The sequence below is a fragment of the Paroedura picta genome, chromosome 4, assembly GCF_049243985.1.
Source record: "Paroedura picta isolate Pp20150507F chromosome 4, Ppicta_v3.0, whole genome shotgun sequence".
Classification (NCBI taxonomy): Eukaryota; Metazoa; Chordata; class Lepidosauria; order Squamata; family Gekkonidae; genus Paroedura; species Paroedura picta.
Genome location: NC_135372.1, coordinates 114,543,599 through 115,034,320, shown reverse-complemented (window position 1 = coordinate 115,034,320; position 490,722 = coordinate 114,543,599). Strand labels below are relative to the sequence as shown.

The following is a 490,722-nucleotide window of genomic DNA, read 5'->3' as shown; positions in this document are numbered from 1 at the left end:
ATACAATTTTTACAAAGGCCATCGATATGTGACAGCAGAATTTAATATAGCATTACATTAAAACTGTACAATTGGATTCTCTGGTAAAGGGCTAAAGCACGCCAGCAAATAAGACACACACACACCCATTGTTCAGTGGTTTAGGACCTCAAATTAGGGGAATTCTGAGGGCAACAAATGTAGTAACACTGCCTAGCAGGAACTTGACCTGAGCCAGGAAATGTTCCATGCTGCTGTTGCTTGGTGCGAGAACTCCCTCACCTCAACTTCCAGACTGCCCGTCCAACTATTGATCTACCAGGGAGTGTACAGGAGAGATGTGTCTCCATTTGCAGTTCCAACAACAGAACAATTAGATGTGTTTCTTCCAGTATGCGGAGCATGGGGCACCCTGTTTCTGAAGACAGGGCAGAAGGAAAGACAGACAGACAGACAGACAGACAGACAGACAGACAGACAGACAGAATGCTGCAGGTTTCCCTAATCCTGCAGTTACATATTCGTACACTGCCTTGGAAGGAAAAGTACCTGATCATTTCAAACACTGAAACATCACATGAGTTTGCCATTGCTGATGTGGCCCCTTCCCAAATGCAGTTGCCCCAACTGGCCCTTTTCAAAAAGGTCCGAGGACTGGGCCTGGTCATCTTGGGATCAGGAAAGGTTTACATCCTGTTTATTTCATGGCCTTGGGGGTCACTAGTATCTAGGCATGCCGGGTTCCAGGTGGGATCTAGGGATCCTCCGGAGTTACAGTTCAACTCCGGATCAGTAACCCTTTATGTGCCTAAACCTAAAGCCTACTGAGTTTGATGTTTCCTCTCTATTTGCAGAGACCTTCGATATCAGCACAGAGTAAGAATAGTACAGAAGGGGCGGAGAGGGGAGAAAACCGCCTTGTACGCCTGTGATGTATTCATTTTTCTAACGTGCCTTTGTTTATTGAGTTTACACTTGCTCTTTCACAAGTCAGGCTAATTTATTTCTGTCCTTTCATAAAAGTCATTGTGTGACAGATGAAATGTCAGCTGTAATTAAAATGAACCACTGGGGTATCCCCTAAAAGAAGACATGCAGAGTAGACTGTGCTGGGGAAATAATGTGCGAAGGGTCTGCAGAGTCTCACTGCTGGGCTTGCTCGCTCTTTCTTGGTATGTCCACAATCCCACCCCCCACATACCCGCACTGTCCTTGACCGCAGCTCTGGGCCTGGCTGGATTCAAGCCGATCTTTAGGACTATTCTGGGGTCTGCAGCACTACACATTTACGTGGCTGCCGTGCAACGGCATGTGGGAAATGGATGAGGGAACACTTGGGAGAGTAAGGAACAGACAAAATGTCACAACAAGGATTCATGGGAATGGGTGCCAGGTTGACTCCTTAGGCCAGGCATTCTCAACCAGGGTTCCAATAACCCCACGGTTACTGAAGAGCCTCAGAGAGGTTACTCCAGTTGGGGGTAGGAAAAATGGCTGGAGGAAGGCTGTTGCAAGCAAAGTTATTCAGATATTAAATCAGAAGAGGACTGTGTCCAATGCTACAGAGTCTACCCTCCAAAGTAGCCATTTTCTCCAGGGAAACTGATCTCTGTAGTCTGGAGATGAGCTATAATTCCAGAAAATCCCCAGGTCCCATCTGGAGGCTGACATTACAAGTGATCTCCAAATCTCACAGGTCAATTCCACTGAGGAGAATTGCTGCTTTGCATGGTGGGCTTTATGACCGCTGAAATGAATGCTTCCTTGCTTTGCTCAGGCAAGGTACTGCACACACAAAAATTCAGCTAACTTCTTATTCAACAAGCATTTAATTTTATTAGTGATGCCATGCACACTGTAAACAAGTAACTTCAGGCAACATGGCAGGGAGACATGGCAAGCTGGCATCACTTTCAGGGATTCTCAAAGCTTGAAGAATATTTCACGGGTTACTCCACAGTCAAAAGATTGAGAAAGGCTGCTTTAGGCTATGTGCAGGCATTATAATAAGCAATGGCTCATCAGTTGTGTTGGGCTCAAAGTTCATTGTGATACCTGGATGAGGAGGGTTCAATAAACCAGAACTTGCTGGTTGACATTAAACTTGGATCTCAGTCAAGAGTTTGTGGCTGATTTATTAAACATTATATAATGACATTGTAGGGTTTATGAGGCACTGCTTTTCAGGAGGTGTGAATTCACAAACCACAGTTTGTTAAGCAGCATGTGGGCAACGTACAGGGCAACTGCCTGACTAGAGAGACGATTATATTAGAAAGGTGTTGTTCTGGTTGGGAGGCTGAGAAGCTGACAAGTTATGGCTTATGCACAAATTTACACAGGATTTGTTTCTTATGTTTGATAAACAGCATTTGATTCACAAACTAAGGTTTAAACTATTGTGGAGAGCTGTAAATTTGGTGATGTTCCCTGATTGTATTTGTATTTGATAGTCATTATAACATGGTCCCTTGAGGAAAAGGCCTTTGCAGCAGTTTTAACAGTTTTAACCAGTTATGTTGTTGGCTGTGGCTGTTTATGGAATTATTATACAATCCACAGTTTGTTGTTGTGATAGCTAAATTCAGCCTCAAAATGGATGTTCATCATTAGGATTGTCTTCCTTGATCCTTTCAGATCCTTTCAGATCCTTGATTCCATTCATCCAGTACAGCAGGGGTAGTCAACCTGTGGTCCTCCAGATGTTCATGGACTTCAATTCCCATGAGCCCCTGCCAGAAAACACTGGCAGGGGCTCATGGGAATTGTGGTCCATGGACATCTGGAGGACCACAGGTTGACTACCCCTGCAGTACAGGAAGGCAAGATGCAGCACATGTTCAAAGGTCTTCTTCCTTCTAGCTTCACATGATCTGAGGCCTTGTCCTGACACTGAGACTATGTTTGGGGAGTCACCCTATTCAGAAAGGGCGAGGAAACATGTATCGTTAAAAATGACTTTCAGGTTGAAACCATTCTTTTTCATTAAAAACAGTCTTTCACAGTGCAGTCCTAGCTAGAGTTATACCCATCTAAGTCCATTGACTGTTATTCTGTCATTGACAGGCCAAAAGACTTCTGGGGATGTAACTTTGTCCATAAATGTTATTCTATGATAACAAAGTATACATTTTGTTAGTCTTTTTCCTATATCCAAATTCTCCCTTAAGGCAAAGATTTGTTTTGTCAGTTTTGATGATTTTATATTGTGTAGACCTAACCTTGAAACCTATAGGAATTATTGCTTTTAAAATCAACAGAATGCAGATTTTGTAACCCGCCATGAGCCTCTCGGGAGTGGTAGGAAATAAATATAATAATAATAACAACAACAACAACAATAACAACAACAACAACAACAACAATAATAAGAAGAATATGCTAGATCTTCAATGTGCAAGACTGAGCAGAACAGAAAGCCTATCCTGCAGGGGGGACTAGAGGAGAAGTGTGTTTAGTATAGTTAGAATAGGAATTTCCAGGAATTTTTCAAATACTCTCTTCCAGTGTCCCGATTGGCTCTTTGGAGGCTTCCTGCTCTTTTGAGCTTGCTTCCAGAACAGCAGTTCAATAGAACGACTGCAGACAACTGTCAGACAGACTCAGGGCTCTCTTATCTCCTCTTTATGCACCAAGTTCTTTCTCTACCTAATAAAACTATTTTCTTTTTTAAGCAGCATAGTGCTTTGCACCTTTGCATGTTTAAACTCTGTAAGCAGATTTTACCTATTAATGTGCACTTTTAATTGTACAAATGGCTTCTTCATTCTTATCTTCATGGATATTTGCAGCAATCATTTCAGAATTTCTCATGTGTTGTCAACTTATTGAGAAATCTCTCATCTGAGGCTGCAAGAATAGACTGAAAAAAATTAGGGTCAGGTTTGAAAGGAGGATGTGGCTGGGAGCATGGATCTGATGCAGAAATACATGTACAGTAAAGCCAGCTCATGATCAAGGCCATTCAAAGAGAAGAGAGCTCCAAAGAACATTAAAACAGTATTAGAAGAGAAGCAATTATTTCTAAATGCAGTCAGCGAGACTAGTAGTTGTGCTCGTGTTCATTTGAAAGCCTTTGACACATCGGCACGGCACAGTTCTTCTATAAATATGCAAATCAAAGCATTGAAATCACAGATAATATGTAGTCAAAACTTTTCTCGCGTTAATGAACAACCCTTATTTTGCAGATTTCTATCACGTATATATTTGCAAAATAGATAAGATTATTCAGCTCAAGAGATCAGAAAAATAGCAATACGCCCATCAAAGTGCAGCAATGAAAATAGTCTGATATTATCACATCTATAGTGTTCACTTTAGTCTAGTCTTAGTCAGCCAAGCTCGCTAGCAGGGGAGATTGATGCAAGGTTTATAGAGGACTGGGGTGATGTTCTGTCCAACGATCATTGCACTGAAGTGTTCATACTTTACTCTCCATTTCTGCAGTCTCTCCCAACCCTGGGAAGATCATTTCTGGTGTTGCAGGATCCATGAGGAAGAATAACCAAGTGGATAGTGTTGGAATATGCAAAATCTGCAACATACACAATTGAACAGAATGCCCTAGCAGGGGGCATCGAAGATGTGTATTTAGCATAGTTAGAATAGGAACTTCCTGATGACTTTCAAATCATTTCCTCCAATGTCCTGATTGGCTCAGCTGGAGACTTCCTGCTCCTTTGAGCACACTTCCTCCCTGCTTGCCTCCACAACACAACCACAAAACAGTTAGTTAGACCAGGGGTAGTCAACCTGTGGTCCTCCAGATGTCCATGGACTACAATTCCCATGAACCCCAGCCAGCATTAGCTGGGAATTGTAGTCCATGGACATCTGGAGGACCATCTGGAGGACCACAGGTTGACTACCCCTGAGTTAGACTACTGGGACTCTTCCTTTCTAAAGTTATTTCTCTTCTCAAAGCTGTTTTATTATTTTAAGCAGCCTGGTGCTTCAGTCCTCTTTGAAACTCTGCCAACAGCTGGCTAGATTCATCTGGTTGGCCATCTTACATAGTTCTCCGAGCTTATCAAGAAGACCTTCAGATGAATTCAAAGTCCCTGGCAATTTTATTTGCATTAAATTAACAAGTTGGTTTGTAAATTGTACTAGACTAAAGAAACAACTGAAAGGGAGTACTCACTTTTAATATCTATTCTAATGTAGCCACTGTTTCTGGCATATGTTCATATACTATTAAATATTTATATTAAAAAAAAGAAACTCTGCCAACAGATAGGTGGGTTGGACAAAGGGAAGAAATTGACTCCGTCCTCTGCAGGGCTGCATTTGTATAAGAGAAAACTCATCCCCATTTCTCTACTTACTCCAGTACACACATAGGTGTTTCTTCATATAGGTTCCATGAACCTGGGAATGATCTTTCCAGGGTGAGAAGGGGCTGCAAGAATAGAGAGGATTACAGGAAAATTCTGGGTTCCATGTGTGTAGTGGTAGAGAACAGGCTAGTATATTTACTACTTCAGTACCAATATATCTCTTTGAGTCCAGTGCATATTCTACACAAAATGGCACTGTGAGTTTGCAGAATAGGCTGGCATTGAATGATGCCAACTGGTTAGCCTCTATAATGTCACTGAGAATGTATTCAGATGTCACAATAACCCATGGTTTATGATTTAATTAAAATCTATTTTATTGGTATTTCCAAATGAAGACTGCCCCAAAAAAGTGATGGGGGGGGGGGGTTCCAGGGTTCTAAACTGGCTTGGTGTAGAGTTGTCATGGTACAGAACCAGTTTGCTGTAGCAGTTAGACGGTCAGACCAGGACCTGAGACAGCCAGATTCAGATACCCGCTCTGCCATGGAAGCTCTCTCGGTGACCAGGAACGCCTCACAATCTCTCAGACTAACCTACCTTGCAAGGTTGTTGCTGTGAGGATAAAGTAGAGGAGGGAGAATGAATGTGTTTCCAAGAAGTTGAATATAATAAACAATTAAAAAATAAACATTTGTACTTGTCTGCAAATAATACCAACTATGGTTTTTCACTGTCAAAGTCAGACAGACTCACAACAAGGCTTCTGTTTTAACAGAAAGCTTTAACTGGAAGTAGTTCTGATCACTCTAACACCTGAAGTCAAGACTGTTCGATATTGGGAAGGCAAGCAGTTATCAATACAATTCTCCCGCCCAAACAGTCCCCAGTTCCCAGGGAGGAATATTCCCCCCTCACCAGGTGCCATCCTGGGCTTCCTGCCAGACCGTCTCTGGCTCCGCGGCCTTGGTCGAATTGGCGCCTCTCTTTGTAGATAAGATGTTTACAGGGGTACTTGCAACAGAGTATCACAGCAGGGGAGAATGCAGTGTGAAAAGCTCAGGGTCATCAAAGGAGGATAGAGGTTCAAAGAGTACTACAGAGTCATAAAGTATAGAAGGTTACACACATACGAAAATGGAGTCTCTCTGGTCAGCCTGGCTCAATCATGGCAGAGAACAAGGATCTGATCCTGACATTCTCTATATACCCAAATTCAGAAATTGTAGTTTGACCTGTAGCTGTCCTTAAGCTTCCTGGATGCACACCCTGGAGGGCCCACATCAGGCCTGTGCTCCAATAGCTGCATTGGCTACCAGGTGAATACCGGATCAGGCTCATGATTCTAGTAACAACCTTCAAGGCTACATGAGATCTGACACCTGAGTACCTGAGGGACTGGCTCTCTACCTATACCCCCCAGAGACCACTACGCTCTATAAACTCCAACAAGTTGGAGATCCCTGACCCCAGGAAAGCTCGTCTGGCCTCAACCAGGGCCAGGTCTTTCTCCATCCTGGCCCCCACCTGGTGGAATGAGCTCCCAGAAGAATTCAGGGCCCTGCTGGAACTTAAACAATTCCGCAGGGCCTGCAAACTGGAGCTCTTCCACCAAGCCTTTGGTCGAAACCAATGAATCAGCTCCACCAAACTAGAGGCCCCCTCCTCCACAAACTGCACTCTGCATATGAAGAGCAGATCCACGGCAAAGTGTTAATCATTAAAAATGTTAAATGTTCTACTGTTCAATGTTATACCGTTAGTAATGTTATACATTTACAATTATGTTTTTCCTTTATATTGGATCACAAATGATGTTTCCTGTATTGAATCAAAAGTTCAAATGTAAACCGCCCTGAGCCACAAGGGAGGGCAGTATATAAATATAATAAATTTAAAATAAATAAATAAATAAACAGAGCACCCCCCCAACCCTCCCCCCACAAAAATCCCCTATCCAGCAACACTCAGCTAAGCAAATGCGAATTAATGACCTGGCTACAATTGCTGGACTCTACCCTGGATTGTGGCCATATCTTATTGGATATTTTGTTACATTTTCTGCATTTTCTAATGTATATGTGACTTTTCTAATGTATATGTGACTTCTGTATAAATTCTGTAATGTGTTTTGATCAATTTGATTAATCTGAAAGACGATTATTCTATACTCTTGGTTTAAAAAACATTTCTTTTAAAATGCTTTTGGGCCTTTTGAACTTTTATTAATAAATAAATTTGACTAAGTTTTAAACAAATATTTTGGATGATCCACAAGAGGGAGACAGATACCTGTGCTCTCATAGTATTGGCTACATACATAACATTCCTACATTTTCCATAACTAGTTGGCATCTTTACATGGAAAATAAAATGTAATAATAACAGGAATGAAGTGAATTAACCACAATGGACATTAAAGAAGATGAAGAATTGGTAGAAAAACATTATTTAAAAACATATAAACTACATGCAACCCATAACACTGGTAATATATGCAGATCTGTTTCAGTTAAACACTAAAGAAATATTGAGGGTCAGCTAGGAACTTTGCTGATCTGCACATCACTACCAATGAGTCCAAGAATGGATGCATGAGGCTACCATATTCTATGTCATATCACTGGTCTGTCAAATTCTATGCTGTCTACTTAGATATAGGGTTGATAACTCTGGGGTGGGAAATATCTGAAGACTTTGGTGGTGGAGCTCCCTCCCTCCCCTTGCTTACGTTGTAGCACGAAACAACCAATCACCATTTGTTGAGACAGTACAGATTGGGGGAATCTATGTAACTGTGATGCCCAATGAGCCATGGCTGACTACAAGGAAGCTGAATAAACCACAAACTGAAGAATCTCCACAGTGCATGTGCAAGCTGATTTAACTATAAAGGAAAGATGAGTACACCCCAAGGACTACAGGAACTGAGTGAACCAGTCACTTCAAACGTCTCACTAGTGCATTAAATTTATCATGTGTTATTGTGCATGTGCAAAGGGAAAAGAGAAAAACATAAAGGAGCGGAGCTGTTCATCCCCCACCTCCGAAAATAACCTGGGAGGCAGACCGGTAGCTGACACCTCTGAAGTAAATGCAAATGGCATGAAGCAAAACCAGTACTCGGCATTGCCTTACAGCTCATCTCCAGGTGCTAGAGATCAGTTCCACTGGAGAAAATGGCTGCTTTCAAGGAAGGGTTCCATAGCATGATATTTCACTGAGGTCCCTCTCCATCCCAAATCCTTCCCACTCCCAGCTCCACCCCCAAAGTCTCCAGGCATTTCCCAACCCAGAGCTGGTGACCCTTTCTAAGGGATCTGAAAAAGAAAGAAAGATTTATTGTTTTGCTGGTTTTATTTTGTTATTGTGACCTGCCTTGAGCAGGCCTGGAGAGAAAGAATATAATCTGTCTAAAAATAAATAAATTCCGAAGCCATTCCTTGTTTAACAAACTAGGTTTCCGCAGCTCCTACAGTGAACGGCAGCTGCCTCCCTTGCCGAACTCTTCCTGGCACCCTAGTTCTACTTCAGCCCTGTTACAAAAGTCAGTGCTTATTGGATGAAATAAACCAGTTGTTTGAATGACTCTGCACTCCGCACTTTTTTGAATGAATTCTTTGCTAACTGAGGAGAAACAAGCACTTTAGACAAGCCTGATCCTATTAAGTTTGTGAGATGTTTGCATTCATTGGTACATATTCATATTGCCCCTGACAGGAGTCTCCTGCCCCAAAATACAGTTCATCTTGCAGGCAATACCATTATATAGGAAAATAGGCCAAGACAGAATTGTGGTAGGTTTGTTTATTATTACATTTGTTTTCCACCCTATCTCAAGAGAGTCAGCGCAGATTGCATCAAATTGAATTGACATATGAAAATAGAATATAGAGATAAAACAGCCAGTTGCCCAATTCTTCTATTGACTGGAAAGGAGGAGAAAAGCCATGAGAAGGTCACTCTAGATCAGGGGTAGTCAACCTGTGGTATTCCAGATGTCCATGGACTACAATTCCCATGAGAATCGTACAATTATCTCATGGGAATTGTAGTCAATGGACATCTGGAGGACCACAGGTTGACTACCCCTGCTCTAGATGACATACAGATTGAGGAGGGTTTGACGGGGGGCAGCACAGTTCAGAAGTTGTTTTAGGCCTCAATTGTAGGCCTGGTGGGACGGCTCAGTCTTGCAAGCCCTGTGGAACCATTCAAGGTCCTGCAGGGTTCTGATCTCCTTTGGAAGAGCGCTCCACCAGGTCAATCTGAAACCAATCTAATCTTCTTGGGGCCAGGGATCTGAGCAAGTTTTGTTCACTAGATCTTAAAGCTCTTTGGGGGGACATACAGGGAGAAGAAATCCCACATTCCTTCTCTGGGATATAGCAGCAAAAATGTCACATGATATTGAAGAGAGAAGAACAATGGGAAATCACCCGCAATCCCCTCTTAAATATTACTTTGGATCTGCTGAACAAACAACAGGAAATCATCCTCCAGTGCTTCTGCTGCTCTTGACCCACAGGTCATTGGTACTCTGATCTCTAGGACTGCCCACTGGCCAGGGGGGAAATGTCCTGTCGCTTTAATAGAGACATAATAGGATATTACTTACCAGGTGATGTTGCTTAACTCCATGCCACGAAAAGCTTCAATTGCCTAACACAACCTCTATGAAATTGACAGGACATTCCCCCCCTGGCCAGTTGGCAACCCTATTGATTTTGTAAACATGATTCCTTAGGAATAGGCAGTGACCTGGAAAAATAAACGATAATCTCACTAGGCAGATAGATACAGAACACAGTCTGGTGAGTGGCTACTGTACAAGAAAGATGAGGCTTTTCTTCGCTATTTCTAATGCTGGTAAGAGTGAGATGTCCCTTATGATGCTAACCATATGTCCTTTATGGTGCTAACCTTTAAACTGAGTGGCAATCTAAGGAAGATGCTCATGGTCGTAAGGTGACCAGATTGTCCCACTTTTGGCGGGACATTTGGGGGTACCTGGCAAATTGTACTTAAGTTGAAATTATATATATGGTGTAAAAATTTGGGAGTACATGAGAGAACTGTTTTTTTAAGCTGTACGTTTCGCTTACAGCTTTATACAGAACAAGTTGGGCGAGGGGGAGGATAAACTGTGAATGCTGTGAATTTAGCCCAAACATGTTCAAACTTACCAAATCTGCAAGTGTCGATCAGATGGGAGCCTATCATCTAGCCCAGGGGTAGTCAACCTATGGTTCTCCAGACAATTCCCATGAGCCCCTGCCAGCGAATGCTGGCAGGGGCTCATGAGAATTGTAGTCCATTGACATCTGGAGGACCACAGGTTGACTACCCCTGATCTAGCCTGTTCACTTGCTGCTGAAATGCCTGCTGAACAGTTTCTACAAAACTGCTCTAAGATCCTGCCAAATTCAAACGGATCAGCAGCCATTAGCATCACTGGGGACTCCTTAGAAGAACTCTGAATGATGGGATGTTATTAAAACACAGCATTCATTTTTTGACTGAACTGTCAGGTTGATTTAATTATGTGTTGAAATAATTGCTTGCCGAGTAGAGCAGTCACACAGCCTGGATGGGGCTGGGTAGTACAACACCACTGACTTGTGTGGGAATGCAAATGCATGGAAAGCCAATGGGGCTGTACTGTGCGGTGAGGAAGGAATACAGCCAAGCAGCCTGCCAAACAACCACAAATGGGATGATGAACAGTCTGCCCTATCAGCAAAAAACATCAGCTCCCTCTTTGGGACTAGTCAGCTGTACATGAGCCAAATTCAAGCAGCCCTAACTTAAACTGCACTCTTTCCTTGGCCTCTCCCTTTGCCTCAATGAAGTTTGCTTCCCCATCATCCACTATCCTGGTCCCCCTCCCCTTTCCTTTTCCCTTATGAACTGCTATCCGCCCCTTCTGGTTACTGGTTTCAGCTGCCTGCTCTCTTCCGTCTCCTCCTCCTTGGCAGTCACCATGCTTTCCTTCTCTTCTGTCTCCTTCCACTCCAGTTCTCGCTCAAATATTCTCCCTTTTTCCTGCAGCAACAAATTATAGGTACTATTCCGATTGGACCAGGGGATCCAATTCTATAGGTGTCCAAAGAAGGTGCCCCGATCCTCCATTGTTTACTATTGTGGGGGGAAAGGGCAGGGCAATTCAAGCCCAGCAGAATGTCCCAGAGAATCCCTGCAGGGAAAGTGAAGGGTCTGTGTGTGTTTTTGCAAGGCCAGCCCAGCAGCAGGACCAATGCAATACTGCCCAGCATGACCAGTGCCACTGTGCCAGTGCCAACCCAACAGGACCCAGTTTGCATGGGAGAATCTCTGAAGTGGAAACTGGGAGGGAGTCATTTCTGCAGGGACAGGAGAACCAGTGCAATGTACCAGAGCCCAGCCAGCAGCAGCCCAGCCAGCAGAATCACAATCCCGGGTGTTATTGCACTGATCCTGCTACCCAGGATCGTGACAGTTTCATGTATACTGGAGTTGCATATTTGTACAATTTGTACAAAATAGTAACTGGGCATATTGCAAAGAAGTTCACACATAGTACAATCTTCCCTTGTCAACTCCAGTTTACGAAATTCCTGTAGGGACAGTGTCTGATGTTTGGGGCAAAAAAGGAGAAAATGCAATTGTAAATGGGGATTTTTTTTAAAGGGTACACACCTGTGTGTACTAAAGCTGCTTTACCCAGTTCACACAAAAATAGCAATATTGCATATTGGCAGAATCCCAGGTAGCCTTCTCCCCTGTTATGTGAGACTGAAGTGCCCCAAATCCTAATGAATGGATCGGGCTAAGGAATCACTTGAGAAGCACTTGTGCATGGGAGTCAAGCTCAGAGTGGCAGTTTATGCAAAAGACTGAAAACTTCGGGACCAAATGAGCCTCTTGTTTACTCAGTGGAATCCAGTCTTTACTCTTCCTCTGCACTGCGTGAGTTCTTCAGCCTGGCATCCATAGATTATACAGCACTTCAGCTCTGAAGCCCAGAACATATTTCATGGCTAAAAACATCATAATTAGACAGAAGAGGGAGAAGCAGCCTGCACAAAAGGCTCCCATGAATCTCCAGTAATTTTGCCAGCTGAGCACAGGGAGTTCAGAGAGTCAATCTATTACCATCACTCTGAGAAGGCTCTAAACCTGGAATCTGTGCCACATGCTGGCCTTAGCTAGCTGCTGCACAGGGGGACTAAGGCTGAGACAACTGGCTTCCTGCTCATCTGTTTGCTAGACAGTGGCCACCCAGTCAGGCCAAAATATTTATCTTTTGCTTGTGACCCTGCTATCTACTATGTGTATGATGTAGTCCGTCTATTGGATCCTCCACAATGCACTGTGGTGGTCTGTCAGGGAGCCAGTATGGAGCTGAGGACCAGATGGACTTTGACCAGGGAGGCTGCGGTTCAAATCCTCATCCAGCCATGAAGCTCTCAGGGTCCTCTTGAGCCAGTCACCTTTCCTCAGTTTGCTCTGCCACCTATGGTTATTGGCCTGGAAATCACATCTCCGAGGATACAAATGTAACAGTCTTTTACACATGACTCCTGCACTCATCCAGTCAACATTAGAAAAAGAAGCTCCCATGATCATGGGGAGGAAATACACACACCTGAACTTGCTCTGTGAGAAAGGTTCGTGTTACCAGTCATGCATCTGTAATCAAGCAGACCATTAGTCCATCAAGGTCAGTGCTGTCTACTCAAGCAGGTGGCAGCTCTCCAGAGTAGTTTGTATCACCAGGGTGTAAACTGCACGGAGCTTTTATTCCAATCCCAGGTTGATTCAGTCCCTGCCATCTTCATAGAATGTGATTTCCATTTTGATTTTGGGTGATTTAAATTTTCCTTCTGCAACAAGCAGGATTGATCCGGAGTGACCCTACCTTTATTGTGCGATATCTTAGAGTGCATTTAACCCTCAATATTTTAAGAATCGGATTGAGAAAGCAAGCTGTTTTGAATCTGGGCCAAAGCTGCTTATGTGACAAGCTTGCCTTAAAGGAGAAGCCCCTAATTTCTCTCAACTTCTGTCGATCTTGGATTTTTTTCTCCCTCCTCTGCCTTCTTTGATCCTCTCCCTCCCCCACTTCAAGAAAAGAAAGAGGCTGTGCTGGGCTCCCCCGCCCCTTCTGAACTACCCTAACCACATGCAGAACACTTTTCTGTTTCAATGGGGAGGGGGGGGAAGAGGAAGACCCAATTTCAAATCTGAATTCAACAGAATTGACAATGGAATAAACAAAGTAAGTGCAGACTCTGCCCTACTTCCTGAACCTTTCCACTGGAGATGTTGGGGTTCAAATTTTGGACCTTATGACAAGCAGATGTTCTCCTGACTAACTCTGGATTCCAGTCAGAGCAGGCTTCTGCAGTGGGAAATCTGAGCACCCTTTACTTCCTTTTCTGTCTTCTCTCTGGAATGGGGCACAGATGCTCAGGCAAGAATCACCCACAAGCCTCACAGGGCAAGGCCTTGCCCACTTTCCTGAAACATGGCACATGTTCCACATTAAAGGACAGGACCCATGTCAAAGAGCCAGTTGAAGCTCCCAAATCACTGAATGTCTCTGGTTTAGATGGCTTTAAAATGGGATTAGGAATCTCCATGAAGTTTAACTATTAGCCATGATTGTTAAATGAATGCCCCTGTTCAAAATCATAGTGACCATGGAGGGGGGAGCAGGGACTATGGAGAGTTATTGCCTTCTTTCCCCATTTGTCATCTTCACAAGAGTCCCTGGTTGGCCACCTTTAATGACCAAGTATGGGCTTTGTTTCTGAATAAAAATGCCTGGGATGGGGATGAGAAAGAAGGGGAAAACAGAAATGATTTAACAGGGTGCTGAGGATGCTGTTCTCCTTCCCCTCTTCATCTGTGGGGGAGGAGCCTTATTTTCTCTGAAAGTAGAATACCTAATGGCACCTTGGCCAGGGTACCATAGAGTTGGGACCTGGGTCCAATGCCCTGGTTGTTGTTAGTGAACAGGCAATGTGCATTCCTTGACAACTTTGGTGATACTTGGTTGAAAAACAGCCTCTCAAGTCCCACTGAAAATGTTCCCATAGGAAATAATGGAAGAGCTGCCATTCTCCTTCCTCACTTTGGTGTACATCCCTAACCCAAAGCAGAAATGGGAATGAGGAGATGAGGTTGGGTAACACAGAACCCGCAAGATACAATTATGTGCAAAGCCAGATCTTATGTATTAGTAATAATGTTCTAGTCTCAGTGAACCCTGAGAATAGTCAATTTGGTCAGTTAAGACAGGGGTAGTCAACCTGTGGTCCTCCAGATGTCCATGGCAGCAAAGGCTGGCAGGGGCTCATGAGAATTGTAGTCCATGGACATCTGGAGGACCACAGGTTGACCACCCCTGAGTTAAGAGACTAGCCAGTATTTTAACAAACTAGGAGTCTTTGAAGGAAGCCACAGCCATGAAAAATGGTGTAAAAACCAATGTAAGTTTTCAGAATATACATGAGTGCACAATAACTCTTTTTATTGTTCCATTTTTCTGTCCTGCTTCCCCCTTTTCATACTTAGCCTTCATATAGTCCTCTCCACCTATTGATTTTTGCCTTCACCCTTTATCATCATCTTTGTAAAGACAGTGCTACTTCACGGAGAACCTTTGTGATCTATGCCTCTGGTCGAAGAATTTATTTCCTGGTGCAAGATGGTCTGAGTATCTTTTGGTTCCTGGACATGTTATTAAGCAACTATGGTGAAGACGAAGAAGAGGTAAATTTCCAGGTATGTGTTGGCCTATCTAAACTAGGTGTCAGTGTTGACTTTTAATGCCCTATAAGGCTAGGGACCCACACACTTTAAAGTCCACCTATTTTCATATGAGTCTACACCTTTGGGTGCCCCCACCTTCCGATGGTAGGTAGGTGGTAGAGTTGCCAGACATCCCAGTAGAGGCTGAGATCCCCCACCCCCAGATTCCACTTCCAGCCTTTGATCAGCTGGCTAGTGTAGAGGAGGACTTACCAGGAGAAAGGAGAAGGCCTAGGCCTCATGGTCTGTATTGTCTGGGTGACACTGGTATTTGGACAAAAACTCTATGGTAGAAGCCAGTTTCACCGTGAAGTTTTTGCGGAAATAACAGATCATCATCTGGATGCCACTGGTGTGATGATATCACTTCCTGCCCAATGCTGGCAATGAAGCCTAGGCTTTTCTCTTTCACCTTGAAAGTCCCCCCATCTTCTGGCAACTCTAGTAGACAGTAACCCAAGACAGGGCCTTCTTGGTTGTGTAACCAAAATTGTGAAACTCTCTTCCCAGGTAAGAGAGTCTGTTTCCTCCTAGCTTTATCTTTTGCCAGTGGGTAAAGCTTTCTTGTTTCACCTGGCATTTCTTTAATGATCCTTCCTTCATATAGTTTAATTCCTGCTTATCTGTGCTTATGTATCTTAGTTTTTATTAATTTTATGATGTGTTTTTATAATGGTTGTTTCAACTGTTAGCTGTGTGGTGGCCCAGACATGAGAGAAAGTGGGGTATGGATTTTGTAAATAAAGTGCTCCTTGTTTTCTGACTGCGTTAGTACTGTGGGGGTGAGCCTCTGTTCTTCTGACTCAGTCTTAAAATAGAGATCCCATGAATTTTGATGATTATCTTCTGTGGAACTGGCAGGATCAGAGAAACAAACTTTCTTAACTTGCATTATCCTGATGCCATTAGGTAAAATTGTTTAGCGAAGGATGCCATTTTAGGAAAATGTGCTGTCAACAGAGGCACTTTCTTCCCTAATCCCTTGGGTACCTTCCACAGGAATGTGGTTGCATAGGTTACTTCCCTACAGAATTGTTGCTGTACATAATGGCCCTAAGTGTTTATTGCTGGGGGAAATCTCTTGTGGCAGAGATGTTTGTGATGCGCTCTGTCTTTTTCCTCTTACTATTTTAAAACCATTAATGTGAAAATAATGTACTTTACCTCAAAATAAAGCCATTCAGTGTTACTTGAGTACCACAATGTCTGTCATGAGGAAGATAAGTCCTGAAACACGGGTAAACAAATGCACTGCTTCTCCCTGCCCCCACACCACTCCTTCCTATTGTTTTTCTTGTTGAGATCTACTCTATACATGCAGAAGAAAGTGGTAAAAAAAGAGATGGCAAAATAGGCTTTCCCACTTCAGACTGAAAGGGTGTGTTTGTCACAGATCAACTGAGGAGTCTGGGGGTGCTTTTAAATGCAACTCTGAAAACCAAGTTGCTGCTTTTGGGTAGAACTGCCTTCTTCCAATTACACCCGGCTTGTTGGTTCTGTTTCCTATTAACTTAGCCAACTTAACCATGCTGATCCAGGCCTTTTGTTTAACCTTGTGGTTGGACTACCCTAATATGCATTATGTAGGGTTGCCTTTAAAGATAATAACTCAAAACTTAAGACCACTACAAAACACAGTGGCCTATTTGTCTAATCAGTGTGAACACAGTACACTTAAGGGGGGAGGGCTCTCAAGTCACAGCTAACTTATGATGACCTCATAAGATTTTCGAGGCATTTTTCGAGGGATATTCAGAGATAGTTTGCCATTGCCTGCCTCGGTGTAGCACCCCTGGTCTTCCTTGGTTGCTTGACCTCACTTAGCTTCTGAGATCTCACAAGCCCAAGCTGCCCTGGGCTATCCAGATCAGAGCATGTATTGTTGTTGTTGTTAGGTGCGAAGTCATGTCCAACCCATCGCGACCCCATGGACAATGATCCTCCAGGCCTCTGCCTAGGGCTATGTGTTCTTTCACTGCCCTAGCCTATACTTTCTCCACTGTTGCATTCTCTTTGTGGTATTTGCTACTGAGGGTGATGAAGGGTACTCCATTGGCCATTAGAATCACCAGGAATTGTCCTAGTGGGTCAGCACTCCCCCCCCCCCACCTGGTCTGAGCTAGCCAAGTGGCAAAAGGCTGCAGTTGTCCTGCCCAAGCCCTTTGTAATGCAGAGGAAGTAGTGTGCAGCCCCCCCTGAGCCCTGTCTGACACAGGAAGAAGGCAACAGGCCAGCTGGGTATGCTTGCTGCCCCTTCCTGCCATCTGTGCTTTGCATGCAAGGATGGGTCGAAAAACATACAGGGAACTTCTTATTTTACCCTCCTTCCTACCCCTCCCAGTTTAGTATCTTCTGTAAATTTAATAAGTATCCACTCTATTCCTTCATTCAAATCATTTATAAATACGTTGAACAACACAGGGCCCATGACAGATCCCTGAGGCACTCCACTTGTCACTCTTCTCCAAGAAGATGACAAGCCATTAACAAGCACCATTAACAAACAACCATTAACAAGATGTGATCTGTCAACCAGTTATCAATTTACTTAATAACAGGATCAATACCACATTTTACCAACCTGTCAACAAGAATATCACATAGAACCTTATCAAAAGCTTTACTGAAATTGAGATTAACTGTGTCCACAACATTCTCATGATCCAGCAAGGTAGTAACTTTCTCCAAAAAAAAGAGATAAGGTTAGTCTGACATGACTTGTTCTTGAAAAGCCCATGCTGACTCTGTAATTACAGCCATCTGCTACAGCTGCTCAAGGACCAACTGTTTGATGATTTGTTCTAACATTTCCCACAAATAGACATCAAGTTGATGGGTCAGTATTTCCCAAATCCTCTTCCCCCCCCCTCTTGAAGATGGGGATAACATCTGCCACCACTTGAAGATGGGGATAACATTTGTACGTCACTTGTTCTCCAAGAACTGTCAAAAATAATGGACAGAGGTTCAGAACAGGAAGGTCTAGAAAGTCATTGCCTGCCTCTGAACATCTCTATAGTGGAATTCTCAAATTTCACAGCACCTCCCTTCATGTATTTCTCTGTGATCACAGTGGAATTGGCTAGATCTAGACTCCAAATTCCCAAGGAAGAGAAAATATCTGGGTTGTTGGATTCCAGGGAGGAATTGGCTAAAGAGTCATTAAGATAATTTATCTTAACCCACCCTTTTTTACCCTTTCCTCAATCATTATCTCTGCCATGGCAATGGTGGGTTTTTTTTAAGTTGTTTTTAAAAACTGGCGGCTAGACAGCAAAACCAGAGGCAGATAGTGACAACGCATCTATGTCCATCTCTCACCTTGAAAACCCTATAGGGTTGCCATAACTCATCCATGACATGATGGCACTTTATGCAACAAAGAGAACCTGGAGACCAGAAAGGGACAGCCAAAGTTCCACCTAAACTAATTTCTGTCTGAATCAAGCAGTAACCAGAGCAAACCATTATGGGGCAAAATGATGCAGGGCCTGTTTATCATCCTGATTTCATATATTACAAACATTAGAACAAAGCAACACCTTATCAATGAGGTGGGTCTGTCCAATTATTTGGACTAATTGTGACAAACACTTTGGACTCGAGTATGAGTATTAGTATAAAGGTACCAGCCCTCAGCAAATGGGAGAATGTATTCAAGTGACAGCTGTAGTGTTTCTGCTGTCCTTTCTGATGAATTGATTGTATGGATGATAGAATCTACAGCCCAGAATTTCAACCCAGGAAGGCTCTTTTTTTAACCTCTCTGCACACTGACCTATAGGCCTTTCCCCAATTAAACATCACTGCTTTTTTACAGCCCAACTATCTCCCATAGATTTTTAAAATTCATCTGTAAAGCAATGAAACATCCATTAATTACATCCTGAAAAGCAGTAAAAGCATTGCCTCATGCGCAGACACACAGGGAAGGAAACTCTGCAGGTAATAAAATTGTAATGCAATTACAGTCAAAGGAATTGTATTATGCCCATGCAGCTAATTGGAAGTAGCAGTAAGAAACAGGTGGGAGAACCAAAGCTAGTGGAGGACAGTCAGGTTTCCGGGGCATTTCTGCTTTGTCTTCCACTCACACCATCTAGAAAGGTGGCATAGATGTGAGAATACCTGTAAAGATGCCAGGCCTGTTTGCCCAACTATTTGCTGAGTACTTATATCAATGATAACCCAGTAGTGGATTTGTCAAAAAAGAGGAAATATTGGATTGTGATTCATGATAAGATGCAAAAGGTATTGAAAATTAAATTTATATTAGATCCAAAATGTATGTTATTAAATATGGCGCCATATAATATTAGAATGTATAGTGAGCTTGTCAAGAATATAGTAACAGCTGAAAGGATTCTATATGCATCAAGATTGAAAAAAGAAAGTCCACCAGATTTTATGAAGTGGTCAAACAAAATGGCCAAATATGTGGCAAGGGCAAAACGTACACATCTGATGCACAACAGACTAGCACCAGACTTCAGAAGAGAATGGAGTCCAATTTTAGACTATATTGATCGGTAAAAATGAGATGGAAAGAAACAATCAGTTTATAAATTGTAAACTGTAAATTTATATTTTTGGAACACACATAGAATGTAGTATATAGTATGTGATGTGATATTATGATGATGCAGTATTATCAGTCTCCCCCCCCCACCCTTTCTTCTTGTAAGTTGTCGTCCAGAAAAAGCTCTGTTTTTCTCTTTTTGTATTGTAAAATAGCAGTTTCATGTATTTAAGAAATAGTCATTCTGTAAAATGTAGTGTGGAAGGTGGAAGACAGACAGACAGACAGACAGACAGATAGTCCATGTGCAGAGGCGGTATACCTCTGAATACTGGGGACAAATAATAGAAAAATGCTCTCATTGATGCATTATGTGTGAGCTCAGCAGAAGTCACTATCTAGTCTCTATAGGGGACAAGGTACTAGATAAGCCAGATCTTCAGTCTGCTCCAGGGGAAGTTCAACTTATGTGCTTATGCATGCTTGGATAGCTGCAAGACCAAAACACAAAGGATCACAGTGTTTTTTAGCATGGGAGTAAGGAAAATGTAAGAATCATGCTGAGTTGGGAACTGATGTGGCATGGCGGGTAAAAGAAGGAATTGAGACCTAAGCCAAGGGGCCAGATCATATCTCAGCTGTATAAACTCACAACGTGGCAAGTGACTCAATATCACCTAACCAATGGGGATTAAAACATTGGCCTGCATTGCAGGACTGTTGTAAAAGGTGATGTGCAATGTGCACAATGTACTTTGAACATAGAAAGTAAGCATTACTATTGACCAAACAGTCACAACACTTTAAGAATACATCATTTGCTCTGATACAAGCTGCCGAGGAAGAGGAACCTTGCCTCTAATGCGCCTGGAACGTAATAAATGCTCCACAGTCGTTATCTAAAGTAATTACTGTGCAAGGGATTATGCTGATTTATCAAATTGTGGTTGGGAGTCAAGAAGAGTTGAGGGGTAGAAATAAAGTGTCTGATCTGAAAGCTGATCCTCGGTGACCCGCCGTGGCCTGAGCAATATTTCATTTGGGAGAACAACTTGCAACTCTGATCTCTCCTTTTGGGCAATTACAGCTAAACAGATAATTTTGCACCTCTCATAGATCTTAATAATTATTTTGCATGCACTCGCCGTTTTATAATAGGGAATTTAAAAGGGGCATGGGGCATTTGGGAGAATTGTGCCTTTGTAACCAAGGACTATCAAGCGAGCACGCAAAAGCAGCACTTGTTGGGCATTTTGTTCCTATTTTAAATGCTCTTGAATTTCAAAACAGTGGAGAGAAATGTTCACTCTGCAGCATCATTCAACAGACCCAAGAGCAACTCTCAGTAATGGAGACTTCCAGGGGATTTCAGCCCATGGCAAGAACCAGGTTTGTAGGGCACAGCCGGTCAAGCTACCAGAAATCCATGACCCATATCCATAATCCACATCTTCAAGGAGTATTTAATAGCTGTTGTAACACACACACACACACACCTGAAAATGAAATTGGAGTCACAGCTTAGAGGATGGGCAGTTCAGCCTTTCCCCTGGGTGCCATTTCCCCATCCTGAAGATGCTATTTACACCACTGGGAAAAAAAGATGAGGAAATTTAGACCGGTAAAACAAGGGGGTTGGGGGTAGGTTAAGGCAACTTTCACCCAGTGCCATGCCTCAAATAGAATTTGGGAGCTGTGTTCTGCAGTAAAATGTCATGAGATTTCATTGGGGAACACCATGTCTACTCTAGCTGCTTCCCAACAATATTACACTTGTTCCTGGGTCATACCACTCCTACTTAACTAAGGGACTCAAGGCAGAATTCTCCTTCATACCCAAATCCCGAATCCCTGCATGTGAACAATTAGGTGCAGAGCCAAGCTTTGGGTCTAAGCTTTTCCTTAACATGATGGTTTTTGCTACTTGCAGAAAATGGTGGTCCTATGGAGGAGCACTTCATCACCTGAGCTCCCATATGAAGCGGCCAACCAGCTCAAGTGTTTGGATAAGGATTTTAGGAGATCTGGGTGTGGAATTAAAATTTAACCATCTTGGCTCCTTTGTCTGCTGAATCAAGTGGCAGCACTCTATGGTCTCCCTAGCTGATCTGTTCCTAGCCCATATGCAAGTACTTATTTCTTCTCCTTCCTAGATGGATTTTAGAATTCAGTGGTCCTCCAACTCATAAACACCCCTGTGTTATCCTAAAGCACATTCCATCCTCCCGTAACTGTGCCATCCATCCACAGACCATACGCATCTATGTTGGATTCTATCCTGGAGCAGGTGCTCATCAACAGCCCCAGGTTGTTCAACACAGGCAGAACACAGGCAGGTTAGCCATGAACTTCACTGAGCAGCCCCTAAGTGATCTCTGGTGTAATGCATCATGAAAGTTTTATCAGCACTATGCAGGCTTTTTGAATTAACCCATGGGTGTTAGGAAATGGAGGAAAGTAATAGACTTCTTTACTGGAGCAAAGACTACACAGGATTTTTTAAAAAGGAAATTGGCAAATATGCAGTAAATACAAAATGCTGAAGGACTGTTAGCGGGCCTGCATTCAGGGTAACTGTAGTGGCAGAACATATTTTTGTAATGAGCAGGCAACAGTTCTGCTGTTGGTTTTACGAAATGGACAGTAAGCTAATACTGGGCATGTTGCCATTTCATGGCCTTCATATTGTAAACATTAATGAATATACTTTCCAATTCATACCTGAGCTCTGGAGATTTGAGGGGGGGGGTAATGAAAGCCTCTGAAAATACTTCTCGGACAGAGACTGAAGATCAATAATAGGACAAATCTTGAGTTGAGAAAGACATCAGGATGTGGCTTTCAGAACACGGGACTTTTCATTCCTTCTATACAGAGATATTTCCATGAGGTTATTTCACTAGTTGAGATTTGAAAGCAACTGTTCTGTTAATTCCATGTGAATCAGAATTCCCTTTTCCTCCTACCCTGATCGCTATGTGATATCCAGCTTAGAATCTCCCCCCAAAAACGTGTTGGTCTTCTCTGCATAATATTTTGAATATAGCTTTTCAAGAGAGTTTTTGTTTTCATTCTATCATTGTCAAGATAATAGCACAATCACAAGAGAGACAAAACAGCCCTCTGTCAAGAAGAGATTATACACCTGCACGTTTCTTAGATGCTCTGGAGAGGAAAAAGAGGCACAGTGGGAAAGAACTAAGGAAAGAAATCTGTGGAAAGTGTGTCAGAAAAGAAAGAAAGGGCAATTGAATAGACAGTGGTTGTCCCTTTTCTGGTTACTCAGTGACCTTTCTGTGTATATGGATATACTTTTAAATACTTCTTCCTTCCTCAAGGAATAAGAAATCCCACAAACTGGATTTCCCAATGAAGGAGCACTGGAGATTAATAGCACTGTGTGTAATAGTTCCTTTATCTGCAGACTAGAACTAAAGCCCATTTTATGCAGGGATAAAATGGGTGCTAGGCAACTGTGACCTCGTCTATGACGCGGCGAGACCGCTCCTGCGGCCAGGAGAAGCTGGAGAGCCCCCCACCCCACCCCGGAGCATGGCTGGGGCTTCTCCCAGCCGTAGCAGCAGCCTCGCCTTGTCTACGACGCGGCAAGGCCACTCCAGCGGCTGGGAGAAGCAGGAGGAGGAGCACCCTGGGCAGAGGACTCACCGCGCGGGCTGCCAGTTCAGTCTGTGCGGTGAGTCCCCAGCCGGGTGAAGCAGCCAATGGGGAGCCGTGCTTTGTGCGGCTCCCCATTGGTGCTCGGCCCTGGATGGATACTCAGAGGGCCCAATCGGGAGCTGCTTCACGGCTCCTGATTGGGCCCTCCAAGTTTTTATCCTGGACCGGGCCCCCCTAATTCCTCCCAGACAGCCCTTACCCCTTTATTTAATCCGCTCCGCAGGAGCAGTTAAAGATGTACAAGCAGAGCCCAGGTGAAGACCATGAGGCATACTTATATCTCAATTAAGCTGCCATCCTGTTTTAAAAGTTTATTGCTGTTGCTTTAAAATATATAACAAATAACATTGTCAAACAACTTTTCCCTTCCATCAGCTCACCCTCTTCCCTAGCATTAACCTAGAGGGAGGAGCCTCTCATTGAGGGGCAGCTTATAGCTAGAAAGCTGTAAGTATCCTTTCTATAATATTCTTTCAAATATTAAATGCATTACCCTGCATGGCTGAATATGACACTAACATAAATGTCAGTCAGAGATCATAGAATCATAGAATCATAGAATCATAGAATCATAGAGTTGGAAGGGGCCATACAGGCCATCTAGTCCAACCCCCTGCTCAACGCAGGATCAGCCCTAAGCATCCTAAAGCATCCAAGAAAAGTGTGTATCCAACCTTTGCTTGAAGACTGCCAGTGAGGGGGAGCTCACCACCTCCTTAGGCAGCCTATTCCACTGCTGAACTACTCTGACTGTGAAATTTTTCCCCCTGATATCTAGCCTACATCGTTGTACTTGTAGTTTAAACCCAAATCATAAGTGCAAAGACACCGTCTGGCCCAACATAACATAGATATAGATATCAGTCTCCAGGACAAGTCTGGACATATAGTTTAGATCACGTGAGAAGGAAAGGCTGACCTGCAGGTGACCTTCTTCCACTCCAGGATGATACATAATTTAGGACAATAGATTTCCCAGGAACTTGCAACTGACCTCCTCAGTTTCCTAGTCTCATTTCCCCAGCATCTGTTCACCTTAATATAGCAATACTTAACACCTTCCCCAAGCTACTATATCTTGGTAGCTTTCCCTTTAAGTAATTAAAAATCATCAAGAACCATTTTATACTTATTTTACACTTATAGTTCACCTCAGGTAAAGCACTGTCCATCTTCTGAGAACCCATCAATTTTCTCCCAGATCATTGTCCAGCTCCCAGAATCCCATCAAGTCATGGGGGGAGGGGCAGACACATCAGCCCCTTCCCCCTATATCAAGAACACCCAGCCACAAGAGCCGTGTCTGCATTCTTGGATCCTTACATACCCCCAATGCATTGTCTCCCTGCTTCCATGAAATGCTGGTCATATTGCTGCTGAATTCATGGACTTCTCACTTAAACCCATTATACACAGAGGAGAAGGTCCGCCTCAGAGCTGGAACAATGACGGCAGAAATCCCTGATAATGCACACCGCCAGCAGAGGCCGAGTGCAGATTTGACGCAGGCTGCCGAAAAACCTGCGTTAGGGAAACATGGAAGAAAGTGAAGCCTGCCACCCGGCCAAGGCGCAACCAGATGCAGCGGCGGAGAGAGAGTGTGCATAATCGGGGAGGGCCACTGCTATTGTGGCTGCCCTGTGCTCCATCCTGCTGTCTCCAGCCCCTCAACTGCTGCGGGCTGCTGTGCCCTCCCTTGCCCTCTGTGTCTGCTGGCTCACCCCCCCCCCTTCTGTTTCCAGCGGCCTGGAAAAACCGAACCTGCCATATGTGTTGTCTGCGCATGTGCGCACCCTCGGTCGCTTGGCTGTCGGGCACTTCCGGCACAGCAGCCTGCTTGACTGCGCTCCCGTCCCGTTTGCTCCACATTGCCGTTTCTTCAGCCGTCGCCGCTGGCTGCTCTGGGCGTTGCCACCATGCCATTCGTACATGGCTTGCCGCACAGCTTCCTCCTCCGCATCTTCCATGTGACCCGCACCCGCCGTAGTGGCAGCCATATATAATGGGTCTTGGATTGGTAAATATTGCCTTGTCCAAAAATCCTCTCTCCCTTTCCATCCTTATTTTCTTAGTCTTGTGTGTGTGTGTTTCACAGTGTTTATGTGCGTATGAAGTACCCCTTAATAAAAGCTTTTCCAGTTTAACATCTGATTGGTTTATTTTGAATTTCTCTAAGGGAACATTCCCTGTAAACATTGGTGGGGATCCTGAGTTAGCCCCTCTTGCTACAACTCCTTAGTTAAGTTCCCAAACGAATACTGCTAGACCTATTTGAGTAACAATGGGGAGGAGAAAAATGAAAGAAAAAAAATCAATAAATGAAACAAGGAAAAGCAAGTGTGTGTGTGTGTGGGGGGGGGGGGATGAACCTTATCCAAGCAGATGAAATAAGCTTTATATTATATTTCACAGAGCTCTAAAAATTCAGCTCTGCCATCATTCTATTCCCTGCCTGCATTCTGTCTATTAAATGCTATTTTTTCTTGGATCCAGCATTTCTTCTCTCTAAGTTTCTATATGTGGGCAGAGTTATAGCTCTCCTGTGTTGCAGGATAACATGTTTGGAAATAACAGCAGCTTATAAAAACCCAAAGGTTCTGGACTAAACTATGTGGCTGAAAAATAGGTTGATAGCTGAGAAAAGATGAATCCCAGACAAAACTAATCTGTTTCTCCACCTCTTGCCAGAATGCTGCAATGCTAGGACAAGTCCATAAGATATGAGTCAAGGTTCCTCCAGTTCTAACTCTAGCAATAATTGTGGTTGATGATGGGTTGTTTTTTTTTTGTATGTAGGTTGTACTGTCAAGTCCAAATACCAGTGTTTGGTAACTTTAAAACTGGCGCTCTGCTGTGGTGCTTGTATTTTATTACTGCAAGAGAATGGAGAAATACTCAGCCAAAAAAGGATAAAACAAAATGTGAAAACAGAAAAATGTATGATGCAATATACAATAATGACCAATTCAGTTGCGTGCACACACAGCACTATTCAGATAATTAATATAGCAAGCACTCAATTTTTTTTTAAAAACAGACTAAAAATGCCCATATACAATGATACAAAACAAAACGCCATATGTTTTTCAGAAAACAACTTTTGTCAGTGGCTTACACTATAAACACAATTAATCATAGTTAATAGTCACATCCCACCCACACAGTGAAAAACCATAATCAACCACAAAGCCCAATTAAAAATGTGCAAAAAACAAGACATAACCATACAATTATTAACATATATATATATACATATTAACCATATAACATATAAAATACACATACACACTTGGAATGTATTATGAATGCGATATAATAAAACACCAGTAATTTCATTCACACTTGAATATAACAAAAATAAAATTACATTTTCAAAAATATATACGTTTGCATACACAAATAAATCTAATCTTACCTGTTCCAAAACATCAACACCAACGTCCCTGTGTGAGTAGATCGCCCAACCAATTCCACATAGCTAAAATGCAGTCAATGTTCAGATAAATGCACTCACTATATCCCAAATTGCATAGCTCACACCTGGAAGTAGCAGTTAAACAAATCCTCCCACCATGAGTCTTTAACAAGCTCTTAAAGTAAACCTCACAGCAAAAAAGCCAATTAAATATACAAAAACCAACTCTCAGACAACTCAGATTGGCCGACAGCCAATCAATTTCTTCTTTCAGGCCTTGAGATACTAGAGTCCACAAGGTAAAAATCCAATATGTTTCATAGAACCAACTGGAATGAAGGAACAGTCACTTGTTCTGCTACTCAGAATCTTAATGGTTTATTCAAATGTTTTAGGGCAAGGAAGTGTTTCACAGGCTGAGCCTAGAGTCTATCCAGTCATATGCAGCTCTTGTGTTTTGACTGCCTTGGCCATCATACCTGTACACAAAAGGTTCCGTGAACATTTGATAGTTTAAACCACTGCCTTAGCATTACAATTTACAAAGGAATTGCTTTTAAAAAATATCTTGATATAACAAAAAATATTGAAACTTATTAACTTTCAAATTCCACCTGGCTGTTTTTTTCACACACACACACACACACACACACACACACACAGATTCAGATGGTTTAAAGATCCATGCTGATCTAGATCAGGGGTGTGCAAACTGTGGCCCTCCAGATGTCCATGGACTACAATTCCCATGAGCTCCTGCCAGCCCACTCCTGATCTAGAGCAGCAGAACAAAGTTTGAGTCCAGTGGCACCTTTAAGGCCAACAAAGTTTTTATTGCATCTGAAGAAATGTGCATGCACATGAACATTTACATGAATAAACTTTTGTTGGGTCTCAAACTTTTTCCTACACACACACACACACACACACACACACACACACACACACGTACGTCTTCTCCCCTCAGCTGGGAGGGTTGCCTGCTTCAACCTCTCATGAAAAGGGTTACCAGGAGATTGTCTCCCAACAATTGGCATCCATAAAAGAAAAAACAGCACTTGTCAAAACAGTGGTTTGCTAAAAGCCTTAGAGTATGTCAAACTACTGGTCTTGCCTATTTGTTTATCTCAGCAGTTCTGTTGGCATCAGAGAAGTTTCCCAGTCCTGGTATCTGAGATCCTTTCAACAGGAGATGTTCAGAGCTCAGCATGGTACCTTCTGTATGCTAAGAAGATACTTTGCCACACAGTAACAGCCTCCTGGTTGCAGGAGAAGAGCCTGGAGCCCTCCTCCGAAAATGGCACAGGGGAGATAAACTTTTGCTGTCACTAGTCACACATGCGTTGGGAACTGGGATAGATGCTGCTTCTTCCCTGATTCTGCTTAGTCCAAACTTTGGAAACTAGTCACCTATTGTGATCTGAGGCATTCCAGAAATAGTAAGAAAAATCTGAAATAAAATCTATCCTCTCCTTCCTCCTCTGCAGTGAAGTTGTTGAAGGGCTTGAGCGGCATGGGATGAATGCTTAAAGGAAGAAGAAGAAGAAGAAGAAGAAGAAGAAGAAGAAGAAGAAGAAGAAGAAGAAGAAGAAGAAGAGTTGGTTCTTATAAGCCATTTTTCTCTACCTGAAGGAGGCTCAAAGCGGCTTACAGTTGCCTTCCTTTTCCTCTCCCCACAACAAACACTCTGTGGGGTGGGTGAGGCTGAGAGAGCCCTGATTTTACTGCTCGGTTTTCTCAGTGCCGTGGCGAGTCTAAAGTCACCCAGCTGGCTGCATGTGGGGGAGTGCAGAATCGAACCTGGCATGCCAGATTAGAAGTCCACACTCCTAACCACTACACCAAACTGGCCTAAACCTTAAAACGTTAAAACATGGAGGTGGGGACCTGCTCGATCTCAGTCATGCTCCTTATGAATTGGCCTCAGGTCCAAGCAATTCTGCCAATGATAAGCCTACAAGATCTTCAAGGCTGGAGGAATCTCCGATATCTTCAGGGACTCAGTGGCTTTCTCTATCCCCAACGAGCCTCATTCATGAACCATCCCTCCCCCCTTTTTCTTCTTCATCCCGCTGAAGAATCACTTGGAACAGGGTAGCATCGGATTCTAATAAGGGTGTTCCTGTTTGTTTAGGAGCAGCAGTAAAATGAGTAATGAGGAAGCCAATAATTCAGTGTGCTGTGATTTAAACGGTTTCCTTCTTGCCAGTGGAGCCAGCAATGCGTGTTGTTAAATCCTGCATGACATTTACCTTAATTTCACAATATAATTAATTAACTCTCCGTAATCCAAACCCAATTAGCGAGATCTCCGACTGTGCTTTTTAATTGTTCTCTGTGCTATTAGTCAAATGAGTGCGAATGATGGGGTTTAGCACAGTAGCATGTCATGCTGCTTCCCAGACGGTAGACTTGTCTGACTACAGGCTCTACACCTGGAACATGGTGATGCAAAAATAAGCCTCAGAGCTTTTGGTGGCATTTGCTTCCGTGTAAAACATTGAGGAGGGGGATGTACGCACAGACCAGGGCTAATTGGAGGGGCTGTACAACATGCTCTAAAGCAGGGGTAGTCAAATTGCAGCCCTCCAGATGTCCATGGACTACAATTCCCATGAGCCCCTGCCAGCATTTGCTGGCAGGGGCTCATGTGAATTGTAGTCCATGGAAATCTGGAGGGCTGCAGTTTGACTACCCCTGCTCTAAAGCAACATGTTCTAAAGAAATGCAGTCTTACAATATGAGATGCTTTGAGATGCCCCATTTCCATGTCTGCTGATTACTTTATGGGGAATGAAGACATGGCAAAAAGTTCCGGTCTCACAGGCAACCTCAGGGAGCAAGGCAGTTCAGCCAGAGCATCTGCATTCCAGCAGATGAAGCTTCGCCCAAGGGGTAGTGCTCAATGGTAGAACATCTACTTTGCAGGCAGAAAGTCCCAGGTTCCATCCCCGGCACCTCCAGTTGAGAAGATCACGTGGCAAGTGACGTGAAAGGCCCCCATCTGAAACCATGGAGTGTTACGGCCAGACTAGACAACGCTGAGCTTGATAAACCAGTGCCCTGACTCAGGAGCCCTCTTCGTGCATTGACTGAATGTGTGGAGAAGGAGCATGGGCGCAAGCATGCTGGCCCTGCCCTCCACATGTGTGCAACCACTGTCTTGTCAGAATGGTGCCTATGGCTGAAGTCAGTGTATGTTCCCTCCCCAAGTTCAGAAAGCGGCATCCCTCTTTTAACGGGAAGGAGCATATATGCAGGCATATATGTAGATAGATCCCTAAGCAATGTAACATGTATCTGAGCTCTTACAGACGCAGGAGCAGTCTTGCAGCACTGAGAGAGAAGATGCCACTCACTTTGTGGGAAATGCAGTTAACACCCAAGCATACCTTTTTCAATGGTCGCAATCGCCTGTGAATCAAATACTTGGTCTATTTACCTGTCTATCAGCCACACCAAATGGCAGTGGAGCAGTTGCTGTGGTGCTGGGGTGTCTTTTCTTTGCAGAGTGAACTTTCAGGTCCTTCCTTGTTTGTGGCAGATGACTTATGATGTGGTTTTCAAGATGACAGCCAAGTTGATTCACTGTTGTCTGCTTCTTTGTAGCAACCCTGGACTCCCTTGGTAGCCTCCCATCCAGTTGCTAACCGGGGCTGACCATACTTGGTGCCTGAGATCTGACAAGATTGGGCTCACCTGGGCTAGCTGGATCATGGCAGCCTCTGATTAGGTATTTTAAAGTGAGATTGAATAATCAGGATAACTTAACCCAAATTGGTTCTTCCTTAGGTTCTGAAAATCATCCTGATCACACCGTCTTATGTTGTAATTTTTAAAACAGCCCTGGGCTCTAATTTTTTAAAAAGGTAGATCATGCTATTGAGGTTGCAATTCCCCTGTTCTAAAGATGCATCATCAAGATGCAGCAGATATATAAATCATAATGCTTTAAGATGAATGCAATTTCACTCCATCATAAGCTTTCATGGACCAGAGAGCACTTCCTCTGACACATGCTGCCTTTTGAAAGATATGCAAGGCAGCAAATGAAGCTGGACAATAATAAAACCACAATATAATGGTTATGGAAATACAGTGAACAGTTATAAATAACTAAAATTAGTTTTTATAATTTACAATAGAATTATTATATATATATATATATATAAAACCACAGCACAGAACACACCAGTCCTGGCATTTAAGCTAAACAGACCTCCTCCTCAGAGTTACCTCTTTTTTCCGGCCTATGGAATCCCCAGCTGACTTTGCAGCACCCCTCGGGAAATTTTTTCGTGAACTCAGATCTGACCTTCCCCAAGTGTTCTGCACTTCCTTTGAAAAGGGGCTGTGCAGTCATCAACATATTTTTCATCAGCCACAGAACCTCCCCCCCCTTTTATGCCTATGTAGTAATGCCTCTTGTGGCGCAGAGTGGTAAGGCAGCCGTCTGAAAGCTCTGCTCATGAGGCTGGGAGTTCGATCCCAGCAGCCGGCTCAAGGTTGACTCAGCCTTCCATCCTTCCGAGGTCGATAAAATGAGTACCCAGCTTGCTGGGGGCTAAACGGTCATGACTGGGGAAGGCACTGGCAAACCACCCCATATTGAGTCTGCCGTGAAAACGCTGGAGGGCGTCACCCCAAGGGTCAGACATGACCCGGTGCTTGCACAGGGGATACCTTTACCTTTACCTTTAGTAATGTTATAACATCAGAATGCTGTTTCAAAGGTCCCTTGCTCCTCCTTAATTGCCAACTAAGAAAATGGCTGGTAATCATCAAACTGGATATATCAGTTCATAACACTGCTATTCAGTAATTATGAAGCAGGCTAAATGTGTTGTTAGGTACTTAGTGACAGAACCTTCTTCTTCTTTTTGCATATGCAGTATTGTTATAACATCATAATAGTGTAAAACAAAAAAACTGGGTATATTGATGGGAGCAGCATGTTTACTGTCAATTCAGAGGTCCTCTGATCCTCCGTACGTGCCAAGAGGGGTGTGCAAAAAACAAAAAATGGGATTTATTCAGGTCAGCTATACCAATAGCCAAAGCAGATTCTCTAATCTGTATTTAGCTTAGAAAATACCAAAAAATATTGATAAGAGTTTTTTGCATCTGTGTGCTAAACCAAACTGAATGGACATCACTAGTTTCCAGCTATGGAAATAGCCAGCAAAGTCTCACAAAATCCTAATGAAAAGTAGAATCATAGAATCACAGAATCATAGAGTTGGAAGGGGCCATACAGGCCATCTAGTCCAACCCCCTGCTCAACACAGGATAAGCCCAAAGCATCTTAAAGCATCCGAGAAAAGTGTGTATCCAACCTTTGCTTGAAGACTGCCAGTGAGGGGGAGCTCACCACCTCCTTAGGCAGCCTATTCCACTGCTGAATTACTCTGACTGTGAAATTCCCCACCCCCGATATCTAGCCTATATCGTTGTACTTGAAGTTTAAACCCATTACTGTGTGTCCTCTCCTCTGCAGCCAACAGAAACAGCATCCTGCCCTCCTCCAAGTGTCAACCTTTCAAATACTTAAAGAGGTCTATCATGTCCCCTCTCAACCTCCTTTTCTCCAGGCTGAACATTCCCAAGTCCCTCAACCTATCTTCATAGTATTCTGCTTGCAATCATGGAACTGGATATACCAAATAATTATGAGGCATGTTAAATGTGTCATTGTGTAATAAAACCTGCCCACCAAAATAAATAATTAAAAGGAAAGGAACTCCACAGATAGGCCATGGCACAAAGAAGGGCATGTGAAGCCTCACTGCCCATTTTGCCTCAACATTAGAACATTGTCATATCATGATAATGAAAAAATATTGCTATAATGCAATCTATTTTACTGTATTTTTATATTTATATATTGTGAGCTGCCACAAGCCAGCTTGCCTGGGAGTGGTAGGATAAACGTCTAATTAATAAAATAAATAAAAAACATTATGCTTAAAAAATTAGTGGATCACTGGGGGAGGGGCAGGGTGAACAGGTGACACTGATGACCCAAAAACAGAAAACAAAATTCAAAGTTACAGATTCCTCACTGGAAAACTACACATTTAGATCTGAAGGGGGAGGAAATCACATAAGAATTGGATTCGTATCTCCTCCTGGGGAGGCAAAAAGTTGTGCAAGAAGTTTTTGATTATTTAAGAATGCCAATGTGGTGGCCATGGCTCCCATAATACATGACATGTCTCAGGGTACCCATGATATGTGTTGGAGCACACTCACTTATACTCTGAACTTGCCTGAACCGATGCTGCATTATTCTTTACGTTAGGGGAAGAACCATACTTCTTCTAAATTCCCTTCCCCTACATATTCTAAAATAGCCCTTGCATTGACTTCTTGCAAGTGGTGAAGACCCAGCGTCCAGCTATAACAATGCTTCTGATTGGCATGATTATAGACTGGGACACTTAGTAAGCAGTTGAGCAGATCAGGAAGGGGCACTATTGTGAACAGAATTTTTAAGATTACTTTGGCTGGGACCAGAATAGCAAAAGAGAAATGTATCCCTAATATGCCCTAATTCATAGCCTATAAATAGCGAACTGACCTGAATTTAACAATGCACTGCCAAAGTATTTTTTTTATCCTGAGCTATGTCAATGCATTTTGCACATCCAAATCAAAACTACAACAGTACAGATTTTTTGACATGTTAAAGGGATGGGGAAGAATATGAGAGTAGAATTATCTGTCTAGTACAGCCTTCTTCCAAAGAGCTCAGGAGAGTGTACAAGGTTCTGCCACATTTTGCCTTGCATCATGGTGAAAGGTGGGTTTGGTTGAGAGAGTGATGGGCCCCAAGTATTTTCACCACAAAGTAGCATAATAATTACAACTGTATGTTGTCAAGTCACAATCAACTCATGGTGACCCCAAGAAAAAGAGCCAGTGTAGTATTTTGGTTAAGAGTGGCAGCTTCTAATCTGCGGAACTGGGTTTGATTCCCTACTCCTTCACATGCAGCCAGCTGGGTGACCTTGGGCCAGTCACAGTTCTCTCAGAGCTCTCTCAGCCTCACCTACCTCACAGGCAGAGCTGGTTTATCCATGTAGCACATGTAGCATGTGCTATGGGCCCCACACGGTGCCTTCCCCCATGGATCAGGGCGGTAGCCTCTCTCTTCCCCGCTTTCTCCTCTTTTAGGACACTCAGAGTGGCTTCTTAGTGGACCCCTCCACCCCCTATGTGGCTGCTCCCACCACAATTGTATTCTGCTAGGGCCCCACAGTTCTTTAAATCACTCCTGCTTACAGGGTGTCTGTTGCGGGGAGAGAAAGGACAGGGGACTGTAAGCCATTTTGAGACTCCCTTGTGAAGTAAAAAGTGAGGTACAAAAACCAGCTCTTCTTTCAAGGCAAGAGATGAGCAGAGGTGGCTTGCCATTGCCTTTCTCTGCATAGCAACTCCAGTCTTCCTTGTCTTCGGCCTCCCATCCAAGTACTAACTGTGGCCAAGGCCACATGTCACACAGTAAGGATTTGCAGTCACCCAGATTAGAGTCCAACACTCTGACCACAATACCACACAGGTTCTCCTACATCTAGTGGCGTGTTCAGCTGGGAAATGTAGAATTCCTTGTTTTTGCAAAACACAGTTAATGTTAAGGCATAATGCACAAATGCACATAATGCCAATGACTTCTTTGTGGTATGAAAAAACTGGGCAAAGATCTTCAGGTGGCTCCATGGGATTGTGAAAGGTCAAGCACACGCAAACCCTGGTACACATCAAGGAAGCTGGAATTTCAAATGAGGAGCAGAAATCGAAAAAAAAAACAAGAAGCCTTTGATGAATGGGTAGGTATGTGTAAAACAGGGCAGCTCAACTCAAGCTGGAGACTAAAAAGCAAGGAGCACAACCCTGTTATTGCACTGGAGCATGCAAAGGCTGCATATTATTGTTATGAGATGCCTAAAAATATCCAAAATGCCTTTAGGCAGAGGTGTCAAACTCATTTGTTACAAGGGCCAGATCTGACAGAAATGTCACTTTTGGGGGATGGGCTATGTGCATCATAAAATGTAATGCCAGGTACCAAAGGGAAACCCAATTAACAATATTATTTTTACTCAAAATATAAACAAAAGCAATTTATTCTTAGGCGTGAAAGCGATGGATTTACTGGGGAGCCCACAAAAGCCTCAATGCATGTATTTAATCATATGCAAGACTAGTTTTTCCCAAGGGATAGTATAAAGGGGGGGATCTTACATTTCCATACAAATCAGTTCCTTTTTGTAATACAGCATTTTTAGGAGATGTCATCTTCCTTGCAAGGGAATAAGGTAGTTTTTCAACACCTTCCCATACACTTAATCATAGCAGCTGAGCATGGCTATGATCCACCCTACCTCGGAGGATCATAAGGAGGCACACCAGACTCCCCCCCCCAACAACAACCCTGTGAAGTGGTCCAGGCTGTGAGACTAGTCCTGGGTGACCAAGACATCATGGTCCTGGCTCAGGAGGAGGGAGAGGGTCTGAATATGATTCTCTCAGACCCTCTTCCCCATTGAGTACTCATCCCTCCAATATTTCCCACAGAAATAGTGGGGCTGAGGGTAAGTCCTGATAGGCTCTTTCTGAAACCCCCAAGGGGTGCTTTTTGTCTTCCCATGACCTCTTTTCCTTCACAGACTGAGAACAGGTGTGTTTGTGGGGGCGGGGGAAGGATGGTCACCATCCCAGCTTCTGCCTCCCAGCTCACAACAGTGGTGCCTCCTTTGGCCTTCGCGCCATTTGCTTCCAAGGCCAGGAGGTATTGCCTCTCAGAGCTGCATGCGTAAGACAACCCAGTTGACTCCTAATCCTCCTCCTTCTCTCTTCCCTGCCAGCCCTGTCCCCTCATCAGCAAATCACTGCTCAGCATGGCTGCTCTCACCAACCCTCCCCACAGTTGCTAGTTGGGACAGCTCAGTTCCACCAATATAGTGACTTCTCAACCCTCACTGAGTTGTGGTCGGAGGAAGCAAGAGGGGGAAAAAATCACCACACCTATTTGTTTGCCTTTGCTGCCCTCTCCCTCACTGTTTTACCTCAGCCTCATAGGCCCACTCCCTAACCATTGCATTTTATTTCTTGACATCTGCAACCACACTGAATGCACCAGCTCACTGCCTCCCCCAAAGAAAACCCTCTTTCATCCCCAGACTTAGTCCCAAATCCTCCAGGAACTTTCCCGCCTGGAGTTGGCAACTGTGTCCAATGCAGGCAGCCAGCCTATAAGAACTTCTAGAAGATTCAGTTTCTAAGGCACCACTGGGAGGCAGAGGGCTGGCCTGCAACATCAAGGTAGCACAGGGCAGAATACTCTGCAGCAAATGCGACCAAGGGGGTCTTGGCAGGACCCACCCTCATAGCTTCAAGAGCTTAACAGAATAAAGGAATGAGTTGTCCTATGCCAAGGTGCGAGAGGAATACTAAAGTGAGAATAAAGGATTGGCAAAGTTTTACTTCTCTTTTCCTAATTTGGTCCCCTTGGAAGATTAACTGTGAGTCCTTTCGCTAGGCATATATTTTGTTACCTGACTGCAGCCCATCATGTTTGAGATATTTGCTGACATGTCAGTCAGAGGCATGGGCATAAAAGGTATGGTCAGAAAGCTATGAGAGTGGAGCACATAACAACGGTGTGTGTAGAACAAGTCCCATTTCACTGAGGCCAGAGCCCTCTAAATTCCCCTGAGGAATAACACGACAGATGCTGCTTTCTCAGTGCTCAATTAAGGGCCATTATGACAGAAGCTGTTATAATATGTCCTCTTCTGTCTTCTTATCAGATTGTATTATTGACTGAGCTGCACATCTCCACGTATCTGTCCTTTCGCTCACCATTTGCTGAGTTGTAGTGATGCCACAGACTGGCCGCAAACATTCTGTGACGTGCAAAGCTCAGTAATAAAACACTGCTGAACAGTGGGCAGTTCCATTATCATTCCTAATCTAGCCACAAAAACAAAGTGATGCTCTTCAAGAAGATCTGAACCGGCAATATTTCCTTGGGGACAACTGAAATATGGTTGCTGTGTTAGGAAGGAAGGCACTGAACCACCAAGATCTTTCAGAATACAAAAAGGGCATGAAGGTAACAAACCTCAGCTGTAAACCTTTGACGTGAACTGGACATGTTTATATTATATATATGTGTGCCTTCTACCACAGCTGTTTTGCAATAGTCACATAAACCAGTTTCCTTAGGTTGCAAGTCAACTCAGTATCATCTGAATCCACAAGATGAATGTCCAGATGTTCCGGTTTGTACATTCCTAGAAATATTCCATTCACCGTTTTCTAGGGCCAAAGGGACCACAGATCCCAGGAAAAGAACATAGATGTTATTGCTTTCCAGTGCAAAATGACACCAATAGTCATGCACTGTGGTCACTCCTGTTAGCAGGAAAATGTACACCCAGAGGATAATTTGTGGTATTTTAGACATCAGTGTTTGAACTGCAAATGGCTCTACTTTTGCCCCATTAACCTAATTTACTGTATATTCACAAGCTGCACAGAAGTGCTTAACACACACAAGAGCATGCTTATCACCAGCAGTGGAAGCAACCCAAGAACCCCTGCCCCAGGTCCTATTCTCAGGGCAAGAAGTCCACAGTGACAACAGGACAGTGGGCTACTGAATGCATTCAGAAAGTGCTCTTCAGTACCCTCAGATGCCAGATAGCCATCAGCTGTTGAAAATAGCCCAAGGGTTAATTTTAATGTAATCTTTTGCAAGTTTAAGATTACTAAATTCACATACTGTTCTCTGGAGCGCAAAAAAGAGAGAAGTTTTGTTTTACATATAGGCTGATAGCTCTTCTTCCTCTTTTGCAACAAAAAACCCAGGAAAGACTCCGATCATTACAAATTACCAATAGCTCAGCCTTTCCTAGCTCAAACCCCAGCGTGTCACAAAGGCTCAAGTCTCTCCTGCAAGTCTGGATCTCCGATTCCAGCACTTACCTACGTAGCAACAGGGCAGCCCAGGGCCACAGTTCAGATCGTCCCATGTTGACAAGCAGAATGTCAACTTTGCTCACTGCCTTTCCTTAATCCTTCTTTGTTGGTTGCCATTCCCTCCACTGGGGCAAGCGGGCCAGGGGCTATCCAAACAATTTGGTGTCTCTTTGAGAGCTGCAAGAAAAGGTGTGTGTGTGTAGACAGAGACAGAGAGACACACAGAGAGTTTTTTGAATTTTAATAGCCAGAACAACAATCTAGATCAGCAGTGACATATACTTAAAATGAATCAACTCAGTTAAAATAGAGTTGGCAGCAAGTTGCTGAGAAGCCACGGTGCAGGAGCAGCCATTTGGAGAAGTCTTACTGATCAGGCTTCCCCGAGTGAAACTAGGGCTGAGCTGATTACTGGGGGGGGGAAAGGGCCAATTCAAGGAGTTTGGTTTGTGCCTGCTGTGGGGACCAGATTGGGGGTGGGGGGGTGGGGAGGAGAAAGATAACACAGACAGACTGCCCTGGAAGGAACCAGGCCACACCTTTATTGACTGCAGGATCCTGAGGTCTCGGTGCAGCACAGGCTGGGAACATTGAGCCCTGTTGACAGCCCAACTACTGTCAGCTGTTGAGGGCTGGGATTAGGGAGGGAAGCAGCAGAAACTGCTATTCCTAGCCATCACTAGCCTCGGGGGGGGGGGGGGGGGGGACGTGACCAATATTTCAGCCCTGAGTTTGGCTCTCCTGTACCTCACACACAGCCCGAGCCCCTTAACGGAACCCCTTTCTGTCATGCAGGGAGCCACCCTGCACAATCTCCACCCCATACCTAAACCCTAGCAATTGTGACAGTCATGCTCTTTTGAACCAACAAACACATTAAATATATTCTTTGCTATGAGAAAGGCAAAACCTCCAGGACCTACCAGCCAGTTAGCTCTGGATAAAGTTCCTTCCTAGCCTTGTTAACCAGCAACTCACTGCAGTCATAGCAAAGAGCGAGTAACCACACAGACAATGAACCCTGCAAACAAGGTGTGGGAGAGTAGGTCTTTTCTGAGATTTGCTGAATGCCAAGCACCTGTTCAGCCTGCTCCTTTCAGCCTGAGTTGCATGCCAGAGATAAGCCAGCAGGTCTGCAGACCCCACTCATTCCAGGATGGGCTGAGCTCAGGGTGGGGTGGAGGGGTAGGAGAGGCACAGGGAGTTGATAGCCAGCTCTGGGCCCAACAGCCCCAAGTCCTCCTTGCTTCCCCTTCTCCCTCCACTCAGGCACTCCAGTCCCCTCCCCCTCCCCCTCCCCTCCCCCACCCCCAGTCTTTCCACACCAGTGGCAAGTCCATCCCTTCTCACAGGCTCAATCCCACAAAGAGCTTTCTTGAGATGATTTGCTTCAGACTATAATATTGTAACCACACATCTCCAATAGATTTTTACTTCATATTAATGTTCTACTTCAGGAAACAGGTTCTGCTATGAACACACAATTATTTGCTAGACACATAATGTCTAAATGTTACTGCATGCAATTTTTCAGCCGGTTTTATTACCTTTCCTGGCTCCTATTTTTAAAGTGGATCAAGATCAATATTGCTAAGAGGCTGATTCATGACTGCAAGCTCCAGTGGGCATCATTTAGCATCCAAAGGGATTTACGCCTGTCTGGCCTAACAGCTTAATCTTTGTTTTGCTAAGAATGTGGCTCTTGGGGTCCGGCCATGGAGCCCTTGCTTACCCCCTTTCCAGTTTTCCACTGTCATGACTGGAGAATGCAAGTGAACTGTAGCAGCACCAAAGAGGACAAGAGAATTGGTAGTTTTGGAAGGATTCGTTCATCCTACATCTTTGCTTTGCCTGTGTGTGTACAAGCACATTGGGCTACTTATTTTGCCTTTGAACTGGGACAGTGACTTACTGGGAGGTTCTCTAACTCCCATTTACTGTCCATGAATCCCACCCTTCCGCTGGAATGGGAGTGCATATTTCCATTTTGTGTGATCCATCCCATTTTTAAGGAGATATGCCTTCCGTGCATATTGGCCTCCCCATGGAACATACCTGGCAACATTATAAGAGCCATGTGGTGGAAGAGGTGATGTTGTGTCCACTTCTCCACTTCACAAATTGGACTGCCATCTGTTCCCATAGTAGTTATTCCAACAGAAAACTCTGTGGTTCTAGTGCTTTAAAAAAACTACATAGGCAAAAAATTAAAATGGTCAGCCCTGTTACAATGACAAATATTTATGTACTACTAAATGTATAACAGCATATCATAAGAGCACGATAAGGGGTAAGAGTATATCATAGGAACATGGTTCCAGGTTTTGCAGTTGAATAAAGTCAGTAAAACACTAAATCAAACCTTTTACATAAATAGTCCTTATCAGATTTCTTCTCAGTGCTGGTCTTTGGTTCTTTTGGAACACCGAGTATCTTTTGCATTGACCAAGGACTTCCATGCACAAGACTTGTAATATTTTTGTTCTGATGATAAAACAGAGGCTGACAGTGATTTAATGTGGCAGAAAGCGCCTAATTCAAGAACGGTGGCAGTGTTAGGGCAGGAACCCTCCACCCCACCCCAAAAAAGTCATGTGGCTCTTTAAAGATTAACTGTATTGTGACATTTATGCATTGCACTTTGCTTCCCCAAACATGGAGGCTCAAGGGCTGCTTGAGCACACTTTGTCAGATGCAAGATGAGAATTGTCCATCATTTTTTTTTTACATACAGAAAAAGAAGTGACCTTTGGGTTCAGGGGGTAGGGCATGGGACATTCCTATGAGAAACCTGCAAGCATGCAGCCCAATGCAGCCCTGTGGGGCCTACTACATATACAGGATTGCCCTGGTTGGGGAGTGGAGTGGGATCCTGCTTGCCTGTCTCATATGTGCATAGGCTTGGCAATACATAGTCTTTACCCCCCCTGATTTTGCTACATAGGCATCTTTCATTATTGGGTGTGTGCTGATCCGTTTCCTTGGGCAGTGGAAAATGCTGTCAAGTCACAGCCAACTTATGGTGAACCCCATAGGATTTTTAAGGACAGAGACATTCAGCAGTGGTTTGCCACTAGCCTTTGTGCAGCAACCCTGGTGGACTCCCTTAGTGGTCTCCCACCCAAGTACTAACCAGGGCTGACTCTGCCTGACTTCTGAGATCTAATTAGATCAGGCTAGCCTGGGCCACCTGGTGGGTTGTTTACAGGGTCAGTACACCAAAGTAGGCAGGGCATACCTGGGCCTTCCTTTTTCCTCCCCCTCCTCGAGCAACATGCTAGACATAGACTGGAGCTTTTAAATCATTTAATATTGTTTGTTGTTTTAATTATAAGCTTCTACTGAATATTTATGTACTTTGACCTTTATATTAATGTGTATTAGATCATGCATATGTGCACCACCCCGAGATGACAAATGGATTCTTTACTTGTGATGCGTTGATTGGCCCCACATGTGAACAAGGCTTATCTTGGATGCTTATTAAACGGAAAGTAAGACTGTAACACAAGGAGGGAACCTGGATCAGATTCTTGAACAATATGTCAGATAAAGGACTGGCTCCTTGTCAAAAGCTACCTGCTACCTGTAGCTTGGATCCACTGGAATAAAAGCCAGGTCTACACTGACCCCCATCTATGGTGAGGTCTCCACAGAGCACTTTGCAGTATGGAAATGAACACATGAGACTGAACTAGACCACCTGACCCTCCATGCCAGTTTTGTATTCTCAGACTGGCAGCAGTTCTCTAGGCTCAGGCCTTTCCTATTGCCTACTACCTAATCCTTTGAACTGGAGATTCAAGGGATAGAATCTGGAACCTTCTGCATGCCAAGCAGCTGCCCTACCACTGAGCCACAGCCCTTGAATTTAGCACCCTCAGGAAATGCCAGGGAGGCAGCAGGTTGTCACAACGGAATCCATTGCACTGCTGTATGAACCATAAGAATCAACACTACAAATCTTCATGTGATGAATACAGCAGAGATGTGGCTGATTATGTATATGATCTTCTACACAACAGCTTCAATCCAGCACAAATTTAATTTTAGTGGCTATAAGCGGCAGTATTTCTTGCATGTGGCTAATATGAGGTGACAGTCAGACTTGATTGCTAACTGGGGCTGTATTCCCAGGTAGGGATTCAAAGACAGGAAAGGGGAATAAGCAATTTTCTCATAACTGGCAGAAACACCTAGAACTTTCTCATTGAACCTGAGGATCTACGTGTTTTCGGTCACTATTGGAAGTACATTGTGTGCATCTCTGAACCACTGGTGAGGTGTGAATCACATGGGGCTGCCCAGAACACCATATGCTTATAAGCACACAAAAGAACAAGACAGCTATTTTTCTACTTTTTATATGTTTTATTATAAAGAAAGGTAAGATAAGCATGGTGAGCCAAATGTGCAGGTACTGTGAAACAGCACCATGAAGAAAATAAAAATAATAATAATAAAAAAACCACATGGAAAATGCACTTTTCATAAACTGTAATTCTGCTTTCTAATTTTTCATAAATAGACAAAAATCCTTGTCAGCAATTTTAAATAGATGGACATATGGCTGGAAAAAAATATAATAATGCCATATAACATGGATATAAATTGTCCATTTCTTGCTGTACAAATAATAGAAACAAGTTTGGCAGGGTTTCTTTTTATACACATCTCCATTCTATGTATAACTAAAAAAATGTGCTACAATTAATATAAAATGCTTTTACTATAAAGTAAACTACTAATTTCCCCCCACAAAAATCTTAAAGATGTCTTTAGCACAGTTCTAAAACATTTAGTAAGCTACTTACAACTATCCAACAAATTATAATTTTTTCCCCATGGTCCTTTTTTCACATTGTTCCGCTCTCTCCTATTTGCACTTCTGCTTCCCATCTGCTCCATCCTTCTAACAATAGTTTTTATTTTTTAAAGTTTTAATTCCCCCCCACCCCCGCCAGACATCCGAGGCCCTCCGCATGTACAATATTCACAAAGACTTCACATTTGTCTCGCACAAAGTTTAGTGCCGTTAGAAAGTCAAAAGAGGATTGCCGCTTCCTTCTCCTCCTCCTCCTCCTGCTGTTGCTGCTGCTGCTGAGCCAAGCCTAATGCCTTGGGGCACTGTGACTGGGTCTGTGCCAGATCTAAAAAGCAGTTCGCTAGGAAAATGGTCCATAGCTAAGCTGGTGGCAAGCAGAGAAAGGCGCGAGCGCGCAGGGTGGCGTGGAGTGTGTTACAGGGTGTGTGTGTGTGTGTGTGTCCTCTGTCAATTTTGTTCTTCATGATTTATGCATGGTTGGCTTCCTTTTACAGTAGACGTCTGTGAAGAAAGAGAAAGAAAGAGAAGAGGAGGCACGAGAAGAGAAGGAAAGGAAAAGACTGCTCTCCGAGCCGGGATATGAAGCCAAAGGCCAGGTGCTCTCTTGCCCGGGTGACCTGCTGGATGCCCATCTGGGTAGCCTGTATTACAGGCCCTCTTAAATGTCCTTCCTTTTCACCTTTGCAGAATGGAGATGTCAGGGTTTAAGTGAGGTAGAGTGACTTGTCCCTTGGCAGCATGCTGTAGGAGAAAGAAAAGGAGGGTTAAAGTGAGAGAGTGATAAGCGATTAATAATAATAATAATAAGACAAACACCAAGCCAGCAACAAATCAATCAGGTACCTCCCACCAAAGTTCTGCGGATTAAACAAAGTTGAAAATTGAATTTTAATCCGAGAAGGAAGAGTCCAAGACTTTTTCTGACAGCAGCAACTGAGCTGTTAATATGTGCACACTGCAAGGAGAGAGGTGGGAAATGTTGAAAGCAGTTTTTAAAATCAATGGTCTATTTGCCATTGGCTTTACAATATTCTGGAAGAGCGAAGCTTTCAAAAACATTTTATATCTGATCGCTCTGCACTGGTCACATTTCCTTGTTGAAAATTCTTTCACCCACTGATTGGTTCAACTTTTGTCAGGTGATGAATAAGCCAAGTAACAAATAAATGGATGTGAGGATCGGATGCTGACAGAAAACGTATGTGGAAACATCTTTGCTGCTTGGGGGTGGATGGAGTTTGGGCAGCTGGATTTCCAATCTCCAGGTTAGGAGAGAGAAGAAAGAAATAAACAGAAGGGAGGAAAGGGGAAGAACGAAGAGTGAAGAAATGGAAAGAAGAGAGAGATAGAGAGGAAGGAAGTACAAGGGCTTCTATTAGTTGAATTTTTCTATTCACCCCCTTCCTGTAGAGGGTCCAGTGTGGGCTTTTCTCACTGTCCCACCCACCCTCCCACCCTTCTCCATAGAAGGGAATGGAATGAGGGGGAAAAGCCATCGCTGAGGCTACACACTGCCTTCTTCACTGGTGCCCATCTGCCGCATCAGCAAGGAAAAGGAGACCATGGTAGCTTTCCTTCTCTCCAAGCTGGACCAGAACCAATGGACTGAATTTAAATCAGAAGAGTTTTTGGCTGAGCATTAGGAAGAACTTCCTGACACAATCAAGCTTTCGGCGGAGGGGGGCTCCCTCTCCTTTTTTGGAGGTTTTTAAGCAGCGGCTAGATGACCATTTGACAGGAATGCTGATTCTGTGAATTTGGGCAGGAGCATGGGAAGGGATGAGCTCGTGCTCAGCTCTTGTGGCCATTTCTTACATGCCCAGGGTAATGATGATTGTTACTTTAGGATCAGGAAGGAATTTCTAGCTATATGTTTCTATTTGCATATTATTGTTGCTTTTGTCACTATTGCTATTATAATGACCAAAAGCAAAATACTGCTTATGAGACAGCTGGCATGCACATGAAGAGCAGGCATGCCTGTAGACAATAGAACAGGGGTGACCTAACTGTGGCTCTTCAGTTGTCCATGGACTACAATTCCCATAATCCCCTACCAGTACATTATAACTGATCTCCAGGTAACAGAGATGGTTGATCTGAAGAAAATGGCTGCTCTGAAAGATGGACTCTATGACATTGTATCCCACTGAAGTCCCTCCCCCTCCCAAACTCTGCCCTTCTTGGGCTTTCCCCCCTCCCCCCCAAAAAAAATATCCAGGTATTTCCCAAGCTCACAATCCTAGTAGATATCATGAGTTCTATGTAAATAGTCACACCTTTTGGTCCTTATGTAGCATATGAGGTAAAAGTAAGACCCTCCACCATGCTGGGACAATGAACACTTTTTGCATTTACCACAAAACTGCCCCCAACATCTAGTGTAGTAAACTTCTCTTACAAATCAATGGCAGTCACACATTTATATGGGACAAAGCAAAGGAGACAGGAATTATCAAGACCAAACTAAGCAAATTCACTTGGGAAGTCACCCTTTAGACCCAGTATCTGGGACATGTGATAGGTTTAGGCCTCAACCCCCCCCCCCATGTCTTCCCCCCTGAGGATTTGGAAACATCAAACAAATCCGCTCATATGAAATATTTTGAGACGATACTCAAAATACTTTCACAGATATCTACAGTATAAGGATTTTTATACTATCCGCATGAGCGAGATGCTGATCTGCAGTTTTAGTTACTACTTTGCACTCCTCTGTATAATCTGAGCAATTTAATAATAGACATCTGAAATTGGAATTAAACTGACACTCCGGGCAGAGAATTAAAGTGGTGCCTCTTCGATTTCCTACCTCTTAGACATTCTAGACTTCTCCTAATGGGCTGCTGTAGCTCTACCTACTCTGGCCCTACCAATGGATTCTAGGCTCTAGAAATTCTCATAGTTTCCCTGCTGCCTGTAGGACTTTGTCAATCCCTTTCTCTTTGCAGCATCAACCCTTCAGTCTTTGTCCTTTAACTTCTGTTGTTCCAGTGCTGCATGCAGAAAGGAATATCCCTATCATATGCAGCTGTCACAACAAAAGTACAGTTTTCTATTACTGTGCCATCCCTGGCATTCAGTCAGGTTTGCCTAGAAGTCCTAGTAAAGGAAGATAACAATAATAGTGATGGAGTAAGTATCAATGAATGGCACAATTCCACGTCGAAACAAGTATACAAAGTTCTCGTCCACTTCACAGAGGGCATACAAGTTTCCTACTATAATCAGCAGATAATTTACACACAACAACCTCATCACACTGGGTCTTGGAACATCTTTAATATGCCTTGAGTGTAAGGTGGACTATAAATGAGGCAAAATAAAATAAATAAAAACACTTGATCCTGTCTAATGGATACATAGGACAATTTCAGTCTGCAGAGCCACTATGCAGCTTCCTTGTCAAAACCTCAGACAATTATCGTTATCTATAAATCTTATAAATCTTAAAAGAGCCTCTTGTGGCGCAGAGTGGTAAGGCAGCCGTCTGAAAGCTTTGCCCATGAGGCTGGGAGTTCAATCCCAGCAGCCGGCTCAAGGTTGACTCAGCCTTCCATCCTTTCGAGGTCGGTAAAATGAGTACCCAGCTTGCTGGGGGGTAAACGGTAATGACTGGGGAAGGCACTGGCAAACCACCCCGTATTGAGTCTGCCAAGAAAACGCTAGAGGGCGTCACCCCAAGGGTCAGACATGACCCGGTGCTTGCACAGGGGATACCTTTACCTTTACCTTATAAATCTTACACACTAAGAGATGCCATTGTTCCATTTTGAAAAGCAACTGGATATGTCAACCTGGCATTGTTCAATGGTGTTGGGAGGAGAAGACATTGATTTACAGCCTCTAGATGTATCACTGTAGTCCTGTTCACAGCACCTGTTTCCTTGATGCACTAGCAAAGGTCAGGTACCTCCCGCCCTTTATATGTCTGGGCTGTCTGCTGGCATTCCTAGTTCGGCTACCAGTTGTGGGCTGATGAGCTTTTTCCAAATTGTACCCTAGCAATTTTGGAAAGACAGGCACAGCAGTGGAAATGTGCTGAAAGCACCAATACATCTGTTTGCAAAAGATGGCTTCATATCAATTCCCTTTTATAATCTCCTTATTTGTACTTTTTTATAATCTGCATTTGAAACACTCTGTCTTTCAACCTTCAACAAAGATTTAATATGAACATGAAATAGCGACGTCTTCTAGTAGCAAAACTTCATTAATTTTACAAACTACTCTCCCAAACACATTACGGGTATTACTATAAATAATTTAATCTAAACTAAGTGCATTCGCCACGTTTTATCTTTGCTTTTTTTAATGGTGTTTGTGCACTTACGCAAGTGATTTGGAAGACTGAATAATTTGGAAGGCATCTTTCAGTCTCCTGCGTGAATTAGCCCAGTCTGTTTCTGTTTGGACAAACTGACTGTCTGCAAGTCAGCAGGTCTGCGTGATGTGCTTTGTGGACTAATGTTCAGGCTACTTTGCCAGAGTGCTCCTGCAATGACCACTCTGGACTAAAAGGTTTAAAGAACATAGTTAAAGACTTTGATTAAGATGCCCAGAGAGCTGAACATACATGATAGCAAGGCAGAGTAAACAGCAATTAGCATGGATAAGATGATGGACCTGCCAATCATTCAGTAGTCTAATAAAGAGAGAAGAAATAGCCCTTTACAAGTTGTGAAAAGAAAAGGTGTCAGTACTCAATATGGTTGTATTGACTGCCGCCAATTTTCTCCTCTGGAGGACTTGGGAGGTCCCCCCCAAAAGGTAACTGGAGAGTACTGCCCCTCCCCCCGACCTAGCATATGAGTAAGGTAAAGGTATCCCCTGTGCAAGCACTGAGTCATGTCTGGCCCTTGGGGTGACGCCCTCTAGCGTTTTCTTGGCAGACTCAATACGGGGTGGTTTGCCAGTGCCTTCCCCAGTCATTACCGTTTACCCCCCAGCAAGCTGGGTACTCATTTTACCAACCTCGGAAGGATGGAAGGCTGAGTCAACCTTGAACCGGCTGCTTGGATCGAACTCCCAGCCTCATGGTCAGAGCTTCAGACAGCATGTCGGCTGCCTTACCACCCTACGCCACAAGAGTATCAGTAGTCCAGATTATTTTCACAGGCAAATAAATTCTAGTAACAGCGTACATATCAACAGCCTAAATCTTAAGATTTTCTAGTGTGCTTGGGTTTTTGAATAAGAAATTTGTAATCAGTATTTTTAAATAAACCTAGTTCAGTCTGGCTACTTTTTATCTTAACAGTTTTTATATATTTTATAAGAAGACATTTTGAGTACAGGGTTGGTTCTACACTTACTTCTTTTTCCACTGTGAATCTTGACGAATTCTAGTCAATTTGAACCCGTATCTACAGCCTTCCTTTTCCCAATTTTAAACATGCCATCCTTCTGCAATTGCATTGTCCCAATGGGGTCTCATTCCCACTTGACTGGGAGGGGGGGGGATCAAGTGAAGCTCCAGCTGTCATTGAAGAACAAGGCTGGAGAGTGCTTTATTTCCTGCCTTTTGACTCCCAGCAATACAGCCAGAGCAAGCCAGGGGAGGGGCAAGTGGAGTGTGAGGCTGCTTGTTTATCTTTCTTTTCCTGCAGGAGCAGGATGGGGGGAGGGAGGGGAGAAGCCTCATAGAGCACGAGGAGGGGAAAGTAAATCCAAGAGGCAAATTTCTGCTAATAGAAGTGTGAGCTTTTGGAGCACAGTCACTTTAAAACAGATCTCAAAATGAGGGCAAAAATAAGCCTTATGTGGGAATGGCAACAAGGAACAAGGCTGTCTTTGAACTGATGCCCTGACCAATCAGTGGCAGCCTGCTTCGCTATGTCAGCATTGGAGGTAGTTAATCCAGCAAAATGCAGAGATTTACACTTAACATTGGGGATCTCAGAGCGGTTTCCTCAAATGTAGCAACTTATATTCAGTCCTGGATATGGCGGGGAAAAGTAGTGTTACTATGGATCAATCAGACATTGCAGAGGGAAAATTTAAAGCACTAAGTATCAAAATGGAAATCAAATAACATGTAGATGACTTTAATTTGGGGTCAGCGGGGATAAAAAGCACAGTGCAGGTTCACCCCAGATAACCTTGAATGGTGTTTGAAGTTGTAAGATAATTAGCTAGCCAAGAATGTGTGACCTTAACAAATGTCAGGAGAAGATTTTTAAACTGGACTGATGGAGAGCTTTTTCTTAGAAGGGGCTTCTTCCTTGTGACCTGCTTATCTTAGAAGGAAGATACTTTTATGTATTAGTGCGGCTGCTGTCCTTTAATTATCTATGTTACAAAGATGGATGATATAATTTTCTGTTGATTTAGTCAATGTTAAGAATGCAATAGTTATATTTTAATAAAAGCTTAAAATGGAATCAGATTTTCTAATAGTGCTGTACCCATAATTGACCTAAAGTGTTATTAAGATGTATCTCTGACCAGGAATTAAATGATCGGATACAGGAACGCTAACTAGATGCTTAGGGCTTCTTAAGTGAATATCTATATCTGAATGAGGCCTGACCTGAGTCATCTAGAACCCCATGAACAGCCAAGTGCAATTCGGGCAACTGCTGAATTAAATCATTTTGTGCAGTGGATGTCATTCATTTCTCCTAGAATACAATCAATGAGAGGTGTATGTTGATCCTGTGGCCAAACCAGTTGAAGATGCTTATTAAATGGTAAAATGCCACTTAATAGACATTTGATATGTAACTGCCTCCCAGAATCCCTGTATGCCAGAATCCAAATCTTCAGTTCCCTATTCAGACCCTACCTTAGCGATCCCCAACCTGTGAGCCGCGGACAGGAAAAAGTTTTTCACAGTCAGAGTAGTTCAGCAGTGGAATAGGCTGCCTAAGGAGGTGGTGAGCTCCCCCTCACTGGAAGTCTTCAAGCAAAGGTTGGATACACACTTTTCTTGGATGCTTTAGGATGCTTAGGGCTAATCCTGCGTTGAGCAGGGGGTTGGACTAGATGGCCTGTATGGCCCCTTCCAACTCTATGATTCTATGATTCTATGACCACATGTGGTCTTTCGACTAATTGGAGGTGAGCCCCAAAGGACGCCTTCTCCCCACCCCCCCCGGCCCTTTACAACACACTTCGGGTGTCATTGTCTCCCATCACTCCCAGATGGGACTATCTCGTTGCAGAGAAACAAGCTCAGGGTTCCCATTGATTTGTCATTGTCATGAGTTAAAATTTCCATGAAAATAAAATGTTCCTTATGTTCATTGTTGTGGCGTGTCTGTATCTTATTTTGAAGGGATGTTTAAACATTACCATAGCGATCAGAGAGCGTTAGGGCAGTGGTTGAGAGTAAACTACCCCCCCCCCACTGGGCCTCAGTAAAAGGCGTTGAGTGTTCCCCGGTGAGTGGTCCCCTACCTTTCTGTGAATTCCCCAGAAAAATTGCTTAGCCTCCTCTTCATTTAGCCAAGGAAAGAACCCTATTCTTCCTGCATTTCTTCCTCCTTCTCCCTCACCCTATTCCTTTGTTGTCTTCCTTGTCTCGAATTTTCGGACTGTAAACTCCTTCAGGCAAGAGTCTGTTAAATGCCAGACACACTGGTAGCATTTTGCCAACAATTCCCATTTCATAAAACCCTGAATTCCCCATGTGTTATTGCTGCTAACTGAGAGGAGGTTCATGCAATGGATAACATAATATCAAATAATAGGGGAGGACTGTGAGCAAGAAGCAACCGGTTATGACACTGGATTTGGATCATCATGTATTATGCAGTAGGCTGAAATGGAAACTCAGCACACACCCCTAACTGGATGCTTGCTGGCAGTGTATAAGCTACTGAAGTATAAACTACTACAATTCATCATATTTGGTTGCCCTTCTCAGCACAGTCTGCATGGTTTTATATATGATTAGTAGCAAAGCCCATTGCACCCATGGAAACAACAGGCGCTAGGATGCACACCTGCACTGTGGCCTTCCTGGCAAAATTTCCTGCCCACCCCTGGACTTTTGAGGCCCCACCCCCAAACCTCAAGGAACATTCCTGACCTGGGGGTCATCAACCTCCAGGTGTGGCCTGGAAATTTCCTGGAATTGGAGGTCATCAGCAGACTATAGAGATCAGCTCTCCAGGGAACAATGGCTGTTTTGGAGGGGGGACTCTACAGCTACAACTCATTTTCAGGCTCCTGGAGATGAAAGGGTTGCTTGAGAGGGGGGAACTCGGTGGCAGAGAGGTTGCAGGATGGGAGAGGTTGGGACCTGGGGATCTGCTGGAATTGCAGGTCATTTCCAGGTAACAGAGATCAGATCCCTGGAGAAAAGTCCTGGCTTTGGATCCCATGGAAGTGCAGGGATGCTAGTCTCCATGTGGGAACCAGAAATGCTGGGTGGCAATAATTGCTAATAACAATAAACATCAAATAATTCCTAAAATTGTCAAAGTTTCTTCCTTTAATGAAAATATTTAATTGACAGCAAAATTTGCTTAAAAAAACTGAAAACCTTTCAGTCAGTCCATTCTTCAGTTCACTTCAATTTCAGAGTGAATAAAAAACAGCTGTATGTTACAATCAAACATGAAAACATTGGTTGGCAAAGAACTTACAGAGGGTTTCTCAATTACTGCCTCTATGTTGGTTTTTCTCAACTTTTTTGCCATTGAGAAATCCCTGATATATTCTTCAGGCTTTGAGAAACCCCAGAAGTGGGATCTCCAGGTCCCAGCTGGAGGCAAGCATCCCCGCCACAGGTCAGAGGTGCCAGCCTCCAGGTGGGACCTGGAGAACCCACAGAATGAAAGCTCCTCTCCAGACTGCAGAGATCAGTTCCCCTGGAGGAAACGGCTGCTTGGGATGGGGACAGAGGCCTGTGTTGTACTCCCTCTACCTACACACACACACACACACACACACACACAGAAGACAAAAGCATTCCTCCCTTCTCAAACTGCAAACCTTATGAACCACACAATCACTTCCCCATGTAGGAAATATCTGAGTGCTTCCCTCCTTGGATTGCTCTGAGAAGCCATTGGCCAGAAGGTCCAGATTTAAAGGAAAAAAATCCCATAACAGTCAATGAGCAAGTCAAAAAAGACTTATACTATCCTCCTGCAACAGCTTCTTCTGCCTCTGCTCTAGTGACATCTCTTTAAGGCAGTGACAATTTGTACAACTTGGTACAGTGGTTAAGAACATCTTCTCCTGCACATGCTATGTGATCTTTGGCAAGTCACAGTCCTATTAGAAACTGTCCTCACAGAGCAGTTTCTCTCAGAGCTCTCTCAGCCTCACCTACCTCACAGTGTGTCTGTTGTGGGGAGAGGAAAGAAGACTATTATAATCAGAGACTCCTCAGCTCTGAGATTCCTCTGAGCAGTGAAAAACAGGGTATAAAAACCATTTCTACTGGGAAGGTGCTAATGGGAAACAGTGTCTCCCTGCCTCTTCCACATGTCCCCATGGCCCCATGTCCTGTCTACACTTTCCCCATCTTCCATGCCATTGGTCTCAAATGTGCTTTGTTGGGATGGTGTTGGAAACACTGCATCAAGACCAATGTGGTATCCGTATGAAAAGAGAAAGTCTGCATCTTCCCAGCCCCACCCACATCAGCATTATTTTCCCTGCTGCAATTGCATGTGATGGCTACCTCCAAAGCATTCCTCCCTTTTCAGATTGCAAATTGCACACCTCACAGGTCCAAGTGGGCTCCCCTCCAGATGGCACACAGAGGCTGCATCAGGAGGCAGCTGGCTCCCCCCGCCCCATCCTCCAAGTTGAAAGAGGCCAGGGCAACTTACTGGCAGCAGGGCAGTTCCTCTTCCACCAAGCAAACTTTTGACACTTGGAAGAAGTTGGAACCAGAAAGCAGACTCCTGGCTGCCCATCACTTCCTCATGAGTAAACATTCCCAGGGCTGCCCTGTGTCCTAGAGGGCCAGCAGGAGCCTGTTTCTGGGCCTTCCACAGCCCCCGCCCCCTGAGAAGGCACGCAGAGGCTATGCCAGGAGGGGGCTTGCTCACCCCCCCCCATGTTCTCCAAATTGAAAAAAGCCAAGGCAACTTACTGGCAGCAGGGTATGCTCTGAGGCCAGCTCCTCTTCTACTCAGCAAACTTATTAGCCTTTCCTGGCAGAGAGCGTCCTCCTGATTGGGTCTAAACTACCAGAGCCAAAGACCCTCCTGATTGGGGCTAAACTATGCTGGCTGAGGACCACGGCTTATTTATGAGTAAATATTCCCAGGGTAGAGGCTTTTCCTGGCTGTCTGTAAGCAATCTGACCAGACTGGCCCTCATTGGCAGAGTGCAATTTGAACTGATTGACCCTCACTGGCAGAGTGCTCTCTCCCTATTGGCAGCATACGCCAAGGGAGGGCCAATCAGGTAGGGAGTGAGTTGGCTGCATGCAAGTTCAACTTTATGTTTAGTGATTTTTCAGGAATGAGAAATAAAACCATGAAATCTGACATTTTTACTCTCAAAAAGGCATCAAATGGGAGAGCTCTGTGCAAGAATGTTATGGTGGTCCTCTGCACACAATGTTACATCTTGCCAGCATGCAAAAGCACTTGTTTTAGTGACTTAGAACTGCTCCCTGCATTTTCCTTAACTACTACATGGGAATCAACCAATGTTCTTCATAATTCCAGTAGACCAAAATAATGCAATTTTTCTATTAAGGCATACATCTTAACCATTAGTGGCTCTTATATTTTTGAAAGAGCCATGTAGGTAGCCCTGTCCAGACCCGGACAGCCACCCTGTCCCGGTGATGTCCTGGTCAGCAGCCCAATTGGGCCAGACCCTGGAGCACCCGCCTCCAAGAGCTGAGCGCGCACTGGGCGTCTCTGGATTGGGCAGGTCCCTGGAGCATCCGCCTCCAGGAGCTGAGCGTGCGGCCCCTAGAGTGCCTGCCTCCAGGAGCCGTGTGTGGGCCAATTACAAAACAGTTAATTTATTATTACAAAACAATTTATTATTGCAAAACAGTTAATCTTTGCATGTTGGTGCTTAGCACCTCTCCAGCCTGAGAACTATTCAACATTCATTTCTGAGAACTACCTTTTAAAAAACTTTTGAGAAGTCAAAGGGCTCTTGAGTTAGTTTTTGTACCCCACTCCTCACTATCCAATGATGCCACAAAGCAGCTTACAATCGCCTTCTCTTCCTCTCCCTACAAAAGACATCCTGTGAGACAAGGAAGCTGAGAGAGCTCTGGGAGAACTGATGTATAAACAGTTCTAACAGGACTGCGACTGGCACAAGATCACCCATCTGGCTGCATGTGGAGTAGTGGGGAATCAAATCCGGCTCTCCATATTAGAGGTCACTTAACCACTACATCAAGTTGCCGCTCCATCTAGTTGCATCCACCACCAATGTAATTTTTCTTTTCTTATGGGGAATAACAGATGTGTATAACCTTTTCAAAAACACTTTTATTTGATGTCTGAATTTAATTAATTTCTCACCGAGACTCAGGGTGGATCACACAGTAAATCAATGAATGTAATAATTGCAGTACAGCAATGCAAGAAAACAGCAAGACATGTAATAAGCAATGCAATAGGACAAAAATTTGAAACAATGCAACCCCCCCAGCATACTAAAGGAAAAACCTCAAAGAAAGAAAGAAAGAAAGAAAGAAAGAAAGAAAGAAAGAAAGAAAGAAAGATTCATTTGCAAAGTATAGCACTCTTCTTGCTAATGAAATCGCCTTCCCCCATTCAATATGGTATAAACCATTAAAGTTAGTGGAAATCTGAAAACAAAGGTTGGCCATATTGAGTGAAAGCTGAGCTGACAAGTATTCTTTGCCTCTGAATAAGGGGTCAATCTCCAAGGCCTAGCACAATTCCCTGTCCCTTTAAAGGTGGCCCACTGACTTTACATAGGCTCCTGTAAATATTTGGGCTTCAAATGCAAAAACTGCTTTATTGCAACACTGGGAGAAAGGTGTTTTTTCAAGCATTCTCTAAGGACAGCAATGAAAATTCCTCTAGTGGGTTTCCATCCCCAAAGGATAAAGTGGGGGAGAAAAGCCCTGTAGGAAAGCAGTTATAAAACAGACTGCAATACTCCTCGGGGTCTAACACAATATTTACTTGTGCCACAGAAATAAAGAGAAGCGGCTGCCCATTCTGAAACGGGAAGTGCATTGCTGGCCCAGATGACTGTTGTCTTTCTGACAGGCAAGGATGCAACAGCGAAAAGATTGAATTTCAGTCCCCTGTTCCTGTCTTCTCAACTAATACCAGCCCTGCATTCACATTGTAACTGTTACATGGTTTCAACTGTTCAGGAACTTTGCAAGGAACGGCAGGAACCGTGCTTTTGTCAAGACAATGAGGACCCAACTCATAATGATATCACAGGTCAAGATCAACCACAGGATTTTATCGTAGGCTGCAACAGTGCTCTCTCTTGCTCTCTCTCTGACCTTTTCTGCATGATGACGAAGGCCCAGGCCAGCGCTACGTCTGGTTGCAGGACTAATACCCACTTCCAGATGACGTTGGTACTGGCCCAACTCAGGTCTTCGGTTGCCCCACGGGTGCCATTGGGGCCTATGTCAGGCCAGGCCCATCAGGCCCACAAAAAATGCCCCCGTCCTCTCCATTGTGCTGTGCAGTGCCACAGAGCTGCCTGGGGCATTTGTTCATGTTTAAGAAGGTGGGATTGTGATGTAATGCAATCCCACCTTCTTGAAAATTTTTAAAAACTCCCTGCACTGCCACAAAGTGAGGTGGAACCACTCCACCCTGGCCGCCTCGTCTGGAGGCACGAATCTGGGATGGACTGGGTCCAGTGCGGAAAATGCTTCCCCCTCTGGACCTGGGAAGAGGTGGGTCAAACCGCTCCATCACAAACACCCAGCAGCAGCCCAGTGCAGCAGTGCCAGTGCGGAATTGGTCTCTCCCTCTCTCCCTCTCTCTCGCTTTTCAGTGGGGTTTCAGTGCTGTGGGGCAGGGGAGATTAAATCTTTTCACTGCAAAGTTTTTCCAATTTAAATTGCCTCTCTGAATATGATGGAAACAAAAAAAAATATTATTACTCATTGAGTGGAATCTGTTTGTAAGGCAACCATAAGCTACAGTTTGCCCCTTCAGATGGCCAACTTGTGAGGAACAAAGATGAAGAGGAGGGACAAACATGAAGAGGAGGGATCCCATGATAAGCCTGAACATTTTTCAATTCCTATTCCAGTTATGCTTGAACAAGCCAAAATGTGTGCGGATCAAGTACAAATGAAATCATGTCCTCTGATACTTTTTAAAAATCATATGTGAAATATACATTGTTCATGCTCAGAAGTATTCTGTATGATTGTTTCAAAGGTCCAGTTAAGCCATTCACCACCACCAATCAGTTTTCTACTAAAATTTCCTGCCTATCTCCATTAAATCTTCAGGGAGGCAGTGAAAGCTCTGGACTCTGCCACATATGTGTTCTCTGACAGACACATGCTGATCCTGATAGGGAAGAAAAATTACAGACTAGCTATCAGTAGATGACTATGAGGAAATGCCGAAACAAAGGCACTTGGGTGTGTACACATTATCTGTTCAATCATTACCCTCCTTCAGTTAAGCATCCTTTACCACCCTTTCCTAAATGATTTGGGGCTGGTTTAGGTATCATCGCAGCATTTCTGGAAACTTGCTCATGAGTGCAGAGTAATGTGTGAACTGAACAATTATGCAAAAGCTAATTCCAGGATTACAGGCACTCAGGAGAATTCCCCATGATCATGGAAACTGGTTGGCCAATGAGTTAATCCAGCACTTGTGCCCTCTAAATGTTGGCTGCAGGGGGCAATGGTTCTGTCATATTCAGGGAGAGAAGATGGCCTTAAGGACTAGCTGAAGAGTGAGAGGAAGGGACAGGGAGGAAGTGGATATGTCAGTCTTAAAAATCCACACACACACACACTTAGGTTCTCCTCATGACATACATCCATGTCACATCATTTGTTTTTGTGATGCATGAAAGAAAGAAAGATGGCTCAAGGTAAATGCCAGATATCTGTCAAATTAAAACTGAGCCATCTTTGTTCTGAAACATGCCATTGTTTTGGGAACAAGATAGCCCTAGTTCTTGGAAAGACAGAGCTCTGCAGAAGAACACACTCATATTCAAAACAAATATGCCTGTTGATGGAACATGGTGTCTTGATTATTTCATTATTCTCTCTTCTTGACCTTAAATGACAAACTACTGTGTCCCTGATGGTGCAAACAAAGGCAGCTTACATGACCCTGTAAGCATGGTGCAATTTTGTATTTTGTCTACTGGCCTGCAGTGGTTAATCCCACACTCTCTGCTGGGGTAATCGTTGTCCCAGTCGGTATTTCCCGGGGGGTTTGATGCACCTGGCGATCGTGGTCCAACACTGTTTTGGAAATCAGATGAAATATGTGAAAAGTCCTAAGTGGGGAAGAAACAAGAAAAAAAAAGTTGCACATACAAGTATGGTCAGATCAGGACAGTATTATGTGTAAGTGCTTGGCAAAATGCATATCCCAAGCAGGTCGATGAGAAGTCGCGGTTGAACACAGTTCTTAAAGGTACAGAGACCTTCAAGTTCAAGAACTCTGATTAATCATGGGCAAAACTGAAATCTTTCCAATAGACTGTAAAGCAACTTTTGGTTCCTGTACCCTTCTTTGATTTACAATCTGATAGTTGGAAAACTTTAGAAGAGTTGGTTTTTATACCCCGCTTTTCACTACCCAAAGAAGTCTCCAAGCATCTTACAATTCCCTTCCCTTCCTTTTCCCATAACAGACACCCTGTGAGGTAGGTGGGGCTGAGGGAACCCTGATAGAACTGCTCTGTGAGAACAGCTCTAACAGGACTGTGACTATCCCAAGGTCACCAGCTGGCTGCGTGTGGAGGAGTGGGGGGGGCGGGGGAAGATCAAACCTGACTCTCCAGATTAGAAGCTGCTGCTCTTAACCACTACACCAAGATGGTTCTCTCTGGATTGGATCTGGAATAAAATCCTACTAACTAAAGGGGAAGGGCAACTTCCATCAATTCCCTCTTCTTGCTATAGAACACCCTCTCTCCCAGAAGCTGAATTTCATGGAGTGCAGTGGGCTGCAGTGGGGTGGAGGGAGGGTGAGCGGGCCAGCGAGAGTTCCATTCCAGTGACAAAACATGTGATTTGGATCCAACCCTAAATCTATTGTGTGTATTATGCGTACTAACAGAAGCTGTTGCTGGTGTCTAAGCTTTTTTTGGGGGGGTGGGGTGGGGTGGGGGGAGTCATAGGCATGGTCAGCACAAGTACTAGTCTCTTGGTGATGATACACTTTGGTGACTGAACGTGAAGTAACTTTGTTAAACAAACAAACAAGCATGGTTTCTTTGTCAAATGCCACTGTTTGATAGCTCAGTCTGAAGTGACAATCATGTATTTATTTTGCCTATCCACCATCCACCTTTCTCATTGAGATTCAAGGAAGATTATGTAGCACAAGTTAAGTACAATCAACAGGATGGGACATCCAAGGAGCAGTGCAATATGGTTTGGACAACAGAAATCTCAAATCTGTAAACAAACTCCCAGCAAACCAAAAGCATTTAAACCGGCCAATTTAAACAGTGTAGAAAAGACCTAATCGGAGCAGATTTAAAGCAATCTGCAACAATATAGTAATATGGGCCTCAGTCCTTATCTCTTTACTGCCGTGTCTTTCTGTACCATTTCATGGCAGCAAAGTCCTATTCACCCGTGCAAAACAGCCCTATTGACTAAATCTGTTGAGATGCTACTGTCAGTGCCAATGCTGCCATGTTTGTGCAGGAACCAATCACAACCTGAAAGCCAATTTATATTCACCTGATAAATGTAAAATCTGGGCAGTAATAGAGAGTTCAAGCAAAGAGCTTTATGTACCTTACATATTTGGGCCAATAATACTTTCTGGAGCTCCGGCTCTCTGATCCCACATAAACCTCATTGATTGTCATTACTGTTAGTTCAACTGCACCACAATTTTCTGGAGGAAGTGTGTCTAAACATTCTGGCCTACATCAGCAACTGTGCAATTTGCCACCACAATAAACAATACAAACAATACAAACAATAGATTAAAATGTTTGTACTCAAACATTTTGCATTTATATATGCAAATATGTCCAGATGACCATGATAATGGTCTGATTTGGTGATCTGATGGGGACTGATTTGGAAGAAGAAGAAGAGTTGGCTCTTATATACCGCTTTTCTCTACCCAAATGAGTCTCAAAGCAGCTTACAGTCGCCTTCCCTTCCCTCTCCCCACAACAGACACCCTGTGAGGGAAGTGAGGTTGAGAAAGCCCTGATATTACTGCTCGGTCAGAACAGCTTGATCAGTGCTGTGGCGAGCCCAGGGTCACCCAGCTGGTTCCATGCAGTTGGAGCAGGGAATCAAACCTGGCTCGCCAGATTAGAAGTCCACGCTCTTAACCACTACACCAAGCTGGCTTTACAGGAGGTAGATGAAGAACTGCAAAACAGTTGTTCTTTCCCCCCCATCATGACATCCACTTGGCAGCTTTCAAGTTGCTGTATCCTATAGAACAAAAGAGGCTTTGGTTGATCAATGAAGGCGTGCTGCCTTCCGCATACCAGTGTATAGGGGGCTCTGGGAAAAATGCTTCTACTCTTTGGGTGATAAATCCAGGGGGATTTATCCAGGGGACACACAAGTTACATCCTACTAAATGCAGTAGTAAATGAACTCATAGAATTCCGATACGCTTACACAAGCTTTTTGATCCATTCCCCATTAGTTGTCTTAACTCTGCTACTGCCCCACGAATAACACAACGATCTGTTAATGCAGTAGTGATAATTTTTTTCTTGCTTTTGGACATGCCCACTGATTGTGTGCTCCTCCCACAGCAGAGGAGAGAAACCTTCCAGGGCACATGATTTATTTAATTACAGGGGCACAACCCTTGTTAGATTCAGAAAGCCAGTTCTGCCTATGGATTTCTCCTGCCTGAACACCAGTGTTAGCATGGAAACGCTTAAGCCATTCCTGCTTAGGACCCAAACCACTCACCTGCTGGCCTGGTGGTGAAGAGTTTATCGGGGGCTGTACCTGTAGTGCCATGGAAGGAGACAGGATGGGTTGCTGTGGGACCTGCTGCATGCTGAGGGGCTGGTTGAGGATGGAGCTCTGCGGGTGATGCAAAGACAACTGCTGATGGAGAGGGGGGCTGATTTGGAAAGCAGGGGGTGGTGAGGCACTGATGCTGGGCAACATAGGCTTGGAGTTGAGGGTCCTGGAGAGCCCGGGGTGAGGGTGTCCACGGTAACTCTGCAGATCTGATGGGGACAAGAAGGAGCCCAAACCGGGATACGGTGATGAGGCCTGTGGAGGCATCGTGTACAACGGCTGTTTCGGTGGGATCATTTTTGAAGGTTGATTGGTTTGGGCACTTTTTGTCTCCCCCTGGTCAGGTGAGCTCTGAGGGAAGAAAAAACAAACAAATGCAAAGGAATCTGCAAATTACGTGAAGCAAACAAAACGTGGGCATTGGGATTATTTGAAAGTAAGTAAATTAATAATAATAAACAAATTTGCATGCTGCCCTTCCGTGTCAGGCTCAGGGCCGCTTCCCAACAGTTTAAAACATCTGAATAAATTAAACAGATCAATCATTAAAACTATTTAAAAATGGCCTCCTCTTATTCAGCATGCCCTTTCCCTTAAAACACTTATCCCCTAGTGTCTGGAAGATGCTAAGAACAAGCTGTAAGATATGTTTGAATTTCATCAATCGATGGAAAACAAAACTGAAAACAAAACATTTCCCTCTGAAACGGTACCTTCCCCCCCCCCTATGATTCAGGGCTAATGAAAAGAAAGGCAACTAAGTTCCTACCATCTGTCCCCTTTTTATCCCATCCTTCCTCCAAGGAGTTCAGGGCTTTCCCACACAGCAACCCTACGGGGCAGGCCAGGCTGAAAAGGACTGTATCTGCACCACCTACTGGAGATCTGAACCCGGAGCTCCCCAGTATTTCATGCTAACCACAGTCTCACTTTAAATCCTGCCTCAATCCTGCCTGCCTCCTATTCCAAACACACTCCAAATTGTCTTCTACCTGAGCATGAAGACTGTTTTGCTTTGTTTGGGGTACCCCCATTAACTGTGACTGGCCTTCCTCTATTATTGTGTTGTTATGTGAATTTCTCTGTTTATATGTTTTACTGGATTGTTTCTACACACACACATACACAGATGAAAAAACACACACACACATTATTTTAAATGCTATTCTAATGTTGAAATGTTTTAATGCTTTGATGTTTGCTGCCTTGGGGGCTGCATTTGGGTGGAGAAGGAGTGCAGAAATGTTTCAAATAATATAACAGATTTCTTAAGACAGTGAATTTCAGTTCAATGCAGAGACTGGAATGTTTTCTCTAGCATAAACTGATCTATCTAGGTATTTCAAGACCATGCCTTTTTGTTTTGTTTTCTGGCTAGAGCCTTGCTGTTCTATGCCCAAGGCTGACAGTGGGGCTCAAATGGGTCCTGGCTTGCCAGAGGGCCAGAGAAGCAGGAGATACAAGCAGTGAAAGCCCCTTGCTTTCTGTTCACCTTGAGTGCCTAGTTCCCTTGAAGGCCATTTCATCTACTACTTTAATCCCTCATCTGAATCACCAGGATTGGTTTGGGTTATAACATTATTTCCCATGGTATGAGATGGTGATATAGTAAAATAAGGCTTATAGTTTTTGTGGAAAGTCAATAAGTAAGGAGGGAAAAGGTATATTTACTATTACCAAGGAGCATCCTACATTTCTGGGTGTTTTGCTAGGTATAGACCTGCCAGGTTTTTGGTTGTTTTTCCCCACCACAGTAAAACTGGACCCTATGGTTTATGCAGCACAGCATTTATTTTATTTACAAGGTACTTTGAAATGGCACTGTTTTACAATTAATTCCTTATTCATCACCCTATTGTTGTTATTCCTGTTTTACTACCAGGGAATGGAGGCTGGGCCTGCATTCAGATTTAACCACAAATGAAGGTTGTTATTTATTTAGCACATTTATATGCTGCCTCTCCAGAAACCTCCTCAAGGCAGCTTACAACAAATGAAACAAAGCCATTAAAACAGCATTAAAAACAGGGCAACACCAATCAATAGCACAATCCATAAAGAACAAGTTAATGACATTATAACAAGTTAGGGAATGACAAGTATGGACCGAGAAGCCTAGAATGATGTAAATAAAATCATCCTTGGGGCAGAAAAAAGTATAAAACATTAGCTTTATTTGTTAAAAACCTGGATAAAAATGCTTGTTTTGGCCTGGCACCCCAAAGAAAGTGAGGCAGGTGCCAGAAGAGCCTCATGGGGGAGGGCATTTCAAAGGCAAGATGAGGCAGAGGATGGGATAAAAACCGGTGGTTCTTAATGCTTACTGTCTAACCAATGAATGTAAAAAACCTCAAACTGAGGGAGACTTTGTTGAGTACAGTATATGCTATCTACCATGCCACCTGCTCCATTCTGTGAAATGCTTCAAAAGCAGGGTACTGTAACAATTATTTTTTTACTTATTTATTTATTTATCTCAGGCAATGGATGAGATTTTAAGCCATTTACTTGCAAAGGTATGGGGGGGGGGGGTTGGCTGCAAAATATCCTAATTCCAGGTTTATTTAAATATGAAAGTCACCTTTTAAAAACTCCCCTTAAAAAAAAAAAAAGACGAGCCCATAGCAGTTATTATTGCTGCTTTGCTAAATGCGGCAATACTGTGCCAATGAGTTATATGCGGCGTGGATGGAATACCAATATCCAAATATCCAACTTTAATACATTCAGTGCTGTTATGAATCTTTTTAAACACTTAAACCAACGAAAGGGACTTGGATTATTTCCTTTTTGACCTTTTCGCCACAGCTCTTAACCTTCAAGTATGGCTCAGTTAACTCCCCAGGCAAGGTTCCTCAGTGCTTATTCCACAGCATGAAGTGTGTGTTTACCTCAGTTTTAATTACACTAAAATTAAAATTATGGTACCTTTTAAAAAAAAAAATCAAATGTAATTCCATTCAATATTAACTTCAAAACCGCCGTCTCCGCCTGGCCATTTGCATTGCCAAGTTAACCAGTTCTATGTGGGTTTTGAGCATTTTGTGATCTGCACAGAGGTCAAGCCCAGTCCAAGATTGCTTAGTATTCTGCCCTCTTTTGCTACTGGTAGCCTCCAGGCTATGGGCTAAGCTACACATTATTACTTGTGGCAAGACTTTGGCCATCCTACTTCAATGTATTTCAATTTTTGTCAAATCCCGCCAAAATCTCTCCTGTCTCTGCATGTGTCACTTATCTTCTCCCTCCAGGCCCACTTGCCAACGTCCTTGTGTAACAACTCATAGGTTCCAAATACAAAACAGCATTTTCTCACTGCTAAGCCCAAGTGTTCTGCTACACTTCGCTTAGAGGTACCCCAGATGACACAGTGCACGGCTGTCCTGACCTCTAATCCCATGAAGTAGGAGCTGTCAGGACTCAGCATAGGAGGTGCTGAGGACTGATGCTCTGCAAGTGCGGTAGAATAATATGAGGCATATGTTGGGAAGGGACAGCAGCAGGCATGGCCAGATTTTGGAGTGGAAACATGGTGCCAGGAAGCAGAGAGTCGTGTTTGGCATCTTTCAGTGATCTTAATAATCACATACATTATTCGTGTCATTGGTATAATAGGAAAAGGGGACCAATAACCATATGCAAATATATTGTGTGAATTAAAAGTGAATTCTACATGAATTATCTTTGTACCATCCAACCCCTTTACTTTCTTGGATCCAGTGGCACTTTTAACACCAACATGCACCGTGAATAAAAAGTTGTTGATCTTAAAGTTGCCACTGGACATAAACTTTGTCCTGCTGCTTCAGACCAACATGGTCACACTCTGGAATTTACTTTGACAACCATTTAGCTAGATTTTCCTTTCCTCTTTGTTCAACTTCCTCTCACCCCCTCCCCGCCCCCAATCCCATGCCTGCCCACTCTTTCTTTCCTTCCCTTGACAATCTTACCATTCATTCATTCATTCATTCATTCATTCATTCATTCATTCATTCATTCATTCATTCATTCATTCATTCATTCATTCATTCATTCATTCATTCATTCATTCATTTTTTAGCCCACCACTCCCGAAAGGCTCGTGGCGGGTTACAAGATAAAAAACCCCCAATAAACTTCCCCTAAAAACAATATAAATTACACAATACCCATACAAAAATCCAAGATGCAATGCGGTGAGTTAAAATAATTAAAAGACTAAAAGATTCCCCTGACCAATCATGGGGTACATAACCACCAAAAGATTTCAAGATTATCTCACAGGATCTCAGTAGCTATTTTAAGTTGTTTAGTTGATCACAGACAACACTGTATGACTGCCAAAGGTTAGGCAATCCCAAACAGCTGCCGAGATCTTTTGAGGATAATCTTACAAGATCTCAGCACACATGATTTTCTATATATTTTTCATCCTTCCTTTCTTAATAAGAACATATGCTTAAGCTTTTTCTGCAAACCTCAAAATTCCATGAGATGTGCAGACATCTCTCCAGTCTGAATCTGGCCCATTTTGAAGGGTTTTTTTGGACACGTTAGGGCCAGGCTCAGAAACCTTCAGAAATCTTTACTGAATTAGACAAAGTCCAACATGATATCTCTGACTATCGCCACCCAGATGCCTTCTAAATAATGAAAAATGCATCCCCTTCTTTATCCTTGTAGAGTTTTTTTACCTGTTTTACTTTCTTATACCTTCAAATTTAAGCAATCTGTCTTTTTACATGTCCATCCATCCTATCCTTTCCAAAAATGAAAAACTGGCTAGCCATTGTGCGTATGTATGTGTGTGTGTGTGTGTTTGGAGTGGAATTTTGAATTATCTGATGCAGAATTCTGCAGACCCTGAATACTGATACAAACTCTCTCATGTTTTAAATCAGTCTAAGAGATAAGCCACCAGATCAGCTCCATATTCAGTTCAAGACACTCTTCCTTAGCAGGATATTGCTTAGAAGAAAATGCAGAGTACGGAGAATCACAAGTATTCTGAACTTGTCTGAATGTGACATGAGATTCTCCTGTTTTAAACATTTTAGAAAGAACTGTGTGGGCAATTTTGTCTTTGTGCTGTAAGTTTACTAACATGGATAAACAAATTGGTTTGGGCTCTCTGTTTTTTATTGTGGGTTCTGTACATGAATTTGTATTGTGCATGAACGTTGTATGGCCTTGACAGTACAGTATTAATATAAATAGTATTTACATGTACACTGTGCACCATTTATATATACAATATATGCATATAATTTATATTGCTAATCTACTGATGCACAAATGGTGTTGAAAAATGCATACATTTTATGGGAAAAATTAGATGTAAGAAAAATATCCCACAAATCTGGTTCTTACCAGGAAAAATTAAAGCCAGAATGGCAATTTCCGAACTAAAACAGATGAGACTTTAAACATTATCCATTCCTTGCCCAGGTGTGTACAACCAAGTCATAACTCTGGTTATAGAGAGCCTTATCTCAAAATACTGCACAAACCCTCAGGAAACCAGGCCTTATTCCGATGCAGTAGAAGAAATGCTAGCATCTTCACAATGTTTTCTTGAGCCATGCCACAGAGTCTTTCGCTTAGCTCTCACAGAAGGTAGTTAACACTGAAATTAGTTTGGATAGCATGGTTACAGGGTATTTCTTATAAACTTGCTCCTCCCCAGAGATTTTCATGAGTTGCAACTAATTTATCATTGCCACATCCACGGAGATTCACATATGAAACATAGTCAGTTACCTTGGAAACCAAGCTGGCCCGGTAGGCTGCCAGAGCTTTTAGGTACTCTTTCTTTGCTGCTTCAGTTTTCCGTTTATATGCCTAAAAAGGACCAAGAAGAGAACATTAATTAAACCAATGGTATTCAGTGGTGGCACTCTGACCATGCTGTGCTTTGCCACTTACATGTTGCTCGAGTGAGGCCAAGGCTCTGTTCAAGTACACCAGATGTGATAACACAACTGAGCCTCTGCTTTCAAAAGCAGCCCAAGCCTGAATAGAATCACATACACCCATTAAACAGAAATTGGAATCTAGAAATTGGAACCCTGTTGCCATCTGGCCTTCCTGCTTAACATTGATTTTGCTTCCCCATCATATCACAGAGCTCACTGGACTGTCAGAAGTGGCTACAGTTCTCCTACTAGCAATACACTGTTAATTAGGCTTCTCGTTTTCTTGGCAAGAAAACTTCTGGCAACAGAATAGATCCCTCCAAATATAGGTCCTTTCTTGATACCCCACCTACCCCCAGTTGCCAGCTCTGGTTTGGGAAATCCCTAAACACTTTTGGGGTGGAGCTGGGAGTGGATGGGATTTGAAGTGGGGAGGGACCTCAGTGTTATATGTGGAGTCCACATTCTGTTGACCTGCCTTAAAACACCATTGGTGGAGCTTATCCTCAGTGAGATCTGTGATTTTTGATGTCACATCTTCATCTTTGGCAGATACTTAGCTTGGGTATAGCTAGAGGCATTTCTGGCAGGGGAGGAAATGGGAAAGTGCCTGTCAGTTTGCAACACCTCACTAAGATTTGGTCTGAGTAAGGTTGCCAGCTCTGGAGTGGGAATACCTAGAGACTTTGGGGGTACAGTCAGGAGTGGGCAGGATTTAGGGTGGAGAGGGACCCCAGTGTTGCATAATGCTATGGAGTCCACCCTCGAACGCAGCCACTTTCTCCAAGAAAACTGATCCTTTTAGTCTGGAGATGACTTGAAATTCTGGGGGATCCCCAGGTCCCGCCTGGAGACTGGCACCCCCATTCCGCCACCATTTTCATCATGGCATCTTTATATAACAGTTGCTCTTTTTAGTCTCAGGAATCTGGCTAGGATTGTCCAGTTTACTTATGCTTGTCTTTAACAGGCGTCCTCAACCTTTGGGGGCCTTGTGGGCACCTCTGGAATTCTGATTTGTTGAGCATGGTGGCTCAACAAATGGCTGCCAATGGTTGCACAAGCTTCCCTTCAGCCCCATAGTGAAGATGCTTGTGATGTGGTGGCAGCTGCTGCCAAAGTAACATTTAAAAAAAAATCTGCACTGCTAATCAAATCTCCAGTGGCCAATCAGTATTCCAGGGAAAAATCTCGCCTGGCTTCATCCGTTTTCTAAAAGCACTTGGCAGCACCAGGAAAGGCTTCGTGGCCCCCACATAATCCACATTGGGGGCCCTGGTCGAGTACATGACATTTCTTGACCTAGTCTTAGTGTTGTTTCTGGCTTTTAAAATGTTTTAGTGCTGACACTAGCATGCTATTCTAATGAAAGGCATTAAAGGTTTATTGTATTGGGTTTTTAGTCCCTTTAATCAGAAGTTGACTAAAAATCACACTGCTGAAAAATGGGATGGAATTTTCACCAAATATCTGTCCAGTCAATGCCTCTCAGTCAAAAGAGAGAATTTTATTTCCCTGACAAGCTTAGATTCATAGCTAGAAGCCAACACACTAACACTCTGAGCGAGTGACATTCTTCAATGGTTCCTTGAAATACAGCAAGAAAGCCATCACTGCAAGACTCAGTGTGCATCAGCTAAAAGAGACCAGATATTTCTCATGTTGGCATTGATGTGAACCAATTTTAGTTGCCTTGAAATCTGCAGGCTCCAGCTTCTTCTTTGTGTTTAGGAAACCCTCTATAGTGTGGTTGTTCAATAATTACTGCTGTCAAAAGCAAAACAAAAACAAAAAATATATACAACTTTGTCTCATGCATTCAGAACAGTCACCATGTATATAGTGTCTATAGTGCAGTCCAAATTCAATGCCAAAAGAAAATCTGAATACTAAGACAGGGCAGCTACCTAATTAGTAGCTGTTAATATTCATGCTGGGAAAGCAAACTTTTCTGAAAACCCTCAGCAGTTGCCCCAATAGCTGGACACTGAGTGATTGTGATGCTTTAATTTGCATTAAAATAATATAGGGTAAAAAGTTGATTTGGGCTATTATACGTAGCTGAAATCTGCAATTTTCAAACTTTGCCACAAGGAAACTTGCTCTACAGTTAACAAGTGAAACCAATTTGAGCTTCAAAGACCCATCCCAATTTCGGCAGAAATCTCCCAAGAGAATATCTGGTTTGTCAGCGAATAAATTTCTTCCTTTAAAAAATTTACTTTAGTTACACTCAGAAAGATTTCGCTCCAGGGAGAAGTTGCAGTTTTTGTAGATAATGATCCTTTCCCCCTCTCTGATTCTTTCTTGCTCAAGGTAAGATGTTAGAAAGACAGCTTAACCAGCATTTGATCTTCTTAATCTCAAATTGAATTGATGCTCATGTGCAGCAAACTCTTAAGAAAACCAAAGACATCCAAAAATAATGGTTATATGAAATGAATTCAATAAGTCACACCCTTCATACTCTTCTTAGTTTGATGTTAGTTCTTTCACAGCATTCCCCTCCCAGTGCTGCTAGCATGATCACTGTACAAATGAAACAGAGGAAGAGAAACTGAGAGAGGGGAATGAGCCTTGCATTCCATTTTCCTAAATCCTAATTTTAGGCCTGTCCCATAAATCAGAGTACCTTAAAATGTAAGGGCAGGAGGTGAGCTCTTCTCATGCCCATCTAGCAATATGATTACCGAGCCTTCTTGGTTTTCTAGGAATTAGGGCAGGGATTCTCCTCGTCAGAGGAAGAGGGCAGAAATGTCTCTCCCCTCTTTCAAAAGACAGGAACTCAGGGTTGGCACTACCTGAAGTCACCTAGCTTTCAGACTACTTCAGTGTGCTGCCTTTAGAAAATTCTCTGATAGGTTGCTGAGGACCAACAGCTAGTAGCTCTAATGGGTTGAGTGGCAGTTTTAATGCAGACATTACAATGACTTTCAATCTAAGACTGGCATGATTTCAGCACTGACAGACACTATTCCATATCCATAAACAATAATAGCTAGTGGAAGCCCCCTTTGAAAACCTGTAACTGTCCTGGGCAAATATGCTGATTATCACAGTCAGCAGAAGCAGTCATATAATTGTCACACCCAAATGTGCAAATGTCAAATATGGAAGCATTGTTACATTGCTGAAGTATTATCTTTCCCAGGATACAAATTACAGCAACCTCTTGATATTTTCCCACGTGGAGCATCCCACAGATATAGCTGCATGCAGGATGTACCACCTGATCTAGGGCTTGAAGAACACGCATCCCATGGCAATACCGAAGGCAGATCTTATTGCCCCCAACTAGAACAACATGGGAGGAGTGGCTGAAAGCCATCTTAAAAGGCAAGGACAAGACTGAAAAATCAAGATTTCCATTCTTTAAGATACATCTTTTTTAATGTTCTTACTTGCTTTTTCATTTCTGTAGATGCTGAAACATATTACTGTCAAAATTATAGGTTTTCTCTAATAGCCATACTTGGTGGGACTTACAAGAGCCTTATGCAATTTTTCTGTGAACAGCTTTAATAGTTCAATATCAACGGTTCAATGAGCCAAATTATGGTGTTTGGTAACCAAACAATGAAACATCAATGACCATCCAACTCAGCATTATTGACTATTTTCTTATTTGGGAGTCCTGTTTTTCAGAAGCAAATGGGAGGGAATGTTTGTGCCATCCCATTCAAGATTAAATAAACTGCTTGCAAGGTAGTTATGTTCCAGAGAGACTCTAATCAAGCCTATTCTAAAAATATACTGGTCTATATTTCTCATGAAAGTGGAATATGGAGTTCTAGTTCAACAAATGAATCCAGAATCCTTGAAACAGTCTCTAAAAGCATCTCTTGACAGTTTCTAAAATTACTGCAGGCTCACACCAGAGACTGATCACCTGAAAGGACAGGGTTAAAATACTGGAAGCCTTTGCTCCATTAAACAAAAATGGCTTTGTCAAAGTAGCACCCGGAGAAGCATTATTTACACTTCTATTTGCACTTAATCAAAAAACTGCAACCTCAACTTTAGAACATCGAAGCCCTGATCTGTAGATTTTGGGGTTTTAGGTCCCAGCCAAAAGATACATATGCCTTTGAGTTGTAAAGAGCCACTACATTCTGTGTTCATCTCTAATGCAAAAGTAAGGCTATGAATCAAAAACTTGTAAGGATACACATTTCTGCCCAAATGCAGGGGCAGTTTTGCACCTTCTCCTCTCAGAGAACTGGAGGCAAAAAACATTGGGGGGACAGGAGAGAGAAAAAGCTGCCTTGTACATTTCAGCCAATGAGAGGGCAGAGAAGTGAAGGCTACTTAAAGCTGTTCCCTTGCTGTCTGGTAAGTTTGGCTGCAGAGTTCCCTACTCTTCCATCCCTATAGCACAATGTGAGATTAGCTGGCCCCCTGTAGCCAAACAGGATTTTTTTTGACGCCAGATCAGGAAAATGACCTGGATTTGTTGCTGTGGGGCATTGTTTTATATAGGGGTCCCAGTTTGGCATTGAGAAATACCTGGAGATTTGGGGAGCAGGATCTTACTGCCCTAGAGTTCACCCTCCGGGAACTGCCCTAGTTCTAGACCTGATGCTGAGGGATTGATGAGTCCCTCACTGGGGATTGCAGGATTCATCTGGGTGAGGTGCTTGTTGCTTCATGAGACTGGCAAACACCCTTAGGAATCCACGGGAGGCATTCAAAGCTACCACTGATGGCTGCCTGTCTCAGAGGGCTGATGGGGGTTAATTCCATGGTGCTGTCCACCTGTGCTTAAGCCTTTACACAGCTTGACGTGGGGGATGGGGCTGATGGCCAACATCTTCCAGTACGAGTTTGGTGCAACTGAGGAAAAGTAGGCATGGCCTATGGCCATGATGAACCTAGAGTCAGGATAGAATGCCCAAATGCTGACAAATTCAAATGTGGGCAGGAGTAGGCATGTGGGGAAAAAACTGGATTTTTTGGGTAAATTGGACCCAAAGAACATCAATATTTCCTGATATTCTTGAGTCCAAATACCAGAATGGTATTCAGAAAATATTCAGGAAAGCTCCCAGGAATTTAAAAGCATTGAGATTCATAGAAATCCCCAGCAAACAGCTGGAAGAGCTTGGGGTCTGCTGGGGCCTCCAGTTTGAACTGGGCAGCATCTACCAAACAGCTGATCCTGCAATTAGAATTCTTTCTAGGATCGGCTTAAGCTATGCTGGAGGGCCTGGTTTGAACTGGTCTCCCTGCAGACTTCGATAAACAGCTAATCCTGTGCCCCAAGGAGAGCAAATTGGCCTCAACTAGGGCCAGAGCATTTTGGTCCTGGCTCCAGCTTGGTGGAAAACTCTGCCAAATGAGATCAGAGACTCATGGGACCCTAAGTCCCACAGAGCTTGTAAGACAGCTGGTCCACTAGGCCTACGGGTAACCTTTCATGGTCCCTTCGACTCCCCCCCTCCCCCGCTCACTCCCATAGGATCAAGAGGAGTGGGCAGTTGGTTTGATTCTGTTTTTAATGTTTTTAAATGTATTAATGTATTTAAATTTCTAAATTATATTTATAGAATCATAGAGTTGGAAGTGGCCCTATAGATTTATCTGAGTTTTAGTATTTTATTCAGATTTATATTTGTATCTTTATTTTATTTACTGAAGTACACCACTTCAAGATCATTTTTGGAAAGAGGTGGTTTAGAAATCTCATCCATCCATCCATAGATAAATAGATAAATAACTAGCTCTACTCGGACCCCCTGCACAATGAAGGATCAGTCTAAAACATTCATGATACATACATGACCAGCCATTGGTTAAAGACTGCCAGTGAAACAGAGCTCACCACCTCCTTAGGCAGCCGATTCCTCTGCTGAACTATTCTGACTGTGAATTTTTTTTTCCGGATTAGCCAACACTGTTTATTATTATGTATTATACATTACTGTGAGTCCCCAGGGAGAGGGTGACAAATAAATGTAACAATAAATAAGTAAAATAAATATATTTGACCATTGGCCTTTCACCACCACTGCCATATTTGGAAGATGGTTGCTTGTAAGTGAACAATGCATAGAGAACACCATAGGCCCTGACTTAGGACATGCAGTTGTGGGCTTTCCACAAGCTCTGCTGCCAATATTGTGCTAAAAGATAATGTGTGCAGAATCCTGCACATAACCACCTGTGTGTGTGGCACCAGTGCCATAAACTAGCACGTTGTAGCTCCCATGCTGGGGAGTTATGATGGGAATGAGAGGAGGCCATATAAACATTCTAAACAGAAAATGGAAAAGCAACACTTCAGGCTTCAGCTGAAAATTGCTGATTAATTAAATTCCTGTCTACATATTTTTGTGTAGATTTCTCTCTCACACACACAGATACAGACAAACACTCATTGAGAGATAGCTAATGTGGTAACTTGTTGGACAGCACCAGCCAAAAAAGGCAAGTCTGGATTCAGGCCCCATCTATCACTCAACCGGCGACTGGCACTGGTAGCACTAACCGTCTGTTTGGGGATGTTTCCGTGGCCCTAATCTAGCGAGGATCACTGCACTGGGATTTCTACTAGGTGCAGATCACCTGTGCTGGATTGGTATTTAATGCTTTAAATGTAAGTTAATTGACAAGGCTAACAGCAAGCAAAGGCTCAGTTCTCTGCCATGCAGAAACCACTCAGCCACTCCCACTTCTTCTTCTCTATGACGATCGGATCAAACATGGCCCTTCTCCTCCCAATTCTTGTTCCAGATGGCCTCTTATAGTAAAATGATGGTACCTTTCTTTTAACAAGAACAACAACAGGGGAACTAACCTCAACAATGCTCAACAATGCTCAGATGAAATGTGTCAATGCATCTTTAGAATTTGCAAATTCTGTAATGTTATGTTAATCCTGAAACAAGTAAACTAGAGAGTGCAAGCAGAGTGCACAGTGATTGGCAGTGAGGACAGACTGGCATCTGTTGTATCCAATCATCCTAGGAAACATGACTGCATACTAGGGGTGTGCACCCCCCCCCCCCAAGCTGGTACTGTTTTGGTATACTGAGCCTGAAGATTATCGGTATTTCCCAATATTCCTGAATCCTAATACTGGTACGGGAAAGCTGTATTTTTTCGGCTCTATGAATCTGAGGCTTTTAAAGGGACTGAGATCCCCTCTGTTTCACTTCCCCCTTGCAACCATATCAATGGATTCTTTTGCCAGGCTCCTCCATGAGTGCAACAGGTTTCCTGCCTGTCTGCCTGGATGTCCAGTTCCTGCTTCTACTGGCAAAATTCTGCTGGACTGCTCTCTGGCTCCTGACCTTAGCTTGACTTCATACTACACTCTGCTGCCACTATGCAAACAAAGCAACCTGAGGGCAAAGGTAATAAGCAGATGGTTCAGCAAGGAGTACTGGGGAGTCCACAAGTGCCCATCAGGCTGCTGCCCCTCACTGGGACTCTCTTCCTGCCTACATCCTTGTCTCCAGAAGAAGCTCCCTCCCATCTACCCGAAATTTCAGAAGTGGTGGAGGATGGGTCCTGCTCACTCATGTGTCCACAGCTACAGCTGCCACTTTAGTGGCTATCTCAATGGCCTTGGGGACAATGGGACTTTACCCTTTGTGTCTGTCAGCCTGCTGTGAGGTTGCCTAAATGGTGGGTGGGACAATCCCAAGAGCCCTGCATGGCCATCTTCCACCTGCCTCCAGCCTTCAATGTGCTGCCAATGTGGGAAGCTGCACTGACCATGCCAGTGCTAATGGTGCTGCTGGCTTCCTTCAACATCTGGCACATCATCGGAGAACAGTGGAGAGATATTGTTTGCACAAATGCTGTTTTGCAGTTAATCCCACATAATTAAAAAAAACATTTTTGATCTTTCTGCAGACCTAGAGGGGATACCTCAAGTCTGGAGAAAAATCTTCTTTTTCTCTTCCTGGTCCTGATTTGAGGATATAGGTTGTCTATTAGAATATACAATTGGGGACACACCAGGACTTGTGGGGTACACCAGCCCCACTATTTCCTCTGTCTCTTCCTGAAAGCCCCCATAGGCTCTCCCATTGCCTGTTCCTTCTCTCCTTCTTACCCAACAGCCAATCTATCTTTATCCACGATAAGTATCCTCAGATAGGGCCAGGTTGACTATTAGAAAATATGATTAAAGATGGCTGTGTTTCCTAATGATGGGTACTAGCGATTGTTTATACCTTCAGAGTCCTCAGGAGGGATCTTTCATTATCCTTAAATTTAATTGACTAAAAGCCAGATGGTTAGTTCAAACAGGAATATGATGAGAAAGAGACGATTAGCAACAAAAACTTTGTATCTTACTATGAATTTCCCTTTTAAAAATTCTGCATGTTGTTCAAGAGTAACATATAGAGGGATCAGAATGAACAAAAAATAGCTAGAAGCACATGTAACTAATACAGTGTGATGATCACAGTCAGACCAGGACTACAGATACATGGGTTCAAATTCTGACTGTACAAATCTCACTAGATGACAAAGCTCACTAGATGACTTATAGGCAGCCACTGCCCACAGCTTAGCCTGCTGCAAAAATGTCCTGAAGGCAGAACGGGGAAGGGGGCGAAAAGCCATGCACAATGGGATAACCTAACAGAACCTTAGATTCTTCTGTGGACTTCTTCACCATTCTGCTACCTCTCCTCTTGCCTATGCTTTTGAGAAAACAACAGGAAAAGGAAAGGCTGAGCATCACTCCCCTGGTAAACTCCCTCTTTTTGGCTGGCAAGGGGCTCTCCAATCTGGTTCACAACTTTCACTATCTAGTTCCTGGCAAAAATATTCAATTCATTTATACTCCAATAATAAACGTTAACTATTCTGTCCCACACATATAGAGAGGGGACAAAAACATTCTACATTTTAAAACAATTATCTTTGCAAGATAACTGGCTGGCTCTTGTGGATCCTTTCTATGAGTGGAGGCACTCCGGTGGAAGGAGAGTTTCCTTGACAGTAGAGAACTCTCACACGAGGAACAAGTCATTCCACCACTGGGAACTGTCTCCACTAACAGAATGGACCTGAAAAGTTCAACTCAAACTCCTGCCGTTTTTCTTGACACTTCGTTTTCCTTTCTTATCTGGCAGAGAAAGGCTAATTTTATGTGGTTATAAGCTGAACTCAACTGTTAACTTTCCTCTCTAGTAAGACTGTAATTTCCCATTCTAGCAATTATCATTTGCAACTACTGCTGTTCTGTTGTACATTTTACTACTTTTGCTTTATATGCCTATGCCTTATTCTTAATTTGAATTTTCCTCCACTTTTAAAATTCTCTTTGGAAACAGTTAAGGAATTAGAGACTACTAAACTATAAATGGCAGATTCCTCCCTTCCTCAAAAAAAGTTTTCAAAAAGAAAACAGAGGTTCTATTTTGCACTCCTCTTTCTGATGTATGTGCATGGTTTCCCTTTGCAGCAAGGCCTATCTTGCTTTTCATGTGTTAACATGATTACCTGCATCCCTGGCCCTATTATGCACACACATTTTACTGCAGATTTTCAGAGTAGTAAGCCTTTAATCTTGACTTCAGATTTTGTGCCTGCCTTATGCACCATTCTTTTTCCTCCAGTGGAAGCACCATTCTTTTTCCTCCACCATTATTTTTCCTCCATTTGCTTTCTGATCCCCCTTTCAAATCAATACCAGCAGGAAATTAAACTTCATGCATCTGTTTTTAAACTTTCCCCTGTCATTTTAATGTTTTGTATTCAGCATTCTGGAACTGGCAATAGTCTCACAGTGCTAGGCTCATGCTACTGGTGATGGCAGGGTGGTTAAGAAAATGACTGCAACCTTCTGATTGATCATAGAGTTATTAGGGATCGGCTATAATTCTACATCCTGGTCTGTCCTGGTTCAAGTCTTTGGTTCTTACCAGGCAGAGAAAACGGCCTGTTCCTCTCTGGAATGTAGTTTTTTATAAGCTCTCTTACAAAACCAAAGTTTATGTTATAGCTGAGATAGTCATCTCAAGGCTAGAGAAATGGAAGAAGTGTGTGTCACTACTGTTTATGTAAACTTTTGGGGGGAGAAGCATGTGAGCAGCTTTTTGGATGTGTCAACAGTACCTGGAAGGGGGGGTATAACGGCTGTACGGTATTCCCGGGAGGTGGAGCAGTGAGGTAAAGACCCCAGACTATTGGCTCATGCTGCAAGGGCATCACCCACCCCCAGCCTCCAAGAACAGCATATTTAACACTATGCAATCCAATTATTCTCTGCATAGATTTGGGAACTCCCGTATCTATATTTCTTCTGCAGTAAATATATATATATAAAAGGCTTTTCTCTCAGTGTGATTAATTGGGGCTGGGCAAAAGAACTCTAATAAGGCCATTTGGCTATCAAAATGTTAAACATTTGAACTAAGGGAAAAGGTAATCAATGGAGTTTGCACACTGATGAAAGGGGGAGGACAGATGAAGATGCAGAATGGGCCAAACAATGTTGATGTGGGTGGGCAGAACAACCTTGATGTGGGTGAGGAGTGACTTTTGAGGAGCAGCAAAAGGTCATGGGGAAATCCAGGGAAATCCATGCACTTTTGAATTACCTTCATCTTGGAAGCAAAAGAAGGGGAACACTGGCACAAAAGCAAATGAATCCCTCCCGTCTACACTGAATTCGATTTGCATTTTGATTTTGAGTGCTTTAAATTTTCCCTCTGCAACAAACATGATTACTTTGTGGTGACCCTACCTTTCCCCTACGATACCCTGGAGTGGATATAAGCCTCAATATTTCAAAAACCACCATGAGTAAATGTGCAGATCTGTGTTCTTTATGAAATAACTGCCTCGTGCCTCCAACGCTGAAACAAAGAAGTCTTCCCTGATTGACCAGGGCGTCAGTTCAAAGTCTTCCTGGTTCCTAGTTGCAAGGCTTCCCTTAAAGTGAAGGGAAGTCAAACTTTTCTCTTCGTTTCCCCCCCTCCTCTGCTGTCTCCAATCCTCCCCCCCCCCTTAGAGAAAAGAGATTCCTGTTGTGCTTGGCTCCCCCTCCCCCTTTCTGAGCTTTCACAATCGAGTGCAGAACACTTTGTTTCAATGGGGGGGGGATAGAGGAAGACCTGAGTTCAAATTGATCTGAATTCAGCAGTCTCCACAATGGAATTAACAAAGTAAGTGCAGAATCGGCCCTGGAGAAAGACTGACCACAAAGCAAACTGCACACTGAAGGGAAGAAAATCAATGCAGAATGACAATGATCACCCAATGGTTACCACAGGAAAGATGGGGGGAAACACCTTTGCACAATAGGCCTTTGTTTAGAAACAACACTCACTGTAGCACCCACTTGGCCTTATTGACTATAATAAGAAGTGTGCAGTTAAAACTAACTTGACACCTTGAAAATCCAGGGCAATATGTGAAAAGTATTTCCTGGAGGGTCTGTTAAAAATCTGTCTATGCAAAAGAAAAGAAAAAACAAAAAAGGAGCTCTGCAGAAAATCTCATTTAAATACCAACAGAACAGGCCTTCTTTCTGATTTAATCATCTGTTCCTCCTGAGAGATATTACTTTCAGCCATTTATCAGATTTAAAGATTTTAGAAATATTCTTTTTTTGTGTGTGCAAATAATCTGCCATGCCTGTGGGTTTATATACTTATTTGTCAGCAAGGGTGTTCATTAGTCATTAAAGGACTGGGTGGGTGTTGGGAGGAAGACAGCAAATATGTTACTGATTATTACTGAGTGTCTGTATGTCGGGGAGGGGGGGGGGAATCAGAGCTGATAGAAGCATATGTCAGAGACACAATCCTGACGCCTCTCTATCTCACCCAAGCAACTAGTAATTGTGCCATAATGAAATGTTCAGTTTTGATAGCCAGTTAATTAGACAAGTCAATTATTCCAAACCCTGCTGACACCCACAGAATTGTTCTTTGTCAACTATACATATGAAATGAGAGGAGTAGCTGTTATTCTTAAACTTCGAATTTCAGCTTGCAAGTTTAGAACGGAACAGAGTATTTAATAGACTATCCTCTTCAACTACCACTGCTCGCTGATAGCCCAGTCACACTATTAATATTTTAGAAACAGGACCCATTGACCGTAGTACTTTTGTCTGGATTTTGCTTTGCACCAACGTGGCTACCTGCAACCTCTTTCTACTATGAGTTACTGTCATTTTTACCTAGAACTTGCATGTTATAAATGTTAAAAGCTTCTATCGCCTTTTTGCCTAGATTTAGCACAATTCAGAGGCAGCCTCATAGTTAAGCTTCTTTCTCCATTCGTTGTCCTCTTTTCCGTTTGTGCACTGGCAGAGCAACATTGGTGGAGAACCACTGCAGGAGATGCAGATGCTGAATAAACAAATCCTGCACTTCCCCCACCAAGGAAACCTGCCCATTTAGAATCTTACTTCGCCCCTGAGAAAGGAGCATTTAAACTAAAGCATTTCTATGGAAACCTTCGAAGAAGATTTACTATGCATATGTTACAAAACAGATCTTTCTGCATCTCTTTTCAAGGTACTTCTCAATCCTAGCATACTCAGAAATAGGCCAGGAAGTGAGATGGGCGGAAACTGTGGTTATGTACACTTCTGTCCACACAGAATCATGCCTGAACCGTACAGAACAGTATAAAGCTCAGCCATGATGTTCTGCAGTAGAAGAGATAGATTAAAGCTCAGTAGCATCTGATGAAGGGAGCATTGACTCCTGAAACCTTACACTTCGAAAATCTTGTTAAAGTGAAACTACATTCTGATGTCTGCCTTATCCTTTGTATCTATTCCTGCACTTGCATGAGGCTTCCTATTTTTTTTAAAAACAAAAAACAAATCATGTGATCAAAAATAACCAACACATGTCCAGTGGCACCTGAATAAAACAAAAGTCTAGTGGCACCTGAAAAATTAATATTGAAATAAATGCTATTAGTCTTTCAGGTGCCACAGGACTTTTGCTTTATTTAACTGAATGTTAACCAGTGGATGGCTCCATTCTTTTGTTGATGATGATGTTATCCGTTCAGTCGTGTCCGACCCTTGGCGATTCTATAGGAAAGTTTTTGCCACACGTTTCTGTCAATGACTGTCCCCCTCAGCCAGCCCATGGTCATCCCTCTATCAGCTTTGATCATGTCGATTTTACAACCCTCTAATTACCAGTGACTTATAAGGTAATTACAGGGGACTTGGTATGCCTGACAGGAGTCTTATTTGAGTCTCAAAACATCCTTATCGTCCATAAAAATACCATTGCTTCAAAATTTTCAAAGTATCTGCATGTGATATCTATAGATCTCTGTTATTTGATGCTAAAAATGTAAAACAGTATTATGTTTGACATATTACTCTGTTGGCTTCAGTCTCACCAGCAATTTCCTTATCAGCTGGATGAATCAATAGGGAGAATAGCCTCCCTTTTCTTATCAGTCTCTTTATTTGAAGATGGTGCTGTTCTCTCCATCTATCTTATATGGCCACAAAAGAGACATAAGTTGACAAAGTCCTATATGTACTGCATAGTGAGACCCTAGGGCAGCTTCCTGAAGAATCTAACCCTATTCAGTTTATTGAAACTGAAATAAACATGCTGGCTAATTTGTCATTCCCCCCCCCCCATCTGACCACTAGGCTTTCTCAATTGAGGAAGGCTTATAATATGCCATTTGCAACAGAAAAATGTGGTATTTGGGTCACCAGTTGCAGCAACTGTATCATTTGCAATAACTAAGAGGAAAACCCATCAGGAATAGCACATATCAGCATAATTAAACGGCTTAGCATTGCTTCAGGCACTTTTCTAACACTCAAGCTAGAAGTAATAAATTTGAGGCCTGCAAATGTAAAATTGAGTAGTATCTTGCAAATGGATACTACTACTCTCAAGATATTATTTAAATAATACAGTTAGCAAGAAGTTCGTGATCATAGATTTGGATGTACCAGCTGAAGATCGTAGTGGACTCGTAGTTTAAGGGCATCTGCCTAATGTCCACCACATTTTTATTCCATGCTTCTTCCAAAGAGTTCAGGGGGTCGGATGTCATCCACTTTGTTGTATCCCTGAATGAATATATAAATACATATGTTCCTAGCTCTAGCCATCTCTAACCAAGACGCCATACTGCTACTCTGGGACAAGCCCAGATATACCATATATAGAAACAGTGTATACTTTGGGGAACAGTGGATTGGTCTTATCAGAAATATTCCATAGGATGATATCTGGCCAGTCTCTCATCCTAGCTTACCATACCAGAATAAGGTGAAGAAATTAAGATCCTACATACATGGTACAACCCCACTTTTAAGTAAACTTTAGGACCCAGTATTTCTACCCATATTGTTTTTGTTGGGGTTAATTCCCCTGATATTTTTCATTGGTTATCTGATTCTATGCCCTGTTTTGATTGTTTGATTCTATGCCATCTTTGATGTACAATACAACTCTTCCCTCAACCTGCCCCTCCCTTTGAGGTCCTGCCCCTTAACTTTCTGCCTAATAACCTACATTTTTTGTCCAGGACCTCAGAATTACATTTCCCATTGTCACTGATGCCAATGTGCACCACAACTGCTGACTCTTCAAGCTGTCTAGATAGTGTGTGATGTCACAACCTTCATGATGTAGTCACCATTAACCTCTGTTACAGACCCTCCTCTCTATCCCTAATAATCAAATCAGCCATTGCCAAAGGCCCACCTTCCTCCCAAACCCGAAGAGTGTCGTGTACCAAGAAGATAATGATTTATCACTTAAGGAAAAGGTCTTAAGAGATTAAGAGATCACATCTTTCCTCCTTCAACTGACACCATCTGTGACTGAGAGCACTGTAACTCCCAAATTAGGACAATTTGGAAAGAGAATCCTTCTCAGTAGGAGAAGTAGGATCCTTACCTAGTTAGAAAGGGGTAACAAAACAGAGTAACAAAACCTCTTTAAACATCCTGTAACACAGAATTTGAACCTGTAAAATAACTGCTTTGTATAAAACAGAGTGGTAAGACAGCAGACATGCAGTCTGAAGCTCTGCCCATGAGGTTGGGAGTTCAATCCCAGCAGCCGGCTCAAGGTTGACGCAGCCTTCCATCCTTCCGAGGTCGGTAAAATAAGTAGCCAGCTTGCTGGGGGGTAAAACAGTAATGACTGGGGAAAGTACTGACAAACCACCCCATATTGAGTCTGCCATGAAAACGCTAGAGGGCGTCACCCCAAGGTTCAGACATGACCCAGTGCTCACACAGGGGATACCTTTACCTTTACCTTATAAAGAAACTTAATCCAAGCATTTGAACTACTTTTTCCATTTTTCTAAAATAACATCTATTGTTAAAAAAAATGCCTCAGAGCCATTATGACATTATGACAAAGAGGTATAAGAGAAGAAGGAACTTCCCAAAAGTTCCATGGCTGAGTAAAGCCCAAAAGATTCAGCAGTGACAGAGTGGGACAGTGAGCTTTTAGATGTGGAAACACATCTACTGACACACTCCCTGTAACAGAAATGATAATGGACTTGATGTCCTTTTGTCCCACCACTGCCCGCAACAGATCCGCAGGGGAAAGAGGGAGTGCCCCAGTAGATGTGAAAGGAGCTAGTTGTAGGGTGGCCGACTAAGGCAGCAGCAGACGAGGACTGAGCAGGGTGGAAGATGGATGGCAAAGGATCTCTGCGCTGTCGCTCCCAGCTACCATGCTGTCCATCCTCTCCCTGTGCCCGGCCTCTACCCAACGCCAAGCGCCCCACTCTCATTCTCTGGCCTTCAAGCTGGGTTAAAGGAATCTGCTGCTGGGGCAGCAGGGGCAGTGTGGAAGTGGCGGCATGAGCGCCAGGCCTGCCCAGTCGCCACTGCACCATCATCTTCCAGCCAAGGGCCCTGCTCTCTTCCTGGCTTCCTAGATGAACGGGCCAGGGCTGGGCACAGACGATGGGTGGCGGTGACACCAGCAGGGCTGTACCCATTATGTGGAATGTGTTTCCATATAATGGTCAAGAATCTCCTTGTCACTAGATTTTTTATATCTAAGAAACCATGCTACCAGGCTAGCTGAATCTGTGAGTGAACATTTCTTTTTGGAGGGGAAATTTACTTCAGAGAGGGGAAGTGTGCAAAGGTAACCATCAGACCCTCTGACCTCAACACTCTTGCTTGCCACAACAGCTGAAGAGCTATCAACATAAGCCATAGAAACAAGCCAAGAGTCCAGCAAGGGCATTAAAACTACATAAACATAGTGTATATTTTCTAAGTTACAGGTGACATTTTCTAAACAAATAAAGCAGCCTAATTTGATATCTATATAACAGCCCTTTGGCTAGAAGCAGATAATTAAAAAAACAATGAAAGCAGATGAAGTGTTTCTCAGAACTGCCTATGAAATGCTTTAATTTTTTTCCCCCAACTTCAAATTTTGAAGGTTTTGGCAGAGAACAGATCCTGACATATGAATCTCCAGCACATTTGGCTTCGCCCTAAGGATCAGGATGGAGACGTGAGACTGGAATTCCTGTTAGAATTTAAGAAGTTATATCGCTGTCCAGATGTATCAGAAGAAGCCTGACTCTATGCACCCCATTTACAATTAAGGTGACCATTTTTTTTTACAAAGCAGTATAAAGAAACACAGATCACGTAAGATGGATGGAGGGACAGAGATGAACTATAATGCCCTGGAGTTTTAATAAGTTCACATAAGAAGTACAGGATGGGCAATGATGAACAATGAGAAGTTTAATGCCAAGGCATACCGTCAGAGAAAGTTGGCTCATATAAAGGGAAAGGAATGGAATGAAGAGAGCTGGTGGAGTCAATCAATACACAGTAAATAGCTTTGAGCCTTTGGGGAAAGGGTGTCAGAGCAGTGTGTGCCTGTCACTTGGTGGAAAGCATTAATGAGAATCTAAACATCAGATCTAGGTGTCACCAAATATGAGAAATAGGCAGGTGGAGATTTGTGGACAAGAAAGTGGTTACTTTAAAAACGGGGTTAGAGTTTCTCTCTTGGCTCGTGCATGCAGACATGAGAACACAAAATAATACTGAGATGAACACAGAGTCCAGGTTTTTTTTCTTACTAGGAATGAAAAGCTAAGGAGGAATTAAGTACTTAAGAAAGATGCTTGATAAATCTGGAATTGGTTTGCCTTCAAAAGAATGCCTGCCTTACGCTGAGTGAATCATCCTTTCGTATAGTTCAATATATGACAGCCAGTGCTCTGCACTGGTTAAAGTGTCAGGTAGGATCTGTGAGATTCCAGCCTGAATCTCCGTTCTGTCATGGAAGTTATAGAGCTGATCATACACGCTCAGCCTAACCTACCTCACAGGACTGTTGTGAGGATAAAACGAACAAGGGGAGAATATTGTAAACTGCTTTGGGTCCCCATTGGGGAGCATGTTATGGTATAAATACTTTAAAGAGATGAATGCAATCTACGCCAGTCGGAAGAGACTTTTCAGTGGTTATTTCGCAGTCCAACTACCCAGTCCCCAAGGGACGGGGACTGAATTTATGATCTAATGTACACAAACCATGCACACTATCACAGACCTACAGTCTACCATTGTTGGATGAATCTCAGGTCTAAACACAGAATGCTTAAGCAATACTGAATAGGCATAATAAAACCAATCAGAATTTAGGCAGCAGTTTTGTGGTTCACTAAAAAGATACAGTTTTAGATAAAAGTTTATAATAAATCTGGCACATTGCCCACATGTCCTCTGTAGTGCAGCCAGGTGCATCCATCCAAATGTACCCATTTGCAACTGTAGCCAAAACTGCTTCAAACTAGTCCCAGAATTAACATGATGGAGCAGATTTGGATAAACCCAGTTCCTCTAGATGGTGCTAATGTTAAACCAAATTTAAGCCTCTTGATTTCAGTTTGGAAAGTTGGCATTAAAAATCTGCGTATAGCAGAGCAGCCTTCTTTCCCTGACTGGAAGACTTTATTTCCATCTAGAATTAACATCTGCCCCAGCTAATGTCAAATCAGCTTACTTATATCTTTCATTGTGAGTTTAGGGCCAGGTTTGTTTAAAAGACAGACTGTGGCAAGGTGTTCTGAGAGCTTTAGAAAGGGAAACTGGGAACTGAACACAGATTAGGAGGATGGCGATACTTCACTGGATGATAACAGCTGAATTAGCATTTTATTTTTTTAGTCAAATAGAGACTATCTCTACAGGAGCAGCTGCTAAACTATTTGGCAAAGTTCAGAGAGTAATATTAATTTTTTTTTTCTTTTTGGTGGCATATTTCTTTAGATTCCTTTGCAAGCCTTTTAGAAAAGGCTACAGCAGCTGCTAAAGGATGTACTCCAAAGCAGACAGCAGAGGCATTTACAGTTGTCAACTTCCCTCTCCCATTTATGCACATTGAGTCCATTGCTTGAAAGGGTTAAGGCAAGGGAGGAAATTGTGCAACTTGCAGAACAGGTGTCCTTGATGAAAACCCAAGGACGGGGAGATTGCTAATCCTGTATTCCACAGCATGATCAAATCACCAAGCAACAGATATAAATAAAAAAGGCAGGAAATGAGGAATTTAGATACAAGTGTGTCAGCGAGAAAATGAAGATTCATTGTGAAGAGGCTGGGAAGAGAAGAAAAAAGAAACAATATGACAGAAGGCACAACTGACAAACAAAAATATGAAAAAGAAAATCTTCAGGGGGAAAAAATGCAGGGGAAACGCAGCAGCATCTATATCATCCGTGGTCCTACACTATATGTTTTTCCTTTGCATTAGAAAGAAAATGGTTGTCTTCTCTCTGTCTCTCTGTTTGCCTTCTCATTAGTATGAGAAAAAGGAAAAAAATGTAATAGGAAATGAGCAACCTTTATTTTGCATCTTTCATCAGTGGAAGGACAGCAAAGGAGCTTTGTGGGAGCAGCAGCACCTGTTCAATGGCACAGGGATGCATCATGCCTTTCAGCAACCAAAGATTAACCCTCTGCGTACTGATGCTTTTGCTAAATAGATAGCAAATTGTTCCAGTTCATGGTGGACAACAGCAGATTTGGGGTTGATGAATTAATACTTAGTAGCCATCCAGTCATGTGCAGAAAAATTAACTCCTGCCTTGAAGACTTCCATGAAGTCATCCTTTGCAAACTGGGAAGGCTTTTCTTTGTCAGTATGGAGACAAGATCAACTGAGAATCCTTGTCTAGTGCAGAGTGACGTTGGAGAAGAAAAGTCAGAAGCAACATGATGGCAGAACACACAATCGTGGGTCACTTAGCAAGGCAACAGCACTACCCACCAATTAATTCAATTCTAAGGTGAGAAGTAGTCTTTCTTAACTTCTTGCCATTCATTGCCTTCATATACAGTGTTTTTCATGACAATTTAGTAAAATTTGTACCATTGTTAATGCAGCATCTTGTGGCAACAAAAGGATTCATGGCTTGGTTGTAGAGTATTTGCTTTGTATGCAGAAGTTCCCGGGTTCAATCCCATCTCCAGTTAAAAGGATCAGGTAGGTGATTAATTCAGTCTTAACTCATGTGGTTCTAGATCAAATCAAGCCTGACTTCTCCCTAGAACCTAAAATGCCTCAACTAAGGCTACTATACTTTGATCTCATCAAGACAAAATTCATTGGAAAAGACAATGGTCCAGAATACAGCCTCTAGAGCCCTCCTCACAGGGAAATCTTGGAGGGCTCACATCCAGTCAGTGCCAGTTGTGTCCCAGATCAGGTTTAAAGTTCTGATTTTGACCTTCAAGGTCATCCATGATCTGGGCCCCACATACCTGAGGGACCACCTTTTGCCTTACGCCCCCAAAGGGCCGTTTGCTCTGCGGGTGCATATCTGTTGGTGGTACCCAGCCCAGGGAGTTGCGTTTGGCCTCAACCAGGGTCAGGGCCTTTTCAATTCTGACCCCAACCTGGTGGAATGAGCTGTCGGAAGTGCTGACGGCCCTGCAGGGGCTTTCTCAGTTCCGCAGGGCCTCTTCCACCATGTATTTTGTTGAGGCCAGAGCGATTAAGATTTGGGCCCTCCTCGCCATGGCTGTAATATCATGCTATCTCCCTGCTTATCCCCCCCCCCCGAGGCACAGGATTTGGAGGGAGCCTGTTGAGTTTGGTGGTGGGTGGGGGCTTGGGGACTAAATGGCTACTGTTCTTGTTAATTTCAAGAGGTGGTATTTTATGTTTTATTGTGGGGGCTTTTATTGTAACCCACCACAAGCTGGCTAGTCTGGAAGTGGCAGGTAATAAATCAATCAATAAATAATAAGACTTGGAAAAGCTGGAATCAGTAGGAAAAAAACATGAGATGGATTGGCTCAGCAAGCTGTTAATGAAAGAGCATTCTGGAGGTCTTTAATTCACAGGGTCACCATGAGTCAGAAGTGACTTGACAAGCAGATAACAGACTTATTGCACACAGAAGGTGAGATGAACAGCCTCTGATGGAGACCCTGGAGAACTGCTGCCAGCTGGAGTAGGAAATACTGAGCTTGACAGACCAGTATAAGATCTGACTCAGTACAAGGCAGCTTCATGCATTAATTTATCTCTCAAACTAGCAGCAATAACCCTACAGGTTGAAAGAGCCATTTGTTCAAGCCACTGATCCACAGTGTCTGGTGAGATAAATGGAGTACACAAAGCTGATCTTAAAAATGATTGTGTAAAACCTGTTAATGAAACCAGCTATCTATAAAATCTGTCCTATTATACAGCAGAATTAAAAAAAAAACACTAATTTTGTAACAAGACCTACCAAGGCCTCAACTACTGTAAGGACACCCACAATTTATCTTATCAGTTGAGACAGAGGTTATCCGTGTGCTAAATATTACACTTATACGATGAAGGTGCTGCCCATGACTGCTGATTACACACCTCCACGTGTCACATGGTAATGAAAATCATCCAAGTCTGCTCCCAATGATTGTGCTTCTATGTAGCACAGAATTTTTAAAAATGAAACCTGCAGTGATTCATCATAAAACAACAGTGGTAGTGGGGTGGGGAGTCCCCTGAACATTAATCAACTGATCTTAGCGGCATTACTTCAGCAATGAGTGGGTGAATGGTTGATATAGGTAAGTCCCCTGATGCATAGCCATCACACCCTCAAAAGTGGGTGGGAAGTATCATCTTGCACTTACTTCAGAGACAACCATCCACTGAAGAAACGTACTTCTGGTTTTTTTTAAGCTCCTTCATGAACACAAGTGTTCCCCTGTTCAAGAAAGTTCATTTCTTCTTGTTTTGCCATCAGTGCACCAAGGGATCCCACAAAAGTCTTTCTGTAGACCTACAAGGATACGCTTATCCATTTACCCAGAAAGGATCTCAGTAGTCTTACTCCCATCTTTATAAAACAATGCAGCCTTGTTGATCTCCTTTCTCTGTACATCATCTGTTAACAAGAGACTGATTATGAGATTAGAAGTATCTATGCAGTGAAAATAGAGCAGCTTAAAAAAAAATGTCAGCCTTTACTTTGGAACCACACATGGTCAAGAAAACTTCTCTGCAATGATCTCTAGAACAAGGTCTTTTTTTGGTTTGGAATAACTCCCCAGACATGTCTATCAGATGCCTAACTTGGTGAAAGCGCTTACAAAAATTATCAGTTAAAATATTTTAGTCACACAGACATCTGATTCTGTTTACAGAGTTGTGTCAGTTGTGAATGTGTACTTTGTTTTTATTATGCAGCATTCTAAAAACATGGTGGATTTGAACACTGGTTGTAAGCTGCCATGGAGGTCTAGATTAGCAATTTATTTAAAACTAGTAATCAAGCCCGCTGCAGCTAAATGCAGCGGGCGCTAGACCACGGAGCCTCCGCAGCCGCGCTGAGCGTGGCTGCCGGGGCTCCGTGTGTCAGGGGGCTGACGCTGCGAGAGCCGCTTTGCGCCTCTCGCAGCATCAGGCTGTTGGGCAGGGAGCCCCCAGGGAGCCCCCAGGGAGCCGCTCTGCGCGGCTGCGGGGGGTTCCCTTTGTGGGCGGCCTGATGCGGCGAGAGGCGCTTCGCGCCTCTCACCGCATCAGGCCGCCCTCAAGGAAGCAACTGCGAGCCGCGCTCTGCACGGCTCGCAGTTGCTTCCTTCAGCAGCCTAGGAATTGGCCCGGCTGATGGTCTGTCAGGAGGAAGGGGCCAATCAGGCCCCTTCCTCATCACGGACAAAGCCCTCCGCCTGAGGGCTTAACGAATTATTTAGTCCGCGGTGCCCATGGCGCCGCGGGCGTGTTAAGGATACTTATATTTGGTTTCTCACTCCCCCACTAAGTGGATTAAGGGGAAATAAAAATTTAAAAAGGTGTCTAACATCATCCACTTCAAGGCAATTCCAAGCCCATGCTTGGAATTCCACCTATACAATCTGGTTCCACCTATACAATCTGGGTCCCAGGGCTGAATTACACAGCTTACTGGAACTGATCCATGAGAGGATTTTCTTCTGCATCTTTCCTAGTAAACAGCAGCTACAGATTTTAATTCTCCAAAGCTTTTATGTGGGCAGAAGGATTTACATCTCCACAATGTGTCTTTCTTACCTTCTCCCATCCCTCTACTGCAACCCCAAATGTCCAATGCCAAATGACAACTCCATGGGGGTATTTTGTGCTGCAGTAGGAGGGGAGAGGAAAGAAAGTCACATTTCACAGGTGGAAATCTTTCTGCCCATGTTATAGTTCCTCCCATGTTAACATTCCAGTGGCTTCAAACTTCTGTGACTTGGATCAAGGCTACATTGAAGAGGGGATTATTCTGTTTTATAATTGCTGTACCATATACTGCTTAGAGGGGAACTGTTTTTGGATTGAATCATAACACAAATGAACAATAATTAAATAATGTCACACAACCCCATGGTATTTCCTTCCTTCCTTCCTTCCTTCCTTCCTTCCTTCCTTCCTTCCTTCCTTCCTTCCTTCCTTCCTTCCTTCCTTCCTTCCTTCCGCCGCTGTTGGACCAGCGATCTAGCAGCAGTTAACAACATGAAATATATGCTTTGCATTCATAAAGTTCCAAGCTCCACCTCTCTCACCTCCAATTAATATGACTGTATGAAGCAAGGCTGGGAGAGACCTCTACTTAAGCCTTTGTAGAGCTACTGACAGGGTCATAATTTCCTAAGAGAATCTGTCTGATAAGTTGCCTCCCTACTGATTGAGCTGCTGCTGGATGAGGTAATAGCTATAAGAGAAATCTATGCAGATGGAGAGGGGAAGAAACTCCAGGAATTTCATATTTATAAAAACAAGACAAGGAACACATGGCTTTATTGATTTAATTAGAGGAAGAAAGAGAAACTGCGAATAAAGCACATGGGGGGACATATTGAGTCCTACTGATATCTTTGGGGGGGGGGGGGCTGAGGTGCCTAAATAGTTTTTGCTCCTTTCAAAATAAAAACCCAGCCCAAGTTTTCATTACAGAATAACAGGATCATACTTACCTGTAAATCTTGTTCATCGAGGATCTTATATGCAGGCACATATATGGAACTACACAGGCTGACTATAGAAGACAATACTTTCTAGCTTTGCAGAGCTTTGGAAGCTTAGAGGGGTAACCCATTCTCTCCATGTGGAGTGGTTCTCCCACATGAATTTATCACGAAAAACAAGGGCTAAGAAGCCCAAATGCTCCTACTGAGATATACCCCACTGAACTTACAGTGGGATCAGGAGGAAGAGAATGTGTGCCTGCACAGAAGACCCTTCATGAACAACAATTACAGGTAAGTGCAGCCCTATGTACTTCTTTGGTCCTCAGGGAGACTCCCATCAGGAGTTTAGCTAGCTACACAATGAAGAGGTGGACATGAGGATCTTGATTAAAAACTGCAGGACAGCTTGGCCAACTGCTGAACAGACATCCGCAGAATAATGTATGATGTTGGCAGAGATCTATTTGGCTTCTCTGCAGATGCCAGAAAGATGCACTTTCCAGAAGAACACTGCAGAAGACGCCTGAGGCCTATTAGAATGTGCTCTTAAGTGTACAGGGCAGGAGAATTCAATTGGTAATAGTATTTCATAGTAAAAACAACCCATCTGAGTAGCCAAAGCTACTCTACCTTTGTTGAGTCCAGCATAAGCATTAAAAAGTGTAAGTCAGTACTAAAGAATAACAGGGAATGATGGAATGAATAGAGGCTAGAAGATGTTCAGTGTGAATGGGGCACCAAACCCTTGTGTCACATAGCAGTTTGGGTGAGAAACTCTGTTGTGTGTGTGTGTGTGGGGGGGGATGGGTGCTTCCTCAGAAAGAATTCCTGTTTTGTGGTTGGCTAGTGCCTGCACAGTGTGCACAGAGGACTGAAGACGAACCTTACTTTAATGGTCAGAGAGCTGAAGTCAACCAGAGAAGAAGTTATGTTTAAGCAAGTCAGAGGACTCAGCGCTGGCCTCAGTTACTTTGATGCATCAGAACCACTACCAACCATTTACTCCCAGGCTGTAAAGTGAGAGCTAAGGGCAGCACAAGTATTTGCCTGAGGATGTTGACTAAAGTTTGTGGCTGAGAATCAGGTCTTTTGTTAGTATACAAAACTTGGGAAACATCTGGCTTTGCTGAGAATCTACATGAGTCATAATCTCAGCATGAGCACACAGAGAGGGTATACCTCAGAACCAATTAAAGAATGGGCAACTGGATCCTTCTATAAAGGGTAGCTGATGCATGCTTCCTCTGAAGGGTTGATTCACACATGCCTGTACATCAGTTGATATCTCATCACTTTCTGAGTTATATCTAATCTAAGCACTTGAATACAAGTTTATCTATTTAATTTTATTTAACTATGAAGAAATTCCAGGTTTTACATCTGAGAGGAAGATAGAAGTATCTTAATACATAAAACAAATCAATAACTAAAAATATGAATAATTAATATGGGGATACACAGAAAACTTTATATATTCTTTTGATGATGGGATGATGTATGGACAACTCCCCTAAGTGGTACACTGATGCGTTTGTGGGGCCCATTTGTTTTGACAAAACATTCTTTGCTCAAAACAAAGCTGATCCAGTTTAGGATGGCTTCCAAAGACAGACCTGGTACATACATTCATTTTTGATGTCCCACTAATGTACAAAATGTTTCTGGAGCCTTTCAGGTAACCTCCAGTTGTATTCTGAAACCTCTGGAAGAGTTGAACTGCGTTTGTATGGTTGAAGAGTGGTTGCACTCGAAAGCTCCCGCCCTGAATAAATCTTTGTTGGTTTTAAAGGTGCTACTTGGACTCTGATTTTATTGTGCCACTGAAGGATTAGCAGTGTAGATCACCACCACCATCCTATACCTAACTATTTCTAACAGGGGAAAGATGTCTGCATATTCTGTATTTATTTATGGACCTGCTCCTAAGTAGTACCATCAACCACAAAACCAGCATGGTGAAGAGGTTACACTATGATCTGACAGACCCATTTGAATCTCAGTTCTATCATGAAAGCTCAGTAGATGACTTTTGGCCAGTCATTCTCTCTAGGCCTTACTTACTTCAAGGAGATATTGCTGTGAGGATTTGTTGGAGGAGGGGAGAACAATCCTGTAAGCCACTTTGGTACCCCAATGGGGAGAAAAACAGGACATAAATAAGCTCACAAACTCAAGATCTGAATTCTGATCTTAGTCTTAAAATTTTTATTTTCTTTGAACTGTGGCATACTGCAGTACTTACTGCAGGTATATTCCTGCTTTTAATACATTGTCTCCTGCCTTTGTAATCTACTATTTGTGCTGTTTATGATACCTGTTCCCTTGAAGTTTGTTGTTTGCATTGTTTTTTTAATCCAGTAATTATAGACCTATTGAACTGTTCATTGAATCTCTTAAAGCAGTTGTTTTATATTCTATATATATTCTGCTGTATGTGTCAGCAAGGAAGATGATATATAAATAAAGTAAATAAATTATCTTTATTTACTTTAGGATGCTTAGGGTTGATCCTGCGTAGAGCAGGGGGTTGGACTAGATGGCCTGCATGGCCCCTTCCAACTCTATGATTCTATGATCTCCGTTCAGCACCTTAACTAACCAATCACTTAATATTTCTTCCCCCCTCCTTGAGTAACATTGGTTGGCACAGAAACAATTTGTCTTCCTTAACAGTCAATTTAACTACTTCACTGATATATGTATGGAGGTAGCTGTAATTAGGAAGTAGCCATCCCAGCCCCTCCAGCAAAGTTTGCTCCCTTCATTTAATATTTGCACAGTTATCTGTTTCTGGATCAGGGCTAATCCCATGGTAGCTGTAAGAAGGAAGCAACACCTTTTACTCTATAGTCATAATCATCTGTATACAGGCACGAATAATGAGGAATTGTCATTACTCCCCGCAAGTGAACCATGAAAAGTTAACATAGTTAGGAAACTACATCAGAATTAAAAAAAGAAAGATGTTAGCTTCATTAAAGTTAAACATATTCATGGTATTTTTTGCCTACACAAAAACAATATAAAATGCAGAACCATTTTCCAACACAATTTTAATTTAAATTGGTTTCTCCACCTGCTTCTCCTTTCCTAGCTGTAACCACTTGGAACTCTTCCAGTGGGAGGAACTAATCTGTCAGGAAGTATTTGAATCTTGTTTGCACTGGGGAAAGGAGGGGAGTTTTTTAAAAAAATTAGCAGATTTAAGTTCAATGCAATCACTAACATACATCAAAAGTAGCCATAAATGGTTCTCCTTCAAAGATCACATTTGCTCTCTGAGAACTAAGCTTCTGAATTCACCAGACAATTAGAGGTTTTCACATTTAATGTCAATAAAATGCCAAGATAAATGCTGCTGCTCATATGCATGGGGAGACTTTAGAGTAATAACATTTTCCAGATAATCTTGCTTTCCAAAGCTTTGAAACTACTTGCACCACATTGGCCATTTATACCCTGAGAACTTCAATGCTCCAGCCCCCTTGCAGGAGCACAAAACGGGGGCGGATGAGGAGCACTGGGTCAAATGCTCCCATGTGTGGGTGCAGGAAGAGGAGGGGCAACCTGCCATGACTAAAACTCCAGCCTGCAGCCCGGCATGAAATCTCCAGTGCATAAATGGTCATTCAGACGCTCTAACATAGTCTCTCTATGCTGTGAATCAGCACAAAACTCCCCAAATCACTGATGCTGGAAAACAGACTATAACAGCATCATATTTAGGGGCTTATAGTCAACATCTTGAAGATATTACTGTCACACATGCATAGACATATGGGAAGGGTGGCACAGGCCTTGGCCAAACATGCCCTGATAGTAAAAGATACTTACCTCCCTCCCAAACCAAGGCAAGCCTCCATGAGCTATTTGGGAAGGGGGAGAGGCAACTCTCATGCTGACCCCTGCTCCAGACAGTCCACCTGAATTACAGTGACTAGCAAAACATCCAGCCACCCCCCCCCATCCCTTCATCTCCTTTTATATCACAGTGGTAACAATCTTCACTTACGTTCCATATAATTACCCTGTGATGTTCTATATAAACTGCCTAGAGCCGTATGGAAGGACGGTATAAAACAAAGAAACAAACATGCGATTAACATGATGGAGCATGATGGAGCATGATGGATGGATTATGCTAGTAACATGATGGGGGAGAAGGAAGGCCAACACACTGCTAGTTGTGTGTGCGTGTGTGTATTAGCAGGATACATTTGCCGGACTCTGTGGGATGCTACAGTCCACAGACTCACCTGTCTTTGAAATGTTATGCTTGTACGCTACGAACAGTAGCAGAACACTGACTTTCCCTATGTTCCTTTCTCCACCATGCATCATCTCTCTCTCTCTCTCTCTCTCTCTCTCTCTCTCTCCCTCCCTCCCTCCCTCCCTATCACATTTATATACCACCTTCCCCAAAGACTCAGGGCGGTTTACATAGAACTGAAAACTATCCAGGAAACATTACATATAACTAATTATAACATTAATATTATTAACTGATAATAACAGAGTAATTGTATAACATTAAACAATAATACAACAGGTCCAAGAGTCTTGGTGGAGTTCTGGGGGGGGGGGGGGGCAGGGGAAGAGGGGGGCAGGGGCTCTGCTGATGTTGTTGGCTGATTGTGCCTGGCCTCAGCCCAATGCCTGGTGGAGGAGCTCCCTTTTGCAGGCCCTGTGATACTGCTTTAGCTCCGTCAGGGCCCTGATCTCTTCTGGGAGCTCATTCCATCAGGTGGGGGCCAGGACACAGAAGGCTCTGGCCCTAGTTAAGGCCAGACAGACTTCTTTAGGGCCAGGGACCATTAGCCGGCTGGTGGCGGAGCATAGAGCTCTTTTGGGGCATAGGCAGGGAGGCTGTCCCTCAGATACACTGGATCCTGACCCCGTATGGCCCTGAAGGTAATTACCAGAACCTTTAGCCTGATCCGGAATTCAACTGGCAACCATAAAGTTGACTTCAACATGTAGAAAAGGTATTCTTGAGATCATGGGACCCATGTGGAAAAACAGGTACATGGGTTAGATGGTTGCAGGGAGGAGTGGGAAAGGAGTAAAATCTCCATTCTCTGTTCCTTCAGTGGAGCTGCACTGACAGAATAGTGAGGAATGATGATTTTACTATCTATACGAGCAAATCAGGAGAGAACTTACTTTGCCATCCCCAAAGAATACGTCCAACTCGGAGGCTATTAAAGACATATTGTCAGATAAATGCCCTGAAATAGCTTCTGTTGTTGCCAGATTTGCATAGAGGGCAATCAAAACAAGGAAGACCTGGGTGAATTTGGAGCAACATAGATAGAGATAGTCTCAATTGCTTGAGATAATGTCTGTGAATTTTGAAATGTAATTTTGTTGATTCTTATAGCTGGAATGTTTTAAATTTTATACTATTTTAATTACCAATGAATACTTTGTGCACATTGTAATTTGATGACTAGTCTAGCACCGTAATAAAGACTATGATTCTACTACCTGCTTCCTCATCACTGCACCCTCCCTCTTTCTGGGGATAAAAAGGAATAGCATGATGGAAGAGGAGAGAAAAGCATGTATCTCCCATCAGTAGCTGGTTGGATACAATCTGGTGTTTCTACTACTATTTAATGAAAGCCACATTTATGCCTACAGCCATTCAAAATGGCTGCAAATTCTCCCTGCATATGAAAAATACCTCAAGTAAGCACTTAAAACTGGCATCCTCCTTTAAATGCTTACAAATTTAGAGACGTTGTGGGCATCTGGGTACATATAACAAAAAGCATGCTATAGGTAATTACGTCTAGATTCTTCAGTTTGGATACTCAGCTCTTTCCACATAGCAGTGGTGGTCTCTCTGCCAAATGATCTATGCCTTCTTGCTGCCTTGTCCTCTTGTCACAAGTCACTGAGCAAGAAAGCCAATCATTTATTCAGGCCTGGCTACTATATTTAAACCCTCAAAACAATTGTTTTATTTATTTATTTATATTTATATACCACCCTCCCCTGAGGCTGAGGGCGGTTCACATAAAACATAGAAACGATACATAGAGCTTAGTTTTCATAACAATTTTCATATAACATAAATAATATGAACATTAAACTACAGGTGCAAACTATAACAATATGAACAGGTCCAGAGCATGGGTAGATTTTTAGGAGAGAGGAAGCAGGGACCCAGTAGATGTTGCTGGTCACTCAGTCTCAACCAAATGCCTGATTTCGATGATATGTTGGAAAGCTTAGATGCAAAGCTGATATATTCTCAAAAGTAAAGAATGTTGCTGAATAAGATTTAGAGAACGGTGTTAGAGGACGGAGTACAAACACCCTGTATAGCTCACTACTCCTTTTCTGATGTAAAAATGCAAGATAAACTGTAGAAAACAGGTGGAATCACACAAATACACTTACCTTGCATAATATGTACAGTGTCAAACTCTATTCCCTTCAGGGTTTTATTTCCTTATTAATTTATTTTGTGCAGCTTTGCGAATGCCTTTTCTCACCACCCAATACCTAGTCCTATCCTATATAATAAAATGTGCAGGGTAATTTTCATTATGTGTTGGCCCTCAGGAGAGAGGGTCCTCTCCTAAGGGCCAATTAGAGGGCTGGTATGCCATTGAGACCATGCCCACCTCCTCGCCACTACTGGGAGTTGGGAAGACTGCCTGCCTCCTCCACGGAGGCCAACCCCACTGCACACGATACCTGCAAGGCCTGCCTGACCTTCCGAAATGACAGTAGTGATGAGAGGGCGTGACAGTTCAATGGCGCTTCTGTGAATGAGGCACCCACCCTTCCATTCCCCTACCCAACTGCGTCATCATAGACTGGGTGGCCGTCCTCCTAGACGGCACTGCTATTTCCTCCCTGCTCCTGCCCTTTCAGGGGGCTAGTGCCCACTGACCCTTTCATGCTGCTCTTGCCTCGGTCCCCAGAGGCTGCATTGCTGCCATTCAACTACTCATGGAAAGTGAGAGGGCCACTGCTGGGGGAAGCACAGGCTGACCAGGCATCCTCCATGCCGCCTCTGCTGCCCTCACTCCATTCCTCCTGGTGCCATCAATGCCGCAGCCTGAGCATCCCACTGAGGGAGGAGATGAGGGCTACAGGAGTAGCTGGGGGGGGGCACTCTGCCTATGCCTCTCCTTACTTCTGCAGTGCACAGCGGGAGACCAGCCACGTACTCTGCCCTGACCCTACCATGCCCCCTGCCCTTCAGAGAATGGAGAAGGATGTCACAATCCCCCCAAAGCACCTTACTGTCATGAACCCCGATTCATGCCATCCAGGGCTCCATCCGTTGCTGCATTTTTCACACTTCTCTGTTCTCCCCGGCCGGCTCTGGCCAAGGCCGTAAAGCAATAAACCTGTCCTCTGGGATCCTCACTCCCTTCCTTTCCCAGCGGGAGAGGCTCCATGCGAATGTATCAATCTTACTGTAAGTGTCCTTGCGGAGACAACTCAAAGTCTCAACAAAGTGCCAACCGCTTGATAAGATTCCGGGCCATCTGGCGGCTTGGGAACCAACTCTCTTCTGTTACCTTTCTGCTCTCCCGCCGAAATACCTTCGACCCCTCCCCTATTTGGTGGGCCCTATAACTACCCCACTTGTTTCCCTCACACTTTGTTATTATCAAGATCTTTGCTTAGGAAGATCTTGGCATGCTTTAGCGTTCTGTGGAGTTAGCCAAATAAAGCTACTTTTGAAATTTGCAACCGACTGTTGGATTTCGAATGCGCTTTCACCTGGGACTCCACGGGCTGGGCTCAGCCTGATTCCTGACACTTACTAGATGCCTGCTGGGATGGAGGTCCTGTCGGCTTGTAGCCTGCTTTTAAAGTGAGTTTAACCACTAGTATTCAATAACAGCAACTATGGAGCAACATTCTAGATCAGGGGTGACAAATTCTGGTTCTCCAGAGGTCCAGGGATTACAATTAACACGAATATCATGGTAACTGCAGTCCATGGGCCTCTGGAGAGCTGCAGTTTGGCCACCCCTCTTCTAGACCAAGGCATTTGGCTTCCAGACCAGCTCTCCCCCTCTCCCCCCCTTTTAAAAATATTATTCAATGGGTTCATAAGTTTATACTTCACACATCCCTACTTCCTCCTCCAGGCCAAAGAACAAATCATGATTCTGCTAAACTGTGCCACAATATAGCATAGGGAACAACTGGTCTGATCTAGTCTAGTCTATCGGAATTTCACAGAACTTACACAAACTCAGGTACAGAATGTACTATTACAACAAAGAACTGCAATCACACTGCAACGTAAAGTCTGACAGAACCCCCCTCTGCAAAATCTGAAAATAAATGCATTGTATGTACCTACAAGAGCCTCTTGTGGCGCAGAGTGGTAAGGCAGCCGCCTGAAAGCTTTGCCCATGAGGTTGGGAGTTCAATCCCAGCAGCCGGCTCAAGGTTGACTCAGCCTTCCATCCTTCCGAGGTCGGTAAAATGAGTACCCAGCTTGCTGGGGGGTAAACGGTAATGACTGGGGAAGGCACTGGCAAACCACCCCGTATTGAGTCTGCCATGAAAACGCTAGAGGGCGTCACCCCAAGGGTCAGACATGACTCGGTGCTTGCACAGGGGGATACCTTTACCTTTACCTATGTACCTACAGGATTAGAGACTACTGCTCTCTTCATATAAACCCTAGTAAGCCTCTGGCCCAGTGGCTAAAGTTTCCATTCTGAAGGAGCATGGAGGGTTTTGGGAAGGGTGTTTCTTTGGGGAGGGGGGACAAAGCTGTATTGGAAGAACTTAGCCTTTATTTTATAGAGGAGAAAGCCAATTACTAAATTTTATTCTTGCAGAAACTGGTTTTTTACATCGAGCACCTTGAATACCCTAAATATTTGCATAATCAGTTTTTTAAAAGTTCAATGATAAATTTGACAAGAGATTCACCTGCTTTTGTTCTTCTCCTAAACTGTCCCACATCGATGCAACGATTTTTGATACATCCCCAAAGGTTGCGTTGGGGTTCTGTCCTTTGATGGCTGCTTGCGTATCTCTGAAAAACAGGGCGTAAGCAGACACTGGCTTCTGGGGTTCGTTTGGGTCCTTCTTTTTCTTCTTCTTTTGGTTTTTAGGTTTTTTGCCCAGATCCGTCAATGGTCTCTTCTCTCCAGTTACCTGTCGAATGTCAAGAAGGGTGCATTAATGACTGTACTTCACATTATTTTTGCTTTGCATCGAAGCTTGTGCTGAATTTTGTACCTGGTAGAAAAAGAAGTCTGTAAACCAAGGGAATTAAGACTGTCCCTTCCAAAAATAGCCTTTCACAATTGTACTTTTTCTTAACCGAACAGCTCAAGAATTTCAGCTTTTCATGAATTATGGTGCAACTAAAATACAGATACACTCATAATTTCTGTAACAAATGTTCTTTTTATAATCGAAGCTTTCGAAACACGCTGACCAAACAGGGACTTTACACATACATTTGTGTATGGGCAATAAGATTTATGTGCACTGTGTACTCTTTCTGCTACCCAACAAGCAGTTTCACAAACACAGGTGCATTTTTAAAATACTCGCTATTTAACTACTGAATAATCTGAAGTTGCAAGCTGAATGTGTGAACTAACTACTGAAAAACACTGTGTGCAAGGTTGTGGAAGATGCTACTGATATATTTATTTAGAAAATATATGTACTATTTTTCTACTTTGACAAGTGCTTAAGGTAGCTACAATGAAAATATAAAAAGAGCATCAAAAACACAGTAAAAACAATAGTGAATCAGATTTCAAAGTAACTAGAAAGCCATAAAGGCAAAACAAAGCCCGTATGTTATGATCATTAAATTAATTAAAACATTTATATCTTGCCTTTTCTCCTCGAATTCAAGGTGGTGAACACTGTAGAAACTAAGTTGCAAAGGCATACATTACAATCCAATCACACACACAAGCTTTTAAAATATATACGACCAGCAAACTCACAGCCAATTCTGCTGGAAAAAAAATTTGCCTTCCAGAACAGCTCTCTGGAACAGCACTGTGGTATATGCCTTCCTAAAGGTAGCATTTAACCTGCTTTGGCAGTGTACTCCAAAGCAGGGGTAGTCATCCTGTGGTCCTCCAGATGTTCATGGACTACAATTCCCATGACCCCCTGCAAGCAAACACTGGCAGGGGCTCATGGCAATTGTAGTCCATGGACATCTGGAGGACCACAGGTTGACTATCCCTGCTCCAAAGAACTGGGCTCACCACAGAATAGGTCTGTGATTTTTCTGTGCCTGTACAGGCAGTTCTGTAAGCAAAGATTATCAACCAAGGCTAAAAGTGCTCTTTTAGTCCCAAATCATGGCCTAAAACCCAGTTGAAACAAATCAAGGAAAGACATTCTATTTAAAAATGCCTGCAGTTGCTCAACCATTTGGCTGCGATGCCAAATGGGGCATTTTAAAAAAATGCATGAAGGTGGAATTGTATTGTAATGCAGTCCAACCTTCGTGCAATTAAAAAAAACAAAAACACTGCCCCCACCACGGGTGGCAGAACCATTCTGCCCTGGCTGCTTCCATGTGGAGGCAGTAATCCAGGGCAGACTTGGTGCGCCACTCAAATATGTCCCCCATGGGGACGCAGGAAGCAGTGGGGCCCATGGCCCTGTTGAAAACTCCCAGCAGTGGTTCGGCTGCCGGCATGTGGAATCAGTATGCAAGACCATTTCCATGTGCTGGGACAATCCAATGGTTGTCATGAAGTCCTGAGTCAAAACTGATGAGTTTTATTTGTGGCGGCTTATTCATGTATGCAAATAATCTTCAAATGATAACGGTTATCTGCCATTAAGCCTTCTAGTGGTATGTGACTGGCCACCACATAAGCCAGGATGCTCGGCTAGGAAATCAATCTTTCTCCTCTGCTGCTGCTGGTTTGTGCGGGATTCAATCCACTAGATATAACTGGAGCAACTTTCTTCTTTGGAAGAAAGTCAGGAGAAAAATCAAAACCAACGAAATAAATCACAAGGGGAAAGAGAGCAGGAGGAAATACAGGACTGTGGCTTTTTACTATCAGCCATATGTGTCCTATAACACCTAGTTCTCACATCATAAACCAGGTGTTACAATCTGACCAGCTGAGAAGAAACTTCTTACTAAATCCCCAGCCATCATCTCTGCCTGGCTACTTTGGACACTTAATATTTTTAGGACCCAGACAGTGACTGACAGGTAAGGTCCTCCCCCCCCCCTTGCCATGCTCCCCTGCTAAGTGCCCCTTGTAGCTTTAAAGAAATAAATTCTAATATTTGATATTGTACTGCTAACCTTGTCCACATCCTTTACAGCTACAGACTATATCAAAAGCCCTCCTCAATGTCTGATTAATGGACCTATTGTATTCTCTGCTGTCCATCTTGTTACTTCTCCAGAGACATTAATGATTGGGTTAGTTGAGCATGTCCTCCCTATGGTGAAGGCCAGAGACTATTTATTTGGCTTCCCACTAAACATCAGCATCAGTCGTTTTGGAATTTGTCTCTGTCCAGAGGGCTGAGCATTCCTTCTTTCTTTTTGTTAAGTAAGGACTTTGTGTGTTGGGGGAAGGGGGGGGGGAGAGAGAGAGAGACCCCTTTAATCTCTCATTTCTGAACAGCAGCCCAATAGTTCTATTCCAGCTATGCTCAGACACTGAACTTTAATGTTCTCTACTGCCTAGAATCACTGTGCAGTTGCTTTCACTTGCCTTTGTGTTGTTTAGCTTTACAAATGTCAAAACTGCTTTCTGTGTGGGCGTTGCAATGCTTTTTTCATTCTCTGTTATGAACGCCAAGGCCAAAGATCAAACACAACAAGATTTCTAAGAAATATCAGCTATTTCTTCTCTCCTTCCCCCCATGGACCTATAATCTCCCTTGGCAATTCTAGCAAAACAACTCCCAGGGGAGTGTCAAGTTTCTTTCACTACCCAAACCCTCTTACTTCTGCAGCTTGTGATCTCCACGGTAATCTCTAGTGCTTTCCCAGCAGGTTTCATTCAACTGTGTACACATTTTCACCAAAAACTGACAGAAATGTTAACTTCTTAAGTAATGGTGATCTTTATACTTTATCCTCTGGTGACAATATTGACTTTTCTTATACAAATGGCATGCAACCACTTATTTCATACACATGCAAAAACACTGTGAAAGGATATCTTTAATATAGGTAAATTAGCTGTACTTAAAGTTTTACATTGCTATCCTCTAAAGGTATATTCAAAATTCAATGCAGGTATTTTCTGTGGGGTTTAATTCCAGGACAATAGTTCATGTAATGTTAATATATTGCTTGTGTCTACATACATTAAAGCAGCCATGCAAATAAGCTGACAAAAGTTAATAGTCCACAATGTTTTTTTTTATTTGCCTGCTAGTTTGCAATATATTCATGTTGGGCAGCCAAAAGAAAATAAAATATTGTTTTTCAAAGTTTCCCTGGTCAGTCACCAGGAAAAGTCACTTATTGTCATTGGCTGTTTACAAGTCTGTAGTAAAGCAATCTGAATATTTTTGCAAGGATTACACAGTGGCTACAAGCTGCCATTCATTTTTTAAAAAAATCTACTGCTCAACAGATAAGCTTTACCATTAAAAGTACAAGGGAGAGAACAAAGACAATGGGGAGGAGATAGATGAGAGAGATGACCAACCAGACAGAAAATCACGGGCAGCATTAAAATAGAATAGCCTCTCCAGGGACATTTCAGATAGTTTTCCTACTGGAGATTGAAATTAGTGTGTCATAGTTTATATTCCCCATTCTATTTAAACTCCTTCTCTTCATGCAATTTCTCTCTCCAGATTCTGGAATTCTGAATTTCCTCATTCTGTTTCTCGAGTAGTATCAATTCATTGACTGTGTTCTGTTTGTATTTATTCATTTATTTGGAAAATGTATAGGCTATCTCTCCAGGGAACCAGCCCAAGTTCCCTTACAAAATAGAAACAACAACAACAAAACACTGTAACAACTATTACCCTGCCCCCAATCAAAACACAAGAAGGCATAAACCAAGATTAAAAAAATGAAGCAGCTTAAAATGAATCTGGAATGATTCTCAGACTAAATATTTCTAAAAATAGGCTATAAAATGATATTGAAAATATCAGTCCCTTAGTTAAAAGTTGCATAACATTGCATTTTGTATTAACGTCATAATCTAGATTTTATTGTATGACTGAAATTTTAAATACTGTGGCCATTTGATCTGGCCAATGACCGTAATAAACTGACTGCTAGTTAAAAGTCTAAACCTGGAGCCCAAACAAAAGCAAAAGAGGTGCAGTGGCACATCTAGCCTATTTGGTACCTGGGGCAGGTGGATGAGCAGGGCTTGGTCCTGAAGGATGGGTAGGTAGGTGGGTGGACAGAGCTATCTCCCCTTTGGCACCCCCATTTGGCAGTGATATTTGCTTCTGCTGGCAACTCTGTAGGATTACATGCTTTGGATTTGGGTACAAATGTGCACTTTTATCAAAGTAGTGTACGCATGAAGTGCCACTTTGTGCAAAGGTATCTTTTAAATTGAGATGTGTATGGTGGAAAAATAATTTTTGGAAGCATTCAAAGCCAACTACTAAACCCTGAACGCAGCCTAAACAACAGTTTCTAGAAGTGGGGCCTGCTGTTTGGGTTTCTGAATGAAGCTTCTGATTCTGATACCTCTGCAGCAGGCATTCTAAGCGGCCTGACAATTCTGCCCTGCAAGAATATGCATTTTGAAAAGAATGGGGAGAAACGACTCAGAACGTTAGGAAAGTATACCAAGCCATTAAGCAAAAAATAGTAATCTAACATGACAGTCTGTCAGTCACTCAGCTAGCAGGAGAGACTTATGCTACGATGGTTTCTGCAAGTACTTCTGCCAAAAGTGCTTGGAGTCTTCCAAGTGTAAAAGTAGGCACGTTTTCTGGAACTCTTCAAAGAAAATGGGAATGGCAAAAGTAATAATGTTCTCTGCTCACTCGGTCCTCTCTAGCCATTAAGCTTATTCTAAATGGGTGGCTGTTTATCAAGCAGCGAGCTACCCACTTGTAGCAAGGCATGAGAGGAGAGAGGAGGAGGGGGAGAGGGGGAGGGGGAGGGAGAGATCTGGCTCTCCTCTCCTCACTCTTGGAATGGAGCGTTTCATGGTGGAATCTGAATTCTTTGCTGGGGGTAAGTTACTAATGAGGTTATTGAAAATCATCTACACATCACCTTATATTTTCCTCCTGTGTTCAGACCTCTATATAAAAAATCTGCTCAGGGACGAAAGAGCAGTATTTGTCCCACTACACATATGCCCCATAAGAGGGTAAATTCACAAGCATCTTGTCTCTGCAATGTTCTTTTAAACCTTCTAGATAATATACAATAGTGATTGGCAATGGTATATAAGGTCCATTGAAGGTGGGTTCAGTTGCTGTTATTGCTTGGGTTCTGCTAGGCTGGCAAGAATTCACTCATCATTAATTGCAGCCCATACCTTAAAAGCCTTCACAGCACAATGCAACCCTCTCATATTTACTAATGCACTGAGTTCTCCTATAACATGACCTGAACATCAGGCAATAATGGATGAAAGTTCATGTGCTAGACCATACATAACATAAACAAACAAAAATGCTCTTCAGAATGTAATTCTGTTTCTTTGTTTTTAGCTAATAAGGCATGCCCATTCCACCCGGTGGTTTATTTTAATGTATAATTTGCATATTTCAAGTTGGTACACAGAATGCAAATTCCAATGGCTTCACTCTGGTTGTCCTTAGCCTAAGCTGTGGCCAGATCTGCTCTCCCTGATAGGTTTGAATAATCTGACTCCACTTTTTTTTTTTTTACCAACTATATAGAAACATTTGTTCATTTCTAAACTCCCAGAATCATCTACTTGTTCCCCATGTCCCCTACAAAGCTCCCAGCCAAATGCTCCATCTTACCACACAAATGCAGTAAATCTTGTACCGACAGGAAAGAGTATCAATAAACTAAGCTGCATTACTGGGCATTTTCATGGGACACAGAATTCTCAGAGGGATTTTTTCACCAATAACTTTTTGCCTCGTTAAAGAGAGAAGTCATTGTCTATGATTACGACTTCCAAGACACGATACTTCTGTACAGACTGCACAAAAAGTACCCAGCCCAATGTGGGATAATGCCATAAGAAAGCCAAGTGCAAGAGGCAATTTCATGTGATACAACTTTTCTCACATGAGCACTAATTGAATCTATCAATATTCTTAAAGGGGCCTAAGAAATGATTGAACAAACAATTGTGACTGCAATTGTGCTTACCAAGTAATGGTCAGCAGTATCCTAAGCTTTTTTACACACTCAGCAGACAAACACAGGTATAACTCAGTGGTGTGGATATACCTGTGCTGAAATTAAACATGAAATTAGCTGATTTGGGTTAGCTTGCGGACATCTGAAGTGATGAAAAACACTCCAAAATTCTGCCAGTAATGAAAATTGATATCTTCTCAGAAGTGTCTCAGAAGTGTTTTGGGAAGGCACAGGGATGGGAGAGAGAGGACTCTGGCCTGTCAAACTGTTGGTGCCTATGTCTCTTTAAATTTTATTATTTATTTATTTATGATTCAACTTGCATCCTGCCACTCCTGGAAACTGGCTAGCAGTATAAAAACCCTACAACAAAACCCTCCATAAAACTGTAATCCCATTACATTTAAAACACAGCCAATTCTAAACAGCAGCAGCTAACCCCGCCTCCCCCAGCTCAACAGATGGATGACACCATATTGGGAGGCGGGGTCAAGGAAGCTGCACTGATTTAATTTGCTCAAGGGGGGAAGCCCAGATATTGACCAGCCCAGATTCAACCAAAGACCTGGTGGAAGATCTCCATTTTACAGACCCTGTGGAACTTCAAAAGCTCTGTCAGGGCCCTTAGCTCACCCGGGAGCACATTCCACCAGGTCGGGGCCAGGAATGAAAAATCACTGTGGCCGAGTGATCCGTGGACGGGTAGGGTGCTAGTAGCTGCACCTGGCACAGATGGTAGAATGCTAAGTGGTCTATTCCTGCAACCTGGGCCTCCATAGGTAAGGAGGAGTAGTCCAAGATCAACCCCACAAGGGAGATGGAAGGATAATTACTCATCTACAGCAACACTCTGTGTCCAATTCCAGAGAAAGGAGCACAGCTACTGAAAGGCTGTCCCCCGTATCCCTGCCCCAGCAAGGCGCTGAGCTAGTAGCTTGTAGTCAACCTTATCAAATGCAGCTGACAGGCCTAAAAGTATGAACACCGCTGAACCGCCCCAATCCTGCTGGCACCAGAGGTCATCCACCAAGATGACCAGCACCATCTCCACTCAGTGGCTAGGATGGAAGCCGAACTGGTATGGGTCAAGCACTGAACCGTACTCCAAGTACGTCAGGAGCTGCTCTGCGGCAGCCCTTTCAGCCATTTTAAAAGGATTATAAGTGATACCTAACAAACCAACAGCAGATGTTTGGGAAGGTGGGAGGTCAGGTCTACTTCTAGACAGCCATAGGAACTAATGGGGGCTACCATTTCATATGAGTAGATGTAGCTTTTATATAACCCAAAGACAATAATAGCCCTGTCATATCCAATAGTAGGTTCAGCAACACACCTCTAGTATAACTCTGCTTGGAATGGCACTGTGTGATCTACAAGTAGTGGGAGTCAGCATAAAATTGTATTAAAGTGTGGAAGAAAACACCCCAAATAGCATATCTGAAAGCTTGTATATATCTGAGCCTAGATTTTGCACTTTGTTTACACCTGGGTAGCACACTAAAATAGGCACTTCCCCATTAACATGGTCAGGAAACGTTCCAGGTAAACATTACTACAAATTACTGCAATCTAGTAGAATTGCTATGTGCATTATGAGTTACAGGAAAGGATACAGTTCTATGAATGCCTGGAGCTCTGGCTTTTATGGCATTTACTCTTCCTGTAGACATCAGTGACTTAAGTTGCCTTGTACTGGGGTACCAATCCAATTTCATTGCAGATGGTATGTCATGTTGGTCAGGAGAACCAAAGACTTTTGTGTGTATTTGTTTTGTTTTTCTAGAGCCACTAAGCTGCAAACATGCCAATAGCCTAACATATCACATTAACTCAGAAATATGTTCTGCTGATTTTAATGGAACCTACTCCCAAGTAATTATGCCTGGGACTACATGAATGTGCAGTCAGTCAATGTTTACTTGACCACAGAAAGGCATGATTTGGATTTCGATTGCCAGGTCACCCTTGGCCATCAGTGATGGGTAGAACTGGAAAGATAAAACAAACACTGTCAAATCTGAAATGTCTTTAAAATGGTACAAAAGTCCACAGTGTGAACATGTACCATTCCATTATTTACAATATAGTATTCTGTTTATCTGGAAGCAGTTTATACCTATAACTACTGGCCAAATGATGTGTAACCGGCTGCGAGTCTTGCGGGAGCAGCGGGCTATAAGTCAAACAAACAAACAAACAAACAAACAAACAAACAAACAAACAAACAAATAAAATAGCACACTTTAAACTAATCCACATTATAAAACTGCAAAGTTTCAAAGAAAGCACTGTGTATACATACAAAAATACCATGATACAAAGGCTTATCTTATCAATCAATGTCTAGTTATTCTTGTATTTCAGAAATAAATTGTGTAACAATTTGTATATAACAATAGGATGACACTGAGTGAAGTCCCTGAACCATTTTTTTCAGGAAAAAGACAAGTCTAAAGTGCTTCATACAATAGCTTGCAAGACCCTGTCTCTTAGGTTAGCTCTCTATGATCTAGGAGGAATAATGTAAAGAATATTTAAGATATTAGACACAAATTTGTTTGGCTTTCATAAAGGTAGGAAGATCTTTACAATGAGAACAAAAAAATGAAAACATATTCCTAAGAAACATCCCACTCAAATAACTAAGCGCCATTATCATTGAATGTCACCCAAGTTAAACATTAAAATATAACACGTACATCACTCTAGATTAGGCAACTTTACTTATTTCACTCATGTTATAAGCAGACAAGGGGCAAAAAGGTCTCTAAAAAATTCCAATATTTATTCAAGACCAGCTGAGACTTTCTGGTGAACGTGTTTTTCCCTTCTCTCGTTGTTACAGTGCCTCCTTTGTTTTCCTTGCGGAAGTTCATCATGCATACTAGAGGGCTAATTTACATATCATGCATGTAATTCCTGTTTGGACTTGGTAGATCAGGATGCAGAGTGAAGATGCTTAAGTCTTGCCCTGCACAATTTCCCCAGACTGAAGGGATATCAGGGAGCTGCCACTTGCTCAGTAGGTAAACTTATCCAGCAGAGGAAACCATGGCACTGTAGTCTTGGTATGAACTAGAACCTCACAAACCTGGGAAATGAGTTTTCAGCACAGAACCTAATCCTTGTGGCAGCTGTGTGAACATTCTAATATGTGAATTACATTTGGAGGAATATTTTTGTAGCTTCTACAGAGCATGATGGGGAGTGGATAAATATTACGAGGATGGACCAATAACAAGGAGGAGGTTGCTTTTCTGTTCCAGATCTCTTCTTTCCTGGGTTTTACATTCTAGAAAATGTAGGTTTGAAACAGCACAAATGGAAAAATTGGAAGAAGGGCAAATTTGGAGTGAGGAAGAGGAGGCGGGACAAAAGATTGTTCTTTTCCATGGTTTCTCCATTGCTTCCACTGGAATTTTCCTCACTGAACTAGAATAATTTATGTGTAGGTTGTACTCGAAATATGGGAGACCAGCAAATTCCCTCTTCTCATTGGGTCTTGGCCAAATATTAGTCACAGCACAAGGATTCCTCTGATGCGCTGTAGATGGTGCTGGTGTGTCACAGACTCTTATTAATATCGGAAGGGATATTTCATGCTCAATAATATATGCTTAATTCCCCTTCTCAGTTATATCTTCCACTATATTCAAGATTACACCTTGTGCTAAAGCTCTTGATTGTTCCCTGGGCAGCCAACAGTCTGTGTAACTCAACTCCTGTCCAGACCATAAACAAAACTGAGACGAAGGCATCAAAATACCAGATATGTACTCAAACCTCCATATCCTAGCTACAAGTTTAAGTTACTTTTCTCTCAGATTACACTTTTTGATTACATAAAACATGACTTATAAGCCATGGTGTATAACACTAGTAAAGAGTATTTAAAAAGTAAATGTAAAATCAGCAAGGCCTTCCCTTGACATTTCAAATTATTTTAGTTTTGTTTAAGCTTGATCTCTGCCATTTGTTCATCTAGCAAGGTCACCTTCCATCTTTCTTTCCAGTGTACGCACACAACAGCCTTTCCTCTGCTGTGAGGAAAGGTTTCCATAAGCGTGGCAGGAATATTGGGGGTTCAGAATTCCAAAGGAGACTTGTGAGGGCCAGCAGGCTAGCAAAAAGAGGCAGAGAAAAGGTGTAGAAAGGCCTTTAAATGACCATAGGAAAACATCAGCAGCTTTATGGAATGAGCCAAGAACTCAACCACTCAAATCTTAAAAGCGATACGATTGCCATATCTGCAAAACACAACACATAGTTTGATTGCCTCACTTATAATTTTGGTAACAACTGTCTGAAATCAGAAGTTACGCATCAGACAGCCCAAGGAGAAAATGTCATGGACAAAATCTGGTCAAGTTCAGTACTTTAAGTTAAAGGTTCTTAATTTGTGATGGTTTGTGCCCAATGGGATAATCATATTTGATAAATGTAACATGGTAGAGGATGACTGCACACATAATGAGGACAAGAAGTAACATAATGGTCCAAAATATGAGCAGGTTTTTTTTAAGGCTGCTTGATACTGTCAACTAATCCAGTATCTATTGACTGCTAATCAAAGCAGACGGATAAGATTTTTGCTAGAAGCCTAAAAGAACTCTAATTTACTGACTAAATCTGAAGTTTGTTGCTGTTATTTAAATACCTTTCTGAATTAAAATCTAGCAGTTGCATTCTTTGCCATTTCATTCTGGAAATAAAGTGGCAAACTACGAAGCTGAAACCCCAGCTGGATATCTTTGTTTTCCCATTTTTCCCATTTCCAGACAAATATGTGAATTTTGTTTCTACAGAAGAATGTCAGTAACTGAAAAAAAAGAACCAAAGAGAGGGAAGGAATGCACCGAACTATGCATTTATTGTCCTAATCTGAAACGACAGTACAAAAGGATGTACTTGGCATCATCAGCAGGACAAGAAAAAAAAATTCAGGGGGGAGGGGAGCTTCTTTCAGAATTAATGGTTTTAATTGTACTATTTATGATATACATCAATATAGCATGACAGTACTTTCTACAGCTCAAAAAACTGACATGCTTTCTGATTTCTTAACTCAGAAATGTTCTCTGTAGACAGCCCTAGCTAAAAAAAAAAGTATTTCTTTCAGAAGGAAAAACAAAACCATTTTTGCTCTGACTGCTGCACATTATTTCCTCCACTGCAGACTAGCTGCCACTGTCACACAGTTTGTCTGTCAAAACAGGCATGGCTGCACGTACCTTATAATGTGATTCTGTCTCCTCTTCCTGAGTAGAACTGGAGGGAGATGGTGTAGCAGATTTGCTTCCGGGGGGTGATGGGGAACCATGGGTAACACCGCTTCTCAAACCCATCTGAGAAATCAGCTGTGATTGGCTGAGGGCACTCATGTGACCGCTTAACATCCCTGGTCGATTGATCAGGGGAACTTGATGGTTGGAATCATAGGAAGTGGCGTCTGAGTGGACCATCTCCTGGATCTGAGTTAGGAGAATATTACTTTTTAATTAAAATTGTATTGTATATTTTTGTTTTATAAAAATTACGTTATGATACAGATTGGGCATGTTTGGGGTTTCTCTCTCTCTCTGGCTGAGATGTAAATCACCCTGGGGGAAAAACTAGACTTTTCAATTCAGGGAAAACAAACTAATTAAAAATACTAGTTTAAGGCACCATCTCCTGTTGTCTGAACTGTTCCATTAAACAGAAGACCGAGATCAAGCTGCAAAAAATACAGCAACATATTTTATGCTATTTTTTAAAAAAGTATAGAATACAGTTAATATTAGTATATGTGGATTAGATTTATAATGCATGAATAGTCCCTTGGACAACCCCTGAGGTCCAGTTATCATAACTCCCACTACAGTTATGCTACTGTGGTGTCATTGCAAAAATAGCAAGGGTAGTTCTTGTTGCACTGGGCCATGCACTATCCCAGATCTTAAATATGGTGCAGGGGACACACAAGCAGTTAAGGTCAACACCAAAGATTTGCCAGTTGCACCCTTAATATTTTATTTTTCAAATGGTCAAATAGATTTTGGCTAGCCATTTTTTGTTTCCATCCCCAAGAAAATCATAAAAGATATTCCCATTTTTTATCATAAAAGCCAATGATGAAAAGACAATACAAGAATCCATGCTTGAGGGGAAAAAATGAAGAGAAACTTTGCCTGAAGGACCACACAATACTTTACAACAGAATAACAAAACTGATGTAGTACAAAGAGCAATCGTATTTCTCAATTCTGAATGGGTATTTCCAAAACTTGACAATTCTGTAACTGCTGACATACCTAGGGAGCTGAAAACAGAAAGTGAGGAAAAGAGAGATTTTGACTGGAGAAGAGGTCTCAGAAAAGGGGGCAGAAAGGGCAGCATTAATTTAAAGAATGTTATATACAGCAGCGGCCCGCAACCTTTTTCCTGTTGTGGACCGCTGCCAAGGGGTGGGGGGAGTGGGCGACCCGGGGCCCGCGCAAACGCGCATGTGTGGACCTGCTGCGCATGTGTGTTTGCACCACCGGTGTGCCGGTGGCCATGCTTCCCTCTCCCCCCCCCCTCCCGCAGTAAGAAGCTTGCCGGGTCACAAGCTAATCGGCTGTTTCAGCGGCCGATTTGCTTGCGGCCTGGCAAGCTTCTAGCTGCAAGGGGGGCGGGGAGAGGGAGCTGCGGCCCGCTGCCAAGGCTCTCCTGGCCCGGCACCGGGCCGCGGGCCAGTGATTGGGGACCACTGTTATTCAGTAATTCTCAAGACTATGTGTGTTTCTTTAAACTGCTTTTATTGAAGGTCACGGCCACTAATACCACTGCCAATAATTATTTTAAAAATATATATTTTAATTCAGATAAGGTTAGTTTCTGTAATACAAACATGCAAATCAGCCCTGAAAAATCACAAGAACAATTACTATTTTTCAAATTTAAAAGTTGGACTTGTGCAGAGAATATATTCATATTTGCAAATGTAATGTATATTATCTAATTTTTAAATGCGGATACATTTTAAAAATGCAACACTATAGCCAAAGGCAACCAAGGGCACTAGAAATTAAATTGTTTGAGGCTAAACTTTTTGAAATGAACAATTTAAAAAATATTCTGTCCAGTAAACATGTCTTGTTTGCTTCAGATGGGAGAAAAGGTAAGTTAGAAGTTATACATATGTTTATTTCAGGGTTGTCACTAGCTAGCTGATCTGAGAATCAGCCTTTTTAATGTTCAGGGTATGCAATATTTGTTCACTCTGGCAGTTCTTACAATTTGAAGCATCTGCTAACCCACTCACTGCCAGCATTTGGATTATAGTAATCTATGTAACTAATGGTGACGTTTGGCTCCCATTTCTAGATATCTAAATCTGTGGATTGGGGCCACACAGATATGAAACAGATTTTCATGAAAACTTGGGGACCCCCAGTTTTGCAGAAAAATCTGAAATCTTAAAATAGGTTTGTTGTTACAGATGTTACAGGTGGCTGTTACAGATCATCTACTTCCAGCTTGGCCGTTGGTGGCTGTGGCACGGTCTGGGAGCTGTGGTGGGCCTGGTGGCTGCACTTGACCTAGAAGCAGCAGGTGATGGCTGTGCCAGATCCCAGGAGCCACAGTGCACCAGTGCAAGAAAGGGGGGTGGGAGGGATAAGATACCTTGCCCTGTGGGTCTTCGTTTTATATACAGCAATATATATTGTACCCATATATATTATAACTTTACTATATCAGGATTTTGTATCTTCTTAGAATATTATTACTATTTCAATAATTTTAAAAGGAGGAACAGAATCCAACCACCTCCTCTTTTCTCCTTCTAAACCACTCCTGATACTTTTTGGAAAAGCTGAGACAAGGGGCAAGGATCTGCATCTATGGAGAGGCTGCATTAAATTTTTGGAACCCAATTGTGTAAATCAAAGTGCCTTCTGCTCATGGATTATTATAGATAACATGATATGAAGACTACTGTCCCTCAAAGGCAATTTTTGTGTGTGACTGAGCTGCCTGAATTATCTGTTTTTCCTTTCCTGAAGAATTCTGACTGTCCTACCCTGTCACAATAATTTGGCTGTTTTGCCCAGCCTAGGAACCTGAAGGAAGAAATGGAGCCTTCTTTAACTTATACAAATTAAATGACACTCAAGAAGTTCTTATATTCCAAATTAACAAAATATACTTTCTTTGAATATTCACTGAATCTTTTGGTTTCCAGAAGGCTGGTACAGTCTTTCCAGTGTCCAATCTCTTTCTCTTGAAACACCAGTGCTCATCTTGAGTTTATAACTAACTCTTAAAGTCTCTAGAGGTAGTTTCTAACCACACTAGAGATCTCTGCTCTCTTCAGAGCTAACTTCAACTTGGTAGGGAAATTCTCCTCTCACTAGAAGATCTATCCCCTTTCTTTGGCCTGAATGGGGGTCTCCATCTACTTCCCAAACCTCTTGTCAGTTTTCCCCAGTTCCCCTTTCTAAACTGCTTAGTCCAGGCTGAATTTCAAAGCTGTCAGTACTCAACTCTTCTCAGTTAGGACTGAAATCAGACTGAATTCTCCTCAGAAACCAGGTTAGAAGTCTTTTGCTGCTCAACTGATGCTAACTAATCAGATCTCTTGGAATAGCCTGTCACTCAAGATTCTTTGGCACAATGAAGAATTAACCAGTTCTTTATTTGTTTACACAGCATTTAAAATTTTTTAAAAGTGCAGTCTGTCTACCTTCTGCTCATAGTTTATTAGGGATTGAAATCCCACAGAACAGCAACATTTGAAGGGAAAACAATATCTATTGGAATCACAGAATTCAGCTAAGCCAGAGTTGTCATCCCCCCTTGAACTACTACAGTAATGTTGTCCCTTCCCCTTGAACTAATAATTAAGAAAATTTCACATTACCATGAATCACATTTATTATGATTCATTTGGCAACATGAGCAAAAATACTACTATGATCTATGCCTATGATTCTAGGAAAAGAAAATATATCTAAATGAATGTTAAACTATACTATTGCTGAAGTTCCACAACAGAAATTTTAAAAACTGTAATTTGGTCCTAGAAAGATACTGGGGAATATGAATTGGGATTGCTGCATTGGAAAATGAAGGGATTAATACTTCCCCCAGCACCATTTCACCTACTGAAATTGCCCCCTGGTACAATATGCACCTGTGCACTTTTTCTTATTATGCTTAAAGAAGCTAGGTGAAGTGGCACTGAGGGACGTGTTAACCCCTCTCTTTCATACTCTCCCCAATCCAGATTGCTTCCCCCAAAAGTGCTTTTAACAACAAAACTAGCTATCAAGAGTCCCAATCATCGAATTCCAGCATTCATTCATTCATTTGTTCGTTCATTAATTCATTCATTGGATTTGTTACCCATTGCTCAAAGGCAAACTGGCTTGCAGTGGATTACAGAGTGAAAATAAAACCCCACAATAAAACCCCATTTTTAAAAAGTATAAATTACAATCATAAAACCATTTCCAAGGGGGCGAAAACTAGTAGCTCCCCCCTCCCACCGCTCAACCAACCTCAGTAATATATAATATGGTCCAGAAAAAAACAGCATACTGTAACAGGAAAGGACAAAAACAAATGTGACCCAAGTGCTAATACAAATGCATCTCAATTAGGATAGCCATAGAGATGTTCTAAATTTCAGTTACAGACAAGATTACAAGTTGGTCATTTTAAAGTAGGCTGGCTTCTTTTATTGTTTTATGGGCACAATGGTCCTAAACTGGACATATTCTGGGGTTTCGTATTTCTTCTACCAAGTGTTAACACAATACTCCCTACCTGTACATAGAGGAGTAAATGATGATTAAATATACATTCCTCTTCTGATGTAGCAATTGCATACCATGATAAAACATGAACCCGTGCCATAGCCTTTAGGTTTAGCCAAAAGAAGGAAGCAAAAGATTGTCCAATTAAAAGAAAGGATGAATATTTTTACTTTATGTTATTTATAGTCCACCTGTCTCACTGAGACTCCAGGAGGATTATATAATGTAAATCAGTACAATCAATAGGATGAGGAGGCATCTTACAATGTAACAGAAGCAATATGAAATAAGGCATAAGTATCAAACAGGACAAACAATGCAAGAAATGTTATTACATATATAATGCAGTGACAGCAAGATAAAAAACAAGCAGCAACAGATAATACCTATTCTCTCTCTTAAAATGTATTCCTGAATCATCTTTAAACCGCCCGTGGCGCCGCGGACTAAATAAACCAGTAAGGGCTGGTGGGGAGGAGTTAGGGCGGGCTCTGTCCAGGATAAAAACTCGGAGGAGCGTATCAGGAGCCGCAAAGCGGCTCCTGATTCGCTCCTGCGAGTGGCACTCGAGGGCCAAGTCATGCGCCTCCCTATTGGACACTTGGCCCGTCTTGAGGACAGCCCGCCACGAACTCCACACTCCTCCCGACCCGCCATCCTTGCCCGCCATCCTTGCCAGGAGCATTGCACCACGGCCGAGGACTTCGGGGAAAAACCTTCCCCTCCGCCAACCGCATGCCTACCCTGCCTACGCACCTCCACCCCAGCCCTTCCCACCCCCACCCCGAACGTCCGTCCCTGCCCGCCACAACCCCCACCCTTCCCACACCGCTCGATTACCCACGTCCCCAGCCCCACACGGCCACGCCCTTCCCACCCCCACTCCCCCACTTGCCGCTCCTCACCTTGCTTCGCCGCCTTTCTCCGCTTCCCCGCTGCTGCCAATGGCTGCAGCCTTCCGCCGCCACCTCTGCTTGCTACACCCTTTGCCGCCCACAACACATCCCGCTCACCCAAGATGGCGATGCGGACTTGGGGCGTGCCGGCGACCCAATCCGCGGCCCGTGCCACGCTGCCGCCACCGCCGCTACTCTGCCGCCACCCCCGCAGGCCACAACATGGCCGCCCGCCTCCACCCCGCCCGAGCAACGACCTCCAGGAACCTACGGCCAGCTGAGGAGCCGCCACCGCCACCTGAAGGTAAGCCGCTTCGCCGCCATGCAGCCCTGGACCCGACAACACCTTCCGCGCTCCGCCGGGTGGGAGGGGGGAGAACGCATTTTGCACCCCCACGGATGGTGCCGCCACCCTCGCTGGGCCGCCCCACACCGTCCAGCCCTACCCCTCCACAGTACGCCGCCAGACGCCGCTGCAATCTAGTGCCCATTTTATGGCAAGTAAAATGGGCTTTAAATCTAGTTCTGATATAATGTAGCTCTATTCCTTTAGAAAAATGCCCTCCCGAACAGCTCTGTTTACATAGGTTGTGGTAAGTCAGAAGCATAGAAACTTTTCTGACCTTCTCTGTTTGAGAGTGCTACTGGACATGTGCCTCCTGCTGGATAAACAGATGGCAAAGGTGGCACCATTTGCCACCTTTGGTTGGTGAGCCAGCTGCAGCCCTTCCTGAGCAGAAAAGATCTTGTTGCTGTGGTATCTGTCCAGGTAACATCCAAGATTACTGCAATGTGCTCTATGTGGACTTCCTTGTGTTAGTAAAAAAACAAAACAAAACAGGAGGAGTGACTTGTCCCTTTCAACTGACCGGCATAGGTAAAATCAAACTGTTAACTAATTTAGTATCCTAAATGATTTCCCTCTGATTATTACAGAGATGGACCTAAGCCAGCTACTTAGATACAATCAGATTCAGACACAGTGGAAACCAGCAGGAGGTAAATCAAACACTGTCTTAAAACATTTCCCCCGACTTTTTGCTTTTTATATTAATCAGATTAATGTTAACATGAGTTTAAAGACCCAGGGCTTTATTTATTAACAATTTTCGTTTCCGATAAGCCCACTGAGGTGCAATCTCTCATTAGCAGGGGACTCCTGCCAACTCCATTAGCAGCTCATAAAGTAAGAGATGTAGGGAAGAGCAGGCAGGGCTCAGTAGGCTTCAACAGAAATAAATCCAAATGCAGCAGCAGATTTATTGCTACAGGTCAAGAATCAAGAGCTTTTCTACAACACTAGACAGCATGTTGGGTTCGGATACTCAAAAGGCATGGGGGGGGTGTAAGTCAACTGAGGAGCAGGACTAAATTTTGCAGCTCTTTTCTGTATGATTCAATAAATATGAGAATGTGCTTTGTTTTCAAAAAGTTTCATTTGTATTCCATTTCCACCCATCCTCCAAAGAGATCAGTGCAGCATTCTAATCTACTTGGCATCAAAATAACCCTTAAGCTGTTTCACATATGCATGTTCATCACTTGATGACTGCAATAACAATTTATGACCTGATATGAATTGACCATCCCAGACAGAACTGTCTTAGTACCTCATATTACCTTAAATGTAATGATTTCAAGTGAAGTCATAAACTACCAGCCATCAAGTGAAAAATATCTGTGCACGAATCAGCCACTGCATGTGGGAGGAGCACCACGTGGTGGGTCCTTTGCATGAAATTCAAGCAGTTTTACTCAAACTCAGGGCCAGCCAAAGGTTTCTTGGTTCGCTAGGCACACTATTACTTTGGGAATCTATATTCAATAGACAGAGAAGCCTTGAATGAACATTTTACTTACTGGGCATTCAAAATTAACAATATAAAATTAAAAATAGATAAGTTCTCCAAAAGCCCCCCATTTACCTATAGCACAGAGAGAATAAATATGAAGATTATAGAAACCAATTAATGATACACTTCTCTTCAAGCCATCTCTGCACTATGGCTGTCTGGAATAATCAGGGCTAACATAAGCTATTGGGAGGATGGGATTTGTGCCCCTCCAACAGAACTAGGGACTGTGCCAGCAGCAGAGCAGACATAGGTGATGGGTCTAGAGCAGCTCTGGGGGAAGGATGCATGACTGTTGTAACACATAATCTTTAAACTGGTCCTGCGGAGTGGATTAAATAAAAGAGTAAGGGCTGTCGGGGAGGAGTTAGGGCGGGCCCTGCCCGGGATAAAAACTCGGAGGGCCCAATCAGGAACCGCAAAGCGGCTCCTGATTGGGCCCTCCGAGTGTCCATCCAGGACCAAGCCGCCAATGGGGAGCCGACCGGCCGGGGACTCTACAAGTCCTCCGGCCCCGTCACTCCATCTTCAGAAAGGAGCAGGGACGCTGCATCGAAGACGCGGTGTCCCTGCTCCTTTCCCACCCCCAGAGACCATGGCCATTGGGGGGGGGAACGATGTCGCCTTCTCCCGCTGTCCTGACGATGCGGGAGGTGCGAAGCGCCTCCCAATCCGCCCCCTTCCACTTTGGGCGCATCCCGCAAGCCGCCGCCATTACCTCTGGACCTGTCGACCGCGCTGCTCGCCACCTGCCCCGACGCCCAGGAGGGCCCAACGAACGCGCCCGTCGCTGTCCTGCCACCAGCAGCCATGCTCAACAAGATGGTGCCTCGCAGCCGGCCCACACGGCCGCGAGCGACCTGTGCAGCCCCTCGCCATGCCACACCTTCCTCGTAGGACCACGCTGACACCACTGGATTCTGCCGACAAGGAGCTGTGGCCGCGGCCCTGCACCAGCCCGCCGCGACCAGCCACCCCACGCGGCGAGAGCAACAACCTTGCCGGCCCGCCTAGGAGCTCTTGACATCGACGCCGCCCACACCACAGCTCTAGGTAGGACGCCCACCGGCCGGAATGCTGCTCCAGTCGTCGGGTCTGGGCCCTAAGTCCACACAACCAAGCCGACCAACTGCCCAGCTTCCCTAGCGCCCGCTGCATTCACACTACAGCAGGCTTATTTTCTAGTTTATTTATTATTCTATATTCTGACTTCCTTTCATCGTGGCATTACAAACAGAATACTCCTTTGGGAGTGTGGAAACTCCTTGGCCCTGCTCAATACTCCTATGAGAGGCAGGGACCCAAGCTAGATGACTTTGCTCTGCTGCCACAGACAGGCATGACAGAGGGTGGCTGCAGCTAAGCTTAGCTCAGCCTGTCAAAGGACTCAGATGTGGCCAGCTCAGGATTATTTGTACTTGCCTGAATAGATAAACTGAAAATAGGAGTGGCAACCCTCACTGGTACGCCGTAACAAAGCCAGGTAGATTAACTATGCATGCATCTGTGAATTCCCCAACAGGACCACAATTTTTGTTGTCAAGGGACCAATTTCTTGAGCACGAAGACGGTCGCATTGTTGGGAGATTGTCCACCAGGAGGCAGTTGTGGATCTTATCAGGTGACTTTTCAGATGATAGTTGCTGCTGTACAACATGGCTGGAGAACATACCTTTGGGTACTTATAGGGAAGGGTCCTTCTCAAGGAGGCAGGAACAATTTCCCCCCCTTTCTATCTCCTTGATGGGAGTCATCCTACTTATATCTATACCTACGGAAACTATATAGCAGGGGTAGTCAAACTGCGGCCCTCCAGATGTCCATGGACTACAATTCCCAGAAGCCCCTGCCAGCACTTCAAGTGGCATTTGCTGGCAGGGGCTTCTGGGAATTGTAGTCCATGGACATCTGGAGGGCTGCATTTCGACTAACCCTGCTGTATAGACTAGGCAGCATAAAGAAGCCAAGGTGTAAAAAACAAATGAAAGAGGAAGAAAGATAACCTTAGATCCAATAGGCTGATGATTTTACTTGTTGACAATGACTTGGGAAAGATAAGATGCCCTCCTTTCCTCAGAGGAGAAGGACACTTCATGTTAAATACCCAATTGTCCATTCTCCCCTGAGGTGGAGGATATATTGGTGGGACCCCCAATTGCAACGTCCTATTCTTTGGATGGATCATTATCATCTACCTTTGTGTTGTGATATAATAGCCTGAAGATTGGCACATCTACCAGGGGTACCTGTAAAATATCTTCAGCATATGAAGGCAGTGAATATAGCTTTTTAATGAAAGCAGGAAAATGTTTATTATATTTAACTTACAGCCCACAAGTGCCCCGATATCTCATTCACACATACTGCTACCAAGAAGTGTAACTCCCATTTAGTATGCATGCTTCTCATTGTTGTGACCCAGATGCAGAACTCTGCACTTATCCTTCTTGAATTGCATTTTGTCTTCATCCTTCCACTTTTCCAGCCTGTTCACTGAACTCTATATTCTGGGGTGTTTGCTACTCCTCCAAATTTGGTGTCTGAAAATGTAATGAGTAGTCCTTCCATACCCTCATCCAGATCATTGATAAAAATGTTGAAAACTGCCAAACCCAGTGCTGAGCCCTGTGGCACTCCACTGCTCACTTTCCTTCAATCTGATGTAAAAACACTGACAACTACACTTTGGGTGCAGTTTTCTAACCAGTTCCCTATTCACCTAACCATCCAAAAATCCAGTCTGCAATTCTTCCGTTTACCCATCAGTACATCATGGGAAACCTTGTCAAATGCCTTACTGAAATCCAGGTAAATAACATCTATTTAGTTTCCACAATCTAGTTAAACCTGTCACTTGGTCAAAGAAGGAAACTAGGTTAGGTTGGCAAGACCTGTTGGAGACAAATATGTGCTGACTTCCCCAGAACAACAAATTGTCATTTAGATAATCTAGATATGGGCCTGTCTGAAGTAATATCGTGCTGGCAAAAACGTTCATTTTTTTCCTTCATGGTTTGTCTAAAAAAAGGGAAGAACTTTGGAGGGAGAATGAAAGTTCCAGGAGCATTTATATTACCAATCTGGAGGGCATCTGAAGGGCCCCAGTTTCTGATTCCTGATTTTTGTGCTTATATGGCTTGAAAAGCAATAAGCTGAACTGTATCAGCATGAGAAGGGTTTTCAGAAAGACCACAAGAGATCAGCTGATTAGATCAGCCTCCGTGGCTGTTTTCTCTGAGCAGTTCTCCTCCTCCTCCTCCTCCTCCTCCTCCTCCTCCTCCTCCTCCTCCTCCTCCTCCTCCTCCTCCTCTTCTTCTTCTTCTTCTTCTTCTTCTTCTTCTTCTTCTTCTTCTTCTTCTTCTTCTTCTTCATGCTTGCAGACATGGCCAGGGTAGCAAGATCTATAGTTTCCTTGTCTATGGCTGTAATCACAGCCTCCATATCACTATCTGATCACTGGCTGTCAGTCTCTGCAGGCCTTGAGCACCTGAGCAGATATGCTATGCAAGCCTTAGTAGAAAAAATGGCTGCCACTTCAAGTGGGAACCTATCTTTGCGCTCTTTCCTGACCCTGAACAATGGTAAGAGAGAAAATTCAGTGGAGAAGAGTAAGAAGTACAAGAAACAGCAGCTAAGAAAACAAAGTAGCTGAAGGTTGAGAAGGAATAACAAGATCAGTAGAACAGCAGTGAAGAAGGAACAGCTTACTGAACTCCCTGCTCTCCCTGCTGAGGAAGGAAAAGAACTGAAAGAAGGTGCCTCCCACCAAGGAGACTACCTGAATGAATGGTGGGAATTACTCACCAAGATGTCCTCCACCTCAGAGGGAAAAGGGGATGAGGAGGGTTCTGTAAACTACTGTTCCCTTCAATGTGAAAAACTTTCTTTGCTCCAGGCCTCTGCTTCCTATTATTTAAACTCAGTTCTTTTTTTACAACCAGCTACTAATCTGTAATATCCTCTTGTAAGAGGATAAATTATTTTATTACATGCCTGCTAAATTCACTTTGGTAAGGAACTTTGTTAAAAGCTTTTTGAAAATCCAGGCATATAACTTCTACAGTAGTCTGTAAAAACGATTTAGAAAACCAACCCCTAATTAAAAGACTGGGTACAAAGGAATTTTTAGTTTAGTGGCCCAACAGAGCATGCACAGTATCAGACAAGCCTCAAGGGGCAAGGCATTCCACAGTCATATGCTGCATTATCAAAGGCAGTTTTGGCAACTCTTGCCTTTGCAGAAGCCATGCTTGTTTGTCTTTGACAAGGCTTGTTTATCTATTTTTCAAAATACTTTCCATCAATTTACAAAGGGCAATGGGTAGAACAACAGATTCACTTTTCCTGCCATCCTGTAAAATATCTTATAAAAAGAATGCTACATTGCCTCTCCTCCATTTCTCTGGAAAGAAAGCTTTTAAAAATTGTGTTACATATTATTAACTTCTTTCAGCAATGAGTCAATTCTAATATTTAGTGAAAATGGTAGCTCGTTCAGTTACTTGGGATTTGATCTGTTTAAGGGAGCCCTTTAATGCTAAAGGATGCAAAGAACAAAAAAGTATTTTCTTTTTTAACATTTAAATTAAGTAAAGTTCATAAAGTATGGATTTCATAATTGTGGAAGGATATAATATAGGTTGTTGGGTTTTAAACAAATCGAAAAGATCATTCCCATCTGCAGCTACATTAGTCTCTTGGGCAAATACCATATTAAGATATTTTTCAAAATTCTTATTATGGAGCCAGTAGACCACAACGACTCCATTTATCCATTAAATATGTAATCATGCTTCTTTTCCTTTAAAGTGCATATTATTTATGCAGCAGAGCAGAACCAGCCCAGGAATGTAATTATGTATATAAGACCCATGCAGAAAATTTCTTATGAAAATTTGCAGAAACGAGAATGAGTTCCATCTACCAACCACTAATATCAATAAAAAGATTTCAGATGATCACACTGAACTGGACTGGGGGGGTTGTGTGGTCTTTCCAGTGCGTTACATAGGAATTGTCATCAATCCATGTCTTCATGATAATTTAAAGATCATAATATAACTTGGCTGTTTTTTTATTTTTAAAAAACAATGCATTACTCGAGAGGATATAGCTACCAATTAAGTTAAAATTGCAAACAATACACACACACTGATGCATTTTCAAAGCACCATCCACCTAAACAGTTCTGATAAATCCAGTCTCAACAGAAAGGCAGGGGTATATGCTACCTTCTGGGACAAGTTTACTGCCTACATTGCAGATAAAAGCATCCAGGCACTGGTTTTGCATTACTCCAGAAGTTCTCTAACACGTTTCTCATATAAGTGGCTTATTTACAATGAAGAAGGTAACGTCAGAAGAGTGAACACAATGAGGATCACAGTCAACCCTCTAAAAACAAGGAGTGCTTTGAAACAGAAATGTGTATTTATATTTTCATAATTAGGCCATTTATAATCTCACTTCTGCCCTTTTCCCAAAGGCGTTCAAGAAGGTCTAACGTTTTGCTTATGGTTAACTTCCATGTATTCGTGCCTCAAATGTTAAGACTACTCATATGATTAATACCACATGAGAACCAACAAAGGTGTAACTTGCCTTTATTGGATGATATTTCGTCAGTTAAGTCAATCCAACTCTGCCTTCTTGGTGGATCTAAAACCTTTATAATTTAAATCAAGTTCTATACAGAATGTGAATGTGAAATTTTATTTGTATAATAACTCACGACTGTAATTTAGATTTCCCTTTTAATTTAAGGAAATCTAATAGTGTGCTAAGATTTGCCCATTTTCCACGGGCAGACGATCCATAGAACTAAATGGCTAATAAACTGTCTATCCAATTGATTAACATGTACAGTGGTTGAATTATCTTCCTTTGTATCAATTATTGTGATTGGCTGTCCTTCTCTCAACCCATAAGTGGTGGAAACAGTTCTATCTCCCCTGGAGAATACAAAAAGGCCTCCCAGACCAAGAAGGCAGCGTGATGCAGGAAGTTCAGGTAAAAGGCGCTCCTCTCTAGAATCTACAGAAGACAAAATGTCTTTTCAACTCAGGGGGACTATGGAAGAGGAAGAGAAGTAAGTAACTAAAAAGGAAACAAGAAAAAGACTTATGACTCCTGATTCTCATTGTGACCTCTTATGAAGTAACTTATCAGGCGATGACCTGATAGGTATATCCCACTACTGAGAATTAAGAGAGGAGGTTGCATGACTTGGGGGTCTTGGGTTTCCCATGGTTGTAGTTGTACCCTCTGAAGCCAATACGGACTGTGTGATAGTGGCAGCTAGTCTGCAAATGATTATACCACCTAGTAAGCTTTATGCTTCTCAGATTTCCACCTGGTTCTACACCACGTAGGAATACTCACCCCCCCAATGTTGTTATATTTTGCCATTTGAAAAGTATATTTTGCCATTTGAAAAGTATTTGTTTCTTAGAATTTTAAAAACCGTGTAATCTCTGCCAACCCCTTTTAAATAGCTTTTACATTTTTAAGCATAAGAAGGTGCCTGCAGGATAATATCATACCTACCTACGTTAAAACTGCTCTACGCATGGTAATCTAGTCTGTTAATATGGAGTAGGTGGGTGTATTTACTCTTTTAAAATCCAATGTGTTGATTTTTAAGTGAATCTAGTCACCTAATATATTCTGTATGATTTTGATAATAGTAGTAGAGGTAAAAAATGTGATGTTTATTTTCCACTATTGCAGATAGGGCAGACTTATTAACTAGGGAATGAGTGTTGCCTAGAAGTAAAAATGCCAGACTAGGGCTGAAGACCACTGATTTTAAATTTCTGTTCAGCCATGAAGCTCCCTAGATAACCTTGGGTCAGTCAACCGCTCTTAGCCTAACCTAACACATGTCATTGTGGTAGTGATGCCAAATGTCCGCATCAGACAGGCATTCTCCTGCTGATGCCCCTTCCCATCTGTCCTTACCTCTTGACCGACAGGAGAAACAGCAGGGGGTGGATGTCACATCAGCTGTTGGTCTTGAACATCTATGCTAATACCACAGAATTTATAGTCAGCTTGTCACAATCTGACCTGTTCTTGCCATGACTGTTTTAAACTGCATGTATTTTTGAGATGCCATGTTCTATTATTACATAGTGTTTTTTATTTCTAAAGTAAACTTTTTTCTCATTACAACCTCTGATAATTGTAGTGCTGTTATGAAGCAGAGGGAGGGGAATGCTTGTGATGTCTGAGCACTTTTGCACGCTTTCTGTGGGAATGCTGGGGCCTGGGAAGCTTTCAGTACCTGGCACACTAATTAGTGAGCCAAGAATGGATTTGGGGGGGCGGGATCAGTGATGACTCCATAAAGGAATGCTAGCTGGGGTGTAAATCAATTTCAGCAAGGGGAACCTTGCTCTGTTCGCTATCCACTTTCAATAAAGGATGCATCACAAGATTGTTTATTGGGAATTCAACAGGGCTTTGACACAGCTGATGCTTTCCATGCTTTTTTGCATGGAAAGCATGACAATACATAGTACAATGTCACTTCTACCTCTTGTTCCACCCACAAAACTCCCAGAGGTGGCAGGTAGTGACATTGCTGTGAGGATAAAATTGACACTCTGAGCTCCTTGGAGCAAGGGCAGGAGCAACTGATGCAAATGATGACATTCAAACCCGTATTCTAGATAGGTGGAGAGATCATGACTTCTCCACGGCTACCAATGATACAGACCAAGGAGGTTTCCAACTCATGGTTTTAAACATTATGCTACACCAGATCATTCCTAGTTGGTAGCACCCATTAATGTGGGGATGCTGTGAACGATATGAGAGAGCATTTGGACTTGGAGATGTTGGCGAGAATGACAAATGAGAGAAAATGATTAAAATAGCACGAACAACACATATATAGCACTTCCCAGAATAGTATAAACAAAAGTACCTGCCCCAGGGAGATAACTTAAATTTGAACAAAGGAATAATGGAACCATTCAAAGTAGGGAAGGACAGAATAGCAAACAGAGGAAGTGGGAGAGGCAAAGATTTAAGAAGAGACAAATATGAGCAAACTGATTTACCCTTACAGTTTTCAGTTGTGGATAATCTACTGACGTAAAACAGTCCAGTCCAAACCAACCTGACGTAAAACAGTCCAGTCCAAACCAACCTCACTCAGGTCGATTCCACACAACGGCAGCTGCTCCTGGCAGGGGGACACATTTCTGCCACTGAAATGTGTCCCCATAGGGGATGTAGTTGTGGCAGAAAGGTTCCACCACATGGGGAGGCAGTCAGGGGGCTAATTTTTGCAGGAAGTTGGGATTGGGGAAAATGGGCCTCGATGGTGCTGTGAAGCACAGTGGAGCCGAATGGGCATTTCCAGGCCCCTCCAGGCCACCTTAGGAGGGGGTGGAGCTGGGCCTGGAAGGCCCAGTTCTTCCTCTATCCACACAGGCCTGCCACTGGAGAGGTCTGCTGGTCCCCAGGGCGGGGGCAAGGGAATGCAGAAAATAGCCATGTTCCCTTAACCCAAGCCCAACGGTGCCTTAAAGCACATGACGTCTAGAGAGGCCTGCTCCAGCGATGGCATCATATGGAAGCAGGGATTAGCCCCAATGTCATATGACTGTGCTCCTGGCCTTTTCTGCCCGTGCAGAATCGGCCTCAGATTACACATTTATTTTATACCTCTAAGACTTCTTGGGTATGATAATCACAGTGTTGCTATGTTACCAAGAGGTTAACTTACACAAAGGAAGTGCATAGTCAAGCATACCTGGAAAATAACAGATTAGAACATAGCTGCAGGTCTTAAGGAGTTACCTTATATGCGTGATGTGTTCGTAAAAGCTTTTAAAAACAAGATCTCCAGTTCTGGTCTATGTGCAAAATGCCTTCTCAGTACCAAAACTACAGTTGTTATCCCCAGGAAAACAGAAACAGGTGATTCAGCCCAGGATGATTTATTTACTTTTCTTTGCCAGAAGGTAACTAAAGCACATAGAGGATGACCCAGAGATTCTCAGGCAGTCATGTTCTTCTCAGCAGAATATGCTCCATTTCCCATTAGCCGTTACAGCATTTCTCTGAAGAAACCATTCCGCACTGTCAGAAATGATCACCCATATTATATTTCTGCTTCTTTGGTGAAACAAAATCAACAGCCTCTCCAAATCAGCAACTCACAAGAACAATTTCCTCCATAGAAGAAAGACCTTCTGATAGATTTAGATGTGGCATGAGAGTTGTCCGTCCTTTGCTCTTCCTAGTAAGCCATCAACCAAGAAAGAAAATTATTCTCCTAAGATATGTTTCATTTCCTTGTATTGAAGTTTAAAATGCAACATAACCTCCCACAACCAAAATGTTTTAAAATTATTCACTTTATAGAGCAGGGGTAGTCAGCCTGTGGCCCTCCAGATGTCCATGGACTACAATTCCCATGAGCCCCTGCACAGCAGGGGCTCATGGGAATTGTAGTCCATGGACATCTGGAGGGCCACAGGTTGACTACCCCTGTTATAGAGGACAGTGAAGCCAATAAAATATATATCCTTAATTACCACCTACTCCTCTCCCTAATTTGTAACTGCTCCTAATAAACTTTCATGGTGTATGGGAAATGCTTGAGTGAGGTGACAAATTTCTGGTGGAATTTGAGATGTCTTGTTCAGAGTAATAGCTATCTTACACAGGTGCCCAGCTGCTATTGTAAAATCAGTAAGCATTTAATTGAAACAAATGACTATAATAATAGTACATTATCCCTGCAGGCTCATAGCCATAACCGTTTTAATTATTGAGTTAAGAGTCAAACTAATTTATCCTTTAAAGTACCAGCCACCTTTTTGGGTTTAACTGATCATCCTATTATGAATATAAGGGGAACAGTAGGGAAGGTTTTAAAGAGGGAGCGATTTATTTCTGTAGGGGTGGCATTTATCACACAGTGGAGGTTTCCTACTGCTACGGCTCTCAATCACTGGTTCACATACAAGCACAGCTAGTTTGTACTACTGTGAAGTAATGTAGTCCTTTTTCTACTCAAAGTCTACATTCTGCCTGGCACTGAGAACTCTGTCATGCTAGATGAAAGGCAGGTAATGGCCTGCTCTCCTGTTCAGTTTTGATGTGGCACAGTTAGTATGAAGTAACTTTTACCCACCATCTTCACAAAGTGAACTTTTCTTCTGGACACAAAGGCTGAGTTTCCAGGTTGAGATTCACTGTGATTTGAGCATTTCAGCTTTCCACAGTGGGGTTACTAACCTCTTCCAAAACTAGGCCACAAACCTAATTCTCAAGGTTACTTTAAATCCAGCAACAACCCAATTCCAAAACATTTATTATTATACATTTTTATGTATAATACATTTTAAAACTTTTTTTTTAAGGCCCATGCTTCTTTCCTTATCTTCCGTTATCTGCTATTTGATGCCATTTCAGGGAGAATACTTGTACAGCAATCGGAATTCAGTGTTTTGACGGGTTATGATCTAGTGTTACAGCACGCTATTATTACTGGGAAAAGAGTCATCCAAACACAATTAACACTTCATTATGAAGATGAATCTCCACAGCCCCAGTGTTAAGAAAAGCTGCTGGAAACAGAACGAAAACGGTGTTTAATAAATGGGGAACTTTATCTTTTTAACATACCAAGCATACACCACATCTTAAATCCATGAATGAAAATAATAAGATGGGGTTGTATTCTTTGTATATATTTGTACAAGGGAACATTATTGCCATGGTTTTGATAATGAGCCCAATGTTCCATAATATTTTATGAGGGAGATCAGTAATCCACTTTCTCCATTTCAGTGACAGCTCGTCATACTGACATCACATTGTCTTTGAAAATGTGAGCCATTTATTAAGATCAAAACACAGTGAAATACTGAGGATCTTGATGTAAATTATACCATAATTGACGGGCTATTATAATGGTAACGTTTGTGGGCTGGGACTTGGTAGGAGAAGTAAAATGGAAAGTTTGTAAGAGCTGGGAATTGGCAGAAGTAAAATGAAAAGAGAATAGTAGCAATAAGTTGTAGCTCAGTCAAACCTGGTCATTATTTTACATTCATAATTCAGAAGATGAAAGTTTTGCTCCAATTGTCAAGTGGAAGTATATTCCACAGCCCCTCAAAATAAGGTCAGACAACTATATATGACTTCTAATTCTCATTTTCCCGAAGAAGGCAGTGGTTCACCCACTACTGATGAAACCATCACTGGATGTGCAGGAATCCACCAACTACTGCCCTGTCTTGCTTCTTCTGTTTCTGGGGAAGTACAGTCATATGAAATTTTAACATTAGAAGACGTGGCTGGGTAGGAAGGGACCAAGTGAGGAAGTGTGGTTGCCCTGACTGAATGGGGTGCAACTTACTGCACACTCAGTCAGGAATTTGGATATGATCCTTGGCCTCCCTTTCTATGGAGGTGCAGTCATAAGAGTAGTGCAGCTGGCTTTCTTCCATCTCCACCCAACCAAGATACTAGTGTTCTACTTGGCACCAGAGCACCAAGCCACAATGATCCATGCAACGGTCACTTCTAGATTTGATTTCTGTAACTTGCTGTATGTGTGCTTAACCTTATCCCTGCTCTGGAAAACTGCAGCTGGGCCTGGGTGGGCATATGTACAGCTATGCTTCCCAACCACATTCTGCATAGTCATGCCACTAGAGTTTCTCGAAGCCTGAAGAACATTTCAGGGGTTTCTCAATGGTAAAAAAGTTGAGAAAGGCTGGTTTATATAGATATCAGTTCTTTAAAGTTTTGCGTCCACATAATCATACATTTTTCACTTGTTCATCTTCCAAGATAATGGAGCAGATATTAAAGGGAGCGATCTGCAAACATCTGGAGGACAATTTGGTGATCCAAGGAAGTCAGCATGGATTTGTCTCCAACAGGTCCTGCCAGACCAACCTAGTTTCTTTTTTTGACCAAGTAACAGATTTGCTGGATCGAGGAAATTTGGTTGATGTCATTTACTTGGATTTTAGTAAAGCTTTTGACAAGGTTCCCCATGATGTTCTGATGGATAAGCTGAAGGACTGCAATCTGGATTTTCAGATAGTTAGGTGGATAGGGAATTGGTTAGAGAACCGCACTCAAAGAGTTGTTGTCAATGGTGTTTCATCAAACTGGAGAGAGGTGAGTAGCGGGGTACCTCAGGGCTCGGGGCTCGGCCCGGTACTTTTTAACATATTTATTAATGATCTAGATGAGGGGGTGGAGGGACTACTCATCAAGTTTGCAGATGACACCAAATTGGGAGGACTGGCAAATACTTCGGAAGATAGAGACAGAGTTCAACGAGATCTGAACACAATGGAAAAATGGGCAAATGAGAACAAGATGCAATTCAATAAAGATAAGTGTAAAGTTCTGCATCTGGGTCAGAAAAATGAAAAGCATGCCTACTGGATGGGGGATACGCTTCTAGGTAGCACTGTGTGTGAACGAGACCTTGGGGTACTTGTGGATTGTAAACTAAACATGAGAAGGCAGTGTGATGCAGCGGTAAAAAAGGCAAATGCCATTTTGGGCTGTATCAACAGAGGCATCACATCAAAATCACAAGATGTCATAGTCCCATTGTATACGGCACTGGTCAGACCACACCTGGAGTACTGTGTGCAGTTCTGGAGGCCTCACTTCAAGAAGGACGTAGATAAAATTGAAAGGGTACAGAGGAGAGCGACGAAGATGATCTGGGGCCAAGGGACCAAGCCCTATGAAGATAGGTTGAGGGACTTGGGAATGTTCAGCCTGGAGAAAAGGAGGTTGAGAGGGGACATGATAGCCCTCTTTAAGTATTTGAAAGGTTGTCACTTGGAGGAGGGCAGGATGCTGTTCCCGCTGGCTGCAGAGGAGAGGACACGCAGTAATGGGTTTAAACTCCAAGTACAACGATATAGGCTGGATATCAGGAAAAAGTTTTTCACAGTCAGAGTAGTTCAGCAGTGGAATAGGCTGCCTAAGGAGGTGGTGAGCTCCCCCTCACTGGAAGTCTTCAAGCAAAGGTTGGATACACACTTTTCTTGGATGCTTTAGGATGCTTAGGGCTAATCCTGCATTGAGCAGGGGGTTGGACTAGATGGCCTGTATGGCCCCTTCCAACTCTATGATTCTATGATTCTATGATTCTATGATTCATTTCTAGCTGGACTAAAATCTTATCTATCCATTGTAGTAAATACTCTTTTTGTTTTATAATCAGCTGCTCAAATTCAGTCACATCTTTTCGAACTCCACCGTCAATACTCATGATCCCCTTTAGTCTTGAGTCTAATTGAACATATCTAAGCCATTGATCTTTACACCTTTATTTTTTAATATCTTGCCAAGACTTGATATTCGCCTGAGTGTTTATCATGATTCCATATGTTTAAAAGTTATTTTTATTTCTTGTATTCTTATCATAACGAGCTTCTATTGAGACATGAGCAAATAGTATGAGAGGCTCAATAACATCTAGTGCTTAAACCATATTCTCAAAAGTCCATCTCTGATTATGTAACTTCTTGCATTTATCATATTAATGCCAATACTGTCTTATTCTTCTTTAAGGAAGTTGTGTGCTATTAATTCCAAAGTTCCAAAAACCTTGGAATCCTTCACAGAGTATGTGTGAATTTATTGAAACTGTTCTCAGGAGAAACAGGTCTCCTAGTATAGTGGGAAACCTCCTACCTAAAGCCTCTGGTCCCCACTGCTGCCAGTTTTTACCATAGTTGACAGAGGGTTGCAGTGATCCATGACATCACTTCCAGTTACATTGCACAGCAGCACATGCCAGCCCCTGGCTGGAAACTCTGTTCCCAGAGACAGAGATAGCATAACTTTGTACTGTTTTAACCAGAAGGTGCCTGTTTATGAAATTCTGAAGAGTGTTTCATTTTTTTGCTAGCACTGAAAATCAGTGGGGTTGGGGTCTGAAGGGGCGTGGGCAGTAGTGAGGACAGGGAAGACAGAACTAGAGGGAAATAGACCATAGCTTTCATTGAATACATCAGAAGGGGGCATCAGTACAAAATGGGGACAGATCTGACACTGGGTGACCTGCCTGCTGCTTGATATAATCCCATCCCTCCATCCTACCTCCTGAAGGGTAAACCAAGGAGTGGCAAGCCCTGGGATGCCACTTAGGTGGCAACCACTGTGCAGTCCCTTAGCCACCTGGTTAAAGTCAAGCTGACAGCCCCTGCTTAGGCATGCAGCTGAGTGGCTACACCCCCAAGACCCCATATGGGAACCCACAAATGGGAGAGATGGGCTTTCAGATATAGCCTCTTCCTCTAACTGGATACATCCCAATGTCCAAACCACCCAGAGGCTGTGATTTAAAAAAGGAGAAAACAAGCAAGCAAACCAAATGCAAACTTGTAACAAGCCAGCAAAGAACACCGGGAGTGGCAGCTGGCCAAATAGGGAGGGGGCAAGCCAGAACACAAGCCCCAAGCCCTGGGACTGTACCCAGAGGTCCACCCCTCCAGATGATTTCCTGGTTGGCCAGGACTCACAACAAAGTCCCTCCCCTCTGCAGCATCCCAAAACAGGCTTGCAGCTGATGATGCAGCCTCTCGTAGCTTGCTCCCAGCCGCAATGCTGCAAATGCAGCCCTGGGTGAGTCCAGGTCAGATGCTTGTGACTACATTTGTTAAAGTGTACAGCAACCTACAAAGTATGTTGCATAGATTGCTTGAGCTTTGTATGGAATTTGGTTTATGATGAAGGCATCTTGAAATGGAATGAGTGGGTAATATGTCAGTCATCGCATTTTCTATGGCTATGTACTTATGGACTTTTTGCGCTTTATCTGAATACCACGTTTCAGCAGTTCCTGAATATACAACCTTGCCTTTCTAAACTGTATTTCAGGAATCAATCATCATTACTATATCTAATAGTAAAGTGGGTGGTTTATGCCAATCATGAACGCAGCAAAACCAGGCCACCCACAGATAAGGTAGGGTTTTTTAACATAATTGGGGGACCTCCTGGAAAGCAGAAAAATATAACATTATAAAATAACCATATGATTTTCCTTACAAAGGCTTGATATGGAAAGGATGAACAAGGCATAGAACATTGAGAGGATCGGGGAGGGGGCTTGGTTGGCCAAACCTTGGAGGCATTATAGAATACTGGGCAGAGGGAATTTTTGGAAGGTGATTTCCAAATAATTTATTTTCGCCCACTTTACTCACAATTCATTGCATGCCCTATGCTTTTTTTTAAAAAATCAGGTCCCCAACATGGCCTGATAAAAACCGAGAGTGCTCATTGTCCATGGAATTTTGAGAGTTGCTTGGTCAGTCAAAAGATGCCAACCCTAAGAGCCTATAGAATACTGGAGAGGAAGAGGAAATTTACAAATATTATATTCTGTCCATTCCTCAGTGATTCTGTCGCTTACACTGGCTCCCATCTTGATTGTTTTACTGCTAAACTTTGTAGCTAAGTACATATCAGAGTGGACAAATAAAATGAGGCATCTGAAATAAAATGAGGCATCTGAAGTTTCTACATATTAGGAGACTTGAGAGGCATACAGAAAGAAGAACTTTCTCCCAGTGGCCCGATGAGAACAGTTAAGTTAAAGAAGTTGTGAATTTCCTGTGTTTTGCAGGGGGTTGGACTAGATGACCCTGGAGATCCCTTCCAACTCTGTGATTCTAAGTGGGAAATAAAACAAAGGGTTGGTGGCAGTAAATTTAAGAATCTATAATAATTTAGGAGATTTGGATGGGGGGGCCTATGAATTGCTTAGTCTATATCTCCTCCCTCACAATTTATCACAAGCCCCTGGTATGTACTATTTGCATTATCATCTTACTGTGAACGTTGGTTCTCCATTTATATTTTATGTATACCCAGGGTTAACAGCATTGGCATATGGATGCTGACATTTAAATGTAGATACATACATTACAGTGAATGCCAAAAGTATGGTAAATATCAACATCCACATGTCAATGCTGTTACTCTAAGATGCATGATCAGCAAGAATGGTGGACGACTATAAAAGAAGTACATAAACATTATGAATATCTGAAAATGAAGACATACCAAAGTGATAGTCACTGAAATGTGATTGTCAGCATTCATAGGTATACATCTGAGAAGTGGTTAAAGCGTCTGTTTTCAGACATTTGTGAAATGTACCTGAGAATTTCAACATTCACACACGAATGTCAACATCCACCAAGTTTTGATCTTTCACATTTGATAATTTTTCTATTCTTGTCATTGTACAGTTTATGCCTCTTGTTTCTTGTGGAAGAACTTTTTGTTATTTTATTCTCTTCAGAGCAAAGTATCTTCATCATAGAGCAAGCAGCTCACCTGGTGTCACTAACTCAGGTTCTCTGAAGTAGAAAGGTAGATATATTTTCATTATATAGATAAGAAAAATACGAATATTTAAAGATACCTTAATAAGGAATGGATAGGACAGATTGGCAGCCCTTCTCTTTCATTATGACCATGACTTTCTTATTTTTTATATTTTTGTCCCACTTTTTTCATTACAAAACTTATCCAAACAGCCACTACGTAGATTCCCAACAGATTCCCATCTAAGTACTGAATCTCACTTAGTTTCAGCAAAGGCTACTATATTATATATCTTCCATACCCCAGGATCTACTCTACGTTAAAAGTATTTTCTGTCATTTCTTTCCTTTCTGTTCAGCACAGCAGTGGTGACAAAGTTCACGATGTGTATCTAGAGCAAGGAAACAGTCCCCCATGTGAGCTTTTCTATTTTATTGCACTTTTCTGTGGAGTCCCATCCGCCTTGTTTTATGCCTCTTCTGGCCTTTGCTAGACATTTTAGATATTGTGTTGCCATAAAGTAAAAGGCCCAAAAGTAATGACAGGCCCCTACATTTTATTGCAGGGAGTATAAAATATAGTGATTTTAGAACAGAACAGAAAAAAATGAGAAGACCATCTAGAAAAATCACCCTCTTGAGAGGAGCTCTGTGAATTAATTTTAAAAGCATAGTTTCTTACTATACATTTTGATCTAGCATTTCAAATACATTTTCAAACATCTGTACTGTACAACAAATGACTAAAATATAAAAAGTATATTTCTAAATGTTTGTAATGTATTTGTGAATGTTTTACAAATATTTATCTTTTATAAGTTAAGACCTATGTAAATGTAGATAGACCAAGTTCTAGATAACTCTCACAGTAGATTAGCATTTGATTTGCCCTAGTTTGTGTATTTTTCCGCAAACCCTTCCAAGGTCTCTGATACTTTAGTGCTCTTCTCAAACACCTTTTCCTTCAATTTTCAGATACTTGTTTCTGCTTTCCTTACTTTAGAATTAAAATGTGAAGACGGGATTGTGTAAACTTTAGACCTGCCCTTTGGGATATTTTCTCAGTTGATATCTAGAGATGAGACTGTGGTTTTGGCTTTATTTGGATAAGATATGGTTTCAGGATACATGGGCTTTTTGAGGCGCAGATTTGTCACTGGATTCTATCCTGGGAGAGATTGGGATCAGGCAGACATTTTAGAAAAAAAGAATTTCCACAAAATTTGTTTGAAGGCAAAAACTGGAATTCTTCCCTATTCTGAATGAGGGAATACAAGTGTTTCATTGGCTCTCAGTGATGTCACTATCAACTTGTTGACAGATTGCATTCAAAGGGTCCTTGTTAATGGTTTGTCATCCTCTTGGAGAGGAGTGATGAGTGGAGTGCTTCAAGGATCAGTTTTGGGCCTTGGGGTTGCTCAACATATTCATAAACCATTTGATGATATTGACAGGCTAGAAAACTGGACTAAAATGAATTTCAATGGTTAAAAATGTAAAGTTCTGCATTTAGGTAGGAAAAATCAAATGCATCATCATAGGATGCAGCTGTCCCCAACCCCCGGACTGCGGACCGGTACCAGTCCATGGATCAGTCGGTATAGGGATCAGATTGCATGGTACCACTTTGCTCCAGATAGACCTCACTTAAGAGTATGTGTTCAGTTTTGGACACCACAATTGAAGAAGGATGTAGATAAACTGGAGTGTGTCCAGAGGAGGGCTATGAAGATGATGAGAGATTTGAAGAATAAGATGTATGAGGAAATGTTGAGGAAGCTTGGTCTGTTTAGCCTGGAGAGAAGACTACTAAGAGGTGATATGATAGCCATCTTCAATTACCTGAAAGGCTGTCCCATAGAGCAGGGGTAGTCAACCTGTGGTCCTCCAGATGTTCATGAACTGCAATTCCCATGAGTCCCTGCCTTCAAATGCAGGCAGGGGCTCATGGGAATTGTAGTTCCTTAACATCTGGAGGACCACAGGTTGACTACCCCTGCCATAGAGGATGGAGCAGAGCTGTTTTGTTGCCCCAGAGAGTTAGATGAGAACCAATGGGATGAAATTAATTCAAAAGAAATTCTGTCTAAACATCCGGAAGAAGTTCTTGACAGAGCAGTTCCTCAGTGGAATAGGCTTCCTTGGGAGGTGGCGGGTTCTCCTTCCTTGGAAGTTTTAAAGCAGGCTAGATAACCACCTCACAGAATTACTAATTTAAGCAGATTGTAAGTGGTTATGAATTTCCTGCATTCTGCAAGGGGTTGGATTAGATGACCCTGAAGTACCTTCCAACTCTACCATTCTAAGTTAACTGAAGTTAACTGGTTATAGGAGACTATTATTACTGTATTTCCATAGTATACCTGCAGTTTCATTGCCCTTCACTGCCATGTCACAAGAGTTTCAATCTGACACAGTTCTAACCATATAATGCTAAATAGGATCACTTGAATCAGTAAATAGATGAGAGTCACTGAAAGGAATACACTGGGGAAGGATGATATGATGTTGATCTTATTCATCTGCCCTGTGTTATTTTTAAGAGCATGTGTTTTATTTGGATGTTCACAGTGATCCACATTCTGCCTTAACAAATGGACAATTAGACAGGCAAGGGAACATGCTCCTTGAACTCCTTGAATCTTCCCTGAACCTGCCCGCTTGCAAAGTTTCCCTCTTTTGCACAGGGGTGAACACATTATTATGCTAATATATTTAAAAAATTGGTTTGATGCAAGAATGCAAGGTCACAAGCCGAGTAAGCAAAGAGTTGTTTCATACTGAATCATTTATCACCGCTTCTACATTTTATCCTCACGGTGATCCCTGTGGTGGAAGTTAGGTTGTGTGAGAGCATGACTACCCCGAAATCACCAAGTGAATTTCATGGGTGAGCAAGGATTTGAATCCAAGCCTCCCAGTTTTAGTCTGACACTCTAATCACATGATCACAATGGCCCCCACGTCACAACCTTCCAGTTTCTTCACAGTGCTAGTGTTTCCCCTACAATTAGCTATCGGTATAAAATGCCTCATAGTAAAGTAGGGGGATAGGAAAATAACCTCTGCTGTTGCTGACTGAAGTCCAGAATCTTCCTCGGAAAAGAGGCAACAAGAAAAGTACGCAATAGTCAGAATGCCTACAAGCAATGTTTGCTCTGAACCAAACTGGCTCAATTTCCTAAAATGTGCTGATTAGAAAGAACAGATTTCCATTGTCGCTTGCCATTCTGGCCTGATAAACATGGAAAAGTCAACAATGTCCTGTCTCTGAAATGCACTATAGATGCCATGATTTGCTCTGAATAGCTTCATGAAAAATTAACAAAATAATCCCTGATTAATCAAGGTGAAGATAGCTCCACCTGGGTCTCAGTCTCTAGTGTGCCAAACATGCAATTCCATCAAGAAAATCACTTAAGCATTAAAGATGGCACTATCTACAGTTTGCATTTCCTTGGAAGTGAAATAAATAAACAAGCCCATAGCCCAACATGGACAAGAAATAATATTTCTAATGTTTCAAAAGTTATCAGGATCTGGATGCCTCATTCTATAGGTAATCTGGTCATATTAACTGATTATGAATCACCGAGAACACAAAAACACAGCAAAATAAAATATATTCCCTCAGAGCACTAGAGAAAAGAAAGTAACTTCTTATCTCCATCTTTCCCCACTTTACATTTTACAGCCAGCTGCCTATTTTAATAAACCAGATGAATCTCAAAGAAAACAGAACATATTTCAATTAAGCTTTTTCAATAGCTGCCTCTCTTTGTCTCGGTGTCTGTGTCACCAAAATATTCCAGAAGGAACACCATGTTCAATGCTGCATTTGCATTTTTATCCAATCAGATCTTAAGGACATGTGCCAAGTCAATGTTTATATTACAGAACAAATCAAACATTGGCGAGATCTGATTAACCTAACGACCTGGAATTAAACAATGCCACCTGGAAGGGGTGCTCTTTTATTCACTGGAAACCAAGAGGCTCTTTCAGAAACTGTATGCCAAGGACAGATGTTTTCATGCACATCTGAAGTTGTACACATTCTGAAATATTCTCTAAATTTCCCTCTATACAACAAGCTCTTCTGTACATCCTAAGGGAAGAATCTGTGATTTCAAATTAGGGCTGAGCTGAATGCTGTACTATCAGCATTTTGGCATACTGTGGGTAGGGCTCTAGACGGATTAAGAGGTTTTATTTAGGCTGCTTCTTCTTTCATCTTTTCTTCCTGTCCTTCAAGACCTTCTTTGCTGAAGCCCTTTCTGGTAGCAACCATCTTCTCTGCTAGTCTTCAACACCATTTTTACCCTTTGGCCTTCACCAGTATGAAGGTGGGAAGAACTGACCTCCTGCCTCTATGGCTCTGGGCTGTATGTATCTAATTCAGTTCTACATGGTGTCATTATGAAGTTATGCCAGTGAGAGGGCAATCCTTTCTGCCCTCCCCCTGAATTCACTTTGTGACACAATTTATTTGTTTATCTACTTCATTTATGCCTTGCCTTTCTTCCCAGTGGAGTCCCAAACTGGCTTTCCTTGCCTCCTTTCTGCCATTTTATTCTCACAATAACCTGGTGGCAGAGTTTAGGCTGAGCATATGTGACTGGCCCAACATCACCTAACAAGCTTTCATGGTAAAGTGGGGATTTGAACCTGGGTCTCCTGGATTCTAGCTCAACATTTCAAAAGCTATTAATGCCTCAAGATCTTATACTCTGGGATCTTTATGATCACAACTTGCTGGTCATATAATTATATCCTAAGTGAAATTTATGGTTAAAACTTTGGTGCAACTTTGGGGACCTGAGATCTACAAAACCTGAAAAGCTCTTCTCGGAAGCATCAAATATGCACTTCTTTCCTTTTTATAATGAATTATTCTACATACAATATGCATAATCCGTACAACAAAAGTTGTCCTATACATTCGGCTGTAGCACAGGTCACACTTCATTATACATATTAAGTGTAGACATGATTTTAACAAAAATACAAAGTAATCGAGGCAAGGCTACATTTAAAGCATTTATGAACAGTATACATGTTGCACACTAAATAAGTGAACATGAATCAAATCCTCACATTGTTACTGGCCAGTGCTCGCAGAATGAACCACAATGAGTCGGTAAGAACAGGGTGGCAGGTTTCTATCTGTTTCTAAGTACCGTATTTGCCGGCGTATAAGACGACTGGGCGTATGAGACGACCCCCCCCCCCCCAACATTTCCACTCAAAATATAGAGCTTGTTACATTACATTACAGTACTATGGGCCACTATGGGCAGCTATGTCTATCCCAACTGAAGTGCACCCGGCGTATAGGACGACCCCCCCACTTGGAGGCATGTTTTTCAGGGGGGGAAAGTAGTCTTATACGCCAGCAAATACTGTACTTATTGTCATGTGAACTAGCAAGAAGTGAGATGTTTATCCTGAGAGTCGATCTTTTCACCCTCCCATCAGAAGTTGTTATTGGTCCCGAGGCTCATGAAGAAGTTTTGGCACCTTGTGCATGGCTGCTAGCCAGGTTGCTGACAGTTTCTTGTTGGAACTGAAGTCTTCTCCAGCAGTGACATTCAACTGTTTGAGTTCCTCTGACACCGGCACGAGTATTGTCTCCTCCAGGAGTAAATCCTTTTGTAAGAATCTGGACAGTTGTAATCTGTGCAACTTGAATTTCGTAATAGCTGTCTCCATCCAGAAACAGGTATCTCTGGTTGTTGTAAAGTCGACAAATCATCTCTGACTTTTCTGAAAGTCCTGAAGTTACTAACAAAGTAGCACCATTCATGAACACTGTGAGCTGCTTGTCATAGGACTCAGTTACTTTCTGGGAAATGAAAGCATATTCTGCACACTGGTGCATGGGGGCCACATAGCACATTCACAGCAGAGGAACTTTTTTTGCTGTACCATTTGACACAAAAGCACTTTCCACATCTCTTGCAGTAGTGCTTTTTTGGTTATGAAGTCAAATTTTGTATTGCACTGCATGAATCTGGGATACTCTTTATCAGGCAACCATGGTGGTTCCTCCATGTTGAAGGGGCCACGCATGGCCCAGCTCTCAGGTACCATCTAGAGCCTGCTGGGCGAACAGACCAACCTCTTGCCATCATGAGCCTCCCAGCACAACATTTTCACCTCATAGCACCAACACACAACTATTTTTTGCACTGTCTTCTGTAGTCTTTAAAGTCCCTTTACACTTAAAAAAACTGCACAATTCAGACTGAATCAGTAGAGTGGCAGGGAGCAAGCTGCTCCCTGCTGCTCAGCTGTGTTATAGGTTTTCTACACCCACATTTAAAGGGACTGTGTTTCATTTCAATGGGGTCTGTAGGGCCATAAACTGGTTCAGTTTATGAATAAGCCTCCCAATTCAGTTTATGGTTTAGCCACGAGCCACAAACTGAACTGCTTTGTGACCATCCCTATCCATTATGGCATCTGATCACAATACAAGTGTGTCCTTCCACTTGGATGCTTCAAGAGCCATACTACAGGAGCCAAAGCAAAAAGGATGGCTGAACGTATCGTCTGACAGATTGTGATGACTATAGTTCTGAAGGTATGTACAAATAATATATTTTCTGAAAGGCATTAGGTGCAACATTTCCCTTAATACTACAATGACACTATCCCTGATCCAGCACCAACATTTCTATTAAGGTTTCTACTGGGGGGGGGGCTTTGTAGCTTCTCCAACATGCAGAATAAGACCAGTTTGGCATATTTCATCCATTCCACAGCTCTCACATCAAGGAATAACAGTAACCTATTTATATTCATTGTTCCATCAGGTTTCGGATATTTATTTCTCAATTGTGGCCACTGCACCATAGGTAAAATGTAAGACAGACTCATATTTCTGACGACTAAGTGAGTTTGAAAGATAATTGGAAGGAAGATGGAAAACAGATATTAGAAAAACTATAGCGATGAAACGAATTAGGCAAACCAAACTCAGTAAATGTTACCTAAAAAGCGGGAAACTGACATTCTTACCCACAAGAGCCTCGAGGAAAGATGGAGGTTGAAATCCCAGGTTTCTTTTTTCTTTTCCCATCAAGTCACAGCTGATTTATGGTGGTCCCATGAGGTTTTCAAGGCAACAGACCTTCTGAATTGGCTTGCCGTTACTTCTCTGCAAAGCAACCCTTGACCTTCTTGGTGGATGCCCATTCAAATACTAACCAGGGCTGGCCCTATTTAGCTTTCAACAAGCCTGGCAAGCCTGGACTATTCAGGTCTGGGCAATCCCAGGTTTAACAAGGAGAAAACTGGCAGCACTTCAATGGGCATTGGGCAGATAAGATGGAAGTTGACCATGAATCCACAAACTCACTATGTTATATTGTATTAAGGGGGTATTTTAGGGGATTTTGTTGTCTCGTAAACCGCCATGAGACATTCAAGAGCGGCAGTATATAAATGTAAATTAAAACAAAAAAAACTAAAAAACAACCCACAAGATTGAAACATTACAAGGATAGTTGCATTATAAAGTAAGGAACAAATTATATGAGTATGCAGATGCAGATTGTAAGGGCAGGTCTGAAAGTCAAGATGTATGAATCAGTGTTCCTGGGACCAAATACCAACAGGGCTGGTAAGTATCTTAAAATTTGCTCTGCCTGAAACCTTACAGCTGTTTTAATACACACACTCAAAGACACACAAATCAAAATGGCAAACTGGGGGGGGGGGGAGGGGAGACAAGAAAGTGAAAGGCAATTATAAAATTAAAGAGGAAAAATACATTACCCGGGAGGAAAGGGTTACTTTTTAGTTTAAAATTAATGCACTCCATTCCAAATTAACATGTGGGATAATTAAAACCATCTTTCCAATGAATTTATTATAGGATATACAAAGCTAATTATAAATTCTCTGTTGCTAATCCGTTGCAGTTTGCTAATGCAGCGTTGAAATCTCTTTGGCCACACTTGTTTAAATTATTCATTAGACACAGCAACAGTTGTGAACTGTAATTTAAATTGGCATCTCATGAATATTCAATTAATACAATAAACATTGGAATGTTTTACTGCACACTGCTCAATATTTTGCACTCTATCCAGTGTTTACATATTTTTATTAACTCTTTATAAAGGTGTTACCTATTTATGTCACCGATTACAACAAGAATAAAATGTCCCACTCATAAATATTTGTGTCGTCTTAAGAGGGGGAGTGTAATTAGGCAAAGCTTCAGAAGTCATAATTAATATAGTGCAGATATTACTCATGTACACTTGCTCTGATCATTTGGCCTGGCACCATTTCAAAGTGAGGACGGTTTATATACCAAGCTACTCCACTGTTGACACTTTCTCAAGCAACCGGGATCAAAGCGCCAATCCCTTGTCACATTACTGATGGCACTAAAAGACGGTGAACTTTCTTCACTCCCTCATCCTTCTGGAAATAGGTTTCAGGAAGGCCTCACTGACCAGCTTTACTGGTCTAACATACTGTATTACTGTATACGTATTCTGGAGCAAATGGTAGTAGACAGCCCTCCCTCACATTGAGGGGTAGTTTTCAGGCAGTATACCTAGAAGCACCTCTCTTTAACCCTGCATCAGATTTTTCTTTATTTTTTTTAGATTTCTAGACTGCCCTTCTTTGAGGGCTTAAGGCTGGTCACAATATTTAATATAACCAAGGGTCAAATCATTAAATCAATCCCTTCTTTCTCCTCCTTCTGACCACTACAACAAATTCTATTATTATATCAATAAAATGTCAGTTCTAACCACAATTCCTCCCTCTATCCTTCCAGTAACAAGCAACAATAATAGATAATAAGATTCTCAGTTTAAATGAAATTCAAATTAAGGCTACGCCCTTCAATCCTTCCCTCATCTCCTTGCTGTTTGTGGGGACTATCGATGGACTCATGGGTTGGTAGACTTATAGACCTATGTCCTAAGTGGACAAGTAGTTAAAATGTCTTAATTTGCGTCACAGTGTACTACCTGGCTGGAATGGACATTTGAAATAAGTGTCAGTTATATCTCAAGGTGCCAAAATGAACTATGTACTCCCAAACACGAACAGAAAACACAGATGCCAGCCAGATGTCAATTTCCAGGACATACCTGAACATTTAGATATGTTATACATTTGTCACATGATATGACCATATATGGTCATGTTAACCCGCCCACCCCAAAAATGGCCAATGATGGGCCTTGAGGGTGTAGGAAGGGGAGGGAACCCAGGTGGACATGTACACAGCTATGCTTCCCAACTATTTTCTGCACAATCACATAACTTCTGGGGTTTCTCAAAGACTGAAGAATGTTTCAGGGGTTTCTCAACAGTAAAAATAAAATTGAGAAAGGCTGCTGTTTATTAAGCTACAGTAGATACTGATGAGATGGGAGAAACAAGATGTCTTCCTGTCCTCAGAGAAGAAAGACCCTTCTTGGTAAGTAAACAATGGGCATTCTGTCTCTAAGGTGGAAAACAACTAGGCTGGACTTTTCAGAACTCTTTCAGCCCCACCTAACCCACAGGGTGTCTGTGAGCCACTCTGAAGCTTCTTCGGGTAGTGAAAAATATAAAAACCAACTCTTCTTCTAAAAAATCTGATGATATGTAGATGCCTTGAAAATGGTACTCCTTTAGTTGCAGAAATCATGATGGCCAGTGCTGTCATCTGTCTGTGACGTGTTGTTGTTGTTAGGTGCGAAGTCGTGTCCGACCCATCGCGACCCCATAGACAATGATCCTCGAGGCCTTCCTGTCTTCTACCATTCCCCGGAGTCCATTTAAGTTTGCATCTACTGCTTCAGTGACTCCATCCAGCCACCTCATTCTCTGTCATCCCCTTCTTCTTTTGCCTGCAATTGCTCCCAGCATTAGGCTCTTCTCCAGAGAGTCCTTCCTTCTCATGAAGTGGCCAAAGTATTTGAGTTTCATCTTCAGGATCTGGCCTTCTAAGGAGCAGGCAGGGCTGATCTCCTCTAGGACTGACCAGTTTGTTCGCTTTGCAGTCCAAGGGACTTGCAAGAGTCTTCTCCAGCACCAGAGTTCAAAATCCTCAATTCTTTGACGCTTGGCCTTCCTTATGGTCCAACTTTCACAGCCATACATTGCAACTGGGAATACCATAGCCTTGACTAAATGCACTTGTCAGGATATCCCTGATCCTCAGAAGCATTCAGTCCACTTTCTTTCCTCAATACCAATGTATGAAAGCTTTCCAGGTACAGTTGTATATTTGGGTAGTCAATTGGCAGATACAATCTTTGCTGTAGTACGCTTTCAAGAGGGATGCCCTCTCAGTCTCCACATGGTCCAACCAATGTGGATGGGGAGACCACAGCAGTCTCTGACAAAGCATGTCCACAAAGACTTGAAGAGTTTCACTCAAAATGTGTAGGAGAGTAGGAAACCATGGTCTTCTTGGCCAAAAGGGGGCCACTGCTAGGATTTCCAACTGTTACTGTTTTATTTTCCAAAGAAGATCTGGAGGCCCCTGCTTGTTCAAGTAGGCTTTGGCCACCATGCTGTCAGTTCCAGTGAGAACATACAAGTGAATCACATGATCCTTGAAGTGAAGTAAGACCAGGCAGATTACCTGAAGTTCTCATAAATTTTTGAGAGAGACACCTTGAGTTGGTTTTCTGTCCAGCACCACACCCCAACCTTTTAAACTTGTGTCTGTGAATACTTGTAGTTCCTTGTTGATGGAATAGAATTTTCCCTATTTGAGGTTTCTGTCCTCGTCCACAACGTTTGACCTTAAGGAAAACTTTTATTGGTGCATCCTGTTTTCTGGCACTTTGGGACATCTAAGTTGACAATCATAAGGGCCATCAAGCTGGGGAGGTTCATGGCAGAAGATCATTTGCTTTTAATGATTGCTGCCACCAAATCGTTGGTCTTTTTGACTTTCTTGGCTGTAAGAAATAAACAATTTAGATTCATGTCTATTTGTACCCCAAGTTGCTCTAACCTCTGAGATGTGTTAAGAGAACTCTTTTGCAGATTTATCAGGAAACCAAAGCTCTGGAGGCAAATGATTATTTCTGCATGACCAGAATTGATTCCTGTCTGGATCTGATTTTCCCCTGATGCTCAGTGTTACCACAGGATTTATGATAAGCTTCGAGAATACTCTCGGGGTGGTAGACAGCCCAAATAGTAGGGCTCTGAATTGCAGACGAAAGTTCTCTACACAGAATTAAAGTTACTTGTGATGAGCTGGAAAGATAGGTCCAAGGATAAGCTTATGTAAGATCTAACAAGGTCAGGAACTCACCTGGTTGAAAAGCCTTAGAGACTTATAGTATTTCCATCTGGAACTGTGTAGGTGAAGGAACTTGTTGATGAATTTCAGATCTAGCAACACTTCCCAGTCCCTGTTTTTCTTTGGTAAAAAATATGGAATAGACACCTTGACCTTTTTCTTGATCTTTCCTTTTTCTTGATTCTATTGCTTGTATTTGTATTAGATGTTTGACAGCTTCCAGTTCTTTGTTGTTTTTGAATGTTTCACAGAGTGGGAGACATCAGAAAATGGTCCAGTGGGAGGGTGAAGAATTCTACCTTGCAACCTTGGGAGACAACTTCTGTTGCCCACAAGTCTATCTGAGGGTTGTTCCATATTTCCTTGAATAGAAGCAGATCCCCCCCAGAGCTTCCTCCAAGTTGTGTCTTGGCAGGTTTGCTTTGTCTGATATTACCTGACCTCTGAAATTTGGAGAAGAATCCATCTCTTCTAAAGATTGTTCTGGACTGAGTCCAGGAGCCTCTCTTACTGTCTTGGTAAAATCTAGGAATGCTGCATGCAAAAGTAGTAAGGCAGAAAGGGTCTGTGTTCTCTGCATCTGATGTTTCTTGAGAGCACCTTCTTATCCCTGGTCTCAATGAGGATCATATTCAGCCCATCTCCAAAAGCTCTTGTCCCTGAAAAGGGTATGCTGTGACTATATCCTCTGAGTGGTTGATGGCCTGCCAAATGAAAAGCTGTAAAATCTTTCTGGCTGCTGCCACCAAAGCCATGGTTTTGGAAGAGAAAATTATAGAGACCAAAGTTGCATCAGTTGGAAAAAAAAGTAGCTTTAAGTAACTTGTTGTCCCTTTAAGTCATTCTGTGATTCTCGTCTGGTATTATTTGAAGGATCTTTCTGATCCATACGATTGCTGTTCTGGATACAATGGATGCAGTGGTGAAAGCTCTGGTTGCCATTTCCTCATGTGCCTTTTTCAAGGAAAATCAACTTCCTTATCCATGGTATCTTTAACGTTTCCCTCTCCGTCCTCTGATAGTAATCCAGATATCTGCAGTGCAGTTACAGGTGCATCTATTAGAGGGATCTGCAAAATATCCTCAGCGTAGTTAGAAAAAGCATACCAAGTTTTGATAAATGTGAGAAATTGTCGATTAGCCATAGGCGTGGCCCCCTCTGCCTTTGTCTGCTTCTCAAAAAATGTTGGCAGATAGAATACCTTTGGAGTTATGCCCAGTCTGTGGAAGAATTCCTGATTTCTATTTGGTCTGTGAATATTCTCAGTTTATTTGTCTGTCACTGGAGATTGGTTAAGTGACTTAGCTAGTAAGTGCTGGTAATCCTGTTTTAATGAATCAGAGAGACTGCTCACACTCTTGTACTTGCTCCTCCCACTCATCAGATCGGAATTCCCTCCCTATTATTAGAGTCACCATCTGAGGATTCCTCTATCAATAAACTATATTCCTTCCACTTTTTTGTGCAGCTTTAGTAGGCTATCAAGCCCTTTTTTCAATTGGATCATCATTTTACTGATCTCTACACCTTGGGGAGGGGGAGAAAAAGAGCAGCTTGATAAGGGTCTATCTAGGGAGGGACCACACCTTTGGCAAAGATCTGAGATATCTTTTTTCATTGTTTGTTTTAGGAAGGAGAAGAATTCAGGTGATATGTTAAAGAGTCTGGTGCCACATACATTACCAGCTCATGAGGATTCCATGGAACAGTTGGAGTCTATTGTTGTTTCAGTACCCATTTGGCAGGTAGATGCCTTGAGTTGATTGGTGTTGGTACATTGGAAGCAAATAAAATGGCTGCCACAAGGATTCAGCCTTTAAGAATAAGTCTAGGGCTCCGGGGTGCTTTTTCCTCATGGTGCTTTTTTGGCTCCTCACCAGTCATAGTTCTCTCAGAATTCTCTCATCCTTGGCTATATTACAAGATGCCTGCTGTTTGTAGTGGAGAGCCAAGGCCCACTCAATATTGGCTCTTGCTTTCAGAAATTAAGAGAGTAGGCCATGATGGCTAATTTCAACAACTTGAGGAACAGAACACCATCTGAAGAATTTTATGAGCTCCAGGACTATTTCCTGAAATATGCTGAAATGTAGTTTGTGTGACCAGATGCTAAAATTTTATTTTCTATTCTATGTTAAATTAATAAAAAATCTATAAACCTAGATGTCTGTTTTGTTTTTTGTTTTTTGACTGGAAGGGAATGTGATTTTAACCTGTTTTGAGATTCCTTAAGGTAAAGGTATAAAAATACTTTTCTTCTTCTAATTTCTCATGTGGGGAGGAGCAAAAGGCTGCAAGATAAGCTAATAAAAATATTTTAAAGATGTTTATTAGATTGTTTATTGTATTTTTAGACTGCCCTCACAACAATCAAACTCAGAGTTCGATGGCATGAAACAGCCACCAGACCTTCCAACTGTCCCTTTTTTTAGAAAATGCACTTGGACAATTCTTCCTACTCTTACACTGAGGATAGCAAAGTTGACTTTGCTTTTACTTGTGTAAAATACCTAATTAAAAAAATTAATCAGACTCACATAACCAGATTTAAACTGACACTGCTACATTATCAGTTTAAATCTGGTTGTATGACTCTGATTATGGGGTCACTTTGAAGATAATTAGCCTTAAATAAGTGGTATCTCTTCTACTTTAAGATATAAACATTCACCGACTACGCTGAAAACCTGGCACAACCAAAATTAGTAACCAGAAATGAAGCTGGATATAAAATACTGGCAAATAGTATTCAAGATTATGTAGCAACACTCCTTTTAATGTCACAATTTGAAAAGCAACACTAAAAAATTTAATACGGTATAAATTCAGCATGGTTTTATGGTAGAGGTTAAAATAACATTCATTCTATTTATCACCTCTCAGCATAAATGTCTGCTTTGTTTATTAACTAAATGATGCCTCTTTTCCCTAGGTACCAGGGCAATATCAACCTGTGAACTGAATGGTGAAACCGAGAATCTTTGCTTTACGGCTTGATCTACACCTTCATTAAGAACAAGCACTTCAGTTTAAGACAGTTTTACAACATACTGATTCTATGAAGTCCGAGACAACTTAAATGTAACCACTTTAGCTTAACAAAGGTATGGATTGAATTGCCAGTTTTTATCTCCAGAATTAAAGGGTTCAATTTGGGAACTTTTCAGCCTCTGAACACATATAACAACACACTGAGTTTTGAGGCAGAATCATATCAGTTATTAACAGTTCAACTGATCAAAATACATGATATTAACTCTAAGCAAAACTCTACTCACTTTTCCTTAGATACATGGTCTCCACAGGAACACAAAAGTAGAACATTAAAAAACTTGGGTGAAAAACTCTGGAGTTGATTTGAGAATTCTTTGTGACAGTACATAAATGCTTAGGAGGGAGTATCTTAGCACCGATGTTCAGAATCCAGTGACGCTATTCCTGTTGCTATTCCACCCTTGTTTGGTCATCACATTAGTTTCACAAACTGAAGTGCCAGCTCAAGAACTGCAAAGTTAATCATAGAAGAGGAGCTCCAGCTGCTTCCCTACCATCTCTACAATACAACCAAAGAACTACTTGATTCCCACTTGAGCTGAGCCAGCATTGGTCACTTTGGGTAAAAATTTGAAGAGCACAGTTGTACCAGTTTCCAATAAGGCTCTTATGCTTTTGAAAGCTGCCAGTTTACTATACTCCCCACCAAGGTCATTTTGTTGGGAATCAAATTTAGAGGGAACAACACCATAGTGTGTGTGTTGTGGGGAGGCTAGGTTATGTTGCTAGGTTTTATTCTATTTCTCAAGTTACAGCTAACTTATGGCAACCCTCAATGTGTCTTGCCATTGCCTGACTCTGTGTAGCATCCCTGGACTTCCCTAGAAGTCTTTCACCCAAGTTGAAAACAGAACTGACACTTTTAAGCTTCTGAGATATGGCAAGATTGGGCTACTGTACTCTTTATATGTGTTTTAGTATTTCATGTGCAAAGAAAACAAACTCTGTTTGCCAGCCTTCTTGAAAAATTAGCTACAATTACCATGAACTTCTGCTCACTGATCATACTGGCAGGGACTCATGGTAACTGTAGTCCATGTACAACTGGCAAGCCACAGTTTGGCCACCCCTGCTATAGAGGTACAATAAAAAATGTCTGGGTGAGTGATTGAGACCAATATAACTATGCAACTGGCAGCATCTATTCCCTTTTACATATTTTTGCTCAATTACTTGATTGAGCAATTTCAAACAAATGCAGGCTTCTCTTGCCAAGTTTGCATGTACTGCCTCCAGTTATGCCTTGTATCTGATTTTTAAGCATGTTACCCATTTGCTCAATTGAAATTTTTCTAGTAATTTTCAACATTTCCTTGGCACGGCTCTGAAGATGGAGATGGTTCATTTTTCCTGGTATGAGAAGGCTCTTAAGCATATGTCACATTCTGTTGTACCAAGCTATTGCAGCAAAAGCAGAACTAGACTACTTAAGAAGATAGATTAAAAAATCAGAAAAGCCTATGAATTCTTTACTTTTTATCTCCTGACCCTTTCTTAATCAGTTTCCTGTTTGCATAGCTATAATTCAGCTGCAGCTGTCTGTGGATCTCTAGCTTCAACAGGCATTTCTGCTTTCCATGGCATCAGTCTGGTGCACTCCTGTTGTCCCTGAAACGAGGAAAGAAGGGACCTCTGCTTATGTGTCCCATCAAAATGTTTCACAGGCTAAGGTGTGAAAAACGCCCTCTGGTTTGTGCCCATGTCTCTAATCTCAGCTATATTAATTTTGAGAGTATCAGTAGAGATGTGTTATAGACTGCAAAATATCCAGCAGCCTTCCTAGCGCTCTCTCTCTCTCTTTCTCTCTCTCTCTCTCTTTCTCCCTCTCTTGAACACACCCCAAACCAGCATCACTAGTATGACTAGAAAAGCATTTTCCATGGTCCAGTGGTTAGACAAAAAACTACTTTAGTACATGCTTGTTTATTACACAGCAGGATTCTAAAATAAAAAATGTGCTTAACCAGTAAGTGAATTCTCACTGATATCAATCAACCATTGAACAAATCAACTTGCTGCCCACACTAGCCCAATTCTAAATACTGTACTTAGCAGCTCAAAACACAAACAAGCCAAATTCCAAATAGGGTTTCCCTTGCCTAGCACATGCACCCTAATCTGTAAAGGAAGGCCAAAACAGAAGGCAAGAGGCCAAGCACAGCAGCACGACCCTTTTAACAGGGCACTCAGTCCCCTCACCTGGCCTGCCCTGATAGCCTGTTGACCAATGGACCTGGGGTCCTCCCCCACTCACTGAGCAGTGGTTTATTTTCCACATTACACATGTTTAAGAACAAAGTTTGAATTCAGTGATACCTTTAAGACCAACAAAATTTAATTCAAGGCAAAAGCTTTTGTGTGCCTGCACACTTCTTCAGATACAGTGTGCATGCACACAAAAGCTTATACCCTGAATAAAACCTTGTTGGTCTTAAAAGTGCCATTGGACTCAAACTTTGTTCTGCTGCTTCAGACCAACATAGCTACCTACCTGAATCTATCTACATGTATTTAAATTAGTGAGATCAGGCTTTTATCCTTACTGTACTGTTTTTGTATATTTAAGATTTGATCCGATAATTTGGTCTAGTTATTTCCAAGATCCAGGAAGGCTTCCCCTCCAATGAGTTATAAAGTTATATATGTCCCACCTCCTCAGTTAGAAAAGGTGCTAACTTACTACATTCATATCCCCCTTTTTGATTACAAAGTGGTTAACAGCTGTTTAAATTTGTGCAGCAGTTTTAACCTCAGTATTTTTAGTTCTCATTTTTCATTTCTAATTCGTTATTTCATTTTTGTTTCTACCCTCAATGGTTTTCATCTTGTTAATCAAATTACATTTTTGTGTTGAGAGTTGTCACTACATTGTTGCTCTTTTTGCATCTAGTGTTTGGCATAAAATATACGTTATTTTAGTCCCCATTTCTTAATGTGTTTCAGCCCCTCCTCATCAATAGCTAAGAGAAGAAATACTGGTCTGATAGTAAAATGACAGTTCTTTGTATGGTAAGTTCTCAAGTTCCATGTCAGGATGAGAGAGCCTTAGTGTCCTCCTTAGAGAACAGCCATGCACTAGCCCATTTAATTCATTTATTTTCCTTTACTTTCCCACCTGTTGCCTTGGCATTTAAAAGAAGACAAGCTCATGGTACATCTCTTTCTTGGTGGTACCTATTAAAATACTTTTGTGTGTGTGTGCATTGCAATATGTGTTCTACCACCTCATTTACCTTTGACCTTTCAAACCCTGAAGCTGCCATGCATACTTTCTACTGTTCCCTGCAAAATTTCTCCTCTCCTTGTAAACAGCATTCAGAGCAGAAGTTATGGCCAGTCAATTTCATAACTTTGAAGACCTGAAATGGGTTAAATCAGGGGTAGTCAACCTGTGGTCCTCCAGATGTCCATGGACTACAATTCCCATGAGCCCCTGACAGCAAACGCTGGCAGGGGCTCATGGGAATTGTAGTCCATGGACATCTGGAGGACCACAGGTTGACTACCTCTGGGTTAAATAACTAGTTTTTAAAGTACACTTTTGCACTCTTTGTCTTCCTGTGTTTTGCTTACAGAGATGGTGCTTCCATAAGTGAGCTATTTGAAATGCATCATTTGCTGCAAGAACATCAAGAGAATTCAAAATACTTTGCAGACTTTGAGTCCTGTTTTTGAGAGAGGATGATCTATTTTCTGTGAATGTTGTTTTATGATTAACAATATGGTGAATTTCAAGTCCTGAGTAGGTGATATCATGCTCCAAATATCAATACTTAACAAAGGTGTTGATTGAGACAATATCATTAATTAATCCCTATTAGTTGTGCAAACCTTTCCAGCACCAACGACAGTGTGCTGTACAGTGATTCTGGAGGTAAACACGCCAAGAACAATTTCCAGACTCCCACTCTGCCAAACAATGCACTGAAAATACAAATCTTGGCATCTTTTTAGCATAATAGAATCTGCCAAAACTCTGCCAAGGAATCTCAAAATGATGACGAATTTTCTCCTGTCACTTCAAGTAAACGCTTTGCTCCATTTGGGCAAATGCTAATGCTGCCTCTTTATTGCTCTTGCTCAGCCTTCAGAGGTTAATGCAAATTCAAGGACCTTTGTCCTTCTCTACCACCAAGTTAATAAGCAACAAACTCAATCCATAGGGTGTTGATTTAATGGCACTTGCTAGCATGTTTTATGGCTTCTCCTCTTGGCTCTACATCAAGCTTTACAATCTCTAAGCAGCATAAATTAGCAGTCCCCCACATGTACCTTTTGGTAAAAGGTAAGACACAATATAAAACAGGCCCTACACCCTCTTATAATAAAATCATGTGTATTGACAACAAAAATGTATTCCTATCTTTGTTTTTACATAACCTAGTCATGCCAATGTGTTATTCCATCGATTGGTATGATTGTGGTAACTCCCGTAAACTGGCAGGATGGTGACAAACTTCTATTTGGTTTAGTTTAAAGAAACCAGGTGTTTATGCACTACCCCTACAGAGATCCTAGGCCACAACTCCCATCCCTCATCATGTGAAATGATTTTGCTACAGTGAGAATGATTCCCCTTGCAAGAGAAGACTGAGGAGTAGGAATCGAGCTGTTCAGCCTTTTTACAAAGTCATTTCTTGTCCCCGCAGTTACCACTGAGTTATTTGTTCTCTTAGGAAACTAAAAAGTATGACATGGTACACATGGCCTCTCCTTCCTTTCATACTCAATTCCTCATCCTTGTGCTCATTAGACAATTCCTATTTTTTATTTCATCATAGTTATATTTGAGAAGGTTCAAACCCTTAATTTCTTAACTTGGAAGGCTAGTAGTGAAGGTTTGAGAGGCAGGCCTCTATATAATATTGTTCTATTTTAACATCCAGCTGCAAATGCAAAGACTCTCAGAGGAAAGCAGAAAAGGGCAGTGCATATTACTGTAGCAAACTTTTAGGATTCCTATCTCTTGCCATAAAATCTCTTGCCATGAAAACACTACACAAAGAAACTCTACTTGTCTTTCAGGATTAAATGAGTAAGAGAAGTCTAGAGGCAATTTAGATGGTTACAGAGGGGAGAAATATAGATTGGTGTCCTAGGGTCATGGAATGCCAAAAATACAGGCTGTGTTGTTATCATGTAAAATTTAACTTAAGCAAGCAAAGTACAATGATCATTCACAACAGCCATAATAGAGAGCACTGTCCTCTTGGCTTTGTCAGTCTGATTGACACTTGAAATAGATGAGGAATCTCAAGTCTTTGTTCTTTGGTTCTTGCAAAATGCAGTCAGAGGTTTTGAATTCTAATTCAGCGATTTCTTGCTGCAAATTACATTTGCTGGAGCACAGTGACTTGAAAGTCAGTAACAGTGTGCTGTTACATTCTCACTAACTAGTTTCTGAATAGTGCCATTTTTAGTTTCAAATTTTTGTTAATTGCGACTAAACTGTTTCATCCTGTATATTTGTTGGTTCTTATATGCTGCTTTTCTCGACCAGAAGTCTCAAAGTGGCTTACAATCGCCTTCTCTTTCCTCTCCCCACAACAGACATCCTGTGAGGTAGGTGAGACTGAGAGAGCCTTCATATTACAGCTCAGTCAGAACAGCTTTATCAGTGCCGTGGCAAGCCCAAGGTCACCCACCCAGGGGTGTGTGGTGGAGCGGGGAATCATACCCAACTCGCCAGATTAGAAGTCGGCTTTCCTAGACACTACGCCAAGCTGGCTATACCAAACTGAATAGAAAATGATCTGTTGGAAGCCACAGACTAAGGCAAATAGCAAAACCCCTGAACACATAGAGGAAGCTCTAAGATTTCACATTTCATACACAAAGGATGAGGGAGGATTCCATCTTTACTCTAAGAAGTAGTCATGAGCACATGAAATGTTCTCTCACTAGGCAATGAACCCTAAATGCACTAACATATGTTTGTTTGTTTATTGTGCTTGTATTGCTTGAAACTTCAAGAATGATAGTGCCTATCTATTATTACTATAGGAATATATAAGAGCCATGGTTTAGAGGACTGAATTTTTTTTCATATTTTTTTCTCCTTGCTCAGTCTGCTGTGATTGCATATGCATTGTACAATTTTTATTTTCTAATTAAATTTATTTTCATTTTTATATGGCCAGTCAGATTTCTGTGACCCTGTTCATTCCATGCATATGAACAGTAGAAGGGGAAGGAGGAAGAAGTTACCCCTACTCTCCTAGAATGTTCAACTCAGAAAGCCTGGTCCACTTAGCAACACGTGGAGAAAGAGATGGACACGCAAAAACAAAGGTCATTGACCATTTATGCACTGGGAACTTCACTGCCCCAGCTCCTGTGCAGGAGCACAAATCGGGGGCAGATGAGGTGCACCAGGCCAAATGCTCCCCCATGTGGGTGCAGGAAGAGGTGGGGCAACCTGCCACAATTAAAATTCCAGCCTGCAGCCCAGCATGAAACCTCCAGTGCGTATATGGTCAATGAAGCAGCAGAAGGCACCTGAGCAGCATTAACCTTTAAGCAGGAACACTAGAAGACAACAGGTCACCTGGTGGCAGCAGAAGTACCCAGAGGGAGAACGAACCAGAGTATGAAGGGAGAAACCATGCTAGACAGGAGATGGCTAAGTAACTTTCTTGCTGCCAAACTAGGCAAAAATGAGTGTTTGCAAGCCCCATTTTTCCACAGACAGGCTTGTGGATGGAATGCTGTTAAGGATGGTTTGCTGTGACACACTAATATGGATATCCCTCAGGAAGAACTAAGCAGGTCTGAAAAACCATTTACTATAAGAGTCCCCACTTCCAAGAGGAGGAGGATTTTACAGCAGCGACCTACATTCCCTCCATAAACAGTACCAGTGACTCTCACATTTAATATCCAATTGCTTTATACCAAGTTATTTATGGACTCTTATTACTTCATTAAATCTGCTTGAAATTGTCATCCTATGTAATTTTGTTATAGAGTAAAATATTGTGAGGCATTTCTTATTCATTTAACCTTATTTACAGAGCTGGGAAGCAGAATAAGCACAAAGCCCCCCCCCCCCCTCCCCAATAACAACACCTCTCTGTACTGAGCGAAGGGGTGCCATTTGAGTCTGCACATATATGAAGATCCCACATCATCATTAAAATGTAGGTCACAAAATGATCTGCCTCCTGGATTTCAGAATTAGCCTTCTGCTCTCTTGATATGTGTGTTCCCCGCAGAGAGCAAAATCACTCCCCAGATGGGTTCTGAGCATGACAGAGCCAAAGCTTGGCTGCAATAATGAAAAAAAAATCAATCATTCATAGATGACAGACAAAATCAACATGGAACTTCAGTGGTGACTGTGTGGCACAAACCTCGATTTGAATGGTTCAGGATAAAGTAGCAGAGCTGAGCTCTTGCTGACTGAGTGAACTAAATTTACTGTACTCTGTGTGACTTTTCTACTTCACTGGAAAAAGCAAAGCAGAAGTGAATGTCAAAAACTGTCACTCAAGACAATTCCAGCTCCTATCAACCATTATAGACAATGAAGTCCAAACCTTTAAGAGGATCTGAACGCATGCTCTGATTTGTAAAGACACAATCACATCTGTTTTCTGTCAAATGGGAAATCCATTTTTCTATTTAAAAAAAAAACAACCTGGCAGAAAACACTGCATACATAGAGCTTTGTGGAACAATAGCTCTATGTTCCCTTATTGATTTCCTTCCCTCTTCACAGCTTGAAGGGAGATTGGGTATGGGTAACTTCAAACAAAGCAACATTTAGCCAAGTTGGAGTGCAACCTGCCACTGGATTATGGAAATATTGTCAGTATATTTTTAAGGTGGTAACTACAGGCACTAGAGGTGGGCACAAGCTGGAAAAAACAGAGGTTTATGGGTATTTGCAGGTCAGGGGCATCATGAACCTCGAACTTAAATGAACCCCATTGTCAGTCCTTATGAAGTAGGCTGCCTCCCAGTGTGCTAAAAGGTAAAGGTATCCCCTGTGCAAGCACCGGGTCATGTCTGACCCTTGGGGTGACACCCTCTAGCGTTTTCATGGCAAACTCAATACAAGGTGGCCTAGCCAGTGCCTTCCCCAGTCATTACAATTTACCCCCCAGCAAGTACTCATTTTACCGACCTTGGAAGGATGGAAGGCTGTCAACCTTGAGCTGGCTGCTGGGATCGAACTCCCAACCTCATGGACAGACAGCTTCAGACAGCATTTCTGCTGCTTACCACTCTGCGCCACAAGAGGCCCAGTATGCTAGAGATGCCAAATTCACCATGGAGCCCACTGAGTGCATTACCTCATTGTGGACATGATTTCTGATTGATCACCACCTATCTCCCCTTTGCTGATGGAAAGTAGTCACCCACCAACTCCCTACATTATACCTTTAGTGGGATGTCATCACCCACATACCTCTTCTGGGATGAACAAACTTCTGGGTGGGTTAGCCAGGAAATAGACAGGCTTCGTAGGCTTCTGGGTAGGTGTGCTGGGAGAAAGAAGGTCTTAGTAGACTTATGGGTGGGTACAATGGGAGATAGGCATAGTGGAGTCCAGGGTAGGTGTGCTGGGAGATAGATGGGCATGGTAGACTCCTAGTTTGCAATCTGGGAGACATATCTTTGGGATGGGCATGTTCAGAGATGGACTTTGTGGCTGAAATACTTTTTATCCAAGATAAAAGAATACTGCAACAGAAGATGAAAGCAAGAAAAACAATAATAACAATGCTAATAATAACTTTCTTTTATAGCCTCCCCTTCCTTGTTGGATCCAGGTGGGTAACAACAGAAAGGACATGAATGGTATGAAGGGGGACTGACCTTATTTATGTCTATAGAAGGCTGCTTCCTCAAGGGAAGGCGTTTTGGCAAAGGTATTTTGGCTTTGAGGAAGGAAGGATCGTGCTGTGATTTTTTGTTTCCAGCATTTTTGGGGATTGAATACTTTCCTGCCTTCTGATATAAGGCTGGCAGGGTACTTGTGCTCAATACAGAATTGATTCCTATTAGGCACGAGAGTCCCACATTGGAGCCAGAAACTACACCCATGAAGAAAATGTGAAATCACTCCCAAAATTCAGGACAGAACCCAAGAAAATGGCACCACATGTCAATCACCAGGGTTGATTTGGCTCATATGGCTATGTGCGTATCCCCCACCTCCCTAACTGCCCTATGTGCATCCTTCCAAAAGCCATGCACCTGATTGATAAGGATGACCTTGGCATATAGAGGGAGCATACCGTTCTTTGGTTGAGGGCTGGATAGAATCATAGAGTTGGAAGGGACTTTCAGGGTAATCTAGTCCAACCTCCTGTAAAATGCAGGAACACACAACTATCTGCCCACCCAATTTCATGCCCAAGTGATCCCTTTACCCAAAATCTCCAGAATCCAACCTGGCCTGGAGGAAATTCACCTATCATTCCACAGTTGCAATCAGCAATCCCCCTGGTATGCAAGGAAGGGCCACAAGAGATAAACACTGGCACATTCCTTCCTGCCCACCCACTCACAATCTGCCTAAGCTCAGAGCTCTTCTGGCAGGCCTATGGTTGAGCAGTGAAACAGAGAGGGCAAACAGGTCCCAAACTAACCGGAAATGAGATCCAAGGAGCAGGTTGCAGGTGAAGAAGTAAAGATCCATATATGTGAGATCCAAGAAGTACTTGATTTATTCAAAACAAGAACAAGCCAAAATGGGTTCCAGATTTTAACCTCCATTTTCCACAGACTTCCTCAGTGGCTAGTTCCTAAGTTAACTCAAAATGTTTAATAAAGTAACTTATTCATAATGCGATCGCATGTGACCACTTGAGGTCTACAGGGTTGCTGCTCCCATAAGCAAGAATGGGAGGGATTCTACTAGTTGATGCAGATGCCTGTAAAGTCAAGATGGGTATAGAAGAACCCCACAACCCTCTTCCTGGACTATCAGCATTTCTGCTGCACAAGAGACACACATGGGAAAGCTAACTCCAACCCCACAAATCGCTGAGCCCACAAAAGGAGAAAGCCTCTATGGCCCATTATGAACGGAGTGGAAGGTCTGCATTCGGGGTGGAATGGCGGCGGCTAAAATCACCAATTATGCACGCTGCAGGTGGCAACCGGGCGCAGAGTCAATGTATGCCGCCGAAAAAGCCACGTTAGCGAGATGCAGAAGAAAGTGGAGCTTCCCGGGACCAGGGCACAGCCAGAAGCGGCTCCGGATTAGCCGCGTGCATAATCGGATACTCTGAGGTTTTGCCGCCGTTGCGTTCTGTCCCATGCGTAAGCGGTTTGCTTCGCTTCTTCCTCCTCCGCATTCTCCATGCCGCCATTTCAGCGGCCGTGCATAATAGGCCTATATGAGCTCATGTACTCATAGGGTACAGCAGGACTTCACCAAGTGTGGTTTTGGGTTGCAACAGCTATTATAGTGAAAAATAACCAACATTTATTACCTTGATCCCGCCACCCCCCGGTTTGGCACCATAGTTTCATTAGGCTGCTAGTACTTCAGCCCCATTCTTACACATGATCACAGTATTAATGGCCAAACATATCAGGCTATGTAATGGTGTCAGTGAAAGCAAATGAAGGCAACTCAGACTGAGGGCAACTCAAGCCAACAGGAGCCACACAGCAGATAGGCTAATATCATGGTACTATGAATGAGGATGGTACATCCCAATCACATGAAGATGGTTCTGATGACATAGAAAAGTAGCTAGGTAAGTATTGACAAAGCAAATGAACAGGTGAACTTTACTACAAATAGTTCAGAACAGCTTTCTGACATTGACAAAAATGCTCATAAAAACTCTAGAAGTCAACCAAGTGCAGTTCCAGATTGATATTGCCATAGTTGAATCCTAGACACACCACCAGATGCCACTAGGAGATCTCATGAGTAAAGGATATGGTAAAAAATAATTTAATTAAATAAAGCCTCAGCTATATAAAGTTAAATAAAAACACAATGTATTTGCAGGCAAGGTCTCTAAATTCTCCACAACTTTTCATTACATTTCTCATTATTGTTTATTTGAAACATTTTACACTGCCTTTTCATCCAATCTAATGTTCCTAAAAGAAAACCATTAAAATGATCTTTTATGATACATATGATGCCAACAATTAAACAAGCACTAAAACAGGATGGAGGTTCAGTGATAGAAGGCCAGACCTCACCTATTAGGAGAAAACAATGATCAAGGGGGACAGACAAATGGAAAGGAAATTCCTAATTTTAGATATGCATAATGTCTGGAATACAATAATTACTGGAGCCTAGTCCATTTACAATGTAGTCCTCTACACAATTACACCATTAATTTCAGTGGACTTAGACTGGAGTAACTCTGCATAGGATTGGACTATCAAGTTATCTAATGGCAGTCTAACCTTTGACGAGGGGAAATACTGGCTATGCCACACCAAAATGTATGTCCGTCTAATTTATACCACTGGGTAGTAAGTAATTTATCAGAGGGCCACATCTGCTATTCAGCAAGTGTGGATAGGTCAGCAACACTGGCTGCTGCAGAATTTCAACACATGGCATGCAGCTAAGCTTCTCTCACCAGTTTTCCTTGGCTCACTTATGAACAGGGACCGGCATTCTTATCAGTAAAGGGAGCGCTTAAAAGTTCTATGCCTGTATCTTGAGGCAACGGTGAGAGAGATGTTGATCACAGTGCAGTTAGTATCCAACAAATAATCAACACAGTGGGAAAGGGCTAATATAAGAGCATAATGCACACCTCACTTTATATACTATCTAAATTTATTGAGCACACTGAAAGGTATATACTATTTTGCACTACTGGACATCAATATTATTGTACTACTGCACATAAAAAGACATATTTCCATCACTTGACAATGGACTAAATCATAAATCCCAATCTGCTAAGATGCCTTGGAAACTAGGTGCCTTGGAATACTCAACCTTGGGCTGTAAACAATTAAAGTTGGAGAGTTGTAGATAGCATGAATTGATTGAAGTTAAGAGGTAGTAGAAAGCTTCCCATGTTTTTCAAGTTTTCTGCTACCTCTTAACTTCAGTCAATTCATGTTATCTTCAACTCTAATTGTTTGCAGCACAAGGCTGTTTATTTGTTGTATCCTGAAGCATACCTTTCAGCCCTGGCCTAGTGGAACACTCTGCCTAATAAGATCATGGCCCTGTGGGACCTTAATCAGTTCCATGGGGCCTGTAAGATGGAGCTGTTCTGCCAGGACTATAGTTGAAGCCAATAAATAATGCCAGAATACGCTGGCCTCCCTGCCTAAACCTTCATCCATTAGATACTCACCAAGAACTTCATAGGTTTAGTTTAGTTTACTTAGTATAACTTCCTGTGAGGAGACAGAGGGGGCTTGTTGGTTGGTTTGCATTTTTTAAATTTTAAACTTAAAAATTTAAATGTTATAATTCGATTGTATTTATACTCTATGTTCAATGTATCTGAATTTTAATTTTATATTGAATCTTCTTGTGATCCACCCTGAGCCCCCAGGGAAGTGGAAAATTAAAATTAAAGTATAGATGAGGTGGATGGTAAGGGAGAATTCTTGGAACAGGAAGCCTCAAGGGCTCATTCAAGTCCATGGGCTACCAGGTGCCTATTCTTAATTTAGATGTGTTTGTATTCAACCCAACTTCCTGTCTTCTTTTCAGCTTTTTCCTTGGAAAGACACATATTTACTCTACTGAACTATGACAAGTTACATTTGTAAATCACTTCAAATTTATATTTACCCGAACACCCAATTTTTGAAATGGCCTAGAACTAACATACAAGGTGGTATTGGGGTGTTTTGATGTTTATGGGGGGAGGGCAAATCACACAGCTCCTCCTTTTGAATTAAGGGGGAAATACAGTTTGGATAATACTTTTCTAAGAAGGAATATTCACAGTGTTATAGAACTACCAAGCAATGTGGCAGTATAACAAAGCTGGCACAATGAAATGTTTCTTTCATAGATAGCTTGGAAATCTGGACCTGAAGAAAGACAACTTTTATCTCAAATGGCAACCCTAGAGTGCAAGATGCACAGGAGAGATGTGAGGGGTAAAGAGATGCAACCATATGCTTACCCTTTGACCCCTCTGGTTTGCAGGCAGCATCTGTGAGCTCACTGAAAGGATTCTGGTGAGGACTGTTTATCTCTAATGACGCCAAAGGTGTATAACAGCTGGCTTCTGCAGGTTGCAGGCCAGTCGCCAACTATAATGAGAAATGCCCACTGCACTGAGAGATAAGTGAAAAGTATGACACTGGCAATTTTTATGGATGTTGAAGAATTGCAGCAATACAATTCCTCCCTTCTCAGTGACAAGCCAAACAATGACCAAGGTGTAAAAGGGAGGTTAGTAATGGGATTCTGTGGAGCTGAGACACGAAATACGTATAGCATTAACCTTTATAAGCAGCAGGGCCAGAGAAAAACATTTGGTTGCATTTCATTACTGGCTGGCTTGTGGTACATGTTGCATATGGAACATATATTTCTCTCTATTTCTCTCATTCTTTTCCTAACAAGCGAGTGTCATAAGTTTTCTGAGATCCAATCTCTACTCTTCCAAAAGACTAGGTTAAAAGCAGTTAAAAAAACTATTTAGATAGTCGCTTCAGAATTCTGTACAAAATGTTATCCTTGGAACCTTAAACCATTTTTCTGTGCTCCATAGATATATAAAGATTTAAAAAAAAATCTGCCATGAGTTCTATTATAGAGGAGCAGATTCCAAAGTAGATATCTTGAAAGACAAGCATAGGAAAAGTATTGCGGTGATTGTAATATTAGTATTATTGTTATTTATTAAACCCCCTTTCAATGCATGTAAATTCTGCATCTATAATGAGGCAGCAATCTGAGTGACAATTGTTGACAATTACTTGCAATTCCAAATAAAAGATTTCAGAGTGTTTTTCTCCAGAGGGAGAAAAGGAAGAAGGGGGGGGGGCGGGATGATGAAACACATTTCCAACTAGCCTCATTCTCATTGGTCTGCAAAATCAAACTCTCACTTTGTAAATCCAGAAGTAAATCCAAAAGTAACAAAAGGGGGCAGAATGTTACTCATTCTGCTTATTAAACGAAAAGCCCTTTGATTTCCTCTTAGAACCCACACTGCAGAACACCTAGAGCACGTACACAGCTGTTCGTGGAGTTCTTTGAAGTACTCATTACATTTAAAAAAGCATTTTACAGCCTACCATTTTTTATTGTAAGCACTATCTGTTATTTGCCTCTAAAATGGTTCACATTTAAATAAAAAAGGGCTTCTTCAATACACATACACCTACTTCTCAGTGTAGTCATCATAACCTCTATATCTGAAACAAAGACAAGGAAATTTCCATTCCTTTGAGCTCTTTTGCCCAAAGTGCACCTTAGTAGCAATTCAAAGGGATGGAATTCAGGCTGCTCTTCCATCCTGTACTTTACATAAATGAATGTACTTCTTTATTTTTCAGCACTGGAGATATTTATGTGAAATGTTTTCAAAAAAGCAATGTTATTTCTGCATATATTTCCATTAAAACAAGTCTACGACCTATTGAAGCACAGCTTTCGAACTGAAAACTAAAATAAGCATATTACTTATTGCTGGATCCACATTGCAGAGGTGCCAAGACTTGACAATGTCAGGTAAAACCACAAATAATCTTCATTTGAAACAATTAAGTACCAACTAAAACATGTTTACAGAACATGTTCTCGTGTCCAAGAACACAATTGTTCCCCCCCTCTCCCACTCCCATTCAAACATCAACTGCAGTTAGATGGGGGGGGGGGGCACTTTGCTTTCTGGATTTGTGTTCAGAGAATATATGCTTGCAAAAATTGCTGGTTGTAAAATGTCCACTGTGTTTTTCTTTACTCTGCTAAGTGTCATATACACTGATGGTACAATACAAATAGGAAATAATACATTTTAGTAAGGACTCACAGATACTAGCAGTTCTCCAACATTTCTCACATGTTTCAACAGCATAGTAAATGCTGTTGTAATTGGCCCAATGATCATGTGCATTTGATAGTAAGTAAGACACCTGCAGCACTTCTTTAAAGAAATACATCTCTTATTATGCTTGGGATTCTGATAGCTGCATCTTTCGTCTCAAGTGCTGGATCTAGATCCAGTACTAGGCTACCATCCATGCAACATCTTTTCCTGATCAGGAAAGGGATATATGCATGGAACCATTGCTAGTTTGGGGCTGATCTGTTTCAAAGGTATTGCTTGTTAGAATTAAGCTCACTGCAGCTCCAATTATACTGTGTATGTACACACATGTAACACCATTATATTCATACTAGAATTAAAGCCCATTTTAATAAGGAATAAAATGGGTGCTAGGACCCCCGTACCAGGGGAAGTCTTCGCAGGGCACCGCGAGGCGGCTGCTGGGGCCGGCAGAAGGCTGGAGCGCACCCCCTCCCCCCAGCAGCTACCTGGAGGCTTGTGCCGGCCCCAGGAGCAGCCTTGGCGCAGCGAGGCTGCTCCCGGGGCTGGCAGAAGGGCGCCCGCGACTCCCACGGCCCCGCCCCCCCACCCACCTGGCCCAGACTTGTGTGCTTCTTCCGGCCCCAGGAAGAGCCAGGAGAATTAAAGCGGTGAGGCTCTTCCCGGGGCCGGGAGCAGGCCACAGCTGTCCCCCCACGCACCCGGCCGAGACCTGCGGGCCTCCCCCGGCCCCGGGAAGAGCCTCAGCGCATCGCAGACGCGGCGAGGTTCTTCCCGGGGCCAGAAGGCCAGGGCCGCCCCCCCCCACACCCAGCCGAGACCTGCGGGCTTCTCCCGGCCGCTGGAGCTCCTGCGGCCGGGAGAAGCCGGAGAGGCCCCGATCTCACCCCAGAGCATGGCTGGGGCTTCTCCCAGGCCGCTCCAGTAGCCCGGGAGAATCAGGAGGAGGAGCAGGCCGGTCAGAGGACTCACCGCATCGGCTGGCAGTTCAGTCTATGCGGTGATTCCCCAGCCAGGCGAAGCAGCCAATGGGGAGCCACGCCCCCGGGATGGACACTCAGAGGGCCCAATCAGGAGCCGCTTTGCGGCTCCTGATTGGGCCCTCCAAGTTTTTATCCCGGACAGGGCCCGCCCTAACTCCTCCCAGGCAGCCCTTACTCGATTATTTTAAAGATTTAAAGCGGTTTAAAGATATGCACATAGTATTTCATTTTTAAAAAATGCATTTTCTATACCACAAAAACTTAGAAGATTCTCTATTCAATTTTATGCTGTACCTCTAAGTCTCTTCTATGCTGCATTTATTTCCCCTACTGTAGCAGTTCACAGATTTTATTTTCTACAGGACTTCTAATTTTATATCAACTTTTATTTATACTAGTCTTTTATGAAACCCCAAATTTAAAACCCAACATAAACATGGCACATATAAAGTAGGAGATAGTTATTATCAACCTGATGTAGGAGACCAAAAAAGGATAACTAAAATAAATCTTGGGGTTCTGTTGCCAAGACTTAGTGACGTTTTCAGCCATACAAAGAGCACATTAAGAAATAATTTTCAGAACATGATATCCAACAAGAACTTGAGAGAGCGTTATACTGGAAATGTGCCTCAACAAATGCTATTATTATCTTGTACCAGTTCAGTTTCCCAGGATTGCATCGTGACTTCTGAGCAGATTTAGGAGTGATTAAGTTTACTGTGCACAAAAGCCAGCTATTTGGCAAACTGTCAACACAGCGTAATTGATATTTTAATTACACTACTAATACATACATGCCGCTGTTCCCAATGAACCTCCTCATTGGTGTTAGACAAACAGCTTATTTACGGCTCTGATTATTGCTCCAAAGACATTTTGCATTTATAATCAGTAATATTTTAAACTCCTACAGAAAAAAGAACCAAATTGTTTTGCAAATGCCTAATGGCAGGAAACGCCAAGCACAATGTAAACTAGAATGATTGTTCCACTTGACATATGTTCTATAGATGAGGCACTAGGCAACAATATCTATATTCACAGCACTCTACAGATGATTAGTTTACACTGATCAAACTGTACACAGAAAGTCTGCTCTTTTTTTACATTTAGAAGACTAAAAGCAGAATGCTGGGCAGGGAAAAAAATTGGGCGCGAAGAGTAACAGGAATGATCACTGACTTAGAGTGATTCATGTATGATAGAAGATTGAAAGGAATGATTGAAGCAATCCTTAGTTGGTATCCATCAACACTGTGGAACTGAGGACATTAATTCGCCAGACATATGGCACCCCTTTGCATCACAAATGTGCAAATCTAGAAAACGAGAGACAGAGAGCAACTTATCAGGGCAGCTGATGAACGATGTTCATGTTCATCCTCACAATCTTCATTGTTATGATAAAAACTAGTGCTGTGAACCTTTTTACCATCCTCCTGCTTTGTCTCTTACTTATCAACTGCAAAGTGTTATAGGCCAGATGTTGGTGTACATTCCCATTGCTGAGATTCCCATAAACATCCAAGCATGTGCAAGTTGACTCATTGTGGCAGAATGTGAATAGAGATGAGCATCCACATTAAATTCTGTTTTGCCTAGTCGTGTATAAGGTGGATCAGGATGAAAGGTGTTAGTGGGGGATGCAAACACAATGCATCATGGTTGAGTGCCATGTGTACATGTTCTATCATTATTGTATCACACAGCCAAGTTTCAATGTTGAATCTCCTGAAGCGCTAGAACTCTATTTTCCCCTAAATTCTAGCCCACTGTCTTGTTCTTCAAGGACTGTGTACACTGTAGCATAATTCTCATCACATGACTACTTAGCCAGCTGTCCCCAAAGTTCCAAAGCTGATTCCTTAGTCTGAGTAGTTTGTCTCACTGGAGATGAAGCTACCTAGTTCAGTGTCCAATTCCCACATTGCCTTGTGGAGTCTGCCCTCCTGCCTTTCTTGGACTGTGCTACATGTCTCTGCCCCTTTCAATCTTTATCCTTTCACTGGGTTAAACTGTTTGCCTCTGACCATCAGACTCTGACCATCAGATGCTGCAAGAAATGGAGCAATGCTTTCCCCAAAGGGAAAAGCAGTTCCTTTGGGACTGAAATTGTGTTCTCACTTTATTCAGCACTGGAGGAGTTTTGTTTGCCCTATGTCAGACGGTCATATCTGACTGATAGGTGGGGTTGTAACATTTTAATATTCACTTAAATATTTCTAATTGGCTGGGATGATGTAGATTATAGGAAAAAATGCCAGTGACCATTAAGGTAGGTAAGGTAATGCCACTAAACAAGGCAATTGCTGTCAGGGTGTATATTTTATTCTGTTTTTACTGATTTTATTGTGGGGTTATGATGTTACTGCCATGAGCTGGCTGCCCCAAGATGGCAGGCTATGAATTAAATAAATAAAATTAAAATTAAGTAACTAAGTTGAATGATTAAGGATGCTTCCAAGTTTTGTCTACTGATGCACCAAATCTTCATGCTCAGCTATTGTTGAAGGAAAAAGTAATGTTATTGAATGTCATTGTCATGGCTGATGGGAATCAGAAGACCTCCCAGAATAAAGATTGGACAATAAATACAGGCATGGTGTGGCTCTGTTGAGCTAGGAAACATGCGTCCCAGAAATCAAGGTGATATCTTCACATACACAGACAGTTGGGGAAGAACAATCATACTGCTCTGAATCCTTTATGTGGTGCCTTAGGGTGCAGTTCTCTCCCCAATGTTATTCAACATCTTTATGAGTCCTCTCGTACAACTGGTAGAGAGGCATGGGCTTGGGCGCCACCAGTATGTGGATGACACTCAGCACTACCAGATAATGAGTAGCTAGCCAAATACTGCCCCGAATACACTGGTTGGTGATTGGAGGCCATGACAGAGTGGCTACAGAAGAGATAGCTGTAACTCAATCTCAAGAAGATGGAGGTTCTATCACTGGGGAGGAAAGGGCCAGAATAGGAAGTGTGTCTCCCATGTCTTGACAGAATGCAGTTGACAACTTTGCATTCTGGAATTTCAGAGTAATCTTTGATGTTTCCTTTACAATGGAAATTCAGATCATGAACATAGCATGCCAGGTGTTCTTCCATCTCTACTAGGTAAAGCTACTAGTGCCCTATCTGATCCCAGAAAACCTAACCACAGTCAACCATGCAATTGTCACCTCCAGGCTAGATTACTGTAACTCACTCTATGCAGGCCTACCCTTAGCCTTGACCCAAAATCTACAGCTGGTACAGAATGCAACTGAGGATACCAGAGAGGGCTCATAAACAACCTACCCTCCAGTAGCTGCGCTGGTTGCTGAATGAATTCCAGATCAAGCTTAAGGATTTCGTTTTAGTCTAAGGTCATACGCAGTCTGGTCTCTGTGTATCTAAGGGGCCACCTCTCCCAGTATGCCCACAGGGTACCACCAATATGTCGATGTTTGCAGATCTTAAGATATTCAAAATAAGTGTGTCTGGCAACAACCAGGGTCAGAACTCTTTTGGCCATGGCCCCAGCTGGATGGAACAAGCTGCCAGTTAAGATATGGCCCTGAGTTCTGCAGGCTTTTGGGTGAGGCCAAAACAAGATAAAATAGCCAAGAAAAGCTATGGGGAATGAAATTGGGGTCACAGTGGATGGGCAGGTAGTTGTGAGTTCCTGCACTGTGCATGGGGTTGGACTAGATGGCCCTGCAGGTCTCTTCTCATGGTCCTATGATTCTATGAAATCACTTGTCAGGCACAGGATAATACAGTTTTATGATCATAAGCTACCAAGTCTTAAGAATAAAGTTGATGACCTCTTCTATCACTGGTTAGTTCTCACCAGGTCCCTCATTGTCCTCTACTCCATTTATCTTCATAAGAACCTTGTCAGGCAGGTTTGGCTACAAGAGACTGACTGGTTCAAGGTCATCCAGAGAAATTATTAGCTGATTGGGAATTGGACCTACATCTCCCAGATCCATCTGCCATCTTAAACTCTGTGTGATGCTGGCTCTCTCAGTATTTAACTAATCAGGGTTACAAGACATTGCAGAGAAGCTTATATACACAAAGAATAGGTCATTCTGTATTGATGTTTTTCTTAACCCCAGGGCTGCATATCTCACTATAAAAATGCAACAAGCAGATAGCAGTAAGTAAACATTCTCTCGTGAGGGAAATAGTGATCAATGTGGCAAAAATGTAACACAACATGGGGGACAGGAATGGTGGCCTAGGATCACTGTTGGAACAGTCCACAAACATCTAGTTTCTTTAAATGAAACAAAGTCTTCTGGGCCAGATGAACTGCATCCAAGGGTACTAAAAGAACTTGCAGATGTCATCTCTAAACCTCTGTCCATTATTTTTGACAGTTCTTGGAGAACAGATGAGGTGCCAGACGATTGGAGGCGGGCAAATGTTGTCCCCATATTCAAGAAAGGGAAAAAGGAGGATCTGGGTAATTATCGACCCCTCAGCTTGACATATGTAGCTGGCAAAATTTTGGAACAAATAATCAAACACTCAGTCCTTGAGCAGCTGGAACTGAGAGCTGTGATCTCTAAGACTCAGCATGGGTTTTGCAAGAACAAGTCATGTCAGACCAACCTTATCTCTTTTTCGATAAAGTGACTATCTTGCTGGATTAGGGGAATGCCGTGGACATAGTTTATCTGGATTTCAGTAAAGCTTTTGATAAGGTTCCACAAGATATTCTTGTTCATAAGTTGGTAAAATGCGATATGGAACCTAACTCTGTCAGATGGATCAATAACTGGTTGACAAATCGTACCCAGAGGGTACTTGTTAATGGTTCAGCATCTTCTTGGAAAAGAGTGACAAGTGGAGTACCCCAAGGATCTGTCCTGGGACCTGTGTTGTTCAATATATTTATAAATGATTTGGATGAGGGATTAGAGGGGATACTTATTGAATTTGCAGATGATACTAAACTGGGAGGGGTAGCAAACACAACAGCAACAAAATACAGGATGATCTTGATAGGCTCGAGAAGTGGGCTAAACTGAATAATAATAATAATAATAATAATAATAATAATAATAATAATAATAATAATAATAATAATAACGATGACGATGATGAAGTTCAATAGGGACAAATGTAAAGTTCTGCATTTAGGTAGGAAAAACCAAATATACCAATATAAGAAGATGGGGGAGACTTGTCTTGTCAGTAGCATGTGCGAGGTGGTAGGTTCTCCATCTTTGGTAATTTTTAAACAGAGGCTAGATAGCCATCTGCCAGAAAGGCTGATTCTGTGAAGGCTCAAGGGGGTGGCAGGTTACAGTAGATGAGCGATTGGGATGTGAGTGTCCTGCATAGTGCGGGGGGTTGGTCTAGATGACCCACGAGGTTCCTTCCAACTCTATATTTCTATGATTCTATATTATACATTGATGACTTTTCTAGAATTCTACCTTATTGAGAAATTAGTGGGTTGGGGTTTACTAGTATAAAAAGCAGAATCCAATGGCAAATCTCATTAGAAGTCTGGCTAACCTGAGCTCCACTGTCCAGCTGCTTTATGCCAGTTCTTTGGGAAGTTCTGTAAACCTCTGGAGCCCGTGATTAGGGGCCATAACGCATGCCCATTCCTAAGAGTTGCTCCTTACCCATATGCATTCAAATTCAAGGTGTTTATTTTTGTATAGAAGAGTTCTGTGAAGTATAAACATCTCCCATTCCTTTTATCCAATAACAGATAACCATGCAATACACCTACACTATTATCCATAGTCCTGTTTCACTTTGATATACGGTGACTCTTTGAAAACAGGCCATAAATCTGGTAACCAAAAACAGCCCTCAAAGTTTATAGAAGGTCTGTTACCAATAAAAAGTCCTCTTAGAATGCACTAACATATTAATTTGAATGCAAAGAATTAAAAAGTAACTTATTTGAACCATGCTTTCCAGCAGTCAAGAAAAAGAGTTTTTTTTAAGTCATAAAAGCAATTGAGTATCATCTTGCAAATATCAGCCTGGTGAAATATGTTACGAACAAGTGATCATACACAACATAGGATTAAATAAAAAATCCAAATGAATACGCTGAATTTATTGCAATGAGAACATTGGTGAGGGCTGTCCAATTAAGCCTGAGAAGAGGATGGGGAACAACTTAAGAGAGTTAGCAAAGGTAAAATAATGTTCATTAAAAACAGAAAAACAAGCTGAAAAAAATCCTTTGTATTCAGCTTCACACTCGTACATCATAATGTTCCAGTAAAAGCCCATTTTCCCTTGAGATAATAAAAGAATTGAATTTTTCCTTATCGGTCATCTATTTTTCTAGCTATAGCTATTACTCCCTCTCTGCAGTTGCTAGGCAACAAGAAATATTAATAGCAGCTTTTATTAGCTTAGCTTTAGCAGCAGAGTACCAGAATGAGAAAATGGAAAACATAAATGTGTTACATAAATCTTTCAACCTTTCAGGGTTTGTGTTAGTCTCTGTTTTCATAATGATTTATTGAAGTGATGGTTCATTTATGAGAAAAAGGAGTGTGAAATAAGAAAACGGAACATTACCCTGAAGGACTGTTTGAAAATAAATAATTATAGGAGGTGAAGAAAAGCTGTTTAAAACCATTTCTCTGAGTTTTATAAAATTTAAAAAGACATATTTCTTTCATTTATTGCCTCTGAGAAAAACACTAGCACAGAATTGCAAACTGGCCCACGATTAATACGGAGACAAGCTTCACATATGATGGTATGATGATTATTCCTCACTGTGGACATGTCAGGGAATCTCATTTTTAAATAGAAATCCATTAATGAGCAGAATTTAAAGTAAGTTATAACCAAAGGCATAAAGATTCCATTCAAAAGAAAAGAGGCAGACAATTATAGGATTACAAGACATGTCTCTGAATATCTTAGTCTTGCATGTCTGTCCCCATGTCAACAATGTCTGCCATTACATTAAAATGTTCCAACATTTATTTCTGTTTATTTTTATAAGACTGCTAATTTGGAATTCAATTTGTTTTGTAGCTTGATTGGAGTAGCTTTATGCTCTGTTTTATTGCGCCAGTCTCCGGCAATAGGCCGGGAAACTGTACTGCTATATTTAAATGCTAATTTATTTCTCATTGCGCTTCACAGGTGTTTTTAAACAGTGTAACTCAGAGAAGCAGCACAGTTCAGCTTCTGCATGAAAATAAGAAATGTAGTCTACAGTGTGGATATTCGTGCTGGGCAGGATTAATTCCTTTGGATAATACTGAAAGCTGGTTTACATATAGCAGCCACCACAGAGAGGTCTATTTTAACTCATACTGTGAGGTGTGTTTTTCCAAGTTCTAACCTCTCCATGCACAACTCCACACAAACTGTACATCCCTGCAAACACCTGAAACATAAGACGTGTGACAGCCTGGTGCATGACTCCTTAACTGCTAGTTCCTAGTTATATTATACTCTAGTCCTGAATCTTGCTACCCACTACTAATTAATGAATCACACTTTATCTTTTACAGGAGGAGGATAATTCCTGTGATTTCTTATTTGAACAGGTGAATAACAGTACCACTGAATATGCATGGGACTTCCTCTAACAAATTCATAAGCAGTAAAAAAAAAAACAAAACCCAATGCTGGTATCTGGTGGCTAACAGATGGTTTGTCTTGGATGAGGCAGGTGTAAGTTCCAATATTTCCCATTGTATATATGTTGTTCTCCCTCAGCCTCAATTCTTTTTGCAAAATAGGAATATTATTGGTGTGTTGTTGTTGTTAGGTGCGAAGTCGTGTCCGACCCATCGTGACCCCATGGACAATGACCCTCCAGGCCTTCCTGTCCTCCACCATTCCCCGGAGTCCATTTAAGTTCACACAGACTGCTTCAGCAACCTCATTCTCTGTCGTCCCCTTCTTCTTTTGCCCTCAATCGCTCCCAGCATTAGGCTCTTCTCCAGGGAGTCCTTCCTTCTCATGAGGTGGCCAAAGTATTTGAGTTTCATCTTCAGGATCTGGCCTTCTAAGGAGCAGTCAGGGCTGATCTCCTCTAGGACTGACTGGTTTGTTCGCCTTGCAGTCCAAGGGACTCGCAAGAGTCTTCTCCAGCACCAGAGTTCCTCACAGTAATGTTTAGATGACAACTGAGTAGGGTGGCCAGCTCCTGGTTGGGGATTATCTGGAGATTTGGGGGATGATATTCTGGGAAGGTGGGCTTTAGGGAGGGAAGATACCTCAGTACAACACAATACTATACAGCTCAACCTCTAAGGCTTCCATATTCTCCAGGAGAACAGGTATCTGTAATATGAAGAGCTGTAATTCCAGGAGATCCCCAGACCTCGCCCAGAAGTTGGCAACCTTACAAATTGGTATACAGCAGTCTGTAAACTACAAGATGTTATTGACATGATAATAATACTTCCACTAAGTAATCTGCACACAATTTTGTAAATGAAGAAAGATAGGGAGACATTTCAACCTGACAGATGATACTATGTAATTTTACTAAGAAGGAAGTCCCATGAACCCCAGATTGATTCTACTGAGAAATTCCCATGAGAGACCCTGACTTTATACATACTACTTCACTGTACCAGGGCCTAAACAAGAAGTACAATGGAAACCCAGTTTAAGGGAAACAGTGGGAAACTGCAGATATATGATATAGGGAAAGTAAGAGAGGAAAACATGTGTTAAAACAGTGATCCCCACTCATTGGAGGAAAGTATCCACTAGAAAGTCTCCAAGTGCCCACTCATGTGTTTGAGGAAGATGGGTGTTTTCTCCCCCTTAGCAGGTCCTGCCGAGGAACAGCTCCTTATGCATCACCCTACTGCCTATTATCCAAGCACAGGGGCTAACCTGCAGCCTTTTAGCTGATGATGGTCACCACCAGCCTCTCTACAGGTGCCCACAGCCTCAGTATGGCTGGCCTTCCCATGTGTTAAAGGATCATTGAGTTCAAGCTTAGAATCCAACATTTTCTTTTGATTTATTATATTACATTTATCTTTCTCCCACCATAGGACCCAAAAGGGTGTATAATATATTGGCTCCCAGTAAGTCTTTCATTGAGGCACTGATGACATCCAGACTTGTTTAACATCAGCATGTTTGCTGTGTCATGCACCTTCAGACCATACCCTGCGACCAGCAAGTTAAGAGGAGCCAATGTGGTGTATTATTATTGAATGCTCACATTATTGGATGCTCACAGCCATAAGAATCTTCTGGCAATGGTTGCCAATGCCATTGCCCTAGATAAAAAAATTAGAGCATCCAATGAAGCTTCTGTGGTGAATGATACGGATTTGAGAACCAAAGAAGTTAGCTGGTCCAAACCATAGCTGCTTTTGAGACTGCTGGGGCTGTCACAGAAGTGTTGATGGCCATTGTAGTGGCTTAATGGGCCTTTCATGAGCCAAAATATGCTCTTTTATCCTTGTGATCTCTAATTGTGCCCTCACCATCTTCTGACAGGAGCCCAGATGACTGTAGTGCTGCTACTGGGGCATCTACTGAGGAAACCTGAAAAAGCTGGTTAGTGAAAGATAGTGGAGCATATATTTATATTTATTTATTTATATTTGGGTTTGTATGACCACCCCTCCTGGATACCAGCTCAGTTAAAACAAGAACTTAAAACTGTTAATAATTAAAAATATAAAATGTTGACAAAGTGCTTAGGATTCCATAACCACTGGTCTCAGCTTACTTTCAAATATTACTTTCATTCATTCCAGGGGTGGAAATTTTATTGGCTCTTGTAAGAGGGGGCCAGCTCAAAGATGTTCTGTTATTCATTAGTTCCAACCAAATCTTGGGTGGAAAAGCAGGACCACTTCAGAAGGTCACATCAGGTTAGGGCCAGACCAAAAAGGCCCAGGCCCTGGTTGAGGCCAAATATATGACTCAGGAGCCAGGGGCCCAAGCTACGGATGGTCTTGAAGATTAAGCCCAAAACCTTGAACTTGATCCAGAATTCAACTAGGAGCCAATGCAGCTGCCTGAAAACAGGCTTGATATGGATTCTCCATGATATTCTAGTGTGAGCCCTCACTGCTGCAGTTTGGACCAATTGTAGTCTTCAGATTAAGGACAAGGGCCGACCCGTATAGAACAAGTTACAGAAATTCCACCTGGAGGTGACCTTTGCATGGATCACATGCAAAGTGGCTAGGTGCTCTGGGGACAGGTAGGACACTAGTTTAGCTTGGCGGAGGAGGTAAAATGCTAGCTGTGCTACTCTGGTGACTTGAATAAGGAATAAGGAAGCATCAAAAATCACACCCAAGTTCCTAGCAGATTGTGCAACTGTCAGTTGTACTCCATCTAGGGATGGCAAGTGCACTTCCTATTCCTGTTCTTTCCTACCCAGCCAAAGGACCTCCATCTTGGAAGGGTTGAGTTTCAAGTGACTCTGCTTGATCCAGACTGTCATTGCACCAAGCAACTGGCAAATATCTCAGGGGACGAATCTGGCTGGCCAGCCATTAGGATAATGCTAGGGAACTGCCTGGTGGCCGTAGGTTTGACCGGTTCTGCCTTTAGTTGCTTTTTGAGAATTCCGGAAAGGGAAACACCTTCTCTGCTATATTAGAGTTCGGGAAGAATTCTTTATTCTCTTCAGGTCTGCCCTTGAACTTCAATGCAGAAGTGCCTTGTTCCTCTCCTAAAGGGCTCTCTTGTGGTTCTAAGACTGCCATGGTCTTGGCTAGGAGCTAATGGTAATCCTCTTATTTAAAGATTTTTTTATGGGCCGTTCTGGGATCTCTATTTCATCTACTTCCTTATCTGACAGGAATTCATCTTCTTCTCTTTCTTTGCTGAGTCTGTCTGAGTCCCAGAGGAGTTGTATCACTCTTTTCCTGCGATAAGCCACTAAGTGCCTTAGTGGGCCACTTAGTTCTTTCTGCATCTCTTTGACTAGGAGGAGAAGGACCATGAGGTACTGGGTTGGGGGCTTGGGGGCTATGTTTTCCATTTCCACCCTAGTAGAAATTTACAATCTCCTCCCACAAGTAGATCCATGGTTCAATAGAAGATAACATGCTTTGAACACAGAGGGTCTCAAGTTCTGGCAATGAACTCAGGTAGCTGAACTGGAAACGCCTTGGAGAAATGTTGTGAATCCAAGTAAAAAATGTTGAGCTAAGTGAATCATGAATCTATCTCATGATGGCAACTCCACACATTTAATAAGAGGCTATGGTTATATCTAACTGTAGGTGTTGTAGTCCTAGTCATGTTTGCTGGCTGCTTGTCTACGCTTAATTCTGCAAGAGATGATTATGCTGACAAAGACAAAGATTATACTGCCACCTCTGGATAGCTCAGCAGGTACAGATGTTTGAATTTGCTTACACAGAATCTTGCAATAATGTTCAAGAGAAAGAAAGGTATGCTGAACTGCTATCATGGCTTTTACTTTCTCCTGAATCTAGTGTGACATCTGTGGTCAAGCTTACATTTCACATTATTGGATGCAGTATAACACAGGAGAAATATATTTCTTTGGGTTTTATGTAATTAGAAATGTGTCATGTAAGAATTTCTTGCATAATCTCAATATACACTTTGCAACTTGTTTATGTAAAACCTTTTGAAATCTGTCTCCCACTCAACCATTCTAGATTATATTGTTTACAAGGACAACACTCCAGTAGATTTATTCATGTGCTAAAGCCTCATTAATTTTTAGCAAGACCTCAGAATAGAATCTGTCAAGACTATGCCATGGCAAATCCTAGCAGTGTCTTTATCATATAACTCCCACTAAGTCCTTGGAGTTTTGCCCTTGCTCATTAATGTTTTGCCAGCACACCATAATACAACGGAAGGCATATGATCCTGCAACCTTGCTGTAGCTAAGTAGGTCTTGCCTGTACCTGGATGATGAAAGCCTACCTAGGAGCCCCACCGACATCATTTTGGAATTATACAAGGAAAACAAGGCAGGGTATAAATTAATTGAAAACAAATAAGCATCTCTACCCATGAAGCTTGAAGATGTTGTTTAAACAAATTCATAGGCATGAAAGTAAATACAGTTTTTATATTGTTTCTTTCAAACTGCAAGACTTTTAGTGTTGCCACCTGCACCATTTTTTTCATTTGGTGTGAGATGAAATTTTTACCATACATTTATCTTCTAATGAAATGGTTCCTTTCAATATTTTGCATTGAGATGGCAACTCTAAAACTCTTGTAAAACTCAGGTATCATTTTGACAAGTTAAGGATGTGCAAGGAAATCTGTGTGTGGAGTGGAGGATAAATCACTGAGATCTGTTCTTCAGATTCAATTTTCTCACTCTAGCAGAGTGTAAACTCGTAGGTCTATGAACACACCAACCTTTAAAAAAAATTGATACACAATTGCTCCCATCATTCCTCTGCAGACAACAACAAACATAATCCTTCAGGGTGCTTTTGGTTGTTTTTCTTATTTTTTGGGGGGGGGGGGGGTGAGAAACATTTCTTTTTATTTTACAAAAAGTAATCTTTTCTCATAACTGGAAAGCTTCCCTAGTACGCAGAAAACATGACCTTGTTTGTAGGTGGCCCTATTTTTGCTCCTCTTTGTGTAAGCACTTGACTGTGAAGATTGCTGCTAGAAGGAATGGTATGTCTTAAGGCAGCGGTGGCCAAACTGTGGCTCTCCAGATGTCCATGGACTACAATTCCCATGAGCACCTGCCAGGCGATGGTGTGAAAGACCTCTGCCTGAAACCCTGGAGAGCAGCTGCCAGTCTGCGCAGACAATCCTGACCTTCATGGACTGAGGGTCTGATCCAGTCTAAGGCAGCTCCGCAGGTGTTCCCGGACACTCAACCAGATTTGCCTAAACACCCACCCAGTGCTGGCAGGGGCCCAAGGGAATTGTAATTATACCTGCAGGGCTGCCACCAAGAATGCCGCATCACCTGCTCTTGTAGCCCACACTTATAGAACATAAACGGAAAAATTAAGAACTTGTTATCACATGCAAAAGTAGCTTCAAAGACATAAGGAAAACAACTATTGTTACAATAACATTTTCTTTAAAGGTTGGTGTCCTGTTAAAAACATAAACCAAAACATCCCCCAAAGCACTTTCAAGATTTCCCCCCCCCCAAAAAATAAACTTTATTATATCAGTTTTTAAACCTATGTGGAAAAGAACTGTAACACAAAGAGAAAATACAACTGATCTGAGGACCAAGCCCCAAACAAAAATCCACCCAGGCACAGGGAGGCATGAACTTTGGTGGATGTCAGATCTATAGGCTGCAACAACAGCAACAACAAAAATAAATTGAAGAATCAAACATCCTTGGTCAGCAGTTTGTTTACAATAGTTTTACTGACATGCTAAGGGATCTCTGTGCAAATGGTGCCTCACAGTCTATCATGTTAATTTACAAGCCTGAATATATATACATTGTAGGGAAATGAAGCTTGCAGTTTTGCTGTTCAGGAGATACACAATAAGTTACATTATAAGAGTGAAAAACATGAAAACAGTACACAGCAACATATTTCTGAATGTGGATCTATGGCCCTTATTATAGGAGGTGCTTGATATGAATTCTATTCTATTTGCTTCCATGGTGAATGAAAATTGGATTTCTCCCCCCCCCCCCCGCCCCCTGTTCCACATAGGTCCTCATTACATGAGATGTGAGATGTGAGTTAGACTGGGGGCAGGGAAAAACTGACATGGGGGGAGCTATTTGTTCCACTGTTGCTGTTCATGTGACAATGGTATGTCAATGGTATGTCATGTGACAATCCCTGCATCAGGATTTGGAGCAGAACTGCAGCACTTTTTATGGTGAGTCTCCATCATATATGCGACTGCAAGCTGGGTACAGGACTCTTGACCTGGTGCATGCTACGTATCCCATTTAATTAGTTTCACTAACTCTCCTGCAACCTCCTCACACTAAATGTAGTCTGATTTTGACTCTTCTGCTCCCTCTAAACAAAGATACATAACTCAATCTGTGTAAGTTTACACCAAAGAAAATCTGGCTAAGGTTGATTCCGCACCAGTGGTGCCCCGGATTTCTGCATCCCAACAACGCAGCAGGGGCAGAAAGGTTCCACTGTGAGGTGGGACAGTGTGTTTGTGGAGGTTATTTGCAGGAAGGTAGGATTGTGCAACAACAACAAAAATGTCCCATTCACCCCCATGGTTCCGCAACGCCCCACTGAGCTGAATGAAGCATTTTTTTGTCCCTGCTGACATGTTGTAGGAGGGGAGGAACCGGGCATCGGCTCTTCCATGTCCACATAGGCCACATAGGCTTCCAGAGTGGCTAAGGAAACACGAAATGTCCGCATAATGCAGGACAATGGAGCCCTGAAACATGCCATACCCGGGAGGGGGCCGGGCCAGTGGATGTGGAGATTAGCCCCCATTGCCATATGAGTGCCCACCTGGCCTTCCCCCCCCAAAAAGGAGAATTGGCCTGAGTTCAATAGGGCTTACTGCAAAGTAGGTGTGTACAGGATTGCAGCCTTATAATAAGAGAAGTTTCTGAGTTCACATTAGCTGTTTGGATGGGAGGAGTAGGAAGACTCCTGGCTAATCCTATTTCTACATCAACCATAAGAGGGCATGTTAGCTGAAGGGGGGCTGATAGGACTTCATGTCAATCAACAATAAGAGTTGGGATCTTTTTAAAAGAGAGAAAATAAGAAGAGCCTTCCTGGATCTGACACTGGTCTACCTAGTTCAGCATCCTTTTTCACATAGAGGCCAGCATGTTGCTCTAGACAGCAAGGCTGCCAAGAGGCCAGGAAGAAAAGAGTGACCTGGGCCTTTAATAGAGGCTTAATACGTGAAAATGCGCAGCTGAAAGATTTTCATGGTTTGTAGATAAATAACATCATCTGGTTATCAACAACCTCGTATGTATCAATTAAAGAGAGCCAGTTTGGTGTAGTGGTTAGGAGTGTGGACTTCTAATCTGGCATGCCGGGTTCTATTCTGCACTCCCCCACATGCAGCCAGCTGGGTGACCTTGGGCTCACCACGGCACTGATAAAACTGTTCTGACCGAGCAGTGATATCAGGGCTCTCTCAGCCTCACCTATCAAGAAGAAGACTTGGTTTTCATACTTCACTTTTCTCTACCCAAAGGAGTCTCAAAGCAACTTACAATTGCCTTCCCTTCCTCTCCCCACAACAGACACCCTGTGAGGTAGGTGGGGCTGAGACAATTCTGACAGTACTGCTCTGTAAAAACAGCACTATCAGGACTGTGACTAGCCCAAGGTCACCCAGCTGACTTAATGTAGAGGCACGGGGAATGAAACCCAGCTTGCCAGATTAGAAGCTGCTGCTCTTAACCAGTACACCAAGATAGCATTGAATAAAGAACTGTTTGCTTTTGTCCATCTTAAATTGTACAGTTTTCTAACCAAGGCTAGAACACAGTTCTGTACAGTATCACTGTGAAACCTGCCTCTATTTTCAACCCCCTGCCTAATAATCTCCAATTTGCCATACACTCATTTGACATTTTTATTAAAAAAAACCACTACAAACCCAAGATACCTTTCCATTTCAGTCCCTGTCAGCACAGATCCAATCAACATATATTTAAAGTAAGGTTTTTTTTTATTTCAATGTGCTTCACCTTACACTTACCTACAATTGAACTTTATATTCCATAGTGCTGCATACTCATCCCATTCAGAGAGGTCCTCCTGGAGTACTCTGCAATTTGTTTTGATGCTTACCAGCCTGAATAATTGGTAACATCTGAAAAACTGGCCATCTCCGATTCCAGAAAATGTATGATCAAATTAACAGACTCACAAACATTTCAGCTATTCAACAAGGATTATGCCAAGGTTTTCCCCCCTTTTTTTCAGAATGATGATCTTGGGAAAGACAACTCCAAGTCAATTTTTAAAGTGTGTAAGAATTTATCCAGTTATATGAGTACAGCATTATCCTGTACTAAACTTAGGGCCATTGTCTCAGGATCAGCCTGAGTCAGTATCCAGCATGATACAACCTCTATCTGCACTGCACTGAACATTCTCCAGTTTTGGCTCCAGTCTTCCTTTTGTATCTGACAAATACATGCATTCCAAATTCCTTCTGAAAACCCGTTTCTTGTTGACAGCTCTTTAACCCACTCTGCTCAAATGGTGCCTTACCACCATCTCTCTTTTTTGCACAGTCTGCTTCTCAGTGTCACTTAACATTCCTTGCCAAGATGCTGAAAAGATCTCACTGCTGTATGGGTTTTAAAGATAAAGCTCTGATGATATTTCTCCTGCAAAATGAACAGCTAGAAACTTCATCAGGATCTCCAGACAAGTTCATAGAGCTCCATGAAACACTGGGAAGGGGGTGCTCAACTTAAAAAGAAATCCAGTGTACTGATTAAAACTTTGCTATTTTAAATACATATGATAAGACCATTTGTTTTTCAAACCCTCATATCATATTCCCACCTATTTCTTATTTCCTACACATTATTTTGTGTGTTTATCGTGCCAATTTCCCACTTACCCTTCCTTTTCCACTTATTCCCCCCATCCTCTTTTGGAAAATTAGTCCTCATCCAAAAATCCCCTTCTTTTCATTACCTGTATGCAAGTCTGGCACAGAAATGTCTGTGCCAGAAAAGTATGTAAACACTTCCCTGGCACAGAGACCAATAATGTGGAAATATTTCTTCCTGATCTGTACATAGATAGGTAACATTAGATCTAGCTCCCTGTCTCAGTCCTTCCCAAGGCTTCTTAGATTAATATTGCGACATTTCAGATATAATTTTTGCAGTGATATCATGAACGTGTGAATTTGGAGTCTACATTCTCCATATCCATGTTTAATTTGAGAAATCAGCTCCTCTAAACACTACATCCTGTTCATTTCTTACATCTCTTCTGCGACATCAGTGTTGCTTCTTCATAATAATCTCCCACACTGCACTGGCAACAATTGAAGCAGGGAACCTTTTGGACCGGACAGGTTACTTCCCATCTCAGTGCTGTTGGTCATGAAAATACCAAGAGTAAAAAAACATCATGCCATTTACACCTCTTATGTGACCACTGTACTTCAAACATTACCACCCAGTGTGAAACCTGATGAAGAAGCAACTATAGAAAAAGGCAACTACAACAAAATCTTCAGCAGTCAAGGACCAATCAGTCAGCGATTGTCACTAAGCATAGCTCTAAGTCAATGTGACATATCAAATGACTGGTTGGGTTGTGATCCTAAGCATGTGCTCTCATGTTTACATGAAATGACTGAAAAATACTTCTATGTTAGTACTTAGCATGCATGCTTCCTAGAGTTGCCCTTGAATTGAGCACCAAGCATATGTCCCTTTGTTTCTGCTGTGATTAATAGCTTCCCAAAGCTGACTTAGCATTTTATTATTCCCTGTTTTCCAAAAAAGCATTGAGTCATGGTTCTACAGCAGGGATAGTCAACCTGTGGTCCTCCAGATGTTCATGGACTACAATTCCCATGAGCCCCTGCCAGCCTTCGTTGGCAGGGGCTCATGGGAATTGTAGTCCATGAACATCTGGAGGACCACAGGTTGACTATCCCTGTTCTACAGGACTCAAATGCTCCAAGGTTTCACACAGCAATGAGATCTAGCATGCATCCTGCAGCTATTTAACAAATGTCATTGGTCTACTTGGTTTTAAAACATCTAGCACAGCATGGCGACCTGACCATAACAGGAGGCCAAGGTTCTGTTCATAAAAATAAACATGTGTGGGCCAAAACAGTCTCAGTAACAACATTCTACATCAGATAGGCCTGAAGAACAGAAAGGAGCACACCGGCATCTGTGGTTACACCTCAACTGGTGAATTTCCTCCTCACTTTGCTCCTTCATAATGAGAACTTGATGTGTAGATGTTATTTATAGAGCTAAAGTTTCTTTTATAACCCATGCAGCAGGATGTGGTGAAAATATTGGCTGCACTCCCTTTATCTTACTGAAGAGAACATTAGCTTTCTTCATATCTCACATTCAGTGGGAGATGAAAGGAGAAAAAGTTTGACAGGTGCAGAGGACAGTTGAAAGGTAGAATGTAGGAGCACTTTAATCCTCTAGCAAAATCTGAGTTCAAAACTTAACAACACATATACTGAGCCAATGAGTTCAACATGCACTGGGCACAATACACCAAGCATTACTGTGGCAAATACTTCATTTAAAATTAAGCTTTTAATTGGCCTTCTGCGCACCCTTCACTGAAATTAATGGACATTTTGCATTGTAGTTTTAGTGTAGTATATTTAGCACAGTATATTTTAGTATAGTAGTATATTTTAAGTATATTTAATCTAACTACTAGGCACTGACATACCTCGGTGTCTAATTTTTTTGTACTTGGAGTAGTTTTATGAGGGCATCAGAATCATTCTGTGGTCCTGATCCCACAGTACTAATAACACAAACCTAACCATGTTTACCTATGGTATCACCCAGGATTTGCTTAAAAGTGTGCTTAAATAAATTAACAATTGCCCAGACATCATGCTAAATGACAACTTGCACCAACCTCAAAATTATTTGAGCCTCCAAACGGGGAAGGAACATCCAATGGTTTACAGCTGAATGTTTGCTTTCTTCTTCCATCATCTCAGAACTCAGCTTCATAATCACAGTTTGCAAACTAATCATCTCCCACGGTTTGTAAATTTGGGTATCATGGCAAAGCACAGTTAAGCTTTCGTTGCCCTATTGTGCAGTACAGATGTATAGTCTTACATGCTGTTAAACACTATGCTAGTTAGTAGTTTTAGATGTTTTGAATCTTATTGGCTATCAAGCTCTACTGTTAAGATTTCTCTCCATAAAAATATTACTTCAAGAAGTAAACAGTAACTTCTGCATACATATTTTTGATAAAAACAATAATTTGCTTTGAAAGTTTTTGTTCCTGTTTTATATGCTATATATATGTTTTATATCAGAAAACATAGCTCTTGGCATGATAAGAAACAGACATTTAAAAGAAGTAGAGATTAATCTTCTGCATATGGATACATTAATTGAAACATAAACTGCACATATGTATGGCGTTAAAAGCACCAGTTCTCAAAACACTTACCACATGCTGCAAATAGTTACTCCTGTGAAGTTCCATGGACCTCAGTGGAAGGCAATCTAATGACTAAAGCAACAGGGGTGGGAGTTAGGGGAAATGGAGGATCTATTCCAAGTTCTGCCAGTGAATCATTTATTCATTTATCTAATTACATCTAATCCCTTCCTACATGCGGGCAAGCCATGTCTTTCTAAGCTTCCATCTACATGATATGGACCATCATTCTCCCTTCTTATAACACTAGGCTGCCGTGAGAATTATTTATCCACCTGTACGCAATGTTCTGTATTCAACAGGCCAATGAGTTACTTGATGAAAGGTACTAATCAACTGCTGCACCCAACCTCCTTATTTTAAAACACTACTGTACAAAGTCATTTCCTTTTACTCACCACTGATCATTGCTGATAATACATATTAGTGGCCAGTGCTTTTCTGCAAAAAATACAGGAGGGGGGAGGGAATCCTAAGTTCCTCAACGATAAAGGCATTCTTCATTCATTCCACAATCCCATTGCCAACTGCAGTGGGATGCAACAAGATCTTTTCTGGTATCAGTAGGCAGAAAGGAATTGTTGGCAGAAGGGAGAGGAACAGGGCAGATGAAGCCTCAGCGGCATTACCCTCTAAAGCTATGGGGCTGTCAAAGATGCAGGAGGGTTCCCTGAGTTGCAGCCTAGCAAGCCTTCCAACAAAAGCACGCTCACAGTGCCTCTGAACTGGTTATGTGAGATCTGCCACAAAGGCATAAGCTTATCTGTTTTACTGGGGAAATGGACTTTGACATTCTGAACATTTTAAAGCAAGGCATGGTGCTTGTGGGATAACAAAATGTATCCAGCTGGTTTCACTATGGTATTATACAATGAACTAAGAACACTCCATAATAGCTGGCACTAACTCCCCAGTAAGAGCTGATAGTTTAAGAAGTCTTAGTAAGGCATGCAGGTGGAAGGTGTTACTGAGACACACTGTCAAATGAGCTCCGTCCATGGGATTCATGCATCCACGCCTTCCATTAAGTATTGCATGGTTAATAAATGGGATCAATGCTACCCAGTCAAGAACACACAATGAAGACCCAAGGTGGCTGGAGAGTCAATGGAAAATAATGGCCAATTTGCTGCAACAAGATATGGAAACTCTGACAGCTAGGGAAACGACATCTGTTCGAAAGGTATAAAAGTTTGCATTTAAAAAAAATTTAAACAGGAAGACAATTCACTTCCTTGCCTGCCTCTCTGTTGCACAGAGCCTTAGAGATATATCATGCTTTTAGAAGCTTCTGTTTAAAAATGAAACATTCTCCATTCACAATCAAGTGGGAAACTCTGGTTTCTCCCCTCCCCATTCCCCACCCTGGCTTTTCATTTTCATTACAAGGAGGAAACAAATCTTCATATCCCTGTTCTACACTTACAGCACACTAAGCCTTCTTCTTATCTTCTTGCAGCTTGTTCCTGATTTATTGTCATGATGCTGCATTTGTAAAACAGAACCATAAAATAAAGAATAGAACATTTTCCAAGCTCTGCTCCAAAATAAATTATTTCAGATGTATGGAAGCTGCTTAATAAATCCCACTATTCTTGTTTCTTTGAGTATTTTGCAAACTGATTTATAAGTGCAATATCCTCTCTCAAAAATGAGACAATCAACGCAGGATAAAATTATCATGTTATGAAAATAGGGGTCAGGCATTGGGGTTGCTCTTTAAATTAAACCGAGAGGGGAGATATCTTTCATGTGAAATTGACTCTTTTGTCTCAGAAATGAATGTTTTAATCAGCTGCGCTGAAGAGGAGCCCTAAAGTAATGTTTGATTTCATGCAAAGGTGCCTGTTGGGTTTCGACAGACAGGACCTGAATCCCCACATTTTAAACACAAAATAAATTATATCAAATGTCGGTAGCAGCCGTGGAAGCTGTTGGGTGAACCTTTGCTAGTCCCAGCCTCCTAGGAAACTGTTTGCTGCTGAAAATCCAAACTGCACTAGAAAAACAGACTACTTTTTATTACTTGTATGATTGGTTAGTTTGTCTGCTTTGTTTCTTAAAACCATTCCTTCTAATGTTATCCTAGCCTTCTTCCAAAGAGCAGTAGTTGTTCTTCACAAAACTCCTCTGAGGTAAGTTAAATTGGGAGATCAGGGACTTCTTCAAAGCTAATCAATGAACTTGTAAAGATCTGAACCTGATCCCACATTCAAGTTCAGCCCTGTAGCCACCAACACACTTGTGCTGGTTCTAGGAGATTATAATAATACAGAACTGAGGAAGTGAAAGTTTTCAGGAGTCATCAGTGAAGGAAATCATGTAGAGCAGGGGTAGTCAACAAATGCTGGCAGGGGCTTATGGGAATTGTAGTCCATGAACATCTGGAGGACCACAGGTTGACTACCCCCGATGTAGAGCTCTCTGCTAAGGTTGCACAGCAATTTCCATAGTGCTCATAAAACTATGATTGAAGTTAATGCTACATGGGTTTTTTTTCCCCCATGACAAATTCACCTTTGCTCTGGGCCACCACTTCAAACATTCTCTCCTAGATCCACCTTTTAAATATTTAATGAATTATTCTTGTGCTGCTATTTTATGCAAATGGGGAACATGGGCCTTCTTAACATATTGTAACAGTCAGGAGATAGTGATTTATTATCTGCATGCAATAGGTTATTATTAACAGGCATACAGACTTGGAGACCATATCTGCTCCTTCAGACAGCATTTCTACAGGCTTAATTTAATTGTTTATTTCATTTACATCCTGCCTTTCATTCTAAACTCAATGAGACATGATGCTTTAAACGGAGAAGTTGTGTTCTACCTTTCCTTAGGAAACAACAAGATGTGAGGAAATCCATGACTGGATGCCACATATTTAACTTGGTTCACAGCATATATGAGAGGTCTGGATTAAGATCTCAGTACTAGTGGTGCTAGAAGAGAGGTGAATCCTGCCCACCCATGCCATTTCCTGGATGGAACTGAGGGGCCTCAACAGCTATTAGCTGAACTTACAGTCACCTGAGAGGGCAGTTTTCTATCCTGGAAATGGAAATGGTACAGCCCCAATCCGAAGTCTATTCCCTGCCCATTTGCTTTTCAAGAAAAAAATCCAAGACATCAGGTAATGTAGCGATGGATCACTACTCTCTCATCTAATTAAACTCTCAGTCGCTGTTTGTTTTCTTCACCCTCTTCCTATTTTCTCAGCTACTGTACTTAACCTTTTCCTGACTCTTTTACTGACTATGAAGACTATGAAAAGGAAGGCATTCCTACTTTCCTGGGGTCTCCAAAGAAAAAATATCACTTTGTAAATTAACCAGTGGTGGAGAAAAAAAATGGAAAAACCCCTCAACTTGATGAGACAGAAGAATCTCTACAACAGAGAGACTACTAAAAGCAATAGGAAATGGGGAGGAGGGAAGACAGGAATCAGCCTGCTTTAGCCCCAGAGAGACTCAGAGTCTCCTGCAGGGTGGGACTTCTAAATCATCCCTTTTGCGTCATTCTTCACAGGCACTCAGCCAATCCCTATATAATCCCTATATCTCATATCAAGTGATATTTACCCATTATTTTATTATAGTAAATAAAAGCAGGTCACACAGAGAAAAGGTAGCTGCTTCTACCTACTTGGGAAACTTCTGATGTATGCAGGAAAAGATAATTTTGTAAATTAACCAGAAGAACCACCACTACCCAAAACAACCTGTTGAGGATTAAGGATGCTCCAAAAGCGATAGGATACTGAAAGTAACTGAACATCAGTATATATTCTCCTTCCTGCATTCTTATTATTAATGTATCTAATTCTCAAACTGGTCTCATCTGCAGGACCTTCCCCTATCACCAACTGTGGTGCCCACCATATCCCACCTGCTACAGTCTCATGAAGGGGAGAGTGGTGGTGGTGCCAGCTGATGAAATCTGAGTACATGGAGGTAGGAGTCAGGGAGAAAGTGAAAGAAAGTGAGAAATGGAAGAGGGATCGAGAGAGAAACAGTGTCAGGAGTGGTGTAGAGAGAGGGAAAAAGAAAAGGAGTGACCGCAAGCTTGGGTAGACAGAGAGAGATGAAAAGTAAGAAAAGAGGTGGAGAGAGGGAGAAAGCGAGAGAGAGAGAAGAGAGACTGAGAGAAGAGGTAGTGGGAGAAGGGAGGAAGCAAAGGTGAGAGGGATGGAATGGCCACTACTGCAAGTTCCTTGTGGGTCTCCAGTCATTGGATCTAATACATGCTTTGCTTCAGATTTCTGGAATTCTATTCACTTTGCTAATGAATTATGTTAGTCCACTAATTGCTCTTACTTACACTGAGTAATTTACTTTGAGTATCATTCAGAAAGGAAGATAACGATTGAGCCAACTCAATCCTCTGAGAATGCCTGAGGTGGAGATTTCAAAGGCTGAGGTGGGATGTCCAAACTGTTTGCCCCTTCTGCAATTCCTCCTGGGCTCTGTGCTTCTATAATCTTTCCCCATACTATATGAGGTGCAACAAGCAAATATAACTTTCACCAGGCATTGTTTTCCATGAAAGACAGTTCTGTCTTGATTGCCTCCTTCTTCCATAGTCTTGTGTTAGGAAGGGGTAAGGAGGACAGAAAGCTGAAAAGTAACAAAACCCTATTCAGAGTAATTTTGTTGTTGCTGCTGCTGTTGGATTTTGCTGACAGTTACATGACCCAACACGAACAGCATATCTTAACCTACAAGATTGCTTGCTCCTATCTTAAAGATGAATGTGATATTTATATTATCCACAAAATCTATCAACAAAGCAAAGGTCACAAGGTGCAGAAGAGCCCTCTCTGTTTCTGCCAATCAAGCCAAAGCAGACAAGAAGAATAAAGCACATGCATGCAGGTCCCCAAAGGCCCAAATCAATATGCATGGAGTCATATATTCTAAGAGTAGAACAGAGAACCTCCACATGAATACATCTGGGCTATTAGTAAGTTTTTTTGGGGGGGGACGGAGTAGAATGTCATACCCAAAATAGCACCGGGGTGGGGAAGGATTATGTGTGTGATTCTGCAAATCTTATGAAAGAGTCAGCTATTCAACTTCCAATCATGAGACTGGGTCACCTTAAATCAAAAATCTGTCACTCAGATTAATTCAGCTCTCACTAAAACATGCTTATTCATGGATACATTGGTGAATTTTATCAAATGAAGGTGATAGAAGATTTTAGAAATCTTCTTTTACTGGGTGAACTTTTATGCAAGCTTTCAGGTTCATGTAACTCTCTGGGTAAACAAAATGAAAAAGCTCAGTTACAACATACACCAAAGGCCTCTGCATAGATTTAAGAATTGCCATTTGGATCACTTATAAGCATTATAAACACAAAATGCAGATGCTGTCCTAGGAAGAAGCATCACCTCAGCTAATATTCCTCTCATTATCTTAGCCCAACCTGACAGGACCTCTGTATGCCAAATAAGATGCTAATGGCACATAATTCATGGAGTAAAATGCAACAAAAGTAAAAGGGAAAAGAGAAAAGGTTACTCACAGTAGGTAGTTGACTAGAGAGAAGATGTCCATCTTGGCTCAACATATTAGACACCATGATGGCTGGAAGGTCCATATTCTGGTAGGAATATGCTGGTATCAGGCTATTTGGAGGGAGACTGTGGCACAGTGAATGATATCCAGTTTCATGGTCCACCAAATGAAGGAGGGATGGGTCTGGGAGGTTGGGAGGAGTAATAGGAGGGATCTCGTAGTCTTCATTATTCTCACTCTGGCCATTGTATGTCTAAATGAAAAATAGAAAAAAGGCATTTTCACTAAGAATGTCCCACTTTGCCCAAAGCCTCACTTGACTGTTTTAGGCAGCCAAAATGTGCACTGTAAAGACTGGGGTTGCACAGTTCTATTACCATTATTTCTAAGTTTCCAGAAATGCAGAGATATTTCCAGTATAGCTGTTTTTGTTTTGTTTTGTTTTGAGTAGGTCAATCCTATGCATGTGTGCTCACAAGTTCCATTAAGTTTTGTGTATCTTATTTCCAAATAAGTATGCATAGCCCATAAGAAGGAATACGTATATTCTCTACATTGAAATGGATCAGATATTCACCAGTAAAATGTCTGTGGTACAAGAAAATTTATTTTAGTTTCCCAAATGAATCTTGAATGAAGACCATTCATTGTGAAGGGGAGGGGACAGGACTAATGAGGAAGCTCCTGGAAATATTTGTAATGTTAATTAATTTAAGCCAGGCTTTCTCAACAGGGGTTTTGTGAAACCCTGTGGTTTTTCGATGGCCTCGGATTCTTCTGAATGGGTGAGTTAATTAATTTGTAACATATTTTTTAAATTGTTTAAAAATTTATCGGGTGGTAAGACCATATATAGTTATGTCGACCCATCCACCTCATCCCAAAATGGCCAATGGTGGATCAGGAGGGGGTGGAAAGGGGCGGGACCACAGTCATGAAAATCCTTGCTAGACAAGGCTCATCATACGTGATAGTGATGGGAGAGATAAGTATTCTCATTTTAACTATGGGGGGTGATGGGTTTTGCAGGGGATGATGGAATGGTCTGATCCAGCCCTGTTCCCAGACCAGTGGAATAGGCTGATGGGCCGTTTCTGCCATTGGAGAGGCAGGGGAATGACAGAGCGTGATGTCACATCTAGTGGGAGTGTCTGGGTGATGTCAATTCTGGTGAAATGTGACTTCTAGGGTCATGGCAGGGAGGTGTGGCCTACTGAAATCATTTGCAGGGTTTCTCAAAACTTGAAGAATGTTTCAGGGGGTTCTCAATGGTAAAATGGTCAAGAAAGGCTGGTTAAAACCATTATTTCATGTTGCATCTGACACAGAAAGGCTTTGTACATAGAAAGCTGCCAGTTAAATTCCTGGCATTTCTACTGAAATACTCTCAGGCAACAGGTTAAAAACTGTTTTCTTCCTGGAGGCCCTAGAGAATTCCTGTCACTCAGAGAAAATGATACCCAACTAAATAGTCCAGTATGGCCCGTATATGAGTTTTAAACATGTGTGTGTGAGAGGAACAGCAAAGCAACTCAGCAGAAAACTCTCAACCTCCTTCCTGTTTTAAAACACAGGAAACCTTTCACTCTCTTTGTACCTTTTGCATAGTTCTGCTAGTACCATTCAATTAGACAACAGAGATTTGTTTCAAAAGCATTATATAAATGGATCAAAATCAGAAACAAAGCTATACACATGGAAATAAAATTATACAATTTCCAATCAACACGTTTGTAACCCGTGCCTGAAAGCATTCAGACAGTATCTACTAACACAAATCAGGTAACTTAAATTCACTATCTTTCTATATTTTTATGAAGATACATGGAGAGATTAAAGCCCTGCCCATGTTTAGCCCAATGGACTTCAGAGGGATGACATATATATGACTGCATAAAAGATTGCAGCCCTTTGCCCCCAAACAAAAGTTATGCAGGTACTCCTAGAGATGTAAAATGTCCAGAAATTTTGAAGGCCTTGGGTAAAAAAGACTCCTCTCCCCTATACAAAACAGAAATGCTGGGGGAAATTTTATTATCTGCAATATTTACTTTCTTATCAAATATAAAATACATCATTTATAATAAAGCATATAAAACTGTGTTGTTTGATATTAGCAATGAACTGAGAAAATAAATTTTGTTTTAAAGAAATGAACTAGTCTAAGACTACCAGCATAAAACACCAAAAACTCTGAACCTTTAATAATGTATTATCAAACCTATTAGTGCATGCTAAGTGCTGCCTTAACAATTTACATTTAAACACTAAACATGTTCTTGCAAATATGTTATCTAATGCTATAGTCTGTTTCTCATGCTACATGCCTTGAGTAAAATCTTGTCTTACAAAGCATTTTATTCATTCCAAAAGAGAAAATATATCACAGGAATGGCAGGCATATTTTAAGCAGGAAGGGATTTTGGACTTCTTTTTTTTAATCTCTGTTTTAGTTGCAGATGCTTTTAACTATATTGTATATGGGGACGCCCTTGTGTGCTCAAAGGTTCAAAGTACAGATCAGGGCTTCTGCATACATAGGAAAGTTGTTTTTTATTTCATCACCATTGTTTCCACCAACTAACAAAAAGAATATTAAAATGTTATAGACAATATGAACAGTAAACATTTGTACAGAGTAATTGGACACCTGGAGTTTTGCTGGCAAACTTTTAATACCTGTATAAAAATAGCAATGGAAACAAAATTATAACGTATATATACATCAAATGGAATCAACAAATCCATCATCTATTTCCCCCCAAAGCTGTTTGTTCTGTCATTTTACAGCATATTACAATCTCACATAACTCTGGTTCCCCACTTTTCTTTTGATCTGCTGTTACTAAAGTCATGGTAAGAATTAACAGTGTAAGTTTTTTATTTTCACATTTGGAAAGGCTTGAACTGTTACTTTAATGACTGTTTTTTCCCCCTACTAGAAAATATTATAGCTTACAGATGCCTACTAGAGAATATTGTAGTTTACAGGTTCTATGAACTATAAGAATATTGGCAGACAATATATGTTTTTGCATAAATATTTTCCGGCCTATGATAAATATATGGTTGTCTCAAAAGCAGTGGTTGGCCAGGTTATCCAAGAAGATGTGGCAGTATAGGTATTCAAACCTAGGTCTCCCAGACATAGCGCCCAACACTCTAAACCCCCATCCCATAATAAACATACCCAGATTTTCACTATTCCTAGAAATAATGAAGTCAGAGGTTAAACACAAAGTTGACTGAATCCAGCTTTCCTTGCAGAAACCTTCACCCAATTTAAGTGGCTCTTCCTACATAGGAAGTTGGCTTGCTAACCAGCTTGAAGAAAAAATGGCTTGTTGCTATAACAGAAGCTTTAAGTGCGGAAGTGGGCAGCTGAAGCTTTTCATGTCATGTAGTTAAGGTGGCCATTTTTTCTCCTCTAGGCAATTGGCAGAAGAGCCACTAAAGTTGGAAGAAAGTTTCAAACTTTGCTTGGTAGAACAGGGACAGGATCCACCCCAGTATCTCCAGCCACCTTATCTTTTGCCAGCACTGTGCATAAATGCTGTCCACAGCAGCTATAATAGGAATTCAGCTAACATTTTCTACACCAAACAGGATGCTGACATGGTTACAAAGTTCCTGATGAGCCAGAGAGGCATTATTATTTTCGAAATTGTATCTATTGCATGACACTCAATCCAATTGTTGCCCATTTTCAGGAACCAGCAACCATACCAAACTATGACCACCACACATGCAGTTTTCATGCAAAACTAAATCTGGCTGATACATGACATCTATTTTGGAAGTCGTTGTTTACTGCAGTGGGCCTTTGGAAACAGTATAGGGGCAAAGCTGTGATCTGCAGAGAGACGGGGAAGATGAGCAGAAATTATCACCCTTCAGCTCCCTCTTCATGTGGATTAAGGAGATGGGCAAGGGAAGTCCATGGAGCATTCTAACATAGAATGCTCCCAAGGCCTCAAAATCCTACTGATAGATGCCTACAAAACTGATCTTTGCGGCATCATTTGAGTGCCACGCAGACACCAAAACTAATTTACTGAGATGTATGAACAGTAAAAATAGCAAAAATGAGCAAATTGTATACAGCTTCTGCAGAGAGCTAAAATTTCATATACACAGGCAAGTGCCTTTTATTTTATTTTATGGTGGGGGGATGGATGCCAGCTCTGGCCGAGTTACAAGCAGCACCGAATATTTTCAGTGTAAATGTCTAGCCTTGCATAAGCATATATTTGACAAAGGAACCGTTCTCTGTTTGTCACTTCCAGTAGGCTGGAATAAAACAATTCTCTCCCTGTTCTGGCCTTATCAGAGTACTGCACAATGCCACTTCACAGACAGTTAGTCAGACTGGCAGGAGTTGCACTAGAATCATCTTCCCTTCCACTCTGCAGAATGGATTTGCAACCAATGCAGAATCATTCTGTAGAAAGTGTTTTATGGAGAAAGGGGGTCATAAACTAAAAGGGGAATTGGATGACTAAGGACGCCTGCTTCCCTCACCACACACACACACACCCTTTGAATGCACAAAACATTGACATGTCTTAGTCTTAAAAGTGAGTCTTTGTGTATGCTGTACTTCCAGCAACTATAAGCAGGCACATATATGTTAATTGCAGTAGCACGTGTTTCTTTTATTTTGTGCAATACACCTATGCACGTTACCACAACAGAGAAGAAATGACTTGAAAACACATGTGTTTGGGCAGGGGGACCATGTATGCACATAAAATCATATGTTTCATTCCATGCCATCTATTCTGAGCTTAAGACATTAACTAAAATCATAAAAATAAAATACAAAATAAACACCAACCAAACAGCAGCTGCTAATTACAATAGTACAAAATCTCAGGGCCATTCCACACCGGGATCCATGTAGCAAATTGTTTGCTGAATGAAAAATCACCATTTTAAATAGTGGAATTCGTCGATATGCATACCTGCCTTTGTAGTGGAATCCAGTTGCGTTTCTATCGCTTCCCACAGGGTTCTGGTCTCGGCAAAAATCGCTAGCCAGGAAGCGCTATTGCCGAGCTTGTCCCACCCCTGGCCGTCAAGCAGCCAATGGTCGGCCGTTATCATGCTCCCAAACAGCCCCTTTCCCTTTAAGGAAGTTTTTTTTAAATAAAAAAAAACCACGTTGCAACGAATCTGCGTTGATTCGTTGCAACGGAGAGATCCAGCTAGCAGGTGGTGTTTGCCGTTTCATCATTGCCACGGTCCCCCCAAGTGAAAAAAAAAATCCCCCCCCCCCTCACGGGCGCGATTTTCGGCCGAAAACAGTGTGAAAAATAAAGGGAAAAGAAACCAGCAAACGGGCTTCTGTGTTGCTTGTGCTTGGTGACTTTAAACAGAGGGATTCAGCCGGGGAAGCCTCACTGGGTAAACGAAGGCTTGCCAGTGCGTTGATCTCCGCTCGCTCAGAGAAAAAAAATGGCAATCGCTTCGCCAGAAGATCAGAGGAGAGAGCCAGGGGGAGGGACTTTGTAGAAACTGCAACAATGGTAACGCACAGAACTTTCCTGCTAGTGTTGCAGATTGGTTGCAGAAGTGTACCACTTTCCGGAGGGTGAATTCACTTTTTGGGATTTCCCTGAAAGCGCTACAACGAAGTGCTTTTTGCGGATCAGTTTCAGGAGTGTTGCAGATTGTCAACGACGTTGTGCATAACGGCAAAACTGTAGCGATTTCAATTAGTAACCATTGTGCTATTTTGGACGAATGCGGAACGGCCCTCAGTAATGAATGAATAAAAAACTTCAAGAGAAAATATACCTTCTTGAATACCTAACAGGTATATTTAATTTCAGAATTATCTTCTGTCTATGTTACCAAGTGCTATGGTAAGAAAATGCTTTCCATTTGTCTTAAAGGCAAGCTTTCTTCCAGAAGAAAGAAGAACCTACTCAGAATAATACCAAGGTGGAGGTAACAAGGTAACACAATAAATGACTAAAACAGACCCTTGTGATCACCAGCAAGTGTTCTCTTCTAAGGTTAAGACCTTGGCTTGTCATAGCTTGGCTCCCCCCCCCCACCCGCATTGTGTAGACATAGGTGGAGGAGTGAAACAGGAGAAGCACTCTTGCAACAGGCTCCATGTATAGGTTTGGCAGTTCTGGGTTGCGAAATATCTGGAGATTTGGGGGTGGAGCTGGCAGGGGATGGGATCTGGGGCAAGGAGGGACCTCAGCACAGTATAATGCTATGGAGTCCACACTTCAAAGCAGCCATTTTATCCAGGGGAGCCAATCTCTGTAATCTGGAGACGGGCTACAATTTCAAAGGATCCCTAAGATTTCAAGAGATCTTCATGCACCCTCGAGCATAGCTGGTTCAGAGTTTCGGGCTGGGATGTCATCAGTATGCAGATGATACCCAGCCTCATCTCCTTGAGGATGGCTGCCCAGACTACCCGCTGGAAACATTTGCCAGATGTTTGGAAGCTGTAGCTGGATGGCTTAAACAGAGTTGCCTGAAACTCAACTCCTCCAAGATGGAGGTCCTGTGGCAGGGAAGGAAAAGGGCAAGCCAGGAAAAGCATTTGCCTCACCTGGCTGAGGTACAACTCAACATCTCACCTGTGCCAGGAATCTGGGTGTGGTCCTTAACACCTCCCTTTCCATGGAGGCACACGTCACACAAGTCACAAGAGTAGCCTGTCAGGCTTTTCCAAAGACCTGGCAGAAGAGTTCTGTCATCAGTTGGTGGTTCTTGGCCCACAACAAGTTCACCTGACCTCAACCAGGGCTAGGGCCCTTTTGGGCCTGGGCCTGATCTGGTGGAATGGGCTTCCAGAAGAGCCGAGAGCCCTGCAGGAGCTTTCACGGTTTTGCAGGTTTTTCAAGACAGAACTTTTCTGCCAGGTCTTTAGTTAAGGCCAGGATGAGGAAGATCTAGGGGCCCCTCCATACTTAATGACAGCTAATATTCTCCATGGGAATGGCAGGCACCCCTGGACTTTCCCCTGAGGCACTGGGGGGGGGGTTGGATATGGGGGGAGGAGGTAAGATTTTTATTTTTGCCACTAGGCTATTATTGATTTTAATACTTCTATTTTATGTGGGGTTTTATGTTTTCTAATTGCAAACTGCCGCAAGAAGAAGAAGAACAAGAACAAGAAGAACAAGAAGAAAAAGAAGAAGAGTTGATTCTTATATGCCACTTTTCTCTACCCGAAGGAGTCTCAAAGCAGCTTAGAGTTGCCTTCCCTTTCCTCTCACCACAACAGACACCCTGTGAGGTGGGTGAGGCTGAGAGAGCCCTGATATTACTGCCCGGTCAGAACAGTTTTATCAGTGCCGTGGCGAGCCCAAGGTCACCCAGCTGGTTGCATGTGGGAGAGCAGGGAATCAAACCCAGCTCACCAGATTAGAAGTCCGCACTCCTAACTACACCATCAAATTGGCTCTCTCAAGCTGGTTCTCCATTAATGGAAGGAAATAAATTTAAATAAATCAGTCCCACCTGGGGAACTAGTATCCCTGTCATGTACCATCTAAAAGACAGCATCCCTATTTTCTAGTCAATGGTCCCCAACCTTTTTATCACCGGGGACCGGTCAACGCTTGACAATTTTACTGAGACCTGGAAGGGGGGGGGGGTTATTATAAGCCTGCTACGGCTTATTTTATGGGTATGTCTTATTTTGGGGGTATGGCTTATATTGCGCAAATGCTTAGAAATTCTGCTATGGCTTATTTTATGTGTATGTCTTATTTTCAGGGAAACAGGGTATATAGCCAAGGGACACCTTCATTCACTTGCTGTTACTAATTAAGAATTTCGGCTTTGCCTTTCAGCCTATGCTTCCAAAGTGAATAAACAGAAGCTGCATGAAAAGAAAGATTGTTGATTAAAACATAAAGGAGAAAAGGGGGGAGAGGAAACATTAATACTACAATAAAATCGACCAAACATCACAAAAACAGTAATAAAAGGTGGAGATGTACAGGGCATGGGGAAAGTCTTCTGCATCACAGCTTCTTGAGCCCAGCAACATTAATCAAAATTCATTTTGAGAGGAAGAACTTTATATTGGCTTTAAGATACCAAGAGCTCTTGCATCTTTAATGATCATGTAGAACATAGAATTTCAGCAAAATAAGAACAGCTGCACTTGCCAGAACTCAGTCTTCTGCACATCTGTTAGTTAATGAACCTTATCCAGTCACCATCCTAAGTACACTGAGCCCTGCTACTTCAGATCAGTGTTTCTCAAGACAACTAGATGCTCTAGAACAGTGGTCCCCAACCTTTTTATAACTGGGGACTGGTCAATGCTTGACAATTTTACTAAGGCCCAGGGGGGGGGAGTCTTTTGCAGAGGAATGTCGCCGCCACTTGAGCTTCTGCTCCGCTTGCTTTCCCACCAGTGCCCCTGACTTCCTGCCTCCTGCTGGGGGGCGCTACCAGCAGCAGTTGCGCAGTGCCACGCCGAGAAGGAGCCCCAGCCATGGCGGCCGCCAGAGACCACCAAAGGTGAGCCAGCGGCAGAGTGGCAGGGCAGACCTCGAGGCAGCAGCTGGAGAGGAGGATGAGGAGGAGCCGAGGCCTGGTACCAACTGATCTACAGACCGGTACTGGTCCTCGGACCGGGGGTTGGGGACCACTGCTCTAGAAAACCTGAAAATAGAGGCACAGAAACCAAATCCTGCCCCTGATTCTTCCCACCCACATCAACTGGTGTACTACTTTTTTGCATGGAGATCTCTTTAGCCATCATGGCTCACAGCCACAGTTAGATCTATCCCACATGATAAATCCCCTCATAAATTAATATTGTATAATAATAATAATAATAACATCATGGCAAATTAACAGCACATTGTACAAGTTTTTTTTTTGTGTCTGATCTGAATCTACTGTCCATACGTTTCACTGAAGACAGAGGGAGAAAAATCTCTACCATGCAATATTAACCCTAGGTATTTTGATGAAGACCTGCTAGTTTTCATAGAAAATATAACCTTCTCTTGTGCCTCAGTACTCCATACATGCAAAATGGATTATAAATGACAAGAGCTTTCAAATCGACAGGCAAGGAACTCCATCAAGTCAGACATTGTGTGCAATTGTTAATCATAAAAAACATTACTCGGCCAACCAAGAATTCAGGGAAATGCTCTCCTTAGAAACCTGACAAATATCAAGTGACCCCAATTCTCTGTCAAGTCTTGTTCTCCGTGATTATCTGCTGGGATCCTGGAAGCTTCAGACAAACATTGATTCAAAGAATGTTATTCAGAGTTAGCAGGATGGAGATTTTCATCATTATTTGAGGTAAATATTTGCCCTGTCAAATAACTTTCAAAGACAAATATCAGTTTAAGGGAGAAAGCAGCAGAGAAATTGTTTCTGGTGGACCAAAAAGGAAAACAGGGAGCGCCATATAAATTCAGCTATCAATGTAAAATAGGACCCAGTGCAGTGTGGTTTTCTGGTAGATTCACTATCCACACAATATATTTTGTATGCACCTTTTAAGTATTTTACTCATCCATAGCCATCATATTTTCCTTTATTCAGGAACCAGTAAGGGATAGCTAGAGTGCTGAACTAGAGACCAAGTAACCAAACTTCAAGTACCTCTTCTGCCACTGATAACTCAAGTGACCTTAAGCCAACCTACGGCACAGGCTCTAAAGTAAAAATGTGAGAGGGGGAAACCATGTACACCTGAATTTCGTGAAGAAGGATGGGATTTAGAAAATCCAGTATTTACTGCTAGCTCATCCCCAACCAGCCCATAACTGCTGGAGCAGCAACCCACCCAATGTCCTTTAAAAATGTTTACAGAGCCCTATATTTTTGTAGCTTTTCCACAGCACAGTTCTACTGCACAGTGATGCCTTCTATAATCCAAAAGATCCTTTAGGTTTTCCCATGGGTCACCAATAAGTGTTTGACAGGTGTAAGAAATACATGGTTTCCCAATGGCTTTTCTATGATACATATAAGAGCCTACCTAACCCCTGGGATCATCTCTAGGGACCTTCTTTGGGGACCCTCACTGTCTGAGGCTACACAGGTGGCAACCTGGGAAAGGGCCTTCCTCATGGGGGCACTAAAATTATGGAATTTCAGCCCCAATGAGATTTACCTGTCCCCCTCTATCAATGTCTTTCAACAGAAGGCAGAAAGTTCAGTATGGCATTCCTCTACCGCCCTTCCTTTCTGTTTAAGTGCTTAAGTATTTGTATTCATGTGCTTAAGCATTTCTTTAATCATTTGTGTTTTTATTTAATTGTTGGCATTATGCACCATCATGTGGATTCTAAACTGGTAGAAAAATGATTTAAATAATAATGAGAAACAGGTTAGCATTTTCGTGGGGGCATATTCATAAGGCATGATGGGAATAACAAAATTGTTCCCCCAACAGCAGTGCACAGTGGAGGACGGTGTTTTCTCAGTAAGGTATCCAGATACAGGGCTAATGTACCTTTAGTGACTGATGAAGGCACATTGGCACAACAAGAATATTAGAATACAAAAGAATACCCTTATTGGCATAAAGACAAATAGCCATGTGTTCTCTCCCAGACTGGACCTTTAGTGCTATTCAGAGAGCCTCTGTCCCCAGTAGCAGTATGACAGTCACTTCCAGTTCCCTCCAAAATTACTTTCATAAACAACTTGAACTGGAAACTTGAAATGCATACTTTGTGAAATGCTATCTATAGCAAAATAAAGTAAATTGTAGGCTTTAAAACAGCTTCCCAATTCCCTCTCCCCAATCCCTTCTCCCCCTTTCCAGAGCTGAAATCCTGTCAAATATAGTGGATAGCACAGAACTATAACTTCTTATTATGTGTACAGTGATTTTATAAATTCAGTGGGGAATGAAATGCAATTTTGTCAGACTTGTCTGTGTTCATAATGACCGAGTCAAATTAATCATTGCGGATAATACTCCCGTGTCAGCCATTCAAGAGATTTTTTAATAGAATTTTTCTGATTCATGTCTTGCAGTACATCAGATCTGTAGTATTGCACCACTTCTAAAAATCAGGGCAATTATAGCTTCTTGTTGGCTTGTCATTTTCCTAGAATAAAAATGTCTCCGCAAAAGTCACACACTGTACATAAACCAAAATGAAAAAAAAAACCCTACAGTTACAATTAGGCTGGATCCAAGACGTAATGTCTTTTAGAAGCTATTATTTACAGGTAATGCATCACATGCAAGGTACAGCAGGGAAGATGAGTAGGTCTGTCATACACATACCAATTCTGTGGGGGAGTGTCAAGTTCCCTCCTCTCATTGTTCTATGATTTACATGGGTTTGGATGCCGGAGTGCCTAGGCAACAGAGCAAACACAAGTCCTGGCAGAGGGTCTGCAATCAAATGATATTTTAATTGCATTCATAAAAAATGCATTCTGAAAAGCCCAAGGGCTCCTGTTTCAGGAAAATCTCCAATTCAAAAGAAATGTTAACAGTAACCATCATGGCAGATGTACCTGCTTGTTAGTATGTGCCACACAATGGTATGTATAGGATCAGTTATGAAGAACTGTCCTCCTGTATACCACTGGAAGGCCAATGGACAATGTGAAAGGCAGCTATGTCGCATTCTTCATCTGCCATGCAGGCCAGTGGGAACTTAGTACATACTGTTATGTATGTGGGTAAAGAGCCTCTTGTGGCGCGGAGTGGTAAGGCAGCCGTCTGAAAGCTTTGCCCATGAGGCTGGGAGTTCAGCCTTCCATCCTTCCGAGGTCGGTAAAATGAGTACCCAGCTTGCTGGGGGGTAAACGGTAATGACTGGGGAAGGCACTGGCAAACCACCCCGTATTGAGTCTGCCATGAAAACGCTAGAGGGCATCACCCCAAGGGTCAGACATGACTCGGTGCTTGCACAGGGGATACCTTTACCTTTACCTTATGTGGGTAAACCACACTATATGCAAATGATAGCTTGGACTAAACTATAATAATGGACCAATCCGAGGACCCAGTTTAGGCCAATCCGGCTTCCCCGTTAAAGGCCAATTAAAGATATCGGCGGATTGCCTGAAATGTATATAAGTAGCCAGCATGCTTGTTGCTTCCTGTATGGTGTTTGGAGTAGGAGTTATTAGGAGTAGGAGTCTTGCCAAATCCACAGACTTATTATTGGAGATGAGGATGGGATTGCTATCCTAGGCAGCCTGACCTGGGAAGCGACAGTTCAGATGAAGCCACTGGTGAACCTACCTCCATTGCGCCCGGTGCCCTGCCTGCCAGAAGGGACCAACCAGTCAAGTGCACCCACCTCTCACTCCACCTCACAGCGAGGGGAGTCTCATGGTGCCTATTGCCACAAGGACCGCCCATTAACACCTCTGCTGAAAGGCCGGGCCCAGCCTCTGCTGCAATCACCACAGAACCTTAAGCCACAAGGGCCGCTGATTGGCTGGAACACTCCAAGCCAGAACCTCCACCAATCACCACAGCCTTGGCAGCCACACCAAAATTTGAATTGATGGCAAGGACACTGAGGACTGGGAGTCCTATTTGCCAATTTAGAGGTGCTTTTTCGAGGCCAACCACATTACTGATGCCTACAACAAGAGCAGCACCCTCCTCAGCATCTGCAGCAAGGCACCTTTCACCCTTGCAAGGGATCTGCTCACTTTGGTCAAGTCTGGGGAAGTTGATTATGATATCATCGAAAGCAAGCTACAGAATCACTTTGACCCACAACCATCTGAGATCGCATGACACAGCACTTTCTACCAATGGAACCAGCAAGAAGGGGAGTTGGCCTCTTTCATAGCTGCTCTACACCTAGCTGACTAGCATTGTGAATTTGACAACGTAGAGGTCATGATTTGGGACTGGCTGGTCTGCGGCTTGTGGGATGAATGCACACAGCACCAACTGTTCGCAGAGCGCAAGCTGGCATTTCAGCATGCCTAGATGAGGCCCTCACTGCCAAAGCTGCAGCAGCCAACACCAAGGCTGTCCACCAAACAAAAGCCACCACTGCTATACCACACAAGCCAGCATCTGTCCACACGGAGGACACTGAGAGCGAGGCAAGCGCATCTGAGGAGGAGATAGAAGAGCTCAGACCATCCACATCTGGCTGCTGCACCATGACCTTCTAATTCAGGGGTAGTCAAACTGCGGCCCTCCAGATGTCCATGGACTACAATGCTGGCAGGAGCTCCTGGGAATTGTAGTCCATGGACATCTGGAGGGCCGCACTTTGACTACCCCATTTCTAATTCATGAGCCAGTTGCAGCAGGCCACATCTGTGAAAGACTTGCCATTTTCAGAATGCACAATGTCAGCTTTGTGGCAAGTTCACCCACATTGCCTGAGCCTGACAGTCCAAGACATCGTTCCAGAACGACCACAGTGAGACTTTTCACAGGCAAAGCAGATGCAAAACCACACATCAATTCAAGATCATAGAGCACCACCATGCCTAAGTGGCTGCCATATCTCCAGCCCCATGTCCAACTCCATCCACCAATGAGCATTCCCAGTAACCATCCAATCAGCAGGGCCACGCAGAAAAAGATCCAGGTCACCATAAAGATACAAGGATCCTCATGAAGCATGGAAGTGGACTCCAGATCAGCCTTATCTATCATCTCCAAAGAGACCCTGGGCAAGCTCAGTATCAACAAGCTGCCTTGCTTGTGGCCCTTGGGTTTGAAGTTAACCAATTTCCAAGGGAACTGAGACCCCATTGTGGGTGTTGGAACATTCAGAGTTCAACACAAGACTTTCAACAAACAACTATGGCTAGTGATCATGGAGGGTTGCCGTACCAGTTTGTTGGAACTAGAGTGGTTTGTCCTCTTGGCATCACCATCTCTGGGGTCCACTGCTTGCAGCCATCTCCTTTGGACACTGTCTGCCCAGAATTTGTGGCTGTATTTGATGACACACTTGGATGCGACACCAGTTCCCCGGTATCCTTTGAACTTGACCCCACCATCAAGCCCATCCGGCTGAAGGCTCAAAGAATACCATTCACCCTCAAACCACTTATCGATGCAGAACTCAATCACCCAAGGCATACTGGAGCCTGTGTCCCATACTAAATGGGAAATACCCATCTTTATCCCCCCCCAAGGCAAATGGCAGCATCCGCATTTGTGCCAATTAAAAATGCACTATCAACAAGGCACTCCAACATCACACCTACCCAGTCTCCATAGTCAGCCATCTGCTGGCATCACTCTCTTTAGCAAGCTTGATCTCGCTGAGGCATACCAACAACTTCTGGTTGATGCTGCTTCCACCAAGGTACAGACCATCATAAAGCTTTGAGGCATGTTCCGAGTCAACCGCTCCCAGTTTGGGGTGAGCATCGCTCCCAGGATTTTCCAAAATCTAATGGAAAACCTGCTTTGTGATCTCCCAGGGGTCATATCGTAATTTGATGACATATAGGCTCTTAGTACACTTAGCTTTTAGAATTATCATTGAACAAGCTGTACAACACATTCTGTGGAAAACATTTCAACAGACATGGTACACAGTCAGAAAGCTACACTCAAATTGGCCCTTAACCAACAAACTACTTCTGAACTCTTATGTGAAAAGTGGCTTACAACAATAGGCAGAAAGGTTGGCATCTATCAAGGAGAAATATTAATGGCCAGTGGGGTTTGTGATCTGTCCCTGAGGAGGGTTTACACATTACAATTTTCTTGCCAGCTTTAAGATGATCATCCTTCTCCTTCCTAAGATCAAACTAAGATCAAATTTTCAACTTCCTGGATTTTAGCAGGCCCCAAATTACTAGTATTTTAGAGAGCCAGTTTGGTGTAGTGGTTAGGAGTGCGGACTTCTAATCTGGCATGCCGGGTTCGATTCTGCACTCCCCCACATGCAGCCAGCTGGGTGACCTTGGGCTCGCCACGGCACTGATAAAATTGTTCTGACTGAGCAGTAATATCAGGGCTCTCCCAGCCTCACCTACTTCACAGGGTGTCTGTTGTGGGGAGAGGAAAGGGAAGGTGACTGTAAGATGCTTTGAGCCTCCTTCAGGTAGAAAAAAGCATCATATAAGAACCAAGAAGATAAGAATCCCCCTTCAAGGATTGCTGCCTTGTTGTGGCAAGGGGGCTTGCGTAGTTCAGTGAAGCTATGAGCTATACCGTGCAGGGTTACCCACCCAAGACGGACAGGTCATAGCTGAGAGCTCTGACAAAAGGTGATCCACTGGAGAAGGAAATGGCAAACCACTCCAGTATCTTTGCCATGAAAACTCTATGGACAGTTCCAATAGGCATAACGATATGACGCTGGAAGATGAGCCCCTCAGGTCGGAAGGTGTCCAATATGCTACTGGGGATGAGCAGACGGCTAGTACGAGTAGCGCCAGAATGAATGAAGAGACTGGGCCAAAGCCGAAAGGACGCTCAGTTGTGGAAGTAACTGGTGGCGAAAAGACAGTCCGATGCTGTAAAGATTTTTATTCCATAGGAACCTGGAACATCAGATCCATGAATCAAGGTAAGCTGGACGTGGTCAAACAAGAAATGACAAGACTGAACATCGACATTTTATGAATCAGTGAACTAAAATGGACAGGAATGGGTGAATTTAATTCAGATGACCATCAGGTATACTACTGTGGACAAGAATCTCGCAGAAGAAATGGAGTAGCCTTCATAATCAATAAGAGAGTAGGAAAAGCAGTCTTGGGATACAATCCCCAAAATGACAGAATGATCTCAGTTCGAATCCAAGGCAAACCATTCAACATCACAGTGATCCAGGTCTACGCCCCAACCACTGCTGCTGAAGAGGATGAAGTTGATCAGTTCTATGAAGCCCTACAACACCTTCTAGAAGCAACGGCAAAAAATGATGTGCTTATCATCATGGGGAATTGGAATGCTAAAGTAGGAAGCCAAAAGATAACCGGGATAACAGGCAAGTTTGGCCTTGGAGTACAAAATGAAGCAGGGCACAGGCTGGTAGAATTTTGTCAAGAGAATACAATGGTCATAGCAAACACTCTTTTCCAACAACCCAAGAGACGACTCTACACATGGACATCACCAGACGGTCAACACAGAAATCAGATTGACTATGTGCTCTGCAGCCAAAGATGGAAAAGTTCTATCCAGTCAATAAAAACAAGACCAGGAGCTGATTGTGGTTCAGATCATGAGCTTCTGGTTGCAAAATTTAGGCTTAAATTGAAGAAAGTAGGGAAAAGCACTAGGCCACTCAGGTATGAACTAAATTATATCCCCGACGAATACACAGTAGAGGTGACAAATAGATTTAAGGAATTAGATCTGATAGACAGAGTGCCTGAAGAACTATGGACTGAGGTTTGCAACATTGTACAAGAGGTAGCAACTAAAACCATCCCAAAGAAAAAGAAATGCAAGAAATCAAAATGGCTGTCTGAGGAAGCTTTACAAATAGCTAAGGAGAGAAGGGAAGTGAAAGGCAAGGGAGAAAGAGAAAGATACACCCAATTGAATGCAGAATTCCAGAGAAAAGCTAGAAGAGATAAGAATGCCTTCTTAAATGAACAGTGCAAACAAATAGAAGAAAACAATAGAATGGGGAGGACCAGAGATCTTTTCAAGAAAATTGGAGATATGAAGAGAACGTTTCATGCAAAGATGGGTATGATAAGGGACCAAAATGGTAGGGACCTCACAGAAGCAGAAGAGATTAAACAAAGGTGGCAAAATTATACAGAACAACTATACAAGAGCGAGCTTAACATCCCTGATGACCACAAAGGGGTAGTTACTGACCTGGAGCCAGACATCCTGGAATGTGAAGTCAAATGGGCCTTAGGAAGTCTGAGCAACAATAAAGCTAGTGGTGGTGACAGCATTCCAGTTGAACTATTCAAAATCTTAAAGGACGATGCAGTAAAAGTGCTACACTCAATATGCCAGCAAATTTGGAAAACTCAACAATGGCCACAGGATTGGAAAAGGTCAGTTTACATTCCAATCCCAAAGAAGGGCAATGCCAAAGAATGTTCAAACTACCGCACCATTGCATTCATTTCTCATGCTAGCAAAGTTATGCTCAAAATCCTACAAGCTAGGCTCCAGCAATATGTGGACCAAGAACTTCCAGAAGTACAGGCAGGATTTCGAAGAGACAGAGGAACTAGAGATCAAATTGCCAACATACGCTGGATCATGGAGAAAGCTAGGGAGTACCAGAAGAACGTCTACTTCTGCTTCATTGACTATGCTAAAGCCTTTGATTGTATGGAGCACAACAAATTGTGGCAAGTTCTTAAAGAGATGGGAATACCAGAGCATCTTATTTGTCTCTTGAGAAATTTATATGCAGGTCAAGAAGCAACAGTGAGAACTGAACATGGAATCACCGACTGGTTCAAAATTGAGAAAGGAGTTCGGCAAGGCTGTATACTGTCGCCTTGCCTATTTAACTTGTATGCAGAGCACATCATGAGAAATGCAGGATTAGAGGAGTCACAAATTGGGATCAAGATTGCAGGGAGAAATATCAACAACCTCAGATATGCAGATGATACCACTCTAATGGCAGAAAGTGAAGAGGAACTAAAGAGCCTGTTGATGCGGGTGAAGGAGGAGAGTGCAAAAGTTGGCTTGAAACTCAACATCAAGAAAACAAAGATCATGGCATCCGGCCCTCTCAATTCCTGGCAAATAGATGGGGAAGAAATGGAGATAGTGACAGATTTTATTTTCCTGGGCTCCAAGATCACTGCAGATGGGGACTGCAGCAAAGAAATTAAAAGACGCTTGCTCCTGGGGAGGAAAGCTATGGCAAATCTAGACAGCATCCTAAAAAGCAGAGACATCACCCTGCCAACAAAAGTGCGTTTAGTCAAGGCTATGGTATTCCCAGTTGCAATGTATGGCTGCGAAAGTTGGACCATAAGGAAGGCCGAGCGTCAAAGAATTGAGGCTTTTGAACTCTGGTGCTGGAGAAGACTCTTGCGAGTCCCTTGGACTGCAAGGCGAACAAACCGGTCAGTCCTAGAGGAGATCAACCCTGACTGCTCTTTAGAAGGCCAGATCCTGAAGATGAAACTCAAATACTTTGGCCACCTCATGAGAAGGAAGGACTCCCTGGAGAAGAGCCTAATGCTGGGAGCGATCGAGGGCAAAAGAAGAAGGGGACGACAGAGAATGAGGTGGCTGGATGGAGTCACTGAAGCAGTAGGTGCAAACTTAAATGGACTCCGGGGAATGGTAGAGGACAGGAAGGCCTGAGGATCATTGTCCATGGGGTCGCGATGGGTCGGACACGACTTCGCACATAACAACAACAACAAGAACCAACTTTTCTTCTTCTTCTTCTATTTTGGCTTCTTACTGTCCAGCCCAGGTTTTATTTTTCCTATTAGCCCATGAATATAAATAAATTAATCAACAATGATGAATTATACTATTCACTAAAACCTAAGTATGGAAATCCTAGCTGGATGGCTTCCACTGTGATTGTACATTCAAGACACATCTCTTTTTACTATGCATAACTACTACATATTTTTGGCTAACTGGCCCTAAAGTATGTGGTCTACTCAGTTCACTAGCATCATCCAACTTAAAAGGAAATACATTTTTGCCCATATGCATCGTTTCGGTATGTGAAGAAAGGAGCTGTAACTGAAAAAAACTTCATTAGGATAGACCTTAAACTGCCTCTAACAATCAGAACCTGAGATGTCTGTCATTCCATGTTATACACAGAACTCCTTCTTTCATTGTTATTCTACTTTAGTTCTGCATAACTTGTGACCCAGTAAGCTGACCATAACCACCTAGCCACATACCATGGCCCACCAGTATTGTCCATGAACTTCCAGGTCTTCCTGACTACTTGAGTATGAGAAAGGGTGATCAGAGCAGATCCAACATCTGTTGAGCCACAATACCTGAAAAGCTATTTGCATTCTGCTTGGTGGCTCAAAAGGTCCTTGGGACTATTCTATGGAGTGGGAAGAATGGCTGGAACTGTACTCCAAATCAAAGCTTTCAGCAAAATGCTTGGTTTGCCATTTAGATGACACTGGCTGAATGCCATCATAACTTGAGAAAAAAAATACTTTTAAATCATCACATTCCCGTTTCCAAACTGCTGTTGCAATTGTGTCTCCCAACCATCCTTAAACTACTCTGAATAAACATTGGGTAAAAGTCTAATACTTGTGCCCTATATTTTTTTACAATTTAGCCTTGCTATCTCTGGATTAAGTTTCCCACTGTTTTTGTTCTGTAGGGTACAAAGAGAACGAAATCCATGTGTTTGCTTTATGCTTGTATCTGTTCATTGACATTTATCCCTTTGTTTCTGTCTTACGAGTACTTGATGTTGAGAGTGTCTGTTAAAATTCATTCTCGATTGCCAGCTGCACTTCCATAATCAAGTTCCATCCATGACCTGAATGTTCTTAATCCTCATGCCTGATCAAAAGCATAGCTTTTTCTTTCACTTTAATTGCTTTACTTTTCTTCCTTAGCCTTTGGAACAGGGGTAGCATTCGCTGGCAGGGGCTCATGGGAATTGTAGTCCATGGACATCTGGAGGGCCACAGTTTGACTACCCCTGCTTTGGAAGACCACTATTACTTTTCCTGGAGACAAGAGTTTTATCATTTTATACTAGCTGAACACACAAATTCTCAGACAATGAGAATACTTCCACCATCATGTGTTTGGATACCATGTCCCCTAAGCTCTCCCCCTACTCCTGGCTCCTCTCCTCATGCATCTTCCACCTTGGCTCCGACTTTCTCACCTCCAGCCCAGCTAAGGTACCAAGGTCTTCATTTTCATTTGTCATTTATTCTACAAAAGCTGAAGTATTTGGAAAGGTTTTATGGACTGACTCTTATTTAGAAGACTACATGACATCACAACAGCCCATCTAACAGCTGTGGGGTGACGTCTCATCTAACTTTGAACTTTTTGTATTATTTGTGCACATTTACAGATAAACTGAAATGTACCAAATGATCAAATTGCTTTAAAATAGTACAGACTGACAGTCCCCCTTCACAGTGATCCAATCAGGCTTCTTGGAGACCTATGCTAAAAAAAAGCACTAATATAGTGCTGCATAAAGGTAAAGGTAAAGGTATCCCCTGTGCAAGCACCGAGTCATGTCTGACCCTTGGGGTGACGCCCTCTAGCGTTTTCATGGCAGACTCAATACGGGGTGGTTTGCCAGCGCCTTCCCCAGTCATTACCGTTTACCCCCCAGCAAGCTGGGTACTCATTTTACCGACCTCGGAAGGATGGAAGGCTGAGTCAACCTTGAGCCAGCTGCTGGGATTGAACTCCCAGCCTCATGGGCAAAGCTTTCAGGCGGCTGCCTTACCACTCTGCACCACAAGAGGCTCTATAGTGCGGCATACCCATGTAAAATAACTGATATAAACTTTGTTACACTATTAGAAATCCCTATAGTTTTACGGCACTGTGGTGGTGACAGTAGAGCAGTGTGATTGTTTCTCAACGACAATAAAGTAGGGGTGGGGGAGACAAAGTATCTGACTCCTCATACTTACTTCCCTGTTCTCTCAGCTTACAATGGTAAAAACCAGCCTAGCTCCAGGAAGAAAATGACCTGGGAGCAGTTGGGGAGGAGGAATTGGTAGGCAAAGAAAAGCGTAACATCCTTCAGTTTCCTGATACTTCTACTGAACAGTGAAAAGCTGCCCATCCTGCTTCCTGCTATCTGGCTGTGATCCGCTTTTAGAAATATTGGTCATTTATACTTAACTGGTCATTCCAGCCTGAGTTCCACAGTTCAAATATATATACTATAATGTAGTGCAACAGCTGAGTTCCTATATGAAATAACAAGAAAGGTTGCATTTTTTCACATAGGAACTTCTATGGAGCCATTCACAGCTTTCGTACCATTGCAGAGCTTCCTTCACATACACTGAATGTTTCAAGGTTCCTAAAAACAATCCAGGAAGCCTCCTTAAACATGCAAAATGCTTCAGTGATTCTTTCAACTCCTCCTGCTTTCTACAGCAACCTTTAAAATCTTTCACATATTGATTATGATGCTCCCTCAATTTTATGATTTGCAATAGGATGGGAGCTGTTCCCATGTAGGGTGTGTAGGGTGAACGGTGTGATAGAAATCCTTCAATGTCACAGAGCTGGCTAAATAATTTCCAGGGCTATAGCCCTTCAGTGGCCTGACTTGATTTTATATTTCTTCTCACTTGCATCTTTGTGTGCAGTAGATTTCAGTATACCCAGAATAAATTTTAAAACAGTTTTAAAGGTTGTTAATTCTCCTGAATATTTTATTTACTTATGTATTTTAGGACTTTGATATGCTGTCTCTCAGCCTTTGGAGAGGATTTTTGACCACTTCAGTACACTTACTCAAACCAAGGTGGATAGGTTGCTCGCTTCAATGAGGCCCACCACCTGTCCACTAGATCCCACCCCTAGTTGCTCCTCAAAACAAGCGATGAGAGGGTAGGAGGACCGATTTGGGAAATAATAAACTTGTCCCCCATTAAAGAGACATTCCCAGATGGTCTGAAGGAGGCAGTGGTTTGCCCTTTGTTGAAGAAGCCACCACTGGACCCACGCAGCCCAGCCAACTATTGCCCTGTGTTGCATCTCGCATTCCTGGGGAAGGTGGCTGAGTGACCAGCCATGAACTAGTTGCTAGCATACCTGGAGGAAGTGTTGGTCCTTGACATCCTGACCATGGGGTGGAGATTGCTCTCGTCACCCTGATGGATGACCTCCAGAGGCAGGTGGACTGAGGCAGGTCAGTGCTGCTGGTTTTACTAGATCTTACAGCAGCATGCAATATGGTATATTACAAGCAACTTGCTCACCACCTTATCAATGGAGAGATATGAGTGTCAGCCCATCAGTGGGTTACTCTCTTTCTCTGTGGTCGAGAACACAGGGTAGAACCAATTATATCTCTGCAGACTTCAATGTGGAGTTCCTCAGGAAGTAGTTCTCTGTCCAACATTATTTAACGTCTTCATGTGCCCTCTTGCCTAGCTGATCCAGCGCTATGGGCTAGGGTGCCACCAATGTACAGATGACACCCAGCTCTTTATCCTGATGGACAGCTGATTTGATGCCCCTCCAGGCTCATTGGCCAGATGTTTTGAGGCCGTGGTGGAGTGGCTCAAGGGTAGTTGCCTGAAACTAAACCCCTTGAAGACCAAGGTCCTGTGGCTGGGGAGGAAAGGACCAGAACAAGCAGTGCATCTTCCTTGCCTAGATGGATTGCACCTAACAACTACACAGGCAGCCAAGAACTTGGTCATGATTTTTGATGCCTCCTTGTCCATGGAGGCTCAAGTCACAAAAGCAGAAAAACATCTACCCTGACCTGGAGTGTGATGCAGAGAATTTGGGCCAATACCCCCCCCCCACACACACACACACACAAAATTGTTTTCAAGCTCATACACCTCCATATACCTAATCTTCCCTAAATTTAATCAGGCTAATCTGTCTGTAGAGTTCACTCTCTCCCAGCCCCTACATTTTTGCAATTTAGACTCTGACAGTGCTGGGATGAAAAAGTAAACCTAATACACTGATAAAATATATATCCTCTTAATTTTCTCCCCCAGTTCTTTCTTTCTCCCCTGTTCTTGTTCTGCCAATGGAAAATAAGGGTTGATGGGTGGTTGGGGTGGGGGTACTGTGTGATTAAAGGAACCCTTAATTTTTCTCCTAACTTACTTTGGGGTCTAGGCATTTATTTTGAAAATGTCTCTGTCACCTCTTCAGAGAACCTGCTTGAGTCAGCTCACAAAATAAAACATAAAACATCATAAAAGCCATTATTAATAAATGACTGCAAACCCAGCAAGAGCATAAAAACAGCATAAAACAGTTTTTAAAATGTTTAATAAAACAGATGCTGGAAGCAGATTGTAAAAAAAAGATCAACTCCTTAATTAGAAGCGTGAGAAAAAGAAATGTTTTGGCCTGATGCCTAAAGGAAAGCCATTACAACTGATCTCTGGGTGAGAGATTAATTCACCTAGAGAAAATGGCTGCTTTGGAACTAGAGTCCATGGACTACAATTCTCATGAGCCCCTGCTAGTGCTAGCAGGGGCTCACGGGAATTGTAGCCCATGGACATATGGAGGGCCGCAGTTTGGCCACCCCTGGAGACTATGGCAATATGCCACATTGAAGTCCCTCCCCTTCTCAAACTCCACCTTCCTCAGACTCTACCCCCAACACCTCCAGGTATTTCCCAATCCAAAGTTCTACTCACCACATTAGGTAATCACTTTTAAAAAGTACTCTGAGTTTGTGGCTGCTGGGGAATACTTTTGTAATTTGCAAAAGGTATGCATGTACCTTAATGAGCCTCTTGTGGCGCAGAGTGGTAAGGCAGCCGCCTGAAAGCTTTGCCCATGAGGTTGGGAGTTCAATCCCAGCAGCCGGCTCAAGGTTGACTCAGCCTTCCATCCTTCCGAGGTCGGTAAAATGAGTACCCAGCTTGCTGGGGGGTAAACGGTAACGACTGGGGAAGGCACTGGCAAACCACCCCGTATTGAGTCTGCCATGAAAACGCTAGAGGGCGTCACCCCAAGGGTCAGACATGACTCGGTGCTTGCACAGGGGATACCTTTACCTTTACCTTTATGCATGTACCTTAGTTCTTCTGTTATGTATTAAGATAGCAGCCTGAAGGCATATTTGTGCAAGACCTCCATCAGCTACTTGTTTGGTATATTAGCAGCAAATCAGAAGCACATGTAGTAGGCAGAGCAGAAATTTCCTCTCCCACACACACACAGTTAATCTTATTATACAGTGTGACTACAACAAGCAGGCCTCGGAACCTTTCCCAACCCCAGCTGAATAGCTAGAACAGGTGAGAGACTGGGGAGACTGAGAATCCAGGTGTTTGCAAATTGTATCGCTCAGATATGTTTGCAAAACCAGTCCTCTTCAATCTCATGGCAAATGTACTAGGCTAGAAGATCTAACTATCCCAAAATCCTTGACATCCTCTTCAATAAGGCATGATGAGATATGTGTTTGATCTCATCCCCCTTTCTTAAAGTTTGTAAAATCTACAAAGCAAGGAACATTTGGTCTTTTTAAGAAACAAATAGGGGGGAAATTAGCACTTTGGTCTTCTATGAACACCCTCTCTCCACATCACTCTCCCCAAACATTGATGGTGTCTGTTTAGCACCACATAGCCATGTAGCTGATATTAGAGGAAGCTTGCATAATGTGGTAGAATCTAGCACCTCCCCCAGGGTGCCCAGCTGCTGCAGAAGCAATTTCACAGCTCATCATCCATTATGAGATTAAAATAATTTTTTCCTCCCGTGAAGTATTAATAAATTGTGCAGGCAGCCCAGAGTTAGTGCCATTTACACAAATGGTAGTGAATCACCCACCTAGTTATTTCTTAATGGATTGTGTCTCCGCAGTTCTCCTTATCCTGTAATTTAAGAAACTAAATTTACAAACCATTGCAGATTGCTGTTTGTTTACATCCAATTTCCCTGTATAACCACAAGGTGGCTCTTACTGTAGGGAGAACGGGCTAGAGACAGCAGCACACAGATAGGCTTGTACATAGAGAAACAGATGATTTAGCAGATTCCCACCATCAGTAAATAAATCCATGGTACTTACTTTACGACGACACCAAAACATTCATGTCAATCGATAAGAAGAGGGGAAATGCACTTATAAAATGAAGACCAAGTCCATGTTCAAATCCCTTGCAGAATTCACTTACATTCCCTTCTGGGGGCAAAACCCACTGAAGCAGCACTGATAAAATATAGGCTCTTTTGAACGTACAGGGAAGACACAAAGCTTGAGCCAGAGCTCTGCTAATGACTCTGAGAACATCTCTTCATTGCTACGGAAGCACAGTGGCTGAATGTTTTAACTTTTACCAGTTAATTCCTCCAGCAAATAATGCTTTACGTATTTTATGTAGTTTTTTGTAATAACCCTTGCTTTAGTGTTAAGAGGTGCTGACAACAACAAAAAAATAGTGCATGCCTGTGTGTTTGTGCTAAGAGTGTGGCACATTCAGTGTAACCCTAACAAAAGCACTCCCAACAGTGGCTATCAAAAGGCTGAACGAAAGTTTGAGATATTAGGAACATGCTGGAAAGAACAAATCAACTTCTTGGAATTGAAAAGAAATCTATGAAGCTGCAATTCCAAAGCTCCATCTCAATAAGATTTTTGAGAATACTGAGCTTGTCCTGAGCAGGCCATGTAGCCAACACTCCTTCTCCCACACGTGCTGTTAGGAATCTACAATCTTCCTACAGTTAGATCATTAACTGAACTTATACAGCCATAGTATTCATTACCACTGCATGTATTTCAATGTGGAACATGTTTACATTCGTGCAACAAATAACCTATTAGAATGCATCAGTGCTATCAACACCAAATAAGCGACCAGGACTTCCCCTGCCTACCTGTGTCATTTTAATTGCTTGCTTGGTTGAACTCTGCCTTATGATGATTGATGAAAAATGTCTCCTCCCCCCTTACAGGGGGTTCTTTCCTCTCCATGCTCTTCCAGTACAAAGGAACATGAAATCATACTATACAGCCACTGTTAGTTCAAAAGGGGTGCTCAATCTGGAAATGCTGTTTGACATTGCAAAAATATATTCTGAATGGGCACAAATTTGAGATAGTTTTCTGGGATAAGACAAATTATCTATACCCATTTTAATTTGGTTAGTACCATTTTAAAATTGAAACCTCCTTGATCATGTTAACCAATGCCCTTTATCAGCATATGGAAGTACAACCATGTTTATCCTCCTGGATCTCTCAGGAGTTCTCGATAACAGCCATTCTAGACTGAAGGGCAGAGGCAGGAATCAGTAGCACCATGCCCCAGTTCTTCCATTCCTATCTAGCATATATCTATCATCTGCTTGTGTTGTTTTTAAGTGTGAAACACTTATACAGCCTGAATACCACAAGCTTCCACATGAATTTGCCCAGGTAACTTTAGTGAACTTTAGCAATCTGCAATGGTTTGTAAATTTAGTGAAAGCCCTATTTGGTATAAGTGTACTGAAGTCAGGTGAATGACTACCAGAGGCACAGCCTTTCTCTCCTGGGTTCTCTGTGGAACTTCTGTGTTGCAGCTCTTTACCTGGCATTCTCTTCTGTTTTAAAGTCCTGAGTGTGAGTGAAATGCCATCTATTCACAACCAACATAGCATCCCCAGCAAGGGGTTTTCAAAGTAAGTGACAAGTAGAGGTGGTTTACCATTACCTTCCTCAGCAGAGTCTTCTTTGGTGGTCTCCCTTCCAAGTATTGACCCTGCTTAGCTCCCGTGAGCTGGGCTATACCATGCTGCCTTTCCTCCAGGAAAGCATTTTTTTATTCTGCAGGATCAGGGTGTCTTTTTCGTCTATCTCTTTTTCTTAACTTATGATTCTGTTTACTTTGTTATATTGCTTTAATTGCTATATATTGCTTTATGCCAACTAAGACCACGTGTTTGCTTGCATCTTGGTGGGCAAAGGTCAATTTGAATAGGCTGTGCACAAACAACAGCAGGTATCAGCTTAGAGCAGTGGTAGTCAACCTGTGGTCCTCCAGATGTTCATGGACATCTGGAAGACCACAGGTTGACTACCCGTGGCTTAGAGTCCAGAGAGAACATTTGGAGAAAGCATTCTTGGCCTTAAAGTTTATGAGCAAAACACGTAAACCAAGCTTTTGGTGGAGTTTGCTAACAGCAGCAGGTAAGAATCTAGTCACAGGTGATAAATAGATGTGGAAGTCCTGGTTGCAGGGGAGTTTTGGAACATATTCTTTGGACATCTATCAGTCTTTAGGATACAGGCCACACCGGCACCTTGTATACAAGAATAATAGAGTTGGAAGGGGCCATGCAGGCTATCTAGTCCAACCCCTGCTCAATGAAGGACTAGCCTAAAGCATCCAGGTTAAGTACCTGTCCAGCCACTGCTTGAAGACTGCCAGTGAGGGGGAGCTCATCACCTCCTTAGGCAGTCAATTCCACTGCTGAACTACTCTTACTGTGAAATTCCCCCCCCCCACCCGATACCTAGCCAATATTGTTCTCCACGTCGTTTAAACCCACCACTGCGGATCCTTGCTGCCAACAAGATTCTTTCCCTGCCCTCCGCTAAGTGACAACCTTTCAAATACTTAAAGACAGAAATCATGTCCCCTCTCAACCTCTTTCCCAAGTCCCTTAGTCTTTCCTCATAGGGCTTGGTACCCAGGCCCTGGATCATTCTCGTCACTCTGCTCTGAACCCTCTCAATTTTGTCCAGAACAACACACAGGTGGGGTCTGAATAATGTGGCATACAGTGGGACTACGATATCTTGTGATTTTGATGTGATGCCTCTGCTGATACAGCCCAAGATATCATTTCTCTTCTTTACCACTGCATCACACTGTCTGCTCATATTTAACTTACAGTCCACAAGTATTCCAAGATCATGTTCACACACAGTGCTACTCAGAAGTGTATCTCCCATTCAGTATACATGCTTCTCATTTTTATGACCCTGATGTAGAACTCTATACTTCTCCTTATTAAATTGTATCTTGTTCTCATTTGCCCACTTTTCCAGGGCATCTCATTGAACTTGATCTCTATCTTCTGGGGTGTTTGCTACTCCTCCCAATTTGGTGTTATTCACAGATTTAATGAGAGTCTCGTCCAGATCACTGATAAAAAATGTTGACCCAGTACCAAGCCCTGTGGCACTCTGCTGCTCACCCCCCTCCACTCTGATAAAATACCACATACAACCACTCCTTGGGTGCGGTTTTCTAGCCAGTTCCCTATTCACTTAACCATCAAAAAATCCAGTTTACCCATCAGAACCACATGGGGAACCTACCCTTCCAGCAAGGAAGACAAATGTGGTGAGCTGACAGCTGACCGGACAGCATGACTCTCCCAACCACAACTTGTTGCATACAGCCAATAGAGTCACACAAAGTGTGCGGGTGTTTGCGCATTAATATTGTAACAGAAAATCCAAATAAAAGACTATCAGGAGTACATCAAGAATAGTCATATTCAGTTTTTGGTGCTTGACATTTAAACCCTGCAGCAACATCTACTTGAACAGTTTTCTGAGTTTTATTCCACTGCTTCCTTCTTTTGATCTGTGGTATTTGCTAGGTAAGTATGATTAATTCATTTCCGAAATACATTATAATTTTCCTCCCCAATACGTAGATTCTCAGTTGCCTTCTTTAATTGGCCTCTTTCTTCAGAGAAACAGACTAAATTACTCAAGTGGTGTTTGCAAAATCATATAAAGGCACCATTATTTGCATGAGCACATATGGTTATTGTGAAACACCTTAAATAGGTTGTTCACTACTGGCTCATGCAAACATGGTGCCTTTACTCACACATAATTGAAAGTGGACTAGCTTTAGGATTCAGCATTCCTAAAAATGAACACAACCCGCTGCTGTAGAATAAGACCTAATTTCAGTCGCAAATAATGTTCCCTGGTATGCAAAGTACAATGTTTGGTTTCTTATGCAGGATCCTTAAGATTCCTAACAGCCCAAAACATGGAGATCCCATGACAGTAGAGCCAAGGTCCTGTCTAAAAGATCTGAGATGAAACCAAAATGCTCAAAGTGATAACAGCTACATTCTCTGCTGTTACCTCTGTAGACGGTTTTATGGATCCAAAGCGGACTGTACATTGAAAATTACTAGGGATGGCAACCCACAGGTGGGATCTGGGGACCCCATAGAATTATAGCTCATCTTCCAGCAACAGTTTCCCTGGAAAGGAAAGTCTCCAGGTATTTCCCAACCCAGTGCTGGCAACCCTAAAAAGAACATGTACCAAGTCTAGGGTGGGAAATACTTGATTTGGGGGTAGAGCTTGGAAAGGGTAGGGTTTGGGGAGGGGAGTAACTTCAGCAGGATACAATTCCATACAATCTACCTTCCACAGCAGCCATTTTCTCCAGGGGAACTAATCTCTGTTGTAATGCCAGATCTCCAGCCACCACCTGTAGGTTGTGAACTATACTATATGTCCATGCGTGTACGCTGGTGTGCCAATTTTTTATGTCAGCAAAAACCCCTCACACCAAATTATGTGCTCCTATGGAGGCCCCCTTGGCCTTCAAGACAGGTTTTCAGAGTGTATGGCTGCAAAAGTCACAGCCTTTGTTAAAGATGGTGGCACTTTTGGGGTAAGGTCTGTAATTCCATAAATCCAGTGTTGCCTTCCCAAGATTATTCTACTGCAGAGTGGTATATTTCGTTTTTTCTGTGTGGGATTCCAAAATAGTAAAACAGAGAGAAAAAACTCATCTGAGTTAATGTTAACCCAAGTCTTTGATGTGTGGATTAAACAGACTATTGGGAATGGATGACAGACAGAATTAGAACAAAGATGAATTCATTTGGCCATTATTATAGTTCTCACTGTTTATCTCGCTCTCAAATAAAAGAAAGAAAAGAGAAGAAAGAAAGAATAAACATACACTTCCTTCTCTGAGCAACCTCTGTCAAATGCATATTGCCCTCCTTTGTATAATAAGGGATGGGATTTATCATTGCTATAGGAGCAAAAGTAAACATAGCACAGCTGTGCCTCCCAAATGGCTAGCCAAAAGCTTTACATTATTCACAAAGAAACACCTCATGCTAAATTTAATTACCATTTACAAAATCAAGATCAACTCGCATTGCTCTTACACAAATAATACACGGAAAATACCCTTTAGAGTCTTGTCAGCACTATCCCCGAACACAGAAGCATCCTATTTCCATGCTTCATAGACAGAGTCACAGGGAAAATGTTCAATCTTTAATCACTACACGAGGATATGCTTTGTTTATAAGCCATCCAAAGTTCTTTAAATAAATGTACTGAACTGTCTTTCAGAGACTAATGGCTCCCCCTCCAACCTCCCCCCGCCTCTTCACCCATTCCGTAAACTTCCAGGGATATCTTTATTGTTATTTCTAATTTTGGAGAAAAGTAACATTTCCTGAGATTCAATTTCACTCATAATTGTTGGAAGGAAACTAAATTGTCCACTGTAAACAGTCACTGTATTGTGTGAAAAAAAAAAAAGCTTTATTATAGCCCTCTGGGAATGCTAATAAAATTTCCAGTGCAAGTCTTCTTTCTTCTTCTTTTCTAAAGTTTGCTCTTTTCTCTTACAAGCCTATTAAAATCAGTTCAAACATTTCTGTAGACCTATATGAGAACTCTCCATACATATACAGTTATATTTTAACAATCAATTACAGCCTTTACCTCCCTTTTCTTCTGCAGCTTTCTATTACTGAAAATGAAAATGGCTATTCCATTTGCTTGAGTGCATGCTTAAAGTCAATGACAAAAAAACTCATTAGTTTAGTCTGACAAATGCAATACAGTTCAACTACATATTTTTTTTTCCATTTTATTCTACAGCTGCAAAATGGATGCTAAATTACATCAGACTGGAATGAAAACTATGGTCTCAGAAATTTTCTTTTTTGGGGGTCTTACATTTAATTCAGAATTCATGAATCATTTTCCAGTAGTTCTAGTATAATTATTCTTAAACTGTTATGTTTGAAGGTTTAATATGAAATCCTTGCAGAAAGTCCTTTTTCTTTTTGATAGCCTGTAATCTTCATGGTAATCAGATCAGTTGGTTCCCTAACAACAGCAGCTAGGGGGGGAAATGCAATTTAATATGAATCCCTCACTCTTCACTCAGATTTTAATTAAAGTAATAAAAACCAAGTCATATTTTGCCCTTTATAATGTATACAAATTTGAATTATATGTCAACAAAGCAGACTTTTTTATGATTGGTAAAGGATTCATAACTAAAAGATAAACTCAACTCCAATCTTTTAAAGGTGTTTTTCTCTCATGAAAATAGAACCTACCTACTCTAGGCTAACTGAGAAGACAGCTCAACATGAAACCCATGACTTTGTCCTGAAACGTACTTAATATAGGAGCATTATCTGAAGAAACAGCTTTAATTAGCCCAGGATACAATTTCACTGCCTTCAAAACAGACAAAATGCAAACAAAACCTGGATACAAGATGCAATAGTTGTATGACTGCTTTAGCCCTGACTTGGATAGGCCAGGCTAGCCTCATCCTTTCAGATCTCAGAAGCTCGGGTTAGTACTTAAATGAGAGACCACCAAGAAAGTGATTTACCCATTCTAGATGCAAAATCCATTTCTTTTGGAACACAGCTAACAAATCTATACAGGAAAACACAGAACAACTTCAACTTATGTGAATGTAGTTTAACATCAGTGACGTGGGTCAGCAAGCACCATACCGATGGCCTCAACTGTACTTTGCATGACAAGTTAAAACATCAAAAGTTATCAAAAGAGAACATGTACAGGTGCTCAATACTGCTATCATGACAGTATGTGACTATGGAATGAGAAATCCAGATGTGGAGTTCAAAGCATGCCCCTACTACATGTTAGACTGGTCTCCTAGGAGGGCTTTTGCAAAGGCTCACTGTACTGGATGAAAAGTTGCCATGCTACGGGAGTAGTTGTGCTTGTTTCTTGAACACATAGACACATACGAGGCTGTTTATACTGGATTGTCATTTGTCAATCAAGGTCAGTATTTTCTGGCCTGACTGGCAGCATCTCTCCAGGGTCTCAGTTAGAGGTCTTTTGTATCACCCTCCTTTCTGATCCTGTTAACTGGAGTATCCAGGGACTGAACTTGAAGCCACCTGAATGCAAAATGGACACTCTACCAGTAAGCCACAACCCCTTCAAGTACAGAGTCTTAAGTTTCTCTCTCTCTCTCTCTCTCTCTCTCTGTTTATAGACAGTTAAATATAAAACATGCTCATATTCACAATGATGGAAATGAGCAGTGACAGCAAGAAAGGAAGACTCAATCTGAAAATAATTGTGGGGAAAACTTTTAACCCCAGTTTCATCCACGATATGGAATAATAAAATTTAAAGGGGACTTCCCTATGCTGTAGCATGAGTTTAGCCAGTTATTCAGCTCTCATGAACCAACAGGTAACTCACAACGTACAGCAGATACCAGAGGCTGCAGAAAGCTCTGCATCGCAATATGACCACACTGAATATTGGAAATCTCAAAAATGAAAAGATTTGTTGGTATCACACAACAGTTTTCCTGGGGAGAGACTGCCAACAGAAGGGAAGGAGGGAAAGTTGAAGACAGAGGGACAAATAAAGGTAGGTTGGTTGGTGGTGGGAAAATGCTGTCCTATAATTTAAACAGTGAAAATGAGCCATTTATTATCTAGCTGGAAACCACCAAGAAATAACAGCCAAGCTAAGCATTACATGTAGTTCCATCATTCTTTTCCCTACTTTAGCTCACACTAAAGCAAGAAAAAGCCCTGCTTTTTGTTATTTATAGAGCCAGTTTGGTGTAGTGGTTAGGGGTGCTGACTTGTAATCTGGCAAGCTGGGTTCGATTCTGCACTCCCCCACATGTAGCCAGCTGGGTGACCTTGGGCTCACCACGGCACTGATAAAGCCGTTCTGACCGGGCAGTGATATCAGTGCTCTCTCAGCCTCACCCACCTCACAGGGTGTCTGTTGTGGGGAGAGGAAAGGGAAGGCGACTGTAAGCCGCTTTGAGCCTCCTTCGGGTAGAGAAAAGCGGCATATAAGAACCAACTCTTCTTCTTCTTCTTCTTCTTCTTCTATATTTTGTAGATTTGTAAAAATTATAAGCAATAATAAGTTATAATTTCTTTTTCAACTTTATTTTCCCTCCCAAGGAAGAACTGGAATTTAGAGTGGGAATCCAGCAGTATAGCAAGGTACCTTTAACCATTATGATTCCATCTGATCAAAATCAAATACAAATACCAATTCCCAACTATTCTTCCTATAAGGAAAAATTGAGGTTGGGAATGAGGGGCTGTCTGAATGAATGGCTGGCAGCAAAGAGGTTAAGTTTCTTCCAGGACCATGATTCCCATGACTTCCCATGACTCCTTTTCCTTGAGGAAAATGTTATGGGGGGGGGAAACCATGGAATTATACATAATGTACACTCCCTTAATCAATTTTTCTTTGCTAAGTCTTCTTCCTGTTTGCTCAGGACTCCAAACACTTAAGTGGAAAATAATGTTTTCCTGCTTGAAGCAAATGGCTCCCAAGTAACCTTCTGTGAGCTAAGCGTCCTATTGTGAAAGAGCTGTAAACACAAATCCAGTTATGGTTCAGTTTTAGTTCTTCATGTCTCTGTAAACTATGAGGAGACATAACCAATGTGAACGTCAAAACAAATTTTCAAATTAACACAGTTTTGCATCATCCTACTGACTCTGAGCTAACAATCTGAAGGATGGTATTAATAGTTCCAACTAACAGCAAAAAACAAGAGCACAAAATCCTAATTACACAGGGCTAGTTGGTATGTATTTTCACAATATGAGAGCTCAAGATAATAATTATTGCCCCATACCCACACCAACTTCATGCTGTTTGCAGACTTTAATAATATAACTTTATCAGCTTTATGGATGCACTTGATGAAGTGAGTTCTGACTCATTAAAACACATGTAGGAATAAAATCTGTTACTCTCTAACGCGACAGTGGACTCCGGTTTTGTTTTCTTGCTACAGACTAACATAACTACTAATGTGGAATTATCATTAATAAGTGTAAGAAACTAGCCATTATACTTCAACATGGCAAGTACCTCAGGGGTCAAGAAATGGGGAAAAAATAGCCATATATTTGTTGTATGTGGAACAGAGGAAAAAAGTCAACTGTGTACAAAAGTACCTGAACTGTTTTCCCATCAGGTAATGGTTTGCAACAGCATGAGAGACCTTCAAATAAACTTCTACAAAGACTTAGTATCAGGTTTCATGTGCCAGAAGCAGGATTTTGACCTTATTCACAAGATTGGAGCATTTTACAGGGACAGTAAAATGGGGTCCTTGACAAAAATCCAGGATGGGGGGCCAGAATCAATATCACCACCATCACCACTTACCAGGGCCTCCCCAGGGTCAATCCAGGAGTGGTTCTTCTCTTATGTGGGGTAGGTGGGAGTCATTACCCTTGGCAACAGCCAGCTGCCTGAGACTTGGATAGAAAAAATAAAGAATCTCATGATCGGAATAACTTCTGTGTTATTTTCTCAATCGTTCAAAACATCAAAGTAAATGGACTTTGTAGTATAATGTGGCCATTAGCTCTTCCAAAGTAGTGAGGATCCTGAGCAGCAGTTCAGGACTGAGAAAATAACATATGAATTTAGGAGGAGTTATCTGGATTAGAGGGACAAGCCACTGAAGAAAAGCTTGGGCTTTGAAACATGGATGAATATCTAGATACCATTCTGGCTTGACTTACTGGTTTGACTTAATAAACTTTGAACAATAAATTGGGACACACAGAAGTTATTCACATTGTGCGATTCTTTATTTTCTCAACTGTTTTACCATTGAGAAACCCCTGAAACATTCTTCAGGCTTTGAGAAACCCCAGAAGTGGTGCTATTGTACATAATATGGTTGATAGCTGTGTACACACTCACCCAGGCCCCCTTCCCTTTCCTGCCCCCTCCAGGCCTATCATTGGCCACTGGGGGGGGGGAGGTTGATATGACCCTATATGAACATATCACCCAATAACTGTTTAACAATTGTTTAAAAATATATTTAAAAAATAATTAAATCCAACCCATTCGCAAAACCCTTCCAAGAAAACTCCGGGTTTCATGAAACCCTGAATGGAAAAGACAGATGAAGACTTTCTCTGATAATTTCCTTATTCCCTGATCTCCCATGCGGAGGGAAATCCTTCCACTAGACCAGCAAATATATTTGAATTGCTTAAAAACAATGCCCATCTCTCTCAGAACCTCAATATAGAATGCCTAGTAACAAAAAGCCTTTTCTGGGATATTTGACCATGCATTCTATGTAATCTTTTCAATATACATGATCACGGTTTTATTTGAAAGGACCATGCACATAGTTTTGGACACAGTACAAGCATATGAAACACCCGGAATACCAGGATTTTGATATACATGTTTCAAAACTTATGTGTATGGCCCCATTCAGATAAAATGGTAATTGCACATATCATGTGTGGTGGCACGTTCTTGTGTGCACAGTCAAACAGAACAGTCAATTCATTAGACAAAGCAATAATATTTGACTCAGTTAACACGTTCACCCATCTTTGGTTTCTGAGCTGCCTTGTGCCCTTGCTATGGATGCTGCTTTCTGGTGCTCCAATCCAGGCTGCCATGTATTGTACATAAACATGTCACAAGCAGACATGGCAATACTGACTGGCACAGCAGCTGTCATCACTAGAATTCAGCTTCCCTGTTGACTACTGGAAAGAAGAAGAGGCAGAGGTTCAGTAAGGTTGCATGTAAAGGCTCTGGCTAACCCATTCAATGGGATATTTCTGAAGCTTGTCTTCGTTATAATAATATCACCTTGTTCCTAGAAACCGTGTTTCTATTGAACAAAACTTTGAGTAGATTCACTTCAAATACCCTCCCAAGACTGTAGTTGCTTTTTTCTCCATACACTTTACCAAGAATTCACTGATAGACTCATTCAAACTTACTTTGTTTTTTTCTGCAAAGAATTAACTTGAACGTTGGATTGGAGGTTCCTGGAAGAAATACTTTCTTTTAATCAAACAGGATATTTCAGAAGGTCAAGTGGGTCCCTTTTGAGGGCTTAACCAATAGCTTAATAACCCAAGTTTAATTTTTTGAAAATTATTTAGGCAGTAAGCCATACCTGATTTACTGGGTAATATCCATCTGGTTTTCTGCTACTGATTCTATCTACAGGAGTCTAATCTGTTGCAACAGGTCTTAAAAACTAATGTAATGCACACATTTGAAGACTACAAGCCACAGATGGGCTGTAGCCCACAAAAACTTATGCAAGAATAAAATGTTGTCAGTCTTTTAGGTATCATAAGACCTCCCATTTATTTCTGCTATGGTTGCTCCTCAACTGCTGCTCCTCATGTTATAGCAAAATATCTCTTGCCTACACTTAAAGAACACTGGAAAACCCTTCCCTATCCAATGGCCGTTAGACTATAACATGATGGACTTTGGCTTGTTTTCACCTAAACTGTCATGCAATAAATTTGAATTAGGCAATGTTTAAAATTAAGACCTTACTTACTGAAAACTACCAATAACGCCCGTTGCAGGAAGAAATACCATGGATTGTAGAGAACTGTTGCTGGGAAGGCTGTCCAGAGACCATTCTTTAGGCAGGACACAGCTGTCAGTCTGCCCCCACCTCAGCCTGCAGGCCATCCTTCATCTACGCCATCACTGCTCCGCAGGGAAAATGGTTGCTTTGGAAGGTGGACCCTGAAGCATTCTTTTTTGAGGCTCCACCTCCAAACTTCAAGGAGCATTTCCAACCAACGGGTAGCCAACTTCCTGAAGGGGAGGTGTGGAATCCTAAGCAAGAGCCACAATTGGCCCAAAATGGGGCATATTCTAGCAACAGGAAAAAGGCAGTCTGGTTTCATCAGTGATTACTGGGCAGATCCCTTAGACCACAGGGTATGCTGGTTAACTGCTTAGCCATCCCTGATCACATTCCCTTTTATGTGGTATGATGGTCTTGCCAGAGCACAATAAAATGTGAGACGGAAAATGAGTAATCTTTTAGCGAGGATCCCATGCGTGCATTCACCAGTGGCAAGGATATTTTTTGCCCTCCTTTGTATGTTTGTGTTGATGACCTCATTGCAAACCAAGAGAGAGGCCCATCTTATCTGACCTAGCAATGAGGTTCAGGGTGGGGTTGCCAAGCCTGGCAACTAGTGGGAAAGTTGGGGGGAAGGGGAGCCTATTGTCAGCTATGCTACTATGTCACTTCCAGTTCCAGAAAATCAACTGGAATTCAGAGACAAGACAAGAGCCTGCTGGCAACTGTTTACACCTTGCACCAGTGTAAACATGGCCTTCAGATCTAAAAAGAGACCACCATCTTCTGATGCCAGCTGATGGTTTCACTTTACTTGTTCCTGACCCTGCTGAAACATTTCTACATCCTTGTTCCACACTAAATTCCAGTTTATTCACAGCCACCCACAACATCTGGCTTCCCAAATATACTGCAGTGTATTTTCAACATTTGCTTATGACATTCGTTTGCCGAATTCTGTTCTCTGGAGCCATCTGTATCCATGAAGGAATTCCACATACAATCTAAATGCTTTTTAGTTATCTACAATTGTATAAGATGCTATTTTGCTCCCCAAAGCAAACATAGAAGAAACAGAAACTATTCATTTTGGCTCCAGGAGCTGTTCAGTTACATTATCTTTATTTCTAAGGGATTTTTTTTCTTCTTTTTTTAACAATAGGGCTCTGTTTGAAAGAACACCAGCCGTTGCAGGAAAATAATGTTCATTCTCCTTTAATACCAAAGTATCTTTCTTTCCATTTAAACAATGTAACAGTCTTACAGCCAAGATGTGCATGCTTCTACTACCAAGACCTTCATTACTTTCAAGCTAAATTACAATAATGCCTTCTTGGCTGCGTGCTTGAAAAAATCCCATTGTCAGATAACAGCTCATACAAAATTCAGGTGCTTGGATCATCCCTTGCACTCACATTCGACTGAATACAACTCTGGTTCTGGGAGGAGGGGAAGGATGATGTATGTTGGTTCCTTATTCCATTAAACTTGAATATAACATTATACTGCTCTTTTTAAAATAGTACATGATAGTATCACTGTGCATCACATTGAGAAAGGTGTTTAATATTAATCAGCATGTCCCCTGTAGTCCACTGATACCAGCCCCCTCTATATTTTCTCTTTCAACATCACATATACATTATATATATTAAAGTGTCATTTGAGAAAGCCCTATGATCAAGGAAGAAGAAACCTTATTACGAAAAAGGGAGGGAGGGAGGTGCAAGGCCGATCTTTTGCATTTCCTGGGCTAGGTTGCAGTTCTTATCTTTTGAGTTCTAACTGTGCAAATACTGAGAAATCATGTTTTAATCTTACTTTTTCTTCTACATGCCAATCTATAAAATGTACTTATGTTATATTTCAGTGTTTCTGGATATATTTTCCATGCATTAGAGGGCGGATCTACACATGCAGCAGGGCAAAGTGGAGTTGTGAGGGAGCAGATTGGAACCATACCACTGTAGACTGCATTCCATGTAAAAACTCCCTGCAAGTAGGAAACCAACTACAACAAAAACCCCAACCTTGTATGATGTGATTTTATAACCTCGTCTTAATTTTATTCATCTCTTTTTACTGGAAATCTATATAAGGCTTCAGACCGTCACCAAATGTATATGCATATCCTTCCTTGAAACCAGTGGTTCTCAGTCTAGGGATCACAACCCCATTTGGGGCCACCTGGCCTCTTTTGTGGGGTCCCCAGGTTGGTTGCTGCTGTAATAGTGGCGGCAGCTGCCGCAAGAGGTGGTGGCAGGCAGTGGTGGCAGGCAGAGTTAGGCGGCAGGCAACAGGCAGCGGGTGGCAGCCACAGAGCCATTGCAATGGCTGCCTCCACATTGCCCCAAATGTTGTGTGCCTGCGTGCCTGTGTGAAGGTGCATGCATGCGCACCTGCCGCCACCACAGTTGGGGTCACAGTGTCAGAGTGGTTGAGAACCGCTGCCTTAAACAATTCTAGTGTTATACTGCAGATGTACATTTCCAAGAATGGGAACATATTACTACAATCTGCAATAGCCAAACAAGTACTTTGCTAATTCATTAATATTTGGGACAGATCCATACTCACTCTGGATCACTTACTGCTTTAACTGGATCTTGCAATGTTATTTAACATACCTACATCCTAGAAAACTGGGGTTTCAGATCTCTGTTTGTAATTACTGCCCACCCAACCTGTTGCACTTCTGTTCATGCCACAATAAATGTGTTATGTCTTCAAGCTGCCATAAGACTGTTATTTTATCTGCCACTGATGGACAGCTCTCTCATTTATAACCAGAAATATAATAAGGATTTGCTTACTTTTAGGTATAATTCTTTGATTAGTCACCTTTGCTGCCATGTACATGGGTTCTGCACCTGCATGCAGCCATCTTCAAAGACATCCTAAACCTTTAAGCAGGAAGCTGGATTCCCCACTCCCTTTTCTTGAGAGGATGTCCTGCTCATTTGTACATGCTTTGAGATGCAAGGGGAGTTCTTTCTTACTCAGTTAACGGATGATGACATATACAGTTCGAATAATAAATGCTAGCTGTGAGGGAGAGATGGAGTCTGCAAAGATAACCATCCCAAAAAATTAGCTAAAAGCAAGAAACTTCTGTTTCTTCTTTGTGAAAATTAACATACAGGTGATTGGCTAAACAGCATATCTGGAGGAGGAAGCAACGGACTTCAGAGGAACACTGTGCTGAAGAACTGTTCTGCCAAAGACTGTATCTGCTCTTGCGTATACATCCAAATGTCTAATGATTATGGAATGTGTACCTTACTTGAGCAACTAATACACCGTTCCCTAATACATAAGATGTAGCCATCCCTCAGCATTTAATCCCACAATGAATAGGTCACTTGGGTAGGTAGGTAGGTAGGTAGGTAGGTAGGTGGAGGGAAGGAGGCAGAGTTTTACTGTATTAGCTATTAGCTATCACAATACTATCAAATCTACAGAGTATGCAGAAACATAAGATAAATGTTAAATTCTAGAAACACAAGACTAAAATTGACTAATAAATACAGAGTCAGAGTTAAAATTATTAAAACAACACAATTTGTTTGCTAATTAGATCTAATCTTTTTAGTGACAAGACCAAATAGGACAACTCTGTTGGAGATATGTAGATTGGTATCTGATTAAAAAAACAGGATTAAATACTTAAATTTCACTATGCCTCAAGCAGTGGGGAAAGGTTTCTTAACGTATTTGGTTCTCGGGTCGGTATACAGAGGACAGTCCAAAATGTAATGAACAAAATAGGATGACCAGCAATTCAGGTGATCTTTCCAAAGAAAAGTACAGCTCTTTTTGAAAGTAGGAACAGCAGATTAGCAGATTCCCCCCGCCCACCACCACCACCAATTGTTCTGCCAGGTCAACCGTAATTAAACAACACCTACTGGAGCCCTGAACCTCCCTCCCTTGAACCCAAATGATGGTTCTGACCAACTATGGGCCTGTTAAACTGTTTACCTTGTTAGAATGTTATTTCTGTTTATTGATATTCTTATTACTACTGTTACCTTCATTCGTTATTCACTTGAGTTTGGTGTATTGTTCTTGTTTACATTCTATGTGAACCTCCCTGAGCCTTACAGGAGGGTGGTATACATATGCAATAAATCAGTCAATCAATAAGATAGAAGGCTGAAAGTCTAGAATATATATTGTTCTTAATCCTGTATATCATTGAAGAAACCAGGAATGATGATTTAACAAGAAAGGATACCATCTAAGATAAGTAGTAACATACCACTTTGCTTGCAAAATGAATGAGGGTATCATACTGGAGAACAGAACTCACTTGCCAGGCTAGCTAATGCAAGAAAACCCATTTTGAACATGAAGAGATGGAGATCACTTGAAACCATTGATGCAATTGGTTCACATGTTAAGCTGGGAGACAACCAAGGATAAATTGCAAATGGGCATAGCTGGCTAGATGGATAGATACAAATTGTGAAGGCCCTCGGAGAGCAGTTTCATCAGATGGAAACAGAAAACAGGATGAAATTAGAAATTACTTCCTTATGTACATATAATGATGAAACAAATAAACCAGTGTAAACCATAGTCTGAAAGAATGTGAATAAGCCTAGAAAACTGGTAAAGCTTATGCTGCCAAGTGTACCAGTTGAAATGAGTCAATTATTGACATACTTCACAGTAGAATGTGTTTGGGATTTTTTGTTTGTTTGTTTTTTAGCAATTAAAAAATCCACTTCTAACTCAGCTGGACTTCTCTTAGACTGTTAAGTGAGTTCTGATGGACACTATGATGGAGGAGAAGCCCTCAGTGCTGTCCCTGCCATCTGTGAAACACAGTTGGCAAGGACACTATGAGCAATTCAAATGTAGCTAGAATGGTTCATGATGATCTTGCAAAGAATTCTGGAATTCAGGGTCAGTGGGGAAAATGCATGGAAGAACTCTTTATAATCTCATGAAATTCTGAATGCTGACTGTTGCAATGTTTTACATTTTCTGATACAGTAAATAAATTTGTTTGGGGATTATAAAAAATATGGGAGATGGAAAAATGACTTACTTCCTCAACTATGTTCCTTTGCTATGGTGGTACAGAGATTTGAAATACTTTTGGCTCACGGGGGAGGATATTGTGGGAGACACATTTGTGCCATAATATCATCGATAGGCCACAAAATTTCCTGTGCAAATCTTGATGAATACTTTTGAAAAAATGAGTGACATAATTGCATGCCATCACACCTTCCACTACCCTGTTTATTATTCCCCAATCAGCATCCCAATCTATGGTCATAAATGATAACCTAGAGTCAAAATAGACAAGATGTTGGGAAATTCTCCAGGTCTTCCTAATGTTTCTGTAATTAAAAGAAAATCAGCACAAGGTCCTTTGCACGAAATATACTTGATTCAGTTTACTTCCACTGATGGGTTTAAACTTTATTTAGCTGGTTTTCTACATTTAGAGTCAAAACATGACACACAAAAGCATTCAAGCAGATGTTCCCAAATGGTGTTTATTCCTGGGCAACCCGTGACACCCTGAATTATCTTCTATTCTTCAGTCTAACCATGGCTTGTTTAAAAGAGCCAAACTTGCTTTCTATGCATTTCTTAGTTTTCGCAGAAGGACTGTCGGATTTCTGTAGTTACTCAGCCCTTTCTCTACAATGGATCACATTTATCCTCAAAACAGATATTAATGGCTGCTTTGACTCTTCCATTCATATTAGAAGCTACATGAAGTCTTACTGTACTTGCATCAACCGTATACTTTATTATTATCTTAGTTATGGTTTCATAGTTGACTTTTGGGAATTTTCAAAAACAAGAATGCTTTCATGGTAAATGTTGGATTCAGGATTGGCCTGAATCCAACAATTGGCTTGTTCAGAGATGGTAGATCTTCCCTGCCTTGCTTCCAACCCCTTCCTCTAAAAGCCATTCCTGACATCGGGAAAGCTTGTTCATGACCTGGTAACTGCATGAGTCAGTGGGAGGCAGCCAATAAAGGAAAAGGGGACAAAAGTGCTTCATCATCCCACTTTTGCCTGTGAAGCTCCATTGGTGGAAAAAGACAAGAAGGGGAAATTTGCCCCTCCTCCCTGATGCTGCAACCTTTTGATGTACATAGCTACTTCTCCATTCAGGTCCATGGGAATTAATTTACCCAGAGTCAGAAATGGTTTCTGTAAGGACAACGCAGGCAAAATTCAGATTCTTTAGTGCATTCTGTCGATGGATGCTGAATCCAACCTATTGTTAGTATGCTTCATATTAGCTGTTTCCATACAATGGGACATGTTAATACAGTATACCATGTTAGAATAATTTACAGATATGGTTACTCTACGCAATGTAAATCAGGTGCATTTATGGTGCCAAAAAGGCAAGTGAAAATGGATATTAAATTTCAATGTCAGAAAAACTAATGTCCAGAAGTTTTTTTAGTAAATGATAATGTGGGGTAAATGATAAAGGAGTAATAACTAGAGCATTGCTTAAGACTAATCAGAAAAGGTAGACATTTCTGCTGTTTGCAACTGGTCTGATTCAGCTGTCTAAAATGACTGTTCTAGAATTGCAGAGAGCAGGACAAAACCAGGAAACAATTACTCTCCCTTTCAATTTTTCTGTCTTTGTAACAATGAAACTTCTCACATGCTCCACCCTGCTAAACTAAATACTACTGCCCAAACTTCTTTCATAACTTATTATCTTTTCTTTTCTAGAAATGGCCCAAGTTAAGAACTAAAACAACTCAGGGGCTTATTAATATTTAAGCAATTGGAAAGGCCCCTGGGGAAGATCTGATCTCCCTGGGAATTTACAAATCATTTCCATCTTAATGGTCTCCTATACTTGCTAAAGTAATTAATGAATCTGGTCAGATATCCTAGGGCTAGAAATTAAGTATTGTTGTCCCTATCTATAAAAAAGGGGACAAAAGGGATCCATGAAATTATATACCTATTAGCCTCTTAGATATAGTAGCAAGGCTTTATAGTAAATATTTGTTACTTAAACTTGAAGAATGGGTAACTGAGAATGGTATCTAAAGCAAACAGGTTTTAAGAAAAACCAGAGTACAATTTATCACTGCCAAACTCTCCATCAATTGGCTTATTCTATTATGATTGTTCCTATGAAGAAATTATACATGGTATTTATTGATTTGGCTACTGTGTTTGACTCTTTTGATAGGAACCGCCTCTGGCTATAATTAGCTAAGACCAATATTGATAAGTGGCTATTATTTTTATTACAAGAATTGCAGACAGGTACATGTGCCCAAGTTAGAGTACACATATCAGGTTAACTCACCCAAAAAATCCCAATTTGTATGAGGGTGAAACAGGGATGTGTATTGGCACTCATGTTATTTAACTTATATATTAACAACATAGTTGAAAGGTTGGCAGGCCCACAATTTATGTTACCTACTATTGGAAAACAAAATGTGTTGATTCTACTTTATGCAGATGATATGGCCCTTATCTCCATACAAAGATAGGATTGGGATGGCTCTTACAGCAATTAGGTACATTTTGAGAAAGGAGTGCTAACAATAAACTATGAAAAAACAAAAGTAGTGATATTTAGCAAAAGGGCCAAGATCCATGCCTGGAATATCCACAAGAACCCAATTAGATAATGTAGATCCTTCAAACACATAGGGATCACTGTTATTGAAAAACTTAACTGGAATATCCAAGTGGGAAGTAAGAGCATCAGCATTAAGGTTAGTAGGGTCTATTCTTAGATTCTTTCATACTAAAGCAGGTCACCTCATACACCCAAATTATAAAGATCTTTAACGGTAAGGTTGTCCCCCATCTTCTCTATGGAGGTGAAATGGGGGCCTCGAAGGAAGATATCATAAAGATACTAACACTCTCCAAGGTGTCTCCAATGACTTGATGAGAGCTGAACTACGTATGCCTTCTCTTGAGAGCATGCATTAATTTAGTGGTGCTAAAGTCATACTAATATGGCAAATTCAAGTTCATTGAGCCAACTATCAATTAACATCATGACAGTAAAGGACCCCCTATGAAGCTCCTATATTAACAACCTTATATCATGTTACACCTGTTAGGTCCCCATGCTCATAATTCCCAGTTGAGAGGTTGGAATTTTAATGGTGATGCACTGTATGATAGACCTTTAATTCTACAAACACAATCTGTAACAGTAAGTTATTTAAAAAGTGATCATTGTGTATCATCTTACCTACCTCGGATCTCAAAAAGTAATTTAGGAGGGGCTCTTACGGCACTGAGCTTTGAAACAATGTCAATCACCATTCAGTTAGGCTGGCAGGGGCTCATGGGAATTGTAGTCCATGGACTTCTGGAGGGCCACAGTTTGACTACCCCTGAGTTAAGCTGATATAACAGGACACCAAAGGACCAACGATTTTGTAGTTGTAGCCTACTAGTTGTAGAGAATTTACCACATCATATCCTCAGACACCCTTTGTCCTAGCAACCAAGTGCCAGGTTTATAGATGGGGCTCTCTGTGGTTCAAAATTTTTACTTCATCACAGACAAGTTGATATTTTTGCTGCCAGGAACGGATTCTAACATCTCATACAAAATGTCCGTTTGCTTTGGCAGCAATAAAAAGCTAATATTATTTTGTCAAATGTGGCTATTTAAGATGTGTTTTAGACATTTTATAAAAGTTAGGTAAAGGATTTTAACTCTGATAACTCTTTTTAACTCTTTTTTCTTGAGTATTTTGTATACTGTATGTACATATACCTAGAGTGTTCTGCAGTGGCGTACTGTCTTGAGTGCTACTGAAATGTACTTTACTCCTGTGTGTTTTAGGTTTGCAAAGACCTTTGGTCATATGCAATAAAGTTTTATTGCTAATTTTAAAAACTGCAACTCAACAATGTCCCGTTTGTTAGTCAGTCTTGAGATCAATAAGTCTGTTAGGTGTGATGGTGGACTGTGTTGTATGCTTTTCAAAAAGACCACTCAAGGAAGCTCATAAGAAATGTGGCTGTGACAGAAACAGCACCTGTATCAATACTCACAGAAAACAATAATGTCTGAACAGATTATAAAAATAGAACCATCACATGGAATAAAGTATTCTTAAGAAATTTCCCAAGAAGTGAAAATTGATGTAGCAGGGCAAAATTCCCAGAGCAAGATCTCCATGATCTGGAAGCCACCACTGAAAAGGTCTCGCTTCATGCATATGCTACCCTCAGCTCTCCAAAGGAAACACAGAATGGCAGTAGTACGTGTAAACAGGCTCATGTGGTCAGAAGTTAACCTTCACATACCCTAGTCCCATGTAGTACTTTATGTCAACACCAACACTTTCAGTTGGCCTGGTAACAAATCAGTAGCCAGTGTAGCCAGCATATGATAACTAGATTAATATGATAGCTGTGGTGGGTTCTATTTAGAACTCTGTCAGCTGTTTTTTCATCAGATGATGTTTGCATATATTTTACAAAGATCATGTTACAGTAATTGAACAAAACATGTTTCACTGTGGCAAGTCAGTCCATTCCAGTTACAGCCATAGTTGGCAAGCTAGTTTAAACTGATGCTATGCATTCCTGGAAAACTTTAAATCCTAGTTGTAAACTGAATCCTAGATCAGCTTCATCTTTTATCAACAGCACACCCATCTTGTCTGGATTAAGTTTCAGTTTTTCTGCCATATCCTACTTTCACTTCTTCCAAGCACTAATAAATGCATTTGTTGAATTGGGCTTCAGTGTAAGTAAGGCTTTACTACAATAACATTAACAATGCAATTCAATTCTTAGTTACCCCAGTCTAAACACACTGAATTCCTGGCAAATAGATGGGGAAGAAATGGAGATAGTGACAGATTTTATTTTCCTAGGCTCCAAGATCACTGCAGATGGGGGCTGCAGCAAAGAAATTAAAAGACGCTTGCTCCTGGGGAGGAAAGCTATGGCAAATCTAGACAGCATCCTAAAAAGCAGAGACATCACCCTGCCAACAAAAGTGCGTTTGGTCAAGGCTATGGTATTCCCAGTTGCAATGTATGGCTGCGAAAGTTGGACCATAAGGAAGGCCGAGCGTCAAAGAATTGAGGCTTTTGAACTCTGGTGCTGGAGAAGACTCTTGCGAGTCCCTTGGACTGCAAGGCGAACAAACCGGTCAGTCCTAGAGGAGATCAACCCTGACTGCTCTTTAGAAGGCCAGATCCTGAAGATGAAACTCAAATACTTTGGCCACCTCATGAGAAGGAAGGACTCCCTGGAGAAGAGCCTAATGCTGGGAGCGACCGAGGGCAAAAGAAGAAGGGGACGACAGAGAATGAGGTGGCTGGATGGAGTCACTGAAGCAATAGGTGCAAACTTAAATGGACTCCGGGGAATGGTAGAGGACAGGAAGGCCTGGAGGATCATTGTCCATGGGGTCGCGATGGGTCGGACACGACTTCGCACATAACAACATAACAACAAAACACACTGAAGTCTATATATACTTAAACATGAGAAACTCCGCAGAAAATTTCATGGTGTATCTATTGATCTATAAAATTCCACTGTCTCCCTAGAATTTGATGAAGATTGTTCGCTGTCAACAATGTGGTTCACTGTGCTCTAAATGTGGGAAGGACCTCTGCCAGTGGTTTCAAGCAGATGCTGAATAGCATAGCCGAAAAGATGAAATCTTACAGAACCCTAAAGACCAAGGGAACAGTAGTTGTCTTTTTATGCTAGTTTTTATATGGGCATTGAGATTATTGTTTTTGTTTGTTCATTAAAAGTCTTGTGAAACATGTGAAGGATGTGTTACAAACTGCCGTGGACATTTTTTTTGCAGACCGTTTAACTCAAATATTTGGATTTTCCACCACATCACATAAATGATTCAAAAAAATTAATAAATAAATATCTGGACAAAGGCTACCTGTTCCCTGAAGTATCATGGGGTTACATAGGTTTGCTGAAAAATTGTACTTTACAATATCTGAACATTAAACAGAGATACACCGGTATACCTCCTCGGAAGGTATCCTAGCACATCAAGGATACAGCTAAGGAGGAAACACGCACACACAAAGGACTGGTATTCATGACATGTTTCTGGAATATCTTTATCAAGGGTAATTATACATATAACACCTTTGTAAACCTGTGGCAGGCAATATTGTTGTGCAGATTTATGAAGGTGCTGGACGTATAATTTCTCTTGATATAGATATTATCAAAAAGCATCAGTGGTACCATGCTTCATGGCTGACCTTATAATGTGTGCTATTGAATCATTTTATGGCTGTCTCAGTTTATCTCTTTTGTGTGTGTATCCCTGCTAAGAAGGTCATGCTCAGCCCTGCTGCTCTCCTGGCCAGTGAAGCCCTGAGCAGGGACCCACCCTCTGGTTTTATTATAGCAGGGTAGGCTTAGAGGAACAGAGAATCTCTGAGGTATGCATGCAAGCCCAAGATAATGAATTGGTAGTGGCTGCAGGTCTTTTTCTTTGTGCATTAATTTCATAGGACTGGGACAGATTACAACATATCCACAAGGAGTTTCTATGAGTTAGATGTACTTTTATGAAAAAAGAAAAAGCACATAGCTCTCACAAACCTCAGAGAAGAAGGTAACAGAAGGAAACAAGTTTCCACTTCTACGATAATGCATGAAGTGCCCCTCTCCAAAAACAGTTCATTATGCAGTTCTATGTTGCTGCATCTTTGTCTGATTAGGTAAGGAAACTGAAGTACTTGCAACCCTGCTTCCTCTTCAAGATCCATATTCCCATAAAGTGAAAGTCCATGTATTCACTGGGTGCCACAGGTTTTGAACCTGATTCCCAAAACCAGCAAACTGCTGAAGTAATTTTAGAGTGTGTGTCTCCCCCCCCCCCAAAAAAAATGTGCTGTGTGCTTGTCACATCTTTTGTCTTTTAGCAAAGGGATCCTGCATTCTGAATGCATTTTGCAGCTATGATGCTGGCTTTATCTGGTGCTGAGTCTTCAATGTGGCAGGTAGCCCAGTTCAACAGTATGGTGTTCATCTACCTGCCATCCAGTTTTGTTTTATAAACAAACTTCTATTGACATCTTATTGCAATTCATATCAAATTGGATTTTTCAAGGGAAAGAGCACAGTGAATCTGCCAAAATGTTTGTAGTGCATTGTATAACCTGCAGTGCCAAGAAAAAGCCGTGCCTGGTCTACAACAATACACAGTAGTCTCTAGAATCCTCATTAGGTCCTAATTATGCTATTATTTATTTTTACATTATTGGTTGTTTACCAAACATCGTTCTACTGTAATGGCCAATGCCTCATAACTAGCAAAACTATTGTGATTAGAAAAGGAGTGCTCTAAATGCTATTTATTAACAGATAAACCTTGTGTAACCCTGCATGAGGACATTTAATAGCAAGAACACTACTTCAAAATCCCATTTTAAATAAGTCACCCAGACAGCTGTGCTTTTATAAAACACATTACAGCAGCACTCAGAGCCCATATGGCTCAGGGATATATACAAATTATACAATTTCTGCCATCTGATCAAATGAGAGGGACATTTTGACCCCAGAAATGAGTCAAATGCAAGTTGTAATTCAGCACCCAACAGAGGACATGGTGGTAATGCATCTTGACATCTGATCAAGCAACCTGACCATTTGACCCCATCCTCAGCCCCCAAGAGTGGTGAAGTACTGCATGTATTCTGGCTCCCTGCAGACTAAAATGTACATAGTGAAGGTAAGAGCTACAGTTATACAAACAGATTTATACATAAATACATAAGCATCCGGAATACAAATGTGCATGTGACACATACAATTCAATACAAGAAGAAAAGATTTCTGGTACCTTAAAAGTTTTTTTTTTTTACTAAATCTCTCATCAGGTGCTTAATTCTCCTTAAAGCCTGACCTGCACGGTTTTACCTGCTGGTGATGTTTTGTCTTTGGTAAGGAAGCTTCACATCCAGTGCCCTGGAACCATTTTTCTCTTACAGCTGCTCCAAGAAGGCAAAGAAATTAATACAGAATCACCTCACCTGTATCCCTGCATGCAGTTTTTACTGATTGATTGTTTGGCTGGTCGATTGGACTTATCAAGTGGATCAAGCCAGGCTTTCTGCAGGAGAAAAATGAAGGAAGAATCCCCTCTGACCATTAATGACAGCAAAGCTGGGGTATTGGGATCTGCATGGACAGAAGTGATAGGGAATGGAGGCTGTGCTAAGGAAGTGAATAGGGTGAGACTGAGTGAAAATGCTGGCTGGATCCAGCTCACAGTCTGCCCCACCCAAGATTCCAGGAAGTAAAGAGGTTCTTTATGGTCAAGCTCCCCAACTACTACTACTAAGAATAGTATTCTTAACCAGTATATCCATCCATACCTAACTCCCAGTGGTAGCAGAAATGGCTCCAAACTGTAATCCGCTGTGATTGCTGACTCGAGGGGCATTTCCGCATGTGCAAATTGTAGCTGGGCAGCCTCCGAATGCTGGCCACATATTCAGGCACCTCCACATGATGTTGCCAGAAACCCGAAGCTGTCCAGGAGGTGGCTCGCGATTTCACCATTTTTAAATCGTGATGCAGTAAATACAGGAAAGTGGATTTACCATCCTAAAATGCACAAGCCACCAACGAGCAACCAGGGAAAAGACTGCATGGAGAGGAAAATATTTGATAGTCTCAGCAGCTTTGTCTCGCCCTCGCTCCTGTTCACTCCTGTTGACACCATTGATGCCTCCCTAACTACGGAGGCACAGGTCAAGAGAGTAGCGGGCAAGGCATTTTTCCATCTTCACCTGGCTGAGCTACTCGCGCCCTACCTGTTCCCCAATCACTTGGCCACAGTGATGAATACAATGGTCACCTCCAGAATAGGTTTCTGTAACTCGCTCTACGCGGGCCTACCCTTGTCCTTGGTCTGGAAACTTCAGCTAGTGCAAAATACAGCTGCTAGGTTCCTCACTGGTACACCTTGGAGGGCCCATATCCAGCCTGTGCTGAGGCAGCTGCATTGGTTGCCAATTGCTGCCCGGATCCAGTTCAAGGTTTTGATTTTAACCTTTAAGGCCTTACACGGGTTGGGATCCACATACCTGAGGGACTGCCTATTCCCCTATGACCCATTTATGCCAATAAAGGTACTCTGATTCTGATTCCCCTATGCCCCCCGCAGGGCTTTACGCTCTGCGGGGAAAATCTGTTAGTCGTTCCTGGCCCCATGGAAGCGTGCCTAGCCTCAACCAGGGCCAGGGCTTTCTCTGTCCTGATCCCTACCTCATGGAATGACCTCCCGGGTAAGCTGTGGGCCCTGCGGGATCTGGCAACGTTCCGCAGGGCCTGCAAGATGGAGCGCTTCCACCAGGTCTATGGTGAGGCTGGGGTCAGCAAGGTATATCTATTGCCCCCCCCCCCCCGGGATCTGAAGTGTACATCACTCCTGCTCCATTTTTTTTCCATCGCCTTGGCAGTGGAGTGGGAGTGAGTTATCCTTTTCTGCCATGTTGGGAGTCTTGAATCTTTTAATGGGGGGGGGGGGTTAATGAGGTTTTTAAGACTGTTGTTACCCACCACGAGCCTTTTAGGGAGTGGCGGGAAATAAATCGCATAAATAAATAAATAAAATAAGCCTGTTATTAGTACAATATATCTTTTTGGGCTTCAGTTACCTGTCCAGCCTTCTCACAACGTGGGCAGGTGAAAACAGTCCCATTTGCATCTGCTGGAGGTAGGAAATGAGCTGAAAAGGGGGGGAGGGGAATGGGTGATCTGGTTGCCTTCTCACGATCATTCTGCCATGTATCTGCTTTGTTTTTAAGCCTACAATTAGCACAAAATGTCTTTTTGAACTCCAGGAACAATGTGCAGCATCTCAGAAATCCACCCAGACAGAAATAAAGTGCAAAAACCTACAAATCCCCCAAAGATGCATTTCTGTTGTAGCATTACCGCATAACAACACAGAAATGCCTTTAAAAAAAAAAAGATTAATTTCAGGGCGGGGGCGGGAGAGAAAGTTTCAGTCCATGAAAGAACTTCTGTGTTGTGATAGGTGGCTTGCTGTGATGGACAAGCCAAGGACTGTCCCATGTATTGTTTATAAGTTTAATGTAAACCGCCCTGAGCCTCCAGGGAGGGCGGTATAGAAATAAATAAATAAACAAACAAACAAACAAACAAATAAGGAGCGGGGGGGGGGAGAGAAGTCTGCCTTGTTTTCCCTTGCAGCCTCATCAGGAGGCAAAAAGCCTCCACGGAGCAGAGGGAAAACACGGGAGGGGTCTCCCTATGAGGAGGGCTGCAAATGCGAGACTTACCATCCTGTGTTTGTCTGCAGGAAGTCACTTGTATTTTACCCCTCCATGAGGAAATTCCCATTCTCAACTATCCACGCAACTGAATAGAAATGAGCCAAACCCAAGAAAAGGTACATTAAAAAAGAAAATAACAGAGCCATTACATATTACACCATGAAAAAAAAATGGTTCCAATTTCAAATTGCTAGGATACTCTTCAGGAAAGATCAACCAGTCACAACCTCCATGTTTCTACTTCTGCATGTGGTGAACACAGGTTTCAAAACCACCAAGGATGTAGAATTTTCAGAGCCTAATACAAACACTGTCAGAATTCTGCTTAGAAAGTAACTATGTTTTGCTTAACAAAAGTTCTGTGCATCTGTTCAAATTTGGTCTAAAACATTTCCCCAACAGTACATTTCATCCTTATATGGCTGTAATTTCCTTGAGTTCAGTTCTTTCAGCCTTGATTTATACAAAGAGACAGAGAGTGGGCAAGACAGTGGGGAGAAATCAGGATCCTTGTTTATTTTAGTGGATGCTATCACAGAATACAATCACATGTCTATTCATTTTATAATAATACCAATAATACAGGAGGAGCTGATCCCCCCCCCCAAGCATAAGTGCTTGGAAAGGACTGAGCAATCACCTTAAACAAACAAACAAACAAACCAAACCTTCTCTCTGAGTCTTGAAGCAAAACACTATTTCACTGCTTGTATAGATGTCATACAAACCTATAAAACATTTTGAGAATTATCCAATTCACATGTCCAAGTATTTAATGCAGGGGTAGTCAAACTGCGGCCCTCCAGATGTCCATGGACTACAATTCCCAGGAGCCCCCTGCCAGCAAATGCTGGCAGGGGGCTCCTGGGAATTGTAGTCCATGGACATCTGGAGGGCCGCAGTTTGACTACCCCTGATTTAATGTTTTAAACCTAAAGCAACTTGCAGATCAAAATACATTCCAAGCATCATTTGCTCAAACATGTTCTTTGCTGGCCCTTCTACTGCAAAGATTCTGTCAATCATACATTCTCATCAGACTGATTTTCACTGACTTCTTGTTCCCAGGACCAGTAGCGAAGTGGCTAGAATGCCAGAATAAACTGGGGCAATCCACTCTCAAAAATCTCCACTCTGCCATGAAGTGGACTGGGCAGCGTTGGGCCAAACAGTGTTCAATCTAGCCTGCCTCACAGCAGTGTTGTGAGAATAAAATGGTGGGAGGGGGTTAAGTATGTCACTTAGCACCTTGAAGAAAAGGTGGAAGAAAAAACTAACAGAGAAATAAATTGTGCCTGCAGAATGCTTTGAAGCTAAAATATAAAAAGCTCTGGCCCTGTACCATTCTTTAACCTGCTGGGAACTATAAACACACCACTGTGACAGCAGGTTATAAATGTACTGAATAACAAATTGTATGTTGCTTTATCAACAAAGGTAATACTAATACTGAAATACACAAGGCTGTGTGATATTTGACATTCAATGGAGAAACTTTGCATGAACTCTCCATAATTCTGAATCAACCACTGAGATCTTACCACTTCTTACCTGCCAAGTATTCTCATTCTACTCTCTGAATTGCTTCATTATCCTCCCCCCCCCATATGGTCTGGGGAGGTCTTCCTCAAAGTGGAAAAGAAGGATAGGAGAAGAGTGGTAACTATTACACTTCATTAAGAAAGCAATCCTAAGAAGTTCTACTTAGAATGCTTCTCAGGGCTATCCTGTGAAACTTATGCCCAGGGATATGCTCTTAGGGTTGCACATGTCTCCCAGTAAAATTATACTAATGTTCCAATTTGTATATTATTTTCATTTCAGATAAGTGCAGAGTATGCAATAACTTTGGTGATGCAGGTGCATAATTTAGATCCTTGTATTTAAAAAAAAAAAGCAAGAGAGAGAGAGAATTGATTAGGGTGAAGAATGATGCCCTGCCAACTTTATTAGACACAATAGATCTCTCACTCATCTCTGGGGTCAAATGGCCATGGCTGTTTGATCACATGTCAAGTTCCATTAATACCGATGCCCCTTTTGGGGATTACATTACATTTTGCATTTGACTCATTGTGAGGGTCAAATGCCCTTCTGATTTGATTGAACAACAGGAATTATTTTCATGAAGCAGTTGTGTGCTGCTGTGACTAAGAGTCTGTCAGCATTTCTATTATGCTCTATGCCTTTGGTGTTCCTGGGATTATTTCTCTATTCAGGCAGCTTCTGGCAACACAGTTAGACGTCGATTCCAGAACCACATCTTTTAAAATAAGTTCGGTGGGAATGGATGATGAGTTTTCTTGCAGCCTGGTTTTAAATAAGTTTACTTGAATATAATTTCTACTTATTCCACATTGAACTTACTACAAAAGGACTGTTTGTACACTACTGCCTTTTTAAATATCTTTCAACCAGTGTTATAAGCGTTATTGACATATGTTCCATGTGTGGGAACTGAAACGTTGGCAAAAGGAGCATTGTCAGAATGCATGAATTTTTGACAAGGATTTATCCCAAACTAGGGTATAACACTGAGATCAGCAAAACTAGCTATTCCCATCTGCATCATATAGCAGGGGTAGTCAACCCGTGGTCCTCCAGATGTCCATGGACTACAATTCCCATGAGCCCCTGCCAGCATTTGCTGGCAGGGCCTCATGGGAATTGTAGTCCATGAACATCTGGAGGACCACAGGTTGACTACCACTGTCATATAGTATGTCCAGGCTGTCTCATGCTGATGGGGACATCACTGACTAGAATATATTTAATGTCTGTCAGATCCCTGCTGGGAGGTCACTGATCAAATTCTGATCCAGGACAAGAAGCCAAATACACAGCAACAGTTCACTGAATATTGGCACCTAATCAATCAATAAATAGGCATATGAAGTATTCTATGTACTGATCGTGATGTGGAGCTTCCATTTGCAGACCACCCATACTGGATCAAGACAGAAAAGCGCCGTATGCTTACAACTGTTTCCAGTATTAAAAACAATTCCACGTTGAGAAGAAATATCAAGTTACTCAAAAATTAAACTTTCAAAGAAAAACAATTTACAACTAGCAAGAATTCTGCAAACAGTTTACAAACATGTAGAAATATCACATATATGATCAGCGTAAGAAGTATCTTTGGGGGGGGGGGAAGCTTTTAACTTTCAACTCACTTTAATTATGCCTGAAAAACTGAGTGTATTATTACTGAACATGAGCTACCCTTTTTAGTTGATGGGCAAATCCTGGCACAAGATGGTTAAAACATAGTACATTGATGAACTACTGTATTCTGAATGAAGTTTGAGTCCAGTGGATCCTTTAAGACCAACAGTTTTATTCAAGGTATAAACTTTAGCAGGCATATATTGTGTCAGATACAACAAAATAGAATATCCTCAACCATTACGTATAGGTAAAGAGTAGGGGGGGGGGGGTTAACTGCCAGGAAGGGCTAGCTAGAGTCAAAATGCATATGAAACTGGGCGATAATAACTGAAATTGGATTAAGGCAGCTATCATGATCTGTGACTGGCCATGAATAAGCATACATATACAAGAGTCAAAGAGCCTTTTGTGGCGCAGAGTGGTAAGGCAGCAGACATGCAGTCTGAAGCCCATGAGGCTGGGAGATCGATCCCAGCAGCCGGCTCAAGGTTGACTCAGCCTTCCATCCTTCCGAGGTCGGTAAAATGAGTACCCAGCTTGCTGGGTGGTAAACGGTAATGACTGGGGAAGGCACTGGCAAACCACCCTGTGTTGAGTCTGCCATGAAAACGCTGGAGGGCGTCACCCCAAGGGTCAGACATGACCCGGTGCTTGCACAGGGGATACCTTTACCTTTTACCTTTATACAAGAGTCAATGAACAGATTCAAGAAGTAGTTCAGTTACAGCTCCAAGGTAAGAAAGTTCAACTCTGGGTACTTGCACGAACTGAGAGACTAGGCGCGTGCAGATGCACATTCCTTGAGTACACTGGAACAGATTTCTTTATATGTTGCATTTAGGAAGGGAGGGTTAGTTGCCAGGGGGGGCTAATTAGAGCAAAGATGCATAAGTAACCTAGCAATAAATACAGCTACGACTGGAATAGCACAATTAGTAAGACATGCAAATAGCAGCAAATTGGCCTACAGATGATAAAGGAATAAACAACAAATATGAGAACTGAGTTAGAGTCCAGTGCCCCTCCCCCAAAAGACCAACACATTGAAATTTCTGAGTATGTGACACGTATTCCACCAGATATTCCACAACTGTCACCCCGTCATCAATTTGACAGTGAACTAATCTATGCAAGAAATGAATTTTTGGACAATACTGTAAAAATATGTAGTGGATGCATAGCTGTCACCTACTGACCAACAAACATACCTGCAGGCCTCCAGCTACCATCCTAAACACACCACACAACCCATTGTATACAGCCAGGCTCTATGCTTCAGCCACATATGCTCCAGTCCTAGAAACAAGAGATTCTCACTTGAGGGATCTATAACAAACCGTTTTGGAACTAAAATACCAACCTGATGAAGTCAAGAAACAGATTAACAAAGCCAGAATGGTACCCAGAGTAAATCTGTTGCAGGATAGGCACAGAAACAGAACATCACTAGTGGACAACTATAGATCTAAACTCAAAACCATTTGATGGACCATCAACTTACACCTCAAATGCATAATGACACTTCTCTTCACAAGTACTAGAGGGCAAACCAATTCTTGTGCACAAACAGCTCCCTGAATCTCAAACAATTCACCCACAATAATTCAATATCTAGTATGAACATGGATATTGATACCAGAGCTTGCAATAAATCCAAGTGCCAACTTTGCTGTCACATACACCGAAACAGCACAATCACTGGGCCTAACAACATCAACTACACCGTGACAGACTCATTCACTTGCCCATCTTTTAACATTGTATATGCCATTAAATGCCAACAATTTTCTACATATGGTACGTAGGTCAAACCCTACAACAAAGGATAAATGAACACAAATCTGACATCAAAAAACCTGTAGGAGAACATTTCAACATCCTGGGGGCACTCAATGGGGGCCACCAAGAAACTGTTTTATTGCAAAAGATTTTCAGAAACAGACTGGAATCGGAGACTGCTGACTTACAATTTATTACAGCACAGGAAAATGGAAACCGCTGAGCTTAACAGGGATATTGGCTTCTTATCTCACTACACATACCAAGTCATTCAGTTCTCACTTATACCAAGAAATTGAATGTTAGTTTGGGGGGGGGGGGGCTGGGCTCTAACTCAGTTCTCACATCTGCTGTTTTTCCCTTTATCATCTGTATGCCAATTTGCTGCTATTTACATGTCTCACTAAATGTGCTATTCAAATCATAGCTCTATCTATTGCTCACTTATGTATTTTTTTCTCTAAACAGCCCCTCTTGGCAACTTACCCCCCATACCTATATGTAACATTTAAGGAAATCTGTTCAGATGTGTTGATGGAGCATGCACCTGCACATGCCTCTAGTCTCTCAGTTAGTACCAGATTTGAACTCTGTTGACCTGGGAGTTGCTACTGGACTCAAATTTCTTCTTGCATCTGTTCATTAATTCTTGCATTTGTATGCTTATTTACCATAATTCAGAGATCTTAATATCATTTTCTTATACATTTTGAATCTAGCCAGCCATTCCTGGCAATTAACCCTCCTACCCTCTCTCTACCTCAGCTTTTCTCAACCTTTTGAGCTTTGAGAAACCCTGCAACATTCTTCAGTCTTTGAGGAACCCTGGAAGTGATGTCAGCAGACCATACCTTTCTGGCACTCCTTGGAAGTCATGTCACCAGAAGTAACATCACACAGAGACTTCCATAGGATGTGACATCCCCAGGCCAGGCCCACAGCACAGGAAGTGACAGCATAGATTTATTTTCAGTTTATTTGTGAACAGAACCATACCTGTGCTCTGGGCTAGCAACCAGTTTGTTCTTATTCACCAAAGGGAACCTGTAGATATAGGGCTGTGGCAGGCCTATGCCACTCCATTACCCCCATCCCTACACCAGGAACAGGGCCAGAGCAGGCCTACATCGCTCCAAGGACAAGCCTATGGCACTCCATCATCTCCAGTCTCCTACTGCAGAAACAGGGCCCAATCAGACCTATGCTTCTCCACCACCACCCCCCCCCCCCGAGACCACACAGTTAAGTTAAAACGAGAGCACTTACTATTCTGGACTCCAGTCACTACTATGTGTAACAAACCTCAGCCAGCAAGTATTTGGATGGTCAGGGCCCCTCCCCTTCCCACCCCCTCTAGGCCCATCATTGGCTGTTTTGGGAGGGGGGTTGAAACGATATATCACCCATAATTCTTTTTAAAAAATTAAAGTATATATAAAAAAATTAACTTCTACCCAATTGACGAAACCCTTCTGGGATCATCACAAAACCCTGGTGGAGAAAGCCTGCTCTACCTAGATGTAATGGCTAAGGATATTCTGTTTCATCGTATCTGACAAAGCACATGAAAGCTTATACCATGATAAAATACACAGCTGCAACCTACTGTGGCCGCTTTTGGCGAGGCGGAGAGCGGCGAGAAGAGGCTGCGGCTCGTGCACAATGTGGCAGAGCGTGCTTGTCAGAGAGGGCGGGTCCTCAGTGCGCCTATTTAAGGCGCCACGTGCGGAGGACTCGGCCTCTTCGCCAAGCATCTCTGAACAGCTTCTTACCCACTCTATGTTAAGCCTTTTTGATTTAATAGTTGTATGGTTTTATTCATTACTTGATGATGATCGTCACAACTGCAGGGGTTTTTGCTTGAGAGGGAGTGCAATTGAAGGGATGTGGTGTGTGACCGTAATCCCCTGGGGATTGGGGCCTCCCTAGGAGGTGGTACAAAGCGGGCCAAAAGCCACCCCAGAGGGGTAGGCGCATGTGCCCCTTTGGCCAAGCTCTCTGGGGGTCAGCCAGAGCGGTTTGCACCCTTTGGCCCCCCTTGTCAGGCAGCTTCCCAGATTAGGCCAATTCCTGGGGCATGGGGTCTGCTTTCCCAGCGGGGAAATGATACGGGCTCCTCGCAATCGGGAATTGGCTCACATAGCAGTCAGGGGACTGCTTAGTGGGGGGTCCCCTCTCACACTGTGCCAACCCTAATATGTTAATAAACGTTGTGGCCATGTTTTAAGCCAATCCGTTGTCGAGCCATTCTTTGAGCCAAATCTGCACTCCTGCTAGTCAAAACCTTGTTGGTCTTAAAGGTCCCACTGGGCTCTAACTCTGTTCTGCTGCTTTAGACCCACACAGCTACCCACCTGAATCCATATTATGGACAGTAAAAGTTAGCAATGTGTTAAAATCCCTGGGGAAGGAAGAGTGATATTCCTGAGCACTACAGAGTCGTATCTGTCAGGATTATTTACTCCCCTCTCAAAATGAGATTCTGAAGATGTGTTCCTGACGTTTTAATGCACTTATGCAAGGTTAGGCAAGGTTCAGCAAACAATAAATAATATCTAGAGTGCTCATTTTAATACAACATTTGTGTTATTAGCAATGATGTTATGACCAATGCAATAAAAGGCTCTTTGGTAAATAAACAGCAATGTCAAAGTAAATAATGGCAAGATTAGAAACTAACAAGGGCAAGAAGAATAGGGAGTACAAAGCAAATTTTATCAATAGATTGCTGCTATTAGAATAAAAGGAAATGGTTTTTGCTGGCAAAAGAGCAGCAAAATCTAAACAACTATATATTATAAATGATATTAAAGAAAAATCGCATTCAGAGCTCGTTAAGGGACAGAAAGCAAACAGTCTCAGTCTTAATTTATATGCAAAATCAGCAGCATGGTTCCTAGGGCTGCTTGGTTGCAGCCCCACACCTTTGAATTCCCCAGTGCAACAGAAGACAAAAGAGTTGCGATTTCTCCCACCTCCTCCTCCCCCAGGCCTATTGTCTTCCTCCTCCTCCATCACCTGGGCAAAGTACACTTAGTCTTGCTTGTTCCAGAAGGTTGAGGAAGTACAGATGGAAAAACCCACAGCTGCCTCATCTCCAGAACAGCTGGGAAATGTGCAGATTACTGGGAGAAATCTCTAGAATGCACTGTCTCCACAATGTTGCCTTTATTTTCCTGCTCACCCCTCTTCCCTGGTATAGTTTTCAAATTACCCTTCATCCCCACTGCACTTGGGCTTCCTCTTTGTGTGTTGGTGTCGGTGTCTCTGCCCCCCATGGCAGCCATTTTGTGACACAGCCCACCATCCTGTCCCAGAAGTACAAAGGTGCCCCACAGATTCAAACAGTTAGGGAACCCTGATCTATAAAAACACTTCTCCAATCAAGGTCTTATGTTTATGTAAAAGCTCACCGAAGGCAGACATGATTGTGGTGGTTAAATGTACAAATACATATAGCAGCATTCACTTCTCCTAACAAACTTTGGTTTGTTCATGACGGACACAAACGCAGGTTATTTGCCATACTTGTATGATTAGTCCTTCTCTTTGCATGCATACAGAGTACAAATAAAAATGTTAAATAAAACTCTAGGATTTTTGTTACATCTTAATGCAGGCACCTGGGTAACCTTGAGGAAACATCCCTCAGTTTGCCCAAGAACCTGCCTTTCAATGGTGCATGAAATTAGAATTTGATTCAAGGCTTCCCAAACTGGGAGGATCTGATTCATACACAAAGGAAAGAAGGAAAGAAAGCCGCCAGCAGTGTTCCCATTGTACCCAGTTCAATCAAACCAAACTGCTTGGATGGCCCAGGCGAGCCTGATCCGGTCAGATCTTAGGAAATTAAGCTGGGTCAACTCTGGTTAATACTTGGACCCCCAAGAAAATCCAGGGTTGTTGCACAGAGGCAAGCCCTGGCAAACCATCTCTGTTCAATCTCTTACCCTGAAAATCCCATGGGGTTGTCGTAAGTCAGCTGTGACTTCAGCACTTTCCACACTAAGGCCTGTCATGACAATATTACTTATATGTAAAAGCAGCAGATCCTGGGGCCACAGCAGGACACACTATGACTTCCGGGGGCATCTGACTGCTTCCTGGGCCAGCAAGGCAGTTATTATATTTCACTAAATATTAGTTAAATTCTATACTACCTCTAAAATCAATAATGGTTCTCTTCTCAATATATTCTGCATTTGTCTCTATACCATTTTCAGTTTAGCACATCTGCTTATCACTGTACTTTTTTTAAAACCCTGAAAAAAAATAGGTATTAAGAGGATATATAACTTTGGAATGCTGCTGAAGGTGTGGTTTGAGGGTTTTTTAATTCCAAATGAAATTTTCAGACAAGCTGCAAGCTTTTTAAGCACAGAAAAAAATGTTTCCACTGCCTGAGGGCATTTGCAGCCTGTACAAAAGAGATTAATGAAGAATAAAATCAAAATGTTTTATCATCTCAACAAAGCAGAAATATTACTCTGACTATACAGTATGTTAAACATTTCTGCATGTTACTTTTACTTAGCCAGCTATTCTTTTCCTCCCTTCTTAATGTTTTGTTTGCACATCTAAAAAATAAATTATCTTTGATACCCACAAGTAGTACTATCTTTTTACTAACCTTGTATTTTGGGCGTGGGGGGCAGTTACTATTTCCCTATGTCAAATTCTTTTTATTAGTGTAAGTAATTCGTGCCTGCAGACTATGGAGCAGAAAGGAAGGACCAGTTGAGGAATGGAGATGTAAACAAGGTCCATGCTTTCCAAACCCCTACAACAGCTGGCAAATAAAATGCAAGAGGCTATGATCCATGTGATGGTCATCTCCAGGCTGGACTATGGTAACTTATTCTACACAGGCTTTCCCTTGACTTTGATCTGGAAATTACAATTAGTTCAGAATGTGGCTGCCTGGGTCCTTAAAACGATCCCATGGAGGACTCATATTCGACCTGTCCTCTAGTAGCTGCATTGGCTGCCAGTTGTGTTCTGGGTCAGGTTCAAGGTATTGGTTCTAACCTTCAAGGCCTTACGCAATCTGGGTCCTGCATATCTCAGAGTATGTCCCCCAAAGAGTGTTGCATTCTTTTAGTTCCTGTTGGTGGTCCCAAGCCCCAGCCTGGTGGGCTGAGCTTCCAGTGAAGATTCAGGTTCTATCGGAACTATCAAAGTTCTGAAGTGCCTTCAAAATGGTGCTTTTCCACCAGGCATATTGTTGAGGCCAAGACGAATAACAACATGAGTAACAGAACATTAAAATGCCTCCCTCCCCTCTTCTCTCCTGCCCTCTAAGAGAAATCAAAATTAGCAACAACTATATAATCCCACTAATTTAATTATTGAAGCTCCACTCCTTATCCATTACATTATTTGCGGGTGGTTAGCTGTATTGGACTGCAGAAGAAGAGCAAGACTCTAGTGTAGTAGCACCGTAAAGACCAATAAGATTCCCAGAGTACCAGCTGTTTGGGATCACAGTGCTGAAGTATGCCCACCTCCCCCCAAAAAGCTAGCATGTGAACACTAAGAATGATTCTGAACAAGTTTTCCTCTGCACATGCACAGAGCAGAGATCTGAATAACTCTTCACCATGCCACATCAGTACCTAGCTGTTTTGGCTTCCTAAGCAATATTTCCAGGCAAGCACAATTCCCTAACACACAGGTTTCTCCTGACCTTATACTAGGACCTGGGTGATAGAGGGCAGCTTAACGCTTCAATGGGAAGTGTGGAAGGACTTTCCTTTGAAAGAATGCCCAGTCCATGACTAAACACACAGCAAATGCATTGGCAAAGGGGTGCTAAGGCAACAATAAAGGAAGCGGGATTAATATTAGCCTCTGAATCTCTGCACCCTGCACTCTGTGCACCGGGGAAGCAAGACAGAATATTTCAATAATATGCCTAATTTTTGGAGCAAGTATCAAAAAGAAGCACTCTTAGCTGGATCCTGCTTCTTTTAATTTCTAAAAAGGGCTCAGGGCATTTCAGAAAGAGTACATTATATGACTCTGTTACCCAAATACAAAAATAGCTTTGGAAATGAATGTGGGGAAAGCTGGGCATGCAGAGACAAAGAGTGTAGCACCCCCCGCCCGCCCCCCCCCCACTTAGTAGGCATATTCAAGGGGACATTTTGGGAAGAGACAGATTGGAAAAGTATAATGGGGATATCAGGGTATACTTTTCTCTTGGCTCCTTTAATTTGCCTTCCCAATTACATTAAAAAATCTATTGCTAAAAGGGGATAGGAATTAATTCTCAGTTGGATCGTCACAGCACGAATCATTTCGTCTGATATTAGAAGCCTCAGAAGTACCCATCTTAGGCAGAGTGGCTAACCAAATTATGATACACTGCTGTGCTGGCTAAATTAGCATCTTAATAAAAGGTTAGAAAAGGGAGGCAGAAAACAGGCAGTTTGATTGTGTTTACTTTTGAGGAGGAGAAGAATCTGTTTCTTGGACAAAATCAAGTATGTCTTAATTAATTATTGAGTAATTGTTCCCATGTGCATATATTTTCAGGTGCTTCAGGGAATAATAAATTATGATGATATCTATATTTAGAATTATTTCCCATATCCTGTAGATTTTCTCCCTGTCTCCCCTCATAGAGACAAACAGGTTACCAGAAGTGTAACATCATGGGGCATAACACAAGTCCTGCCATGTGCTCTCACAATTTCTATCACCAAGTTTGGGGAGAGAGAAAGAGAAGCGGAGCAGAGCACTAGGGAGGGCTCTTAGCGGAACCAGGACATTTTGAGTACTATAAGCTCAGCTCAGACACCAAAGAAATCTGAGCCTCACTCGCACTGTGCTTGAGAAGATCAAACTTAGCAAAGTCTGATTTTTGGAACTCTCATTATTAATCAGGCATACTGGTGGTACACTTCTACAACGTTTAAAGTACTCATATGCACACACAAACGTGCTTATTATCCCCACATCAAGTTTAAGTATTTCCCCAGAAATAGATATGCCCACTCCTTTCTGGGATATTTACAGAAGTAGCACGAGAAACTTGCTCTCTCTTTCAATACTTACTGCAGTACATCAAAAGCAACCTTAGAGATGAGCATTTATGTAGCAACCACTTATATGATTTTGCTGGCACCAGACAAAGTATTATGTTGACATAACTTGTAGTCACATGCTGCAAGGAGGCAGAAATAGCAGTGGCTTCCATGTAGAATCCATCTGGTTCCTTTTTATAATTATGGGGCCCATGAGCAGTAACCTATATAGCCACTAGCAACAGCCGTGATTAGTCTGCAACCTTACATTTACTTTGGCAACTTTTAACCTTGGATACAACACCAAATGTATGTTTTACGTAAAGGGAATAGGTCTATGCCACTGTCTATGGTATTTTCTGTTTATTGTATGTATTATCCAGCTCTAACTGCACAGTTTTCCACTTCTCTAATACCATATTCTGCATTGTTCATGTCAGATCCTTTCTAGAATTGTTTCTAAATTTATATTCCTAATCTTGCAGCAGTGCCCATTAGATGTCTCACGCTATTTAATGGCATTGATTTACACCATGTAATCTGCCTTGAGTCTCAGTGTGAAAGGCAGGCTACAGAAAGAAAGTAAATAAATAAACATACAAATGTGCTTATCACATATCCCATATCCCTTTCTAAAATGAGACATGGGGGGAAACAGGCTCAGTGCTCAGAAAGTGGCAATTTATACACATGTGTATGCTATTTATATGTAACATGTGTTATGTGTATTTTATAAATGGGTACTTTGGTATAGAGATGGGCATGACCCAGCTCAAGAATCAGAATTTTACTCCAGCCCATGTGCCAAAATTCAGTCTGTTTTGGTTGTTTGGGCCATTTAAACCTGACAGCTAAGCAGGGCAGGTCCATCAGCTGCTAAGTTTTAATGGCTGCAAGCACTTTAACCCATCTGTTTCACTCCCCTCACCAACTACCAAGCAGGGGGAAGTGAAAGGGACTGCTGAATGGATGGTGTACATGCTCTGCTGTTAGGCTGAAATGGCTGTGAGCTATTTAACCCCTACATTCTGTTCCCTCTAATTTCCAAGTGGGGGAAGCAGAACAGACTGCTGCAATTGCTCCAAGCCATTTAACTGGTCATTTTCACCCCACCCCCCCACCTTAGAAGCAGGAGGAAGCAAAACCAATGGGTGAAATGGCTGCCAGCCACTAAACCTCTGTTTCATATCCCCACACACACACACACTCTGAAGCTGCCAGCCATGTAACCCTTTCTAGGCAATCCCCTCCCTTTCTCTCAGTCCTGGCTTGCTTATCCATTTTTATATGATATTTTATATATCTTACTTAGCCATTTTATATTCAGCGTGGCTAGATTCTCTGACCTTTCTTCATGCATTAGTATGTAAAATTATTGCTTACGTTTTTCCCAACAAAGAATACTCAGGGCCTCTAACTGTTTTCATTATTCATGCTCTATTAATAATACACTTTGAGCTTCATTCAGAGGTGTACTAGAAAACTTCTGTTCTCAGTGACTTAAGCAGTTTCAGTTCACATGCTAATGAAGTTCCATTATTTGGCATGACCTTGATAAGCAACAACACAAAGAGCTCACTTGCTGTATCAAGCCCAGAGAGGAGACATTTAGTATTCCTCTGGATCAAGCTACTTATGTGGAAACATTAAGAATTCCTATAAAAGCTACATGGTAATGAACACAATTTTTTTTAAAAAAACTATTTCATTCTCATACTCAACACCAACTCTAACCATCATGAGCTCATGTACAATGTAATTAGACTATAAAAGGGCATCTCATCCCAAGCTGTTATGAGGATGGAATATAGCCACGGCCTAAAGTTTAGAAGACTGTGATGATGGTTAAAGAAAAATAAGCTGTCTATTCATATCCAGAAGAGCCTCTTGTGGCGCAGAGTGGTAAGGCAGCCGTCTGAAAGCTTTGCCCATGAGGCTGGGAGTTCGATCCCAGCAGTCGGCTCAAGGTTCACTCAGCCTTCCATCCTTCCGAGGTCGGTAAAATGAGTACCCAGCTTGCTGGGGGGTAAACGGTCATGACTGGGGAAGGCACTGGCAAACCACCCCGTATTGAGTCTGCCATGAAAACGCTGGAGGGCGTCACCCCAAGGGTCAGACATGACTCGGTGCTTGCACAGGGGATACCTTTATTCATATCCTTGCAACTGAGAACAGGTATATTTGTGCATACCTCCACCACAGGTCCATTCCACTGATGTAAGTCCTTACACCAAAAGAATGTGCAGGCACTGATAGAACTAGTTGGTAGAATGCAACCTCATTGTTTCTTTAAAACATAGACAGCAGAAGTAAAGTTTAACTGATCTTTTCCTAAGGTGCTCAGAATACATAACAACAACAGTGCTGGGATGTTTGAAGAAAAAAGCAGTTGTTGTTGTTGTTGTTATGTGCGAAGTCGTGTCCGACCCATCGCGACCCCATGGACAATGATCCTCCAGGCCTTCCTGTCCTCTACCATTCCCCGGAGTCCATTTAAGTTTGCACCTACTGCTTCAGTGACTCCATCCATCCACCTCATTCTCTGTCGTCCCCTTCTTCTTTTGCCCTCGATCTCTCCCAGCATTAGGCTCTTCTCCAGGGAGTCCTTCCTTCTCATGAGGTGGCCAAAATATTTGAGTTTCATCTTCAGGATCTGGCCTTCTAAAGAGCAGTCAGGGCTGATCTCCTCTAGGACTGACTGGTTTGTTCGCCTTGCAGTCCAAGGGACTCGCAAGAGTCTTCTCCAGCACCAGAGTTCAAAAGCCTCAATTCTTTGACGCTCGGCCTTCCTTATGGTCCAACTTTCGCAGCCATACATTGCAACTGGGAAGACCATAGCCTTGACTAAACGCACTTTTGTTGGCAGGGTGATGTCTCTGCTTTTTAGGATGCTGTCTAGATTTGCCATAGCTTTCCTCCCCAGGAGCAAGCGTCTTTTAATTTCTTTGCTGCAGTCCCCATCTGCAGTGATCTTGGAGCCCAGGAAAATAAAATCTGTCACTATCTCCATTTCTTCCCCTTCTATTTGCCAGGAATTGAGAGGGCCGGATGCCATGATCTTTGTTTTCTTGATGTTGAGTTTCAAGCCAACTTTGGCACTCTCCTCCTTCACCCGCATCAACAGGCTCTTTAGTTCCTCTTCACTTTCTGCCATTAGAGTGGTATCATCTGCATATCTGAGGTTGTTGATATTTCTCCCTGCAATCTTGATCCCAATTTGTGACTCCTCTAATCCCGCATTTCTCATGATGTGCTCTGCATACAAGTTAAATAGGCAAGGCGACAGTATACAGCCTTGCCGAACTCCTTTCTCAATTTTGAACCAGTCAGTGATTCCATGTTCAGTTCTCACTGTTGCTTCTTGACCTGCATATAAATTTCTCAAGAGACAAATAAGATGCTCTGGTATTCCCATCTCTTTAAGAACTTGCCACAATTTGTTGTGCTCCACACAATCAAAGGCTTTAGCATAGTCAATGAAGCAGAAGTAGACGTTCTTCTGGTACTCCCTAGCTTTCTCCATGATCCAGCGTATGTTGGCAATTTGATCTCTAGTTCCTCTGCCTCTTCGAAATCCTGCCTGTACTTCTGGAAGTTCTCGGTCCACATATTGCTGGAGCCTAGCTTGTAGGATTTTGAGCATAACTTTGCTAGCATGAGAAATTAGTGCGATGGTGCGGTAGTTTGAACATTCTTTGGCATTGCCCTTCTTTGGGATTGGAATGTAAACTGACCTTTTCCAATCCTGTGGCCATTGTTGAGTTTTCCAAATTTGCTGGCATATTGAGTGTAGCACTTTTACTGCATCGTCCTTTAAGATTTTGAATAGTTCAACTGGAATGCTGTCACTACCACTAGCTTTATTGTTGCTCAGACTTCCTAAGGCCCATTTGACTTCACATTCCAGGATGTCTGGCTCCAGGTCAGTAACTACCCCATTGTGGTCATCAGGGATGTTAAGCTCGCTCTTGTATAGTTCTTCTGTATAATTTTGCCACCTTTGTTTGATCTCTTCTGCTTCTGTGAGGTCCCTACCATTTTGGTCCCTTATCATACCCATCTTTGCATGAAACGTTCTCTTCATATCTCCAATTTTCTTGAAAAGATCTCTGGTCCTCCCCATTCTATTGTTTTCTTCTATTTGTTTGCACTGTTCATTTAAGAAGGCATTCTTATCTCTTCTAGCTTTTCTCTGGAATTCTGCATTCAATTGGGTGTATCTTTCTCTTTCTCCCTTGCCTTTCACTTCCCTTCTCTCCTTAGCTATTTGTAAAGCTTCCTTAGACAGCCATTTTGATTTCTTGCATTTCTTTTTCTTTGGGATGGTTTTAGTTGCTACCTCTTGTACAATGTTGCGAACCTCCGTCCATAGTTCTTCAGGCACTCTGTCTATCAGATCTAATTCCTTAAATCTATTTGTCACCTCCACTGTGTATTCGTCAGTGATATGATTTAGTTCATACCTGAGTGGCCTAGTGCTTTTCCCTACTTTCTTCAATTTAAGCCTAAATTTTGCAACAAGAAGCTCATGATCTGAACCACAATCAGCTCCTGGTCTTGTTTTTATTGACTGGATAGAACTTTTCCATCTTTGGCTGCAGAGCACATAGTCAATCTGATTTCTGTGTTGACCGTCTGGTGATGTCCATGTGTAGAGTCGTCTCTTGGGTTGCTGGAAAAGAGTGTTTGCTATGACCATTGTATTCTCTTGACAAAATTCTACCAGCCTGTGCCCTGCTTCATTTTGTACTCCAAGGCCAAACTTGCCTGTTATCCCGGTTATCTTTTGGCTTCCTACTTTAGCATTCCAATCCCCCATGATGATAAGCACATCATTTTTGGGCGTTGCTTCTAGAAGGTGTTGTAGGGCTTCATAGAACTGATCAACTTCATCCTCTTCAGCAGCAGTGGTTGGGGCGTAGACCTGGATCACTGTGATGTTGAATGGTTTGCCTTGGATTCGAACTGAGATCATTCTGTCATTTTGGGGATTGTATCCCAAGACTGCTTTTCCTACTCTCTTATTGATTATGAATGCTACTCCATTTCTTCTGCGAGATTCTTGTCCACAGTAGTATACCTGATGGTCATCTGAATTAAATTCACCCATTCCTGTCCATTTTAGTTCACTGATTCCTAAAATGTCGATGTTCAGTCTTCTCATTTCTTGTTTAACCACGTCCAGCTTGCCTTGATTCATGGATCTGACGTTCCAGGTTCCTATGGAATAAAAATCTTTACAGCATCGGACTGTCTTTTCGCCACCAGTTACTTCCACAACTGAGCGTCCTTTCGGCTTTGGCCCAGCCGCTTCATTCATTCTGGCGCTACTCGTACTAGCCGTCTGCTCATCCCCAGTAGCATATTGGACACCTTCCGACCTGAGGGGCTCATCTTCCAGCGTCATATCGTTATGCCTATTGGAACTGTCCATAGAGTTTTCATGGCAAAGATACTGGAGTGGTTTGCCATTGCCTTCTCCAGTGGATCACCTTTTGTCAGAGCTCTCAGCTATGACCTGTCCGTCTTGGGTGGCCCTGCACGGCATAGCTCATAGCTTCACTGAACTACGCAAGCCCCCTTGCCACAACAAGGCAGCGATCCTTGAAGGGGGTAAGTAGATCTTAATACATAAAAGATGTTTTGGGAGAGGTGCCTTACATTTATACATTTGACTGCACCTACATCTTGGATGCCACTATTCCAGGCTTATCTCAAAAAAATTAAAGAGCAATTCTTCTAATACTAGTAGACTTTGCAGAAGAATTTTAAGTGAACAGAGAAAGAAATTAACCAAGGAACTAATTAAACTGCTCCTTCACCTCTCCATAAGCAAAGATCCTTTAAGTAGCAGCAGAAAAATAATGCTGAGCGATTGATCTCTGAAGAGTTCGTAGCTTCATTCAGAAAGAATGACGTTCTCCTTTTCTCTCAATATCCCTTTCCTTTTATTTTGCATTTTTTACTTAGATTATGAGTCTATAGGCAGGCTTCTGGAAAATGATACAGGCAATTTAGCTGATTTTACAAACACAATAAATATGACTGTGATGACATCAACTGCTAGAATGGAGTAATCAATGATAAACAATTTTTAAAGATACAATGACCCACAAACATATACACAAAAGCTGATATGTGTGATTCTTAACTTGCCTGACTGCTATATCAACTGTTCTTTTATTTATTTATTTTTAAAATAATAAATAAATTATTCACATGGAACTGAATTTAGATTGCAACTATATTTTGCATAGAAAAGTCACAGGTGATTTTGTTTCACTTTTTAATTAATTGCTTCGGAAAATGCCCAGATTCCAAATCGTTTTATAATTTTTCCATTAACAATGACCACTTTTCCTCCCCCTTGGAATGCCAAGCCTTTCATTTGGCAGCAGTCATAGTTTCCTCCCTCTGCAGGAACCTTGGAACTGGATGCATGTCTCAATCCCGTGCATCTGACAAGTTCACGTATCGTACTTCTGAGGGTAAGCATCCGTTTTTCTCCTTGTCTTTGGCTTAACATTCATTTTACATCATAGTCAATCTCTGATCTACATGTGAAACATACACTCCGCTTACAAATTCAGATATATGGACAAGACAAGGTGCCTGCCACAGCAGTCACAGTAGCAAGAACATATTGCAACCTTGTCCCCGAGAGCAGTTATCAGCTTCCCGGGAGGGGGGGGTGTCTTGCAATATTCTGTGGCCAGAAATAAATCCTCATGCAAGATCTTGTCCTGCAGTGTTTACTGCTTTACCTTAGGACTGTTTAATCAAAATTAAAATATCGCAATATCTAATAATAATTCCACTGACCATTGTGTGAACAGTGTAAACTGCAAAACAGACCAGCTACGCAGAATGCTGGGGTCACTACATACTCAGGGGGCTTCCCAGGCATGCAGAAAAATATGACCAAAGAGTTGCCAAAAAAACAACAACCTTATTTTGAAAAACCATCTGATGAGACTAAATATGTTCCAGAAGGGGCAGAATGTTGAGAGTTCTTGAATGCCAGTTAAAGGATAAGTGGGGGCAGGAAAAGAAATCAGCCTGCTCTAGCCCTCGAGAGCTTACAAAATCTTGGAGGAGGAGATTTGAGGAGGTGAGATAAGACTTCAGAGCTGTTTTGCCCTCCTGCAATTCCTCACAAGCCCCAGCTTGTATAATGACTATTACATTAGATGAATTGTATTTTATAGTTTTCCGTCAACCCCCAGGCACCATCAAATTCTACTTATAAAGATAGCAGATCTGTAAATATCTGATACTTGTCTGATACTTATCTGTTCATCTAGGCCAAATACCAAATGTATCTGGTCAAACAGGACACTCAGAGCAAGCTGGAATAGACAGCCACAATTCACAATCCTGTGGTTGTATATGGTGCTTCCCTAGCCAGTGAATCTTAACACAGCAAAGGTCACTAATAGTGATATGCGCAGTCTCTGATCATTCTTCTTCTACCCAGACAACCCAAACTTTCATATGTCAGTCCCGCCCCCCGGGGCTTAAAACTACATTTGCTGCTTTTTCAGGGCCAAGAGACCAGTACATAAGGACTTCAGCCACAGGAGACATTGGCCATCCCAGGCCATAAAGGCATCACAAACAGGTGTCGCCTCTAGAAAGCTCACAGATCTTCAATCGGTAATCTTCATCTCTACTGTAATCCAAAGACAAATGTAAATGAAAGATCAAAATGTGGGGGGGAAACTGTACAACGTCAAACATAATACGTCATGAAAAGATCTTTCTTTTACTATACACTGTTTCAAAGAAAAATTGAATTTAAAAATGAACTTTTAACTTGTTCCAGTCAACAGAAACTGTTCCAACAGCACCACACCACATTATGGGAGAGATATATGATTAGATCTCCTAGCATATTTTTATTTATTTTACCTAGAAAATGTGTATGCCGCCTCTCCCAGCGTGCTAAAGGCAGCTCACAGGAATGTTGATAATAACAACGCACGTATGCTTAATGATAAAAAGAAGCAGGAGATGCAGCTTGGGGCCATGGTACTGGGAGGGTTAACCCTTCCCTCACTGCTTACCATTTCTCAATACATCAGCCCTTCTAAGCTGCTATTAGCAAAAGTAAGGGAGAAATGGTATAATAAGAATACCTATCTGAAATTATGAGAAGATTCAGGATGGACAAAACAAGGAGGAGCTGGTTCTTATATGCTGCTTTTCTCTACCCAAAGCAGTCTCAAAGCGGCTTACAATCGCCTTTCCTTTCCTCTCCCCACAACAGACACCCTGTGAGGGAGGTGAGGATGAGAGAGCCCTAATATTACTGCTCGGTCCACACTCCCAACCACTACACCAACCACTACTTCTATACATAATGAGTGATTAAAATGTTTAATTCACTGCCAGAGGATGTAGTGATGGCTACAGACAGCATTAAAAAGTGGTTAGATAGATTGATGAAAGATAGGTCTATCATTGTCTACTAGCCATGATGCCGAAGAGAATCTCTATATTCAGAAACAGTCAACCTCTGAATTCTAGTGCCAGAAGACAACATCAGGAAAAGGCCTTGGTCTCTATGAACTTTTATTGGCCATCCAGAGGTTCTAGTTGGCCACTGTGTGAGACAGGATGCTGGACTAATCTGATTCAGCAGGCTAATAGCAGCTTGGGACTTAGAGTGAGGTGGGTTGTCCTACTGGGCAAATATTAGGATCCAAATTGCCACCTACTGTTCTTTAATGTTAAAAAAGCACCAGCAGATCCAGTCATGAAACGCTCTCAGATCTTCCATGTACCATACAATCTTACTTGAAAATTGTGGAAACCATTGTATAATTTTTGTAGACATTTGCCTGAGATTCTATCTAACACTTGCAACTCTGCTCAACTCTGTATCCTCAGCAACATTCATTCATTCATTCATTCATTCATTCATTCATTCATTCATTCATTCATTCATTCATTCATTCATTCATTCATTTTGATGATTTGTATTCTGCCCTCCCAGCAGGCCGGCTCAAGGTAATGAACATCAATAACAGTAACAATAACAGAAATTAAAAATTAATACATTATAACATGAATAAGCAGTATAAAATCATTTAAAACCACATTCCATAAACTAGCAGCAGCAAATTAAATATATTTCTAGCATGGTCTCAATTCAGATGTGGGAGTATTTTTTACAGGAGGCCCATTGATGTAATTTCATTACAACTGACACATGCAGGCAATTAGCGTTGCTGAATACTCTACATAATCCATCACACACACTAGCATAAGTGCTGTTTTACCTGATTTGCTGAGAGGAATTCCTGGTTATTGTCATTCATTCCCATATACATGTTCTCTCCGTCAAACTGAAAAGACAAAAGAAACCAGGATATTAGCAAGAAGTTGAAAATATGAGAAATAAATTATTGTTACTTACTGCAAAGCTTCATTTTCTGCTAAAAGTCATGCATCTAATAGTTACAGAACAAACAAATCCACAATAGTAACTTAAACTTGTAAATAAGATTGGTCCATATTGAGCTAAAAGGTACCTCCATTAAGGAAAGCTACTCAAAAATCAACTCAGTTGTAGCCCCAAACACTTAATGGAGTTTCCACCTTCTTACACAAACCTGCATGAATTAAAGCAAGAATTAATTTTTATAAAACCACAAACAAATGACTTGGTATTTTTGCCCCCCCCCCCAAAAAAACAATATCGCTTGTAGAAGACAAGATGTGATCATTTATTCACTTATTATTTATACAAGCCTTTTCCCCAAATGTAGATCCAAAGTGACTTACATCGTTCTCCTCTATATCACTTTACCCATACACACACACAAATCCAGTGTAGGTTGGGATGATACTGTGTGACTGACCCTAGGTACCCAGAAGTCTTCCTTGAAATAGTGGGGATATGAACCTGGATCTTGTAGATCCTAGTCTGACTTCTACCCACAATACTACACAATACTAGAAACAGAAGCAACCAGCCTGGCAAAAGAAGAAAATAAAATCACTGAGCTTACAGCTTAAATAAAGGCAAATGAGTGAGGCTCGATTCACACATAACACAAAACTATGGTTTAATTATGCTAATACTAGGAGAAGTTGTAGAAAAAGGTGAAGACCTAAAATGAAATGGCTTGACTCCATGGCCCACAGTTTGCATGACCTGAGCAAGGCTGTTAATGACAGGATGTTTTGGAGGTCATTAATTCATAGGATCACCAGAAATCAGAAGTGCCTTGATGGCACATCACACAAACACACATAGTTAGCAGGCAGGCTGAATGCAGGCCACTCTATGAACTGGTTAGTCAGGATCAATGAAATCGGTATCTGAAATCATGGTTCAAAAATGATTTATTATCTACACAGTCCTAAATTTCACATGCTGGATTTTAATCCCGGCTTGATCACTGGTATAACCCTTACATATTCCCTGGCTGTAGATAAGCCTGGCCGACACAAATAATGAAAATAGTACTTATTGAAGCAAACGAGTATGAGAGCTTCATAAATCATGGTTTCACAAATCAGCCATATTTAACGTCTGACTTGACAATACACAAAAGTCCTTCTAAGGCCACTGGCTATTAGTGCAATTCTAAAAACACCTTCCTTGGAATGAGTCTCATTCAATAAAATGGGGCTTATTTCTAAACACTCTTGTTTAGAATTCCTTCTATCCATGCACAGTACAGCATTATTATACCAGCCCTTTTGCATTATTATTATTCTATTTCTTATAAAGCGTGTAGATTACAGTTCCTAGGCTGCATAAATTCTTAAATACATAAATCTAAAACAAACCACAAGGGCATTCACGACAAAAAATTTAAACAGTACTCTCCTTTTATCGCTCACCTTTACTCTTTACCTTATCAGCATGAATCTGTAACAACTGCTTTTGATTCTTATTCCTCTGAGCTGCAGTGGAGCAGCACAGCAGAAATAATGCACGGATGGTGAAGAATCACTTAATGGGAACACAACAAGTGTTTTGAACTAGAGTGATCACAAATGTCAAGCAATCATCACAGCAGCCCCCCCCCCCTCTCCAAGCAGGTACTTATTCTGAACGTTCTAGCCCCAAATGCCTGTTAATAAGCATACAATCTAATGAAGCTCAAATGGAAAATATCCTTTGTTTTCAACCAGGCTGTAGACAGATGAATAAGCCTCAAATCCCTCTCTCTTCCCCACATGTTCTGAGAAATGACTGAAAACTTTCTGGTTTTAGAAATCTTCACTGCAACTCCAATTTGTTGTAACATTCAAATTTGAATCTTTTTCCAGATGAGGTTTAGTTGGGATTCTAATCCAGAGATGCATCCACACAAAAAATCATCCACATTTTTTTTACAAGGCAGCAATTAATTTCAATATTTCAAAAAAGAACACCCAAAACAACTATTATTGTAAATTACAGAAAGGGACCTTTCATCAAGAGCGAGCCAGCTTGATGCAGTGGTTAAGAGTGGCAGCCTCTAATCTGAGGAAGCAGGTTTGATTCCCCAGTCCTCCTCCACCTCCAGCCAATTGGATAATCTTGGGCCAGTCATGGTTTCTTTCAGAGCTCTCTCAGCTCCACCTACCTCACAGGGTGTCTGTGGCAGGGAGAGGAAGGGTAGCCAAATGTAAGCCCCTTTGATACTCCTTCAGTTAGTAAAAAGTAGGGTATAAATACCAACTCTTCTTTTTCTTCTTCTCTATTGATAAGAAGTGACTGGTAGGCAAACATTCTATGGATTCTACCTAATGCCAGTACCGTGGGCTGCCAAATAAATAACGGGCATGATTCTGATTTCATTATATTATTTCTATGAGTGCTGGCATGTCAGTACAATTGATCTGTGAACTGTTCCATGAAGCCAAGAATAGCTCTTTGGAGGTTGCAGCTTCCCTTTATTATTTCATGTGTTTTGTTAACAAGGGCAGGGATAAGGGGCTGCTCCCCACAGCACAAAGTGCTGCAGAGACCTATTATGAATGGCAGAGGCTGCACCAGGCCACCGCTGGTTTCTTGCGGAAGGGCGGCATGCCCTGCCACTCCTCATGTATGAACAGGAGAAGATTTCCCCTGCTGGACATGGTCTGCACGGTCTCTTACCTCTCTGTTGATGGTGCCTGCAGTGAAAAAGGGAAAATGGAAACTATCTGTGTTCCCTTAATGCTGGACACCAGAGGCCCTAATCCAAGCCAGGCTCAGGAGGAGGCCAGTACAGAGGTGATGTCATGCATAAGGGGGATTAGCTCCACTACCACACGAGTGCCGGTCCAGCCTTTTCCCTCCCCATGTGCATAGTCGGTCAGTGTTTCCACTATTGATCATTTAGAAGAAGAGAGTTGATTTTTATACCCTGCTTTTCACTACCCAAACTGGTTTACAGTTGCCTTCCCCAGAACAGATACTGTGAGGTAGGTGAGGCTGTGATTGGCACAAGGTTACCCAGCTGGCTGCATGTGGGGGAGTGGGGAATTAAACCTGGTTCCAGATTAGAGGACACTGGCCTTAACCAATTCACAAAGCTGAAGTCATCTCCAAACAAGAAAAATGTTGTCTTATTAGTGCAACAGTCATTAATAGCTGCCTTTTGTTTTTTTAATAGTTGCTTATTTTTACTTATTTCAACTGCATTCCTTTTAAAAATATTGTGAAAGTGTAGGCTGAATTACCAGACAAAAATTATTTCCATTTAGTAAACTTACTTAACATTGTCAAGATTTCATTATATGTTTTCTAAAGTTTGTTATTATTGTAGAAACATTAAATTAACTAGCTTGTACTTAATAAAAAGCCTATTAATGATTGCAGTTTTTAAAAAGTTTTTAAAATATGCTTCATAATATTTGACTGTTTAAATGACCAACACTTTTTAGTCTATTCAAAGAGACAACTGCCATTGTAATCTGTGCTAATCTAAACAGTTCATCACTAGATATTCTAAATTATTAGAACTGGCTCCAGTAAGGACAGGATAAACAAATGTGGGGTTTAGCACTGCACCAAATATTAATTCTGTCAGCTGAAGCCCACCCTTGGCCCAAAGGCTCTCCCCTTTTTCACATTTTATGAGGACAACATTTCAGAGAAATGGATTGGGCTGAGAGGGAGTGACTGGCGTTTGGTCACTCAGCAGCCTTCAATGCTGAGTAGGGGTCTGAAACCAAGCCTTCACAGTTCCTTGTCCAATGCTCTAAACCAGGGTTTCATGAAAAACAGGGGTTTCTTGCTGGAAAAGTTTTCCAAATGGGTGGGAGTTAACTAAATATTGTTAAGCATTATATATGGTCTTGCTGACCCTCCCTCCCCCTACCAAAATGGCCAATGATGGGGCTGAAGGGGGTGGGAGGGTGCCCTGGGCAGGAATGTACACAGCTATGCTTCTTGACCATATTCTGCACGATCACGCCACTTCAGGGATTTCTTAATGGTAAAAAAGTTGAGAAAGGCCGCTCTGACAACACCACATCTACCACTATAATTTAAACAAGCAGAGAACTTATCTACTTGTCCCATGCATGTTCCTTTATTCATTCAGCATCTAATGATTTCTGTCCATAAGGCAGAATCTAACTGCATCACTTCCATTCTAGAACCAGGCAGGAAACCGAGTTTGTCTTTCATATGTATACCTTTTTAAAAAGGTTTAGTTCCTTGAAAGCCTGTTAAGACATGTTGTTTTATTGTTTTATACTATTCTTGCCCAGTTCCAGTAACTACGATAAAGAATGTCTTGAAAAGTACTGTGCTCCCATCTGCCAACCAGCGAAGGCAGTTTTGAGCAGCCCTCAAAATGTGGTGAAAATTTTAGAATTTCCTTCCTAAAGATGAACTTTTCTTTCGCTCCTCCAGGCATTTAGGGCACGAAGAAATTTATTATAAAATGGAAGTAGAGGTTTTTCAGTTAAATGTTTGCCAGTTGTACTACAGCCAGGCACAGTGGATAAGTAATATATACTAGACTCTTATTATCATTGTGGTGCAGAACGTAGTTGAAGACAATTTACTTCAGCAAGCCATACTGATTTACAGTAGAAACAAAACCATTTAATATTTTCCTTTCATTAGGATAAGTTTCTCCTGGTTTCGATTAGCCATAGCTCCTCATGCATGTCGAGATATTAATCAATTTTCAGATATATGGACATACATTCATCATACTCTATTTCCAATAAAAATTGATCAGATTCATCTTCAATCACCTAAGCATCCTGTGCAATGGAAACAGTTTTCTTTATAGTTCTGTTGATTTGGGATAAAAACTACTCTGGAACTATTTTCTAAATTGTCCTCTTCCTTCTACACAGTTGCTTATTCAAATATATATTTCATTTTCTGTGCCCAGGAAATAAAGACAGGGGAATTTACAGTAGAGAAAAGATGTGTAAGGAACACCTCAGAAAGCTTTTATCTGTTATCTTTATTTGGTTAGTTTTTATAGATGTATTTGCAAATTACAACAGAATTCCACTATTAGAAAAAGGTTAATATAAGGTCCCAAAGAGTGTTTTAAGATGGTGCAATGTATATTATTTTACTTTGTTGTTTAATAAAACAATATTTGTATATGTAATCTATGGCAAGGTGAATAAAGATCCAATATAAAATAATTGATTTTATTATTTATTTATTTGTGGCTTGATTTGCATACTGCCCCTCTAGGACTAGCCTTCCCGGAGCAGTGAACATCAGCAAATATACAAACATTTGTGTCATAAAACAATACCTAATATATAATCATGGTTAGATTAAAAGAATTAAAATTGCTGGCCATTTCTGAGATATCGATGTTATAAAATAGAGAGCCAGCTTATACGATAACATCTCTATCAATGTTATACAATAGAAAGCCAGCTTGGTGTAGAGGTTAGGAGTGTGGGTATCTAATCTGGCAAGCCAGGTTTGATTCTGCGCCCCCCCCCCCCCCTACATGCAGCCAGCTGGGTGACCTTGAGTTTGCCACAGCACTGATAAAACTGTTCTGACTGAGCAGTGTTTTCAGGGCTCTCTCAGCCTCACCCACCTCACAGGGTGTCTGTTGTGGGGAGAGGAAAGGAAAGGCGATTGTAAGCTGCTTTGAGACTCCTTAAGGTATAGAAAAGAGGTATATAAGAACCAACTCTTCTTCTTCTTCTTCATAAGCAACTAAGTCAGGAGGAGTCAGGAGAAGAGAAGGACAGGGCGAGGGAGGCCCAATTTGTGTGTAATGACTTATTTTTGGATGGAAGAGCTTCATCTTAAAGGCCCTGAAGGCCCTGTGGAACCTGATGATAGTTCCATCAGGGCCCTGTTTTTCTCAGCGAGTTAATTCCACAGGCAAAAGCCAGGCAGGGGAGAAGGCCCCAGCTCTGGTTGAGGCCAAATGAATCTCTTTCATGCCAGGGATTCTCAGATGGCTGGTGTTATTTGGCTGCCATGCTCTTTGGGAATGTATTCAGAAAGGCAGTCCCTCAGATCCATAATGCTCTCTGGGAAACGTTCATGACAGGCGGTCCCTCAGATATGCAGGGTTCGGACCATGTATGCTCTGAAAAGCTAGTACCAAAACCTTGAACCGGATCCAGAACTTGACTGGATGCCAATGCAGCTGCAACAAGACATGTCGTATGTGGGCTCCTCATGGTACTTGTGCGAGAACCTGGCCAGCTCCATTTTGGACCAGCTGTAATTTCCAGAGCAGGGTCAAGTGTAGGCCCACATAGAGCAAATTACAGAAATCAAGTTTGGAGGTAACCGTAGCATAGATTACAGGGTTGGGCACTTCGGCGTCCGAAGCGGCTGTTCCTGCCCAAAGCAGCCAGTGCCGCAACCCTAATCACAGTAGCCAGGTGTTCTGGGGCCAGGTAGGGTGCTAGTAGCCTTGCTTGGTGAAGGAGAAAGAACATCAGCTGGACTACCTTTATGACTGGAGCCTCCATTGTTGAGGAGGCATCAAAATCACTCCCAGGTTCTTGTATGATTGTGCAACTGTCAACTGCACCCCATCCAGCCTGACAAGGAGCGCTTCCTGATCCCTTCTTCCCCATCCATAGGACCTCTCTTTGAAGAGTTCAGTTTAAGGCAGCTTGATTTGAGCTACTCTGTCACCACCTCCATACACTGAACCAATGCACTCGCAGGGGAGCCTAATGACAAGGCCATCACTTTAAAAGGTAAGTAAGATTTTGTCTCTGTAGTAAGTTATTTTTGTATCTACTTGTGGAAGTTCACTGGTCACGTCTGATATATGGCCTTACCCATTTGGCTTATCTTACATAGTTTTAGCATACTCTACTATAGCGGTCCCCAACCTTCTTGTAGTTGGGGACCGCCTCCGAAGGTGGGAGAGAGCCAGCGGCCCAGCCGCCGCAGCTGCACGTAAACGCTCACGTGCAGTTGCAGCGCGTGCATGTTTTCGCCACTAGGTGGCGCTAACGTGCATGCGCAGAGCTGCCGCACGTGTGCGTTTTCGCCAGGAGGGGGCGCAAACATGCATGTGTGGCAGCTCCGCACGTGTGCATTTGCATCGCTAGCATGCCAGTGGCCGCGCCTGCCTCTTTTCCCCCCTCTCATTGCGGGGGAGAGGCAGGTGCGGTCGCTGGCGGCCCAGTACTATGACCTTCACGGCCCGGTACCGGGCCGCAGACCGGGGGTTGAGGACCCCCGCTCTACTGTACCCCAAGTAGCTCACCAACCAAGCCTGTCACAGGCAAGCCAAGAAATTTCCAATCTATTTAAGTTACTTCCTATCTCAGCAATTAGAAATGGGATTTTTCTAAACCCTTTTTGTTTCCTCAACAATATTTTTTCCTCTTTTACTGTCTATAAAACATACCCACTCCCAATTACACCTCATGTTTGGGGGAGGAATAGGTTACAAATCAAATGAATAAATAAATTACAAATCAACTGTTAGGGCAGAACAGTTGGAGGGCAGAAACAAATTCAGTCAGTGTAGTGGGACTTCCTTGTCTCCTTGTCTCGCTGTAGCCCAAAATGCCCATTTCTTCTTAGAGACAAGGGGCCACAGGAACAGAATAAGATCTCTCAAGAGATGAAATCAGCAGAAATCATTCCCTTTTCCATTTGTCAGTGTCCTCAATTGTATCCAAGTCCCTTTGTGTAGTATGTAGTGCCATCAAATTTTGACATAATTACTTCTTTATTGGAGATGCTTTTCAAAGCGATACCCAGGCTTTGATATTATTACTTGCTTTGTTTTGCTCATTTTCTATCACACTGTGGATCTGTTGCTGTTAGGATTGATTTGTTAATGTCTCTGGGTTGTCCTGGGTGCTGCAGAACAAATATTAAAACACAACAAGATCATGCCGATGACTTGCTATCTACAATTACGATCGAAATATACAAGAAAAAGGAATCAACCACATTTGCGTATCTGTTACACACACACCACATACAGCCATTAGTGTATTTGCACATGAAAAGGAGTGTGTAGGTCAAAAGAGCAATAACACTCAACCCCACACTATTCCCTGCTGCACCATTATTCCAAACTCCTTTCTTCCCATCCCAGAATGCTCTCATAATTATTAGGTATTCGAGGACTGTATGAGGTTTAGCTACTGTAGCTAAATTGGGAGAAAAATGGTTCGAGCAACAAAGTATAGCAAAGTAAGACAAGAGAGGTTAGTTCCCCCCCCTTTCTGTGTAAAACACAGCCCTTCACACCACATTACTCATGAACAGGGAAGACATATCTTTAACACAGGAGTAGTCAAACTGCGGCCCTCCAGATGTCCGTGGACTACAATTCTCAGGGGCTCCTGGGAATTGTAGTCCACAGACATCTGGAGGGCCACAGTTTGACTACCCCTGCTTTAACACATGAAATATAAACACACATGGTGACTTGCCTCCATCAATCCCAGCTTCTTTTTAATTAGAAGGTAAAAGAAAATGAGGTGTCCGTATAAATGGAGACAGAAAAAAGAAGAGCTGGTCTTTGTACCCCACTTCTCCCCAACGCTAAAGAGCCTCAAGGCAGCTTAGAATTTCCTTCCCTTCCAAACTCCACAACAGACACCTTGTGAGGTAAGTAGTGTTGAGAGTTCTGAGAGAACTATTTCTGGCCTATGGTCATCCAACAGGCTTCCTAGGGAGGAGGAGTGAGGAATCAAACCCATCTCTCCAGATTAGAGTCCACTACTCTTAACCACTACACTATATTGGCTCTCTTTCATGCTTGAGGGTTGGAGGCTTCTATCCTTGAACATTGGGGTCAGGAATACAGTAAACATGAAGATGTCCCAGGGGTCCCTAAATATAAGGCATTTTTTGTGGTGACACTTCATCTGTGCAGTGCCCTCCCAATCAAGGTTCACCTGTGGGGCTTCCTTACTGTCTTTTTAGGTACCAGGTCAAGATATTTCTTTTTTGTCCGGGCTTTTAATTACAGGTTTTACCTTCTAATTTGTTTTATGCCCTGTTTCTGGACTGAAGTCTATTTCATGGATAGTTTTATGCTGTTTATGTCCCCGGGCTAATTCTAAATGGCTTGCTTGTCCTTATATTTAAAATGTGTTATTTTAATTGTAAGCTGCTTCATGTGGGACTCTGGACAGGTGGAATTTAAAAAAATCATACATAAACATATAGTATGGTAAATGAGAAAGGGCAGAAGCAGGTAGAGAATAGGAAAGCCGAGGGTTTAGAAGGAAGGGAGAATAAGAAGTGTGAGGAGCAAGGAAAGACTATTACAAGAGAATAGAGTGTGGGACCATGTAAAGAAAAAAACGGCCAAGAAGTCTACTGAGAAAACAAAGAGCTAATAAAGAGAGAGTCACAATGGGACAGAAGCGACCAAGCAAGCTGTGAGCGGAGGTTAAATGACACCAATAGGAAAGGAAAGGCTATTCGGTATACAGCACAACGATCCAAAAAGAACCAGAACCAAAAAGTTCTCTGAGACTCAAATGCTATTGGATGTATCTTGTAGGCACTCGTGGATCTCACCCCAGGCCCTACCCCCATACAGTTTAATCTTGATTCAAAGCTTTCTTTGGAAAATGTCAATTGTTAAATTAAAACATTTCAATCACTGAGCACTACTAACTTTACCACACTGTTACTGAACGCTGTGTGCTGCAATGTAATGAGATTCTTGATTCTACAACATGAGATTTGAACAGCTAAGCATACCCAGCGATTGAGATGCCACTAAGATATAAATGCTTGTTGTTGCAACAACAACAAAAAGGAAATAAGCAATGTCAGCTTTTCACCAGCATTGCATGGTCTTTTGATTAGGCAATAATGTTAAAGAATATATTTACCCAGAAGTATAAATGGAGCGCTGATTTCATTACTAACTAAAGGTAGGTGGAGGTTTTTGATAAAACTCAGAGAATAAGAAGTTAAGCAATGTGATTAGTATGCATTATATACAGTTAAACCCAATGGGATGCATTTAAATTTCCATTTTTTTTTAAAGAATAAAAGTCATATTAACAATTTTTTTCAAAAAACAAGAAAACTGCACATTTTTGTTTAATTCATTCCAGCTGAAGTATTCAGTCCTACATAACATCCTTCCTCACAAAGTCCTGCAGTATAGCAAAGCAATCCGCAGGGTTGATACTGGGGGGAGAGGGCGGCAAACCCACCTCAGAATGCTGTCATGCCTACTTTGTCAACATTCATTTTTGTCAAGTTCCAGGGACGTGAAATGTTTGCTCCTGGCTGCCTGCCATTCAAATCCCCTACCCACAGGGCAACCAGTGTGTTTTCCTAAAAGAATTATTACACACCGGACTCCTTCTGGGAATATACCACTAAGGTTAGCCTAATCTCTTTTAACTGCAATTTTCCCATTAAGACTTCTTACACAAACTCTTGCCCAAAGTGATCCACTTAGCATTATTCGTTTGACCACTGAAACGAATGGCTTTGCCCCGAGTTGGTAATGTCAAAGAGGGCCAATAGTTCAGCTACAGATTTCTTTAAACCTCCAACACACTACAGGAAACAAAGCAGCAACATTTCCATTTCTCCTTATAGCATATCCCAGCCAGACTGACAGCTGACTTTGTTTTAATTTTAAATACTACGGTGTATATCACCGACCCCATTGCTAGGCACAGTGCAATCTTAAGCATGTTTACTGAGAAATAAGTATTATTGAGTTGAATGGCAATCATCCCCTAGGAAGTGTGCTTATGGTTGTGGTTTCTGTCACTTATACAAGCAAGTTACTGCAACAGCAACACTGTGACTGCACTTGCTTAGGAAGAATTTTGTTACCACTAGATACAGTTGTCTCCAGTTAAATGCACTAAATACAAGATCTGCATTTTTCTGCTGGCCTGGAGAAATATGTCCCATTCCATTGAGAGGGACTCTGTACATAGAAAGGGGGAGCTGAGAGGATTTAATGACATGGAAATAAATAACATCACCTGGTAAATAATCTTCTATTAAAGGTATTGGGCATTCTTTTTCTCCAGGCAGTTGGCAATCCAATTTCTAGTGCCACATAGACAGATGAAACATGAGCAACTATTCTCTTGTTTCTTTTTGAGGCTCTTCTTTGAAAAAACAGAGATACACACAACATTTAAGATGAAATTCTAAAGCATGTTTGAATTTATATCCTGTCTTTGTCACTCAACGTTTCATACAACTTATAAATTTTAAAAATCATAATCTAAAGCATTCTGGTGTACATTCTGGTATTTAGAGTTCAAAAAATACCTGGAAATCCTTTATCAGGATTTTATGGGAATTTTTAAGTAGAATGCAAATTAGAGAATGTTTTCAGCTACTTTCATAGATAATACTGAATAATTATTTGGGTTATTCAGCAGTACCAAATAGCTGATAGTGGAGAGGTTTAAACTTCGAAGGGCTACAAAGTTAACTTTTAGTTCTCTACCCTAGGGGTTTTGCCCATCTTTTGGTTTGGTTTCCAGGTTTTGGGGGGGCTGAAGCCAAAAGCCTCAGATCTCAGGCCAAGGGTGCCAATTTTTTCTGTTTATTTCCATTGGTCTTCTTTTTATTCAGGTATATTTGACAGTACCAAATAGGTGATGATGAAGAAATAAATTCCTTCCAGTTTTGTAGCTTCTGGCTGCAGTTATTTTTGTGGAGTTTTGGACATGGTGGAAGGGGAGGCCAAGGATTTCTGAACCTTCCTTCTGCTTTGGTATTTGGCTTTGGTTCTTTTGTTTTAAACTTGGTTAACATATTTAAATTCTTGGTTCTTTTTCCTGCTTTTTGTAGAGTTTTGTTGTTCTTTGGGCCTGGTGGTTGTGAGGGAGTGCTGAGGCCAATTCCCTTTGGTTTTATTCTTTGGTTTTAGTTCCTTCTCATTTTGGGGCTTTTAGTTTTTTGTGGAGTTTTGTTGTTGTTGGGGGCTGGTAGGGGAAGCCAAGGGTTCCTGAACCTTCCCTTCTGTTTTGGTTCTTGGCTTTAATTCTTTGGTTTAAAAACTTGATTAACATATTCATTTTTTGTTTCGGGGAGCGCTTATGGGGGGGGGGTTAAAGATCTATTATTTTACTTGAATTTTCTCACCCCCCTCCCAATACTTTGAAGTTTTTCTTTCCCAGGAAGAGTGGCTGACCATCACTCATACTGCGGCAGTTCTAAGGCCCTTTAAGAACTACACCGAGATTTTCGCATCTGATAAGGCAAGTTTGGCTCTGATCATATCCATGATCCAAATGGCTCATGAGTACTTGGCCTCCTTTCCAGAGTCAGCAGAAGGATGTGCAGATATGGTTCCAGTAGTATGTGCACTAGTAAAAAGACCATAAGATTGACCTGAACTCTGCCTTCAGCCTTTCACTCAGCAGGTGGCTAATATGTTGATGATCGTCTGTGACCCACACATCAAAAACAAGATAGCTAAAATTAGACTATTTATTTATCACATTTCTACCCTGACCTTCCCTAGAGGCTTAGACAAGAAAGAAGCAGCTGGGCCATTTACTCATTGGATTGGTACTACCATTCTGAATCCACCTGCACCAAAATACCTAACAGACCCCTGGCAGGCGCCCAGGAAAGGGTGATGTGGAAGGTAGTGTGCTCAAGTTCATTCGCTGAGTCATCAGGCACCCCAAACCAAAACTGCATGCTGAAATTAAAACAGCAGCATAAAAACTGTTCTTCAGCTTGATGGAGATGAAAGGTTACAGTAGGATAGTGCAACCTCTGCCAAAAAGAAACCAGCAGAACCCACAGGGGCACTATTAATAATGAAGCTAATTTGCTGTGAAACATTCTTCTTTGTAGTGGCAGGAGGTGGGAATGGGAGAGCCTGTGATGAAGGGCAGCTGCATCACCTAGGCTAAGGCTCCTCCAAGGAGGCAGTGATAGCTAATGAGCTTCTGCCAAGACAGGAGGATCAGACCTCCTCCCTCTCACTTTATAAGGCCTTCTATGGGTTTGCACTTAGCTTTAGAAGAAAATAAAACATTACTGGACTTCTGTGCATTGGGTTGGCCTTGGTTCAGGTGGGCTAGGAAGAGGTCCTGCCCACTCCGCACTTTTGATTGTTCTGCTGGGCTTCTACTACCCTTGCTTCTTAAAGAACCCTAATGTAATTCTTTGGGGTGACATCGGTTAGTTCTTCTGGGTTTACACTGCTGCTTCATTGGCTCTGGACTGTGTTGCTGGGTGCTACTGCAGTGGTTCTGCTGTCCTTGCAACCCCCATCCCCCTCACCCAGATTGTGTTTCAGTGCTTGATATCAGCCCTGTTGAGCTGGCATGTGCCACAATGGCACTGGCTTCTGCTCCTGGGCATTAGTAAGTTGGCACTGGCTTCTGCTGTCCTTGCAGAATATGCCCCTCCCCTTTCTACTTCAGAGATTCTCAGTTGTGAACTTAATCTTGTTGGGTATTGGTGCTGCAACAGTGACACTGGTTCTACTGCTGATCTCACAAAAATCACACACACACACACACACACACACACTTTTTATTGCATAAATTCTCTGGGACATGCTGCTCGGTTTGTATTGCCTTGCTATGCCCTCCTATGGGAAATAATGGAGGATGATGTATCTTCATTTGAATGACCATCACCATCCATGGATGGGGATGTGCATCTTCTTAAAAGTATCCATTCTAGATAGATGGCATTTGCACACCTGGACATATGAAGCTGCCTTTAATTGGCATTTGGGAATATCAGGAAATATTGGTGTTTTTTTTTTTATCCAGTATACCCGAATTAAAGAAAAAAATGTTTTTTCTCATACACCCCTCTCTAAAACCAACAAAATAACCTCCCAGTCCATAAGTGATTAGATCTTCTAATTAACAAATCTATTATTACTGGCGTCCCAGCAACAAAGTGCTGGGACACAAAATGCCACTGCTGACCTATGGTGATCCTACAAATTAATGACCTCCAAAACATCCTATCATTAACAGTCTTGCTCAGGTCTTACAAACTGATGGCCATGGCTTCTTTGATTGAGTCAATCTGCCTCATGTTAAGCTTTCCTCTGCCCCTGCTGCCTTCAACTTTTCCTAGCATTATTATCTTTTCTAGTGACTCATCTTCTCATAATGTGACCAAAGTACAATCGCTTTAGTTCAGTCATTTTAGCTTCTAAGGAGAGCTCAGCTTCTATTTGTCTTTTTCTCTGTCTCAACTTATTTGTTTTTTTTTGTCTTTTTAGCTGTTTATAGTACCCATAAAATTCTCCTCCAATACCACATTTCAAATGAAGCAAAAATGAGTATAGCCAGGATTGAACTATATAAAAAATAAGCTGCAGGAGACTTTGCTTAAGAATCTTGTCTTTTTTAAAACCCCTTCCTGTACAGTTGCCAACAACCCAGAGAAAAGTCCTAGAGGGTCAGTTTTTGGAAATGGACAGGTGAAGTTTTTCTTGGCATGGGGGCAGGTGCAATATCCTTCCATTAAGCCCCTGTTAAAGGGACAATACACTTTTCTTCTGGGCTCCCAGCAATCTTATGTCCCAATTCTAAATCAGATCCTACATAACAGCTACTATTAACTCTTTGAAAAACGTTAGATCCTTTCCAATGTCAAACATCATATGATTCGCAATCCCATTTATTACAAACACAAGAACTAATGCAGATGTAATTCCCATTGTATTCAATCAGAATTACTTCTAGGTAAATCCATTGTTGCTATTATTCTAGTACAGCCTTTCTCAACTCTTTTTATCATTGAGAAACCCCTGAAACATACTTCAGGCTTCAAGAAACCCCAGAAGCAGCACGATCATGCAGCATATGGGCAGCACAGCCCACCTGGGGCTCCTCCCATTCCCACTCCCTGAAGGCCCATCATTGGCCATTTTGGGAGGATGGGATGGGTCGACATGAACATTTATGATCATATTACCCAATAAGTGCTTAACGTTTTTTAAAAATCAATCAATCAACTCCCACCCATTCAGGAAACCCTTCCACAAAACCTGGCTAAGAAAGTCTGCTCTAGTATTTAAAAGAACAACTCATAATGCTCAGTAATTTATGCAGTTTATTCAAGAACCTGCTAGTATTCAAATCCTTCATATATTGCACTTTCACCTTCAATGCTGTGGTTAGCAGCAGGACAACTTAGTCCTTCAGACTGAAATGGAAACAGATTAATTTTCTCCCCATTTCATATTCTAATTACAATTCTTTTCTCCCCCCCTCCCCCAATCCTGCCCCAGCCATTTTCTGTTCTCATTACAGAACTCAAATTGGTCTGCAAATTCTGTACCCTATTCTGTTCTTCCTATAATCTTTGTCATGGAAATTAGAAACACAATGTGGAAACATTGCAGAGATCAAACTTCCAAGCTAACCCTTTCATGGCTTGAATGCTTAAGAAAGTGCTATAAAAACAGAGGTTACCTTTGCAAGCCATTTTTCTCCATTCCTCTGTCTTTTCTTCTAAATGGCACCAATAAAGAAAAGTGATATTTTTGTAGATTTCTAATATCCACAGCTCCAGGGGACGGTCCAACAGAATTTTTTTTTTTCACACGTGACCCAAAGGTTGTCACACTATTACTGAAGTCATACTACCGTGGTGCCTTGCTGTTTTCCATCTTTCCCTGGTCAACCAATATCCACTGTTTTCTTCTTGCCCAGGTCAATTTGTGGGATAGGGGGCGGGGAACTCCAGCAGCTAAGAGAGGCCTAGGACAATGTTGCCTCTCTTCCAGCATGCACTGGAAGTGATTCTCTAATATCTGGGCAATAACTTTGTGGTAGAAATCATTTTTTTACCATACTGCAGCCCTATGCATTTCTACCTATATAGGGCTGGCAATGTTGTGATGTTTACATACCCTGCATGCTGGAAGTGACATTGTCCCACTGCCAGCAGTGCCAGCCTCGGTTTGCCTTTGCTGCCCACTTACTGGCCAGCTCAGGGGTAGTCAAACTGCGGCCCTCCAGATGTCCATGGACTACAATTCCCAGGAGCCCCCTGCCAGCGAATGCTGGCAGGGGGCTCCTGGGAATTGTAGTCCATGGACATCTGGAGGGCCGCAGTTTGACTACCCCTGGGCCAGCTGATCAGAATTGGGGGGAGAGGTTCTGGGGAGGGGATGGCCCACTCCCCAGCTGAAAAGTATCTTACTGTACTTAAACCAGTGAAATTACAGCAGGATAAAGAAAAACGGTAGCCAAGCCTTAATAGCACTTCATACTCCTTACTTCCCTGGACAGAGTACCAGAGACTCAAAGTGTTTTTAATGTGTCTACAGCTTTCCAGCGAGGGAAGAGCAGTAGGCAGCACACTGATATTGCTAGTCCTGAAACTGAAACATATCCTCATAGCCCTCAAGGCTGCTTTTTGCCATAGACCTCCAAGGCTTCAACTGTGTATCTTTCTTCCAATAAACTTCCATTTTCCACCTATGATCTTTGACACATAAATCTACCTTATTCTGAGCTGGACCATTGGTCTATCAAGATCAGTACTACTGACTCCATCTTGCAACAGCTTTCCAAGGTAGGCGTCTTTCACCGCACTAAACACCTAATCCTTTTGAGACAGCAGGGACTGAAAATGCTATCTCTGCATGCAAGATGGATACTCTGCCACTGAGCACGGCCCCTCCCACTTACAGCAGATCTGCGTTCCAGATGTTTGGGAAACTGATGGTTCTTTTAATGAGTCATCGTGGGTAACATCACACTATGAAGGAAAAATAGGCTAACTGTAGATTATTAAAGCTAATGATGAGCACAATCCCAAAGCTCAATTCAGAAGCATGCTTAACAAATTTCTAGACATATTAAACTAAGGAATGGATCCCAGCCTGGAAAGGGGGGAATTACCAGTGATTTTAAAGGAAAATATAAACTTACCCATGTAATGCTAGTCATTGGGTTATTTAAAAATAACCAAGAAGGCAAAGAAAGCACATCCCTACTTCTAAGGTAGATTTCATGGTATTTGTCCCGCCCCCCTCCCACAGTAGGGCCAGGGCAAGGAGTCCACAATAGGTTTGGGGGAGGGCAGGCTTCTGTGGAGCATCTTCAGGCCACACTGTAGCAACAGTACTTCTTTATTTCCATAAGCCATGACCCACACCAGAAAAATTCCACCTCATTTCCCTATTTTCTCTTCATCCTTTTCCCCTGTACTGCCTCAACAGGTCTTCCTCCACCAGTTCTACCCTGCTTCTGAGTACTACCCCTTTTAAGGCCCACCTCCAGAAGTTAGACCTGATCTGGGAAGCTAGCCTCCCCCCCCCAATTATCTCAGACCTTGCTCTGGAGGCCCAGATACACGTCCTCTTCACCCAGTGTCACTGACACTGCCAGCCAGACAGCCCTGTCCAATATTATGCATGCCTGGCCACACCAGCCCTATAAGCATTGTTTTAGGTTGGTCTTTGCATTGCCTGTTGGTACTACAGCTGCTCAGCTTGGGTAGCCCTGTCCACCAATTCCTGGCAAGAGGCCTGGTCCCCAGAGAAGGCCAAGGCCACAGTATTCTAATAACTAGACTTAAGATGCTGGTTTACTGCATTTGATTTGTTAGGCCCCAAATTGTGCAGATCAAACACCTGCATTTCTTCTAGTACATTCATTTTGCAAGTTTCCAAACAATGGGTTAACACGTGTGCCCAACTTGAAACAAACAAGGCTAAGTGATAATGATACTGACTCCATATCCAACTGCCACCACATCACCTTGTACCTCACAGGAAACAAAAAGTACATTTACAGAGAGAGAAACAGAAGCAGACAAAGAATCCACAGAGGTTGCCAGCAGTTAGCAGCATAACAGTCAAAGGTAATTAGAAACACTGTTCTGTTTTTATTTTCTTTTAAGATAAAAGAGAAATCAGGGCTGAGATAAAAATAGAGACCAACTGTCAAATTCAGAACTTGCTAAGTGATTTTCAATGGTGAATGTCAGTTAAAGGGATGCAAGGATCATACGTAAAAGAAAACGTATGTTTACTCTTTAATTCCTTTGGGTTACAACCACATCAAGAGAGATCAGCTGCTGTGGTTCTGCAGGATTTGGAGAATTTCAAGTTAACTTCCCATGCCACTATGAGACTCAAACAGAGGCAGCATATAAATAGCTTGGAAAGGAGGAATAAAGTAGCTTGTAGGGGCTATCCTCAAACCAGTATTTTAAAACAGTGGTCCCCAACCCCCGGTCCAGGGACTGGTACCGGTCCGTGGTTCAGTCAGTACCGGGCCACGGCTCCTCCTCGTCCTCCTCCCTGGCTGCTGCCTCGTGGGCTGCCCTGCCACTCTGCTGCCAGCTCACCTTTGGTGCTCTCCAGTGGTCACCATGGCTGGGGCTCCCGCTCAGCATGGCACTGCACAGATGCTGCTGGCAGCACCTCCCAGCGGGTGGCGGGAAATCAGGGGTGCTGGCAGAAAAGCAAGCAGAGCAGGGGCTCAGGCGGCAGTGGTGACGTCCCTCGGCAAAAGACCCCCGGGCCTCAGTAAAATTGTCAAACATTGACCGGTCCCCAGTGATAAAAAGGTTGGGGACCACTGTTTTAAAAGATGACCAGAGTGGACTTAGAAAATGAGATAAATGCAGATGCTATAGTATTTCACTGAATTATCATCCCAAACTTCAAAATCCACCTCAGAATAAGGCAGTTCAAGCAATAAGAATATCTGGTAGGTTTTGAGCACACCAACTAAAGCCAACAATCTGGCTTTGTGCACTGGCTCCATTACTCCATTACCAACACAATTCACAAGAAAATACAGGAAGGAAACATGAAATTCATACATATAGTTCTGCTGCCTTCAAAAGCAAGCAGTTGAACAAAGACAGTCATGGGCCTATGAGCTGAAACAATCCCGTTCCTATGATTCTGTATGATCAAGTAGCATTTCCATGTTTTTTTTTTTAATCAACCCTTATTCCCGTTTGTTCTGACCTGGATAGTCCAGGTTAGTCTGATCTTGTCAGAAGCTAAGCAGGGTCACAGCCTTGGCCAGAGCCAGAACATGGAGCCAGGCAATGGTCAACCACCTGCGAAAGTCTCTTCCCTTGAAGCCCTAAAGACCTGCCATAAGCCAGCTGTGACTTGAGGGCTATTTCCACAACCACCACCATCATCACTCCTGTGCTTATCAGCAGCTTGCTCTCCAGACATCAATAGGTAAGAACACTTAAAGCCGTGTTAGGAAAAGCTTCAGCCTTCTGGTGACGGAATCACAAACCGCTATTAAAAGAAAAGGAGCAGGCCAGGTCAGCCCTTCTAATCAGTTGGCAACTTTATGCACTAAGCTCTTTCCATTGACCCACCTGCTCCAATGCTCACAGAAGATTTCAGTTGGGGGCAGCTGCAAACATGAAGGAGAGTCCCCTACTACTTGGAGCAAATGCAGAGCCTTGCATTGTACAAGAGAAAACATTGCTTCTTTCTAAACTTTAAAATGGTTGTAGTGCAGTCCAAAGCTGTTACATACATAAGTTGCATGTCCTTTATGGCAACCCCAGCCAGGAGCTTTTCACGCCAATGAGAAGTAGAGGTGGTTTGCCACTGCCTCCTGCTGCATTCTTCCTTGGTGGTCTCTTAACCAACTGATCAGGCTATACCATGCTGCCTTCCCTGCCTTCCCAAAGCAGTTACAATAGTCTAGATTCATTGAAGTAAACTGACTTAAAAGAATATAGGTTGGGTAAGAATTCTTACGCTCCACCACCTCCAACTGACTGCGGATCCCTGGCCGCAAAGAAGCATGCTAGACATCAACAAGGGCCAGAGCCTTCTCGGTCCTGGCCCCCACCTGGTGGAACGAGCTCCCTGAGGAGATCAGAGCCCTCCCCAAACTTCCACAATTCAGCAGGGCCTGCAAAAGGGTGCTCCTCCACCAGGCATTTGCTTGAGGCCGACCGACTGAAAACATCTGCTGGTCCCCCCACTCAAATGCCCCTTCCATGACTGGACACTCTGACCTCCCCAAGGATATGTCTGTGTTGTTGTTCTGTTGAAATACTGTTTGAGTTGACCTTCTATGTTATGTTATGACTGTTATCTGACAGATTGTTATAATGTTCTATGTAACTATTTTTTCAGAACATTCTATGTAAACCGCCCAGAGCTGTATGGAAGGGGGGTATAAAAATCCAAATAAATAAATGATGGGCTAGTGTTGGAAGCCTGACGTACAAGGCTGCCTTATGATGTTGTGCAAGGGGCAAATGGCAGATCTTATTCACTTGCCTTATCTCTGTTGCAACCCTTTCCAGCTCCTGCCACTGGATGGTTCCCCTGTACTGCAACTAAGGACAACCATACCAATGCCATTGAAACATGCAGGGCATATGGCTGAGCCATTCATTTCTGAAACAGAATGATTTGCAATTCTAAGTTAGAATTGTTTAGGCTATAATTTTATGACACAGTCAGCAAGTTAGTCAAATTTAATTCTGAGTAAGGTGCATAGGATTGCAGCCAATGTACCATTGAATTTAATCTAGTGAAGCTGGTTTCAGTGCAAGTACATTTGTTGAAAGGTCTGTGCATTTGCCTCAGTCAACCAACGTCATACTCAGAAGCATCATGGTAATAAGCATCGACCCTGAACTGTATCTCTCAGGATCATTATTATGTTTAAGTTCTGTTAACTTGGCTAAGTTCGTTTCCATTTAGAATCCCTTTTAGTGAGATAAATATGTTATTTAAATATATTGTCTTGTCTTTTGAGATTTGTTGATCAAACTACTGAGCATACTCCATATTTTTCTCAGAAGCATAAAGTCTGTCTGAACAGAAACAGACAGAATATTGGCACAGATGCATGCTTTCAGAAGAAATTACTCATCTTGGGGCTGATCAATCAGAAAACTTTGTGGCGAAAAGAAAAGAAAGGAAATCCCAATAGTGTGAATAAATAAGGTTGACAATCTCCTGGCGGTGACTGGAGATCTGCTATTACAACTGGTTTTCAGATGACAGAGACCAGTTCACATGAAGAAAATGTCCACTTTGGAAGCTGGATTCTTTGCCATTATGCCTCAAACCACACCCTCCTCAGGCTCCACCCCAAAAATCTCCAGGAATTTCCCAACCCAGAACTGGCTGTCCTGGAACTAAACCTGCTCTTTTAATGGGTGAAACATCAACAGGCTCGGAAATCATCTAGCTGTCGTTCTAGATTCAAATGAGTGTATTATAAAATCTGCAGAATTGGGGCCAGTATAGAACACAGTTTGAGAGAGAGCAGAACATACACGCAGCTTTAATCATTAATGAGTCGGTATCCAGATGTGTTTCACAGAATACATTGTTTCCATCTTACACAAATTTTTCTACCAAGCTGCTTGGAAACCATTTCTTACTCTCCATCCTCAAGAAGGTACATGATGGAAGCACATCTAGCCTCTCCAACCCCAGCACCATGTGTTCCTTCAACATACAACAATGCACCTTTTAAATAATGTGGCATAAAACTGCAGTGGCAAAACCTTCTCTTTTTTTGTGCCACTACAGTGAAAATGGCAGCATAAGAGGGAGCATAAAAGTTTGAAGCTCGCATTTGCTCAATTCATAAGTAATATGAATTAGAAGTTAGGGAAATGTTAAACATTCAGGAGTTTAGTTAGCCCAAAGAAACTTTAACTGCTTTAAACTGTACAATCTATTCTTCTGTTTTCTAATCATTATTCGACAAACCCTGCCTAGAACAATAAAGGGCTTTGCATAGTACGTTATTATCATTATTGCCTACAATAAGTCTAAAACGTGTTGATGAGACAGTGTAAAAGCAGCTTTGTCCAACTAATTAATGGCTTAGAGAGAAGCCCAAATTGAATCTGTGCTGATTTCAGAGAAGTTGTGCACTTCTACTAAACAGTTAAAAGCAGGACTGACAACTTCAAAGATAGGCAAATAGGAAGATAACACAGACACACAATGCAAACCTGTCCAAGGCTTTTACTATCCTTTCCTGCAACACTTGCAGCTCATTCAATTACAGTATTGCTATAGATTTACAACTAAAATTACCTTTCATCTCAGCTTCTTTTAAAGCTATTTGGCATTTGCTAGTATTTTCTATTATAAATCTAATTGCAGATTCCAAACAGACAAGGGCTCATTAAGCCTTAATTATGCACATGTTGTTTTCAACAAACATTTCCATTTGGACTGCTGTGAGCTGTAATTGTTCAGAAGGCTTCACAGCCTCAAAATTAAATGCTTTGCTGGGATGGCAGAAGCCACATTGACGGGGTGCACACCTTAGTGCCACAGGAGCCACAGCAGCATCCCGCCTTCCCTGCTAACAAGGTAATGTGAAGAGCCTGGGGCTGGTCAGCAGGAACATATGGAGCAGCTTTATGGTTAATGTTGACACATGGACACGTCCCAGCACAGGCCAATCCCATGTGGTCCAGGGAGTCTCATTTTATCCCGGCAGGTCAGGGAGGTGCTAGTTTGTAGCGGTTCCCATTCTGCCATGGTAATACAACCAACATGGCTACCCACTTGAATCCACCATGGTAATGTAAGCTTTGGGTCTCACTGGAGAAAAAAGAGGGATATAAATAAATATCTAAATAAATAAACCCAGTCTTGCACACCATCTGCTACTATAGAAAACTACTGCTTGAAACCTGTGGTGTTCTGGTGATTATGCTAAACTAGTGCTGATGTTAAGAGGAATGACCAATACAGGTTCATTACAGTTATCCTATTTATTGGGCTAAGTAGTACATGGAGGAGGTGTTCTGTTATCCTATCTACCTGTGGCCCAGTAATAAGATTCCCACATTCTACAGCTATTGGGAGATGTTTTCAAGAGCAGTGCCTCTCTTGCCTGATTTTCTTGGTGCTTTGGAGCCAGATATAGCATGCGATGTGGTGGCTGGAGGAGGCTTGTTTTAGTACAGAAACTACTGCCTTTGCCCTGATGGATGACCTTCAGCAGGACAGCAAGGGAAGGGTGACCCTGATTGTTCTCCTAGACCTGTGATCTCTTGGGCCAACTGTAGGAAAGCAGTATCGGGGATTTCATAGTCCACTGATTTTGTTACTATCTGCCTTACTGGTAGCAGGAGGAGGGAAACACCTATGGAGTCCCTCAGGGTTCAGTTCTGTCCCCCATGCTGTCTAACATCCACATCAAACTATTGGGAGAGATCATCCAGAGTGTAAGAGCACATCAGAGACCTACAACTCTATTTCATCTTTTCAGCATCAGTAGGTGAGATCATGAATATTCTGAACAACTGCCAGGAGATAGCAATTGGCTGAATGAAGGCCAGTAAAGTCCAACCCAGGTAAGACTGGGGTACTGCCAGTCAATTCCATATATAATCAGGGATTAAGAAAATAGCATGTTTTGGAGTGGTTGTACTGGAGGTAGTGGTAGATCCATGCTACAGATGGAGGCCAAGTCTCCTCTGTGGCATGTAACACTTTACCCAGCTTCAAATTATTCTCCAGCTGCACCTCTTCCCTGAGACGTGTGATTTGGAACTAATTACCCTTGCTTTGATCACTAGCAGATTAGACTACTGGAATAAAACCACTATTGAAAACTGTTCAAAAGCTTAAATTGGTGCAAAATATTGTGGCAAGATTTCTAAGCACTGTAATTTGAATAAGTTTCTGTGTGAGGTTCTGCTCTCTCATCCTGGGCTGGCCTGATGTCCATCATTTTGCCCCTGCCTGTCAGAGGTTCCAGGTGGCCTCAGAACTGGAGGGAAGGAAGCTGCATCATATTCTTCCACCATCTCCTCCCAGCTGGTTACAACCATTGTGCAGCTTTGAGCTGTCCAGCCATGGTTCTTCCCCAAGTATCGTAACCTCTTTTTATCCTCCCTGGGCTCTTCCCTCCTCCCATGCACCTATCCCCAGTCTACCCCTGTACTTGTGACAGCTTGTTACCTGGCTACCCTTATGACACACTTTAAGGCAGATCCCCCACTGATCCTTCATCCCACCCAAACACATTCCCATCCCCTGCACCACCCTTGTGTGGCTCTCTGATCCTCACCAGGTGTCCCGGCACCCACCAGGATTCTGGGACTCCAGAGACCTTCATTGCAGCATCACACAAGCAGCAGTGCTGAGGGCTGCCTCCTTCCAAATCCTCAGCCTCATTGATACAGCTACTCTACTCTAACACTCTCCCCACCAGTTGCCAGCTCTGGGACATTGATGGTCAGGTCAGGGCACCTTCTCACTTGCTGGCACCTTAGAGCATCTCCAAGCTAGTTTCAGCATTTGTTGGGGGGGGGGTGCACATTTAGGCACACTTCCATGCTCAGTTCGAGCTTGGTGTAGGGATCCCTGTGGTAGGCATGGGCATTAACCTGTTCACAAGCCAAAATCTATCACACATTTGGCCCGGTTTGTGCCCTCTGAACTGAGATTTGAGGAAGGCAACTCCCTCAAGTATTTCAGACTATTGTCCAGTTTGGGGTCATTTAAATCTAGCAGCTGAGTAGGGTGGTCGCCATTTGAGAATCTGACAATGTGTGCATGCACACAAAAGCTTATACTTTAAATATTATACCCTGAGTAAAACTTTGTTGGTCTTGAGAGTGCCACTGGCACATTGTTCTGCTGCTTCAGACCAACATGACTATACGCCTGAATCAATTTTAATTCCCATCATAAATTCAATCCCCAAGACTAGTAAATTTTGTTTCCAAAAGACATGGTGCTACAATAAACATTTGTTTACATAGATTTATAAAAGATGTAAGTCAGTCAACAGCATTTAGCAATACTGGCAGCTAAGAAAGAAATGTCCACATTCAAGGAGAAAACAGCCAATAGCCAGATCATGGAGATAAACATCAGTAACTGCCTAAGGACTCCTCCGGTGTATATGGCTTAACTAAGGCACAGCAGAAGACAGTCCTTTCTCCAGATATCACAGGTTACATGGACACATATAAAAACAAGGAGCTGCCTGATGCTGGATCAGACCACTGGTCTATTATTTGCTCTAACTGGCAGCTGCTCTCCAGAGAGATGTTCAGACATCACATGCTACCTGATCCTTATAACTGGAGTTGCCCAGGATTAAATCTGGAACCTTCTTCAAGAAATGAAGAAGCCATGGCCTTGCTACTTACATTTTGACACATGGCTGCTGCAGGAGATGGGACAGGGAACATGGCTGCTATGTGGGTGGGACCAGGAAAATCCAGATGAACTGAGGAAGATCTCACTAGTTAGCAGCAGCTGAAGAACATGTCGCTTAATTTGATCTCTCCTGCCAAAGCTGTTTAAGGGCAGGGCATGGCCAGAAGCAAAAGTCAAAGGACTCTTTTGCTTTGGTTCTTGGAGGAATTTTAACCAGCACAGGGACAAGACCTGCATGACACATCCCCACCTCCACCTTTCTTCTTAGGTTTGTCTTTCTTCTATGTGTGTTGTTAGCTGCTTTAAGTGCCCACTGGGGAGCAAAGCAAAATACAAAGTGCTAAATAAATAAAACTAACCCATACCATAGCCAACCCAGCTTTGATGTAATTTTTCTTAAATACAGCAGCCAAGCAAATTTGGAGGACTGCAGAAACATTGAGGAAAATGCAAGTGATACATAGAAGCTCCATGATGCCACAGGAAAGCAAACAAAAATGTCCACCCCAACTGCATTGAACCTGAGGCAAACCACCCATGTGGAAGCAGCTGTAGATATGGATTTGGGGTGGACAGTTTAAACGCATCTACTTTCAAATTCCTATGTGTAAGAGCTTGATGGAGCATAAATACAGGTGGTCAGTGGGAGGAGAGGAGAAAAGAAAAATGATGCCAAGGAGTGAATATGTTCCTCCCATTTATTATTTCCCTCCAAGGATATGAAATAGACTCTCAGTCATATTTTTTCAGGCAATGTGCTGCATTGTCAAAAAGGAAGGGAAAGTGTTGGGGTAAACATGAAATTGCATGGCCTTGCCCTTGCAGGGGAGGGGGGAGCCCAATAACTTGCCTTTCCATAGTTTGACCTAGAAAGACTTTCTAGGTCACTTGTTCTTGGCATCCCTGCATCTGACCTACTAAATCTAATACAATAAAACTGCAAAGTTCACTTCAGCCTGTCAATGTCAGATCATTCATAAATTTCAGATGCAATATTTACAAAACCACTATTCATATATTCATAAATAAGATCTTATTATGCTTCTCTTCTGAAGGGGGGACATTTTTGCCTGCTCTGCATTGACTCATGCTGACAATGGAAAATTCTAAAACAACTCTCTCAAACTAAGCTCCACATTTTTTTCAGGCTTTTATTATATCCAAGTCTCACAGAAGTTATTTATCATTGTACAAGCTCGCTATGAAGATCTCTGTTCTTAGAGCTTACTACAGAAGTCCTGCTGCTACCAAATACACAGAGAACAGAATATACAACCAAGTCAGCTCTCTTGTGTTACCAAGAGCCAGTTTGGTGTAGTGGTTAGGAGTGCGGACTTCTAATATGGCAAGCCGGGTTCGATTCTGCGCTCCCCCACATGCAGCCAGCTGGGTGACCTTGGGCTCGCCATGGCACTGAGAAAACTGTTCTGACCAAGCAGTGATATCAGGGCTCTCTCAGCCTCACCCACCTCACAGGGTGTCTCTTGTGGGGAGAGGAAAGGGAAGGCAAATGTAAGCCGCTTTGAGTCTTCTTCGGGTAGAGAAAAGCGGCATATAAGAATGGCTGCGTTGGGCCACTGCTGGATCCTAGCAGTGGGGCAGCATGTCCCGCCACTTCCTGTGAATGCATGAGGGATGATATCTCCTAGTGTATATGGTTTGCTCTTAAGGTGAGCATGCGCACACTCACCTCCAGGGCAGAAGGGTCCACCACGCCTTACGGGGGGGGGGGGGCAAGGGCATGCAACTATCTCACCATTGTGGGGTAGGAAAACACCCTGTTCAGTTCCACAAAGCCAAACAGGGTGTGTAGTGTCCCTGCAGGAACACTGTAGTTGGAGATAGAGCCAGGACTCAAAAGGCCCAGCCTTTCCCTTGAATACAGGGCTGCCCCGGCAGGGCATCTTATGGCGCCTGCACCAAAAAAGGGAATGCGGAATAATCCGTGTCCCCTTACCACAGGCCATCAGAGGCAGCTATTGTAGAGATACAATTTTTAAATTATTCTTTGATGGAATCCTAGAGAGGTACATTAACCTGATGTTTTATTTCTGCAAAAATTTTCAGTTGCTTCACACTGTAAGGTTGGATAGCCACAGAAACTCCACAGAATACACAGAGGTTTCCAACATTTGAGCATGCATGATAGTCCTCCGCCCACTCCTCAACCCCCTCTCCCCCATAACATGTTTTTCCTCCTTGGTTTTTTTCCACAATGTTTGAATATTGAGCCTCTATCCAGTCTATCAGTGCTAACTGTTTATTACCTTGTCCCCATGGGAAAAAATCCTGAAGAGCATTCATTAAAATGACACGTTTCTCTCCCTCGCCCCCAAACTTCTTCTGAGCACAGAGTAGTCCTTTCGCTGGTATATTTGAATACCCAAGGCATTTTCACCTCAGCTTTACAGGAACTTCCCTGGTTTCTGTTATTTCACCTCAGCTCTTTACAGCCACCTTTACAAAGATGTCACAATAATATTTTCTCCCAGCATAATTTCAACAGCACCACCACTCACTTCTCTCCACCGGAAATCTAAAACCTTAACTTTAATCTTTACTTTTATGTATTTGTTTGTACGTTTAAGACATTTTAACCTATGTTTCTCATTAAAATAATTTTTAAGAATAGGGTATTGCATTACAATGTAATACTCCATTCTTAAAAATAAAGAAGTGCCCCAGGCAACTCTGCTGGAAAAGGTCAGAATGAAACAAATAAGAAAGAAAGCACTTATTTAAAAAAAATCAGAAAGCTTTTAATATCTGGAAGGACAATCTAATTAATTCAGTAATTGAAGTTAAATCCAGATGAGACAAAGGTAATGCTGATTGGGAAGGCTAGGGATGGTTTGGTTCCTCCAGTAGCAGGTAGAGTGGCAACAGCATTGGAAGAGGAAGTTAAGAGTTTGTTGGTACTCATGGATCTAGCCTTGCTATCTGAAAAGCATGTTGGGGGTGTAGTCAAGAGTATCCGGTAGCAGCTTCATTCGGTTTTAAGTGCTTTCTTTTTCCAGACTCAACAATCCCTGCCACACTGATCCATGCTTCTGTAACCTTGCAGCTAGAGTACTGTAGCATGCTATGCATTGGTCTGCCCTTGAAAACAACCTGGAATTTGTATCTGGTCCAAAGTACAGCAATTCCACTGGTGTGAGGCGCTAGCTGTCAGGAACACATCTTGCCCGTTTTAAAACATCTTCACTGGCTGCTGGTATATTGAGAATTCTCATCATATGATGATGACCTTTGAAGTCCTTCATGGCCTACGACCCATATTTATAAATGATGACTGTCTCCATAGAACAACATTACATTGGGGGGAAAAAAGATTCAGAAGAACGGTCCCAATATGATAAGGAAAACAGAAAGCAAACAGATGTTGAAACTTAGTACATTCTGCTGCTGCAGATCTCAGAGAGGATTGATTAAATCCAGGCAATCTAAATCATTTATATCAATCACTAAGAAAAGAGCCAAATAATTGACATACATCTAATTTCCACCTTTCTAATTCATATATTGCTGTAACAAATGAGGCATACCTGTATACAAGTGAACAAACCCTTTTATGCTTTCTGAGAACATAATTGAAAACCTCTGGCCATGCAAACCACCCAATATTTGCATTGCAGAATAAAGCAATCCCATAAAGCAAAATCATTTGCATAAAGATTTTTAAATATCCAAAAATTTTTTTGAACCAATTTCAAAGAAGTGACAGAACAGATCTATGTATGTCCTGTTTATAGTGTTCAACCTGGAGTGTCTCTAATTTTTGTCCCCAGGTCATAAGATCACAAATTTAGTTCTAAGATTAGGTGTAGCTTTTTGTTACACTTCAGTTTAGTTTTAGATTGTTATTTCCATGAGACACTTACTAAAATACAATATGTGAAGTAAATTCTTGTTTTTGCAACCTGGGAAAATCCTTATATCACAAAGTTTGGATTCTACATTTACCACTCCATAAGTTTTGCCACCACACTGCCATCTCTTGTTCGGAACTATTTCACTTCTTTTCACAGATTGTCTAAACAAATGTACCCGTATAGTCTTTTAAAAGCGTTGCCTACCACCTTAGATTACAGCTTCCATTGTGCTCCTTAATTTGGTAGCAGTAAGGCTGCAGAGGGATATTGCCAGGCCTTGTTCAACAGTGTTCACAATACAGAGAAATTAATCACTGTCTATGTTTCAATGCATGGAGGTGGACCCTTCAGTGCTATACAAACAGCTGGTTTAGCTATTCGAAATAAAGCACAATGCACATCATAAGCAGCAGAAAAGCTCACACTGCCACCATCTTTAAAAATTACCAAAAAACTATCTTGCAGTTTATGCAATCAGTAATATGCAACTCCCACAACTGTCTGCAGGAGTAACAGTAATGTGCATAAAGCACAAAATTCATCACCAGATATGAAAACTGTTTACTTTCAGTGGCTAGCAGATCTATTGCTAGCAGATCTATTGCAATAGCAGTGCTAAAAACAGCAGAAACCACAGCCAAATTTGTTGGGACTGGTCTTTTGATTAGGCAACAGTAGATAGTTCCCATGTCCCAGGGTGCAGCACCTTCTGTAGAATTTGTAGGCTGTCCCCAGCCTATTCCCTTCCATTCTTGCTGGTTCCATGTGGCATATGTATACTATACTTCTAATTTCCTTTCTAGTAGGCAGCGACATCCTGTTGGTGCAACATGGGAAGACATGCAAGTTGGAATAGAAACTACAGATAACCTGTAGTGGGGGAATGGGAAGGAAAAAACTATAGCCACTCATCCCATATGAACAGCAGTCTAAACCACAAATACCCCAATCAAATCATTGTTTCCCATGACTCCCAAATGGACAGGAGATAATCAAAATTTATAGGACATAAGAAATAATGGACCTCAGAATGTGAACAAGCAGTAAGGAATGTTGTGCCTACAAGATGTATTAACATTCATGGCCAAATCATTAAAGCCTCTAATTCTGCCTGTGCTTGGATCTGCTGATGAATTCACTGCCTGCTTTGTGCAGCCTTTAATAGAAGCATTTGGAATACGCTGTTCTGCTTGAATTTGAATTAAAATAAATTCAGAATGAAGAAATGCCAAGTTAACAGATCATCCAACCTTGCAAAAGATTAAATAGCCCAGCCAAATGTACATTTCCAAAAAAAAAACACCCTACTGCTCATCCAAATGTTATTTAAAAAGTGAATGAAAATATCAACCAAATAATCTCTTTTGTGGGATTTAAGCAACAATATATTCCCAGCTTCATTTGTGTGACCAAGGGTGTATTTGCAATGCAACAATGCTGCTGCAGCACTGAAAGAAGCTTTTGCAAGAGTAAATGAGGTTATTTTGGCAGGAAAGCGGATGTAGCAAACAAGCGAATTTAACTGAATATGGTAAATAGAGATGGAGAGATTACAGCAAGAGTAAATGTAACAAGGTTCTGAGTTGCTTTGTATATCTTCAACTGACCACAGCATCTGATAAAGGCAGCAGGGGAAAAAACTCTCTGGTTTCCTCTCTCACATAATTATCTTAATGCAATCTGCAGTTTTTCTTTCTTTTACACACGCACAAACAGAGAGAGGTGAATCCCCTTAAGTTCAGTGAAGTCAATAATGCTCACAGGAGTGGTGTCGATAATTCTGATTCATACATTTCAGGACTGAGAATGAGGTAAAGTTGTCTTCCTATGTAAACACCTGTCATGATTATATCTATTACAATCTAAACACAACAACTGACTGAGATCAGGGGGAAGGAGGGTTCTTTTGCGCAGGGGGGGGAAGGGGTACAATTATGGGCAGATCTTTCCCCAGAGGGGTAGATTGCACGTTGTATTCTATTAAGCAAAACTACTTCAGGGCACTGTTCCTTGACAAAGAAACACTGTTTGCTGTTTGCAAGAACAATGTTAACGTGTCAGTAGGACCTCATCAGCTTGCCACAGGTGGCAGATCAAGCTAAGGCCCTCAGATAAGAATGCAGGAAGTGGGACATGATATGCATCATGCATCGCTAGAGAGAGGTTAAATACAAGCAAGCTACAGGAGAGAGTAAACAAATGGATTCATAATCCCCTCTATTGTCATCACCCAATTACTCCCCTTGTTCTCCAAAGAAAAGATAATTCTGCAGCCAACTGTTGCAAAAGCCTCTGGATATATAGCCCTTTCTGACTGGCAGGGGGAAATTTTAATTGTTTTGTTATAGGCATCATTAAGGAAAGTCCCACAGTATAAAAATTATACCAGTATGCATATTTTAAACCCATGATCTTTTTTGTGTTTTTGTTTCTTTTAAATCTATCAGCATCTGTAAATGACTGGTCATAGAAGACACTGGTTCACTGTATGGTTCAGTCTTGTGTACCTTCTTAGCATCATGCCATATGCTTCCACAATTTTGCTGACACAGGAAACCTTGACGTTTTCTGTTCCCTGAGATAGAGTGATGTATTCCTAGGGTATGCAGCCTACTTTTTTCCCTTCAGAATACTTTTTCATTCTGGTCACTGCTTGCATTTTAAACAGGGAGTGAATATTTGACCAGAGGCCAGTCGCAAGTGCAAATACAAACACCACACTACACAAAAATTAGCTTGACCGAATCAGTGTTTGTAAAACACTGTACCCGTCCTGCCCCTGCAGCAAAGAAGGCATTCTTTTCTTTAATGACACAGCAGGGTGCACTGTCTAGTTGCAGAAGGCCAGTGTGAACTCATTCTTGAATACTTTTTTTTCCCATCTGCTTAAAAGCCCTGAAAAGTGAAAGTTAAACATTTTTTGTGTAAGCCATGCTCTAAGGAATGGTGCATAGTTAGATAGAAAACATTTATTAGAAAGATAACATGAAGAGAAAACTGGGAACGGATGAAAGAACTAAGTTTTCAAAAAAGGAGAGAAGCCAGGGTATAAATAAAGTTAGTTATTAAATATTTGGAGTAGGACAGTATTTGGTCAGTCATGCAAAATTATTGTTAATATATATTATTAGGAGCTAGAAAATAGAGCTAGACATATTACCTCTAGCTGTGTACTACGTATCTTCAAAATCTCAAAGAGATGTCTTGCCCTAGGCCTGTATTGGAGATCTTTTAACTGAACATACCTCAAATTGAACCTAAGAACTTAATTTACTATTTCACTGTCCCTCTTGGAGCACTGTGATGGCAGCAAGGAACCCAATGCCACTGTGTTGTCAAAAATGGGGGGGGGACCAACACATCCTTCTTGGGTCAGTGATTTACATAAATTAGGGTTTGGCCTGAAACAAAAAAAAAGTGTTAAGACAGGAGTGTCACTTCATGAATTAAGTTAAACATTTGAGAAACTTATAACGAGCATTCTGCTATGCTGAAAATATCATAAGTGTGAATTTGTGTTCCTTTCATTTTTCAATTTGACTAGTCGTTTTTGGCCACTGATAAAATCTTTGTTACCTTTATTTATTTTTTGCATGTAACCAATATTTTGATAACATTGTTTGAACACCCTATGTTTCGTTATTTGAACAATCTATGTTTCAAAATGTTGTGGTATGTTGAATTTAGTATTCAGGTGTTCATGGGTGAAACTCAAGTTTAGTTCCATATTACATGGTTCATTCACCTCCTGTCATTCATCTGTTTGTTTTACCAGAAAATATACACTTCCCCAGAAACCATTTGTGTATACTGCAGCCAACAGCATAGTATTCACAAATAACTCTGTTTCTTCTGTAAAGGTAACTAACTCAAGATTCCCAAATGTATCACAAGAATTCCTCCAAGTTCAGAAATGAAAATAAAAATCCATGCATGAATATTTTCCTGCTTAGAATCAATCAATTTACTCACAGACACTGTACATAGCAGCACCTGTGATTAAGATTTTCCTTCTTGTACTGGTAATATGACAAAACAATAATTAATGAAATATACAACCAAAACTGAATCCCTGCACGTGTGAAAATATTGCTGTTTCTTTTAGGCCTCCCTCATTACTCCTGAAGGTGGGAGACAGGTAATACCCTGGATGAGACAGATGAATTTGCTATAACTAGCTTCCTTCAGTGTTCACTGTAATTGCTTTAATTAAAAATGTCACAAGCGTGCATCTGTTTTACAGTTCACGCTTCTGTCTACCAAGGAACAATTTCTAAAACAGTAACACAAAAGAATGATATAGAAGCAAAAGGATACTGAAAAGCCAACAACACTCCCACAGCTATTTGTTCTCAAGCCCATTCCTGGTTTGTACACATTAGTTATCAGGATTTATGATACAGTGGAGGGGTTGGCAGGCTTAGAAGCACTCCACCCTTTGAGAAGGTGTTGCCCCCCTCCTGAAATACCAAGCAATTCCCGCTGAGTCACTTGTGCAGGTGGCTTGCTATCTCATCCTCTTTGTTACAGAGGTGAGCTGTAAAGAGGAACTAAGCATTGCTCAGAACAACTTGCCAGGAAAAAGGCCTTTTGCCAACAGAGGAAGACTAAGCTATATCTACCACTATAGGCAAAGTCCAAAGGTAGACCAGAGGAGCTGTGTCTGAACAGGCAGGAAGCACCTGACAACAGGAATGCTACCAGTTGAAGAGACTGCTGAGATGCACTAGGCACATCTAAAAAAGCTTGCAGAAAGAGTCTAAGCACATTTATTCAAAAGCAAACCTTTATGAGGTCACTGGTAATTGATTCCAAGTAAGAGTCCTACAACTGCAGCCTTATAGCCACATTCTTAGTACATTTAGTTAAGCCCCACTGAGCTTGATGGAACTTGCTTCCTGATAAAATTGCTTAGGATTGCAGGTTTGTTCTCACATCTGGGAAGTGAGGGCTGAATATCTAAAGCTCAATTTATAACACACAAAAAAGCATTCAAGTGCCTTCACTGTTGTCCCTGACACAGAGACAGTATGCAAAGTGTTCCTGTTTATTGCAGGCAAGGTCTTTAAGGCAATTCTCACTGGATAAATGGGAACCATGAACGTAATCATCACTCTGGAGCATTTATTCTTTAACCATTCCTAGAGCAAATGTCCGGGATAGTAAAGCAAAGGGACTATGAGGAGGAGACCTCCGAGTCATGAGCTGGTGTGGTGTAGTGCTTAAGAGTGTAAGATCTGGAAGACACAGGTTCAAATGCCCACTCTGCCTTGGAAGCTTGCTAGGCAACGTTGTGATAGTCACACACTGGGAAAGATCATATGTTCCACCTAAGCATATTCAGAAGTAAGCTCCAGTTATGATCTTGGGACTCACTCTTGCATAAACATGCCTCTGATTGCAACCCTAGTCATACTGTAGGAAACATGCCTGTTGTTTAAGCAGAATACATAACATGCACCACACAATAAATTCTTCCTGCCATGTAGCAACAGTGGATTCACTTAAGAAAAGCCTCCCTGACCATTTGCATTAAACTCCCTATACTGAAAGCACAAGTGTTATAGCTCTGCACTGCAGAGTCAGCTACCAGATGTGCCTATTTTATATGTGAAAAATCAACACCTGCAGGAAAACAAAGGGATGTGTTGTTTAATAAAGCTGTTTATTGCGGGTGGGTGCGGTCTTTAAAGCAATTCTCACTGGATAAATGGGAACAATAAGTGCAGTCGCCACTGGGCAGCACTCAACATCACTGTGCAGCTAGAGAGATGAATATCTTTCCAATCAGAGTGAAACAGGAGAGTGAAATGATTCTTTTCAAAATGGCAGAATGCAAGCAAACCTATGATCAGGGTAGATACATCCAAATAAAGAGAGATCTCCCCAATCTTTAATTTGTCAAGAGAGGGAATTCTAACAGGTGCAGCTCGTCATGCAGAGCTGATACTTGTGCACTTACCAAAATTCCTCTTCTTGTCACTATAAAAAGCCCAGAAGCCCTGTCCTCCATCACATTTGGTCACTCTAAAATAGATATAGTCATCATCATACTACTTTCTATTTATATAACACACTGCAAAATGTTCAAAGCAGTTAATGTATTTGGGCTTATTTTTATGCAAAACACAAAGGCAGAGTTTTGGCTTAACATTAAACCAGATATGTGCATATCAATAACAGTTTTAATATGTATAGTACACCGCAAGTTATTAAAATGGATGAATTTGATATCCTTAATATAGAAAAATAAGTATTTCAATTAACATTTTAAAATACACAATGGTCAGTTCATCTCCTTAATTATCTATCTATCTAAGAAGAATAAGAATTGGTTCTTATATGTCGCTTTTCTCTACCTCTGAAGGAGGCTCAAAGCAACTTATATTCGCCTTCCCTCTCCTCTCCCCACAACAGACACCCTGTGGGGTGGGTGAGTCTGAGAGAGCCCTGATATCACTGCCCGGTCAGAACAGCTTTATCAGTGCCATGGAGACCCCAAGGTCACCCAGCTGGCTGCATGTGGGGGAGTGCAGAATTGAACCGGCTTGCCAGATTAGAAGTTCGCACTCCTAACCACTACACCAAAGATGGTTTCCCTAGCTTTAAAGTCACATTCTTAGATATTATAACAGCCCCATGCTATCTGTAGAACTAATTCCCACCCATATTTACATACAATGAAAAAATGTTATGAAAGGGAGGTGGCTAGTGCAACAATGGAGCTGGTTAGTGCCAACAAAATTCCAAAAGTCAGCATATCATCTTGTCTAGCAGTATCATAAAACACGGTCATGTACACTCAGACATAGGAAATGTTCCATGTTTTCAGAAAATAGTTATACTAAAATTAAGCTGCAGGTTTTTAGTGCCTAGGGAACCCTTCTATTTACTTAACATGCTGGGTTGCTAGAGACGTGATAGTCCAACTCATATTTCCTCAAATACCCTGATTACTGCTGTTAAGATACCCACAGATCAGATAAGGATGGAGGCAAAATCAAGTATTGCAAAACTCCAGTGTAGGTGGCAAACTGAAACAGGATTTACTCTCCAGATTATTTGCAAGCACTGGTCTGACTAAAACTACAGCATCTTTAACGTCTGAAAGTTCCAAGATATTAGTTACTAATCTATTTTAACAAATGCTAAGAAAAAATTGGAATTATTTAATTACATAATTTATCAAGAAAGAATTACATAATTCGGAGCATTTCACACGTGCATCCAGAATTACATCCAGAAATGAATGGGCAGCTGGTGAAGCGAACTCTTTATCAGGGGCTACTTATCAGAATCACATTTTGCATTACGTGACATTTCCAGATGATCTTCAAGGGTAGCTCCATGTAGGGTATGATACAGTAATCTAGCCTCCATGTTCAAGAAGCATGGCTAAATGTGTCCAGATCAGGCATTGGTAAGAAAGAAGCCAGCTTCTAACTGATTGAAGCTTGAATAAAGGATTTTTTTTTTTGCTGTCACAGTCATCTGTTTCAGTGACCAGGTTCTAACAAGACTCCCAGGTTTTTCACAGAGCCTTTCAGCAAATTGGCACAGCATCAATGGAAGGAAGAATCATCCCATTTAAAACTGCAGTCTTTCGTATCCAGCATCCTCTCCATTCTGTGGAAATTCAGCTTCAGGAGGTATATTTTGCTCCCTGAAGCACCTGAATGCTGAATTCAGTCACTGGCCCAAGGCAAAGAGAGTTATAGCCAGAGTTTATTCAGATTGATATATACATGAGTCATGCACAGTTGACAGCACAAATCACTGGATGATCATATTAAGGGGCCTTACTTGGATATTAAGCATCTTGGAAGATACCGAAAACTTTATGGCCCCACCTCTCCAAGTCAGTCCTCAAGCAAACGATTCAGCATTTCTTCCTTCAATGCTGCCTCACCTCAGCAGTGTGAGTGCTCTGGCTCTACCCATTCAATAATTCTCCTCCAAAAAAGCAAAACAGATCTATGAAGACCTGCTTATCTTGAGATTCCTCCTTGAAAAACAACCTATGGACTGTCTCTTTCACAGGTTCAGGGAATACCCTCCATCAGAAGTCTTATAGTTTGGTGTTCATCTGTGTTATCAACTTTAATGGCTGCCAGTCAGTTTAGGCTGGCAGCATTTCACACATGCACAAGAGCAGTGACCCTATTGTGCTCTCGAAGAAAGACAGAAGTCCCTTACTGTGTAGCAGCCAAAGAAGGCAACAAATGAAATAAAATTAAAACTAGCAACGATAAGTACAGCACAATCACAAAAGTAGTAAGCTACTCAATGGTATGAGAAGATCTGAGGGTCTGATCACGTCTCATTGTGACTATTGAAAACTGACCATTTTCCTTCCAAACATGTTTGGTGCAAGGTTTTCAGTATCCCTAATCACGAAATGCAGATTTCCATCTTCTTTCTGGCCACTTACCTGAATGAATTTTATAAACACAGGTGGGTGAAATAATCCACAGAATTCTCACATTTCCCTTATATAGTATCCAGCATCCTCTCATTATTCTCTCCACCAGGCTGAACTAAGATCAGAATTGTGACCACCGCCGCTATATGTTATGTGATATGTTATATGTAACTTTTAATTGGGGTTTTTATGGGGATTTTATTGTGTTTTAACTATTTATGTTGTAAACCGCCCTGAGACCTATTGGGAGAAGGGCGGTCTAGAAATTAAATAATAATAATAATAATAATAGTATGCTGGAAGGGGGAAATCAAGACATAGAAGCATATTTTTTTAAAAAAATCAGCCCAATATTTATTTCAAGAATGTACACATTCCCAAAAGCACGGTGTTAAGACAAGAAACAGTCTAGTGTGCACTACACTGCAACCCTTGAGCAAGATAGCTTAATGAACACAGTTCATGTCAGGTGATAAATCAGATGCCCTTTATCTTGTGTGTCACAGCTGCATCCACTACAGTACTGACAGCAACAGCAACTATAACCAACATTTTTACTGACAGGTGATAAATCAGGTGCCCTTTAACTCATGTGTATCAGTTGCAAATTTAGTTAATTAGAAATTCATGCTCACTTCTTTTTATGTATTATTTCCCAGAAGATTTACCAGGAGCTGTCATATTTGACTACTTCCCAGGATTAAGGTTCTCAGACATTTAGCAAGTACACCCCAGAAGAGTGTGCAGCACTTCACAAGAGAGCACTAAGTCCTTGGGTATTTTGCAAACTGTAGAAACTATTCTGAGCAGAAAGGATCAGCTGCTATTCTGCTGCAGATGAGAGTTACTGAAATGTTTCACTGATATGTGGTTAGGGATTAGGAGCTCTGCTGCAAGCTAGCAATGCACACAGATGGGTATTAACAACCACCGAATATAAGTCAGTAATCTAATTGGAACAGAGCAAAGCTGAAAAAAGAAGCTCCACCTATTCTTACACTTTTTAAAAATGCAGGGTTTAATTTTCGCCTTCAGAAAGATGCAATTAGGTCCCCAAAGCCTTGTAACTAGGCATGGGCTTGACTGACTGGAGTGCATTAAAAAGTGCCTCCCACCTAGAGCCCAGGTGCAGCCCCAGAACCTCTGGGTAATGGAAAAAGTACTCTGTGGTCGTTTTTTGTTTTGTTTTTTCAAACTTCCACTTCTTTTGTCTCATTGCCAAAGATTTCAAACAATTGCTGATTCTACCTCTGCACCACATAAATCACTACAACAGCCATAATGGAACTTGAAAAATCAGTTTTATTAAGGAAACCCAAGCAACAGTGTACTTTCCGATGTTTGAATTGCTATGATTTTTCCAAAGGCAAAGTATATATCTGGTCATCATAAAAATAATTTTGGTGAGGTAAGACTAGGGAAGACAGTGAGCTATTTCAGCGGGTCTTTCCAAAATGAAGTGAATGTCAGCACTTTGACAGTTGAAACTCCAGGTTGACAAATGCGAAATAGTCTGTATAATAGGTTCATTGATGGGCTCTAAATTAACTGTAAGCACTCAGGAAATGACTGAACAGCTGAAAGAAAACCTTTTTCGTGGTGCAGAAGCAGAAAGGCTTAGCAGGCATAATAAATATCAGATGGTAACAAAAAAAATCACTGCAGATAGACAGACAAATGTGTTGACAGAACAGAGATAGCGTTAAAATTATCTGAATTGCAATCCCATACTTAGGAGTAAGGCCCAGTAAACAAAATGGGGACTTGATTCTGCAAATTAAACATTTCAGCCCCCCTACTTCAGCTACAACACAGCCAAACCTCTAACAATGCAAAGGATGACAAGTGAAAATTCTAAGAATGCTAAAGGTATAGAAAATTTTAAGGAATGTGACAGCTGCTATATAACTGCAGGAAAGATTTAGAAAAGAATTAAACATAGGTATTATGTCCCCAAAGTCAATACATCCAGAAATTAATTCTTGCTTCTAGTGCAGCCTTTCTTGATTTTTTTGCCATTGAGTGTCAGTTTGCTGTAGTGGTTAGGAGTGCGGACTTCTAATCTAGTGAGCTGGGTTTGATTTCTTGCATCTCCTCCATATGGAGCCTGCTGGGTGACCTTGGGCTCGCCACAGCACTGATAAAGCTGTTTTGACTGAGCAGTAATATCAGGGCTTTCTCAGCCTCACCTACCTGACAGCCTCACCTACCTCTCTGTTGTGGAGAGAAGAAAGGGAAGGCAATTGTAAGCTGCTTTGAGACTCCTTCTAGTAGAGAAAAGCGGCATATAAGAGCCAACTCTTTTTCTTCTTCCTTTTTCTTCTTCTTCTTCTCTGAAACATTCTTCACGTTTCAGTAAATGCCAGAAGTGGCACGATCATACAGAATATGATTGGGAAGCATAACTGTGTACACGTCCACCTGGGGCCCCTCCCCTTCCCATCCCTCCAGCCCCACCATTGGCCAGTGGGGGGTTGACATGACCATATATGTTCATATCACCCGATAAATCCTTAACCAATTTAAAAACATATATTAAAGATTAATTAGCGCCCACCCATTTGGGAAGTCTTTCCAGGACCATAAAGAAACTCCAGGGTTTCACAAAACCCTGGTTGTGAAAGCCTGTTCTAGTGTTTCTTCCCCCTGTTGGAAATATTTCCAAATTTCCAAAGGTTAGTTACTAACCTTAAAATACTTTGAAACAGGGTTTTCAAGATTTTCTGATATATTTATATGGATGTTAATTCACACAATATTCCATTTTAATCACAGATATGTGTATGTATAGTTTTAGCTTGCATTTTCCATTTGCAAAGTACCCATAGTGAAACTTTCTCCACTTAAAGGCCGCAATAGTTCTTCAAAGTATTTCCATTGTACATTTCTAAAAAGGACTGAAATTCATAATATCTATAATGACCCACTCACTCATTAGCAAAAAGAAGACAGAATTATCTGCTAGTGCCAAACATGTCCTTAATTTTCCTCCCTTGATACATTTCAATAATTAATTATGGATACGTTTTCCGCTATCCATTGTTTTGTTTCCATGATGGTAGAAATCAATTCCCACCAGCTCTGACTGATTAAAATGTAAAATGTCCAAGCTCAGAGGTAGACACTGTTGCTCATGACAACATACAGTGATCTAGTTTTTTGTGTGAGCATGCGTATGTGCTTGCTTTCTCCACGGGCTGTTTTTTTGTACTTAAGCTGATGTCAGGCCACAGAGTAGCCCCACAGCAGGTTAGTGTTGTAGATCTCAATGCTATAAATGTCACCAACATTAACTGGAACTTCTAATAGGTCAGTCAATGAGCTTTACAATGCACAAAGGGCAAAATCAGGCTGTCTAGGCGCTTGTGATTAATGACACCAAAAATTAGCAAGTACATAGGCTGAAGGGGGAGGAAAGCTTCCATGAATCATGCATGCAGATGTCTCATCTTGCCATGAAGCACACACAGCAGGATTCAGGAGATTTTAATACATTCTAATGATGGAATGCTATAAATGCTGAAAACTTAGGGGAAGTGGGAGAGGTTACCTTTCAACAGGTTTCAATGATGACAAAAATTAAAGGCCAGAATATCAGACACTTTTTTGGTTGTACTATGCTCTTTCCTCAGTGCTATAGCTGATTTGCCAAGAGCTGAATTGAACACAACATAATAGCTATAAGAATAATCCTGCTGGCTCAGAGCAAACATCCATCTAGGCCAGGGGTCCCACCCATTTTGGGCCTGTGGGCAACTTCTGAATTCTGACATAGGATGAGGAGTGAAACCACAAAAGGCCACGTGGGAGGTAGAACCAACACACAAACCTAGGAAACCCAAATGCAGGAGATAAGAGGAATAAATTTTAAAGATGCACTGGGAAGGAGGAGTCAAAGAGAGAATAGAGCCAACACTAAACTGGCAGTTCACCAAGATGTTATTTTAATCTGCACAGCAAATCAATTCTCAAACAAGCAATCAGAAGCCCTATAAAGAAAGACACGCTTGGTGAGTGCAAAGAAAAGTTTTGGTGGGTACTGCAGCACCTCCAGGCGCCACATTGGGGACTCCTGATCTAGGCTACCATCTTGCTTCCAACCATGACCAACCAGATGCCTTCTAGGAAGCCCACAAGCAGAGCATGCAGGCAATAGTCCTCTTTGATAGAATGCTTCCAGCTCCAAGAGTCATCTGCAAAACACCTCCTGGGATGCATATGCAAATACCTAGAAATTTCAGCCAGCGAAAAGCCATAGATCTTCTATGAGGGGGGAGGAAAGTGAAGAAAGGAAGTAAGCTCTTCAAATAAGGCTCTGACAAGGGTAGAGATAGAAAGAACTATCCAGTGCTAGGCAGGCTAGCCTTATTTCAGGAGAATTCGTGAGAGGCCTAAGAGACTAGCTAACCTTATCTCCTGAGCCTGAGTTCAATGGTGACTGAATTGGGGAAGTATGGGGACTGAATAGGTAAAGTCCACACTTCAAATATTTCTGTCAATCTAGTAAATACCAACTGGCAAGTTATCCCTGGCCCCAAGAAAGCACGTTTAACCTCAACCAGGGCCTGGTTGTTCTCTATCCTAGCCCCCTCTGGTGGAATGAACTACCAGAGGAGACCCAGGCCCAGTCCGAGCTATCACAATTCCACAGAGTACACGCAAAATAGAGCTATTCCACCAGACATTTGGTTGAGGCCAGTGACAACATCTACTGAGCCCCCATCCTCTTCCTATCCAGACAAACACACTCTAAGGGGTTAGCCATCTGAACATGTTATGTCCTGTTATGATTGTTGATGATGTTGAGACTGCTGATATAGTTACCTGAATGATATGCTCTTATAATTGTTGATGTTAAGATTGTTGACACAGTTACCAGACTTATTCTGTACACTGTTACTCATCTAAAGTTTACTGCAAACCGCCCTGAGACACAGGTGAGGGCAGCAGAAAGAAGAAAGAAAGAAACCAGATATCCCAGGGGTTAGTTAACCTTTCCCAGAGAAAATCAATCCACCTCTCTCTCACCAGAAGATATCACCTGTCAATTCTGTAACTCTGCAGGCAAGATGATTAGGATCCAGCTCACCTGCAAAAAGATATATACTTTTACACCATCTCAACCATAATATGCCTTTTAACCCTTCTATGGAAGAGATAATAAAATTACTGTTGTTTTGTTAAAATAAAGTGTGTGTGAAAGTTTTTAAAGGGAGGGAAGAATCCAAGATTAATTCAGAAATTAGTGCTGCCCTCCCCAGATTTACTAGGCAACTTCTGAGAGTTATCCAGTTATCTCATTTAGCCTTATTGACCACTTGCAACAAAACATTTACATGTTACCCCTTGCTGATGACTTGGAAGTCTACTGCTGGACTGAGAGAAAAGTTGAGGACGGGCTGTGTGGGATCTACTATTTATTTAGCCTAGATCAGCTCCTTAATTAGTCCAAGTCTTCTGTAACTGAGCAGCCCTTACAACTGGGAAAGAAAAATCATCCAGAGTCATTAAGGGTGGCATCAGGAAAAAAGGCCCCCCAGCTACTAGCATTCAGAGATATGCTGTTTCTGAACATGGAAGACTTGCTGAGACTAGCCATTAGACCCAGTCTCCATGCTGTTTTAAAGCCATCTAAGCTACCACATCTCATAGCAATGAATGCCATAAAGTAATCATATGTTCAATAAAGAAACATAGTCTTCTGTTGATTCTACCAATTTCACTGAAGTTCTAATACACTGCATGCATTTCATTAAGAGATTAAATGAAAAGACACATTCTGCAGATGTGCTGAACAAAAAGAACTCAAGCAAACCACACATCTACGCAAGAGGCCAGAAACCTTGATTATGCACTAGAAGTGCACAACGTTAATCCAAACAAACATTTGCAAACATCCCCACTTGAAGCATGCCTTGAAGAAAAGGTGAAAGCTTCTTGGTAGGTGATAGAGAAGGCACAAGGGAGGCATAGTGTTGCCCAGCCTAAGGACAAGAAAAGTCTAAGGGGCACTCCTGTTCAGGACTCAAGAGAAACACATGTTTGGGAAGACAAAGTAACCTACCTAAATGAAAAACACTTTACATATTCCATTACCAGGCACACTGCTTTTCCCACTATATTCCTGTGCACCAGTGCATTCCTCAGACAGGCTTCTCTTGTTAGTATCCTCACCAAGGATGGTCAGTAAGGCAATAGTTCAGTCATGGGCATTCTGTGTGGTATGCGTTTCTCCGGAATGACTTTCCAGAGGAAATATCCCCCACACTTTCACTTGTTGCATCCAGGAAGGCAGGCAAGATTGTCCTGATCCAAAGGGAATTTGATGGAGGACAAACTGTTTTAGCTGTGCAAACTCTTGTGTTTTTATTATTTATTTATTTATTTACTCATTCATTTGGCTTATATTCTGCCCCTCATTTTGAAGTCTCTGCGTAGTGTACACAAAACAGGAATAAGAAAATACATTGAACGTTCACTACCATTTCAAACAAAGAAATAAGATAATTATAGATAATCAATATATATGTGCTGCCCTAGCCGGGCACACTCAGGGGCAGTCCAGATAATACCTAAACACTCTTGGCTGGTAAGCCAAGCACAAATCACATACCAAGTAGCAAAGTCAGAATCCAGTCCAGGTCTTAGCACTATCTGTGGAAGACAAAGTCCAAGGGAAACCTGAAGGGGGAGTCAAGAAACACACCAAAGTCAGGAACCTGGGAAGCAGAGTCTGAAGCCGGAAAAAAAACGTAGTCTAAGAAGCCGTAGCAGATGTCAGAAAACCAGAGATTAGTCGGGCAGAGCTTCGCTGAAGCAATGGCAGGTCAGGATTCAAAGTCAAGGTGATAGATGGGCTTGTGCACAAGATGTACCCACGCTGAGGGCTGTCTCTGCCTTGCTTAAGTGCACTCTGGCTAAGGAGTTAAGTGGCTGTACCTTGGAACTCAATTGTTGTCCGTTGAAGCTGCCCTAGCTGGGCCCCACCTAGTTTGACAGAGCGCTCTGAGCCGGGCACCCCTTCTGCGTTATCTCCTGCGCTCTGGCGAGCTATCTGGGCTGGGGAGGCTTGTTGCTGGTGCAGAGGGCATGGTACCCACCTGGCTGGAACCTGGCTATGCATCCCCATCAGGACTTTGCTCATCCAGCAGTGTCTCGCCACTCTGCCCCATCTCTTCCTCATCCTCATGCTCTGAGAGGAGCGGCGGCAGAGCCCCTGGTGCAGACGCAGATGCAGTCTCCAGCAGCAGGGGCATGACAATATAGCAAAATAACAAGGAACGGCGTAACTGATTAAAAGGGGCATGTTAGGTGTATTGATTTTACTTTCTGGACACTTGTGAGGTCCTGCAGCTTCTACTGTTTTATTAACCACCTTGAATTTGTGGAGACAAGGTGGGAATATACATAGTTTAAATAAATAAATGCCGATCTTACACTCTTATTTTACGAACTTTAATGTGAGCTATGTAGTTAAGTTACTGAATTATGGATATGTATTACTCTGCTGACAAAACTGCATGGAGATTTATTTTTCATCTCATTGAGAAACACTATTTTGCCTGTTAATTTTCAGAAGCTGTTTTTCATGAAAGCTCTGAACACTTACAGCTATACTAATTCTTCCTTAGTTGGTTGATACTTTGCTATGCATCACCTGCCTCTGAATGCTGCAGGGTTAGTGGGCAAACAGGCCTCAATCCTACCTTAGCTAACAACTGACATTAATGGGGGTTTTTTAAATCAGTTATTTTTAAAAATCATTTTATGTTGTAAAAATCACTGATCCTTATATATACCCTACTAAAAAGTAGAAACAACAGATAACAGCACAGCCAATAAAAAATAAATTGACTTATTGACTAGAATACAAAATGCAAATACTCCAGTTGCATTATGTCTAAGTAGCGTATGCTACAACTCATATATCTGTCTATAACCAGGTGTGCTCTGACCTGGATAGCCAAGGCTATCTGATCTCATCAGAAGCAGAGCCATACCTGGTTAACATTTGGATGGGGAACCACCAAGGAAGTCCAGGGCTGCTACACAGAGGCAAGCAATTTCACACCACTTCTGAATGTCTCTTGCCTTAAAAACCCTATGAGTTTTCTTAAGTTGGCTACAACTTGATAGCACTTTCCACCATCAAATATTACACCGGAATACAGGGTACTGTGCACATATACCTCCAAAGCTGTACCCCAGTTTTTTCTACAATTGCTTCTAATTTGTTCCACAGAGAAGAACTAAGGTAAACCTAGACCCATGAATTCCTTCTTACGTAGAGCTATAACAATTAATACAACATTAATTATTTGCACAGACAACACTTCTACATTGGCAATTATATGTGTTACACCTGTACACTACCATGAGTTACTAGCAAGCACTATCTGTTTTGTCATTAGTATACATTCCAAAACTCTGCAACCAGCTGGGATTTCTACTCTCATGAAACTTGACGGTGTATGCAAGGGTACACAGGCTTGCCTTTACAGAATCAGTATATATACAGCAAATTCCACCAACACAAAGAAGTGTTTTGACTAGTTTATGTGTTGCACATGGCTACTTCACATAAACAAGCTAGTTTTTCCTAGCAATTCACTAATCAGTTTTTTATACTAATGCCCAAGGAAACCTCTTGGTAAAAACTGCAGTCACTAAACCAATTTAATAGGATGACAGTGTTGTTCATTTAATTTCCATTCATCAGACGATGATCAAGCCTGACCTCTTGAAACAGCTTTCTTCAAGAATATAGAAAAAGTATCTGTGAATGTTCGCAAAGCCCTGCAAGGACACGTTTGAATTTCTTTCCACTTTGGCTATGCTCAAAAAGACAATCGTTTGTTTTTATGCATGGCAAACATGCAAAGCTCTGATGGCGTAAACTCAACCTGAGCCACTCTTACAGAAGCCAACAAGACACCTCCAGCAAGTGCACTGGAATCTGTTTAACATCTCTGCTCATTATTCAGGCCAAACAACAGCAAACGTAGGAATTTCTCAGTCACCTTCAAAGCAAACATACCACATACCACACTATATGAGCAGAAAGAATAGCTAAGTAGTATTTTAATTTAGAACTTGGTGACCAATGAAAATTGCTGATGGTAAAAGTGGTAAACAATTCTCACATAATACAATTTTTATTCAGTAAAAATACCAGTAGGCTACTCTCATAAAAGAAAAGAAGAACTTCAGTTCTGAAACACAGCCATCCTGTAAAAGCAGATTAGATTGTAATCTCTCCCATGCCGTGTTCCAGCTGTGCAATGTCCTTTGCCTCAAGGCTCAATCATCGCATCTACCTTAAGATGCAATCAAGACAATCTTCATTTTTCTATAAGGCAAAGTAATGGCATCGGCACACATGGTTAAGTGTATTGACCCAGTAAGCAGAACATACAAGAAACCTGAAGTGGAATACACTCAAATCTGGGTACTAGAGCTACTCTCTACCCACAATAGGACTTGTTGAGATACTTTATCAGTCACAAAGGAAGACCCACAGAAGTGGTGAGCAGAGTGGTGGGAAGGTGGACTCTGAATCCCTCCCCTTTGCCCTCTTAATCCATTTCTGGCCCACCACCATGAAAACGATTAGCAGTTGCTGTCACTGCAGCCACAACCTTCCTGAACTAAGCAGGTTTGCAGCAATGGTGGCCAAATATAGACATCTGACAATCCCAACCTTGCAATAAAATAATCAAATTAAAAATAAGAAAGCAAGTAATGGGGGGGGAGGAGAGAGAGAGAGAGAGAGAGAGAGAGAGAGAGAGAGAGAATAGTCTCTTCCAAGTTCTCATGGCCCATGACTGGCATTTTTGTGTCTTCTGAAAATCTAGTGTTCTGTCTGCATTAATGCCTTCTTCAACAATGTAGGCATATACTTAGTGTTTTTTTTTAAATAATCCCTGAATAGTCTGCTATTTACAACAGAACATCCATATTTCCCTTCCCCCACTCTTTTTTCTTTTGCTTAACTATGTTATTTCCCCCCCAAGTCCTTGGGCATCGTTCCATTTCAGGAGTTGTCAGCTTTTGCTTTTGTCAACCAACCTGCAATGCTGTAATAAACTGTTTCATATGCAAAAATGCATCTCCCAGGCTTTGGGAAGCTGACTTTATTCATTCTACAGCTTTGGCAATGATTGAAGTGTTGAAGTATAAACTGAATACACGGTACTAGGGGCAGCTGTCAATATATCCACCTAGACAGCAACTGCAGGCTTAGCCAGGCTCTAATAATATTCCATTACGAAGGTGGACCTTGCCCTAACAGAAAGTGCATATATGCAAAGAACCAGTGACTTGCAACAAAATCATTTTTCTACCCCCACCCAAAAAAGCAAATCCCATATCACCAACAAAATAGCATGGGATACATTTTAACAAAGCTGACTTCAGACGGAAGCTGTGGAAGATCTTGGTAATAGTAAAAGGAGGGAGCCAGAACTCCACTCAAGGGTCAGTGATTTGGGATGAATACCCCTCCTCACTGTGGCCTCTAAACACTTGGCTTTTTATCAGCATAGGGCCTGTTCTGGGGGTCCTCAAAGACAGCTTGCTGGTGGAAGGGGAACACAGGGAAAATCCCATGTGTTGCACGGCTGGATACATCCCATACAGTCCCTAAATCTAGCCCTAGCAATATTAATATGCTAAGGATCACTACCACAGATAAAGCAATGAAGTTTACATAGTCTAAAAGGTCCATCCTCTGCAGTTTATTCAGAAACAATCCCCCATGACTTCACTGGAACTTTCTCTTGAGTGAGCATGTACAGGACTGCCAGAACCAATATACTAACCGTCTTTTGTTCAGTATCAGAACTTCACTTGTTTATACATGGAACAGAGTTGATCTCTCGCATACAATCCTTCATACTTCCACTACATCTTATTAAAAGTATTTTTGACAACCTATGTAACTGCAAAATGATAGGCAGAAACGGTACAAACATAAGGGTCCGTTTTTGTCTGCTTTACTGGGTAATAAATATGAAGTTCTGCTGTCACTCAAAAGTTTAATTTATCTAGGCAGTTGGCACAATGACAATACTTCAAGCTCCCTCCTGGGAAGGCCTCACTGGAAACTAGAGCAAAAACCTCAAGCCCCAGGCAAGCTAGGACATTACAGAGATGATGTGTTATGGGAATGATGCCAGATGTCTCACTTTCTCGGCATCGCCACTGGCAGGTTGACAGAGCAATGCTGGTGTCACCTCTAGGAAATGGGAAACATCACAAAATCTACTCCACTGGGAGATGTCTCAGTAACAGAACACAGGGACAGTCCTTCTAGGGGGAAAGCAGCTCCTGACATCACCAAGAAACATTGCAAAATCTGTGAAGGAAAAAAAAAAAAGGAAAGCTACTTTCCTTGAATAGTAGACTGTACCATGGTTGCACAGAGGAGGAAAGGGGGTTAATAGTCTTATCTTAGGCCACCAGTAAAGTAAAATACACAATATGCATGTTTCCTGCTTTCGAATCCAATGCCCTATTTATACTATTCTTTCACAATGCCAAAGACAGCTTTTTCCTGGCTAGAAGGCACATTTCCTGCTTCTTAAATTGTGATTTCTCATGTTCCATTCATTTGTACTTTATTTTATGTATTTTTTCAAACTATTGGTTAGCCCTTTAACCTAACAAAATGTTATTTAAGTTTCAGGGAAGGGGAGGGGGGGTACTAACAATGGAAAAATCAGAAACCTTCAGCTCTGCCAGAACAACCTTACATTTATCTGTATCGGACAATGACATTTTATTCAGTGGTAAATAAAGAAGCAGTATTTATACCAAGCGCCTAATAAGCAAATGAATAAGGATTTCGTATGAACAATTAAACTGTCAGAATTCATAACCCGGGATCAAACAATTCAGTCACTAAGATTTTAAAATAAAGGTTGGGTTTTAGTCCACGGTGGTCCCAAAACCATCCTGGTTTTTTCAGGAACATCAATCATTCAGTGAAGCATAGAATCCAGATAGGGACTGTACATATGAAGTATTTTAACATTAGTAATTAAACCCGCTGTAATAATACAGCGGGCGCTAGGCAAGGGAGCCCCCGGCAGCTGCCGGCCAGGGAGCCCCCGGCAGCCGTGCTGCGCTATGCGCAGCTTGCAGTTGCTTCCTTGTCGGCAGGGCGGGAATCAGCGAAGCCAATCGGCAGGCGCAAAGCACCTGCTGATTGGCCCCCCGATGGTCTGTCCGGAGGAAGGGGCCAATCGGCACCCTTCCTCATCCCGGACAGAGCCCTCCCTAACTCCTCCCCCTAAGCCCTTATGGCTTTATTTAGTCTGCGGCGCCGCAGGCGGGGTTAGGATGGTGGGTAAGACTTGTACATCATGATGTAACTTCCAGCCAGCGTGGGGCAGTGGATATTGACAAGTTGGAACGTACTCAGAGAAGGGTGACTAGAATGGTTGGGGCTAGAATGAGGAGAGGTTGAATGAGCTGGCTATATGTAGCTTGAAGAAGAGGATAGCAAGGTGTGATATAACAGTTGTGTTTAACTATGTAAAATGTAAGCATGTTGAAAAGGGGGTCAACTTGTTTTCTGCCATTTTAGAGACAAGGGCTAGTAGCAATGGCTTCAGATTATGGGAAAGGAGGTTCCACGTAAATATTAGAAAACATTTTCTGATGGTTGAGGGCTATCTGTAGCTAGAATATGCTGCTGTGGAAGCTGGAGACTGGATGTGCACCTGTCAGGAGTGTATGTTTTTTAAGTCCTTGAGAAGGTGGGGGGCTGGACTGGATGGTCCTTGGTGGTGTCTTCCAGCTCCTTGTGATTCCAATTAAGAGTGTTAGACTAGGACCTGAGAGGCCCTGGTTTGAATCCCATCTCTGCTGTGTTTGAATTGTATCTCTACTGGATGATTGTGTGCCAGTTACTCTGTCTCAGCCTAACCTACCTCCCAATGTTTCTCTAAAGATGAAATCAGAGGAGGGATGAGGTATCTTGTAAACTATGTTGTGTCTCCATTGTGCAAAAAGTGGCATATAAATTATCTTAATACATAAATGTACACCTATACCTATGTAATTATAGGTTATTTGGAACACAATATTCTATATTGGGCAACATCAGTTGTTTCACTACAATGACATGACAAAAAGAATAATTTGCTGAGGCAGCATGTAAATGAATGACATTGGCCAAAGTTGATAGGAAAAAAGTATCCAGATAAATATTCCTGGACTACATTTGGAAAGATATCCCAATGAAATCAACTGGATGCACTACTGAGCATATAAGGCTTAGGCTATACACATGTTTAGGAGTGCAGCCTTAATATTCCAAGGTATTTATTTGATTGAATGATAAGCATGAAAAGAAAGGCACCAGGCAATTATCCCAGAGTGGAACAGGCTGGAAGCAAGGGAATAAGGCATTCTTCCTACATGTTAGATGGGTTTGAGAAGCCATAGTTACATGATTGTCAGGGCTGAAAATATTTAATGTTTCTAGGTGCCACTATCTACATTCTAGGAACCTGGGATTTTTCCAACCTTGACAGTACCTGTGTTGAAAAGGAAACACACAAAGGGCTTCAGCCTCAAACCTTTTCAGCACCTGTCACAATTCACAATACCCTTTACTATATGATGAGAACTTGCAAATTGAGGAAGTTGTGCCTCACAAAGGATGTTGAGCATTCAGAATATAAGATAAGAGTTACCTTTTAATGAGCCGGCACCATTTGCTAACTACTCTTTTACCCTCCATGTCATGGCAGCAGTTCCCCAGGGTTTCAGACAGAAGATATTTTTTTTTTTTTGCTCTCCTGTCCAAAATTGAACTTGGGACCTTATACATGCAAATAATGTGCTCTATCCCTGAGCTATGATTAGGCCTCACTGCACAGTGTTCCAGAAACCTTTGTGAGCACTCTTTAAACCCATCTCCTAAGGCCTCCTGCTGGGGGCTGCTTAAGTAATTTACTTTAAACCTGTATTTCAAATATTCTGCACTGTTCACTTTTATAACACTTCAGCATATGCCAACGCTAGCAGAGTTAATAGTAACAGACTAATTTTAAACCCTATGATTACTGGAGCTGATTTATATAGTAGCTTCACTTCACAATACTGTGAATCATGCATGTGGTAATTGCCAGGTCCAATTTTAGTTCTGTCACAGTGAAGCCTTGGTTTTTATGCCTCAGCTGCTGCCTCCTCTATTCGGCAGAGGTAAGTTGATAATGCAATGGGTTTCTGCAGCTTAATATCAAAATATTATGATAGCCAGTGTCAGCGCCTTGCAATTTTTGCAAGTTATGAGTCATCTGCGAACTAAACACTTTATAAAATAAGACACATGATTGAAAAGGTATTTAATGTTTCAGTTTGCTTTCCCTGTAGACTGCATACTTTAGGAAAAAAATTAATTTAGCACTTAAGTATTGTACAGGACTGATTTGCTTAACAGTGGCAGAATGCATTAAAGCAGTGACGCAAAAAAGTACAAGATCAGTAAGATTATTAAAATAAATATTCCACACCTCTTTAAGGAGGCTATTAGCTAATTATTCACAAAGACCAAATGAGTTAAGGCTTCAACAGATATAAGAAGGAGCAGCCTTGCTTGAGGATTTGCCCCTATGATAAATCAAAAATAGTTAACAGGTTTTTCCTCCTATACATGTCAGTCTTTCCCAAATACATCTGCATTTCTGATAAAGTGAGGGAGGGGGGCAGTATTTAGCATGTTTAATGAACATTCCAGTCTGCACATCATGGAATGAATAGTCTCAAACTTGCACTGAGACTCAAGCTTGCACAGAGGGTTCTTGCTTCAAGAAGAAAGCTTCCTTTCCGATGTTTTTGATCTTCACAGAAGTAAACGATGGATTGTTTTTGTATTCTGTGATCCGACAAGCCTCAACAGAAAGGCTAACTGTAACTGAAGCAAATTAATAAATATTGTTCTCTTCATACAGCAACATTCTGAGGGCTTCATCTTCCTTCAAAAACAAAAGGCCACCAGGACTTTTTAGATGGGAAGAGAACATTGTTCCTGACCACCAGATGGCAAATAAAGTGTGTGAGAGAGATGCAGTATGAGAGTTTCCATGAAGTAAAATTCTGAGTTGGTTCTAATATAAATGGTACTTTGTACAGAGCAGCCAGATTTCCCCCTCTGAATTCCAAATCTGTTTATTTGCTGTATGGGCTCTGCATCTACACCAGTGTGTTGGGCAGCTGCATGGATGCAAAACAATTTTCAGGAAATAACATGACAGTGAAGTTTCTTAGTTTATGCTGTTTACATTCTGGTGGTAGCTTACTGTACAATTTCAAAACCAAGCCAAATGGATATCTGCAGTCTTTTTACAAACCAACATAAACCTCCTATTTTGCTAGCAATCTGGAAAGTATGGGACAGGAAATTTTCACCACACCCCTTTTTACTCCCTTGCTAAACTACGTTAAAGACATGCTGCTGTGGGCATTAGATGAACTGATAACAAAAAGAGGGGGGGATCTAATCCACAAAATTAAGAGCTGGGTTTTGCCCATTTCCCTGCCCCCACTGCAGCCACTTGGGCCATATGCTGTTTATCCAGGTGGGTCATGCAACTTTCAGCTTTTAGGGTCGGAAACAGCACCATTATGCTTGAACTTCATTGGTGGCAAGCATGGCATTCTTCTGGACTGATTGACCAACATGGGGAGTGGGAAGAGTATCAGTAATTTTGACTGTGTCAGCCTGGCTTCAAAAAATGACACTGAAGGATAATTATTCAGCTCTATGACATTTGAAATATAGGGTACTACAGGTTCTGTGCCTCCATTATTCTTACTATATAAAAACTGGAGAATCCAGTTTTTTAAATATTCTGCCAAGAATATGATCATGCAGTACCTCACCACACTTTTCCAAGATGACATTATTCCATGCGTTTCTATTATGTCTCACTGATGAAGAAAGCCATGTTGCATGGATAAAACTGTCAAGAAATTTTTTGAAGGCCATTAACAGCAACAGCAACAAATAACTTGGAAAATTGGAGCTCCTTCAACATAGACTAAGACCCAGACCTTTCCAGTCTAAACTGCACCCTAGTGAAGTATAAAGAAATTATTATGGAAGTTAGTGTCATAGTGTGTTCAAGAATTATTTGTCCTCATGAAGGTATCTCCGATATACAAGGGTGCCCATTTTGAAAATAAAGGCAATTCAATGCCTGCAAATTCAGCCAAAAAATATACATCCAGCTGTGTGTTAGCTAAAACATTCACGTTTTATTTATTCATGTTTACTTCTGGAAATAAAGCCAATTTCTTCAACCTATACAATGTCTATTGGAATTACAAAGGTTTAAGGGATATGCTGTAACCTGCCACCTGCCACAACTAAAACTCCAGCCTGCAGCCTAGCATGAAACCTCCAGTGCGTAATCGGTCATACCGAATCAGACCACTGGTCCCTCCTCTCTAGCAGTCAACTAAACAGATAAGGTCAGGCTTACAGCTCTTTCCTTGGAAAGAGCTGTAAGGAAAAGCACGAAATGCTCCATGCATCCTTGCACATACTTCCTAAGTTTAGATGAGCATGATAATACAACCAGATGGCTAAGGTGACCCAGTAATCTATTTACTGAGTGAGTAGAGGAAAGAGTGGGGAAGAGAAAGAGGGAAATAGAAAAAGAGACATCATCAAGAACAAAATTTTCCACCTGGCCCATGGAGATCTGTCTCTGATGCTGATCCTAACATCACACTGTCAGTTTCCAGCATTTAGACTAACTGCAATTTATATTTACTCCAGAGATCGAATGAACTCTCTTTTCAAATAATAAAAATCCCAAAGTGCATTAAAACAAGATTCCTTAGTAGGGAGAATTACAATGGCATTATTTTTCTTCCCAGGGATTATTAATATTAACAAGGCAGATATAATGTTACACTGATTATAAAAGTAACTATACCCATGACAAAAGGGAATAATAAATACCCTCCCAAAGACAATTTCCAGCTCCCCTTATACACAAGAGGGCATCTATTTGCAAAGGGCTTTTAAAAAACCCATAATGCCAAGCATACAAAAAAATTACCTGTGGAAGACTTCTATCTGAACACTACAAGACAAAGCTTCTCTCAGCCAACTCTGCTTCGTTCTAAACTGCCCTCTCCTTTATGTTCTAGGAAAGAAGAATTCTAATGGCCTTCTAAAAATAGCATTATTTATAAATTATACAGCAAGATGTACTTTAAAGAACATTCATACTTTGCTTTGAATGATCACCAATCTGCCCTTTCTTCTTGCAAACCCTGAAATTGTCTTGGACAGATTCTGATCACCCAGATCAACCTGAATGGAAACCTATACAAAGTTAATTTAATTCCACAGTGACACAGTCTTAAGAACATAAGCAATTGCCCCTTTAAATCCTACGCTCAAAATCCCAGAAGCTGAAGCCATCAAGTTTTCAGCACTTGTAATTTCAGGATAACTGCACTTGAATCTAGTATTAACAGCTTTCTTTCATGAACAATACAGGTCATCAAATTACAAAAAGCAAGGAGCACAATAGTAGTGGCCAAGTTTTCTTGGAATCCCCTAGCAGCTGCACAGTAACTCCCGTTAATAGTTTATTTCAGTTAATCAACACATCAGAACATATGTGAAACTGCCTTATGCTGAGACAGATCACATCTAGCCCAGTGTCCTCTACTCTTGAATAGTAGCTGTCTCCCTAGCCAAGGCTTTCCCCAGCCCTCTGATCTGAAATCCTTTTAAAGAATTTTGCCATTGGACATGGGGGCATCGGTGTCCAAAGAGCACGTTCTACTACTGAACAATGCAACCTCCCTCAAACCAGACACACATCTGTTACCTAACCGTATTGCGAGACTTGGGGAGAAATTCAGAGAAATAACTCACTTGGTCCATGGCAATTTCTATTTGTTTATTTATTTATTTATTACATTTCTATACCGCCACTCTCGGCCCAGCCAGTGCAAGGTAGTTTACATAAAAAATATTTTTTTAACATTTAAAACTAGTAGAATCAATACAGTTGATGGCAGCAACAATCAATCCTCTAATCTTCCGCCAGGCATTTGGTTGAGACCAGGTATAACCAATAACCAACAGCGACTGCAGGACCCCTGCTCCCCCCTCCCTCCCAGAACTTCACCAGAGCGCTCTGGACCTGTTGTGCTGTTGTGCTGTCGCATTGTTTGTACCATTATACTGTTATATTGTTATACCGTTAAAAGGTAAAGGTATCCCCTGTGCAAGCACCGAGTCATGTCTGACCCTTGGGGTGACGCCCTCTAGCGTTTTCTTGGCAGACTCAATACGGGGTGGTTTGCCAGTGCCTTCCCCAGTCATTACCGTTTACCCCCCAGCAAGCTGGGTACTCATTTTACCGACCTCGGAAGGATGGAAGGCTGAGTCAACCTTGAGCCGGCTGCTGGGATTGAACTCCCAGCCTTATGGGCAAAGCTGTCAGACAGCTGCCTTACCACTCTGCGCCACAAGAGGTTATACCATTACAGCCATTATTATTAATATTATTGTATGGTTATTAATATAGATTGTTCCATGTATTGTTCATATGTTATATGTAAACCGCCCTGAGCCTCCGGGGAGGGCGGTATATAAATATAATAAAAAAATAATCTCAGTGGAGCCTTGACTCGTCCGCCTGTAGTCATTATGTCCCAATAGATGATCCCAGGCGATATTGGCCTAGGGAGGTACAGATTACAAAAAAGAAGGGTACAGGAATAGTGTTATCCTGTACATATGAGAATCGCCTCTGCCTTTTTCCATCTTTAGTTCACGGCATTTAGGATTTTTTTTTAAGCCTGGAGCTTTGCTTTCTGCACCAAAGTCCATTTCCTCCGTTGTCATACTACTAGCTTAATCTTTAGTGTTCAATTCCTGTGGTGCGCTGTCATATGGATAATCACACATCTTGGGCTTCTGTTTTTATCAGTAAAGCCACTGGGACTCCAACCTTAAATAAAAACAATGGTACAGATTCCTCCCCCCTTTTCTAATAGGTGTAAATGACACTGAGGATAGACTTGTCAAATGCACAGCCTTCAGGCCACATATAGCATGCCAGCCCAAATATTGCAACTTGGTTAAGTTCTTGGCTTTTTTGGCTCCAAAAGGCTGCAAAACTGTATTTGATCAAGCATCTGGCAGGCCATTTGCACAGCTGGTACACTGCCTGCAGTCCAGGGAGTATGACTTTGGCAGGCTGAGAATAGAGGATTATTCCCACAGGTTACCACAGCAGTTCTCCAAGCTTTACAAACCAGGCTCTTACTTCAGTTTCTGAATAAAGAAGATACTGCTACTGTTAATTATAAATCCAGACAAATCCCCAAACGTTTGAAATTCTAATTTTAAATACAGATTTCCAGGTCCTGAAAAGCTACCCAATGGAATAAATGCATTACCGCCTGGTCACCAAATTGCAGTTGGAGGGACAGGCCACGAAAGAGGACATGTCACTCCAACGTGCAATTTTGGTGGGCTTGCAATGAGAGGCCCATCAGCACACCACACTGCTTCTCACTTGGGAGAGGGACTGAAGGAGTGGCTCACGTCACCGAGAAAAAGAGCAAAGCCCCGTGATGAGACAGGAAGGTCTAGGGAGTATGACAGGGGCAGGGGCTCATGGGAATTGTAGTCCATGGACATCTGGAGGACCACAGGTTGACTACCCCTGCGTCAGACAGAAATTACACCAGCCAAATAGCCAAGCCCCACCCTGGGTCAACTCAATCCTGGTATTGTTGGTGCTGGGAAAGCCCTGAAGGAGAACGTCTCCCAGAACACAAACACCCTGACCCGAAGTCCCAGATAGATAGAGGACTGAGTAACGGGGAAGGGAGAAGTTCTTTTATGGTGACTGTTTCACCTTCCTGCACCTATATCTCAGTCATGACCACCAGGTCTATTTTGTTTTCTGCAAAATGTGATTGCAGGACAGCAGTCTTATTATTTATAGACCTGGCATCCCACAGCATCAATGTCAAGAGTCAGGTTAACATCCTTAGCCCCTCTCCCTGCATCTCTGGGACGGGATGAAGCATTCAATAATTGTGCAAAGATGTAAAAGCTAAAAGGAAATAAGCATTATTTATGGCCTTCTGATACAAACAACTCAAGTTTCAGTACTTCCAGTGCAATCTGAAGCAGAGTTACACCCTACACCCTACAGTATATTTAGAAGGACCTAACTGTTTAAGACTGCACTGTTAAGCCTATGAGGCTTTCTAATGAGAGACCTACAAGCTACAGATTGATTACACTGGTCAAGATCTATCATATTACAAATATTCCACTAAACATCCATGTGTTTAAAAAAGGAAATGAACAAAAACAGGGTCGCAAAGAATAGTCACAGAAAAAGACACGCAAGTCTTGCTAGCCTTAGGACCAGGTATAAAAATGAGTAATCATTATCTTGGAGCAGGTGAGGGGAGAACAGAGATATGAATTTCAGTGAAGACAGATTGACAAATTGTCTCCCCAGTGAGTTCTGGAAGTGTGCACAACAATCTTTATTAGCACACTGCAACCAAGTGGCTGTGGTGCAGAACTTAATCAGTGAAGGGGAAGATACTGTAAGGCAGTTATTCCAGAAGGTATCAGCGGCAACAGCTGCCAATCAAGTTCATCAAAGACTGAGTCCCTGAATAGCCAAAGGTAGCAATGCTAAAAGCTCTCACTGGCCACAAATCTCAAATTAGTTTAAATAACAGAGTTATTCAAAAATTAAATTGCTTATTTGGGAAACAGGCTATGGATGCTCCGGTTAAGTAATGGGGCCACTGGGAAGCATAAAGCTGCCTCTGAGACAAGATGGATGGGTCAAGAGGTGGCAGATCTATGTGCGCTGAATGTATGTAGAATCCGCCAAATTCTTCCTCTTCTGAATACAGACTCAGAACTTTCATAAAAGGGAACTGTTTGGAAAGCATGCTATGATAACCCTGTGTGATTTTTCATAAAGGTTTTATGAATAAGGCTAAAACTCATAAGTATAATTGCTGGGGGGGTAGGGATTTGTGGATGCTGTTTGTCTTGACATGCATTTTTAGAAAAGGTCTGGGAAGCAGGCAGAAGTGTTTGAGTTCACTCCTCTTTCTTTTGCCTTGGACTTCAATAGATAGTATCACCGGTAGATTTCATAACCCTGAACTCTTGAAATGTTAACAGCAGTATACATCAGTCTTTTCAACTCAAGGTTATATTAAATGTTACAGAATCTCCATATAAAGGTGCTTTCTTGTAGGAACATGTAACATAAAGCAGCCCTATCTATGTTCCAGGTATGCCAAAGCCATCAACACCAGGAACAGCAGAAGTCATTTTCCCAAAAGTATTTCAGACTACTGAAGAACAAGAGGAAGTCTATAATGTTTGGCAAGTTGTTATTTTATACATTGTAATGATTTGTTTCCAAAGTTAACTTTTAAAAAATGCAATTACGAAACTAAACTGGTTACATTTCTGAAAATTCAAGTGTGAAAGCAAATCCTGTAAAGCGATATTTGTGTTTGTAGTGTGAATTGTAATTTGTAATCCTTTACAGACATGCAAATGCAAGATTTTCAAGGCTCACCTTTTATTAAAGAAACATGCGCACTCTTTTTTACCTACCAGTTTTTCAGCTTAGAATATTTAACTGAAGCAGCATATTAGAATAAATACTTGTTCTATATTACATCAATATTTGGGGGACTATTGTTTGCTACTTTGCTGCTTTGTCTGCAATGATGGAGTTATAACATTTAATTTTTAAAAATGCAGAGACAATTGACAGGTTGACTATATATCAAAAAATGAGAATATTTTTATTTCTGGCTACTATAGTCAAACCATCCTTATGAGACAAACATACTGAAAATGCATGGCTGCCAGGTAGCAACAACATGCTACCTGGATACACACATATACCATACAACTGAGAAATCTCACTGAAATGAATTGAATCAGAAAGTCAATGTTGAACACAACATATGCCAAGCATAACAAGTAAGATTTCAGTTAGAACAGAAATGCACAAAAAAAAAAAAATTCAATGGGCAAAGCACTGACCAATACAGAACTCTGATTAGCATGCAGCAACCGCAAGCAATCAGACTAAGTATCTGGATCTCTATCTTCAAGCAAAGATAAACATTAAAAGAAGAAAATTTAACTAGTGTTATTCATAAACTTACTGGCTGTCCACTCAGACTCAGGAAACGAAGCCAAATTACAGCCATTATAATGACAAAGAAAGTATCTTTTCAACAAAGTTGTAAGCTTGAAGCAGCTCTTCCTACTCAGAGCCCATTACTAAAATGAAATATTGATTGATAATAATTCTCAAAAGGCCAACATTTCCATCTGATTTAAATTGGATATTGGAGAGCTACAACAAGCTGTACTGCCAGGCAGTGGTATATATACCCCATTTTCAAACAGATGGTCTCCCACAATTAATTTGCCACCTTGAAGTAGGAACACAGGATGTCAATTAAATTAATAGAAAAATGCAGATTTAGGCTGTGCTGTCTTAAAGGAAACTGAAGATTTCCCCCCGCCCGCTGCCACCCATACATAAAAACTTGTAACACCTAGTGAAAGCACAGCTTTGATTTCCTCGGTACCAGGTCAATTTTGTCCTTGTTTCAAATACTTTGACAGGTTCAAAAGCAACACTGCTACAAATGTGGTAGAAAGAGGTTAGATTATAGCTGTTGAGTTCAAAAAGTAACTAATATGTTATGTTTTTGCTTATTTATTTACTTATGTATTTGGTGTGCAATCTGACCAAAGCCTCTTACTATGAATCCAGATTTTTTTTCCTGTCCATTAATGTTTCATTGTACCATTCTGTATTCTCCTATCATTAGTTTTTACAGAGTACATTAGGGTGAATATACCAGCAATCATGTCACTGTTCCCACTGCCCCATACCAGATCCCATTTCTACAGCTCAAGCATTTCTCTTCCACAATTGACAGCCAGTAGAATCCCTAGTGACCTCTCTATACCCCATTATAATTCCACATGCAAGTCTTCTCATAGCAAAAGCATCAACCATTGCAATCCTATGCAAGTGTGTCCAAATACTTGCTGTTAATTTAGTTTATTTTTCATTTGCAAGTACCTAAGTAAACCTTTACTGCACTAGACCATAGGCCATCCAAAATGTAAAATGTTGCATTTATACAATGCAATTAAAGTTTCTTCCTTCAAGAAAACAGCTCAGTGCTGCCTTTTCTAGACACACTCTGCTACTTCTTTTCCATCATTCTGTAGATCAACAGCAGGAGAGGTTCAACCCCACCCTTACTCCTGGTTTCAGGTATACCTATGCATCCCATGTCACTTTCTCTGCTTCTTCTATTCCAAAGGATGCTGGGAGGGTGCCAATGCTTACTTTTCTTCCTAAAAGCACAGGAAGGGGGGAAGGGGGAAAGAGAGGCAGGCAGGATTCCTGTAGCATCACAGGCTGTGGTAGACAGCTGTGGCTGATGTAACAACAAGCAGAATACTCCTACTAGGCTACAGGTGAAGTAGGGAATAGCAGGCAGGAGGCCTCCTCCTTCTCTGGAGTGTCTACTAATCCTTTTCCCCTGCTTCCACCATTATTACTGCTCTGAAAATTGGCAATTTTTGAAATTACTTAAGAGCACATAGGTGCATAGCCACTTTTGCCTTCAGTACTGCTGTATTTAATAAAGAGCTATTCATTAATGGGGGCAGTGAAGCAAATAGGGGCTTCACCTTCGCCTTAGTACTCCTCTGTCTGGTAAATCAATGCCATTTTCCCAATGAGCATCAGAAACGATGGCACTACATTAAAAAAAATCACCACAAACCACCAGACCTTTCAAATAACTGAAGACGAACAAGAAAAACACTAGAATGCATCAGCCTGAGAACACCGCCTGCTGAAACAGCTGTAACAAACGTGAAAACATTAGGCCAGAAAGAATGGTGAGTGAGGAAACACAGTAATATATTAGAAGAGAATCGTTTTTGGAGTTAAAGAAAGGCACTTTCTTTCCAATTTTTAATAGATCCAAAGTGTGGGCTAAAATAAATAAATAACAAGGTGAAATAAATTAAACTGAGCTTAACTCTATCCATTGACAAAGACCAGGTCTGATCCAGCAGGGCTCTGCTTATGTTCTTTGTAATGCTGACTTGAGAAATATTCAGTGGGTCAAAATTTTAGAAACAGATATCAGCAAGATATCAAAAAGCCTTGCCCATTACATTCTTCTAGCATCTGCTACAGTGCTGGATCTGATTTCTGATGTATTCAAAAATATTCACCTTGATAGACAGCCATTGTTAAACAAATGGCTGGTCATGACTAAAGTTGTACTGGGCCATATGACATTTTTCAGGTGAGATAATCTACATAATTTTCACTCACCCTTCCCCCACACACACTAGAAAATTTCTTATGGACATTCAAGACGCACCTCAAACACCATATGACTAGATAGGTCTTACTGTGCTATTTTTATAATCCTGTAAACCGCCTTGAGTCACAACAAGAATGGTAGATGGTAAAGGAACTAAATAATTAAGTTTAACTAAATAATTATTTTCTTCCACCGCATCTTGTTCATGTTGTTTTTCATACGACAATAAAATGCCATAAACATGAAAACCATCCTGCACAGCTCTACCCAGTTTTAAACCAATATCTCTACTCTGACAATGCAGAAGCTGAAAATACTAAGAAAAAAAACTGCACATATAATGAATTCTTCCAAAAAATTTGGACCATTCACTTAGAGAATAATTCAAACAATGCAAAGTAAGACAATGCAAAATAAAACATCTGAGAAATAAGCCTTCTTACATCCCTGAAAAGACAGCAGCTGCTACAGAAAGATTATTTTATTTTTTGTGCTGCACAGCATAGCTGGACTATGCAACCAGTGTACAGTAAAGTACCCTGGGGCATGTCTGATTTTGACCAGATGGGATGGTATGAGATTGGAGCTTGAAACTTGTTGAATTAATAATTCAAGCTTAAAGAACCCATACGCCAGATATCTTTCCCAACATCAGTTCTCTTCCCAAGAGCTGAAAAAAATTATACATCATGCTTAAAAAAACCTTCCTATTTTAAAATGAAATAATCCAGTGCTGTCAGAAACAACCATGTAATTTCTACCAGCAGTTTTGAGTCAAATGAATCTAGCTCTGGCATAGCTCAGTACAATAAAAGCAAACTAGGATGATGTGTGGTTAAGGCTGAGAAGCACATAATGTGCACACCAGCATGATGCAGTAGTTTGAGCGTTAGCTTAGGATATCCAGGACCTTTGTTTGTCCTGACTGCCATGAAGCATACTGGTTTATGTTGGAACAGTAGCTCTCCTACAGCTACTCCTACTTCACAGGGTTGTTGTGAGGATAAAATGGTTAAGTCAGACCTGTTACACCACTTTGAGCTATATTTTACTTCATTTATAGCCCACCTTTCTTACAAAGAGACAAGGAAGATTCAAAATATAGAAAACAACTCATTCAGACAGTGAAAGAGCAGTAAAAATGCACCACAATTCTCTAGGCCACCTATGAAAGAGGACTGGACTCTTCTATTTCCAACACCTAGGTGGAACTAGGAAGTTGGGCAAGGGCACTTGTCATGCAAGAGTGAGAAATGCAGCACCTGCCCCTAATTACCTCTTTCCTGCAACTATTTAATGTACAGATGATCTGCCCTTTGCATCTGGACATAATGAAAGCATAAGGACTCAGTCCCAAAACTCCCACCCCAATAATGCTTTGCTGTCTCATTATTAAATATAAAAATGTATCCCAATACACCATGTCATGGAATATTTTAGACAAGATATATCTTGTGTGCATCACCCCTGCCCCCCCCCTCAAATTGCTATCACGCAGAGTACTTATGCCAGTTTGTTTCTGCAGCACAGCATGTGGAAGTCTCACTTGTGTAGAACTGATACTCTGGAATCTCAAGGTCATGGCCAGGAAAAGTCAGAAGACGGGGGGAAAGTTCAGCTGTATGATGCAGCAGCATCTAGGCTGAAAAGCCAAAGTCTTAAGTAGCTCAGTAACAGTCAGGTAGACCAGAGATCCCCCACGAGGGGTCCACAGGATCTCCAAAGGGGGTCTGTGACCTTTCCTCTCCTGCCTTAATGGACATGGCCACAAGCTAAAGAACTGGCCGCTTCTACTGTTCCTCCTCCCCCAAGTATAAGTTCTCTTATGGTTTCTATGTATAAGTTCTCTTATGGTTACTATGCTTGAGAGGGGATGGCGCCTGGGTGCCTACTTCTGGCTTAAACCTCCTCTTCTCTCCCCTCCACCAATCCTCTTTGAACCTACCTGTTAACATGGGTCACTTCCAATGATATTTCCGGGGGCATGGCCAGAAGACCTGGCCAGAAGACATCACTTCCAGGTCTCCTCAAAACCCGGAAAATTATTTCAGGGGCTCCTCCACAGTCAAAAGGTTAAATAAAGTTGTGGTAGACAATACTAACTAAGGTGATATGCTAGATTTGTTCACATACTTCAAAGTCAAGTAAAGCCTTCCCTATTAGGAATCAGTATGTTTGAGGTATTATGGCTGCAGCACACCATTTTCTTCTGAACTGCAAGGTCCAATATTTAGATCACTTCCCACTCCACAGCAGGGGGCTGTGTAGATTTCAGGTGCAACTGGACTATTGAAGTGGCTTCATTTGCAGGCCTAAGAATGCTTTCCTGGGACTAAGTCGCAGTGAATACAATGGAACTTGCTTCTGAATAGACTGGCCTAGGCTTGCTGCCTGGAGGATTTATTCTTCAGTACATTTGGGAAGAGCATGAAGCACTGGAGCATATCCCAAAATTAGATACATGAGCGCATAATCAAATGTATGCACTTTGTTAGACTCCAGTGTGTCAGGTGGTATAAACAGAGGGATCAGAATGGTTCCATCCTCCCTACATCTCCCAGCAGCTTTGGGCAGCCTCAACCAATGCAGAAGTGACCAGTCTATTTGAACTATAATTGTCTGATGAATCAACCTGAGGCACAGATCCAGAGATATGAGTTTGACAGTAAGTCCCTTAAAGCAGTGGACCCCAACCCCCAGTCCGTGGACCGGTCCTGGTCCGTAGATCAGTCGGTACTGGGCCGCGGCTCCTCCTCATCCTCCTCCCCGGCTGCTGCCTCGGGGGCTGCCGTGCCACTCTGCCGCTAGCTCACCTTTGGTGCTCTCCAGTGGCCACCATGGCTGGCGCTCCCCCTCGGCATGGCACTGCGCAGCTGCTGCTGGCAGCACCCCCCCCAGTGGGCGGCGAGAAATCAAGGGTGCTGGCAGGAAAGCAAGTGGAGCAGGGGCTTAGGCGGCGGTGATGTCCCATGGCAAAAAGCTACCTCCCCCCCCCCCGGGCCTCAGTATAATTATCAAGCATTGACCGCTCCCCGGTGATAAAAGGGTTGGGGACCACTGCCTGAGAGGAGCTAGATCTCATGACCTAGTTCCCCAATTCAAGGCCCTCTGCCAGCTGTCTATGTCCTTTAAACATTGATCCTTAGGCTCCACAGAGACCGAACTGAAAATTAAAAGAATGACACTGCTGGCAAAAGGACGCTCAGATGCATCTTATATGAACAGAAGTCCAGTAAATTTTTAATTTGGTAAAATCACCTTCATACCTGTGGCCTGCTTCCTCTTTTATGTCTCTCAGAGAAACTTATGATTGAACATGCAAAACGTGCTCTGTTAAACTGCACATTAAAGTTAAATTGGTCTCAACCAAAGCCATGGCCTTCTCAGCCCTTGTGCCGGCCTAGTGGAATGATCTCCCAAGTGAGATAAGGGGTCCACGGGATCTAAAGCAGTTCCACAGGGCCTGATAGGCAGAGCTATTCCACCGAGTCTATGGCTGAGGCCTACCGAATTCCATCAATAGCTGGTCTCCCTACAAATGATACTGAAAACACCATCTGTATGACACCAATATTAACAGTGAATGTTGCACTTTACTCCCTCCCCTACTGGTACTGGAAATAGAAAGGAAATCATTAGTTCCTGGATTTTTAAAATGTTAACTGTTTTTAATGTAAAACGTATTAAACCTGTTTTATTATGAACGCTTGTAAGCCCTTGAGAAAAGGCAGCGTATAAATTAGATTATAAATAAATAAACTGAAGAAAGATTATATTTTTAACAACAAAGAAAAAAAACTGATATAGTACACATACTGCAATTTTTCCTGATCAAGCAATAACTGGAGATCAACAAGCATCTCGAACTAAAAGCCACCTGTTTTTCTTCTGCTGATAGTACTCAGATTTGGTTCACAATGCTGCTGTATGCAAATCAATTTTAAGTAATCTCTTCATAACAAAATACAAGAACCTAATTCAGCATTTACATAATACATACACAATGTATAGATGTAACAGGAAATCACAGAGCATTCATGAAAAGTATATCTACAGAGGCCATCCAATCCATGCAAACAATATTGCAATTATGTACTGTAGATTCAAGTAGGTAGCCCTGTTGGTCTGAAGCAGCAGAACAAATTTAGAGTCCTGTGGCACCTTTAATACCAACAAATTTTTATTCAAGGTATGAGCATTTGTGTGCACGCATGCTTCCTCAGATACAATTTGATACAATATGATGAAAGTATCATATTGTATCAGAATACTTGTTGGTCTTAAAGGTGCCACTGGACTCTAAATGTGTACAGGTTATGAACAGTCAGTTTTGGGTGTGATACAAAGATTTAGGTGGCAGATTACATAGAATTCCTCAATTTTAACTAAAAATGTCATCCATCAGTTCACATCTCCAGAATTGCATTATAAATATGAGGGTGCACAACAGGTGCCACTTAAGAGGGAAGCAAAGTAGTTTTAATATTGTTCCAATTAATTCTGTAACCACCAAGCCACAACTATTAACAACAGATTTTAGGGGGCTATCTGCTTTACTGTAGCCAATTAGTTGAAAGTTTATTAAATATGCAGCTGGCCAGCACTTACATGGGAAACCTCCAAACAGCAATGGAGGCACAACAGGGTCCTAGACCAGGGCAGTCATACCTCTGGGGAATGCAGCAAAATTTCCATCCAACTACAAATGCCAGTTATATCAAATTGTATGGACCACAATCCAACACTAGACAAAATTCAGCCATCATAGTCACCATATCAAGTTTGCTTTCTTCACTTTCATTTTCACCTTTGCATTTTTCACTTTCCTTGTAATTCTATTTTCTCCTGCACAAATGCACATGCTCACCACAAAGGCCTTAACTCAGGAAATTGGTTGAGGAGGGCACCATTAAATGAGGCTGTCTTTTGCTCACTTCTTTCAGAATCTGATATACAAATTTGTCTTAGTTGGGGGTACATAAGTTGTACACTCCTACTTAGAAATATGCAGAAAGAGATAAAGGGTCTTCAAAAGCTGAGTTAATCAAAGTATAAATCACTTTCTGACCCACTGACCTAGAGATTGTATCTATCTGTGAACCTGCAAAAACAACTACCCCCAAAAAATTCCTGGAACTATTTCAGTGGCAAATTTTAAAGTTCAATATGCCAACTAGCTGAAGGACTGTCTTTTACCTTCTCCTTGTTTCCCTTGACCCCCTCACCTCTTTTTCATTCTGTTATTTTTTAATGTTATATTTTTCCTATTTTGACTGGGCTAAAATCCCTAGGTCTGTTGTGAAACTCAGCATTTGATTACTCAGCATATACATATATTTCCCTTTTTCTCAGCAAATTTTAAAACTCAAAACAGTTTTTCAAATTAAAAATGGCAGCCATGATAAAGCTGCCAGCAGTCTTCATTTATTTATTTATGTATTACATTTGTATACCGCCCTCCCCTAAGACTCATGGGCAGCACAAGAGGAGATGGACGGAAGATGTTGTGAGAGATTATGTACAGATGTCAGATTTGCAGAACCAGATGTGACATACAACTACCAACTGCAAAACAGGGATTCAAAGGAACAAGGAAACTTGTGTCTACAAATCCTTAAGGTATCCCAGTTGACCCATTATAGAACAACACAAAATCAGGCAAAGTAACTAACCGTGCACTAAACAACATTAGTTATCTATTATGCCCTTCAAAAGTTAAGCAATTCATGCCAGAATACAAAAGTATTATATTTAAAGTTATCTTGCAATCAAAGAAACCTAAACACTGAACCTCACATTTTCAGCAAGCACTTCTCAAGTGGGGAACCTGGAATCATAACACCATATTTGCCCCACTTGAGAAATCCAAAATATCACAGGAAGAACACTGTAAAAATCGTGTACCAAGCAACAAGAAACAAAAGCATGATAATCTCTGGATGTAAAATTCTCTAGGAAAATAACATTAGCAGCAAAGTAACTTATTTTTTTTAATGCAGAGCGGTTAGGAAAACACAATTATATGCTTCATTTATGCCGAAAGATATAATCCAGACTCTAGTAAAAAAAACATTTGGAGCTTTATTTGTAAGAAGATGAATACAAAAGGTAAATGGGGGGAAAACTCATTCCATGCACATTAGCCCTCCCAGTGAGTTCACAATAAAATCTGCTGTTAGAATAACCTGACTATAAACTCAGGAATGGTCTAAAAAACACACGTTTTATGCAGATTAATAATACCGGCACATAATAGAAGCATTGAAAAGGCATAGGATCTGGATCCCACCATACCTAAGTCTTCAGAAGACAAGTACATGAAGTTGAATAAAAATAAATTGCATGAAAAAAAGTCAATACGAGTCAGAAGTATCTTCTACATCCATAAAAATCCCCTGAACTTGAAGGAACCATATGCATGCATACTGTTTTATAACCATGCCAAAAAGAATTCTTTTTATATATGCAAAGCAAAAGAGTTCTCTCACCAGCAGCACTTTAAAAAATCTGTTATGGAATAACTTTACTAGCAGCAATGCAGATAGTTCAGCTTTTGATTACTGCAGGAACAGGCCTCAAGCAGATTTTAGGATGCCGAAAATTCCAGGTTCTGTTCTTATGGTTAAACATACTTCTAGTCCTCATGAATGCAGAGCAGCTAAACAAAGAGATAGGGAAACAGCAGGCTGATTTAATCACTTCCATTTTCAAGTCTTCGCATCAGCAGCTGCTTCAGAACTGTTTACATGTGAGGGCAGCAACATAACGTTTTTCACTAATTGTCATCCCTTACAGCCTGGAAAATATTTATTTTCACTAATCGTCATCCATCACAGTCAGGAGGGGGAAAAACATACACGCGCACACACCCAATTCAGCAAACATTTAAAAGGGTAATCATCAACTGCTTACCAAGCCGCAGCACATTAAACAGCCCAGCAAACTTCAACAGTATATGGACCCAAATACCTTATGAAATCATGCAAGTTATTTTCCTTGCACACCCCTAAAATACGCAGATTAGCCTCAGCCACCCATATATATTTTTATGTGGCATGCACAAATAGTCTACTTTGAGAGGCACAGAATTCCGAAGGCATCAGAGATATCTACAATTGTTTGGTACTCTTTCTCAGCAACATTAAATAAAAATAAATGAGGAAGTTCTTAATTTACTATGAGCTCAAGTAGTAGCTTCCTTATTATAATTCACCCACCATACTATCAACTGCAGCATATCATGGCTTGAAGGAGATTCCTGAGAACAGGTTGTGATATCTAGCACAGAGTTCAAAACATAAATTAGAAGATTTATATCCTACCTTTTCTTGAGGCTTAAGGTAGCTCACAAATAGCAACTTAAAATTACAATTTAAAAGCAACACATTAAACCCCACAAATAACTCCCCCAAGCCCTGGCAAATTAAACAGCCATGCAATGTCTCCTAAACGTTTCAAAACATGGTACACCCTCACCTCCTCAAGAAGCCCATTCCACAAAGGAGGCCTGACAGTGGAGAAGGTACAAGATCTGGTTGACGCCAAGTGGGCTACCTTAAATGAGAGAGCTGCCAGTAGGTGGCAGATCAAGAGCCGCAGCTGGCATACAGAGATGTACAAGAGGAGAGGGTCATTTAGAGATATGCAGATTCTAGGCTAGGAAGGGTTTTAAAGGTTATAACCAGCAAGCTGAAATGGTCTCCAAAAGAAACTGGCAGCCAATGTACCTGTTCTAAGAAGAAGAGTTGGGTTTTGTACCCCGCATTTCACAACCCAAAGAAGTCTCAAAACAGCTTACGATCACCTTCCCTTCCTCTCCAAACAACAGATATCCTGTAAAGTAGATGGGACTGAGAGGTCTAAAAGAACTGCTCTGTGAAAACAGTTCTAAGAGAACTGTGACTAGTCCAAGGTCACCCAGCAGGCTGCATGTGGGGGAGCAGGGAGTCCAACCTGGTTCTCCAGATTAGAGTCTGCCATTCTTAACCACTACCTCACACTGGTTCTAGATAGACAACATATGGTTGCACCACTAGCGAATATCAGGCTGCTGTATTCTGAGCCAGCTGAACCTTATGAATGGTCTTCAAGCAGTTCAACCACAGGTTTATTAAAACATGGTTCACTGTGGTCAAAGCAGGTGAAAGTACGTTAGCCAGATGCAGAAGACTCTTAGTCACAACACCATTCTGCTTTTCAAACAGTGATATCAAGTCTATAAACACCCTCAAGGTCTTAATCTGCTCATCAAATGCCAACTCCAATACATCCATTACAAGCAAACTTGAATCCCACTAAATTATCTGCCTTCTTGACCAGAATTACCCGTCATGTCTGGATTCAAATTCAGCTTGCTCTATCTTAGCCATCCGGCCACATCCACAAAACATTGGCTCACAGCCAGGTTGGATGCATCTTAAGGAATGGATAATAAAATTCAGAACTGGATATCATCTCGATATTGATAACCCCCACCCCAAGCTCTGGACAATCTGAATAAATGGTCTTGTACAAATGTTGCAATGCATAGGTAAGAGAACGGAATCTTGTGGTACTCTAAAGCAGCGGTCCCCAACATTCTTGTAGATGGGGACCGCCTCCGAGGGTGGGAGAGAGCCGGCAGCCCGGCCACAGCAGCTGCACGTAAACGCACACGCGCAGTTGCCGCACATGCACGTTTTCACCACTGGGTGGCGCCAACACGCATGTGCAGAACAGCCGCACGTGTGCGTTTTCGCCAGCAGGGGGCGCAAACATACATGCGCGGCGGCTCCACGCGTGCGCGTTTGCGTCACTGGTGTGCCAGCAGCCGCGCCTGCCTCTTCCCCCCTCTTGCTGTGGGGGGAGGGGAAGGCAGGCGCGGCCGCTGGCGGCTCGATACCGGGCCGCAGACTGGGAGTTGGAGACCTCTGCTCTAAAGCTCATATATCTTGAATAAAACTTTGTTGGTCTTAAAGGTGCCGTTGGACTCTAAATTTGTTGTGCCGCTTCAGACCAACATGGCTACCCACTTGAATCGGTCTTACCCTATTGATTCCACTCTGCCAGTGTAAATTATTTGTGTCCAGTTAGTTAGAAAAGACCGAAACCACTGAAGAGCAACTTCCTTTACACCAACTGCATAAAACCCAGAAGATGCATGGGTCAAGAGTGTATTCCCAGGCACCTTGTCTGCATCTATTGGCAAAACCTACCTGAATAAATGGGCAGGTACTTCTGAAACCTCAGATACTGTTTTCTACTCTCAACCAAACAGATTTAATTAGCATAGAACCTCATAAAAACATCAGGGGTCAAATTAACATCACCGACAGGGTTGAATTTAAGTGGGACAATAAACCACTTCTATGGCCCAAGCCAGTCCATCATTCGATGCAGCTACAAGGTCCTCCAAAGAGTCACCAGAGAGGCTCTTCATACCCCACAGAGACTTGGAAACCAACAGAATCCATTGATATCTGAAGGCAGACTATCTGAATGGTTCATCAGTCCTGCAGGTAAAATATTACAAGCAAAACTGTGCCTTGAGAAGGTAGTGGTCTGACCATGACAAGGGCCAAACCTCCAACCCCCTATGAAGAACACCAGAAAGCCACTTGAACAGAAAAGAAGCCGCAGCATACATTCTTTTTCATGTGGTAGGCCTGTCACAACCTAAGACATTCCATGGTTGTCATGGTGGCCATGAAGTCCTGAGCTGGACCTGACAAAGCAAGCTAGGCAGTTCTGTTGAAATCCTCAAGGTCAACCAACCTTGGGTTCTCAACTTGAAATCACCTGTCAGCTCAGTCAAAGAGACCCAACTAGCAAGCCATGAAGAGAGAATAATATCCCTATTATTCTAATAGTAATCATGATGATGACCCATCTCCATACATAAAGCCAGAAAAACATTTTCTGTGAATGAATGGGCATTCATTATTTAGTTCTGAATCCCTGGTTTAATAAAGCCTTCAGCAAAAGAGAGCTTCAAACACTTCTATTATGCAGATGGAATGCACACGCCATCAAAGCCTATGCTGTGGGAAACAGAGATGGCACATCAAGTGACGTTTTCTAGAATGTGAAGATTTTTAATGATAAGTTTTTTATACAACTTAACAATATTCAAGATCACGCAACAAATGAAGCCCGTAAATCAAAAATTTAGGCAACATTTTTTCTCTTCACAAAGGGTTGGATCAGGAGAGTAAAATAGTAAAGGAAATATTTTATCATCCATCATGCCAAAGCAATAAAACACAAGAGGAAAAAGGCCAGTGTTTACTACTGCAATTTACTGTGCACGTAAACGTCAAACGAAAACAGAATGTTCCATAAAAATTTATTCATTACATTGACCCTCTTTTATATCGATAGGTCAAAACCAATTTCTGATGAGTTCTTTCAAAAAAACAAAAGAAAACATACAACAACAAATACTGGTTCGATTTAGCATCCGTTCACCTGAACTCCAGCACCTTAATCCTTTCTGACAAATATATATATATATATATATATATATATATATATATATATATATATATATATATATATATATATATATATATATATATATATATATATATATATATATATATATATATATACACACACACACACACACACAGAGAGAGAGAGAGAGAGAGAGAGAGAGAGAGAGAAAATACAGCATTTTGAATTCTTCTTAGATTTAAAATAATGTAATGACTGGGCACATATCAACAATTTCTATATGTACAAATGTAATAAGCTATCCTGATTCAGTGATTATGTTCTTAGGATTTCCCCTTTTGGGATACATACTGGTCAGGGAAAACTTAGAAAATTCCTTCCTCTGAAATTCTCCCCAGATTTGGTGATCCTGTAAAAGCTGCTGGACATGTAAAGATTTGCTTCTTGCTACAAATTTCTGTTGCTAAGGGTGTTTTCCGCCCCCCCCCATCTAGCTAAGCTATATACTCATGTGCATTAAAACATAGTACTTCATTGTTGTGATTTTGAACATACAATTATAACTGTAAGAATGTTCCTTGGCAACTTTTGTTCTACCCAGCCTTTCAAGTGATGGACTTGCTAGAGCTCATCTACTTAACCCATTCTGTTTTCTTCAGTTCAGTATAGTATCCCTCACTGCACACCTAAACAAACAAAAGTGTGATGTTCTGATATTTGCTCGTGTGTGTGGTGCTATGATCCTATGATGGGCATCTGAAAACCTGAAAAAGCTCTAAACATGAAGCTATAGTGAGTATTCCGAACCCAGTCAATTGAAAGATTAGTTAAAGCAAGAAGGAAGTAAGGAAGGTGTGATGTTACTGTGAATAGCTATAACATGCTCCTCCCCCACCTACCCCCAAAACTGTGCAACGTTTTAATGTATGGTAAATGGTCATAAGAACATATAATAAACACTGACAAGCTAGGCAAAACTTGGAATGGGATATTAGATGGTCGCTTATCCATTTAGAATAGGTTTTAAACAGGGAGCTTAAGGATCACTATTAAAACAGTCAATGGAAAGATTTCATAAAATGGAAGTTGCCAAGGAATACTAAATGTGATTGTGCACTGAACTGCATTCTCAAAAGCTCTGCCTAGTTTTTACTACACATGGCTATTTGTGTGCATAGCTTAACTGAAAGGGAAAACCATAATGAATGGAAGACATGAAAAGCCATGGTAAGAGCATACTGTTCAAGCACCAATTCCAGAATTAATTAGGGAAAACCTCTATGAACCGAAAGGCAAGAGGGGCAAAATCCTGAACACAGTCAATTCACATGTCAGGCTTACATAACAGAGCCGGTAAAATCCAGCTATTACAGCTTGGTAGTCAGAATTAAACTGAAATTTGTTGCATCCAACTACTTTAATTATTTTCATCATAAGCTTTAAAATTATTCCTTAGAAAATGAGGACAATTTTCAATCACACATCAGCACTGTTGCAGTGTACCCTGGCCCAGAAAGATCCTTCTAGCGGGGTCCATGCAAGTTGTGTCCATGTAGCCAATACCATGAAACAAAACACAAATAAGATGTCTTCTAGCTTTCTCCATTTCCACAGCAGGAGCCACTTCCACTGTGTCATGCTGTCATCACAATAGATGAGAGGAAAAATAGGAGGGCAGGATTTGACCACTGGGCACCATACCAGTGGAACAAGCAGCTTCATACTCCCAAATCACTGACTGTAAACTCATTTTTACCTGCATATTCCTGTTTATTAGACACTACGGCTATATATAATATTAAATGTACAACAGTAACAAACAATAAAAAGCCTGTGCCTATAAAATATATAGGCAATAAAAGCACTGTCTTTTGTAAAGTTCTGTAAGTTTTCTGTAGAAATTAAAAAACAGTCCAAGGAATAAAGCATTTACTGCTCTTCCCTGACCTTACATGCCTCAATCACTTCTTTTAGATACTTCTAGATGCTTCCATTCAAAATAATCTTTACCTTGGTAGGTGGGGGGGTTAAACTGTGCCCTTAAACTATTTAAGATGCCATGTACCATAAGTATAACACATTATCCATTTGCTACAGACCTGCTAAAAGGCATTGGGGGAGAGTGATAAAGGTTATTTGAAGCTTCCTTTAACTTTTTGAACATGTGCATTCAAGACCACTTAAGATTTTCTACATAAAAACACAAATAAATTTCACAAGTTTTGATTTCCTAGACTTCAAGGTAAAAGGGGGGAAGGGAGACCGTTATCTGTGATTTATGCAATGCAAAATAGAAATAAAAGTGTGGGGGAGACTAATGAAGTTCCAAAATGAGACCAATCAAAAAGCCCATCTCAAATAACCAAATGAGGATGAAAAGATCATATTTGGACCAGCAAGTATGAATGAAAACCTTGCATATAAGAACTAATTATCTGGGGAATAAAGGATACTTTACTCATGACAGTTTTTTCCCCTGTAAACTGCTGTGTTGTCTGAAGAAAATAAGGAACCTATTTTGTCACAAGAAAATTCTGCTAAGACATAAACTATAGTTTTGAACCGCAAATGCAAAATCAGGTTTGTATTCAGCCACTGGCCTGATGTCTCTAGGGAATAAGATTCACCTCTCAGTGACCAGGCTGGGAAGCTTCTGCAAACTGAAAGCAAGTTTTTGTTTTCTCCCTTAAGGCCATCAAAGTATGGACTAGGCTAATAAACATTTTTGAGGGCTAGTCACTTCTCCAGACATTTTCAAGGCTGCATAGAAGGCAATATTTCTCAATAGTAATAACTGAGCGTGATATTTTATATGTTCAGAATGCTTCTCCCTGGGAGCTGCTGTGATGAAACTCTGGATTATGAGTAAGGAAGTCTGGTTTCAAAGCACCACTCCACTGGATGACCTTGGATCAGCCATTATTTCAAGGCCCAGTCCACCTCACAGGTTGGACAGGGATACAATGTCAGTAAAGAATAAGGTCCAGGAAGGAAGTGCAATATCGCTGATACTAGGCAGGTTTGAGTATGGTCAGTACTGTCCTACCTTCTAGGACAGTGGTCCCCAGCCTTTTTATCACCAGGGACCGGTCAACGCTTGACCATTTTACTGAGGCCCGGGGGGGGGTAGTCTTTTGCCAGGGGATGTTGCCGCCACCGCCTGAGCCCCTGCTCTACCTGCTTTCCCACCAGCTCCCCTGGCTTCCTGCTGCCCGCTGGGGGCGCTGCCAGCAGCAGCTGCGCAGTGCCACGCCGACGGGGAGCCCCAGCCATGGCGGCAACTGGAGAGCACCGAAGGTGAGCCGGCGGCAGAGTGACAGGGCAGCCCCCCAGGTTGTGAAAAGTCTCAGCCTGAGACCCTTGAAAGCCACTGCTAGTCTAAGTAGCGCTCACTCTGATGGACCAGGGTTCTGATTCAGCAAAAGGTGGCTTCATGTGTTCATTGTAAGAGAAACACAGGATAAATAATACCCACAAGAATATCACCAAATAAACATAAATAACCCTCAGAAGAACCTTGTAAGGTAGGCCAGCCTTAACTTCCTTCCTGATATAGCAGACCAGGTGCTCCTCTCAACTAATTATTCAGGATGGTACCTGAGCGCACAGAAAATTGTGTGTAGCTAAGTACTCATGGTATCCATTAGACAAGCCCTATTTGTAAACACCCCTGTCCTTACACAGTGGAAAATGCTGATATATAACAGGTACTTCAATGGCTGTAAAGAGCAACTATGCCTTGCTGCAGCACACAAATGAGATGAGAAATCTCATGATAACAATATCATATCCAGTAAGTGCACAAAACAATTACATTAACATTTCAGGATGCTTTGAGCTAAATAGCGTTTCCTCAACAAGCTGACTGGTTGTATTAGAAATATCTACCGGTTCGGGGACAACACTAGCAGAGCTACTGCTATGCCCTCCATTTCATCTATTTACACACACACAGTGCCTTACGCTGCACACCATCTTTCCTCCCTGAGACTTTTCCCCACCCACCCAGAAAAGAACCAGTCTAAGAAGAAAAGCACTTCAATCATGGGGCTTGAAAACTTAAGTTTACAAAAAATGTCCCTTGTTTGTGTCTGAACTGCTCTGGAAACCTCAGAAATCCCTAAGACAGGCCATCAGATTTTCCACTGTGGATGAAGAGAAGCAACATCCAGGCCTTTCTACCAAAGAAGACTCCTCCATCAGTGTTTTCCTCTTTTGTAACAGCAAACACTGCTTACTCTAAAATCTTTACTAAGAAAATCAACAACCGCAAACACACCCCAAGTCATTTCCTTCTTCCCATTCCAATCCCCTTTAAACTTTTCTTTCTTTCATGACATCCAACTAGAGGAAATACGCCTACCTACCCAAGGATCTTTCCCCCCGAATTCTTTATTTCCTAGGTTTCTAAAACAGTGGGGTCCTTGGGAACAGAATCACCAGTCATATGTGCTCATGTAGCCACTCAGAAAAAGATGGGGGAGGAGGTTGTTTGTTTTTATATAACAATAATAATCTGTGTATAGGGCAGGAAAGGTTTTAAGACAAATCAACCGTCAGGACACTGCAACTGAAATCCTGCTATCTTTCTGCACCAGAGTTCATCCCACAAGTACATTTCGTCCACTCTAACTATGTAAATAGCATTTGACAGCAAAGGAAAAATATATGAATTTGGACTGTCAGAGACTTAACATTTTCTCTTCTTTCCTTCCTCCTGTTTTGAGATCTTGGTAACAGTAACAACAGCAGCACCTGCTGGTAGTGGTCAGTACTCTGTATGCTCTTCGGCATCCCTTCATCCAGACTTTTCAACCCAATGTGAGTTTAGTTAGAACTAAGACAATACTCTGCCATTCATACTCCCAGCACTGCAACACACTGTAAAAAAGATGAGTTAATGGTAAGTGACTTCAGGCTAATAGCAACAGCCAATGCCTTCCCGTTATGTGCCATGACTGAACCCCGTCCTCCAAGGAATGTTTTCCCTGTGGCCAAGCTATTGACAAAGTTTCTGAAAAACTACACCATCCTATGACCTTCCATCACACTACGAAGCTGTCAAGGACCACTTGCATTCAACTCTGGCTATGGACATGCATCAGTATACTCCGCCTTCCAAAATGATATCATTTGAACTTATTTCTATCTTTTTTTTTACATCCGTATTTGCAAAAACCAGGCAAGATCTTAGAACTCACTTCTTTCCCCCCCCAAAAAAAGTGCTGTGGACATCTGTTCCCAAACATCCAAGGTACTATGTGCATTAGCAGCTGACACTTTAATAATGGAAGGTTAATGTTTCTTCCCATAAGAATAAAAAAAATTAAATTTTAGTTTTCAGATCAACAGATGTTTTGTGCACAAAACAGTGCAGTTTCGATAAACCTCACATTTGGAAACAAAATTGCACATTAGATTAGACAGCCTGGAGAGCTTTTAAATGCCTTGTATAAAATGTTATGCACACCGATCTTAACTGTTAATAGTTGAACTAGTGGTAAAAGCATAAAGGTGCACATTACTTAAAGTAGGGAACTTTCAACATTTCCGAACCAGGCTACTTTAGAAAACTCAGTAAACCACAGAAATTAAATCAGTAGACCATGTAGATAGCTCTTCAATGTAACATTCTGACCAAACAGCTAGCTATATAAGATTAAATTCTACAGTTTCAACAAAATTCTTCCTTTGTTAAAAGGTTGCTGCCCAAAATGTTACTGCCCAAAATGCCTGATCCCCAGAGTAATATTAGCACCACCTCTGTTGACTGCTCTCAGTTGATTACAGACTGAAAGATGGAGTAATCTCCAATACTCTCTAGCATTTTGCCCCCTACTCTATTTCTCTCACACACAAACACACAAGTTAAAAGGGTGCACTTTCCCGTTGTAGCAAACAGACAAATCTAGGTTAGAGAGGTTTTCATGCTGTGCTGTAGATCTTATGAAATATACATAACCCCCATGCAGGCTTTGTATTTAACAGAAGTCATTGTGTTGTAGGGAGGGGAAAGGGCTGGTTGACAACTGAGGGACAAGAGCCTGCAGTCCAAACCTTGAGTTTGAAAAACAAAACACACAAGGGGGGGGGGGGGGGGGGAGAGATCATGCACTCAACTAAGTTTTAACATGCAAGGCTGCATGTTGCATGCAATGCTGCATGCAAGGTTGCACGGGGCATCCCATCTAACAGCTCCTTTCAGCAGGAAGGCATAAACTACAACATAAACAATGATAAAATACTCACCCTCAAGCCTCTTGCCCCTCGCCTGTACATTTTCAAACAGATATCATTGCCAAGCACACGGGGGGGGGGGGGGGTTGCTTCAAACTAAGCAATCTCTTAAATCCATGCAATTCCACTCCTCCCCCAGAAAACACACCAACACACTTGTGTGGTCAGATACACACACACACAAACATTTATTCTATATAATGGTGTTTACCAAAACGGAGAAGTTTAATCCGCGGTCTGGAGCGACAACGCCACTGCGACCCAAAGCCTCCACCCGTCCTTCCCCAGCCCCCCTTGATCCCAGGCAGGCAGGCAGGCAGGCAGGAGAATTGCCCTGGCGGCGCCAGCCAGCAGCCCGGCTGCTGTGGAGTGCAATAGTTTTGAAATTCCCTCCTGCAGGCTGCAGCCGCGCTCGCCTTGCTCCCTTCCACACTTTGCTCCCCTGAGGAGGAGAAGTTTCGCACTCGCGGAGTGGGGCGTTTGTTTCGACGCGCGCGGCTCCTGTCCCTCCCCGAGCACAAAGCGAGGAGCAGAGCCGCCCGCGGGACTTCGGGGCGACCCGCCGTCCGCGCAGAAGGGATCCCCGAAGCGCTCGTGCACAGCCTTCCCCGGGAGCGGGGGAAGGGAAGGGGGAGGCGGTCGGCTCGGGGGGAGGGGGGGCGACGGAGTCAACTCCTTGCCCTGCAGCAAGACGGCGGCGGTGACAAGTCGGCCGAGGCAGTGCCGAGCAAGCGCCCCCCCCCCGTATGGAGCAGCAGTCCGGGGACGGGGGGGTTAAAGCGACCGGGGCGCCGCGCATCCTCCGCGCCCCCCCCCTCCGCAGGTTTGCCCCGTCCGTCCGTCCCCCTCCGCGCCCGTCCCCTCGTTACCTTGTTGCAGTGGTAATAGTCCAGGGGCCCCAAGCAAGTGGGCTCGGCCCCGGGCAAAGAACCAACGGCGGTGGGGGCGGAAGGGTAAAACCTAACGTCCATGCCGGGGGTGCGCGCTGAGGAGGAGAAAGAGGCGGCGGCAAGAGGAGGCTCCAGCAGGCATGGAACCGGCTCCTCCGGCGGCGGCGGCTCTGCCTCTGGCTCAGGGAGGGAGGGACGGGCAGGGGAGGCGGGGAGAGGGAGGCGGGGAGGGAGCGCAGCCCAGAGCCGGCTCCTCTCGCACTCTATTGTTCCAGGCACCGAGGCGGGAGGGAGGCAGAGGGAGCGAGGGGGAGGGGAGGGCGCCTGGGACCTGCTTGGGCTGGGCTGGGCAGGGCTGGGCTGGGCAGGGCGGCCTCGCCTCTCCTCGCAGTCTCCCAGGCGCGCGCCGACGCTGCCCCAAGGCAGGAGCTTCTCTCTCTCGCACACAGGCACGCCTGGGACCTGCCCTCCGTCCCAAAAGAAGATGGACGCGCGCCGAGAGGGCCTGGCAGGCGGCTGCTCCGGAGGAAGGCGCTCGCTCTCTTCCCCCGCGACCCTCCCCCCTTCCCACACGGTCCTAAGTTGCTCCCCAAGCAAATCCCACCCCCCCCCCGGCAGAGAGGAGCGTGTGCTGGGGCTGCCCCTCACCTCGGGGCGCCTGCAGAAAAACTCCTTGAGAGGAGGACTGGCCAAGGGGGGCGCGGGGCAGAGTTTATATTGTGGAATTGTTTCCAGCAACCACCCTCGGGAGACGAGAGAGTCTCTCCCCGATAAAGAACGACACCTTGAGATTCCCCCCCCCCCTTTACCTGACTCTTTACACCTTCGGGTTTACGGCTCAGATCTACTTGCTAGAGAGCTTAAAGGAAAACAAACTTCGTCCAGGAGTGTAGGCTTAGCAGGTGAGCACACCTGTTTTCTAGCACAGACGCACATCACAGAGGAGCTTGGAAGGGATACTTTTCTTGCTCCCCATGCCAGCTTCAGAACTAATGCTGAGCCTTCCCTTGCCCTGCAGCTTCCACTGGGACCTGTCCACACAGTTCTACATAGGCACAGGACTTAAACTGGAGACAATGATCTGACTTGATCCTACTATAACTAGGCAGAAATCGACTGGATTCTCCTGAACTCTATGATAATGTCTGCTGTGTCTCATCTTCTAACAACCTCTACAGCAGGGAGTCCCCTTTTGAACCCCAGAAAGGTACCTCCTCTGAACACAAGAGCCTAAGAAAGGAACAGAGAGATGTCCAATGTTACCTTTGGAGAAGGATTGGGCCCTCCCACTTCTGTGATCCTGAGCAGTTTCCCTCCCTACACAATACAGCCTTTTAGTACAGGAGCTGTTCTTCTCTCCCAACATAACCTCACATAGCAGGGGGTTTGGATCAGGATGCACTTCAATCACAGTATAATACTGTTAGCAAAACAATGGATTTTAGAAAGCCTTGATATATAATGGGAGCTTGTTAAACACTACTGCTAAGCACTTCTTCCAGTGTAAGATCAATGAGAAGTGCACTGTTTGGGCAGGTATGGGGAAGATCCTGTAGATTCCTGAAAGAAACCTTCTTCCAGATTGTATTCTTCCCCAAAGGAAGGTGCCTAATTCCCCACTAAATAGTTGACAGCACCTCTGACCCCCCCCCCCATTTCCTGCACTTTAGGAACAGCTGTTCTGTTTGTACTCGTACAAGTAGCACTGTGTGCTAAGGATTGAGAAGCCTGATCAAAAACTAAGCAAAAACTAACTTCACTACCATCATTGGTTGCACATGCTCATTGTCCCTAGGCTGTTGTGTTCCTAGCAAGTAGATGATAAAATTATAGTGAAAACAAAATGGGGGTGATATATGTTGGGTATAACAATTAGTAGGCAATGTGGTAGAGTGGTTATAGTGTTGGACTAGGACTGGAAAACCCATATCTCTGCTTGAAACCCATTAGGTGACCTTGGGTTAATTGTTCTCAATCTAACCTACCTCACAGAGTTGTTATGAGGATAAGATGGAAGACAGGAGAACCATGTGGGCCATCCTGAACTCCTGGCAGATAGGGTAAAAATGTACCAGATGGACATAGATAAGATTATACTGGGTTTGATTTTTTTTAATGATGGGGTTTTAAGTTAACTATTATGAATTACGTTTTGAATATGTTTTACTTTTTAAGCTGACTCAGGCAGGTTCTCCAAAGAGTTGGCATAGAATTTTTCAAAACTGATAGAGTGAGAGATTAATAGAGGGTATCCCACAATAAGATTGCTTCGAGTTCAGCAGGGGGCTAACCCTGAAATAGTGATCAGCCAGCCATTTTCCAAAAAAGAGCAGCCATCTGGATCAAATGAATTCTTAATTAAAATAAGACTGAATGAATCAGGAAAGAAAAAAAGAAACTGCCTACAATTTACGGAATTAAGAATTTTAATACATTAACTGTTAAATGATGTCTCCTCTGAAAACTGTAGAGTCATAGATGGAGGCCTTCATCTAGTAATGGATTGCTACAGGAAGTGAAAGGAAGAAGGAAGTATTGATAAAATAAAAGGCACATGTAGCAGCTGGATAACCAGCTTCCAAATTGGCTTGACCAGGAAATTGTTTAGTCTCCTGTCCTGGATTTGATTCCTCTCAGAGTTGTTGTTTCTTAAACCCTTCTCTGTTTTGAGGGAATAGTTTACAGAAATAAACTTTGGCAGAAGATCTTTATTTAAGCGGAAAAAATGGAAAGCTGATTGTTGTAGCTGATCTTATAGCATGAATGAACTAGTGTCAGTTTTTTAATTATGACTGACAGAGTTTTCTGTTTCTTGCCATGGAAAGACAACCCTATGATTGCCAGGTATATAATCCATACAGGACAAATGTTTGGTTGTTCCTGTTAAGTCAACTCTAAAAGGTAAGCTGAAAAGAATTATAACTGAACAAAGTGAACAGTGCAGAAAGGTAATTGTTACAGTTAGTCAACAGACAAAATGGGGAGAGTCTAAAATGTGATGAGGAAGCATGGCTGAAAAGCGGAAGAAAGCCTTGTCTTACACAGATAAGAAAATAAGCACTGGCAATAGATAAGTGATAGAGAAAAACACGGGGAAATGGATGCTTGCTTGGGGAAACGCTCCAGAAAGGAGGTGAAACTGCAGCAGATTGAACATAAACTCAGCTACATTAACTACTTGAAGTACACTTAGAAAGCAGAAAGACAAGCCAACTTGTGTTTCTGTTCCTTCACAATTATGCTCTGCTACTAAAACCAGGAGCTAATCTTTAATACTGCAGATCAGAGACCAAAAAGGACCATTACAGACAGCTTTCATGAAGAAAGCAATGTCAAACAATAAATACCAAGATCTTTAGTAATTTAAGGAATTGAATTAATTCCTAATTGTGTTAAATAAGAAATATAGTACCTGTATCACTGAGGGTGATTTGCAATGTATTTATTAAAAGAAAAAGATACATGGTTATCCAGTAGTTATGCGATCTTTCCAGTCTTAAACACCTTAAATAGGTATTCTGTTCCCAGACTTGCTATAAGAAAGTAAATCCGATTGATTTCACTAGGAAAATAAGAACAACAACAGAAGTTCTGCAGTTTGTAATTCCTGATTTCAAATGGAGTCACACAAGAACTCCTCCCAATAATTCAAGGTGGGTGATCGTGTTCCTTTTTATCTCCTCCCTGAAGAAAATGATTGCTTTTTGAGGGATTCAAGTGGATAGCCGTGTTGGTCTGAAGCAGCACAACAAAACAAAATCAGATGCCACGGGACTCTGATTTTGTTTTGTTGTGCTTTTTTGAGGGTGGAATCTATAGTGTTATATTCAGCTAATGCCTCTCCCTTCCTCAGACCCTAGCCTCTTCAGACTCTACCCTAAAATCTCAGGAATTTCCCAGTCTGGAGTTGGCAACCCTAGAAAGGTCTGGCCCCAATACATTGACTCTCAAACACGAAAAAGGACCCTGTTCCCTCCCCTTGACTTTTTACTTATAGCAACTGAAGCCTGTGGTAACCTAGCAACAGCCACTAAAGGAATCTGTTGCTTAAGGCTACAGGTACTCTTATCATTTTGTTTTTTGTTTTTTACTGAATGAATGAATTCTCTGCAGCTGTAAAGTATATTTGTTTTAAATTGGGGTTTTAGTAATTATAGCATTGTATCTTATGTATTTCTTGTTAAATTGTAAGCCGCTGCAAGCTGGCCTTAGCCAAGAGCGGCAGGTACCAAGTAGAAACATAAATAAATAGATAAATAAAATAATGGAACAAATATTGGAGAACATATGACATGTAAATAATTAAATAATGTTTGTATTCACAGTTAAGGAGTTTCCAGTGCATTAGATACTTTATAATACTTTGTTACATTTGAGATGATATTGTCCCTAAGACACTTCAACTAACTTTTCATTGAACTGGAGTCTTTGTCAATAATCAGGTTAAAAGCCTCATACCTTAAACTCTTAAACCCAAGTTACATGTTTATTAACAAGGCCTCAAATCAAGTTGTTTTGCTGTTCTTCTGAGGTAGTCTTTTCTCACTAGCCTGACTAGTCTTCCCAAGACACTGTTTTAATATACGGTTCTGCTGATTATGACAATTACATGTAGGTGGCCAGTGAGGAATTGCAGAGAAGGAAGACTTTTTTTCTTCCCTCCCCCAATACTTTTTAAGCTGTAGAAAGAAGCAAACAGTTTGCTACCTAGCAAGTGGGTAAACAGAGATGGGGAGAGATGCTATGGGGCACACGTGTTCAGATATCAATTTATTTTTCCTTATATATACTACTGTCCTTTAAAATATTAGGGCAGGGCTGTTCCCTTCACAGCTTCAACATATATTTGTAAGTTGCTAATCAGAACTGGAGTTATTAATAGGAACTGTAGGATGTTCCACTATTCATAATACATTGAAAGTCATTTTTTCAGATATGAAGAAGGCAGCCCACTTAAGACCACTGCGAATTATCTAAGTTTGCAGTAGCAATCAGGGTAGAAAGTGTACAGTATTATGCAGCTTTCCTATCCCAATTTCCATCTTCCAATTTAGATGCTTATGGGAACTGTTTTTGGTTGGTATATATTTATACTAGATGCAAAACCCGTTGCATTCAGAGAAACAATGGGCTCTAGAATGCACACCTGCACTGTGGCCTTCCTGGGGGCTGGCTACATGGCAAAAGCTCCTGCCCACCCCTGGACTCTTGAGACCCCACCTCCAAACCTGAAGGAACATTGCTGACCTAGGGGTCACCAATCTACAGGTGCAGCCTGGAAATCTGGAATTGGAGGTCATCTGCAGACTATAGAGATCAGTTCCCCAGGGGGAAATGGCTGTTTTGGAGGGGGGGGCTCTGCAATGACAACTCATTTCCAGGCTCCTGGAGATGAAAGAGACTTTCTTGGGAGGGGGAAACTCTGTGGCACTGTGCCCTAGAGAGATTAGAATCACAGAATCATAGAGTTGGAAGGAGCCATACAGGCCATCTAGTCCAACCCCCTGCTCAATGCAGGATCAGCCCTAAGCATCCTAAAGCATCCAAGAAAAGTGTGTATCCAACCTTTGCTTGAAGACTGCCAGTGAGGGGGAGCTCACCACCTCCTTAGGCAGCCTATTCCACTGCTGATATCTAGCCTATATCATTGTAAGTAAAGGTAAAGGTATCCCCTGTGCAAGCACCGAGTCATGTCTGACCCTTGGGGTGACGCCCTCTAGCGTTTTCATGGCAGACTCAATACGGGGTGGTTTGCCAGTGCCTTCCCCAGTCATGACCGTTTACCCCCCAGCAGCAAGCTGGGTACTCATTTTACCGACCTCGGAAGGATGGAAGGCTGAGTCAACCTTGAGCCGGCTGCTGGGATCGAACTCCCAACCTCATGAGCAAAGCTTTCAGGCGGCTGCCTTACCACTCTGCGCCACAAGAGGCTCTAATATCATTGTACTTGTAGTTTAAACCCATTACTGCATGTCCTCTCCTCTGCAGCCAACTGAAACAGCATCCTGCCCTCCTCCAAGTGACAACCTTTCAAATACTTAAAGAGGGCTATCATGTCCCCTCTCAACCTCCTTTTCTCCAGGCTGAACATTCCCAAGTCCATCAACCTATCTTCATAGGGCTTGGTCCCTTGGCCCCAGATCATCTTCATCGCTTGAAGGATGCCAATCTCCAGTTAGGTCCTGGAGATTTACTGGGATTGCAGGACACTTCCAGGCAACAGAGATCAGTTCCCCTGGAGAAAAGGGCTAATTGGGAGGGGGGAATTTCTGGTTTTGGATCCCCTGGAGGTACAGAGATGCCAGACCCCAGGTGGGAAACAAAGAGAAATGCTGTGTGGCAGTAATTGCTAATAACAATAAATATCAAATGATTCATAAACTTGTCACCGTTTCTTCCTTCAATGAAAATATTTAATTGATAGCATAATTTGCTTGAAGAACTGAAAACCTTTCAGTCTGTATGTTCTTCAGTTCAGTTTAATATTAAAGTAAATTAAAATAGTTGCATGTTACAATCAAAAATGAAAACATTGGCAAAGTACTTACAGAGGGTTTCTCCATTACTGCCTTGAAGACAGTTTATGCACTGGGAACTTCACTGCCCCAGATCCCATGCAGGAGCACAGATCAGGGGCAGATGAGGTGCACTGGGTCAACTGCTCCCCCATGTGGGTACAGGAAGAGGTGGGGCAACCTGCCATGACAAAACTCCAGCCTGCAGCCCTGCATGAAACCTCCAGTGCGTAAACAGTCTATGTTGGCTTTTCTCAACTTTTTTACCATTGAGAAACCCCTGAAATATTCTTCAGACTTTGAGAAACCCCAGAAGTGGGATCTGCAGGTCCCAGCTGGAGGCAAGCATCCCTCCCACTGTTCAGGAATGCCAGCCTCCAGGTAAGACCTGGAGAACCCCCAGAATGAAAGCTCCTCTCCAGATTACAGGTATCAGTGCCCCTGGAGGAAAGGGCTGCTTGGGACTGGAATGGGGGGGGGGCTGGAAGAAATTCATCTCCCAACCCAAAAGTGCTAATGAGTATTTCCCTGGGCATGCAAGAAAGGGCCACAAAAGTGAAGCACCAACACAATTTCTTCTGCCCACCAATTTACAATCAACCTAAATTCACAGAATTAGGATTTGTTTATTTTTAATTTATACACTCCTCTAGCCAGCGAGCCACCTCAGGGTTGTATACATCATGTCTCCATATCAATTGTTCCAAACATTTAATCGAAATATAATTATAAAATCTGAAATAAATAAATTTAAAAGTTGAATGGCAATTTGATATAGCATCAGATATCAAAACAGAATAACAGCATCGGGAATCTCAGTATGACTCCTGTTCTTCCAGAACTAAAGTGCGGTCTGGGATGTCTTTTTGCTAAGGAGGGCCAGGTAGATTTTACTGCTTCACTGGCTCCAACGAAAAGCCTGATGAGCCTGATGAACTAAAAGCCAGAAAAGAGCTCTGTCTTGCAGGTCCTGCTGAAGCATGGTAATTCCGATAGGGCCCGGATGTGATCTGGGAGTTTGTTCTAACAGATGGGGGCCAGAATGAAAAATATTCTGGCCCTGGTTGAGGCCAGGCACATCTCCTTGGGGCCAGGGACCACCAGCTGGTTGGTACTGGAAGAGTGGAGTGCTCTTCAGGAGGTATAGATAGAGAGGCGGTCTCGCAGATACACAGGATTGGGCCACGGGTGGTCTTGTGAATAAGCACTAGAACCTTAAACTTGATCTGCAATTCAACTGGGACAAAGTACAGTTGTCAGATGGCTATCTAGCCTCTGCTATAAAACTTCTATAGAAGGAGAATTTACCACCTCCTGAAGAAGCCTGCTCTACTGAGGAACAGCTCTATCTGAAACTGCTTCCACATGTTTAGCCCCCCCAAAAATTGAGTTAATTTCTCATCTGAAATTGAGTTCTCATCTGACCCTCTGGGGCAATAAAAAACAACTCTGCTTCATCCTCTCAGTGGTCCCTAACCCCCGGTCCAGAGACCGGTACCAGTCCGTAGATCAGTCGGTACCGGGCCATGGAGCCCCAGAGCAGGTATGTGTTCCACTACTTTTATAAAAATGTTGAATAACACAGAGCCCAAGACAGATACCTGTGGCACTCCATTTGTTACTCCTCTCCAAGAAGATGATGAACCATTAATAAGCACCCTTTGGGTGCGATCTGTCAACCAGTTATCAAGCCACCTAACAGTAATAAGAACCAAACCACATTTTACCAACTTATCAACAAGTATATCATGTCAAATCTTACCACTTTACTGAAATTGAGATAAACTATATTCACAGCATTCCCCTAATCCAGCAAGGTAGTAACTTTCTCAAAAGAGAGAGAGAGAGAGAGAGAGAGAAGGTTCATCTGACATGACTTGTTCTTGAGAAAGCTATATTGACTCTTAGCCATCCCAGCAATCTGCTCTAGCTACTCAAGGACTGACTGATGATTTGTCTTAAAATTTTGCCAGCTATAGACATCAAGCTGACAAGTCAGTAGTTAACCAGACCCTCCTTTGTCCCCTTCTTGAAGGTGGGGACAACATTTGCCAGCCTCCAGTCTTCAGGCACTTCACCTACATCTGCAAGTTCTTTTAGTATCCTTGGATGCAATTCATGTGGTCCAAAGGACTTTGTTTCATTTAAAGAACTACCTCTATAGTAACCTTAGGCCGCAACTCCCATCCCTGATCACATTATATGATTGTCACATTGAGCAAAACAAGAGTTTCTGAGCTAGTTTGTACCTATCCTTATAAATAAATAGGAATATTGAGAAAGGCAAGGAAGGGGAATAACACACATGACCTCAGAAAGCTACAGAGAGTTGCCTTTACAGATATTGCATATAAGAGTCTCAAAGAGCGCAGGTAAAATGCTACACCTGTTTCTTAGAAAGGACATACATGTCCTCTCTGACACACTCTCTCTGATTCAAAATACTTCTTTCCAGCATCAAGTATTTGACCTAATTATTGAGTATAAACTGTGATCCATGCAATGGTCATCTCCAGGCTGGATGACTGTAATTCACCCTATGCAGGGTGACCTTTGAAGTTGCTCGGGAACTAGCCCAGAATATGGCAGGACAGGGGATCCAATGGAGTGCACATATTCAATCTGTGCTCTCCTAGTTGCGCTGGCTTCAGATTGAAGACCAAATCAGATTCAAGGTTGTAGTTTTAACCTCTGAAGCCCTAAATGGTCTGGGGCTGTCTTAACTGTGGGACCTCCTCTACCATTATGTCTCCCACAGAGCACTTAGATCTAGGGATCAGAACCTGCTTAGGATCCCTGACTCCAAAAAAATCAAACTGGCCTTCTCTTCTCAACCAGGGCCAGGGCATTTTCAGCCCTGGTTCCACTCTGGCAGACCACTCTACTTGGTGAGATTAGGACCCTGTGGGACTTCAACCAGTTCCATAGGTCCTGTAAGACAGAGCTGTTCCAACAGGCCTATGTTTGAGGCCTAGGGTACATCTGATTTCAGTTGGCCTCCCTGCTTGACTCTATCAAGCTAACTCTTCATACATTGCCCCTGCCTCTTTCCTTAGACAGGATGTAAAACTGGGCAATGTTATATTTTTATTATCTTGCAAAGTTATATTTCTGTATTTTATATTTTTAGAAGTATACTTATAATGTAATTTAATGTAAAATGGTATATGTACATTTCATGGAATGATTAAATTGTATATTCTTATTTGTTGTAACCCACTTTGAGCCCCTTGGGAAGAGTGGGCTAAAAGTTTGAAAATAAATAAATCTCATATAGAGATCCCATTTATATTCAGGATATTACATTTGGAAAATATTTTCATTTTACTTCTATTTCATTACCATAAATTTGTATAGGATATTTTCTTACTTTCAGTTTGTCTCTTGCTACCACTCACACACAATACAAGCTCCATCTTTCCTCAGATTTTGTAATAGAGCTGTTTCTCAAATAGGTTGTTAATTTTGCCATTACTGCATATTTAGCAAGTTTATTTTGCCAATTGTCTAAATATGAACAGACATCTATTTTCCATTTTGCTGCATAAATAGTTCTAGCTGCTGTCACCATGTATTTGAACAGCTCTTCTAAAAATGTAGTAATTTTTTTAGGCAGAACACCTAATAACATGTTCTTGACTTCCACTGGGAATTTAAACTTTAATATCTTCTTCATTTTTCAGTGTATTTCTTTCTAATACTTTTCGCTTTCTTACAAGTCCACCACATATGAAAGAAGGTTCCATCTATGTCATGACATTTCCAGCATTTTTCTTTGTAGTTTTTATGTGCGTTCTCATTGTACTTTGGAGACTAATTGATAATATATCAGCCACTGAATGTTTACAATTTCATCTTTAATATCTTCTCAAGACTTGATTTCCCCCCGAGTATTTATCATCATGCCATAAGTTACAAATATGTTTATTTCTCATACTGTTATTATAATGGGTTACAATTGGGGACATAAGAAAAGAGTTTGAGGGGCTCAGTCAATTCTGGCATGTAAACCATATTCTCAAAACTCCATTACATGACTTCTTTCTTGTGTTGTGATTTTTTTAGTCAATTTCTTAACCCATAAATAATTGTATTTGGCCTTCGTCCAGATCTGCTGAGTTTAATTTTACTATTCTTTGTATTCGGTTTTTAATCCCACCCACAATTCAGACCAGACCTACTGCTTGGTAATATAACTGACTATTTTTAAGGTTAGCGATGATGTTTCCCAATGTTAGATCAACTCAAAATAATCCACAAACAGAAAATGGTACAGTCAATTTGCTGCTAAGAAAAACCATAGATTCAAGGAAAGGCCCTTATCTTGCCATGCTGAATTTAGGGTGCATGAAATATTTCTTACTGAAACATTGTATCATAAGCAACTGAACAGTCATTCCAAATGTAGTAGATATACTTAACCCTAGGTATGAACCATCATATACTCTCCAATTTGCCATTTAGTTTTTAGTTTTTATTTACTGTCACTCTTCCAAAGCTGTGCAATCATTTAATTAGAAGAAATTGGGTCTTCTTTGTCACTAGACCACCTGCCACAGCTTCCAGAAACTAGCCATTAGAAAAGCTAGTAAATGGTTATTTAAGGTAGCATAGGATTGAATAAAATGAAAAATGTACTTTGCTTATTGTGGCTTGAACTTTTTAATGTTTTAGTGTTTTTAATGGGTTATTGTCTGTTTTTTTAATTATGTTGCTTGCTTTGAGCTTTTTTTGGGAAAGGCACTGTACAAATATATTTAAAATAAAATAATTAGAAGGTATTTAAAAACAGATAACAAGAAACCCATACTATGACACAGTCATGGATTTTGCAAATGTTAAATCCTAGTGACAAAGTGTGTATTGATTATGGTACATGCCAGGGACAGATGGTGCATTCAGCAAGAGGCTGGGCAGTGATCTGGTCATCTGAAATGAAAACATCAGATAGTCTTATATTTAGACTTAACAGAAGACAACATCAACTTATTCCATAAGAGTAACAAAATGTTGAGACAGAAACTCCAAGCATAGAATAAGAACTAAGGCAGAAGCAGAGTTTAGATTATTCTGTAGAATATCTAACTCAGACTTTCTCAACCAGTATTTTGTGAAACTCTGGGGTTTCTTGATGGCCCTGGAAGGGTTTCATGAATGGGAGGGAGTTAATTGGCTTCTAGCCTGGCCATGGGGTAGAAATAGCACTGGTTGCCTAACTGGACTACCTCTGCCATCAGCTGGACCAAGTTGGATCAGCGCTGCTCATACTACTAGACCTTACAGCAGTGTTTGACACAGTTGACCATGAGCTTCTAGCTCACTGCCTTGCTGACACTGGGATATATATATCCCAGGGACAGCCTTCCAATGTCTGTGTGGAAGAGATCCACACAAATGAACTAATACAGTGGTCCCCAACCTTTCCGAGGCTGGGGACCGGCAGGGCATCGGGCCGCGCCCCCGCGGACCGCGCCCGTGCGGGCCACGCCCGCGGATCGGGCCGCGCCCGCGGGCCGCGCCCACGGATCGGGCCGCGCCCGCGGGCCGCGCCCACGGATCGGGCCGCGCCCACGCCGCGCCCGCGGATCGGGCCGCACCCGAGCCGCGCCCGCGAGCCGCGCCCACGGATCGGGCTGCGCCCGCGGGCCGCACCCTCGCCGGGTCCGTGGGCCGCGCCCACGCCGCGCCCGCGGATCGGGCCGCACCCGAGCCGCGCCCGCGAGCCGCGCCCACGGATCGGGCCGCGCCCGCGGGCCGCGCCCGCGGATCGGGCCGAGCGGGCGTGGCCCGCACAGGCGCGGCCCGGCCCTGATTCCCTCTCCCCGCCTCCCGCAGTAAGAAGCTTCCCGGGCCGCAAGCTTGCGGCCTGGGAAGTTTTTTACTGCGGGGGCGGGGCGGGGAGAGGGAGCCGCAGCCCGGTGCCATGGCCTTTGCGGCCCGGCACCGGGCCGCGGCCCGCAGGTTGGGGACCACTGAACTAATATATATTATATATATTATATATAAATAAACTACTGCATTTTAATTGGGGGAAAGGGTGTTTTAGTGTTTTTATTGTATTTATTATTGTAATGGCTGTTTGCCTTATGGTCTGTGCTTGCACTCGAAAGCTCACGCCCTGAATAAATCTTTGTTGGTCTTAAAGGTGCTACTGGACTCTGATTTTGATGCAAATCAGCAATTGTTAATATTGCTGATTTGTTTTGAAAAATAGTTCCCTGAATTCTAGGAGGATTTGGATTAGTGCTTCTCAAACAGCAGATACATGCTAAACCACTTTTGGAATTTAGAGGGCTTTGGGGATTGCAAAGAGTTTCTGTGGTTGAGGTGGGATGGGTTTCCTGATCAAAGAATTTTTTAAAAATCCTGCTAGAGATGTCATGTCATTTCAGTGTGCCTAAATTGGGTCTTTGGACTCAGGCCAATATTTATATATAAACGACTCACCCTATGTGTTTTCTATATAAGCCATAAATCTACCATTAGTGTTTACATATAGCTTTAGAATTCTTTACATAAAGCACAGAAGAATGCATACTTTGTTCTAGTTTGTGCTTATCTACACACATTCTATAGGCTATTCACCCAGTTACATTAGCCAATGTTAATGGGTTGATGGGTTTTTCACTTGCACAGTGATATATGTAGATAGAACACTTTAAGTGTAGAGCCAACTCAAAAGTAGCATAATGAAAACATAATAATTAAACATAAACTGGAGTAGTCAAAATTCACTGTAGTATATGCCAGGCTTTTCCAACTTTTCCTGCCATTGAGAAACCTCTGAAATTGAACAATTGTGCAGAATATGGTTAGGAAGCATAGGTGTGTACACACCCACCTGGGACCCCTCCCCTTCCCACTCCATCCAGGCCCATCATTGACCATGGGGGGCAGCAAGACCATATATGGTCACATCACCCAATAAATTTTTAACAATTTTTTCCCTTCACAAAACCCTTGAGAAAGCCTGGTATATGCAGCATTCTAGCTTGGTTTAAAGAGTAATGCATCAAACATTAATAACGTTCTGCAGTATTATCTTAAACTAGTAATCAAGCCCGCTGTAAGAAAAATACAGCGGGCGCTAGGTAAGGGAGCCCCCGGCAGTCGCGTGCAGCGCGGCTGGCGGGGGCTCCCTTGGCCGGCGGCCTGACGCGGTCCGCGCGGCTCGCAGTTGCTCCCTTGTCGGCAGGGCAGGAATCGGCCGGGCCAATCGGCAGGCGCTTTGCCCTTGTCCTTCTCAGTTTCTTGTCACCTCATTCCAGACTAATCTTACAATACTTCCAACAGATGCTTAGGTTGTAATTTAGGCAAGTCTTCAAGATAGTACATTGACAATAATAAATTTTGGTTATTTCTGACAATATCTAATTTTTCATACTTGGCCAGCACTCCACTATAGTATTATTATTACTATTATTATTTATTAAGCTTATACCCCCTGCTTCCTGAAGACTCATGGCAGCTTACAACATAAAAACGTCTATGAAAATACCCATATAAAACCCATTGTACCCAGGGGCCCTACGACCCCCCACAACCACAAAGATTGGCAGCCAAAAAATTCCCTATCCCCTGAGCAGCCCTCCCTAGATGTGGGGGTGTAGGAGGGGCCATGGTGTTCCTAGCTCTGATACTGGCCTCAGCAAAGGCCTGGTAGAAGAGCTCCATTTTATAGACCCTGCTGAACTGTGACAGAGTATGTAGTCCATAGGAGCGGCAGACCTGTTCCTAGCATTCTTGGAAGAAACTTCGGCACTCGACCCATATCAGTCTGGCTTCCGTCCTGGCCATGGGGTTGAGATAATGTTGGTCGCCCTGCTGGACGTTCTCCGTCGCCAGCTGGATAGAGGCAGGTCAGCCATGCTGGTCCTTTTGGATCTGTCAGCTGCCTTTGACATTGTGGACCATGAGTCCACCGCCTCCCCGGCACGCAAATACGGGACACAGCCGTGCTGGATACGCTCCTTCCTCCAGAACCAGACCCAGAGGGTTGCAGTGAGGGATGAGTTATCGCACCCCTATAGACTCCCTTATGGGGTCCCACAGGTCGCGGTTCTTTCCCCCACATCTTCATGCACCCTCTGGCCCAGCTGGTGCAGAGTTTCGGGTTGGGTTGCCATCAGTACACTGATGACACCCAGCTCTATCTCCTTATGGACGGCCGCCCGGACTCTCCTCCAGAACCATTCGCCAGATGTTTGGAAGCGGTGACAGAATAGTTCGAGCAGAGTCGTTTGAAACTCAACCCCTCCAAGATGGATGTCCTGTGGCTGGGTAGTAGGGGGCAGGACCAGGAAACTTACCCACCCTGGCAGGGGCGCAACTCACCATCGCATCCCAGGCCAGGAATTTGGGTGTGACTATTGATGCCTCCCTGACTATGACCAAGCCCGACTACTAGCGCCCTACCTGTCCCCCGAACACTTGGCCACTGTGATCCATGCGACGGTCACCTCCAGACTAGATTTCTGTAACTCGCTCTACGTGGGCCTCCCCTTGTCCTTGATCTGGAAACTTCAGCTAGTGCAAAATGCAGCTGTTAGGGTCCTCACTGGTACACATTGGAGGGTGCATATCCAGCCTGTACTTAGGCAGCTGCATTGGTTGTCAATTGCTGCCCGGATCTGGTTCAAGGTTTTGGTCTTAACCTTTAAGGCTTCATGCGGGGTGGGACCCACATACCTGAGGGACTGCCTATTGCCCTATGCCCCCCGCAGGGCCTTGCGCTATGCGGGCCCAAACTTGATGGTCATTCCCGGCCCTAGGGAAGCATGCCTAGCCTCTACCAGGGCCAGGGCCTTTTCGGTCCTGGCCCCCACTTGGTGGAATGAGCTACTGGGTAAGCTGTGGTCCCTGCTTGGATCTTTCGGCATTCCGCAGGTCCTGCAAAACGGAGCTCTGGCAAGGTACACCAATAGCTCCCCCCCGGTCTTCTTGTACAACATTGAACTCCTTCTTCTCCCCCCCCCCCCTTAGCAATGGTGGTAGGAAGGGGATTTTTTTTTTTTGCTGCTGCCATGTTGTGATGGATTTTAAGTCTTTTAATGGGAATTTTAATGGGGTTTTTAAGACATTGTGACCCACCACGAACCGCTTAGGGAGTGGCAGGAAATAAATAGAAAAATAAATAGAAAAATAAATAGAAAAATAAACAAACAAACAAACAATAAATAAATAAATAAATGTGACCAAGACCATTTCAGTGCCCAAACCTGGTTTGAAATGAGCATACATAATCCTTTTCATTCCAGAATGCTTAGATGTATTTGGGCATCCTTCTCTCAAGCACCTTGCCCAAGAAGGTGATATTGGATAATGGGTCAGGCAATAATTATCTAGTTCTGTAGGATTTATAGAAAGCTTCATACGCTTTCCCCTCAGACTGATTAATAGGTCCAAATAACATAAGATCTTATTGGATAGTTATAAACTAGCCGCCATGTGTGTTTATGATAAATCATTGCTAGGTTGTTTAAATGGGCTAGACTGGGATCATTAATTTTACGTGTTTTCTTGCACAACTGTGCTTTAGAAAGGAACATTCCTTTTCCTACAGCAGCCAGCTGAACTCTCTGGAATCCTGCATTGTGGGGGAGGGGAGTCTGCTGATCCTCCAGAACAAAACAGGAGTTCTACAGGGGTATTGCAGCAAGAAGGGGGAAGCAGCAGAAATCTCCTGTGAACCCATGGCCTATAATTCAACCTCACTGCCTTTTCAGAAATGGCTTAAGCCACATATGGATCTTTACATGACTTGAATGCCCCAGACTAGCCTGATCTCATCAGATCTGGGAAGTACATGGAAAGTCCAGCATTGCTATGCAGAAGCAGGCAGCAGCAAACTATCCTTGATCTCCGGCCTCGAAAACACTACGGGGTCACCATCAATCAGCTGTGACTTGATGGCACTCTCCACCACCACCACCACATTTCACAGGTAAAGAAAAGAGATATTTCAGCATTCTTCTCGTTCAGGTGCTTGTTTTTTTTTTGGCTGTTTTTACTGCTTAAACCCACCGATCATATTCATTTCCAACAACTTTCTTTTGCAGTGCTTTAGTTTTGTGGAAGAAATTTCCTCTTTGTTTAAACAGATTGTCACACAATAGGTAAACGTTGTTGTGATATTACTTGTGTTGTGAGATGATGTGTAGACAAAATAATGTTTTCCCTGTCAAATATTGAGTAGGCATCCATGGCAATGTGACAGGTGGTTAAATAGCTGGCATTTATAATGATTTCATGAAGATGTTTTCCTTCTTGGACAGGCATCAAAAAAACCTGATTTGAAAAGAGAAGACTGATGCAATCTGTTCAGGAGGCTTTGGTATAATTCTTTCATTCAGATTTCACTTGAGGTACAGGAACGTGAGAATTTGAATTTTACTAAGATGAATTCCTCAAGCAGATTATATTCAGTAATGTATATGGTTGCCATTTTTCTTCACTGGCCATGCTCCTGTAGCTTTAGCAGTATCTTGATATGTTAAGAAATTGAACAGATGGACCTTTTTCTAAAGTAGAAATACAGCAATAGGAAAAACATTTCTTGCTACCTTTTTGTAAGTTCAGCTATAGTAAAAAAACAAAAACAAAACCAAGCAAGAAAAAAAAAAGATGGCAATTCTGTCCCAGCTGCGTAGCCAGTTGTAGATGTTTGAGCACAGAAGGTGGAATCTCAAGCCAAGAATATAAATGCAAGCAGCTTTCTTACCACTGCTTTCCTCGTAACTTTCTCACCTCTATTGAATACAAGGGCCTTTTCGCACGGGGATCTTTGTTGCAAATTGTTTGCGGAAGGAAAAATCGCCATTTAAAATAGTGGAATTCGTCGTTTTGCACACCTGGCTTTGTAGTGGAATCAGTTGCGTTTTTTAGCGTTTCCCACAGGCTTCCGGTCTCGGCAGAAATCGCTAGAAAGGAAGCGCTATTGCCAAGCTCGTCCCGCCCCTGGCCGTCAAGCAGCCAATGGGCAGCCGTTAGCATGCTCCCAAACAGCCCCTTTCCCTTTAAGAAAGGTTTTTTTAAAAAAAAACAGACCCATAGCAACGAATCTGTGTAGATTCTTTGCTATGGAGAGACCCATCCAGCTGCCTAATGTGAGCTGTCGTTTGATTGTATGATCGTTTGCACGCTGGCTCGAGTGATAAAAAAAAATTCCCCCCCCCCCCTTCTCACGGGCTCGATTTTCGGCTGAATTTATGTGTAAAAAATAAAGGGACTTTATTCCAGCAAACGGGCTTTTAAGTGGTTTGTGCTTAGTGACTAAAGGTGAAGGAATGAAGCCAGGGAAGCCTCTAAACAGAAAGAGGCTCGCCGGTGCGTTTATCCCCGCTCGCTCCGAGAAAAAAAAATGGCGATCGCTTCGCCGGAAGTTTGGAGGAGAGAGCCAGGGGGAGGGGCTTTGAAGAACCAGCAACAATGGTAACGCACAGGTCTTTAGCGCTAGTGTTGCAGATTGGTTGCAGGAGTGTATCGCTATCCGGAGGGTGAATCCACTTTTCTGGATTTCCCTGAAAGCGCTAAAACGAAGCGCTTATTGCTGATCGGTTTCAGGAGTGTTGCAGATTGTCTACGACGTCGTGGGTAATGCCAAATTAGTAGCGTTTTCAATTAGCAACCATTGTGCTATTTTTAAGCCGTGGGAAATGGCCCCAAGTATTTAAGGAGATGACCATGTTGTAATATATCCAGGGGAGTTGCAGTAGCAAAATTACACCATTCCATAGCGTGTTAAAAACTAACATTTTCAGTTCCAGCTTTTGTGAGTCAAGACCACTTTGTCAATAATGTATGTGGGTTATAAGTGCTCTATAAACCCTAAATATTATGTTTAATAATAACAGTAGGGGAACCTGTGATGATTCACAGCTCTGGATCACTTGTCCCCTCAAATTTCATTTTGCTTCTGCCTTCTTTCTGATTCTGGCATGCTTCTCCAGTTCTGGCATGCTTCTCCATGACTCTCACACCTGCATCTTATTATAATATCATCTTCAGTTTGATGGGTCCTACTTACTTCTCCCCCCCCCCCCGCCCCCAGGTCCAGCTCTGACTCTCCTGATCTTCTTCTGTTGTGGGACATTCTTTCCATTGACCTGCCCATTTTCACATGCCAAGCCACCAGACGTCACAATTAACTTTCGGTAAGGTACCCTCACATTATTGTTTAGTTGTAACTTTAGTTGGTCCCACTGCAGATTTGCCTGTTCACACAGGGTCAACCTTTGGTTATTACATATGAGAATGATAACGATGGTGGCAAATTACAGAAACTGTACCAGTGATACAATAAAATCAGAGTCCAGTAGCACCTTTAAGACCAACAAAGATTTATTCAAGGCATGAGCTTTTGAGTGCAAGCACTCTTCGTCAGACTAAAAAAAAAAAAAAATTCACCATGTTCCATGTAAACCGCCCAGAGCTGTAAAGAATGGGTGGTATAGAAATTCAAATAAACAAACAAACAAACAAATCATAACAGTAGGAATACATAAGCAAAGGTTAATCCTGTTACATTAGTAAACTGTGTCACAGCATCCACACATAGCCACATGATAACTCCCTGCCAAACGAGCCAAACAACCCCCTCGAACCCATTTGTAGTTCACAAAGACATATCAGAAGTAAAACTGTCAAAACCGCTCACATCCTACTATTTACTGCCGGCCCCATCTGTCTCCATACCAGTGTGAAACTTTCTTACAAGTAGAAGCCAAGCTGGCAGCTATCTTGTCCTGGGACCAGAAAGTAGAATTCAAAATTACATTACATATTACTAACAGTCACATAATCCCAATTAAAATAAATTGTGAGGAATGTGGATACACAAGTCATAGAATCATAGAGTTGGAAGGGGCCATACAGGCCATCTAGTCCAACGTCCTGCTCAATGTAGGATCAGCCCAAAGCAGCCTAGCATGCATGGTGAGATTAAAAAACCTCTGTCCTTGTTGAGTCCAGGGTATGTCAAAGTATTGAGTGTTGTAATAACTTGCATTTCTGCAATCTCCCTTTCTAGCCTGTTCTTGAAGTTTCTTTGTAATAAAACAGTTACTTTCAGGTCCCTTATAGAATGTCCTGGAAGGTTGAAGTGTTCGCCTACAGGTTTTTCAGTCTTGTGCTTTTGATGTCAGACTTGTGTCCATTAATTCTTTGGTGGAGGGTTTGACTTGTTTGCCCTATGTAGAGAACAGAGGGACATTGTTGGCACTTAATGGCATATACCAAGTTTGAAGATGAGCAGGTGTATAAGCCTTTGATGGTCTAGGTGATGTTTTTAGGTCCATTAATTGTGGCATTGGAGTGTATATGGCAGCAAAGTTGGCATCTGGGTTTGTTGAAAGCTCTAGTACCAGTGTCCATGTTCACATTCGATGCTGCATTGTGGTGGTTGAGGAGTTGTTTGAGATTGGGGGACTGTCTGTGTGAAAGAAAAGGTATACCCTCCAGTGCTTGGGAAAGAGAACTGTCATTATCCAGTAGGGGCTGTAAGTCACAAGACTGATTCCCAATGTCATTCCACTATGGGTCATTTTTTCTCTGCTCATGACAAGGCATATCTTCAATAACCTACATAATGAACCAGCTTGGTGTAGTGCTTAGGAGCATGAACTTCTAATCTGGCGAGCCAGATTTGATTCCTTGCTCCCCCACATGCAGCCAGCTGGCTGACCTTGGGCTCACTGCAGCACTGATAAAGCTCTTCTTACTGAGCAGTAATTTCAAGGCTCTCTCAGCCTCGCCTATCCCACAGGGTGTCTGTTGTGGGGAGAGGAAAGGGAAGGTGACTGTAAACTGCTTTGAGCCTCCTTCGGGTAGAGAAAAGTGGCATATAAGAGCCTTCTTCTTCAAAAGCAGAAGCCTTTGATTTTATTTTTGCTAACCAGCACAAGCCTTCCAATATAGAGTGAATGCCATTGAGCCAAAAATAACATGGCTACTTCTTACATTGCCTGATTGTTATGGAGTCATGTCATAAGCATGTAATCATCAGCAAACAGAAAAGTGCATAACCATTAATGGATATGGTTGTGGTCAGTATCCTAAATGTGTCCAGAAAAGGTTAATATAGTTTCTGCAGTTTAGTAAATCATGAGTATGGAAAGTCAGTTGCCTGAATAATTACAATAATCTCGAACATTGCCTCCCACACGCTCACATTCACATAATTAGTAACATTCACTGAGGAATGTGCAGTGCAATCCAGAACAGAGATACTGCAGTCCAAGATCATTGCAATCAATTGGGACAGACTGGAATAACCCAGCATAGGATTGCCCTGTTGATCTGTTATTGCTTTGTCCTTATAGCTAACAATATTAAGAAGCAAAAATCCAGGCAGGTTGTGCAAGGCACATGCTAAAGCTTTTATCAGAAAAGTCACTTCATAGAAGTTCTAGACTGACCAGCTCCTCAGCACTGTACAGCCAACTTCTATTAAACATGATGAAATATTTAACATACAATAATGGCCTCAGGTAAAGCCTGGAGCAGTTTTTGCAGTGCAGACTAGGCTTGCCCAAGTCAGTTTGGAAAGCAGAAAAGGCTGCATTATTTATTTCCCAAATCTATAAGCAGATTTTTCTGTTAAGCATACTTATCCACGTACAACAGTTAAAATAGTTATGGAACTATTAAACCATGACCTTGTCAACAACTAAAATATTACAACAAATAATCAGAAACAGATACTGGCACCCATACTGTCCACACTATACACTGTGCTACCCTCTCCAATGGCTGTAATGAGTCCTCCTGATAAAGTTGCCAACTAAAGTTTTCGAAATTCCTGGAGGTTTGTGTGTGGAGTTTGGGGAGTGGAGGGAGTTCAGCAGAGAGGTGATTCCATTGATTCTGTTCTCCAGAGCAGCTGTTTCCTCCAGGGTAACCAATCTCTGATGAGATGGATTGACCCAGGCATAGAAGCCATAGTCCTCAGATGTCTAGACCTGAACACGGCTGTTAACAATAAGGACATTTTGGAAATTGTTCATTCATAAGGTTGTCAAAAGTCTGAAGGGGCTTGACAGTGTTTCACACACACACACACACAGAGATCCCTGGACATCAGTTGTAATTCCAAGAAACTGATAGGCCCCGCCTTGATGTTAGTAACCTTAGTCCTCCAGATCCTCCAGGGACCTTTCCTAATCCATCTTCCTTGAGGCAGAATGCTACAGAATGCTGGAATATCTACTTTTTTTTGGTTTTCCACAGCATTTTTCATCTAGAGTTCCTCTCCTCCAGCTAGAAGCAGTTGAGCATTGTTGCTGTGGTTATTCCCTCTTGACCCCCTTTCCTCACTCAGAGACCCTACCACCTTCTACAACCTCTGTCACACAGATTCAGGGGTACGTGGATCAGCCCTGACTCTTTCACACAAAAGGTTCCCTCTCTTACTCACCAGCCCAGTCCCCCTCCTCACTCAAGACATTGCACAGAGCTATTGGCATTGGGGCACAGATACTGCTTCATTCACATGCTGCCAACATTTATTCATATCCTAATATAGTAATATATCAGCCAAGATCTTAGCTTGTATGTGTGTGTATGTGTGTGTGTGTGTGGGGGGGGGGATGTTTCACCCCTGAGACCTCACATGTCCATCCTACAAGGTTAATCAAACAAGGGGTTAACTTCTATTTATCATTTAATCACAGCATTGGAATGAATCAGGTAGAAGATTACAAAGCTTCTTCCCCTTTGAACTTCTGAATTACAACCCAGTTAGTGCATTTGGGAGACTTTGTGAAAAGCTTCCTCTCAAACAGCAGCAAGTTCCTCTTATGCTACTTTTTCTTCCCGCTGCCAGTTCTGACTGAAAGAGAACTAAGGAACCATCTTACTGAGAATATCCCTCGAAGAGTGCTCCACTCTGCCAATGAGAACAGGCTGGGTATCCCTGGCCTAAAAGATGTACATTTGGGCTCAACCAGGGCCAGGGCCTTCTCAATCCTGGCCCTGACCTGTTGGAACAAGCTCCTCTAAGATCTTAAGGCCCGTCAGGAACTGACCCAGTTCTGAAGGTCCTGAAAAATGGAGCTTTTCCGCCAGGCATTTGGTTGAGGGCAGTAAGTTAAGATACCACCAACAGGACCCTACTGCATAACCCTCTCCCACCGTGGGCTGCGAAGGGAGTAAAAGCTGTTCAGTTGGCAGATTTGACAACCACATTAATGGCGTTTAACTGCTATTCATTGTCTTAGGACTGGTATCATCTATGTTGTAAGCTGCCCTGAGATGGCTCTGCCAAGAGGGTGTGACATAAAAATGAAACAAATTAAACAAACAAACAAATAAATAAAAGTTGTTTAACTGTCAGCCTCTCACCAGCATTCCGTCTGCTCCCACTGTCACTCTTAGGGAGATGCAGAACCTAATCTGTCCATCACACCCACCTTACACAAAATAATAATAACCCACATGTAAAGGGGCATACAATTATTTTTAGTAAATAGGTTTAGCATTGGGATTAGGGGTATACATTTGAGTATGCCTAAGCCTAAATCATAGCTGAAATTATCTGCTTTGGATTGGCTTGAAATCTTCCTAAAATTCTAGGGATAACAAAACTTTATTTCTCAGAATCTCAAGAGCGTTTTATGGTTTCAGGAAGGCACACGATTCAAGAGAACAAGAGAAGAAGGCAGCCCAGGAAACAGACCTGACCTCCACCCACAGCCCTTAGGAAAGGAGTGAACTGGCTCTGGACTTACCCTGCTGACGTTACCCTGCCCTGCTAGAGATTTCTCTCCACTGTCAGCACAGCCTGCCCACTGAGTCAGAGAATAGTGGCTGGTCTAGCAAGCTCTGGGTCTTCTACAAGGTTTGGTTGTCGCCGTGGCCATTTCCTCCCATGACATTGTTTTAAAAACTGGCAACTGAATAGTGTCTTGTCAGTCTAAAACTATAGCAACTCTCGTGCTCTCAGGAGCTGTGATGTCCCAGCTTTCTTTTAAAGGAGGCCCTTTCATTGTGAATATGTTGCCTTAATCTTAAAAATCTCTGCAACATAATAGGCTGTTTTTTTTAAAAAAGCCAGAAATTCAGAGAGCCTGATATACAAATCACAATGCTATTATATCATCAGTATAATAATAATGATGATGATAATGATACCATTCCAATCCCAAAAAACAAACCCAAAAGCACCTCAGGGGGCTCTTCTTCTGCTTAGCACATGAGGATGCAATTTGAAAGAGAGTTGGGTAAAATAGAGAGTGGTGGTTTGTGAACAGTATTTCACAATGTGGGCTCCATATTGGACATCATATACATTTCTGTTGAAGCTTCACTATCTAGATATTTTTACCACCTTGCAAGCCCTAATATTATATATTTCTATACTGTACAAGTGCATTTAAACTTATTTGACCATTGAGGAAGACCCCTGAGTGGTTGAAATGGGTCTGGTTTTTGGTCTTTATATGTTCCATGTGTTAATACTGATTCTGTACTTGCTGTATTACACAGTATATTCAACTGAGATTGTATCAGTGTTTTAAAATTTTTATTATCTATTCCACTATATATTTCTGGTAAGGCCTTTGAGGAGGAGCATGTCTCATGGCTTAAGTGCCGCTCAGTGCTTAACACCCACTCAGGGCGGCTGTCCCGCCCCTGAGTGTCTTCTCCTCCAACCAGCTTGCTTGTCTCTGTCCAGCAGCCAGCCAATCACCTTCCATCCCCCCATCCCTGACCACTCCCTTCTCCTTCCACTTCCCTCTGAGACTTGGAGGATGCAGATCCCTTCCTCATGAGAGCTGCCCCTGCCAGTGAGTTCTCTAACAGATGCTTGCAGCCTTTCCAGGTCCTGAGGGGAGGGGGAGGCCATCCACAGACTTCTTCCATTACAACCCCCTAATCTAGCACCCATTGTATTCCTGAATGCAATGGGCTTGGTCCCTGGTATGCACATAATTATAATAAATATACTTGGATTTTAAACAAAAATATTTTTGCAGGTCAACCTTTCGGTTCCTAAGGGGGCAGAAATGGCCACTGGAGCAGCCAAGGCATTTTAGGAGCCTACTGGCCATTTTGGGTCTGCAGGGGTAGCCTCTGCAGCCTATGTTGCCAGACTCATGGAGATACCTCCAGCAGGGACAATGACAACATGGTAGGTCTGGGCTAGCTTCCTTTCTGTCATCTCTCCCTACCCACTCCTGCTGCTTGAGGGGGAATGACAAAAAGAATGATCTTGAGATTCTGGAGGCACCCTCCCCACAAACACACACATACCATAGACCTGAAAAAATCCTTCCTTCCTTCCTTCCTTCCTTCCTTCCTTCCTTCCTTCCTTCCTTCCTTCCTTCCTTCCTTCCTTCCTTCCTTCCTTCCTTCCTTCCTTCCTAGCATACCCATGCTTTTTTGGGGAATTGTCACAAGATGTTGTTCTTGGCTCTTGGGGAGGGTTACTAGGTTCCCCCTGTCCACTGGCAGGGCATGGGAAATATAGGGTGGCTGGATCCAGAATGGAGAATTCCTGAAGATTTGGAGATGGAGTATGGGGAGGTCATGGACTTCAGTGGAGTACAATGCCATAGTGTCCACCCTCCAAAACATCAATTTATTCCAGGAAAACTGGTTTCTGTAGTCTGGAGATAAGCTGTGATTCCAGGGGATACCTAGGCTCACCCTGGAGGCTGGCATCCCTCCTCCTGGCAGTTCCCCTTTAAGCCAAAGTAAAGAATAGGTGTCTTTGTTTCCACTTAAAGGGGAAACAGGAGGCAGAGTTCCATGTGGAGGCTAAGTCTAGAGCTAATCCAAGAGATGGATTTTAGCTCTGCCTTCAAAATGATGACACTCAGTTCCATCATGCCTCTCTTTAGGCCCCCTAACAGGGTTTAGAAAAAATTCTGTTGAGGTTAACCTGTTTTTGTTGGTGGGGTTGATGGGAGAGGGGTAGCTGGTAAGGCTGTTGTTGCACATTACTGACATGACAAACAGGAAGGGGCTGGTGAGGGATGATGCCAGCAGAGAGTGATATAGGGATGAGACTTGTCAGTCCTTCTCACTGTTTCTTGTACAGCAGGGGCACTATATTCCATCCCTAGATGAAAGCAGCCTAATCACTGTCTTTGTTCATTTGCCCATCTCTAATGCTGGTGAGCCACAAGGTTGTAGAATCATAGAGTTGGAAGGAGCCATACAGGCTATCTAATTCAATCCCCTAGTTTTGTTAGGATTTGCTTGGCTAAATATTTTGAGTCCATGGTGTTCCATTTGTAATGAGAGTTGATCAGATATGGCCCAATACATTTTGGTGCTTTTATGGGAAATCCAAGGAACGCAGCTATAGCATTAAAGAAATTGTGCTATTAAAAATCAATATTTGGTCCCCTCTGTTTACTTGTATGAATCTGTTCAGATACAGCATGAAAAAATGGTTTCTTTTAACTATGGTTAGTTTGTGAAACTAGGGTTTGCCTTGACAGATGCAGGTTTTATTGCCTTCTCTCTGGAAATGTGTCTCCAGAGCACAACCCAGGATCAGGCCAGGATTCAGGCAGCATGCAAAACTAGCTAAATAAATAAACTAGCTGCAGAACTGGGCTGGCTTGTTAACCTGAACCAACTTTTAATTAGTGGAATAGCCTGTGCTCAGCAACACTAACCATAGTTTAATTAAATCATATTTTGCACAATGTCTGGACATAGCCTGTATATACTTGGATTGCTAGCTCTGGGTTTGGAAAAACCTGAAGATTTTGGGGATGGAGCCTGGGAAGAGCAAGGGTTGGGAAAGGGACCTCGACAGGGTACAACAGCATTGAGCCCTCCCTCCAAAGCAGCTTTTTCTCTATAGAAACAGATTGCTTTTGTCTCAGTTTTAATAGGGGTAATCTCCAGGCCTCAAGTGGAGGCTGGCTAGCAACCCTAATAATATGTCACACAAATGTATCACTTTTGCACCCAAAGGAGGCTCAAAGCCAAAAATAATCTGCACACATAAATATTAGCATGAAAAACTTCCTATGTAAACTTGAGATAAATACACTGATTTTAAAATTCTAATCAAAGGTAGCCATGATTGATTTTTTAAAAAACATATTTTCATGCTCTTAATTTTTTTTTAAGTGCATGAAAAGGGAAAGCATCTCTGTTTCTGGTAATCTCTGGATTTCTCAGTCAGGGTTTTATGAAACCCTGGGGTTTCTTGGTGGCCCTGAAAGGGTTTCCCAAATGAATGAGAGTTAATTAACTTTTAAAATATATTTTAAAATTGGTTAAACATTTATCAGATGATGTGATGATATATGGTCATATCAACTTTCCCCCTCAAAATGGCCAATGATGGCCCTGGAGGGGGTGGGAAAGGTGGGACACAACTATACTTCCCAACCATATTCTGAACGATCGGACCACTTCTGGGGTTTCCTAAAGCATGAAAAATGTTTCAAGGGTTTCTCAATGGTAGAAAAGTTGAGAAAGGCTGGATTGGCTAATTATAACAGCTACTTAGAACCTTTTTATTTGTTTGCTAGTTTGTTCTTCAAATATCTGGCAGCATTAGGCAAATCACAAATCTCTCACACTGATTTGTTATTCAAATGCAGTCAATACTTTTGAAAATATTAATATTGTGGTTTGATCATAAATTGCTTTTTCAAAGCACATTATTTGATAATCAAAATAGAACGTGGTCAGGCAATCACATGGCTGCTTTTTTGTTGCTGGACCAAATGTGCATGCATCCAGTCTAAATATTTGCATGAGCCTTAAATTCAGCTTTTGTGAATATTCATGTCTGGATGGCTGAAGCTCACTTTCTGATCTGTGAATATGAGAATAGAAAACCACCACTGTTGTTTTGTATTCTCTTGGACAGTTGTTCATCTTACCTATGACATTATTTATCTTGTATTAAAATTTTTTGATTAACTGGAATTTAATTAATATTTGCTTTGAATTTACATTAAACTTATTGCTGTTTCAGGAAACAGCCTCTTCTAACCTGGGCCACCAGATTCTAGTCCAGCACTCTACCCAGCATACCACCCAATTATCCCAGTTACACTCAAGATACACCTGGGTCTCATCTCATTCTGCTTCTTGGGAATACATCTTTCCATGCTTTTGGTTACTACCTTAGTCTGCAGCAACTTTAAAAGGTAAAGGTAAAGGTATCCCCTGTGCAAGCACCGGGTCATGTCTGACCCTTGGGGTGAGGATTTACCATCTACTGCATTAAATTTCATCCTATGATTGTATCTTTCCCAATGTCATCAATTACTTTGCCTGTTTACTAGACCTAGAGATGACAAAATTTATGTTTGTGGAAGCTACCTAATTTTTTTCAGGAGCATTGAGAACTACCAGTTACGACTGACATTATCAATCATGGTATCCTTCTGGATCACCTTTCTAGGCTAGGATGTCTTTTTGAAATGGTTCTGGTCCAACCTGGAAGATAGTATTCAGAAGGTGGGGCTGAGGGATTGATGCTCAGCCCCTTGCTATTTGATCTATGGGGTCCTGCAAAGCTCCATCTTGTCCCCTATGCTTTCCAACATCTGCAAGAAACTACTATTGAAATATTTGTGCAGGATTCTCTACAATTTACTGGCACATTCATCACTGTCTCCTGTTCTTGGTGTAGTGGTTAAGAGCAGTGGCCTCTAAGCTGGACAACTGTGACTGATTCCCCTCCTCCATATACAATCAGCTGGGTGACCTTGGGCTTACCCAGTTCTTTCAGAGATCTCTCAGCCTTACCACCTCACAGGGTGTCTGTTGTGGGTAGAGGAAGTATCAGCAATTGTAAGTTGCTTTAATATTCCTTTGTGTAGTAAAAAGTGGGATACAAAATACCCCCAGCTCTAGCTTGATCCCAGGGAAGCTGTAAAAACACTGAACTAATGCCTGGAGGCAGTTTTTGAAAGTGATATGGGCTAATAAACTGAAACTTAATCCTGACAAGATGGAAGTGCTTCTGGTGAGTGGAAGGTCTGACTCAGGACTTCAAGGTGTCATCCATTCGGAAAGAGGCTGCACTCCCCTTGAAGTTGTGCCCATAGTTTGGGGTAGCTCTTGAACCCACCTCCTGGATAAGCAGGTGGCAGATGTGAGCATGAACCATATCAAAACCCCAGATTTATCATGAATTTTGCCCAGTTTGTTGTCTGCTAACCAAATGTCATGACTTCCATTGTTTATAGCTGTTTATGATAGTTAATGGACAGAACAGAAAGCAAGGTATTAATAGAACTCTGATTCCCTTTAAACCCTTGCATTCTGTTCCTTGTGAAAGCTACAAAAACAGCTTAGTGGTGTGGAGGACCTTGCTCTGTTCAGCTGTTTGTCAGGGTTTCTTGTATAGTCCCTTTAAAGGGAGTGCATAAGAAAGCAGAACAGCCAAGCAAATGGGAGCATCTCCCCAAATTGAGCTGTTTTTCAGGCTTTCTTGCATAGTGCCTTTAAAGAGACTGCAGAAGAAAGCAAAACATCTGAGTCATGGGGAGAGCTTCCTTTCTACTCAGCTGTTTTCTGGGCTTTCTCATGCAGGCCTATTAAAGAGACTGCACAGGAAAGCAAACCAGCAGAGATGCAGGGAGTACCAACCCACAGCTCAGCTGCTTCTCAAGCTTTTCGCAAACTCTGTTTAAAGGGACAGTGGTCCCTTTCAATGGGGCGTGTAGGAGCATAAACTGGTTTGATTCACAAACAAACCTCCCAAGTTCGGTTCAGTTTGTGGTTTAGTTTGTGGTTTTGCCATGAACCACATTTTTCTGGTTCCTGCCCATTCTTAGTCATGAGTGCCTTTTAAAAGCTCTGAGCAAATAGCCAGCTGAGACCTTTCCTGGGCAGAAAAATCTGGCCATTGTGGTGCATATCCTGATTATATCTAGATTAGATTACTACAATGCAGTCTCCATGAAGCTTACCTACTTTGTGTCCAGAAACTTCAACTTGTGCAGATAGAATGCAGAAGTCAGGATGCTGACTTCCTCAAAAGTAAAGTTGACTTCACTCAAAAGTCAAGAATAGTAATAACAAGAATTTGCATGTACAGAAAGAAGCTCATTGTTTATAATTACTGCTGGAAATCATCTGAGGTTAATGTTTTAAATGTAATGCACAAGCCACCTTGAGGTATAATGAAAGGCAGGATACAAATATTTTATACAGGCTCCAGTACACCTACAGTTATTTTACATTAAGTCCCACTAAAAGCAATAAAACACATTAAATTATTGTCAGTAACTTTGTTGTTTTCAATGGGATATGAGTCACAACTAATTTTATCTGGATTAGAACCTATATCTGTTTGCCTTTCTTATATGCATTTGGTAAGATTTTTTGTATTCCAAACCATAAAATGCTGTTTGCAAGGAAAACATAATCCAGTAATTTACAAACAGGGCAAGGAGAAAGGACATATAATTTACATTCTAAACTCAACTACAGGTTTGTGTATGATTGAGAGAAATCATTTTAGTAGAGACGCTTCCTTTTTATTTGTAAAATGGAAAACATTATCCTTTCTTCTTTTCCTGTGTTGTCACATTAATGTCTGTTCAGAGCTTAGGAAAAGAGTCAAAAGAGCTAATATTCTTGTGAGGAATATTATTAGCAGGAAAGGCATTAAAATATACCCATACATCATGGTGCATAGATATCTATCAGTTCTGGACATTAACTAAGAATTGCAGACTGTAATCTGAAAAAATACGTTCCCAGGAGGAAGCCACACTGAAAATCTTCGAAGTAGGCTTGTTTAGGATTGCTTTTTCAAACAGCTAGTGCTTTGGACTGTGATGATAGGGACATCGGCCTTAAGTATTCTTGATAATTACCTGCTGGAGGCAAAAATGTATAAACCTTGTATCTCAAACCATCACCCTTCTAGATTTATCCAGATGATCTTGTAAGGCCAAACATTTTTTTGGGCCGATCTTTTGTTAGTGCTACAATTTGACTCAATTGGAAAGGCTGTGTGCTGTTGGTATACCTAGAATCAGATTTGTTAGCAACAACAACAGTATGTGGAAAACAAACTAAAAGGAAAGCAAATGGAGGATCTTACAACTGGAAAGCCTGAAAAAAAAAAAAAGTGAAAAACTGTACAGCTCCTAGAAAAAAATCAAGTCTACAGCTATTGGCTTAAAATTTGACAAGCCTTCGCCCATGACTGGTGCAACAGCTTAATGATGTGCTCCATTCCGGAGTAGTAGAAGATTGGATAACAATGGGCAGGACAGTTCTCTTTCTAAAGAAGAGAATGGAGCAGTGCCAAGCAACTTCCAACCCATTGCTTGTCTCCCAACGACTTCTGCCAGGAATTGTAGCCAATTCCATTCATTAATATCTACAGCCCAGTTTGATTATATCACATTTTTCATGTTTTCTGAAAATCTCAAGACAATGGTCTTACAAAATAGTAAAAGGTGGGAAACCAACCTAAATGGTACTTGGATTGATTACAAGAAGGCATTTGATTCACTCTCTCATACAATGATCATGAAAACACTAGACATGGTAGGCATCAGCAAACTTGTAATAAAATTTATCAAAACTGCTATGAGTAAATGGAACACCAGGTTGATAGTGAATGGAGAAGAACATTGATATCAAATAAGGAATTTGCCAAGAAGACTTACTATCACCACTGCTCTTTGTCTTTGCTGTAATACCACTCACAAGTGTTCTTTAACAGCACAGACCTAGGTTACCAGCTTTCAAAGACAGGCACAAAGATTTCACACTTATTGTACATGGATGACATGAAAATGCATGGAAAGTCATAATCAGAGATTGATTCTTTACCACATACAGGTTGAATATTCAGCAAACATATAGCAATGGAATTTGGCCTTGACAAATGTGCACTGAACAAGTAGAAATCAAGTTGTCCAACAACTTTAAAACACTGGGCTTTGAAGGAAACTACAGATATCTTGGAATTTTAGAACTGACAACATCAAACATCACCAACACAGCTGAGCTTTCAGGCTCCATTGTACTTGGGCTTTGTCAGGGCTATTCAAGAATGAAGAGTGCATAACACTGGTATACCTAGAAATAGACTTGTTAGAAATATGCTGATTGGGGAAGTTTATTATTTTTTTTAAATAACTAGGTAACCTGCTCAGAATTTTGTAGATTTCTCATTAGCAGGGATTGTTTATTTCCTTGCTATCAGAAACTAAAAAGTGAAACTTGACAATGCTCTCTATATAAAAGTTGATTGTTTACATGTACAATCAATGAAATTTTATCTATTATATCAAGTCTCTTTGCATACTCAGTGTAAATTAATCCAGTTTGTATGTGTGTAGCAGATATCAAATTTGATCTTTGGTAATTATGGAATGTTTTCCAAGGACACAGGGCAAGCACGACACTCAGATGACACTGGTGAAACAGCCATGTCCTGTGAGTAAACTGAATTACTCTCACTTTAATATGTGAAGCAAAAATACCTTTTCAGCATCAGCATCTTTTGCTTAATAGGCAAGATTTTGAACTTTACAGTTATCTGAACTTCTGCATCTTAATTCAGATTCCCAATCCTGCATGAAAATATTTTCCACTGTATATTATTTTACTGAATGCTACTGTACTGTTTTTCTCTACTGAATGCCTCTACTGGGTATGGATCCCACAGTTTTGCAGGGCCTACAAAAGGGAGCTCTTCCACCAGGCATTTGCCTGAGACCGACCACAGGTCTCCCTCAGACATCCCCTCCATGGCCTGAACTAGTCTGACCTCTCTAGGGGCCTTAGCTAAGTTCCTGCTATATTGTTGTTGTTTAATATCACTGAAATTGTGTTATTTAGAACCACAGTTAGATTATTGTTGTTGTAGTTGACTGTCATATGTTAGTTCGTTCCATGTATCCCCCCCCCCCCCGTGATGTTGTATGTAAACCACCCGGAGCCATATGGAAGGGCAGTATAGAAGTCAAAATAAATAAAATAAAATAAGATTTCCCAACACTGTTTCATGGATAGTAATTAATTTTGCATTTCTAAGTTACTGGAGAGCCTTAACTTGGAAAGTCATTGGTAAGAATTCCTTCAAAACCAGAGCATTCTCAAACAATATTAATTAATAATCCACTCATTTCTCTAAATCAAGGTCATCCAGGGCCCAGTTCATCCCAGAAGCAATCCCATTGGAATGAATTTTCTGTGGCATCCATAGCTTTGCATGGCTGTAAACTGACAGGGCTATTTTGCTTCCATCAGTTTTGCTGAATGTAACCAGTGAGCAATTTCTCTGGTATGCATCCTCCCAAAACAAAGGTGTCATTTCTTATAATTCCCTTTCTATATTAATATATTGTAGGATAGGCTGTGTCTGAGAGTGGCTTGCAAGGGGAAACAATAGGACATATTAATGATGTCCTCCTTGGTTGTTCTTTCTAGAGGATACATGATGGAGACTCCACTGGGGTCGGTGCAGGTTACTGCCTGGTCAGACCTGGCACTGAATCTGGTTCCAGCTACATGCCTGCCTTATTCCATGCCTTGCCTTTACTGGTTCCATCGCCCATCAGTTTGCTCAGCCTCATTGTGGGCCAGGTAGGGTACTGACTGGGGTAGAACCTCACAAAAATACATCAGATGGTTGGCACAGGTTTTGTGTTGGAATGCAAACAAGATCAATGACTTGGATCCCACCTAAAATTTCCAGTAATGAAAGGGGAAGCAACTTCCACTAATTCCACCATCTCACTGTAGACCAACTCTTCCCTCATTCTGGGGCATCCCTGTTCCCCTGGAGCACCATTTCAGGGTTCATTTGGGGTTGCAGCAGGAAAGTCAACTAAGTGCCATTTCCCTTTTGTCAGCAGAGATTTACCATGAGATCCAAATCAACCGGACTCACAAGCAGCCATATTTACTTTCTATAGTTCAGTGCAGTGATGAAGGCAATCAATTCAGAAGTTCTTCGTCCAAATATTTATTTTTACAGGTTTATGCTGCCATTCCCTGAGGGCTCAGGGTGGCTCACAACATACCCCTATAATAAAATAAATATTAAAACATTTAAATATTAAAATGCAGGTCTACATTTTAAATCCAGACAAAGTGCGTTGATGTTTTGACATATGGTGTGCAGATGTTGTTGCCTATGTAGGGAAGCCAATCTATTGGTGTTATTCTGTGGGCCTCATCCATGGGCCTGGTGGAACAGCTCTCTTTTGCAGCCCTACAGAACTGTTTTAAGCCAGTTTCGTGTAGTGGTTAGGAGTGCCGACTTCTAATCTGGCAAACTGGGGTTGATTCCCTGCTCCTCCACATGCAGCTAGCTGGGCTCACCACAGTGCTGATAAAGCTAAATGTTTAAAAGTCTGACATTCAAGCTTTGCCTAGCCAACAGAAGTATCTTTTGTTCTTGAGAATCTATCTTCCACCAACTAACCTCAGATACTCTGAACCCGAGAACACATCCTCTGGTTCTATATTCAGGTATGGCTCCTCTCAGCTTCACTATGGCCACAATAAAAGCTGTATTTGTAAGGATGAAGCCAACAGTCTCCTGCTCTCTCTCTCTCTGAAACCATCTTTCATATCCTTCAATAAAGATTTTGTTTTTTTGTTTAAATCACAATTTTCATGGTCTGGCATCACTGAACTCTTTTCAAAACTTATTCAGTATTGTGGAACTGCCCAAGATCTCTTGTATTTAATTACCATTTACTGAGATGACTGTTCGCTGAACTTTGGAAATTCTAATTTTTAAAAGCAGATTTGCTTATCATCATTTGCTACAGTGACAAGAAAAACCATCTGTTGTGAGATTCGTGGATTGATCTCTGATTAAATATCAAAATTAATTTTATTGCTATACATTAGCTATGGATATTTCTGATGTTCCCCCTGATTTGTGTGTGGGGGGGGAGGAGGGGGTTTGGCTCAATTTCCAGGTTTTATTGCTATTTCTTTTCCAACCAATTACTTGCATTTTTGAAATTCCATGTACCTACAGTTTAATGTCGTCTTATAGTGTGTCAGGACATACATGTGGAAAGAGACTCTGGCATGTACAGGGCTGCATCCAATAGTTTCTTCCTTCTAAGTGAGGCATCTTCTGTTGGACAAAGGGGTCCTCCTAAGGACAACCAGGAATCCTACAATGAAAAGACACTTTCTCTATCCTTCTTCAAATGGAATTAGGTCCATAGCCAGACATTTTACAGAGAAGGAGCATAAGGTCTCCCCCATCATCTCAAACTCTGGGATTCATAGAGCAGGGCCTGCTGTTATGGTGGTGGGCCAGTGCGATCAAGAAGTAGGACATACTAAGGTCTCGTTGAATAACAGTATTAATAGTAGTACTTCCACATACCTCTAGGTATTGCACTGTACAGTGTTTGTGAATTTGCGTGGTTACAATTACACTTCTTGGAAGAGATGAGGTCGACCCAAACCATCGCTTCCAATTGGCCACCAAGCCCCTCCCCTCCTACTATGACTGACACTAATCTGCCTAACCCACTAGGTCCCAGTAACAGTTGAGCTGAGGCTCTTGCAATTCCACCATTATCTAATGTTATTGTTGTGATCATGTTATTACTGTTATCACCTGTTACCATATGTTATCTGTATTTTTTCCTGTTCCCTGTAAACCGCCCTGAGCCTTTGGGGAGGGTGGTATATAAATACAATAATAAATAAAAATAATAAAAATATTTGCCAGCCCCCAAAATAAGAAATAATTATCTCAATGCAAAATGTAGTTTAGCTGACACTTCCAGTTTGTTACCTCACATCTCCAATTTTCAAGCCTAGTAGTTAGCATGCAGAACTTTTTTATAAACATGTATGAGTCTTTTGTTGATTTAATTAATGGAGCTACAGTATCTCTTGTGTTGTAGGTCATAAGGTCGTGGTGGGGTAAGATTCAAAACTGTTTCAGGAAGCTAAGGGGATGGGATAGTCAATCATCAGTGCTCTCATTACTAAAATGGGAGACGTTATACCTGCCTGCAAATCGTGCTCTCCAATGTGGGAATTATCTCCCTATTCCAGGTAGGTGGATGTGTATGGTTATCAATATCATATATGTGCAAAGTATTTGCTGTCTCAGCATTGCTTTAGGATGCTTAGGGCTAATCCTGCATTGAGCAGGGGGTTGGACTAGATGGCCTGTATGGCCCCTTCCAACTCTATGATTCTATGATTCAGAATAGTCTGGATTTATTCAGATCCTCCAAAAGGCCTTGTTTTTCCATAATGAGAAGCGATGGGGCTCTGAATACAACGTTCATCATCCTTTTGGCCCTTTGCAACAAAGTACTTCTTTTTCTGCCCAAGGTGGTTCTACTGTGTAAACCTACCTGAGTACTATGCCTCTTCTTGAAAGTCAGCATGGTGTGGTGGAAAACAGTGGTGGACTCTAACCTGGAGAACTTTTGTTTCTCTAATATTACAACAACTTATCTATATATGTTTTCTTGGAGGGGGGTTACCTCCCCACCCCACACACACACCCCTGTTCCTTTTTATTTGCCTTTTCCACATGGCATTTAGATCTTGATTTTTCACAACAAGGATCCTTTTGTCTTTTCGTGGTTGTCATTTTCTTACACACCCTAAGAATAGGGTGGGTGACAAACTAACAAAAGAATTAAAATTCCAAAGAGTATAGATTGTATTTGAGTTATTAGCAGCTAATTCTATAAACTGGGTGTAACCACTCACTTCCTTTGGCTTGGGGGATGCAGCAGTAGCAACTCTGTTAATAACAAGCAAATAGTTATTTCTGCACAAGTACTGTAATTTCAAAACTGGCAGGCAAATGAAAGCGGGGCATTCGTCCTTACTTATCAACTGACACTCTAAATATTTGTATTTGAACATTTTCATACAGGCATGTTACATGGTATATGATATTTGTTCCTGACTGGATGACATTTACCACCCTATCTAATTCTCATCTGCTGTTCAGAATTATTTGTAAGTATATTGACAGACAAATACAAACAGGCTCTTATTTGGCCCTGACAGAATCCTGGAGAAGGTAACAGCAGAGCTGCAAATAAACTTGGGAGGGGGTGAGGTGGGGGAAGAGCTGTCATTATTAATAGTAACAATTAAGATCTAAGCATTCACTCATTTTAATTCATTACATTTTTGCATTCTTTGGATTTGTGTGAAAGAATAACCCCTGAGTAGAGCAGCAGCTCTGTGAGGCTTGCTAGTTTTGTATTCACAGGAGGATGGGGGGGGGGGGAGAACGGGACTGAGAGCACACTTGAATCAAGAATGTGAAGGGATGCAGAAATCTTTAGATTTGCATATACAATATTGAGATCATGAGAATGTCAAATTTAAATGCAAAATTCACATGTCTCATGAATAAGTCATGAATGGTGGCAAGACTGATTTATTCTTTTCTTTCCAATTGTCATCATTCTCTCCATCTTCCCCTCCCCACACATACACTCCTTGAATAGCCCCTAATCTGCAAAACAGGCAATTTCTCCTTTCCTTCCACAGGAAATGCATTGATAGATGTGACTCTGTGGGAAACCATGGCTTGCTCCAGTGCTTAAAGATATGTGTATATATGTGTATTGTTTAGCCTTGGTTAGAGAAGTAAAGAAGCATAATTTCCTCCCTCCCCCCCCCCCCCTCCAAGATATCTCAATGCCATAGCAACAGCTTCCATCCTACTTCACATTGGAGGACACAACAACACTTGGAAAAGGTTAGCTGGGGGTTGTCATCAGGTGGGGCAACCATATCAGATCATGACTTTCCATACACTTTTATGTTTGCCCATCCCCAAATGATTGGAAATAGCCCTGCAAGTTTGTGGTCTGAGATCCTCCCAAGAGTGGAATGTTTCCTCAGGTTAACAAAACAACAACAAGGTCACCCTAGAAAACAGAGAGGAGGAGCGGTGAAAAATTAATACAATTTATTTATTTAAATGTTAAGGCCTTATTTGTTAAAGCAGATGCAGATTGATACTAAAAACGTTAAAACAAACAACAATGTATTCAGACAATCAGGGATCTAAAATAACTGAAATAATTAGGAAGCCAAAAGTCAGAACAGTGGAAGTCACTCAGAATGATGATTCTTTTCAGTGTCATGATCTTTATTAACTGGTGCTATTAATGAATGCTTCTAAACCACCTGTTGCCTGGTCACCTATGTGGAGTAAGAATCAAATAAATTGCACAGGCAATTTAAATGAGGCTTAGTCCAAGTTAATGCAGGTGAGAATACAGCTTTAAAGTAAAATGTAAGCTTGACTGTGGAGGTTCCACTTATAGAGCAAATAAAACAATTGAAAGGAAATTACATAAAATTGTTCACTAGTGAAATTTCTCCTCAAGGTTTTGTGCATGGAAATGATTATAGAGCCCAGGCATTGTATGCAGAAAGTTCTGGGAAGTTTCAGCTGTAAGATCTCAGCAAGCATTAGCAAAGACTTTTACTTGCCCAAGTCCCTTGAGTCATGCCTCATTGGAATATAAAATATCGAGCAAGGTGGACCGATGGACTGAGCTGCTTTAAGGCTACTTCATATGTTCTTCTTCCTCTGAATACTATCAAATTTCTTTAAAGAAATATGCACAGCAAGTTTGGAGTTCCTGCTGAGGCAAAACATCTGAAGGATTGTACAAGAAGCTAAAGAGTTCTTATAAGATTAGCAGCATTTCTTTGGGGGTTTCATGCACTGCTATAAACCAGCAATAAGCTCTGCAGTGTGATCCTATATCATAAAACATGTCAGACAGAGAACTGGAAAATAGCAAGATAATAGAGAACAGCAGAATACATTCGAGCTGATACTAGAAAGCCTGCCAGAACAAACTTAAATGCCTACCTAAATACCTGCAAGGTAGGTTTAGCTAGGAAGCTCATTACCCAGATCTATGATGACTATTCAGCGGGACCCAGATTGAGCAAATGGAATGCAATGCAGAACCTCCTTGGGTGATCACATTTGGTGGAGGTAGATAGGTAGGTAGATAGATATTTTCTATCTATCTGGGTTCTATCATATTATTTCAATCCCACATTAACTGCAAGAAGCTCATGGAATACAAACCAGTTTGGTTAGGCAGGATTGTCCAAGAGTAAATTGTAACAGTCCCTGCATCAACTCAGAAACCTCATGGCAGAACAGGGGTTTGAAACCAGGCCTTCCCAGTCATAATGAAACATTCTAACTGACATCATACTGGACCTTGTTATTAAAAGAAGTTAATTATTCTTCTTATTGGGTTCGCAGTTTTGTTCCCTTACTATAGTCCTCTGTTCTACATGGCGCATTGTGAACTCAACCAGAAGATCTGCTCCTGTGTACTCCTTCCATTTGGATCCAACCATTTGATATAGATCAGGGGTAGTCAACCTGCGGTCCTCCAGATGTTCATGGACTACAAGTCCCATGAGCCCATGCCAGAAAATACTGGCAGGGGCTCATGGGAATTGTAGTCCATGGACATCTGGAGGACCACAGGTTGACTACCCCTGATATAGATGACAATCTCCTGTTCTCAGACTGTTGCTATTTATTATGGCTGGCTGGACATAGAATCTGCTTCTGCATCCTGACTGAAATGAACTAAAAAGGAAAAAAAATTCAATGAGCCAAAATAATTAGGCCTTCTGAGACCATATCACAAAACATTCTGTATTAACCAAGTTACTACTTAATACTAGCCATAATAAGAATAATCTTCAATATCAGCAATTAATTAAAAATGAATAATCTTCAAGAGCCAATTATTTTTTGAAAACTCACCCTATAGCAGAGAGAACACTATTTCTCATAACCTGATTCATTTTAGAATGGCAATCTGTGTTTTGGTGAAGACACCATTTTCCTCGAATAAGGAGCTAGAGACTGTCAATCTACTTTCCATAACTTTGAATGTGCAAAATGTTTAAGAGACATAAGAATGTAGGAGAAGCCCTCTCGGAACAACAGTCTGCATAGTCAGGAATCCTGCCAGTGAACAGGTCAGCCAGATGCACCCAAGAAGACCACAAGCAGGACATGAATGCAATAGCCCCTTCTCACTTTGCCTCTAGGCTCTCTAGTCATTGTGGCTCATAGCAATTAATAGTCCTGTCTACGATGACCGTGTCCAATACTCCTTTAAAGACATTTGAACAAGTGCCGTCACTATATCATGTGGGAATGAGTTCTACAAGTATAGATCTGTGGGGAAATGCTTCTATTTGCTTTTTCTAGTTATTTATTACATAGCCCTTTCTGATTTTGATATTTTTTACTAACATTTGCAGATTATACTGATAAAGTTTAATTTTCACATGAGTGTCAAGCTGCTACAGTTGTTGATTAGTGGTTATTTTTACATTTTTAATTTGGAAATAAATTCTTATGTTACGAGTACTGTACAATACCAAACTCAAAAGGAACATTATACAATACAAATGTTTATGACTTCTTAGCTTATCCTTTTGGCACAATCCTGAGCAGGCCCCATTCAAACAAATGGGACCTATAGCAGAGAATTCCTGTACAGGTCCCATCCAGTGGGGCTTGCGCTGGATTTTTTGCTAACCATGCTCTGCAAAACAAATGATGAAAGTAGGGATGTCAGCCTCCATGTGAGACCTGTGGATTCCCTAGAATTATTGCTCATCTCCAGATGACAGTGATCTCTTACTCTGGAGAAAATAGATCCTTAGGAAGGTGAACTCTATGGCACTGTACCTCATTAAGGTACCTGTCCTCCCCAGGCTCCACCCCCAAATCTCCAGGAGTATCCCAGACTAGAACCAGCTTGGTGTAGTGGTTAGGAGCACAGATTTCTAATCTGGCAAACTGGGTTTGATTCTGCGCTCCCCCACATGCAACTAGATGGGCGACCTTGGGCTCACCACATTTATTTATTATATTTATATACCGCCCTCCCCAGAGGCTCAGGGCGGTTTACATATGAACAAGGATCAATACATAAAACGGTCTATAAAAATAATAATAATAATAATAACTAATAGTTGTAACCATATAACAATGTAACAGTATAAACAATATAAACAATACAACAGTGCAACAATACAAACAGGTCCAGAGCATATTGGTGGAATTCTGAGGGGGGGCGGGGGAGAGCAGAGGCCCTTCGGTTGCTGTTAATTACGTCTGGTCTCAGCCAAATGACTGGCAGAAGAGCTCTTTTTTGCAGGCCCTGCGGAACTGTTTAAGCGCTGTCAGGGCCCTGATCTCCTCCGGGAGCTCATTCCACCAGGTGGGGGCCAGAACAAAGAATGCTCTGGCCCTGGTCAAGACCAGACAGACTTCTTTAGGGCAAGGGATCCTTAGCTGGTTGGTGGCGGTGGAGCGCAGAGCTCTTTTGGGGGCGTAGACGGGGAGGCGATCCCTCAGGTACACTGGGCCCTGACCACGTATGGCTTTGAACGTAATTACCAGAACCTTTAGCCTGATCCGGAATTCAACTGGCAACCATTGCAGCTGGTGGAGAATAGGCAGTATGTGAGACCTCCACGGTGTTGCCATGAGGATCCTGGCTGCTGCATTTTGAACTAGTTGTAGTTTCCGGGTCAGGGCTAAGGGCAGGCCTGTGTAGAGCGAGTTACAAAAGTCCAGTCTAGAGGGGACCGTTGCATGGATAACTGTGGCTTGGTGGAGATGGTAGAATGCCAGCTGCGCTACCTTTGTGATCTGGGCTTCCATTGTGAGGGAAGCGTCCAGAATCACGCCTAGATTCCTGGCGGAGTGATCCGTAGAGAGCTGCACACCATCCAGGGCAGGCAGACGCGCTTCCTCACATGGGCCCTTCCTACGCAGCCACAGGACCTTCGTCTTTGAAGGATTGAGCTTCACTGATAAAGCTGTTCTGACCGAGCAGCAATAGCAGGGCTCTCTCAGCCTCACCTCCCTCACAGGGTGTCTGTTGTGGGGAGAGGAAAGGGAAGCCGATTGTAAGCCACTTTGAGACTCCTGGTAGAGAAAAGCAGCATAAAAGAACTAACTCTTCTTTTTCTCCTTCTTCTTCTTCTAGATCTGGCCACTATCCCTCCCCATCCCTCAGTAGGAGTCAAGGGGGCCCTGGCAGGACCAGATGAAGCCAGGAATGAACGTTTATACTCTTTAGTTCTCTTTCAATCAAATACCATCCAAAACCTTCACGTTTCCATTTCAATTAGTATCCAGACTTGTTCATATGATGCAACTGTACTCAGTTTTTTCATATCTAGACCTAGCAGGTGTGTATACATTTAATTTTTGCTATCACAGCCACTCTTGGAAATGTTCTAATTGGGAACCAAAGCTTATGCCTACTGTAGCTAGTGAAAGTGAATTTATGGCTTTAGATGTATTATCAGCATTCAGGTTCCTCATACTGGTTCACTGAAGCCCAGTAGAAGTCATTACTTGTGGGTGAACAGTTTACTGTGCGGTAGGGTTTGCTACCATATTGTTGCTTGGACATCTATATCACTATACAATCTAGCTATAATTTTTGCAGCATGCTCTTGTATATTTCAAAGTTTCCTCAAGGGGGAAGATGGTCACCTTTATCACCAACTGGTAACTGCTAAAACTGAGTGAGGAAAACATTTCTCTGAGCTCTGGGGCATTGTGCCAAATTTCTCTTTGCTTCTTTTTCTTCATAATAGTTGGATGTCAAAATCAATAGCAAAATGTTCATGTACCACAGAGGAAAGTACCCACAGATTTCAGAAGTACTCCCCAGCACCACCACCACTGTGATGACCACCACCACCATTATATTCACCTATATATTGACATCTCTGATATCATGTTTGTTGAAAGGAAGGGTGGCCAAACTGTGACTCTGTTGTAGGGTGAAGGGTTGGGTGGCTCTGTATCTACTTTCTGCTTCATTTCAAGTGTAATGCATGAAGTGAACCTTTTGAAGGGATTTTTCTCTTCAGTATATATATTTTTTTAGATTTCATGGAGGCAATGTGATGTCTACACGCTCATGTGCATAAAATGGAAGAACCTTTAAAAATCCACTTTGAGCAAGTAATGTACATAGTGGATTTATATGAATAATTTACATTATACATATTAGGAGGCTGTTTTAGCCTCTCATTCAGCCATCTACTTCTGTAAAAAGAACTGGGAAATAGCAACATAACACTGCAGAAAAGCATGGAGGGACAGAAGGTACTAAAGAGGGGTGAGCAAGACCAAGTGCATTGTCTTCATTGCATCGTTTTAACACACATTTAAGAAGCAGGCGGATTTTTTCCTGCTTCACAGATTTGACTGCCAATGTGATATAGTAGTTAGAGTGTTGGATTGGGATCTGGGAGCTCCAGGTTCAAATCCCCACTCTGTCATGGAAGCTTGCTGGGTGACCTTGGGCCAGTCACATGCTCTCAGCCTAACCTATATGAAGGAGGTGGTGAGCTCCTCATCACTGGCTTTCTTTAAACAGTGGCTGGACAGATACTTATCAGGGCTGCTTTAGGCTGATCCTGCAATGAGCTGGGGGTTGGACTAGATGGCCTGTATGGCCCCTTCCAATTCTAGGATTCTATGAAAAGAGGACAATGTAAGCTGCTTGGATTCCCATTGGGTTATAATGGAAGGAACTAAGTAAATTTCCTTTCATGATTAATTGGCCATCTGTATTCATTCACAGCATAGAGGCCACAGAGAGCTGTCCTGATTTGTAATGTCTCTGCGGTGGGTAAAAATTTCAATAGAACATTGAGGCACTTCACACTTCAATTTTCCTGGAGCATATTCAGACTTTGCATTCAAATGCTAAAAACAAACCGGAGTTTTATTTTTGATAGGCAGGTTTATTGCATGGTCAGGTTTACATACTGTCTCCTTCCTTCCTTCCTTCCTTCCTTCCTTCCTTCCTTCCTTCCTTCCTTCCTTCCTTCCTTCCTTCCTGCCTTCCTTCCTTCCTTCCTTCCTGCCTGCCTGCTGCCTGCCTGCCTGCCTGCCTTCCTTCCTTTTGCACACAGCACAAAAACTGAAGATAGGAGCATTCCGTCTAATTCCAGTGAGCTTTGGCATCTGAATGAAGATGCCTACACAAACTGAGGTCAGTTTGATGCCCAAAGGAGAGCAAATGGGGTGTAAAAATTATAATACTGGATTTCAGCCAGGGAGACTGGGCTCAAATTCCTCATGCCATAAAACCTACTGAACCAGTTGTGCTCTCTCAGCCAAACCTACTTTACAAAGTTGTTGTGGGGATAAAATGGAGGAGGGGAGAACTTTGTACAGCATCTTAAGTGAAAGGGTGGGATAAAAATGCACCAAATAAATAAATAAATAGGATCAAATCATAGCAGATCATGATTACTGGGAATGAAACAAGAAGCCTGTCTCCTTTCTTTATCCTTAGCATTCTGTTAGAGAAAAAGAAGAGGAGATGGCTTTTATTACCTGAAGGAGTCTCAAAGAGGCTTATGATTACCTACCCTTCCTCTCCCCACAACAGGCACCCTGTGAGGTAGGTGAGAGTGAGAGCTCTGAAAGAACTGTGACTGGCCCAAGGTCACCCACCTGGCTGCATGTGGAGGAGTGGGGAATCAAACCCGGTTCTCCAGATGAGAGGCCGCCACTCTTAACTACTACCTCAAGCTGGCTCTCTTATGAGCACAACCGTAAACAAAGTGAGTGCCTGTTAGGCCCATTATGCATGGCCGCCGAACTGGCGATTTCGGGTCACATGGAAAACGCGGAGGGGGAAGACGCGATGCACACCGGTTATGCACGGGACGGGGCGCAATGGCGGCAAAACCCAGAGTAACCGATTATGCACGCGGCGATCCGGGCGCCACTTCTGGTTGCGCCCCGGTCACCCGGAAGCTGCGCTTTCTTCCGCGTTTCGCTAACGTGGCTTTTTCGGAGGCATGCACCGAAGCTGCGGCCGGTTGCAGCCAGCACCATGCGTTATCCGTGATTTTAGTCGCCGCCATTCCACCCCGAATGTGCATTATTCCCCCCGTGCATAATGGGTCTTTCAGAAGCATACTAATCTGTTGAAGTCAATTGACTTAAAAGAGTGTATCTCTGCTTAGAGTAGCACTGATAGGAATCTAATCTATTAAATCATTAAACTATAAGGATATTTCTGCAAACATTTAAACATGTTGGGGGTCATTCCTGACCTGCACCAGATACTGTTTCCCGTTTGACCGATAAAAATGGTATGATTTTTATTTATATTATATAATAGTTGAAATTGTTCTTTTTAAAAAATGGAATGTATATTCATAATGTATGACACAAACAAATTTTGGCTTGTTCATGACGTTTTATACATGTGAGTACAAGCATGTTTTTTGTCATGTTGGTTACATACTACAGAAAACTGTTGCAAGCAGCAACTTCTTGACACATAACAAAAATGGGAAAAGAGTGAAAGAAAACCATGCGTCCTTATCGTATAAAAAATAGAACAATCCACAAAGCAAGTAAGCTGTAAAAATCCTCGCACTAGCAACCTGCAAACATGAGCTTATATAACTTTTTATGCAATTAAGCTATCTTTCAAAGTCTGCATTAGGTTTCTTTTCCTAGAGGTAGATGGGGCTGATTGATTGTGTAAGATTAATTTATTATGTAAAAATAAAAATAAAACAATACTGCCATTTACAGGAAGCTTTGTTGTAACTTCTCTTGAAGTTTGCCATTTTGTTTTTAAAAATCTTATCTGTCTTTCGTAGTTCCGAGCTCTTCTGCATTTGGAAAAAAAATGTTATCAATCCTATTTTAAAAGGATAAAAGGAAAAGTTCTCCGGGGTAAAAGGAGAACTAGGAAGATAACAGATTCTTGAGTCTGATAATACTGGAGAGTTTTTTTTTTTTTTAAAGATTGGCTTTGAAGTGAAAAATTAAGCAAACCTTGGAAAGACATTTTGAGTAATCTAGTAATAAAATCATTTAAACCAAACATTTAGTAGGGGGTTTTTTCTTGGACATATCTATTGTATTTATGTCTATTTAACATTCCATGAATTGAGAGTCTGGGATCATTCTCGAAGTAATCTGAGGACTGAAATATGTAATGTGTGGAGATCTGTGACACAAACTCCCAGCACATTTTTAATGTTAAAAAGTAGCCGCAGGAAAATAGAGATTTGTGTCATGGGTGGAGTAAGGATATGCTGGTCTTTTTTCTCTACTAGGAAGGGTGACCAGCACTGGCTTGGGAATACCTGGAGAATTTGGGGGGAGACTCTGGAGATGGTGGGATTTGGGAACAGGAGAGGCCTCAGCAGGGTACAATACCATAGAGTTCACTCCCCAAAGCAGCCATTTTCTCTATGGAAACTGATCTCTGTAGTTTGGAGACTTAATACCAGGAGACTTCCAGTTCCAATGGAGTCTCGCAACCCTACTACTAGGCCCAATAGTGGGTCATTAATTCACACATATACACCAGGACACCTATCCAAAGCTGTGACTGCTTTTTAACATGAGGACATATAATCAGCAGATCTGACCAGGGATCCTGCTGAGTTCAGCCTCAGCCAGTTTTAGAACAGACAGTTAGGTTCTCATAGTCTCACTGAAAGTTAACCTGAAAAAAGTATTTTTATTGCTACATATAAAATGTCCAGATTTTGATATTTTAAATTTCAGTGTTTAGCTGTTTCTAAGATTTACCATATGAATTTTTTTTTTTAAAAAAGAGACATGGCCAGGAGCAAAGCCAGAAGTTAAAACAGAACTGAATTAAACTGATTAGTAGATCCTTTGTGTGCTCCTGATCTGGTTGAAGGGTCAAAACTAGCAGGTCAAAAGGTATACAACTGTAAGATACTATGCCTGATTCTGACCCAACATTTTATCCTGTTTCCCTTGCATATGTACTTTGTAAAAATTTCCCCTCCCCACTAATTATCAGATTAACTGTCATTGTTTTTCTTTCAATATCCAGGACTTAAAAAAATTTAACTGATGAAATGTCCATGAGTGCAGATAGGATGTACCTGGAGGAAGGGCACCTACTAGAGTTGCCATCCTCCAGATGTGGCCTGGAGTTCTCCTGGAATTACAAGTGATTAGCAGTTTTGGAGGGCAAACTCAATGGAATAACTCACCCCCCTTCCCATAATCTGCCCTACCTAGGCTATACTATGCCCCTAAATCTCCAGGAATTTCCCTAAACCAGAATTGGCCACCCAAGCACATATTATGTTTGGCCTGTGAAAGGGCAGTTTAAGCAGCCTGGCGAGACAATCTCTGCTTGTATCAAACTCACAGCAACTATGACACATGAGGACAGTTAGGGCCCAGGCACCATTTATGGTAGGCCAAGTATAAACTTGTCACATACATCTTCCTGCTTGTACACAGATGAATTCTCCCAGATATAAAACCTCAAAAATTATGAAATAAAAAAAATCCATTATATTTCTGAAGGAAGATAAACAGGTCATCTCACACCATAGGTCTCTTAGGACTCGTGGCCCTTCTTTTCCTGAGCTGGGGAACCTAATTTAGGATTGCCAGGCAACCAACAAGAAGTATCAGGGCAGTGAAATGTTTTAGCCCACTTTTCTCCCACTTTGGGGTCTCCAAGCAGCTTACAAATGTACATAAAATTAAATGCAATTTATATGAGACATACAGCTCCCATATAGTCTTGAAGCAAGATTCTATTATGCTTCATGCAGAGCCACAGCTGTGAACCACAAAGAGCCAGAAGCACTTCATACATATATTCCTACATCTCAGGTGGCTTTTGTTTGAGTCAGCGAGTGAAACCTAGTTTTGTGCTTAAACAAGCACTTTTGCAGCACTCCTCAGAGTCTATGGCTCGCCCTCTCCTGCTGCAGCAGCCAAGCTTCAAATGGTTGGCAGTCCACCTTGGAGCCAGCATAGGCTATATGGGAAGCGGCAGGCTCTCCCACCATGCTACAAGTTCTAGTGTAGGTTCTAGTGTACAAAGTAGGTTTCTTACTGTACAAAGTAGATGACAAAGAGAGGAGAACACTTTAGGTGAACGGCTGACTTCAAAATGGTTGTCATTAAAAGTTCACTTCTTGGACCAGGGCCTAGTCTGCACACAATAGATAATGCACTTTCAATGCACTTTAGAAGTATATTTTCCTTAAGGTGACCAGATTGTCCCACTTTTGAAGTGACATCTGGGGATACCTGGCAAATTGTACTTATGTTGAAAGTAAAAATATATATATTACAATACTATTTCTGCATTCTATGTGTTCTATGAAACTTTTTGTTGCTCCATATAGACCAAATTTTTAATCAAGAACCCCCCCCCCCCCCGGTCAATGGTGTCCCACTTTAACAATGTTAAAATCTGGTCACCTTAATTTTCCTGTTCTGCACAGGAAAATCCAGCTGCCAAAGCACATTGAAAGTGCATTATCCTGTCTGTGCGGAATGGGCCCTGGGTCCTTAACAAAGGACTAATGGAAACAAGATGGGCAAGAACCTCATGAGGACTGGGAAGACGAGAAGAGCTTCTGGTTCCATTGTTATTGCTATTTAAAACTGGACAGGGGCAGAATTGAGAACAAAAAGGGCCTTGGCAATGCCTTGTCATCCGTTGCCCAGAATGAACTGGGTCAGCCCATTTGGGACCAATGCAGGATGCAGTTATTATTTATTTTTATGTTTGTTTATGTTTCAATTTATTTACTGCCACTCCCATAAAGAACATTCAAATGTTCATTTAAAATAAATAAATAATTAAATTGTATTTTGTTAATGACTGTCCCCATGGAGGGGAGGGGGGCAAGGAATGCAATCTAAAACCGGCAGAAGCGATATTCATCACAGCATCGCTGGTGTAAGAACCTACCCTGAAGATCTGGAGCTGGACTGAATTTTCCACAAATTTCCCTGCCTCCCTCTGGAGCCCACTGGATCTCCATGCAATACCACTCTGTCCTGAATCGAGTTGCCAGCTCAGCACTGCCAACCAGTGGGAGGGGGGGGGGGGATATGTAAATTGCTGTTACTTCAGTGGCACCATGTCCCAGAAGGGGTGCAGTTGCAGAAGCGGCCACAGGGGGCTACGTTGTCAGCCTGTGGCAGGAGCTCCAGCAGCCTTATACCTGGGGTACAGGGAACCTGAGGAACAGTAGAAAGGGGAGATGGTGGGGAGCTGTCCATTTATTCTGGATCCACCCCACTATTCGGAAGCTTTAAAAAAATATATTGGGGGTATTTCTCCTGTGGCCTTTCTTCAAGGAGCTTGGGTGGCATACACCTCTCTTCCATTTTATCTTTACAACAGCCCAGTGAAGCAGGTTAGACTCGAGGATTGCCAGCCCTCAGTAGGCAACCCTGGGAGAAATTTGGAGTGGAGCCTAAAGAAACTGATGCTGTGTGATGGAATTTCTCCCTTCCCATTTTTATTTTTGCTGCTGCATTAAGCAGAAGGGGCCTGGTGGCCACAGAGGGCAACCTGGTCCCTTTCTTAAGCTAAGAAAGAGCAACTGTCCGAAGATTGTTCATGAGGCATCATGGCAAGTAAGGATTTGAAGAACTTCTACTATAATTACTGTATCTGTGGGCAGAACCAGTGTTTTGCCTTGTTTTCTCACAAGACTTCCACCTGACAAAACAAAACCTGCTTACAAATTGATCTACTGTTTACTGCAGCAGGCACTTTGCAAACTGGGAAGGTATTCACCCACCATGCATATGTGTACATTTTGGGCAACACTGGACAAAGTGCAGAAGCTCTGAAAGCCAACTTTCATGATTCTGACAAATGAGAATAATGTTCTTCTCCCACAGTCCACAGAGCTTTATCAGAGATTTCACTTGTCCTTTGTTAAAAGGATAAAACATCAGGTCACATTATTTCCTCTGGTTTGAGAATCTGTCTGGCTTTTTGCTCTCGGCCCACATAAATCTGGCCTTCCTGGTTTCTCTTATTTTAATGGACCTGATGTCGAGGATTTAAAGATTACCTTCAAGCACTGGCCAGCTCCTGCTGGCCTTGATATTTGGCACTCATCATTTATGAAAGTTTCTTTTTGCTTTCTAGGCATGGTTTTAACCCACAAACAATCTCTCATGGCTTTTGAGATGATGCCAGTCAGTGTAACATCTGCTGAGGTAACATTTTTGCATTTCAGAAAAAAACGTATATGCCAAAGGACATCTAATTAACATCCATACTAGCAGCATTATGTTCATTGCTTCTAAGGCCATGGGGCAGACTGAGAATTGGAGAGTTCGCTGCAAAGACCAGAACTACAGGGTCAAGGACCTGCTGAGTCCAGAAGGGTCTGTAGTCCAGTGAAGGACCCATTATACACGGGGGGAATAACACACATTCGGGGTGGAATGGCAGCGACTAAAATCACCGATAACGCACAGAGTCGGCTGCAACTGGCCGCAGCTTCGGTGCATGCCGCCGAAAAAGCCGCGTTAGCGAAACGCGGAAGAAAGCACAGTTTTCGGGTGACCGGGGCAACCAGAAGCGGCGCCGGGATCGCCGCATGCATAATCGGTTACTCTGGGTTTTGCCGCCGTCGCACCCCGTCCCGTGCATAACCGGTTTGCTTTGCGTCTTCCCCCTCCGCGTTTTCCATGTGACCCAAAATCGCCGTTTCGGCGGCCGTGCATAATGGGCCAAGGTGGGAGAAGCGAGGGGAGGAAACAACTTATAGGGCTGTTTGACACAGGAAGGCCTTGAAACGGAAAACAAAGAGTGCCAGGGAGTCTTTAGGCCTATTCCGCACACATAGGATAATGCACTTTCAATGCAGCTGGATTTTGCTTTGGAAGCTGGATTTTCCTGTGCAGAACAGGAAAATCTACTTTGAAAGTGCATTGAATGTGCATTATCTATTGTGTGCAGAATGGGCCCTACTCTTGCCTCTAAGGTTGTTAGGTCTCTGCTGAGCATCAGCACAGGATGGGGAGGGGGTAGCACTGTATGATCCAGATTGAGAAATTCCTGGAGATTTGGGAGTGAGCCACCTCAGTGGAGTAACAGCAGACATAGAATCCAACTTCCAAAGCATCCATTTACTCCAGGGGACTGGTCTCTATATTCTGAAGATGAACTATAATTCCAGGGTATACCCAGGTCTTGCCTGGAAGCTGACATTGTTAGCTGCTTCTGAGGCAGCCAGGAAATGGGGGGCAGAGGGGGGCTAACCTTGCCTATCTCAATAAGAAGAGTAACCAGCAGATGAGTGAGACGTATTCTCACATTCTCACATCTCATGTGTGATTCAGAATTTGGGAGTCTGGAGAAGAAACCTCAGGATGCAGAGAAACTTCAGGGGAATGAGCAGTAGAATGAGAAAGGAGACCTTAAGCCATCAGATGTAAAGAATACAAACTAAAAATGACATTGATTTGAGAGATGGTAGGATCAATGTATGGTAAAACTATAAAGAACCATATAACGCTTTTGGTAGGAGGAAAGGGGAAGAAAATAGTTCTGACTAAGCAGAATTCCAGGCCAATTGGCAAAGTGGCTGAAAGTGACTGAAAGAATCTGAATAGAGTAGCTAGTAGGCTGAAAATAGGGTTGCCACTTACCTGGTAGTGGTAGGGGATCTCCCAGGGCCATTCTGCACTCGTCCAAAATAGCACAATGGTTACAAATTGAAATCGCTACTGTTTTGCTGTTATGCACAACGCCGTTGACAATCTGCAACACTCCTGAAACCGATCCACAAAAAGCGTTTCGTTGTAGCGTTTTCAGGGAAATCCCAAAAAGTGGATTCACCCTCCGGAAAGCGGTACACTCTTGCAACCAATCTGCAACACTAGCGGGAAAGTTCTGTGCGTTACCATTGTGGCGGTTTCTGCAAAGTCCCTCCCCCTAGCTCTCTCCTCTGATCTTCCAGCGAAGCGATCGCCATTTTTTTTCTCCGAGCGAGCGGAGATCAACGCACCGGCGAGCCTTCATTTACCCAGCGAGGCTTCACTGGCTGCAGAGCTATTTTAAGTCACCAAGCATGAAACAACACACAGCCCCGTTTGCTGGTTTATTTTCCCTTTATTTTTCACTGTATTTTCGGTCGAAAATCGCGCCCGTGCCGGGTGGGGGGGTTATTTTTTTTTCACTCGGGGGGAGCATAGCAACGATGAAACGGCAGCTCAAACACCACCTGCTACCTAGATGGGTCTCTCTGTTGCAACGAATCAACGCAGATTCATTGCAATGTGGTTTTTTTTAAACTTCCTTAAAGGGAAAGGAGCTTTTGGGGATCATGATAACGGCCGCCCATTGGCTGCTTGACGGCCAGGGGCGGGACGAGCTCAGCAATATCGCTTCCTGGCTAGCGATTTTTGCCAAGACCGGAAACCTGTGGGAAACGATAGAAACACAACTGGATTCCACTACAAAGCCAGGTATGCATAACGATGAATTCCACAATTTAAAATGGCATTTTTTCATCCCGCAACCAATTTGCCACATTGATCCTGGTGCAGAATGGCCTCCAGTGATGCTCCCTGTCCCCTGCCCTCGTTCAGTGGGGGGTCAGACAGTACATGGAAGTCACTTTGTAATTCAGAAATGGAAGTGATATCATGATGCTCTTCAAAATTGCCATGGTAAATCCATCAAGATTTTTTACATTTTCAGAGCTTCATGACATCACTACCTGGTTTCTTACAGTGATACAATATCACTTCCTGTTTTGAAAGTGGTCTTTGACCATTTCCTCCTCTCCCATCCCTTGGGAATGTCTGCCAAGGGCTGAAAGTCCTACTTGAAAAACAGGGATTTGAAAGGAACAGAAGAGCACTGTTTAATCAGGCCAGAGATCCCTCCAGTCCAGCATTCTGTTCTCTACTGAAGAGCATCACTGCCACAGACATTGTGTTCTATCTACATATTGTAGGTAATAGTTACTGATGTGTTGGAAAAGGCAATGTCTAAGTTCACTATCCTGTCTAATTGTCTTCTTGCTGCCCCTCTCCAGGGTCGTCTCCTCTTTTTCTTTCATGCCTCTCTCTTGTGTGCAACGAAGAAGAGGAGGAGACCCTGAAGGGGACTAGGATAGTGAGGTGAGCATCTTATCTCTCTACAACATGATGGACCTCAGCTCCATATATTATTCAATCCCCTCTTGAAGCTGTCTATGCTTGTAGCTACCACCACGTCTTGCAGCAGTGAATTCCATGTGTTAATTACTCTCCAACTGCAGATATTTCCCAACCTGAAGCTGGCAACCCTAAATATATTGTTGTTCTCCTTACAAAAGACCTGTATGGTAAGCCAATATTATTACCCCCATATCAGAATTTGGGGACAAAGGAGCCCAGTGATTTTGAGCCTGGCATGAAGTTTGAACTGGCAACCTGATGGGTCACAGTTCTCTCTCTCTCTCTCTCTCTCTCTCTCTCTCTCACACACACACACACACACACACACACACAGGCTATCATGATTCTAAACAGCCACAGCAATCTGGGAGATGCTACTTGATAGTTCATCGTGAGGAAGAGGGCTTGTTTTTACCAATATATTGGAATAGAATTTTCCATGCACTCTCACAAAAAGCTACAATTTTTGCTCAAGCATTCATGTGTTTCTAAGTCTGCTGTGAATAATTCCTTAGCAGCCCATCACCCTCTTCCCTAGATTACTTCACGGGCTCTTGCATTAAACAAATCTGAAGTTTCTAGGCCAATCTATGTTTTAGATATGATGTGAGGGGGGAAAAAAGCATTAGGCAATCCTTCCAAATTGAAATCACACTAGCTTTCTCAAAAAAACTCATTCCTAAGAAATGGCTTTTCTGATTTGCTGCAAGACCGACCCACACATATTCATTTGCCATCACAGGTCTCACCTGTGTGATCCAAAGCACATTTTCATGTGAATACTAGGCCACAAACCTTCTCCATCAAAGCTCGTTACTGCCTTAATTATGGTGAAGTGAATGTTTTCTGCATCAACAAAATGCTATGTCACAAGCATAACCTGTAACTCCACAGAATTTCAGCACTGAGAGCTGACTGCAAGTCTGCCCAAAAACTGTGTGCTCGTTAAGTGCCATCAAGTCACTTCTGACCTACGGTGACCTTGCGGATTAGCAACCTCCAAAGCATCCCATGGACAACAGTCTGGCTCAGATCTTGCAAAATGAGGGCCACGGCTTCCTTTATTGAGTGACTCCATCCCAGGTCGAGCCTTTCTACAAAAATGTCCCTATCTTAAATTGCATCCCAATCTACCACCTGAAGCAGGGCTTTCAACTATTTTATCATAAGACAGGCTGGGAGTGGAAGGATCAAGGAAGGAAAAGAAGACTTGTCATATCACAGTAGTTTAGCAAACACTGGAGCTACGTCAGAGCAACAGGAGAAGGTCCCTAAAGCAACAATGAGGCAGCTGAACAGGAAGTGCTTTGAACAAACCTTAAATAGACCAGATGAGAGGCCACAGCCATATCCCTCATGAGGCAAGTGAGTAATTCGCTGTGTCAACAGTTTAGAACTTCTGCTACTTGGGATTGAGTCACAATCCCTAGATAGCTCTTACATCACAATATCCTAGTGCAGATGGAACTTTATTAATAACTGGCCAAACATTGTCTACTCATAAATACTGGAATATTCCAGTATCCTGAGCAACGTATTCAGGAGTGCATAAATGTTCAGATCTGATGGCTTATTCTTGTGCCCTGCTGTCTGGTTTCATTTTACCAGAAAGCAGGAATGGGAGGGGGCAGTAGGGTCAGAGAGTGATTCAGCATAACAGGGTTGCCAGGTCCTTCCTGGACCCTGACAGGGAAGGGTTGCCAGATCCAAGTTCAGAGATTCCAGGAGATTTGGGGATGGAACCTGGGGAGGACAGAGACCTAAGAAGGATGCAATGCCATAAAGCCCACCCTCCAAAGCCTCCATTTTCTCCAGGGGAACTGATCCCTGTAGTCTGGAGATGAGCTAGGATCCCTAGATCCCAACTGAAAGCTGGCATCTCTAATATACACCCCAGTGTCATGAGGATGACTGAACACTTAGCCCAAGGATCCCCAGTAGTTTTGAGCCTGTGGGAACCTTTGGAATTCTGACACAATATTGTGGGCACAGCCACAAAACGGCTGCCACAAAATGGCTGCCACAGGAGGCAAAGCCACTCCGAAAATGGTTGCAGCCTGCTATAACTTACTTTCAGTTACACAGTGAAGTTCCTTGTGCTGAGATGGTAGCTGCTGCCAAATCAACATTTTAAAACATATGCACAGCCAGTTAAATCTCCAGTGGCCAACAAGAAGCCTTGCCAGGCAAACACCCTACTTAGCTCCACCCTCTTTATAAAAACATTGGGTAGGCACCAGCAAAGGCACCACCACTAAACAGGATAACACAAATGGTGTGTTTTTTTTTTTTTTTTACTGTTAACATTTTCACTTTCACCAATCCTTATACCAACTTACTAGCTTTGGGAAAACTTTCTGAGTCTAACATAACCTGACTGCTTCATCTATTCTATTATCTTGAGAGGTTTTGTTTACATCCTCCAGCAGACAAACAGGATAGATGTGAGAGGAAGAGTAATGATTTCCAACGTGGTGCCTGCCCATGCGTCTCTTAGATGCCACTTCCTTCTTCTCAAAGCATCTCTTCCCCACAGCAAAGAACCTATTCTGATTTTCCTCTGCCTCTTTGGAGCAAGAGGTCCTTCAACACAGGAGACATCACCTCTCGTTCTTCACTGAGCACCCATTTGAGAAAATGTTGACTCCATGTTGGTCTTGGAACCTCATAGAATTTTTTGATGGATCCCAATCCCCATGGCAACCATTGCATTAGGGAAGCCAGGTGGGACCTCCAGGTGGGACCTGGAGATTTCCCGGAATTACAGCTCATCTTCAGACTACAGGGGTCATTTCCCTCTGAGAAAATGGATACTTTGGCAGGTGGACTCTCCCTGAGGTCCCTGTCCTCCCCAGGTTCCACCTCCTACCTCCAGGAGTTTCCCACCCAGGATCCCACCCTACTCCCACCCCCCTCTGGTAACCAGGGAGGACCCTGACAAGCTTGCATTGTATGGCTGTCCCACCTCCTACAGCAGCCAGCTTACAGCAATGCCCAATACCTATTCTCACATTTTCATTTTTTTAAAATAATTCTTATTAATGATTTTAAAAATATAACATTAAAAGAAAAGATACGTAAAGGATAAAGAAGAAAAGGAAAAAAAGAGACTTCCAATTTTATCTATGACGAATATCAATCTGTTTTTCTGTACAATTTTATTTTCCCCTTAACCTTAACTATAGATCATCATTTAATTTTTCTCATATCCCACAAAATGTCTCACATTTTCACAAATACTCACAGGCTTAACATCTTCAATGACCCTTGTGGGATGGAGGGTCGATGACCTCCGTTTGCTCTTACTTCCGAAACCAGATAGGCATGTTAACCAAACAAGTTAGTACCATTCATGATATGTCATTTTCATTTTATCTGGGTGTTTATTATACCGATTTTGAATAATCTCAAAGTATCCAGAACAGACTTTAGAGGCCAATGAGAGTTTCATGGTATAAGCTTTGGAGAGTCAAAGTTCCCTTCATCAGGATCAAACTGCTTTACTGCAGACCAACATAGCAGACCTAGGAAACTATCGGAATAGCCTTGACTCCCTGAGATGGCGTTTCAGCTTCATCCTACCCAGTCTGCTCCATTTTGACAAGTGTTCTTATTAAACTAGGGTTGCCAGCATTGGATTGCGAAATTTTTAGTGTAGTGCTGAAAGGTGGGATTTGGGGCAGGGAGGGACCTCAGTGGGGTATAATGCCATGAAGTCCTCCCTCCAAAGCAACCATTTTCTCGAGGAGAACTGAAGTCTGAAGAGGAGCCATAATTCTAGGGGATACCCAGGTCCCAGGGCCTCTTGTGGCACAGAGTGGTAAGCAGCAGAAATGCTGTCTGTTGCTGTCTGCCCATGAGGCTGGGGGTTCAATCCCAGCAGCCGGCTCAAGGTTGACTCAGCCTTTCATCCTTCCGAGGTCGGTAAAATGAGTACCCAGCTTACTGGGGGGTAAACGGTAATGACTGGGGAAGGCACTGGCAAACCACCCCGTATTGAGTCTGCCATGAAAACGCTGGAGGGCGTCACCCCAAGGGTCAGACATGACTCGGTGCTTGCACAGGGAATACCTTTATCTTTACTTTACGCAGGTCCCACCTGCGTAATGGCATCTCTAATTTTGATATTAAATGTCACTAAGTTGGACTTTGTTGGAAGTCATCTGTCTATGCATATATTAAACCTGGTTGCACTATCGTTAGTGTCCCATGCTACTAGACCAGGCTTTCTCAGCTAGGACTTCATGAAACCCTGGAGTTTTGTGACAGTTCCAGAAGGGTTTGCTGACTGGGTGGGAGATAATTTTTAATATATATTTTAAATTTAAAATAATTGGGTGATATGACTATATATGGTCACGTTGACTTGCCCTCCCCTGCAAAATAGCCAATGATGGGCCTAGAGGGGGGGAGGGGGGCAAGCTCCAGCCATACAAATCCTTGTTAGCTGAGGCTCATCGCATATGGTAGTGTTAAGTACTCTCATTTTAATTTAATTTGGAGGGAGTGGGACAGAGCTGCATAGGCCTACCCTGGTCCTTTTTCTGCTGGTTCCCACTGCAGTCTCCCTTTGGTGAAGAAGAGAAAACTGGTAGCCAGTCCAGAGAGCAGATATAGTTGTTCACAAATCATCTAAAAAGATTTCTGTGCTGTCACTTCCTGTACTGTGGGAGTGGCCTGGTGATGTCACGTCTGGTGGGAGTGTCTAGGCAATGTCATTTCTGGTGACATATGAATTCTGAGAGCATGGTAGGAAGGTGTGACCTGCTGACATTACTTCTGGGATTTCTCAAAGCCTGAAGAATGTTTCAGGATTTTCTCCACAGTAAAAAGGTTGAGAAAGCCTATACTTGTATCTCTTACCAAGTCTTAGGCACCATTCAAGAATGTCAAGGCACCATTCTTCCTGTTTCTGTTACTGTTTTAAGACACTGTCTTTTATTGTACTGAGAAATTTCATCTCATTGGGATAGATCAGAGGAGTTGAACTCATTTGCTATGAGGGTCAGAACTGACATAAATGTTACTTTGTTGGGCCAGGCCTTGTGCGCCATAAAACAGAATGCCAGGTACCAAGAGATATAAACTTTATAAATGACAGAGGCAAATTCAATTGATAATATTTTTATGCAAAACACAATTGATTTCTAGGAGTAACAGCATTTCATCCCGTCCATATGTTTGACAACCCTAGGTTAGAATTTACTAGTCTGTTATCATGGTGCTGGCATATTCAGCCTGTGTTGCAAGCTTTCTATTGACACAAGAGCTCTTCCCCAGCAGAGAAGACTCTTAGTGAAACAATCCTTGCACTGAAGGAACACACTGGTACCAGCAGAGTGGCAGGGTTCAAACCTTTGTCATGATTTACCCACTCATTGTGAAAGTAGTTGAAGTCACCCATTATTACTATTTGGCGGCCTCCCTGATTTCTTTCTCCATCTCAAGACTACCAGCAGAGTTTTTGTTGAAGGTGGGGAAGGAGTAGTATGCAGTATTCTCGTTTAAGTCTGGTATGTTGACCCACAGTGATTTTGTGAAAGAGGTTTATTCCTCTGTGTTTACTGGGCTGTGCAGCCTTGCTGACATACAGAGCAGGACCCCCTCCCCGTGCAACATTCACTGTCCTTTTCATAGATTATATCCTAGCATAACCATATCTCACTGATTTGCACAGTTCCAGCTATTTTTATTCCTTACAATTGAGCTGAGCATGGAAGACATTGGCCCTGGAGCCTCCTAGTGTGGAGAAAACAGAATTTGTGTGTGTGTGTGTGACCGGGAGGGGAAGAAAGCTCCTGCCAGAATAAGTATATTTTGTCAAGATGAGGCATTAATGTTGGCTAATGGGACTCTGTGGGCCAGAAGCATGGGAGCTAAGCATGATCTAGCAATGTTCTCCAGACAATGTTTCCTGTACTGTTGTTCTGGGAAAAGAAATCACTCCCTTCTTCCCAAGACCAAGAGAAGTAGACAGAGGCATCAATACACACTTTCCCACAATACAAATGCTAATATGTGATTCAGTCTTTACTGTCTCAATCAGCCTTAAGATTACTAAGAACTCACACTGGATCATTTGCACTAGAAACAGTTGCTCTCTCACTCTCCCTTTGCAAAGTTGAAGTGGGTTTTAAAGTAGGGATATTAGACACGTGCTGGGACCAAGAGAATCCCCACTTTGGTGTTGCTCCCCCACTTTGGGGATTTCAGAAAGCAGGGGGAATCCCCCCCCCCAAAATAACTGCTTTTGCAATGATCCTCCCCCCCCCCCGGACCTCACCTCCACAGTCCTCGCCACACTAACCGTGACCAGGAAGAATTTCTCGATGTGCAGATGTCACCTGGACGTGATGTCAGCATGCCAGGATCGTTGGGGATTGATGTTCTGTGTTCGGGCCAAACTCTATGGTTTTTACCATAGAGTTTCCCCAAAAGCTAGAGTGCTGCCCCTGACATGCTGAAGTCACTTCTGGTGATGTCAGCACACCAGACATTCTTCTGAGTTTAGGTAAGTGCGGTGGGGAGCTCCCAGAGAGCGCCCCCCTCTTCCACCAACAGCGCAGCAGCACCTGGCAACCCTATCTGAAAGAGATATAATCATTCATAAAATGAGCACTCATGCCAAGTTTTTGCCAAGTGTTGTTTCAAATACCTCCCAAACTGTTTAACCAGAGGCCGGAGTGTGGGGGTACGTAACGCAAGCAACAATGCTGCTAATCATTTCAACAAAAACAATAATTTGTCCCCAGTGTCTATAAGCATCTGTAACTTCTTTGGTAATCATGTTCTATGGGCATATCTGCATAGAATGAGAATCAAAATGGGTATCTGATCTCCAAAAGCTTCATACAATCCCTTATTGATGCGCCCATTTGCACTACACTCTGAGGCCACTGTGAGACTAAGGGCGATAATTCAGCTGCAGTGCGAGAAGATCCCTCACGGTATCTTGCACAACACCTAGCTTGTTTAGGAGAGAGAGAATAAGAGAGAGAGAGAGAGAGAGAGAGAGAGTAATAATGTTATCTAATTTCAGCAGGGATTTTGATGATCGCAGCAAAGCACAACCGTGCTGAACAGGAACTGCTGAAGTTCCTGATGTAGGCCAAATTACCTTTCTTATAGGTTTGCAAGTCATTAGTTGCTCCAGCTGTTGTATCCAGAAACATAAAGCCATCATACAAGCCTTGTACACTAGGAGAGGGTTAACTTCCTTCTGAATGCAAAATGCCCTCATGGGAAAGGAATGTGTAGTGTTTGTAAGTGGCTGTGGCCCAGAATCCTTTGAGAGTCTACTGACTACTGAATGTTAACAATCAGTATTATTAAAGAACAATTGATGGCCTGTAACCAAACAAGAGAAACTAATTACTGGAAAACTTTTATTGTACTTTAATTACTGGGCCTCTTTGTCAATTAGTAGGGGAGAGAGAGAGAGAGACAGAGAGATGTACTCATTTAATAGTAACAATAAATTTCCTAGAACTACAATAATCAGTTCCTGAAAAAAAATGACTCTATTAATGTTTGGTATTACAGCATTGCCTCATTCCCAAATAGATGCGGAATTGCTTAAACAAATAAACAACTCCCCTGGAATGCAATGCATATTTCCTCTCATGGAATTCTGCTGTAATCTGACCCCTTTGCCTGAAGTTTTAGTATACATTTTCTTTTGCCCCAATCCATTCTGTCAAATGTTTCCTTTTAATATACTGGCAACATACACAGGGACTTTTGAGAGCAGCACAGCTGATTTCAATAGATAGTGAGCTTTAAAAAAATCTGGATTCCACTCAGAGAAATACTACCTGAAATGCCCATCATCATTAAATGGTGAACGAAGCCTTGAACCCAGGCTCACGCGGGATTCGATTGTATCCATGCAGTGACAGTTCCCAGAGTACACGCCCTAACACTGGAAATGCAGACGGGTTTGCAGTGGCAGAGGATTGTCCATGTTGGGGTTTCTCTCTGCTTTCCTTGCTGTCTCCTCCTGCCTGCCACACACACACAGGCCAAATTGCAAGATGGCTTTTTGCTAGCTTTCAAAAAAAAAATCAAAAGAAGCTATATCACTACAGTTTTATACCACTACAGAAATACAGCAGCTACTGATTTTTTTTTAAGCCAGCCCAAATGCCACTGGTGAAAGGCAATGATGGGTTCCAGGAGAACTGAGAGAAAGGTGATCTTAGGCCAGTCATACACTCTCTGTCCAAGCTACCTCACATGGTTGTAGGTTCAAATGTCCACATGTACTTGCCTGTACCATCATACCAAAAATGGTTTGGGAAAGACTGCAGAGCAAATCCAGCTGGTAGACTGGCACATCATGACCTTGTGTGGATGCCATTTGGGAAGCATGGTGGAGCCAAATGCCTGTCTGGAAGAAGCCTTAGACAACAGCATGGTTTGTCACTATGTGAACAAGCCTCAGAGATCGCTGGGCTTCCTCCCTGCCCCACCTTGCTTCCCTTATATGCTATCTGAGAGTTAAGTTTAGCTGCTTTTGAGAGCCAGTTTGGTGTAGGAGAGCCAGTTTGGTGTAGTGGTTAGGAGTGCAGACTTCTAATCTGGCATGCCAGGTTCGTTTCTGTGCTCCCCCACATGCAACCAGCTGGGTGACCTTGGGCTCGCCACAGCACTGATAAAGCTGTTCTGACCGGGCAGTGATATCAGGGCTCTCTCAGCCTCACCCATCCCACAGGGTGTCTGTTGTGGGGAGAGGAATGGGAAGGCGACTGTAAGCCGCTTTGAGTCTCCTTCATGTAGGGGAAAGCGGCATATAAGAACCAACTCCTCCTCCTCCTCCTCCTCCTCCTTCTAACCCGAGTCACACTGGACCTGCTCAGAAGCCACAATGCTGTACCCTTTTCCCAAAATAAAGCCTCTGACTGTTGCTGTCTAATCAGAGCTCGTGTTCCTCAGAGAATTAGATGCCTTCAGTTTTTTTTCCAGTCAGCTGCATTCAATGGATGAATGTGGTTTGCCGTATTAGATTGCCAGTGGTGGTCCATCTGATCAGTACACTTTTCTCCTGTCCTCTCTCCAAGGAACTCAGGACTCTCCTCTGAACAACCAGGTTTTGTGAAATTCTAGGGTTTCATGAGGGTTTCCTGAATGGGTGGGAATTAATTATTTTTAAATATATATTTTTACGATCTATTATTCATTGAGTTATCTAAACATATTGACAAGCTTGCTGCAGTGGCTGATGATGGATCTGTAGGGGGTGGGAAGGGGAGGAGCCAAGTGCGAACGTACACAGTTATGCTTCCGAACCATATTCTGCACAGTCGCACCACTTCTGTGGTTTCTCAAAACCTGAAGAATGTTTCAGAGGTTTCTCAATGGTAAAAAAATTGAGAAAGGCTGGTATAGTGTGTGCACTCATAGACAAGCATCATTTGAACCCCAGAGTGCCCTTCCGTGTCTATTTATTAGGGGGCAGGGGTTTGGCTGCAAAGTACTAGGGGAACACAGAAAATATTGGGCTTCCTCAGAATAGGAGCCATACTTGAAATCCCCCCCAATGGCATTGCATTCATGATCTTGCCCCAGAATGATCAAAAGAAAAACAGGAGGGCCACTAATGACATATTCATCGTCCAACAATGGCCTATTATGCACACACATCTTACAGCAGATCTTCACCTTGATTTCTGTTCCCGCTTTATGTACCATTCATTTTTCCACCAGTATATTTATTCTGGAGTTACAGGTTTTTTTTAAAGGAATTTTCTAAATCAGGGTGGCGTGTCACTTGTAGTGTGGAAGCAGTGGCACCTGAAGTTTTTTTCAAAAAAATTACAGCCTCTTGCAGCTGTGCAGGAGTGTCCAGCATTAGTTCATGAATGAAAAGAAACAAAGAGACAAAGGAGGAGAACGCAATGTTGAAATAGACCAGACTTTTTTTGAAATTGAAAAACAGCTGCCAAGCCTGAATTTTCCATATTGCTGAGCATTAGGGGATTTGCTGCTGCGTCATCAGCCACTGGGAAAAATGGAAAGCATTCACAATATCTCATAATATGGGGAAACATATCCAGTATACAGAATACATGGTAGAACCCACTGACACTAGCATTGCAAGCTGTCATTCTTGGCAACATGTGTGTGCGCATACCTGTGCAGTCAGCTAAGACTCCACCAAAATTTACACAAGGCTGCAGTTAGAATGGGGGAGGAGTCCTCTGGCAGAATCCATGGAAAGTGGTTTTAATCTTGTGCCACTAAACTTAAAAAATATGTGTTTGCTAATGCCCTAGTGCAGCTGTATAATAATACTGATTTCCTGCCCTATCTTGCAAATTTAAAGATGTTTTCAATGCTATAGGCTTCCCATCACAATCTTTCTCTTTACATCTCATGTCAATATCATGACATGCTGACACTCCCCCTCTTTGTTTGTATACAACAGTAAAAAAAAACTTTTTTTCTGCACTGGGACATTGCTGTTTGCCTCCTCTCTGATCCCCCTTTCAAGTCAATACCAGCGGGGAACTAAACCTCACACAGCTCTATTTAAACTTCCCCTGATCATTTTAATTTCTTTTAATTCAGTGTTATGAGACTAGCAACAGTCTCATGTGGCTAGACTCATGCTGTTTGTAAAAAAAGAATTAAAATGAGGGGGAAATGGAGTTTGTATATTGATGAGGGGAGGAGACATGCACTTCGAAAGCAAGGGAAAACATTTGTGCATAAGAGGCCATAGACTAATGTCCTAAATTTCCAGTTGCACTGGGATGTGCAACTGGCAAGAAGATTATCAATTTTTCTCAGTCTGTCTTATTTCATATGACTTAAATACACTAGGCTTTGAGTGAATGAAAGAATCCAGACTTGTGCCTGTAGGTGACTTCAACAGGCATGACACTCCCATACATGAGTAGCAACGGAATAGTAGGAGAGCCTAGTATAGATCAAACCAAACTAAACAGAATCTAAATAATTTCTCATGAGGCATTACTGTTGGACAAGTGCAAGAAATACTTCTCATACACAAACTTCTTTTACAGTTCTGTTGGAGGGCCCGTATCCAGCCTGTGCTGAAAGCAGCTACATTGGTTGCCAGTTGCTGCCCGGATCTGGTTAAAGGTTCTAGTTTTGACTTTGAAGGCCCTTTGCGGTCTGGGACCCACATATCTGAGGGACTGCCTTTTGCCCTATGCCCCCTGCAGATATTTATGCTCTATGGATGAGGCACTTCTGGCCTCAACCAGGGCCAGGGCCTTTTTGCTCCTGGCCCCCAACTGGTGGAATGAGCTCCCGGAGGAGCTATGGGCCCTGCGGGAGCTTCTGGCATTCCACAAGGCCTGCAAGATGGAACTCTTCTGCCAGGTCTACAGTTGAGGCCGGCATGGCAAGGAAGATCTGTTGGGCCCCCGGTGCTAAGAAGGTAAGCGATAGCATCATCATCTATCCTCCTTCTTCCCACTTCTCTAAATAGATGTTTCATAGGGGTAAGGGGTTGAAGACCATCATGGTTTTAGGAATCCAATTTATTGTATGTTACGTCCAAATTGTTTTATTGGGTTTTAATGGAGTTTATTGGATTTTCATACAGACAAGTTGTAACCCGCCACGAGCCGGTCCAGGAGTGGCGGGTAATAAGCCTAATTAATAAATAATAATAAAAAATAATAGAGTTGATTTCTACTGTGTAATGTGTGTGTGTGTGCATGTGTCCAAACATACTTGACAAAGGAGATTATGCAGAGTAATTTAAAAACATGCATATCAGATGTGTACTCCAGAAAAAAATCACATTCTTTTCCCCCCTTCTATTTACTGTGTACGGAATTTACCATCATGTGAATACTGTTGTGTAGCATCAAGCAAAAAGATGGTCTCTTGGCTTTCGGGTTTTATTTAGCTTGATTGCTCTTTCTATGGCTTTTGATGATCACTGGCTATTGGAGTTTTCAGGCTATACCTACCTACCAAGTAGTTGTTTGTGTTTATGGCTGTAGAGAAAACAGTCTGTCCTTGAAACAAACAGTGTTTGAAGCTGGCTGGCAAGAAATAGTTGTGTGCAGAGGGGAACTAGAATCATCTTTGGGTTGCTTTTAAAGATTTAGTGCTACACTAGACAAGTACGTGTGATCTGCTAGCCTTCTTGCTAAGAGTATATACCTGTAAATATACGGAAACTACCAAAACCTGACAAGCCTCATGGATTCAGTCCTCACAGGTAACTCTGTGTCATCTGAAGTATACACTGAATTCTACTCAGGTCTTGCCAATGAACTTTACCTCTTAGGATGACAATGAGACTCTGTCAAATACTGTCCCTTGAAATTCCCTCCCACAACAGGAAGTGGGAAACATGAAGTAATGAAGTAAACATGAAGACATTGAGACTGGGACTCCGCATGAAGTGGTCAATTCATCTTTCAAATCCCTGGCTGGCTGTTTTGTCCCTGCAAAGAGGCACAAGGAAGAGGTCCTTTGCAGCAGAGCAGGTCTGAGTAAGCCCTGAGTAAGCCCTGAGTAACCCCTGTGGCTCCCATGCAATACCAGGTATCTTATCATTGAGCATCATAATTCTCAACAGGATGTTCTTGTTTGAACCAGATGATCCACTTGTGAATAACAGTGCAATATCTAACTGTGTGTGGCTGCTGTAGCGGTGCTCTCTGCTCATGCATCTTTCCCTCCCATTTCTCTCAGTAGCTCCAGGCAGCCATTTTTAACTTCATCATGGTTCAAGGTTTATTTCCATCCAATGATAAGTTATTATCATTTAATTAGGTCACATTGTCAAGTCTTGATTTCTTAATGTTTGCAAATCAGTCCTTAAAAAGGGGGTGGGGTGGAAAAAAACACTTGCATTGGTAAAGATCTCTGAAGTGTTCTTGATCAAGTGATGCAAGAGTGAATTAAATCAGACTGGTAAGCCGAAAGGTACAGCTGAGTTAGAAGAGCTAAGATACCACAAAATCCCTCTTCCTATGTGCTGCAACAGACTAATAATAATATGACCACCATTCTAGAATTATTACCACACTAGGAATAAAGCCCATTGTAATAAGAATACAATGGGCGCTAGCAGGCGCTGGCCGTTGTCGGGGGTCGCTGGCAGGGGTAAGTGAAAGCGGGCATGTACGCTGCGGGCGCGGTAGGCCCGAGAGGGTAGAAAGGGAGAGGGGTGGCAGATGTGCCGCATTGGCAGCGGCACATAGTCTGGAAGAGACCCCGGAGGCAGAGGGAGGAAGATGCGAGGGCAGCGTGACGGCAGGCAGCTTACTGTAGCGAGCCGCCATTTTGGAGGGTGGGCAGCAGCTCGGCGTCGTCGTTCTGGTGGCGGTGGGCATCCACAGGCGGTAAGAAGGGAGGCCATGGGCTCATGGGGCGGGTCGTCGCCGGGCTCCGCATGTCGGCGGGGAAGGTGGAGGGCGGGGAGCAGCTCGGCGGGAGGTTGTTTGTGTTTGGCGGCTCCTCCGGCAGCGTGGGCGTGTTGGCGGGGATGTTGGAGTGCGGCAGTCGGCTTGTTGGAGGGGTCTTCGGGCACGCGTTGCTGTCGGCGGCGACGGTCGAGGGCGGGCGGTGGCTCGTGGTGGGGGTGTTCGTTTGCACGGCCATTTTGGAGAGTGGGCCGCTTCTTCGGCGGGTCGGCGCCGGGCTCCCCGTGTTGGCGGCGATGTAGGAGCGTGGTGGGTGAGTCGTTGCCGGACTCTTCAGGTGCGTGGCGATGTTGGCGGGCGGGCCGCAGGGGTAGTGAGCACGGATTTAGGCGCCGAGGTAGGAGCGAGGGCTGTAGCCGGGGAAGGGCATTCTCTGGCCGGCGGGGAAGCGATGTTCCCCGAGCCCAGGGAAGTGGGGCGAGATTCCTCCCTGGTGGCCATCCAGGCAGGATGGCGGTTCGGGAGCACTGGAGTCTGTGGCGCAGCGTTCGGGGGATGGGCCAAGTGTCCAACAGGGAGGCGCGCTTTGCGAGCCTCCCAATTGGACACTTGGCCCTGGAGTGCCACTCGGAGGAGCGAATCATGAGCTGCTTCGTGGCTCCTGATTCGCTCCTCCGAGTTTTTATCCCAGACAGAGCCCGCTCTAACTCCTCCCCACCAGCCCTTACTGCTTTATTTAGTCTGCAGTGCCCCACGCCGTGGGACGTTTAAAGATAGATACTTATCTGACAGAGCAGTATTTGATGCAGACGCAATGTGATTAACTCTTATCCAGTGATTCATTCCATTTTTCTCATTTGCTGCATTGCTATTCCTCTCACACTGGGTCCCAGTGGCACCGAAATAAAAAAGGGCCAGAACCACAAGCTGGGCATAGGTTAAACAACCATACAACCATGACAGTGTATCTGGAATGCTGCCGGGATCTACTTACCTCACACTTCCAATGTGCTAATTTAGTTGGATGAACCAGCAAAAACTAGAGTCAGTCTTGAATTTTATCTGCATCTTTTTCCCAGTAAATCTCAGTAAGTCTAGCTAACACTTTGCCACCCAGGAAGCAAGCAATCTGTCATCAGTCCGGCTAAACAATAGCTAATATGATGCAACCTGTCATCGCTGCCTTCACTATCACAATCCTTCCCTTCACCAACAGGAGATGTTACCAAAGTGATGTCTAACTCACTTGAATGCAGGAAATGTGGGGATTTCTCCCCACCCCCAATCCAGTGCACATTGTTGGTTTCTTTTTGTAAAGACCTTTAATGACTACAAGTGCTCAGGCTAAGACTTTTGTGTCTGATACAAAAGAATAAAAACTACTGAACTATTTGTGGCAGAAGAATTCATCTGGCCTCTTGGTCTTTCCCCCCTGATTGTGGTGTTTATTCTCTTCCTCTTATTCCAAGATGAATAGATTCCCTTCCCTGGTGCATTCTCCAAAGCAAGATTTGTCACTGCATGTACAAAGCCACAGAAGTCATGCCATTTTGTAACACCACCTTTGTAACACATGCCTGAATGGTAGCTGTAGCATTTACCTGTTAAGACATGGATGTTCACACCACCTTTTGTTTTCATAATGCCATTTGTGTGTGTGTGAGAGAGAGAGCAGGGGAGAGCGAAATATTGAGGTATTAAAAAATGTTCAATTCTAGGGCTTGGATCTATCACAGAGTTTCTGTGTGTGGAATGCGTTTCACCTATGGAACATAAATTGTCCACCTCTCCCCTCCCACTGCAATAGAGAAAGTTGCAATGCTGTTTCCATGGGTCCCCAGTCCCTCAGAATGCAACATAGGGTTGCCTCATCTCCCACTATAGAGGAAAATCTCCTGCTGGCAGACCCCGATTCTCTACTGCCCTTCAGTAGGGTGACAGGAGGAAATGTTGGGAAATCCACCATTGTTCTGACAGCATGGTGTTACTTCAGGCACTATTCCAGAAATGATATCATTGTATCAGGGCTACATTCTCAGACCATTCAGTAAAACTGTACAATTTCAGTGGAATCCTACAGCAACACCTCCACAAAATGCCATTATGTGCTAGAACACTGTTGGAGCATCAGCAACATGATCCCTCCCACCCACCCTGAACTGGCAACCCTGCAGGAATAGCGTTTTAGGGGGCAACTGCAGCCGCAGAGGATGGAGGAGGCAAGAAAGTCATACTCCACAGGGGAGATCCTTCTGCCTACAGTAATGCAACGGTGGATCCAAACAAAAACAACTAAGCATAAAATTCACCATTCTGGACAGGGATGTATATCTGCTGTTGATAATAATCACTATAGTCCAGTGATGACATCACAACTGCTAGACTACGGTATACATTGCCCAAAAGATATGCATACATATCACCTGATAGTTCCATACTCAATTGGTGTAGCACTGTGTGCACAACTTATATGTGTACAGGAAATATGGATCAAGATTGCATTCACTAGCCCCTCCCATTCCCACCCCTCATTTACAAATCACAGAGTCTACATAGAAATAAAATGTACACATGTCAATTCTACACGCATGGCCAGCAATCCAGGCTTTTAAAGGTTCCCGGTCATGTAAATGCACATGAAATATACCTTGCTGACTTTAGGGTACAGGCACATAGGTTGCGGTGTGTGGAAAGTGGGCATGATCCTACTCCTGTCTCTGCACCTTGCCTGTACACATTTATGTCACTGTACACTGAAAAACATTATGCCTGACATGATGTAAGTTGTTATAAAATTCTACCAGTGATGTTAAGTGATGTTAAGTCTGTGATGCTAAATCTGCTTGCACTTGTAAATCATCTCATTGGAAGTTACAGTCAGGAGAAGAGTAGGCACATGTGAATCAGGCCAAGGATGGGAGACTACTGGAAATGTGAAGTTACCATGGGTATGCAAGTGTCTGAACCAAATTTGTACTTGAATAAAAATTACAAGTGGGCTGTGTGTTCCTGATTGTGTGTGTGAAATAGCAATGGCATTGGCAAGGCAGGCAGGGAGGTCTGGCTCGGCTTCCCATCAAAGAATCCTTTTGTGAACCACTTACTACAGTGCAAGGCTACGCCAGCCTCCAGGCACAACTCCAAAAAGCCTCAAAGTCAGGGTTTTGAGCACCACTGTGGTCTAGTGGTTAATATGTTTGGGATTGGATTAGAAAGATGTGGACTCCAATCCCAGTGAAGAAGAAGAAGAAGAAGAAGAAGAAGAAGAAGAAGAAGAAGAAGAAGAAGAAGAAGAAGAAGAAGAAGAAGAAGAAGAAGAAGAAGAAGAAGAAGAAGAAGAAGAAGAAGAAGAAGAAGAAGAAGAAGAAGAAGAAGAAGAAGAAGAAGAAGAAGAAGAAGAAGAAGAAGAAGATGAAGAAGAAGAAGAAGAAGAAGAAGAAGAAGAAGAAGAAGAAGAAGAAAGAGTTGGTTCTTATATGCCTAGTCATGAGACTTGCAGGATGACCCTAGGTTAATCAGGGTTTCTCAGCATAACCTCACAGGATTGTCGTCACAATAAAATGAGCCATTTCCTATGTATGCCATCCATCAACGCAGGAAGTTGTATTCAATCACGGTCAGCATGGGCTGTTGTAACTCACAGGAGCTCTCCAAAATTTCAGATAGAGGTCTTTCTCATTTCCTCCTTTCCGATCTTGTCAATTGGAGATGTTGGGGATTCTACCTACAAAGCAGATGATCTGCTATGGAGTCATGGTCCCATCCTCCCCTGCTTCCATTGCTCTTTAGAAGAAGAGGGAGACAAAGATGAGCTACATCCTACATCCAGCGATGTGATTCTCTTATATAGCCCTAGCTGCAAAATGTCTGATCACGAGAAACAGTTACATCAATACTGGTGCAGACAGCAATGAAGAGCTATAGCTTGGGGAGGGGGTGTGGTTCAGTGGCAAACAATGTAACAAATTATGCTGTACTATTCCTATGTTCTATCTAAACTGCCCTGAGCCACAGGGGAGGGCGATAAAGAAAGAAAGAAAGAAAGAAAGAAAGAAAGAAAGAAAGAAAGAAAGAAAGAAAGAAAGAAAGAAAGAAAGAAAGAAAGAAAGAAAGAAAGACTTGTTTGACATGAAGCTCCCAAATTCAATCCCTAGCATCTTCAGATTATTTTTTTTAAAGATCTGATGGATTATAAGAAAGACCTCTACCCAAGACCTCTACCCTAGAGAACTCTTCCAAGCCAGAGTAGACAATAGGTTAAGGATGTAGAAAAAGGGCCTCCTCATGTTATGCTTAACAGCAAAAGTGTATCCATCCCATTATTTCCTCCCATTGCTTATCTTATCTGATTAGGCTTAAGACTCTCCATTATTTCCCCCCAAAGTACAATGGAAGCACAGTGTTTATTATTGTACTCTATCTTGTTCCACAACCTGGATATTTTTAGATGAGTCTCTGTAAAATCTGGGATTTAGTGCACAGAGCCTAATGGAATTCTCTCTCTTTCTCTCTCTCTCTCTTTAATGTCAAGTCTCATACCCCCTGAGCCAAAGCAATGCTGTTGAAATAGACATAAAAGCATTTTTGTAAAGGTCCTCTGATTTAGAAAAAAACTCTGTAAGAAAGAAGATCACTGGTATAGTCTAAGAACATGGGAAAGGCAAGAAAACAGCTTCCCTTTCTGTAGAGGGTGGCTTATTGTTGTGAAATCAGAATGCTGGGTATTGCTTTGGGGAGCAATGATCATTTCCTGAATTGGAAGGCAAGTTTCTGGTACGACTTCTTATAGTTTATCTTAGAGAAGTTTATAACAAGCTTTCATTGTTGGTTAGTGGGATAAACGGATAACAAAAGTGGTACATGAGGTAAGACAGCCTTTCCTACTTCCAGCAACGTTCTCTTATATAGCCCTAGCTGCATATTGTCCAGTCATGGATATAAAAATTCTACCATCTCTGTGTTCCCAGCTGTCATCTGAAAACAATACATTGTTTTGAATTGCATTCATTGCTACATTCCAATGTGATCTGTGCTCCAAGAAGCTGAAGGCAATGTATATAGGATTCTGGGGTGCTGCCAGATCTAGATCTGCTCACCTCCATCAAGGTCACAACATAATGTGTCTTCTAAATATGCCTTGAGCACAGAATAATTTGAAAACAACATTTCATAGAATCTTGGAAGGGGTTGTAAAATAAGAGCATATGAAGATGACAAAAACATTTTTTTCACTTATAATTTTTGTTAAAGTGTTCAAATCAAAAAAAACCCAAACATCAAAATCAGTGGTATTTTGGACTGAAAACAGTACCAGACAAGCTGCCTTCTCTGTGATATGATTCACATGTACTGATAGCTCATCAATACATGAACATGTCTAGAGGATATTTAATCTTGATTTAAATCACAAGAGAAGAAACCTGTGATTAGACACTAAAACCAAGTATGGTATTAGCAGACAGATCCCATCTCTCATTGAGGAGCAATTTATAGACACCTACATACACCCTTCCTTTAATAGAAAATATCATTTGTTATATACCACCTGGCCAAGCTGATACTAAATAGCTGTTAGCCAGTTCTTAAGTGTAACATGCACTGTTTGTCCCAAGCAGCATATCAGCATGGATTCCAGTCTCCAGTCTAAACCTTGATATATTGTTTAGCTTTTGAGAATGAGATGCTGACTCACTACCTTCCTCCATGTCCCAGGAGATGCATACTGGAGGACAATAGGTTTCCTAGGAACTAGTAACCATTCTCGTCAATTTCCTAAATACCCTTCCCAAACTTAATAGCTTTCCTATCCAATAATCAAGGGGTCAAGAACCATTCTTCACATAGAATTTGCTTCAAGTAAAGCAATTAGAGCAATTGTCTACCTCCAGGGTACCCACTGGCCAAATTCAAGTCTTCCACTGAAGACCAGGGGGGCTGCTTTACCCAGGGGGGTTCTCCCAGCCTCCCTTCCCCACTGCCTTGTTCCTCTGAAGTTGCTCCTGTTATCTTTTATAGTTGGTACTGTTTAGAGTTGTAAGGAATGTAAATGTCCTTGCCCGGTTCTTCCTTTCTGGGTGTTAAGATGTTTGAAGAATGGTTTCATTTTATAGTTTAGATAAAACTGTGGAAGGAGGACTGAGGGTGTATCTGTTCCTGAAATTCTCTATGAGGCATCTTCAGCAATGTTTCTCTATAATGCCAAGTTCCTGTAGCTGCACCCCGAGACTCCCAATAAAGTTACTTTTTATTCCTCACTGCAAAGAGTCCTGAGTCAGCTTTGGTGTCTTCATGGGCATGTACCCCAAGGTCATGAGACAAGGTTCCTCCCAGAGCATTACCCTTTCTATGAACAAACCCCACATGTCTCCTAAGGGCACTGTTCAAACAGAAGATCTCATCAACACATTGTTTTAGGGCCTCACATGTCAGCCCAGGAACATTCTCCCTATAAAATATAAGCTTGCTCCAGTTCAGGTGTGTGTCTTTGGAACTGTGCATATATTTCCAGTTGTGTGTCAGTCCTCCTTGTTGAGTTTCTCTGTAGTAGAATAAAACCCCATTTCAGCCATTTTAAAGATCTAAAAATTGTTTATATTCCACACAAAATTATGTCTCCAATGGCTGAATGAAGCTGCAATCCCCCCCAATTGAAAGCAATTTGCAGTTACCTACTGAGGACCTTGGGATTCAAATCTGTCTTCCTCCTCCATTCCTGTTTCCAGTAGTGTAATCCTTGACACATATTAACCCCACCTACCATCTGCCTTTCCTCCCTCATAACCCCCGTCCTGCTGTTGTCTCAATAGAACCTGCCATTTTTTAAATACTTTGAAAATGATCACATTACAACACTATTTAGAAGCAACATGGCAACACCTACTTTTAGGGTATACTTCAGAATGTGATCCTCCATACTTTTATGTTCTTTCGCTATTGATTGCTATTGATTTGAAGGAGAACTGGAAAACTGAGCCTTCAAAAGGGAACCATGTTGGCAGTTCTATTGGGTTGTAAGTAAGGCTACTGAGAACCTGGACTTCTGGGATTCCTTCATGCCTTTCCCCCCTCCACTTTTCATAGTGTAACCCCATCTAAACATGGCTCTAGAGTTTAAGGCACCAGTAAGCACTTAATTCGTTCCCCATACTCCCTCCCAACAAAACTCCATGTTGTTTTAAGAGGCTTTTCCAGAGCTGCAATTTTCCTTCTTCCTTATGGGGTTAGGGTTATTTTAAATGAATGGGCTTATTCTAAATGATTACCCATTTTCTTTTCTTTTTAAAAATCTACCCTGTTGTAGAGTTTTGGGCCATTCAAAAGCTTGTCATAAACTACATAGCAGCACTGTGTTTTGCAATTTTGCAGGGCAAATTTTGAATATTTAGTTTATTAATCTCAATCACATGGTGAGATGTGCTTTTAAAATTTAAATGAACTAAAACCACCACCACCATCAAATACAATGGTAAATCCCTTAGCCAATCAAGTTTGAGCAGGTGTGCACACACCTCCACTTCCAACAGAAACACGGACAACATTCTTCGGTGTACATCGCTGGAGGGATATAACAGATGAAATGACATTAGCAATGCAGCTCCCAAAACCACATACTCCACAAAGCCTACGGTTCTTAATATACTTGTTATGCTGTGAATGGTTAGTAATCATGTTAGAACATAATAATACCACTTATTTTTCTAAAAGGGAATTTAAAGGAGGGTGTGGGACACTGCAAGCCTAGATATGTGGAGGAAAGTAAAAAAAAATCACAAGATCATAAAATGGTGGTTCATGCTGCGGGAATTGTGAATGTGAGAACGTCAGCAGACAACATGCAGTGGCTGACATTTTTAATTATGTCATTGTGCGATTGCATTATTACACATTCGCAAATTTAATTTTTTTAATTTAAAGGGGGAGCATGACGGGAGGCAGCATTGCCCACATTTTCAAAGCAAATACAAAATACATCTGGTGCAATCAGTCCTGGATTGAAATGGAAGAAAACTCATGATGCAGAATGCAATTTTGGATTGTCACTAGGGATGGGCAATTCGGATCGAATAAGCTGAAAAGTATCCTATCCAAGCTGAATTGCTTATTCTTATAATTTAAACAGGCAAAAACATACCTCCCTCCCCACTCTTTTCTGGCAGCGGAGAGCATTCTCCACTGCCTGAGAAAAGGGGAGGGAGGCATTTAAAGGGTCTACCAAAGATCTGATCTGTCAAGATGAGCATGTTTGGCATGCTCTCTCCCCACCCCGATCCTTCCCACAGGTGAGCCAGCTTGTACTGGAAAAGGGAGGCATGAAGAACTCTGTGTCTGCCCTTCCCAAAGTTTAGAGAGCCCTGATTCCTGACCTTTTCAGATTTGGCAGAATCCATTCAGCCAAATCCAAGCCAGGGACGTCTGCTTCAGACCCTTTAGGGTCAAATCCAAAATTGCCCCCCCCCCCCATACTCATGCCTAATTGTCACATTGGAATTCAAAGCAGTGAAAACAAAGGGGAAGTCTGTACTGTGGAAAGGGTCTCTGTGAAGTATTGGTCATTTTGCTGCTGGATTAAACATCTGTTCACGTTGTGATTGGTAAATATTGCCTTTCTCAATAAAACTGTCTCCCTTTTCACCCCTTGTTTTCCTAAGCAGTCTTGGTTGTGTGTTTTACTGTGTTTGCTATATTCCTCAACCAGGACCAGGGCCTTCTCAGTCTTGGTCCAGGCCCATATGTTGTAAAATGAGCTTCCCAAGGGCCCATTATGCACGGCCACCGAAACGGCGATTTCGGGTCACATGGAAAACATGGAGGGGGAAGACGCGAAGCACACCGGTTATGCACGGGACGGGGCGCGACGGCGGCAAAACCCAGAGTAGCCGATTATGCACGCAGCGATCCCGGCGCCGCTTTTGGTTGCGCCCCGGTCACCCGGAAGCTGCGCTTTCTTCCGTGTTTCGCTAATGTAGCTTTTTCAGCGGCATGCACCGAAGCTGCAGCTGGTTGCAGTCAGCACCATGCGTTATCAGTGATTTTAGTCACCGCCATTCCACCCCGAATGTGTGTTATTCCCCCTCTGCATAATGGGTCAAAGAGATGCAGGCTCTGTAAGAGCACAGTGAGTTCCACAGGGCTTACAATATAGAGCTCTTCCACTGGGTATTTGGTTGAGGCCAGGCCACAAAGAATATCTATGAGCCCCCACCCTGCCCCAGTAATACCCAGATAAGCTGTTCTGGATCAGATCTGGAAATCAAAAGGATACCAACTGCAGTCCGTTGATAGTTCTAAGCAAGTTTGTTACTATTTTATTGTATTACTGGTTTTTAAATTTTACATCACCCCGAGATAGCTGTGCCAAGAGGGGTGGTTTTATAAATCTAATAAATCAAATCGAAAATCAAGTTAATTCACTTGATAAAATGCATTCAAGTGTCTCTTTTTAGAAATTGGTAAAAATACTGAGTTACTCTCTGTTGCTAAGTTTCCAATTGAAACCTAGTTTTCCCAACTATTTGGTTAACAATGGTTTGCCATAAAGCCAACAGGACCAGGCTGTGTATTTATGAGCCATGGCCCTGTTCTCTCATCTCAGATAAGGTTCAAAATGGCATGAAGTTCTTTAAACTTCAGATAAGTTCTTGCTTAGGTGACACATTCTAGTGTAGCCCATATCACAGATCAAAGGGACGTGGATTGCCCTCACTGGTATCAGAAAATAATTATTCTTAAAAGTATACAATAAGGTAGCTAGAGATCATTTTGATAAAGTTCAACAACTTATGGAGATCAGGACTACTAAATTTGGGGTTTGAGGTTTTTTAAGATCTAAATTCTATATCGATAGGAGGACAAGCAATACAGTATGGCCAATGTAACAAGTAAAGTAGAAGACTAGGAACTGGAAGATCCAGGATGGAATTCCCACTCTGCCAGGGAAGACTGTTGAGTGACCCTGGGTCAGTCACTCTCTCTCAACCTAACCTACCTGACAGCACTGTTATTATGATGATCAAATGGAAGAAGGCAAAATGGTATCCTGAAATGGGTTGGGTTCCTATTGGGGAGAAACTCATGGTATAAATATCTACTTAAATAAATATTTCAAATAATGTATTCCACAAAGGCAGATTTCCCCATTAACAACCCCCCCTTTTTAACAGATTTAAACTCAGCTAACATAAAACTGTACATCATAAAACTTACAGAACCTTTATCTCTAAAATACTGGGAAAACACAAGACCCCAAATATTTGATGACTACTTTATTATAATGCCCTTCTGATTAGCGTGTCACACACAATTCTTCAGTATTTAAAGGATGGCAAAAGTCTTAGTTCTCTTACTCAAAAAAGTATAAGCTCTTGTATGTTTTACATCTGTAATGATCTTCCCCCCAAATGTTTCTCTTGTTGATTCAGATTTAAGAAAAATGTTGTCTTTACCCTGAATGTATGGAGACTTTACTTCCAGGTACCGATGTTTCTTTCATGTGTTCCCTGCTTTTCTTTCTACCAATTGTGGAAGTTCTCTCACTCATTCAGCCAGAAAGTAAATATTTTGCTCCAAATAATGATGTCTGTTGCAGTCCTATATTGAATCCGAGTTGCACTGGTCAATCCTGCTTTCTCCTTGAAGCGCCATCCTATATTTGAAGAATGTCTGTGCTAAGAGCTAGAGTTCATGGTTCTCTTGTCAATACCAGAAGGGGTCTTGGGGTGATTGGATTTACTCCTCTCCCTTCTCCCTTTCTCATATTTTTCTGTCTCTCACCCCATGGTGAAGGGGAGGGTTGCTTTTTTCTTTAGGAACCCGAGGTGAAGCGAGGACTCACACTTTTGTGAGTGTTTTCAATGCACTTCTGATATTTAATGGGCATTACACACTTCAAGGCAGTCCGCATCTCTCTGGAGCCTATGCTGGTTTGCTTCCTCAACTTCCTGAGGCGCTCCGCTTCAACAGACACCCTTCTGTAGAGATTCTTCACAAACGAAAACATTATCACTCTGGCCTTGCTTGTCATGTACTTATGGGACCTTTCCAGTAGTCTCAGGATCTTAGTGTCATTCAGGGAGGGAGAGGTTGGGTTCCTACTTCTGTTTTTTCCATGCTTCATTGGCACTGGTTTTGGCCTTGCTTGCTCCCCTCGCTTGAAGCTGCCTTTCTTTTTTGCAGGCTGAGTCTTTCTACGTGTGGGCTTCAGTCTTTTCAGTCTTGAAGCATGTTTCTTTCTTCTGACTGCAGCAGGCATGGCTTCAATCTGCTTCTTCTGTATGTGCCTCCCTGATTGTAAGTGTCAAGACCTCTCCCAAGGTATAAGAAGGTCCTGTTAAGTATGCAAATGTCAGAACATTTCTAAACTCAGTGATTGGCCAGCATGGACAAAGCTATTGTGATGCCGCCTGTACAGGCCCAAGTACTTCACAATGAGAGTTGATACAATTTGCCTTCCTATCTAACATGATAATGCAACATTCCTTCCTATTTGAAAATGAAGAGAATTCTCACCTACACTTTTACAGCTGCTGGAAGGACTGAGAAGCTCCATGCAGCAGTCCATTTTTTAACAGCTGTAAAGAAGCTTGCGGTGAGTTCAGAGTGTTATACAAGACCAAGGTCACCTAGTGGGCTTCGTGGTAAGCTGGGATTAGAACCCAGGTCTTTTAATTTCTAAACAAACACTCTAAACACTGGACCGGGCTGCCCTTGTGTTGAATGAGGTGCAAGAGATTGTTTAATTGGGAAAAATGCATTTCATTTGTAAGTATATTATGTAGGTATATTATGGTCACAAGTCAGACACATGCACTAAATTCAATGGGGTTAGGTGATTGTCCCCTTGATTTAAATAGGTATGTATACATTTTTCTTCATTATAATTAAGAAAAGGCTTTCAAATGAAAAGCCAAGGCAAGGATAGAATTTCAAGCTCTAGGAATTCCACTGTCAAAACATATAAAAAAGAGTAAATAAAACTAACATTGCCTATTCTGTAGATATGTTACAATGCGTTGTGTCCAGGTCTTCCTTTCTACCAGGCCAGATGGTATGACCAGTTTGGTATGGCAAAGTTGTCTTCAGACTTTAGTTATGTGTCATATTCGGCAGGTTCTGGGGGCTGGATCTTTCTGGGAAATGTATGGAGATGTATCTCATTTATTGATAACTTCTTATCTCGCCCTCTTTTCAAGGAGTTCAGCAGCAAAAGGCTCCCAAGGCATCTGTCATTTAGGCAAGTAGCCATTGCTTGGTCATTGAGCTGGTGAGAATTAAAGTGATTTATTTTTATTTTATTTTTATTTATTTTACAATTTATTTACTGCCACTCATGATGAGTCGTCTTATGGCAGGTTCACAAAATATCAATAAAATACAATAAAATCCCCATAAAACCCCAACAACTTAACCCTAATAGATGCTCAAACAATACTCATGCCATAAGAACCAGTTGCCAGCATGGTTAAACAGCAGTGTCAAGAAGGCTATAACCACACCAGACATCCTTTAAAAAGTTGAGTCTTATGAAAGTGAAGACAATAAAAATGTACTTGCACAGCACAAATTAGATGGAAAATTACATGAAAGAATATGCAGAGCCAGTCACGCAAAGAACAACCCATGGCAGGTCTGTTTGGAAGTAACTCCCAGTTTATTCAGTAGGGTTTACTCCAGGGAAATATTCTTAGGATTGCCTTAAAGTAAAGGTAAAAGTATCCCCTGTGCAAGCACCAGGTCATGTCTGACCCTTGGGGTGACGCCCTCTAGTGTTTTCATGGCAGACTCAATACGGGGTGGTTTGCCAGTGCCTTCCCCAGTCATTACCGTTTACCCCCCAGCAAGCTGGGTACTCATTTTACCGACCTCGGAAGGCTGAGTCAACCTTGAGCCGGCTGCTGGGATTGAACTCCCAGCCTCATGGGCAGAGCTTTCAGACTGCATGTCTGCTGCCTTACCACTCTGCACCACAAGGATTGCCTTATAAAGATATAAAAACGAATCATAAATATGTAAAATGGAAGTTAGAGTTGAAAGTGCTTATCTATGTTCAGAGGAGCTTTCGCTGCTGCTAAAAGTTTAGGCTTTGTTTGACAGATGACCTGAAATGTTCATATGTGTTTGTCTACTCTCTGAATAGCTGAGGTTACATTATTAACATCAGAGGCCCACCTGATTAATATTCGGTCCCATAATGGTGTTGCTACTATCACTCTTTGAACATGCTCTGTGGAGTACAACTGTTTTTCAAAGCTGCATCTATGACCTGTGGCTCAGGGTTGCCTGTTAGTCTTGTGCCTGTCCAGGGAACCCCTGTGACCATTTGATAGGCTACTGTTAAGACAGAGTATCAAACCAGATGGACTTTGGGGTTGATCCAGAAAAGCAACCGTTTCCTTAACAATGCCATTCTTCATTATTTTTTTGCTACTAACTGGAGAAAATGTGACTAATTGAAAACGATCAGCTTTTGTATGCAAAATTGCCTGATAGTTAAAAAACAAAACAAAACTAGATTAATACTCCTCCAATTCACTGTCATCAGGAACAAGAACTTTCCTTTTAATAAACGTTCAAACCAAAGGCCAGGAACTGGAGGGGGAGTAAGGCTGAGCCCAAACTACACAGCACAGACTGTAGCTTGGATCTGCTGCTTTGTTCCTCTCCCAAGCTTAATGCAGGAGCACATTCGAGTGATGTGCCACCAGATGTACCATGTTATTCAGCATGCCAAGTGCATTCTTTCGGGGAGATAACCATTCCGGCAGGTCTATTTTTAATTTAGTTCCTTGATAGAACATTTAGCTGTTTCTGTTAGAGAAGAATTTTGTAATGGGATCCTATCATGTCTATTGGAAAGAGTTCCAGCCTCCCACTACTGAGAAGTGTAAAGCTATTGGCAACATATGGCATCCCTGTGGAGCTATTTAATTGCAGAAAGGGCTGCCAAGAGATTTTAAAAAAAAGAACATGAAGGGGGGGGGAGAGACAAAGTTTTATAGTTCTCCCATCTTCCCCCATTTCAGCATCAAACATTTAAACAAGACTGGCCACATTTTCTACCTTCCCTATAGATGCAGAAGTTAGTTGTGATAAATTATGCAGTCTTTTGTGACTAAGACAATAGATGGTATTGAGACTTCCTCTGATAGATTGTCCTATTACCCCAGTGGTAAAGAGTTTTACTTTAGTACGTACTTAGAGACCAATTCCGAACACGCTTCCCCATTGTCTTTGTAATGTTGTGTAAAACACATGTGCGCGAATATGCATCCCCCCCCACACACACCCACACCCACACCAAGCATTTTAGGACCATTGTCTGCATTACTTATTTTTAAGGTTTTACAGCTGTAAGAGCTAGAACTACAGATTAACCATGAACACAGTTTTCTATATGTAGACTGGTGTTTGGCTCAGGCCTCTTCACGGAGGCATAGTTACCATGTGATTAAATTTTCCCTGAAGTAAACACTTCTCAGTAGCATTGGTATCCATGAGACAACGCCTCATGCATACAGAAAGACATGGCTTCTGAAGTGGACACTGTACATTCAGAGCTACCCTAAATCAAGACAAGAATTCTTTTTAAAATCTCTTTAATTGTTACTGAAGCCAATTACTTGACTAGTCCTACAGCAGAAAGGAATTAGGCCTGCCAGATACAGTATGACACATTTTCTCATGTCTTTCAAAGAATGACGGGCGGGTTTTCCACAAAGTTTTAAACTGCATGCTGAAATGTGGATTTCTTTGCCAGGTTTCAAAGGGAGAGTTGAGGTTCTGCACATCAAATCCAGGTTTGGTACTTTATAAACAACAGCAAAAAGCATAAATTTGATGTTTGAAAATAGGGTGTTTTCCTCTCTTTTTTTGCAATAACTAGTTTCAATAATAACCTTTAATCTTACAGGATAGATTCAAATGGGTAGCCGTGTTGGTCTGAAGTAGCACAATAAAATCAGAGTCCAATGAAATCAGAGTCCAGTGGCACCTTTAAGACCAACAAAGATTTATTCAGGGCATGAGCTTTCGAGTACAAGCACTCTTCCTCAGACTAAGAACTCGCTATATGACAGTGGGAATATATAACAAAAATGAATTATGTTAAATTAGTAAAGAATACAACGGGCGCTAGAGCGTGGCAGTGGGAAGAGGAAGGGGAGGAGTTGTCCAGTCTGTAAGGGCATGGGGTTGTCATGTGTGTTGTGTGGGAGGTTGTGGTGGCATGGTGGCAAATGAGGCCATGGGTGTGGAGATATGGGTGTCAAGAACCTGTGGTGTGGAATGTTCGTTGATTGTGGGAGAGGACTGACCTTTGGGAATTGTGGCATAGTGGTTACAGATGAGCTTTCCAGAGCCATGTCCTCAGATATGTGAAGGGAAAATCAGACTGGAGACTCTTCTTAGGGGAAGATTACATGGCAACCAATTCCCCTCAGTTCTGCCTCATTTCCCTTCTTGTGTGAATTAGGCCACATTCACCGAAATGCCCCTCTGCCCTAATACACATAGGGTAGTCACAGTACACAGGTGTCCACCCTGTTCCTTCTGTCTCCCATATTTTCACTGTTGGTAAAATGTTATGTGCCCACATGCTTCTTTCATGGTTGCTCCTTAGAAGAACGGATTTTTGTACCCTATTGCTTACTACCCAAAGGAGTCTCAAAGCGGTTTACAAACACCTTTTCCATTTGTCTCTCCACAATAGTCAACCTGTGAGGTATGTAGGGTTGTGAGAGATCTGAGAGAACTGGGAATGGGCCGCAGTGACCCAGCAGGCCTCAGGTGTCTCAAAGCATTTTCCAATCATCTTCCCCTTCTCTCCCCATAGCAGACTCCCCATGAGGGAGGTGGGGTAGCGAGCCTCACAGGGAAGGTGGCAACCCTAAGAGGAAGACTGTCTGTGCACAGCAGTCTTGACCTTAGTAAGGTTTTTAATACTGTTTTTTTATTTGCCAGGCCAAGGTTATTTGCCAGTTACTATTTCAGTTACGATGTGTCTCCAGACATTTACTTGTTCTCTATTTAGTTTCAGGCTGTAAATATTTATTTAGATCTTCCTGCACTTTCCAGACTCACAGGACTGATGCTGGTCTGCCTGTCTGCGCCCCAGAATACAAACAGTTGCTGATAAGGGCTGGCCATAACCCATAGGCCAGGAGGGACACTCCTGCACCACTCCCTACCAACTGCAGGCAAAAATGGCTCCTTTGAAGGCTGGACTCTGAGGCATTGTACGATTTTGAAGTCCCACCTCCAAACCTCCAGGAATATTTCCAACCCAGGGGTAGCCAAACCTACAGGTGTGGCCTGGAATTACAGCTCACCTGCAGAGTATAAAGATCAGCTCCCCAGGCAGAAAGGGCTACTTTGGACAGGGTTGTGGTAGAGAAGAAACATTTAAGGCTTCCCACACAGGTTGTTGTTGAATTGAAAGACTTGAGGCCTACTGCACAGGGTTGTTGTGCAGATGAAACAGGAGACAAAAGAGCAGAGTAAGGCTGTGCAGTGGCCTCAAATCTGCAGAGAGTTGCAAAGAAGAAAGACACATGGCTTGGCTGTGTCTAACCCCCGGCCAGAGCAATATTTTAAGTGAGAAGGAGCTTTTCTGTGGCCTTCCTGTCAGGCAACTGTTTGACAGAAGGGGAATGTCCCCCCGCTCAAAAGGAAGGCCCTCAGGCTCCCGTGCGTTGCTCTCTGAAGGAAAATGCCTCCCTCCCCTCAGTCAGGGCCTGTCAGAGGCTCCTTCGCAGCAGGCCTGAAGGGGGGGGACTGGGAGCACTCTGCAGCCTCCTGCCAGCTCTGTCAGGGTTCTGAGGCAGTTTACAGTTGGACATGGCAGTTAGGACAGCCTTGAGGTGAAAAGGGCTGGCACAGTCCAAGCACAGTCCAAGCCTCTGTTCTCATCCCCCTTGGCAGCCCTACTGACCTCCTCTCCCTTTGGTGGTCAGGAGCAGACTGGCAGCCAGCCCGGGCTAGGTGAATGGAATTTTGGTCTGTCCTGGTGAGGGGCCAATAGGAAGGCACTTTGCGCGCCTCCCCATTGGCTGCTTGGCCCTGGAAGGACACTCGGAGGGCCCAATCAGGAGCCGCTTCGCGGCTCCTGATTGGGCCCTCTGAGTTTTTATCCTGGACAGGGCCCACCCTAACTCCTCCCCCGGTGGCCTTTCTCTTTTATTTAATAGGACCCTATCCTATTTAAAGATGTGTGCAGTTTTGAAGGGGAAAATAATGACAGGCTTTGGGTTGCTGCAGACCAAATATAAATATTCCTGGAAGAAACTTCATTGATTCCAGTCGGGTTTTCAGTCTGGCCATGGGGTAGAAACAGTGCTAGTCACCTTGATGGATGACCTCCGCCACTAGCTGGACTGAGGCGGGTCAGTGCTGCTTGTACTATTAGATCTGTCAGCAGCATTTGACACAGGTGATCATGAGCTGTTAGCTCACCGCCTTGCCAGTGCTGGTATACAGGGGACAAGCCTTCAAATGGCTGATCTCCTTTCTCCGGGGTCATGGACAGAAGGTAGCTATAGCCAATCCTATTTAACATCTTCATGTACCCTCTTGCTCAGCTGGTGCAGAAGTTTGGGCTGGGATGCCATCAATTTGCAGATGACACCTAGCTCTTCCTCCTGATGTATGGCAGCCCTGATTCTCCCCCTGAATCCTTTGCCAGATGTCTGGAAGCGGTGACAAGGTGGCTCAAGCAGTGTTTCTGAAGTTCAACCCTTCAAAGGCAGAGGTCCTGTATCTGGGCAGCAAGGGTCCAAATGACGAAGTGTGCCTACCCAACCTGGATGAAGTGCAATTATCAGTAGCTCGCTACATCAGAAACCGGTTTGTGATCCTTGATGCATTCCTTTTCATGGAGGCACAGGTCATGAGAGCAGCGCAGCAGGCTTTCTACCACCTACCTACACCAAACCAAGCTACTTGGCCCCGGAACATCTAGCCACAGTGATCCATGCAACGGTAACCTATAAACTAGATGTCTACAACTCGCTCTATGCAGGCCTTCCTTTAACCTTGATCTGAAAACTGCAACTGGTTCAGAGTGCCATGGTGGAATGAGCTCCCCAAAGAGATCAGGGCCTTTCCTGAACTCCAAGAATTCCGTACAGCCTGTAAAAGGGAACTCTTCCACCAGGCATTTGGTTGAGGCAGACTGACCAAACAACATCTGCTGGTCCTCAGACACCCCCACAATGATCTGAATCCAAACTTACCTCCCTGTGGGTTTACATTGGAAGTTATGAAAATTATCGCTGAATGATAAACTGTAAACTTGTGGTTAACTTGGAACTCACTGTTATGATTATTGTTCTTATTGTTTTCATGATTCAATGAATACACTCCATGTTTTATGTAAACCGCCCTGAGCTTCATGGGAGGGCAGTATAGCAATATAATAAAATAATGAACTTGGCTGGGAGTGTTTTCATGCCTGCATAGGTGCTTGTTTAGGGAGAGGGGTGTAAACTTGCTTGACAAGCATTTGATTCACTTAGTACCAAAGCAAACAGACCATCAAACAATGTAAGTTCAACTGCTGAGCTTGTTTGATGCAAATCTGCAGTATCCCTACACAGCACATAGAATCTTAAGTATGAATCTAGGCCAACGGTGTTCCTCAATCCACATCCGTTCTTCCTTTCTGTGAGGTGCATGAATTCTGTGATTGCAACATTGTTGGCAGACCCCGCCTCATAGCCAAAGTTCCTGGTGGGAGAATTTAAGACTTTATCCTATGCCTCACCCAGGGTGCAGTCTTCATGTAAGGATATAACATGAACTGGAACAAAAATTGTCAAAATGAAACTTCTCTCACTGACCATCTCAACAATCCTAGGTCTAGATGGAATGTAGATGTGGGTGGAACTTGCTGGGAAGACTGACCCTCATTGCCTTAGTTCACAGCCCAGCTGCATGCACAGAAAGAGTTCTGGGAGACCTGTAAGTGAGCCTCATATGAAATTTAACATAGTGAGGATATCCTAAGTACTTGCTAGATGGACCTGCAGTAATGTAGCATCCAAAGTGGGTTGGTCTTCAGTTTTCTTTTTGGGTTTTGGGATTCTCAGGTATGCTAAGGCGTGTGTGGGAACTTGGTGACTGCTTCAGATACATAAATTGAAGGGTTTATTGAATTAATTATGAAGATGAATAATGCAATCAGTACACCAGCCCTTGTATTTGTTTTGGCACTAAATTTAATTTATTTTATGCAATCCCTACATTTTCAATTTTCAGCTTGCTGCAGTGTTTTGCATGGACAATGAATACCCTTGGTGTATTGTATTATTGTATATTTCATGAACACTTTCTTCAGCTTCAGAAGTGCACTTTAAAATCCTTTTGCCTCTACGGTGTCCACACAGAGAGGTGTTAAAGTGAGAAAGAAACAGGCTCCTCTTTAAAGACAAGTAATACCTTAACTATAAAGAGGTTTAATGCTGCTTTTTGTTCACTAAATATCACTGGCTGGAACATGAGCTTGCTTTTTCCTAAGTGCTTCTACCAAAGGGAATATGTAGAACCAGATATCTGTACACCGCCCGTGGCGCCGCGGGCGCCACGGACTAAATAAAATAGTAAGGGGTTCTGGGGCGGGATGTGTCCGGGATGAGGAAGGGTCCGGATTGGACCCTTCCTCATGACAGACAATCAGAGGGACCAATCGGCAGGCGCGAAGCGCCTGCCGATTGGTCCCTCTGATTCCCAGCCTCAGTAACTGCGAGCCGCGCGCAGCGCGGCTCGCAGTTGCTCCCGGCCTGACGAGTCAGGCCGGCCCCTGAGGGAGCCCCCGGCAAGACTCCAGCCGCCGAGACTCCAGCCGCCGAGAGGGAACCACGGCCGGGCCGCGCCCACGCGGCCCGATCCGCGGGCGCGGCTCGCGGGTGCGGCCCGATCCGCGGGCGCGGCCGGGCGCGGCCCCGCGGGCGCGGCCGGGCGCGGCCCCGCGGGCGCGGCCGGGCGCGGCCTGATCCGCGGCCGTGGCCTCCTGGAAGCAGCGGAAAGAACCAACCCCCCCCCCCCAGCCGCAGAAGATCAAATAAACGCACAGGACCCGCCGCAGCCCAGCACACCACGCCTGGGACTCCCCACCAAAAACCAGGAGACGCCGAGGAGCCGCCACCCGCCTCCTCTTTCAGGTACCCTGTCCCTTGCTCTGTCCCTCGCCTGCCCCTCCCTCTGGTCCCTGCCTGCTAGCGCCCATTGTCTTCTGGATACAATGGGCTTTTTTACTAGTTTCTATATAACTCTGCTGAGCAGAACTTATTATTGGGGAGGGGGCAGAGATACAGTGTGGGTTACTTTGGTTCTTATTATGTGAATAGAACCCTCCCAAAAAGGCAGCCATTCTAAGCAACCACATGTCCATCTGTACATGCCATTAAGTTGCAAGGCAAGTTATAAGCAGAGGTGGTTTGCCATTTCATTCTTCTGCCATCTTCCTTGCTGGTCACCCAGCTAAATACTGACCCTGCTTAATTTCCCAGGTCTGATGAGACCAGGCTATATCATGCCACCTTCCATCCCCGATCAGACAGTAACCCACTAACTATTCTCTTGAGACCAAAAGAACATCAGTGTCCAGAGGAATACAGGAAAATGTGTGCTTATGGCTAAAAGCATATTTGTGAATCTGGGGCCGTGCACATTGTCAGGGAGACCATTTCCGCACAGAAGGGTAAAACACGTGTGGCCTCCTGCTTGCAAATGCGGGATGGTAAATCTTGCATTTGCAGCCCTACTCAGAGGAAACCCCTTCCATGTTCTCCCTTTGCCCCATCATGGCTTTTTGCCTCCCAAGGAGGCTGCCAGGGGAAACAAGCTGAACTTCTCCCTCTGCTCCTTGGCTTGCAAATCACAACAAGCCACCAATCACAGCAGTTCTCCTGTGGATGGAAACTTTCTTCCTATCCCCCAAGCCCCTTATTTATTTTTTTTAAAGAAAGGCATTTCTGAGTTGCTATGCAGTAATGCCACAACACAAATGCATTTTAAATAAAAAAATCAACACTGCTGCGTTGCTATGAAGAAACGGCAGAAAGATACAGCATCCCTCCCCTTTTGTCTGGGTGGATTTCTGAGATGCTGAACATGGTAACTGGAGCCCATACATTTATTTTGTGTAAATGGCTGGCTTCGAAACAAATCGGTAGACCCCTGCATGATCGGGAGAAGGCTGCTCGATCACCCCCCCCCCCCACACACACACTTTCCCAGCTCCAGAAAATAGAAACAGGACTGGTTTTGCCTGTCTGAGTTGTGAGAAGGCTGGACATGGTAACTGAAGCCCAAAAAGACATTTTGTGTCTCAGCTCATGTACCGTAACCTGCCACCCCTTTGCCTTCGAGGGGAGAGGGTGACAACACTGGGACAACACTGCAGGGACTATCACACCTTTCCCCCTTCATACGGGCTTGCCTCTGGTTGTTCACAGATTCAATGTGAGATAAAAAGTGGCAAATCCACATTTTGCGATTTCTCTCATCCCGAGGCAAAACGCAAGTCAGTCCCTGGAAAGCCTCGGGAATCATGTGGGCTCTAAAACCCGCCAGCAACCAGAGGCTGTCCAGGGGCAGATTCCTCATGTGGAAATGGTCTAAAAGTTCACTCTTGTAATAACTTCAGCAATACAGTAATTTGCTTCAATCTGCGCTGACAACCGTGGGATATAAACTGAACTGGCAGCATGTACAGTACAGTCAAGTTGTTGACTGATGAAGTTACTGCTGAAATAAATTATTGCTGCTTGATACTGTGGGTCATGGTGGCTGCTAATGTGGTGTGGAGATTGGAAATGGGTGCTGCCACTGCATGACAACAGTGAGGGAGAGCACCCCATTTCCCTGTAGGCATAATTTGGCACTGCTGGAAGGAGAGGTGGCATGTTCAGTAGCACCTTTATGAGCCTAGGTTTTTGATTGTTCTGCAGGTCATGACATGGATCATTAATATGACTGACCATCAGTGTTCCTCCTAGCCCCCCCCCCCAAATTCACATCCTTAACAGAATATAACTGCTGTAATCTCCAAATGGGCAGTGCAAACCCTGCATGGCTCCAGATAGCTGCTAAATGGGGCTTCCTGTATTAATGAGCAGCCCTTCACACACGCAGGTTACAGCAACCTTTCTCAACTTTTGTTTCCATTGATAAACCCCAGAAGTGGCACAATCATGCAGAAGATGGTTGGGAAGCTGAGCTGTATAAATGCCCATCTGGGATCCCTCCCCTCCCCACCTGCCTGAAGGCCTATCATTTAGGGAGGGGTGTCGACATTAACATATATGTTCATGTCACCTTATAAATGTTGAACAAATTAAAAAATATATTTAAATTAATCAACTCACACACATTTGGGAAACCCTTCCAGGGCCATCAAGAAACCCTAGTTGAGAAAGCCTGACTTAGAGGGAGCTCTGCTGACCGTAATTGCACAGTGCTGACTTTGCCCCACCTTTTTCAAGCAGTGTTGTGCAATGCCACCATCTCAGTGGCTACTAAATGCCAATAGCCACTTCTTCTGTAACCCCTCACTGACCTCCACACAACACAGATGCAAAAATACCTTAGACGGTTTTATGCACTGGGAACTTCACTGCCCCAGCTCCCGTGCAGGAGCACAAATCGGGGGCGGATGAGGCAAATATGGGCCAAATATTCCCCCATGTGAGTGCAGGAAGAGGTGGGGCAACCTGCCATGACTAAAACTCCAGCCTGCATCCAGGCATGAAATCTCCAGTGCGTAAACGGTCTTAGAGATGTTGTCTATGTGCAGTAAAACACAGTATGAAATACTCTGTGTATTGGAAACATCTGAAATTTTTGCTTATCAGGATGGGATCAGGAACAACTTCCTAGATCAAGACAAATGGAAGTACAACTAGATAGATAGATAGATAGATAGATAGATAGATAGATAGATAGATAGATAGATAGATAGATAGATAGATAGATAGATAGATAGATAGATAGATAGATAGAAAGTCTCTTATAAGAGAATCGTTTCTATGGAGCATCAGGTGTAGGCTTTCTCAACCAGGGTTTCATGAAATCCTATGGTCACCTAAATAGGTAGGAGTTAAGTATATCTGTGTGTATGTGTATGTTAAATATTTATTGTGATGATATAGTCATATATGGTCATGTCAACCCACCCATCCTAGCAAAATAGCTAATGATGGGTCTGGAGGGGGTGGGAAGGGGAGGGGCACCTATATTTCCCAACCATATTCTGCCTGAGGTTCCTTGAAACCTGAACAATGTTTCAGGGGTTTCTCAACAGTAAAAACAGGTGAGAAAGGCTTCTCAAATGCATCCATTATTGACAGAAAAACTGATTGGATATCACCAAAAGTTTGGAGATTACGCTTTGTGACCACGCACATGCATGTGTGTGTGTATGTGTGTGTGCGTGTAATAAATAGATTAACAATTCATTCCTACACATTCTCTCTAGGAAGAATGTGAACAGTCATTTGGGGCAGCTTACCAGTGCTTTTTTATTCTGTTGTTATTATGAGAAACAGAGTCCGCCACACGATGTTCATTTCCTTGTTTCTCAGGCCCAGGCCCCAAGCATAGGGCAGGGGCATGAGCAGATTTTTGCATGTACACACTCTTCATCAGACACTGATGACGCATGCATTCACATGAAAGCTTTTCCTCAGAATTACACTTCGTTAGTATTTATTTGTTTGTTTGTTTATTTAAGGTGCCACTGGACAGAAACCGTACTAGACCATTGCAATGTTATGGTAAGTTATATCATTTCAAAAATAAGAATTGCAGTTTTTATCTCATGTAATTATGTTCTTTTGTGGATGTGAGGGAAAAGTTATACGTTTGTACCAGAATTGCCAACATCTGGTGAGGCATGGTGATTTCTCAGAATCAGTTGATCTGTCTGCAGAGATCAGTTCCCCTGCTAGGACTCATTTAAATCTATTTAATTTCCCACCTCCAGTTTCCCTAGTAACATAGGAGTAGTTGGGAACTGCCTTTTAAAGAGAGGTTCAGTTCTATTTACAGAGGCCCAGTTCTAAAGAAGAAGAAGAGTTGGTCTTTAGACCTCACTTTTCTCTACCAGAAGGAGTCTCAAAGGGGCTTACATTCGCCTTCCGATTTGGCCGATTAGCTTGCGGCTCAGCAAGCTTCTCTTCCCTCCCGAAATAAGAAGCATGCCGGGCTGCGAACTAATCGGTTGCTTTAGCAGCCAATTTGCTCGCGGCCTGGCAAGCTTCTTGCTTTGCGGGGGGGAGGGAAGAAGGAGCCGCGGCCCGACGCCAAGGCCTTCGTGGCCCAGCACCGGGCCGCAGCCCGCAGGTTGGGGACCACTGCCCTAAGAGGCATTTTAACTCAGGAATGTGATAAGGGGAGCCCCTTTTCCCCCTTGATATAATATCAGGCCTCTGCTACTCTTTGAAAGCTATTTCAGCTCCTAGATAACTGCAATAAATGGAAGTTGAGTCTTAGGAATTAAGACCTGTAGCATCTAGTTTGAGCCCTTGTTAGATGAATTAACAAGTTCAGCCAGCCTTATGGAGTAATATTGATACTGAACAAAACTACCCAGTAACTATCTGCTCAACATGACCAAAACCTTAACTAGTTTTGCTTAAAGACATAAATCCCTTGCTCTTAAATACTGTAATAGTGTACATCTCCCTAAATAATAAAAAAGAATCTGTTTAAATACCCTGTTCCCTACCCTGATACCAAACCTAGAAATGTATTACAGCTACAAATTAAAACACTTTCCTGGGAGTAAACCTTTGGAATGAAACGGGACTTACTTCCAGGCAGATCTACTTACGATTGCTCCCAGAGTCCCAGATTTCTCATGCAGATTTCTGGGGGGGAAATATGGATGCCTGAATATTACTAGGTCAGTGGGATTCCCTGTAGTACACAGCAGCTTGGGATTCTGAGATATTTTTTCACACCAACATAAGTTTTTCCTGTTTGGCTGCGTTATTTGAGATGCAGGGTCTGGTCCCTAGAGGAGGAAGAGGCAAGCTAAGTGCATTATCCCATTTAGGTGCATCATAGCTCCCCAACGTTATGTATTATTTATACCAGGATTTCAATAGCTGCAAATTAGCATCGTGGTGAATTAAGAAGGGGGGGGAGGATGCGCAGGCTAGAAAAATCTTGATACACAGAAGCTGCTTCCAAGGAGATGGAATGGAAGATAAAAGCAGGGTCTCATATAGTTCTGAAGAAGATAGAGAAAGGCATCAGGGTGAAATTCTAAGGCTGATGAAATAAAGATAACAAGTTTGGGGCAGGGGTCCACAATGGGGGAAAAGCCACGTCTGTTTTTCCAGACAGCAACAGAGAGACTTCAATTAGGCAGTCATTTTGAAAACTTGAACTGAATGTGATTAATGAAGAACAGAGTTTATTCCAAAAAGCTTGTAAAATCAGAAGAGAACGTAGTATAGTTTGGCCAATTTAATTTGAAAATAACCAAGCATACTATGCCTTCTTTGCTTCAGGATTAGGGCCAAATTGTTATTTTAAGAGGTTTATCCTATTACTTTAAAAGCATCTTCCCTAAACTAGTCTGAGAATAATTTTGAAAACTCTTGGAATCTTCCAAGTTATAGAAGTACAAAAAAACATCACAGAAGTAAACAATATACACCTAGTCTAGCAAACTGCAGGATTCAAAGGCCACAAGTCCTAACCACTAAATATATAATATATCTTTTTAGGCCGATTCATGTATCTGATGAAGTCATAAGAATACCATCTATAAAAGTTCATGCCAAACTGACGAGTCAAGGGCATAAACTAGCTCATGTTAAACATTTTTAAATCTCATTGATTTCCATGTGAAACACATGTTTAAGTTGCCCACTGAAATGAATGAGACTTGGGAGTGTGTAAGCTTGCCTGGGTCACGTACCCTGGTGCTCTTGTCCAGATATGTATATTTTAACTTACAGTTTTGAAATCAGACTTCTGATTGATATGGTATTTCTCTGTGTGGAAGAATCAGTCCATGATTTCTGAAATGCAGGTGGTGCCAATTCAGCTTAACATTCTCCTGCTGGGGGCAAGGGAATCTCCTACCCCAAGTTCCTATTGCTCATAGACACTCATCTGAGTGGCAGGAGAAAATCCTGGAGAAATGTGTGTGTGTGGGGGGGGGGGTTGCGATTGGCATCCCCATCATGGTGACATCACATCCTGCATAACCCAGAAGTGATGTTATCATGTCAGGTGGCACTCCAACATTTACCCAAAACTCTACAATTAAACCATAAAGTTTCGGGGAAATGCTAGAAAGTTGCCCCTGGCATGATGATGTCACTTTTAGGTCACGCCTGAAGTGACATTATCTTGCTAGCTTGCCAATTGCACCCTCGCAACCCCAATCCCTGCCCCACCCACCTCCCTACAATTGTTAAGCCGAGCCTGGCAACGCTCCTGCCTATAAAGTTCATCCAGCTTTTTATACAAGAAGCTGAATAGTTAACAGGGCCCTTTAAATTGGAGGATCTCCCGAAGGCCATGAAGGAGAAGGCTGGAGTGGCTGCAGTTACTGGAGCTGCCTAGCCAGGGTTAGAAAGGATGCTGTGATATTAACGCCCCCTACTTGAACTTGTCTTGATTCCGGGGAAACTCGTAAGGGAGGGCCAGGTGGTAGAAGGGCAAGGAGAGAAGCATCACATATATCTATGTAATAAAAACAAATTGAATTACTAAGACATTACTAAGGCTCACTGTTATGGCTGCTCTACCCAGTCCAATTTGGGGTACTCAACAGCCTGCTGTAGAGGCATCTGGCACTGGCAATTATTTGAAAACTTCCCAAATTAAAAGAGTACACATGTAAAGAAACAAGAAACTCAAGATATTCTGTCTTGCAGTGCAGTTTTTTCTATTGAAAAACAGTTGGATTGAATTGAAATCTCAGTCATGTCACTTATTTAAATATTAATCAGACTGCAGGCGGTGTATTTACATAGTTTTTGAGTGGACATTTTAAAATTTGCTAGAGGCTAGAACTTGGCATGTTATCTGCATATTGGTGAGAATATCTCTTCTCATATCAGTGTATTTGCACATATACCTTCTCCATATGCACCTTCCCATTCTGAAAGATCTGTCTTAAGAGTCCAAGTTATATATATAGGATGGTACCAGAAATGATAGAAAAAAATTCAAGTCCGGGTGCCCTTCAAACCAACAACATTTCATGTGTATGCAGCCTTCTTCAGTTGCTGGAAGTTGCCAGTCCATACATACTGGAAGAAGGTAAGCAGCAAATTAGCATAAAGCTTAGTAATATTTTGACAGATGCAAGGACCAAAGTGGAATAACAGGCTTAGTTTATATGGTCACCATTGGTTTAGGTTTAATTCCGAGGGGGAAATATAGTGATGGAAAGAAACATATTAAAATTGGAGATAGGGGGTAGAAGGAAGAGCCTTGGCAAGATATAGTCTATCCTCCAAAGCAGCCATTTTCTCCACGGAAACCGTCATCTGTACAGCCCTAACCATGGGATCCAACCCACTGATTTAGCAACCAGGGATTAAAGATAGCAGAACTGAAGAGATCAAGCAGGATCATTGGGGGGGGGGCTCTCTGTCTTCCCTCTTTCAGCCGACACCAAGCCAGAATCTGGGAATGTTATGGGAGAAAAACAACACTTCCATTTTTCATTGGAGCAAATATTTCATCGTCATATATAACTGTACTATTTTTGTTTATAAGTATTCGATCTGGTTGATTTATGTATTATATATACATGTGAATTATTATTATTATTATATCTCTTATGACTCCAGAACAGCTTTTCTCAACTTTTTTACCATTAAGAACCTCCTGAAACATTCTTCAGGAAACCTCAGAAATAGCATGATGGTGTAGAATATGGTCGAGAAGCAGAGCTATGTACATTCCCACCTAGGGCCCCTCCCCATCCCAGCCCCTCCAGGCCCGTCATTGGCCATTTTGGGAGGGGTGGGTGAGTCAATCTAACCATATATGGTGTATGACAATAAATGTTAACAATTTTTAAAAATATTTTAAAAATTAACTAACTCCCACCCATTTGGGGATCCCTTCCAGGGTCATTAAGAAAACCCTGGTTGAGAAAGCCTGCTCCAGATGACAGGGCAAGAAAACTAAATTAGTAATGAAAAGAAATGCTGGCCCAGATTCCTTTTTTCCCTCCCTCTCTTTGAGCAAAATCTTCAGGTGAAACATGTACTCTGGGAGAACATGTACAGTGGGAATTCCCATCAGAAGAAAAGGAGGTGCAAATGATGGACTTAAGAATGCAGGAGGCTATGTCATCAAAGCCTTTCCAAGAATAGCACAAAATCAAAACAGAATTAGCAGCTCTTTTGATGACAGCAGATCTTTGCCTAAATGCTCCAGACTAGAGATTGCTGATGCACATGGTAATAAATCACTTGACACATCTAGGAGTTATTTGCAGAAATGTATTCATGTGCCATCATGGAGCTGATGGGGAGTTTCCAGTTCATACAGAGATGGCTCCATCACTCTCTCTCCAACGGCCATGTCCATCTGAGAAAGAGAGTGATGGAGCCATCTCTGTATACAAAAAAACTGGAAAAGGAGAAAAATCCCAAGAAGATCCTGTCTCATATTGTTTATGTGATACAAGTTGCTGCTGTTTTAACTCTCATTAAAATTGCCCCTTGGTAAACTTGGTGAAAATGATAGCCAACAAGAATGATTACAACACAGGTGCAATGTATCTTTCCTACAACTTATATATAAGCAGTTGGCATGTTAAAATTTGCACAATGTTCTATTCAAGGGAGAGTCTGAAAGGGCAGAATTTTCAAATGGAGGTGACGTTTGAAGTTAAAACAGGAAAGGAGGATGAAGAGCCAAGCCATGCCTTTGCATGCCTGCTTTACAATAGAAAATTTCTGCCGCCCATAGAATATGAATGCTTTCCTATATTTCTCTGGAATTAATCCTGTAATCCTGAAGAATTTCATTCCAGTGAATGCGGGAGTGCGTTTATAACCTTGAAAAACATTTCCCATTGAAACCGATTAGGTTGATTTCCTAACATGGCTGACTTTGAGTATTCTGTTTGTTGATCTAGCCATTACATTCATAGCCTGCCCTTCCTGAAAGATGCTCACAGCAGCATATATAGTTCTCCTCTCCTCCCTTTTAAAAAAGAATTTGACTCAAGATTTTAAACTGACACACTTGTTTCACAATCCAAAGGGTGGGGCATTTTTGTTTTTTGCACAATCCTACCAGTATCAGAACCATATGTCATTTACTCAGTTACTGTTCACTTTCCAGTTACCCTGAATTAAATGCAGACCTGCTGGTTTCACGAAGTCTCCTCCCCAAGTCCTGAGCTTAGTTTATCTCCCTATTAACCTCCATGGCAGAGTGGGGATTTGAACCCAGTTCCCCCAGATCCTAGTCCAACACACTATCCACCAAACCATGATGACTCTCAATTATGGAGAAGTGAGGGCTGAAAATTAAGTTTGGGCTGAAAATAATCTCCCAAATAGGTGAAGAGCTGACAAGGTATTTTTCTCCGGTCATTCTGAGTCAGGGTTTAGTGGATTCTATTGCTAAGAATGCAAAAACACACTTCAGTCCCTAACTGCATTTGTGCAGAGACAAGGGTATAAAGATGTATCTTAGGTAGACACTTGGGAAGAAGGTTCTGTAATCATTACAGCCACTTTATGAATTCAGTGGGAATGCAAAGTAATTTTTTCCATATAGTTGAAGGCTTCTTTTGTAAGTGCTACTTCTTGTCTCTTGATTTGATTTCCTTGTACTTTTTTCATCTGGTTTTAATAGGCTCCCCAATTTTTAATAGGCTTTAGAAATTTCTTTCCTCCTCCAGGCCTATGTTGTTGATTGTAAGATTGGCTTTTGCATGTCTCCTTTCTTTGATGCCACTGTTGCTTGCCAGGGTCGTCTCTGCACTTAAAACACATTCTGAGCTGATTTGGTTTACTTCACTGAGCACTTCTGAGAGCTCTTTCTTTGCATTTGCTCTCAACTCTGTTATCTGAATAACATCTGAGGTAATTAATCAGTCTACCATTGATCTGAACACAAATTCCCAGCCTTTCATAGGCACTCATTATGGGTTCTGAATAGATGTTAAAAATGGCAGGTTGATAGAATAGGTCAAGATTGGATGGGTTCTTCGTCAGGTACAAATTCTATCTGTGAACACTCAGCTCCTTCTATTTGAAAGGTGAAGGCAGCTGCGCAAAAGAAGGAAGAATTCAAAGGATATCTTCAATCCCAGAAGGGCTCTTTGTCAAACTGAAGTTCACCTGTATGCATACAGCCAATTCCTGAATGAAGACAAAATCACCAGAAATGGATGACTATTCAGACTCTGCGATTCTTTCACTGTAATTTGGTTTCTTTTAAATAGTGCAATAAAGTCGCACTTTTAAGGTTTGCCTACACTAATGCTCCATTTCTTGCAGTTCATCCTGCTTTCCTATTTGCTGCTTCTCTGTTGATCTTTATATGTATCTGCTGTGTGCATCTTTTTGGGATTGTGGGTTGCTCTCTGGCCAGATCCTTGTGAATGTAAGAAATACATAAGCAGTTTGCATTCCGAGGCAATACTTTCCAAGGACAGCATTATAGTACCTTTGTAACACAGCACTTGAATATCCAGAGCGCTCAATTAACTGGCATCACTCAGAAGGCAAGCTCCCGCCTCCCCCATGACCATACCCCTGCATCTTTGTATCCGATTCCCACCTCCCTCACCAGCTAACTTGGCGCTCCTGCTGACAGTAGGTGATGGCAGCTGATATTATCGTTGGGTGCTCCCCCTGCCTCAAGTTTTCGGAAGCCAGTGCTGCTGGAAGGCTTCTGGGCAGCTGGTCCTCTAGCCTGCCTTCTGTGGCTTGTGGGAAAGGGGAAACATTCCGCCAGACACAGGGACTGTCCCCCTGCTGTCTTCAAGGGGATGCAGTTTGCTCCCTGCAGACTCCTCTGGGTAGGGAGTCCACAGGGCTGAGCAATAAGCTTGAGTAGCTGGAATGTTTGATTACCCACCAAAAAACCCCATTCCCCATGAATGCTGAATAACAAAGCTTTTACTGCAGTTGCTTGATTTGGAAACATTAAAGCAGAGCACAATGCAGGCAAGCAGTCCAATTTTGTCAAGCAATAGCTCTACTGTAAGCAATCTTTGTAACATCCATCCCAAAGGGACAGTACCAGTGAATCTCAGGTAGAAACTCTGCTTTCTTTCCCTCCCTGCATCTCATTTCTTCATTGCAGACTGATTTTCCTCCCTGCCACCTCCATAGACACCTTGCAGAGTATCAGTCTGAGAAGTCTGCAGCTGCAGGTGAACGGCCGGTTGAGGAAATAATCCACTGTCATTACCTTTTTTGTTTGCTTGCTTATAGTTCAATTTATAGACCACACTTATAGTTCAATTTATAGACCACACCTCCCCAAAGATGGGCTGTTTCCAACAATTATATGCATTTAAAAATATAAAAACATCATAAAAAACAATGAATTTCACAGCTGTCACAATTTAACTGGCAAGTAATTATGTAATTATGATGGCAACAAGTTCCCTGTAGTTCCCTGTACAGGGGAGGCCACATATAGGAGGAAAGACATGGAGAGGAAAGGAAAGAAACACAAAATATTTCTATTTCAACTATAGGCTTGGTGGAAGAGCATCATTTTCAGGCCCTGTGGAATTTTGATAGTTACATCATAAAGGTGGGGGGGGGCAGGAAACATCCTTTTTTCAGGGACCCTATTCACATTTATCAGTTCTCATGCTCTTTTTAATCTTTTTAATGCTCTTTTTAATCTCATGCTCTTTTTAATCCATCCGATGCTTTGATTACTAAGGATACCCCAGATAAGTTTGATGGAATATAAACTTCCGGAACTCCCACAATTCCGCAGGGCCTGCAAAAAGGAGCTCTTCCACCAGGTATTTGCTTGAGGCCGATTGACCCATAACATCTACAGCCCCCCCCCCACCAGACTGAGATGTCAAACCTACCAAGGGAGTGTCAAAGTTATTGTTGTTGATATACTGTTCTAGTTCTAGTTGGTATGTTATTGTTGTTATATTGATACTGATACTGTTCCATGTAAATGTTCCAAAATGTTTTGTGCAAACCGCCCAGAGCCGTGGGAAAGGGAAGTATAAAAATCTAAATAAATAAATAAAAGTGGGGGGAGATGGGGAAACCCTTGGATTTGGATGCAGAAAACGACACCCATTCTATTTGATTCACAATGTATTGGTAATCTGAACAATAATAAATGCCACATGCCCTCTTGCTCTTGACCTCAGAAGTCACATATCTGATTAATCTCGGATTCCTTCTTTAGCACAGGAAAGCAGGATTCATCCCAGGTGTTTGTGAATCATGGATTCAGATTTAAGAGTTCATGGATGTTAAATATGTATTGAAAGTATTTGGTTGTATTGGTCTATGATATGATTTAAACCAGGTTATTTTTAAAGGACAGTTTGCCTAAAGAAAAGTGTTAAAATATGTTTTAAACCTTGTTTTGGTTTTTTTAGCTTTTCTTTTTTAATCCATCCTATGCTTTAATTCTTGCACAACCTGTTTAAGGAAAGAAGGTTATACTACAGCATTCTGCCAGTTCTATGATTCAACCTAACCATAATGCTGAAAAATAGTCAAAATGAATCATGAGACAAAATCAGACCTTATTTGTTGTGGCATAACTCTTAACTTTCGGAGTGGAATACTCCATGGAGTGAGTAAAGGAAGCTGGACCTGCACAGGAATGAAGCCAGTAAAAAAAAATCTTGCACCATCTGTACACACATTTCCCAAGCATGGTAAGCCTTGTGCTCTTGTACCTCATCTACTCCTACTTCTCATCAAAAGCTTTTCACAAATTTTCAGTTGCAAATCATCTCCAAAATGTTCACTGCAACACTTTGTACCATACTGTACAGCTTCCAAGGAGATGTAAGAAAGAGAAAGGCCCAGGCTGATCAGCTGGTCAGCATTGCACAAGAACTGATGTCATCACACCAGCAACACATCCAGGCAACCCTCTGGTAGTTGGGCATAAACCTTCTGGTAGTTTTGCCATAGAGCTTTTACCCAGATACCAGAGTGTCACATGGATATGGTACTTCCTGTGCAATGCCAGTGACAAGGCCTGGGCCTTTCTCTTTTTCCAGGTAACCCCCCTGCCATCCCTCCCTGGTGCCAAGAGGAACCTGGCAACCCTATGTTGTACCCACACCGGTAAATTCTTTACCAAGAGAAGCTTGGTGCCTAGTTTCTTCCCTAGCTGTGTCCCATTAACATATGACAATGTTCTTGTTTCAAACGGCCTTTGCAGTTGGTTAGCATGCCAGATTTGCTAATTTTATTTCTCACTGTGCAACTTTTCTGTTTCTGTATTTTTTTACTACTAGCTAGCAAAATGTTTTAGAATTGTGTGAATCCTGTTTGATCAAAAAGAACAGGCTTAAGAGGAAGAGCTTACGTCGCTAGGGAATGCATCCCAATTTCATTTCTATGTCTTGTTGCCTTTGTTAATGCCTTCCATGTTTTTCTGCTGCTCTCAGCCTTACAGGGTCCAGTGTGTTCAGACTTTGTTGTGTGTGTGTGTGGGGGGGGGGATAAATTGTTATTTTTTAATATTTTCAAAATAAGATGCTCCATTTTTGCTTCTTCATCCCAAGAGTTTCTGGGATCTCCTGGGAGCTGAAATGCACACATCCCCTCATAACTTAATTAAGCCTGCAACAATTCCTGGTCCCCCTTTTAGAAAAGTTACAACTTGCAGGCAGATTTTAGTAACATTCTGAAATGTTTTCTTCTCATCTCCTTCTTTTGCACTTGACATCCAGCCTGGTGAAGAGTTTTGCGGAATCTGACAAGTGATGCTCCCTCTTTAGTGAGATTTGGGTTGTCCCTGATAGAAAGGGAGGACTCCACTTCTGATGTTAACACAATGCTACCATTCATCGTAATTGGAGACAATGGGTAACCCAGCATGCCAGGTTCTTATGTACCCTGCTGCATTCACATTTTGAGGCATACCCAGGCCTGAAATGTATGGATAAACTCTTGGTGCATTTCATATGTATGCCTCCAATCACAAATTTCTATCAGTGTGAAAATCCATCTTTTCCTGTTTATTACAGCCTGACAAACAGCTGAGCAGCCATGCTGGCAACAATGGCTAAAGGCTATAACTGAGTTTGCAATGGTCTTTCCTCACATTGTGAGCATGCCAGTTGAATGAACTTTATTTGAGAATAATTAATTCCTCACCAACTGAGAATATTTGCAAGCACATCTCCCACACAAAATTCAGCTGCTGTGACAGCAGATTGAACAGTCATGTTAGAAATGTTGCAAAACACAACAACATATAGCTTCACCTGACCCGACAACCATGTAGCATCTTGCTCAGGCATACCTCCACAATGTATGCATGTGCACATGTACAGAATGCAACTCTGGAATCTGAATGGGGATATGTATGCACCTTAAAAATGTATTTTCATTTTTGCTGAAACAAGTTCTCCACATCAGGAAAATGTACACCTTCTTCTGGAGAGAGGCTAGGTTGCAGCCTTGGTAAAATGCAGAATTTGCTAACAATGCATGTTCAATTAACTAGTGAAAAAAATGAAACTGTCTTTATTATAATAATAAATAGGGAATTATATTTGTTAAGGTTTATTCTTATTATTATTGGCTGTCTCATTTACAGAATTCAGGCAGGTTTCAGACAGAGAAATAGAAGAGAAAATCAGGAGTGTGTCAACAGAAGAGGACGTGGGTACAGTAGGTGTGCAGGCCATTTTGCCATAGAATTGCTGCCTGACAAAGATGAGCTCTGTCTTATAAAATAGAAAAAAAGGGTAACAACATGTATTAAGAAAGGAGATTAAATCACATATACAGAAAAAGAAATTCAAGAACAATTTACCAGTGCTCTCTCAGGACTTTATACAAAAAAGTCTGTCTCAGAAGATGGAATCAAAGAATATTTTAAAGATACCTCAATTGCAAAGTCTATGTCAGAAAACAGAAGAATTTTAAATGAAACAATAACAGTTTAAGAAATTTCCCAGGCAATAAAAAGCATGAAAAAGGACAAAGTACCAGGCCCAGATGTACTGACAGCAATGGATTACAAACACTTTGAAGACATTTTAATGGTACCAAAAATTATGAATAAGATAAAAGAAGGAAAGACAATATCTCTGATGTGGGAAGAGGTGTATATAACATTACTATATAAAGAAGGTCGTGATGCAAAGCTAGCAGTTATACCGACCTATCTCTTTATTGAATGTAGATTACAAAATCTTTGCCACAATAATGGCAGAAAGGTTAAGAAAATGCACACTGAATTTAAAACATGCTGATCAAACAAGCTTTGTATCAAAGAGGTATAAGAAAGATAATATATGATTTATAATGGATGCCATTGAATGTGTGCATTGGAGGGAAGAAAACAGTGGTTTTATATTCGGATACAAAGAAAGCATTTGATAATATAACGTGGCCTTTTTTACTGAATGTACTTCAGAATATTGGGCTATGGCCCAGAATTCTGGACCTGAATCCAAAGTATATAGTCAAACCAACAAGCAAAGATATTTATTTATTTATTTATTTATTTATTTATTTATTTATTTATTTATTTAATTAGTTATTTATTTATTTATTTATTTAATTAGTTATTTATTTATTTATTATATGGCATGTGTGTTGTGCAGCCAGGATATCCTACAATTGTAGGATTGTCTGGCTGCCAGGCTAAAGACACCTGGAGGTGGCACTAAACCTCTGAAATCCAGAGCCAAGAGGCAACATCAGGAAAAGGCCTTGGCCTCTTATGCCCTGTTGTTGGTCATCCAGAGGAACTGCCTGGCCACTGTGTGAGACAGGATCCTGGACTAGATGGACTATTGATCTGATCCAGCAGGGCTGTTCTTATGTTCTTGTGTAATTCTGATTTCAGGAAATTCTTTAAGACCGTTTACACACTGGGAACTTCACTGCCCCAGCTCCTGTGCAGGAGCACAAATCGGGGGCAGATGAGGTGCACCAGGCCAAATGCTCCTCCATGTGGGTGCAGGAAGAGGTGGGGCAACCTGCCAGAATTAAAACTCCAGCCTGCAACCCAGCATGAAACCTCCAGTGCATAAATGGTCTAAGAGTGGCAACCTAGGGAGGGTGAATAAGGGCAGGGCAGGACCTTAATGAGATATATTGCCATAGAATTTAACCTCCAAAGCAGTTATTTTCTTTGAGGGAACTGATCTCCTCTGTCTGTAGATCAGTTGTAGTTACAGGAGTTCAAGCCCTACCTAGAGCTTACCAATGCTATGCTCGTGTGATTTCTAGAGATGTCTTTCCTTTCCTTTCCTTTTGAAGTTTTTGAGCAGGGCTACTGAGAACCACAATGCGCCTTCCAGTAAGAAACCACATGACAATGTGATTTGCTTGGCTCCATGGATCTAAAGGGAGTACAGAGCACCCAGGATGTTGTTCTTCCCAGTGGTTCCCTCCTGCAGCTCTGTCATGCAATATCCTTTTTCTCCAGGAATGGGAACTGCTCTCTGTGTGAAGATGAACTGTAATTCCTGTTTATTCCCATGATCTCCTGCCTGGAGGGTGGCAACTGCATGCTAAACCTGCGAGTGACAGTCTTTCAGGTTTCCATGGTCTTAGTGGCCTGGGGGGAGGGGGAGGTAGAGACTCCAAACTTTCAGTGTCCTCTTCTCTGAATCAACCTCCCCGAAGTTTCAAGAGGATTGGACCAGGGGGTCCAATTCTAGGGGCTCCCCATCCTCCCTGCATTATATCCTATGATGAGAAAAAATAGACCCTCTGTTCTGATCATAGATTTTCACAATTGAAAGTAATGGACCATTACTTCCAATTGTGAGAATTTATGATCAGAACAGAGAGTCTATTTTTCTCATCATAGGATATAATGCAGGGAGGATGGGGCAGGGGCACCCTCTTTGGGAGCCCCTAGAATTGGACCCCTCCCCCCAGTCCAATCTTCCTGAGACTTGGGATAAGAGAAGAGGCTCCTGAAGCTACATTGAAAGTTTGAGCCTCTAATGCAAACCCCGCCCCCCGGCCATGGAGACAATGGAAACGTGAAATTTCCCATTAATGGCACCATTGATTTTAATGACTGAATTGCTTCAGAGACGTCTGAAGCCGAATCTGAATCAGCTGATTCGGACATTTGGGGGGTGCACATACCTACTGCTGAGTGTTTTCTTAGCTGAATAAAAGTCTGTATCCTCAACTCTTTCAGGTCTGACAACCCGTGTCTGTGTTCAATCATTTGCAGATGTTGTCATGATACCAAGCTATCATCCAAAATGGCAGAAACAAGAACACCCAGCCCCGTAGTAAATCCTCAGATCTCCAATGTTGGAAAGGAAAAGCTAAAAAACAAGATTTGTGTGTGTGTGTGTGTGTGTGGGGGGGGGGGGAGGACTCTAAGGATCTGTATGTTCCTGAGTAGGATGGTCCATGGCACTGGGTAGAGGGGGATCACCCACCTGTTCGTCAGCTTGTTGTAGTTGGGAGAAAGGAACAGATGCAAGAATAAATAGTTAAATTACAAAGGAAAACGGTACTAATAGTTTGGGACCAAAGTTATCTACGCTAGGATCTCCAGACTGTAATAGACTCATTAAAGATATGGGCAAGGGGCTGAGTAGGGAGGTGGGAAATGTGTGGACAACACATAATTATGTAGGACAGTCAAGTGGTGATGATTGTTAGGAACTTCTGTTAGGCCTACCAAAGAACAAAAGGGCAACATAATGGTGAAGAAATTCATCGCTGATAAGTGCAAGATAATGCACATTGCAAGGGACAATTTGGACTACTCATGCACATTACTGGTTCTAAATTGACTGTAACTGTTAGGGAAAAAGCCAGGTGTCATTGTGGAAAGGAGCGATATAAACATCTGCTCAGCGTGCGGCAGCCATTAAAAGTATAAAAAGGTATCAGGCTGCACTGAGGCAGTAAGAATAAAACTAGAAATATTAACTCACCCTCCCAATGCTGTATTCAGACCTACTTCTCTCATCTGGAAAGTGAAAGGGTCTCTGAGAGGAGAATTCAGAAATTGCAGGGAGAAGTAAGGAAGTTTTCAGAGACTCATCTCACCCCCCCTGCCCCAGTGCTGGATGTATCCATATGAATAAAGGACATCTAAAAATGTAGCCACTATTTGAGGAAGCATTTGCAAATGCTGGACAGAATTAGAGTCTTCTTGGAAAGCTTGTAGCATTGCCAACCTTCCAGGTGGGGCTGGAGATATCTCAGAATTACAACGGACCTCCAGAATGTGCAAATCACCCAACTATGTTATTTATTTAAAACATTTATTTGTCCTGGAAAACATGGCTATTCTGGAAGGTAGGATAACAAAAGAAGTAGGAATGGACAGTGCAGAAGCCTCAGAAAATAGAAATTATACTTTGCAAGGAACAATAAAGAATAAGAATAAACAATTGTTGATTAAGTGTGCTCTTTGTCAAGGAAGTATTTATTTGCAAAATGAAATTGCTTGTAGAATATGTTGAAAATGTTTCGGGGAAGAACCTTCCTCAGTTCAAATCAAGCAATTCAATAAAAAAACATAAGGAGCTCTAACGGTGAACCCTCGCATGCAAGAAATACTAGATTCTATTCCAATGCAGAAGTCAAAATGTAGTATGAGAGAGATAAAGGGTCTCTAAAAATTTACAGCTTCTCTCTGCTTAACAGTGCTCCTAGTTCCAAAAGGCTACAGTTGATTTTGTCTTTTGCATTGAAATAGAATCTAATATTTCTTACATATAACGATTCACCATTAAACCTCTTCCTTATGGCTCTTTACTGAATTGCTTGAATTGAACTGAGGAAGGTTTGTCCTGAAATATTTTCTAAATATTCTACAAGCAATGTGATCAGTATATTTTTGCAGAGATTAACTTTTATGTTTTTAAACTATTGGTCGTATGTGGATTTTATATTTATTGTATATTTGTTAAGGAAGAAAAGAAAGTTGAGTATCTGAAAACTTCCTTGCAGTTTCTGAATTTTCCTCTCCCAAGTACCTGCTCAGAACACAAGCGGTGTGATGGAATCCCCACCCCCTCATCAAGTCATAGCTCAGCAGTCCCCAACCTTTTGATGGTTGGGGACCGCCTCCGGCGGTGGAGAAGAGCCGGTGGCCCAGGCACCGCGCAAGCACGTTAGCGCCCCTGGTGGTGGAAACGCGCATGTGCGGAGCTGCTGCACATGTGTGTTTTCACCACCAGGAGCACTAACGCACATGCGCGGCAGCCCCACGCATGCGCATTTGTGTCCGCCGGCATGCCGGCGGCCGTGCCTGCCTCTCCTCTCCCCCCCCGTAGCAGCAAGAAGCTAGCCGGGCTGTGAGCAAAGCAGCTACTTCTCTCGCGGCCTGGTGAGCTTCTCGCTGCGGGCGGGGGAGGCAGTCGTGGCCGCTGGTGGCCCACTACCGGGCTGCAGACTGGGGTTGACGACCCCCATCATAGCTTCTGACATCAGTCTATCCAGGTTAGGGCAAGTCATGTGACTGGCCCAAGCAAGTTTCCATAGCACAAGTAGGGATTCAAACCTGGATTTCTCAGATCCTAGTCCAACACTTTAAGAACTACACCATGCTGGCTTTCATGATGGAATCATATGCTGAAATTAATTATTTTATTACTGACATCATTATATACACAAAGTTAAATAAAACACAATTTCACTGTCTGCGTTTCTTTCTGGCCATTGTAACACAGCTTGGGTCTAGTGGTACCGTCAAGACCAAATATTGTTCTGCTGCTTCAGATCTACACAGCTAACAATCTGAACCTATTTTATGGCCAGTATTATCATTATTTGTTTTATTTCAAGATTATTACTGACAATAATGCTGTCATATAGAGGAGGCGCCCTGAGCTGGATATTCTCATCCTAGCCTGCTCTCATCAGATCTCAGAAGCTATGCAAGGCTGATGTGGAGGCAGGCAATGACATAGTGACCATGTGACACGAAAACAGTGGGATGGTCCCAACTTTTTGCCAAAGGTCCCGCTTCCCAGGCCATGGGCAGAATGTACCATGGTGTCTGCCACCGCGCTCGGAAGGCGAGGTGAGCTGGGGAGGCAGGAAGGGAGGAGGAGTGCCGTGCTACCATTGCCACCGCCGCGCTCGAGAGGTGAGGTGAGCCGGGGAGGGAGGGAAGGGAGGGGGCGCTACCATGCTGCCGCCGCGCTCAGGAAGCGAGTTGAGCTGGAGAGGCAGGAAGGGAGGGGGAGTGCCATCGTGCCGCCACCACCATGCTCAGGAGGTGAGGTGAGCTGGAGAGGGAGGGAGGAAAGGGAGGGGGAATCGCCGCGCCACCACTGTCGCACTCGGGAGGCAACGGTGAGCCAGGGAGAGAGGGAGGGAGGGAAGGGAGGAGGCGCTGCCGCCATCGCAGCTGCAGCGGTGCATCCCGCCTTACCTCCCTCCAACTCTGGTCACTTTAGGCAATAGCTAACCACCTCTGAACATCTCTTGCCTTGAAAACCCTACAGGGTCACCATAAGGCAAATGTGACAATGTGGAAGCGGGGGGGGGGGGGAGCTGCTAAAAACTTATCTGCCCCAGGCGCCAAATCAGCTTTAACTGCGGAACTTTGGAAACCACTGATCCAAAGATCGGGAGTTATTTCTAGATGAAGACTTCTTTCTCTTTACAAATCTTGCAAAAAAATGAGGACTGTATGATTTGTAAGCATGTTGTCAACAAATCTTAAAAGAGCAAAGAATCTTGTAGTATTGTTCTCATACTTGGCCTGTTTACAAACATATAGACCAAGCATGGAGGAGCATGTAGACCCACAAGTAGGTGGGACTACTCTGCAGAGCAGTTTCACTCTCTCCACCCTCAACCTGCCTGCAGCAAACAGAAGCCACATTCCATCTTGCTGCAAAACTCTTGACTGTGACTCACTTGCTGGCTTCACTGCATTTCTCCAAAATCTTTCTCCCATTCTGCCGTACACCTGCTGAGAATACCGATTATAACCTTACTCTGGCTTGTTCATCCTGGCTGAAATCTTACATACGTGGGACTTTTTAAGAATCATCAGTGGCTCCTACCTCACCATAAGCTAGCAATGCAGGATTCAACCCATACTGTGAGCATAGCTAGGTTTCGGTTAGAAGTTTCTAGGGGAAATTTGATTTAAAAGCTGGTATTCTGTATATTCTCTATATGTATATTCCACTGTTTTACTACTGAATCTAGTGATTATGCCAATAGAGGTATTCTGATCTGATGTGCAGGATGCAAGGCATAGTTCCTTAACCCAGGGGTAGTCAACCTGTGGTCCTCCAGATGTTCATGGACTACAATTCTCATGAGTCCCTGCCAGCAAAGGGGCTCATGGGAATTGTAGTCCATGAACATCTGGAGGACTACAGGTTGACTACCCCTGCCTTAACCCATAGAACCGAGCACTTATGGAAGGATAAGTATGCATTAGGTTATACACCTCTGGCGTATTCCCCCCCATTCATCTGTATGTTGTATATTACATCCATCCGTTACCAAGCAGCTGTGGCTAGAGTTGCAGTTTTCAGGATTCCATGTCCCATGCCTATTTTAAAAACCAGAAGCACACCCGCCACCTGCTTGGTGCCTCATTCTGCCACACGTTTCTTTCTTAATTCCGCAGATATACAAAGTCTCATTAATACCATTGGCTGCTACAGCTCTGATTTCCCTGCTTTCTGTTTTAGCATTCAAAGACGTAATTCCCTAAGGTCTGGTGGTTTGTCATCTTCTAATACATCTAATTGCCTAATTATGTGCTCAGACACCATCACAAAGCATTTTAACATTTCATTCCCCTGTCTTCCTCCTCCCCCAAACTCAGCTCAGGGAGGTTATTTTCTCAGTCTTGCAGAAAGAGAAACATCACTCTATCTGTCAAACGCAAACAAGCAACAGGAAGTAACTTCTCACACGTGGGTCGTCACCCTGTGGCATGAGGGGGCTGCCAGGTGCAGAGGAGCTGGTGGGAAGGAAAGCCCACAGGCCTAGCTGTGGACTACACTACATTAATACACTCCTTTGTATTGGCTGCTTTTGGAAAATGCCTGGAAAATGCAGCAGGTCCTAGATACAGTGGATAGTCAACTGGAGCTAGAGATGCCAGCCTCCAAGGGAGACCTGAGGATCTCCCTAAATTACAGCTCATCTCCAGACTATAGATAGCAGTTCCCCTGGAGAAAATGGCTGCTTTGGAGGATTGACTCTATGGCAGTGTATTCCACTGAGGTCCCTGTCCTCCACAGGCTCCCTCCCCAAATCTCCAGAAGTTTCCCAACCTGGAGCTGGCAACCTCCCCCCCCCCCCCCACTCCCTGCTAGTGGCCAAAAGGGACCCGGCAACCCTAACTAGGGCAGGCCACATGAAACTTACAATGCTGGATTAGCAACAACTGCATTGGCCCCCAGTAGGTTTCCAGGCCTAAAATAACTGATTTTAAATCTTCTGAGCCCTAGTCAAGGAAACCTAGATTTTCTCCCCTGTGATTCTCACTGATGGTTAAAATCTTCCTGAAGGGCAGGTTGTCAACTGCCAAGTGCAATCTGAAGATCTCCCAGAATTACTGCTGATCTCCAGATGACCGAGATCAGATACACCGAAGACAGTGGCTGCTTTGGGAAGTGGACTCTAGGGCAGTATACCTTACTGTGATGTCTGGCCTCTTTAGGCTCCATCCACAAATCTCCAAGAATTTCCCAGCCCAGAGTTGGCAACCCTAGAGACTCTGCTGCGTTTATTTCCATTATCTGAGGTATAGTGGGTTTGCAATGTATGACAGGGTCTTTTTGTCAATGTAGAATCCCTTCCCTGGAAAGATGGGCCTTGCTACCTCTGTGCTGGTGTTTAGGTGTCTGGCAAACACAAAGCTCTGACTGTGCTTCTGGCTTCTTAACATTTAGCTCTAAGCTGCTGCTGCTTCCTTTACTGCTAGCTTTACCACTATTTTTGTTGTTTTCATCATTGTTTATTTAAATTTATATTGTGGTTATAAAGTACTTTGTTTACCCACCTTGGGGCTTCAGTGAATTGAATTTTAGTAAATTGAAAAAGCATGCCAATCCTTGGGGGGGGGGGAATCTGGGGATGAGATTAATCATTTTGCCACAGAGTTGTGTAAATGCAACAACCGCTGCTACGTCATCTCTGTAGCCTGGAGATCAAGTGTAATTTCAGGAGATGGGAAGCCCCCCTCCCCCCCAGAATTTGGCAACTCAGCCTGACCATTCCACACCCCACACCCCAAAGCTCCCAGAGATCCAGCATTTCCTTTCTGCCAAAACACCACTTCGTGTAAATAACACAAGGAAGGACTGCCTGTAGTCACTGAATGCAATTTGGGAATCCGTAGCTGTCATAAAGATGCTGAATTGGGGCTGATTAAAATGGTCCCTGCCACCTCATGCCCAGTCTGAAATTAGTCCCAGATCAGGAAATGATACTCATGGCCTGAATATGATACCTTACAACATGAACATTGCATGATGGCAAGGACTCATATTTATCTACAAGGTTTTCACAATAGAATAGTCTATCCTAGCAGAACGTTTCCTCCCAAATCATGTACCTGTTTTCTTTTTTGAGCAACAAAGCAGTGTCCCCCCCTTCCCTCCACTGCAGGCATCTCATAATCACATCCCATACAACCCAGCACTTACTGCTAATGATGGAGCATCATCTTGCAGCCAAAGCAAGTCAAAAAGCAATCCCATCCACTATAAACAAGCCTCTCACCTAACGTGCTCTTCTTAATGTCCTGCGTTTTATGCATAGGAATTCTGAATTCTCCATTACTGCCACACACTTTGTTCTACATATTTGATTGTTTGCATAAGCTGTCTTGCAATCAAGGCTTCTTAACTTACACCATAGTGACTTTGTCCCTTAACAAAGCATACTTCTGAAGACCAAGATCCTCTGCAGCTTGAAGTCTGAGACCATTTCCGCATTAGGAGACATAGCTTGTTTTAGCCTCGCTTTGGTTTTCCTTTGGATGCTGCAAGTCAACTTTGGAGTTTCCTCCCCTCATTTCCTAGGCTGAAATTCAAAATATGCTTTCCACATCTGAGTGGGATAGAGGCAGCCTCCCATCATGCTTTGCTCCCTACCCCTTAAAAAAATTTTTTTTTCCAAAATGGTGCCTGCTTGCAACTTTGTTTTCATTGCACTTCTTAATCCCACCATTACCAAATGCTGCCTCTTCCCTGGCCCCCCCAGGGATAACCTTGGTACGAGAGGATATTACCCCATCACCCAAGGAAGGGGTCCTTTCTAAGGGATCACATCCTTTCTTGTCAGGTTGACCCCCTCTGACCTTGAGACCTGCACTCTCTACAATAGCAGAAGAACTGTCAGCACTGAAGTGGGGCTGTTCTGGTAAGTCTTTGAAGATCTCTTCCCCAAACTTCTCAGCCTCAGCTTCTCCTGAGAGCCAGAAGCACTATGCACACAGCCACGATTTCCACTTAAGTGGGTAGATAATCATGCATGTGGCACTCTCTTCAAAACACTGGATAGCTTCTATTCCTATGCTACTTTCATAACTGATTAGTGGTTTAAAGGTATCTAGAGTGATGCAGAGTCCTCAGGACTGACCCCAGTCTAAGCTGTAGGCCAAGAGCCCTTTGACTATCACCTTTCAGTTTGCTCAAAATGCTCATGTCTCTGCCTCGGTCAGAGGAGCCTTGGAGTTCAGAGACCCACAGCCCCTTGTCTCACAGCAGCAGCAACAACAGAAGGTGGGGCCTGCAACCAGACCCAAACAACAGATCTTGCTCAATGAGCAACAGACTAGACAAGAGCCCTAAACAAAAACACTACTCCCCAGCATGCTATAAGCATCCACTCACCTTCAAACTCTGTCCTCTCACAAAGGAACCTCAGTTAATGTTCCCCTAGTAGTTCATAACTTAGGAAAGGCAATAAATCCACTCACCTTTTCAGCAGCTCTCTCCTGGGTTCTTTCTCCTCATCCAGCTGGCTCAGAGTCCAAAACTGGCAGCTCTACACCATTTAAGGGACTGTTTCAGTACTGCCATGCCCAGTTCCCAAACCACCACATGATTAAGACAATGTGTCACTAGGTCTCAGCAGATGTTATAATGGGTTGACTATTAATAAACAGTCAATTGAGTTAGGGTTGTCAATGGAGGTAAGGAAGTTCCTAGAAATCTGGAGGATATAGTCTAGGAACCCACTGCATTCCTACTCACTCTGAGCTGACCTGCAGTCATGAAGGAAGGCTCTAGACAGGTTCCTGAGGATCCTGTGGGACACTTTTCACATCCACCAATATATATAGGCCTGTCCATCTGTTGTAGGCCAAGACAGACCCCCTTCAAGGATCGCTGCCTTGTTGTGGCAAGGGGGCTTGCGTAGTTCAGTGAAGCTATGAGCTATACCGTGCAGGGCCACCCAAGACGGACAGGTCATAGCTGAGAGCTCTGACAAAAGGTGATCCACTGGAGAAGGCAATGGCAAACCACTCCAGTATCTTTGCCATGAAAACTCTATGGACAGTTCCAATAGGCATAACGATATGACGCCGGAAGATGAGCCCCTCAGGTCGGAAGGTGTCCAATATGCTACTGGGGATGAGCAGATGGCTAGTACAAGTAGCGCCAGAATGAATGAAGCGACTGGGCCAAAGCCGAAAGGACGCTCAGTTGTGGAAGTAACTGGTGGCGAAAAGACAGTCCGATGCTGTAAAGATTTTTATTCCATAGGAACCTGGAACGTCAGATCCATGAATCAAGGTAAGCTGGACGTCGTCAAACAAGAAATGACAAGACTGAACATTGACATTTTAGGAATCAGTGAACTAAAATGGACAGGAATGGGTGAATTTAATTCAGATGACCATCAGGTATACTACTGTGGACAAGAATCTCGCAGAAGAAATGGAGTAGCCTTCATAATCAATAAGAGAGTAGGAAAAGCAGTCTTGGGATACAATCCCCAAAATGACAGAATGATCTCAGTTCGAATCCAAGGCAAACCATTCAACATCACAGTGATCCAGGTCTATGCCCCAACCACTGCTGCTGAAGAGGATGAAGTTGATCAGTTCTATGAAGCCCTACAACACCTTCTAGAAGCAACGCCAAAAAATGATGTGCTTATCATCATGGGGGATTGGAATGCTAAAGTAGGAAGCCAAAAGATAACCGGGATAACAGGCAGGTTTGGCCTTGGAGTACAAAATGAAGCAGGGCACAGGCTGGTAGAATTTTGTCAAGAGAATACAATGGTCATAGCAAACACTCTTTTCCAACAACCCAAGAGACGACTCTACACATGGACATCACCAGACGGTCAACACAGAAATCAGATTGACTATGTGCTCTGCAGCCAAAGATGGAGAAGTTCTATACAGTCAATAAAAACAAGACCAGGAGCTGATTGTGGTTCAGATCATGAGCTTCTTGTTGCAAAATTTAGGCTTAAATTGAAGAAAGTAGGGAAAAGCACTAGGCCACTCAGGTATGAACTAAATCATATCCCCGACGAATACACAGTAGAGGTGACAAATAGATTTAAGGAATTAGATCTGATAGACAGAGTGCCTGAAGAACTATGGACGGAGGTTCGCAACATTGTACAAGAGGTAGCAACTAAAACCATCCCAAAGAAAAAGAAATGCAAGAAATCAAAATGGCTGTCTGAGGAAGCTTTACAAATAGCTAAGGAGAGAAGGGAAGTGAAAGGCAAGGGAGAAAGAGAAAGATACACCCAACTGAATGCAGAATTCCAGAGAAAAGCTAGAAGAGATAAGAATGCCTTCTTAAATGAACAGTGCAAACAAATAGAAGAAAACAATAGAATCGGGAGGACCAGAGATCTGTTCAAGAAAATTGGAGATATGAAGAGAACGTTTCATGCAAAGTTGGGTATGATAAGGGGCCAAAATGGTAGGGACCTCACAGAAGCAGAAGAGATTAAACAAAGGTGGCAAAATTATACAGAACAACTATACAAGAGTGTGCTTAACATCCCTGATGACCACAGTGGGGTAGTTACTGACCTGGAGCCAGACATCCTGGAATGTGAAGTCAAATGGGCCTTAGGAAGTCTGAGCAACAATAAAGCTAGTGGTGGTGACAGCATTCCAGTTGAACTATTCAAAATCTTAAAGGACGATGCAGTAAAAGTGCTACACTCAATATGCCAGCAAATTTGGAAAACTCAACAATGGCCACAGGATTGGAAAAGGTCAGTTTACATTCCAATCCCAAAGAAGGGCAATGCCAAAGAATGTTCAAACTACCGCACCATTGCACTAATTTCTCATGCTAGCAAAGTTATGCTCAAAATCCTACAAGCTAGGCTCCAGCAATATGTGGACCGAGAACTTCCAGAAGTACAGGCAGGATTTCGAAGAGGCAGAGGAACTAGAGATCAAATTGCCAACATACGCTGGATCATGGAGAAAGCTAGGGAGTACCAGAAGAACGTCTACTTCTGCTTCATTGACTATGCTAAAGCCTTTGATTGTGTGGAGCACAAACAATTGTGGCAAGTTCTTAAAGAGATGGGAATACCAGAGCATCTTATTTGTCTCTTGAGAAATTTATATGTAGGTCAAGAAGCAACAGTGAGAACTGAACATGGAATCACTGACTGGTTCAAAATTGAGAAAGGAGTTCGGCAAGGCTGTATACTGTCGCCTTGCCTATTTAACTTGTATGCAGAGCACATCATGAGAAATGCGGGATTAGAGGAGTCACAAATTGGGATCAAGATTGCAGGGAGAAATATCAACAACCTCAGATATGCAGATGATACCACTCTAATGGCAGAAAGTGAAGAGGAACTCTGGTGCTGGAGAAGACTCTTGCGAGTCCCTTGGACTGCAAGGCGAACAAACCGGTCAGTCCTAGAGGAGATCAACCCTGACTGCTCTTTAGAAGGCCAGATCCTGAAGATGAAACTCAAATACTTTGGCCACCTCATGAGAAGGAAGGACTCCCTGGAGAAGAGCCTAATGCTGGGAGCGATTGAGGGCAAAAGAAGAAGGGGACGACAGAGAATGAGGTGGCTGGATGGAGTCACTGAAGCAGTAGGTGCAAACTTAAATGGACTCCGGGGAATGGTAGAGGACAGGAAGGCCTGGAGGATCATTGTCCATGGGGTCGCGATGGGTCGGACACGACTTCGCACATAACAACAACAACCATCTGTTGGTTCCAATGAAAGGAATTGATGCAGTACAGTGGCCTAAAGCTACCTCTAATGTTCAGTATATGAGAGGGAAAGCATAGCACGAGAAAAGCCCCTGATTGTCCAAGATACCTGGGTGTAGTCTGCACAGAGCTTTTTACCACTCCCAGTTCAAATGAATCCCTGCAGTCCATACAATTCAATTTCTACTTTGATTTTGGGCTCTTTAAATTTTCTCTCTGCAACATGCCTTTCCCCCATGGTATTCTGGAGTGAATATAAGCCTTGATATTTGAAAGCCCGCCATGAGTAAATGTGTAGATGGCTCCTTTTTACAAATTAACTGGCCTGGGAGCAAAGGAGTCTTCCCTGATTGGTCAGGGTGTCAGTTCAAGGAGTTCCTGGTTCCCGGTTGTGAGGCTTCCATTAAAGTGATTGTGCTCCAGAAGCCCTAACTTCTCTCAGCAGAGATTAACCACTTGGATTTATTCCTCCTCCTCTGCTGTCTCCAATCCCCCCCCTGCTGTGCTTGCCTTCCCTCCCCGTTCTGAGCTTCCCCAATCATGTGCAGAACACTTTCTGTTTCAATGGGGGTGGGAGGATAGAGGAAGACCCAAATTCAAATCGATCTGAATTCAACAGGATCCACACCAGAAAAAACAAGGTAAGTGCAGAATCAGCCCAGGCCTCTTTTCTCCATAGAGCTTCAAAGACAGGATTGAAGGTAACTCTTGATTGGTGGTAGAATGTTCAAGATATTTGTTGTTTTGCCTGTAATATGCCCTTCATTTTCATGCATAAGAAATGCAACATAGATCATTCATAGTATGAAAAGCAAAGGAGAGAGAACCTGGGGGCAGAACTGACTTATTTGTTTAAAGGATTTTATTTTCATCCTAGAGGTAGGTGTAAATGTGGCTCTGCTGTTACATAACAAACCACATTTAAAGGCAATTGCTTTTGAGAAATACGCTATTGAGCTGGGAATGACTGAGATAATGCAGCCTTACTCTGGGACTGCTCCAGTCTGAAAAGGAGCACAGCAGCGGGTCTTGATGAGGACATGAATTTGTTATGACAGACTAATTTTACAAATCCATGGCTGCCTTCTGGCAGAATTATCAAGAGATATATTTTAAGAAAAAAGCCAAAGTAATGGGGAAAAGGTTCTCCTATCAGTAGTGAGAAAAATGCTCTTGAAGAGCCCGTCCTTGCTATTTGATTTTAAGGTACTTTGCAGCTAGCTTTAGTAAGCTACATGCCTTTTCCTTCATGACTTGACAAAAAGGACTTATTAAAATGTTACATCAGTTGAATGGCAGCTACTGTTGCAGGTGTACTTCTCTTAACAGTTTTGGTGAAACTGGAGAAACCAGAACACATGTGAGAAGAGCTTACAGTTCTGCATGTGTAGGCCAAGGCTGAGTCAACGCTGGTGTTTTGAAAGAGCTATGTTATGGACTGTTCCTCCCATTAGATAATTTTATACATGCTGTATAGACAGCAAAGGACATTGTAATACTATGCCTTCTATAACATTAAAAACTTCGCTCCATGTTTTATTATAGTTCAAGTACTCCAGAATTTGAAGTGGCTCCAGGGCAAATTCTACATCTGTCTGTCTATCTCTTTCTCTCCAGACTGGATCTAGGCAAGTTGCTGTGAAGGACACTGGTGGGCTTTATTCTCTGCTTCATGTTAGTTCAGGGGTAGTCAACCTATAGTCCTCCAGATGTCCATGGACTACAATTTGCTGGGAGGGGCTCATGGAAATTGTAGTCCATGAACATCTGGAGGACCAGAGGTTGACTACCCTTGTAGTTTACTCTGAATCAAATTATATTTTGTTCAGCTGAGAAGACCCTCTGCATATTCTCAAATGACAGCACTTTACACAACTGACGTAATCACAGAAGAGGCTGAAGTTAAGCCTAATGAGTTGTATTGTTAATGCAAAATAGTAATAGACAGATCTTTGCAGAGACAGCCACCTGCCCATCAAAGTGGTTTCTAACTCAATGAATTTACTCCATAACATGAATTCCAGAGAGTATTACACCATCCCCTGGTGGGGTATGATAGGCTTGCTAGGCTTAGCCTGTAAACCAGTGGATTATGTTTTTCCTGCTAGCTACAGGAATGACAATAGAAATAAGAACCAGGGGAGAAGAGTTTTTACCATAGAGTTTTCAGCGATTTCTAGAGTGCAGTGAAATCACTTTTGGGTTTTCCCCAGAAGTGATGGCCAATGGCAACACCCCCCACTCCGTCCTTGCCCCCACCGGCTCCCACTGGTTAGCAGGATGCACCTGACAACCCTAATAGGAACAATTGGCTGGAGGTTAGTAAAACTGCAAGGAAGCCACCTTTCAGCTGCCAAAAGGTCTTTGACATGGCAAGTAGATAATGATAGAGCTGTCACCATTCCATAGGTCCACGGATATGGGAGGTCAGTGACTGGACATACTGATGCTTTGCTCTCATCCATCTCCAGAACGGGCCTTTCTGCCTAAGCCTTTAAGTTTTTTCACTCACCTTATTCCTCTCCTTACGGCAACCCCCACTCCACATGGCTTTTATCCTGGCATATCCTGTGATCACCAGCATAACCTTTTTTGGTGGTCAGAGGGGACCCCATCCTCCCTTTTTTCACCTGCTGTATGCAAACCAGGCACTCTATTACTGAATCATGACCAAAGTTCAAAATAAGATGTGATGTGGGAGATCTCTTGATGTCCATTACTGGGGCCAGCATACCAAAAGCCATGGACAAATTGTTCTGTTTACTGCCTTTAAAAGCTCTTTTGATTCAGTTTTATACCTTTCAAAGCAAGTTATTTGGAAGAGATTGTTTATTGTAATTTGATTTGCTGAAAAAAATAAGCTTACTCACAGTCCATTTCCAATGACAAGTCAGAACCACTCTCATTAGTGCTAAAGAACTGCTTATATGTACTGAAAATATGGGAATAGTGTCATTATATTGGCTTGAGGCCTATTCTAGAAGAGTGGAACTGGTAGCTGACTATCAGGAAGAACTACAGGGGGGAAATTCTGTGAGTGAGAAGGAAGAAAGCAGTTCAGTTATGATCAATTTTAATTGCACTTTTCCAAGGTATTTACATATGACTAATTGCATAGAATGTAGACAAGCATGTGCATCACATTGAAAACAATACTACACTGGGTAGTAGTAAAATCTACCCTGGGATCTATATTGCAGTGCACATGGGGTTGTTCTTCAGATTTATTCCCATGACTTCTGCTCCAAGCAGTGGCATGGACCCTGAATCCTGCTTATACTGGATCATTTCCATAACAGGATCAGATAGGATTGTCAGCTCTGTGTTGGGAAATTCATGGAGATTTAGCATTGGAGCATGGGGAGAGCAAGGTGTGTTATTCCAGCGGTCCCCAACCCCCGGTCCGAAGACTGGTACCAGTCCATAGATCAGTCGGTACTGGGTTGCAGCTCTTCCTTGTCCTCCTCCCCAGCAGCTGCCTTGGGGGCTGCCCTGCCACTCAGCTGCCGGCTCACCTTTGGTGCTCTCCGGCGGCCGCCATGACTAGGGCTCCCCCTTGGCATCGCACTGCTCAGCTGCTGCTGGCAGCGCCCCCCAGTGGATGGCGGGAAGTCAGGGGCACTGGCGGGAAAGCAAGCAGAGCAGGGGCTCAGGTGGCGACATCCCTCAGCAAAAGACTATCTCCCTCCCCCCTGGACTCAGTAAAATTGTCAAGCGTTGACCAGTCCCCCATGATAAAAAGGTTGGGAACTAATGTGTTATGCAAAGCAGAAAAGCTTGCAAAAAGTCTGCTCAAAAAGACGTCTTTGGATTTATTTTTGCATGTAGCACCATTTTCACTGTAGAAAACCCACCATAGTATTTTTGATTCTATGTGGAACTCTCCTCTCATAGCAGTGACTGCATCTCTTCAGCGCAGTATTTTAAACTGGCTTTACAACAATTTTTCTTCTATGATGGTACCGAGAATGCCCTTTTTCTCAAATGTTAGAGTGATTTTGGTCTCCTCCCCTGTGCTCATAGTCCCTTGTCCATCAATGGAAGCTTGAGGTGCATGCTGCTGGTTCTCTGCTGAAGGAGGGTGGGTTGCCTTTGCTATAGGGAAGTGGAGCCTCTGGCTGTGTGGAATCAAACTGACTACAAAATTGTACCTTCTCTGTAGAACTGTAGCACGTAAGTGATTATGTGCAATGGCAGTCCAACTCTGAGCAGTAACCATAGTGAAGGGTGTTGTTGTTAGACAGTTTATCAAGCTGATGAAGCAGAGGGGACTTCCCTGTTCTACCTTGTGTGGGCTCAGCAGCTATCTGAAATGCCAGTTCCCTCTTGCAGGAGAATGAGGAAGCAGAGCTGCTTCAGGCTATGGGTGGAAGCTTCCATTTCGGACTGGCCCACCAGTGATTTGAAAAATGTGGGGGAGGAATGTTGGGGGCTTTCAGTTTGCATGGGAATCTGTGGTCTGCTGTGGTCCATCCTGCCCACTCTCTATGAGGAACACTATACTTCAGAGGGGGAAAGATTGTAGTTGTGGCATTCAAAAGCCTGTGTGCCGCCATGGAAATTTCTTGTTGAAGTCTCCATGTCCATGACCTACAATTCCCATAAGGCGCTGCCAGCAGTATGTTCCAGAATGGCAGTCAGGTGACATTGCAGCTGACCATGGCCTTCCAATGAGCTTCTAGCACAATGGAGGAAGTTTCCCTCCCACTTGGAGAGTTACCATTGTAACTATTTCAAATGCATAATCACTGCAAAAAACAAACAAACAATGCAGTATAAGAGCCTATGCATGAATGGGAACATTTTAAAAACATTTTTTAAAAAGGATTTAAAAGGGTCAGCAAACTGACTGTAGAGAAAACTAGCCCATGCATAAAAGGCCCAGGTTTGGGGAGGGGAGAGACCTCAGAGGAGTATAATGCCTTAGATTCCACTCTCCAAAGCAGCCATTTTCTCTGTAGTCTAGAGATCGGGTGAAATTCTAGCAGATCTCCAGGACACACCTGGAGGTTGGCAAATTTAGGTCAAGAGACTACTGTCTGCAACCATGTTGAACAAGGATGATATTATAAAGTGAGATTTATATGTATACTAGGAACAAAGCCCATTTTTAAAAATGGGCATGTGGAGGGTTGGGGAGAAAGCAGCGGTGGCCGGCTGGCTCCAGACCGGGTCTGGAGCATCAGCCATGGCCAGGCTGTCCCTTTGCCGGGCTGAAGCTGGGAGGGCCGCCATGACTGCTGCCTACCTTGCTTGCCTGCAGGGTAATGGCGGTGGTCAGGGCAGTGTCAGGATCAGTGCCTGCTCGCTGCCATGAATTGGGTTGGCCTGGGTTGCTCCATATTTGTTTTTATGTTTAACCTTTTGCTTTTTAGGGTCTCCTCTCTATTAGGCCCTTTGTAGTGTAGAACCGAAACTAACTTGCTCTCATGATTTATTGCAAACTGTTTGTCTTTTGAACTGGCCGGAAAGGCCTGCTCTGTGTAACAAATGTAGTTATCTTGTCAGTAGGCGCCGGGGTGCCCCAAGGACGTGCGAGAAGTAACACTCCCTGTTTTATGGCACCTGGCGCTCGCTGCCCCCTCCCTTGGGAACATTCAAGTTTTGGGCGGGAGAGTTGCCTTGATAAGGGAAGGCAAAAGTAACGTTTGGCAGAATTGACTTTTCTAGGTTAGGTGTCTGAAGTAACTTTTCAATAAATGCTTTCTTTTCATAGAAGCTTGTAGTGAGTTCTTGCTGCACTTGACAGGCAGGCAACGTGGGGAGGGGTCGGCAGGCGCGAAGAGCCTGCAGACTCGTCAGTCAGGGCCAAGGAGCCAATTGGCCCCTTGGTGGCGGACTGACAACTGGAGGGCTTCACGCCTGGCGATTGGGCCCTCCGATTTTCAATCCAGGGGGAAGGGGCCAATGGCCACCATTCCCCATCCCGGACAGGGCCCACCTCAAGGGCCCTTACGGAGCAGTTTAAATATATAAGAATCTATAAGTATACACCAATGTTTTGACTGTGGACATACAGATGAAAGGACTTTACCCAGCCATCACTTTGAAAACCTCATTGAGGGGCCTTCACATTACTATATGGTACCATGGTTGGGAAATCCTGGCATATACAATGGTTAGGAAATGCTAGTAAACATCTCTTCCTATATAGGTTTGTGTGAAGGCTTAGGTTCATTCCACACAACTTAAATGTAGCTGAATTGTAACACTTTGTAAATGCTACATTTTTGATATTATGCACAATGTTGTACAAAAACCGCAACACTCCAGCAACATTCCCACAACATTCGTTTTTTTATAGTGCTTCGTGGGGAACCATAAAAACTGGATTCCCCCTTAAAAAGCGCTTGACTCCTGAAAACAACCTGCAACACGTCAGCAGAAGACATGTGCATTCTCAAAATAGCGTTAGGAAGAAAGTCCCTCCTCCACTCCCACCCCCAAGCTTCCGGTAGACGGGAATGCCTTTTTTCCCTACAAACCATATAAAGCAACAAACAAGCGAGCACGCTTTTCGTTCAACAGAAGATTTTAAACTTTCAACTTTCAAAGTGAGCATCATAACATCACAGAGTCCCTTGCTCACCATGTGCCCGAATGTTGCCTTGCCTGCACTAACATGCATTGTATGTTTTTTTTCTTGGAGATGCGTGTCAACGATTACACGCATGTCCGCCAGCAGGCAGTATTAATTAGCATGGACAGAGGAACCATGAAAGCTCCCTCAATGGGCTTTTCCCCATCTCCAATGAATACCTCCCCCCTGATTTAGCCTTGAGTAAAAAGCCATTTGGGGGGGAGGATTACAATGAAATACACTTCCATGTGAAGCAAAGAAGCAATGAATTAACATATATTCATTGCCATGTATGTTTTTGGATTTTTTAAAAATAAAATTTAAAGGAAAAGGGGCATTTCGGAGCCATGAGGGCGACCTGTTTGATTGCCTCTTCAGTTTGATTGACGGGCTGAGGCAGGCAGAAGGACCAGAAATTTAGAGCGCCTTGTTTGCAATTCCTGCAAGACCGGAAACATGTGTGTTACCAAAAAAGTGCTACGGGTACATGAATATTGCTCTACAATTTGCACTGTGTGAAATGTCAAAATTCCACTACAGATTATAGCAGTTTGGGCTGCCGCGGACATCCAGCAATATTGGCAGATGTGCGGAATGGACCTTAGTTTTAACTGCCTTGCCCCCAATCTTCAGTTTAGATTATCAAAAATACTACATGAGTGTGATGTAGAGGGCTCAGAGGCAGGTGGGACCAAACCAACTCTACATGTATAACATATATCTCCAGCATCATACTTTGAGCCATGTTGACATCAGAAGGCTTGCTACCGCCATTCATTCTCAGATGGAGCAAGACTGAGGGTGGCAGTTCCTTTTTATTTAAAGAATTCTGCTCAAGAACAAGAGAGCATAGGTGACCCTTGCATATCTCTGAAAATGAGCAGGGAGAGAAGATTGGGAGAAATATCTTTGTCTCCTGTATCACATCTAATCCCAGTTTCTGTTTTCCTTTCCTGTTCAAGGTATAATTACTGGGTCTCATTGGAGACTTGAGCTGAAAGCCTCTCACAGCCTGTGGCCTTAAAGGATCCAGATCAATGGATCCAGGACTGGCCCAATGAGTAGCCGGTTGTTTATCTGGTGGCTTTGTATTTTAGAAAGCACTTTTGGATGCTTGTTGGGAAGAAAATTAATGTCTTTGTACTAAAATTAATGGGTTTGTACTATGTGTTCAAAGGTAATAAGAAAAGGAGTCAAAGTATACATTATGTGATCCACCAATGCAGGTTACTTACCATGATGTTTCCAATGCAGTTTAGCCTTGTAAAAAGGCATTTGAATGCAAACGGGAGGGCTTTTCCACATGGGTTTCTAAATTGGTTCTGGCCATATAATGCTAGAGAGGTGAGAGTCTCAGTGCTTTTTCTTTGTGCGGAATGGCCCTTGGTTTATCACTTAATCTCTGCATGCATTTTTGTGCCTTTAGTTTTTGAGCTTTGTGTTTATTTGTTTCCTGTTTCCTCTCTCCTATTCTTTTGAGACCACTTTTGTCCTCTTCACTTCTTGTGAATAATATTTGTTTAGTTTCCTTTGTTCTGCACACTCATACCCACTTCCAACCCTCTTGTCAATGACTGGACTGTCATCAATTGTCAAACTACTCCCTCTCCCCCCCCCCACCCTAAAGAAGAGTGGCTTTGCTTTTGATTAAAACAACAACAACAACAACATTATATCAATATATTGATACTAGGATGCACCTGAAAGGTTTTGTGAATTTCCAGCTTTGTTTGTTTGTTTGTTTTAAGTAAGTCTCCATTCTCTTCCTTTGGGGAGATTTTACATCATTGAGAAGGAAAGAACTAGAGACTTAAAAAAATGAAAGCTGGAAATGTAGACAATCTGATAAACCTGTCATTACAATGGTATATCAATATAACAAAATGTTTGTCCCAATTTTTTTAAAGATGCAGAAAGCCCAGGAATGGTGGTGGTCACTCCCAACACCAGAGAGGGACATGGCACTTTCTGTACAGTTCATAAACAGATGGGGGGGGGGGTGGAGCTGCTCCCCTTTTAGGCTTGCCCCTGCAAAGAGAGGCATGGGAGAACTCACATAGACTCTCTCCAACTGCCACCTGCAGCCCCCTGGGAATTCTATATCCCCCCCCCCTCCAGCAGCCTTACATGTGTCAATAAAGGCCCCCTCCCCACTCTTTCTCTTCATCTCTACGCACATGTTTGTGCTTTAAAAAATGCAACTTGTGAAACTGATATGCACAAAAAATAAAAGAGGGGGTTCTATGATATCACCGGTGACAACAGCATCCTCCTCTGAAAATCCTGGTTATTTAAGACATGTGTGGAAGGAAATAAACTGACTTCAAACTATGAAAATGCAGAGGGTAGTTGTGCAGAATAACCATGCCCAAACCAATTCCAAAACTTGTGGTTTAACTGTCAATAAAATCAGGAGTAATTTGAGCATGTAGATAAGCCCAGGGTAGGGAGGAGCTGTGGATGGTGGTCTGAAGCAAAGAAACCACAGGCAGGAAGCAGGTTAAGAACCCAGTACCAATCTTCCCTTCCTCAAAGAAGTGATTCATAAAAGGGCGCTACTTTCACACAGATTTACATATGACATATAGTTTGCATGTTCCAAGCAAGCCACCCATCATTGTACAGTTAGAAAGCTAAAACGTATTACCCATTCCTTCCATGATTCAGGTAACAAGTAGAGAACAGCAGTACTCTTGTCTGGGACATTCTTAACCCTTATGATATACCCCAGAGGTCAGGAGGACTATAGTTGATAGGTGTCCATCTATGTCCTCTATTTCTCTTTTTTTTCCTATTGAGTAAACTTGATCGACTGGTGTTTCTGTTCTATATTTGTTCTTTTCCTCTTGTGCATTTGTTCATAGTTCCACAGGTGTCAGAGCAGAATGATATGGTCCCATGCTCCACATGTATTATTCACAAGCCTTCTGGGGGCTTAGATATATTTATGCTGCAATAGCCTACTCTCTTCTGTCTATAAGTTGTAAGAGCAAATTTGGTAAAGATACATGAAAAATCCCAGAATCAAGAACATAAGAACAGCCCGCTGGACCAGACCTGTGGTCCATCTAGTCCCACATCCTGTCTCACACAGTGGCCAACCAGTTCCTCTGGAGGGCAAAGATCAGGACACAGAAACTAAGACCTTCTCTTGATGTTGCCTCGTGGCTCCAGGATTCAGAAGTCAAGTGCCTCTGAATGTGGAGGTTCCCTTCAGTCACCATGGTTAGTAAATATTTATAGTAACCGCCCAGAGCTGTAAAGAATAGGCGGTATAAAAATCCAAAATAAAATAAATAAATAAACCTATCCTTCATGAATTCATCTAATGTTCTTTTAAAGCTGTTTATTTCTATGGTCATCACTATGTCCAATGAAAATGAATTACAGATTTTAATTGCTTGATGTGTAAAGAATTATTTTATTTTGTCTGTTCTGAATCTACTACCCCTTAGCTTCATTGGATGTTCTCAAGTTTTAGTATTTTGGAAAGGGCAGAAAAACTTCTCTCTATCCACTTTCTCTACCGCAGGCATAATTTTATTATTGTATTACAATATATTATCAATAGTTCAAAATATATCCAGCTTTGACAGGTGTAAAGTGGCATGTAATGGACTGCATGGTGCCTTAGCATCCATGTGTATGCATCTAAATGGATATGTGCTGTAGACCAGATGTATCCATTCTCCACACACAGATTTAGTCAAGATGCCTCCAAGACAAGACCAACAATGACTTCGACAAACTCAGATGGGATCCCTGCTGGAGACCTAGAAAGTATCTGGCTTTGGTGCCCAAAGCTAGAATTTATTAATCCAAACTGAGAATAGTTTGCATCAGGAAACTGCAAAAGAAGAAAGACTCATGAAGGACTATGGCCAGCCTACCACATTCTCCTGTTTAGGGACAAAATGTCCAGCCAGAAGAAGGTGAGACAGGATAGCATTGTCATTCTCCTGTAGCCAAGTCTCCATCAAACAAACCAAGTCAAACCTTTTCTGATAAGATGTCATTAAAATGGGAAACCTCATTCCTAACATGATTGGTATTGCACAACATCAAGGTCAACATGGAGGCAACATGGAGGAATTCTACCAATTCCTAGTAGAAGCTGATGAGCCAAGTCTCAGTGGTGCTGTGAGCCTCAACAGAAGAATGTCCAGTCATGGGAACCTTCAACACCAGCCCTGCCAGCAAGATACAAAAAACAAACAAACAAAAACACCCTTACAGAGCTTTGAGAGAGAGAGAGAGAATGTTTCTGAGATTGCTCCTAGCAGTGATCATGTCGATAGGGCTTGAGTTGTGTTTTTCTGTTAATCTGCTACTTAGCTTGAATAGGTTAAAAAAGAAGCAATCAAAAACCCATAACCATATCATAGCAGTATTGAGGGAGAAAAAGAGAGCAGAATGGATTTATGTTTGTGAGACAGCAAGGGGGAAAGTAGTTGGTAAATTTCCTCTTATTAAGTTCAATTAAATAAGCTCTTAGCCTGTTAGGCTTATCTGACAACAAAGTTCTGTCAGAAAACACTGGATTTAATTTTCTGTCCTAACAATCAAGCAGCATATTTAATGCATCTCTAGTCTGGTTTGCATCTCTTACTCAAGAAGTTATTTTTTAAATACAATATATGTGTCTTTCATTATGTGAACTCAAATCAAAATACTAGGAGGGTCTGTCTATATCTTACTGTGAAACAGCAAAAGGGTGGGGGAAACCTCATCCTGAGAATCAAGTCAGGAACTTAAATGTGCATTGTACATGTAACGTATATTTGTTGTTGTATGCAGTATCTTAATGGAGGTGACGTGATACCCACTCCCTCTCTGTTTTTATCTGTATTCTATGAATGTTGTTTTTAATGTGTAATTACTGTGCCCTATGCAATAGATATATTTTGTTCTATGGTTTAGCTGTTCAGCCTTCTGGGTTCCTGACTATATCTTACTGTGGCACCACTTTCTGGCAGGAATTACTCATTATAGCGGCAGGACTACATATCTAAGTGAAGTATGTTTACTAGCACAGCAATAAACTATTTTGTTCTCTAGATGATTCTGAAGTGGTTATATTTGGTCTACAGAAGAGCAGCCTGTTCCATAGAAACCTGTCCACAGCAGTGAATGAGGGGGAAAAGAATATAAAATTAATTGTGACTATGAAACATATACAGTCTTGTCACTACCAAGAGAACCAACCTAGTCAGCAGATCCGTTTTTAAAAAGAATCACAGATCTATAGTTAATAGAGATGCCAGCCTCCAGATGGGACCTGGGGATCCCCTGGGATTACAGCTCAACTCCAGACTAGAATGATCAGTTGCCTTGGAGAAAATGCATGTTTTGGACTCCATGGCATTTTGCCCCACTAAGTCCTCCTTAGGATCCACCATCAAATCTGGAAGAGTTTCCCAACCTGGATCTAGCAACCCTCCCCACCCCTCCCCTGATCTGTGTCCTCCAACTCCCAGCATCCATGAATTCAAGATATATATCTACAACAAAACAGTGCCATCTGCCATTTTATGGAAAGACTTTTGCACATTTGAAAGGAAGAATGTGGGGAAAAGAAACAAACCTGAATTAATTTTGAACATAACCATCACTGTTCTTTTATTTAAGTCTCCGGTCTTAATATCCGCTTTCTTCTATGTATTCTCTTTCTTTGTCTTTTTTTAAAATTTGAAACTGTATATTATCATCTATTAATATTTGAATATTAACAGCAGCACACTCACTGAGAGAAAAATGATGTAAAAAAAATTGGCAACATGAAGGCTGTGATTATTGTATATGTTATGGACACTGAATAATTTGGACATTTGTTTCCATGAAAACCCTTGCTCATTTTTGAAAAGCAATCATGTTTCTAGCCACCACTGGAATTGTTAGTCTGTAGACCAATATTCTTTAGCATAGATGATGCAATTTTGTTTCATAATAAGGTTTGCCTTAACACAAACTGTTGCTAATACCCTGGGCTACTAGAAATTTATTATTATTATTATTATTATTATTATTATTATTATTATTATTATTATTTAATTTTTAGACCGCCCTTCTCCCAATAGGTCTCAGGGCGGTTTACAACATAAATTTGCCCGTAATTGGTAGAAGTAATGGAGACCATCCTCAGTAGCTTTTGTATTTAAACATTCATATCCTGAAGATGAGATGTACTTATTAATTTCATAAATGAAATCAATATAATAATAATAAAAATTACAATTATTACAATTATGATTGTTATTGTTATTATATTTCTAGCCCGCTACTCCCAAAGGTTCGTGGCAGGTTACAACACACACAAAATCCCTAATAAGAACTCCCCCTGATACATTCAAATTATTTCAACACACCTAAAAAACCCGAACACAGGAACCAAGTGACAAAACAACTTATACAACCTAACCCACCCACAGCCCAGAGGGCAAAAGGGGTCATTAATAATTTCACCGCCAAGAATAGCCCGGGGGGGGGGGGAGGCTTGTCCAGATCTTCCTTAGGGTGCTGGCCTCAACCATAAACCTGGCAGAAGAGCTCCATCTTGCAGGCCCCGCGGAAAGATGTAATATGTATATTATTTAAATCATTTATCCCCGGCATGGTCAGTTACAGTTTTGCAAGGCAATTATATATATATTGTCCTACACACTGTTCAGGCATTGATGGTGGTGGTTCCACTTGAACAATGAAAGGTGAGAGCCCAAATCCCGACACTTCCAAGCAGCCACCAATATAAGTGGGGGAATGGGAGAAGAGACAGTATTAGTTATGTGACACTAAGGGCCATTATAGCACCTTCAGTCTGAAATGTCCAATCACTTTTGTATTCTCAAGAGTCCCTGTAATAACAGATTGCAAAAGATAACAGATGGTATGGCAAGCTACATGGTTTGCTTAATACAGGATTTTGAAAAGGAAGGTAAATCTACTGTGTGGACATTTATTTATTTTTCGAGATTTAGACCATGCCTTTCTAACAGATGACTTCCAACATAACAGAATGAATTAAAACAACAGAGTTCACCTCCCCATGCTCCCAGAGCAAATGGCTTTTAGAGCAGAGCTCCTTTTGGGTGGGGGTGGGGAATCAGTCTTCTTTTGGCTGATGGGCATGTTTGTTCCACTGTAAACATCACAACTGGAAAGTGGGGAGGAAGAATACTGGCCCACTCTTGCCCCCAAGGTGGGACCTTTTATATCTAAAGCATCTCTGACTGCACAACCTTTTCTTACATTCTCCCAAAAAAGATGACTTTAGTCTCCTGAAGTGACTTACTCAATTACAGAATTTTTAATCTGTGTCCCGTCTTCCTGTGTTTTCACACTTAGTTGGAATTGCAAGGCCAGGCAACCTTTTCTCTACTCAAGGCTTCCTGCATATCCCTAGGGATGAACTCAGATGGGGAATATTTTAGATAAATTGGGAGGCCAAAGACTTAGAAGGGGTGGTCTAGATTTTGCCTGAGGATCTTGTATCTGTAAAAGCTTCACAACACACACAAAATTCTGTAGGCATCTTTGTTTCCCAATGTGGAAATGCAATAACAGGGAAAGTATAGGCCACATAACAGGAACTCTATTAGGAATGAAATTTGCTACACTTAGATAAAATCATGCTGAAGATAAGCCAAGAGCACATCTAAGTCAGGTAGGGAACCCAAACCCAAACCCAAACCCAAACCTAGGCACAAAAAATCCACCTAGTTCAACACAAACCAAGAGCATTGGCAAACCTGAATGTCTAAGTTAAAGAAGATGTACTCTGCTAAGGCAGACTAAAGACATCTGGAGTCCATCTCATCCTTATCTATTGTTCCTCTTAATATTTGTGAAACAGCCTGGGGGGTGGAACGTGTCCAGGGTGTTCAAGTTGGAATAGCAAAGCTGGCCACACCCTGATTGGCCCGGCCCCTACAGCTACCACCCTCCTTCCCTGGACACTAGCCACTTTGCTCTGAGAGACAGCCCTGCCAAACTGCTAAGGAGCCCTGATTACCTGCTATGGCTCCTGCTGAGACAGAGAGAGAGAGAAAGAGATATCTGCGCCTGCCGGTGTCCCCTGGGCCCTAGCGTCCATTGCACTCTTGGTTGCAATGGGCTTTCTTGCTAGTACACAGATAATGTGTTCTTGTTGGAGTTAAAGTGTTAGGCTAGGATCTGGAGACCCAGATTCATATCTCCACTCTGCTGGGTAAGCCTTGGGCTATCTCCCTCTCTCTCTTTGCCTAACCGCCCTCACAGGATTGCTGTTATAATGATGAAACAGAAGAGGTGAGAACAATGTTATAAGGCAATCTGGGTCCATACTGAGGAGAAAATATGAGGAAAATACCTGTAGTAAATAATTAAAATGAACACATACCTTGATTTCAATATTCAACGCCCAGCCATTTTTCTTGCAGATATCAAATCTTTTAATGGCCTGCTGAGGTGGCCTGCTTCCTGGGCTATGTTGTATGCCCAGCATGGGAGGAGACAGAGGCTATACACCTTGATCATATTACGTCACTAATTGCCACTTATCTCAGGATACATATATGTAACTTTCCCTCGATACCAAGCTATCTGTTAACTAATGTACAGTAACATATCTAATGGCAGAGGGTGTAATATTCCCATTCTCTTTCTGCAATAGGGAACTTCTCTTGGGTTTCACATTTAAAAAGCAACATGTCAAGACTGTGGTTGGGTGGGCTCGCATGCAATATTCACACCACCACATCCTGAGATCTCAGAACCCTCAAAGCTATAACAGATTTAGGCTCGTATTGTGCTGATTGCTTATACAGTAATTCGCAAGGAAGGCCATCAGTTCAGTACAATGCCTTGCTGGCAGTATTTCTCAACAGTTTCTGTTTTGAGATTATGTCAATTGTAATACACACAATATCATTGCACTTACAGCTCTGCTGAGCACAAGAGGCTGCAGGTCAGGACATTCTTGATCCACACGAAAGACCAAGCAGAATTTGATCAGAGTCAGAATCAGAAGACCTTTATCGGCATACACAGAATTTTATCCCTGTTGGCTGTTGGAAGTATGAGAAAAAACACAAACTTGATATGCCTCTTATGACTGTGTGTGTATTATTGGATGGATTTATGTATATATTATATATGTTGCAAAGCTAAAGGAGGGGACTTAGGTAACCTGCTTTACCGGCAAACAGCATCTATTTAGGTGCAGGTAGAAATCCTCTTCTGGCAGGTCTTTGAAGCCAGGCTGGCTGAGGGCCAAAAACAGCATTTGATGATAAGACAAATAAGACTGCAAATGCATAGCATCCATGCTAGTTTCAGGGAACTGAAGTGAACTTTGAAGGGATTTCACCTATACACATATGGTTCAATGTATGCACTCACATTTTTCCCACTGTAAATCTTCCTGAATTCTGATCGATTTGAACCCGTATCTACAGCCTTCCTTTCCCCCAGTTTTAAATACTTTGCCCTTCTGTATTTGCATTATCCCAATGGAGTCTCTTTCCCGCTTGATTCGGGGGTGAAGCTCCAAATGAGATTGAAGGAGCACAAGTCTGGAGAGTGCTTTATTTCCTGCCTTTTGTCTCCTGACAATACAGCCAAATAAAGATGGAGGAGGGGCAAGTGGAGCATGAGGGTGCTTGTTTATCTTTCTTATGCTGCAGGAGCTGGGGGGGGGGAGGATAGGGGAGGCAGCAACTTCACAGAGAATGAGAAGGGGAAAGTATATCTAAGAGACAAATCGTTGCTCATAGAAGTGTGGTCTTTTTGAGTGCAGTCACTTTAAAACAGATCCCAAAATGATATGTCTTGTGAGGTAGCGATCCCCAACCTGTGGGCCGCGGACCACATGTGGTCCTTCGACTAATTGGAGGTGGGCCCCAAAGGACGCCTTCTCCCCCCCCCACCGGCCCTTTACTTCATCCCCCCCCAGCCCTTTACAACACACTTCATTGTTGTGGCGTGTCTGTATCTTATTTTGAAGGGATGTTTAAACATTACCATAGCGCTCAGATAGCGTTAGAGCAGTGGTTGAGAGTAGAGGAGTAAACTACCCCCCCCCCCCCACCGGGCCTCAGTAAAAGGCATTGAGTGGTCCCCGGTGAGTGGTCCCTGGTGATAAAAAGGTTGGGGACCACTGTTGTGAGGGAATGGCAACTGGGAACCAAGCAGTCTTTGAATCAATGCCCTGATGAATCAGTGACAGTCTGCTTCACTACGTCAGCATTAGAGGCACAGGGCAGGAAGTTAATCCAGCAAAATGCAGAGATCTACACTTCATGCTGGGGGCTCTTGGAACGGTTTCGTCAAATGTAGCAAATTATATTCGCTCCTGGATATTGCAGGGGAAAGGTAATGTCACCACAGATCAATCATAGATGTTTCAGAGGGAAAATTTAAAAAGCTAAATATCAGAATGGAAATGGAATAATGTGTAGATGACTTTCTTTAATTCGGGGTCACTGGGGATTAAAAGCCCAGTGCAGATTCACCCTTTATCTCTTCACATCAATGCCAGCAATTGCAATAGCAAGGGCAGTCTTGATAACCCCTTGATGCCTTGTTACCATGTGATCCTTCCTGTGAACAGTCTCCTGTGGAGAATGTATTGTGCGGACCAGGCTTTCCACCAATGCAGTCAGCGGCAGCCTTTTCTGGGACTGCAGAAATCACACCTGTCTTTGTCTATATTTTTCAAATTAATATTTTATTCAAACTGTTTTTGTTCTATTTTTTACAAACAGCCATAAGGATAAATGAGATGGCAATGAAATGAAGAAGGGAGGTTACAGGAGAGACTAGAAGGGATATATGTGCAATTGTTGAAGTGTGAGAGCCATGTTATCATTTTTCTCTGAGTAACAGGTGATGATAAATATGTCTGAAGGTAGATATTTATGAGAACATCTCCTCATATTTCATTTAGATAGAAAGGTAAGTAGCCAGATACACTCTAGAGTTCCATACTGTTTTCTAATGGCTTGCCCCTTCAATCCATCAATTGTATTTAGGAAAGGATACTTCCTTGTGTGTTTGCAACAGCAGAGTCCTGGTTCCCAGGGATTCACACCTAAAGTAGGCAAAATCACACAATCCCTGTGCTTGAAGTAAAAGTCCAAATGCCAAGCGCAATGAAGTGTTTAAACTTTCAGTTGCAGAGATTGGATACCTGGGGAGAACATAACCTATCAGTTGGGATAGCTATACCATTACATCTCCAGCAAGTCTTTCTGGTGTATCCATGTACATTCCAATAAATCCCACAAAACAGTTTTAAATTCATGTGCAATGGAGACTAACAGCTGAGAAAATTGTTTCAGAAATTCCCAGTTTTACTTCCCATGAGGTGTTTATATCACATTTAATGGATGACATTATTTCCTATATTTGCATTGCAGGGTGTCGGGAATGGCCCGACTTGCCGACAAAGACCCTCTCACCACAGGCAGACCCATACGTGGGAGAGACGAAGGAGGAAAGTGAAAAGAAAGGAAACGAAGAACGCCGACAGACTGGTCGCGCTCGGCTCAAAGTGAGGGCAGAACAGATAATGCAGAACAGGCATGCCCGGAAGAACTGGTGGGAGGTTCTTGAGGGCTCGGGAGGTGGGGACGAGGAGAGGAAGGATATTTAAATGGGGCAGTCGGTGTCTGTGAGGAGGCGGGGTTCAGCATAGTGAGGAAACTATTCTGAACCTGGGAGTCGTGAATGCAAGTAATTCAACAGGACTCCATTCTGAGACGCTGCCTATCCTGAGAACTATCTTTCCTGGCCTGGTCTTCAGCTCCCGACATCGTGGCGGAGAAGGAACAAGAAACCTCGGACCCTGACATAGGGTTTGGAAGGGTCATCAAGACCAGAAGGTCCTCTGCAAGAGAAGGACAGTCTAAAGCACTCTAATCCATAATGTCTGTCCTCTATCTATAGTTAAGGACACTACATTCTAAAATCACTCAGTCTGGCAGAAGCCAATCCACACACTCCCAAGCAATTAAAAAGTGCTAACTTCTGATATCAAGCAAATTAATTTTCACCTTTTCTAGTGGCAACTGACAAGATGGAAGGGGGTGGTGTATATAGACCGAGCTTGTTAAATCTCAGAAGCTAAGCAGGGACAGTACTTGGGAAGGAGACCACCAGGGAAGTTTCTACAGAGGAAGGCAATGGCAAAACCCCTCTCCTGCGCCACTTGTCTTGAAAGCCCCTTGCTAGAATTGCCATAAGTCAGCTGCAACATGACGGCAAGGCCTTTATACGCATACACTGGAAACTGACTCTTATTAGTGAAAAATCTGACCTGCCTTGCCCATAGGATTTTTTGGATTTATTGAATTTAAACAGTTGTAACAGGGATGCCTCTAATCACTCATGTAAGATGTGAATAAACACATTTTAATCACATTGATTCTTACCCAAAGGCCTAGAATCAGTGACTGTCATCTGTGCATATCAGTGAAGATAACCTCTCATATCTTATCTGTATTAAGTTTGGCGAAGCTTGAAATGTCTCTTGGTGTTATGACTTCTCGTTCTCATTTATTTTCAGGTTTCCATTTGATTTTTCAGTTTTGAAAGGAGACATTTTGAATGGCTGGGCCCCCAAGCGTTGACCCTGGTTTCTCCCAGCTTACAGTAGAGTTGCCAAAATGCTGCGTCCATCTATTGAAGCTTGCAAGTGCCTTTAGGGTGGCTGGTACATGAATATGTGACTGTCAGCAACATTTAACAGGAGTTTATCATCTACAAGGAGGACACCAGCAAGGACGTAAGGAAGGCATCTCCCTTTTTCCTCTTTCTCTTCCCTCAAAGCCCCCACAGCCTTTCCCCTTTTCCTGCTTCCTTCCCTCCTTCACATCAGATATACTACCATTATCTTCCCTGTTTTTAGTTTACATTCCTTCACCCCCCTCCTCCGGACAACCTTTATCTGTGAAAACTATGGCTAAGTTTCACAATGCTGGCAACTGAGCCCACCTGCACAGTAGGGAATCCACAAGGACTTGCAAAAAATACCTCAGTTTGCTTTGCATGCCCTCGTCCCCCCCCCCCCATTATTTCCCCATTGCTTTGCCCTGGCAGCCTCTTGGTATTCTTCCTTCTCTCTTTTCCAAACCAACCAAGCTCCCTGTTATCTGCCCTTCTCTCCAGTGTTATTTATTGTGTCACTTATACTGTACTGTTCTCAAAAAAAGAAACTTCAAGCAACTTACATCATTTTCCTTTTCTCTATTTTATCCTCACAACAACCCTGTTAGGCTGAGAATGTGCAACTGGCCCAAGATTACCCAGTCTGTTTCCATGGATTCAGTTGCAATTCAAACCTGATTCTCACAGATCCCAGTCTGAAAACTCTAGTCTAGCCACTACCCCACACTGTTTTTGGGGGGAGCTGCTACTGAACAGAGACAAGCAGTTAGGTGCTTCATGCAAGTCATGTAGTATCAGGGCACTGGTGGTTGCTGAGCCTAGCCCTGCTGAACCTTCCTTCAAAGGCCTTAACAGTCTAAGAAGGGCCCTGAGCCCTCCCCATGCCTTTTACTGGCAGAAACAAATTGTGGTACCAGCTGGTAATACTGTGTGGCTAGCTAGCAAGCATCACTAAGGGCATTACATTCTTAAAGCCACAGGCACAGCTTCTGTTATGGGGGGTGGGGGTGGGGGTGGGGGTGGGGCTAACCCCACTAGTGTTTTGTTTTGCTTATAGATTTCAGATATTTCTGAAAACATGGGGCTTTTTCTGGTTTGTGGAAAGAGCTACCTTGTCTGTTCGTGGCTCCAGTCTCTAGATTTAAGTATCCAGAGATCTGGCTATATTAGCGTGTTTGCTTTTCAGTATCACATGCCTAACTGTGCAGATGCAAATAGCTAAACAGAACAAAATTAAGGGGAAAGGACATCCCTTTTATGTGCCATATATAAGTGGAAATGGCTTTGATTATAGCCCATTTTTTAGAACCTTTGACATCAGGGATGTATTAAACAATTCTATTCAGTTCACACAATAGAAGAGGGGAAGAGTAGTGCAGCAAACAACCAAAAAATCCATTTAATTTTGTCAAGAGCTTTTTTGTGCATCTCAGGTCAAAACAGTAGCTGGATGCATTTTATTTGGTGTTACGGCAATCAGTTCAATCAGCTGGTAAATCAACTGTACTGGCCCCCTAATAAATCCATCTTGGCTGTTGTGAATAATATTTATAATTTCACACACTGTAATTTTTCTGCTAAAATGGCTGTGAATTTTTTTTTTAGTCTTAGTTCACTATGGTGATAGGTCTGTAATAACCACAATTTATATACCTGGTTTGGGATGAGGAAGGCATGGAGGGAAGGTGAACTTATGCACCAATTACATTCAACTGTGGAGCTGTTTTATCCTTAAGGTTGCTCTTTGTGCATTGTCATTGTTCAGGTTTTTTAATGTGCTTCTTTTGTGATTCTTTTCTTTGCAGGGGCCTCTAAGCTGTTATGTCCCCGCCCCACACACACACACTTTGGGCTTGCCATTCTGACAATTGTGAAAATTTTGACTTTGTGCAAAAGTCCTTTGTGCTTGTCTCTGACATTCATGGAAGTTTTGAATATGTGCAAAAAGTCCTCAGTTATCTCCTGTGGTGTTTTGTCTTTTTTAGAATATAATTCTGAATAAACACACTGTAATCATATTGGTAAAGGTAAAGGTAAAGGTATCCCCTGTGCAAGCACGGAGTCATGTCTGACCCTTGGGGTGACGCTCTCTAGCGTTTTCATGGCAGACTCAATACGGGGTGGCCTTGCCAGTGCCTTCCCCAGTCATTACCGTTTACTCCCCAGCAAGCTGGGTACTCATTTTACCGACCTCAGAAGGATGGAAGGCTGAGTCAACCTTGAGCCGGCTGCTGGGATTGAACTCCCAGCCTCATGGGCAAAGCTTTCAGGCGGCTGCCTTACCACTCTGCGCCACAAGAGGCTCTTATCATATTGGTAGTTCTCTTATTTGTGTATGTGCATGCACATGTGTGTTATCACTATTATGCTAAGTAAAAGGATACATGGACAAGAGTGCATGTTTTTCCAACATGTGGGCTAACCATTTACTGGCAGGCTCCCACGCTTCCCTGTATATTTATGTTGTACTGGTCATTACAAATCAGGCTTGGGCAGAAAAAATGTTATCGATTTCATTATTTTTACTTCTGCATTTGCTGTAGAAAATAAGGCTGCTACCTTTAAATGTTTCTGTTTGCTGTTGCTATAATTTAACTAAATGCAGTAAAGGCTGAACAGGCCTGCACGCCCAATTACACCCTGCCCACTCCAAGGTTTTTCCCTTGGAAAAGGTTCTCTCTCCTCTCTCTCTTTCTCTTTCTGACCAATTCCACACAGGGAGTAATCCTTGCATTGATGCTTATCCAGCAGAGGGGCAAATCCCCATGTCCCCATGATGCTGGTGCCAGTCAGGTGCTGGCTGAAGGCTGGCCCAAATCAGGCCCATGGTCTCCCCGTGGCAAGGGAACGCAAATTCTTTTGTATTATTTTTCCTGCCACAGGTGTGATCGGCAGCCATGCTGGGCCAGGCTTGTGGGGTAGGAAAGAGCTGGGCCGGGAAGGTCCAGCTCTTCCCCTGCCTATGAAATCCCAGAATGGACAATAAATGCCCTATTTGGCTCTGCGGTGCTTTGTGGTGGTGTGGAGCCAATTGGCAATTTTTTCTTATTTTCATGAAAGTGGGATTGCATTGTCACACAATCCCACCTTTGTGGAAATTAAAACAACACTCACCTCTGTTGCGAAGTCTGGGGTGGACTGGGTCCGGCAGTGGAAATCTTCCCCCATGAAAGCTCAGGTGGGGCAGGGCTAATTGCCCCATCATGAGGAACTGGCAGTAGCCTGGTGCCGCTGCCACTGTATGGAATTGGTACCTCTTTGAGGACATGCCACCACCATTTGACCTGTGTATAGAATTGTCTGCTTGGAGGGTCAGGACTCTCAGCAACCCTTCTCAGACCTGAGGCTTTGCCTCTGTGTCTTCCACTGATCAGCACCTGGTCACTACAGGAACAGTTTACTGCTTTGTGTGTCTCTGGAGGAATGGCTGCTTGACAACTGCCAGCCTTCCCTCCTTCCTTGAGCTCCTTTTTCATTAGCATGTCCAAGATGGGGGACATGTAGTACAGAGAACCACTGCCAGCATCCAAAGTTATACAATATTTACTAAAAAGAAAATATTCAAAAGCATATTTTTAGCACAGCACCAGACTGAGAAGAGGATCCAAAACAATTGGCAACATGCAAATCCTCTGTTCCTCTCCCTATACTTGCCCTGTTAGATCTTAAAATATAGAGCCAGGCTGCTTAGCTTAAGAAGTTACAGATTTCTAGAGAGTTTCTATTACACTCAGTCAGTAAATCTTTATTGGCCTCTAGAACCATCATGACATATGATTAAGATACAAAATATATAACACAAAGATGAACAAAATTTGGGTTTAAAACACAACAATTTAGTTTCTATTACCTTAAAGCTCTCTCAGGATGAGCACATGGTTAATGGCTGCCCCTCCAGACCTGAGTTAAAAGGTCTGTCTGCTATGATGGACACAGCACAAAGAGCCCTTCTTCCTTGCTGCCAGGAGATTTTATTACATCTGTTCTGACCAGGTCAGCACAAATCAGAGAAGTGTTTCTTGGCAACTCCAGGAATCTCTTTCCTGGAGTCTCTCTAGCATTTAAGACCTCTGTTTTCTCCTTGGAGGGGGGGGGGGATTGACCATCCTACTGTCTTTAGCTAGACCCAATTGCATTTGTATGAAGGTGAGCTGAGGTAGGTCAGGAGAGCAGTTGGACTGACTTCCTTCTTCCTGCCTGGTCTGCCCATGGGGGGGGGGACTGGTAAAATGCCCATTTCAAACCTCTGCAGAAAAACTGCATTTCATTGCTCATTTTATTGTTTTTGCTTCTGCATTTGCTGTAGAACATGGGGCTGAAAACCTTAAACCATTACTGATTGCTGTGGATGAAATTTAAGTAAATCCTGTGCTCTACATCTTTCGTTATCTGCATAGGCAGTAACTATTGCCTTAATATAACACCAGTTTAAAATGTCTTGACAGTTTTAAATGCTTGAGAGCTCTGAGTAGGTGGGATAAAAATTTAAAATAAAATAATGCTAAAAAACATTAAGATAATCTTTTGCCCCTAAAAAAAATGGCAGGTTCTAATATAGGAATGGGTCAATGGGATATCTTCCATTTATGCAATCTGGAAGCAGAATCCCTACTCAGGTCAAGTTGTCTCAGAAACGATGTGGGTTACCGTTCCATCTTCACTCCACAGCTCAAGACTGAAGGGCATAAAAACAAGGTGATGCTTGATGGGTCAACCAAAAGGTTCATGTAGTTAACACTGCATTTAAATGGTTACCACCCACATACCACAAAGTACGCTGATGACACCCAGCTCTATCTCCTCATGGACGGCCGCCCGGACTCTCCCCCGGAACCATTTGCCAGATGTTTGGAAGCGGTGACAGAATGGTTCAAGCAGAGTCGCCTGAAACTCAACCCCTCCAAGACGGAGGTCCTGTGGCTGGGACGTAGGGGGCGGGAGCAGGAAGCACGCTTACCCACCCTGTGAGGGACGCACCTTACCATCGCGTCCCAGGCCAGGAATTTGGGTGTGATCATTGACGCCTCCCTGACTTTGGAGGCACAGGTCAAAAGAGTAGCGGGCCAGGCATTTTTCCAGCTTCGCCAGGCCCGACTACTAGCGCCCTACCTGTCCCCCGAACACCTAGCCACAGTGATCCATGCAACGGTCACGTCCAAAATAGATTTCTGTAACTCACTCTACGCGGGCCTTCCCTTGTCCTTGATCCGGAAACTTCAGCTAGTGCAAAATGCAGCTGCTAGGGTCCTAACTGGTACACCTTGGAGGGCCCACATCCAGCCAGTGCTGAGGCAGCTGCACTGGTTGCCAATTGCTGCCCGGATCCGGTTCAAGGTTTTTGTTTTAACCTTCAAGGCTTTACGCAAGTTGGGACCCACATACCTGAGGGACCGCTTATTGCCCTATGCCCCCTGCAGAGCCTTACGTTCTGCGGGAGAAAATCTGTTGGTCATTCCCGGCCCTAGGGAGGCATGCCTGGCCTCAACCAGGGCCAGGGCCTTTTCAGTCCTGGCCCCTGCCTGGTGGAATGAGCTCCCGGGAGAGCTGCGGGCCCTGCGGGATCTTCCATCGTTCCGCAGGGCCTGCAAGACGGAGCTCTTCTGCCAGGTTTATGGTTGAGGCCAAGGTTAACATCTACGCCCCCCCCCCGGGATCTGGGATTGGGATTGGGGATGGGTACCATCAGTATCCTCTCTCCGCCTGCTAGTCGGGGGAGGGAGAAGTTGATTAGCCGATCTTGCCATGTTAGCTTGCTAACTAATAATTGTTGGATTGTAATTGTTGTTAATGGATTTTATGGGGGTTTTAGAATGTTGTAACCCGCCACAAGCCTCAAGGGAGTGGCAGGCAATAAATCGAATAATAATAATAATAATAATAATAATAATAATAATAATAATAATAATAATAATAATAATAATAAAACAAAGAAACCCACCAGCAAGGTAAGACAATACTAATCCTGTGTTGCTTTCACCCTGAGCAAATGGTATTCAGTGGCAAACTGCCTTTGAACATGGACTTTTCATTTAGCAGTCATAGCCATTGGCTATTCTCACCCATGAATGTGTCCATTGCTGTTTTAAGACCACATAAGTAGTGGCCATTACCATAACTTGTGGCAGACAAATCTATAAATGTATTATGCACTGCATGATGAAATGTTCTATTTTGTCTATCCTGAACCTCCTGTTAATCAGTCCCATGACCCTGCATACTTGAACAAAATTATAGGGGGAAACATGTTGGTAGGGCAGCAGTGAGTGAGGGATACTCTTGCTCTGCTTGTGGATTTCATGGAGGCATTTGATATTCAGGGAATCATAGAATCATAGAATCATAGAGTTGGAAGGGGCCATACAGGCCATCTAGTCCAACCCCCTGCTCAACGCAGGATTAACCCTAAGCATCCTAAAGCATCCAAGAAAAGTGTGTATCCAACCTTTGCTTGAAGATTTCCAGTGAGGGGGCGCTCACCACCTCCTTAGGCAGCCTATTCCACTGCTGAACTACTCTGACTGTGAAAAACTTTTTCCTGATATCTAGCCTATATCGTTGTACTTGAAGTTTAAACCCATTACTGCGTGTCCTTTCCTCTGCAGCCAGCAGAAACAGCATCCTGCCCTCCTCCAAGTGACAACCTTTCAAATACTTAAAGAGGGCTATCATGTCCCCTCTCAACCTCCTTTTCTCCAGGCTGAACATTCCCAAGTCCCTCAACCTATCTTCATAGGGCTTGGTCCCTTGGCCCCAGATCATCTTCGTCGCTCTCCTCTGTACCCTTTCAATTTTATCGATGTCCTTCTTGAAGTGAGGCCTCCAGAACTGCACACAGTACTCCAGGTGTGGTCTGACCAGTGCCGTATACAATGGAACTATGACATCTTGTGATTTTGATGTGATGCCTCTGTTGATACAGCCCAAAATGGCATTTGCCTTTTTTACCGCTGCATCACACTGCCTGCTCATGTTTAGTTTACAATCCACAAGTACCCCAAGGTCTCGTTCACACACAGTGTTACCTAGAAGCGTATCCCCCATCCAGTAGGCATGCTTTTCATTTTTCTGACCCAGATGCAGAACTTTACACTTATCTTTATTGAATTGCATCTTGTTCTCATTTGCCCATTTTTCCATTGTGTTTAGATCTCGTTGAACTCTGTCTCTATCTTCCGGAGTATTTGCCAGTCCTCCCAATTTGGTGTCATCTGCAAACTTGATGAGTAGTCCCTCCACCCCCTCATCTAGATCATTAATAAATATGTTAAAAAGTACCGGGCCGAGCACCGAACCCTGAGGTACCCCGCTACTCACCTCTCTCCAGTCTGATGAAACACCATTGACAACAACTCTTTGAGTGCGGTTCTCTAACCAATTCCCTATCCACCTAACGATCTGAAAATCCAGATTGCAGTCCTTCAACTTATCCATCAGAACATCATGGGGAACCTTGTCAAAAGCTTTACTAAAATCCAAGTAAATGACATCAACCAAATTTCCCCGATCCAGCAAACCTGTTACTTGGTCAAAAAAGGAAACTAGGTTGGTCTGGCAGGACCTGTTGGAGACAAATCCATGCTGACTTCCTTGGATCACCAAATTGTCCTCCAGATGTTTGCAGATCGCTCCCTTTAATATCTGCTCCATTATCTTCCCCACAACAGAGGTCAGACTCACTGGTCTGTAGTTTCCCGGGTCATCCTTCCTCCCTTTTTTGAAGATCGGAATAACGTTTGCTCTTTTCCAGTCCTCCGGGACATCTCCAGTCCTTAAAGAGGTTCCGAAGATGATGGACAAGGGCTGTGCAAGTTCTCTGGAAAGTTCTTTGAGTACTCTTGGGTGCATTTCATCTGGACCAGGGGATTTGAACTCATCCAGTGCAGCTAAATGCCTCTCGACAACCTGTCTATCCATGTTAACCTGCCACCCAGACACTGTCCTTTGGCTACAGCCATCTCTAGACGTGCCTAAACACTTTGACCTGTGGGAAAAAACAGATGTAAAATAGGCACTAAGCCTTTCTGCTTTCTCTGCATCTTTCGTTAGAGTTTGTCCATCCGCACCCAACAGCGGGCCTATTGCCTCCTTTACTTTACGTTTGCTCCTCACGTAACTGAAAAATCTTTTCTTGTTACAGTGGGCTTCCCTGGCCAATCTTAGCTCACTCTCAGCTTTGGCCTTTCTAATGATTGATCTACAGTGCCTAGTAACCTGTAGGTACTCTTCTTTAGAGCTCTGTCCTTCCCTCCATTTCCTGAACATTTTCCTTTTCTTTCTTAGTTCCTCTTGAAGTTCTCTGTTCATCCAAATAGGCTTCTTAGAGCTCCTGCAGTGTTTTTGTATTTCTGGAATAGTCATTGATTGAGCATGCAATAGCTCTTGTTTGAGTAGCGCCCACCCTTCACATGCTCCCTTCCCTTCCAGCATTCTCGTCCATGGTATGACACTCATCATGTCTCTGAGTTTATTAAAGTTTGCCCTACGAAAATCCAACATCCGCGTCTGGCTACAAGCTTCCTTGGCTCCCCATCTCAAAAGGAATTCTATGAGGATATGGTCACTTCCCCCTAGGGTCCCCACCTCCTTCACCTCATCCACCAAGATCATATGCAAACATTGTGGGCAGATATGTTGTCCCATAGGAATGGAAATGTAGTAGTACTACAGTAGTACTATCATGCCTCTTAATAGAAAGAGCTTCCTTTAAAAAATGTTGATAGGAATTATCTTGTAAGGTTTCATGCCCTGCAATCATTAGGCAATGCTAGACAATTAAGCTCCTATTGACTTTGTACCTAATGCATAATCTAAAATTACACCTGCAGGTTTGTTAATGAAGAAGAATTTGTTCTTATATGCCACCTTTTCTACCAAGTGGCTTACAGTTGCCTTCCCTCTCCCCACAACAGACACTCTGTGAAGTAGGTGAGGCTGAGAGAGCCCTGGTATTACTGCTCGGTCAGAACAGCTTTATCTGTGCCATGGTGAGCCCAAGGTCACCCAGCTGGTTGCACGTGGGGGAGCACGGAATCAAACCCAGCTCATCAGATTAAAAGTCTGCACTCCTAACCACTACACCAAGCTAGCTCCCATTTAGTAGAATAGAAGAAAGATCACATTTGGTTTTACATCTGCTCTTTGCCTTACAAGGGACCATGTTCTGATTACTGCTGGGAAAATATCCGATTAATGGCAGCTGTTTCTACTTCCAAGGAGGCACTATTTTGTTTCCCATTCCATAACCTTTGGTATAACTTGAAATTTGTTTTGTATTTAGCCCCATCTGATCCAGTTAAGTTGTACCACCTCCTTTAAAGACTTGACAAATGCCAATAAGGGGATTTTTCATCATCTCGTGAAATATCTTTATCTCCTTCTACCCTTTTCATTTTGTACTGAGTATGCTGGCCCTGATGAAGACTTCTAGGGAAATTAAAAGCTTTCTCACTGTTTTGTGACATTTTAATTGGTGCTAATAAAATGTCTTTTTCCCACTGTGGTCTTGGGTGACCAGATGTCCTCTTTCTCAGTCCAGTTTTTAAGGTCTCTCCTTTGAAATGCCTTGGGTTCTGCTTCTGACCATTAACGTTAGTTGGCATTGCTATGGAGGTTAAACTCATGATCAGTTATAATTGTTCCCACGTCAATCTTCAGTTGGAAGAAGGGCTGCTAAAACTATCCAGGCTGTTTGGGGTGAATAAAAAATGCAAATCCATCAGAAAAGAAAGGAGTGACCTTGAAAAGTTACCCAACAGTAAACTACTGGATAGCTGACACTGGTAGTACTGTGGTGAGTTTCCATTTATATTGTGTGTAAATTGCATCTATGAATGTCAATAAAACATATACACATTTTAGCTTTCCCCCTCTCCTTTTGTTCTTTTTTGTCTATGCATAACTAATTACTTTACAGTGGCCAGCAATATGGTTCCAAAGCAGGGTTGAATTCTGTATCATTCAATAAAAATTAAGCAGTAGGAACAAAGGGGTGGCCCAGTTAGTGATTCGAGTCTGTGTTGTAACTAAGGATGCCAACTTCCAGGAGGAGCTTGAAGATCTCCCAGAGTTATAATCCATCGTCAGACTACTGAGATCAGCTCCCTTGGAGAGCGGACTGTATGACATTATACCTTGCTGAGATCCCTCCCCTCCCCAAAACCCATCATCTCCAGGTGCTCCCCTCAAGTCTCCAAGAATTTCTGAGTCCATATTTGGCAGCCCTAATTGAGACAGGAACCGAAGTCAGCCTAATTCATATGGAGCAATACCTATGTGCACACACCTGTAAATACATAGGCTCGGTTATGTTGGAATGATTCTCAACAGCCCCAAGCCAAAGCCAACGGAATAAGCCTGAAGAAGATAAGGCCCTCGGGCTGTAATTCTATGTACTCTTGCTTGAGAACGCAGCCTTCTGATCTCAACAGGATGTACATCTAAGCAAACATGTTTGAAATCCAACTGTAAAGTTTAAGAACAAACCACCTTAAGACGGTGTGTTACCACAAACCATTGATTTTAAAGGGGCAACTCCCTCCCTCAAACCACAAAGGCAAGGCGACACAATATACCCGAAAACCACTCTATTTGCTTTTACTTACTCCTTTCACACTCTAGAAATGCAGTCTTTGAAGGAAGGACAGAGAACTTCTTCTCACAAGCTTTTTGGACTGCATTTTGCCCCAAAGAAGACATGCACATGATGTTGCTTCTTGCTGAGTCAGACCCCCTTTCCACCAAGGTTGGTATTGTTTACTCAGACTGACAGTAACTTTCAAGAGTCTTGGGCTGAGGTCTTTCAGACCACTTACTATTACCTGATGCTTTTTAAACTGGAGATGCCAGGAACTAAAACTAGGACCTTCTGCCTGACAGGCAAATTAATTATCACTAAGCCACAGTATCTCCCCAATAAAGCACGCAGACCCACTTCTATTGTTTCTCCTTCCTCCACATACCCAGTGAAAATCAGATTTTCCTAAAGTTGACAATGCAAGAGAAAAGCAGAAACGCAACAGAAATGTGACAGAGCTCTTTGTACTCTCCCCCAATGTGACTGAATGGACTGAAAATTTTGATATTAATATTTAGGGGGATTACCCAATCTGCCTGCATAACTGTTGTACCTACTAGGCTACATATTTTATATTATTATATGTTTCTTGTGTGTAACTCTGCCATATGATAAATCAATGAAAATAAAGTTATTTATTCATTAGATTTCTATTCCGTCTTGTCTCGGGTGACTCGGGTGCCCTCATTAGAGAGTAAGTCCTATTGAATGCCCTGAAATTTGCTTGTGAGAAAACATCCTTAGGGTGAGATTGCATGCACAATGAAGAAAGGCATTAGAGTCACCATCAAAACAATGATACGTGGGCAGGCAGGGGTAATGAAGAAGGGCTTAATCTCTCTCATGCTACCAGGTTCTCGTGGGAGAGAGATCCTTCCTGTTGGATTGAGCCAAAGGGACGAATTCTGCCATGAAACAATGTCAGGATGGGGAGCTGTATTACTGTAGAATTAGAAAAGAATACGAGTCCAGTAGCACCGTAAAGACTAACAAAATTTGTGTTATGGCATGAGTTTTTGTGAGTCACCGCTCAGTTCTTCAAATGAAGCAAGATGTAATCCAAGATGGAGTCCCTGCAATATAGCAGAGGAAAACAAGATGCAACACTTTGAGGCTGCCAGGTTCCCCTAGCCAGTGGTAGGGGAATCTAGTTGCTGGATCGAAACTGGGAACTCTTGGAGATTTGGGGACGGAGCCTGGGAAAGACAGGAACCTCAATAGGGTACAATGTCATGGAGCCCACCCTCCAAAGCAGCCATTTTCTCCAGGGGAATTGATCTGTATTGATCTGTAATTCCAGCTATCCCCAGGTCCCACCTGGAGGCTGGCACCCATATAACACTTTGATTAAGCAAATTTGAGGGGCAACAAGAAATCGTTTAAGGTAGTACCTGCAAAGGAGAGAAGTAGGTCTATTTCCAGTGGCCTGATAAAGTATTTTTTTTTAAGGAAGACAAAATGCAGACAAGGGAAGGAGGAGCAGAGGCTGCCTGGAGGTCCAGGGGCTATGTTGTGAGATGTTTCCCCATCAGCAGCAGTTAATATGTCCTAGCTAAGTTTGTGTGTGAGGGAGCTTTTCCCACCCTGGTGGCGTATGATACCTCGTGTTGCCAATGATAACAAATCCAAAGGAAAGACCTTGGAAATAAACCACAGATTTATTTCGTCTCCAGGCTTTGATAGTCTCTAGCTTGTTGTGGGATCACTAATAAAACCAGGGATTCAGAATACAGTTACTTGTCATTTGGGCTGATCCTGCATTGAGCAGGGGGTTGGACTAGATGGCCTGTATGGACCCTTCCAACTCTATGGTTCTATGATTCTATGATTCTATGATTAATCGTCAGGCCGAGACTTCTCACACTGTCATCCTAGGGCCCAGGTCAGTGTGGCCTAGTTTTCTTCACTTTCCCTCCCTGACAGGACTATTTTCCTAGATATACTCCCTGGAGCCTATCCTCGTACTTCAAACAACTCACTTGCAAGTTTTGACTAAAGAAAAATAGGGTCTGTGGACCCCAGTTCTTGCAGGCAGGCAGGGGTAGTCTTACCCATGGGGCAGCCACAGCAGTTGCCTTGGACAGGAGAGCCCCTGCACGGGGACCCTTCTTCTGACTTCTGGGCCTCCAAACAGTGGACCTGCTCATTCTGACAGCCCTGCCTCAACTGGTATTGTGACCAGCTAGACTGGGTAAGAAGCTGGGTAGCAGCCAGCTGGCATGGCAGCTGCCTCATCTGGTCTCCAGCTTTGTACCCACCTGCCTCCTCAGGCCTCGGGTAGAGGTCTGCCCTCTCAGGGATTCAGCCAGTTACTATCTCAGTGGTTACTGCAGGAGCCTGCCCACCTTAGACACGAAGAGGGCTGCCCCTGTGTGGCTCACCCTGGAAAGGGGGGGAGTGATTCGAGGACTCCATCCTGGACTTTTGCTGGTGTCCCAGAATCACTAAGGTCACCATGGCAGGCAGGTCCCCACAGGACTGCCCCACTTCCAGCTTTTGAGGCCTTCTACCAAGAATAATTTCTTTTCTAAAAGACCGTGTCACACTTGGGCGCAAGAGAGATGTGCATAAAATCAATTTGGGGAACTTAACAAATGCCAAACAACTAGCGTCTGTATTTTTGGCCCCTTTGAGCTTGAGGCCCAGGCCAAACGGTCCTTCTGCAGTCTTCCCCAGCTGGCCTCCCTGGAAAGCATTTGGGAAGGAGACCTTCATATCATACCCTGAATAAGCTGAATATGGGGAGGGGGGGGGTGCTTCTCGAAATTAAACTGAGAGCAAGAAAGAGATTAGGGATAGGGAGAAGACACACATTCATGTTTGTACCCTTGAAATGTAGCCCCTCCAGATCCTTTTGATGACTCCTGTGACAGTTCCTTCAACCACATTAGCCTTTTTCTTGTCTCTAGTATCAGGTTTTTCCAGCTTGTTTCCATAAACTAGAAAAAAAACAGTAAATCACCAGCAAGCCTCAGATTAGACCTGACAGCCAAGCCTTTTCAGATGAGCCTGCTCCACTGTATGTAATTAACATGTCTTGTTTTCAACATTTATATTTTATTTATATGCTTTTATGTAGTGTGAGCATCTCCAAGAGGTTTTTATTTCTATGAATTATGCTTTGTGAAACCACAGTGCCGACAGTGATGGAGCAATTATTACTAGCTAAGGACCCTGCTTCTGTACTCTGCCTGCCTTTCCCCCCCCCCCCCCACAGCTGTCTGTCTGTCATTCTTAAATGAGAATCAGCTAGGTGACAGACAGAAGGACTTCTCTGTGGGAAGGAGAGGAAGGGATGGGATGAGGGGGGAATGGAACAGGATTCTTTTGCCCATAACTCACAGGCAGAGGTAGAATTTCGCTGGGCTTCTTTTTTTATTAAAAAAAAAAAATCACACACCTAAAAAGCTATTGCCTTAGGGGAGCTTTTACCGATTCCAAGCTTTTGTTGTTCAGATCAGTTTGCTCCAGAGAGTAGTTGTACCAAGTTGATACATGAGCCAGGATAATGGGATTTAAAAAAAAAAAACAACGTAGCAGCTTTGTTACATTAGGTTTCAAAACTGGGGGACAAAAATGTACGTGGAGAAGCTTGATGGATGATTTTAAAAACTCATCCCACCGCTGTCCTGTGTTTTGCTTCCTGAGGGCTACAACCCTAAAACATAAGAAAACTCCCTGAATCAGTCCCTGCCTCCTTGGGTGAGGAAGGTGATATGACCTTCAGGAAAGATGGCCGTCCTAGGAACAACGTCTAGGAACAGGGAGGGTTTGTGGGGATTTGGTTGCATGACACCCCAAGGGGCATAATGAGAGATGGGAAGTAACAGTTTAAGGTTCACTAGAACCAAAGCAAAGATTCAAGAGTTAAGGGAGGAGGCAAATGGATGAGAAAGGTCCACTGCAGGGTCTCAAATAAAGGCCTTTACTACTTGATTCTTTTAACTGGAGATGCTGAGGGTTGAACATGGGGCCTTCTGCACACAAAGCAAATGTGTAAGCATTAAGCCACGGTCCTTCCTGTGCTTTGGCATTCTTGTCACACGTGCTTTTTCTCTCACACGGGAGCCTTTTAGAGCTTGAAAGCAAATAAAGTACAGAGCTGGACCACGACTGTTGGACCCCAGTAATTTCATCTCCAACTGCGGGTGCCACACAATCACTCTCGTGTAGAGCCTACACTGCTGAGGGACAGGTTGGGAAATGTCACGGTTAGCAGTTGCCTCAGTATGCCTTACTGCTATTGCTCCACCTGAAGAGACTCCAGGCCATAAATGTTAGAGATAGCCTCGCCTAACCAGTGCCAATCTGCCCCTGCCAACACAAATTGACGGTCACCAACTCCAAGGAGTGAGAATCACATTGACTTTCCAAATGGGCAGCTAGAGTCATCAACTCCTGAGGCCCCTGCAGAGTCCAATGAAACGCAAAGAAGCATGAGGTTTTTCACAGGTTACCAGAAACTGGCAGCATATTGCTTCCTCCCTCATTTATCAGCGGTGAGCAAGCCGTCTCTTTATTTGGCTATATTTGGAAACTCAGTGATACTGCACCAGCCTTTAAGAAAAATATGTTAACATGCCCTCTTGCTAGACTTCTCTGTGAAATCCCCTGTTGTGCAAAAGGTCAGCGAGTGTGAGCAATGGAGGAACTAAGGCAGGGAGAACAAGATTCAGAACATAAAAGAAACGTGATATCTGCTCTCATTTGCATTTGCAGGTTTGACTTTTCAGCAGTCCGTTGGAAGTGGGGCTATAATACAAACTGGTATTTTTTGCCTGACCCAAAGCAGAATATCAGTCCGTCTTCTAATTGTTTTAGTTTTTTTTTAAGCATGCCAAGCTGTTTAAAAATTTCCAAAGATGGAGAAACCACCACCTCCTGAGGAAGCCTGTTCCGCTGAGAAACTGCTCTGTCAGGAATTTCTTCCTGATGTTTAGACAAAATTTCTTTTGAATTAATTTCATCCCATTGGTTCTGGTCCATCCCGGCAAGAGATAACAACTCTGCTCCATCCTATATGGCACCCTTTTAAATACTTGGAGATGGTTATCAGATCCCCTCTCAGTTGTCTCCTCTCCAGGCTAAACAGACCAAGCTCCCCCAACCTTTCCTCATATGACTTGGCCTCCAAACCCCACACCATCTTTGTTGCCCTCCTCTGGACACACCCCAGTTTGTCTACATCCAGGTGCCAGAGATAGGAACCTGAAACCTCGTAACTATAAAGCAGGGGTCCTGCCTCCAAACCCTGAGGTCCTATATGGTCCTTTCTTTGAATCCTGCCCAGTGGTTAATGAAAAGAGCAGGAGAACTGGGTTTGACTCCCCACTCCTTTACATGCAACCAGCTGGCTTGGGCTATTCACAGTTCTCTCAGAACAGTTCTTTCAGTGCTCTCTCAACCCCACCTACCTTACAGGTTATCTGTTGTGGGGAGAGGAAAGGAAAAGTGTTTATAATACGCTTTGGGAATCCTTCAGCTTGTGAAAAGTGGGGTATCCAAAAACAGTTATTTTATTCTTCTTTCCTCCTTCCCAGAGTAACAGATTAATGCTTTGTCATTGCACACCCAAGAGCAAATGTTACACAGTTCTCTGAGAATGTTCAAAGAGAGATTCCTAAACAAATGTATGCTTTCCTTTAGGTCAAAACACATTGAGACTTCTACATGATTTTGCAAATAAACTTTCCTTTGCATGCTGCATTGCAACTTCTTATGTCGCCTCAAAGGGTAATTTTCAGTCTCAATGGTTATAAATTTTGCAACAAGTACCATGTTAGAAATAGGTTCAGGTCAAGAGGCAAGGATTCTCTCTTGCATTCTCATGACTGCTAATCCAAACACATCTGCTTAAAAAAACAAAGAAATCTCACAGAAGTCACGAGATTAGTTTTGTTTTCTGGGGCTTTCATTAAATACTATTTTCAAGCTTTTCTCTGCAGTCATGATGAACGAGCTGACAAGGCATAGTACAAATGAAATCCAGTGGGTTAAGTCTCTCCTTGCACTTAGGTTTGCAAATGCTCTTGATTTGAGTTGAACTTTCTGTGCCTAGGTTTGGTTTTGGGTTCCCCACCTGTCTCTCATATCATTAGTCAGGTCAGCTCTTGAGAACTAATTTCCAAAGCACTGCCTGGGCTCAGTTATGATCAGAGCTGCGGTGTGTGGGGGTTAGCACTGCAGCCAACACCCGCTCCCCACTTTCCCAAGCCAAAATAGCCCTTGAGAGTTGCACATAGGACTGCTTGTCTGCTCGGCAACATGCTCTATCCACTCAAACAGACTGGTGATCCCTGGCTTCAGCAAGAGCCAGAGTCTTCTTGACGATGTCCCCAACCTGTTGGAATGAGCCCCCCAATAAGATCAAGGCCATAACAAACAGTTCTGTAGTGCCTGCAAAATGGAGCTCTTCTTCTAGGCCATGGGTAGTCAAACTACGGCCCTCCAGATGTCCATGGACTACAGTTCCCAGGATGCTGGCAGAGGCTCATGGGAATTGTAGTCCATGGACATCTGGAGGA

The 490,722-nt window shown here is 42.4% G+C and overlaps 2 protein-coding genes, 2 long non-coding RNA genes and 1 pseudogene across 13 annotated transcripts; 2 read left to right on the top strand and 3 right to left on the bottom strand.

Moving 5' to 3' along the window:
* Window positions 1–25,395: 25,395 nt before the first annotated feature.
* On the bottom strand, window positions 25,396–26,840 carry LOC143836856 (uncharacterized). The gene is made up of 2 exons (XR_013230787.1): window positions 26,672–26,840; window positions 25,396–26,129 (listed from the first exon to the last, which is right to left on the bottom strand). It is a non-coding gene; the product is annotated as an uncharacterized LOC143836856 (long non-coding RNA).
* Window positions 26,841–42,007: 15,167 nt separating this feature from the next.
* On the bottom strand, window positions 42,008–340,450 carry TOX2 (TOX high mobility group box family member 2). Of its 5 annotated transcripts, none has more exons than XM_077335266.1 (10): window positions 340,215–340,448; window positions 260,719–260,784; window positions 187,944–188,189; window positions 182,421–182,483; window positions 109,414–109,653; window positions 97,816–98,043; window positions 65,332–65,412; window positions 59,533–59,940; window positions 56,770–56,900; window positions 42,008–43,223 (listed from the first exon to the last, which is right to left on the bottom strand). In XM_077335266.1, exons 1-10 carry the CDS (start codon window positions 340,314–340,316, stop codon window positions 43,187–43,189), a joined length of 1,602 nt encoding a protein of 533 aa, XP_077191381.1. In that variant the 5' UTR covers window positions 340,317–340,448; the 3' UTR covers window positions 42,008–43,186. The 5 variants fall into 5 exon arrangements, with proteins under 5 accessions (XP_077191381.1, XP_077191383.1, XP_077191384.1 ...); XM_077335268.1 differs by lacking the exon at window positions 340,215–340,448 and adding an exon at window positions 329,163–329,310; XM_077335269.1 differs by lacking the exon at window positions 109,414–109,653 and having other exon boundaries at window positions 340,215–340,450.
* LOC143836237 (zinc finger FYVE domain-containing protein 21 pseudogene) lies at window positions 136,297–140,640 on the bottom strand (annotated as a pseudogene).
* Window positions 340,451–356,317: 15,867 nt separating the features above from the next.
* Window positions 356,318–386,207, top strand: LOC143836235 (uncharacterized). 6 transcript variants are annotated; one of them, XR_013230556.1, is made up of 9 exons: window positions 356,318–356,693; window positions 358,800–358,902; window positions 363,371–363,584; window positions 364,723–364,877; window positions 367,698–367,872; window positions 375,589–375,742; window positions 376,584–376,669; window positions 381,727–381,931; window positions 382,346–386,207. It is a non-coding gene; the product is annotated as an uncharacterized LOC143836235 (long non-coding RNA). The 6 variants fall into 6 exon arrangements; XR_013230552.1 differs by having other exon boundaries at window positions 381,727–386,207; XR_013230555.1 differs by lacking the exon at window positions 358,800–358,902 and having other exon boundaries at window positions 381,727–386,207.
* A 31,314-nt stretch (window positions 386,208–417,521) lies between these two features.
* On the top strand, window positions 417,522–443,547 carry LOC143836855 (uncharacterized). Its single transcript, XM_077336340.1, has 4 exons — window positions 417,522–417,665; window positions 429,804–429,846; window positions 440,849–440,926; window positions 443,423–443,547. Exons 1-4 carry the CDS (start codon window positions 417,570–417,572, stop codon window positions 443,518–443,520), a joined length of 315 nt encoding a protein of 104 aa, XP_077192455.1. The 5' UTR covers window positions 417,522–417,569; the 3' UTR covers window positions 443,521–443,547.
* Window positions 443,548–490,722: the final 47,175 nt, after the last annotated feature.

Coding starts and splice junctions, on each gene's coding strand:
- TOX2 (XM_077335266.1), bottom strand. CDS start 340,316: ATGGACGTTAGGTTTTACCCTTCCGCCCCCACCGCCGTTGGTTCTTTG. Junction 59,941..65,331: donor GGGCCAGCTTGGTTTCCAAG/GTAACTGACTAT, acceptor TTCTTCCCTCAG/AGCTCACCTGACCAGGGGGA. Junction 43,224..56,769: donor TGTGGGATTAACCACTGCAG/GCCAGTAGACAA, acceptor TTTCTCCTACAG/CATGCTGCCAAGGGACAAGT.
- LOC143836855 (XM_077336340.1), top strand. CDS start 417,570: ATGAAGAGAATTCTCACCTACACTTTTACAGCTGCTGGAAGGACTGAG. Junction 417,666..429,803: donor CAGCTGTAAAGAAGCTTGCG/GTGAGTTCAGAG, acceptor TGTTTATTTAAG/GTGCCACTGGACAGAAACCG. Junction 440,927..443,422: donor AGAGGACGTGGGTACAGTAG/GTGTGCAGGCCA, acceptor CAACTCTTTCAG/GTCTGACAACCCGTGTCTGT.